Raw genomic sequence first — 562,429 nt, 5'->3', positions numbered from 1 at the left:
AATTATTTTTTTACAAATTAGCATAATTTATCTATCAGGTTTCTTACTCATCATTAATTTTATGAGATATAACTCATGTTGATTAAAATTCTCGGACAGTTTAATTGAGTTAATAAAAAATATAAAATTCTCTACAGAGTAATATGTTTAGTTGTAATTATCAATTTTATTATGCTCATGAGTTTTAAATGGTTCGGTGTTAAAAACAAAAAGTTAGGTGACCTTTAAATTAGATTAGAGATAGAATTTTTTAGCGGCATTTTTCTGAGCACGTTTCTATCTTTCATTCGTGACACGGAAAACTGTCGTTCTATGACCCTTTTCTTGTTCGTTCTGGTTGGAAATTTTATTAGTTGCTCAACTCGAATTTTCATCCTTTTTTCAAATTTAATTATATGCCGTTGTCATTTACTATTTTATATATTATCTTAAACTGTCATAGATTTATATTATTAAATTGTTTTAATTTAATATAATCACTAATATATTATTCTGAATACAATTTTGCTCCCCTTCTTAATATTAATCTCATCAAAACTCTCACTAGCAAAATTTGAACCTTAACAGAAGATTTAAATGGTTATTGGATATCAAAGAATTTCATAGAAGAAACATCAGCGAGAACTAAGACCCTGAAATTACTTATTCTAATACTTTCAAGTATTAAGAAACTTGAAAACTTTAGTAAAATTTATATTAAGCTGAATAAAATTCTCTTAACTTTATTTCAGACAATTTTTTTCTCTTTTATAACAAAAAATATATATAAACAAAGTTAATTAATTATCTTATCACAGTGTACAACATTTCATAAACAACTAGAAAATATAAATCTCATTAAAACTCTGAAAGTTGTTTTATTGCATCAATCTCTGTCCATATATTATGTGACACTATTTTTTTTTTTTTTTCATTTATTATGAACTTTTCTGTAAAACTTATAATTTTTCAACACCTTACTGAAATGAGTTGCCGTAAATAATTGTTCAACTTAATAACTAAAAAACTTGGATAAACTTTAGGTCAACGATTTATTCACTGAAGTTGAAGTTAATTTCAAAATCACCATGATACTCTGGAGATAATATTGCGTATATGAATAAATAGGTCGATACATTTATGATTTAATAAAATCTATTACATCGATATGCTGATATTCCTGAAAGGTATAATTACCGATTGTAATGGTCGATTGATTCAATGGCATGAAAGCATGAATAAGCTTTAGATTTGAATAATCGACGGTGTCAATCCAGGTGAACAAGGTTCTACAGATTGTTCAAATCATTCGATATACAGTGATTCGATGAATTAACAATGAATTTATAATAAATATTTATCAGAAGAAATTGATAAATTCTATGAATAATATTTATAATTTATCAGTTTCTAATTTCACAAGATATTCAAGGCGAAAATTTTTAATGAATCAGTAAAAATAAAAATATATTTTTAATAAATCGATTTTTATTAAATTATTTTTATTTTCTGTCGAACTTTGACGTTCGGCCTAGTTTGCTTGACGCGTCATCATATTCATTGAGTAATTATTGATAACAACCGCGAGATGTGTGATAAATATTGATGAACATGCATTAACACTGATATAACAAAATGTATAGAAGCTCTCGTGTCTGCTGAATCGACAAAGTAGAATAAATAAATAAATAAATCATGGTGTTTCCTGAAAATAAAACCGGGCTTGCAATAAAACTTGCAGCTCAAGAGCTACCTCCACGAATGCCACTCGCGTTTGCCCATAGAAATGGTAATAGTAGTTGAGAGGGTTTCATATTTACAATACGACTTGCTGAATGCATAAATATCAAATTGTTTACCAATCGGAATGGGCTTGGCGTCAAGAAGAGCATTCTGGATAAAATCAAATTTCATATCTGATGATAATAAAAAAATTCTCTTTCCATTTTGTTGGTAAAGTTTATTTTGTTCTTTCATCAACAAATATTACTTTTATTAAAATAAACATTTTTTATGTTTTACATTTGATTAAATTCCGTGCTAATAATATTGTTTTTTCAAAGAACCTTTCAAATCAACCTGGACTTTATTATCTAATTGAAGAGAATATAAAGACCTCGCTATTGATGGATATAACTTTAATGCAAAAATTGCTGAAAAATATTTCCGTCAAAAATTTGATTGTTTTAACGACGTTTTTACGATTTATAAAGATTTAAAAATAACAATAGTGAAGTAGGTTTTTTTTGCTAAAAAATAAAATTTTTGCTACCAGATGAAAATAATCTGATGGAGCAGAATTTTTGCCATATTTGGTTTTAAAGTAAAAAAAAAGATGTAATCTTTTTATACCTTTTAAAAGATTTATTCAGACAATTTAAATCGATAAAAATAGAACGAAAACAGTTGAAATCTGTGTTATACTATATTAGTGGACATTGGAGATAAAAACAGTTATTTAATAAACACGATATTTATAAATAAAAGTAATAAACTATTCGTCACACCCAGATTTTCAACTACTCTGAAAAAATATTCTGTTACTGCAATAGATTGAAAGCTTGTTATTGCAACAGTTTCAATTCTTGTTGGATCTACAGGAAAAATATGTAAATGGAGCAAGATCAATCTTCAGCAACAGAAGCAAGATGGAAATTTGTAAATAGAGACTATTATTTTCTATCTAAAATTTAAATGAAATTATAAATAGTAATTATTAAAATATAGTGTTTAAAGTATGAATTATCCTACAGCCTGCAGCCACATCCCTGTTCAGCATATTTTTATACTGCTATGTCTATACCACTCAATTCATTATGTCTATAGATTTTATAAATCTACCGGAAATTAAAATTTTTGCATAAATAGTTTTTAAATCGATTGCAGTAATTCAATATTTTAATTATCAAATAAAAACTTTTTTCGTTCATAATCATCATGTAGAATAAATAAACTTCAGTCATTAGTTGATTATGTTCTATGATGGTATGAAAAGTTGCATAATATTTCAACGTTTTATGCATTCCTATTATGCAGAATCATTTTTCTGAGTATATAAAAGTGAATGTCTGTTATATATATTAATGAGGAGCATCTTCACATCTAATAAAGATCCAGAATTGAGACACAATTGGGACAAACAAAGTGGTAATTATGCAGAATGCTGCAGGTGTTCATGACAATAATAGAAATGAAGCTCACATACTAATAAACCTTTTCCTTGAGGTCTCCAGTTCTCCACAATAAATTCAATAGCTTTTACGGCCGTTAGCCTTACGGGAAGATCGTTAAATAAAATTTTAGAAGAAAAAACTAATATTTAATGAATTAGATGATTAATTTGTTATTTTTTTTTTTTATTTCCTTTTTTGTTCCTTATTCGAATCTAACTAAATTTCTATCTGTTCCTTTTTCAATATTATTTATCATAGGAGTCATCGACTTGCTATATATTAGAGCTGAATAATATCAGCATTGTATTGCCAAATCTTGGATACTTTTTCCCTCAATAAAGTTAACTTTATGACATTTAATCCATCTAACTTCTTTTACTTTACAGTAAATAAATCAGACTGACGATAAATTAAAAATCCTCATGACAAAAATGGCTCAATTAAAAAACGTCCCTATACACTTTTAGATATAATGTAGGATTTGGTCTAAGAAGAAAGGAAAAAATAAAAAGCTTACCTTATAAGTTGAAAACTGAAGTTTGATCAGTCTGCTAATTACTGTCTTATTACGTCATCCTTTTTCAGCATGGTAAGCAGGATATCCATTTATATAATTTTTTTACACTTCATTATTTAAATCTTCATTAACACAATACGTTGCATCGCTCAAAAACTACTCATTTGTTGTAATTCTCTTGTTCATTGATTAACAATTCATTGACTATTCATTGACATAGTGGATTGTCATTAGAGACTATTTCATTTTTACTTTTATTCGATTCCATACTGTTATACAATTGAACGTTTCATCACTCTTAGGATATGTGACCATATCTACTGGTAATCATTCAACAAGTTCTGCCTCAGTAAAAATATTGTAGAAATTCCAAAGTTTGTCATAGAATGCACTATACGGAAGTTTGTTCAACCCACATAACTCTATTGTGATATCTCCAATAAAGGAAGTTCATAGGACTTCATCCATTTCAATAAAATAACATTTAGGAGTCTAGGAAGCAAAGCTTCCAGTGGTTCATCATCGACTTGGTTTCATCCGGAATAGCATCAAATATTCTTTTAAAATAAAATTATTGAATATTTTCCTGGTATTTAAATATAACAAATCATTCCAAAAGTAGAATTATCAAAATGTCATCTTGCACAAAAATATAATAATTAAAATATTCAATTTCTGTACTTTTGAAGGTTTCTCTTGATAATATAATCGTTTAAAATTCTTTTTTAATCCATTTCAAATGCCAATCGCTTTTTAATCTTGTTATCATTATAAATTAATTTAATTAATCGATCAAAGTGAATCCCAGAGTAATAAAATGTAATGAATTTTTTATCTGACCAGATTCAAAATACATCTACTTTCCATTATGGCCAGAAATAGTTAATCAATTTCATTGATGAATTAATGAACACTTCTATGGCAAGCATTGCCATCATCTGTTAATCATCAATCTTCATTAATTACTCATATAGAATACTTTTTTATTTACGCTCTTATCAATATACATCATAATTATCATTGAATAGGTTCATTATAAATACCATCAATGAGCATCTTTCTATTGATGATTAAAAAAAAACATCACAGATGAATGATTTATTTTAATTACGAAGACAAAGAAAACTCCTTTTTTTTGTATTATGTTTCAATGCTTCTTCTTCTTGACGTTACTTATTTAGTCAAAACAGATTTTTAATGCATAAACTATGTAAAATAGTGACTGGTTCTTGGATAAAGTTTAAGTCTTCTGCAGCAACACAATATTTTTAAAAATTAGCATAGACGTGAAAAAATCCAACATGACATAAAATTTATTAGAAATAATTTAAAATAAATTGTACGTTTGTCAAAATCACTTTTCAGTGATTTCAATTACTTCAGTAGAGTTTAGTAAGACAGTGTCTGCAGATTTATCTGCAGTTATATAAAGTAAACATTTGATTACTTGACAAAAGAATTGCTTGAGCGTTCTCTTCTTTATAGATTCTATATAACCTATAAGTTGAGTCGACGAATTGTATCGACGAAAACCGATAGAAACGACGTTTAAACTAAGATAAAAAGTTTTGTTGATGTAACTTTGTGTCGATAATAAAATAACTGACGTTACTTCGACACATCTAATTTGATCACAAGTACAAAATAAAATAAAACATCAAAATAACTTTGGTTTGAGTATATAACTTAATAATGGAGAAAATATTAAGTTTCGTGAAAATGGACGTAGACTCGAGTGTTATGTCACACAAGTAGTTTTATTTCTTGATGAAATCATTTCATATTTATCAAAAAATTCACTATTATTATCTGGATAAAATAAAAAACTAAAACGTTATGATAAACATATCCTTACAGTTAAATGCTATAATGTGTATTACACCACAAAGATCGGTTACTTTTATAGAAATGATGGGTAAAATATCAAGAGTATATATTTTAATTGGTGGGCGTCTGAGTAGATTCGGACTTAATAAACCACTGATTCCTTCAGTATAGTACATGCCTAAAATTCCTGGAAAAATAACAATGCATTGTGAGCTTGTAAGTTATAGTTTATACTATTACTATAGTTATACTAACATTGTGACAATTATCTAAATGGATTTAGAATACAAATTTGCATGTTTTAATTTTTTTATCAATTTTCTGTGCAGATAAACATATTGGAAAACTGTTTTCACAGTGGTTAGTTAGAAAAAAATCGTTGATGAAGCAGAAGAAAAAATTGTTGCAGTAATAAACATAATCTACGATGTCAGGTATTTCATATAAAACAATAATTTTATTCTGATTTTTAAAAAGAATGATTATTATATTCAATTTATAAAGAATCTATTGAATCGAAAAAGTAGTAGTAGTATAATAGAAATTTATTAAAATCTGGTAACAATAATTATAATTGCTTTCTTCTTTGCAATTTTTTTTGACACATTGAACTGATCTGTCACACTCAATAAAATTATCAGCAATTGAGATAATTTTGAATGACATTTATAGCTTGATTATTAAAGTGAATGATCTTAAACATGATTGATTATCAATCAAGTCTTTAAAAGCTTCAACAGAAGATTTTTTTTTTAATTTGAAAACAAATATCAGTGTTAATAAATTTGCATTCTAAGCTGATGTTGTTGTATAATTTATATTAATAAATATAATAGTTTGTAATAAGCTCTGAAATTTACCATTTGATAATCCTATTATTAAATAATTCCCATGCACAATTAGGGACGTCACATTAGCATTAAAGTACATTGGGTTATTATGGATCATCCAGAAATCTGTTTTTGGAGTATGCAAACACATATGTTGTTCTGTAATAAAATAATACATATTTATTTAATCAAATTACATGATAGTTTTAAAGATAAATGATGGATTAGCTTTATTTAAATTATCTAAAGTATGTAACTATTAATTATTGAAATTGAATTAACTCAAATAATGGCATCAAAAATCAATTTGATTTATTACTTGGAGTATTTGAAATTAACTATCAAGTTCACTTATTAATCTATGGTCAATAATACGAATATTCATTAACAATACTATTATTTGAATTATTAATAATAAAATTGCTACAAAATATTATGATCAACTGATATTCATTATTAATTATGTCATTAATACTGGAATTGAGCTACTTAATATTTTGATCACTAAAAAGAGACTTTCTCCATTGAAATGAAAACAACGAATGAGAATAAATTGAATGAATTTCTTTTTTGAAGTAAACATTAATAGAGCTCATATTTTAATTCATGAAAGTACCAATCCAACCCTGATGTGAAGTTCCAAATATGATCCATTTAACTTTTGAAACCCCTAATATAGGCTGTTAGTAGTTGGAAAAAAAAAAACAGAAGAGTAGTTAGTAACTATATACTTACTTTGTAGACATATTATAGTTCTGTTTAGTGTAACATAAATGCGGAGAGTTGAGGGAATCATAGGCAACGATGGAATTGTAAAAATAGATTGAATTTGAAACGTTGGTTGTTGCTTTGTCAATGATTCATCTTCCAATGTAAATACCCTTAATTGCCACTCAGCTTGAGTCACTAGAAAAATCTGTCATGAATACAAAAAAAATAATTTATCAGTTTTATTATAATTTGTTTGAATAATTAGAAATTTGGTAGAAATTTATCTTACTTTTGATTCTCGTGAACTCATAGCGACTACCATTTCTCCTGAGATCAAGTTCAATCTTTCCATTGACTTAATACTTACATTTTGCGGTGTTGATTGAATCCTCATAATAAAATTATTATGCATAGTGTATAAATTATTCGCCGTTCCAACACTAAGAAAAAATAATTCAAAACATTTTGGAACATTTTTATTGAACAAAAAAAATTATTACCATATTTTATATCCAACTAAAATGAAGTTGGATGCTTTTTTGTTTGCCAAGTTCCAAATTCTTATCATTTGGTCTTGTGTTAACGCCAAGAAAAATAAGATATTATTATCTAAAATCAATGTCAATAATTAGTTTTATAAATTCATACGAAAAGAAATAATTAATATATTAAACGAACCATTATACCAAAATTTAACTTCTTTAATTCGATCGGGACAGTTTAGAACATGATAAGGTCTCTGATATTCAAAGTTTTCAAAAATATGTATTTTACCATAACTGGTTCCATAACTGATCCAACCATCTGATATGATACAAAAATATTAATTAATATTAATGAAATTATAAGTAAAAATAAATATTTTTTAATATTAACACTCCCAAAAATAAATCTATTCTAAATATGTAGCTTCAATATAGACAAATATATTGCAGCAAAGAATCATAGATCTTCTAGGCATTTTTATTTTATATTTTAAAATATATTCTTATGAAAATGTTAAGAAATTTATTCTTAAAAAATCATAAAATCCAAAATATATTCGCTAAAATAGTGAAGTACTTTTTGGAATATGATCAGAAATTATACATTTTACAATGATATCACTGGAGCATGCTACTTTGAAGGAGAAAATTGTAAGAAGTCATTTTTAATTAGGAGACAAAATAAATTTGTCATGTAAACAAGCTCATTGTACACTAAAGTTGTAAACTGTAGAATGAATAGATAATGAATAGTACTATGTATCACAGTACACAATGAGCTTGTTTATTTTGTAAGACAAATTTGTAATGTCTCTGAATTAAAAATGACTTCTTACAGTATTTCAATTCAAAGCATGGTGCTATGGTAGAATCACTGCAAAATTCAAAGTTTGCATTGTATTCATATGTAAATATACTTATTTTTTTTCATACAGGAGTTCTTACCCCAGGTATCAAAACATGTAATATATTCATCAATAAATAACAATAGATCACTTTTTGGTCTAAATATCCTCATGGGTAACTCCTTAATGCTTGACCACTTTTTATAATGATAATACACATCACGCCAAAAATTCTGATCCTCAATTTCTCGATAATTAGCTTTTGGTAACGTGGGCTGTACAACAGCTATGATAGAAGATAATGAAGATGCTCTGATTTCTGTTAAACATAATTTTTTCCAATTGGCAAATGGCAACACTCTGTTTATTTCTTCATTCCATCTTTTACAAACTCTTTTAGCTCTCATAAGATCAAGTGGATTATCCATTTTCTCAAAAATCTGGCCCCACACCTCTATTGGAAGAGGAGGTGTTGGAGCTGGTGGTTTAAGCTTCATTTTATACGAAAACATGAATAAATAAACTTAAAATCACCTCTGTTTTTTACGCACTCACATAATAATACTTAAAAATAATTAATATTCAAATAACAAAATAGTAGGAAGATAATTTTAATTTTGTAATGACAAAATCATCATTATTTAAAACAGATCACGATTACTCAAGAAACTTCTGGATGTTGTTGCATAAATTATCCAAGCAGAAAAATTTCTTTTTGATTTTCAAATGCAATTTTTTGATTTTATCCTCATTAACTCTTTAACAATAATCGTTTATCACAAAAATTCTTAATTAAAAAATTAATATCACTAAAAAACCGAAAAGCACAAGTATTACGGTAATGAAGACTCAAGTTCTATGTTACATAAAGTTTTGTTTATTGATAAAATACTTTTTGTTCAATTAAATATCATTATCTAACAACACACAAATTCTGTATAAAAAATATAGCTAAAATATTAAGGTAAACATGTTCATTGGGCTGAATACTGTAATGTGTATATTTCCATGAACATCAGCTACTTTGATGGCGATGATGGGTAATGAATTAAGCTTACGCGTTATAACTGGTTGTTTTCCAAATAAATTAGGGTTGAGTAAGTTATCGGTTCCTTCAACATAGTACATGGACAAAGTTCCTGCAAAAATAATGATGATATAGTAAGCTAAATTATATTGATATGCTGACAGTTTTGTGTATCAGTTTAGAATGTTAATTCACATGTTCTTATTTTTTTTTAAATTTACTGAATCGATAATCATGTCAGAAAACTGATCTCACAGTCGTTAATCAATGGAAATTAGTTGATGCAACAAAAGACAAAGTTGTTGCAGTTTTTTTTAAAGACTGTAAGTAACATGGAAGGAGACTCTTATAGTAAGAAATTCTGCTAAACTAACGTTGGTTTTCTTCGTAAAACATCTAGTAAAGTAGTTGACGTTTGTTTTCATAGAAAAATAATACTTCGTTTTTGTCCTTTATTATGAACTAATCCGATCAATATTTTTAATGAGTTATAACAAACTTTTGATTTAATTGTTTGAAGAAATGACTAATCTATTCGCGATGAAAGAATTCAATTTAAAATTTTGTTTGTTTACCATTTGATAATCCTAATATTAAATAATTCCCATGCACAATTAGGGACGTCACCTTAGCTTCAAAATACTTTGACTGATCATGGATCACCCAGAAATCTGTTTCTGGAGTATGCAAATACATATTTTCATCTGTAACATAGTAATACATAAAAATTTAATCAAATTAAATAATAGTTATAAAAATAAATGATAGATTAGCTTCACTTAAATTAAATCAAACGAAACTAATATTTATGATGTTTAACAAATTAATAATAAAATCAACAGATTCAAAATTGTCTTTTTTTGCTCAAAAAGATCTTTTTGTTAATCACAATGAATGAAGTGTATTCTTTAATTTATTTTTTACCATATTTTTAAATAAATATGTTTATTAATCAATTTTGGAAGAAACCAATGTCCAATCTATCAGTTTCCCTTCATCTGTTGCCATCTTATTTTTCATAAACTATAAACATTCTAAAAGTTTCTATGTAAATTGCTAATTAACTTGACTAATTTGACTAAGTGATCATACGATGATTTATTAATTTCCTCGCTGACTTACAAGCTGTCACCAAAAGTACCAACATTCTAGCTGGTTTACTCTTCAGTAAATTGGAGAGAATCTTAAACCATAAACTTACTTATTAGGCATATTATGGTACTGTTCAAAGTAACATAAATACGCATATTCGGAGAAACCACAGGCAATGATGGAACCTCCACAATAGATAGAACTTGAAACATTGGTTCTTCTTTCCTAAGTGATTCATCTTCTATCGTGAATATTCTCAATTGTGCCTCAGCTTGAACCACTAAGAAAATCTGTTATAAATGTAAAACAAAATAATACAATATTGTTATTCCTATAAAAATTCAGTTAAATAATTCGATATTTGTCTTACCTTTGATTCTCGTGAACTTATAGCGACGATTTGTTCATCTAGATTAAAATTCAAAGTTATCGTCAATGTAACACCTACAGTCGGTGGCGTTGGTTTAAGCTTTATAAGAATATTATCCTGCATATAGTATAAATTATTTGCCGTTCCAGTACTAAAAATTTATTAAAGAACTTATTTAAGTAACAAACAATGGTCATTTTTGAAGCATTGTTATAGAAGAAATAAATATATATTACCATACTTTATGTCCTCTCAAAGTAATATTAATTTGTGGGTATCCAATATGAATAGTTTTGAGTTGTGTTACCGCAAAAAATAAAAATTGATCATTATCTAGAAGCAATATTAATAGTTTGTTTGATAAGTTTATGCAAGAAGTGATCGATAAAGAAATTAATTTTATACACAAACAATGAATTAAACTTACCACTATGCCAAATTTTAACTTCATCTATTGGTCCATGAAGATCTATAGCACGACGACGTTTTCTGTGTCCATCATCTTCTAGAATATATATTCTACCGATATTCGATCCATACATAGTCCAAACACCTCAGGTGACACAAACATATTTTATTATGATCAGATAATTATATGTCGGAAATAATAAGTATCGTAATATCAAAAACCCATTTGAAAAAAAGTTTATCTTAGAAGTACATTCTTGATATGAGCAAATATATTGCTCCAAAAAGTCATACACTTTTCTTATATGTTGTGAGATACATTTTTATTCCAATGGAGAATTGCAAATTCTAGAATACATTGCTGACACAGTGGAATATATTCTGTTACATGGAAAAAGAAAATTATAAAAAGTCATTTCCAACTAGAAAACATAAATTCGTTTCATCAACAAAGTCATTATGCAACAAAATTATTGAAAAAATTCTAAAAAAATAAATATTAAATATTACAATTAAAGTATATACTAAATTTTATTCCAAAATCAATTTGTATTCTCTTTTAATTAAAAGTGAATTTCTGAATACTTTTAAATGCAATATTATGATTCGAAGTGACATGTTGCAGTAATATTACTCCAAAGTTTATAATTTCTTTTTCCCATGTATAGAATTACATTACTTAAAATTTTTACATATTTTAAATGAATATGTAAAGCATATATAATAATTCTTACCCCAGGTATCAAAACATGTAATGTGTTCATGATTAGATAATAATAGCTTATTTGATGGTGAAGCTGTCTGAATAGGTAACTTCGTAATTTTTAACCACTTTTTATAATGATAATACACATCACGCCAAAAATTCTGATCCTCAATTTCTCTATAATTAGCTTTTGGTAATGTGGGTTGTACCACTGCTGCAATAGAAGACAATGAAAATACTCCGATTTCTCTGAAGCATAGTTTCTTCCAATTGGCGAATGGCAAAACTCTGTTTATTTCTTCATTCCATCTTTTACAAACTCTTCTAGCTCTCATAAGATCAAGTGGACTATCTATTTTCTCAAAAATCTGGCCCCACACCTCTATTGGGAGAGGAGGTGATGGAGCTGGTGGTTTAGGCTTCATTTTATACGAAAACGTGAATAAATAAATTTAAAATCACCTCTGTTTTTGAAAAATGATTAATAATAATTTGACCTAATTAAAATAAAATTATTAAAATAATAAAAAAATATTTTTCAAATTGTGAAAACAAAATTATAAATAGTTGTTTTGATTTAGTAGAATGTAATGAACATTAATTTATTCGTAATTTCTACAAAATAATGAGCATGTCATTCTCTAAAATGGACAAGTTGACGAAAATTCAAGAAACTTCCGTAAATTCTCGCACGAATTCTCATTTCTCACACAGTTAAATCTTTCCAAACACTTCTATAGATTTCCCTCATATTGTTCAGCATGCTAAGTTCATATTTCAGCCTTGCAGAATACCTTTAGCACAGTATTTCACAATGAAACTTACTTATTAACATCGCTGTATATACATATATGAATTAATAAATAACATATTAATGATAAAATTACAAAGAAATATTTTCGAGAAAGAGAATAAACTTTGTGATAAAGTTTCTTTTATATAAAATTTGAATTATCACAGTACAATGAATATAATTAAAACTTGGAAATTTTCACGATATACTTCTTTAGTGCTAAGATATGACATTTCTCAGAATCAAATAAGCTTTTATTGCTACTAGAGACGTATATTATATGAAATATAAAAAGGAGTTCTTTTTGAAAATTATTTTAGACTGCAATTGTAAACTTTGTATTATTCAGAAGACTATAATTAAAAGATGTGAAATGAAGGTTGTTTTATTCCATAAACATGAGCTTATTTATGTTTTTAATTAATAGCAAGTGTAATATTTATATTAGAACAGAGTAATTTTTGGAGCTTAATCCTGATGATATAATATTATCATTTGAAATTTGAAAACAAACATTTCTTTTTTTACATGCATAATGTTGATAATAATAATTTTATATTTTTTTTAATATCCAACATTTGATAAGTTCAAATTGGTATATGTATATACATATGTGAAACTGTATTGTTGTAAAAAGTCTTATAAATGATTTACAAAGCTGGCCATCAATTGAATCAGTGGTAATCTTAGCAACATTTATCAGTGAATAGTTAGTGACTTGCAATGTTTTTTGCTGATTTATTTTTAAAAAAAAACATTTGTGCCAAGTAATCAATTTGTTTCTAAGATACAGCTATTTGTTTACAAATATCATATAGGTCACTGAACTTCACACGTGTCGTTATTTTGAAAAAAAATTTATCGTGTAAATAATCAGTCGTAGAAAGTTCATCTTGAGTTTATTTTATTAATCTACTGCTTTTAATTAAATAGTATATAACTTATTTCAATCTCTAAAAAATTAAAATACATTTCTGATGATGAAATCTTTGTATTTAGAGACTTGACAGAAACCAGAACATTAATTTCCGAAAAAAGTAAGAAGAAATTCTAAACAAATGAAAGAAGCTAAATCAGTTCATTGTAGTATAAAAATTCCATGATTGATAAAAAATAATTTTGAAAATATTTGTAATAAAGTTACAGGTTACAACCTTTTTCATAGTCGATAATGTAATATAAGCTTTGTATTGGATTCAGTGTTTTCAAACTAATTTATTTACAACATTATGTAATAATAATGCGCACTGGATATTAGATAATTAGTTTAATTTTAAAAAATACAAACAGAGAAGTAATAGAGTTTAATCTAAAGCTTTAAACTCATTAACTCTAATACTATTATCAGTATTAACAAGAGAGTTATGTGATCGAATTTGAGTCATTAGCTTTTGTACCATGCATCAAAACCCATATTTTACATTCTAATGATATTACTACGCATTGTATCTTTAACTTGTGATATAATTGAATTTGCAGAATATTATCCTTAATAAAACAGATCCCTTTGATAATGTGTTTTGATTGAAACAAAAGAGTTCCATTCTCTCTATTCAGCTGCATATCTACATACTATTTATTTTAAGACTTATTCATTCATCCTTTATTATGAATGTAAATATCAACAAATTGTAAAAAGTTAGTTTTTTAAATATTTATTTTGTTGAATCAATGTGTTTCTGGTTTCATAGTAGATTCCGAATCAATAGTTTGTTATATTTTATTTTATTTGTAACACTATCAATTATCACAAATAGAACATTCAATTTTTTATCTCCACAAGTGGTGGATCTAGTAGAGCTTTCAACATGTCCTATTTGTTACGGAACGACGGCTTGTGATCACATTTTCAATGAAAATTTGATGATACATCCTTTTGATTTTCATTCTCTTTTATCACATTTATTTAACAGAAAAAATGTTTTTTATGGTACCATCAACGGAACTAGAGTAGCTATCAAAAAGTTAGCACATTCTTATGAACTTGATGCTTTTGATGATATGCTTTGTCAGAGTATTGAATTCAAAAAATTCTGTAGAAAAGATCAAAATTATAACAATGAAGTAAACTCTAATTATAATATTGATTTTCTGGGTAAAATTGAAACTGCTGTTTCTCCCAAGTTTTTTGAAGATGATGAAAGTGGATTAGTTTTATGTCCAACTACTTCACATTTAGAACAAGTTATAAGTCAATTGAAAATGAATGAAATTCATTTATGGACTTTGATTAAAATCAATCCAGAGCCACTGATTCTACAGGTATTTTGAATGCATTTTCGTAAAATTCTTCAAATATTTAAAGTAAAAATTTGAATGATTAGATTCTGCAAGCAGATGAAGGATGGCCCGTTGCCAAATACTATGGAGCTTGTGGAAGAGTAGTCATAGAAGAATATGTTGGTCCGCCTTTAACAACATATTATAATAAGCCGTGGTATCGTAGAGCCAGGATAGCAATAAATTTATTAGAAGCTGCTTACATGTTTACATTCCACAACCACGATTTTTCATTTTATTTAACAGATTTATCATCTGATAATATTGCTATTGATCAAAATGATGCTCCAAAATTTATTGACTTGGAAAATGTTATTATTTTGAATCGTAATATATCTGAAAAAGGTGCAATAATATCATAAATATTCTATTTTAAAATGGAAAAATTATAACGGTTCAAAAAATATGATTTAAAATTTTTCAGAAAAACCAACGAATTGGTATCATCTACACCGAAGTGAGAATATAATTAATTGTGACGATTGCTTTTCATTTTCACCTATTGATATATGCAGTCATTCTCTTAGTGATCATAATTACTTCGCCACATGCCAAGTTAGTTCAATTTGAATGATTAAACACTAATATTCGTTTCCTTATTTTTTTCAATTATTTTTTTTCAGAACATATTGGCATCTAAGTCTAATATAAATTCTGATTTTGATGGATTTTTGCATAGTACTCCTGAAAAGGTTCTTAATGACCATCCAAATTTCCAAAAATTACTTAATGAATGCGTTTCACCGAAAACCGAGGAGTCAAGAATAAGTGCTGGAATTAAGTTAAAAAAATTATTAGAAGAAATAATACTAAAACTTAATATTACACATATCAATGTCAATTAAAAGAACGAAATATGTTTTCATAAAATTTATTTTTTATAAAAAGTTGAATAAAAAACAAATTGCGTTAAAATAGAAATATTTCTTTGATCAATAAGTTCTGTACAAGTAATTAAGGAACTTAAATGTTTACAAAAAATTTAGTCTTTGTAATACTATGATATACTGATATATCAAATTCAAACATCAACTATTCTATAGTCATATTATGTACAATTATGAGTCATTACTGGCATCATTACTTTTATACTTAAGTAAATTGTCCGATGTAAAGAATTAAAAATTAAATATGATAAAAGATGAAATGTATAATTTTTAAAAAGATCTATTAATTTAAAATTGATTAACTTTCTAACAGAAAAGTTATTATTCTGGCTCACAGCATGATTTTGATGTTGTTTCTGCATTCACAGTGGATTCATATTTCGATATTTTATCTTGTAGTTCCTTAATTGTATGTTGTAACTTACAAATTATTTCATCTTTTTTTTTATTATCATTCTTCAATTTAGCTATGATCATGTCTTTATCTTCACTGAGATTCTGTAACAGTTCTTTTGTCGATGGTCGACGGGCAGGATCTTTATCAACGAGTGCCTTAATCATCTCGATCTATAAAATGAATGAACCCGTTAAAAAAAAGTTTTAAATAAGAATAAGAAATTTCATATTCATTTTAAAACTTAACTTACCCACTTCGGACAATGAACATAAAGCGCATCTGGAATTTTTCCAGCTTTTAATAAGAGATCAATGGTAGTAATACGTTCATGTTGTGTTCGTGTAGGTACTAGAAGTTCCAGTAAAACAATACCCATACTATATACATCACTCTGAAAATAATTATTGGAATTGATTAATATATTTTACCATACAGCAAAGAATTATTGATTACATAATTTAACAATTTATAGTCTCATTATGTTATATTATAATTTATATAATAGTTCTAATGCCGTAGCGAATTAAATTAACGTAGAATTTTTAAAAATATATTCTACATTATGACATTTAATCGACGTTAACTTTAGGTCAATTATTCTCAAATTGATCGTAACATCATCAATTTTCTATTCTTAAAATTGAATGAAAATTATATAAAATATTGTACCTTTGGATCACATAATCCTTTCAATTGTTCAGGTGCCGCATACAGGTGAGTACCTACGATTGGATGGCAGTTTTTGTGTTTAGGCAGACAAGCCAAGCCAAAATCTCCTAGTTGAACATGAAGTTGCCGAGATGGAGAAATGAATATATTACTTGGCTAAAAAATGCAGGTAATAAATTATTTATTAAATCAATATTCTTGCATTAACACTATTATCAATTTCAACCAACTATACTTACTTTAATGTCGTGATGAACGATACTATTTGAATGGATGTAATCTAATCCGTTAAGGATTTGCATTAGAATCGCAGTTATCGTTGATATTGACGTACTTTCCTGCCTCTCATCCAACCACTGACGTAATGTTTGTTCGCAAAGAGCCATTTGAATGTACAAAGTGGCCTGATTCTGGTTCAAAAAGGTAATCATTTGTACAATATATAAATAAATGTTATGATACATAATGAAATATTTATACTACACACAAATGAATTTTTACCGTTGATAAGTTATATTCACAAACTTGACGACTAGAAGATTCTTGATTCCATTCACTTTCTCCAGCCTCATCACTAGAATCCATTTCTTCAATGTCACTACTTGTAGAGGTATTATTTTGGCCTTCATTCAATCCGTTTTCTTCGTTTCTAAATGACACTATATCTGAGCTGACTTCTGCTACAACACTAGAACTTATTTGTTCCTCGATTCTTCTGCCTATAATAGTAGTGGTCGAATTGAGTTGTTGAAATCTTTCACTTACAATGTCATGACTACTTAAAATACCCGTTCCACTGTTCTGTTGGCTGTGTTTTTCTTTTTCATCCGATAAATACGTACCCATCTTATTATTTGTTTCTAAAATACTGAAAAATGATGATTTCTGTTCACATTCTTTTGAACGAGCTTGAATAGATTTTAAACTATTTCTATCTGAATTTGAAGTTTCTAATTGTTTTTTAATCGACCTTGTTTTGTTAGAGCTTCTACTGTTTGATCTACCCATTTGTAAAAGACAAGGTACCCTAGTTACCGGAGGACCTTCTTCAATCCATGCACCTTTATACGATACAATATTTGGATGATTTAGTTTGGCTAATTTTTCAACTTCTTCTAAATGTTTCAAAATTTCATCTATTTTCCCTGATGATACACAGATTTTTTTAATGGCATATTCATTTTTATCCAAACGATGTCGAGCTTTAAATACATGACCGAAACCTCCAGAAGCCAAATAATCGAGTTCCTCAAATTCATCTCTGTATCGTGACTGATTGGCTAAAGTCCTATAAAAGAGGTCATTAAAATTACATTAAAATTTTTCACCTCAGTGATCATTCATGAAAATTTTCTCTTCCGATCACGAACGTGTAATATTATGCAGACACGATTATAAGTAAATTTAACTTCAAGATCAATTTCACTGTAATTTTAGAGGATATATCAGTTACAACTTTTACATTTCTTATTCATATTTTAACTACCAGTAAAAAGATAGTTCATATGACACACTTAGAAAATAGCATTGTTTGACAGTTAAACTTTAACCTTCATTTTACACTTGGAAATTTTTCTCTTTTCCATTATTCTCTTCCTGAACAATTTAAAATGATTTCGTAAGTGAAATGTGCGCATTATAATATAATATTTAAGTAATTCAGTTTTCAAAAAAATACCCTTCAGCTACAAGCATCGAGTCAACTGAGTTAAACGAAAGTGCACCACTTAAACTTTCTATCATACATTTTGTTAATTCGTGTTCAAATATTCTATTTAGCGACTACTCTGGTTATATAAATTCTTACTTTGGATTTGACACTATTGTCCCACAACCTGTAGCTTTTCTGCTTCCTGACACAAGGTTGTAAAGTATTCTCTGGCACTGTCCTCTTAAATTTTCGAACTCATCCATATCGTACGACTTATCAATTAGTTTCATTGCATGTAGTTTATCACAGATATCTACAATTTAAATCATTATTGACAATTAAGAGTATTAAGATGAGATTATTATCAAATTAATAATATTTACTACTGTCAATCATATACCAAAATACAGTTTATTCCTTTTAACAGGATCGTCTTCGAACATTGTGCATACTTGTTGAAGAAAACCTTGCATAATTAGACTACGAGAAGAGACAGATCTTTCAATGATTTGCTGATCATCTGAAGGCATTTCTGGCTGATTATTAGTACTATTTGCCGAATCAGTATTACTTTCTGATAACAGAGAAAAGAGCTGTAAAAATTTTTCATAATTCGCGCTAAATAAGAAAGGTTAGAATACATACCATTCTCGGTAGATACAGAATTTAATAAATCTGACCACGAACTATGTTCGCCGTTTCCTTCCATTTTATTATAATAAAATTGTATGAACCACTTGACTCAAAATAAAAAAAAAAGATAAATAATATTAATTAAAAGAGTACTAAGGGCTAGTGTACTGTTGAGATCCAATGACAGCTTCGATTCGTTCACCTTTGGGTCCGTATTTGAATTCAACCTCGGTTTGGTTCTAGAATATTCTGACACCTGACTGGCATTTGAAAATTTTGAAATTCCATTTTATTTCAAATATTGATGAATTATTTGTTGACATTGTATTTAATTGATATTTGTAGAGTGGTGTAAAAAACCTTATCATCTTCAATGATGTATTTTGGCGATAATGCCCGGTATTATTGACCTTTGTAAGTGTACTAAATACCGCACAATGCCGTTCTCGTTTTGTCACGTGATATTCATGAGAATTCACCTTGACATCAGAAAGTGTCGACATCTTGTAGAAATAAATTTAATCTCCAAAATTACCCGCGAATGGTTTCAAAACGTCACACTTTTCTCACGTCCTTTTTGGTGGATATTTTTTTCTTATGAAATTACCTTCTTTTTGAAACATTGTTTCCTGTTGCGTTGAAACAATTATCTTTCCTAATAAAGTGTTGATTCATTTTTACCGAACAATAGATCTTTAAAGTTAATTAAAATTTTATAAACATAATAGATATAATATCCATTAACTTTTGCAGATAAATTAACTATAAAACTTGTCACAAAAAGCAAAAGTGAGAAAGTTAAAACAGATTCATTGGTATCAACAAGAAAAATAAATACCACAACCCGGATGTATCCTAACATCAAATTAATGTTTCAAAATTTTTTATTAACTTACAATTGTTTATTCCGCAACTCTGAGTGAATATCATTTCACTTAATCCAGCATCTTCTATTCTGTAGATGAATTACAGATTCAATTAAAATCTTTTTTATTCTCCCCAAAAGCGTGAAGTAATAATCTGAAATTAATCAATAGAAAATTTGTAATTTTAATTTATTACAATAAAATTATATATTTTACTACTTAAGTAATTGAGCAAGATAAATCAACTTTCTTTTTCTTCATTGACGATTACATTTTATTATTTGATTTAACAAACCAAGTATACTTTTCAAAACACACATCAATGGTAAAATAATCTAATTTTAACGTAACCTTAAAGCAGATGCAAGCCATTACTAAAAACAAGTTTGCGTTCACTGCAATACTTGTTGCAAAATTTCAAGTAAAAAATAAACTTAAAAAAACTAACTTGTAAGATACGTAGAAATAAAATAGTCGAAATGTGAAAATGATTGCAATAGTCTAGGTTGAATCGTGCATTCTTGATTAATTCCTGAAGATGAACATTCGTTAGAGTGGACATTAAAGACGTAATATAACGACAGCAGTAAGTCCATCAATCGTGCATCAGGTGGGGCACAAATCCTTCGTATGGGCTTCGGCCCCCTGAAGATGATGCCTGAGAAACACTGGTGGGAGCAATTTAGGTTACTTGTAGCACCCGGGAATGTGGGCCGACTATATACTGGCTCATCACGATCGCTCGACAGTTCATTCCTTCTTCGTAATCCCCAATCGTAAGGTTCTGCTCTTCAAATCAGCAATTTGTTGCCACTTCACACTTCCAAGAGATATCAACTATTCTTTTGTGTTCAATTAGTAAGTTTTTGATTTTCTCACTGTTTATTATTAATATTTTAACATGACAAACTTCTAAAGTGTTTTAACAAATTATTAACAATTTAACTAAAATTATTTATCACATTTAAATTATTATTTTTGCTACTTGTCTCAATAATGTTTTTGGTTAATTTTTGAATAAATTAGACACATTTATAGCTTTTCTTTTTATTGTTCGTATATTTGTTGAATTAATAATATCACTAAAAATTGTGAGATTAAAAATAATAATCAATGTTTATAAGAAAACTGTTTGTTGTTGAAAATGACTTTGGTAGCATTGAACTGTTCTTCTTGATGTCATTGATCGTTGCAGTTATTATTAAAAATGCTGAATGAATATTTAATTGACAGTTAAGTTTTATTGCCAAGAAGTTAGTTGACGGCATTTTATCATTCTCAATAAATTATTAATAATTGATCAAAAATGTATATAAAATGATAAACAGTATATATCACATCTATAAAATTATCATGCTCAGGGAGCATAAATTCGGGATATTGCACAAGCTCAATGTTGTCTTACGTATTCTATTACATTCGTCGACAATTAAATTTACTTAATAAAAATATTATCACGCGTATATCTGATTTAAACTTCCGTATCACATTAAGAAAAAAGAACATAAACAAAACACTTTTTTATCCATTGAAAAAGGTATATTTTTTAAAATTATCATCTCATTTTGTATCATTAAAAACACACTATACAGCAATATATAATTATCAGTGATTTGTCCTGCTTTCCTTGAGAAAGATTTTTTTTTAAGTTTTGTTACTTTCCAGGTAAAACCAGTAACCTTCTTTTTTTCACAAAATCAAATGAAACAACCAAACCATAAATAATAACCGAACAAAACGTGAAGCAAAAGTAATTAGTTAGTAGTAAATTGGTGAAAAGTTCTAGTTTCAAATACTAAGAAAGAATAATAATAAAAGAAACGAATGAAAAAAAGCTGAAGAACTGAAACGAAACCATAACGTCTGATCTCTCGTATCTCCATGAAACAGTGGCAAAGCCGGCCAGTTAACGGTTACCCATGGCACCGTGCATATACACCGGCTTCTTGTTCATTCTCAAATGGTATTGTCAATAGGGCGTACACACATATTCTCATCATTTGCACTACAAGAAGTCTGACACAATTCTTATATCTGTCTTCGATGATTCTTCGATTCTTGATTACTTGCAATATCCACAATTTTTTCTTCAATTTTCAACGGTCATTGTGCTTCCTTCGGAAGTTTACTCACCGAGAGACAACTTGAAACATTATTTGGCAGGTCGTAACGGTATAAATTGCCTCCAGCTATCGTACACACAAGCAATCAGTTTTTTCTCCAAGATCAGATTATGTATCGAAATTTATTTCTCTTCAATAAACCAATGACCCTTTTGTATTAAAAAATTATATTAATACCGAGAAGAATAGTTTTTGTTTTGTATCTAAAAAAAAAAAAAATTAGATTGGTTAGAAATTGCTTTTTCCATTGATATATTGAGGAATGTTTGACTTGGAAAAATTCCAAAGCTTCAGGCAATAACTCTTTTATCATTGATAGACTCCTAATACAAGTCTATATTGGATTATGTCGGGCATCGGAAACTTTCTAACTCGTTATTACGTAGACGTATGTCAACTTGATGAAGAGCGAACGCATTCGAGGGGTAACATCGGTAATAACTTGCAACATCATTTAAATAATGTAATTTATAACATTGTATTTCTTTTGAAAACACCTTAATGAGTTAATTGATGATTAAATAATGTAGTGCACAAAGCAACAAACAAAAAACAGAAGATGAAGCAATCATAATTGTTTATAACAAAAAAGTTAATTATTGTTATTGAAAGGAATCTTGTAATTGTCAATGATTTCACTGAATTTAATTAAATGTAGAACATAATTTCCTCAGTACAGTAAAACCTAATAATTTGTTGGTATTTTCATCGCTAATATCATAATTTAACATGATGTAACATACAACAAACGCACCGTCGCCCAAGTTCTACTTTCTCTCGTCTCCGGTGGCTGTTCAATTCACCAGGTGTAAGATGCAAGGTGCAAGCGCACCTCGTGATCATCCGATTGCATCAATCGACAAGTCTGTCCTATGTTTAGATCTTTTATACCTTGTTTATCATTAATCAAAGAATCGCAACTTACTATTCGCGGGAAGTAATTTGAAAGACGATTTAGATGATCACGAGATGGGTCTTGTGACTACTTAATATCACTTGCATTTTTGTTACTTATTGCATTGATGAAAGAGAATATAATTACCACCATTTACCGATAAGATGTAATTTCTAGTGTAATTAAGAGAAAAACTTTTTTATTTTAATTATAGGCTAGGATAAAATAAATTGATGAGTAGTTTCTATTTTTAAACGTTGAATGTGATGTTGGTTTTTCACTTTTTTTTGTTTCCTAACGAGATTCTTCGATTACAAATAAATATTAGATAACTTAAAAAACGCAATTAACATCTGTAGTTAATTTCATCAAATTTCAAAATTCAATAAACCATTTTTTCGTTTGTCAAATGTTAATATCAGTTATTAGTTTTTTTTTTTTTAGAATTTCTAATACTTTTATGATTTGATGCTTGAATTAAATACCACTTTAAATATTTGAGATAAAACTTAATCGGAGAAAATTGATCATTTAAAATAAATTACTCAGTAGTTTATCTCATCAATAAATACCATTAGATACTAAACCCTTTTTGAATGAATTTTAGTTTAAATATCTAATATATTTCATCATTAACATCATTTAAATTAATTAACAACAAGAAGTTGATAACACCCGGATTTGTTCTGTTTTATTCAAAAAGAAAACGTAGTGGAATATTGATGAATTTTCTTTTCACAGAAATAAATGAAAAAGCTTTTAATGATAAGCTAATCTAAATTTCTCTACTGTATCATTTTCATATGATGCATTTCAATGAGAACTGAAGCTTGAAAGAATAATAATAGGAAACTTCTATTCTGAAGTAATTTTTTAGAAGAAGAAATTGGAAAAAAACCTATTACCAACTACTACCTATCAAAATAATTTTCGAAGTTATCTTTACCTTATAGGGATTTCTCATATGGGTTTACGGTACATATAGCCATTCACTTGAAGATTCTGTCTTCAATTTACAGTAATTGCGCAAAAACTATTCAAAATAAGGATAAAGTTATTATTTTTTATGACTTTTTATCTATAATTTAACTTCAACTCTAATGGAGTAATTTGAAACATTGTAAGTAACTTCATCATACTTTATATTTAAGTATTAAGTAGGCTCTTCTTTTGAAGTGGTTTGAGCTAAATCAAACCTTTTACTCAACGTTTACTCTTATTGATTCTTCGTGTTTTCTATACAAGATATTGATCGTCACATGCAGCACGATCAAGTATAAAATGTGACAAAACATTACGAAATTCACTTGGGATACATCACGTGATTTAGAAGCAACTAATTTAAAAAAAAAAAAAAGGAGAAGACTGAGTTGCTTTTACCTGCTGTTTTAAATGTCATACACTTATTGAGGTTTTTAACTCTTTCGTTTTACTTGTTTTACATTTTCAGGGTGTCATTAATTATGACAATAAATTTTACCACTAATAAACTAAAAGTTATGCACATTATATATTTCATATGATTCTAAATATAAATGCCATGGGAATATCGGTGATAACGAATATTACATCTGTATCTACTTTATGAGTAGTATGAATAAATATAAAACAAAATTTATCGACAAAATCATTTACCAGTTTATGAGATTCGACATGATTTTTTTCAATCGATAAAAATTTTATCACTGATATCTTAGTTTTATTTACTCTATCTTCAGAATAAATAATATTATTTCTCTAGATGATTTATTACATTTTAAATTCAATATTCAAATATTCCTCAATATAATCAGTAATATAATTAATGAAGCTATTCTTTATATATTTTTCTACTGCTTGAGCACTTGATTTGAGAAATAATTTTGTATACAGAAAAATAAAAATCAATTCAATTTTTTAAAACGATTCACGTGTTATTAATTATTTATTTATCATCCTTATTAGTTGGAGCATAAATTAACAAATACGAAACAAACTACTTGTAGAGACACGGTGACATTTATTCAGTAAACACCAGGTGTCATTAACGAGTTTAAAAATATACAAGCTGAAGAGCCTTAATTACACCTAATTAGTAGCACTGAAATATTCATTAGAGACCAATTAGTTTATTCGAATAAACGGATAATAGACGGACCTTTTAAAGCTGGTAATTTGTTTTGCTCTAATAGTTGATTTAATTATGACATTTTTTGTTAACGGACTGATATGATTCAATTATAATAATCCTTAACTAGTTGTATGTTATAAAATAGCTAAAATGATAAAAGTATTTTCGATTTACAATGAGTGCATTTTTGCGTGATACATATTTATGATAACCGGATTACAGTGATTGTAGGACGTGAACTGGGCCATTCGCCAGGGCAAGTCGCGTATGAGGCGTTGAGTTCAGAAACGACATTGTTTCATCCTGGATAACTGAAATAGGGGGAAGAGGTGACGGTCCGTTATGCTGCGTACATCAAAGTGCACATTTACAATACCGTAATTCAATAGTATATAAACCAACTCTGTTCCAAACACTTCATTGTATAGAGGTCCTTATGTTAAAATTACTCAACTTATTTACGCATGTATCTCATCAGCATGATTTCGCAATCTACAGAAAATTTTTTCGAAAGCATCTTCATATGCTTCTATTGTAGTAGAACTAGTTGAAGGTAAAAAGACAAACGGGCGTCCTCGTATGAAATCATTAATTTCACTTTCACTTAGAGACTAAGACTAATTTGCCTCATCAATGAGCATTTGTCAGTTGCACAATATGGAATGCTTTATTTTCAGATTTCACTAATTTCTGCATTGTACATTTTTTTGCTATTTTTAAATATATATTTTTAAAGATCCTGTAACATAAATAAGAATAAAAAAGATTAAAACACTGACTTTGTAGACATTTAAAAAATAAACTAGTTAAATCTTAATTACCAGTTCAATCATATGTCCAAGGTCAATCAACTGACCGAGACTTTCGAATCCGTTTTGCGATTAGCGTTACGAAGGAATCAGTAAACTGAGGAGGTCACTGCGACCTAATAAGTAAGAGGATGGTGGATGAAATCAAGGCAATCCTGATGCATTAATGACACTTTTATAATCTATCAACTAGATCAAATTAATATTTATGAAAGCAAATTTTTTTATTCACCAATTCCATGTATTTTGCAGATTTTAGACCATGAAGTCTGCGCTGTTGCTGCTGGTGGTTGGGGTCGTGGCTGTATCAGCACAAAGAAGACTTGCATTACCAGAACCAAGAAGCTGTGCAAATCGTGAGTTATTTGATTAATAAAAATAAGACTCATCATCAATCATTGATGTAGTGCTATAATTAATTATACTATTTAAAAATTGTTTATGAGCAGTTTGTGCTCTAAGTTGAATTTCACTAACTTTCTATTATTAAATACTTATGCAGAGGTTAAACGCCAGAAAGGTCAGCTATGTTAAAGAGGAGTTGAGACTAAATTTCTTCATTTCCTCCTTTGACATTCATGACTTTCATCTATATTTTTTTTTTTTAATTTCGGATCGAATCGTTGAAAAAAAAATAGCAAGTCACGATTATCATTGATCTCTTGAACAGTTATCATGTTTGATTACTAAAGACATCTATTATTAGTCGATCCGGAAAGATCAGAAGAAAATTAATACGGATCTTACAAGAAGTGATTGGTAGTTAATTAGAAAGAAATTGTTTTTCAAGTGATCATTCATGATTCATCATAATTTTGAACTTTTATTGTTGATTGAAAGCATTCCGATAAGAATTAAAATTATAAGAAAGAAATTCTGATTTTAATTAAATCATTGGCTTCTTTACCTCAATATTTTTTTATGAAATCTTTTCTCTAGAAGGATTATAAAATTTTGAAATCAATAGTAATAATAACTACGGTCATAAAAAATTTTTAGGAATCCGTCACGCCACATACAGAGATGCAAGAGGTGTTACCCACTCTTACTTCTTCAGTTGGGAGCATCAGCCAACGAAAAATATGGAAGTAGATTGGTTGGATGCCCGAAATATTTGCCGCAGACATTGTATGGACACGGTATCTCTGGAAACACCACAAGAGAATGAATTTATCAAGCAAAGAATAGCTCGAGGTAATAAATTTTACATCGAGAAATTTCATCCAATCGACACCTTCATTATTTTCACTATTCCTTGTAATTTTAATTTTTGCACTTTCACTAAACTGTCGTTTAGAGAAAAGAGAATTTCCTATTTATACTTTATGAGTAATTTATATTATAATGTAGAAAAAAAAAATGAAAAATCTCACAGACGAGACATAAAAGAGACATGTATTATTCAAAAGTTAATTATCATTTGAAATATTAACTTACAAATTTTTTAATTGACAGAGGTGAAACGTTACTTTTCTTTAATTTTTTTTCGCCACATTATTAAGTAGATGATTTTGTAGTCCATATAAAACATAATTTCTGTAACACAAACTATGCAATTAATTACTTTTTCCTCATTATTTTTATTAATCATATTATCAAACCATTCGGATTAAAATACATGAGAGTAATTTTTCATGAAATGTATTCTTTCTCAGCAATTAAATAATGTGAGAAAGAAAAAGTTGTTTAAAAATGTAAATAAAGTTGTTTATTTGATTATTGTAAACATAAATATTAGCTTTTTCATGCAATGTCACTTTTATAAATATTTATTCAACGTTTTAAAGAGAAGTTTAATATGTAAAAATATATTTACCGATTAGGATTCGTCAAATACATCTGGACATCTGGACGTAAATGTAACTTCAATGGTTGTGACAGACCTGACCTTCAACCTCCAAACATAAATGGATGGTTCTGGTCTGGATCAGGAGCAAAAATTGGGCCAACAACTCAACGCAATACTGGAGACTGGAGTAACACTGGTGGATTTGGTCAACCCCAACCAGACAACCGTGAAGCTGCTCAGGTAAGATAATTGATATTATTATCATATTGTTATTTAACATTTAATTTTTTTTTTTGAAACAATAAAGACAATTTTCCACTTAACATTTCAACTAACCTGACTAATTAACATTATACTTTTTCAGGGCAATGATGAATCTTGTCTTTCAATCTTGAACCACTTCTACAATGACGGAATTAAATGGCATGATGTAGCCTGTCATCATTTAAAACCCTTCGTTTGTGAAGATAGTGATGAGCTGCTCAACTTTGTAGCATCTAGAAACCCAGGAATTCGTCTGTAATTATTAAATAAACTAAATGATTTAATGCATTTAATACGTAATATTTAGATAAAAAATGATGATGAAATGAAGATAATTGTGAATTTTTTTTATTTTATTTGTACTTATTAAATCTATCTATACTTAACTAACCATTTTTATGAAGAATACTAGATTCCTGATAAGATTATCGAATTGAGTTACTGAAAATGTAGTTGAATAATAATTTCTTTGTGTGAAATATGTTAACCAGCATCCAGTTCTCTTTTAAAATATTTTGCTCATGATACAGATGTATCTCACATTTTACTGGAGTTAAATTTCTCTTTACATGCCTTGTTCTGTTTCTTCTTACGATAGTATCATTAGTCATATAAATAGTGTATTGATAGAATATAAAATTTTGTATTTTTCTTACAGAAAATTTAATAAAGTTAATAAATGTGACTTTATGTGAAAAATAAGAACAAAATTTAATTTTTCTTAAACAATTTATTGTCTTCAGTAATCAAAAATACTTTAGTTTACATAGTTATAATACGTAAAATAAGATTATGTTAAATAATACAAAAAAACTTCTATAAATTGACGCAATTATTTTTTTAAAAAATATGAAAGTTCGGTGTAAGAAACGAATGTTAGTATGCAAAATATCGAATTCTCACATAACATAAAATGAAAATATAAAAAATCATTTTCATGCGATTCGTTCTTTTGGTATAAATGAAAGAAATACAATAATTGTTTTAAACAAGCAATGTCAAAAGGAACTTATTTATAATAATATTCAAAATGATAAAATAGAAAATATTTAGTTTCAGTTAATTATAAACTGAGAATGCCTTTGAGGCGATTAACATATAAAACGATAAGATTTTTCGTACCTAACTCAAACTTATCAAATTTTTTCTGTACTTCATTAATATATTGACTGGATGTAAAATAAACATGACAATAACGTAATGCATAACGTTCTGAAACTTTCACAAATGAAGCGCCGATTGGTTGATATTTTTCCAAGAGATGAAGAATATAATTAGTTCCATAATCTTCATGAATATTGGCGATGATAAGCTCTTCAGCTTCCACGTTTTCAATTAAATCAGAGTTTTCTTCCACAGAATGTGTAGATTCAGCAGTAGTATCTTTGGACATTGCTTCATTGGAAACATTATTTTTTAATACCAGTTCTGGCATTTTTGGCTCGGCTTCGACACATTTTTTATCTTGAAATTCTTGTTTCAAATAGTCGTAAGTATTGGTATCAATAACTTTTTTTGCTTTCAAATCAGTTATTAATTCGTTGCATTTTTCTGGTGTTTTTTTAATATCATCAGAATCATTAATGATAAAACTTTCTTCCTCCTTTTGTTTTATTTCATCATTTTTAAAACCATTTTTGGATATTTCATTTTTTTTAAGATCACTTTTGAACATTTCATCATGTTTGAAGTCACTTTTGTACATTTCATCATATTTGGAATCACTTTTATTCGTTTCATCATTTTTAATTCCATTCTTTTTTAATTCTCCTTGATTTTTTAATTGTTTCTTCAACTGTATCAATTCATGACCTTGCAAACCTTTAACACATTTCACTGCATCTTCAAACGAGAATAAATTTATAAAACACATTCCACTTGGGTTGCTCGTTTGGTTTATTTTTTTCTTCCCCACAAATTCTGAAACTATTTTATCTATTTTTTCCACAGATAATCCATTCTTATTCACAAAATATATTGACCATTGATCAGTATCTCTGTAACGAGCTGTTTTGATATATTGTTCTGCAGATTCCATATTTGATGATTTTTTACAAAAAGTATTGTTCATTAGTCTTAATATTCTAGCAGCTTGCCACTGATTTAACTGTGTGGTTGTTATGATATTTGAATACTGCAGTGAATAACTATTAAACACGTGTGTGGTACTAGCGATCGTGAAAGATTCGTTGGTATCGTCAGTGACCAATAAAACCCGTAGTTATTCATTTCAATATAAACTCTTTATGTGATTAGGTTTGTGTTTGAATCAAAACAATGGTTTCCAAGAAATTCAAATAAGAAATTGAACTGTTTACAATTAAGGTAAGGTTAGCAGTTCAGTAACGAGTTATATTTTATACCAAAAGAGGGACAGCACTACTTATGTCCGTAAGGGCTACCAACAACACATAGATGTCGGTGGATTACAAAGGCTCATAGCTTGAACTTTTCCTGTGTTATTTTTTTTTTTTAATAAAAAAAGGACTACTAACGAAGCAGGGAAGTAATGATAAATAGTTATCTCTCTTTTTGGCGACTAAGAAGTTTATAGCTTGGAATTATATTTGATAAGAATATATGTATTTTATCATAAGCGATAAAGGACTACGATTCACGACTAGACTTTGTTAATAATAATTTAATATGATTCAATGTTATTCATGATGATAGAATATCATTTTCAAAAAACATTAATAGTATGATTGTATAAATTATTTAATTAATAGTAATATTCTTCATCTATAAATATAAGGAAGTTAAAAGTTTTCATTGTTATTCGAAAACTTCATTAGTTCATTTTTGTTCAACATTGTCCTCTATATATTTAATTGTTACAAATATCTTGGCTTGTTTTCACCAATCATTAATTAATTTTAGTTAATTAACAATTGTATTTTTTATTCATAAATCATCTATGACTGTTTTAAAAAATTTTAATAATTTTACTAATTAACAGCCGAGCGAATTCCATCTCCGGCTTTTTAGCTATAAACGTTAGTCCAGGTCATGAACACAGTATAGGTTATTACAGAAACTTTTCGCTGTTTCTATTTTTGATAGTAATTAATGCTGTGCTCACAAAAATCATTCATATTTAGATTTTTATGAAAATAATTCTTAAATTGAGAAGTGTAACACAGTAATGAGTCATCTTCTCTCTTTTTTCTGTGTATACTGTCAAGGTAAGGTTAGCATACTTTAGTAACGAGTTGTATTTCATTTTAAAAGAGGGAAGCACTTGTCTTTTAATCAATAAATATTAAAATTATAATTTCAATCATTTTTTTTAGAATATTACACGTAAAATAAAAAGTTATGACGATACAAGCATTTTCTCTAAAATCTACAAACGGAGCATCTTTCACGAAATCGAAACAGGTAATTGAATTGTGTAGATCATCGTTTAGTAACAAGTTGTATTGAAAGAGGGAAACACTGTTGATGTTTTTCACGGAGAATTCTTCTCTCTGGTGAGAGGAAAAGAGAAAAGTATGGAATAAATAAGGAGAAGAGACAGACAACGAGAGTGGGAGTAAGGGATGACAAATGAGCGATTGTGATTGGTTAAAACAACGATGGCCGCCGAGTGGTACACGCACACATGCGTTGTCGGCAGTTCAGTGACGCACGCATACGCGTGCAGAGCAAGTTGGTGGAATTGAGAAACGCGAAGCAGCGAAGCCAGACGGAGCGCAACAGAAACGGTCGGAGCGTTGCCTTGTAAGGTGGAGAGTGCGCGGAGTGTGTTGTCCACCCAGGAAAACGAGAAAGAGTGTTTGTTGTGACGAAATAAAAGACGAGGAGAAAAAAAGGGATAAAGTGCACAACAGGAGACGAATGTAGCTGGAAGGGGAACACACGTCGCGGAGAGGCGACCTTGAAAACGCGTATACGTAAAACTCGACAATCCGTCAAAACTAGACGATACACCATTTTATGTTGCGTGTGTGTATACGAGAGAAGAGAAAGAGAGAGAATAAAACAAGTTAGAGTCAAATAGATGTGTTTGAAATAAACTTCAATAAATATTCTTTTGTGGGTGCTTAATTTATCTACGATATAATATTATATATAAAGTAGAGACTATTTTTGTTTATTTAATTAGTCATCTCCATTCACATTCATAAGAGTCTAAGATCAAGACAAAGAAAGGTGGCATAACCTCAAAAATTAGTGACTGCGCGCGAGAGTTTATGTCGTTTTTGTTGGAGTTAATAACGTGTTTGTATATATTTTTTCAAATGCAACATTAGTACGTGAAATTGGAATAAAAATTATTGGAAAGTTAAATAGTCGTAAAAGTTATTCAATTGGAGTTTGAATATCACATAAAAGTTAAAAATGCTACAACACGGAGGTTCTAGTGTTGGGTTAATGGGTGGAAGCCAGGGTCAAGGGGCCCAAAATACTGGGGGCTATGGAAATATGGGTCCTGTGGATGGGACGGCGACCCAAGGGCCTGATCAAGCTGTGGAGGCAAGAAAGCAGGATATTGGAGAAATTTTACAACAAATTATGAATATTACAGATCAGAGTCTTGATGAAGCACAAGCTAGGTAAATATGTTTTTGGAGTAAATCTAAATTCTGTTTTAATATCAAATATTTTTGAATTAGAATTACTTTTTTATTATATAATTTTGATAATAGAATACACACATTAATTTTATTAAAGTCTTTACGAGATAAATAGTAAAAAAACAGTGCATTTACTGAATGTATAATTATCTCGTTAAACGATGCTTATCGGTGATATTGGAATGCTATTAAAGATATAGAATTACTCGTGAATAATCATAATGCAATTAAGGAATCAAGCTAGTGCTTTATTTATTTTATTAAACTGATTACATATTTGTAACGTTGATCTTAAAAAGTTACTCAGGTGGTTCTTCTCAGTGTTTACTTTTTTTGTCTTTTGTTTGTTCTTAGAAAACACACTCTCAACTGCCACAGAATGAAGCCGGCATTATTTTCAGTACTATGCGAGATCAAAGAAAAAACAGGTGAGTTCTTTTCTCTGCAATCGTTTTATCCTCTTTAGTTTATTTTCTTTATGAACAAAATTCTTGGCTAAAACATATATCATATATGATGGAAGATTTGTTTGCTTTCTGTCAACAACTTTCGATGAATTTCTATGTAATTAATGATTCTTTTATATCTATAGTGTTAGGACAAGTGTTTTATTATCATGAAATTTAAAAAAATGATTTAAAAATTTATTAAACTATAAATCTATCATTTATATCAAATTTGTGACAGTTTTTTTCTGTACCATAAAGTCCGTGAATAATCGTACGTTTCTATGAGTTGGTAAATTTCATATTTCTATTCAATTTCAAAAGTTTTTAATATTGTTTATTAATATTTGTTATTTTTTTTTACAATAGCTAGTTTGGAGCATTATTTATTGGTTTGTTTCCCAAACTACTTTCGAATATTTATTGATAAAAATATTTGTCACGTTTTTATACGTTGAATAATAAGCTTGAATAACACTTGGAAATGAATGAAAAAGCATTGATATGATTATAAAAAATATTATCTATTTTCCAACAATTCTTTATGACACGTAAATTAACTAAACTTTAGATAAAAACTGTAATACATATGATCTCTTTTATCACTGCAAGCAATTGTATTATTCGGTGGTTTCGAACCATTTATATTTTATTTATTACTTGAATAACGTCTGATCATGATGGTCATTTCTACTATCGTATAACTCAAAATTATGCAGTCTTTGAAAATCATATTTTTTTTAGTAAATTTGTGATTTTTGAATAATTCCACAACAATTAGAGTAACAAAATCAAACAAGTCTATAAATATTCATGTCATTTTCTTAATCATTTGATCGTGTCTCTTAAAAAATAATCTGCTGCTGGGGGGCCGTAATTCCTTAGCCATTTGAAACTCGTAAACATAATTTTTATGCCGTGTTTGGATTACTTTACGCCGAGATCAAGAGACCACAAAACGCACAATTATTTCCCCTTGGGCCAGTCGGAAACTGTTGTCTTGAAAATTTAGGGACAAAAAAGAAAGAGAGAAAAGTGTGTAAAATAGGGAAAGAAATATATATGTATAATTCTAACCATTACTATGGTCTGGAGCTCAAGCTATCTCTTCTCGTTGCACCCTTGTGTGAAGAAAGGGAAGGCAAGAGAAAGGGGCGATGGCATCAGATTCGTGAATCGAGGTAGAAGCATTACAAAGCCCTAGCTGGAGACTTTACCTCTCGCTCTCACTTCGGTCTGCTGCTCAACATTCCTTTTCTCTTTCTTTTCTTTCTCTCTTTCTCACTCTGCACCCTCACAATCTCCATGGCGTCCTGTGCGTTCACGCATATACGAGTATGTATATTTCTTCCAACAATTCAAGGGGGAACGACCGCGGCGAGCTGCGTCGCTGCCTCTTTCGCCCCGGGAACGACTCTCGAACGGGTTTTGATTCGACTCAACTTGAGAGAGACAGATAATAGAAATGTTTTTGTATTGTATGTACTAGCTTTATATCGTACATTATCCATATGCATCGACCAAAAATTTATATTCTTTCATCTCATTTAATTCAATAATTATTGTTCAAATTCAATATTTCTCACACTATATCATTTTTTATTTCTCATTACTCTAAAATTTAATTACAAAATTATTTATTTATTTATTTTCATTGCTCAATTTATATCCTTAAATAGTTTTTTTCAGTCTTCTAAAATTATTTCCATTCATATTTATCAATTTTTTTCTTCAACATTGACAGATGAATAATTGAACTTATTAATTATTTCTTTCATCTGTCAAAAATTCCATATAAAATTCTAATTAGAATTATAAAATCAGATGTGACACATATGGCTTGTGGTGAATTTTGTGACACCCTGTATAGTTTAAGTGAGATAGAGAGAATGTTTTAGAGTGAGATGCTGAGAGGATAGGAAGTGAGAGCACTCACGTAGGGATGAAGAGAGACCGGCTTCGATAGATGAAATGAAAATGATGGGGGAGGAGAAGTGACTCCGGACGAGATGAAGTTGAAAGAAAAGGACTTGGTAGTCGACAGGAGAGAGTTTATGGGCAATGGCTGACGAGGCAGTGAGAAAGTACTAAAACCAAGAAGAGCAGATAAACGTTATGTTAAGCAGACCATTTTACCAGCCATTTAATATAATCAGCGCTTGACTCATGATTGTTGGATAATATACATCAAAACCCTTTTCGACAGATCTTTCTTCACTTTATAATGATCATTACTCGTTTTTAGTATTATCAAATATTTTATTACATCATTCAGAAATTCATTTAATTCATCTCTTCTGTGGAATTATCTAAATTAGTTAATAGGACTTGGTTATGATTTTGTTAAGCATTGAAAAATTTCAGTTAACTTGGAAAAGGCATTTTCTTTCAAATTTCCATATTACATCCAGCTGTACTTCTAGGAATCCCTTAAAATAACCTTTCAAAATTGGCAGGATTTTTAACCTCGAACCTTTCTACCTTTGCCTATCTCTTTTTGTTCATCTTTCTGGGTTCCAAAAAGTTCATAAGTTTCATTTTCTTTTTAATCTCCTCTAACGTTTCTTCTTTGGACAGCCCTTGGATGTCTATACAGACAAGACGAAAGCAGATAAATGCTTTTTTTAAATATAAAGGTTTTACTAAGTGTTTAAAAATACATTTATGTATATCCATCAGATCGATATAACTATAGAACCATAGCTGAGAGATATTTTCCATTCTTGTAGTCACTGGATTATTTCACATTGTGAAGGTATTCATTGATAATATACCATTCGTTTATTTATAGTTTAAGATAAAGTCGAACTGCTACGTAATATTAGATTGGACGTTGGTATTATGAATAATTTCAAATTATCTTGAGATGAAAATAAAAGTATTAAATATTTTTGCATAAAGCAACTTTATTATGTAAATTTGTTGACAGTGATTTTTTATATAAAATTATTTACTTAATCCATAATTATTTTTTAAAACAATAAATACAACAATGATGATATTTACTTTAATTCTTGATAATAATAATCATTATTATAATAATTTAATTTCTAGTTTGAAGCAATGTTTCATAATAACAGAGATTCCTTTTATTTATTCAGTTGCTATTATCGTAACTACGTTTCGAAATGATAATAATATTGTTTGAACCTTCATTGGGTATGTACAAGTATTATTAAAGACTTGGAAAATGTTAAGAATTACGGTGTGTAGCTTAAAGTTCAAGTGGTAACATTTTCATGTGTATGAAAAAAACACTATACTTTTAATAGAATAATATAATTATATAAAAAAAGTTTAAGGATGATTATTATAAACTGTATCATTTTCAAAAATAAGAATAGTCATAGAAATTTAAATATAATTAATAAGCATAATTTTTAATAATAATAATAGATTGAAAATGGTATTAAATCATTTTGGAGTACAAATCACAATTATTGATTTATTTTTATTATTGGAGTATTATGAAAAAATACAAAACATATTGAACTAAACAGTTGTTGTTTTAATGTAAAATCAACAAATAATTTAAATGAAGTATTGTTTGTAGATAAATATTGAATTTCTGTGATGTTGATTTAAAATATTTAGTAATTTATTTTTTAATTGGATAATGTAGACTAGGTACATAGATATTTATCATTAGATCACTTCAAGTCAGATAAATAAAATAAGATCTTAGTCAAAGATACATATATTTTATGTAAAGATACGATTGTAATGGTATGGTTACGTTTACATACTCATGAATCTTTTTTATTTGAAGACAATATTTGTATAGTGAGTAGAGTTAGAGTCCTCAAACTGGCACGTGCCCAGAAGTAACTCTATCCTATTGAATAGAGAGGTAACTAAACAAATTTATACTTTAAATCATCAGTTAAACTTTACCTATTTGTGTGATCATTTTTCATTTTTTAAATTTCATGAAAATTATTTAACCAATATCATAGATGTGTATATAGGAGTAGAACATATATACAAACTTGGTAATATTTTATTTTCTTTTCTCTTAAAAGTCGCCAAAGAAGGAAACTTATAGAAAAGTTGGTCGTGATTTCCTTTTTTACTTGTGTCTTCCTGTTTTCTTCTTTCGGTATCCATATGTTCCCCCCAAGTAGATATTTCCCTCTTACACAAAGTCAACGGAATCTCGACATTGGCGCTCTAGAATATCGTCCGTATTCGAAGGCAGCATCTCCGTTCTAGTCTTTCCATCTATTTTCATTCAAACTTCCCTCCCTGGAGTTCTCCTGGCGACTGCAAGTAAAAAATATCAGAGAAAGACTTGGAGAGTTCCAGTCTAAGAAACACAACGATGGTTCACTGAGTCTCCAAGGCGTCTATCTATCTATTTCTTTCTTTCTCATTTCACTTGACTTTTCTCATTCAAATCCAACGTCGACGTGTCGATTAGGTTTTTTCAACTTCAATCTTTTCTCTATTCTTAACTGATTTTATTCTATTGAAATTCGCTCAAAACATTTATACATTTTTTTGGTTATTCAGTTTATTGGATTTTTTCTTTTTATTTCAATAATTCTATTCAATGAATTACGGTTAAAAATTATATTGTTCTTGTTAAATTAAATATTTTGATGTGAAAAGTTACTTCAATACTCATTGCTTACATCTATCACATAGTAAAAAGTGAAGTGAAAAGAATTTTTGATGATAAAGTATTATCTCAAATTTAATTCAATCACTGTAATATTAACGTTTTTTATATTCATCACATTTTAAAAAACAGTTTGAGAAACCTTGAAGATTATAATTCAGTGGATTCTAGTATCTGCACAACAGTTTAATAGGGAAATAATTTAATTATAGCTACTACTTGAGCTAAAATCATTTCGAGAATGATGATAATTTGATACGAAAAATAATATAAATTTGAAGAAACTCAAAGGTCAATGGATGCAATGAACGTTCGAAGGTGCGAAGTCGATTGGATTTCATGATAAAGGATGACTTGTCTTTTGAACGTGAACCTGGAATGTGGTCCACAGAGTACCTTCAGCTTAGGTATACATATTCCTTTTCGTTTTCTTGTCGTTCCCATAACAGCATATTCCTTTGGTGATCGTGTTCACATGCAGAGCGAGTGCAGGAGCAAGCGGGAGCTGCCAAGCAGTCAAGGTGAACCGGCCGTCTCCGGTCCGCGTACGTTTTACCTCTGCAATCGCTTCTTTTCTTCTCTTCGCTTTTCTTTTCCCTTTTCAACGATCCCTTCAACTTTAGATCTTTACACCGCCAACTAACGAATCTTCGAGGTTAATAACAGTGACGTTGTGATCGGTAATAACTAATGAAACTTATGACCCTCGACATTATTTGTCTGACCTTTTTAAAGGCTGAAACAAATTTAGGAATCCTTTTGCTGACATATTTTTAATTAACTCGGGGAATTTTTGTTTGAAGTTGCAAATTCAAATACTCGTAATTTTTAAACTAAAGTTTTTTTTTTTTTTTAAAAAAAAGATAACAATACTGATGTACTAAATAAAATTTAATTAATATTTTTTACATTTAATAGAGCTTTTTATGAAGAAAAAAAATAATAATCAATAAAAATATCTATTACTTTAAATGTTGAACTTTGACAAAATTTTAAAATTTTATTTGGAAAAAAAATTTTTAAATATCTTTTTAAAAATGTAGAGGTTTAAAGCTGAAACTTATGTGCTTTTTTTGATTAAATTTATTTTTTTATACATGTTTACGTTCATAAGTAAAAGTTCACTTGGGCCCATAAATAATTTTATGACATATAAAAAGTAGAAACTAATTCTATCATTGGTGAAATCTAAAAAAACAATTTTAATTAATAAATAACATTCATAATTTTTTTTCATGAAACATTAATATAAATACACATATAATTTATCAGCAATGACTTATATAAAGTGATATTTACATCAGGTCATATGTAATTTAAATTTCTATTAAGAAGTAACAAATCTTATACATTCAACGTGATAAAAAATTAAAAATACTCAGTTTTAGTAATAAAATTAAATTAATACAAATGAATTATAAATTAAAAATTTTTTAATCAATTTATCGGTAACTATTTAACAAAATTAGACACTTAATTGTCCAGAAATGTTTTATAATGATATTTTATAGATAAAAAAAAAAATAACAGCTTACTCAATAATCAAGATAGAAAGTAACAGACTCTTCGACTAGACACTTTGAGATATCTTGAAGAGATACACAGAATTACATTGTGGATTCTTGGACAAGCGAAACGCTTGCTGAACGATAAAACCAGTGTGTCTAATACGAAGCGTCTTTTATCGAAAGAAGCATCGATTCTGTTCTATAGCCTTCGATCTACCGACAAAAGGAATATCGCCAATCAATAGTCAATGCTTCTCCATTCTTTGTGTGGTAGACAGCAGGAAAATAGAAAATAATTTATTTGTTGACCTTTCCAGGAATTTTGTTTTACTTGATAAGTTAATGAAAATCGTTTGCAGACGATTTTAATTGGATAAGATAAAATCAAGAATTATGTCAAGTATAAAAAAGGGTGTAGAAATAGTCTTTAGGCAACATGTTGACATACTCATGGAACCCGTTAGCAGTATCATACTCGTACGGCCCTTAATTATGGAACGTCGTCCACCGGATGTCATTGTTACGGCCATCGACTTGCTCAGGATTTCCTTTGCATATCTCTTACCACTGACTCGTATACATCTCGTTCGAATTATTTCTCCCACATGTTGTTTATGTGTATGCTCTCTATCGTGATGCTTATCAACACTCATTCTCAGTGATCAATAGTCACTTTTGATCTCAACCATGTGAAGAAAATTTTGTATTAGGAATTATCTTGACGTCTGAAGGAAATATGGAATACTCTTGAATTTTTTATGTGATAGTAAATTATTTTATATCTATCTTGAGATAATTTAACTCTAAAGAAGCACACTATTTTCAGAGTATAATGATTTTTAAAATTAATTTAATTAAAAAATGTTCATCAGAGCATTTGAAGTATGAATTTTCGTTTGTTTATTATTTTATATTTGTCAAAGATTTATTGTATATAATAATTATTTAAGCAAATATCAGTTACGTGTATGTTCCCTTAAGCCATTAAATTTCAAATTTTAATAGCAATTACAGATATCAAATATAAATGATCGTTTAAATTACTAACATAGTCAAGCGTAATGTAATAAATACAATTGTAACTAAAATTCAAATTAAACGGCCTTAGGATAATCGCAATAGCAGCTGAAATATAATAACAATGAGTTATAAATAGTTAATTATAAATTTTAAATCAAGTAATACTGCAAAAAATACCTATTTACCAATGCTAAATAGAATTAATTTATAAATCATTTACGTAACGTTTATCTTTTATAATAAAATTTTCGGTGAATCACACAACAATTGATGTCTGATTGATTATTACAAACCACAAGAATCAATGTTGACCTGGATAAATCAGGAAATAGCCAAAAACATGACAGATGTGTGTGTTTTTATAGTTTTCTGATCTGTACAAGTTCGATTCTTCTGAAAAATAAAACTACCAAATGGCTGCCAATCGTTTTGTGTATTAACAATCAAGTTAAATTCCAATAAATTATCAATAATAATTACAAAATAATTTAATTTGTCGTTATAATATTAAAATTAATTGAAACAAAATAATCCACTGTTTAGGTAGGTCGGAATTAGGCACAGTAGTGGTCGGAATTAAGACAAAGTAAATTTGGTGGTCGGAATTAGGCATAAAGCTAGTGTATAAAGCTTGGTCTTGTCGTAAATATTAATTTAAAGATATTTATTATTAAAAAATATCTAATTTAACAATGAATAGATATTCACAATGGCCCAGCTTTTTCAATAAATTTCTTTTTTAATTTTCTATTTGATGGAAATGAATATAATGTTGCTTCAGTAGTTGGCAATAGGTAAATTTACCTTAGTAATAAATTTATAACATTTGTTTTCATGTTACTATTTTTTAATTACAAACAAAATGATTAAATAGGATCAATAAATATCAATTTAAAGTGTTCAATTGCCTGTGAGTATCAAAAATTCCATAAATATCCGATTAGTTGATAATCAATATTTAAATGATGATGATTTATTGATGGCGGTTGATTATTCATTACGTAATACTCGAATGTACGGTTTATTTAAAATTAATAAGACATGACAAGTGCAACAAAGTTCTTGTTGAGTTTGTATAGGAAATCATAGAGCACATATCATAATTAACAGTCAAGTATGTTTGATTTATAAGTTAATATACATTTGAGTCTTAAAATAAAAATGATGTGCATAGACATACGTTGGATAGAAAACGATTTAACAAACCATACGTTATGTCGTGATAAAATCTCACGAGCCCGTAAACTTCGGGGAGGTGTAGGTTATGTTATATCATAAAAATCCAGTAAAATAACCTCGTAAACCCGGAGACTACTTCCATAACCGGCTGTTTAGTCGTGAATTTTCTTCTTTTTACATCATCTCGTCAAATGTTTTCCATTTAAATTTCTTTTTATTTAACTACACTCCATAAGGATACACATGTTGCACTTTGATTAACCTTTTGATCATTAAAATAACATATTTAACTGATTTTAAAAATAATTAATTTTTAAATGAATATACAAATATTCATGTTAAGTTTTGAATGATAAAGAGTAATTGAACAGTTGCCGAAATCGTTTTATCTTACATGTATGCAATGTGGTTGCTTTTTCTTAAGCGTATGATAATGATATGGAAATTGCATAGGGCGTAGAAAATCTCGTTTCGTGAATCATTAGGTTCTTCTTTAGGTAAGGTAAATTTCAGCTTCATATATTTTCAAATCTACTAGCCAAAAGGGATTCATAATTCTCACTGAAAAGAATATCGATTTATTTTTTATAATAAATTATTAAGAAAAACGGGAAAATGACCGTTTTTTTTTAAATATAAGGCACAATATTTTTTGCAATCAATTTGTTATTGCTAAACATTCTATATTTATTGATGTATTTTTTTTTAAGTATCAAACTGCCAGTAAAAGACTATAAATGTAGTTATTGAGTTGGAAATATTATTTTTGAAAAATAATAAAAATGAATAATATGATGAAATTACTTCAATTAAGGAAAAGCCTTTCAAATGAATTTTTAAATGAAAATTCATCTCATTAGACAAGAATAGAGTCGATGTATAAAGTCAGTAAATTTACGGTAATTAATTTTTCTTTATTCTTTTAAAATAACAGAAGAAAGTAGATAAGATAAGATTAATGCTTTTCCGATTTTAAATTAAGATATTCTTCTATTAACAATCACACTCTAATAAATATTGCTTTACTCCAAAACGTATCATTAACGTTCACTAGTTATAACTCTTTATTTTAATGCAGAAAAATACTACTGTTTTTCTTTCGAGTTTTTTTTAGCTTAATAAACTTTATTATAAACCATAACTCATCTGCTATCTTGCGTGATGAACTTATGAAAAAAATATTCTCAAACGTATTTTTTTTTCTTCAATATTGCCCATAATATTGTGCAATTTTTTAACGTCAAGAAAATGATATTGTTAAAAAAGAAATAACTGTAGGGAATGAGGGAAGTTATTGACCTACAGGGATCAGGAGAATTAAAATGACTTAAAATGAAAGGGCGATGGGAAATCAACGAAACTGACAGGTGAACTATGTCCATTTCTCTCGAATTACCAATACATTATAAATATTTTTCATACTATTTAAATCATCTTCTAAAGTATTCATAATAACGTCAATTGTAATGACTCATTCATTCAATTTTATTATTAGATTAAAAAGTTTGTTAACTGCTCTCTATATTACCATAAAAATGCCATAAATAAATCATTAATATTTTAATACAGTGAAAATCGATTAGCACGACATGGCGTATAATCACATTCTGAATATAATGACCTAAATTTTAAATCCTGTAATGAATTCGTGCATTTATTTAATATCTAAAAGGAAGCAGGCCCTTTATCATTATTATAAGTAAATTTTTTAATATTTATAATAAAATGTACCTTGGTATTTCATTAATTTGACTTTAAAAATAATCTTCATGATTACTGAATAGGAGGTGTATATTTATATAGAATCTTTATATTTTCCTATCGATATTATGGCTCAATAACGATTTTATAATAATTTGCATTCATAATTCTATGTAGTGAATGTAAATTTTAATAAAAATATTAACATTTTTAAGTTCAAATCAGACATTAAAATTTTTTTTAACTTCTAGGGAATTTTAATTAATTCAAATTTTAATTTCAACGTTTACTAAAATAGATTATAGAGCAAAAAAGAGTTTGTATTGTATCATTTATATCAGTCGAAACAGATTGATTTATTTCATGTTCTTTATCTGTTCTTGTATGTACCCTTTTCAAACGTAATTAGACTCATGTAATCATTACGTAATCGTCATATTATTTAATATTTCTATTTATATCCATTTTTTTTCTAGTACTTATTCTAATTAGTTATATTCATAGATATATTAAATGTGATTTGCAGATTTTATTAAAGGATTTCACTCATTTTAGTAATAAAAACTATTTTTAGTAAATTTATTTTTATTTACAAAAATATATTAAAAATGAATAATTCAATAAATATCAATCATAAAAGTAAATTTCATTCAAAAATGTATGAAAGATAAAAATAACTTATTCAGAATCCTAAAAAGTACTGCAGAAATTCCGAAAAAGTATAAAAAGTTTACAAGAAGATGAGATAACAAAAAAAAATATAATAAAGAATATAATGATAGAAAAAGTGAATAAAGTCAACCAGCAGGGAGATATGAATAATACGCGCGAGTTCTAATTGTGCGAGACAAAAGTTTGGCACAGCATAGAAGTTTTTGCATGATCATATAAATTTTCCAACTCACTACAAACTATCCTAGATTTTAAAACCATGAAAAATGTTCCGGGAATTTCGTTATATATTTTTTCTTTGAATATACAAGAAATAAAAGTGAATTTACGTAATGTTGACTTGATTAAAAATTTATTGTTTGTAATAAACTTTCACGTATTTAATTTAATATCTCATAAAGTATTCAAAAGCTTTCATAAATAAGTTAAATGATTAGAATGATTACTCAAAGAAGTGTTTGTTAGTGATGGTATGAAATTAAAGGGAGTACACAAGAGAAATAGAAGAGCCAAGGACATGATAGTCAACGAGTGGGCCGAAGATATCGCGAGAAAAGTGAGAGAGTACGAGAACGTTCAACCCCCGTACTCAGGGGTGGCTGTAACGTCGCTCGTAAAAACACCGTAAACTCGACAGCAACAGGTCCCGTGTGTGTCTGGCTCATGGACTACTGCGCACTTCGAATATTATATTCAAGTACTTCCGGCCACCAATAATCTTAAAATACCAATTGCATTTTTTAAATCAATCACCTTCGGGCTATTTTCGTTTAATGATACTTCTCGAATAATCTCAAATCGTTATTGACTTTCGAAACATAAAATGAGAAATCGAATACTACTTTACTTTTTTGTAAAAAAAATTGATTAACTATTGTAATATCGCTTCGAATAATTGTCAATTTAGGAAACATTGGAATTTTTATTTTTTTGACAGAAAATAAGACCTTTTTTTTAAATTATTATTATTAAACATCTGAACATTATTATTCATATGATGAGGGAAGACTACTGAAATTTTGAAATAGATGGTGCATTATTTTTAATACTTTAGTATTCAGTACTTTTAATCAATTTTCTGATTATTATTGTCACCTACTAGAATAAAATATTTAAATAAACGTGTTCATGATAATTATTAACAATTAATTATAATGCTACGTGTACTTGGAAACAATCTACATTAGCATCATCTTAGTAGTACTTGAATGAAAAAATTCTTTATTAAAATTGAAAAGTTTTTTTTCTTTAAATAATTGAAATAAACTATTGAAGTGAAATGAATGATGTACCATTCACTAAAGCTTGAATAGTAGTTCTATGATGAGAAATGAAAATTAAAATACAGAAGTAATATAAACATTCATATTAAATTTATGAATAGAAATGATTATGAATTTATATTAAAATACTGTAGATGGTGTGAAAGTAATGTAAAATGCAAATAAACTTCCACTGAAGTATTCATTTTATCTGAAATGAAAAAAAATATCTTTATGAACAAAAAATATCTTTGTTCCAACATCTTATTTTATCTCAATATTTCTTATGAATTCGGAAACTTAGAAATTCATTTCTACCTTCCATCATTCCATTATTAAAAAAAAAACTATTAGATCTTCACTATTTTCTTTAATTAAATTCACTAAGAGACATTTTATTTCCTCGGACTTGAATTACTTATATGTAATAAACAAAGAAGTTAATGATTTAATTTCAGTCAGTAATAAGAGCTAAATCGTTCAAGATTCTCGTGAAATATTTAACTGCCACTCAAAACAAAAGCTAAAGGGATTCTCTTCTGTTGAAGAACTTTTGGAAGCACTCCAATTACTAGAGAATCAAAGACTAGAAAAGAGATGAGTACAGACGAGGAAGGTGTTACAGAGAACAAGGGTAGGAAAGTGAAGAGTAAGACGAGAGAGAATCCTCGCTGGATGTTATAATGCTCTGTAGTTTCCTTCTTGCTTTGTAGCAAAGGTTCTCCAAGAACACGAAAGGAAACTTATATCCATGCGGTTCCTTGTGGATTTCGAATTCCTACCGCGCATTCGTGCTACTTATGTATTATGCATGTTCTCAACATTTCTCCAGCTCTATTTCTTTTTACGTTAGAGATATTTTTTTTTAACTTTTGCGCAGTGCCGAATGTATTTTATGATTAAACGTGAGCTTCAACTTTTGAATTACTATCAGGTGATGGTTAATCAAATTATTTCTTTATTATGAATGAAAAATATATTTTAATAATTAGTATCATTTATTAGTAATTATTATTACTTTATTTCATAAAAGAGAAGTGAATTTTGTTGCTGAGTTGAATCACATGATTCATTTATTTGCGAGGTTTTCTATGAATTTATTATTGCTCATGGTAATAATTATTATTACATTTTCATTCACTAGTTATCATGAAGTATTCTTTTTGATAAGATTAATTATCTTTTTTAAGAGCTTTTATATTATATTAATATATTTAATTTAAACTCATCCAATTAATTAAAGTTAAAAAATAACTTATAAATAATTTATTAACGTTTAATATCCAAAATGGAGTAACTAAAATCAACGTCAATGAACGTTTTGTTATTAAAATTTTTTTTTCAGTATAAATATGAATAGTAATTACTTTCTAGAATTATTTGACATATTGAATAATTTTGAAATAAATTCATTATTATTCAACATCATATCATCAAGTAAATTGTAAAATATTCATCGAAATTCTATTCAATTTTTTATCAATTAATATTTAATAATGAAATATAAATGAATTAACATTAATCATCATGAATAATTTTTTGTCTTCATTAATATTAAATATTGAATACTTTTTTGCTATTATTCTTTTAATTCTTTATCAAATGAATTATTTATCACATAAAATATCATAGTTTGAAAGAAAATATTGAAAAATTAAATTTAAAAAATTGATAATAATTATTTATGAGTAGTATTCAATTGATTTAATTGCGCTTTTTGATGTTTAATCGAAAAAATTTATTACCTATGTCTCAATAAAATCAGAAATTGATTGTATAGCTGAATTAGTCTAGTCTACAAAAATTATTTTATGATTTTGACACCGAAGGGATATGAGATACGTAAAGGAAAAAAAAAAGGATCTATGAAGCCATCGAAAGATGAAACTCAGCTGGCGTAGTAGACGACGCAGTAGGAGGGTTGAATTGAGCTTAGGGATGAGAGACTTGAGAGAAGTATGAAGGGAGGAGTATTCGTTAGATTCTCCTAGATATCCTCTAGCCTTACCCAACCTCCATAAAGCTTCAGAACGAGTGAGAAAATGTAGAGCTTTGACTCCTTTTGTTCGTATTCTCTATATAATATAAGCGTTGGTTTTTTATCCAATGTGGTTTTCTTTCTGGACATTCTTCTCATCTTACTTCCAAGCAAAGAGATAAAAATGACTCCCGAAGTTGAAGGAAACGAGCTAGGAAATCCTTGAAGGTTCGTCGAAGCAGTTTCAAACTTACCAACTACTTTTAAAACGATGTCGTTTGTAAACTCGCCAAGTTGAATTTTTTTCGTCACGATTTTTTTGTCCAAGTTACAGTGATTTTGAAAATTTTTTTATTTCTTCAAGAAACTTGATATATTTATATTGTATTTAACTTTTTAGTTTTCACTGTTTATTTATACTTGAAAAATAATAGCATTTTTTAGTGTACCAAGAGGCATTTCTCATTAGTAAGTGGATCAAAAAAAGAAAAAAAAAAAAGAAATTCACCTTTCATTCTCTTCAAGGGAATAGAGTAGAATGAGATCCTGCAGGACTAGGTGCATTTATGGCTCCCAAAGGTCTCACTGGACCGAAAAATGAAACGATCCATCTCTTTTATTTACTCCTTTTGTTCTCTTTTCGCTCCTTTTGTTTATTCTGCAAAGTGATACACACTGGTACCTCATTTTGTCTATGATCCTACTTGATATATTGCTTTTTTATCTTCTAGATAACGATGTCCTCATGATCTCATGACTTTGATAAAAAAAACCAACCAAAGTCAACATTTTTATGCATCGTCACATTTTCAAATAATGTATGCTCTGTTATCCTTTTTCGTTCTCCCTGAATTTCACTAAAGTCTAATGTATTAGTCTGCATTATCCATAAAAATCCTCAATGATGGTCTAGAAGTAGCTTTAGCTCAAATAAATAGTCAAGTTGAAAATTCAAATGTGTTTGTGGATGAATTTGAGTGGAACAAAATCATGTCGATAATTAATTTTTTCCACGAAGTGTTCATGAAAATCCGTGGAATGGAAACGTAAACACGACCACGTACTGAGGGGTTGGGAGAGACATACCGGGTGAGACAGAAGTGTGAGGGTATAGAGCAAGTCTCGAGCCACTCGATCAATACGCCACGTTGGCGCCCACACCCCTCACTCCAACCCCTCAGGCTGTAGCACGTTCGCGCACACTCTTGTTCCCCGTTTATTCTCGTACTCTTTCCTTCTCTCACTTCCTCCCTATACTCTCCTACCTCTCACAACCCCTCGAAAAGGGGGACGCGCGCGCGGAGAAAACGTTTTCTGCCAGACGTATCGAATCGACGCGAACGAAGGTAAAGGGCATCGCGCCGGCGATTTTCTCACGCAAAAGAATTTATATTATTATGAGTCTGATATGCTTTCTCTTCACCAATTCAAAGAATACATTCCAATGATTCTCTACAAATTAATAATCACTCATCTTGCTAGGATATCCATTTGTTTTATTAAAATTCATTTGATCCAGTAATTCAATAAGTTTGAGACGTTTATGAAAAAAATATTGCTGATATGAGAGGAAAGAAGTAAACTATATAAAAATGGATTCTTTAGTAAAAGTTTTGGAGTATAGAGTTGGTAGAAAATTTTGGATTTTATTAAAAAAATTTGTAACATAGAAAAGCTGGTCTACATGAAATTTATACGTCCCTGAAAAGCTTGGAGGGTTTGCTTTCTGTGGAGCTTCTCTTGCGCCCCTTTTGGACCGTCGTATAAGGGAGTGAATAGACAGAGGGAGAGAGGATATAACATTCGGTACACCTGCGCCGTATATTGCGGAAATACCGGACTCGCCAGGCAATAAGAATTTATTTTTCCCTCGTCCTCATGCGGAACGTTTTATTAATACCCCTCCCGTCCACCCTTGAAAGCTGCTTTAACTCCGTCATCATGTTTCCTTTTTTCTTCATTTTTTGTTCATATATTTTCTCTTCTTAACTTTCCTGATCCTTTTAAGTCTCTCTATGAATCCTTTGAATTTTTTAATTGGAAGAAATAGAGATATATAAACAGTTCTCTTGAGCAAAATAAAATAATAAAAAGAAGTCAAATGGATTTCTATTTTTAGACGGATAAAAAAAAATAACGTAAGTCTAATATTACTGAGATGGTTGGAACGAGACTTAATTTTCCAACAGACTCAACCGAGACTAGACGAGTTGTCAGTTATATATATATTTAGGTATTAGTACAGACATATATTTACTTGTATGTATAACTCAATATATGTTCAGTAACGTATACACGTATGTAATGTATGAGAAATATATATATGAACAGCATGTTATTCACTTATGTGTAAGAGTGTTTATAAGTTGCACACAACATGCTTCAACCATTCTGCAGCATTCCTATCATTCTAACATCCGCGTTTCATTAAAGGACCTCATCTCATTCCATTGCTCTTGAAATTTACTTTAGTTTCATTTTATTCATAAAACTCAAATTAAACTTTGTCAGATAAAATTTTTTTAAATAAAAGTAAAATTATTTTAAGTTGGGCTACTTTACTTGGAAACGAGTTGATAATGTAGGATTCACAAATTTTTTAGTGCTGATAACAGTGGTATTATTGAGTTAGCTGACTATTTTAGTTGTGAAACAACTTTTGCTAGTAAGATTGTGAATTTTTTATATACTTTCTAGCAGGTGTCTCAAATAATAGTCATTTCTGAATTTAATAGTGATATTTTTTTTTAATATTTTATTCAGAGTAATAATCTAACTGTCAAAAATTTTTTCACGAACAAAATTGTCTCTTGTTTCCGTGGAATCATCATTTGTAATCATAAAAAATTCGTGAATATGCCAGAAAAAAAATTTGAAGCTCGTTTTTTGAAAAAAAAACTTCATTTCTATTTATGCAATGTTTTTTTTTTCAACAATGTTCATAAAAAATTATAATTAAATATTCGAATTTCTACTTCATATCTCAATCAATGACTCAATTACATTTAAAATGGAAAAATTTTATTAATAATAAAACATTAAAAATTTTTATCAACAAAACTGCTGTTGGTAATGAAGTATATCAGTTTTAAAAATGATGTGTCCTAAAAAAAAATGAAAAAGAGTAATTGTTTTGGGTTTTAAGTAGTATAGCTAAATAACCCTAAAAACCATCCATTCAGTGAAACATTTTTTAATTCACTTTTCAGGTGCGTCTCCATTACCAACCAATTATCATTTTTGCAATAATTTCTTATTAGTCAAACCTTATTTAGACTTTTATTTTCTCAAAGTGCCATAAGCATATGGAAGATCCTTTAATGGGGTTTGAGGGTTGAATTGATCCATTGAATTCATCAAATACTGGATTAAAGACCGAAGACACTAAAGCTAAAGGCGAATGTTCTGATAATGCGACGTAATGCTATACTCTCACACCCTGATAGTCCAATGTAGGGGTGGTTTGTCGTATAACGAATAACTCCCTCTTTATGTCTTGAAGCCCTATGACATTTACGAGGTGTTTTATGCGATCAAAATGCACTGTAGCAATTATTCGCCGATTTTCTATCCATAAAATATTTCTAACTATCCTTCAGGATTTATTTTCAAGTTAAATCAAATTAAACATTAAAAAAAGATACTTAAATTATATTGACATCGATAATAATTCGTAATACTGTCATATAAATAATCTTTGTTTACGAGTTGTTTTTCATATTTCATCGGTAAACTGTCATATTCAGCTTCCGTATTTTTTCTTCGTGATATGCGTTATCTTCTTACAGGAACGTACGGAATATTTATGCATGATAGCAATTCCAATCGACGAAAGTGCTCCACAGAGACCGTTGACTCTTTGGATTAACTTTACGATTGATAGTCTAGTCATTCTTGTTATTCTGATGTCCATTTAGAAATTATTTTTAATACATGTCTTTCGTAATCTTGTTGAAAAAAAATTGCTCATCATTTTTTATTGCCTACGGTTATTTGTTCAATAAAAAATTATGTTGTTGCAAATGTACTTGGCATCGTTTTAATTATTTTTTTTTTATTACTAGAATTGCTAAATGTCGTTATAAATAAATCACTTTTTTTCGTTGAATTTTAAAAACAATTCAAACTTACAATCAGTCAACGAAAAAACTATTAAATAAATAAACAATATTCACATGTTATAAATTTTTATTAAATTTTTGATTCATTGGGAACAAGAATTGGACATAAAGTTTTGTTGAGTCGACAAAATTGATTGGTGATATTTTTTTTTATTTAAAAAATTATTTTACATTTTTTGTCTAATTATTAATTTTATCAAGATAAATATTTTTAGAGAATAAAAATGAATACTTTTAGAGTTTAAGTGGAATTCTTCTATCAGCTTGTTACAGTTAAAAAACAAAGTTAAAAGTTTTGTAGAACACTTCGTGATTTCTTGTTTTGTACTAGTTAATTTCTACTATTACTACCAGTTCTTGTTTTGAAGTAGTTAAAATTTTTAAAAAGTCTTCATGGCTTTCATATATTATAAACTCCCCTAGAAAAACTGTCGACTAATTTTTCATACGCAATTCCAGCAAGAATCCTGCAAAATTAAATATGAAAATGATATCAAATAAATAATGTTCCTATCAAAATAGATCTTTCAATTATTAACAGCAAATATCCTTGGGTTCTCAAGTAAAGTTAGACTGGAGAGTATATCCAACTTGTTTATAAGTCACTGAAAATCAGATATTATCATGACCTGATGTCGATATCTTACATCCCTTGAGGATTGATACAACCCTGGATTTCCCAAATCTCTCTGTTCATTTTTGCCTTTTTCTTCATCTCTCAAGATTCGCCCTTGAAAAAATAAGCAAACGTGGTCTTCTTCAAATAACTACTGAGAGTTTTAACATTTTCTCAGCTTTTCGCTTGATTCCTAACTCTTATTCTACCATTCAATTTTTTCCTTTATCCTCCAAATGCAATTGCATTCCTTGAAACTCGATAAGTTTGACTGTAAGAAAGTCCTTCAACAAAATTGAATTCCTTCGATGCAATTGTTCAATTTTGGGAGCAAGAGTCTGTTTACAAAGAGAAAAAAAGAAAACAATTGGAAAAAAAAATTAATTTTATTTACCTTTGACAGTTTTATCCTATCATAAAATTGAAAAACAAAAACAGTTTTTTGATTAAAAAGTTAAATTTGTTGGGTGAAATAAATGTTAAATATTTATAAACTTCATTATGGTGTGACTTTGTTGCTAGTAAATAATAGTCAATTTCTGTGTTTTCCACTCGAGCAAATCAAGTTTGTAACCCACACTCATCTCCTCCCTCATGTATTTCTGTCTATTTTATTCACCCCTTTGAAAACTCCAAGTCGACAACCCTTTGTTACCGTTTTTTTATCTTAATTGCTCTCACGGTTTCCGTTTAGATCAATACCACGCCAAAGTCATAGCATTAAATTATCAAGTGGCCAACGATCGTCTTACACTTTCCAACGAGTTAAGCATATTTTATGAATCTTTATCGAAAAGTTGAAACTTATAAAATAAATTTTTTCTCTCAAAGTTGGAGCAGAAAAAAAAACGAGAATAAACGATGAAAATTAACTCAAAAAGAAGAAAAAAAAAAGATAATCTAATGAGTGATAATAATTCACTTATTAGTGATGTGAGAATCTTGAAGGTAGTTACACATTAAAGACGTGGGACAAAGATCAACACTGTGACATGAATAAGGAGGTAAGGGAGAGAAAACGGCATTCAAGCACCCTGGCAGGCCGCTCCAGTCGTAAAATGTTAACTGCTAGTAAAACTGAGTTTACGCGCTTGTAAGGAGACCCCCTCTCAGTGAAAGCACACACGAAACACATAGAAAACGAGAGGAAGTCGTGCAACCCTGTCTCTTACCCCTAACAGCCCACCCTTACGACCTAATAGTCAGATTATTGGGCGCTAAACAAGAGCCCCAATGATATCTCAACTATTGCAATTCATTGTAGAAAATCATTTGTACTTTTTTTTTTTCTTTAGTGCTCAAATCGAGGGTAACAACTATCCTAAGCACTTTGATTATTGTTTATGACCGTGTGTATGAGAACAGATAAATTTAATATCACATGGACTGGTTTGATTATTATCATTATGTCACTTATTGCAAAGTGACTAATCAATTTTATACCTTTTAATCTATTGAATTTCTATTTAGAGTTAATTTAATTGAACTTTGAATTGTCTTATTTGTTTCTGGATTACTTTCTTTTTTTAATCAAAATAATTTTAATTTGTTTAAAATGATAAAATGAGTAATGAAATTTGAATATTTAAATTCCAAGACTGTTATATAGTGTTACAAAGTGCATTCATTTCAACATTTTTCTTTTCTTTTATTTTTGTTCCCACTTGTGGAACCCTCTTTTCTCCAGTCTCCCAAGGGTGTAGTGTCGTTTGAAACTTGAAACCCCTTTTTCTCACCTTTAATTGTTACACATCGTATAAATGCATTAGTACCACGCATTCATTTTACGCTCTTACAACTTTTCAAGAACTTTTCATTTTCTTTAGTCTTCAGCAGCACTTTATTAGCTTTTTTTTTCTTCCATGTGAATTATATTTAGCTTTCTTCTGTTTATGTAAAAGATAGCCATTTATTTTAGGAACATTTTAGATAAGGTAAGGGTACAAAATGAATAAAATGAAGCAACAAAAAACTTATTGTGTTGAGAAAGGTAATAGAACTTTTGTTAAAACCGACATTTTGACAGAATGTCGATGGAATGAAGTTTTCGCAATTTGCTTTGTTTCTTCTCTTTTAACATTGTCGGTAGTTCTATGAATGAACTCAACATTTAACTTGTTTTCAATATTTTAATAGTCTCTAAGAGGAATAAGGAGGAGAAAATTGAAATAAAATGAGAAGGAGACAAAAAATTAATTGAATCTTTCAACGATTTATGAAATTTCAATAGAGTTTGGTTTTTGTTGTTTTATTCATTTATATCAAGAGTCTGGGTTTTATTTTATTTTTAAAAAATATTTCGCTTTTAAAAAAGTAATCTGAAAATATTGTTAATGTAATAGGAAAATTTATAAAAAGGTGGTAAACCTGGTAATGTTTCTATTATTTATTGTGCAACACAAAAGTCTTTGTTATTTCATTTTTAAAATGCTAAGAAAAGTCCAGTGATGGTAAACAGATCAATGAATAGACAATTAAGATCAAAAGAGGGATGGAAACTAAAGTATTTTTACGTTGGTGTGTTGAAAAATACTTTTTCCTTCTTTTACTTACAGGGAGAATAGAAAAAAAAAAATTTTTACTTCTTTTTGAACTAAAGATTATTTTAAGGACCCTTAAAAAAATCATTAAGATTCGTCCAATTGTTTTCCCTCTAATGTTATCTGTACATTTGCATTTTTTATTTAATAGGACATAAAATTACCTAAAGATCCCAACGTCACGTTCGTTGAGTATTTGCAGACGTTTTAGCGGAAATGTAGATTCGCACTTTTATAGATCGTCCAAGTCCATCATGCACCGTAAAAAACCAATAAAAATGCTGTTACTAGGTGGAAAACTATTCTCTAAAGTCTAAACTACTGCGTGTGTCGACCCTTAATAGTAATGAAAAAAAATATATATAACAGAACAACATTTGGGAAGGTAAAGAAATAGAAGAAAAGTTAGGAAAGAATGTGAGAGAAGAAGAAGAAGAAGAAAAAAAAATCAACGGATCGGGAAAATTGATTCTTTTATGATTCGACAAACGTCTGAGTAGCATAGAAATAAAACAACTGTAAATGCTCTTCGATAGCTGTACTCTACTTCTTGAATTTTGTCATTTTATTTTTACGACAACTAGTACTCCATGATTTTTTATTTCCACTACCAGATCTATTTGAGACGATAATTGATTTATAAGGAATTTATGATTTAGGTTTTTATCTATTTTAAACTTCTGTGCTCCAATTTATTATTTTTATTTTATTAATATTATTAATTTTCGAATTAACAAAATTTTGACAAAAAGTGATTAAAAAATATGATAAAAGTAAATATTGTTATCAATTTATAATCCAGCTAATAAACTGGATTTAAAAAAGATAAAACGAAAGTTCAAAAGCCGAATGTCAATATCAATTTATAGAGGCAGTAAAAAGATTAAATGACTGAATTTAATGTTTATTTTTCAGTTCTATCGCTGCGAAACACTCAAGAGGAAGAACCGCCGGATCCTCAGTTGATGAGGTTGGACAATATGCTCATAGCTGAGGGCGTAGCAGGACCAGAAAAAGGCGGAGGTGCTGGTGCAGCAGCATCAGCATCAGCAGCGGCAGCAGCAGGACCTCCAGGACAACCCGACAATGCAATTGAGCACTCAGATTACCGTGCCAAGCTTGCCCAAATCCGACAAATATATCACCAAGAGCTTGAAAAATACGAACAGGTAAATTTAAATTGTTTTTATTTCCATTTCACAAATTCTTATTAATTGTTCTTTTTTTTTTTTTCATTTTATTCATATCATTTTTCCTGAATTATAATTATCTGAGCTCCCAGTCTTATCAAGCTAGTTGAGTATTTCAAGTGCTATAATAAATTGGTTGAGGGAGAGCTGTCTCATCATTAAATACCATCTCAAAGAAGAGAGAAAATGCTTTGCCAGAAGGGACTCTTTTGATAAGAAATGCAATTTTGGAACGAGCTTAACATTATGTTTTTCCTGGGACAAGAGAGAGAGTGGCAAAGGGACGTGGTTTGTGACGATTTGCGTGTTAATGAACCAACGTGAGCTTGCTTAAGTAAAATCTCGCGTGCAGACCATCAGTGACTTTCCAGATGTGTAGAACAAAGCTATGACTATCGCGTGCCGTCGGGCTTTCACGTTTGTTATTGAGGTTTACAATTTCTTACGTGACAAGTCCATAGCATTGGATTGCAACCAACTAATTCATTCAAATAAATTTAAATATATGGATTTTTATATTCCTTCTTTTATTGTGTGGATTATTTTTATCTTTTCTTCAGAAGTATACTTTGGAATCATCTAAGTTGTTGACGACATTGGATTTTCATCTTCTTGTCATCTACTTGTCAACAATATGACGGTCTCATAAACGATGCTTTCGTGAGTTGAGTATACATAAGCACGGTAATTTTTTGTATCCAGAAGTAGTTTGTTGGCCGACCGAGATTTTCGAACGGGGTACCTCTTTGTACCGTGCAATCGCGTGACGTCGCAACATTGGAGGAAGAAAGAGCTGCAGTGCAGATAGCAGGAGTCACGTACCGGGTGTTCGAACCAATTTCTTTTTCAAATGTCAACATGTTGGTTGAACCCATTGCTGTGTCAGATTTATCATTAACCACTTCTACTTGTCAGCATTACTTTCCAATTCTATCCAAGATCAATTTCATGAAATTGGTTTTTTACATACAGTTACTATATCCATGTTAATTTCATTCAGATTTAAAACATTCACATTATGTAAGTCTAAATTGGACAGTTGTTATTTTTACTGATCTTCATATAGAAATAATCCATTTATCTGTTGTTTCTTATCAACAGGATATTTTTGTCAGAGGATAATTTATTATTGTATTAATAAATCAATAATGTTTTTAGATTTTGATATATTTATGCACTTTTTTGTTCAACTTTATTAAATGAACTGTAGTGTATAAAAAGTTCATCAAATTTAGTTTGATATTTTCTTTCTTTTTTTCTTTGTAATTGAAAAAATAAAAAGCAGCATAGAAAGATTTGTTTGGAATTCTTGGCAGTGTATTGAGGGTAAAAAAATCATAAAATATAATAAAAACAAGGAAGTAAAAAGTTTGCGTGACTAAAGAATGACTTATCAGAGAATGCCAAAGATCTAGATGTTTTACATGTTTGTAACACACCTCTTTGAACTGAACTCATAAAATATAAGTACATTTCCTTATTCTTCATTATCAACATATCAAAAATGTGAATCAAAAAATAAATGATTCTTAATATTTGTAAAATTAGGTCGATATCCACTGCACCCTAAAGATGTATATCAGAGACAAATGTATCTTGACGTGATGAGACTTCGTAAAAATTATTGGTTGAATGCTCCCCACAAAAAGCTTAAGCCTAAATGTGAAATATCTCCTTGCTCGATAAGACCAATGGGTCCTGCTAATCTTACCTACTCACATTGTATTCTCACCCCTCAAGCAATATATCTGCACATTTTCTTACGTTTGCGTGAAATGAAAATGTCCAGAGGGTCTTGAATCAGTGATTCGATAAGACCATACTAGTTTCAACACTCTAGAGGAAAAATTAGACTCAGTGCCATTGATACGAGTGTTTTATGAGGGTCATTTAATAAATAGTAAACTACTACATGTTTCCTTAATCTTTATTAATAAAACAAATTAAATAAAATCACCCTAGAGATTTCATGTTTGTACATTTGACTGGAATTATATAAAAAAAAAAAGTTCATTAATAATTTGATGACCTTTTCGAATAATCAAGTCTGGATATTAAAATATAGTCAGTCATAAATTGGTTCATTTTATTGTAATGAAATACAGAAAAAAGTAGACACTCGTAAAGTGAAGTATAAATCAATATTTATGTTGAAAGTTTTTTAAAATTCAGTTTGCGTTTCATATTGCACTATTTTTGTGTTCAAATCTATTCTGAGATTTGCGTAATGGAAGTTTGGACGATCAGATGTTTTATAACGAATGAATTTTGTCGTTTTGGCATCCAACTGGAAGGATTCTTGCATTTATGTAGTAGAAGTCATGATATGAGGGCTGCGTGAGAGGTGAATGGCTGCGTGGCAATGTGAAATGGCGTGACAGCAGGCAAAAATAGAAACCCCTGAGGAATTTTCAGATATCGCGTGATGATCATGAACTCATAGGGATGGAGAACACAGAAATAGTGTTATGTAGTTAGTATGAATTAATCTAGAATTTCTATCAAACCTTCATCTTTCGAATATTCACACTATAAGTATCTGATTTCTTAGTGTGGAAATTAAATCCTATTCTATGGTACATAGAATAGTATACTAAACGTTTCTACATCAATTACATTGCTATAAATTTACTTAATTTATACATACACACTTCTAGCATTAAACTATCCCGATGGGAATTCTTGATATCGCTACACTTGCAGTAAAATTACACTATATTTATTTACGAGATGGCTTACGTCAGAAGATCAAGAAATTCCTTCGATGCTTTTTATATTTAGAAGTTTATATTCTTTCTAATATTAAATTTTTAGTTCCTTCAATTTTAAAGTGTAGAATCAAAATTGATTTTATTGGAAATTTTATTTTATTTATTAACACATCAAACAAATTTATTGTTTTTTTTATTTATAAAAACATATTCCAAGTTAACGGATGATAAGAGATATGGACCAAATAAATTTGTAGAAAAAAAATTGAATTGAAAAACAATTTTATAGCATCTCACGTTTCTAAAAAATATTTCTGATCTCTCCAATAAGTCTTGAAAGTCGATGATAGCAGTACGAAGATTGAGGTCTCAGTGAGGAAGAAAAAAATGAGAAAATGGGAGGAAAGACAAAACAAAAAAGCATCGAAGCTCTGGTGGGTTTCCCATCCAATCCACCCTCTTCTTTTCCTTACTCTTAGTTCTCATACCCTATGAGCATTCCCCGGGTAGCAGACAAGAACGATCCTGATCCACCCTCGTCCTGCTGACTGACTCTCATGCTGGTAGAGAGTAGTAGGGTCATCCGAATGAACGAAACGACAAGACCACTGAGGGAAAGTAGTGCCGTCAGGGTAGAATCCATTCCGAAATTGCGAACCACCCGTTTTCCCATTTCGTCTTCTAGTTGTTGCATGACTTCCCTCAGGAAAACCTACCGTCGGTTGCTTCGAATACTGATATCGAGCTTTCCATTCTGAATCGAAAGATGTTGGAAATAATAAATTATCTTCATTTTTTTTTACACTTATGAATTTTTTTTTTTTACTCAATCAAACCAAGTCAAGAATTATTATTTCATGATGTTTTTCTATTCATTTCAGGCCTGTAATGAATTCACCACACACGTAATGAATCTTCTAAGAGAACAGAGTCGTACCAGACCTATTACGCCCAAGGAAATTGAGAGGATGGTACAGATTATTCATAAAAAATTCTCCAGCATTCAAATGCAACTTAAACAGTCTACCTGCGAAGCTGTTATGATCTTAAGAAGTCGGTTTCTTGATGCTAGGTAATTTTTTTATTTACTGTTCATTAACTTAATGAGTTGAGAAATATTATTAGCTGAAATAGCTGTAATATTTTTTACATTATAAATGATAAAAGGACATTGTTTTTAATTAATTTTTTTTTTATAGACGCAAGAGACGGAACTTTAGCAAGCAGGCTTCAGAAATTCTGAACGAGTATTTCTATTCGCATTTGAGTAATCCATATCCCAGTGAAGAAGCAAAAGAAGAACTTGCGAGGAAGTGTGGGATCACAGTGAGCCAGGTAAACTTTAATTTATTAAATTTAATGGTTATTTTTTTATCCATATAAAATGAATGCGCTAATATGTATCATATTTTTAGGTTTCCAATTGGTTTGGCAACAAAAGAATACGTTATAAGAAGAATATTGGAAAAGCGCAAGAAGAAGCAAATTTGTATGCTGCTAAAAAGGCTGCAGGTAAATGAAAAAATAATTTCAAGTTTTGAGAAGAGATTGTTAACCTCGGGGGTAGAAATTTTTTTTTACTTTTTAGTTGTAGATATATATACATATAAATGTCTAGTTTTTTTTGTTTTTAAATTGCGAATCTCTCTTTTTCACGTTTTATTTTTCTCTCACAATTCGCTTTATGTGAAAGGTACTAGTCAGCCTAGCAACACTGGATAGAATCGATAGCGCTAGCAGAAATCGTGTCACAGCAGCGACTCTCATTACTGTAAATCATTTGGCAAGTGAGTTACCGCTCATTGTGCCTTCTCTCGTTGTACCGCCAGTATTATTGCGGCTGCCAATAAATTACCCTGGGCTAGAATAAAATGAGCAATCGCATTGCCGGGTATAACCAATCTATTTAACTTAATTTAAAGTCAAAAGGAAGTTGAAATTTTTTAAAAACGTGAGCAAAGAGAGAGATTGGCAAATGGGAAGGGAAATTAGTTTTTGTTTCCTTGTAGTAAAACAAAATATAGCTACCCCTCGATCTATGTAAGCACCGCGATGGTTTCTACAGCAGCTTTTGCAGGAGCGTCGCCGTACAGTATGGGCGGCGCCAGCCAGGGAACACCGACGCCGATGATGTCTCCGGCGCCACCAGGCGGACCCCAGGATATGGCGGGTTATGGAATGGGAATCAACGGAAGTGACTATGGATCACAACCTTATAACGATGGTTCAATGGGCTATGATCCTATGCATCAGGTAAAATCAAGTCCATCATTTCACTATTAATGATGTTAGCACAAGTTTGGTAGACTTCTACTGGTAGATATGCTCACTTAGCTGAACTTGGTGGCTTGGAAAACGAAAAAAAGTCTCTTGAAATAATTTGTAGGAAAATTACGTCGTAAAATACTTAACTTTCTGGCTGATGGTGAAGTTGGTACTTTTGTGTATATAAGTACCAGCGGATTATATAGGAAGAGATGGAAAAGAAGAAGAAGAAGAAAAAGTTTTATATTCTGAAATTCTGGTGTTTTCCAAGCCACGTTTTTCCACCGGACGCATGTGCATCTCTTCCCTTTCTATCCCTTCCTGCACTGTGGCAGTTCTAGTATAACTCGAGCGTCAGAACTTTGGGGATTAAATGTGTGTTGTGTTTGTCTGGTTATATTTGTGTGTGAGTATGGAGGAACAACGTGACAGAGGTGGCTCGTACGTGAGTTTCACCATCGTATGAGGAGAAATAGAGTGGCTGTGGGTGGTATGTGTTGCTGAATAATACCAGCGGGGGTGTGTTGTTGGTGGGGTCATAAAGATGGGCTTAGCAAGACTGCAAAGAGAGAGAAAGAAAGAGTGAGAGAGAGAGAGAAAGAAAAGAGATGGGTTGGGTAAAAATGGTAGAGAACTGAGCCACTAGCTACCAACGGGGTTGCTTAGTATGCATTGAAGTTGCAAAGTCACTTTTTAGCTAGGTATACTTCGAGCTTTTCTTCTCCATGATATCGATGCCCGGGCTATCTGAAGCTTTTCAAGCCGTCTTTTAACGAGTTTAAGCAGTCCTTGCAATTTTTTCACTCTAATCAACGCGGAAATATTCTCTTCATGACCGTCATTTCTGAAGAAGAAATGTCATGGGGTTTTTGGGTTGTGTATGTTTATTTACTTTGAATAGAGCTTTATGATTTCTAAGTTCTTTTTGAAAAACAATGCATGCATTTGTATTTTTCTATTTAGCTTCTTTATATCATAATTAATTGAACCCAATTAAGTTGGTTTAATTTAATTAAAAATTTTTTTAGTCCAAATTTCAATTTTTTATTCTTAAATGATGATTATTTTCTATAGAATTTCATATAATTATTGGAATAAATATAAAAGTATTTGACTCATTCTGAAATACTTAAAAGATAATACAATAAAATCAGATGAAAATTTTCCAAATTCTTATCAAAGGTTTTGAATTGTTTTTAAAATGCTTATGATAGTTTTTTTATTCACAAAAGAGAACAAAATTCAGAAAATAGTCAACACAATATGCCAAGATATTAATTAAGTAAAAACGATTATGAGTTTGTTAGAATAACTAACTGCCAATAGTAACAATTTCTTGCACTTCTATATGGCCATAATAATCTAAAAAATTGGCTGCCTCTAACATTTGATAATGAACTGTGTTTGTTGCAACGGAGCTATTATTATTACATAAACGACCATTTTTTTTTCTTTCTAATAATTTAATGATTTCATTAATAAATAATTGATAAAAACTCATTTGCTCGACCCTGACAAAATTGATCATCCAATTGACTTCCTCAAACCTTTTGGCGCAAAATCGTGATCGGATGAATTTTTTAATCACCTCAAGAAGTTCAGGAGGAGAAAAGGTGTATTGTCACAAGCACAGTTCGCATACTCAGACACCTGATTACACAGTCACTCGTCACCGTTGATACCTTTTTCACAATTCCTGCCTTTAATTAAGTAGACCCAGTAGTAATTGGAATAACAAATAAATAGATAAATAGTGTGTTGAGGAAGGGTAAGAAACATAAATTACGGTCGAGGAGAAGAGTAATAATTAAGTAAATATCGGTCTCGTGTTCTTTTACAGTGACGCATCGAGGCGTAATGTTCTAATTCATTGGACAATACAAGAGAAGACCGTGGAACGTCTTTCGGCTCTGTTGCAACAAGCACAATCCATAGAGACTTAATAAATAGAAAGAACGAGAGAGATTAAAGAAAATAATAATTAACTGTCAATTAATATTATTATTAGTCCATAATTATAATTAAAAAATCGGAAATTATTAATTGAATCTCCAAGCCCTTATGAGAACTTTCAACCGGTAAATTATTGATGGCAGTGCAATACGTGTTAAATATTACTTTTTGGGCTTTAATCCATGTAGTTTTTAACTTTTTTTTAATTTTCTTTTAATATAAAAAAAAATTTTATTTTAAGAGTGCAATAAAAGTTTTATGTAGTCATTTAGAGGAATGTAGATAAATGAATTAGGTAGATGAGTACAGAAAAAGAGAGAGAGAAGTCAAGAGTATGATAAATGATTATGAGACAAGAAACAAATTTTTATTAAATAAAAAAATTATCTTTAATATCATATGAATGTAGAGCCCTAGGCTATTTGTATTCAATTATTGATTGAATCATTTTGTAAATAAATTTATTTTGCATCGAATATGTTGATAAATGTAAGGTATTAGGAAAAAAAAAACTGATGAATTTAAATGGGAAATTAAATATGATAAGTGTATTGAAAAATATTATTTTTATAGTTTAAAAATTTTTTAGGTAATTCAAGTGAGAGATAAATATATAAGTCTGTGAGATACTGTCAGATATAGTGAATTGATTATATTAAATCGAAATTTAATGAAAATAGATTTGAGAAATAGAAAGCTTCCAACATCTGACATAGTCGATGCATAAAAATTATTCACTCTTTGCTTTCATTACTTATTGTTACTTTTTATTTCAATTATACCGATCGCTAATGAATCCTTTTATATGTAAATACAATTATTATCTAAATAATTTTAGAATTCTACAATTGAATTGAACAAAATAATTGATTAAATTTAAAAAAAATCTTTCTTGGCATGTAAGACTGCATGAAGAAGTAAAGTGAAATTTTAGAGTTGATTAAATAGACAAATTGTACGTATTTTCTTCCTACGGTTAGATAAGAGTTTGTGTCTTGTTGGGAAATTGGGAAATTTGTTTCAGAATGAGATAATCATTGATGCTATTAAAAATGATTTCCACTGATTATTTTTCTTTGTTCATTTGTTTGGTGGAAAGTTAAAAGGACATTGAATGAATATAGTTAGTAAAAATTTGGGCTAAATTATAAATGACGTAGAAAACAATATGTAATGATGACATACATACAGGGTAAAGCATTGTCGGCTGGGCCTGGATGGATGCAACAGCGTGAGGCTGTACCGGAATTTCCGCCGCTCCACGATTCAGCAGATTCAGATTCAGATCGAGAAAACGAAAAACGACCTCGGGTTTAGGTGGGAAAGGGAAGAGAATGATAATATTGAGAAACACAAGATGGAACGAGAGTGGAACAAGCGTGTGAGAGCGAAAGCACGTGTGAACGCTTGTACGAGAGCCAGAAAAAGAGGATAGATCGTCCAAAATTAAATGGTGAACGCACTTCATCGTACACATACACACTAACAAAGCAACAAAACATCAAAAACGTGCTTACACTACATCAAAAATTAAATATTAAATTGATAAACATTTAAGATGTTGTTCATAGACATTAATCATTTTTTTTTTTTTAGTTATTAAAAGTAGTTTAAATTAAGAATAAAATTATGGAAAATAATTTTCTATTGATGATGATAGTACAGATTGGCGAGGAATAACATGATGTATACGAAAAAAATATCAAAGAAAATATCACTTGCTTTTCTATCTTGATAGATCACATATAGTTTTACATATAGCCTTTATGTCTGTGTCATACATTTACTCATTTCACATCTGATCATAAAATGCGTTAAATTTATTGTTTTAATCATTGTATGTTTTAGATAGTAAATGCTTATAATTATGATGTCCTTTTAACTTTTAATTTTAAGTTAGCTTTTTTTTTTTCTATCATTATCCAATAATGTTATCTATATATATTTTATTTCGACGATAAGTTTAACTTGCACTTTCATTACGTTGGAAAATTGTATATGCATGTGTAATTGTCCTTACTTTGTAAAAAAAAATTTGCATTCGCACATGACCAACTTCACACTAGAGTTGCTTTACTCGATCAATTATTTCAATACCAATTTTTTTTCTATTTTATTTTCAATTTTTTATTCATTCATTTTTTTATTCATTCATTTTTTTTTTCATCTTATTCATTGAAAATTAAATTTATTAATTCACTTAGAAATTATAATTTAAAAAAATATTTTATAAATGAAAATGTTTATTATTGAATCTATATGTATTTTATGTCTGTAAATAAGCATTAAAATCGTTAATAGTTAGTTTGATTCTGAGAGAGCAACTGTCATGAATTGATATATAAATATGTATAAGAATTGTGAGAGATTCCATTTGATATAAATTTTCCATAAAAGTAGAAATTTTATTTATTCAATAAAAGACATAATGGGTTATTTAATAATATACTCAAACATCTTGTGTGCCTATATGGCCAATGTTGTTTGCTTTCAGGAGCTGTCACCTTGAAATCCTTAGAAGATACCAGAAACACACTTACGTTTAATAAGAGAATTAATATAAAAAAACGTAAAAATAATATTGATCACTTTAATCTCTGTGATCTTAATCTTACTTATTAAGTAGTAAGATATACGACCTAAAATGCATTGAAGAATATTTTTTTCTAAATGAAAGAAAAAAAAGATGATTTTTTAATTTGATTAATTATTATAATTAGAAGAAAAAAATGAACAAACGTAAATCAATTTTTTGTATTAAAAGTTAATGAAAAAATTTAGTAAAATTAGAAAATGTAATATTTATGTTACAAAATAATGTTAAATAATTATTAGTAATATTTTTAATTTCAAAATGCCGCCTTTCTGAAGCAGTCTCTCAGAATAAAGCGAAAATAATAAAGAAAATAGATGAAAATAAAAAGAAAATTAATAAAATAAATGAACAAAATAATGACAAAAGGAACGAAGCAATGGTCCTGCGACACAACACTGATGTATACGATTTTTCAACATGAAAATATATATTGTAGCTATATATATAAATATATATAGAAGTATATAAAGAGGATAGTCTATAGGTAAAAATTGTACCAGCTAAAGACATGATTATAACGGCGTTACTTTTATTATCACTATTATTACTATTATTAGTTCTTATTGCCATCATCATTAAACGTGATTATTACATTTTTATAAGTCTACTGTAGTATTGATATTATTGTCATTTTTATTGCTGACTCGAGTTTAGATTATTTTTTAATATTTACTATCTTATATTTTTCATTAAATTCTTCAAATGATGTCAAACGAATTCAGTGATAATAAATGTGCTATCAAATTGATGATTAATTAATACCAAGATTGCGCCGATTAAAAAAAAACGACGATATAACTAGCGTTTAGGGAAAAGGATTACTTCTTTTTATTGTATAAAATAAAATTATAAAAAAGGCGATAAATAAGCATGATAAGGCGGTTAACATTGTTGTTAACAATATGTCGCATATGAAAGAAATTGACTAAAGGTAAACATATTTATAAGCATTTTAAGAGCAAAAATATAAAAATGATAATGAGTCTATTAATGACTGGTTTTTAATGCCTATTATTATTTTTATCTACATCTACCTTTAGTCAATTTTTAAAATTGATTTTGCGATCAGTACAAGTGCATTCGGCACAGCTAGTATACGAATAAAAAAATAATAATAAAGAACGTTAAAGATGTGTTTGAAACATCAAAGCGTTTCTTAGGCACTACCTAACATTTAATAAATGATGGAATAAACAAAAAAAGATGATAAAATATTAATGTTTAACATTCATGGATTTGCTGTATAAATATACTATTTTACATCTATGTTATCTATCCCTTCCTATTCCTTCATATTACCTCTCTTTGTCGCCGTCCTCATTTTTCAATATTGTTAATACATATTTTTATTTCAATTTTTCCAATTTTTTTTTTTAAGTTATTCTTATAAAAATTTGTAAACGGAACCATGATGTCATATATATCACTAACGTTGTCTAGATATATTTAAAATAGAGGTGATACAATTTTACAAGTAGTGAATATAATTTTTTGACGTAATTTCTAAATTAAAAATACGTAGATAACGCTAGTGATAAAGACAAAGTGGGAACGATATACGACAGTATACCACAAGATATTATTGTATCGATTGAAAGCATTATGATAAACTCAATAAAAAGCTATGAAATTATTTTTTTATCTTTTACTTATCCTGAATTTGCTGAATTTCATTTCTTCTTGCTTACTGCAACATTTTGCTAGAGAAATGTTTGCTAAAAATTAGCGAACTTTATGGCTGTTGGTAAAGATGGTATTCCAATAGTGCAGTTAATGTAACTACTGCATGTTGAAAGGTAAGAAATTTGAGTAAAAACTTGGTTTTAGTATTTTATATTGTAAGGCTGGGCTCAAGTCAAAAAGTTGTCTGATTCCCCCTATTTAAATACCAAGAATAATAGTGTTCTAATTTTTCCGTCAATTCATGTTTTTACTTAACAAACTTGGGCTCGAATTGAAGCATATCTTATGAGACAATGCCGTAAATACCAATTCAGATTACGACTTATAGAAATCCAAAGCCATGAATACTGCTAGATAAATTAAAATTTTATATCCTCAAAACGTCCCTAAAAAGCAATACTGGAGCTTCCGTTCAAGAATTATGATGGTTTAAAGTCGAGGAAACAATTTTTCAACACTTGAATCTAGTTGTACTCCTTTTCAAAAGTCCAAGAATAAGTTGCTTTCAGCTCTGCCCTGATTCCGGATTTTGTTAAATTATAACGAAGAAAATGAGCTCTGGATGATCAAAATCGAAAACTTTTATTCGTTGGTGCAAAAAAGACAAGATATCATATTTATGCTTGGATCATAAAATTATCGATGTCGTTGGGAAGATCTCAATGAGACGATTTCAAAACAGTCGTTATTGACTTTGTTTGGTTGAAGAAATCCCGAGATATTCATGAAAAACTGTAATTCATAGAAATATGCATAACTCCTATGCTAATGATGCTACGAGGGTGATCGAGGGCTCATATGAAAGATCTGGACCTAAGTAATAAATTCGATCCCCCCTATAGGATATCCCCGTCAAAAATGCCGTATCTCGCTTAGTTTTCGAGTTATGAGCGTTTAAAGGTTTTTCTATGTTTCAGTGCAGCATACCTTTGTTTTTCCCTAATAACTCACGATCTACAAGGCCTACATAGACCATGGGCATATCAATGAATTCGTAAGAGCCAGAGCTTTCTGATGCAGTAATCAAAATCATAATTGGAGCATAATTTATGCAAAAATTAGAGCAAGTTCCCGTTTTACCCCATTTTAGGAGTGAAATAATGGATTTTTTATAAGTTTGACCCGATTCCGCATTTCTACGCATCAAGACGAAGAGAATGAGTGGTCGATCATTGAAATCGGACAACTTTGATTTTTCGACCCAAAAAAATGGCAAGTGGTCCCCCTTTCCATTTTTTCTGGCCAAAAAATAAAAGTACTCCGATTTTCAAGTTTGACCACTCATTCTCTTCGTCTTGAAGCGTAGAAATGCGGAATCCAGGCACCGCCCGGAAAAACTCACTTTAACACCCTCAAACAGGGGTAAAACTGGATATGAATTACTAACAATCATCCCCCTGACTTTAAACCCCTATAACTCATGAACGGACAGTCCAATGACTGTTTTCAGGGACGTTTTGGAAACCTAAAAGTCTAAGCTAAACATGCATATCCCTGAGAATTGTTTAAAAAATTTCCTTCACCCTTAAAATCGCTAAAATATAAAAAAAAATCATATTTTTTTGACACTTTGCCAATTATTTTGGCAAATTTAAGGGTGAAATAAATTTTTTAACTGCTTTTCATGGATATGTATCTTTAGCTTGGATTCTGAAGTTTCCAAATATATCTTAAAAATCATCATTTAGCAATTTTTACAGAAGTTATAGAGGTCCAAAGTGGAAAGTAGACAATTTTTTGACCCTTACTTCGACTTTGGACCTCTATAACTTCTGTAAAAATTGCTAAATGATGATTTTTAAGATATATTTGGAAACTTCAGAATCCAAGCTAAAGATACATATCCATGAAAAGCAGTTAAAAAATTTATTTCACCCTTAAATTTGCCAAAATAATTGGCAAAGTGTCAAAAAAATATGATTTTTTTTTATATTTTAGCGATTTTAAGGGTGAAGGAAATTTTTTAAACAATTCTCAGGGATATGCATGTTTAGCTTAGACTTTTAGGTTTCCAAAACGTCCCTAAAAACAGTCATTGGACTGTCCGTTCATGAGTTATAGGGGTTTAAAGTCAGGGGGATGATTGTTAGTAATTCATATCCAGTTTTACCCCTGTTTGAGGGTGTTATAGTGAGTTTTTCCGGGCGGTGCCTGGATTCCGCATTTCTACGCTTCAAGACGAAGAGAATGAGTGGTCAAACTTGAAAATCGGAGTACTTTTATTTTTTGGCCAGAAAAAATGGAAAGGGGTACCACTTGCCATTTTTTTGGGTCGAAAAATCAAAGTTGTCCGATTTCAATGATCGACCACTCATTCTCTTCGTCTTGATGCGTAGAAATGCGGAATCGGGTCAAACTTATAAAAAATCCATTATTTCACTCCTAAAATGGGGTAAAACGGGAACTTGCTCTAATTTTAGCATAAATTATGCTCCAATTATGATTTTGATTACTGCAATAAAAAGATTCAGTTTCTACAAATCTATTGATATGATAGAGAGGAAAAAAAAAATTTTGTTCCTCGAATGTTCCTCATATGGAACTTCCTTACCGGGGAACATTCGGGGAACGTTTGGAGAACGAAATTTTTTTATACGGGAACTTTTCATTGGAACATATAAAAACTGTAAAATCAAAATTAAAAATAATTATAAAAAAGGTTAAAGAAATGTTTATGACAACAGTTATTTTAATATATCATTTATTGTTTTCTTCCTTAAAAAAAGAATGAACTTGAAATTGGTTTTGTTGGGATTTTTGAATTTCTGGCGAGTAATGACTGGGCATTTTCCGAAGCGACGATACACACTAAGTTTGCAAATCGAACTAGCTATTTATGTATGCATAATATTTATATATAAGGTAGGTACTCCGATATTGCGTAAATACATAGTTTAATAATGCATGTTTGCGTCTTTCAAAATCATTTCTCTCTCGTTCGCTCACTCTTTCACTCTTTAATCATTCGTTTTATTTTTTACAATCATACTCATAGTCGCACATTTTATTATTCAATTATCCTCACCTATGTAATATAACTTCTGTTTCGTTTACATTTTCATTATAATCCAATTGTTCTTCTACACGGCAGATGCGTCGTTATTTATTAGTTTTGTTAACTCTGGCGAATTGTAAACAAAGCTCACTTGCAAGTCACGTCAAAATCAATCGTTCATTTATTTTATTACTCCAATTAATTCCAAGATTATTCTTCCTCGTATTTTCCTTCCCCTATCGTACTTATCTAGGAAGGTATAAAATAAATAAATATTTATAATAAAATGTTTCAGACTCGGAAATTCTTAGAATAATCTCTGAATTAATTTCCTGTATATTTAATGACGTGACATGCACATATTAATATATGACATACTTATTTATAAAGATACAATTTCCTCGAGAAACAAGTTTTCATGTCATTCTATTCATTTCTTCCTTCATAATTAATTCACAGTGTTTAAATAACTTTTTGAGACCGGACGGACAACTGCACCAAGAATTATTCAATACTTATAATAATTAGAAATAATTTATTAAATTAATTTTCCAAAACATTACCACATATTAATATCACTAATTTTTTTATATGCTCTTTTAACCATATTTAGCATATTTAATCTATAATAATTCCAATAGAATTTAGAAAAATTTTTTTTATCCACTTTTTGCAGAAATCCATATCGGTCTCTCATTTTTAACATTTTTGACACGCATAATTAATATTATTTGGTCTGAATATTATTTTTTTTCTTACTATATCAGTCACTGATTTTATCTATACGTTCTGTCCATAAACTACATACATTAAGGTAATTTATATTCAAAGTTAAAGCTTTCAATAATTTTTTTTTTGTCGTTTTAATTTTATAACAACTGGATAACCGCACTAATTCGAGGCTTTTGCGGTCAATACACATGAAAAATCTCACATCAAAACACACAGGCATACATCATTGTTACACTCAAAGACACAGCCTAGCCATTGACTGATACCCATATTTATTTACTGCTGATTTTTATTTTTAATAATAACGTTGCATTTGTTTGACTTGCTTGTATTTTTTTTTATTTTTTTTATTGTACTTAATAACATGAAATAGAATATTTTTATGAAAACTTGCTAATTTTATACGAGGGCATCAGTGTTGATATTACTGCAAAAAACTTATCCAATTATTGAATGTTATTTTTTTCTTTATATAACAATGAATGATTGAATTAATAGATTATTTAATTTCATTAATTGAATAAATTTACCAAACTTTCTTGACTGATATATATATTTAATGCACTGAGTCTATGTTAGCATAAATATCAAAGAGAAATCAAATGGAAATGCTCTAGATCAATCATATTAAACTGTGTCTCAATTACATGCCACAATGAATAAACAATTAAATATTTATTTAAGGCAACTATAATTTCTTATCATAATGGGACACAATTTTATTTATTTATTTTTTTTTTTATTCATACATTGTGTATATGCTTTCTCTGCATTTCCATTAAAATTGAAAGGTTTTCTTTGATTTTTATCAAGTAATAACACACCAATTTGAAAGATATGCCCAAAAAGCGAACGCGATTGTTTTTGAATAATTAATTTGGTATTTTAATTATGCGAATTTGAAAAAATTCCAAAACTCGAGCCACGAGGAAAATTGACTCTAGTTTCGTGCATTCGACGCAATCTGCCATTGGACTATCAGTGATTTTAATTTACCCAATATCAAATACTGTTATTGTTTTATAGCTCAACCAACATATCGTACGTTCAGCGACCGAGCCCTGATTGCCAGGCGCACAAACAACACCGCAAGATGCAAACTCGCTAATAGTAAATCCTCGTGAAAAAGGGAAAAATGAAAAAACATACGATTTATAAGAACGTAATACGTCTTTTTTTTCGATTATTTAAAGGTCGAAGTGTCGATTATTTGCAAAAGTATGAAATTCTATCGAGCTTCCTCGTCCAAGTCTAGTGACGCAGTGTGATTATTATCGACAGATTATTTATTTTTTCATTTATTTAAATCTTTAATAACCATTATAAGTTTACCATTCTTATATTCATTTATACCATATTTATATATTTATATCTATTAAGTGTGTATGTACGTGTTATTTATATGTGTAATGGAGTTATTTAGTAATTATTATATGTATATAGATAAGTAGAAAAACTCTTAATTTTTAAGTATTTTTACGTGTCTTTTTTTTTTATATTCAATCGTTTATTAGATGCAAGTAATGAGACGTACGTTTAAAATTAGTCGATTATTAAATGATTTAATTATTTTCTCACTAGTTTATGGGCTTTAGCGGTCTTTTTCACTCATTTTTTTTTTTACTTATTTATAATTTATTTAATTATTTCTTATTAATTTTTTTTGCATATTTTTTCTATTATTTTTTATTGAATATTTTTATGAACAAGTCGAAAAAAGTCTCTAGTTGTTTTAAATACTTGAGTTCGTCGGATTTACCTGGTTTCGATGAGTTCAGGCGCGATATTCTTTCTTTTTTTATTATTCATTTATCGCTAATATATTTTACAGCACTAAATTTTGTGTATCGCACGATTATACAATTTTTACAGTAACTTTATTTATAATTTTTCATTTTTGTATAATTCGATTCTTTATTTTTTGTTATACCTTTCGTTTTCTTGTATTATTCTGATGTTAAATTTATGAGCGGTAATTAGTTGGATAGTTTATTATTTTAATTCCCCTTAAAATATATCCATCGTCGTCGTACACATGATTGTTCAATTGTAATTTATTTATTTCATATTTGTTGAAATGCTTTAAAATATTCTTCAAGTAAACTGTTATATAATATAATTAACAATTTACAATTAAAAATGAAAATTCAAATATTACTGTGAATGTTATTTAATTTAATGGAATTTTTTTCATTTTTTAAATGTTTTTATTATATTATGTGAAGACGATAGAATATAGCAAATTATTCATGGGAAAAATTCTTTACATATATTTATATATTTGTAATGTTTAATATATAGTATATATTTTTCACTTGATTTATTCATAATTCGTTTAGGTTATTTTTATTTTATCCATAAAGCAACGGCATTATTATTTTAGCTTCAGAAAAGATGACTTTCTTCCGGAGCACGGTGTGAAAGAGTTACCGCGACGAGTGTGAATTTTTTATAATCGTAGAAGAATAAATGGCGACATGCTAATCTGAACATTGTAACGGTAATACAACAACTACGGTTGATTTCATTTTCGGTATTCAACTGATTTTATTTTTGAAATATGTACTTTTTATACGCTCATTTCTCACTCTTTCTATTCGTCTTTATGACTGTTATTTTAATTTGTTAATTTTTTTTTCAGACATACGTTTTCTATTTGTTGCAGTCATTCAACGCTCGTATAATCAATTGTTTATACGAAAGTCTTTATCATTTATTTTGTAGCTCAGACAATTCTATTTTTATATTTTATCATACTAATTTATCAATTTCCTCGTTTATTTATTGTTCAGTACCGAATTCAATTGAATTTTTCTCAGATTTTATTATTTTGTTCATATGATATTTTATAAACTTTCATGACTAAATTGTTATAATTGGTAATATTCTCGTTTTTTGTTTAATGAAAAATTATTCGAATACTTTTTACTTGTTTTACAAACGTACTGGAAGGAGATAGATTTTAAGCAGAATTATTCTTTCATAATTGTAATTTCATTTTAACTGAGTTTCACGACTAGATAATTTTCTGGTTTCTAAAATTTGGGTTTAGATTTATCACAGAAAAATACCATTAAGAATATTTTAATTCACTTTTAAACGCCCGATGTCATACACGTTATTTTGCCATATTTGCCGAAATTGTTTTTTTTTAATCCTAGTCATCCTTAATTTCATTTTCCTAACTTGTATTGTCTGATTATAATTTATTAAATTTTTTTATCAATTTAAAAAGTGTATCTTGTTTAAACTACTTGAGTTAATTTGAATTTTTAATGTCATAATCAAATTTGTAGAAGAGAAAACACGCGATTCCTGATGAATAAAGAGAAATTTTTAGTTTCATATTAAGTTATAATTGAATTAACTTGTTTTTCAGTCATAAATATAATTATGATAGTTTGGAAATTAATTTTGTTAGACCAAATTATTGGTTTCAACAAATGCATGCCTCGTTATGCCTTTGAAAACTCTACGATGTCATTGGCAGTATGCTAAATGTATAAGACGTCGATAATATTACATAAAAATTATTTGTCTTAACTAACAGTCATATTTTCTTGTTGCCATTTTTTCTACAACTCCAAATGAATATTTATACGGTTCATAATTTTTTTTCAATTATAACAGTCAGCGCAGTTTTTAATGTTTTCTAATAAATATTAAAAGTCGTCGTATTGTAAAATATTATTTTACCCCATCGAATGAATTTAAGGTTCAATTATATTTGGCACAAACAATCAGGCATGCAGTTTGGCATAAAAATTAAAAAATAAATAGACTATGATACGAATCAGTTTTATCATTTAAAAAAAAACAGATATTTATATTCTTTATTACAATAAATTTTGATAAACAAACTTACAATTCAATAAATAATTAAATATACTAAAATTTATAATGTAAAATTAATGTAATGATAGTAAGGTGTGTTGTTTTCATATTTACTGAGAGTCTGAAAACTTTATAATTATAAAAAATGGCGAATCACGTGAATCTCAACATTTACTGTAATTATTGTATCAATTTCGAAAGGATTTTGGATAATTTTAACAAATTTGGCATGAACTACACTAGAAATAGTCAAATTTGATGCGTCTGATATAATATTGAAGTGTTTAATCGCATCAGCCCCAAATTTCAGACCCTGTTAATAAAAAGAAGAACAATTTGAAAAACTCGTCAACGTTGGCTTCGGTCGCCTTTTTCTCTCAAACATAATTGCACATATTCTTTCACTCAGCCAGACGCTCATTCTCGTTTAAATAACACTAGAGAATCTATAAGGATTTAATTTAATTAATTAAAGTGTAGTGAAAACACGAGAGTGATATCTAAACGACGCAATGAATCACGCGTAAGAGCGAGGAACCAAACAGATGCTTCGCTTCTACATTGAAATCCTCGCCCGCACGACCGCACTTTGGATTTATTAAATTTATATAATTATTTTAAGATTTTGTCAATTATTTATTTAATTATACCGTTCACCAAGACTGCTTTCAGTTATCAGTCCATATATATTTCTATTTTTGATAACAGATCTCGGTGATCCGGGCAGTGTAATCTATATGAGAAATTTAATTAAAGTCTTTCATATATGTATAAGCACTTCTTCGATTTGCTTAATACTTGTTTTCTATATTTCATTATATTAATATCATTTATTTTTTTATTATGACAATCAGAGACGCGTCACTGACACGATTATCATTAAATCGTTTACCTAAAATTTTCAGTGAGAATCCGGCTCACAAAATCCATCATGAAAAATTGGTAATTCATGGCGTATCCAAGGACATGAATGAATTCAAAGATGCTTCAATTACGAATGAAGCTTCAATTCATAATAATCAACAAATCTCTCTGGTAGATCTGAGTCTCACGAGACCGATCGAGCATGAACGTATAAAAAGTGCCCCGTTTTATTGCGGTCGGGGTTTATTTGGACTCAGAAATCACCAGAAAGACTGTGGATGCGTCATGAAATTCCATTGCAAAAGACTCCTTCAATTTACAAGAGTCCCCAAATAATCTAGGAGAACTCAGGGCTTTCTCCAAAACGCACAAATACGTATACATATACGCATATATACATATGTCACGTATATACATCTACATATAATCCAAAAGGGTTAATAATCTCTTCAAAAACATGCACAAAAATAGGCTTATCTGCGAAACAGATTTTTGCCTAAATAACTGACCCCTTCCGGTCGTCGCAAACGCCAAAACAATGCACTATTTATTAGAGTCCTCTGGGTGCATCACGCACAGGCCGAGAGCCCTCTTGAAGAAGCGTCCACATCACCGGACCACCGTCCAGGGTCCCACATTGGCTAGCACCAATCATCATCATCACTATCTGAGTGCCTTGATCTTGGTGTCCTCTGTTTTGGTGGTCCACTAGGTTGAGGTTTATATCCATTAGGTACAGGACTCGGCAATAAACGACCACCACGACCCATAGCTACTGCCTGCTCGAAGCTCATCGGACAGTGGTCTCGAGACATACTCGGCATGTGAGGTATTCCAGCGCCTGATGGAGGTAAATGCATTCCAGGCTGTGGCATCGGATGGTGTGTTAAGTGTGCACCATGCGTTGGAGATGCATTTAATTTTGGAAAGTTTATATTCGCTGATTTTAACTGCAGCGTTGATGGTTTATTTGGCGTCAACGGTAACCGCCTTCCATGACCACGTCTTGTTACTAACACTGGATAACTGTGCTGATGTGGATGAAGATGATGAGGATGAGGTGGTTGACGTCTTGATGTGGGACTTGGACTTCTCGACCTCTGTTCTAGACTTGTTGTACCATAATGATGACGACCATGCTCCATCCTATGCACTGGACTTGGTGATCTGGCAGGACTTGTGGATGCACTCCATGGACCTGATTAAGAAAATAATTATGATGAATTTCTATTCTTTTTTATTTATATATACGTGCAAGAGCAAGAAATTCAGCTGTTTGTCATAAGCTCTAATTATTATTTTAAAAAATCATGCGATTTTTTTATTATTAAGCTGAATGATATCATGCAACTAAGAAATTTGCGATATGATTCTGCTAACTCTTAAAAAATAGTGTAAGTGAGATGAACATGTTCGATTGTGAGTTCATTTTGCTGTCAAGTGCATTGAGAGAAGATTTTAATTCCAGTTGAAAAATTTTATTCAATTTCAACAAGTTTTTTCTGCTCAAGTATACTGTTAACGAGTCAATTGCACTGTGAATCAAATACGTTTATTAATTCCATTTTATTAAGCATGTACTTTATTGAACATATATTCAATTTTAAATTTCAAGAAATTGTTTCAATAGTTTTTAATAAATTGTTTCATACAATTTCAAAATACTTATTATAAGAAAATTTATCTCTAAAAGAATCATATCTAGTTATTAAATTAGCCACATCAGTAATTTCAAGATATCGTATTGAATCGTTTAGGTATTTATTTTAAAATTTCTCCACGTTAAAGAACCTTAGTATTCAATCTTATCATGTGGAAAATATTATTTCTATAATTCATTTAAAAACCTTTAAAAACATCTCGAATGCTGTAAAGTTTCTAGAAATCAATAAAGATATTGATATTTTATTCATCTATAAAATATTTTCATTTTTCTTCTGGTACATCTTTGAAATTATTTATAAAAGAGCAGTTTAAGAAAAATTATATAAACAATAAGTTTTCAACTTTGATTAAAATTTTTGCTCAACGCAAAACTAAATTTACTTCTAGTATGCTTTCTAGTGTATTTTTGAACAAAACTAGATCAATAAAAAAAAAACCATTTCAAACTGAAAATAAACTGTAATGTAGTGTCCAGTACTAAACTAAGGTGTAAGTGTCGTTTCTTGTGTAATTGTTGATTAAAAAAGTTTTGTTGTGTAGCGTGCTGTTTCAGGAAATATTTTATGTAATATTGAAACTAAATAAAAGAAAAATCAAATGAATAATAGCATAGCCAATCAACCAAGAAACCAAGGGTTTAAGAGGATAGTATGAAACAGTTTTTTTTTGTGAAAAATTTACCATCGTCGTAATAGTCGTAGTGGTCGTAATAGTCTGTGTAGAGCGCATAACCCAAAAGAATGAGAAAAAATGTATTACATCAAGTCACACAGAGCTTTGCCTCTTGCGAAATAACCATTTATAGCAACATTCATTATAGATGATTTTCAATCGTCAGTTTTTAATCATAATTATATGAAATATCTCTAGTTTCATGATAGAATGGATTGAAAACTGGTCTACGATTTAATCATCTAGTACATTGAACTAGATAATCAGATGATGATCCATACCTTTCATCCTATGTCGGTGATTGTACTGTGAATGAGGGTGATGAACGTGTCTCTGGATTTCTACCACATTGCTAACTGTATCACTAAACCCAGGACCTTCGTGGTAAGGATGATGGTGATCATATCTTTGCCTTCTTGACGGTGATGGCGATCTGTGTATTGGTGAATGCCTTCTAAAAAAAAGTCCTTTATTAATATTTCATTCTAATTATAATGCAATTTTACAGTAAAGTTAAAATAAAATATCTCATAAGAGATTGAAGATATTTAATGTGATGATAACTTCAGTTATTCAGACAGAATTTAATAAATCACTGTAAATATTTGACAATTTAATGTCACTTTAAAAATAGTCTTTCAAAAATATACAATGAATTCTCTAGAGTCCAGACAATTTATGCCAGTATGCATATATGAAAGGACAGATATGGGTTACATGTGTACCTTAGACTTGGCGAACGAGAATGTCTGGATGGATGATGAGGTGGCTGCTGAGGATGAAGCCTGTCTTCAGCATGTGTCAGACTCTCTAAACTCCCCACTCGTGAATCACTAACTGCGACATCCTGCAGATCCTTCAAATGAAGAAAAAGATTAAAATAAGCATATTATTTAAATTAATGTTAATAAGGATTTTAATGGAGGTTCTATGAGGTATCGTTGGTTCCTTTGCTTAAATATATATAATTTTTTTTTTTTTTACACGGAAAAGTTTTATAAAATTATATTAAAAACGCCTTTTGCCTTCGATGATGGTCACGTCTTGTGAATAGGTAACATTTTAAATGAATTACTTGATATCAAATGTTGGAAACTTGAGGTGAAATCTATTCAATTGCAGAATTCTTGAGAGTAGAATTCAAATGATGTAAGGAATTCGCGTAGCATAGATTTATACTATAGCATCGAAGTAAAATAAAAAAAAAATTTCTATTAAAATGCGTCTTCAGAAAAAGTTTATCATGCATCAAAGATCGGTATTCATGCACATGCTTTTGTAATAGATTCATTTTTCCAGTGTGATTGATTTTTTTAAAAGACATGTATCAGTGTGTGGTTTAGAAGGATTTCTACATTGGTAATGTGTCTAGTTACCAATTATATACTTCAATTACTTACCATTACATAACTTAAATATACGAATATAAAATATTTATAATCATTATTACGTAGTTAATTAAAATCACGGGGATGAAAGCAGCTAGGGAAGGGTGGTATCAATTTTCTAATCCATAAATATATATAACAAATCTATGCCCATATCCCCGTTGTTGAAGAATAAACTAAATGTTGGTGTAGTATACTTGTAAGAGGATTAGTTAATACACCTGTTAACAATTACGTTTGTATGCGTTGTTTTTGGTAAAAGAATCTACTGTATATATAATCTATAAAGAAAACAATAACTAATTTACCCTAAAAGGATGTATTAGATTAGCTTATTTATCGATTGACTTCTTCCTATGAGGAAATTTTCTTTCTATAATAGAAAATAATCTATCTAAATGACTGAACAAAGAGAACTCTAGTTATTACGCTAATAAAGGTCTACATCTTTTAATTAATAATTTACTTTCCATCTATTTCGCTATTCCATGTATTAACAAATAAATTAATGTTATTAAATGGTAATTAAACACTTCATTCTTGCATTAGTTATAAACTTATAAGATTATTTTGTTTCATGGAGAATAAGAAATAAAATGTACATAAAATTCAATTCAGGCTTTAAACTAAACACAACGTAATCTTTCTAGAGGTACAATCTTATTATAAATTGATAGTAAAAGATAGAAATCTGCTTTTAGTATTATCTTTTTGACTTAAGTCCTACATTGACTCACGTATATCATTATTTCTAGATAAATTTAATAAAATATTTACATAATAAATGTTGAGCCCTAAAGAATAGCGAAATAATAAAATATTTTTCAAGTTTTCAATACTCTCAATAAACTGCAATGGCTAAAATAATTCTTATGTAGACCTGCCTAATAATATTTATAAACATAAATAAATGAAAAAACAATGAATAAACATTGTATAAAAGCTATTTAAATAACAACATAATAACATAGAGATTATTGGCTTTTGATGTAATAAAATTTAGAAAAAATAACAAGAGAAGTTCTGGCCATATTGGATGAAGTAACGAAAAAGATCAAATAGTGGCCGTAAAAAATGGTTTGTTGAATTTTTTTGGACCGAATCGACACCTTGAGGTAACGGATTGAGGAGCGAGGTGCGTAGGTGTTCTGGTGTTGATAGTACGAGGGTGGTCGGTGATGATGATGATGATAGTGATGGTAGTATTGATCATTGTCGGTTTCGTAGTATTGGTGATGATGGTGGTGGTGGTCCTGGGAGGACTCTGCTAGCAACGGCTCTAGCTCAGGGCCGCGTTCCTCGCCGTTAACTACGCGTACAACCCCAGACCCACCCCCTCCCTGGCTACTCTCTCCGCTGCTCCCTAGTTTATCGTACTGGTGGGACATCTTCCAGTTCACCTTTTTGTTTCTGCAACAGAATTATTAGAATAACCATTGTCAGTATAAATGAAAGTTTCCAAAGCATAGCACGATCAATAATCACAAGATGAAAAGTAGGTTCCGTTTGTTTTAATACAAACTAAACGAAACTCGACAGACCTGAAGCTACGTTGGCGTCTTTTCTGGACGGCAGCAAGAGCCTCAAAGGCTCCGTCCTCTTCATCATCTTCCAGCTTCTCATGTTGTTCCGACTTTCCATTTTGAACAGGAGGTTCAAGACTGTTCAATCTGCTCCCGTGGTGGTTAGGACCTGTGTGGTTCACCCCAGCCATGTCCATCAGGCAGTTGAAGAAGGTCGAATGCTGTTCGGATGTGTGAAACCCGTGTCAGACTCGGCACATTTCTTATTTATTTATACGTAATTTTTCTTAACGCATCACTGCGAGGTCCACGATGTATGTACATACACAAGGCACATACAGGCTTTTACCGTGTCCGACACGGACCTTCTTCCGGGTATATATCAAGTCTCTTTCTCTAATATTTCTCAGTTTCATATTGCTCCAATCATCAGGTATTTGATAAGTGAAAAAAGAAAATATCTCTTCAAATTCACGCATAAAAAAATTCCGTTAACCAAAGATTTTAGATTTTTAATTTTTTCTTTCTACTCCAAACGTACTTTATGGTATATAGGCGAAAAATCGTAAGACATAAAAACCTGCATAACTTCTATACTAATAATGGTACGGGGTTGATCGAGGACTCATTCGAAAGATCTCGACGGAAGGAAAAAGATCAATATAGTTGAAATAATAATTGTTGCAAAATTCATGCAAAAATTAGAGCAAGTTCCGGTTTTACCCCATTTTAGGAGTGAAAAAATTAATTTTTTATGTGTTTGACCCGATTCCGCATTTCTACGCATCAAGACGAAGAGAATGAGTGGTCGATCATCAAAATCGGACAACTTTGATTTTTCGACCCAAAAAAATGGCAAGTGGTACCCCTTTCCATTTTTTTTGGCCAAAAAATAAAAGTACTCCGATTTTCAAGTTTGACCACTCATTCTCTTCGTCTTGAAGCGTAGAAATGCGGAATCCGGGCACCGCCCAGAAAAACTCACTATAACACCCTCAAACAGGGGTAAAACTGGATATGAATTACTAACAATCATCCCCCTGACTTTAAACCCCTATAACTCATGAACAGACAGTCCAATGACTGTTTTCAGGGACGTTTTGGAAACCTAAGAGTCTAAGCTAAACATGCATATCCTTGAAAATTGTTTAAAAAATTTCCTTCACCCTTAAAATCGCTAAAATATAAAAAAAAATCATATTTTTTTGACACTTTGCCAATTATTTTGGCAAATTTAAGGGTGAAATAAATTTTTTAACTGCTTTTCATGGATATGTATCTTTAGCTTGGATTCTGAAGTTTCCAAATATATCTTAAAAATCATCATTTAGCAATTTTTACAGAAGTTATAGAGGTCCAAAGTCGAAGTAAGGGTCAAAAAATTGTCTACTTTCCACTTTGGACCTCTATAACTTCTGTAAAAATTGCTAAATGATGATTTTTAAGATATATTTGGAAACTTCAGAATCCAAGCTAAAGATACATATCCATGAAAAGCAGTTAAAAAATTTATTTCACCCTTAAAATTGCCAAAATACTTGGCAAACTCCCATAAAAATATGATTTTTTTTAATATTTTAGCGATTTTAAGGGTGAAGGAAATTTTTTAAACAATTTTCAAGGATATGCATGTTTAGCTTAGACTCTTAGGTTTCCAAAACGTCCCTGAAAACAGTCATTGGACTGTCTGTTCATGAGTTATAGGGGTTTAAAGTCAGGGGGATGATTGTTAGTAATTCATATCCAGTTTTACCCCTGTTTGAGGGTGTTATAGTGAGTTTTTCTGGGCGGTGCCCGGATTCCGCATTTCTACGCTTCAAGACGAAGAGAATGAGTGGTCAAACTTGAAAATCGGAGTACTTTTATTTTTTGGCCAAAAAAAATGGAAAGGGGTACCACTTGCCATTTTTTTGGGTCGAAAAATCAAAGTTGTCCGATTTTGATGATCGACCACTCATTCTCTTCGTCTTGATGCGTAAAAATACGGAATCGGGTCAAACATATAAAAAATCAATTATTTCACTCCTAAAATGGGGTAAAACCGGAACTTGCTCTAATTTTTGCATGAATTTTGCAACAATTATTATTTCAACTATATTGATCTTTTTTCTTTCGTCGAGATCTTTCAAATGAGTCCTCGATCAACCCCGTACCATTATTAGTATAGAAGTTATGCAGTTTTTTATGTCTTACGATTTTTCGCCTATATACCATGAAGTACGTTTGGAGTAGACAAAAAAAAATTAAAAAAAAATATTTTATCCAAACGTTCCTCATAGTTTCCACAAGAGGAAAATCGGGGAACTCCCCTACTGGGAAATCTTTGGGGAACGAAATTTTTCTATACAGGTTATTTACAGTTTACTCTGTACTTATCTTTCTACCATTTTAGATCCATATTTTGTAATTCGCTCAACTAGTACAGGTCACTATACCACTTGTTATAAGGACTCAGTTTATATCTATCAGCTTAGATTTTATGTACACATCACTTTAGTTTGTTATTGTTACAACTTCTTGCTCTTGTTTCAGTACCTAAAGTTTACGTACTTAAGTCAGTAAATAATGATATTGAACACTAATTTTCAAGTAAAATTACATTTGCTACAAAGCTCATTTTTCTTTGTACCATGTATTTTAATCCCTCTACATTACCATGTTAAGCTTCTTGTTTAAAGCAATTTAATCCTGAAATAAAGATTTATTGTACTATTATTTCGTTCTCATTCTGTCATAAAAAACATTTAAGAGTTGTCCTAATGAAAAATCAAGCTGAACAGTAGATTGCTTTAATTACAATTACTTGGCAGAACTACTCAAAAGTTAAGATTCTTATAACTCCAAGTAGTGCTGAAGAAAAATGAAGGCTGATAGAGAGAAACTGAATTCAAGCTTGGACTCAGCATCCAATGATCTTTCAGAGTTATCTCAATTAATTTTGATAACAATCAAAAATGAAATTCCCATCAACCAGTTCAAGAGATTAGAATGAAAAGCGTTTTATTCGATTTAATATTAAAAAATGAAGTAGTATATTATTCTTTTATCACTTAAAATTCATTTAGTATCAAATTTTTACACAATATGAATAGAGAAAGAGACATTTTTGAATAATTTGTGTAAAAAATCATGCCAAAAAGAAGTGTCGTGGTGGTAATGTGCAAAGTGTTATTTTAAGAAAATTGAATTAATATGAAATATTAAAAAATTTTTACAAATACAAATTTACGAGTTTATTCCTTCACCATTGCATTAAAAAATGATGCAAGAAAAGTAAAATAAATGAAAAAAATGTCAATTAAAATATACTCGTAAATTTAATTATAAAAAATAAAACGGCGTAAAGATATCGATATCGGTATATCGGAGTTTATCGTGCATTTAATTAGTAACTCCATTAATACCATACCATAATTAAATAAAGCCTGTATATGTTTGTTACATTGCAAGTTAGGTATTAATTGTATGTGGTATATTAATTCGTGGACATTATTGTGATACGTATATAAGAAGTGGTAATAAATATAAATATATGTATATAAGAGTAATAATACTAACAATTTTGATGCAATCATCATTAAAACATGCATTAATTAGCCGTCATCATTTAAAATTTACAATAAATACTAATACTTATAATTAACTAAATTATCATTTGTATTGTTTCAATTTTAAATAATACAAATCAGGTATTGAGTAATGATGAAAAATTTTTTTAATCAAAAGTTAAACTTTTATTAAAAAAATTTTTAACAATAAATATTTGTTTAGATTCACCAAGTTTAAAATTACTTATTCTACTAAAATAAATTCTAATAATAAATGATTTAATTCTATAATAAATGATGACAGTTATTATTATTTAAAATACGTATCTTACGTGAATATCATACGATAAAAATTTAAAATTCAGTACAGCACACACAATACATACGACTGTAATAAAAGACAAGCCGATATAAACGGTCACAAACACAGCCGGTGTCTAAAAAAACTCACCCTATCTAATATAATACGCATCCATAATTTTAAGACATATCAATTTATAAATTTTATAAAAAACATGCCTATAATTTGTTTTTAAGTGAGTCGTGATTGTAGTACTTGTAGAAAAATAGTGATTTACTTTCATAAAGTGTAATATATTGTATATTGTTCAAAATATCCTATAAGTGATTAATTAATGAAGAATAAAGTCTGTGGAATAATTGTAAAATACTTTTCCTAATTAAAAAAGTAATTCATGGTGATGTTGTCTATTATTAAAGGTTCATCTATGGAGGGTATAAAATGGTATTAAATGTCTATGATAGATATGTGTTTGTTGATACATAGAAGGATAGTTTAAAAGCAAGACAAGGTCTATTTTAAACTATTTCATGTGCACAAAACCTGAATAATATGAAAAGTAATTTGTATGTAAATTAAAAAAAAAATAACAAAAACATACAAATTCTACAACATATCTAACTCTTTGATGCACTCAGGAAAGATAGATTTTGTAATATAAAAAAAAAACCATTCTCTAACAGTAAAATAAAAATTCTAATTTTTTCTAACACCGTCTAAACGGTCAGCTATCTAGACTTATCGGAAATAGATTGATAAAGCTAATAGAAATTGAGGGGTTTGAGGCAAAAGGCAGACTAATTGAAGTAACTAAAAATCAGTATTTAAAAGAATATTCCATCTATAAAGGTTTTATTAGCTAATCGTTTGTCATTACTTGACTACTTACACCGTTATATTTATGTTGTTCGCAAAGGAAGGAAAACGAATGTACTTGATGCGAAAAGTCTTAGTACTTGACGCACTTGAGTACTCACGTTCCACCGATACCAGATGTTTATCTTTGAACTTTACAATTTTATATAAAAACTCGATACATAATATGTGTCTTTGAAGAATTAATTACTCAATTGGATGTAAAAAAACTCTTGAGAATATTTTTCTATTTCAATATTTATCATCAACTAAATTGTTTTTTATTTCATATTTAAATATAAAATTGTATTAAGTTCAACAGGACTATTTAAGGAATTACGGAAGAAACTATCGAGGAAATATCAATTAAAAAAAAAGAATACATTAAGTTCAAAGCAATCGAAGGCTAAAACTCAAGGTAATCTTTTTTTAAAGTTACTAAAATTAATTATCGATTAACTAATTGCTATATACTGTTGGTTTAACGTCTATTGTGAGTTCTAAGAGAAAATAGTGCTTCATTGTATAAGGTAAGTGTATAATATGATTTAAGATAAAAATAATATTAAAAAAAAAAAGGTTGTATTCGTTTTATTTTCTACCATGGGAATTAAAAAATAGAATGAAAAAAGTTGGTTATTATTAGAAAAAAATTGTAAAAAAAACATGTAAAAGAATTTGAAAAAAGTAAGAAAGTTACTACCGCCTGGGCTGGAGGACTTTGCCCGGCATTAGCGTTATCGTTATCAGTCTGAAAGAATAAAGAAAAAAATGTACAGAAAGATGATATAAAGATGTGTAGTGAATTTCTCTGTAGTCTTGTTTTTGAATAGATAAATACGTAAAATGATTTAAAATTATCTAAATTAAATCTATGTTCTAATATTCCTACCATATCTATTTCATTAATAATACATTGTATGTAATATATTCAATATGATAAGCAAAACCAGCTTCAGTTATACTCATATTATTTCCTAAAATAAATTGATATAAAAATTTATCAACAATACCTAACATTAATTGTTAATGATAGTCTATGTTATTCTATAATTCTATGTCTAAGATCAATTTCATTCAGAACTTTTATCAGATTCCTAAGTAAGATAAGTCATTTCTAACTCAACTTGTCCTATTCTATATGTCGAACTTTCGATACTGACCTATAATTCATTATTTCTGACACTACTTAGCACATTAATATGTTATAATCAGGGTAAGGATAAAAGAAAGAGCTTCTTAATGATGAATAATTCAATAGGAAGCTTTTAATTGAGGCTTGATAAAAATATTCAAAATCAAGTGAGCTCTTCATAGGTACTACCAACTACTGGAGTGATTCATGTTGCAAATTTTAATTATTATCTTCGTATTAGCGATCAAATCCTACTACGAAGAAGCCAACAACAATCATTCGAATTCGGCACTAAGCCGAATTTTCCACTCTGTTTCATCTTCTGGTTCTATAAATGTTTTGTATGATGTAGAACATAAGATAAATCAGAGTTGATACACGAATAAGTACATTCATTATATTTAATTTTATCACGGATATTTTACTTTTAGCACGATTATAATAAATAACGAATATGTAATTATTGTTATGATTATGTCTGATTGGTTTTTTTTTTTTTAATTACTCACCTGCCCGCCAGCTGATTGTATTTGACCAAACCTCGTTGTTTTCCAATTTTCGAGGATCAGCAGGCCAGCATATATTTTACCCACAGTAAGTTTCCCTCTGGATAGTTCTACAATTGTAATTATTGCAATAAATATTCATTCGTAATGAAAAAGGAGTTTAATTTCATTTTATTTGCAATCAGCTTAAATTATTTTTATTATAATTTTAAATATAACTTCAAGTCAAGCTTGAATTATTTTTTTTTTTACTTTCGAATAATTCTTCAAATTATTATGTTTTTAAATTAACATCAATAACTTGATTATTTTAAAGATCTCTCTAACTTTTTCAAAACTTTGTAGAGTTACTCAAATAAAATTACTTCACTTTACTTAGAATTAACTTTGAGTGATTTTTTTTTTTCAAATTTTTTTCTTTGTTATAGAAGAAGTTATATTCAATATCAATATTCATATACTCTTAGATAGTTTCAAATAAAATTAGTTAATTGATTTAATTTTTAAAAATTATTTTAACCTTCTTTCCGAGGTATCAAAAGATCCAACATCTTTTTTGCTTGTAAAGGCCAAATGGCTCTAATAGTGTCTCTTAATTCTTCATCAGCTTGGTCCATCTCGTCGGCTAAAATAATAAAAATATAATTAGATACAATTATAAATAAAATTGAAGAATAAATGTTAATATGAAGAATATTAATAATAGCTTACCGACTCTCATTTTAATACTGAGATTTTCTCTAATCAAGGCAAATAGGGTCGTTGTAAAGGCGACTTTACACTCATCATCTACAGGCATGTTCATCCTGATGAGTTTCTTATATGCAAGTCGATTGGGACATTTATTACCAAATCCAAGAGGAGGGTCCATATTTTTTAACATATCATACATTTCTGTAAAGTGAATTCTACCGGTTGCATTTGGATCATATTCTGCCCATATCCTCACAAACTCGTCGAGATGATGGGCACCAAGAATAGAAGAGTCACGAGTGAGGTAGTCAAAGTTATCCATAATGACGGCAACGAAGAGATTAAGCATAAGGAATGAGCAAAAGAAGATAAACGAAACAAAGTAAGCATAAGCAAGATTTGAACCACATCCTTCAGGCTCTTGTTTTGCTTTTGGATCACATAATCGACCTTTTATACATGATAACATTATACTTGGCCACGCTTCACCTGTAGCACACCTGAAAAATCAATGAAGTTTAATCCAAAAAACTATATTTAGTTGGTATATAGCAATACAATAATTTACAAGCAAATTTAATTAATTTATTTATAAAATATAAATAATAAAAACTTTTTAATTGGTTTTAGGTATTCAAACTTACCGAAATAGCAGCATCAGACCTTGAATGAAACTCTGAAAGTTATTGTGCTCGTAAATTGAGGTATCGGGATCCAGCGCGATGTTCCCAAAAACCTAATTAAAAGAAGCATAGCAAGGAGCACATACTAGCAAATTACTCGAGGGAAATATAATGGATTAGGTAAAAAAAATGGATGAAAAGTTTTATAATTAAATAAAAAATAATTCAAATGAATAAGTATATAAAATAATTAATATAAAAAATTTATGAATTATACTAGTGAAACTTATTGCACACTTCTTCGATATAATTGACATCCAATCATGATAATTGAAAAATTAAATTAATTTCGTTTCTTCAACAAGTTGGACACATTATTGCATTATTCAAATTAGTTGAATAATTTTCCAATCAAATATATAAATAATATTTTCAATATAAATACAACTGAATAAATACAACTATTTTCAGTGGATTATTTGATTAATTTCAATTAGTGATGATTTTAACCAGCGAAATGTGTTTTCTGTCATAATAAAATCTACTACACAAATACTACAATACAAAAAGCATTACTAAATTGAATCTCTTTAAGTATACTATTGGGAATTACATTGAATACTTCTAGCAAATTTTTATATTATCAAAATTATATATCTAATATCGAGCAGCATACGTTGGACTCCAATTAAGAGTACGATATTTTTTTAACTGCCCGACTCACCGAAAGAGTAACATCAGACTAGGAAAAAAAGATTGAAAATTGTTGTGTGACTCTATTGCTGTTTGTGGATCGTTAGCTATATTCCCGAATACCTAACAATCATTTAAATGAAATGAAAATAATATTAAATAAACAAAATGTAATATTTTTGTTAGATAAATAATAATGTTGATTATTTTCTCATGTTTGACTATTTTAATTTTCAATATTAATTGATTTTAATGTAAACAGTAGGTACCTGCATGCCGATGATTGCATAAATAAAGAATAGCATTGCTATGAGTAGACAAACGTAGGGCAACGCCTAAAACAAAAAAGATAAGATTAGTATTTATAATAATAATAATACTTGATATCTTTTAATTGATAATGAAATATTTCATACCTTAAATGATTGTACGAATGTCCAAAGTAAAATTCGTATCGTGTACCCTTGTCTGAGTAATTTAATCAGTCTAGCAGCACGAAAGAGTCTCAAACATCCAACATTGATGAAGTTTTCCTGTAGGGGACAAAGAAAATTACACTTTTAAACAAACAAAATTATAGTTTCCTTAATGACTATTGATTAAACTTCGTGCATGCATCGTATTGGACTCTTCGTTCATTAAAATCAATTAATGATAATTAATTGCTCCTCCTAAGTCAACTTGATGCAAGAACGAAGTTAGTCTGAAATGGCTTTTCTCCAGGTTTTATTTAATATTAAGATAAAAATTGTTATAATTAAATGATGATGTATTTTTATTTAAGCTCTAAATTCATAGTTAACATACCCCAAATTCCACGACAAGAGCGTCCACGATGCTTCCAATAACCGTAATAAAGTCAAATGTATTCCATGGATCTTTGAAGAAGTTCTGTCGTTCAACAAGTTAATGATTAATTTCTCATTCTTATTTTAAATATAAATGAATAGAATAATATTAAATGCAGTAAACTTAATAAAAAACATCACCAAAAACTTTCTAGATTTTGAAGTTGAAATTAACTAAGATGTTATTATTACTGCATTTAATTTTCAATTCTAAAAAGCACAAATATCAATGCATTCTATTTCTAATAAATCTGCGAAAACTAATAAATTTGAAGCAATAAAATAGAAAAAAAATTATCAGTCATCGACATGAAAAATTTTTTCAAATAATTCTGTCGATTTGTGCGTGTGCGTATTTAGTGTACATTGTGACTGTACGATGTGCTTGTATGAAACAATACTGTACGTATTTTAGGACTAAATTGTTGATGAAATATTATTTTTCAAGTGTCTTTTTTTTTTATTTTCTCGGTGTGTCAATATTGCGTTGTGTAAACCTAAACTGAATTTGTAACGTCAGTCACTGATATTTTATTTACAATTTTGATGTTTCATTTTTATGAAAAAATCTTTGTTATCTATAAAGTGATTGATGCTATTATATTGTGTGAAGTAACGGGATGTCTCTAATAATCTACAGGATCATGCCGATGATAGCAAGCAGCTAGTAGAAAGAGTTTTATCAACGGATATATTTTTCCTTTAAAATGCTATATAAATGTAGATAGGTCTAATAAATAGAATAGAACTATATATAGAAATATACAAATGATACAAGTGGATTGATATCACACCGAGTCTTTGGGTCCACGTAATGTCGGTATTTTTTCTTTAATTATTTTATTACATTCACGACACGATATAGTGTACTTCATTGAAAAGTACTGATTTCTTAATATCCCTTTTCCTTCAATATTAAACTTCCATTTATTTTTTTCGTTCACTGTTGCACTCTTAAATCATGCAACTGATTGGATCCAATGATGAGTTTTCTCACTCATCTGAATTATTTCAACGTGTAATTATGAAGTGGAGTAGTGAGTAGATTTGATTTTTTGTTGTACCTTGCATCCGAAGGCGATGATTTTAAGGATGCACTCAAAGAGGAAAAGTATTGTGACGAGCACGTTCACAATAGCCAAGCTGTCCACTAGAACCGGTGGCGCCTCGTGAAACTAGAAAATATATCCAACATAGCCGTAGCATAGCCAAATTTGCTGTAAGTCTTTTATGTTCGTTTTTTTTTTTGTTTTAATTAAAAATATTTTCAGCTTCCTCTCCGAGCCCGTACGCTTCTCCAAATGTTTTCACGAATATCCGAGTAAACTCGTATGTTTGACAATTTTTTTAAAAATTGTATTCACAAAGTTATTACAGATCTACGATTTACCAGATAATTTAGGTAGCTCTAAATTTGTTAGTTAAATGAATGAGTTAATTAAATATATACGGGATTAATGGAAAGATGCAGCGTTATTGTTAGTAATTAATTCAGGCAGCTTAGGACATTGTTAGTAAGAGGATAATCGCGTCTAATGGCTAGCAAATCTAACCAATCTTAAAGAGATTGATGGAAAAAAGGATAAAGATAAAAAACAATACACGAAAAATTACGTTAGAGAGAGAGAGAGAGAGAGAAAAAAAAATAAAGATAGTTTAGCTATCGGAAGTATCGTTAGAATAATAATGTTGAGTTTTGTTCATATGTAAATCCACATTTTTATTAACGTGAAAAATAGACATGCGAAACATAAACAAAGAGATCAGGCGACCTTTGCCTTTTTTTTATCATTGTCCATCAATAGTGGTGATTAATTATCATCCATCACTTTTTTATCAGTCCATACGCAAGTCAATCTGATAGTGTATTAAATATTTAGACTCATGGCATGCGAAGTTTCAAAAAGACGTTATCACAATCAGTGGATACGTGCAGATGCAATTCAAGGCACAACATGCAGGGGCGTGAGTTTTATTATAAGTTTCTTTTTTATTTTATGTGTATTTATTTTGTATAACCTACTTATTATTTATTTATTTAATTGGTTGAATAATGAAAGTAAGGAATAATAGATTAGGTATTGAAGATTTAAGGCAACAGAGAGAAGAGAGACATGTAGATTTAAAAAGTGAAATAGAAAATGATTAGAATAAAAGGTGAAGTTTTATGGTAAAAGTCAGTATCAATGATGTGATCATTGTTCTATGTTGGTGTCTAGTCGAGTGATGTTTATCAGTATAGTAATTTTTTACTGTTTAAATTATTAATATTATCATTGATGAGTGTTGAGTGTTGTTTCATCGTTAAAAGCAATTATGCACTCGAGTGTATTTACAAAAGTTATAATTATTATCTTAATCAACTTTATACATCTATACAATAATACACTCGATTGCAGTTGTAGCTATAAATTCATAGAAAAATTCAATTGGTAAATTTTTTTTTATTAGCTCTAGCATACTGCAATCAGACTTGAGTACAACTGACTTGAATTTTTGATTCTTCTCATCTAGCAATTTTACTAAAATTTTATTAATCACTACAACACGTGATATTTATACAATTTTGATCAATAAACTTTCTAGGATAATTTTCAAAATAATTTGTACAATTTAAAACCAATAGCATTCCATTAAAACTAGATACAAGTTTTCTAAATGATCTATTAGCAGTTGTAACTCTTGTCACAATAGAGAAATAGGATTATTCTACCAATCCATATTTCTAGTCATATCATGACATTTCAATAGCAGCGGTTCTTTCAATCAATGCTCTAGGAGTTTTCTAATAAGCAAGACTTACCAGTCTTACAGAAGAACAGTTTTTATTGCGTTGTTTATTCATATAGATCTGAGTTAAGTAGTTTAAATTATGCACTAAGTAAACAAGTACTTGGAACGTTTTCTGAATGAGAAAAAATCATTTTTCAAGTACTTTTTTTTTGTAAGAAAAATTAAAGAAAGGTTGAATAAACGCAACAAGACTGTACTTCTACTAAAGCCTGAGTATGAAAGCTCTTTGGCAAGAATTTTCCATTTTTTTTTTCATTTTTGGGGTGGGAGTGGAGCTTACCCTGACGCCAAAAGCGGCGATCTTCAAAATGCACTCGACGGTGAACATCCCCGTGAAGCAAATGTTCATGTACTTCAGTATGGCTTTGTACAGCTCGCTCTGCCGGTGGTACTGCAATGCACACACTGACAAACACACGGCCGACAGCAGACATACATACGGACATACAAGCCTACGTGTCTGACTAATTTTGTTGTTTATGATTTGATTGATTTGGTAATTAGTTTGTTTCAATGAAAGGATTATCAATTTTCCTGATAACTTCATCAAACATAAATTATTCTTCCAATAATCGTGAAACTCTCCTCAATGTTGCTTAACAAAATTTGTTCTGGTGTTTGTTTAACGTGCGGCTGTGTGTACGTATGTATAGATACTTTATCAATTAATTAATTATGTTCTTTTAGTATTAACGAATAATGTTAAATATTATATGAATGCCAGTAGATCTAGATTTTGAGATGTGTTAATGGTGTATTTTCATGTGATTTTTGCACTAATATCTTTGGATAGTGAGTGCTAACAATTTATTGATAACTAGATGTGTATTAATTATGCTAAAATAAAGACAATGTCAATTAATATTTATTAACTAATATTATTCTTGACTCCTATATCATTTTTGATGATTAATATGTACAACAATTACCAATTATCCCTCAATTGAAAATTACTCATCAATTAATGTCATAGAGGAAGACATTTTAATTAATTTTGCTTGTCTTAATTAATGTTATAGGTTTTTTTTTTTCTTGAAAGAATGATGATTAGAACAATTAGTCAAAGAATTTCTCCGGAAAATTTCGATAGAGAGTCATTTAGAAACATTAAAGGAGGATAGGAAGTAGGAGTATTTTTTTCATCTTTTCTTTTTTAGTTCATCTAGATACTTACAATAAAAAATACTTTTTCTTTTATTTTTTGTTCGGGTCCTTTTTTTTTTCTTTTTAATTATTAAATTTTATTTAAACATTTTTGTATCGTATTTCCGTGCGAACGCCCCGTGCAAAATAGGATTTGTTCATGTCAACATTCCATAGAGAATACTTTTCAGTGTCATTCGAAATTTTGTTTGTAATTTGTTATTGACAGCAGCCAGCATGCAACACGCAATTTTTGTACTTTGGAGTCTGTGGGAAATTCGTGCATGAACAAACGACAAAACCTTGTAACGTATTGTCAATTAAAAAAATATTTTTCTTTTTATTATTGTGTCATTGTTGTGATGTTATCATTCTCAAGCAAAAAAGTGCTAATTCTAATGAATATCATTAACCGGATATTGTTTGTAAGCAGGCGAGGCAAAGCTTTCATATAAATTCCTAAATAGTCATATGACAAAACGTATCAAGGTGTTGAGTAGGTTGCTGTTCTAGCACGAAATTCAATTGTGATGCAGACAATAATGACAATCATTATCATTGTATAGGATAGTGCGTGTGCATGTGAGCTTTCAGACATTTCTTAATTGGTTCTCAAGCAAATAAACCGATCAAACAACATGAACCATAATAATTAGTGAATCTTTCAAAGTAAATACTTGTGAAGAACATCACTTGGTAACATTCTCTTTTTATTTTAATCAAGTAGCTTGCCCGAAATTATATCTCAAAATTATAAATTAAATTAAATGTGATTATTTATGATGCAAAAATATTAAGCTTTTTCGGACAATTTACTTTTTAAAACGCGAACAAAAGAGAACAGTGCAATTGTTCTCAGTGAATTTAATAATTAGTGCATGGAAAACGGTGTGAAATTATCTTTTAGTTTGATCAATCAATTTATTCTGAGTGATAGTAAGGTGATGATTCTTAGAGTAGTTACAATAAAACGAGGACACAATGCTATCATGCATTTGGATAAAATAGTAAGAGAAATCTAGTGGTGATGGAGAACGCCAGAGATTCAGTTAAAAATGAAAGCTGACGAAATGAAAAAAAAAATATATATATCTACGAGATAATGAAAAAGAAAAATTCTAGATAAAAATAAATATAATAAATCAGCGAGAAGCTTTCGCATACCGTTCGCACAATTTCACGACCTGTAAGTGCTTGATGGTACTCATTTACAAAGAATGATTCTCTTAAATTAAATGAGAATTTCATTAACGAGGTTTAAAAAAGTATTCAAATGATTTATGACAAAGGGAACACACTTATTTGGATTATTTTAATTGAAAAAAGTAGAAAAAGAAAAGATGAGAGGTGGTTAATAATTGTTAGTTGTGTATCAACAGAGAGACAGATTGGGAATGACAGTTATACAGACAACAAGTGAATATATGCAGGCAAATACAATGAATCTCTGGTAAAAATACAAGTATTCTGTGTGTTAATGATAATTGACAGGTTATATGGGATTGAGTTGAGCTTCTCAAATGCGAATCCTTGTTGCAGAATTAATTGACATCATTATGGGAGCTAGAAATTGCTCATTGATTGGTTAGTATTGCCATAAATAAAGTGAATAGTGAATGAGAAAAAACGGGCCCGGATTATTTATGGTATAGAAATACTGAGATAATAATAGGAGATGGAGGTGAGAGAGAAAGAGAAAGACAGAGCTTGTTATAGAATTGTTTACAGGAGCTGATGACTCTCTGCTGCTTCAATGTTTCTCTTTCGTCGCTCGCGTATCAATTCAGGGGTAAAGAAATAAATATCTTATATTAAAAGTTCCTTCTGAATGATTTTAAGAGTAATAACATAGATTAGTATATGTCATGTGGATTTAGTAACTCAGTATTAAGTTCTTACCTTCATCATGAGAAGTAGAGTATTCAAAACGATAAGCATCATGATGAAGTACTCGAACGGTGTTGACACTACCATTTTCCATATTTTGTATTTTACACTATTTCTTTTATTCGGCATGTACCTCTCTAGAGGCCGAGCTCCTATCGTGAAATCGATACAAGATTTCTGCAAATAAATAAGATAGATTCTTTATATTATGTTGAGAAGAATAAATTATTATTAGAATCATTGGAAATATTCTTTTAAATAAAAGATAAGTTTTAAGAATCAATACAATGCAATATTTTATTCAATGAAATAGTTTTTTTTAATCTTTCCCATTAGATTATTTGTAGATTTATTTATATTAATTAATTGAATCAAACTTATTATTTACTGGTTAATTGTTTGAAAGATGTATCAGTGATCAATATACAACCTTAACAAATTTCAAAAGTTTAAAGTTTGTTTACAAAACTTTGTGACACTAATTGCCTCAAGCTTATTTCATTTGCAAAATATTTTAGCAGACTTTTCATGTAAATTTTTTTAGTTTTACCAGCATTACCGAACATTTTACAACACCAACATGTTAACATATTTTCTGCTTTTGACTCTTAAAACTCATAAGTCCACAAAGTTTCTTCTAAAATTAAAAATAATCTAGAGCACGAAGTATACTTATGTATGAGATATTCGTGATTCTAAATAAATATGCCAATAAATTACCTGATTCTTGTCTATTTCACCGTCTTGTAATTCAGCCTCACCTTGCTCTTGAAAAGTAATAATAATCAAAGCGACGAAGATATTAACAAAGAAGAATGGAAATACTATAAAGTATACGATGTAAAATATGGACATTTCGATACGAAAATTATGAATAGGACCTTCGTCCTCATGCGTAGCGGCCATTGAATGTTGTAAAATTTGAGGCCAACCCTCGCCTGTCTGCACAGCAAACAGAGTTAACATAGCAGCCATCACATTGTCGTAGTGAAAACTTTGTGGCTGCCACGTACGATTTTTTACCGACGGCAGTAGTGAATCTTCTTCAAAAACAAAATATTCACCTCTGATAACAGAAAAAAAACAATTAAATTAGCACCAAAAATAAAACAATAAAATATATGGTAATAGCATTTTACTCACTGGCATTCTTCTTTAGTTCTTTTGCTTTCGTCAGTGCAATAAAAGAACTTTCCGTTAAATAGTTGCACTGCAATGACAGCGAAGATAAATTGGAACAATATATACACGATGAGAATGTTAATGACGTTCTTTAAACTGTTAACCACGCAATCAAACACAGCTTTTAGTTTCGGCACTCTTTTAATAGTTTTCAAAGGTCTAAGCACACGTAACACACGTAATGATTTAATAGTCGAGAGATTTTGACCCGCCGAACTACCACTTATATCAAAACCTATTGATACGGCGGCACAAATTACTACCACTGCGTCCATAATGTTCCAGAACTCGCGTAAATACGAGCCGGGATGGAGTATGATTCCCAGGTCAACGACCTTGAGAAGCATCTCTATCGTAAAGACGCCGGTAAAAGCGTAATCAAAGTAGTTCAGTATTGTGTTTCTCGGCGAATTCTCGTCGACTGGATCTTCCGTGGCTAGTGCTATACTTGATAAAGATATAACGACCATTATGAAAAAGTCGAAATATCTTAAATTTACAACCCAGTGGGCGGCTCTCCTTACACTGCAAAATTATTTAATCATCAATTATAACAGTTCAACTCAGTCTGAGACTCGTCTATTTTCAATGGCTTTTTATAACCAATTTTATTATCTTTCATATTTTCTATCTCTTAGAACATATTTCCATGAGTTTATTCACTCATCTTTTCAAACTATGCACTTTGAATAATATTGATAAGTTTAGAAAATTCAGTGATTGAAGAAATCTTTTCAAAATCGTAAAAATAAGTTCCGAAAGAACATATTATTTTTAAAAATGTATAAAATAGGTAAAACATTCGTTTTATAAATTTTTTATAATATTTTAAATGTGTTTTTGAATAGTTAATGTGTGAATTTTTTTATCACTTTTACAATGTAGTTATCTATAATTAAAGAGAATTTATTATTCTCTAAGATTTAACAGTAAAAACATTCTGAAATATCGTTTAGAATTAAGTAAATTAAAAAATAAAATAGACGAGTCATAAACGTTTTAATAGTTGTAACAAGTCTTGGAGTGTTTTTCGTAATTAATTAAACTCACGGATTTGTCGGAGATAATATAAACATGGAGGAGTATGGCAGCATTGGTTTTGGTCCCGTGTCTTCGTCGTCCTCCTGTTTTTTCTCTTCGGACGCCTGTTTTTCTCCTTTACCACCTCTGCAATAATTTTATATAAATATAGTAACAATTATTTTATCTATCTATTAACCCTTTCATACTCTCATCCTCTACAAAATAAACATCATTACATAAAGCTTATTTTATTTTACTATGTTGACCATAAAATTTTTATCTTTTTTTTAATATAAACGTTACGGGTTAACTTGTAGATCATAAAATCTTTAGAAATATATATAATACTGCACTTAATAATGACTAAATGGCATAGGATAATGTACTAAGAATGACAATATTTATATATTTTTATCAGTGATTTAAAAAATAGCAATTGAAAGGGTTAATCTATAAGTATTTGAGTGAACATACAAATTTTGTGACGGACTAGGTGGTGATATTTCTACTTTTGGCCCACTACCGTCTGCAGGCATTTGTAAAGCTTCCATTTCTTTTTCAAGTTCTTGCTGTTGTTTTTCTTTATCCTCTTCCTCTTGACCTTCCTCGGCTGCTGTCAATTCTTGTGCGTTCGCCAAATTATCTACGGCGATAGCCAAGAAGACGTTAAGTAGAGTGTAGTTGCCGAAGAGCACAAGGATTATAAAGTAGAGCGAGTAAATCATTCCTCCTCCCTTGTGACCGCCTTGCGAATCGATTCCTTGATACATCACTTCGTTCCAGTCTTCGCCGGTCAGGATCTAAAAATTGAATAAGAGAATGTTGAACGTTTTTTTTTCCTTTTTGGAGACTAATAGATACATTAATTGAATTAAATTGCTGTTGTTTTACTTACTTGGAAGACAGTTAGCAATGCAATAGGAAAGGTGTTGAAATTAGTTGCTGGCGTACCAGATGGGAAATTAAATTGACCGCCAAAAAGTTGCATTCCTAGTAGAGCAAAAATGAGGATGAAGAGGAAGAGAAGAAATAGAAGAGAGATGATGCTGCGCATTGAATTGAGCAGCGAAATGACGAGATTCCTCAGACTCGACCAGTATTTGGTGACTTTGAATATCCTGAGTAGTCGCAGGGCACGCAGGACGGAGAGACCGAATGAACCGGATTTTACAGCTGACCATATCACCTCAAATATCGATCCCAATATGACGACGCAATCGAATCGATTGAAGCTTGACTCGAAGTAAATTCGTGGTCCAAGAGCGTACATTTTTATGAACATCTCGCACATGAAGAGCCCCAGAAATACAAACTCCGTAACAACTGTCAAGAAATGAATAATGAGTTTGAATAAATAACTCAAGAGTATATAAATAAGACATTTTTATGAAATGAGAGTTTATATTGTATTTATGTAAAAAATGATGATAACTTACAAAGAAATCTATCAAGCCATTCTGGTTGATCGTAGTGTTCAACTGCTACGCAAACTGTGTTGAAGAACACAAGGATGATGACAAACCAGTAGAATGACTGCGTCTTCACTGTGTGCCGGATCCAAAACCTAAATCTCTTCTCGGCACGCCAGAACTGAAGACAAACGCCCTGGTTCTTCACCCTCGACCTGAGATATGAAGCTCTCGAAAATCCTATAAAAACATATACTTGATTTTAGTCGGTCGACTTGTAAAATTGTTATATTTTTTTTGCTAGCTCGCCAATACTTTTATACCTCTAAATTGATCATTACCACTCGTTCATTTTCTTTTGATTATTTAGTTAACATTAGCATAAATGAAAATATTTATTCAGTCAAAATTTTACTGAGCTTTACTTTGGATCTTGCGTCACCTCATTGAAGTAAAATAAAGCTGGGCAAATGAAACTGTCAGACAAACTCCGTAAAGCCTCCAAGGAGCTTCGTGGGTAGACTTTATGGAATTATTTTATGAAATGTAAGATACTGACTATCAACAAGTGTTTAATTTACTTTATATCTACTTCTCGAATGATAAATATTTTTTAAAATTATTATTATTATTTTTTATTCAATATTGAAAAAGCTTATAATGAAAATTTCATTTATTTTCGTTATTTATCTTTTTTATTTTATTTTTATGAAACATTTTTATAAGTATTCAAGATACCCACAATGAAGCTAAGCTATATGTTCTATAGTTTCATCAAGTTCTACTAAGCAGATATAATAGTTCTACGTTTGCGTTCTATAAAAAATTGATTTTATAAATAATAAATTAAAAATTCTATAATTAAATGCGTCAAAGAAATCGCGTTACGCGGGATTAGCTTATTCTTCAATCGTAAAAGCTAATAATCATAAAATGAGTTAGTACATTAATTCATATATCATCAATATATTATATATGATATAAAATTGATTTTGCTTTCTACGCAGTTAATCAATCAATTGTTTGACAACGCTAATGTACTACTTTCCATATCTATTTTTGCCAGCTAAATACAGCGTAATTCCAGCTAAAACATTAATCAGCGCTGCCTGATAAATATCTGCCATAATACCGAAACGATAAAAAAATCCACGTGCTACAAATGCACGCGGCACATTCGAGAATAAAAAAAAAATATATATATGTTATTTTATTTTATTAATTAAATTTTTTTAATTAAAACCAAATTTGATGCCGCGGGCATTTTATTCACGATTGAAATAATGAGTACATATTTTTACAGGCATATAGAAGCATTTTAAAATAAAGGAAAAAAATCATTTTTTATGCGAAATCATTTGAATAATAATAATAATAATCATCATCATAGCAATAATAATAATAATAAATTTTTTAACGGAATGAGCAACAATGCCTATTTTGATTAAATTATAATTTCATCTCACGTATCTCACATCATTAAACGATTTGAAATAATTTTCTGTAATCGGCATTCATATGCTCTCCGTTTGTTAGTCAGCTGCATGATTGCAATAAATATATGTATATAGATATAATAAATATTATAAATATGATATCTAACTACTCGCCACGTTCAACTCTATTTATTCGCTTCATATTATCAATGGCAATCAAGTTATACCGCGATACAACTTTATATACGTTTGCATTTTTTGCAGCATTAATAATAATAATAATAAAAATAATAATTACGTAAATATTGATGTAAAAATTACCATATCATCGCATTATATACTCATGTTACTTTTACTGGTATACAATAATATATCTCATACGCAAAATAATATACAATCATTTTGACAAAAATGAAAAAAAAATATATATTATAGCCTTATTACTCTTTACGTAGGCATTCCTGATTGTGTAGTTACCTTTCAGTTTTTTCTTAGGCTCTGAAACAAGAGGAGCATCTGATAGCGTGTTTAGAATATTCATTCATAAAGTAAAAGGGCTTGTAATCTTTTTTTTTACCGTTTTATAGAGAACGAGTTTTCTTTGAAGGAAATAACTTTTATAAGATATAAATTAAAATTAATAGATAAACTTGTTTATGGCTATTAAATCAGTGCAACATCACTTTACCGCTTTATTTTACGCTTGCACTAAAGACATTGAAAAGTGAATTAAAAGTTTGCTTTATAACTCAATGATTCATGTTTGGTGTGTTATGTTAAATAAACATCTCTCAAGATGACAAAGAAAAATACAACTCACCATCACCTTGATCGTCATCACCATCTTCTTCTTCTGTGTCTGTACTTTTACTCTTTCCAAGATTTTTTAACTTTTTTTTCTGTTGTTTTATGGCTCTTCTTCTTGCTGCAATTAAAAGTATATGATGCAATAAGTAAGCAAATCCATCAAGTATTATTTTAATTAGTAGAACATTGAATTAATATATTTTGTCATATTATTTATGCTTTACCTTCTATTATGTGCATCTTTTCTTCCTCTGTAGTTCTTTCTTCAGCTAATATCACTTCCTCTGTAAAATAAAAATACATTTAGTAAATATTAGGTCTAAAGACCTGTGTAAATGTCATTAAACTTTCATTTGTGTTGCTAATTAGTTAGTTTATGTGTTATACAATATATACAAATATGCACAGATTTGTCCTGAAGCAATAAAAGAGAATTTTTTTGAAAATGATGAAGGAAAATATCTACTTAAGATTCATAAATAATTATAAATTAGATCATATTTAAAACTGGCTTGTCATCCTCTTGTAGGATATTTGATTTTTATTGATGTTTTGACAAAAGATTTAAGTTTGATTGCTAGAGAATTATTAATATTAAATAATATTATTCTTTATACTTTAATTCTTGTGTACTCATAACTCTGAGGAATCAATGATATTGAAATCTAATAAATTAAATCAATCATTTATTTGATATAATATTGAGAATTTATTAAAATGAATGAATGAGTTTTATTACTTATAAATATCTAATTGTACTGATAGAACATATAGCAGAAAAAAATTTAATCACTAGCTATATTAAATTTTTCACTCAATATGATAATGATAAAAGCATTACTAATCTTTATCATTTTAATTTTGCAAATTGCTTTTTATTAAATTAGTTATTTACTAATGGAAATTAAATTCTTCTTTGAGAAGTAAATAATGAAACACATCAGTGATCATTTAACATGATAAAATAACAATCAGTAAACTATCTTTCTTAGCTAAATGAGTAGTTAAATTGTATGGATAAATTTGTTGATATTCATTGAATTCTTTTATCAGAATTATAGAATATTATTTCAAATTACTCTACTGCTACTACTACAAATAATAATTTAAAAAAGTTCATATTTCATGAAGAAAAGTAATAGGGTATTACATTTATATTATATATCTTGGTACATAAATTCTAAAGACAGATAACAATATTTGATGAAAATCTATTTAATATTAATGTGTAACGAATGCTCATTTTTTGGAGTGTGTTGAAAGCCATCTAATTTATAGAGTTTATTTATGTTGACTTGTTCTCTTTTTCGCTTCAGTATAAATCATGATTGTTATCAAGCATTGGACTTATTTATGCTCATCTACCTGCTTTGCAGATCCACTCCACATAACCATTGAGCTCTCTTTCAAGCTGTTGATGTCTACGCATTTTCAAAAATGACTGCCGGTTTTCCACTTTCTCTCTTTCCTTTGCAAATTCTCTACAAGCGTTACAAAGTTACAGAGGATATTAAAGGGGTTTATCATACATTATCAATTGGGATTCTTAATGATAAGACTGTACAGAAGTTAACTACATTTTAAATGTCATTTAAATGAAACTGAATACAATTTACAAAATTAAAAGAGCCTAGAGCAGTTGTAGCTATTATGTGTTACACGAAATTATAGCTTTTTGATACAAATGGAAGCTAATAAATAAATAAAAAAAAAAGAAAATTACTAATAATTAATAAAGAAACTAAAAAAAAAAAATAATAAATCAATAAAATAATAAGTAAATTAAAAAAACCTGCTTGAGTGATCCACTTTAAGTATGAATTGAAAGCAGTAGTAAATAGTTGTTTTGTTTTTGCTTTCCGATATGCTGCTCGTCTTTCGACTCGGGTTCTTTCATTAGAAAATTCTCTGACGGCAGAAAAGATAAAATAAAAAAACGATGTGATCAAATAAAGTCGTTTACATTGCTATCAAGAATAAAAAGTTCAGCCGTCAATGGTCATTTTAGTATTTTTTTTATGAGAGTTTAGTCTGAAGGAATTATTAATAAAAAAGATAAATGCTTGATATGAATTTTATTGCCTAATTAACTGATAAAAACAGCAATACTTACCCGCTCAACACACCAAGAACTAGATTAAGCATAAAGAAAGATCCAAGGACGATCAATGGTATAAAGTATATCCAATTGAAGTAGCTACCAAGAGCATCATTCGTCTGTAAAATTTATTTTGAATATCATAAACAATATTATTGCCTTTGAAGATCACGTCAAACATCACCAGGTGAAAAGAATGAAATGGAAGAACACAGAAAACACATTAAAAACAAAACTTTTTAATTTTTGGGCGAAAAATATTATAAATTGTATCAAATAACTTTGAATAAAGTTTAGGAAATTGACAAAGTGTCCATAATAATTCCTAAAGCTTTTTCAAAGTCATCAAATAAGTTAAAGAACATGGATTGAACGAAAATACATCAAATTATTGATTATCTAAAAGTGCAATTTATTTTATAGTATATTTAATAAGTAAAATATGTATTCCATGTTCTTTAATAAAATTGACAGGTATCACAAAAAGTTCGTACACATAAAATAGATAGTAAGGGTTGAAACTGACAGTGTCATACTGAGCAAAGTCAATATATACATCAGTGTTAGTTTCTCCAAAGAAGAGAAAGAGATTTTTGAGTTATTCTTTACTTTTTGATGTCTATCCCCGTTTCATCGAGAGCCTCCGTTCAATTATTTCATATTGATATAATGCTGTTGATTTCTTTATGATGTTTAATATAGAAAATAATTTAAAAAGAGAATGAAAATCAATTTAAAAAATGTATGTTTTTGAAAAATTTCAATAAAGTTATTTCAATATTTAATTTAAACAAAGTATCTTGGATGAAAAATAATAGAATTAAGATTTAAAGTTAATTTTGAATTAAAAAAAATAAAACTTACAAATTTTTAATATAATTTACCATACCATAATTCGTTATTCTTCCAATTGATGATTTGAAATCAGTTGACGAGTGAAAATTTTTTGCAAGATTAATATAGAAATAAAAAAGAATTTTGAAGAAGAAATAGAAAAACAATCAGTACACGACAATAAATATAAACAGATTGACAAAAGCAACACACATTGAGAGCTTAAAAATTAATGAATAATTCCAATAAATTGAAAATGGTGATATTGAAGAGTTTTTGATGCAGAATGCTTGTAACATATAAAAACATTGATAAAAAGACATAAATATCAATTTAGAAAACATCAAGGACATATGAATAAAAAGCATTGTGTCGATGAAACAAAGTCACTCTTTTTAGTACGCCACTCGTCGTCACCTTGTTTAGATTGTGGCAAATATGAAGAGAAAACAACAGGAGTCGACGAGGAGCGATTAACACTGAGGAACATATCTCTTATCGTTACCCAGTACAATATGGCAGTCCAGCCCTCCATAGTAATACACTGGAAGACGGTGAGCATTGCGAATCCAATGTTGTCGAAGCTTGTGATACCACTATTTGGTCCCGCCCAATTATCTCTGCAGACTGAAATGTTGGGATTGCACACGTGAGCACCGGTCGGCGCATCAGGTTTATTATCTGTGTTACATGGACTTGGCTGATCACCCTCTTTTACTATTTTATCTAAAAAATGAAATCACAACATTGTATGAAATCCAGTGTGAATTGGGAAGTTAATGAATGTGATAAACTCTGAGTGATTCTTCGTCACTGGTGCATTAAGTCTTCAAGATATTTTTTTATGTGACGACTTGTTTCTTTTTTTATTAAAGTGAACTTTGTAAAAAATTTCTTGGTTGAATAAACTTCACAGAACATTAGTTCAATTTTATTAATAGATAAATATCTACCAGCAGAGAAGAAAACCACTCGATAATTTGGACTAGGATATTTTTTTTAAATTTACTGTATACTTTTTTATCATATAAAATACTTGAAAATATAAAGTAATTCATATTTTCTACTTAAATTATTTTTATTGAATAAAAAGTATCTATTGAACAGTACATTCTAGATAAATAAATTAACTTCTTGTTACTTTAACGACAGATCTATTAAAAATGTTCTCCAATAGTAAATCCTTTCTTTATATTTTCCAAACTCATTCAATTCTTTTATTTAAACAATAGTTTAAAATTGAGTATTGTTCTTTGAAATGATTCTAGAGCAGGTCATTTTCAATTCTATGATAATCAAACACTTTAACACTACAAGTTTTCTGTACAATTGGTTGATTTTTCAAGTGTTCACTGATTATTCATTATCCTTTTAGTCCAATTTGTTATTTCAAGTCTATTTTCTTACCAACTACAAAAATCTACTACATTTAATTACTTTTTCTATTCAAAAGTCTATTTAACTAAGAATTTTAGGTAAGTAAATATTTATTGTGCTCTCACAAAAAACAGTAAGATGAAGACTTCATGTCCAATTAGCAAAGAATCATTCTTAGACTAGTATGAAAAAAATGTAACAGTGAATATAAAACATGAGTAGTTGTATGATTAATATTCATTATTGAGGAAATTAATAACATAGAATTAGATAAACTATTCATAATCACATCACAATAACCTCTATAATTATTTTCCAAGGATTATAATGAAAGCTATTTTCACAATTAGCACTTACTCATGTTGAAACCATTATTCAAACAATTTAACCTTTTATTATCTAATGATTATTTTTTACAAATAATTATAAGGTACATAAATTAACTCTTATTACTGATAATTATGATAATTTTTAGATACTAACATTCATTAAATATCATTGATTGTATTTATGTACAATATCATTGCTAATATAAAATGTATGAGAATAGTTTGTCAACTTGAAGAATGATGTTGGTGATGGTGAAAGTGAAGTAGTGATGATAAAAAACTTACCTATATCTTCTATACTATAGCACGTTTTGTGCAAGGTTCCCGAATAAAACTCGAGACCGATGATGGCAAATATAACGATGGCAAAGAGTACCAGCAAGCCGATCTGTAGAAGTGGTGCCATTGCTTTGATGATGGATTTTAACACTACCTGGAGACCTGTATGCAAAAAAAACCGGCTACGGGTTTGCATCTTATACAAATAAATAGTATCAGTGAATCTATTCTAATAGAAGACTTTAAGCATAAACAGTAGTTTTTGAGACATAGTAAGCAATTAGATATGTATGTAGAGAAAGAAAAATACTTGAAATTCTTGGATTACACAATTGAAATCATGTGAATCTACTTTTTCTTTTGGACTCTTGGCAATAATTGACAACACTACTCACTTGGAATGCCGGAGACAAGTTTGAGCGGTCGTAACACACGTATTGCACGTAACGTACGCAGATCCATATCCATGTCTTTCACGTCTTGCCCGAAAACCGTGATGAACCTGCCCCAAACACACACACCCCACCATACTTTACTACCTACTACTCTATTACACTAATTTACTACTTAATTACTTATACTACACTATAATAACTAGCTCTTCTAGTACTAAACTAGATTAATCTAGTTGCTGGAATATTTAGGATTATGGGAAACATATAGGAGCTTGTGAATAATTATTCTGTATATATCATTGATTACTGAAAATATATTTTTAAATGTAAGAAATAATTCATAATTTCATCACTTTCAATTTAACAAAAAAAAATGAATAATTGACTAGTGGAATTGTCTATGACAGTAAATCTATTTTAAAGCTATTGTTTGATTTATAGCCTAGATGCTAAAACCCTAGAATAATGACAAATAGGCAAAAACAGACTTTTATATTTCCGTTTTATTCATCAAGGGAACCAACGAGCTCAAATGTATTATTTGATGAAATTTTCTAGATAAAACTTAATTAAAAAAAAAGTTAACTAAAAAATAAAAATATGTTGTAATGTATGTAGTGTGTATTATAAAAAATATTATATTCTATTTTCATAAGTTGACATATAAAAAGTAAACTTATGTATGTTTTATGTAATTAAATTTTCAATGTAGATAAATGGGTTTTAAGTTAAATAAACAGAGATAAAAATTAATGTTTAATAGCATAAAAATTTTCTCCACCTTTGAAACATTTATTTTTATAACAGCAGAGCTCTTCATAAAAGTAGAACGTTAATTTTTATCCACGTTGATTGGAACCCTTCATCTACATATTCTGTACCTGGATAATTTTTTCAAGTGTACTCAGGTTTTATTTAGCTGATTTTATACACCAATTCTAGGAATACGAATTTACGAAGATACGTTACAGCTCTAGAGCACGTATGCATCAATATATAGCCAGATCTATTATTCAGTGTTGTTGCTAAACATAGTCATAGCTAAATATAGTTGAGACACCTTTCAGACCAATATATGGAGCTGCGTGTTGTCTCACCGTCTTTCTTGTATGCTTATACGTCAGCGTTGGTTGGTTTCGTGTCAGGCAAATACGACTTATAAGCCGTATATAAATATATATGTAGGTATATAATTCGATAGCAATATTCAAAAAAGTATCTATTATGTATTAAAAATGAAATGAATTACAAAGATAAATAAAAATTATTTATTATTTATAAATGAATGCCGTTTTATCTGGTGTTTACCTGACTACAGTATACACTCATCCTAGGTTAAAATAAATCAATAACAATCATGATCTATCTAGCTGACTGGAATGCTAGTAAGAGAGAAGAGTATAAGGTAGATATTACGTATATTTATGTGACAACTGAATTGTCTATATGAATCCATAAAGTATGGTTATCTACATATTGATTACCAATTGAATTAACAAGACTGACATCGACTATTAGTCTTTCCTATTTCACTGAATAATGAATAAAATAATGACTAAAATGTTAATTTAAAGGTACTAAAAATGGGCACGTACGCTTGTATCTTTACTGGAATTATTTACCCTTAGTAAATGTATACTAAAGCAAACCAAACTAAAGACAAATACATAGACTTTTATGTGGTAAAACTAATTTATACAACAAAATATAGTTTTAGAAAAATTCTATCGACGATTAACTATTGAAGAACCTATTTATTTAGCTTTCAACAACTTATTCATCTCAGAAGTATTGTCGACTCACTTGGAATTTTGGATACCAGCTTTAATGGTCTGAGGACTCTGAAGGAACGGAGCATACGCAGGTCGACGTCCACATTTGTTTCAGCGAACACGGTCATCGACCTAATCCAAGGATCACTCTAAAATTCTATTTGCCCACGAAATACCATCTGCATGTTTTTTTATATCCACAAGGAGAGATGGAGAGGAGGAAAAAAAGGGAATGAACCCTAAGCCTACTTTCAGGATATGGGGTACATGTGAAATCTGACTGTTATTTCTAAATCCGAGTCTTTTATGCTCAACCGTGTCTTCATATTTCTTTCAGACATTTATGTGTGTATGACTATTTTATGGGGTACAAGAAGATGAAACTGAGCAAATGGAAGACTTAATCGTGGATAAAGGACCAAGTGCATGTTTACTAGCGCGAGGTCGTTACTATTGATCGCAAACGTTTCGTCTGGCAAATTATTTTCATCCTCTCGGCACGTCCATGACATGTACAAAAATATCAGACAATGAAATTTATTAAGCTATAGTGGGCGTTTATTTATACATCATGATGGATAGAAGCCTTATATGCAGACGAAATGTTTGTTCAACTCCATTTTACCGCTCGAAGGTGTATGGAAGCATCGACCTGTTAGACTTGTATCGATACATAACAACTTTTTTCAATGATTTCGTATTACAAATATTGTGTTAATCATGATAAATCATCTTATCATATTTCTTTTATTATTATTATTTAAAACCTAATAATAACCAGATTATTGTTCAAATATTAAGGATCAGTAAGTAAGTGAGGATTTAGTAAAGTAAGTTTGTATCTCACCCGGTCACCACGACGAAAAAATCCATGATGTTCCAGATATTGCGAAGATAAGAACCACGATGGAGGACGAAACCAAGAGCCAGGATCTTAAGACTCGCCTCGACACAAAAGATCCCAAGGAAATAAATCTCCGTTGACTCAAGCTTTTGGGCTAAGATGGTCTTGTCATGCTTGGGCAGATGCTCCTCGAGGGCGAGTACCACGCAGTTGGCGATGATGGTTAGTAGGACGGCGTACTCAAAGGGTGGCCATTCGATTATGAAGCGGGTGTACTTGCGTATACAGTTATCTTCCGACAGGATAAACAACGACGAGGGTCCTTTCGAGCCCCCGCCACCCGCCCCTCCCCCTTGATCACGGCCTGGTGCCATGACCACCAGACCAGGTACCTAAATCAAAATTCAATCTCATTATTCATTCATTCATCCAATTTCAACCTAATTACTACATACGTAATCAAACTATTATTATTAAAATTTTCTAAGCCTTTGAATTATATATTCTGCAATACATTTGCTTGGCCAACTTTAGGTACTCTCGAAACTTTCCTGAAATGACAATAGCTTTAGTGCAATAATGACCTCGTTGTTGGTGCAAGCTATTTTCCAACGAGATCACATTCAAGAAAAGTTTGTCACTGTAAACAATTCATTAGATGATCAGAGATAAAGTTACTCGAATATTATTAGAGTGATGCATAAACTCTTAGCGTTTGAAATTTGTTTAATTTGATTAATGAATAACTTTAATAACTTCAATACTTCAAGTTTCATCATTCCAAGTTAATTGATTGACATTACCATTTATTGTTATTATAAAACTTTATCATTTTTCTGTCTATTTCGTAACTTTTCAATTACTTTATTGTTACTACTTTGAAAATTATGTTTAATTCAAGTGAAAATTAATTTATTTTCATGATATTCAATTGAGAGTTTCAGTATGAAAGTTCGTTTAACATGAATAAGATGAAATTTAAAATTTTTCAAGCTGTAGAATAATGAAAACTCAATGCTTCTACTTTTACTATGGCGGATAAAGAAATCCAAACGTCAAATTTCCGCCACGGCTTTTCGGTTATCTTGTTCGACGGACTTTAACCGCTCTGTGAGACTTCGAACTTTTTATTGTTCAAAAAGACAAAGATTTTCAAGTTTATAAAACTTTGTCAACCTCTTTTTATAAGTAATCTAATAATAGTCCATTTTCATGCATTGAACAAGAAAACGGAATATTGAACAAAACAAAAGGTAAATTATTTTTATAATCGACTATAGAAATAGAATAAATCTGTTAAGAAACTGAAAATTCAAGTATTTGACTGTGAAGATTCTTTTAATATTTAAGAACAAATAAATGAGAAAATATAAATAAAATCAGATTGCATTGGAAGCCAATACGGTATGAAGAATATTGTTCAATTCCAAGTGATATACATAATTCGATTTAGATATCAAACTAATCAATTTAGAAATTTAAATCGAATTAATCAATTTATGTATTACTGACTTGTCATTACTTTGCTAGCTATCATGACTGATGGCTTTATTTTTGTGATATAAATTTATCTTTTTTTTAATCATCTTTAATTATACTTCTTCAATAAAATAAATAAAGGAATATCACTCTTAAAAATGTTGCAAAATTACAGAAACTTCAAACTGTGTCATGACATATAAGGAAATTAGTGCAAAAATATCTAGGAAAGTATTACAAGTGCTGCACTCTTTTATTAGGAAGCATAGTAATTTTTTATTATGTTCATTGCAACAAGTATTCCAATGTACATTCTGCCTGTTATTATGATAATAAAAAGTCAAATTTTTCTCTATTTATATTATCTAAACCATAGTGAAATTTATCTGGGATAGTCTGACCTCATTTTGGTATTTTAAAGTACATTGAATTTTCCAATGCTCTAGTGCAATTTCTAGTCTTTTAAAATGCAAAGGTTGATAAACATAACAATTTTTACCTTAGTTCATAGTTTTTTTGTTTTGTTTTAGAACATTTACACTTGTTTAATAGAGTTACAAACGCTAGTATTCTAAGTAATTCTAACATTATTGACCTTTATATTAATAGCACAATTTGTTTAAATAATCAATTATGAAATTTTCCAATAAATAATTATTGCCATTCTTCATGGTCCAAATAGAGACATACAATCTATAAATAAGAAAATAATCAATAAAAATGAACTTTTTGAATAGACAAAAAAGCTGAGTTCAATGTCCTAGTAGTTTTCTAATTGGTCCAATAGTTGGCCATCATAGTCTGAAATAGTTTTTTGCAATTTTTAGTGACCTGGTAGTACTTATTCAACTACCACATAAATGTTAGTGGTAATAATCAATAAAAAATATCAAGTGATGATATTATTAATAAAATACTTGATATTCAGTTGTTATATCATTCATTCTTTTTGATGTTAATAAAATGTGAATAAATAAGAGCATTTAAATGAAACACAAGTAATAATTGTAGAGTTATTTTTTATAAAGTCAGTTTACTTTTACTAAAATATCAAGTAACCTAGTTCCATTATGATAATCTAGAAGACAAAAAAACAATAAAATGTTGAATCAATATACTTCTGTATTACTTTACATGATACAATGAAGAGAACAAATTTGTCGCTCATAAAGTTACCTGTTCCATGGATATTTGACGGTATATTTTGTTACATATTGATTTAGACTGACTTCATAAAGACACTTTGATTTACTTTGAAGCTTTGAAGCTATTATGAGAACTCGATTTCGTTAAAAGTGAATTTTAATTTCATTAATATCAAACAATTTGTATTATAAATAAATCTCGTTATTACTCTACAATGTCTTCTTTGAATATTATTTGTTTTATGTATTTTTTTTATCTTCATTAAAATAATAACCACAAAAGAATAAACTAATTAAAATTAAAATATATTTACTTTTAACGTTGATTATTCGCATTATTAAAATAAATGTCCTGATTTATAAAACCATCTCTCTGAAAGCTCTTGAAATATTTGTTTCATTTCATTTGTATAATGTAAAATAATATTGTAGTTATTGGCCCTAGATACGTAGCATCTATCAAATTTCTTTATTATTCAGATTTTCTTTTATTATTTAATTGAAAATCAACAAACTTGAAAATATACATATTCAAACAAATATATCAGGGATGTTCAAAATAGGACAATAGGTATTTTAATCAGAACATCGATCATGTGCTGTGATACTTTTTTCAATGTTTTATTTGTTCATTCTTATTGTATTAAATTGCTTATTTCTTTATTTACATTCCATTATATTTTTTAACATTAATTAAATAAATCTGTACTAATTGCTGTACTTATGTTTTTGTATCTAAATTGCTCTTACATTCATTAAAATAATAAATTTTTTCATAAATGTGTCAAAAAAGGGAGAGAATAAGAATTTAAAAAGCAACAAATGGTAGAAGAGAACTAATAAAAAATAATGAAGAAAACTTGTGAGGAATTAATATGAAAATAGAATGATGCCTAAGGAATTGGAGTACAAGATTGAAATGAACTAGATATAAGAGATAAAAAATTTTTAAAAATTCAGGAAAAATATTGAAGAATGGTGCCCTTGATAAAAAAATACTCTTCAATATAATTGAAAAAATAAAGCGAAATATATAATGAGAGAGGAAAGATGGAACGAAGAGGAAAATATAATCTCTTAAGTTGAAGTTAATCTTCTCAATAAAATAAAAAAAGCCTTCATGTTTTGAAAAACTTCAATTTTTATCTACTCATCGAATTTTGAGTACATTCAATTAAATCGAATAAAGTTGGATAAGAGTTTGTAAATGATATATAAAGGATTTTCAATTTCTTTTTTTATAAAAACATATAATTTTAATAAAATTCATATTAACTTGGTTTTCATTATAAAGCAACAATTTTAAAATAAAAATTGTTCAAAAAACTCTGTGAATACTAAATAATTTTTTCTTCTTCGCGACTTGTTTAATTTAGCATTGTTTTCAATTTATTTGAGCTTAATTAAAAATGTATTGAGTTTCCAATATTTAATTTTTTTATGGAAAGACGAATGAAAGAAAAATCGTAATAAACATGAATCACCTAAATGATTGTATTTGCTCAATTTATTTCCAAAGCCATACGAGCTTTAATGAAAAGTCAACAACTCTGAATCAATAGGTGTAAGTCATTAATTAAGTCATCTACTTCCTTCATCATTTATTTATTCTCCTTTTCTATTGTGTTTATCTATTCATGTAGATGTTATCTAAAAGAGTAAGCAACAAGAATAAAGTGATGTAAATGACTTTACCTCCCCTCCAAAGCTAGCCCAGTCACCGAGACCACTCAGTCCGGCTGACTTCTGCCTTCTCCTGTACTGACTCGCGAATCCAGGGTCCCTTTGTGCCGCCTCTTGCGCTGCTGCCAACCTAAAATACAAAAAAAAAAGTGATGATAGATGCATTATCGTTGAATGTTGAGGTAAATGGGGAGAAAGTCGAGGTGGTCGAGATTCTGTTGGAGTGATAATCTAAGAGCTGAGCTGGGATAATGATTTAAAGCATCCCTGAATGTAATCATACCCTATGGCACAGCTTTTTTTCTCAAAATTCATCAAACTAATGAAGCCCAAAAAATTTTTTGTGCTCAATCTGTTCTCAGCAGTAAGAAGTTCATGAGAAGCAGCAATAAAAACAAAGAAATCTACAATAAAAGGACGATAAAAAATCTTTTGTTGGCAACCATGAGTGGTTCTATCATCATATAGTTTAACCAGACTTTGTCTGGTCGTCCATGAAATGACGAAGAATTAATTATCCGTCCATTTTTTCGCTATTTCTTTTTCGTATTCTTCATTGCGCCAAGCTCTTCCTTTCATTTTTTTTTTCATTATTCATCGTTTGTCGCGTACTCGGCAGTGGCCTCGAGTAATTCATATTCAGTAATTTGGGTTATTTTTATCCGATAGAGCACCCCTTTGTTCCACTCACACGCTGGGCTAGCGTGAGCACACAGTCTTTTGTTAAATAAATTGGTTGTGTACTAACAATTACGCGACCAAGTTAAAGTTTAATACTTTAAGTAGTTTTCGTTCTGTGTAAAATGGAATTTTGGTCAAAAGCTTGTGGTATCTTTTATGTAATCAAACTATTAAAAATGACAACAATTTTCTTTTAATTAAAAAGAAATCAATAATTTTAGTTTTATATAATAAAAAATATTAATTTTATTACTCAAATATTTAATTCTGATAAACAATAAAGGTATTATGATAATGGTTGATGTTTATTTCGACTTATCAGTGAGTATATCACGATAAAAATCGAATAAGAGGAAACATGTATGAGATTGTTGGCAAGTAATTGAACGCATGGCACAACCCATTTACATGGTATTGTAAAATTTACGTGCTTAGAATCACGCAAAAGCACTTTATGCAGAAATGAAATTTGCAACTCTCTTATAAAAGCTATTATATAGGTATGCGACGATGTTTGAGGGAAGTGAAAAAGGGAAGAAACTGGTTATTGATAGAAGAGAGATTCTCTATAATAGCTTTCAAATGAACCTTACTGTCCATTTAATTAAACTATATTAACAGTCGAGACTTTTTCGAGTACTTTAGTTCATTTATCTGCGGTTCTTTGCCCTTTCATATTATTACTCTTCCACTTGCTCCCATTTTCAGATACTGCAGAGAACTACCGTAATATAATAATTCCTACCAACCACACAAGTCAAGTTCCCAAGCCTCTTTGAGGTCTTCCTTATATGGATCAAATTGCAAATTTTATGAGCGGTTAAAGATTATTTGTGAGTATTATTAGTGCATCGTAGAAATAGTATAGTTTCAATTATTATAGATTTCTGACAACAATAGATCATAATAGTGGTGTAAGAGATAAATTATCAAGAAAATTGGCTGTTAATCGATTTTAAGTTAACTGATAAAAGCAATTAATTTTAATAGAAATATTTCTTATTGTTATTTGAATTAGTTTACTGTTGAATTGAGTATTCCAATTCTAGGGTAATTTAATTATTATCGTTGATTTAATAAATGTGAATATTGAAAGCTGGAATTTTTATTATGGACTGTTTGTATAGATTAAATACTATAGAATACTTTTAACAGAAAAAGGTATTCAAAGTCAAAACATATTGAGTGTAAACAAAATGAATGAATGATTAATCAATAGTTCGTGAAGAGCATGGATTGTTTGAAAAGAGTAGTATCGATCTTGATAATTAAACTGCTCCAAAAAAATAGTTTAATGAATAAATAAATAGTAAAAATAGTAATGAGTTCAAATGAATTGATAGATTAGTAGTATTTGAATTTTTTAAGTTTTCTCAATCTATGAACTATAAATTTAAGTGTGTAAAACACACTTTGCTGTGTGTTAAATACGAAATTTCTGTAGACAAACGAAGGGGAGAATTGAGTCAAAATTAGCCTGCAAATTGAGGAATTTTGTTTTGGTATTTTGTATTTTTTACTCTATTCTTCTCTTCGTATAACTCTAGAATATAGCACACATTACAAATTCCAATTTCATATTCTACAATTCATGTTATTGTGGACTTCACCTTTTTTTTTGATAATTAAAAAATTGTTACAATTGTAAACACAATACCAGTATTTCAGTACAAAATTTAATTAAAGGAAGATATAAACATTGTAAATAAAATTGATAATTATAATATATTTATAGTTCTCTTTCAATCTTTTTAATGAAAAAAGTCAAGGATTTTTACATTTTATCTGTTACATATCTAACTTTTTTTTACTACAATCATTATTACGTCATTGTTGAATAACAAAAAAAAGTAAAAATGTTTGATAAAATAATATTTAATAAAAACTAAGTTAATTTAATATAAAAGTTATAAAGCAAATGTTTTTTATTGTATTAATTAAATTTGTTAATATTTATAAATAAAATTAGAAAGTATATCAAATAATTTAGAAAATATTATATATTTTTGTATAAATATTTCTAAAAACATTTTCAATTATTACGTACAAAAAGGTCCATTAAATTAAATTTAAATCTGATCTCATCAACATCCACTATTTACTGAGCATTGTTTCATATGGTTATCTGATAATTAACCATGTTACTGAAAATTGCTAGAGCAAACGATAAAATAACAGATGTATGGTGCACGATACACGCATATGCCTCTAAAATGGTAAATTTATTTACAATTATCCTAAATAAACTTAACTTTGATGTAAACTGGATCATAAGCCTAGACAAAAAATTTTTAATTTGATTCAAGTTACCAAGTATATCCGGATACTTTAAACTTAAATTTTGTGGTTATTTTACCCTTATGCAATTACAACTTCACAACACTCGCTGGTGTTATATTGTTAAATTTGATACACTAGAATTCAAGAGTACTCATATAACGAATGACAAAAGAAATCTTGAATTGTACCTTATTATACGAATAGTGAGGAGAATACAAAACATCCATGTTTCCCTTGCAATTCACATGATTTTTCCATTCTCTGGTTACTTCACATATGCTTTTATTCACACTCCAATTTAAAAAAAATCCTGAATAAACACCCTTTGAAATAACACTGCTATAAACATAATGAAGTAGAGTTTTTCTGTTCTATCAAACTGAATAAAAAAAAATAATATTATGATTTCATTATGATACATATATTGTACAGTAACTAACAGCATTAAATTGAGCATGAATTTTGAGGGACGTACGAATAAATTATTTTTAATCATTAATGGTTATTATTGTTTTAAAGTTAAAATGAAATATGGATCAAACGTTGTTAGTGTAGTATCACAATTTCAAAATTTTCTTTTTTAAATATTAACAATGTTGGAACATAAAAAAGAGATGTTTATACTAGAATCATTTAAACATGGAGCTAATTGTGAAATGCATTTAATTTTCAGAGCCATAATTTTATAGAAGTTATAAAATAATTCATCATCTTATCTTTATTTGCTGATTACTTACAAAGCAAAAATAGTACTTTTCCATTTTAAATTATTCCATCAAATTCTAATTTCACGGTTTAATTTTGAGAAAAATTATTTTTGTTATTTATTTTAATTCTTTGCTTAATAAATGATAATGAAAATAATTGTTGTCTTGAGAATGTTAAAAAGAATTATTAAAGTTGACTGTTGTAATCAATATACTGATTCCATTGCTATTTCTAACTTCTAAGTAACATACTTAGAATTGATGTGATCAGTCAATAAGTGTTCGTATTCAATTAATATTTCTTGATTTGTTTAATAAGATTTGTTCTATTTTTCAAAACTCAAAAACGTATATTTTGCTAGTTTACTTCTTAACTCAAATGCTAAAACTATTTGTAAATTTTCCAAAATATTTCTAATATTAAGTTTGTTGGCTTCTCAGAAATTAGAAAGATTCTCCAGATAATTATATTAAGTTTGTGATACTAATTCATTTTAATTCTTGTTGAGTAAATGAAGGTAATTTAATAAAACTAGGAAAACTATGTCTTGTACTTGAATAACTTCTTTTTCCTTAATTGAGGTAAAAAGATTGATAAAAGAATCAGTATTTCTAATGAAAAATGAATCATTGGTATAAACAATTAATGAAGAATCTTGTCAATCAAATAAAGTACTCGTGTGAAAGGTAATAAATCTTTCAACACATATCGATGCCTCATGATGTCACTTATCTAGCTTTACACTTCCAACTGTAAGACTGTACTTCTAAAATGTACACCCTAAAGGTTTATACTACCCTAGCATACAAATAGTGCACTTTTATATTCTCTCTAGACCACTTACACTTTTTATCACTGACTATTCTTTCTACCAAGTATACTTTTGTTATTTGAACAAACGAATGAAAAAATTAAAACATTTCTAAAACTCATAAAATTTTTTGCAATCTTCAGACTTACAGAATTTATAAGACTTCTTCGTTCTTTTAATGTAACTGAATTTTTACGACTTTCATACAACTTTTCTGATATCATAAAGTTGAAGGTGAAATGCAAAATTTAGATTATCAAAATTTTGTTTTAATTGTATTAAATATTTTTCCTCTTGTAATTATAATTATAATTATGGAAGAAACTTTATTAAACTAAGTGTGAAATTTTATCATAAATTGTAACGCAATCAGATTTAATCTTGGTATGTGTGATTGGCAGGAAATTTTATTTTTTAAGAAGTTAAGTTTTCATGATTGCAATAGTAATTAAACTTGTATTTAATCAAAAAAAAATTGTAATTAAAATATTGACTCAACCATCAAATAGTTTTATTTTTATTTGAAAACATTTTAACCTCATATTTAGGTTAAGAAATTTGGAGCAGTTTTCTTATTTTAATGACAGTATTCTTCAATAATAGCTTTTAATTGAGGGATATAAAAAAAATGATTTGATTAAATAAAATTTAATTTAAAGATATAACTGTTAAACTTTATAACTACCTATAATAATAATAATAATTAGTATGAAAATTTTATTAAAAATATTTGAAGTTAATGAATAGTTTTTCCATAACCGTTAAAAGATCATTTTTTTAAGAGGCATAAACATTCAAAGTCAAAAAGAAGTTTTGTGTTTCAAGAACTAATAACCTGGTAGAAAAATGACTGCGGAAGAATTTTAAAAAAGCAGATTACAGAAAAACAAACGTGCTTTTGCAAAAGAGTATTTCAAGTTTAGAGAGATCTTAGGAATTTTTAAAAATCAAAAGATCATTCTCCTGCAGTTCTTTTTATTTATTACTGAATAATAAAGAACCAAAAAAAGTTGCAAACACTCTAAGCGAAATAATTTACTTGAAAATTTCTTTAGACTTATTTAAATATCATTCTCTTATTCAGCAAAAATGCAATTGTTTAAAAAACACTCAAATATTATGCAAATTAACTGCAAACTGTGTATCATATTTTTACTTAAAAAAAGAGCTGAAATAACATTTATTCTCATTTTGAATTCAATAAATAAAGAAACTTTGAATAAAGTAAGATAAATTTTAATTAGTAATATTCAGCTTCTTTAGGTGATTAAGATGAAGCGATAAATAGAACATAAATTCAGCGACCTGCTTCTATTAGTTACTCTTTTTGCTCGGTTAAAATTGAAAAAGATTTAAAGGGATCGCGGTAAGTCTGTCGGAAATCCGGTGGTTTTCACCACAGCATCCGCAACTGACTACTTGCATCGAATATATCCGTTGACGAGGCTTTTTTCAACTTCTTCTTGACCGCGCCTAAGTACAATCTATGTGCTTTTATTTGTCAGCATAATGATATAGCAAAACAAAACTTAACATGACAAACTTTAATAATGAGTCATATAGATTTTTGCTGATCGATATGAGCAGAAAATTATGGTAAAATAAGAAAAAAAAAAAGTTTTTTTTTACCTAATGTAAAAGACGTTCGATGACCCATGAGAAAAGGTTTCCAGGTCACAAAGTACGAATCGATCGAACTGAACTTTTTTTTCTTGTGAGATTGACGATTCGTTGATTTTTATACGTGATCGTGTTTTATTCAAATTGATTTTTAAGAAAATAATAAACGTCCTAAAAATTATTTAATAAAGTAGGGTTGAGTTTTTTTTAATGATGAAAAGGTGGTTTTTTTTTTTTTAATTGAAAAATCTATTAAAACCATTGAATAAAAATGGTTCTCGAGCTTCTAGATGAATTGGAGATGTGATACATTGAATGTTGATGAATGATAGATAATTCATGATGGAAATCATGCATAATGTAGAAAGGTGATGTTATAAAAAAATTTTTTCTTTTCATTTTTTATAAAAATGAGTTGATAAAAATAATAATTGGACGCAGAAATAACTTTTTTTTTATTTTTATTAAACCAAAAACCCACAAATTGTGATGAAAAAAATGTTTTTAGCTTGAAATGATGACTCTTCTATTTAGCAAGAACATATATATTTTATTTTAATTAATGGTTTTTGTTATGTTGCAAACTTTTTCTCAATACTTTGTCGATAAAAATAATTTTCTTTTATTGATCAACAGCCTAATAGATTTGTTCAACAACTATTTTTAGATTATTAATATGATAGAAAGAGTTTAACTCGGAATTCTGAATTTATTCCGCACTTTATTTTTTCTTTTAATCCTGCTATCATTTATTAATATAAATAATCTTATCCCGTTATGTTATTATTCAATTATCACCCTATTTTGTTAATTTCACCTTCACTTGTTCAGTAAAAATGACTAGAAAATGTTGTGCGTGTAGATATAAATAGAAAAATCCATAATTAAGTAATCACTTGTGAACAGTTGATTAGCCTGAAATCTACGAATTCCATCAATAATAAAATGATTCTCAGAATAGAAGTGATTTATACTCAGTGACAAACACAAGCGTTAAATTACGTAAACATTACGTAAAAAATCCATATTTTGTCAATAAATTAATTGAAAAACAGAGTATTTAGTTGATTACAAATTTCGTTAAGTATAAATACTTGTGACAAAATAAAAGAACGTTTCAATTTCTAAATTCACTCCAAAGGTATAGCTTTCAACATGAAGCCGTCGAGGGAGATTCAAGGTCTCACGTGACTTGATGTCGCATGATTTCAGCTAAAGTAACAGGAGAATATGATACAGGTTGGTTTAAACAACTATGTCTGAGGGGGCTACAGTGAGAAACAGATACGTCAAGAGTCAACAGTGACAGTGGTATGTGATGTAGAGAATATAGGACTGAAGAGGAAGAGAAGAGAGAATATTCGAATACGCGTTTGCGTAATTAATCGTCGAGATGTTCCGACGTAATTAATTCATGGTTGGCATCGGTCAAGGTCCACCGAACTGGAATCGAGTCATGAGTAGAAAGCTCGTAGTACAGCAACCACTCGATTTCAATGTATTCCATGAGCATGAAATTGAGAATGACTAATTGTTTCTATTCCAACATTTTAACCTATGCCATCATTTTTGTATTAACGTTTAGTTGTTACGTTTGGATTTATCTTTTAATACTTTTTGTAATACTGTGTTTAAACTTTCATTAGTTTTGAGTTCAAAGTGAGCGAGATTTATTTATTTTTATTCCCAAGTTTTATGGAATGAAAAATTAATAAAATGATCTTTTCTGAAACTTTCATCTATTTTGTAAGAGAAATAAATTTAACTTTTTTGTTATGTTTTTTTTTGTTTTATTTTAATTAGAAAAAAAAACGTATGTTTATCTGTTTCTTCAATTTCAAGTTCGGGGTAACGATGATCTTTTTTTTTTATTATACATCAACTTAATGAATTAATTTTAATAAAGGAAATATTTTTTTACGATCATATAACAAGCAATTATTTTTTTATCTGTAAGTTTTTTTAATATTAATTATTGGATAATCAAATATTATTAAAAATTTTTTGTACATTTAGAATGAATAGTGTTGTAAAAAATAATTAAATAAAAATACTTTTGTCTGTTTTATTATTAGCAAACATTTTCGATTGGCAAGTTGTAATGTTTCCAAAAGCATTATATAAGTAGAGTATATTATCTTTATTTCTGTCACTTAAACTGAGTATTCTTCTCTTGGATTCATTTATATAAATTATTTCATCTGTTTATGTATTCAATAAGCTAAATATTCAGTGGATGTTCAAAAATTCCGTCCAAGTAGAAGAGATGTCCGTTAGGTCAGACAGGATTATAATTTCCAAGTAAGGTTACATTTTGATATGAAAAAAGTTTAAAGTTTTAGTTTTTATTCATAAAATTTGATTTATAGCAATTTATGTAACATCCGAGCCAAAAATGTTTTTTGCTGCTCGAGTATGGACAAGCAAAACGAGAGCACGTGGGTTTTGCAGCTGCCAAATGTTCGTGTCACTGATGAAATTCAATTCTTCTGGGCAATATCAATGTTATAAAATTTGATCGATTTTTCAACACATTTATTCAATCATTATCACAATGTTTCTATTATAATATTATGATATATGACTCTTTAATGATTATTAGTGCTAAAAATTGAACAATTGCTTCTTCATTGAATCGACATTTTTTCAAAAGAAGTTGAGATTTAATTCAACTACGTGAAAATTCAGTGGCACACTCTCTTACCAGAGATATCCATTTGATATCATCGACTTATCTTTATCACATATTTTATGTGAACTCTCTTGGGTGAGGCTTAACAAGTCGAGTGAATGAAATGAGATGGGTCACAGCAGTAACGAAATCCTCTGAGACATAGGTATCAACTTTTCCACAGCTTTTTTAGATGCTATTTACGACAACAATCCTCTAAAAACTCTACAAGTGACACATCGTTTTAAACATTTTCAACTGGAAGCTCTAGATATTCGTATCAGAATGCTCAGAAACTTCGAAAACGATCAATCTCGTAACTCGAAGTAAGTAGAAGAGATCAATATTCAACGAGCTATCTATGAGTGAGAATATTCAGTTGAAAAAATTGTTACAAACATTTATTTAACTCTAGTTACTTTTAAAATATTTTTTCTGACAAAAGTTTAGAATAAATAATTTAAAAAAAATCTATTTTCGTGTTGCTATAAATGGATCTACTTTTATGGAATTATTTATTTACAATTCATCGTTTCATATTTTTTAAAACCACTGAAAACTCTGACGTTTAAGAATAAGTTTCCAAACTATATTAAATGTTTCATATAATACATAATGTATTAAAAAATTTTAGAAATAAAAATGACTTATTTTTAAATAAAAAAAAAAAGAAACTTTAAATTCAATTATTAGATTGGTGTTATTCATCAAATAATAGTTTGTTTTCATTATTTATCGTCTCATACATTTAACGACAACGATTCTAAACGTTTTGTCTGATGATGTAAAGTCCTTCAGATGTCGTGTCTATAAATATACGAAATAAAAAAATAAAAACTATGAAGTGTTAATTAAATCTAAAAAGGTTGATGACTGATCTAATAATTAATTGTTGAGCTACTAGAGGAGTGGATATAATTAAAGTATTTATTTTTAACTCGAGAAAATTAAAGTACTGAGTCAATATTCCTGTTTGACCCATACTACTATACGTGAATGTTCTAAAAATTTGATAATACCATTTAATTATCGTAACAATGTATCGTCATTCTTCGGCTGCCACACGCGCTTCGCCGGCAGGGTTAGCTCACCCGGCATGACGTCATGACGACACCGCAGCCATTTTGCCGGATGACGTCAGTCTCATGAAAACGACCAGGCTAGAAGAAGGAAGAATACGGCAACGGGACGGTGGCGACAACGAGTCAGGACATTATATACACATCGCGTAAAGAGAAAACCGGTCTCACCTTGCACCAAGTGCGCACGTGTGTACCGAGACTATTTTCCCGCATGTCGTCAGGGATTTAAGTTGAGTTTGCGCACGTTTGTATGTCTCTGCAATCCTTCTACTTCTTTAATCTGTACTATTTGCTCTATAATTTCCATCACTTTATTTCCAAGTATTCCAATGTAATAAATCACATGGACGTGGGCTTTAATTTTTATTGGAATATTGAAATAAAAAAAAAATGAAATGAACAAAAATGGTAATTTTAAAAGATGCTAAATTTGTTTGTTATGTATTGATATACTTTGTATGACCTTTTGTAACGCATAGTCATAAAATGTCAGGTATGCATGTATTGCTGTTTGAAATTGAGCTTACAAAGAGGCTCTATAGTGAATCGTTATAAATTTTCATGAAACTAAAATACTATTGAGTGTATATTGAGTAAGTAGAAATGAACAATGATGTAAATGAATGCCACTGGCTTTCACTGGATTTTCTATAAAACAATTTTTTTTTTTATTTATTTAAAATAGACTGGGTGTAGTGCGGACATTTGTAGTTATTTTAGGAATTTTACCGATATTGATTAGAGTAGAATTTTAATAAATTTTGAGAGATCTAAAAATAAGCATACAGTACGGAAGATAAATATTATTTCTTTTATAAATATGCTATCTCTAATTGTAAAAAAAAATTAATTATAAAATTTTCAACAGCAATACAACAACGACCGCTAGAATCTCATAAATAACTCATTCACTGATTTTAAACATGTTAAAAAAATAATTGCAATTATTCGCTCAACTTATGTTCATTTGCAATAACTTTCTGTTAGTAATATTTCAAAAAAAAAAAATTATGAACCTATTTATGTTGAGAAAATAACTAAATAAATTGGACTTAAATAATAATAGAATACTTATAAATAAAAATGCAATAGCAAAATGTAATAGCTTACAATAGAAAAAAAAGATGTAATTTCAATTGATGAGAATGATTGATCTGTCGATAATCCACAAATTGAACAGACTTAACGACAAATTTCAGTTTATTATTTAAAATGAAAATGATTCAAAACTGAACACTTAAACTACACAATTGGTTATAATTACACTTTGCTTAAAAACTTCTAATTTTCTATGGCATCGAGACTTGAAAATAATTTGAAAAAGGGCATTGACATCATTAAGAATAGAAAAAATCAAAACCAATCAGAGTTTGAATACTCATGACTCATTCGTATTTCACTTAATTGAACAATTTTTGTGGGCCTCATTATCCCTTCCAAATCAATCTGATAGCAAATTATTTTCATGTAGATATCATAGGTATTGGTTTACACGATTATTAATAGAAGTCATTGACGAGTAATTACTTTCCTAATCGCTCGTGATCACATTATTTTGATATCTACAACTTGACAGCAGTAACGTATTTTATATTGCTACGATATTTATTATAGGTCGAGAAATTACAGCAATAATGACTATAATAAAAAACTATATTCATTTGAAAGAAACTTCTTTTTAATTAGGAAATACTTATATGAATGATTTATCTGAATAATAATTTGAGATTGATGTCACGTATATATGACTTTTAATCGATAATAAAATATTTTATGGATTATTTTTAGCTGAGAATAATATGTACTTTTATTACAGAAAAGTGTAGAACTACATTTGTGGCCACTACAAAAAATAATAAAAATAGTACGGAAAATGGGGACATAACCGCATATGGAAGTATAATTGATTTTCTACCATGAAAATAGAGAGAAGTAAAAAATAGCTATAGTTTACAACAGTTAAATAAAAATAGTTCAAATTGAATACAAATATTTCGATTTTCAATTGTTTTAATTATTAATTTATTCTGTGTAGTTTAATAAACTCTTAGCAATTAATTATATGATAATTAATCAATACATAAACAACATAAATTATTTCAGAGAAATTTTTAATATATTTTTTTAATTCAATGAAATAATTAAATTCTGATATTCTGAAAATAACAATTTCATTTATTAATCATATTATAATTAGATAATTAAAGAATTTTCTGTTCTCAATAAAGCAAGAAAAAAATTTGAATAATTTACAGCTGACATTATTTGAAATTAAAAAAGTAATTCCTGTAAAATATTTTTCTTCCAGAAATTCATCAATTTGGGGTCCAGATTTACGGTATTTTATTCAAGTTAAATAGCAAGCTATAAACGGGATGCAGTGAAAGCTTAGACTTTTCATGATAGACTTTCACAAGAGTTGGCCTTAAAGCACTTATGTGTAACTAAAGAGCTAGAAACTTCAAAAGTATTCGCTAAATTTAATTCTCACCTCAATGTTTATGTGTTTACACATGATTGCAGCACCTTAGCTATAATTATCTTTTATAATCAATACCAACTAATTATATATTTTTTACAATAAATTCCTGATGATTGCACATAAATTAACAACTAAAAAAGCTAGACTCACAGCAAATTAAATAATATCAATTCATTTCACACATAAATTGTCATGTCATTTACATAATTAATAATTAGCCTTAACATAAATGTAATAATTTGTTGAGTCACATAGGCACTGTTATTCATTAGGTTATCAATAAAATTGTCAAATATAAATATAAAAACGATAACGGTTTTTGTGATTAATGATTGTCATACTTTTTGCAGGATTATGGTAAGAATTCATTGATGCATGACATCTTTATAGTTTGAAAGAAAAAACATGATATAAAAAAATTACCCAATGGTACAAAATGAAAGATATTTGATGTAAATAACATGATAAAGTTCCAACACTTTTTAAAAATAGTTTAAATATTATTTTTCATAAGAATAAATTACGTAGATGATCTGTATAAAGCAGTGTAAACATTAGTTAAATAAAGAGATAAATTTAGAAGAAATTAAAACTTTAAAAAATTTAATAGTCGTAAAGAGTTACAGCACAGTTGATTAAAAGCTGCAATTGAAAAGCATTTGAGAAATATTTAAAAATTCTCAAGGTTATTCCAATATACTATCATGAGTACAAAAGAGGTCAGGTAGGTTAGTCCTATTATAACTATCGACAATTTGTACGCTGCTGATAAGACTTGTGGCTTCCGAATAAACTAAATTAATAATTAGTTACGTTTGAAATGTCTATTTTCATAAAGCAAAAAGATACGCATTGACCTGCACTGTTAGAATTGCGTTTTAATTCGATTAATTGGTTATCATTGCCGGTTCAGTCAGCAACGTTGTACAACGCTAACCAACCCCTGACCAATCTCTACTCTAATTTAGCCTTCTACCCCAAGATCCCATTGTTCTTAGCTTCATTGTCCATCGACGTGTTCCAGTGTGTGGATTTTGCTCACTCACGATAGCGTCAGCACAAAAACTTTAAATAACTACGAAATAACTGCTGTAAGACAGTTGTAGCTTGTGAGTAAAATTGAATCATACGAAAGTTTTATAAAATTTTTTCCTCTATTATAATTAAATTCTGATTGGAATTTCAAAACTTTCTGTAGATAACACCACGTTTGACATCAACTGACATCTTTAATTTAAGCACAGAATTCGTTTTCAATATAAACTTAAAGGATGAAACTTGTCGTTTGGAGTAAAATTTCAATATTTTATGATTAAATATTTTTTGAAATTATTTTCTTATAAGAGGTAATTTCTTTTATCTAGTTACTTCCTTCAAAAAGAATTTTACAATTGATAAATAATTTAATATGATTGTGGTGGATAAATAAAAAAAGATATAAAATAAGTTCAACTACTGAACAATCAATATGTGTTAGCTTCATCTTAACTCTCTGTAGAATTTCATCAAAATTTAAACGTATAAAAAATAGATATCGAACTTGTACAAATTATTTCCAGAAAATATTTGTAAATTTTTTAAAATGTGCTAGAATGATGAAATTTGACATCAAGTCGATCTGAATAATGAAGTTAATGATTATTTTTTCACTTGCTATACAATTGTTATAAGGAAAGAAAAAATTTAGATAACTTCGTATAAGTTATTTTACAATATCTAAACTTAATAAATTCATCATTTGCATTGGTTTAAAAATGAAAAGTAGATAAAGCAAATATGAACGTCAATCAATCTAATCTCAGTCTGATGAAAATATTTGTTTTGATTAAATTATACTAATTAGTAGGATATTTATGGAAAATGGTAATCTATCATAATATTTATTTGTCGAATGAGAGTATTTTGACTAAGTTCAACAGATCAAATAAGTATAGGGTTGAGCAAACTCGAAAAATCAACAAATTGAAACTATTTATAGAACCATAGTTAAAAAGTTATTGACAATCAAAATAATTTAATTGATTACAAAGAATTATAAAATCTAATATTTTGAAATACTTCGTTAAAAATTAATATAAATAACAAAAAAGAACGAATAAAGTATTTGCTAGTGATTGAATATGTAAAAAAAAAATAAAATCTTGATAATTTTTACTGACTATAAAATAGAAAAAGAAATGACTTTATGTAGTTGAATTTACTTGAATTCTAGATTTATTTATGGCAATTTTATTGTGCTATATAAAGTTACCTTAATCATCCCATAAAAGTATCTTGAGAAATTTTTCTGAATGTAGATTTTTCAAACAACTTGAATTCAATAAAATCATCATTCATAAAAGTGATCAATATTTAGAAACTTGTTACTGATTACAAAAAGATTATTTAATTTTAAATGATAAATTTGATATTTTTCTTTCAACGAAATATAAAACTGGAGTGATAATAATAATAATAATAATAAAAATTGGTAGTCACGTTAGAAATTTTAAAACTCAAACGAAAACTACCTCATTATTTAAAATTTATTCTATAATTCATAATACATAGACAAGAGAACGTAGGTCTCTACAGATTAAAGAATTAAAAAAAAAATTTAATTAACCAATTACTATATAGAATCATAAAACTACATCTATTTTTAAATTAAAAAATTCCTACTACACCGTAACACTTATCAGTATTCAATAAATTAATCAACTAATTGATCTAAAATAAATTCTGTCAGTGTGAAGAAAATCTAAATTCAGGTCAAAGCCTTTGGTATTTTACGATTACTCGCAACGTAATGTTATCATTATGAGGATATATTATCCAATCAATTAAATTCATTCGCATTCCACCGACACAAACAACATCACTTAATTATTAAGCTAAATTATAAACCAGACATTTGTTAGTATTTTCTCTCTTAATAGTTTAAAAAGACAAGCAATTTATGGGGTGGTTTATTAGTCAAGTTAATAACAACCGCCTACATATGTCGTCTAGAACAACATTACTGAATAAAATGAAGAGCAAACGTTATGTAGGTAGGTGAATGACAGAGAAAAGTCGACTTTAGGTGTGGCAAACTCTAATAGCCTCCTACGTAACTACTTATAAAATATTATACCTAACTATTTCATATGTTTGCACTAACTAAACCTCTACTATAGGCTTTAGTATAAACTTTTCATAAAGTATAAAGTTGTAAATTTATTTCTATCTAGCACATGTGACTCATAGCAACAATATTTGCAAATTATCGTTGCAATAAACTTAATTAAATACTCTAATCTTTTAATGGTCAACTTGTCTGTTTACTTTCAATTATTTAACATGTTTTAATGCATTCATTCATTTAATTATCGACATGTTATTTACAAATAATAAATCCTCTAGAGAAATTATATGATGAAGATGAAAAAATTATTCTAAATGATATTTAATTGGTAAACAAAATTAATTTAGAGTTATTGGAAATCATATTATTAGAGATAGAGTACACCATTAATGATCAGTATTTCTGTAGACAACTTTCTTCTGGTTCTAATTATAGAGTAAAATGGATATAAAAAGTTTAATTCAATTAATAGCATAGCATTCTAGATCTAAACCTATGATATCTTTGGTAATAAAACACTATGGTATAAATTAGGAGATAAAATATATAGGGTCAGGTGTTTAAATTTTGAAATCATCACCACTGAGTCAACTCGGTAGTCAATTAGAAAAATTATCCGACACGAAATGTGACGCATGCTAGGAAATATAGTACATCCATACAAGTTAAGGGAATACACAGGACTGTCGATCACGTCTGGCTGACGTCATCCTGGCGACGCTTACTGAGCGTGAGAGTACTCGATGGTAATACTGGAATTTTGGAATCCGGATCGATGCACTGCAAAAGAGTGAGTGAGAGATACGTCGGGAGGCTAGAGGATAGGAGGAGAAGGATGAGGGGAATACAAGGAAATACCAAAACTATACACCTACGCGAAGTGATACGACTTGCGCGGTCACACCTCCCATGAAGTACACGTTACATTCATCAACCTAATTTTGGAACCCTTACGGTATTGCTGTTGGTGCACACATTATCGATGGGAGTTTATGTAGGATAATGAGAATATAAAGCTACTGAAAAGCTACTGAATCAGAAACGATGAGTCATCAACATTGCACCAATTCTAGAGTGTGTCTGACACGTTTCAGGTACATACTACTGTACCAACTACACTGGCTTACATGGAGTATTGACATTACTGTATTCTCGGTGAATGTTCTTACGATCAAGTGGAATTCATGATAATGATCATAAGGGTTATTTTTATGAATAGCAATAAGAATGATTATCAAGTTATTAATATTTATCGCAAAAAAAAAGTTTGTATTAAACTTAATAAATATGCACAATTTAGAAGTATGTATTTTATGTCATTTGAATATTTCTATTTTAAACTACAACAAGTTATTATATTTTTTATGGTCAGCAAAATGATTCTTAAAATGTTTGAATTTTTGAAAAATATTTTGTGAATATTAATATTAAAATTTTTATTTTGTTGATAAATTAATAATTCAGTGCATGATCACGAATATTAATGATTACGTGTTTTTCTATGCAAATACATTTCACTATTCAAACAATATTTTAAAAAAATAATGCTTACAAAATGGAAATTTTATTTCGATCATTGTGACTCATAATCTATTTATTTGGCTAATTTATTTTTATCTATTTTTTTCCTCAAGAAAGAATATAAAATCATTGATTGATTTAAATAAAAAAAAATTTATAAATATAAAAGTAAAATAATAAAAATTTTATAAAAACTATGTGTAACAAAAAAATAACTTTACTTATTCAAGTATGTGATGTGATTCAGTACTTTTTAAGGCATTGATTTTTTGTTAATATTATTATAGACATGAGTAGAGTAAAAAGAAGAAAATAAAATAATAAATAAATAACAAGAACTATAAACTTAAATAAAACTAGATATTTCCATCAAATCCATGATTGAGTCATTCAAGTACTCTGATTCTGAGCGATATATTAGATGGTTTCACTGAATAAGATGAGTAGGCGTGAAACGATTGTCCTTGATTTCTAGCTTGCATTGCAGTTCTGAGATTTTAACAACTATGAATCATATTATTTGCCAAGAATATTGCATGACATTGTTCAAGATCCAACTTTTTTTCAATATATAAACATGGAATGAATAGAGTTTAATTTTACTTTGAAATACAAGTGACCATTAATTTGTTTAATTTTTCTACGAAGTAGTTAATTTCAATGTAATACTGCAATACTATAATTAGGGGTCATAACATACTTTTAAATATTTAAATTACCCGAGTTGTTTAATTACACATTACTGTCGTGAGGTGATAATAAATTATATCTCAGAGTAATGGGAAATTATTATCTAAAAATTATATATAATTTTTTTTGGAGCAGATTCTAGTTTTATTTGGTATTGTTGTTTTATTTAAACAATTGACACAACTATAGTGTATGTTATATAGTTTAATAACTCGACAAACTTTCATTGTGTTATTTAGATAGACAAAAGGCTCTTTAAATATTCATTCCAATCGATTAATAGATTAGTGTACTTTGTAGTAAACTAAAAAAGTTCATATTTATAAATATATCAAAAATGAAATTGTTATAATATGAGTGTATTAATTTCGACATTACCCAGTGAATAGACAATTAAATTTATTGCTCTGGTATTCAGTAGATAACAATACACACATAATATTGACTGCGATGGTTTCGAATTTGTCCAATTATATCAGAGTAATATACAATCAATAATCATATTTTCGATAAAATAAAAATTTTATAATTGATCAATCTTTCATACTATTAAGATTCAATTAAATCTTATTGAAAAGTTTAATGAAAAAATCACTTCAAAGAATTACGCTTTAATAAAATATCTTGAAATAATCACTTGTACTTTTTATCTGACTTTTTAACATCAAATACGATAGATTGACATTTAATTTATATTTTTTTACCTTGAAAAAAAAATTATATGAAAAATTAATAATTTTTTCTCTCTAGTGCATTCAGTGTAATATCTCACTTTATTATTAGAAGATAATTTATTATAAAAGATAATTTAAAATAAATATTTAATAAATGAATTTTTTTGATTACCACAATCATCTTCGTCCACGATAAATTGATCTGTTAATCCGATAATTAAAAAAAGTTTTTATCGAATGGAAGTTTTAATGGTCTGAACATTAACCTATCGTAGTAAACAGAATGAATACGGCAGAAAAATAATAATGATAGCGGAAAGTATTATTAAATCTATATAGTTATATCGAATCGATTGACGACCGCATGTCGAGTGTACTGCCCTGGTTGCTGTAAATTAATGGCAAAATCACTCTGAAAGTTCTGCCAAGACTTCTGAGCGCATGATCGTAGGAAAGTTATCTATTAAACGAACCAAATAGACCAAGTAGAAAATATAGAAAAACTCAGACTCTCTTGCGTTTATTTTATTTTTTTAGAGACTAGCCACACTACTATATTCAAACTTGAAGGAATCCTTGAACTATAGCATTCAGCTTCAACTACAACAATTACAATACAGGTCGTCAAGTTTTCAAGTAGAATGACAAGAGAATTACTATGAACAACGGCTGACCATTATCGTCACTTGTACTTGACTGCAACATTTTGTTATAATTTACAAGGAGGAATATTATGCGTGTTCATCAGACAATAGATCGATGTCATTATCGTTGCAACATACGAGTAGTGTTGCATCAAGTCATAAATATATACGAGCTCTAGATAGTTACTGTTTAATCACATGTATTAGCATCTAAAACTCATCTGGAATTTCGATTGTAATCGAATTTATTTTATTTTTGATAATTATATCATTGAAATTATTTAATTAATATCTAAAAAATATTCTTTCGTTTTTAATATCAGTAAAAAATTAAAAAAAATTTTATTCAAATAATTATATTGAAATAATATATTTTATATATTACATAAAATAATAAATATTTTAAAATACTTATAGGAAGTGGAGTAATGTTTTTTAATTATTATGATAAAATAAATTTTAATACTGATAATATTAATGAATATTATTAGAGGGAATTATAGATATTATAATTATAATGAATTCATTGTAAATCCAATGTATATAAAAATAATATACCCTAGAGAATATGCAATATTAACTTGTTGTAAATAAACTAACATACTTTGTCATATTTATTTCTTTTCAACTATGGTAACATTTATAATTCGTTTATGTTACTTTTACGTTAAACATTCTTCAAAGTATATCTTTTTACACGTTATAATATACAGTATATTAAATTTCTAATTTGTTTCTATTGAGATGGGTAAAAATGAAAAAAACTGTTTATGATGAAAATGGCAGTTTAATTAAAAAAAGTTGATTGTTATACTTAAAAAGTAGGGAAAATGAGTATTTTTAAATGTATAGTTAATTAAATAAATAAATCACAACTAATCTGATGCTCAAACAAGTGATAACAGAATAAATTTATTTTATTGCAAATAATTATTAACTTTCAGGTCATTATTAAACAATGGTCATGATCTATACAATATTCATTCTAGTTAATGTTTATAAATTAATTAGTTCCAATTATTTTCATTCAATTTTAAATTTAAAAAAAAAATAGCTGAAGAATATGAGCTAGAAAGCAGAGGAGTTAACCTTTGCATTGATGAAATTCACCTTTTGAACGAGCAAGAGGATTAAATTTCTCAAATAACAGTAGAAATGCAAAGAAAAAAAGCAAAATATGTAATAAAAAATTTTTCTTTTCTCTCTTAAAATATTTGACACGTAAGTTTACTAATGAATATTAGGCTTAACGATCAATTTAGTTCTGCTAAAATATGTAGGTCAAGCGTTTCCTGTAGTTGATTAGTCATCAATAATTTAGATATCGATATATGTGCAAATAGACTCGTTCTTGTATTACTAATAATTAATATACTCTATAGTACATATACATAATATTAAATTACTTTACAAATTAAAAATAAATACTGCGGTAAATAGTAAAGCAAAGACTGGCAGGTTTGCTTAATACAATTAGACACGTAAGTAGTATAAGAATATTTAAGTCGGACTACTTTTATAGGTATATATAGATTGCAAAAATATGCGTGAGTCAACGAATAAAAAAATTTCAAGCCAGTAACAAAGTTCTTAAACATTCAATAGGTTGTTTTGCTTAGGAAATTAGGTTAGTCTTTACGTTGGCAAGAGTCGCACGAGTCTGAGGAAACCCTTTGGAGATACGTCGCGGCTTGGGTAAAAATACTTTGACGGTTTATCGATCTTCGGCCCTTACATTTTCTCTCTTTTTCTTCGATTTAGTCGGTCTTTATTATCTTCATCGATTGCTACAGAGATAAAAGTTTTCTTAATGAGCCAATTTAATGGTTCTATTTTATTATATCCATAGCCCTTTTGTTTTTTTACTAACTGAAAAAATAATTCAGCATTCATTTCTGCAAAAAAATCTTATGATAAAACTTATAATAAATGTGATTTCTAAGAAACTATTATGAAATACAACCCTTGGCTTTCTTTCAGTAATGGATTCCGGAAGGATCGATTCTCCGATCTTGCAGAAACTGGGAACAGTAGCCAAGGAAAACCAACGTGTTTGCCGGAGATGAATAAAGATAAAAAGCAAAGAAAACGAATAAAGAGATGGCTCAAGCCGTCTGTGGAACATGATATCTTCGCCCTCTCGCTGACGTGCTAGAGTCGTTTTACTTTTTTTTCTCAGCTTTATTTTACTCTCTTTCCAACCCCCACCATCTTCTTTTTTTTATAGTGAGGAATCATGTTTTATTACGAGCGAAGGACATGGATGAACACACGCATGCTCGTATCCCTAGAGTTTTTCTCACACGCAATGAAGCATCAAAAACATTACTGCACGTACGTACGCATTATAGTCTAGATTCTACGAAATACATGCACTCCACCCTCTTTGACCGCCTCCAATCTAATAACTTACGATCGTGAGTGGGCGTCATAACGTTTCACACACGTTACATTAGCTAGTGGCTCCTAAAATGGATGTTATGTGAGGATGAGTATGTGTCGAAAACAGGAAAACGTGCCTATTCATTAGGATAATGATTAAACAAAATTGTATTTGTAGAATCTAATTTTAAGAGAGAGGTTTATTTTGGTTGCTTTTTCGTAGGAATTCACCAGGTGTTTTATTAGATTTAATCAAGCTGGTGGATAAAAATATTAAATAATATCTCTGGTTATCTTGATTTTAGCCATGAAATGAGGAATTATTTTTAGTAATTAATTTTGAATTTGATTGATTAGAATTACAATGTTTACTAAAAATATCATTGTATTATTTCCAACCATTTTAATGGTTTATTTAATTATAAAAGATGTCTAGTTTATTGACTTGAAGGAAATAAAAGAATTACTGATAATTTTTTTAATGATAATTTAGTAACAATGGAGGCTATAAAATAAATATCAGTTAAATTTATTTATTATTATAGAGCTTAAGAAATATATTTCCCTTAAAATCATGATATCTGTATTTTATTAAATGAATTTATTCCTTCAGAAAAATTTTATCAATCGATGGTCTTTTATGTACATGAAATAAACTAGATTTCTTTATAATTTTTTATTCTGTAGATACAAGAGCTTCTGCTGATAAAAAAAAAGAATTAATAAAATAATTTCTCAATTCATAATAGTCTTTTAAACATTCTGGGATTTAATGAGATGTATAACTAAATAAAAGCATTTTTAATTCAAACGTGGAAAGACTAGAAATTTTAAATTTCCACGGTAATCAATAAGCATAAAAAGAACTTTGTGATGATTTAGATAAAAAAATTGAAGCTCTAGAAACATTTAAAATCCAATTAGGATCGGTTTTTATAAGATAGAATCTTATAAAATTGAAAAGAAAGAAAATAAGAAAAGGCATTCTAATAAAAAAAAAAAAATTATGTTGCAAAAATCTACAATGTATTTACGTCTGTATATGTATTTGTATTTAAAGATAATGAAGTTGAGTAAAATAATAATATAATACTAAAAAAGTATTGCATGCTGAGAAATCCACATATCTAAAAAGATGGTAACTATATGTCTATTGATCGTTCATTCATGCTGCCCTTTCTTTCTCTCATCACCCCTGAACGAACGCCCTTGCGTTATACTCAAACCTCTGCCCTCACTTCGGCATTCGACCCTACAACGAAGAACAGTCTTACCCACTCCATCCCATCCCCTGCAACTCGTCACACGTGGCGTTAGACTCACTCACTCACACACATTAACCCTGGAATACTTTTACAAAAAAAAATGAAAAAAGTGTTCCTATTATCTCACGTAGCTTTTGTTCACTAAATAAATATATTTTTTAATTGTTGATAATGAAAAAATTCATTAATTTCAAGTACTGAATATTATTGAAGAGAAAAATAGTTTGGCTGCACAAAAAATTGTGCTACTAGATAATTTTAAATGAAATGAAACAAGGCAAATGTTACATCACTGAAAAAGATAATACCCAGTTATTTTTTTTTTTTTGTTGAAAAATAGTGAAGATAACTTGAATTTAACTCGTTCGTGATCTAATTGACAGTTACATCAGTAACGTAGCTCTGATAAATACGTTATAACTTTTTTTTTTTATATAAAATTTTTAATTGGATTTTATTACTAACAAAAGATGAGTTTTTTTTCAGGACATTGAACTGAGGTGAGAATATAAATTAATTAGAGAGTTTAATAAGAGTTATAAATTCGTAAAAATAAATAAATTCTTGATTGCATTGACACAATTATCGGTCATAGAATGACAGGAAATAAAAAGCTGCTTAGATTTGATATTTAGGGTAATGGATGTTTCCCATCATTAAATAAAGAATTCCTCTACCCAAGTTTAGCTATTGTCATTGGTATAGTATTATTAACGATAATTAATCAACCACCAATAACTACTATTAGATTTAGAAAATCTGGCTTTGACTTGGTTTTGTTCGATAACCACATTTTTATTGATGTGAGGAAATGGGGAATGATATTTTTGTTTATTCACCACCTCACTCACTTTGTCTTATATGGATGAGGAAGAAAAATATAATATTTATTCTTCAGTCGGTATTGTCTCTTCATCAATTTTCTATTATTGTTTTTTTTTTAAACTTGAACATTTTTTCAAACTTTGAATTTTCATAAAAATATTAAGAAAAAATGGAATAAATAAAAATGATGGAAGAATAAAGATAATTTTAAAAATGTCTATTTTTCGTCTCTATGTATTGTACGTTCAAGAATTATCAGCTGTATTGTGTGTCAAAAGTATAAAATCAGTCAATACATGAGCATATTGTAAAGCCGATTAATGTTACTATTGATAATTCAGCTTTATTTTGCATAAAAACCTAAAAAAGTTATATTATATAAGTCATCTTAGGGGTTGTGGAACATAAACGTATAATTTTTATTTTTATTGCAGGCCACATCTGATGCAACGACGTCTAACGATGAATTAATGTATCAGAGGGTGTCGAAAAAATACATTTAATACAATCTCTCTAATGAATATAAAAATAATTTTTGATATTTCTAAATCACTACTATTTCATATTTTATTGTTTTTATTATTTTGAGCTTTTTTTCATGGAATTTTTACGTGAGTGTATTATGAAATCTGATGGAATTGATAACAGTTGAATATCTTCTACCCTCAAAAATATAAAATTAACTGGTTTAAATATGTGGAACAAATAAATATTTATAGGAAATAAATTCAAGAATAGTTTGAAAAATGGATATAAGTATAGACATAGTGGTCTATAGTCAATTCAAAGTTTAATAATGAGAAAAGGGAAAAAAGTTATTTTTTTATTCCAAGACCTTCTTAATGATTGTCTGGACCGGAGATGTATTTCTAGAATTTTTATCCAGTCACTGAAATCTAATTATTACGAAGGCGTTGACAAGTCAACCTCGACGACAGAAGTCATACAGACTTCATCGAGCGGTTGTGTCATGCCATAACGTTATTATCCACATCTGTTAAATCATCATTTCATTACCCAAGTGATCAATATTTGTCTTTGAATAGAATACGTCACTGGTCGATAATGACGATAAGTAGTGGCAATGAGGATAAGTGAAAAATAAAAAAAATGATTTGAATGAAAATCCAGACGGTTGCACTCAGGTGGCACTCACCTCTAGAGGGAGGCAGGGGCTAGATGCGGCCATGTTCCTACATGCGTTCGAGCCTATGCCCTGCTGGCGATCTCAGTGGTACCCACACCCCCAACAACACTTTAACACAAACACTACAATCTTGTCAACACCTCGTGCAGCAGCACCTAACAGCCACCACGAAATCGTCCTGACAGCTGTCAATGTCGTTCCAGTCGTCGTCGTCCTCGTCGTCCTCGTCCTCGTCGTCGCTATTTGCCAGCACGAGCACCACCGACACTTGGTTAACCAGCACCAGCTCTTCCTCCTCCGGCTTCTCACACGCTCCTCGCGACACTTCAACCACCACTGTACCACCGGCGCATAACATCCGATCCTTTGGAGACACAGCCGTCACCACAACCCGTCGTCTTCCCGTTTTCTTCGTTTCCACCGCCACTATTCACCTTTCCCCGTTGTATATTTTTATTATTCCGTCGACCGCCGTGTTCACCTTCTGCTACACTTTTTGTACCGCACCACCACACTATATCTGCGTATACTACGTTACTTGCTGCTTACTCTCTGCGTCACTTGTTTATTTCTTTTCGTTATTACGTTCCACGGAATCCACGTTCTCGCACTTTGCCAACCTCTCCTCTCTTTCCTTCCGTCCTGCACCACCTCCTCCCCGGGAAAAGAGCCGTTTGTCCGCTCGCAAGAAGTCACTCACTACCTACGCGAGCATCGAGCTCGTGGCCACAGCGGGACGGTCGCTCGACTACGTTCTCTCGTTCAATCCCCCACTATCATCAACCCCCGAGCTCTACTAATCTTTCTCTCTTTCTCTTTCCTGATTCAACCAGCACCCCGGGCGACCTCTCTCTCACTCTCCCTTGCTCAAACTAACGGAGCCACCAAGACCTCAGGGCCGTAAGCCGCAATTCAACTGCATATGAGCTTCAAGTTCTCTCCAGTCTCTTAATCTTCCTCTATTTACTCCAACAATTATCCCAATTATCCAAAGAATTTTTCACGTATTCACATTTTATTGCCATTTCAATAAACTGCATTTATTTTATCGACATCTCTTTGATTCCAGCTGTTTCCCTCAGAAGTGGAAAAAAGAAAATAAACCAACTTATTCATGCATTAAATTTCTATTAGAAAAATATCTTGCTGACTTATTGATGTTATTTTCATCAAAAGAAACTGGAATGATGCTTTAAATTGGAGAAAATTCTCAATAAATTGGATAAATATGAAATATTTTGATATTTCCCGCCAAATAAAAGCTCCGTCTGTTCTGCAAGCTAGCGTTGTTTCTTCAATAAAACTGTAGATGTCATTAGGAAGCATTGGAAAGAAGTGTGTTAGTAATAGAGTTTGAATATGTGAAATAGAAGAATAGATAGATGTGTATGTAGCCGATATTGCGGGGGGTAACGAAGCATGCGCTTCTCTATAAATGCGAGTCCAGCTGTGAAACATAGGGCCGTGTGCATTACATTCCGAGCCTGATGCATCTTATTTTTTCAACTTAATATTGTAAAAAGCTTTCTCTGCATTATCCCGTGTTCATCCGCCATTAAATGCCTCCACGTCACCACTTGGGAAAAAATTTCCCAAGATGTGTCTTATCTTTGAAACTGACAAAAGCTTTTGGAATAATAAATAAACTCTATATGATGATAATTGAATATTTTTCTCTGGTAAGAGAAGCACAATTGACCCATTCTCATCCCAACATCGAGCTACAAATGACTAGACTGTCTCAGTGACGGGTCAACAGTGGACCAATGGTACTTTCTACTAGGGATTTTATTCCATTCTTTTTAACGTTTTAAAAGAAAAGAAGTCAAAATAAAAGCCTGACGATTGAATGGTATAGAGAGATAGAGGAAAATATGTAAAATGCAAATGAAAAGTAAAGAACAAAAAAGCCTTTGAAGACGAGAGAAAAAGAGAGAACAGAAGAACGTAACGATAAGTGTAACCTTTAGGTTTCTGGGTTCGTTGCAAACCGAACTCCAAAAAGGCTGGAACGGGCGAATGTGGAACAGTAGGTCAGCGCACTCCGTGACCCTTGTGGCCTACCCCACCTCTTAAAGCTTTTCACCCTTCTCTATACCTTTCCCCTCTCTATATATTTCTGCCCTATCTCTTACTGTCTCTTTTTATGCCATAGCTCTCTACATATATCTCCTTTCCTACCTTTAACCAATTGCGTTACGTTACTCTACGTTATGATACGTGTTTCGATATCATCGGACGCGATTCGCTTCAAACTGATTTTCAGCTTTCAACGACACAGTGATATGCATCGAAAATAAATACTATCTGCTAAATCGACAAGAATCCGAAAATATTTTGCTGGAAAAATTGATAAAAATAATTGGATAAATTCATGCTAATTTATACCAAGTACATAATGTATTAATGAACATTTTCCCGCTGGGAAAATGTGTGAATTATCTTCATTAGATCCAAATAAAATTTTTATAAATTAATCTCACATTAATTTTAAAGCCAATGGTTCTATTACCGAATCATTACTTGTAGCGAATCGGGATGCGTTTCAATCGATTAAAATAACTAAATTAAACTGTTACCAGGGCTACTTGATCCAGTTAAAAATGCATACATTTGTGTATGGGTTTTTTTTAACGATTCATTTAAAAGTTTTACTTGGAATTTCTACACATTTACTAATTGAGCTATTTAACCTTTTTCTAATGCATTTAAAGTTGCTATTGCCGAGAAACTTTTAAATCTGATCTCTGGGAAATAATTGAATTGATTTTTTTTTTTCCCCCTACTATTGGATTTTAAAATATCAATATAAATGAGACAGTTGAGTCTATTTTTAACAATCTACCATACAAACTGTAATTTTTGGTTGAAAACAAACTTTTTAAAATAAATTTTCAACCAATCTAGTTCTGATATATTTCTTTTCTTCTTCACTTGTTTCCGTAGTGTGACTTTTTTTTTTTTTTACATTTTTTTTCAATACAATGGATAAAATAAATCGATTCTCCCTGACCATTCAGCTCGTAACAGAAGGTAACCCTTGGGCGACTTTTGAAAAGTTTGTCGCCAAGAAAATATCGACTACAAGACTTTATACCGCATGCAATCATTTTCTGTTTCCTTTATTTTTACGACTTTTTCCATCATTTCCGACTTTTTATACTTTGTCCTGCATTCGTATATTATCCAAGAAACGCACACCTTTTAGCACGCTATAATGACTGCAGCAGTGGAGCGTTATTATGTGTATTGTTGATTATTTACATTATTCTTTATCTTCTCAATGAAATGAAAAAAAAATACAAGGTCGTAATGCAGACAAGAGGCAAATAGATAAAATTGTCAGTGATTTTAAATTAGAGCTGGAGAAAATGGTATTCGTAAAGGAGATAAGACCATTAACCGGTCAGACGTGAGTGTAAAAACTCATTCGTATGTATCGTTTACTCCGCAGGTATAGAAAACTTGACCGAGTTCTGGATCCAGGCGCAGGGCGACCTAGATTTGCGTTCAACCCCTGCAGATTGTGCTTCCCCACTACTTGACTGACAATAGCAGCAGAAGCAAAAGGAAAGCGATGCCTCCCCCATAGCGCACGCGACTCCCTGACACAAGGGTATACCGAACAAACAATACAAGAATAACAGAGAAGGAATGCTGGAATCATAATGACTTTTTTTTACACACTATTTCCATCTCTTATTGTATCAACGATACTTGGATGTTAGAGTTGTATATGTATACAAATAAATCTATCAATAAATTACAGGAGGTATTAAATATCATGATACAGCAAAATACTATAATACATTTCGATGTAAATCAGTCGGAAAGATGTCCGAGCTGAATATTATTTCCGGAAAAGAAAAATTTTCGAACAATTTCGTGCTGTTCACGCTATGCTTTTTATCCATTGCGTGACTCGGGGGTGAACCATTAAAATTTATTAGAATTATAAAATTATAGGGAATAGTTGTAATGATGGTTATTTATAATTGTTATAAATATTTTAAGATTCCTACTTCGGCTGGAATTCTTTTTTAACTGTAGGTAATTCTGATTTAGGTCCTATTCAACAAGATATACTTGAATAAAATGTAAAGAAACCTATAGTGATATTGTGTACTTGAAAATATTTTAGATTTACAAACTAAATTGAAACATTTTTCGCTATGAATTTTTTTTAAAGTTTGATGAAACTGGGACAAGATCAGTCGACTGTATTTTGCGATTGGTTTTGCTTTAACAAATTGTCAGAGCCTTTAAGGCGGTCATTTTGTTCTGATTCCTTTTATTTAAACAATTTGGGTCACTGTACTGTGAATAACGTTGAATAGAAAAGACACGAGTTTGATGTTTCAGCATTTTAAAAATGAATATTTTTCCATTAGTAACATAAAAGAAATAATATAAACGCAAATGTAAAAGATCAATCTTCAATACAAGCATGATTACTTGAAAAAAAAAGAAATAATCCTCTAAATAAAATAGAACAATTTATAATCAAGAAGACATTATCATTTTCTAGAAGTTATTATCAAAATTGTTTGATATTTGTATCATTAAAGAAACTTGATCAAATCAATTCACTTAATTGTTTTGTTGTAGTTTAATTAAAATTGCTACAAACATTATTTAATTTTAATTAAAGAACATTGTTAACTCCAAAAAATAAATGAGGAAGGTTCCAAAGTACAATAATCCATTTACATAATATAAAGTTTCATTGCAATTTAAGCAGCTGCAGATAGTAATCGTCTAGATGACAGCATTTTTATGTAGGGTAAATGTCCCTACAAATGACCAGTTGATCCAGTAATAGTTCACTACAAATATCATAAAAATAGAACATTTTTTAACCCTAATTTCCTTATTTACTTAACAATTGTTATATACTTGTTAAATTATTAATACAATAATCTAAAAAGACCAAGTCATTACATATTATTTTAATTAAGAAAATTAAATGTATTACTTTCTCCTTTAAAAAAATATTGATTCTTTATTCGATGAAAATTCATTTGTTTGTTTTTATTCCATATTTATTCATTTTTTTTTTATCACTCTAAAATTATTTTTTATTTAAGAAATCTTTTTACATAACCCTAGTAGATTTATTTATTCACATAATCTCGTACAAAAATGAACAGACAAATTATTAACTAATAATAAGTCTGCTATAAGTGTTTTTAGAAATTATGATTAATCAACTATTGATTTATCAACTATTGGTTAGGGCAGTTTTTTAACTACCCCAAAACTGCCCTAGAGCTGCCAAAAATATTCTAGTAACTGTGTAAATATTGACCTTCCTGTCCATTTGAGAATGTCTATCATTATTATAAGATTGAAGAACAGTATGTATGATCAATAATCAATCAATACATGGTAAATTTGAATTATTTAATAAAAAGTGGATACTTAAAATTTGTAATGAGCCAATTATTTGTCAATGAGTAGCTCGTAGGGAGGTGAGTATAAGTGTTTCTAAAAAATTTATTACAATCCAATAAGAATTCTATCATGAGCTAATGATAGATCAATCATAGGCTTCAACAAATCTAAAATAAACTTATTATTTTTTAATAATTAGTTTCTTCATTTTTGTAAGAAATATATTAAAATGCATTATTAAAACAATTATTTTTATTTCTGCATGTTAATTTAATTTCTAATTAAGATTGTTTGTAAAGTAATTAAAGTTAATTTTAAATTGTACCATAGATTTAATTTTTTGTTATGAATTTCAGGTCTAGACTGAAAGTCAAATATCAAATAGAACCTGTCAGTATTTTGTCTGTCAAAATGTTACATTTCAAGGGGATGGTAACATTACTATCAAAACATCTAGGGAAAAATTGGGGTAAAAATGAAAATATAGAAAGAAATGAATGAGCATATCACTATAGAATGGAATATACTATTTCCGAGGGAAATTACGAAACGGAGCTGTTCCGTTTGAGTGGGGTTGTACCATCATCCGAATAATCGGATTCAAACGTCGAAATCGGAAAGAGAGTAGGTGGACCAGCGCGGATTCCTCTACAAGTGGAGTAGACAAGCGTGTTACTTGTACCGGAAATTAGATTCTGTTGCAGTTCATCTATTGATGGAGTTTTTTTATTTGTTTATGTGCATAAACTATACATTTTTATAACTGTCAATTATTAAAAAAAAAAAGAAAAAAAAGATGATGTATAAAACGTGACTTCCATTTTTTAAATTACTTTTGGTGTATTTTTTTTATTGGCCCACATGCGACGTTGTCATCAAGCGGTTGTGGTAAATCGACAAAGCAATTAGACTGGAAATTTATGAAGAAAAAATAAGTATTTTATAAACTTGAAAAAAGCCTCTTTTTTACATTTCAAATATTCAGAATAAACCTCTGTTTGGTTTAATAATTTAGGAAAGCGAAAAAAAAAATTTTTTTCTAACTCGATTAAAAAATTATGAAGCAGCACAGAATACTAGTATCTATAAAGAATAATTATCTAGACTTTTAGCTCATTGTCAAACTTTTCTTTATATCCAGCACTCATTCTTTTCCTTCACTTTTTTTCTCTGTCGATGGAATTCATGCCTAGGGATTCGCGGGAGACGAGCAAAAAGACAATAAATGCAATGAGGTGTGCCGCTTGGCAAATGGTGAGGGGAGAAAAGTGAAGAAGAAAAGCGAAAAGAGACTCATATTCCCTGATGGGATCGGGGAGACTAAAGACGGGAATAAAACAACACAGGAAGAGTATAGTGAAGAAGAGTGAGGGTTGTTCTCGTCAAGGGCTGGAGGAATGTGGGACATCGAACTGCCCCTAGGACTGTCTGTGAAACTCAACCGGATGCTTGACGCCGACTCTTTTCATCTCTTTATTTCCTTCCTTAGTCGCGCCACGTCGTTTTTTTTTCTTCTCACATCTTTTTTCTTCTCACATACACAATTTAGCCACCTGCGCCCTACTTACAGCTCTAACTGTAATGCTGAGTATAAAGTTTTTCTAAAACTGCAGCTATGCATTCGCAGCCCAAAGATACACTAATACATATTCATGTAGTTACTATTATGTATTGTTGCGCTTTCATCACATTGCCTTTGTAAATAAATAAATAATGCGAGGCAAGTAAACAGATTGTTATATTCCGACAGTGTAGGAATGCTCGTGTATGCATGGAGAAAATTTTTATGAGAAAAATTAATGCGGAATTTAAGGTTAAAATAACTCTAACATAACAGTGATCGAGAGATAAGTTAATAAAATTGAAATTTTTGACATCGAAAAGCTTGGATGCATTTCATATAAATTCTCTATTTGATAAAAAATTAAAAATTGTTTTTTTAAAAGTATTGCATCTATTTCTTCCTAATTATTTATTGATTCTTTTTATTAATATTTAGTAATTGAAATAGTTCGTAATGAAAATTAAAAAAATATTTTTGGATGAAATCATGAATTGCTTGATAAACTAAAAATAATTAATTTAGAAGTATGTTATTATTTCTTTAAGTATTTTGTGTATTACTCAATTAATTTAATCAATATTGTCAAACTAAGTACACTAAGGTTATCAATTGATAAATGTTTGAAAAAAAGAAAAAAATGACCAATTCTCAACTTTATAAAATCTTTTTCTGTTAAACGAGATATACTTTTTAAATTTTCAGCTCTTTCTAGAACTTGATGAGTTGTGTTTTTACATCAGAAGTAAACAAAGAAGTGACATACATCAGAAAAATTATTTTAAAAGGGAGAAAAACTTTACCATTTATGAGAAGCCTCTAAAAAACTATTGTTTAAGGTTAGTCTTCAGAATTCTGTTTAAATTGTTTGAAATAAAAAATTTATCGAAATAAATAAATTCAAACAATCAAACGTAGGTATACGTACAATTGATTCATTTATTTTTTAATATTAAAAAAAATTCTAATAATTGAGATATTTTAAATAAAAAATATTATACTTATTTTATAACTGATAGTAAAATGTCTTAGAGCTTTTAAAAAATAATCACATAATTATTATGATTGACTTATAGTCTTACACAATAAATTTACCTTTATTTTAAATGTTTGTATAACAGATTATTTTTAAAAAAGGCTTTTAGAGTAATTTATACCATTAAAAGTAAAAATAAAATACAAATTACTTAGAATCCTTCATAGATTTCATGCTAATTTTTTTATATAATTTTTTTCCATTTATATTCAAACATAAATTGCATGAAAATATCATATAAATTTATATCTAAACATCAGTAACTAAAAAAAACAATACAAAGATGGTGGATTATGTTTGTATATGATAGCCAAGTACTCAGGTGTTTTATCTTTTTTTTCGATAAAATAAAAAAAAAAAAAAAGAATAATTGTGTATTAAGAATAAAAAAAAATAAAAAAAATCGTGACTACCCTGCCAAACCAATATTTTTTTTATGATGTCACGATGTTCTTTGTCACGTGCTAATTTACATATTGTTCAGTATCGAAGAGAGTTCATTGACTGGAAGAGACTAAGATTTGGATTTTTTTGTAAATAAATTTTATTTATAGGCTCCTGCAGAGACTACATTAGTGAGTGTAAAAGAAAAGTGTGTAGGAGTAGTTAAGATGCCGGCTACTTTGTCTAAATTTTGATCACGTAACATAGCATGGAATACAGTTACCACCTCCTGTGTGTCCCAACGTCATGAATACGACGCTGAGACAGTCATCAGCACTAAACGATAATTCGCTCATTGAGATTTTAATCGGATCATTCAATTGATCGATCAAAGACAACTGTATGACGACAAAGAAACTGTATATCTATATGTATGAGTTTCATCAACAAACACACTCTATTGCTTTCCATCTAAGCAAAGGTATATGCTATAAATATTTTACATAATCAGTGATATAATACTGAGCTGTTAAGAAAATCTTCACAACATAATCTTGAGTACATAATGTATTTACTCTAGATAATTGAATAATTCGCAATGATTTTAATGGTTATTGCATTTATTGCACTTAAGAAACTTATTTAATAATAAAATCAAAATAAACTTGTAATGAAAAAAAAAACAAAGTAAAAGATAATTACTCCAATATTTTATTTAATTAATTACCACATTAATCATCAAAGATTTCAGCAGTAATTATAGCATAATTGATGCTTCTATAATGAAATTAGCACAAAGAAAAATTGATAAAAGTTATTGCTGCTGCAAAATGAACTTTTATCTGTAAAAAAAAATCTGAAGCTTTAATAGTGTTCTCAATTAAACTAGAGAATCTATGAGAATGCACTGGGTGAGAAGCACGGAGTAGCCTCAAACTGACGTACCTACTCGACGCAATCTAATTACGTAATGGATAGAAACGAAGATAATCGATTTATCTTCTCAATTCTAACACGCGTCAACGTGTAATCGATTCGAGCCGATCTTCAGACTATAAGCGGATGCCTCATTATTATTAGATCAGTACAAAAGAGTTATTTCGAAATTGCTTTTATAATTTTTTAGAAGAAAGGGAAAAGGTTGAGGATTAAATTATCCCTTCGAAGGGGATGTTATTTTAACTTGGTATATAAAAAAAAATTATTCAAATATAAAAATCTTAATGTTTACTTAATACACGGATTGTTATTACTGGTTAGAAAATTAGCTTTCTCTAGTGCTGTTAAATTTTTATTGACATATGTTTGACAACATATGGTATCCACATTTGTTTGAGCATTAAGAAGTTTTTTATTAAATTTTCGATATTCTCCAATTATTGGATTATTGGAAATATTGTTAAAAACTAGATGAAGAATATCTTTATTGTGCTGCTATCTTAAATATTGCGTTTTATTTAATTTAATAATTTAAAATAGATAAAAAATATATATTTTGTATTTTGCCATTTATCTAAATGAAAGGAAAATTAAATAATTGGTGCAATTGATAGATTTATTTACACAACATAATGGCTGAATTATGTATTTATTTAGCCACATTGTTAGTCTCTTTTTGATATGTCATAAAACTGTCGAAAAATTATCGCAAACTTCGAATGATGCCAGGGAATAAAATTCAATGGTACTGAATTGGCCATAAATTTAATGTCTTTCAAAGTACGATATTTATAAATCAAAATTAAAATTATTACCTGAAGTATCACAAATAGCGAACATAGTACAGCTATTCAAGTAAATATACCAATAAATCGAAACTGCAGTCTCCAAAAGATAACATCATAATTCTTTTTTATGCTATATAATTTCACAGAAATTTTTTTCGCACGTAAACTATGAAAATTGATTTTTTTACATTAAATTAATTTTAAGTTAATGAATTAATTAATAGTCATAATAATTTTTTTTGTTTCAACAAAGTTCATTAGAAAAATCATTTCAGTCATCAATCATTTTTTTTATCAATATATTTTTATTACAGATATACTGTATCGAATAATATTTAGTAGAAAAAAAAATATTTATCGTAAAATTTGGATAAAATATTTTGGATTAAGATGAATGTGATATCTCAGTGTACTAGGATATATTCTTCTAGAGAGATGAAATCGATTTTTAAAATATATTTATAAAATACAGGTGATAATAAGCTCTCAATATAATTATAATCTTGCTTACAGTGACAAAAAGTGGCAAATTTAACAAGTCAAGCATTTCCAGCTCAAAAGCTTTTATCGACAACAAATCTTTCACCTGAGAAATTTTATATTTCGATATTCTATCGTGATATAATCTAGGATTTCTTACGTTTCTATTGACGAATAATGCAATAAAGCTTTTCCTAAACCTATTTTAGTTATAGCTGGTATCAGCTTAACTTGCGCATTTCTCGTCCCCATTTCGTGCCAGCTGGTCATTCTTAACGATTCTCTATACACCGTATAGCTATAGTATACCTTACGCACGTCCCATGCTCATCACTTTCTCTCCTTGGCTGTCTCTATGACCCATGACGGAACGAGGACGACAGAGGGATGGTGAGTCAACATCGTGGCCGAGAGGTTTGGAGGGTGGTAAAGTCCATGGAGGGGAAACAAATGGGTAAAGCATGGACGAGGAAAAGAGAAGGTAAGAGTAAAAGAGAAAGAGGGGTGGCACGCGCAATGCGGGTATTGATTCACGGCGGTGGCAGAGGCAGGCAGGCGCCCCCGAGTCGACTCCAGTTGAGTCTGCCGACTTGTTTCTCCGAAATCTACAAATTATCTGCTCTCTTTTTATATCTGTCCTCTTATCTGCTTATTTTATCTCATATCCTACACTAAAATTGACTCATGAAAATAGTCTTTTAATATTACTATGAAATACTCAACGACTTTAAATTTATTTATTATCTTTATCGGCTTTTTTTTTTATTTATGCTTATCAAAAAATATTACATTATAGAAGTAATATTTATATTAAGTTTCATTTACATTTGATTTCAATCGATTTTTTATTTAATGCCGTGACACTCTTTAGCTTACGGGATTAATACTCAGTTGTGCTAACAGCACTGACAAAGTTGTGGCAGAAGCTATTTTACTAGTAGCAAGTAACGATGAATGATCAGACCTTCAAAGTTCGTGACTTTGTAAAATAACATACAATTCAATGCTTCTTGTAAATACATCATTGAAAATAAGAAAATTAAAGCTTTTCATTAAGAGAATAAAAATTTAATCAAAAATAAAGACTGTTTTAACCGACATTGTTGAACTATATTTCTCACTGTAAACGAAAAAAAGTGTATCCACGTGCAGGCTTTTGTTATAAAGCTATGGTATATATCAAAGGTCAAAGGGTTATATGGGAAACTCAAGCAACTGGCAAAGGATAAATAATTTAAAACTACTACGAATGAATATCGATGGATAAGTAGATGTACACTAGAAAACCAGAGGCTTTGTTGGTAATATTAGAAAAATCATGGAATGAATTAAGAAAAAAATCACGTTGATGGATTCATCATCATTGGCAGCTATAAATCATGAATTTAATCTTTAAAATGAAAGAAAAGCATTTATTCAAGAGGAACTGCAATGAGATTTCAAGTGTCAGTTAACAACAGACTATGTCTAAAAATAACAATTAATGACTTAGTAGATGAGTGTTAAATACGATTAATTTTTTTCTTCATTTTGTTATTTGATATTTATAAAAGCTTCTTTATCAGCTTATGAAGTTTATGGTAGATTGATACCATCTGAAGATTCATGGATAGAGAAATTTTATTTCATACGATAGAGGGAAAAATATCTACTAACGTTATGTTTACCCTCTGCTAAAGGGGTTGAAAATGGTTTTCAATAGTTGAAGTTTTAGAACACTGTATTATCGACGGTATAAAAGCTTGGAAGCTTTTTACAGAACTTCTAGTTTATCGACAAACCATAAAATCAAATATATTTTTGAAATTTTCGATTGTGGCAGAAACTTTTATCACAATTTTTATAAAATAATTGTTAACTAATATAAACATCAAAAAATAAAATTTTATCCTAGAAAATTTGCATTTTGTATTGAGTTTAAGTTCAAAACAATAAAATTGAATAAATAAAAATTTAAAAAAATTTTATTCCTAGAAATAATGTTATTGTTATTTAATTCAACATTACTAAATTTTTTATTCTGTTCAGCTTTTTTAAGAATAATTTTGTGAACAATTCATCAGTTATAATTATAGAATGTTTACTTTTGCTGAAACTACCAAATGTATACTTTTTTTTCTAATAAAATGGATAAACAAATAAGTAATAAAATTGTTATGAAAAAATCATCACATTCATCAACATTCTGTAAATATGCACCTATTTTAGGGAAAAACACCATAAACCATAACAACAAAATCAATATAATAATTTATAAATACTACCTTTCAATACAAAAAGTAAATAAAAAATAACCCTATACACCCTTTTTACCCTAAAAAAGAAAACCTAAATAAAAAGCTAATATTATTGCAGCATTTTTGTCAAAGGTGCAATCATAAAGTAATATTTGTTTTATATTCAAGAATAATTCCACCTTGAATAACACTCATGAAATGATTGTGTTAGAATAACAGTTTCTCCATTACACTGCAGTTTATCAAGCTATTATTTTAATAAGCTTAGATTTATACATTAAGATTGAAAAAAATTAATTTGACTTTAATTTTCATTTTAAATTAATCTCCTATCTACAGGGTTATGTGTTCATTTTGTTTCTCTCAATGAGTTACCGAACATACAGATGATTATCACTCGACGAGAATGAATTAATACTGATTAGTTTCGTTTAATTCATACAGATAAAAACTATTTCATTGGATTGAAATGCATATTTGGGATTAACTTATACAGATAATTATCAATTATTATTAATAAAAAAAACTCAAGTATCTGTCTGAAAAAAAATTCATTACTTTCAAATGAAAATAAATGGAGTTAAAATTTTCATTTGATTATTATAAATTGGAGACAATAATCGGATAAAAATAATCGATCAAATAAAAAGTGTCAATTAATTAAAATACAATAAAAATTTCATTTTTGAAATATCAAAAAAAAACTTTCAACTGTTTTACTGATAATTAATAAAAAGCAATTTTTATTTTTCGTTACAGTTTCCAATTCATTAGTGATAACATAAAAATCACTTAGTGAATGTATTGTTTTATTTTTGTTTTCTTTATAGTAATTTTTAGAATGAAAGTAGCTCATATAATCCTTTATTTAACTTAAGGTAACCACCTAATAAAAATCATTAAAAAAAAAAATAACTCACATAATATCTCCAAGCTTAAGTCGAGTCTGTATGAGAGCACAGCTCTTGTGGTCGCTGGTGGTGACCGCTCTTCGTCGTCGGGCAGCATACTTTGGTATTCCATCTGGGAATGATAAAACATTTTCCCCTGGTGCTCCTTGTGTATTGAGGCCTGCACGCACCAGCGGGCTACTGTTTCTTCGACGCGTAGACACGTGCCGGCCTCCAACACTTCCCAACATCCTGAAAAATTGATTAATGTGATTATTTTTATACTGTTTCTATTTAAACCATTCGAAGAAAATTCTTCCTTTAAAATTGAGCAATAAAAAATTATTTATTTAATTTTATAAAAAAATCTGATTTATTTAATAATTTTTCAATATATACAACTTAATATTTTTTTAAAATATACTTTAGTGAAAATAATTCAGTACAAATCATTGTTAATTAATTAATAGTTTATACATTACAATTATCAAGTTCACTTCTGATTGAATAAGTGATCAACCAAACACTAGAAAACAGTAAACATTTACTACAGTGTTGTGATATCTACAGATCCATTTCAAGAGCGCATACGAAAGTTGTATTTGTATTTATTTATTCAATTTTTTCCATCCATAAAATACTTATTTAATCAATTCAATTATTATTCACACACATAAAAACAATATTTTTATGTGCAATCAGAATATGATAAACAAAAAGAAACAATTATTAATAGAAACATAAAAGTAAATATTGCATAATATCTTTGAGAAAAATTGCCGAAATATCTTAGACCCAATGATCTTACCAGACAGATAAATTTGGCCGTCATATTCTGGCAATTTTAAAAGAGTGATTTATTGAATGAATGCAAAAGAATATCAACTTTTTAAGGTATTATTTATTCAATTGATAAGGAAACAAAATTCAGGAACGATTACCGAAATTTATGATGCACGATAATAATCAGTGAATACGTTTACTATCTATGGCAATAGGGAGACATTGAAAGTAAAACTTATGCGTGAGCACATTCTCATCCCCTTCTGACATTATGTGACGGTTGGTCGAGCATTTACTGCTCACACTATCGGTACGACCTATGACCCCGAGGGTAAGAAATTCAGGAAAACGGTCACCTAGTTAATTAGGTTAGGTTGACTGGCCTAATCTTGGATCATCAAGAAAGTACGAGAAGTCACGCGATCTTTTCGTGCATACTCACGTGCTACCCTTTTTACCAGTAAAACTTTATAGAATCGTTAATCATTTTGTACTGACATTTGTTACTGCAGAAAATATGAATTTTTTTTAGCACAATTTCTACTGAGCTTTTAGTTTGATAGCCAGACTTTAAAGCAGTTGAAGTATCAACTTAATGGAGACTATGTAATAGTCAATTAGAAATTCTAATTTTCAAATTAGTAGTCCATTTATTCGAAGTGTTGTTAGAATGACTTAGAGTTAGGGTAAGTAAATAAATTCAAAATTTCGAATAATTCGTTGTAAATCAAAAGGTATCGTTCGATTTAAAGCTTCAATACTGAACAAGCTTAATCCAACTTCAACAAAGAACAATACTTTGTGACAATATATTTAAATCAGCAGAAAAATTATGTTCATGCGGTGATATATTTTCCAATACATCTTTAATTTATTTAATACTCATTAATTGATTCATCTGTCACTATAAAAATATAAGGAATATATTCAAAAGTATATGATTTTTTTATCCAAGAAGTCTCCTTTATTTTTTTACATCACTAATTCTTCACAAAAATTTCATACACTTTTGTTGGATTATTTAAGCTTACGCAGAAAAGATAGGAAGATTTTTCTTTGAATTTAAACCGGAAAATTCTACTTATTCCGTACATATGAGAAAGAGTAAAGCTTCAAAGACTTAAGTTTTAATATTACAGCATTTGTTCTGTACTGAATAAAAATTTGACCGTCAATAAATTGTCATATAATGAAACCAAAGAAAAAGGAAGAATAGAGGTAGAGAATCCTTTGACTAATCTACTCAAGTAATCAATGCAATGCACTGATGAAATACAATTTCTAATCTTCCAACAAATCAAGTTGTATCAAAGTTAAGCAATCTGTTGTCATTTGACAAATCAATATTTAACGTTGGTTTACTGAATTATTGGATATCTATATCATTTATAGTTTGAATAGAATTAAATGAGCTATTCGATGAGAATGTATCACTCATTCAAGTTACAATTACTATCATTTAATTAATCTCAACAATTTTAATAAAATAATAAGCATCTAAATGGCAATACATTAAACATCATAGGTTTTGAATTTGCATTTTGTACATTCTATTACGGTAAATTGTTTCATTTTTCTATCCAACAAATAATTTTCAGCAATATTTTTATAAATAGGCTTTAAGATTGATGATAGTCATGCTATAGACGTAATATTTAAAATTACTGAGGAAATATTTGAATGAGGATCTTCAAGATATAAAGTTCATATCATGAGCAGATAATTCAAAATTAAATCTAAATCAATCATTGGTTTTCTTTGATAAATTAAAATAACATTTATTCTAGCAGCTGACCAATATATTCTTTTATAACTAAATCAGTGGTAAAAGAAAAAAAAAGAAGAAATCACTAGGTAGTAGATAAGGCATCATTAAATGCAAATGCATGAACTGGCATCATCCGGTTATCGACTTATCTATTTTAGTATTTGTTCATTTCCCAGTGACTTATGATCAACTTTGGATTCATATATTGATTTGAATCCAAAAAATTCAAGTTACAAAAATGAGATAAAAGAATAACTCTATTTTTTATTTATTCATTCCATTTGAGTTACATATTTTACTAACAAGAAAACAACAGAGTTCACCCTTATAACTCAATTTTATTTTATTCCAGCTACTGAATTGCCTCTCCTTCATTGCCTCCAATGAAAAAGTGTGTTTTATTTGGCCAATTACTAGGACATTCACCTCCATTGATCAATAACGAAAAACTGTATGAATTTTATTATAAAAAAAAATTAAATAAAAATTTTAATTAATATGGGTTCATAGTATTAGGACGCATTAACTACTTGAATGGTATGTTCGGGGCTATAATTATCGAACATACTAGTAGCTTATTTACATGAAATTTATTTACAAGCAATCCGCAACAGTATTATTATAAACTTTAGCTGATCCTATCAATCTTTTGAAAGAATGACCATCAAACATTTGTCTAGAGTATCAATGTATTTATTTAGTTCTTGGACAAATCACCTAGATATGAATGATAAAAATAATTATACAACGTCGAATAAATTTTTTATTCGCAAATTATATATCAGGTTGAGAAATACGTAGAACTAGTCTAGACCCATCTAAGTAATAATTATCACAAGAACAACCATCATGAAATAAATCAGTAATGCTTTAATTCAAAAATTATACTCGAGAACAAAGCTATTTATAAGTTATTATTATATTTATTATAATTATTATCATTAAAAATTTGATGAATGAATCAAATAAGATAGTACGAAATAACTTTCAATTAAAAGTTTGAACATGAACATGGAAACTATCATTTTTGATTCATTACAGCTGTCTCAAAGTGTAGATAAATATTAGTATAGATATATTTATCCTGTACTTATAGATATATGCTATATGAACTTTATTCTAACCATCATCACACCAGTGACCGGGTGAAGATCATAAATCTTACTCCCCCTTTGATTATTATTTATTGCAATTCGCAATGCTATTACTGCATGCTCATAGAGTTTGACTCATTTATTACTAGTAACCCTAATCTTTAATTGTATTGCCGGATACTCATCTCATTTTTCATTAGTCCATAACCCATTATTGGTTTCTATTTCTTTTAATAACTTCTTTCTTAATGATTTCCTTGCTACTATGTTATTTTTATATTTATGATCATTACAATGTATTTTATTTCCTCTGATGAAAAAATTTTCCAATTACGTTGTATCAAGCTATGAGAACTTTATAATTATTATGATTGAATCGATAAAAAAAATTGCACAAATATATTTATAATTCATCGAGGATTATCATAGAATTTATGAGATGAAATGAGAAAATAAATTAAAGGGGAAAGTGAAATAAATTTTAAACGTTGAAAGTAGCTTGAAATATGTGGTTATTTTGGGATAAAATGTGGCTTTTATTATTTATAAACAAGAAAAAGTTTTATTAAGGTCTTATTAGTGAGAAAGTGCTATTTATAAGTAACTCAGCAAAGTAATAATAACAGTTATTTTAGTATCAATTAAAGAACAAGTAAGACTTAATATTTGAAATCAATTTATAATAAATGATACTTTCGTACATTTATTTTTCGTGTAAAAAAATTTAATTGATTATTTAATATTTTAATGCTTTTAACATGATTAAAAAAGTCTTAAGTGTCAAGTTTCAAACATCGTCAAAGTTTCATTAACTTACTTTGCTCATATACTTGAATGGTATAAGGTAATTATATCTTCAGCATGTTCTAAATCAACATCTAGTATACTTACATGATAAATGAAATCATAAGAATATATTACTATGATTACTATCATGATAAAGTTTTTTTAACACGACGTTGATCAATAATGTGAAATAAGCAAGTAATTTTAATTTTTTACACAATTAAATTCAACGCAAAAAATGATTTATAAATTTTAGAATATAAATAAAAGTTTAAATACAAATATGCAACAGATTTTATATTAATGGTTTGTAGTTAAAAACCATTTTTACATGATTTGTGCAAATTATTAAATGCTTGCATGCATAAATCTGTGTATATATGTACACACAATTTATCTATTTGATTCAACAAGTAAATTACTTTGTAGAGAAATAGTTATTTTTTGTTAAGTTTCTTTCACGTTGATGTATAAGTTTTTCTTCAGAATACTCACTTGAAGAGAATTATGATATAATAAATGTGAGTTTATAAAGGTGATGGATGCGTTTACTTGATCCTTCAATTGCCCTGTTGATTTATCATAGGAAGAGGCCTTTTTGCTCTTACAATTTCTTACACTATGTCTTTTATGATAACAAATGATATCTATACAAATTGGTTTTAATATCATGAGCTTTGAAACATATATATTACTCGTACTGTATTTAATAAAATTTTAATTAATAATTCAAGAAAAGATCAACACTGGTAATATTTTTTACCCTTCATTTGTGAGAAAATTTCTATTTAGAATTTTTAATCAGTAAAAGCTTGAATATTCATCATCAATTTTCCAACATGACGCTCGTCATTTTCAAACGAATAACGTTTTATGCATGCCGCCAAATCATAATTGCATCATGCTTAACAAATTTTCATTTACGAGAATGTTGAATTGCTAACTACGTCAAACGTTAATTTTATAATTATGTTGGGTGGTAGAGATAATATGGAATATACTGAATTTCACATACTATTAAAATTAATGTGAATATTACGAAATTCCTATATACGTGGAATAAGCAACAGATGCATCTGCTCTTTCATGAAAAATCTGCTTTTGTAGCAGTCTTGACTTTAGCAATCTCTATAAGCAAGTCTACAAATGTAATAACTTCTTTTACATTGAAAAAAAACTCACTATTATTATGTCATAGTTAATATGTACCATTTTATATTTAAAAAGAACAAATGTATGTAAATATTAATTATTACAAAAACCATATAATGAAAGGAAATACTGTACATTACTGTATTAATCTGAATCTTATTTTTATGTTTATAATTAATAATATAATATATATAAATAATAATATAATATAATATAATAATAAATAGTTAGTAAAACAAACACTTATTTTATACAGACAAATTGTGCTCACTAGAAACAAAAAGAATACAATATATTGTATGTTCCTTGATAAAACAATTTGTGAGTGTAGAAATTATTCAACAATTTTAACTACTTTATTATTTGATAATAAATATTTATTTAATTTAAAGTTTCCATGTAATTGAAAAAACTTTAAACCTGTAAAAAGAAAATATCTTCAAGATAAAATGTAATGTATAAACATCGATATTTCTAGGATGTTTATAGGATTAATGCTATAAATTTTTCTTAACTATTATTAATGATATTGCGTGTGTTACTACATTAGTTCTTTTCACTGCCGGTCTACAATCTTTATTAAATAAAATAAAGCTGTTCAATGAAGCTTAAAAATAAATTGACACCAATGAAAGTAATTAACATATATTTCTTACAATTCGTTTTAGAAATATCTTTGTACACGGAGTAATTATTTTACTAAAACATCTGTTAACTATCAAGTTAACAAGAACTCAAAATTTACTACGGAATAGAAATATTTCTACATCTAAATTTTGAAACATGAACTTGTTACTTTTTGTACTTCCATTTAGTAAAAAATTTTCTCCGTGTAAATAAGATCAAATATCAAAACAACTAAAGGATGAAAATCAATCTAAACTGAATACTTTAATTAAAATAATTATTCATGTGAAATAGCGTTAAATAATTGAGATAGTTTCATTTTACACAAATTTTGATTGAAATGGAAAATTAATTGTATTTTATTGAACTCTCGCTATAGCAATTAACGACTCAAATATTGGACTTCAAAGAAACAAAATAAATACGAAAAGTTCTTGGGGAAATGGAGAAATATGTTAATCTTCTATTCGAAAGTTTATAGATAAGTGAAAGAGAAAGAGATAGAGTTTAGGTCGTTTGGCAAAGTGCATTGATGAGTGCAGGTAAATGCATGTGAAGTAAGACATGATAGTAGTGGTTGTTGAAGAAGAGATGTATGTGTAAAATTATAGCTACAAACTCGGTGAGCCTCTATGAAAGGTCAGAGTCACCACACCGACGTAGTAAACGTGTTGAAATTTTCGGATAGCAACCTGTTGCTAGGCACCCCGGGGAACTCTTATCCATCTGTCGGTCTCCCGGCAACCGTCCATTGGATTCTCATCCATTCGAGCTACCAATCTGTCTAGTGTCTGCTATTCTATACACTTCTTATCTATTTCTGCTACATTTCTTTCTTTTAAGCGCTACGAATACTTTCGTTATTAACAAATCAATACATAGTTTGCTGGAAGTAATGAGAAAATTAAGAGAACGAAGACTACAAATACTGGAAGAGGAAAAATTCATTTGTTTTATTGAAAGTTACTGTGAAAATTTACTTTAGAGAAGGTTCTTGCTTTATTATATTGTTCTATCACGTGCAAATCATTTTAAATAGAAGTGGAAAATTTCTAACGTATTTTTGTATCAATATAAAAAAAAAAATGCAAATATTTAAGGTGAGCAGTTGGAAAAATATGAAATATATAGATTTTCCCCTCTTCAATATTTCTTATTTGAAATCTTATTTTGAATACTCCATGTGAATGAATAGTAATAGTTTAATTGAAATGAGAAATTTTTCTTCATTCATAAGAATTTTTTAAAAATTTTCTACTTGGCAAAAAATTCTATTCATATATATTGGCTTTTTCTATTTATTCTAAACAGACAAACTTCATTTCAAAAAATAATTTTCATTAACGGAGCATGGTGAAAGAATTTAAAATTTTTATATAACTTCATATCAACTCTGAAAGAATTCTTTTCTATTTTTCTTATTCTTTTTTATCTTTGAAGAAAATAAAAGAGCCTCATTAAAATAAGAAAAGAAAAAAGAATTCTTTGAAACAAATGAAAGTTTTTTGTCTCGATTCATTCATGAAATCATCTTGAAGTTGTTATGACACTCATGGTGAAGTACAGAATATTTTATTGGATTCTACATCTACATTTAATATTTCTGCAAATTTTTATTTCTTTTTTTTTCTACTGTAAGAGAAATATTTTTTATGTGATAACACGCAACGCCCATTTAGCATAAAGAAAATTGTTTTCTTTGTTGAAAAATTTAGACAAAAAATGTTTTCTTCTCTGCATACAAATAGTTTATTTCCTTCTTTCAACTGAGCTTATGTCTTGGAAAAAGTATTAGACTTCTGAAGTGCTGCAAATAAATGTATAAAACTTCGACTAATTTTACCTTGATCATATTGATACTTATATTAATAAAAAATTATAAAATTAGTATTTTTAATGACACTATTGATTATCGTATTTTCATAACAACCTCTTTTATATTTACTTCATGGACAAGTTTGTTCATTTAAGTTGCTTGAAAAGTAATTATAAACAATTTGAAAGTTAACTATCGTTATTTTGTCTCTTTAGTATATTGTTAGCCTACAATGTCAATTCACAAATCTGTTCAACTTTCTCAGAGATAAAGCTTTCCTGACACGTACATTTAATAGTGCTGGAAGGTATGTACGTGCTGTAAATACTGTTGGACAAGCTGTTCTAGAGCACAAAGCGATTTGATTATAGTAGATGGGCTTAACTCAACTAAAAATATTATTTGTTAATAATTGTTAGTAATTTTATTCATTACCATAATTCATTTGTGGTAATAAATGTTGTTATAGATGATTATTATAAGTAGATAATTTATTATGTCCTAACGAATACAGTAAGCCAGCAGAAATTGCTGTTTTAACACAAAGTGATAATATGAAGTGACTTATAATTATTTTACCTTCTCCAGTTCATATTTATTAACTTTTTTTCAATCTCTAAAATATAAAGGAGTGAGTAATTATTACCAATCTTATTCAATTGACTATAATTATAAAACATTGGCAGTTTTTAAATTGAAAAAAATATTCAATTTGACTTTACAAAAATGAACTAATAAATATTGACTATCTTCAAGGAATTTCAATTATTTCATATTCAAATTGTTTACTTGCATCAATTGATGCTAGTAGAAAGCAAGGCTGGTTCATTTCTGACCCAACAATAGATCACGGTTGACTAGACTAACCCAGTGTTAAGCTAGGAATGATCCAGTCTTGCTTTCTACATGAGAAAGAGAATTAGATAAAATTTTGAATGAGTATTAATAATTTTCTGAACTCATGAGAGCTTTGTGATATAGATTGTGATAATTTTACCAATTAATAACTGAAAAAAAATAATTTCTAAAAATTAGAAAAAATTCCGTTGAAGTAAATAAGAGTTATGATCATCTGTTCAACATTTTGTTTGATTCTTCCTGAGCTGAAAGCTTAAGATATCAATCTCTTTAATGAACCTACCGTTAAGTGAGGGATAGATCAGTTTTTCCTTCTGGTAGGGTAGTAAAAATGATAGTTAAAAAAAAAGCCCTAAAAGGTTTTCTATATAAGAAGAGATTCTGAGACATGAAACAACACATAGCTGTATTAGAATTTGATAAAAGAAAATTTTTCTCTACTTGTAACATCTAGAGTTTACTTATCGTATTTTCTGAGAGATTTATTTTCTAATACGATTTCGAACATCTTTTTCCAGAATATTATTTTCGAAAATTGAATTTTCTATCAAAAAAATTTACTAAATCGTACATACATATATTCAATTTAATCTATTCATTTTAAAATATAGATTTAAAAGAAGATGATAAATATTAAAATTGTTGTACATAGATAACATTTCTCTTCACGAATTTGAAATACTTTCACTTCGTTACAAATTTCAATTCTCTCAAGCGAAAAACGATTTCGAAAATATTTAATATCCTGGCATGAGAATAATTTTATTTTAACAGAAAATTTTAAATTCAATTTTTTTGAAATTTATACCATAACTCTTTTAAAAATAAAATTCATTTAGTCATTTAACCACCTGTATTTCATTGAGTAAATTTTTATTACGTATCTCCGCATTTATTTAATTGAAATACTCTAACTACTTTATTACGTTATCTCAATGATATTGAACAATTTAACAAAAATTTAAAAACTACCTCGCAAGCTTACTTCTTATATTAAAATAAAAAATTGGATTAAATGAAAATGGTTGTTATATGAAAATTTTTCGATTGTGTAAATCAGTGAATTAACTCTCAACCATAAAAATGTCCCGGGTCATTATGATACTGTTCGTTATATTTCGAATATCACATTGACATTTTTGGAGTATAACGATTATAAAAAAGACGATGGAAAAAACCAGAAAAAGTAAAGAAAGTGATGATGAAAGAAAAAGATTCAATACTTAGCCTCAAGGCGAATTCATCGGACTTTGACTCGACAGTAAAATCCTATGGGATTAAGGAAAAAGTTTTCTGATTGGCAGTTGAGAAAAATAAGCAAAAAAGTTGAAATATCGTGTTGGAAATTTTCGTAAATTTTACTGAACAAGTAACATAACATAATCAAGTTAAAATTTTGTCAGAGTTTACGGTCGATAATGTCAGCTGGTACATCATTTTTACGATACCTCGTTAAAATTTAAATACCACCAATATCTGAAGTTTATAATGTACGTAACATTTTTACTGTCAAATTATTATTTTCTTTTTTTTTTAACTAATTAGCATGAGTATATTTCTAGTTATATTTTTCTAGGTAGAATGAAAACTAATAAAAGCCTGGAAAAATAATGATATCCTATGAAATTTTTCCATCGTTATTTTCTTGTGGGATATTTTTTATGGATGCTTATTATTAACAGAATAAATAAATTATTTCATCTAATTTTTAACAATTTTAAAATTAAATATTTGTAAAAAAATAGAATTGTAATAATTAAAAATTCTTGCATAATTTTGATTTTATTTTTTTCGGCTCAAAGTCAGGAAAAAAAATAACGAAAAAATAATTGAGCAAAGATGAGACGCGACTTTCTGTATCTTTGTTAAAATTTTCATAAGACAAACAAAAATCGATATGCCAGTATTTATGTGTTTGGGTATAAAAGCAATTTCAATTAGAATGCTAATAAAAAACATTGCTCCAAAACTTTCTCTAGGAAAATTTATAAAATGATTATGTTGTAACATTCACCTTCAATAAATGTTTATCAAATTAATTGATTTACATAATTAATATTTTATTTTACGATTCTGTGGTGACTTTATGACCCCGATCCATCATTGTTATGTTCAAACATTTCAGTATCGATAAAAACTGCACTCGTTGAAATGGTCAATTTCTATCGTAACCATTAATCGCAATTAATTAATTACCCCATAAATAGAATTAATATTTCCTGCATTAAGATTACGAATCATAATTCATCGATATCTTAAAACTTAGAATAAATAATAGAGAGAAAAAAAGGAAACAAAACTCATTACTTTCGACATTTGCTGCTTTGAAAAATCTCCAGACAATTTTTTTTTCAATATTCATGAATATTCAAATAGAATAAAAAACTATTGAGCAGGAGCTTTTTAAATTTTTCAACACTAAATCCGTAAGAAACATGAGTGAACTACAAAATCAATGAGCGAACTGCAATAGGGTATAAGGATTGGAAGATCGTCAGATGGACTGGGAAAATGGGAATGACATGGCCACTTCACCAGCCGTACTCACAAGTGAAATTAAGTGCCAGAGAGATGCGAGAGAGATATAGAGTGATAGCATGAAGGACAGGACATATGGTGGTATGAGAGAATAAACTCAACTGACATAGGGAAATCGATTTCTCTTTCCACATCTCTTGAAGCACAATCAAAAAGGGTTATGACCGGTTTTCATGGGGATATTGAAGTTTTAGTACAACATCCTACATGTGAAATGAGGTTGGTGGTGATAACGTTTGTTTCTTCACTATTTTATTTTTAATAGTTACACATAAAATATTTATTTTTAACTTAAATGACTTAATTTGAATAATCCATTCTCGTTTGAATGGTGTTTATTTGTCATTGCTCCTCTTCAATGGTATGTTGAAAATTTTAATCGCTCACAATGATATAAATTTTGACGTGGGTCAACAAAAAATAATGATTGATTATTAAAAAAAATTGAATATCTCTCTACAGATCATGATCGATGATCATTTCATCCTATAAAAGCTATGGAAATAAGCTTTTTTTGTCTGCGTGTCGATCGCTTTTGCAAACACTTCTGCTACATGCAAACCTAGATACATTTTTCTTCTAAAACATTTTCATAATGTTTCACGAGCTTGCAAGGGAGTTATGATGGTATTTTTAGAACATCAAAGTTTTGAAATATTTGTAATTACTTTTTGATTACATCCTAGGTATGAAAAAAATTTTCTTTTATTTACAATAATTTTTTTTTGAGCTTGCAAATAAAAACAATCTTTTGATAGTTTTATTATGGTTAAATAAATTTTAAATTGAGTTTTCTGTAATTAACATATTCCAAGATTATGTCCTCATTCTAATAAGTGCAGGTAAACACATGGGAATATTTGTTAAAACGAGAGAGATGAATCGTAATCGTCATTTCAGAGATTTTGGCACCAATAATTAACAGTGGTCTTGAAAAAGTCTGAGTTAGAATGATGAATATTCTAATCAAGTAGTGGCTTTAATTAATTTGAATGATTTTGTATTTTATTAAAAACCTTTCATGTGAAATTATTGACATCATCAGTTACACAAAATAGTGAATAAAAATTTTTTAAATAATATTTTTAAAAAGAGCTCTTAAAATATAATTCTTTTAATAAACAACCAATTTAAACAATTATTTTTAATATTTTTTCAACTATTAAAATCACAAAAACTTTGAAGCACACAATGCGGCGTAGTAAATAAAAATAATTTATTATAGACATAATTGTCCTAAAATATCACTTGTCATGTTTTGTCAGGAAATTAAGACTGTCAGTAACTTATTTTAAGTCGTGTCACTAAAGTTTTTTCTACTGCTTTAGAGACATGAATTTTTTTTCGTGAATACTCAATTATACTTAATTACTCACAAACAAAAAAATATGAAGATTTAATTTTAGCATAAAAGAAATAGATATAAAATGAAAGAATAAATGATGTGTCTTTGTTAATTCGTGCTCCTGTTTCATATTTCATATTTTTAGATTTTTCTACTGACTTGGTAGTGTCATTGCTGTAATGTCAAAACTGCATTTTTCAACGATTAAACCATTAAAACCAGGAATAGAATTTTGATTGAATCTACTGATTACAAAGCCCGTACCTAAGATGGTTGTAAAAAATTTATCGAATCAATTAAAAATGAATTTTTCATTTTCTACAATCAGATGGATGTACCTCGATGAAATTCAAAAATGATGAAATTTAGTAGTTTATAAATAATTCGATAAAAGAATGAAATTATTATCTTTTAAATTATGTTTTTTAAACTAAAGTTATTTTTGTGCTCCCTAAAGGTCACACAATTACAAGTTCAGTTTATTTATAAATGAATCGTTTCAAAATGTCTAGCTGAATCATTACGTTGTAAATTTTTATATTCTCGTATTTTTAGGTATCAAAATTTATTAAATTGTAGCTACACCATAAGCAGTATCTACAGTCAATATATTTGCTTGATATCCAGATGTAAATTAAGCCGAATTTTATATTAAAAAATAATTTTACTCGAATTTATTTAAAATAAAAAATTCATACTGGATTTAATGCAAAAACATTTCATATTTAAATCTCTATAAAATCTATCCGGTTACATTTTGATTTTTTTTTTGTTCATCGTGTTTATTATTGATCAGTAAATATCCATTGGATTTGATGATAGACTTTTTAAAAACTGATTCGCATCTAATATTTAATCAAGAATAAATTTTCAATTTATTTTACCAGTCTACCTGATTTATTTATTCAAAACAATTTCGTGAACATTGAGGTCATAATCAAATTTAATGTATACAAAATAAATAAATATATTCATGAAATTTTTTCATCATATCTAATGTCTATTTTTGATATTATACAATCCAATACATCTTCAATTTTTTTTTTCATTATATTTACCACAAATAACTAATGGGAATGAAATATTTTATATTTCATAATTTCATTAAATATTTATAGTATATTTCATATAAATAAAGTACAATTTTTTGTTCGAGAAATTTATACTTATTTTTATACGAGTTGATATCATTGAAAGCCACAACAACAAATTTATTCCTTTTTTATATTCATGTATGTTTTTTCCGCACGATTGCAATTCAAGTTGGAATATTTCATTATGATTTGAAATGCAATCCAACGAGAATTGAAAAGTCGTAGTCAGAAAATGTAATTACTAACTTTTCCGAGTGTCAAGTTAAGCTTTAAAATTTTGTTTGAAAAAATTAGTTAATATTTTAATATTACAAAAATGCATTTATATTATTCACTATTTTATACCTTTCTACATTAATTATTTTAATAATAATATTAATCTTTTAATAGAGAAAAAGCTTTATTGAAGTTTTTCAACATTAAATATTAAAGTTTGAAGCAGGAAAACATATTTAATCCTACATGGAGCATAATTATTTAATTCTTTGTGTATAAAATCTATTAATAAAACGAAAAAAAGCCTTTAGTTGGCGTAAAAAAAATTTATTATCTATGCAAACATTGGAACTCTAATAATACAGACTATTTTAGTTGTAGACAAAATTCAGATGGAAAAGTTTTTTAGTTTATGAATGATAAATTTAGGAAAAACAAATGTTATACTTGTGTATTGTTCTCAGGTAATGATGAAAAGAAGCTTCATAATTTTTACCGAATTTTCTTTCGTGTCAGAAGTACATAATAATGAGCAACGAGTAACATTCGGACAAAAAAAATTATAATGCATTAAATATTTTCTGTTATAATGAAATTTATGTTTAGATAGTAAATATTGCGAATGAGGAAAAGTATGCCTCTTGCACGGGATACTCGCTTAACAGGGAAATATTGTTGGAAAATAACTAACTGAATAGAAAATATTGTTCATAGAATAAATCCACTGATAGGTATTTATTTATTATAAAGAACTAAGTTTTTACAATACATAAACTTTTTTGAAACTCACTTGTACAAATAGACACACTAAAAAAATTTATAGTTGTAGAAACAATACCCCGGGGTACACTAGTATCACTGCAAATCTAAGATTTTATGAACATGTTAAAATAACACGCATAAAGTGTGTTCAATCTAAAATATACATAAACAAACTATATATGTTTTGTAGACATTTTTCACATATTTTAAGTGTGTCGAAAATCTGTAATTTCTTCACGGCATTTAACATTGAAGAGGCTTAGCATGTTAAAAGTGTCTACAAGAATAACACACTTGGATTTGCAGTGTAGTTGATAAATGATAAATCAATACCCTGGCAGTAATGAAATATAACCATATATGAGCCTAATTTTATTCTACTATAAATATTGTATTAGACTAAGCGTTTTAAAAATTAAGTGAGCCATGTTCAGGACTCAAGATTATGGTCGGATTTAAATTTCTATCCGGGTAGTTTTTAATAGAAAGTCAGTCACAGACACACTTATGAGGTTTGAAAAGCTATTATTGGTCAACTGTTGGTTTATGATATAAAATCACTATTGGTTACTCATTTGTCTGTTCATGTTGGTATGGTCTCTATTTTTTGTAGGGAGATTACTTCTTGAAGTCATTTGGTTTAACGTTGGTTTCCCTTCACAAGGTATATCTTGTATGTATTTATTCTTTTTTATATAAAATATTGTTTTTAATCATTAATACACAATGTTGGTTTTATAACCCATTCTACCATTTCCAATCACATCACTTTTTTGTGTTTATTCCAACATATTTTGTTTTGTTTAGCAATAATTATTTATAACAATGAATCACTTTACAAATAAAAAAATTATTCTTGGGTTCACGACTGATCATATTCAATTTTTTAATTATTGCATCATTTACCTTATAGCTTTTCTGTCACAACATGTGTTTACAATATTTGTTATACATCAACATAACAAAAATTATAAAACAACTAAGAAAAATGTTATTTTAGATTAACTGCATCATTTTAATAATTTTTCTCATTCAAGATATATAATATAAAAAAATATGAAGATATGAAAGTGAAAAAAAAAATCTGCCAAGTGATTCAAATCATCACAGTTTGTGGATAAAAATCTAGAAAACAAGATTTGGTATTACGAAGTAAACTCAACCATCTGTGACAGTGTCACCGGAATGAAACGAAATTACCACGACGAACTCTGAACCCAAGCTGCACGTTGATGTCCTCTGGTGGTTCGACTCTCGTTACAACAGTTAATCCGTTTATCCTAGCCGTCAGAATGCTGTCCAGATTCGAAGGGTGGAGCAATGATATCAGTACACTGAAAAATGTAATCTCCACGCTGATGAATCATAACGACTTAATTTCACTATCAAGGAAAACCCTATTAAATTAATGATTACGTTATACTGTCAGAAAACTCAACCCCAGTTTTTTTTTTACGAAAAAGAATCCCTCTTTTAATTGGACGATACCACCAAGAGGTAAAAAAAAATATTTAACAGATTTTAATTATGTATGCTGGTGAATAGGAATAAAAATAATTGTTAAAGAGTTTAATGAATAAGTGTACCTGATGACTGAATATCTAATCGAAGATATTTTTGAAAATAATAAATTATCCTTGGATTAGATGACATTAATATTTAGTAAATATTTTTTCAGCTGTTGAACAATCATCAAAAGGTCTGCTTATTAATCAAAAGCGACTCGCGATAATGCTGTGGCTCGTTATCTGCTACTTCAACTCCATCATTCAATCGCTCGTATATTACGAGGAACAATCGAGATAAGGCATTGTACAAAATATTGATTTTATAATTTTTTTCACTCTACTTTTCTTCAATATACCCAACTACGTTTACTTATTCACTTTTGTTGATGCAAATAGAAAATAGGAATAATAAATTCTATCTGTAGATAAAATGGCTCATGTAGTGCGTAAGTAGTTCAGGTCAATTATCGTCCGGCGAAAAAATAATTGCGATTAATGAAAAAAAAATATATATTTATATTTTTAATATTTTTGTGATGAATAACTAGAATTCAATTATTAAAACTTTAGAAATGAATATAAATGGAAAATTTAAAAACAATTTCGTTGAATCTTCAGAAAAATCACTATGCATGCAGTCATATTTTATTGGTTGATTTATTAGAACTCGCTTCTTTATTGAAAGGTATAGGAAGACCATTTCTTTTTACTTTCATTTACGTAAGTATTGATTCTTTTGGTGCAAGATGAAAGAAAATTTCTCGAAGTAAATATCAATGTTCACTTAAAGAATAACTTTGAAAAATATCAAAAACTAAAATATTAGGAGCTATTTCTTAGTTCTGAGTAGTCTAGAATTTATAAACTAATCCCTATATATTCTATAATTTTTATCCTCTGTAAAAAATTGTAATAGAAATCAAATAAAAAACACATTCTTCCTTTTCCCTTCAAAGTCTGCAAAAGTGAAAAGGAATATTTGATATTAAATTTCAATGACAACGATATAAAACAGATTACGAATTGATATCCAACTGATTTTTTTAAAAACATGTATTTATTGAATTAAATATTATTAAATTATTGCGCTGATGCATTGATTAAATTTCCGTAAAATTGCCGAAGGCAAAAATTTATTAAAAAATTTTAATAATACTAAAAGAGTGAAGAGAGGAAATTTTATGATATGTATCCCGAGTATAACAACCTTTATAAACTAAGACAAATTTCTTGACTGAATATATTAACAATTAAAATTGATGGGTCAGTGTTTTTCTCAAGTATATAATAACCACATAAGGTCAATAATTATAGTGTTGCCCTAGAGGTAAATGTGTGATAGCATTATAGTGTTGGAGTAGCGTCTGGAGCTCGATTATGGTTCACTTGGTTCGGTTTCCCAACGACTAGGCCATATACCTTCGTTTAATATTGTGTCACTTCCGTTAACAGAGTTCCGGTAAGGTTGCTATATATTCGTCTAGATCTATATACATGTATGCAAGCAACCATCAAATTAACCATCACCATAATATCATTCTATGATACTACCAGCTGTTTTTAAACAAACTTATTATAATTTATAAACGTGTCTCTTATCAAATCTTTCACTATTTCATTCATCAAGATTGAATGTTCATTTTATCAGGATTTATTTTTATATAAACTACCCTCAGACTTTACGTAAACACTTGTATTAATTTTTACTGCATAATTAAACTCGTGTCTAGTAAATAAAGAGTTAATGAGAAATCATAAGAAGTTGAAATTCTTGTTATTTTTTATTACAAACACGCAAGGTCATTTTTCATCATTCTTAACAAACATTACAACGTAATTAAATGACCTTCTGAACTTTATTTTAATTGAATCCTGCACGATTATTCGGTTTTAATGGTTTTATGTAAATAAGAATGACTATTGTTTTTCTAAAATTTCCCTACTTTCGATTTTAATGCCATTGAAATATGTATTTTCACGGAGATCATTGTCCTTTATTCTTTTATATATGGAAATGAGACACGACTTTATTACTGAACGAAGCTTTAATTCAGAGCGTACATTTTATAACAGGTTGTTTATTACTGAAAGCGAATGACTGGAGTGTATCCAACTCTGGGTTCTTTAGGAGACAAAGAAAATAGCACCGGAAAAAATATTATCAAGCTCTTTGGTAGAAAAGAATTGCAACAGTTTGCAGAAAATATATTGGTGGAGATCAATATATACTCGATAATGGATCAGATTTTTCGGAATAAAAGGAACAATCTTATTGAATGAATGTTTTGGAAAGATTCTAATCTAATCTACTTGAAAGAATAAATTATTCTGTTGGGAATAAAATTAATTTTTAGAACGAAAAGTTTAGTTGATGATTGGAAAAAAACAACTTATATTTTTAGAAGTGTACGATTATTGATTTCTTTTATTTGTATTTGTTCAATAGTAATTGTAACGAATTGACAGAATTTGATTGGATAATGTACAGAAAAAATATTTGGGTAAAAACTTATTCACAATTTATAGTGAATTTAAAATACCGTGAAAATGAAGAAAAGCAGTACTCTTTTTGTAAGTAATTTTCATACTTATATAATATAAGAAATACATCGTTTGTGTATATGTTTTACTCTAAATGTTAAGATGGATTTATGAGTCGAGACCTCGAGTTTCAAAATTGATCATTACATCATTGAAAAAAATGTTTAGATAAAAATAATCATCATGTTGTGAAGGAAATCAGGAAATATCAAAGGTGTGATAAACACTAACATTTTAGATGGATGATTTTTGAATAAACTTTTTGTTTATATTACGCAAAGATTGAAATAATTTTTTCCTAAAAAAATATATTTAATCCCTATCATTTTTACTCAATTTTTGAAATTTCAGATTCTGGAAAGCTGTTAAAAGCATAAACTCTAAATTTATCATTGAAAACAATGATCCTAAAAATTTTTCAAATACAATCCTGCATTTTTTTGAAGAATGAAAGGGAGAATAAACTTGAAGGAAACACGTAGATAAACAGATACCAGTGATAACAACAAAGGTAAACGTTCTTGAGAATCTTTCGCGACAAAAGGGAGATAAAGTAAAGATTAATGTTTTTTTGTGGGCTATTGATCAAAGCTTGAATGTTTTTTACAGCGAATATATGCATACACAGTTTTTAGAAAATATATGAGGGAGTATAATATAATATACTTAAGAAAGTGAAAAAAACGCTCTTTTATAACAATATTTCATTTTTATTTCTTAAAAGAATGAATAAAGATAGGATATGATTTTGGAGTAATGCGTTGCTATAAAACTGTAAAAAATGTATGCTCCTTTTAAGTGTCTGTTAAGTATTTGCATCTTTATTTTTCTCAGGTTTTATATTTCATTCTTTTCTAGTAAGTTTATTCAGAGAGTAATGCTGTAACTTCCAGACAATTGAAAAATAGAACAACAAAAAAAATACTTATTTCATGAACTAGATTTGAAGATATCTATCGATTTATAAATAAACAAGAAAATTGCTTGAAAAAATTTGTTTTTACTTGAAGAATATTATAGTATACGAGAGAAAATAAGTTGTTAAACAAAAAAAATATATCGAATTTCATATCATATAAATGTATCTTTTTTGTGAATTGTTATAAAAAAAAGAAATACGGAAAATATTAAATATTAAAGATGAATTTAAGATAACAATAGATAATAGAACGTTGGTTCAGGGTCACAACAAAAGAACTTCATTCATTCGTATCATTTATATTAACAGAATATTTCCTGAAGAATGAATTTATTCATTTAAATAATCGTAGAAATAATATATTTTTGTCTTTAAATTTATGATGTAATAATTTCTAGATTTCATGCTGACTAAAATATGTAAAAAATAATGTTAATTTAATTACAGAAGGGAAATATTCTATTGTTACTTAAATTCCTTTACACTTTCAATTAATCAAACACCCTAAATATAATCTAACTGGCTTTCCTCGTTTTCATTTCAGCAAGAAAGACGGTGAGATTTTGTCTGGCAAATGGCTCAGTGTTTTTGGTAACGATGGTAATTATCTTGTAGATTAGTTACTTGTTTCAATTTTAATAAAAAAAAAAAAGTAAATTGATGTTTTCAGTGAAGACAACAAATATGATAGAAGCATCTGCTTTATTATATTTTCCTTTATCACAGAAATTATTAATAAGAAAAAACCAGATCTTTAGAATAGAATAAAATATATCGTACTGAGTAGAAATATTATTGATTATTGTTAATCAATAAATACAAAATGAAAATTTAATTAAAAGTTATGATTTAGAATAAAACAAAAGCTTTTTGTAATAGAAATAATAACAATAATAAAAAAAAATGCAATGAAATTTTTTTTTAAATTTAGTATTCCTTTTTATTAGTTAAAAAAAAAAATGAATCCATGAATAAATGGTATGAGTAGTAAAAAATATTATAAAAGCAAAAACATATTGCATTGAAAAGGATTTTAATTTTTATTCTAAATCATAAATGATTTACTCATTCCATCATAAAAATTGCAAAAATATTATTGTAAAGAAATTTGGTATACAAAAGAATAAAAAGAATGCCATTTTTAATCACATCAGGTATATTGACTAATGGAAAATTCATACAATTACAACAAATAGAAGATACAACCGCGGAATGATAGATAGATGGATATAAAAAACAAATTAAATAACATTTTCTTGCGAATTGCCAATGAAGATTAGTTTGGCTCATGCTGAGAACCATGAAGGCCTGATCGGAAATACCTAGCCTGACATTATTACAATCGTGTCGCCTAGTCGCCTATGTGCTTTGGGAATCTATGTACTTTGATGTACATCAAGGCTTTACCTCATTCTCATTTGACTATACATACATCCTTTGAAACTCTTCCCTTTATCAAATGCTAATTTTTTTGAAATAAAAACTTTGGGTGCGTAAAACATTTATTTTCATCTATTTGAAGGACTAAATGTCGTAAAAATTTATGGTTATAAACTATTGGAACTGTGAATACTGAGAAGAATAAATAACAATTTAAAAAACACGTTTTTATTTTAGAGAAGAAAAAGGATTTAAAGGAAAAGTATGAACACCCTGTTGCATCTAAGAGAGATTTGCAGAATATTCGTGCATGATCCTCAAGAGCACTTATCTCCGGAGCTAATCTAAAATATCAAAATGTTCATAATTCTAATGAATACTAAAATAGATCTTGTTTAAAATGGAAGAAAAATTTTTCAAATGTTAAATTATTTATCTTTAGAAAAATCAGTTTTTATCCGAATTTATAGTGAAACATTTATTATGAATTGAGATATTCATTGTATCTAGTCTTGAGGAATAAATAATGCAACAAAATGAACTTAAGATAAACTCCCTGTTGTTATTTATTTACGAGATATTAATTTTTTAAATTGAATTTTAATTAACTGCTGGTTGTAATATTGTATGTTCATAAAGAAACAATTCAATTAAATCCTTATATAAATAAAATCTCATTTATTTTTTAAATTTGTAGTAAAAACGTCAATAAAAATTCAAGTGATTTATTTCAGAACAATTATTTTACTTAAAAAAGAAATTTCGAGCAGGATGATCAATTATTTATGGAAGATCACTTCCATTAGTGAATAATAACTAATAATTATATCTATCTGTATGCCAGATTAATGGCCATTAACATTAATATTAATAAAATATTGTACCGAATTAATATTAATAAAATTAATATTAATAAAATATTGTAACGAAAGCTATCAGTAGATTTCTATGAAATGATAAGCTATTATTGTTGATATTCGTAATTAATAATCCCAGTGTGATTAAAATTCCAGAAAATGTTTTAATATTTAAATACACTAAAAAAATGTAGAGAAATAATTTAATACACTGATTAAGCAATAAAAGTAAGCTATACATACAGTGAAGTATATTGAAATTATCATAAATAAAAATTGAATTGAAATAAATTTTAGTAGCTTTCATAAAAGAGTTTTTATCTTTACTTTAGCCAGTAAAAATAACCTGAATTTTTTCTCCATGCATTTATAGCATATATGCTGGAATAAAGTTCCCTTTAAATGAGTAAATAAAAAGTATCTACTTAGTGCCATTTAATAATTAGAAGAATAATCGATAAAATAATACGTTTAATAATTTCAAGTTGACTTAAGTAATTGAAAGTAGAGAGCTTTTAAGTTTGTTGTAATGAAATATTTTTTCAAAGATCAATTAAGTTATTGCTAAAGACTTTTAATAATTCAGTGTCAGTTATCTTTACTTATTCATTAAATAATATTATAATTTATTCAAAATCTATTTAATTTTAATAAAATTCACTAGAGAAACAAGAGAGGAATGAACTTTTCTCGGTAACAGGTTTTTATTACTAATCATGCCAATCGCTTTTACGTATTAAAATACGTCTGACAGACACTACAATAGAGGCTTTCTTCGGTTAATCTCTTTATCGGATATAAGCAAAAAACTTAATGCAATAATGCATTACGAACAGCATAAAAAGATCAATATGTTCGAACACTAAATATAAAATCGCTGAACTTTTTTATTTTACTTTCCAGATGATTGCTGATATAAAATTTTACATTAAAATATTCCATACATATTCATCAATCACAAACATATTTTCTTAGCAATTTGAATTAATTAATATTCAATATTGTTGGAAAAATATCTTGTTGAAATCGATTTTGTAAGCATGTAAAGTAACCGAACAAGTGATTGGTATGCCACAACATTACCGTTAAGAATTTTATCATTTTATAGAGTATTAACATTCTTCTGTAATCACATAGACTTTGTGAAAATATTATTTTTATAAAAAATTTTTTAAGAATAAACAACTTCTAGTTTCAAAGAAAATGTTTACAGTTTATTCTTTCCTTTTTTTTCACCTTAACTTTGTGAAAAAATAATTAATACAATTTACTTATCATTAAATCATAATTTAATTTTTTATTGTAGCAAAAAAAAAACATATTAAAACTTATTAAATTGCAGTTTGAACCATTTTAAGAGTTTTTCAGTCTTAATTATGAATATGAATTTCATTATTTTTATAACGGAAAGATCTCTTTCTGGAGGTGAAAATAAAAAATACAAAAAAACTTTATATTTGAAAGAAATTTTCTTCTTTGCAAGTTTTCAACTTTTTTAAATATTTATCTTCAACAAAGCTTTAAAGAAGCTTTAATTACCACGAAAAATAGTACATCTTTCTTAGTAATTTTGAAACATTTTTGATTTATTGATTAAAAGTAACTGTTGCTTACTTAATTTTCCTTTTCTCTTAATCATCGAGTAAAAGTCTTTCTAAGCTAATTAACTTAACTGAAATTGTTTAAAAAAAATTTCTAAATTAAAAACATTTTTTAATTAAAAATATATATTAGATAAAATTCATAAGAATATTTTTTCGGTACATCTGAGAAAGAACAGCTGTGTAAAGGTGAATAAGCAATTGAACCTCAATTGTACAATCACACATACGAAAGGTAGGAGGGATATGAAGCAACAAGTTTAACAACTATTGATTTTCCGAGCTGCAACGTATTTTACCATCTATATCACTATCTGAAATCTATTATTGTACCTTATAAAAAAAATTTCCACGTAATTTACTGCAGTAATTATTCTTCTATTTTTTTTTACAATTGGTACTTGGAATAAATCATATCAGAACATATCCTTACAGTTTTGATCTAAATAGATAAACCACTTGAATAGATAAATTATACTTTACTACTTTAGATAACAGATACCTTTTTTTTGCATAAATATTGTGTGATAAGCAGGAAATGTGATGAGTATTTTTTCTGATAAATAAAATTTTTTAATTTTGTTAAAACTAAAAAGAAACTGACAATATAACTAGGGTGTAGCAAAAAAAATGGCATGCTTTAGATAAGTGATATCTTCTCATATACTCGAGAAAATTAATTGTCAGTTGAATCACGCACCTATTCTCATCTCCTGTATGAAATAGTGTATCTATATCATCTTGACTTTTTAACTTGAAATTAATTCTAACTTTGTCTTAGTCTTTCACAATTATTGAGTAACTTATCAGACTTCTTTCAATGATAACTTCCGGTTTAATCAAAATTATCAACTTCTTGAACTCTACACAATCTCTTAATTAAAAAACTTTCTATAAAATACGAATAAATAAATAATTGAGAATTAATTCTTCAATAAGTCATTACTATAAATATTGTAGACATGATGATATTTAATAACGATTTTAAACGATGACGACACCATTACAATAACAGCTAAAAAAAGAATGAAATATACTTTTAATTGAATCTATAAAAAAGACTAACAGTTGGACATTGAAATTGAATGAGCTAAAAACTTTGTCATGTTTTTATATTATTCGTTCACTACCGTAAATTGAACTGAAGAAGCAATCTAATAAAATTGGCTGTTTCATTATTTTGTAAAGCAGATTGCTTAGTGGGTAGAGTCATATCAATTTATGGACTTCGACAGTGTTCAATTGCAATGAAAAAAGGCTGACTATGTCTCAATTATTGATACTTCATTTTCTTCAATTGTTGTTTTACTCGTTTTAATTCTAGGAGAGTAGACCTGTCAATAGTCAGACTCTGACTGGGATCATCCTTTCATGATAAATACCTTGTTGGAGTTTGTTTTAGAAACTATTGAAAATAATCAGAAAAAAGAACAAAATAAATAAATCAACGATCTCATTACATTTATACAATATACAAAACTTTACACTGTTTAATTTACAATAATAAAAAAATACTATTTATTAACAAAGTAGTGAATAAATTTTTGAACAATTTGAGCCTTTAAGTTACTATTTGAATGCATCTATCTCTTTAAAGACATGAATTATATTTTATCCTGAAAGCTATTAATTCATGCACCCATAAGAAATGCATAGCAAAGTTTACGATTTATAATAGTTCTGTTAAGTTGTTCAGTATTTTCTTGAAAGATGGATATTACACTTTAATCTCAAGTATTGAAACATTGTTGCAGTAGCTTTAGTTTATTCAACTTAATGGAACGATAAAAAATAATTCAAAGAAAAAGAGATGGAACTTTTAATAGTGATAATTAAAGTTTTTTTATTGCTCCAAGAAAAGAGATGACGGCAAAAAAAGAAGCTAAATGAAGTAGAATTAAAAGATTGTCAGTTTACAGAAATTATTCTGTTATTCACATTAGTATATAGTAGCATTTAAATTTACACATATTGAATTATGCATCATGAATATAATGAGCATCTATATTAAATTCAGGGAAATAAATAAACATTATTATTTACATAATTTTATATGGATTTGTTGGTTTTTAAAAATTATATAAATAATTTTAATGAAACGTCTATTTTAATGTTTCCTGTTGGTTTCATTATTTCTCTGGTAGGAATAGATATTAATAAACTCTTGGACCATTTTTAGTTCAATGTTAAACCAATGTAGTCAGCCTTGGTAAAATATTATATATAAGGAAAGAGATTTTTTTAATAAGAGATACAAATAAAATTATTCGACTTTAACTCAATGCAAAACTTATTTAGCTAAATACCTGTGAAGTATTTACGTCCATTTATTAGCAGAGATAATAAATAGAAAGAAAACACTGAATAATGTTGATATTATAATCATTTAAATTATAACTCTCTGTACAAACTATAAATTTACTTCATTTCATTGTTGCTTAAAAGTATAATAACATTATGTAAAACTCAACTTTCTTGTTAACGTTTGCTTCCTCTTGTTTCCATGCTTTCAGTCGTAACAAGGAGCAATAAAGTTACCAGGTTATGATTCAAACATAACTTCATCCGTACAAATTATCCCCGAGGATTATTTCCAAGTAAGACAAACATATCTGCTATTGACTTTATACTTGTTAACTATTGCAAATAGTATCGCAGAAATCAATGAATGGGTATAATTCAATAATGATGTTGTCTGTATATTAATGGGACTCTACTCTATCAATTCAAGTTGAATAGATAAAGACATTAATAATTACTTCCCTCAAATGAGTTACAAATATTTAAAAAAAAACAATATTTTTCCAACACTTTTAATAACTCGATTAGAAAGTTTTCCCACATTACTGTTATAATATTTTAGTAATTTAAAATAGTTTTCTTTCTGAAAAAAAAAACTTAAAAAAATTGTTTTGACATTTTTGTGATGATTTAAAGTGAGAAGAGAAAAAAGAAAAAACTATTTTGTATTCGTCTCACCAACATCTTTCAAGACACGTCGATGAAAATTGTATTCCATCAAAAATTTATAAGTTGTTTTTCTATTTCTGGTACAACCGGAAGTATGATTTGATCGCCATTTTATATTACAAGCTACTCCTCTAGCTATTGAATCGTGTTGAATTTCAGATTTCTAGTTCAACCCTTTTTTGTTGGGAGTTGGTCGACATGTTTGATAGACAGCCTGACATTTAGGTGAATGACACTACATGCTTTTTTTTTAAATTTCTAAGACCTTAAATAGTGAAAGCTAAAATTATTGAAGTTCTTGAAAATAAAAAAAATTATTTTGTCGAAAATACTGAAAATTGCCAATAAAATAAATTTTGATTTAAAAGTAAAATCCGTTGTTCTTTTTATTTAAATTCCTATTTATTTTATTTCATCGTTTAGTACAATACCAAATGAATATCTAATTTTAAAATGTAAATTTAAGAGTAAAAAATAATATCATCGTTCAACAGATGACATTTTCATAGTCTTAAAACTGAATTCTAATAAAACTACGTCAAAGTAGCCAATGCATATTAAAAGAATTGTTCACTAGGCTACAAAAATGATACCGATATGATAATCATATGCGTGTCTACTGAAGCTTGAGGGTTAGTAGATAATCTAAGCAAAGCCCGAAGGAAATGAGAGATTCACTAGTGGTGGAATATAAAAAAGTCAACTTTTATTCTTTGAGCTTGAAGGGAAAGAAAAGGGAAAGTAAAAATTTATGTCTTTAGATTACATGCTTCTGCGACCTTCTGGAGTGTGATTCATTGAACAGGAAAAAATCCAATCCATACAAAAACCGGACCTATAATCGATTTTCACAACTCCTCGTTCATTCTCTTTTCTCTCAATGTGCCAACCTTAAACTTGAAACAGTCTTTTCCATTCGATAAATATGGAAATAAGTGTAAATTCGTGTATTTTTTTTTTAAGTTTAGAATTATCAAGTTAATGTAAGAAAGAAATTTACTGTCATTTAAAGTTTTGTGATATGGGGAAAATTACAGAACAAGTTAGCAGAAGTTTGCTAAATTAACATGTAAAAATGCCCATTAGAATCGAATAGAATCAACAATGAAGATTACTATCAACTACTCACCGGTTTTTTTTAATTCATATGGAACACGAAATACTTGGATTAAGACCTAAATCGCATGTTGGAATGACCCATTACAAAAGGCGAAAAACGAATGAGGTAAGAAAAAAATATATAAAAGAACGAGGAAAATATAAATGAACTTTCTTCATCGGATTGATATCATCAAGTTTGACTTGCTGTTTTTTATATCTTGCTAATGCTTCATAACTTTATTCTTCAAAAACAAATTAATTTATGACTTATTTCTATCACAAAAGTTGAATAAAAGTTTTACCATCAATTATAACATCTAGAAATTATCATATAAATTAAAACATTTTGTACAACATTTAAATCACTTGTTAAATGATATTGAAAATCAGAAGATCAAAGAAATTCTTTTTTTTAATTAACTCATTAACATTCATTATCAAGTTTGTAATTTTCATCTTGAATAAAATATCGTAAGAAGATGAGACAAATTTATTTGAATTAAAATTTTCTCTATTTTTCCAATGATATGAAACAGTATTTTCAAAAGTTTTAAATTTTTTTCTCAATAATCTCTTATCTAATACTATTTAAAAAAATTTTCAAAGCAATTCTTCTTATATTTAAATAAATATCTATATATTGATATTTATTAATAATATTAATTTTGTATCAAACAATTTGTTTTAAGAGTTAATTTTTTAGTCATTTAGTTTGATTATTTAATTAAAGTGAAACGATAATGTGTAAAATATAAAACAATTTATAAATATAAAAAAAGTTCTAAGGAGAAAATAGATTTGGAAATAGCTATAAATAAAAAATCTACGACTAAACGGACGAAACGGAGTTACAAGTAACCCAGGAAACACGTTTCATCCTTCAGTCTTGCAACAGGTGGTAACTCGCGTTGTACTCAGCACTTGGTGAGTACTCGCATGTCTCGCGTCAACGTAGGAGAGCAAGCAAGACTATACATGTGTACATTTTCCAACGAAATCGATCGTAATTGTCTAGCTTTACAGCTTTCTATGATTGGAAAATAAATATACCAAGCGATTTACAAAAAGTGATCCTGCAAATCAACAAAATTACTATTTTTCATAGTAAAAAAAAAAACGATATTAGGATTATAACATCAAAATATGAAAAATGTTTACAAGAAAAATACAATAAATTCATATACACAAAAACTTGTAAGAAACAAAAGAGAAATAACTGGAGTAATGTTGATAAAAAAAAACGAACAAAGATTGAAACAATATATTTGATAAGAGCCTGTGCTTAGTCTTGTAGATCTTTTCATTTCTATAGAACAAAATCACCTTACAACTGTGAGTTTTCCCAAGCAAAAAGCTCGAAGCAATATCGACTATTCTTTTGCTACAATGGCTTTCAGAATCACACTCTCCTTCAAAGTGGCTCCAGGCATTCTTTTAGCTCATATTTTAAATTGAAAAATAATCATTTCACTCCACGTTTAATATTAGTTCACATATTTCATGCATTATAAACTTTTTATTAGTGGCAATAAAAAATCATTATACAGCTTTTACATCAAATTTTATATTAAAATTAAGCTTTAAAAAAACATGATCAGTTTTAGATATTTCTTTTAGCATTAAATTAAAAAAACAAGGACACACTATTGTTATTCATCTTCTTTTTGGGAGTTTCTGCTGTAAGATAGTATCGTTCTTTATTGTATAGTATGGGTCTCTCTTACACCTTTTAGGATATATGTAAAAAAAGTGACTTATAAATAAGCCTGTCAAAGTCTTTGTGAAGTTAAGGTTTGAACCGATAGTTTATAGTGTTATACCTTTCATAATAATGTTACTTACTTAGGCTTGAATAAGAAAATAAAAACCGAAAGCTTTTTCGTGTTTTATTTGTCGTTATTTTTTTCGATAAATTTTATAATGCATGAAATAAAAAGACAAAAGAGATAATATACTCAGTGAATAAAACAAAAAACCCTCGAGTTTTATTATAAAGCTAAGATTTTTTTTTTTATTTGAGATAAAAAGTTCATTTAAAAATTGTCTCAAAGTTTTTCCTACAATTTTTTTGTTATGAGTGAAAATTTTTTCGTTTTGTATTTTTATTTATTAAAGAATTCACATATGATGTATGTGACATTTTTTTTCGAGCGAAATGAAGAAATAATTAAAGGTAGACAAGTTACGTATTCATTTTGCGTGATGAAAGTTATAGAATCTATATAGTAGAGAGTACTTGAATTGTAAAGGCTGAACTTGCAAGACTCAATAGCAAAGTACTTCGTAATCCGTACAATTGATTCCCTCAGGTTAAAACTATCTTTTGCCCGTAGTTACGAAAAGTGTATAGATATATTCATGTGTTTCTAAGCCTCTGGCTTCCGGCAACTTAAAGAAAAATCAGGTTACAGAAAGAAAAGTTGTTCAAGTCTCTTCAGATATTTATAAACTGCTGAAAAATCTTTTCTACTTGCCGATGAAATATTTAATACAATTGGTTTTGCGTGTTAACTCTTCAACAAGAGGTGTCGAGTATGTAATATTTTCTCTCTTTATTCTTTTGTTTTTGCAATAAAACAATTTCAAATGTATATTAGAAACAAGAACTTCAAGTCAAATAAAAATCTTATTTTTATGAATGAAACTATAAATTTAAAAAAAAGAATTGGGGGAATGGTAGTTTTAAAAAATTGTGTATTTTTAGTGAAATCTAAAGCAGTATGTTTTTTATCAATTCTTTCCTGCTTGCTTCACATGTTTAAAGTTTATTTATAACTTTTTTTTATTGAATAAATAAGCTTTTGAGCAATTAGTAAACCAACAGGATTTTTATTTTTAATTTGAGCTTGCAAGTTGTCAAAACTTTCATATTAAGTCGTAGCTATTTGTCTGTACAAGCAGGCAACAATTTTATGTTGCAATTATCAAAATATTAATGTAGCTTTTACTCTTTATTGAAAAGTGGGGATAGATTTTTGTCCCGAAATTCATTAAGTTTACCTCCATCACTGGTGAAGTTGATGAGTGTTGCTTACACCATTCTCAAAATTGTAATATTAATTGATATCAGTAGGCGACATGAAAAATGGCTTATACATTCATCGATCTATCACACGAGCCTATTGGATTACCGAAAAAACATCAATCTGAACCATGAACTTTATTACTTTCCCACCCGGTAAAAAAAAGTAAAAAAAAAAAAACATCAATTTATAAAAATGAAACAAATAAAAGCGACTGTTTTCAACAAAAAACGTGGTTCTCTTTTTTATATTTTATTTCCAGTTATAATAATAGCACTTATTTAAACAGTGATAGTTTTATAACTACAAATCAGTGAGTAAAATAACACTTTTCGACAGTGTATTTCACAGATTCATTTTTAGAAAATAAAACAGTGAATATTATTTCATCATTTTATTATTGAATAAAGTTTTTCGTTATTTAATGAAATACAATCTTCACAAAAGCGAACAATATTCAATAATCTCATAATCGTCGATAAATAATTCATGCCTAGAAAAAACATGGGAATTATTTTGATTAGCTTCAATATTCTATTCTATTTAGGATGAAGCCGTAGACAAAATTTGAATGGGAAATCCATGCACAATAGAAGTGAGGGAGACTCACATGTAGAATGCGGAAAAGGGTAAGAGAAATGCGTGAAAGCATCGTCGTAGAAGCTTGTCGGTTTGGGTATACTGTATCAACCCCTGCGGCTGAGAAGTGAGGGTAGAAAGCGTCCGGATCTCTCTCCCAGGCACAGGGGTTCGTCGATCGATGCCCCGGGCGGTTTTCTATATATAGCAAACCCTGGACTCCTTCTCATTCTCCTGCCAAGCGATGTGGATCTCAGGGGCAACCCCTGGCATCGTTTTTCATCCCCTTACCGGCCTGCCACACACGTAAAACTTCCGTGCAATAGCCTGCCCATTTCTTTCGCATTTCCTTTTTATTCAATTTTTTTTTCATTTATGTTTGTAATGAGATGCTTAAAAAATGAATTCCTATGTATAGAAGAATAAAAAATTTATCTTATTTTTTTTTGATGAAACATGAACTCAAGATAACAATCAGCTAGAAAGTATTAAATTTGCACAAAAAATAATTAATGTATCTATTGTAGCGTAATTAAAATGAACTTTTACTAATTAAGTGTTTTATCGAAAAATCTTGTCTCTAATTTACAATGTATGTCAACGATGTCAAGGTTACTATCTTAAGTAAGTTACAAAATTAATTGCATATATAGAATAAAATATATAGGGGAAGAAAGTTGGTTAAATTAAATCACCAATGAAATTGGATCTGTGTATATGTATGTATCTGTTAACAAGTTGTATATGCGTAGTAATTTTTCGGACTCTGAACCCAAGGGGTTTCGGTTCGGAAAGTCAGTAATAAATTTAATTAACCAAGTTTTTTTTATCTTATGTGACCTTTAGAGAGGAATTGGATGGAAATTGGCTAAATATTTTGACATTCGAATGTTTTATTTAATTTTTCGGAATTTCGAACTTAGAGTATTGGATTAAGTAAAATTCTATTAACTGAACGAAAGTAAATCACGAATGGAGAGAAAAATTACTTTATTCTGAGCTATTGAATAAAGATTATTAATTGCTTTAATTAAATTCGACTCAACTTTATATTGCTGGCTCATAAAATGAGTGCAATTACGAATTTTAACTGTCTAGTAATAAAAAATTTTTACTCTAAAAAAAAGCAACAAAGCTTATGAAAATATAAATGCAAATGTTACCAAAATCTCAACATTACATAACTCAGTATAATAAAATAGAAATGCTTTGTTTCAAACTTGATTACAGCTACTTAAATCTAATAAGAAAAAGCTTAAAATTATCATTTTAATGCTTAATGAAAAAAAAATGGATGCATTTTCACTTCTAAAATATTTTATGCAGCTGATAAATATTATTGCAAAAGTTAACGTTATTTTTAAAATTACTTCAATTATTATATAACGAAAAATGTTCAATTTATTTGTATTCTCAATGATGTATTAATCAGTTTCAAATTTTATCTCGACTGTAATTAATCTAATGTAATATGAGCTCATGTAGTGCAACGGATATTTTAATGTTTATGCTGCTTTCAACGGTTTCATCTGAATTTCACTCTCTTCTTCCTCTAGTCTTTCATAATGTTTGGTTTTAGTGAAATAAATTATTGCAAAATTTCCAATTATATATAAAACCACAAAAAGTAACAAAAATTTTCCAACGGTTAACATTAATCCTTTTAAATCAAAAAGATTAGCAAAGTCATCAACGATATCATTCAATGTGTCTTCTCCGAAATTTTTAAACGCTTCATATATACTAACATGATCTATACAATGGAAAGTTTCATTAGTCGCTAACCCATCCCTAGTTGTATAATTAAGAGAATCGATAGGTGCAGAAGGATCACAAGCAACACAATTCACTTTTTCATCTTCATATAAAAGATCAAGAGGTGCTGATACTATTACAGGATAACGTTTGAAGTGATCTTGTAGATCTTTAGTTTTTTCTCTGATATATAGTTTGATTTCGTCTCTCGATGGATTTGATTTATCACCCAATATTTTAATTAATTCATTTTTAGATGGGCTATCGGTAGAACTACTTTCACTATTTTTAAAAACCTGCCGTATCTTCAGAGTTAAATTAGTACAATTGTCTAAGTAATTTGAAGGTTTTCTAAGAACTGCATAATCTTGCACAGCGTGTGATCGCATAAGATCATCTGGAATGTTTTTATTAGTTGATCGGCTTTTTATTTTATATTTTTCTAATTTACCATTGATTATTCGATATAGATAACAACCTTTCATATCGCTCATAATGCCAATAATCGTACTTATCAGTCCAACTAATGCTGCAGCTGTAATTAATGATAATGCTGTTGGTAATTTTATCCATTTTGCTTTCTCAGCTCTTTCTAAAACTTTTTTCTGTAACGATTCATTCATTTCTGTTAATTTCTCAATATTTTGATTCAATTCTTCAACATTTTTTGCTACTTTTCCGAATTTTTCATCAAGTTCCGTTAAGTGTAATTCTGGACAATTAGAAATAATCTCCCGAAGAGTTTTTTGTTTTTCAAGTAAGTTCAAGCGATCACCAACATTGACGTCCATTTTCTCAAATAATTCTATCAGATCTCCTGATCGCATTTTAGATGCAATTTCTTCTGATGAAACTCCATTTAATTTCCATCTTCCAGCTTCTTGTTGGAGTGATTTACTTTCATCAAAAATCGCCGAAAATTCTTGGGCGTTAAATTTTAAACTTTTTTGAAATATTTTTTCGGTTTCTCTTTCAATAAGAGCTTTTTCTCCGCCTTCAGCGAGAGTTTTCGCAAACTCATCTATAAATTCAGCCATGCTTATCGGGTCTAATAAATGTAAAAAAAATTTCTGAAATTATTCAGTTGATGTCACTATTGAAAGTGTCTTGAGATATTCTATAATTTTCTAAAGATAATTTTAAAAATGTCAATGGTGCAAAGTTAAAATACCGTGATCTATTTTTCAATAAAATTAATTTTGTACTACTAATAAACCAGGATAATATTCTGATAATAAATCGATTGGTATTATGAGAAACTTTAGTAACGAAACTTTCATTTCCGTTTTTGTAGTATTTATCAACATAATCGATAACACAAACCTGTTGAGTTCAGAGCTTATCTCTCACGAAAAATTATTCAATATCTTTATCGTAAACAATATCAAGTAATATGTGACACATTTCCAAAATTAAACAAATATTAGCTTTAAATAATATACACATTTTCGATGGAAAAAAATTTTTATCACCTGAGTTGAATAAATGTGTCATGTATGCACTACAAATTCAATGTTTGTAGTGTGTAAGTTATGATATAATCATACGAACAAAATCAATCGATTAAAATATTATCTATTAGTTTCAGAATAGTTTTTCAGAGTAAAGACTTGCAGATTCGAAGATTGTTGAGACTATTAAGTGATTTAGAAACATTCTTCAGAGATAAATATTTATAAAATATTGATTAATATCAGTCGGAAGTATGTAAATAACTTTTTTTGATTTCTTTTTTTGCACTACAAATCTAAGTGTTTAAAGATGTGATTATAAAATTTTTATAATATGCTCATAAAGTTTAATATTGAAAATTCTTTAAATATTTAATATTGAAACACTTCATTAAGCATTTAGATTTGTAGTAATATCTATGTAAGTGAAGATAAATCATACTGTCTTAAAAAGTCAGTATTAAAAATTTTATTTTTACCAATTCCTACATTCCTTGAAGGTGATCTATGCTTCTCGAGGGATTCTCTTACCCTAACACATGAATCAAATATGGAAAATTCTTGTTTTTCGACGATGAATTTTTCAAAAAAAAATCTTATCTGTCCAGTGTTTTACATATTTCGAATACTGAACAATATAATCTAATTTGATACTACATATAGATAAGTAAATCTAGAAAAAATTATTTTATACCCAACTGTTGAATAAATTCTGAGATCTACGAAGAGTACATTTTATTTAATTATTTGAAAAAATTTTAAATGAGGCAACTAATCCTTGATTTTACTTAAAACTTTCACAACAAATTAACGAAGCCATTATTTTCAATTCCTTAAAGTATGCTATTGAAAGAAATGAGCTATTATGAGATGAGAAAGTGTTTAAGAAACATTTTAAATAAAAGATAATGCAAAAAACTTGTCTATCATACTTTTTATGTCAACTTTACATAATCCAGAAAATCGGAAAGTAATCACGAAGTTTTTTACAGTACCGATGTTTATTTTCATAAAATCAACGTTATTAGCTCTGTGTAATGTCGACTCATCCAGCAACGCACCTGAAATATCTATTTACATAAATAAATTCAACCCGACATTCCCTCAAATCTACCAGCTTGATTTATCGTTTACTATTTGCCTTTGAAATGTGAATCAATAGTCTAAAATAATCAAAAATTCATTTATATTGTAAATCAACAGGAATATAAAATATTACAGTCAATCGTTTTAGTTATTTCGATCATTCAACTCTGTATTAAAATCCCACCCACAATGACATATCAAAAATGTTTCATTGCTATTTTAAAACAATTCTGGAATACAATAAAAGGGTTGATTGAATTGATACATCAATATAAAAGTGAAATATAAAAAAATTTTTTAAATTATTATCAACATATAGTAGTATCTCGATCTGTCTTGATAGTTTGGAACTTCCAACAGTTTGAGAATAATAAAATATTAAAGCTTTATGGGTTTAAGTCTAACACAATAAAAACAAGTATTAACGTAAGGATTTTGAGCTACGTAGAGAGTTTCTATGGGGTTAATCTCACCAACACGATTGAAAATTTCGTCACAAATCGAGGGTGAAGAAGATCGAGATTCATATTTATCATCCATAACTACAGTCTACTACATTTTAATTTAATTTTTTCTTTATAATAATTCAAATTTATTATAAATTCAAATAAATCATAGTTTATTTATGAAACGATATTTGGTTGAAAAAATTGCTTATATTAACTCAATAATTTATCTGCAATAATTCTTTCATCTGATTTAATAATGTACTAAAAGCCATTTTTTTGCTTCTCTATTCTGCTTTTTTATACACACAGTATAGAGAAGTGACCTTATATATACTGATTTGTCTGGATAAACGCTTTATATTCTCGAAAACCGTTTCACGGATTTGTCCATACTCTTTGTTCATTTTATAAATGATATTTCGGGAAAGTTCCAGACATATAAAAATTTATCCTGTGAGTGTGGAAAGTTTCAGATGACACAATGAGAAGTCAAAGTAGATTGCTAAAATACATTTAGGGGAACTGGAACTATTATTAACAGGGGCAAATATTCACCCTCAATTTATGAGAGGTTTTTTGCCTGAGACATTCAATTATTAGCTTTATTCGTTTTATTTTTTAATTACTAAAAATAAATAATCTTTCTAACGAAATATCCGAGATATAAAAATTTTTTCATAAAAGTTCACGTGAACTTTTTTATTATAAATAAAATCCTTAATGATTTGGATACCTTGATACGATAATTTATTTTTTAATTATATTATTGATTAATTCGTTTCTATTAAAAATTTCTTGATTATTTGTTTCATTATAACTTTATTTTCATGTCCTAGTTTAAAACAAATTTACGTAATAAATTGAAATCGAATGGTAATGTTTTGATGTGAAATTTTCGTAACATTTATCTGATTTTGATTTTCACGTGCCTCATGAAATTGTGTTCTCTTAGAGCCACTAATTATGCATGCAAGTAAACGTCGTCATATCAAAGACTTGATGACAATGTCGAGGTTTGTAGCACCAATGCTATTATATCATCGATCCAAACATACTGGTACTGCTCCCTCTCTATATTACGGACTTGACTTATCTATGACTTGAATAAATAATTTCTATGTATGTTCAATATAATTATATACCAATTATAATTTAAGCTATCTAAATTCTTCCTTTTAAATCAGAAGTAATTTAAAAAAGCATATTTACAAAATTCAAACAAAATTAAAAGTATTCACATGAAACTGTTAAACTTTGAGATTTTTTTTTGCTATTAAAAGTTTTTTGGTAAATAAAATGGAATGGTAAAAAATTAAAAAATGTTGTGACTGACAAGCAAAAAAATCTATAAATTGTGAAACGTATAAATGAAGGAACCATGCAAAACATATATTAAATAAGTCCATAATATGCACATATATCTGCATATTTATCTCTCAGAGGATTCAACGCTTCTTTTGAGCATTCAATCATATATTTTCACAGTACATGCTTTGTAACTGTGAAAAATTTTCTTTTATGCACATTTTCTAGCTTTCTTTCAGCATGATGTAAATCAACACCTAAGATAAAGCAAGGCAAGTAATCTCTACGCTATGCGACTCTTGAAAATTGGTTTATACAGTTTGCACTTTGTTACATAGCTCTTTTAAAGCTCATGTTCGAAGTAAAAAACTACCTGTTCTTTCCTAAAAGATAAAAGTTTTATTTTGAATTTCAAAAGTGGAATGGAAGAATTAACTTAATACTGACAATTTAAAAATTTCAATGTGTGAAAAAAATTTCGTTTGAGTCTTGTGAATATCATTTCGAACAATTATACACAGTACTATATTAATGAAAGTTTTCTTTTGGTAAAGAATAAACTCTAAATTTGTAGACGCCAAGTGGTTTCCTCATGGCATACAATGAATTCTAACTTGTAACGTAGTATGCGTTATGCCATAGTACAGAATACCCTCATAAAATTTTCACTTTTTTTTAGAACACGTTACATTGTCAGATTTTCATTACACAGAATGAAACTTCTCATGTGAAATGTTTTATGTCAATTATATAAAAACGCATTTAACTCGTATGTAATTTTGAAAACGACTGTTTTCAAATTTATTTTTCAACAAACTTTACAAGTTTTCTTTACATTTTCGCTGTATAAAAAATTTTTTCCTTCTTTACTTGATTTATATTTTTAGTGCATAGAGCTCTCATCTTGAAAATATCATTTTTTCTCATAGTTTAAAAACTATTCCAGAGAATTCTTATTGAAAACATCATTTTACATAAAAAAAAATTATTTAAAGAATAATTTTCAAATTATTCAAAAAAAAATTTTTGCGTTAAAAAATTAATTATTTAAATGACGACTTTTTTTACTGTATAATATAAATTACGCTGTCAATCAAACTAAAACGTTTTCACATGCATTTTTATCAGTACTTTACTTTCATTTTCAAGTATTATAAAAATTCCCTGTTACGATGTTTGAATCACATCTACATAATAGAATCTATCGATCGTAATAAAAAAAAATCAATATTGAGAGCCTGGCATAACTTGCGAGGTTACAAGATGTCATAAGGATATTTTATATGCATTTGCAAAGCGACAGTTTGTGCGTGAATCGTGATCTGAGCTTCGTGTGTGTATAGCTTGGGACAAGGGAAATTTCTGTGACATCCTTTACACTCCCTGTCAAGTTTGTTACAGCAGCTGTATTAACTGACGTCTGTTACGATTGCATGTCATATGGCTCAGTATATCCGGATCATTTCCAAATGATAAATTCCAGTTTTTCTATTTACTATCATATTTTATTCGAAAAATAAATTTCAAAAATAAAGTAAATATACTTTGAGATGAAAAAAAATTGCAATACATTGGAGATTGCCAACATGATTTATCCTACATTTTTCATGTTATATGAAACTGATGATGCTGAATCAACAAACGTAAACTTGCATGCCGTAATCAATAGTTAATCGTCTCTCAATAATAGAAATTTAATATGCTCCGATATCTTCTGCTGGGCATGCACCAACAACAGAAAGCTTGCAATAAGCTTCACTTTCGCGTTCAAATGTTTGTTGACTCGTAATAAAATTGTATATGATTGGAATTCAAATCAGAATTATTGTAGCTAATTATTATTATTATTTTCATCCATGGAAAATAGAAATTCCTCAACATGTGAATATTGATCATCTGCGAGCACAAAGAATCAATTGATTCCATGAAAATTTTCTGGGATATTTAATAAAAATGTAAATGCATTCATCTATATAATTTGATCATCAAAAAGGATAAGCAAAATTCTGATTATGAGATAAGACGACGTTAAAACTGTAGGATAATTTGTTAGTGATTTAATACGGAATTGTTTGCTCAGCTAAAATAATAATTGACCCAGAAAATATGAAAATATCAGCATGTAATTATAAATACTATATGTATATATTGATTGTAAGTTACATATTTTTAATTGTTAACAAACAAAAAACTTATTATTTTTAAAGATAACGACTTTGTAAGTTTTACTGAGGGAAGAAAATTATAATTAATTTTTCTTCTATTTTGTTCTTAAGTTTATATCTCTGACAGAATAATTATTGAATGGATATATTCACGCAAGTTTACTGAATAGTGTTCGCACTACGTCTGGCTACTCGGCGCCAGTCTGCACGCAAGACTTGGCAAACTTAAGAATTTGAGATCCTTTCAAGAAACATAAAGTGTTGAATAATAAAAAAAGAAAAGTAATTTAAAAGATAGCTAACTGCAAAAAGTAACATAAAAGTAATATTTTAAAAGGAAAAATAGTTTTCCTTTTACACCTGAACTTTCTGTTTCCTGTAAATGTTCTGACACTTAAAGTCTATGAAGTAAGATCGATATTTTAAGGGCTTATACAAAGGAGAAACGATCGCGTGGTTTTAATCACTCGAGTAGATAGTTATAGGAGAAAGGAAAACCTAGACCGCAATGGAGATAAATGTGCGTTTTGATACGATAACAAAAAATCAAAATAACTACCCGTAAAACATAGGGGGTTATTTTTAATTATCATTGTACGAATACAGTGAGCTTTATTTATTTGGTAGAAAGTATAGTCAAAATAAAAATATTTTCTTATTGATTCACTGGTTATTGTGATAGAAGAATTTCTATTAGTCATTGAATATTTATAATTTCTGTGGTAAATAATCAAACAATTAATTTTTCTACGCCATTTATGACTAAATTGTTTATCTACACATTTTTTTATTTTTTCAACAGAATAAAAAAAATAAGTCTCGAATAATTATGTTACCCATATAACATAAAACCTTCACTTATCACTGATGATGTATTTTGTACAGTATTTCAACCGTAGTATTATTAAAATACAGATGTAACATAATTATAAATAAAAATAAATAAATACTTATTTTAATTACATTCACAGAGTTATTTAAATAAATTTTATGAGTTAGCACAAATTATTATATGTATTAATATAAACTCCAAATTACATTTTTCTTTTTTTACTCATCCATTACCATTCATCCATTATCATTTAAATAATGTTATGTGCTACAATATGACATAATACTCCACAGAGTAATTTAAGAAATTCATAATTTTTAATTAAAAATTTTAGCTGAGATATCATTTAATAACTTTATATTTATTTTTTTAATGTAAAATAAAATAATAAATTACTCTAGAATAATTGAATAGTGTCTAGTCACTATCATGTGTTTTGCCAATGACGCTTTTACTTTAATTATACTTGTTGAGTTGTATGGATTATTTGCTTTGGTTCCAACATTGAAATTTCTGATATTTGATTTTGCAATTTATTGATTTTGTTACTTAAATAAAACATTAAATATTTGTATATCTCTAAATAATCAATTATTTTGTATTTCGTAACACTCAGTACTATAAATGTTATAAGCTTCATGAAATACAATTCCAAGTTAGATAACAATAAGTTTAGGAATAAGCTCTGCTTTGCTGCTTTGATTTCTGTGTATGCTTATTGTTAGAATCATGATTTTATAATGATAATAATCTTCAAATTTAGTGTGAGTTAATGAAGAAATAAATCATTCTGATAGAAACAACAAATAAAAGATTTAAGTGAAAAGTATAAGGCATACGAGAAATTAAAAAATATTAAATAAAAACTCAATTGCTTTTACTGAAAGAATTTCGAATAAGAGGATTCAGTATTATTTTATGATAACTGGCAGAATATTTGACGAAGAAACAGTCTTTCAAGTACTTATATGGGAAAAGGTAATATACTCAGAAATAACTATTGAAATTAAATTTTTTATTATACATTAGTTTCCGACGAAAACTTTAGGTTAAACTCATAAAAATGTGATTAAAGTAAATTATTAGATACTTGATTGTAAGATTTTTGCATAAATTATTTATGAACTTAATAATATTTGAAGAGAATATTGTTTCTTTAATTTTTATCACATATTTAATATTATTAATTTTTCTTTAATTAGTAAACTGATAACAAAATTAAAAAAATGAAGTTAAAAAATACCATAGATACTCAATATTTCTTAGTTCATCAGTTTATTTTTTGGAGTACTACGTTCAATAGCTTATTAAATGGAAGAAGAAACTCTATCATTAAAAAAAATTGGAGTCATAAAGTATCCAAGTAAAACAGTAGATTACTTTAAAACGTTTCGGAGCTTAAATAAAAATTAAATAAGAACTAAGAAATAAAGTGGTAAATAAATTTTGTAACATATAATTTAATTATTATTTAATAGATTACTAAATAAAAATAGATAGTATAAACTCATTAAATTAATTGAGATTGAAAACTTTACATTGAATGGTCGAAAAATGAAACTCTCAAGACTAAATAAGAAAAATCACGAAATTGAAAAAAAAGAAGGTAAATAAACAGCTTCTTGCTGTTTCATTTGAATCTGTTTTAGTCTGTTTCGCAAAGTTAAGACTAGAAACAAAGTGAAGAAATGTTTCTATACTCCGAAATTAGATTCTCGGAATTGTATCGAATTATAATCTTGTGACTCACCTTCCAGCGTTTCCTTCAGGCTTGACTTCGCCGTCCTGATAAACGTTCTAAATTGAACTTGATGTATCCGTCAGCTAGTCATTCTGAATGTTTTAAAAACGATATTCATCCACTTAACAACATAGTAAAAATTTTGCCACATTTACATTTGATTTTTTAGAACTCAAGTTGTGAAGCATTTTGATTACAAATGAAAGCTAAACATTGTAAACTTCAATTCACTTGTTAATAATATAGTAGACAAAATGTTTTGTTTACAAAAATTAACAAATTTATACACCATCCAACAAAAAACACTACGATCTACGCAGCTAAACGCAACACTTGTAAGCGCTTCACGGTCGCTACACTAACTGGCGGCTTTCCGTTTAATTTTGAACGAAACAAATCGGCGGCCAATCCATGACAACTCAACCACTACGCATGATTGAAATTCTACCAATCGTAATTTGATCAATTCCACGATATTTTTCATTATTTTTAATATTATTTGATTATTAATATTTATATTATTAACACAATTTAAATGGTAATGACTTTTCGCGAGGTAAAGTGCGAAAACACAACAGAGGAACGCGAGAGATCTGAATACAACAAAAGACAACGCTCATCTACCCTTTTGAATGTATCGCGCTTTGTTATTGGTCGAACGCTAACGAATAACAAACAGTAATACTTGATTAAAAAAACCAATCGCGATTCACCATTTAAAATTGAAAATAAGAGTCAGAATATTTAAATAGAAATTCTTTGAAATAATTACTAAATATTTTAACATTATAGATAGAGAAATTTGATAAAAGATGTTGGAATTAATAATAAAAAAGATTAATCGGTGTAGAATTTAATATAAAACATCTATATATTTCTAATGGAAATTCTAAATGAATAAAATAAAAAAATTACGTTTTAATAAAATTGCAATAAAATAAAAGACGATAGTCTATACAATCGAATAAAATCATTATCAATTAAACAGAAAGATATTTTATTTACTAAATTATCTAAAAAACATTCCATTTACAATTTTATCTAGTCTTTCATATAAAGTTTTATTCAGGATTGACGAAGTTATATTCCACCGTTGCAATCAACTGCTACGTTTAATTAAATTTATAGTAAATTGCAGTATGAATTGAAATGCAATTAAATAAACTCGAGTTTTTCAGTAGAAATAATGATTGATTTAATTATTCAAAACACTCAACGATAAAATATTGCGAAATATTATGTACATAAAAAACTATTTAATATTATTGACCCATAATATTTAAAATTTTGACAACCATTATGAGTATACAACAAAAATAAAAGTAAGTCTTAAGCGTAAATATTTAAAATTGAAATTTAATTTAAGTGTATTATATATTAAGAATATTTTACAATTATTTCCTTGACTATGCAACAATGTACATTGTTCATAAGTCAAATTGGCAAATTTGGGCAAGATTTTACAAAGTGTAGTCAAGTGAACAACCACAAAGCCATATGTTTACTATATTTGGCTCATTAACAAACTTTAGGCTTTGAGAGCTTGAAACTATGCCACTCCACTTTCATTAAATTGCTTTCATGTCACTAAAGTATAAAGTTCTCAATGATTCCATTCAGGAGTTGTGTCTGTCAATTAAATTAACATCAGACATTTAGATTTATAAATACCGACCATTTTATTTATTTTACAAAACTTTGATTTCATTATTCTTTGTACAAAATGTACGTATACATTTTCCTAAATTCATTGAGAAATTGATCAATCATCAACAGCCGTATAAAACAGATCAATTCATAAGAAACATTTTTTCTCATTAATTATAAAAAATATTCCATGTTAAACAAATCAATATAATTAATTTACCACTTTAGGTTTCCATCACTCCAATCAACAAATTTTTCCAATTAATATTTATATTTATATTTATTGAAAATTTATTCCATTCTATTTTCATATAAATTCTTTCGTGTATTCAATTCATTATTTATAATCGTTTCATTATAATTTTTAAAATTTCTCTTCAAAAAGGTGATCTTACATCGTGGCACACATTCTAAAAAACACAAATTATTTTTTTAAGAATGTAAGGCAGAATGGTAAATCATATTCATAAATTAATTTTTAAAAAAATCTATTATAATAATATATATAAAGAAAAAAGGTATCCTTTGAGCTGCATAATTCCGATCAAGAATGTAAATCACTAATTTGTATACATCAACACTTCATTTTTTCGATTTCAAGTCCAACAATTTCTGCTTTATAGAATTCACAGATATGCATTCATTATATGAAGTCAACACAATCACTACATCATTTTTAAAATGCAAACAATTATATTTATATTATTATGCTCAGTTCATTTGTCCAGCTAAAATTTCTTCTTGTTGTATTTTCTTACGATAATTATCCAATGTCACTTGTATTGTTTTTTCCGAATATCGGCAGTTTAATGCTCCACAAGTACACGTAAATGATTTATATTTTATTATCCAAAACTTTTCTCCATAATCAAAGCTAAAATAAAAAAAAATAAAAAAATACATTATTCATCTCCGAATGAATTTTTGTTAGAAACGACATTTAAATTAGTATTACTAATCAAAAGAAATAAATATTAAAAAACTCATTACATACCCAAGTTCTTCATCTGCTTCGATATCACGATTCGCAAAAAATGCTATTCTAGGGAAATGCAGATCTTGATGTTCAACATAAACACGAACTGGGAGTAAATTGGGAGCACATGAATGATTGATAAATCGTGCTAAATTTCCGTAACGTCTTGCATCAATGCAGTAAGTTTCTCCATCCTACAAAAAGATTAAATTGAAAAATTGATGGTTCAATCAAAGTGGAGATGCGTAAACCTCATTTTTTATAGGTCAACAGTTGATGCTTACTCTATTATCTAAATCGAAAAGATAAGAATCATCTTCACGGTGATCTGCTTCGGAGTCCGAGATTATTTCTCCAACGTATTCACAAACATAAGTTCCTTTTGGAACATGTCTCAATGTTTTTAAGCCCCAACCTTTTCCTTTTGTTCTAAACAACTGGAATCGTTGTGTTAAACCATGCTGCACTACACGATTATTACATGTAATGCGATTACAAGCACAAGCTGGGTTACATTCAAATAACATTGGTGGATCTAAAAGATTGAAAAAATTTTTTACTTAATTTATTTGCATAAAAGTTTCTTTTTAATTAATCGCTAAAAAATTTAGTAATTTAAATTTTTATTAAATAATGAATTTTACCAGAATAATTAAACTCAGGAATCAGCTTTCCTTCCTCATCATACCAACATCTTAAACTAATATTGCCACATAAACATTTCTCCGAGCTGCAGTTATCTTCACAATGACATGATTGGAGGGATGTTATAGTACGATCAATTTTAATATTACTCGTGAAACAATTTTCAATGACATATAAGAAGTCAGTAGGTTTTTCTTCTGAATCGAATCCATTAACACATTGAATAGGATTAGTTTCTTTTCCTCGAGAAATATCATTACTGAGAATCTTAGTAGTCTTTTCCCACATGCTTTCCGATAATTCAATGACTCTTGCGTTCAATCGAAGTGCTGCCATTGTGTCACCGTCAGTCGTACAACAGTTGATTGCTGTTTCTCCTGCCGCATTTGTCTCAGATACTTTAGCACCTCGTGCTAATAGCAACACACTCACTGCATACTGATCTTGTCTTGCAGCAATGTGTAACGGAGTGTCTCCATGAACATTAACAGCGTTAACATCACATCCCTCATTTAACAACATCTCCGTAATTTCCGAGCTTCCACTGTAAGCACTCCAATGTAATGCTATATTTTGTTCTGCATCTCTGATTAGAGGATCGCATTTCTTTTCTAAAAGAAATCGAGCAACTTCAGTGTGACAGAACTCGCAAGCCCAAATTAAACTAGTCCATCCACCATCATCAACAGAATCTGAAATAGAAATAGGTATTTTATTTAAGTGGTTAGCAAATGAGACATTTGTTTACATTTTCATTTTTTAAAATCTACATTAATAAATTAATTTATATCTTTTAATTAAAATATAATTTATTCAAGTAATTAGGTTTCACGTGTTGTAACTTCAATTTGAAATTCAATAATGATATGGACAATTTATTAATTGTTGTAGTAAAATCAATGATAAGATAATATAATTTATAATTCAATATCTAACAAATTATTAAATGTATTTTTCCATATTTACACTACTCATTTATAGTTATTGTTGTTAGTGTATAATCTATGTAAATGAGAAAACCTGTTTGTTTGTATGTTTGTACATAACTTTGAATATCTGAACAAAGCCACTGGCCCAGTTTTTGAAACGCTTTCGCTTATAAAAAGATTATACTTTCAAACAGAACATAGAATAAGAACATTCATTCATGAGAATTTTAAATGTAATCCTTCAAGATATCGTAGAATGGATTAATAGCAACAAATAAGAGTAAGAAAAATTGAACCGATTCATTTTCAATTGAAAATATTTCTGTAACAGATTCAAGCAGTCTTTTATTCAAATTACTCCATTCTTACCGACTAAAGTTCGAGGTACTTTGCATTCTGTTAAAATAATTTTGCAAGCATCAAGATGTCCTGACTTAGCTGCCATGTGGAGAGCGGTCATTCCATCTTCACCCTTTAAAGTCACATCTGCCCCAACTCTGACTAAATACCGAACAACATCTGTTCTTCCTTCCGTGGCTGCCAACATCAATGGTGTGAGTTGATTTTTATCCATTACATCTAACTGTGCTCCGGCTTGGATAAGAACATGAACACAGCCTAAGTGACCTTTATCAGCTGCTATGTGAAGTCCTGTTCGTTGTGAATATTCTCGGAATATATGATTTGCATTGAATCCGCAAGCTTGAAAAGATAGTTGTTCATCATAATTCAATGAATAAATGTTAACGATTAAAAGTTGTTACGAAAGAAAACTTACTTAACACATTAACTAATTTTTCTAGATCTCCATTTTTTACTGAAGTATAAAGGCTCATCATTGTATACCGTTCAGGTCTATCCGAATTTAATGTAGGCGGAGGTATTCTAATGTCTTCAGGCTTTACTAATGGACTTGGTGGACGTTCAGCCAGCTTTGTATTATCACCTTTTCCTGGTAAAGTCATCTTAGCTGATGGTAATTTTGAGAATTTTCTACGTGTAGGTATATAGACTGGTTTTCTTGATCCCGTCATTGAAATCAAGACATCATATGTAGAACTTTCATTAGCACAGTGTGGACACGCAGGTTTTTTATTAATAAACACTTCACAATCTCGATGAAATTGATGGCCGTTACTGCATTGAACAAATTTACCTTGGGTACAGAAAAGACCACACGATGGACAGCAATTGTGTCGTAAAAGACGCTCTTTATGAGTTCGACAAAGAATTATAAATGGAACTCTAGTGCTAGGACGTCTCATGGCAACGTCATTTGAATCCACTTCATTCGAACACCCGATTAACCGGTTATCAATTGAATCTATTGCTGTACAAAATAATGGAGCGCCTGAGCCAGTTATTGTCACATATAATTGAGATCTGACTTGGCAGAGACAAAGCATAGATTGTTCATAAGTCTGTAAAGAAAGCAAAATGGCAAGTGATGACAATTTTAAAAGTTTAAAAATATAAAAAAAGGTAATAGAATCAAATTTGTTCTAGAGAATAATATCGTACTTCACTAAATATTGCAGTTGATTCTGGTTTTGAAGCTTGACCTTCAGCAGGACTTGGACTAGGAACCATACTTCTTCGGGTTCTTTTTAAGGGAATATTGTACTCTGAAACATGATTTAATTTATTATTAAATAAAAGTAGTGAATAATTCAAAGACGTATATTATTTAGATGAGATAGATAAATTTAAATTTACAGAACACAGATAAATCGATGTGCTCGAAAAAGATAAAAGAATTGGATATAGTCAAAGAATTTTTTAAAAATAGAAACTCATATTTAGAAAAAAAAAGTATTTGAAATAACTGCTTACCTTCAGGATAATCGTTATTTTTACCAGCTTCAGCTGTAGATGAAGATCCATCTAAAAAATAGGTTAGGATATAAAACGTTGTTTCAAAAAAACAAAAAAGATTGTTGTCAAAACATTAAAATCCTGATTTTATCATTGACCAGTATCTAACCTTGTTTCAAAATTACTTGAACTTTTTTACTTTTCTATGAACTTGATTTTTGGAGATGACTATAAAAGAATGATTATGAATATTCATTCATTGATTCCATAATGCAATATGACTTTAAATAAAACATTTAATGACATAGTATTAAAATTACCTTCAAAAGAATCAGTCTTTATCACTTTTCTAGCTAATTGAACACTATTCCTTGGTCTTCCACGATCTTTTTTTCGACTAGTTGCTGGTTTTAGGAAAGGTTTATCACCATCAACAGGCGAGTTTTCATCTCCATCAGCTACCTTTGACTGTGTTTCCGCATTTTTTATCATTGGAGACAACTTTGGCATTCCTTCATAGTCAATTACAGACCTTTTTGAAATGTCTAGGTTATCAGTTGTAGTATTGTCTCCAGGACTGGTGTTTTTAGAGCTATCAACAAAGGAATTGCTGTCAGAATTATAGCTATTATTGTATTCAACATAAGAATTTGATGTTGTTTTAGTTTCCTTGACGAGAGTTTTTTTCGGTCTTCCAGGTTTTGTATATTTTCTTTTTTTGTTTTCCTCAGTGGAATATTTTTTTTCTTTTCTAGCTATAGCACTCTCTAATACTGTACTTTTTATAGATTCTTTACAAAGTCTTCTAGCAGAACGTTTTGGTCCTGGAGTTTCTTCATTTGAATCACTAAATGCTCGAAGTCTTGTTCTACTTCTTCGTTTCCTTGTTGCAGATTCTGTATTTTGATCAGTTACATTTTTAGTAGTATCGTTCTCTTCTTTTTTTTCATCTTCTTTTTGAGGTTCACTTTCACTTGGAGTTGTTGATTCAGGCATCTTTGTACTCTCTGGTACAACTTCTGTTTCTTGACTTTGATTATTGCTCGATTTATCTAAGTTAACCTCTTCATCATTTCTACCTTCTTCAGTATCAGATTTTTCTACCACATCCGAATGATCATCTGAATGTTCAATTTTTACAGAAACACCACCTAGATGATCACAATTCCCCAATTCATCTGGAACAAGACTCAAGTTTGATGCACAGCTTGATATTTTTGTTTTTCGCCCATCACCAGTTGTTTCATCAATTGTTCTAAAAGTTAGTACAATTCGTGGAATGTTTCCATCCTTTTTCATGGCTTCTTGCGGTTTGGTAATAGTTTCTACTTCTTTTGAAGTTTCATCTACTTCAATTGGCTTGTCATTAATTTCTTCATCGTTTTCTTTTGTTTCTTCAACAGAGTTTTCATCAACAACATTGTCTTTTTGGAGTTCTGGTTCAGATATTTTCTCTGATGTTTTTAATTCACCCTCTGGTTTAGAAACTTTTGATTCAGACTTTTCATGTTCATTAGTTTTATTGGGATTTATTAATGTCTTGTTAAACTCATTAGTCATTCCTTCAAGTATTTGTTGAATACTAACATTGTCTTCAACTGTATTGGTCGCCATATCTTCATCTTCGCCCTCTTCTTCCTGGCAACCCTCGATCACAGCACTTTCTTTACAATTTTCTTCCGACATATTGTTTGTTTACACTTATAAAAAATTATTATTATTTTGTTTTACTCCAATTTTGAACATTACCTAAATTTTTTACTTTGAACAATGGCAATTGTTGATGTAATATTTATATAAATCGGTGTTAGACAACCATGGTCTTCAGGAATAAATGCAAAATATCTCAATATTTACAATTTTTTTGCTTTTTAACTTAACCTCAACACCATCTAGTATCGTCACAATTGTGACAAATTTGTTGACAAGTAAAAAATAGTTTTAAATAATTTTATAAACAAAAATCGGGATCGTTTTCGAAGTTTTTAGGAGAAAACTTTTCCTAAACTCGCGTGCCCCGTCAACGACCGGAGGCCATATTGATTTCTCAGGGACGGGCCGATCCAAACGATGTATTTATATTTTTACATATAAATACTCAATTCCATATAATACTCCATTCTATAATTATTACAATATGTAGAATTTACTGAAAAAAATGGAAAAAAATTTAATAAATATTTTTTAGTAATTTTTTTTAACATTAGTCAATGAAATATTTAAATAATAAATTTTTTAATTTTTTATATCACTAATCATATGTAGTTTCCTTGCGCGCACCTACACGTCAAAGCAAAAAGATAATGAATTTCTTGCTGGTCAACGATACAGTATGTTCAATGTGGCATAGTTTAATAATACCAATTGATCCTGTTTTTTTTTAGACCTAGTTAAATTTATGTTCAGTAAAAATTGATCAACAATTCTATTGATTCCCAAGCACGTGTTTTTCACTTATTTAACGTTATTATTACGTAATAGCCAAAGTCATGTAGAAAAAAAGTAGGAAAATTCTTTAGAAAAAATTTATTTTTATTTATTTTAATCATTTTTTATAAATAAAGAAAAACAAGCACTAGATCCGATTCGTATAAATATAAGTTTATTTACATTGCAACAGATTTTTTCGTCACATGACAAAAGTTGTATTTAAGTTATTTTATGTTGTTTGTAAGAATATGCAATCTGACTGCAATCAATGAATCGTTAATTAAAATTAATTACAATTTTTTAGCTCTGCATCCGCAACGCTCTTTCAATTAAATAATATACAATTTATAATAATTCTTTTCATGATAATTCTTTTAATTAACTATATTTTTAATGCCCTAAGGGGCTTGTGCTTTAAAATTCTTGTTTCGCAAATTATATGCGATTATATTTTCACCCATTATAATTGTTTTTTACTTGTACAAAATTTTATATTTGAATATATTGCAATACAATCCCCCGATTATACTTTTGTTGATTTTCAATTACGCATAGAATATATAGAAAAAGATTCAGTCCAAGAAATGTAAAAATTTAACATGAATCTTACTAGTTGTGAGATAAATTCAAAATTACAGCGAAAGTCACACCAGAAACAAATAGTGCGAATATTAAAACACAATTACAATTATTTTTTAAAGCCAAGTCATTTTCTTTTTGTTTTTTTCTTTGTATTTGAATTCGTTAAAAAAGATTTCCACAAACTCTTACTTTTCACTTGATCCTTTTCCAAGTGATATAAAAAGTTGAGCGTCGTCATTGCGTAAAATATAAATATGCAACAATACAAGAGGCTTATAGATATCATTTCTTTCGCTTTTTATAAATCTAGATTGATTTTTGAGCAGCAAAGTACAATCAAATTATCTTCGATTCATTTGAATTTAGTTCACTTTCTCTTCGAGAATTTATTATGTTAATTTTGAATGTGGAAATGACTTTTAGTCTCTCGAAACACATGGAGGAGCTTTTTCAATAAGTAGCAAGGGATCATGTGCTGATTTTTCTGAATGGCATAAGAGTGCACGACAAACAGCAAATATCTCTTGCATATCATTATCTTATGGCACCAATGAGAGAATTAAGATGAGGCAACGATAACGGTGGGTTATGGAAGTGGAGGCCTTCTTTGAGGTTCAGGCGTATAATGAAGTCGTGCACGTACGTATTGAGGACTTCCAGGTACAGAATTGCTTTCAGAAAGCCTCCTTGGTGGCGGCTGAGGTGGAGAAGGTGAAATATATCTAAAATAAAATTCATTGATGAAATAAATATTGATTAAAAATGTCATATTAAAATAAATAATGACATAAAAAACTTACCTCCGAGAAAAAGATGGAGACGGCTGTTCAATTAAATTTTTCCTGAGAGCAAGAGGTGATTCTCCCCGACTATATCGAGGAGGTGGTTCTGGTGAAGAAGCACGGTCACCACCAAGTCTTAATCTAACATAAGAAGCAAAACGTTTTTTTGCTGATTCCTTTGAATTAGTTTCTACTTGGGTTGTTTTTGGTAAAGAATCCTGTTTCATTTGATGAGTAAAACGAGAAATCAATAATTGAGGACTTGAAGGACCATGAGAACCAACTGATGGTGGAGGTTCTGAAGGAAACCTTAAAAATAACAAAAAGTTTTTTAAGTCCTTTACAATCATAACAACCAGCACATGTATCTACTTTTTCTATTGATTTAACAAAATTTAGATAAATTTCATCATCAAAATTACGAATATTAATTTTATCACTTTAATTTTATTGTTAAAACATAATATAAAAGACAATATGCACTGAAAATATGCTTGAACGTTGATAAGAACTTATTATCATAATCCAAGCGAAAAATAATGTAAAGTAAATATTAATGAGATAATTAAAACCTAATTAGTAATACAATACCTTTTACGACTAATCATAGGACTTCCATAAATATCTTGTGAAGGTGAATGTGTTTGGTGCGGAGGATATTGTCCTAGTCTTTGTTGAACATAATACCTAGTGGTTTCACTAATGGGTTGAACGACACCCGGTGGATCAACATTTTCACGTCTCCATGGTGAATAGTCTCTAGAAAATGGACTCAAAGACCGAGCATTTTGTTGCCATCGATCCGTACTACCATCTCGCTCCTCTAATCGACTAGCATAAGGTTTAGACTCCGATAAATTGCCATCTGCTTTTATTATAAGAATTCTGACCATTAGAATAACGATTTTGGTCAGTATATTGTCGGTAGGGTGAATAAGATCGTACTGAATAATTCGAATCTTGATCACTTGATCTATTCGTTGGAGGTGAAAAAGGCCTCATCATATCTTTTTTTCTCCATGCATAAGGACTATAAGGAACATAAGCAGCCAATCCATTCTCTGAGCTTAATCGTTGATATATTGATGATATACTTGACTGATTCTGATGTTCTTTAGTTGCATTATTCTTTATATTTGAAGTCTCTGAATTATTTCGTAAATGAGCTGTTTGTTTAAGAGACACATGACCTGTACCTCGATGAAGTTGTGGTTCTTCTTTCAATCTGAAACTGAATTTCATGTATAAAAAATTCTATTTTTATATTCCCTTATTGTAAGACAACGTACAAAAATGCTAAAAAAGAATCCATTATAAGAATCCTAGAAAATTCCTGTATTTGACAAGAGTTAATGGAAGTTAGAACGTTAGTTATTCATGCAACAGAGGAGTAGAATAGAGATATACAGGGAAAATGGTATGAAAATCAATAGTGAAGATGATAAGAAAAAAAAAATAAGCAAAAAAATATATATATAATTTCAAAAAGAAACGATAATAACACAAAAAACGAACAATAATTTTAATAAATAAAAAAGATTGCTTACCATGAGTGGGGTTTGAAGGGTGGGGTGTGTAACAGGCACGTGCACAAACCAAACAACTCGAAATGAAAATCGGGCAGACTTTTTGGGTATTTTTCTCAGGTCTTTCATTTTTTGACTTTTTTGAGGGTTGCGGATTAGAAATTTTTTAAAATTTTTTCTTTTTTTTTTGTCTTATGGAATGTGTTGGACAGTATGTATTTATGTGATCAGAGGTGAGGAAGCGAAGATACTACGCTGCGCTGCCTCCCTCAAGCTCAACGCTGTAACACAATTTAACACGCACGCAAACGTTTAATTCGAATTGAACGAATGTTATTGTAGTACGTAAAATTGGCGTTTGATATTATCTAACTTTTTATCCGAATCATTAATGAATTATTTATAAAATCAAATTTATACTTTTTTAATTATTAAATATATAAAAATCGAGTATGTACAATTTTATTATTTTTTTTGTGTCGAGATACCCGGTTATTATAAAAAAAAATACCAAACCAAACATTATTTTATTAGTTAGGAATTTCATGCCATGTTTTTAAACTCTAACTAATCAACTTAAATTCGTTGGGTTTTCTCTAGAATATAAAAAAAAAAATTTTATCAACTAAATAATAATGTTTCAATAGATAAAAAAATACTAATATTCATTCTGCATTATTTTGAAAGAATAAGAAACGTTCTAAAAGAATTGAGATGAGCATTAAAGTCTTAAGATAACTTACTTAGGCTCCAGTTGTTGGATTACTCTACCAAGCCACTGACAGCCAGAGGTAGGCAACGATGGATTTGTATTATCTTCTGGAACGTCGTATTTCTTTATAAATGGATGTTCCATGAGTTTATGATATTTAGGCCGATGCTTATAGTTTTTTGTTAGGCAGCAAGCTACAAAAGATCTGAATTCTTTTGAAAAATGTGCGTCGGGAGGAAGAGCAGGTGGATCATCTTGAACTACCCTGCTCAAAACCTATCAGATAAAGTAAGAATAAATGAATAAATTACCAATTGAAAGCTAAACACTGAGGATAAAAAATCCGGTTTCTACCTCAAAATCAGTCTTGCAGTCTCGATAGGGAAAAACTCCAGTGGCTAATTCAACCAAAGTTATTCCCAAACTCCACACATCTGCTCTTATATCATAATCTGGTTTCGTTGGATCCGGAGGATCTATTCGCTCCGGCTATAAACAAATTAGACGTATTTTATATAGTTTATTTAAATAAATAAATGATATTAATATAACATTACGTTATTTTTAAAGGTCAAATGCCATAAATAATTACCGCCATATACGCTGCACATCCTGCACTTCTAGTCTTGGCTTTGCTATCTACTAACCGTCCAGAAATACCAAAATCACAAAGTTTTACTCCTCCCTGTTCATCGAGTAAAATATTACTAGGTTTAACATCTCTATGAATCACTCCGTGTTTCTCTTTCAGGTACGACAACGCTTTTACTGTCTGTAAGAATAAATTATATTCGTAAGTCAACATAAATTTTATTTATTTCAGTGAAATCACTATTAAATTAAGAGCATATTCAAAATGTTAACAGTCATTCACTTACAAAATCACATGTACGAAACACAACAGAATTAAGTATGATGTATCACTAAATACATTTTTCAAAAATTAACCATTGATGAATGAAATATAATTATACTCATTTAAATTTACATTCATCATTGTAGTATTGAGGTTAGAATATAAAGTTATCCATTTTTGAATACTCACTGCGACAGTAATTTTGCCTAAACAATCTTCAGGTATTGCTTGTCTACATTTTTTCAATAGTTTATCAAGACAAGTAGCCATAAGTTCCATACATATCCACACATCAGATTCAGTTATAAAACATCCTAAACACTGTACAATATAGGGACAATCGTGTGATTTGAGGACTACATCAAGATCCATAATTATCCTTTTATTTTCTTCGGCATTGCCAGAACGTCTCATTTGTTTAACTGCGATTACTACTCCACTAGGTTTATGTCTCATTTTTACGACATGGCCGCACGTACCATTACCAAGTTCACCCAAATGTTCTAAATCCTTCATTTCAGTCTGATATTTTTGACCATTTATAGTAAGAATACCATTCATCTTCATTATCTCCTGAAGTTTGGATTCAAACTCGCTGTCACACGTCTTTGGAGGCACTATCTGTATTGGCAAGTCTAATTGCCTTCTAGGTCTGGTTGGTGTTCCAACATCTCCAACTGTTTGGAAAATAATCAAGTATTATTGATTAGAATTTTCATTCTACTATTCTGATTATCACGATACATGAGTCTAATAACAAGATAAAATTTAAGATAAGACATTCCAAAAACACTTAATCACAGAAGACTATAATACTCCAAAATTTAATTGATCGTATAATTCAAGAATAAATTTATAAACAACATAAAGTATTCAAAGTTATGAAAGGATGAAAAAATATAGATAGTGGTAAATAATTGAATATAATCAACATAACCTGTTCGGAATTTAGAACAGGAAATTGATAAGGAAGGTTAAGTTATAAGGTTCAATAAAATTGGAGCTGGAAATAGAAAAAGTATTGAATACTTACGCTGCCGAGGTCTTCTAACGATCGGAGAAGACGTTGGAGCTGAGGATGACGGCTGGAAAGCCGTTCCTGGTTGAATATCATTCATCTGTCTGTCTCTATCCCTTGACTCTTTTTCAGCTTTGAGACGCTCCTGTAAATTTAATATTTTATTTTCTAACGTGCTTGACATTTTGTTGTTTCACGGTTTGTTCACACTGAGATATTTATTTGACAATTTTCACATCACTTTTCTGTGCCTGCTACCCCAATCTGCCCTTTTTGGCAGCATTGAGCACTAGCACAGTTTAGCCAGGCGAACCACTAACCAGAAATTAGTACAGAAAGGCACAGGAACAGCAGCGCCGTTGATCGTTGCGTCGTTTATTCACTTTTATTTCGCGCATGTCTTTTCAACTGTGTAATACAGCGTAATACACGATATCCTAGTGCTAGTGCATTCTCTTCAGCAACTAAGTTGACAAAATGCTTCTTGGAAAATGCGTGCTTTCGAAATCTCTGTGAGGATACGTGCAACAGAGACTAAGAAATCGTAGAGTTTCACCTGGAAACTCGCCAGAACCGAATATGGCTTTTCTTATAGACATGTTTCTGAACGCCTACTTAGCAATATCTTGCCAAATATCTTACATGACAATTCGACCTTATTAAAAAGGTTTATTAAATTCTGATTAAACTTAGATACATTATAAATTTAAATATAACAATTACATTTTTTTTCGGTTAATCATCTTTAAAATTTTATAATTTACAATCAATCAAAAATGATTTTCACTATTTTCATAGCATATTCGTTTTTTTTATCATCACCTCCAATTGAATTTTCATTCCGTGGTCAAACTGTTTTGCAAGTAAATTATTTACTATATTTAGTATAAAAAAGATTTGTTATTTCGCAATATAAACAAATTATAATATGCAAGTATAAAAAAACCACAAACAACAATTTGCAAATGTGGCATAATAATCCTTTCTTATAAATTTGAACAGGCTAATGGTATTAAGATTATAAAATTGATTCAATATAATTAATTCCTATGTTAAAATCCTGAGAAGCATTTTTCGTTTCGGAGATTTTATTTATGCATTGATTGATAAAGATGATAATTCGATAATTTATCAAAAGACTAGGAAGTATTTGAATTCGGTCATTGAAGAACAGCTGCATTAGCTGCTATACTTGGATTGTTAACCACTTCACCTAAACTCTCGAGTAACTCTTTTCTGTAATCATCAAAGTCTCCGTCGATCTCGTTGATTGTTTGATTTTCAATTACATAAAGACAACATTCAGTATCTCTGATAAGTCTTTCATCGTGAGATACTATAATAACACCACCTTTGTAATCATTTATAGCATCCGCAAGAGCATCAATTGATTCAATGTCGAGATTATTTGTCGGTTCATCAAGAATTACTACATCTGGTGCATTCAAACATAGTTCAGCAAGAGCTACTCGTGCCTTTTGTCCTCCAGACAGATCCTTCATTTTAATTGTATGAGCATGGGAGCTTAATCCAAATGTTCCTAATTGTTTTCTAGCTTTTTCATAAGGTAAATTAAAAAGACGCATTAAATATTCAGATGGAGTCTCTTCAGCAGTGAGATGTTCTCCGGAATGCTGATCGAATCTTCCTATTCGCTAAAATAAAAATATATTTTATGTAATTACATTTCTTTTTTTAGATGTAATTAAATTAATTAAACTTGATTACTTACTAGTCGATGATTGCGAATCAAGTCACCTTGTAAAGGTGTCAAATCACCTATTAAAAGTTTCAAAAAAGTAGATTTTCCAACACCATTAGGGCCAACGATTGCCACTCGAGAATTTAAATCTATACCAAAATCAACATCTATAAACAACGGTGGTTGTCCCGGATATCCAAATGTTACATCTATAACATTGAAAAATAAGGAAAATGAGAACTCATGAAGAAAAATAATAATATATTTAAATTTTTTAATTCTTACTGTGAAGTCCGAGAATAGGAGGTTGAAGGGGTGGTGGATCTGGAAAGCTAAATTTCACCACATACTCTCGAGGTTTTTGTAAAAGTTCTTGAGGGCCAGTATCATCCTCTTGCTTCTGTATTTTAGATCTATTCTTCTCTTGTTTCCTTGTCAAAGTTTCTTTTTGTTTTTTTTCTGCTTGCTTTTTACTCTGACCTGAAGCTTTCATTTCTTTCAAACGTTTCTCTTGCTTTTCATACGCTTTTATCATTTCTTTTCTTTTTTGTTCATACATCTTTTTGAACATACTGTAATTTCCACGGTAGTAGAAAAGCTTTTGTTGATCTAAATGAATGATATCTGTACAAACGTTATCCAAAAAACTTTGATCGTGAGATACAACAAGTAAGGTTTTTTTCCATCCTTGCAAATAGTTATCTAACCAAATAACAGCATTAAGATCCAAGTGGTTTGTCGGTTCATCAAGTAATAATAATGTAGGTTCTAAAAATAAAGCTCTTGCTAATGATACTCTCATTCTCCAACCTCCAGAAAAGTTTTTCGTTGCACGATCTTGCATTGCTTTACTAAATCCTAAACCAGCAAGGATTCTTCTGGCTCGAGGCTCTACTGAGTCAGCTCCGATAGCTTTTAATTCTTCATAAACCTAAAAAAATATTCGTAAAATAAATATCATAACAATTTGAGTGATATTTAAAAATGAAGAAGTTTACTTACTTCTTGTAATTTAGTTTGAATAGTTTCATCTCCATTTTCTGCTTGCTCTTCTAATTGTTTACATTCTTTCTGCAATTTTTTATACTTAACATCAGCGTTCAAAACAACTTCAACAGCTGGAGTATCGTCAGCTACAACTTCTTGCTCACAATATAATACGTCAATGTTTGGAGGAATTGCAAATGCTCGACTGGCAATATGACGCAGTAGAGTCGTTTTACCGTGTCTAAAATAGAATAAACAATAAATCACTAATTCTAAAAATTTGAATAATATTCCATTTGACCAAACGTACCCATTAGGACCTACAAGACCATATCGTCGTCCTTGCGCTATAAGTAAACTAGCGTTGGTAAATAATTCTTTACCCTTTGCTGCAATACTGAAATTTTCCACTTTAATATCAACTGCATGCTCCAACTGTTGAGCTCCACGTTGCTGAGTTTGACTTTGAGAAACTGTGAAATTTGAGTCTAATTCACTGTGACCCTGGCCCCCAGTTTTAGTCAACATTTCCATAGTTTTCTCATACTCTTGTTGTTTTTTGAGCTTTTTCTTTTCTTTATGGGTCAACTTTTTACCCGTTTCTTCGATTTCCATCTCGGGAATTTTGCTAGTGATATCTTTTAAATCTTTATCAGTTCTGGATGACATACTGGAGCACTAATTTTACACTCCTTATTACTTTCACTCATGCAATCCCGTAATACAAGATTGAGGTTCGGAACGATTCAGGCAACGTGCACGGTGGACACTGATGGAAAAAACTGTTATTGCCCTCTTGTGGTAGAATTTAGTTTTTTGTTATCGACTGTGGATTAATAGATGTCGCACTACTATAAAAATAATTTTCAATTGTTTTTCGATCACTATTGCGTGAATTTGTTTTATTACGCTATAAATTGGAGGTTGAATTAGGTTTCTATAATTGACAACTCAATTCGAGTTTAGATATAAAGAAAAATAGATCTAAAAATGGATACAGAAGAAACCATACAAAAACACGCTCGATTCGCTCAGTTTTTGTCTTATTTAGAACGGCATAAGATTTATGAACTGTTTTTTGTAAGAATAATTGATTTTTTTCATACTAATTTATTATCATGAATATTTATTTGTAAGTTTTGATCTGTAGATTGAAGAACACATAAAGGTTATTTTTCACGAGAAGCAGAATTCTTTAATGTTGCTTTTATTCAGAAAATTTATGTTAATTAGAATGCTCAACTTAATACTTTGATATTGAAATAACTCTAATAAATTCTTTTTATTGTAGGAAATCATTACATTGTTAGTCATGGAGAAGCCAATAGATCCCCTGTCTTACATTAAAAATTCATTACATCTTGCAGTAAAACGACGAGATACATTACGAATTATTTTATTGTCTCCACCTAATTTTGGTATATTATAAAAAATCTTGTTTCGAATTCAAAATGATATGAGAGTGATTACTAAAGTTAAATTTTTCAGACAAAGAATTATTAGCTGAATATTTAGAAATAAAACTTGGAATTAATCGTGTATCATTGCAAAACATACAACCACTTGTTTCGAGTCTAACAAGAAATTTTGCCAAAAATGTTGAAAGAACATTAGAAGAACAACGATTTCATGAAACAGGATGGTTATTCATAGGTACAAAGTACTTATTAATATTTATGATATTCTGAATGTATTTTAAAGAGACGTATTTCGTTAAAAGATTTTCCAAGAAGTAAATTGGAAGCCAGAGCTCTGCAGAGAATTGGAGTTTTGCCCACTCATGTTATAGAAATAGTTTGGACCAATAAATCAGGTAAGCTTAGTTCTTATAATCTAATTGAATTAATTGAACATTTCACACGTCACTAAAGTAAGTATTTCACTCAAGATAATTCATCTGATGATGATAATTCACTGAATAGCTCATCGTCAACGAGGTCCTCTCAAACGTGCGAACAAACTGAAGAAGAATGTTACAACCTGAACATTAATGGTCTTCGTGAAGCATATGCCAATAAATTAACAGTACTTCTCTCCTTCAGGCTAAAAGAATAATATGAGGAAATTAGAAATAATAATTTTTTTTCTTAATAGATACTAGAAATTGCAGGACGAACATATGAAGAGCTTGGTAATTTAATTATAAAATTAACAAAAAAGCAAAGATACTACGTTCCATGTATTTTCCGTGTTTTGCTCATCGGTTCGCGAGGATCAGGATGTCGTTCTGTGGCTCGTTATCTTTCACAAAGATATGGTCTTGTCCATATTGACTTTGACTATCTCTTGGAACAAACAAGGAAGCAAAATTTTCCATTAGGTAAAGAACTAAGACGTATAGAAGATCGGTGGGGTACATTGCCAAAGTCTGACATAAGGATTAAAGTAGTCGAGGTACAAGGATACACTAGAAAAATTTTAGTATTCTTATCTAAATTCATTTGAATAATACTTAGAATAAATTGATGAGCCATGAGTGTATCAAAAAAGGATGGGTTTTAACTGGATACCCTCTCACAGTTAAAGATTTTCAGCTGCTGAATTCGCTTACGACACCTCCAAACAGGTTTCCTAAGATTAGTCTTTTACATTAAGTGAATGTTAGATATTTCTAATGTGTTGTTTTTTGCTTAGGATTATTTTTCTTAACGTCGATCAAATGACATGCAAAGAACGATTATTATCACGTCGATTTAATTTATTAACCGGTAGTGAGCATCATCTACCATCGGATGATTTCCATTCTTATGAAGGTTTGGGTATTCGTCCTAAAGACATCAGAAGTCAGGTCGAACAGGATGTGAGCTATTATTCTTCGTCTATTAAAAATTGATCTTTCGAATACATTCGTCATATTTTAAAGCTCGAGGAATATCAGAAAAACATCGGAATGTTGTTAGAGTATGCTGGTGAATCAGTTAATGTCATCGATGGAGTTGCTGAAAAAAGAGTAGTTCAAGAAAGAGTTGAAGCTTGTTTAGCACGGCCAGTCACATGTGGACTCTTAAATCAGACAGTTAAATTATCAAAAAATATCAATTCAAAAGAAAAAATATTTCATCCAGATGAAAGTCTTAAACCCAAAATTAGTCGTCATTTTTATGAAACTGATTCAGAGTTTTCATTAATTTAGTTTCTTATTTGTAGAGTCTAAATTCTACTAAATTATTTACCTTTATAAATCAATTTTGTCATGTACAATCAAAATAACTACAAATTATATCAATTAGCTTCTTTAGTTTTTATAAATTATGGTAAATTATTCTTGCTCTTTTCTGATTTAATTTATTTAAATTTTTGTTAAATAAAATACATATTTATCATAACACATTTAAAACTAATTTTAAATTTATCGTCTAAAATTAAAACCTTTTCGACGACTTTTAGTGTCAATAAGAAGCTGAGCTTGTCTTTTAAGCACACTTCTAGTTGGAACTTCTTCTTCGTCATCAGAAGGAACAGGTGGAGCCGCAGGAGTTGGCGTACCAGGAAACCTAGGAAAAAGTGGGCGTTCATCGATATCTTGCTTCTTCTCTCCAGCATCTGAACTCACGGATAAGGTACTAAACTGTATACAAATTATAATTTTTCAATTAAAGTTATTGATAGCTTAAATTAAAATTAATTCCCAATCTTAAGTTTCAATTTATAACAAATTAAGCCAGAGAAACTTGCCTTATCGGTAGTAATTTCTTCAATCCATTTAGCATATTGGTCTGGCCCGCCTAACATGCTAATGGCTGCCTTCATTTTCTCTTCTAAAAGTTCCAAGAGTTCAAATGGATCTCCATTAGGCTCGGGTGGCACTGGAGTTTCGCTAACATCCTAAATAAAATATTTAAGACAAGTGATAAGAAGAAGACGTGAGGAATGTCAATGGTTGGTAGTAGATTCCTAATGTTTAGTAATCACTCCTACGTATTTGCTGTGGCTCGTTGATTTTTCTAGGTAAAGTGTAGCCTATAAGTGCAGATAGGTTGGACTGAAGACTAGGAAAAAGATTGGAGCGGAATGTTTATTCTTGATTGGCAACGCGAGGTGCTAATGTTCGGAAGTATACACGAGACTAGAAGGTGAGAATTACACTTAGAGACTATCTTGAAAGATCTATCGAAGACTTGGAAAGAGGCGGTCCTTCTCTTCAAGGATACATATTTATATGCCCGCCTAAATGGCCGTAGAATTCGAAATCATTTGTAGTTTTTATACCGGCATCTTTACCATCAACAAACCATTCGCACGAGCTCACGGCTTTTAGCTAACAATTAGAGGTTCTTTTATAAAAATATTAAATACACATCTTGATTCTAGAATATCTACGATTTTACTTTTTAAACTTCTTAATGGCAACCTTGAAATCAATCATAAGTTTCTTCGGAGAAGGGTAGAGTTAATTGCAGGTTGTAAAGTTCAAATTATTGGATAGAATCAGGATGCTCGGAGTTCAGTCTTTAATTTCAAAAAATATTTCTTTTGTTGTTTCAAGAAACTGAGTATTAAAACTTACCTGCAGTTTGTCGCAAAATTTCCAAAGAGTCCTAGAAACTTCATTAATCACATCTTCAATCCTTTGAATATCCACATTAGCTCTATTTTGTCGGTCTTCTTCTTCTTTTATTCGTGCATTTAATTGGGCTAATTTTTCAGCATTTCTAAAAAATAAAAATTTAGCTTCATAAAAAAAATTCGTATTTTTTTTTAAAGAATGATTTCATATTATTGTAGAAAAGAAGTTAATTAATATTTAATAGTTATCAATTTGTAACAGACATTTTTACTAATTAATATTACTTTCAATATTCGTTGAATCAATTAACTTAGAGAAACAACTTAATGTAATTTGAAACTTTCTTATCAATTCATCTAAGGAAGGTCTATCAATTAGCATTTTTATAACTTACTGATCAGCATCTTTGGTCTCAGAAAATTTCTGTAATTCAATCTCTCCGGTCAGTTGTTGTCTTCGTTTTTCCAAATTCATTTTTTCTTCTTCCATATTAGTTCGCATTTTCTGTAGTTTATCTTTTGTAGACTTTTGACTTAAAAATCGGTCTAAAACTTCCTCCGTTTTCGTAACACCTGTTGCACCCCTAAGCTTAGCAAATGACTCTTCAAGAAATGTCATTTCATCTTTAGGTGTTTCAACAGACCCATCTTCACTGAGTTCAGTAGGTTTCTCAATTACTTCAAAATCATCTCTCGGAGCTATTCTGGGTGCGGGGAAAATCATTCTTTCTATTCTCTCTAATTCCAGTTTTCGATTCTCCACTCGTTGTCTATAATCCAATATTATATTGTCACGTTCTTTGCTTTTATTCATTGCCTCAATTTGCTGATGCATCAAAGTCTCCTTTGTTATATCTCGTAATCCGACAGCTTCCTCTTTGACTTGCTATAAATGAAGTTTGAATGAAGATTGATTTATCATTTTTGTATTAAAATATCGTTATTAAATTTAAATAATTACTTGTAATTGTTTAATTTCTGCATCCTGTTCTTTTACACTTTGTTCTAACTTTTGTAATGAAGATACATAAAATGCTGCATCTGATTTTAACGTAGCTCTCACAGACCTATATTTTTTTCTAACAGTATCAGCTTCCATTTGCATTACACTCACACGATGTAATTGATTCTCTAAACTTACAATTTTCTGTAAAAATTTTATTAATTTAGATTTTTGTTCTTCCCCATTTACTCTATTTATTTCAATGAAAATGATTGTTTTTTATTTTAATAAATATTTAGCATTATTTTTTTCTTTGTAAATATGTTATAATTTAACAATTATCAATGGATCATTGAATTCTTACTATAACGTTGAACCTTTTTTAGAGGATGTTCGAGCTTCTTCTCCATCAATTTTTGTGCTCTTCCATCCATCAACTCTGTATATTCTTTAAGAAGCTGAGTAAGTATTTCTTGTTGCTATAACAATTATTTAGCATTAATTAATTTTCTAGAAATTTTTTCTAAACATGATAAAGATTAATTTATTACTTTAACGCTCTTATATTTGATAAGATCTAGCTTTTTTCGTAACCGAATATTATCTTCATCAACTCTTGATATTGCTTCTTTAATGCCACCTTTTTTGATGCAGGCTGATGATTCTCTACTTGTTGGGGCTATCTTTTCGGCAACATCTTCATTCTGATCAGATGAATGCATACTTCAGCAAATTATACGGATAAAAAAAATAACCATATCATTGTTAATTTGATGAGTACTTACGTTTTTAATTCTAGAGTACTTATGTTGCAAGCTTTTGATATCTTTCTTGAGATTTGTAATTTTATCTGTACTCTCACGTATTTTTGCATCGCACTCTTCAAAGTTAGCCTTCCTTTGTCCCTCTAGAAACAAAAACAACTTGAGTGTGCATAAAATTAAATCATTTGTCCGGTAGAGTTAAAGATGAGCCACAAGTTGGTGATGGAGAATGAGAATGCGCGTGCATGAGGCTTCGTGGAATCGTAAAACTTGACCCCAGAGCATCCAGTTAGCAGCTGAATTAGCGACGCGGTTCATTCACTGAGCACTCGTGACTATGGCGTGCAAACCAAGCAATGCAAAAGTATAACGAAGATAGAAAAGGCAGAAAAGAAGAAGATAGTAGCACATCACTTTGATGAAAGTAATTAACTCCATTACTCATTTATTTATTATTTTTATGCTACATTTCATTTTTTACACATGAAAAAGGCAGTAAATTAAAAATACTATAGCTATAAATTAATAATGAGTCATTCTATTTTTACGATTGATAATTAATATCAATGAATGGTTCATAGTAATAAGATTTATCAGTTTCATTAAGAGAAAAATTCTTATTGCTTTATTCATCAAAAAAAAATAATACTAATTATCATAAAAGTTTTTTAAGATATAAATATTTTTTTATGGGTTAAAATCATAAATAAAATTTAATTATATAGAGATTGATAGGCTCTCTCTTTTTTAATTGTAATAATGAGTTAATTCTTAGTGGATTTCATTTGAGAGAATCTTAAGAACTTTTTAATCATTTGTAAGTAAAATTTCTTTGTAATTTTCTATGTGCAAAAAATGAAGAATTTACCTGAGAGTTGTATTTTCTTTTTAATTTCAATGATTTTTCTGTTTAGGACAGAAAGATTACTTTCCTGATGAATTGACAAGAGAGGATCAGCCATGTTTTGGATTTATAGCTAGAGAATAAATATCGACACAACTTAAGTCGTCCAGACAACGGTGTTTGATCAAACCCTGACATTTCTTCACTCTACCACGCATGGAAAAAGTTAGTATTATTTCAATCGTCACAATTTATTCCTACTCAGTTGATGTAGCACGATGTGGCATTAATTAGCAAGCATTGGATGAAGCATCATGAATGTTTGTTGTGCGACGATAAACTTAACGGCTCCATTAATAAGAACTAATGACTCAAGCTCGTGCATGGGGCATCTGAAAGATCACTTGGTAGATTCCACATGGGATTCACGAGAGATATTATATGCGAGTCAGATGCTATATCCTTCAAAGCTTTTGCTGAGAGCCACCGAATTCAGCATTTATATTCGTTAGTCGACGACGCGAAAATTGCCCTCGATGAATTTTAAGTTACACGCAATCAGCTACGATGAGAAAGATTTATTAATGCGTGGGTTTTTCATTTGACTTACTATTTACAATAATCTTTCATTCTTCTAAGTATCTATAAAATTGAGAAGAAATTGAAACAAAATATTTTCTACTTGTATTTGTTAATGGAATTTAATCATATAAAATTTACAACATCTAGGAGTTGAAGATTATATACGTCAGACATAGAAAATTGAAGAACAAATTATATATTACATACTATGTAGATGAATGTTTCTAATTTGTTAGAAATTTTTAAGAATAATATTTATTTTTAATAATTTTTAATGAATTCTTCTAAATTAGTAGTACTTTTTAAAACGTATGTCAATACATGTTATGATGATTTACTAAAACATATTTCCTAAGAATATATAAATTTACAATTTCATACGATAAACAATATCTAATTAGATAAGTAATGCATCACTCATCATTTTGAATCACTAAAAACGAGTATAATTTTTTATCTTCAAATTTGAAGAGAATATCATCTACGAAAACTTAAAAACTTTATAATTCAATTACTATTATATTTTTTATTCATTTTACATTTATTTTAATATTTATTCAATGGATATATAAAGTATTAGATTAATCCAATGATTGCTAAAGAAAAGAACAATTGCTCAAAGTTAAAATTTCGAACAGTTCAATTAGATGCTATTTAGGGCATGAGATACAGTCACCTTAAGTACGAACATCTGTTGTCAGTCTCAGACCCTAAACCACCCCAAAAAATTTTTAAATTCCCCCTGGTTTCTTTTCAGAAAATTCAAGAACCGAAGAGCACCCCATTTCCGTTCATCCCTTGAAACTTTCTTGTAGACTTGTCACCCCATTGGTTAGAATGTCAGCCATTTTGATGCGCGGAGTGATATACTGAGCGATGTGCAGGTGCGCGCGCAAGAGGGAACTACTTTCAGCGCGTTCGAGGGACAAAAGATGCCCAGACGTGGTTCGTGCGCGGTCGTGCTTGTGTATCCTTGTAAATTCTTTTTTTTTTTTTCGGAGCAATCGACAATAATTGAACCTCGCGAGTGAATTGGACTATTAACCGTGTGACTCCAATTTTTGTGGATTATCAAGACAAAGTGTTGAGTGATTTTAAAGTTTTAATGAAACTATTTTATATCGTTTATAAATCAAATGCATAGATCCCGGTCAAATGACGGATAGTGAGGCTGATATGTGTGTGTGTTTCATCTTTTGTGTTGGATAAAAAATCGGCCGAGATGGAGCGACGGAATCGCTTGGATTACATACTCTCAATGAGCGTCATCCTCTGGATTCTTGTCGTGACCTTACCATCAGTGTCCGGTAAGTGTCAATTTATTTAAAATCATTTTTTGAACAGTGTAAAACAGACGCTGCTGCTAGGCAACAGGTCACGGATCAGTCATCAGCGCCGGCGCATGTACTATTATCAAACGACGCTTGCGTTAGCTTTTCATTCAAACTGCTTATCTTTCAAAAAAATGTATGCAACCGTTGATTTATCAACGAGTTGGGTGCTTTTCCAAGTGTGTTTATTCGCCGAGTGCATTAGTATTCCCCTGTTGCGTCCGACATTGCTGTTGGATCGTAGGGCCTATTCAGAAAACATTGGGCCCTAGACCGGCTGCTCCTTCCTCCTCCCCTACCACCAAACGACGGTTGTATACATTCCGTTCTAGCTTCCAGGATGTCGATCACAATATTTCTCAAATTCTTGCATATAATAGCTATTTGATAATCTTACTTGATCTACAAGTTTGAATTAAAATAAATCATCCAATAAAAATAGTGATTTTTTTTTTATTGAAACAAAATTCTACAATATGAATACCGGATTTTTATTTAATTTCTTAATTAATAAAAATTTAATTGAATTCATCTTTTTATCCTTCAATTAAATATATTATTGAGCTGTAGATTAAAATTGTTTTACTGATTCATTAGGTGATTAATTTTAAAATTCAAAGAAATACTTGATTAATTCTGTTGTTTATGGGAGGAACTTTTTATCATAGCCATACGAATTCTTTGAATGAAAAGAAATGTAGATTATAAAGTTCTTAAAATTAATTTTTTAATTAAGAAATTAAATAAAAAAACACGTGGTTGAATATTAATATATATTTTTTTGTGGTTCTCAACGTGTTATCCTTGATTTAACGGTAGATTGAGAATCACTGAGGGACAGGTGTCCAACCCCACTTTCTAGGAAGCCGGTCTTTCCCTATGGCGAGTGTAAACTCAAGCTTCGACATTTCGTGATCTGACACTTTTCGACCGGATGAAAAAAAAATGTTTTACTTTCATCCTCCTCTTTACTTCTCTTCAACAAGAGTCTAGATTTTTAACATTATGTGACTCCAGTCAATGTTCTCACATACTTTGTCACTTTATTAAAATAACAGTCTTATCTTTATTTACTTCTAATATTTATGCACATCTCTAGTTTTGAGAATCGTAAAAGTTTATTCATTCATCAATATATCCTTGTCTAGTCGTCTCTTTCTTTTGCAAGTTGCGACGATATTTACATTCACTAAAGTGAATCCTCACCGTCTTGATCTCTCTCGCAAGAAACCTATGACGTAATTCTTGCACCTGGACCAAAAGAATAGCTTAAGTAATTTGAGTGCAATGGAGAATAGACAAATGAGCTTGAATTAAAGTAAAATTTAAGAAAATTGAATTAATATGGGTGGAAAGGCAGATGGTTAAATGGTATAATTGCAATTCGTGCAGACATAAGTGCACATGTGAGATACATAAGCCGATACAGATGAGTGTGCGGTATGAAGGGAAAGAAGGAGTCATGGGTTACGTGGTGGTAGCCGCTCCCGAGAGAGGTCTGCATCTCTAGACAAGCATGCACTCTGGATACGGCGTTTGCTCTTCGTCGTCGCTCAGTTACGTTCTCAGGCTTTCTCTTCTCTCCTTAGAAACCGATCCTCGGCTGCATCATGTGCTTTCACACGAGACAGAATCCTGGACGTATCCACTGTCGCCTGAATTCAATGATAATTTTATTGATGAAACTATTTTAATTAACAAGGGAAACCTTTGTACGAATCTTTGCTTTTATCTTCAATTAAAATTTATTCGAATTTTTTATTGCTCATTCAGACGTTGAATATTTTGTTAAAATAGAGAAAAAAATTCCATACGTAATCAATTACATTATATGATAATTTCATTGATGAGACTATTTCAACCATAAAGTGAAACTTTTGTGAGACTTTTTTTATAATTTTGATTTTAATATAACATTAAATTTTTTATTGTTATGTTTAATTGAGAGAATGTGAAAAATAAAAGAAGTAATAAGATTGGTTGTAAATAACTAATTTATTAAAGTATCATTTTGTTAATGAATATTCTTTAATGATAAAAAATCTTCGATCAGCTTATCATATTATATAATTAAAATAATTACCTGAAATGAAGAATACTTTAAAGTGAAATGGATAATTAATATTATAATGTATAAGTTATTATATAGATTGTGATTAAAAGATAAAAATTTATATCAATATTCAGAGCAATAAATTATAAATTTTTATTAAATGATAGATAACATGTGTTGTCAACCTTGGTAGAAAATTAATATAATAATATTAATTATTGATAAAAATTGTCAACTTATCTCCAACACTTTTTTTCTATAATTCTTACATCCAAAGCTTAATTGGTATGCAATAAAAATTAAAATAACGATGAGATATTTTAATCAAAGCAAAAAAAGTATTCGAAAAACTTGAGCAAAAAATGAATGAAATAAAATAGATTATAAATATTACATTAAATGATAATTTCTGATGTTTGATTATTTTTCTTGATGTAATTGCAATAGTCCATTTGGATTGGAATGGAGTCGTAAAGCGATAGCTAGAATGGTTATCCATATAGGAGGACTCGAAATCAATTCGAATTTACGAGTCTTTCTTACTGGTATCAACATAGCAACCGGTTATACCTGTTGAGTTCAATTCTGCAGCTCTTCTAATAATTCTTAGGTCGAGTATAGTCACACAGTAAATCGAACAATAGTACAATACAGTAGCAATAAGCTAGATGTGTTTGTCAACAACGTTATTCACAACATGGCAGTGAATATAGAGGGTTTAGTTGCAGTTGATCGATAGTAAGAATTTTTCTAGCATGTCAAAATGATAAAGGGTTAGATCACGGTATAATAAGATAAGACACGAGTGAGGATAGAGGTAAAGCCGGTATCTCGCGGCATCTGCTAACTAAAAGGGTTAAGATCTTCAGGGCTGCCACGACCCCTTCTCTCTACTTCTCGTTTACTCTTGAGTATCCTCAATGCAGACATTTGCATTCTTCCATCTTCAAGTGAAGCAGAAACGAATAAGAAGAATGCGTATATCGTCTCTCCCTCATTTTCCCTCTTCTTTATCCAATGCATCTCGCTTTTTCATTCTGTCTGTCCGCGTCGTTCACTTGGATCTAAGGATCTCGATGGCTCTCCTATCCTTCTTAGACCGCGTAAAACCGCATAATTAAGGACCTTCACTGGCAAGCAAGTGGGCACACGTCGATCCTTGCTTGTCGTTTGGATCCATGTCTGCAACTAAACCCAGTCTTCTTTCTCTTCCTCATGGGCTTGTCCTGGCCATCCACGCCAGGACGATCGCCAGAGTATCGAGCTCAGGATCAAGGATTGTGCCGTCAGTCAGGCTCAGGACAGCTCGGCGCCCCCTTATAAAGCAAACAGAATCCATGCAGATTTCAAGACTAAGATTTTCTTCGATTCGAGATATCTCGTGAGAGACATTTCATTTTTGGTTGCCAACTTAACCAACTTTCAATCTATTGATTTATTAACAACTTTTTCTAGCTTTAATGGATTTAATTAATTTTAATTATTCGTCGAAGATCATTACAAGGCCAGGGGGATGTTTGTCTTGATGACTAAAAAATATTAAAAATGATGTTGATGAGATTGAATTTAAAATATACTTGGAATGATGGGTTTTAGAGAGAAACAAGGCTTCTCATTCCGTGGGGTCAATGATGCGATATATACTATCGATTAATCACTGGACCACGTGTTACAGAGGTTTCTTTTTTCTTTGATAAATGGCAAAAGAAGAAGCATCAGCGGATACACGAGTTGTGTAAATTAATAGACGCTTGATTAATTTCCATGAGAATCCTGTCGTATGACAACGATTCTTTATACTTGTATTACAGTCGTCAAGCAAGTCCAAATGTTTCCAATAAGAGTCATCTGTTTTCGTTTTTAAAATTTCCTGCAAACAAACATAAATAAAAAATTATCGAACACTGTTTGTAGACTTAGGTGTGGCCTTATGTAGGTGGAAAAACAAGACATTTTGCATAAAGTATGGCGAAACGAGTATAAGCGATAATTAATTTTTCACGCGTTCAGTCAACAGGGCAAAGAGTTCCGTGACTGCAACTACCGACACGGCCCGTTGGCTCGTATTACATGCTCGCACGACGGAACGTGTACACAGGCTTTTTCGTTTCTCTCTTTCTTTCTTCTTTTGCTATGTACAAACATGTGTAAAAACGACAAAACACATATTTTGACTATCATAAAAATTAACATGGAGATCTTGAAATATTTCTAATCCCTGGCGCCTCTGCGTTAGTATGCATCTTCATGCTTTCCGCCTTTCTCGACGACGTATGTAATAAAGAGAAAAAGTAACGGTTTTAACGAAATTGTGCAACGATTTCTCATGAACTTAAATAAGATGATACATTGAAGAGAAAAATTTCCGGGAGTTTAGCAATAGTCGAGTGAACTAGAAACTTTGTTAGAATTATCTTGAATAAAATAAAAGAATGAATTATCATGAATTATGAAAAATGGTAGCTGTTGAGTGTACTATAATGAGCGTTTACTATCGTAATTAAAATAGAAAAATTGTGAATGAGAATAAATTTCCATCCTCTTTCAATTGTTGTAGACTAGTGTTTAATAATTGGTGTAATAAATTAAAGAAGATAATAAAAGATAAAAAGCGTTGAAACAAGTTTAAATGTACTAGTTTATAGATTCAGAAAAAATTAACTTACATTGCATAAATTGTATTTATTTAAATTCAACAATGTTTACAAAAAATAAATAACTTAGTAGAGTGATTTATTGAATGTTACTTTCAATTTTACATGTTTCCAATAAAATAGTGGAATATATATTGTTGTTTCATCAAAAGAATTATTTTAGTAGTGGAACAAGACTATAAAGATGTTACCTTAGATACTACCGAGAAATAATAAATCAAATTTTTTTGTAATAAAGATGAATACGTGTACAGAAAAGTTACTTAAGAAATGACGTACCTGATCTATAAAATGACTCCAAAATATCATACAGTTGAAAAAAAATTCTTTTAGTTTATTTGTGAACAACTTTGGTGGAGCATAATGAGTTAATTTTATTTTCAAACATTTTACGTTCTGGAATTTTTGAAAAATACAAACATGAGTCAGAACAAATCAAAAACACGTGCTCCATTTTTCAACTGTTTATCAAAACCATTCACACTTTTAAAAATCAGAGTGTTAAAACCTTACATTCTCTATTAGCATTTAATACTCTACATCAATGACAAACAACAATTGTTTCGAACAAAAAAACAATTTAATTATTCTTAAAAAGTTCTTTGGTATTTCTGTTTATTTTTTTGTACAAAAATAATATTTTTTCGCAACATTTTAATTAAAAAATTAAACTCAACTAATTGAATACAAATTCTTCGAATTCCGGCATTTTTATACTTTACCATAAAAAAGCGAAAAAAATATAACGTGAGTAACGCGAGTCAAGCTTCCAAAAAATACGACTCTACGTGATAGAACTACCTTAAGTAAATACCTCCCGATACAAATTAATCACGTCAATGTTTCACTCAAAAAAATTTATGTGTTGATGTTTTTTGAATACGTCCGGAAGTTTCTTTATTCAAACACAAAAAATCACCATACATTATCCTTTTTTTTGACATCAAGTCATTTTTTTATCCAAAGTAAAATTTATTAATCAAATAAATAAACCAAATCCCTCGAGGTAAAATGAATTTATTTCTGTTACAAGTACTGATACATTTTAACTTTAAAATATATAAGGCTGCAAGTAATTTTCAGCCAATGGTGCATACAGAATATTTAAATGAGAGAGAAAATTGTCGGTAATAGCAGAGTAGACTAGTCTACAGGGTTAATCGACAAGTCAATCGATTCATCGTTGCTGCGGGCTCGCATTTATTGCAATGACTCATCGATTGAGAATCAAAAGTTTGTGGCGCGTGTATTGAAGGCGTATCTTTGACGCCACCACTTTGCCAACTCGCGGGTGATTTATGAATTGTATTTACTAGAGACCGCGAGATTGTTCCTTCCCTTACTTACCAGTGTCGAAGACCTTGGCCAATCGATCGGGACCATAAAATCGGCAAGCAATTTAACCTCTCCTCCATTTCTTCTACTCCTCCATAATATTTGTTTCGATTATCCCATAAATATTCAATCGTTTTCTTTAATCATTTTTTTCATTATTATTTCTTACCGCTATGGATAATTCAAACTCTACCAATAAATCATCTGTCTATTTTATGGCTTATGTATTTTAATATTGTCACGAATAGATTGTCATTCCACCCACGCGGCCATAAGAATAAGACAAACGTATCTGATATGTTATAAATATTTCTTTAATTCATGTACATCAATTTCTTGTCTATAATCTATTGTGTAATGGATATAAATTATCTCGAGCTAAATATCTATGATTTGTGTGGCATATCTTCCATAATTTGCCTCTTGAATTAGAAATTATTAGCATGTTCATGTCTAAGAAAAAATTTCTCTCCCGGATTGGTTGAAAAGATTTGAGAGATATCATTGGTTATAGTTCAGAAGGACTCAAGTTTGACCAACCACAAATCGCTCGAGTATTTGCTTGTCTTTTAAGCTAATTTTATCTAATTACCAACTCTAAATATTCGTAGAATAGAATCATATGTTATTTTCAAAGAAACAACGGGATTGGTCCACGGCATTGACCAATCCTTGGTTATTTCTTTCTCACACTTATGTCCATGAATGAAAAATTTTAGAAATGATTTTTTTCTCCTATTTTTGCTCTCTTCAACATCATAACACCGCCCAAAACATCACCCATCTGTTAAACTTTGAAGTTTATCACTTGATATCCTTCTCTCGCGAATACAAAGGATCTTTTTATTTACTGTTCCCGAGATATCGTTCGCGTGTTGTCGGTTTTGTGAAATTTTCGATACATATGGATGCGACCGAAGACATACCGCCAGAGCAACTTGATATGTCCACATCCGTTTTGTCGGCATGTACGTTTTCATTCATTTTTTTTTTGAACCAATTTTTTCGTGTTCCTTTCCCCAATGATTTTCGAAGACTTCCAGGACTAGAAAAGGTGGAGCTAACGGAATAGATGCTTAGGATGCCGGCACACTGTTATATAGGAAAAGGATAAAGGATCTTGATATTTATCAAGAGAGCCCGTAAGGTTCGTTCGTCTTCGCATATGTTGATCGCCTCGTGCGATCCGGTTTATTGGCTATTCCTTGCTAGCAGCAAGTTCCAATTAGCCACACGATATATTTAACTGCTCATTGTAAAACAATGCTAATCATTCATTATCAATATGTATCAGCTTTCTCTTTTTATTTTCTATAATAACTTCATTAAGCATAAATAAAGTCCAACGAATGTAATTGATACAGTTGGTGATACAGAGAAATATTAAATGATGCACGCGATGACTTGATGGGTAGACAAGAAGTGGGTTGTTTACTCGAGTTTCCCATTCGCGTTCATTTAAAAGACTTTTGTGCAACTATCGATTGCCAGGTGTTTCTGCGATAGGACTCTGGAGTGACGAAGCCCAGGGGATTGCAAAAGGGGTCGGGTGTTTTCAGACCGGTTAGTAAACACACACAAGACTGGTTCGCGAAAAAGGGTCTCAGACCCTTTGCCATCGACGCCTGAAGGCTCTGCACTTCCTTTCCAAGGTCGTCCATGTGGTTTGGAATTTTTACTGTATTTATATATTGTTGCAAAGGACATCTTTTTAAATATGTTATTACATTATTGCGAAATTTTGGTCTTCCGAATTTCATTATTATTTTTTAATAAAAAAGGAAACTCCTTGTTGAAGATGATAATCATCGTTATTTAAAGTTTAGTCAATTGGAAACAGTAATGTATACTTTATAAAGTCACCAAATGTCGTCGTTTCTTGTCTTCATTTCGTATTATCTAAAAAATTAATCAGCTTATGGTACTGGAATGAGATAAAGTTAATTTAGTATTACTAGATTAAGGTACTTGAAGTCAAGTAAAATGTTAGTCTTTAGTGATATAAAATTTCAAAAAATATATATAGATGAGGAAGAAAATGAGCTTCTTTTAGTTATTAATCCGGTTTTTCTAAAAATATTGTTATTAATGTTTTAATACATTAGGATAATTTTCTTACTTTATGACTCTAAAAAGATATAAGATCATTTCATTAGATTTAAGATTAAAAGTTTTTTGTCAGCTTTACTTACCGGATAAAGCTCTCCATTAAATATATATAATAGTAAATTAGAAGTTATTTTTTTACAATAAAAAACAAATTATAAATCTTATTATAAAACATTTCCTTCAACTTTACTACTATTTGAAGTCTTTATAACATAATTTATTATTCTTTCTTAAAAAACATTCCTTTTTACTACCATTTCACCAAAGTCATTTTGATCTGATCATTGTCTCTAATCGCTTAAAAATTCCATTTAAACTATATCAAACTAATAACGCAATTCACGAATGCTAATTGAAATAGAGCCACAAATGATTATGATTCTTCAATAACTAGTAGTCTCGAATTACTTGATGATGTTGGCATAATACTAGAGACCACTTTGGTCCATTAAAAAGAGAAAACTCCCTTGGCTACAAGTTTGATCGCTCGACATTATCATGTACCTAATTATTCTCCACCAAGAGAAGCACCGGCCGCTACCGTAATTACCTCACGATGAGCCTCAGGATGTAAGCTGAGTTACAGGTTAGAGATAGATGGTAAAAAAAATAAGGGCCAAAGAAGTCCATGAGACAACTTGAATTTATGACTGGTTGGCAAATCGTGACCCCAACGAAACTTTAAGTAAAAAAATCGCCAAAAAAGTAATCATTATAAATAAAAACGTAAGTTGTGTGTCACTTTTCTCACTCGGGCTTTTTTTTTTATCATTAGTTTCCAATAATTACCATCAATTATATCAAAGCAAAACAGACTCGTGTCTATGTCTAATATATTTCTTATACTTGAATAAAATAAACTAATAGATGATATTGAGAAAAGTAAAATCACCGTTACTCCAACTTGGACATTAATGACGTTTATAAAGTAATAAGTTAGAATCGCTTTTTTGTCTCTAATTTGTAATAAGCGGCTTCTATATAATATTTTCTTTTTCATTTTAGTGTATAAAACACGTTGTTAACAGGAAGTCGTGATATCTTAATAGACTTTTTATATGACCCTGATACTTTTGTAGAAATTTTAAACTTTATTACATCTTGCTTCTTTTTACGACAATGAATATCTCTTGAAAAATGGTAAATAAGACTGTATTTCATAACAGCGTGATCATTCGCATTTTTACTATTCAAAGTAGCCTATACACATATATATCTACCACTTTGGAGTTCCCAAAGCAAACGGGTATCATAACATCATAACATGAAGCGCTTATATACATATTAAAACAAATTTTTGAGAAAATAAATTGTCATTTGCATTCTAGACAGAAATCTAAGAATTTATTATTCTTCAACGCCTTTGTATGTGCCTTTTCTAAAGTATTATATCATTTAATTTTCCAAGAATAACGCTATAGAAGTTTTTAAATTTATTTCATTCGCACAAATGTCATCTAGACATTACACTTCCAACTTTTAAAACGTTTTTCCGTTGAAAATAAATTCATTTGATACTCACTGATATCATGAACTTGTTAAACAAGAATATGACAAGACCTGGATTACTTGGAAAAGGACTAAATTGATGTCGATGGAAAAAGTGGAAAGGTGGTAGAGAGATACGTCGAAAAAGAAGTTGGGCGAGAAATACTGTCGACTTCTCATCTCAGTTGATCACGGTAAACGGCAGATGCAAGATGTGTCGTTGACGTTTTCCACTTCAGGTTTAACTGTTTACTTCAAACGTGCTTTGACATATCTTAGAAAAATCTTAGAGAATAAAAAAAAAATTCTACGACCTTCAGTACAACCAGACTTAGCATTTGCACTGCATCGCACTAAAAATAATATTCACTAGTTATAGCAAATACAAAATGAATTAATAAATTGTACTATCAGACATACATATCCTTGTAGAAGTTTCTTGATCCTAGAGAAAACATTAGCTTCGCTCTGCTGTTAATTATGCAATCATTGTGGACTGACCTTTAACGGTGTAACTTCAACTCAACGACGATTCGCACGCCTAGTGTGTCGACTAAAATCCATACGTTAGAATTTAGAATTTTGTAGGGGAGGGGTAGATTATGAATGAGCAGCATTAGGATATAAGAAAACGTAAGATAAAAATTAAATATGTTTAAGGCATAGTTGCAGATATAACTGTTGATTGCAGCAAAATGCGTCGGTATTTAGGGTCAACTAGGTAATAAGAAGAGTGAGAAAGGTTGTAAGTAGGCGGTGGTAAGCTATAGAGTACAGATAATGACGTGTAATAGTGTCTCGAGTAGCTATATTTGCTAGATACATATTGCATCGTTTAATATTCTTGAGAGAAATAATTACTTACAAATGTTTTCATCATAATCATAATTATTATTATATTGTGGTTATTTTTTAAAAGTTATCCAATTATTACGTGAAGCCTGTCAACAACAATTTAACGAAAATACTATTTATATTCTTCAGAATATGATATTATTATACTGGAGATTGAATCTCAAAAACAATAATTTGAGTGTCGTTTTGAACTTTTCTCAAATCATCTTAGGTTGTGCGGTTGAGCGGACCGAACTAATTAACTTCGCGGTTAGGCGAGTGTCCCTTTGAATAATTACGCGGATCCGCAAACTTGTTCTGGACCTCGAGGTATTGTTCTTCGTGGTTGATGGTAAAATACCCAACCGAGCGCCGGTTATACTCACTTTGTATCTTTTCAGAATCTTGATATTTTTTTATCCTCCCACTTGGTTTTATTTTCCAGCATTTTTTTAATCTGTTTTACAACCAAGTCTTGCTGCAGCTGAGTCAGCTTTAAAAATATATTTTGTTCAAATTTAATCAACAATTTTATTATTAATATTTATTTAAATAATTATTTATATAAAAGTATTGTATTTAATGAAAATGAAGGTGGCAAAAACTTATTTTTTATATTAAAAAAATTAATAACTCAGTGATCATGGATTGATTTAACTTAATATTAATACCGTAAAATAAAATTATGACTTGATAATGTGCTGAGTTAAAAATTAATTAAATCTTTCACACACTGATAAGATTTATTTAATAATTTTAATTATTTTTATTACCCATAACTAAATAAAATATTCTCCTATGTTTACCAATTTTTCAAAAAATAATATCTAACCATTAATCTACTCAAAAAAAAATACTAAATGAACAAAAATTAAAATATCTTATTCAAAAAATGAATTAATCGACTCTATTATTCCACTTTCTTTGTGCCTATCCAAAAAAAATATTTTTTTATTCATGAAAATTAATTTTTCACCCGTGAATAATTTAAACCTCTTAATAAATCACGTTCTCCATCTAATCTTCTTAATTTTCCATTCAGCGTATTTTTCGTGGGAAAATTAGATTACGAGATATCATAGATCGATTTTCTAGATATGTTAAATGTCCTAGTAAAAATAATATGTAGAATTTATTAAGGTTAACTGCATATGGGGAGAGTTGAGAACTGCTGTAGTGTGTCGGCGTCCAAAGGGGACCAACATAGGGGTTACTAGAACCTTTTAGTTTCCGGTTTCACTGATGGCTCTTACATATATGCACCCTGTATAATATTTAAACACTCTAACGATTCTTCTGCATTAAAGAACACGCCCAAAGCCCTTATACACTTGAGAGAGCATACAGGAAAAACCAACTGGTATTTCGTCAAGATGTGGCGTGACTTTATTTACCTTCAATATGAGTTATTAAATAAATTTTAAGATTCTTCTAAAAATTTCCTATACCAACATTTACCTCACAATGCAAATAATCTTTAAAGACTTTATCTAATGTAATTAACACAATAACAGAAAGAGAATAAATAAGTTAAAAATATTATTTTAATAAAAATAAACATTTTCTATAACAAAGAAAATGGACACATGTTGAAAAATGTATAAGATCGTGATATAAAGTGATGAAAGAGCTTTATAGTGTGGGTGGAAGGACAAAGGCAAGTCTTATTTTACTTGGAAGGATCCGGGAATATGGAAAGAATGAGAGTAAAGGAAGAAAAGATCGACGAGCGAAAAAAAAAGTAAAAGAAAGTATCGAAGGAAAAAAAAATTTAAGGGGGGTTCGGTAGCGCGATCTTGAGCGAGATAATTCTTTGTCGAGATGTAACTGGATAGCTATTTTGCTGGATAAATTTTATTCAAGGCTGTTTTGAAGGAGGTTAAATTACAACTGTATTCAATATATTGAAATCTTTGACGAGATTATTAACAAATTATCAGTTTGGAAATCGGACCGTGTTATTTCACACATTATGTTCATGTGAATATAATTGCATTCCAAAGATATATACTCCAAAAACACGTTATAGCTACGGTGAATTAAGCTGTTATTTGAAAAAATTAAAATTAATTACAAATTACAGACTGCTTGTAATTATTATCTTGATGTCTATAGACGTGTGAAAATAATTCATTGATGAAGACTAGTTCAACAAACTCAACTTTTGTGTGAAAAAAAATATACTCTAGTTTTTTGCGCGAATTTTTTTTTATTGAAAAATAATCAATTTGTCAACGGTTTCACTTTTGACAATTGAGAGATAAATTCATCAGGTTCTGACAGGTAATATCCAATCGTAATAACACTTTATTATGATTCGCTTCGAAATGTAAAATTAATCGATCACTCGATCGACCTCGATCCAATTGATCTTCGGCAAATAAAACCGGAAACATATGAAAAAAAAACTTTTGCTTCAAAGTTGCCGCGTAATTTCTGTTGACGCATGACCCAAGTGTTTTTGACGGCTTAGAACCCAAAATGTCAACAAATTTAAAAAACAAATATTTTTTTTCATTGTATCTTTTAATCAAGTAAATAATATTTTATCCAATCATTTACTATTATCGATTATTCAATACAATTATTCAATTAAAATAATTAAACTTTTACAGTAAAATAAAAAAATGCTTTCATATTTTGTAAGATAAATCGTTAAAAAAAAAGGAATAGTTGTAAATAAAAACCAATTAAAATGTATATCAATTAATTGTTATCGTTTATTACGTGATATCCGGATATCAATAAAACATGAATTTTTTATAGAACATATCTAGACATACTTTCACGTAGATTGACATGTTCTCGACAGAATGTATCTCTTGATAATGTATGCAAAAAAAACCTATATTTATCTGAGTCAATACGATTAATTGGTATAAAATAGCATGTATTATTGCTTGATATGCATTTCTATTTAGCATAAAATACCGCTGGTATGATTGTTGCTTATTGCATCCTATTGAGAACTTAATGGTGTTTATAGCGAATGGATGAAGTCATTGAAATTATCAAGACCGTTTATTAATAAATTAAAAGTCGCTTAGAAACGTTTTATAGTTGTGTTCATTAAACTCTACTCCTTGGTGATTCGAATGCTAGCACACACGATCATTCCTTCTTTGATTCTCCTCCAATCTATTCAATCTATTATTCATCTGGTATATCAGCTAAATTCAATCTGAAGAGCGAATCCAGCAGGCGGATATTTTTAGAATGGATAGTAAAATGGTGACCAGAGAAGGTCCCAATGACGTTCCGATGTAATATGGTGCAAGGTGGTGGTGTTTAGAGTGAGATAGGGACAAGGATAGAGAAGGGGCAGCCGTCACCACTACAACCCACTGGCAGATGTTCCATTCGTTCCTGCTTGCCTCCCGCGCCCTCAGGGTTGTATAGAATCGGCCAACGGCCAAGAACCCCGGCAGGTATTACGGGCGACGTTTATCCACACTTAAGGTATTGATATTAACGCTTAGGATAAATGACAGGGAAATATCTTGCAGCTGTGGTTCTTTTCCAGTGCCCTTTTGCGATGGAAGAAATCTTTATTTATTCACCCAGTTAATTTTTTGTTCAAGCTTGTAACTTTTAACTTTTTTCTTTTTTTTTTGAGTCAACTCCGATTCATGAATTTAATGGAGTTACTTTTTTTGGAGTGAAAATAAGATTGATGGAGAAATAAAATATCAGATTAGTTTTCTGTAATTCATTGGTTGAAGAAAAAATAATTTGGAAATATTTCCATGTGATAAAGAAGGAAGTTTTTTTTTTCTTTAATTGATTTTGATTTAATATTCATAAGAAATTCAAAATAATATAAATAAAGTGTTGGAATCTCACTCATCGTTTAGTTTTGTTTGCTTTTCAATATCTTACAATTCGAAATTAATGTTGATACTCTACTGATATCCTAATCATTTGTAAAGATAATTCTGACAATTTAATCATGAATCAATTTTTATATTTCCTTATTTTCTATCAATAAGCAACTGCTTATAGACCATTAGTCGCATTTAAAATATTGCTATTTACAAAAATATATTAACAAAATCTTTTTATTGTAAAAAAGTTCATGAAAAAAGTGATCATTCCTTACTATCAAAAATAGACTTTCAATATCATATAATTCAATGACATTGTTGCATAAATACTAAATTATAAAAATAAGAATACACTTAATGAATTGATTATTAAATTGATTTACAAAGAATTCTTTTTAGATAATTTGTTTAAATTATTCGCACTAGAATTACTGTTTTTAGTGTTTAATTTAAAAATTATTATTATTTCCAAAGCAATTTGAGTGGTTAAAAATTTTTAAAACAGCAAGAAAGTAAAAGAAAGTGGGAATAAGCAAAAAAAAAGTAAAAGCACAACATAAATTCGCGGAGACTCAAACGAGTTCGGATCGAATGTTTGTAATGGCCATTATAATACAATAGGGTCTGGTCTTCTCTTCGTCTTCCTCTTATTTTCCTCCCCGAAGTTGGCTGTTAGGCCCCGAAAAACAATAAAGCGCGAGGCCCCCTTTAGGTGCAACGGTACGAGGGGCGACTGAAAGAGTAAGAAAAGAAGGAGTAAAAGATTGTATACGGGACCTGCTTCAGATCCCCCTCGTATCGCGAACAATGGCACGGCTGTGCATTCCCTGACTTTTCGCTTTTTACTCCGACCCCGTAAAATTTTGAACTCGATACTTCTTAACTTCTATTATTTCGTAAATTCTATATAAAGTCACTGAACTGTTTAATAAAATATTAAATTATCCATGTTCATGCCTCCTGCATTTATTTGATACATATAGAGTTCACTACAGTCTATTTTTATTACATCTGCAGCTTTCTGATGTTTCAATTTTTCTCGCTAATACATAAATTTGTTGGTTGCGTGCAGATTATCTAGGGGACTACCACTTCAGATGAGTTTAAATATATAAAATCTTTTATAACGAGGAGACTCTAACGAACCGATAGAAAAATAAATTGCACAGGAGTGTGGTAAAGTAAGGGAAGAACTCGTAAATTGCAATCAAGAGATTTATCCATATGTGGAATTCTCAACAAAACATATTGACTAGAAAACTATACTAACCTTGTGAACATAATTTACAAACGAGAACGAGGTCTTGTCAATATCGTTCTCGTGAAAAAGATGAATTTAATGGTATTATGTTACTCCGATCACGAGTTTGTAAATCGTAAAACGGACAATTTTAGGTCCAAACAACTTGGATATTTTTTTCTCTACTCCTATAAAACGAATGTACTAATATATAAAAAATAATGATGATTTTTATTTGAACTTTATGACTGATGTTACTGTTCAAGTAAACACACTCGAATTCTTAACAGATTGCTCTGCAGGTAGAGGAGAAAATTGCCGAGAAATTTTAGAGCTATAAATAATTTCAGTGTAGTTGACCGGTTATTCTAGTGAGTTGGATGATTAAAAAAATTTATTGAATCGTTTGAGTGATAGAAAATTAGTAGACAAGCCTGGCAGTCAGAAAAATCATCAATTCGAGTTGAGATATCTTTCTCTTGCGCAACTAGCCCTTTTTTAGCTTCAGGAGCATTTCAGAAGCCATGTGATTCTACCAAGACACATTCTTGTCGTAGTTGATGACTTCAACTGAATTTAAAAGGAGAGAAAACCGTATGAAAGTACTTAATACGTACGTCTTCCAGTTTTTATTATTTGTCTGAGTGGCATATCTCGTTCTCGAAATTTAATACTTTTTTTATCAATTTCAAAGCTCTGAAAGTCATTAGGGATCAATACCTCATGGGAAGAATTTCTGATATACCAACACTATAGATGTCATCAAATGAATGTTGAATGTTGGTACTGCAGCTGTCGCGTGAAGTACTACCGTTTCTCGTACTGATTCGCGACCGGTTTTGTTGCAAGGAGTGTAAAGATACACCTAAGGGTCAATCTAGGTACTGGGTATTATACATTCTCTAAGGTAGTGTATAATGGCATCGCGCGTGCCAACGTCCATCTCTTCTTTTAAGATTTTCTTTAGCCGTAGTCGACAGGATTAATAAAAATAAATTTACCAAGACTCTGTGGTGCGAAGCGAATCGAATGATCCAAAAGGATTATCTTTAACTCTGGCTTATCCTCGAAGTTAATAATGACCCCGTAATTTAACTCAAGGCGGTGACTAACTTCTGAGAATTATTATCAAATAGGGATAATTATTTATTATTAGGCAACCATGGGAACTAAACGAAAACCCGCTACTAGTAAATTAATGCTTGATTTAGTCTAGCTGCTTTTTCTACACCTATGCTAAAAATTTTTTTAGTAAAACTACTGTTATATTGTTGGTTAACTGAGGACAAGTCAGAGGTGTGGTAGGAATCAACCATTTTTGAGAAAAAAATTAGTTTACCAAGAACAATAAGTAATGAAAAAAGCAAAATATTTTAAAGTTTAAGTCATTTTAACATGCATTAAATAATCATGACTTAACATAAAACATCTTTTCATTGAACATAATTACTACATTTAATATTTTGAGTGCAATGTTATGAAAAATTAAAAATTTCTAAATACATTAATTAAATATCAAGACAAATTGATATTTTTCTGATGAATTTAATATTATTAGTAAAAAGTAAATAAATCATTGCGTAAAAACAATATTTTACAATTTGTCTGTATTTAATAATTTAATTTTATCTTCAACGATGTGATCATGAACCAGAAAGTTTCCATAATTAAAACCTAAGCTTCCAGAAAGATAAGAGCTGATACGGTTTTTCACAAAGGGGGTCGTCTGTCCCAGAGGATCATCTTATCCCAGCTTCCCCTATAGGCTTGAACTAGTAACAACTCCTTATTTGTATCGATTAACGCACTCATTGGGTATTAGAGATTTATCGAACCGTAAACACGAGATAATATATTTTCTCTTTATAATTTTTTTTTATCGAATTAAAAAAATTATTACTGTTATTCAATACATTCAATTCAATTACTCTGATAAATAATCTTAAAAATATAATAAATTAAACAATAAAACAAAGTTTCATTCATTATTCATAACATCTTACAATTTATACTCTCAAGTTCACACTTTTATGATACTTTAGTTTTTTTTTTTTTTTATTTCATGATAAGTATGAGCATTTTATTTTCATTAAATCATTCACTGATTTTCTTCTCCAACCGATAAATATTTATATGACTTGATTGAAGGATTTTAATTAGATAATTATTATACAACTAATACCGATAGATAATAATTAATATATTACTGATGGATTTAAATTTATGAGTGAAGTACATATTAAAGATATTAAACTCAATAATTATTTTTCATGATAAGAGAATTATGCAGTTATAATGTTAAAGTTTGATCCGCAGCGGCTTATTATACACGTCGAGATTTTTTAATGCATGTTGAGGAATATAATGTGGAAAAAAAGCATTTCAATGTGGTAAATAAGTAAAAGGGATGAAGTTGAGGAGAGGGCGTGTAATGGAGCGAACTAATGAGTGAATTGGCGGATCGAAAAGTGCTTAAGACATGTGCGTAGGCGATATCATGAGGCGCGAACTTGGTCTTCTTGCATGTCTTCTTGTTCATCCTCATCTTTTATTTCGTCTTCTTTTCAACCCACGCTGATTGCGAGTACATATATTGTATTATGCTAAGAAATTCACTCTCTACAACGAGAAGCAAATCTTTATGTAAGTGGCATTGACATTGAATACAGGTCTTTGTAATAAATTTTTTAATTAAGACACTGAAGATGCTTTTAATTTTCATAAATTTTCATTTAAAGTAGTTTACAATGTAACAGCAATTGAGAAGAAAAAAATGAAAATATCTGGGAAAATGTATGGCATAGCCAAGTATTTGTTAACAACATGAATAAATTTTCTCTGAGGCCGAGAAGCAGGAAGGAAGCTGCAATTTTAGACCGACGAGGCAAGCAATTTACTCCGGAATTAAAGCAATTAGCGCGCCCGCGGATCTTTTTATTTTTTATACGCGAGGGAATGGAAACAATGTCTTACTTTTAACTTCCGTGTAACTTCCTGCGTTAAGTGAAGTAAGAATATTTTTAAATATCCAATTAATAGCTTGAAAAAATTGCCACTGTTGAGATATTTGTGAATGCAGAACACTCAATTATACTTGAAGAGAAGCTCCTACTTTAAATTATTCTCCTACTTATTACAGACAGGAATAAATTATCGTTTTTTTTACAAAAATTAGGGTGATGAATAAAATATTAGCTATTCAGGGTTATGAATTAGAGCAAAATAATTGTTGAAAATTAGACATTATTATGTCAACTTTTTAAACTAAATTGTCCCATTTTTTACAATCTATTTAAAATTTTTTTGTCAAACCTTTAAGTATCTTTAAATTACAGCCTTTAAATATTAAAAAATAAAATAATTAAATTTTTTTTTATCCTTCTTTATTTTTTCGGGACAGTTGCATGTATTGATAATTATGTTTAACGGAAAAATTTTTTTTCACCGAACCAGGTGTCTCTCTTGACTCCAAATAATAATCAATTTTTTTTAATGTCTTACAAAACTTGAGCATCTTTAGTATTTCTTTTAAAAAAAAGTTTTAAACACATTGATTATCACTTTTATTGAAAATTCATGTCAGAAAATGGAATAATTAATGATAATGTTACCAAAATTATCAGCCATCAATATCAAATTGATCTCAATCTTAGTGAATTTCATCTTAAGTGATTCCTGTACGCACAGTGAAACGGGAAGACGAGAGTAAGTGAATAAACTGTAAGGAAAGGATTTGTCACGAAGGTAGTTTGGTTTAACTGATCTCATCCGTCTTGTTGTGGACGTTATAGTGCGATGCAGCATCGTGCACTTGTCGCTTCTGGTTCCTCCCTGTGACTTCATTTTGTCTCGTTTTCTCTTATCCTACTTCTGTAAATCCACGATAATGCACATGTATTATTCTCCTGCTTTTCAAACGATACAAGTTCATGTCTCCGAGTATGTTATTTTTTTTTTTATTATATTTTTTATATTTATTCATGAGACTGCACTCGTATACCTCGTTCCACTGTTCTTAACACGAAAGTTCACTTTGCCCGGCTTGTCAAAGGGTTCTCGAAGGGTTTCTCATTGAAAGCTACGACAACTCAAAAAAGCTAATTGCCACTTTGCGATAAGGAAAGTTCGATCTTCACGCGCTTCGAATACCGTTCTTTAGCGATTGCCAATAATGTTGAATATTTCATTATATGAATTTTGTCATTTGTGAAATAAAAAAAGAAATTTTACTTCGGAATTTTAATAAAAACTGATTCTTTTCTGGCTTTGTTTGGTAATTGGAATAAGTAATATAAATAAATTAATTAAAATAATTGATAAAAATGAACGTATTTTCAAGTTAAAAATGAAAAAAAGATTTTTATGATAATTGCAAGGAATAATTAGTATTATTTTAAATTTAACTTTCTTCTAATTTATGTGATTCATCCATCTTCCGGGTTGCATCCATCTATTGGTTTGTTTACCCTAGACATTTAATCACCACTTTTTCAGAATACATGAAGTTTATGAGCGTTTCATGTTAATTACACTTATTAGCTATTGATGAATGACAGGTTATTATGGAGATACTTTTTTTATTTAAATAATAAACAAGCAGTCAATTTTTTTGTCTCAGATGTCTTACTACGCTGATATGCAATACATTTTTATTTTCTCTTATTCAAATGAGATTTGTGATTAATATATGTTAAATGCATTCTAAATAATAAACATTTATCAACACAATCATCAATAAAACAGTTAATCCTTTTTTTTTCCCCTTCAATAACTATTAATTTAAAAGACTGCTAAACATTATGAAACTTGACGAATCATTATTGTCATGTAAGTTAATTTATTAACAAAAATATTGATTTCTCTAAAAGGTTTTTAAATGTATCCTATCAATTATTCATTTAAATATCAATATTATTTTCAATTGGCTCATAAATAGTCCATTACTATTCTATATTTTTTTTCCTATGGAAAAAAAAATAAATCCTTAAAAAAAAATAATACTTATGCAAATTTATATCAAAATATACTTTAATATGTACGCAAAGATATTTCAATACGTAACTTTCTTTCTCGTTATAGCTATGTACTTATCTTAAAAGAAATTTATGTAAGATACATTCGTATCATACATCGTTTTTTTTTTAATATTATTGCCCATTGTTTTAATAATTAATAAAAAAAATTTTAAATAAGTATTTTTTAATTAGTTCATTAGGTCAGTTAATAAATTAATTTTATTATTTTTTGTATTCCAGGTTTTATTTCCTGTTCACCGAACCCCTGTACCCACGGTGGACACTGTATTTCACCACTCCGCGGCGAATCATACTGCAAGTAAGTACCAATAAGTTGTTGCATGTTAAAAAATCCGAACATATTTAGTAAAATATACAGGGATGAAGCGATTCCCACAATGATTTTTCCCGCTTTTAACATAAAAAAATATATAGTACACAAAAAAAAACGTTAAATCATCGTGAAGTGAATCTGATTCGACGTAATGATAGTCTGGTGTAGCTACACATTTGCATTGGTAAGTCCACATTCCATGGTGTTTAAGTGAGAGAATCGCATGTGCGTGCCAATGCTCGAGGCGATCATAAATCTCTCATGGGATTCGAATGATCAAGAGCATCGTGTGTGTCATCGACCTTGTATATGGTGTGATAAACTATATCCCTGTGTAATAATATATAACTGCAATCGAATTATGTTTTCGATTATTGTGTAGTTTATAACACAATTGTCGCATTATCTAGAGATTTATTCAACTCTTACAAAATGATGCTAACAATAAGCGTAATACTAACAGCGTGGGAGGAATACGAGGTGGAAAGAGGCATAGATAGAGGGAGAGAATGGTACAGGATCCGGTAATATAGCAGTAATAGTCGGCAGTCGTGACCCGAGGACGCATCTAAATTGCTCCTATCATGGACCTCGTAGGTTTCACTTTTGCATCGTATAGCATTGATGTTTCTCTACCACTTTTGCATCGGTATACCAAAGGGATATTTGTGTATGTTCGTGTGTTATATCTACATACATAAATTCGGTCCTCTTCTGATAATGTAGGGCTGGTCTGTTGGTTAAATAGGTTCCTTTGTATTGGATCGCACTATGTTTCGAATGGAACAAATTATTTGGACAAATTTTCCTCCAGCTTCGATAAATTGTTTACTTGATAGCAGATAAGGGATTATAGGAAAACAACGGTGGACATTTCATTCGAGATATCGCATTTATTTATTATGCACTTGATTCAAAGATATTATTATTCATTTTATTTCCTACGAATACAGAAAGTTTTTTTAAAAACAATGTACATATATTTGCTTATTTTTATTTTATATTTACATCAATGTATGAATGATTTTTTATGATGTGGATATTAAAATTTTTTAATGGCATTTAAATTAATGAAAGTATTTGATGATTACTCTCTTATAAATTTAATCATCAAATATTTTAAAAATATTTTTTCATAAAAAAATCAAATGGTCTGTAAAAATTTTATTGCAATATTCAAAGCTGTATATATTCATGCAAAAGAGAATGTTCAGAGATGTGGACTAATTATTTTATTATTATCATTAAAATAGACTGTTCATGACCACATAAAAGTCTTGATCTCAACATGTGCACACGTTTCTGTCTCTTTTCGTCATATCCTTTACGATCTTGTACTATAAACTTCCTGCGGTCTTTGTACTGTCGGAGTAAAACGTCCGCTCCGCAATTGAAACAATAAATCTTTGAATTATTTTTTTTTTTCATATCATTTTATTCCCTACAATATAACTACTTCGGTCGTCTAGACATGTCTTGACTCTTGATTATTTCATCTCTCCCACACTTTAAATCGTTACACGATGATTACAGTAGCAATGATTTTCGTGATTTACATTTACTAGTCCTGGAGGCACATAATTCGAACTCTCCATGCGTGCTTGAACACCCGCATAAACACATGTTTTACATGAATATTCCTTGAGGTTTTTAAGTTAAACCAAAATTAAGAATATGTTATTTGTTGTAATTAAATGCTTTTGGGGGATTTAAAAGTCGAAATTGTAAAACAGATATTCGACTGCGTACGGATAAGAAGAAATATTCAAATGGGTAAGATTGAAAGCGAAAGTGAGTGATGTATATTCAAGATAATATTCAGTGCATTACAGCTTTAATTACCAACGAAATGAGCAGAATGAATGTATTACATGACCCCGGGCTCTTTTCTCTTCTGCTGTCTTTCTCTTACCTCTTTCTCCAATTTTCTTCGTCCCTTCCCCCATCACTCGAGTCCATTAACACCACGTAATTCCGTCGTGAAACGTGGTTCCTGAACCCGGACAAACCACCAAGGCAATTTACGAAGGACGCTAACACTTCTTTCCCTCAATTTCAATTGTAGAGCCTATTGTTTTTTATAGTGAAAAAAAAAAAATTTAAACAAGCTGATCCTCTTCGTGGGTTCTTGAATTGCCAAATTTTTAGATTTTGTAATTTAATGCACAAAAATCGGCAAGTCTTCCAAGCATACTTATTTTAATATTTTGTCTTTAAATATCTATACAGTCAATGAGTTTCAGTTATTCTTATTCTTTATAGATAATAAAATGAGATAAATTTTGCAAAACTTTAAAGCAAATTTTATTTTTTATTAGAATTACTATTAAATTAACTTTTTTGTTAATTTCAAAAAATTCTTATTGGCAGGAAAAAAATATTTTTTTAAATTATAATGGAAGATGATTATTAGTTATTATTATGGAATGATTTTTTTGCATTAAAATACGAGAGATGTTACATTAAAAGCTAATTAAAATCATCGCTATTTATAGTGTATTTGAAAATATTTACGAATCCTTGAGGATCGCATTAAATATCAAACGATTCAAAAATGCCTCGAGGATAGAAATCATTATATTTACGAATCCATTACTTCCCTCTTAATCATTATTTTAATCCATCATAATACATCCTGCTTTGTAATCGTGCTCATTATCTCGTGTTTTTTGCTCTCTATTGTCAGACAGGAACAACCAAGAGATCAGTTTGTGTATGATTCGCAACAGTCTCGGTAGTTTTAAAGATTTATTATTAAATAAAAAAGAAAAAGAGAATATATACATTTAAATAAAGGGTGTGCTTTAACGCATCCATAATCCAATAGAATAACAAATTTGGCCGATTGCCACTTGACAATATGGGCAAGTTAGAACCTCATATCAGTGGTGATGAACGAGCGATATGAATTCTCTTCTTAGTGTCGTATCTAGGGTCAAATGTACATGCCTCAGAGATGGAATACAATGAAACAGAAACTGCTCCCTCGTATGTTCGCACTCCGTTTGATACACGCGCGTGGCTGGACACGTGACCTGTGTATATGTACGCGGGTACTGAACTTCCCCAACACGTTTTTGTTCGTCAATTCGCTTCTACGACTCGTTGACGTGCCACTTTGCCGCGAAAGGATTGGAAAAACACGCGTGTCGTGTTATTATTCCATTTTGCTTTCCAGAAAGTTGCTTGAGCCCTATACATAAACCGGAAATTTAATCCTATTGTGTCGAAAAACCTTTTTAGAAGATGGATAAAAGCTTTTACATGACAACTGCACAAATCAAGTATTTTTTTCTAGGAAAATTTTGGTGGATTAAATTTTTAAAAGATTTATTATATGTAATATTCAAAGTAAAAATCAGTATGGTGCTTATAAATAATCCATTACAATCATAAAATTACTTAATAATACATTTTATTTTATTGTATCTTAAAAATGTGGTAAAAAAATTTTTTTTTCTGGAAAATTTTGAATTTTCCATATGAAATTCATTTGATAAAGAATATCTTATCAATGAAATCATAGACAATTTGATATGATTTTTGTTGTGAAATAAAAAATGTGTTGTGTAGTTATATTGTTCCAGAGTAGTATAAATTATTAAGCTGATAAATTTCAATGAAATATTATTAAAGTTTATCTAAATGATTCTTCTGGTGATCTAAAAAAATGTCTTAATAATTTTTTCTCAACAGTTTATTTCGTATGTTTACTACTTTTCCTATATGAATTTTTTTTCTATTAAATTTATTGATTGATAACGACATATGTACCCTAGAAAAAATCTAACGATGAGGAGTAACCTTTGAATAAAACACTAGAAAAAAATCGAGTATCACCCGTTGTGAAAGCATAATCTATTTTACTTGATGCGTAACAAAGAAAAAATGAACATGAGGGAAGCTGAGAGGGGAGGCTACTAAAATCTAGAATAAATTGTATCCAAAAACCACAAGCTGATGAATATTCACCCTTATTTATGACTTGCCACCAGAGGAATATTTGGAAAACACTCATGAGTTCTTTTCTCGAAGATTAACTGTAGTTATGATTCTTTCAGAACTATTTACGATATGCGGGTAATTTTTTTTATATCATTTAATCTCATTTTCTCCCCTTTACCATTTCAATATCACGACTGAATGTGTTGTTGTTTTTTTATTTAAATCCATTCTATCTATTGAGTAGTCTTTTATATTGGCTGACAAGATAAGAACCTGGGCTTTGATGATGTGATTGTTAGAACTGATGGTTGACATTGACTGTAGAAATAATCGTCATTATGTAGTTGACGTCGCCGTATTTCACGTGTTATTTACAAAATATCTAATACCTGATGATAATTTTTGCGGAGAATCTTTTTCAATGATAAATAGAAAAATTCTTCTGTGGCAATTTGGGAGGTAGTAAAAAATGAATATTTTAGAAAAAAATAATGATATTCGATCCATATGATTTTTATCCATGTATAAAAGTAAGCGGGACGTCGAAACGACGGTGACTCGAGGAGGTTGTCAACGGGGGGTCGAGGACATAACGAGGTCTTCTGGACTCATCGAAATAAACGTTTTTTAGTCATAGGGAGAGAGAAAAAGAGATAGGTGGTCCGACTGAGATTCCACCTGGGCGACACGTCGCGCGCGCTCGTGTACACGAATCGAGCAATAGAATGTTTAATGTATAGATGACTCAAGAAGAAGACGAGAGACAACTACAAGCGCGAGAATAGTATTGGTCGAGGCCGCGCCTCGACAGATATATCCCGAGAATGACGAAGGTTATGCGCAGTCGGTCTCTGTCAAAATATGCTTTTTATTCAACGGGACTTCCCGCAGAGATCTCGACGCCGTGCGTCGTCGCTTTTGCTCAGTGTTTAACTCTTCTGGGCGTTGAACGTTAATGCTTTTTTTTTCCACGGCGTCTTCTACTTCAAAGGGGTCTAATTGTCAATACAATTAGATAATACATTCCGTATTGATGTGAGCATCGTATTTCCGATTAGAGAGCTCGTTGAAAGGACAATAACATATGAAGATGAAGGAATAGAAATCCCTCAGGCACCTTAAATCCTGAATTTACTATCAGTCACGTGGCTAATCGTTTCATTTTCTGAGGGTAATCGAAAAAAGCTGATCACTTCCTTCTAATAGAATCGTGCATATAAATATCATTGTCGATTAAACAGATACTTTTGTCTGTGTGTGAAGTGTATGTACACATTGGATCAAGATACGAGGGCGCAAGTAGGCTAAATTATGCACGCAGACCACAATTGGCCCGGTACAATTCGTGTGTCAATTCTACATCCGATGAATCTTTGCACAGATGGCCGCGTTCTCTCGCACGTGCACGATTCAATTCTGTGCCGCAGGGGTTAGCACTCTGCATTTTCCCTTGTGCATCGTTTTCGCTTTGAAAAAATCTTACATTTTTCAGTCGATTAGAAAAAAAAGCTCGTAAAATACTTCGTTTATAATTTCTTTTATATTTAATTGATAAAAAAAAAAGTCTGTGAGTCATTTAAATTTTTTTCAGGGGGTTGAAAGGTCATTTAGAGAACCACTGGAGAAGACTTCTCTTCATCATAAGGGTTCACTAGTCGTAAGCACTCGGTTGTGATCGGTAATTCTCGGCCGGAGAACAGTGCATGTTCACCAGAGATTGTCCTGGGCCCGCGACGTTCCCACGCCACTCGCGCATGCGTTGTCGATCCCCACCCTCGGGGGACAGTCTCTAGTTCCCCTCGCCCTCGACGCTCCATACTCATCTCTGTCGTTTTTATCTTTTGTCTCTTTTCTTCTGAATAACAACACTAACGCCTGAATCTTTCACTCATGCACACTATGACTAGACCGATGAATTAATTTAAATTTTTTCTCTTTAAATAAATACACAGGACATATCACAATTCCGGAAGTATCGGTATCAGGCGTGGCTTTTGGTCCTAAATAAAGACGAGAAAAAGTGCCATTTAACTAGAACAATTTTCCGCTTATTGTGTGGGTGAGATACGGTCGATTGGGTCGATGATGATGCGAGCAGGAAGAAAATAATCAACAAAATGATAAATATTTTTAAGAGAGTTTTATTTTATTCAAGGAAACTCATGATTTTCTTTAAACGTTCAAACAAAATTAAATGTCATGCATTTTTAGTTAGTAATAGGTTTTAGAATTTCTTTAATGTTGTAATCATCATTGTCATCATAATATTGTTTTGAAAAACATGACTTGAATTAAATAATTATTTCAATGGGAAAATATTTTATTATAAAAATATTTAATTTAGAATGTTTTTTAATATGAAATAATAAATATCTTAAAATTTTCATCAGCAATTCAAATAAAATCATTATTATTTTTCAAACAATGAAGACAAACAATGTGAAATAAACAAACCATTTAAAACCATTTTAATCATTTAAAAAAATAAAATCTCGTTTTTCTCTAATTATTTCATTCAAATAATTATTTACAACACTATAGTTTAATATATTCCATCATTCTCGATTCTTTTCTACTCATATTCACAGCGAAAGTTAATTTTTATTACGCAGAAAATGAGTTCATTTAATTCTACGATTCGTTACAGATGTCTTTCAGTTATATACAAACGTAAATAAAACGAAAGAAAATACATCGAAACAGAGCATGCAAATTGCAAACGGTAGGAACTCGCACGAGGTCCCTACTGTTTTCTCGCCGTTATTTACTTACAGACAGCACCGGTAGGCACTTATAGGTAGTAGCATCGTGAACTTACGCATCCCCCAACCCATCTATATATATACATATATACCAACGTCTCTAAATAAAACGAAAAACGTAGACAAGAGAAAGGAGTCTCGTAAGATCCTTTCAAGAGTCTCCTCACTACTCAAGTATTTTTTTTTCCTTTTATTTTACTCAATTTTTTCATTTTTCTTCATCTTCTTCTCGTCGCTTATTTCGAAGGAACTTTGTGCAAACATCGTGGTTGTAGCTGCTGTCCTCTTCGAGTCACATAAATGTGCTTATTGCTGTGAATATCGTCACAGAAATGTTCACTGTGTTTTTCAAGAAAGTTTAAGGAAAAAAATCGTTTAGCATTCATTAATAAATTCACACATTGCATTGCATACTTTATTTCAAGAATATTTAATTTTCAAGATAATTAAAAACACTAGCGAGAAGCTAATCTGCCACTAAAAAAGAAACAAAAACAATGGATTTGATAAAAGAAATATGAAAAAAATATAAAGAGGAATGAAAAATAAAAAGTAATCATAGGTCTTTTAATTTTATTCATGATTATGGCTAATAAAATACAAATGCTCGCATTCCTATATCGATATCTAAGCATTTCTATTTTATCTTTTCTCATTTCCACTTGAGTATGTACACTGCAATGCGAAGCTGCATTAATGTGGAAGTTACAAGCAGCCATAACTTGGCGCCTTGTAGCTATATAGGTGGATAACTGAGGAAAAGGATGCTATCGAACTGCAGAAGCTCGCTGTTAAGTCGATACTTATTTCTTGAGATCGGCCCACATATGCTCATGAATGCATAAGGAAGTGGATAAAAAAATAAGCCTTCATATATAATTATTAACCAGCAGCTTCTTGGAATAAGGGTTTATAGTTGGAAGGAATACAATAGGAATTTATTTGAAATTATTTTTAACTAAATCTTATTAAAATGAATGGAAATCGAATGTAGAGCGCGTGCGGTTGATGGTTCGCATAGATTCGCATTTATGGAAAGCGTGTATCCTACGTGGTTTAAATGTGGGATTTATTGGCAAGATTTTCTTGCTAACCTAATAAATGTTTTAACTGGAAACCGTTTCGAGAAATAATGAGGAATGCTTAAGGATATTTTATTAGATTTAAAATTAAATTATTCTTAAATCAACGATTACATCTTCAAGTTAAACGGTTCTTCCATTTTTATTTTTTACATTTTATTTACTGTCTTTAAATACAACTATTTTAAATTGAACATTTTTTTTAATGATTATTTAATGAATAAATTATTCTTTGAATTTTTATCAACTTGTATAAGAAAAATTATTTATCAATTCGGGTGCTTATTATGATGAACGTTTATCCTTAAAGACATTGATGAATTTATAAATATTTTCCAGATATTTATTGTGATCTCTTAATATCAAAATTCACTGTTAAAATCTATAGATTTATTTTTTCACTAGAATTATTTAACAAACATTTCTGTTTTATTTTTTTAATTTATAATTCAGGAGTGAATATTTTATAAATGAAAAAACAATTATGAACTAAATTTTTTTAAAGATGGATTCTTAACAGATAACGTAGTGTTTATAGTATAAAATGGGAGCATTTTACTGAAATACTTAATTTTCTATTGTTCAAATAAATTGTGGTGGATTCTATAGGACATTTTGCAGTAAAATACATAAAATGGAATCACAGAGAGTACATAAAGGGTATTCAATGTAAAATACAACCAACCAACTATGGAAATTATGTACTCAATTCAGAAAATCTCTGAATCGTTTTAAAATCAAATACAAATTTTCAAAGCTTATGTATACAGGATATATTTTTTTCTTCATGATGTTTCAAACTACAATCTGTCTCTAAGGAGAATAACAAATGCCATCGCGAACATTTCACTTACAAACACTTTTAAATTTCCTAATTTGTAGTAATAATATCACATGTATCTTAAAAATAAAAATTAAGGCCTCGAAATGTGTGTTTCCAATGAACATTTCGTACCTGTTTGAAAAGATTCCTTTTCCATTTATTCCATCTTTCTGAACTTTTAGTCAACTCTTTAACTGTCAGAGTATAATAAGAGTTCGATAGTAATTGAAATAAATATAGGCTTTTGGTTGGGACGGAATTCTTTCAAATGGTAATCCAGAGTTGTGTTTGTTCCTTTGGCCTCCTCCTACATGTCCTTCCTATAAGCATTTCTATACTTCTTATCCTTTTTCCATCGCCCTCACCAGCTCGTTTGAATTGAACTGCCCGACCAAGTACGTTTAGCTCGAAAAATGCCGCTATAAATTTACTATTTTATTCGGACTACTGTGAATATCTTTTTTCTTTCGTAATACCTGAAACTTTTTTCTGAATATGAATCGATATTAATATTAATATAAATTCACCATGAGATAAGAAACTATTTTATACAAAGTAGATTTTAAATTCTAATATTTTTTTTTCATTCTCTTAATTGAATAATAAAATATTTTTTTAAATGTAGCCGTTATATATTCGTCTAATTAATTAAATCAATAGACTCAATACTAATTATTCATTAAAAATAAACATCTATCGATTATCTAATAATCTTAATTATAAATAAAAATGATTAAGTAACTAAAATTACCAGTGTGATTTATGGTAAAGAATAGAACAATTGATTTAGTTATTGGCTTACTTATATTTAATTAATGTGAGAATAAATTTTAGTTATAATTTTTTTTTCGATGATGCAAAAGTATTTTTTATGTCAATTATTTTTTTCATGTGAAAGTTAAGATGTATTGCGGAAATTTCAAATTAAGTGCAACGGCTTCAATGTAATTAAAAGTCGAAATACGAATGAAATGGAAGACAGACAAAGAAAAAATAAAAATAGAAAATAAATCGTTGAGTTTGGAAAAGACCAGGTGAGCAATTGGAGCCACTGGACAGAAGTTTTGGTCTTTTTTTCTTTCATGCTTGTCTTATATATACTTTCAAAAGGGTTCACTTGCTAATCACCAGGTTCACACAATTATTCAGTCTAGATTGTAGAAGATGCTCCAGTTTGGTAGTCTCATCTTTCCACTGGCACCAGCGGAACGAGCAGCTGTGAATTAAAGTATACCAGAAACATGTAATTGTCATGTCTTTATTCACAACATACTCACCAATTTACATTACTCCTTGATAATAAAGTAAAAATACCACCTAATAAATAACATTAGCTACATTTTGAATACACAAGGAGAGAATAAAATAAAAAATAAGCATGGAAAAGGAATTTTTTTCAGCTGTGCAATCAGTAAGAGGTATTTTTTTCTTTTTTCTTCATCAGACATATTGGAAGTATAAGTAATAGAAAGTATAATGATGGCAAAAAAATGGTTAAAAAGCGAGAGATATTTTAGAAATGAGTCATCATTTATTTTCAGCAAGAGGTACCCATCGCCCACTATTGCTCTCCAATGGATAGCATAGTATTGAAGGGCCAGAAGAACGCGTTGATTACACGTCGTTGATGTGCCTGGGGCCTTTTTCTGCATGCTAAATCGTCCCATTCACCTCATGGTGATTAGAGAGGAGACCAGTTGTGTCTGGTTCTTATTCTTTTTCTCTCTAAAGCTTCTGATGCTCCTGTTGCTTTCTCTTTCAATAAAAAAAAAAATATTTATTACAGGACCCAATGCGCTGGATAATTCCAGACTGAGTGCAATTCGAGCTTGATTTCCTAAGGAATTAAATATATGGTGTCCGAGTGTCGGAGGTGCTTCTATATAAACTGTAGCTCATCTTCAGAAGCTTTAACCCTTTTCTCGGTGGTGTCGAGGTATGAGTTTTGTCTGGGAAGCCTAACCAGTAGGATCGCGTGCCTCGATCGATATTCGAACTCTTTCTCTTACACTCTTTCGCTCGAGATAATTCTCAACTACCGGCTACCAAATAATGCCCCACAGATTGGCGAAGCCTCAAACAAAATTCCTCAAGAACTCATTCACTGTCTGACCTCGAAGCAGGATGTCTACACTGGTGCTCTGTGAGTTCCATCATTCTTCTTCTTCTTCTTCTGACCGAACTGTAATTTTATTCCACGCAATGTAGTATCGGAATCTCTACTTCACCTGTTCATCGTAGTTCTTCAGATCTCCAAGCTTCCCTTTCATACTTGCAAAAACGCCCTCGTCCTTGTCCTTCGGGGAAGTCCAAAAGAAGAGCAGGTTGAATTTCTTCTTTTGGAGAAAGAACTAGGAGAAACGAATGAGATTTACTCGAAACTGGCCCTTGAAGGTTTTAGTCTTCACCCTAAAGCATCAGAACCTGAGGCCCTCGACGTGTTATTAAAGAGCCTCAAGGGTCTGCTCAGTTTCTTGCTCTTCTTCTTGTGTCTGAAGACGGGCTCAGACTCGTTTCTATAAGTTTAAACCAATCCGTCATTCTGCTTCATGAAATATACACAGCATTTTTATCTGTCAATTTTTTACTTTTGTTTTAGTATAGGAGTTAATTGAAATTACAAGTATTTTATTGAATTTTTTTTGATTATAAATCACTGCTTTTTTTTTTATTTAAGACCACTCCATTTTTGGCATTCTTTTCATTATTATATTTCCGTCCACCTTTATTGGGTCTTTTTTTCTTATTTTCTCGGTCGATAGATGAGTCTTTCCGATTCTGCGGTCACGAGCCGATTCCTTAGCCATTATCGCGATTAGGCCTCCGAGTCCGCGCGCCATCTCCCATATGCTGTGCACCCCAACGATTATGGTAATGATACGTTTCAGAAAGAGAGATATCGAAACTTCACCGCGATGATACGGATACAACAATGTGCCACGTACAATTTACCTTATACTTTCTCACACGAATTCTCTTACACCAACTCAATTCGCAAATTCGCCTATTTTTTTTTTTCAGTGATTTATCACAGCTAAATTTGTATCAACTGACCTAAATCGTTTTTTCACGCAACTATGTGTGTGAAATAATAGAATAAACAACTGTAGGGTTCACTTGTACGACACGCGATGGTTAATTTCTAATTATTATTCATGAAAAAAGATTTTAATGTTGGAGTTTGTAATATCTTAGCTCTGGTAATTGGCCGCCCCGCTTATTCTCATCGCTATTCATAGGTATAAGCTTCAACAGTAGAGAGAAAAAATGAACAACGCGAATGAGACGTTTCGTTAAAGCCATTTCACTTCGTATAACGACGTCATTAACTAATTTTTCATGCTAAAATATGTTAGACAGAGCAATAATGAAATAGAAATTTTTTTGCTTATTTTAACTAAATATTCTCATTAAAATTTTTTTAGCACTTCTGTTTGATTTTTTAATTAACAGTAAATATTTTAAACAATACCCAGACAACATTTAAATTCTAATTATCACACGCCAGTAAGAAAATTTAAAATATTGCTAAATCTCTAATGCAATAATAACTGATTAATCAATAAATCAACATTCTTGCATAAGTAACTAAATTTCTACTATCTCAGCAATAAATAATACATCTATTTTATAAGTATTTAAAACTAATTACCTAATGGTCTTTATGATTAGTTTATTATTCATTTTATGAATTTACTTTTAATGAATCCATTAAATTTAATTCTTTATTCGCAACAAAGTCATAAAAATAAGTTCTCAATAGCAAAGGAAGAATATTATTAAACAAATTGTTTGAATATTTTAATCATAACATTATTTAATTTCTCAGATGTTGATTTAAAATGATGAAATAATCAACTTGGCTTGCGTATGAATTTTTTATCATTCATTCTATCGAGTACTCTGGACACGAATACAATGTGAGTATGGAAACCACAGCGGATATTACAAACATCTAATTAATAATAGTTGGAAAAGATTAGAAACATTTTACCTTACAAAAAAATTCATTTTCCATTTACATAAACAAACAAATGAAAGCAAAATATACAATTTGAACAATAAGGATTATAATTATCAATCAATTAAATCATCTTGCAAGGTGTAATTTAATACCATGTATCTATTCATATGTATTTATATAATATTTATTAGTTTTATCGTAATATAAGTCACGCCCAAGAAATTGGCACGGCAACTAATCGGTAGAGAAAACATTGAGCGGTACACATAGAGTCTGGCGTGTCACTTCTCGCATGGCTGCCCTGCAAAACTTCGCGTTCACTCGATAGCTTAATTTTTTTTCCTATTTCCATCTTTCTCCCTCCTGGTATCGTGTAGGACATACGTGCATACAAGGACCGTTATCACAGTAAGAGAAAATAGGCGAGAAAGAGAATATAAAAGAGACGGGAGGTCGGGGCGAGGCTTGCCTAGGTGAAAGCTTGAGAAACTCCCGTAACTTACTTGTATACGATGGATAACTAAGCGAAGGGTGGTCACTATGCGTTCGCGCATTCATCATTCAATTTTTAGGCCTTTATATTTAATGATGCAAAAATTTCTTATCAGTTGTATATGAAAGATGTTATCTACTTCATTTTATATAAACAACCATAATAAGTGTGCTGAAAAATTTAAGTGATTTTTAATCATTTACGGAATGAAAATAATGACTTGCACAGTTATATGTTGGATTAGCTGACGCGCTCTGGCTGATTATGAAGTCGTTAAGCATCATCGTGGATGGAGCTACTCTGAGTTGGCCGATGACCTCAACACCTTAATCTTGGAAACAAAGCAATAGTAGATTTTTTTTTTTTAGCTTCAAGGCTTAAGAGATTCACCCTTCTTCTTAATCAAAAAATTGCTTCCAGAAATGATAATAATTCATTTCAAGAACAAAAAATGTTTTATTCTGAAGTGTAATTATCTCTAATGAACGAAGAAGTTATTTGAAAAATTTGTAACTATATTTTTTTTATTAATATAGTTATTTAATATTTAGAAAGAATTAATGTTTTTCTTAGTTGGACAATCATTGAAACATTTACTCAGGGAAAATTAATTTTTTCAGCAAAAACAAAAAATAGCTCAAACGAAAAAGATTTGTTTTTTAATTTAATTTTCTTGGAAAGATAAATTCAGTCAACAGAAAAATATTGAGCAATTACAGAAAAATACTTTGAAAAATATCTATTTTCTGTATAATTTAATGTTAGTATGTTGATCTTCTGTTGAAACTTCATAAATAATGAATATAAAAAATAAACATATCAATGTTTATACAGAATAAGATTCCTCTTAATTATAAAAAACTAGACATTAAAAGTAAGAAGAACCAGTTCCCTTAATATTCACACACTTGGCTTTCCATAAATTTTATTTTCTTAAAGCTTAAAAAAACATTAAGAATTGAGGAAACACGTCCGAGTCATCATCTGCGGTACATTATTGAGTGCAATGTCCATATTTGTACGGTTTCGGCTACTCTAGGTTCTCGTCGATCTGTTTAAATGTCCTCCGAAAGGTAGAGATAATGAACGCGTGTGAGTAAACATTAGCAATAAGATCTCGTGTGTTAAAGAAAGTCGTTTTGTAAGTGTAGACTGTATCGTTGGATATCAGGCGATTAATTGAGGCCGAGTACATGATTGTCCAGCTAACGGGGAGCACGGATGACCGACTATTAATTGGACTTACATGCTCTGACCTCAAAGGAACCACTTGAAGAAACTACTCCGACACTTCTTCCCTTACTTGCTTTTTTCTTGATATATTTAAAAGGTCATTGATCTGATTTCCAAGTAGAATCTCTCGACTATTCATGAGCACATGAAACGGGTAGTACTGCACGTGGGGAAAAGAAAAGTGCAATAGTTATCTCCCACCACTCATTTTCCCACGCGTGTCTTGACTCCCTTAGTGATGTTTTTCCTTCACTTATAGCGTCCTGCCGTCTAGGAGAATCCAATCCGGTTTTCCAATGAGTTGCTGTAGTCTGATCGAAGACAGTTTTATTGCTACATTCATGGAAATGACTATTTTTGTTTAGAAATTTATTAGGTAGATGTTGGAAAATTTTTTTGTACACCGTTACTCATTTTTGATATAAAAATCTTCCTTTTTTCCAGTAGTATTTTATATCTTACTTTGTAACGAGGGTTGTTAACAAGGTTTATTAGCAATAAAGAGGTAATTTTTTGGTCGAACATGATAAAGAAAAAGATTCTAGTGTATTTTAAGAATTTTTTTACCATCATAAAATAGTGATTTTGGTATAGATAAATGCTTTTATCTACTTGGATGCTTTTAATAAAATCCAATTCACAATAAAGATGAACAGTTGATGAGTTTCATTTAAGAAATAATTAAAAAGTCCAAAACTGGTTTAAATTTATACATTTATTCTCATTCATTAAAATTTTTTTTAATAAAAATAATTCTTTCTTACATTTGCTTTTCATCAAAAAAGTTGGAGCTGAAATATATAATTCAAGACACTCATGTTTTAATTTACTTAAAAAATTCACAAGATCTCAACCACATGGTTAATCTTACTCTCATTGTATTGATGATCGAATACAATTAACTGGATAAAAATCATTAAAGTGAAAATAATTTAACGCTCGTCTGTTCTTTTTATAAAAATAAGTCAATTCTCTCGGGGTCGAAGCATTAATCATTGTTGGATTTAAAATAAATTCCGCTAATGATAATTACGTAGAATGTCAATTGGATGTTGCATGAATATTGTAGAGGTGGAAGGAGAGAAAAGACGAAGCCAATGATGGCGTAAAGATCGGCATGATGTCTCTCAAGGGATATCGGACAAAAAGTGGAATCCTCCAGAGAGACGGAGAGGCTTCGACTAAAGTAGCCTTATGTAGGCTGAGTTAAGAAGGTACCGGGAAAGCGCGACAAGAAGCTCTAGGTTCGTGCTGGCACTTGGTGAACGTGGCATCCAAGTGTGCTGTGACAACGAGTGGTATCAACCTATACTACTCATGCAACCTCAAGCTGAGAGGATACAACTGCGCGAGCTGTCCAAGATGAGAAGACGACACTCTTTGGAATGAAGATTAATTTGAAGAGAAAAAGGAATAACATCTGATGAAATTGGCAGCGTAATTGGGCGAGAGAGTTGGTCTTTTTTTCCATGCCGTCCAAAGGTTTGAAATGAAAAAAATTTACAACTGAAAAGTTGCTCGAGGCGATTCAAAGACGGAAGTTTAATTAGCCTCTGTCCACTGAATTCTTTTATCTTGGAGCATAGCTGATGCCGAGTCAAATGATTTTATGCCACGATCACGAAGAGTCAGAAGTCATTCCAGGTAGTGAGAGAGCGAGAGGCATATACTAATAGAAATGGAAGGGAGGGGGTGAACATCTTAGGTACACGACTGGTATCGCCCCTAGGCGTACATCGAAGGCCGGGGAGGTCCTTTGGATACGTGATTGAACGTAGCTATACGATTTACATCGCAATCGGCTCTCGTAATCATCGACTATAGAGACCCTTGTATATACTTGTACGCTGTACAACTCCTAACGTACATGTATGCAGAGTACGCGTACGAGATCGTTAGTTCTATCAGCGAAAAGTATTCCATCGTCAATTTAGCACCTTCGCTTGCCTCCTGACGCTCAACATTTATTTTATCTTATTGAAAATCCAACACTTACACTCAGTTGATGATTTATTAATCAATTTAATCATACTGACCCTAGTAGAACATCTCATATTCGCGTGATTCTATAAACTTCCTTCTTAGCCAATATCAGAAGAAAAATATTACACATTATTCATTGGTAACTACTCTTCGAATAATAAAGATGCAATAATTACAATTTTTCTCGCTACTTTTAGTCAGAATACTTTCTTAAGGTAAATTAATAAAAATGGTTGAAAATCAGTGACTATTCATTGACTATCAACGTCTAGACAAGCAATCAGTTGATTCATTCTGTGGTAGACTTGACATTGGTGATCAGTCACTCATTTATTTATAAAACGATTGTTGTCTGCTTGTTACAAATTAGAAATTAATTTTTATTAATCAACTGTCAATAATATTTGTGTAAAAATGATAAACATTTAAATAATAGAAACTTAAAAGTTGATAAAATATTTGATTCTAACTTCATCAGCACTGAGATATTAGAAATTATTTTTAACCTGAGTGTTGTGCTATGTAATGAATAAAAATTTTCAAATAATTCTTTATTTATTATCCTAAAGTGTTCATTTTCTAGTATGTTCACCCCAGGTCGTCGATAAAATTAGTCTTTGAGAATCAAAGCTGATTTATTTTTGACATTTATACTTTTATTATCCTACATTTTATATATTTCTACTACTCAGTATCTTGGTTGTCTAATTTGTATAAAAAAGAAATTGACAATGAAAAAAAAAACAGTTTCTTCTTTCTTACTGTGATGTAATGAGCCTTTTAGTCACCGAACCGAGACTCATTAATTTTCGTACGTCTTGGGAGTCGACACAAGCGTGGGACGTAAATACGCAGTGATCCTTTCTATCTTTTTCTCTTTTTGACAAATGGATACTTATCATCTTCACTCTTTCTCCATCTTTTTTGTCTCGTTTGTAACATAGAGAAGATGTGCGCAGATTCGTATTTAATGCCAACGTAATAGCACGTAATCGCCTGGTATGTATGTATATCTATGGACCACAAGAACCGTTCCCCATTAACGCACATACTCCCTGCCGCATGCCCTGGATTCCGACTCCTTGGAATTCAATGAGGCCAACACAAAACCCTCAACAACATCACCTTGGTCATTAACCCCCTACTGTAGTATTTATTGATTTTTTTTAATATTAAATGCTACACTTTACAACCGCTCGTTTTTTAAAATTAATTATCCATTGCCAATTATACTGTTAAAATGTTTCAATTTACTTTATATTAATTATACCTATTTCTAGACATACTCTTTTAAATGCCATATAGAACATTGTTTAGGTGTTAAAAATTTTTAAATGCATTGACACTTGGATAAATGACTTGAGACTCAACTCTAAAGGTATTCATATAGAGACGTGCGTATAATTGAATGTCTGCGTAGAGAAATAATGACCCTATGTTGAGGCGGAATTGCAAAGCAAGGTGATAATGAATAATGAAATCTTATGACTCGTGTTCTTGATTAATTTTTGAATTTTCATTCATCTTTTGGTAGAAAAAAAAATCCCTCTATTACTATGATAAAGAAGATTACTAGTATTTATTATTGTTATTAATAACAATATTAATGATATTGAATATTCTTTTGACTTTCTATTTTTATTGTCTCGAAAAATTGCCATCAGTTACTTCCAATAGCCAGAGTTAAGACTCGTTGACACCACACTTGTAAGGTTAACCAGACATTCGATTCCCATTGTGTTGTGGCGTCGAACTTTTACTACCTACGTGATCACATGAGTTAATTATATATCATCGAAAAAATGAAACCATCTTAAATAACAAAAAAATAAAAACATCATAATTAATGTCATAAATTTATCCAGTTTTTCTCATCTTTAAATTGACATCATAATTAGCGATAAATATGTTTAAATAGTTTAACTTGACTTAAAACTTTCTCACGCATTTTTGTTTCAATTAACCAAAACGGAGGGAGGGTGTTAAGAGTATACATCTCTAGAAGATAGATAACTGATTAGGGGAGAGTACGTACTTATGGTACAATTATTTTTAGTCGCATGAGAAAAGCAGATTTTGGAAACTAATAATAGAGGCCATTTGTTGAATTTATTTATCCCCTTGTCTATAAATCAGTAAACAGGGTGATTTAATGAAGGGGAGATTATTAGAGCATTTAAAACAGAGTAGAAAAAAATAAACTCTAGAACCTGTTGCTTTATGAGTACAAAGCAGAGAAGTGAAGTTGGTAGGTCATGCGCAGTAAATTTACAGATGGTTAGAACGACTCAAGATGAATATCCATGACCTGTTGCATATACTAACAGTACATCACCCACGATTTTTTGATGTGTCTCAACGTCGACGGAAGCGTCTGTTGGCTATATACATTTTTAGTAAAAAATAAAAAAAATGATAAAAAAGTGATTCCGGGAGTGTTCATTCGAAGAAAGAAACTAGAAAGAAAAGGGAGAGAGTAATGAAAAAAAAATTTTTTAAAGTGAGTGTGTTGAGGACACATGGCGCTTGAAGGGAATGTCTTTAACGTCGTTAACTACCAACTGTAGTCTGCAGCAAGTTTCATTCTTCTTTTTTCTCATCTTCATCTTCTTCTTCTTCTTCTTCTTCTCTTATATATTTTACTCTTCGCCAATATTTTTTTGCTCTTCATCGATGATAATAGCCAGAAGTAAAGTATGGCGGTAAAAAATGTGATGGTGGTTACGATCGAGTGTCGAAGTGTAATAAGGAAGGAAGGAGATAAAGAGAGAATGAGATGTGGCCGGCACTTCTTGTTTGAGGATGCCCACACGTGGCTGACAGACGTGCGAAGCTGCGATCTCGCTGACTCTCTCGTTGGCCTAATTGGAGCCTTGCAGCTCGCGAGCCGAATTGCCGATGATTTTTCGATAATTAACCCCACTACGTTCAATCGATTTCATCTTTTCATCTCCGGTCCAATCAAAGGCTTCTTTTCGTTCCACTTTCGTACTTTTTATACTTTCATTAAACATTCTTCCGAGACTTTGATAAATTATTTGCGATAAGAGAATGTGTTTAACATGGTAAGCATCAATTGACTGTATTCTTTTGCACTTTAGATATCTAAAGTCTAGAGTAAATAAATAAGAAGTTCCAAGGCAGCTGGCTGAGTTAGAAAATATACTAAATATGATGAAAAAAAATTTAAGACACACATCAAGTCTTATTAGCTTATCGGACTCAACCCCTTCAAGTATATGAAGCAGCGAAGAAAAATAAACCAGAGCTCGTGAGAACCCTTTCCATAATTTGGCTCTACCCCTCTCTCATATCATCATCATTTATGCCTATCTTTTCTCTCATTTGAACACCAAGATGCAAACGCAGTTGTTGAGAAGGCTTCAAGTGTTTCGAGAGCGAATGAACGATTCAAAAGCGAAGGTCTGGTTGGCAAAAAAGACCTGTCTCGTCTCTTCTGGAAATGCTTTTACAAAACCTGAGAGGTTGCATGTGGTCCAAAGGAAAAAATTGAGCAATCGTAAAAACTGAATTTTGTAGCTTAGAATTCATGTTTCAATTTGTTGCATTGTAAAATTTATCCAATTGGTGGAAGTGAATGTCATGCTACTGATCAACGTTGTCATTCAGAACCTGATGAATATTATTTACAAGTCCTTTTACATATTCAAATTGGCAATAATTTAAATTTTTTTCAAATAATCATATGTTTAAAAAATTATTATTCTTCAGCTTGAATTTTAACTCTTATAACTACATATTATTAATAATAATCATAAATAACAGGATGGATTGTTTTTTTATTTTAAAACATATTGCATAATTAAAAAATAATTTAAAACAAAAAATATTTATTTATGCCAATATTCTTGTAATGATTAACTCTTTTTAAGTTAAGGTTTTAAAACTTTAATAAATAATTTCTAAAAAGATTTGAGTTTAATTATAGCACAGGATTATTAGAGTTGAAAGAAAGGTCTTGGTCAGAAGCATCTCTGCTTTGTCAATAATTGTCCAGGTGTTGTCTAATAATAATCTAATGAAGGTTCGTCGACCGAAAGTGGTTGAGGTGTAACCGGATAGCCTGAATATAGGCATTTTCTTTCACCCCCTTCTCCTTGGTTATGTGGACCACAGTTCAGCCTCCCTCTCGTGATCCGGATCTCGAGATGTTGCGTTGAAGGCCTGGTCCAAGAGAGTAGCCCGCAGTCACACAATCCACGTGGGAAGAGCTCTGATCACTCTTCAACGTGCTGCCAGATACGGTTTCCACTTCTTACATCCTTCCATCCTCTTTGGTCTCCATTAATTTTTTTCTATCTATTTAATAATATTTTTTTGATAGATAATCTCGTGATGATTCGTAGATTTTATTCTAGTAATTTAGGGCAGATTGACTTTTAATTGATCAATTATTATTAATACTGATGTGTCGCTATTCTTTCAGTCATTTGATTCCAACTTTCACATTATCAAATGATGATGATGAGAATTAAATGAATTACATGACTTATAATTAAACGAGGTTATGTTGATGATTATCCTGACTTGGTGAGATTAATTACAATTTCAATTATTTGTCTCTACTTGATAATTACAAAATAAGAAAAAATATATACAATTTATTCTTTACGTTTTTTTTTTACTTCATCTCTTTCGAGGAAGAGCTACCGTCATTTTGGTCATTCCTGTCGCCAAGGGACGCAGCTATCCAAGTCCATTAACATTCGGCATGGCAAATTACAAGCCAACGAAAGCTAATCGAGCTATCCAACGTAAAAGAAGGAAGACAATAAAAAATGTTTTAAATAAGACAAAGATATAAACGATCATCTAGTGGGTGGTAAATCTCAAAATCACGACAACTCTTTTTGAAAATCATTAGTAAATTTGATAATAGCAATTTATCCATCTCATGTAAGTCTAATAAAAATACTTTTTCCTCGATAGCGCAATTTCTCACGTCTAATCGTCCCCCGATTGTTATTGGACAATTGGAATCCACTTTTGTCGTGAGTTCTGGCGGTAGCAACGATTTGGCACGTCACGTTTGAGCTCACGACGCTTGTATGTGCACACAGTGTAAGGCAAGAAGTGCCGCTGCGTGCGATGGACGATGCTGTGAGTTTAAAAAGTCTCGCGATCGTCTGCCGTGCCGACGAGTCGTTAATGCGCGCGGTGAAGCGTGGTACGCACCTTAGATCAACCAATAACAGCTGTCTCTTACCTCACTCTCTTTTCTTTCTCATTGCTTGCTTTTGCTTCACCTTCGTCCTCACAAGTAATTCGAGCTCGTGCCAAAAGAACCAAAGGAATTCGTTTCAGAACAAGCCGAGAAGGACGATTCTCGTTGTTTCTCTTCGGTTCCGCTCGAAATTTGATGGCTTCAAAACGACCGATGATTGTCTCGTGATCTTCTCTCGTCCTTTCGTCAATTCCTCCTCTTTACTTCCATCCTTTCGCTGTGCTAAAGAGATACATGAATCTGCAAGGAAAAAAATTTAATTCTCAGTGAAATATGAACGATAATTTTTAGATTTTTTTTTTGATATTATTTTATACTTCTTTCTTCCTTTTTATTCTCGCAAATTGTTCTGAGAGATCGATTCGATTCATCGGCCTTGAAGTTTTTTTTATTTGATGCTTTTCTTGAACAATTCCATGTATGGACCAAGAACTGTCACGTTGATCTTTAAGTATTATACCATGACATCTTGTGGTTTTTTTTGGATTTTTGTTCTTCACTTCTCTCAACCTCAATAACTGCTGGAGAAAAATATTTCCATGTACAGCTATTATTACTGATAGATATTTCTTGCTTTCCTTTGAACATTTTAGTACGTATTATCGACAAATAGTGTCTATTATTTTCCTTATTAGCTTAAAAACAATTTTCTATCTTAAACGTTTAATATAATGCTTAAAAAATAATGGATGTTTTCTCTATAAAGTTCCTCAACATCACTGAAGATTTGCGTTTAGATAACGTAGGATTTAAGCTCATTCGTCATGGAATCATCAGAGGTCATGGATCCTTAAAAATGGTTTTGAAGAGAAATCTTCATTCAGTCTTAAAAAAATTTAATATGAATTTATTAAATTATTTAAATTGTAATCGTGGTTGAATTGAGTGTACAAAAAACTTGTCCATTTGTGTGCTAAATGTACGATAATTTAAAAATTATGATGAGAGATAAAACTTAAAAAATAAAAATCATACAGGAAACAGATCATTATAATGCAGTACCATCCACATCAAAACAGCTATTTTTATCCTTAATTTTTACAGACAAAATTTCTGGATGAGGAAGAGACTTTTATTACTTTTTGGAGAAAACATGTTGTAAAAAATAATTTATTTATTACATAGTTGTATAGACAGGTTGTTAAATTCATCAAATATTAATTAGTAAGCTTGAAATTTTGACCAAGTCCCTTTGTTTGAATTTCCATCATGTGAATTATGAATCGGCAGCATGCTTACTATGTACATGTTTATTTAACTTGATGCTTCACCATGAACATTATATTCACAGTCATCAAGTTATGCTGTAGGTCCTCATACTGCATGACTATACAGACGAGAAAGTCTGTCATAAACATTTATTACGTCTTACACGCAATGAAATATTTTACAGCTGACTTCTCTTACCGCATAAATATCAGCTTCCGAACTGGCTTTTGAGTCACTTGTCTTTGTAATCCAATTGTTAAATCTGTCTTTTACTACTTACTTTTATTTCCACTTTTTATATCTCCTTTATTGACACCAACTTTTAAATATATTTTTTATTTTTTCAATTTATTTTAAGCCTTGAAATAAAACGAGTGTAAAAGAATAAATATTTCTTATGACGAGCCTTAATACTGTCAAGTAAAAATTCAAATGAAAATCTTGACATAATTCCCTCGTAAGTTGTCCATCGAGACAGTTAAAACCCCATTTGACTAAGGCGGAGGCTGTTAATTGGTCTGACTAACCGGAAAATCTCAAATTCGAATAACCAACACCAGTATGTTAGCCTTTGACAATCCTTTCCTTTCAATCATTTTTTTTAATAACCAGTAAACAAGATATTCTTACTGGACTTATTTTTTACCCGCATATTATTATCTAATTTTCTTATTAACTTTTATTTTACCGCCTCGTCATAAAAGCAGAGCAACTCCTAAACTTGTCATACATTTAATAAAACAAACCATCCACTTTAACAAGAAAAATGTTTTATACCAACTATAAATTATTCTACAACTTGAAATTAATTATAATAAAATCGCAACTAAATTAAAAATAAGTTCATATTTTAATAAAATCAAGTTGCAAGTTAAAATTAAACTTTTCTATTTATAGAATAACAAAATTGATTCCATTATTCCTTCTTCTTTTTTTTTTCTCTCTCGTCCTCCAGTTATCATTTTATCTGGCTCTTCTCCTTGTTTACTCGCCCCAGATGTTAAACCATAAGTATATAAATAATTTCAAAAATACTTACGCCAGACTTGTTTCAATCAATTGTAAACTATATGACCAAAGAGTACTTTAGACCCTTCACGCGTTATCATGCCTACATGGAACAACCTCAGACCAGCATGTACTCACGATACTTATAAAGATACAATTTTACCAAGGACTTATCAATATTCAATTTAGTGAAACAAAAAAGAAGATTCATATTATGGTCTTGTATCAGAATTTTCTTCTGCTGTTCTCATGCAATGGCATCTTCATCGACGTTCGAGATTATTGAGAGTCTTTTGAATACACTCGAATCTCGATTCAACATTAGTCGGAAGCAATTTGCATTGAAATGCGAATCGATGATTCCTGCTCATCTACATCAGCATATATTTATAAAAATATTCTGCATTAACTATAAAGATTTGGTTGGATAAAAATTTACATTAGATATCTAATATTTTCATTAAATAAACATTCAAGTAAAAATTGATAATTTTAATGACATCTCTTGACAAAAATTACAGGGGTTTATTTTTGCTGATATTAAATTATTGGGAATACTTATTTACTTATGAGGAAGGTCAGAATATTTATGCAATCCAAAAAGTGAAAGTTTTTATTATGTTTTTTTAACATACGTGTGAAGACTTTCACATAAACAAATAAAGAGTCGAACATGTAATTTGCATTGCTCCAAAAAAATTATGGATTATTACAGAATTGGAATGAAGTTGTTGATTATAGAATCAACAGGACTTCAAAGGAATGAACAAAGTTATTAATAATTAAAAATATTTATTTGGTTGCAATTCAATTAAATAAACCAGTTTCTTACCTTTCGAGTCATTAAATTATTGTGGAAAATTATAATTAATAATTCACTGAAAATTAATTATTTTCTTATCAAATTCAGTTTCTTTATTTTTTATTATAAATAAATTATTTTATTGAAATGCATTTCGATACATAAATATTTATATTTATTCAGTTTTGTAAAAAAATAAATGATAATGAGAGAAATTGCAGAAAAACATAGCAAGAATGTCAGACTTTTTATTAAAAGTTTGAATATTTATTGTATTTTTTTTTAGCTATTTATGACTTTTTTAAATAATTCACGTCTACGTGGTTAACTGTTCATTTAGAAATCATAGATGAAGTAGAAGCACTATGAAACATCATTCTTCAAAATCTATGAATGATATCATAACAGGAAAAGAAAAGGTAGTAACACTCACATGGTAGTTTACCTTTTTGATCATGAGGCCACATTGGGTCGTGAGGATAAGGTAACCCAGGATAAAAACACTTACTTGTACACGCTTTCCTCTCTCGTGTATAATGGAAGTTTCCATGTTTTTGCGTGAACACCGCAGCCGGTGGACTTAACAGAGTGGAACTTTATTGCCACTGGATCGTGATTGATACGTGGACTCCATGTACAGGCTTTAGACGCATCTCTAGCTATTCTGTCTCGTTTCCTTACTCGTAAAAATATGCTAAGGGATTTTATTCTTCCGTGTTTGGTTATTCTGCATAAATAAAATCAATTTCCTTAAAAGTTATCTCTACATTCACGGTACTTTGATCTTTATCCTTCGATAAAACTATCGAAGGTTAATAATTTCTTATATTCAGTGATCAAAAGGTTTCGTTGAATCTAAGAGAAATACTTCTCACGTAAAGAATTATTTTTATGTTAGTATTATTGTCAGGTGCTCATTAGCAAAATGGAAATAAATTTTCATGCAAAGAAATAATTTTTACTCTGAGATGAATGTAAATTTAAAATATTCATTGATTCTTTGAAGGAATTCATTCATTATTTCATATTTCATTCATTCTTGACTACTTTAAATGATGTGCAATATTTTTTATGCATAATCTATCTCTTATTTAACATTTATAAATAAAAAATATTCTATTGAATGTTTATTAATAGATTTATTTATTTTCTGTTATAGTTGTACAACAAAGTATGTTGGAGAATACTGCCAACATTTGAATCCTTGTCACAAAGGAGCACGTTGCCAAAATGGTGGGTCATGTAGAGTGAAAGAGAATCCAAATGGAACACCATCGTTTACCTGTGATTGTCCGATTGGATTTAGTGCAAGTCTATGTGAAATAGCTCTTGATAATGCCTGTGATTCTTCTCCATGTTTAAATGGAGCTTCTTGTATCCTTCAATCTCTTGAAGATTATACTTGTTCCTGTGCTCTTGGATTTACAGGTAAATATAATGAATTAAATACTAAATAATTGTTGATCAAGCATGTTTTCTAGGCAATCCAGATCTTAGATTGATGAATCATGCGAATATAACGTGTGTCTGTTGAAAGACCTTGTTCGTAATAATATATAAAAAAAAAGAAATAAAACTAGTGTGATATAAAAAAAGAAAGAAAAAAATCTTGATAAATGCTAACTTATAATAATCAACGTTCTATTCATTCTCTGGTGATTTGCGTAGGTAAATTCAAGGCAAAGTTAAAGCAGATTACGCGATCACGTAAAAGCGCCGTTATATTCGCATAATTATTTAAAGTTGTGTTAGCCAGCGAGGTGTGACTAGATCTTATAAAAAATCAATCAATATCTTAATTACTAATATTAGCCGTGAGAAAATATTTGATTTGATAATATTTTCTTAACTCTTTTTTTTCACATTAATTTTCCAGTTTAACTTTAAAATACTATTCTTATAAATAAAAATTGTCATGAAAATAACCCTACCAAGTAATTCATTATTTCTAACTCTAGATGAACAGGTTGCCATTGATAATAAGCAAAGTAATATTAAATGAAAATGGCTAATAAATTATTTCACATTTACTTTTTATTTCATCATAAAAGTAATGTTTTATTAGTGCATGACAAATCTAGATATTTGTTAGTAGCTGGATAATGACTTGCCACAACTCCAACGAGGATACTTAAAGATCCTGTTTAAAGGGAATGCCATAATAGTCTGGTAATTAGTCCTACTAATCAGTAAGTCAGGATGCTTGAATCTGGTATCTAGATCTGGATTTTAATGTGTATTTTTAAGACTTATTTTCCGTTGAGGCTTGGAAAAAAATATAATTATTATTTCTGATTTCAGGCAAGCATTGTGAAAGACAAGATTACTGTGCTTCGTCGCCATGTAAGCATGGAGCTGAATGTCGTTCTTTAGACAATGGATATAAGTGCACTTGTGCTCCAGGTTTTACTGGAACCAATTGTGCTGATGATATAGATGAGTGTGAAGAAGACCCTTGTATCTATGGATCCTGCCATAACACTCATGGATCATATACGTAAGTACATCTATACCAGTTATTATTGAGATGTTGATCGTTAAATACTTAAATAGTTTTCAAGAGCAGCATAATAAGCATATACTTCCGCATTGTTAGATGATTTAAATCGCATAGTTGAAGCTCAAATTAAAAACTTTTTATATCCGAATATGGTTTTGATTTGATACTTTTGATTTATAACCTACGATTACTTTTTCGTCCTTCCGCTCTCTTGACGTCTATTCTTCTCAGTGATTATTTAAACCGTTGCGGGGGCTTGCGCATCTTCATGACCGTTACAGATGATAGACGTAGTATAAAGTAATGGTACAATTGTAAGAAGTCATGGCAAAAGTACAGAGCAGAAGACTGGGACAACGTGGTAGAGGGCATGAAGATGGTGAGGATGATGAACGGTATGAAGAAAGAATTGAGTAGCAGAATTACTATTTCTCTTTTATTTTTCATCTCTTGGTGCAACATGAACATTGTACACAGGAGTGTCGCTCGATTTCGCCGCAATTACCGATTGATCACGGACCTGATGCACGATGACAGCGGGTGGAGTACTATCCCACGGACGATTACAGATTGAACGTAATTCGACGCTTCAGGGACAATGATAAACGTCTAGGACATTAAGAGCATTAGGCAATTGAGTCGTTGAGTTCGAATGATGAAAATCAAATGAAGAAAAAGTTCAAATAAAATACGAAAGAAAATTGTACTAATAAAATCATCAACTATGTAATGCAATAAAGGTTGGAATGTTAATAAGAATACTGGAGAATATTTTCAGCTATAAAAAGTAGCATTTTGATAGCTTTATAATTGGATAAAAAAATATTAAACAAGAATTGATTTAGTAAGGCTGAATATGATACATGGGAATTTTCTAATAAGAAGATAAAGTTTTCAATATCAAAACAGAATTTGAACAAGTAATTGAGCGGTAGCACTTTATGACAGAAAATGTGAAGACGTGGAGGAAGTCTACGAGAATATATGGGATGATAGGATAGATTAACGTGGCAATAAATATAGCCAGTTTGCTACCCAATAATTCTTGAAGGTCCTGTTAATAATGTTGGAGTCCTGATGTGTCTTCACTAGCGACTATAAGTATCGCACAAAGTATCACTCCTGCCACTTTTATATGCTTTTACATCATCAAGGAAATATTGAAGTCTCGTGAACACCCAGAAAGCTTGACTTAAGGGTTATAGCTGCTATATGGAAGCTCGTGTAGCTTACTCGAATCACCAGGTGGATCCAATATAGCTTCAACTATATTATTAAATAATTATAGCAAATCAAGGAGCGACCTTATGTCGACGATATCGCCTAGCTGAGCTGATAGGTTACACGGTGCTTGGCTATATATCCTCACCAATTGCACTCACGTGCTGCCAATGAAACACGTCGGGAAGCCACTGTGGATCTTGCTCCCACGAACTTTGTAAAATAGTCTCTAGACTTGGTGTATAAAACCTGCTTATTCAACGCCTTCTAGCCAAAGCTTGAACCACTAGCTGACCAGTTGACAAATCTAGTTTTGATATAACACGTGAGTGGCATTAATTAGACAGGAATTTCAAACAAATCATCAAATAAGGCCTTTTATATTCATATTACTACACTTACTATTTATTTGTTGGATTATCATTGTCGCCTGGTTTTCTGTATTCATAAATAATTACCACATAAATCTGTTTACTTGCTCTATAAAAAGTATCAACAGTTCAACCACCTATGTTTTTATTTTTTTTATCAAGTACAACTATAACTTTTTATTTCTTATGTAAATGAATTTATAAATTTTTTACATAAGAATTTTTGTAACTTAAATGATGTAATCATTTTTTTTTTTTGTTTTTTTAATATTTTAAAAATCGTTTATCATTCTTTCTTCAACTTTAGAGATGAATGTAGATCATGAATTTGCGATAAATTATTTCTTAATGTCTTCTCCGGTAATCCGTATTTTGATTGATTTCTCAAGTTCCATAAATTTGGAACGTAATGTTTCAAATAATAATCAGTAAATTCATTATTTAAAAATTTATATCCAAAATTCAATTAAGTCTTATGAAATCGATGAACTAATAAATATTTATTAAAACTGTAATATAAATTAATAAATTTCATAATTCTTGCAACTTTGAAGCAAAATTTTTGCATAAATATTCTATAAAACGTCATTTAATTTCATATTTCAATCATAAAAAAATCATTTACTTGTAATTAAAAAAAAAATAATATCAAGTGTTAAAATATGTTTTGGTAATAAAGAAAATTGGATAGTACTCGTTATATATTTCGTAATGAATTTTTTATATCAAGGTATACAAGGTATGCATGTGGAGACAGGATAATTATAATTGGTGGTCCAGATTCATATGAAGTATAGCTTTAGATATGTATAAAGAGTATGTAGAAGAAGACGAGAAAAAGATAATCTAACAGGCGTGGGTAATCGATGCTCGTGGTCTAATTATCTACAAGGCGTGTCGACGTACCACATCTATCAATAATCGCGTTGGCACACGCCCGCCAATAATAATCAATGCTCACCTCGTTCTCGTCCCTTCGCTGCAGTGGAGGTGATGAGAGGTGATTCACTTTTCCAACGGTATCGATGAGAATTATTAATTCGTAATTAAATCTCTTAGATAGACATTACCTAACATGTAATAGACATTAATCAATACCTAAACAATGTTTTTTACTCGTAATCTTCATTTAAAATAACTTTCTTTGTTTTTTCATTAATTAAATAGCTTGAAAAAATTTTTAATTGAATGCAAATGATGAAGAAAAATACAAGAAGGTCGTTTATTACAGGTTATAACTAGATTTTTGCAAATATGCATTTGCAAGTGCATCAGTTGTCATTTATCTTAATTTGTCTTGATGTGAGAATTGAAGAGTTAAGACAAAAATGTTATGGTGGAAAATTAAATTCTTTTGATTATGGAAATATGTTTCAGATCTTGACCTTAAAGAAATCTTTTCATGTCTGATTACGGTGCATGTGTATGAATGAATATTTATATTGACAGTCAGATTCAAGGTGCAGGTGTCTAGTGAAAGGAAAAAATCAATTGATTTTACTTTTTTAGTCCAGGGACAGTAATTTATTTATTTTTGTCAGTTTAACAATTTATAAACAAAGGCACAATTAATTTTTTAAGTCCATCTTAATGCACCTGGAGTGTAATAAATGATTACTCTTTTGGAAGTAACTTAAGAGTGAATCAACATGACAGAAAATCTTGGATTTTTTACTTGAAGTTCTTTATAAAACACCAGTAAATATTAAATGACATTAAAAATAATATCTTGCAAAAAGAATATTATAATTAAACGTTTAAAAAAGGAATTTATTATAAAAATTGAAGTAGACAAAAAATAAAAAGGTTATTTTTAAAAAAACCTTGTTTTAAATGGAATTGATTGATTCATTAAATTGTTCTAAAAATAAATAATTCATTCAGTCTACAGTACCGGAAAAATCAGCAATGTTAAATATTATATTTACTTACATCTAAAAAAAAACCACTAAGCGAATTATGCACCCGGAAAAACTGCAAATATTAAACTCGCGCATCAAGTGAGAACAATGACAACGACTGATGTAATGATTATTGGGTCGCTTCAATTCAGGCAATTACGGTGGGAAAGCGGTCGGTCCTGGGTTCTGTCAATGAGCGTGTTAATCTGACGTTTATATTTCTTACACTTGGCTTAGTGAACATTACATCACACATAATAAACATTTGTAGATGCGTAGGATTTCATCAAGTTTAGCACAAAGCACAGGTTGATGTAAAAAGTAAAAATTTCAACCTCTTGTATATCACAAAACAAGTATCTCTTATTATAAAATATTTCTCTTGATGAAAATATGATTTAAACATGCGAAGAATTTTATGTAGAACATGATTACATTCTTATAATATATATAACGAGTCCATGGAAAATGTTATTTCTCAATAGACAATTATTTATTTGTAATTTATTTTTTATCTAAGTAGTTTGTTCATACTTTTATACATGTTATGTAGGATAATTTTATAATGACTAAATTATTGCAAAAAATAATCGTTAAATGAAGTAAAAAAAAATTGATGAAGTATTTAATATATTCAAGTGTAGAATATGTGTTCCATCGAAAAATATGATGAGCTCATAAAGCCGGTCTTTTAGACAGTCTCTTTCCTCGTGCATCCAATCTTCGTAGCTTCTTTTCACGATTCAACGTCAGTTAAATGGAGGCTTGAGTCTTTAACGGGAGAGCATTAATTTTCGGTAGTACCGCTAATGACAAAACTGGATCCTCCTTCAGTTTTCCATCGAGCCTTAATTACGACCCTTGATCATGTATTTCAAATATAAAATAAAAAAATGGTTTTAAGAAAAAAAACCTAATTGCTAAAGGTACTTAAGGAAAGGAATCAAATCAATTCCTTTAAAGGGTTTGGACTTTTGTGGTGGAAGAAAAGGAGAGGAAAGATAGAGAAACTGTCGATTATTCACAGGTACTGAAAGAGTTGAAGGAATAAAGAGAGGAGGGAGGAAGAAACAGGTCTTTCGCACGTCGAGAGGCATTAAGCCTAGACACTGAAGTCTTAATTGGCATAGGAAGCTCGATCGCGTGCCTAATTAATTAGCCCTTTGGAGGGGACAATAATTAATTATGTAGAGAGCAAGAGTAAAAAATTCTAACGACTAATCCATCGGTATGCACAATCTTTCATCACTTATCAACTCTTACGACCTTTTCTGCATGAATTCGCCCATTTACATTTGGCGAATTGACATGATGGTATTTTTTGGAGTGTTGAACTGATAGAACCCACTGAAGCGCCTTTTAATGCGAATCTACATCCGTCCCTGAAAAGAACTTGTGTCTGGTTTGAAAGTAAGGGGAGAGACTGGTTCTTCGCATCGACCTGACATATTTTGTCGAGGCCAATTCGGAACCCACCGTTGCCTGTCCACTCTACATCATAATGTGAATCACTCACTTTTCAAAGATATATAAACACTACCCTTCTCATCTAACTATTGTATACGCACTCGAATACTTTATATGTTTTTATACTGCGGTAGATGATTGAATATAGGATCTCGTCAGTCGAGAAATTCGTCTGCAAATATAATACCTCCTGAAAAATGTCAGTGCAAAATTTTCAACATGTTGATTTGTTATTTTAATATTTTTGTCTGTTAATTTAATACATTCCTATGATTATGATTATGATGTCTTCCTTTAATGGATTTGAGATATTGACTAGATGAAAAAATAATATCATGTTAAATAAACACATTTTTTTTTCACTCTTAATATTATCATAAAAATTTTCACTTAAAATGATCCTTTTAAAAAGACTATTAATATATAAAATTAATAAAATTGAATTCAGTCATCTAAAAGGTCAAGATTGCTCTTACCAAATTTTTATAAATTTATTTTAAGTCGAAATAAAAACAAAAAAATCCAACTCTTTTTATTCTGTCAAAAGTCAACTGCAAAAATAATATTAAAATGTTTATTTAGATTTTGTTTTATTAATTTCTCGATTTTTGTTGTCGATAAAATAACCCTTTACAAATTATCAAGTCGTGTTCAATACCGGTTACAAATCCATGAATTAATTAGATGAGCCATTTTTATCAGGAAATACATGAGAAACATCTGAGGATGTCAAAGAAGGGGACATTGAAACACCCTTGTGTCAACTTTGGCTAAGGGTAACGTCCTCATCCGAGTGCACCCTGGCGCGAAACAAGCCAGAGGAAGGGGGAAAAATCCGGTCTATTATATCCCCTTAAAGTTGCCACCCCCCCTAGAGCGCGACCATATTGCGTGTATTTTTTAACTCTAAACTATAAACACGTGAAAATAAAACTGACTTTTGTCGCAATAAAATCCATATTATATATCTGTAATTATCCGCAAGCATAAAATGTATAAGATATGTAATGAAATAGATTTTTAGGTGTTACAAACAGTTTTGCAAATGGTTTGTGCTGAACTTATAAAAGCAAAGGAGTAGGAAAAAGAATGAGAGAAAAGAAAGAGTTGACCTGCTGGGGGTGTGAGAAAGAGAAAAGTAGAGAAGGAATTTTCATCTTTACTGATCCTGAGACTACACTTGAATAGAAGAGAGAGAGAAGAAGGGGATTGGGCCTAAGCCGAGGTTAAACGAACTTTACCGAACACTTGTGGAGCTCCCCCGGCGGAGCGCGCGGGAACTTTCTGTTAGTCTGTCTCCAGACATTGATTCGTGTGCCTCGTTGTTTCGTTGCTCCCGGTATTTTTTTAATTATTTGCATCATTTTATCGTAAATAGTAACCCCGGCAGTGTGAGTTCATTTATTACGTACAAGTGTGACACGTGTGTAAGACTTGAATGCTCCAAAGTGTTTTTATAAATAAAAAAAAAAATAGTCGAATTTTATAAACAAAACCGGATCTAGATACTTTCTACTTGACGCATTTTTTTGTACCAACAATATAATACATATTGTTAATAATAAATAAACAGTGTCACAATATTGATTGCAATGTAAATCAAGTGACTATTGAGATTTGGCAACACCTCTTTGACTTTTTTAATCCCTTGCCAGTGGACCCCGTCATGGATACCACGTTGATCCGTCGTAACACAGGATAAAGGCAATTTGAACGAGTTTAGGTGCCTCGAGAGAGTATCTCTATAGCACCTACGTCGCATGAACGCGACGGTATCACGCATAAGAGTGAATGAGGGGGCTGATTTAAGTGATTATTTGTTCGACATTACTCCAATCCTCATTTTCCGCGTTCTCTCGCGGAAATTCGAGATAAAAAGGATTATAAACAATGTGGAAATTTTTCTATCGGTTGGAAACATGATGATTCCAGGAATTATTTGAGTGACAGTTGATGATAAACTTATTTTTTATGATAACATATAGAAAAAACGATCTCTCACTGCGACGAAACTGTGATAGTTGATGATATAAATTCATCTGAATGAGTAAAATATTAAATTATTTTAGTTAATTTAGAGAACGTATATAACATAGTGCAATTTATTCAAGTTCATCCTGGATATAATAGAGTCGTGATAATTTCCTCGTGGTGACTTGGTGCAATATATGAAAGAATAAAAAAGGGAAACGTGAGAGTGTACGTGTTTAAAGTGAATATCTAAGTGCAAAGAAAATTTAGTTGATGATTATAAATAATTATAAAATAAGATTTACAGTGTAAATATATATATATATATATATATTTTGCATATTTATTGAATGGATCTTATGGAAGTGTTCGCCCATGGGAAATGGATTACACTGGTGAAATCGTCAAAATATGAGGAATACGTTCTGGGATTTATCTCATTGCTTGAATCTCAATCAAAATGAGTCTCAAGATTGTGTTTATAGTGCTCCTTCTCGTAGCGAGTTCGAGGTTCGAATTTTTATCTCTTCAATCCATTATTTCTAGATAGACATTAAAATTACCCTCATTTACATATTTACCATTATTTTTTGACTTATTCTCATTTAAACCACTAAAACCTTCTCTTTAAAAGTTTTCAAAAATATGTTGAATTATGATTTTGATTTAATTTTATTTATTTTTTATGAAAAAATATTCCAAGTCCTGTTGAACCGTCACTGTTTGTTTGTGGGATGAAAAATAAATAATAAGATTTTATTATGGGTGAGATAAGATGCAATTTGTGGTACCGGAAAAAATATTAATAAGTAAATATAATTGATGTCAATATTAGATTTCCGTTTTAATTATTATATTAATTGATAAAAAATAATATAACAGGTTGTTTATAAATAGTTATCCTCCTGAGGACCGTGAGAAACCGTCACAGATTTCAGATATCTTTGATTGATTTGACGACTTCATGTTAATAACGACGGATATTATGTGGAAAGTCGATATCCCATGTGATATTCGACATGCGATATCTATCCAAAACAATGACTGCATTGTGGAATTAAATGAATATTGTGTCCGGTGTTATTGATTATTATCAAACTTTATATAATATTACATATAATAGCATGATAATTGTTCATTAACTTTACCTACTGTGTGTACTTAATCATTTTTTTTTCTTGCTATTTTTAGATGCATCTGCAAGACTGGATACACCGGACAAAATTGCGAGAGCGAATATATACCCTGTGATCCGTCGCCTTGTCTAAATGGAGGATCATGTCGTCAATTGGGTGAACTTGAGTACGAGTGTCACTGTCCTGATGGTGAGTCATAATTATCTTTAAATTTGAGATGTTTGATCATGATGAGAGACGCTTAAATTTTCATCAATTATATGCTTGGTGATCCCACTTTGATTCGTAATTGGAGTAAATTATTTTCAAGTGATACTTGGGACAAATTACCTCAATGACAGAAAAATGTAAAGTTAAAAAATTCACTTAACGAGAAATGATTACTTAAATAACCTCAAGATGATTAAAATATTGAAATAAATTATTCTTAACAGGAAAATGTATTTTAATAATTAATGAGAAAAAAAAAATCGATTTAAAAGTCTTTAAGACTTGAAAGAAATTGTTATAGGTTGAAATTGATTAGTTCTTTAATGGATGTCATATTTTTCTTTAAAATAATTTGTTTGATATTGATGATCAATTAATCATAAGTAATGTTAGGTAATTTTTAAAACTATCTATTCTCCAATTAAATGTTATTTCAAGTTAGGTAGCCAAGTATATAATAAACAATCCATTTGGGAACCCTTTTTTTTACTGCCTTCCAAAATCATATAATTATTATAACATTTCCGGAGAAAATGAATTCCTTTTAAATTTGTTGTTTTGAATGATCAATTAAATTTTTAATTAAAAAGGTAGTAAAATGATGATTTGAAATTTCCTAAAGATTCTTACAAAGGGTTTTGAAGATGAATAGTTATCTTGTTATGGGCGTTCCAAATGATTCGGATAATTTGAACTATGACTGTGTATAGGTCTACAAAGAGCAATATGGATAAAAACATGATGAAATTTCACTCTTTAACATCATAAGTAGATTAATTAAAAAGCTACAATTCGATTTCATTTTTCCAAATATGTGTCATTTTATTCCCACGACTTTTCGCCTTGAACTCCTTTCCCCATATTTACTCTCACGCACTAACAATTAAACGGATGCGTGTGTCGTATAAAGATGATGAAAAGTATTCCACAAAGAAGATAATAAGTTTTTTTTTATTTCTCCTCGTTTGATTGAAAGTGTCGCAAACTTTTCGCTTTCTTCATGCTCCGTTTACTGCTTCTGACCAACGAGAAAAAACGGGCAAAAAGTGGTGGTCAAGAGGGTCTTAAATATAATAAAATAAAAATATAAAAGAGAATGAAGCCACTGAGTTTTGATTACAAACTTAGTTATCTGAATGTATTTTTTGTCAACGTTCTGCTCCACCTGTGCGTGTAAAAGACCAACAACGATGTTCGAAAATGAAAAAACAAAGCCACCCTGAAGTCCGGAAATCTTAGTGTTGGGTTCCCTTAAGAATATAAGAATCTTGGTAGCCCCCCAACTAACTCGTCAAAATTCAAGATAAGCACTTTGTTCCAGTCTGCTTAACGTCAGGTTTCTTTGCGTAGCCACGAACGTCTTTAGAAGCGACGCGTGTAGGGAATAAAATTCTTTGGCTTGACTTGATGTCAGTGAGTTGTGGTGGAGAGGGATATATCCACGCATGATAAACGAATGTATATGAAATGGTGGGGAAAGCGATTACCCGGAGTAACAGGTACATTCAGCAGGGTCAGTCGAGTATTTCATTACACGCGCAACGAGGTGGATGGTTAATTCGAAGCCTAGGGTCAGCCTAGCGTAGCCTTTTCTGTACACGAATCGCACAATGCGTTTCGTCCTCCAAGTCTTTTCCCAGGCGGACCACAACCGTGGCGACCCCACCTCCATTTCTTTCCCCTGCCTCTTTTTCTATATACTCCTTCAGAATCTTTATTTCTTTCTTTTCCTTCTTATTACCTTTTCGTTCTATATGCGTGCTTCTGACATTTTTCATAGCTTTCAGTATTCTTGCTTCCTCGACTTCACTTGAGATTAATTGCCATAGCGGTCATTTTTCCTTACCTTCAATCCAGTTATCGCTAACGATCTTTTTTCTACTCCCAATATTTTATTACCACCTTTATAGAGTTGCAACTTGGCACCCTCCTTCGGAAACTCGTTTCGTTTGTTTTTAATGGATCAAGCTTGGAAAACCAGTGGTCATTTTCTGCCAACTTCTCCAACTCATCTTATGGCTTTTAAACACTCCCGAGCATGTTGCTTCTTCTACTTATGACTGCACCTTTGAAAAAGAAAGACTTCATCAAGACAATTTCGTCGTGTATGCTGTTTAATGGTTCAATTTACAGAGCAGTGCAAGAAATTGTACTTCCTCCTTTTCTTTCTCTTCAAAGTCCACTCACTTTACTCTTTCTTTATGACTTGAAGTCAGTATCTGTAGTTATTCGGTGTAAAATTGACTTTTACTTATGAATATTGGGGGAAAAAATTATTTTCTTATCGAATAAATCTTGAAAAGTTTATTCATTCACCTAATTAGAAATCACTCTTAGAAGGCTTTTAAATGATTAACAACACGCCCATAGATTAAATACGACCGAGATTTGCCAAGTCGATACCTATGTAACTTTAAAACGTCAGCTACTTTTCAATCACAATTATTTTCTCTTTCTCTAGCGTGCTTTCAATATACTTTAGAAAGTTTCCGAGTAGTTTGAAAAATTATTTTACTTCAATAAATATATAAATTAACCGAAAAAATTATATTGCGGAAATGGTCTCATTTCTAATAATTTACCAGAAAAGATTGTATTTGTAAAAACACTCGTGAAGAATGGAGAAAAAGAGTGTTATGATTTATTGCTGAATTGATGGAGGAATACTTGGAGAAAAAATTAATTTGATTTTGTTTTTTAACTCAAAGAAGAATTAAAATCTCATTAAATTTTCAAAATAAAAATAATAATTAATAACTGTCAACTTTTCAAATAATTAACATTTATTTCAATTAGATGAAGTTCATCAAAGGTTCATGAAAAATAATCAACTTTTGCTTTTTATTATACTTTTATTTAATATATTATTAAATTATCTATTGATTTAAAACTGAATAAAAATTGATGTTTCATTAATTTAAATTCATCATAATTAATTTAAAAAAAATCAATCAAATATTTTTTATTGAAAATAATCAATGTAGTGGATCATTTTCTAATAGACCACATATTAGTCATCAATCGAGTAAGTCAAGTACAAAAAATAGTTTTCCTGGTATAAAATATAAGAAAAAAGTATTGAATAAGTTATTTATTGAATCATAATATAGAGAATAGATTGAAATTCCTGGACAATCGATATCCACTTGAAATGATCCAATCCCGCAACAAATTCAATATGTTTGCGATGATAGTAACAGCTCAAACTAGGGTGGTCGGTAGTCAGTGTGAGTTGTAAGAATCAAACTCCACCTCAGTCTATGGATCCTATCGCTTGTCGATGAACATTCCTTGCCTTTCCCTCAGTACCTCTCTATACAACATATACACTCAGTTGTCTTCTTGTGTTCTTCGCGAGTGTAACAGACGCGTGGACTCGCGCATATGCTTCTCCACACTCTTTCAAATCTCTACCTTTCTCTCTCCCTCTCTTGATCCAACAGCATAGCAACGTGCAGTGCAATACAACAACACAGTATACCTTTGGTAATACCTTCTCTTGAAGCCGCCAGGATGTTGCATCGAGGAAGCAAGGCGGGCGGTTATGCGCCCAAGCTGATTTATGCCGTTCTGTATGAACATAAAGTGCGTAGCACGGAGAACAGTGATCAGCATCGAGACAGACAGACTTTGAGAAGATGGAATGGCACTTGTGCGATCTCAAGCTTTTATTGTTGGTCTTTTTTTTTTGAAATAAAAAAAAATATAAATATTTCTTTACATAATAAATTTCACGCAATTTTTATGTTGGAAACGACAGACGTGAAATTTATTTCAAATTGTTTGTGCTTGTTTGGACCATCGGATCATCAATTTTGATTCAACTTTAGATTTATTAAATTACAGAGATACTTTTGAAAGGATAGATTTCCTTGTCAACTTCAAATTCGAGTTGTATTCATTGTTTAATCATTTTTTCACCATTGATAATGGTCATTCATTTAAAATTTTTGAAATTTTATTATCAATAATTGTTCATTTATCAAAAATTTGTTCATTAAAATTATTATTATAGAGCTAAAAATTAGGTCAAGACACCTCGATAACTTTTTCAATTTTAAAATTAAATGATTTATCAACTTTATCTGAAATACTTTGATAAAAATATTCTACTTCTTAGATGATTATATTTATTTTAAAAATAGACAAACTCTTTACATGATGACCAGCTATAAAAAATAATATTCTAAAGTAATCTTTCTTAGAAAGATTATGTTCAGATTTTTCTGATGGTAATATTTCCAAACCAAACAATCAACTCTTGTTGTTTAATGATCCCTAATAATTGATTACATTCAATATTGATGAATCGACGTCTAAATAAACCACTACAGGATAATATATGATTATTTCCTTGAAAGATTTAATTATTAATATGAAGCATAATTGATAAAAATTCAATCAATAACTTTCTCACGTGGTTTTCCTATGTACTCTAACGTCTCTGGGACCACCATCAGTCAGTTTCTTTGAGTACTACTGCATCACAAGTTGTGTTCCATCTTCTTAAAACACTCAAGTCTCGTCTGCTGTCCGTGATGTTGTGGACAGTGACGGATAATCGTGTTCTGTTGTCGAGAAACTTCTTGGACTCGAGGTATCGGTATCTCGTCTGGGTGGTATAGTTTACGTTCATAAAAGCTCTTGCGTGGGTTGTGGATAGAGTGGAGAACCAGATCTAGGCGAGAGTTAAACTTCATCTCCTTCCATGTGTCTTACTCTTTAGAATTCAGTAGTGAAATACGCTCCATTACATTCTATAGACTCTTCTTCTTGAGATCCAGTTACACAAATCTCTCTCTTCTCTTCTCAACACAAAGTCCGCAGAAATATTTTTTTCATGAGTTGCGAGAATAAGATGCTGTAAAGAACTCGAGTATACTTATTTCCTGCGTTGTTAAACTATTACAGCAGCTACTGAGTTCAAGCCTGGAAGCAACCATGATTTTGCATACCATGTGCACGAGAGGAGAGAGTTGACTACGCTCCCTCGCCCAGTAGTTTGCTGTGAACGTGACCTTAGCCTCGGAAGTTGCCTCCTGGGGCGAGTATACTCTTCGCGCGGCTCGTTTGTATCATCTACTTTTCACAGACGCACTCACATGAAAATCCCACGAATTTTTTTATGATTTTTTATTTTGAGAAAAGGCCTATTTAACCCTCAATTTACCAAACAATTTTTAAACCTTCATTTTTTTCCACCTTTATCATCACTTTCAAGAAATACTAAAAATGTTTATTTTCCTTCGAAAATCGTGACCCTCACGGCTTAACAATTGAAAAGAATTTCAAGTTTTTACGTAAATATTTATAAGCTGCATGTAAAGACTTGTTAAAAAAATTAAAAAATCAAGAAAATCAACTAAAATTGGTCGAAGAAAAGCCAATTGTCAATTGAGGGTAAAATAAATGAATGTTTATCATGAAAGAATAAAATAATTTTTTAACTGTAAAAAAAGATGTTTAAAATGAAGGTGAAAGAAAGACACCTGAAGGTCTCGGGCATTGCCAATATATATGCAAATAATTCCCGATCGTTATTCAGATTCGACGAGGCACTGAATTAATCCAGATTTATATCGATGTTACTAGCGGCAAGGGCGTGTAATCTTGTCTGTTATATTTGTACGTAAAATGCGCAGGCGTATCTTCGGGCTTTGCATTTGAATTATACAAAACATGATCACAAATTTATAATAAGAAGTAGTACAACCTGAGATTATAAATGCTACTTGTAGACGTATTTATTCTTTTCTATCCAAACAAAAGATATAATAATTCATGTCTTGACAGAACTTGAAATTATTTTGATAAGACCATAAAATGTACGTAGCACACAAACAAACCGTTAAATAAGCAGAGTCAAGGTTCATAATTGCCTAAAAAGAAAGTCTGCTTCATAAATTATCAAGGAAACAATTAAGAGCGTAACATAATCATTAAAGTAAGCAGTTAAACGGCTCCATAATATATTTGACGATATCTGTGAGTTCATATAAAACCGGCAGCACATTGGAGATAAAAACAATAGCCCTGCGTGGTGCCGTACGTGAAGTTGTGGGTACTGTCCAAGGATCGTTGTTTCTATACTGAGGTCATATCTCGTTGAAATCCCTTGACCTTTGACTTCGGCGCCTCCGTGTTCCCATAAACGTGGTCCGGGTATTTTACTTGACTCTGCAACTTTGTAACTGGTTTAGAAAAAGAAAAAAATTAGAATAATAATAACAGTTATAAGCAAATAATACTTTTTATATACAATTCAATTTGAACATTTTGTTTCAATAGACCAAGTTGGAATAAATCTCGTAGTAGTTGACTATCTTCCGCATCATCTTTTATAAATTTTTTTCACTGCCGAGGTCAGATGGTTGCTCTTGCTCTCCCACTCATCGTCTTCTTTCTTTCTCTTTTCTCTATAGGTACCATATACGAGGCCATTCGCTTACCGCGTAATTTCATTATTTCGCGATGCAAAAGATAGGGAGATCGTTAGGCGAATGGGGAAACCGAGTGACCCTAGACTGGGTAGTAGAGTCTCTCGACAAAAGATCCAAGATACATATACTGTTTCCTCTCATTCCGTATAACTTCCATCGAGATATATCTTCCTCGATATCTTACAACAATTGAAAATTGCTTTTTTAACGTTTATAAGCTATTTTATTACATCTCCAATCATACCTAGATGTTCTCCAATAAAGTACTAGTCTTCATTTCATTGAGGAGAAAAAAAAAATCAGCAAAAAATCTTCAATAGCATTGGTGATTGAATTGTCGGTAAAAAATACCGGAATTCAATGAATTTGAAGATTCCTCATGAATTCAAGTCTTACCATGTACTTAATTCTTGACAAATAGTTTAAGTAGCTAAATGTAATTCCAAGTCCACATTTCATGACTCATCTCCCACGCAGACTAGCTGCCATTCTAAGTTGTTTTTAATTACAACAATCTAGTCTGAGCCTCTATCATCATATGTTACTTCAACTTTCATCAGGTTTTTCACTGCTAGTTGACCTCTCGTGGAATTTTATCGGTAACTAATTAAGCGAATTAAAAGAACTTGTGGACACCGTTAATCTCGTCATCGAGGACCACGTTTTCCTTGCTCTCTATTTCTTTTCCTTGTTCATTTGCATTGCATTTATATACTCAACCCCTTTCTTTCCACTTTTTCACTACATATAAGTATTTTATCCACCATCTCAGAGAACTATCGAGCCTTATTAGAAGTAAGTAAGAACTTAGAAACGATATGGGAAAAAAATATTAAAGCTTGGACATCTAATTGGTACACGATTTTGACCCTGAATGTTGATGTTACTTATCGAATTTTTTCTTCATCTATCATCTCCTTTCACATCATGTCGTTGGATTCAGATTGAATTTTGTCAGCTGTTTGAAATAATTTATCATCAAATATCATCTTAAAATGTATATTTGCCACACTTGTCGTAACTCTATGACAGAATGAATTAATATCTCTCGTCCACTGGAGAGTACCAGGATCTCACTAATGATAATCTTAAGATCTGGATATTTGTTGAATAAAAAAAATTCATTTGATAAATCAAAGTTAGAGGGCTGTCGGAATTTCTTCCATAACGGTTTCCGTTAACCCACGCTCGCATAAGAGCAGACAAGATGCATAGGTCAAGAAAGGTAGAGAGAAGAAAAGTAAAGAAGAAGAAGAGGAGGAAGAAGAAGAAGCAAAGCAGAAACTTCTTGTGTGCGTTAAGAAACTTTTCCATCGATCTGATTTATTTGCTCGCGGCTTGCGCACGTTCTCTACAGAGTAAAAGACTTCCGAGATGCAGATATATATCCCCCTCCCTCTTTAGTATCACCAACAAGACTTTAACTTACTGCAGCAGCAGCAGCCGAGAGAGTCTTTCTTTTGCGATTTAAATGGAGATCTTTATCTACCTTAATTACCAGATATTTTTAATGAGTCACTCCACTGCTATCAACTCAATAAAGTTGTTAGACATTCAGTAAAACATCCAAAGAATTTTTTGCTCTTCCTTGTTTTGAAGTTAAAGTTAATAAAAAATATTCTTTTTTGAACTCATCATGACGGTTTATATGAGTTCTCTCATAGTCAAGAGTAGACAAGAAATATAAAGGGGAGAGGCTGAAGCTGTGCATTAATCATGCGTCGAGACAGCGAGAAACTCAGCGCATAATGCGTTACGTAGATTTATTTATCATGACGAGGACACGTAAGTCACTCGTGAACTCTTGTTGGTATATTTCCGTCTCTTTCTTCCCTCTCCAGTAATTCTCGTTCATTCCACTCGACTTTTCTTACACTCGAAAGAGCAATTGATCCTGCTATTGAACTGTAATTCATACATCCTTCCTACATGTTGATATATTTATAGGAACCAGTCCATGTAGTATCAATAACGTTTTCTAATCTTAGTATTCCCAATCGAACAAACGAAAGAGAAAGGAGGCAAAAGCCCTGCTATGTCTACAGAGCTGAGTTGTTATTTCTATGCAAATTTATTCGGGAAGACTGAGCGAGTAAAGGATATTGGGTTATCGGATACACGAACATTCATCGGATACATTTTAAACATACTTTTATTTTATATTTTATTTATCCTCTAGAAGAATAAAAGTAAAAAGAACAAAAGCAGGCCAATGATAAAGCGAAATTGCCCCCTTTCAGTTTGATATTTGTATAAATAAAACGTAGAAAGTAAAAAAGATAAAGCCGTAGACAATTTCCTGTTGATTCGTTATGCTTTTCTTCATCTTCTTCATCTGATGTTCTTCCTATCAGGGGGTTGAAGTTGGCCGTATGTGTGTCTGTCGGTTTACCTTTATGTACTTAGAACAAAGTGCTTTTTGTTCCCTCCTCATCTTCGTTCTTCTCTCACTTCTCTTCTGAACGACGTGTAGTGCAAGTCACGAGGCACTCCCCGTCCAAGAGAACTGTATGTGGCCAACGAGGACGATGCGAGGTAGGAGGAGCTCACCTTCATTTTTCACCTGAGTCCTCATAGTATTCTTCGACACTTGTTAATACCCACGCCTTTCTCCAGCCAGTTCAAGATCAGTCAAAAGATCACATCAATCCCTAATTATCATAAATATTTTTATTGAAAAAAAATCAACTGTACTTATCATCATCAACTTCCTCCTCTTACACTTTAGAGCAAAAGATAACATCTCAAATTCTCAACTGATTTCGCAAGTTCTTGCGCGCGCGCGAGCGCCATCCTCTTCACCTCTCGTTCGCCCTTTCTATGCCGACATTGCCCCACCAGCTTAGCAGATAGAGTAACTGTCACTTTCGCGAAGGTGCAAATAGCAGAGTGCAGAGGTAAAGCAACAGGCGATTCTTCAAGTCAACGTTTAGCTTGAATGAGAGGTCAAGAGGGAGTAAAGAGAAAAAGAGGTAAAGGATCACGAAGCATAGAGGTCCCACCCACTCTAGTGGTCCACCATGGGACTCGTGACCACCGCAGGCTGATATGTCGAATCGGAACCCTTCGTTTCTCCCTTTCTCTCTTCTTCATCTTATTTTTATACTTGTTCATCTTCAAGACTTCTCGAATATTCCCATGACTTGGACTTTGAACAAAAAGCAACTAACGAATTTGATTATTTAACCTGGAATAATTCTTCAACTTTTATCTTCAATTGTTTGTTTTCAATCACCAGGTTGGTGTGATAGTAATATAATAAATAAATCAGTAGATTTATGATGGCATTTTCTACATCAAGGGCTAAAAGTCTTGTTAACTGACGCATTCACACGCCCTCTCACGATCTCCTATGAAGTCCATGCGAACACACCTCGTTCTCTCTATCCAACTCTCTTTCTACCTCATTCACTTCTCTCATTTCTCCAGCTTACATCCAACAAGTCTCACGAGACTCGTGCCTAAGTGAAACCTTCCTAATCTCCGCTCCTTTCCATCCGCCGTCGATGTAAATTCCACTCCAACAGTATCTATCCCAAGAGAGGTTCTTGGTGTGTCGTTTGTCTGTTTGATCTGAGTCAACCGAGTCAATATACCTTTTGCAATATATTAACCTATTTCCTTGAATGGAAATAATATTATTTTTAAAGAGAGACAATTGCATCTCAATTAATTAGCTTTAACGTCGATTGAATAAAAGAAAATGCTCGGTAGGTCAGGGGTGAGATGTCAAGACAAGTTAAAAAAGTGACTTGAGTTGGGAGAATAAATGTGCAGGTTGATCGATGTAGTAAATAAGCTATAGAAGTACGCATATATGTAAATTACCAAGGGCACACCCACGTCCCTTCTTTCCCCTGAGAACTTGTGTGTACTCCATAGTCCATCCAGTCCAGGATAAAATAAAAGAAAAAGCAAGACGAAGAAGAGAGAATAGTATGTTTGGAGAGTTAAAGGCGACCTGGTCCCACGTGTATGTCTCGAGTCTCTTACCTTCATCTCTTTCTCTTATTCTTCAGGTCTTTAGGAGCAAGATAAAGCGGGCGTGATAGCACTCACTTCTCTCTTATGCCTCCTACGGGTTCTTGTTTTGACACCGGTGAATCCCCTCTCAATTCATTTTTTATTTTTTTTTTATTTTTTCGTCTTCTTCGAACTCACATCTCTCTGCTTGGCCGTCGTACATTTCAAGTATCGTATGATGCGGCAAGTCCAACCGCAAGGCTGCGGCATGTCTCTCGCTTTTACCATAGCAACCAAGATATGACAAGTCTTTGAGACCGTCGACCTGGAAACATCTTGTCTCACGGGATCGATGTCTTGGTGCTCCAATCGCCCGAGAAAACCCTCTCCTTATATGTCTCATTATAAATCTACCTTTATTCAAGCCACAAAAAAAGTTTAACACATCCCAATCATTAAAAACGTATACTCCAGTCAAAATGAAACCTTTAAAATTGGTTCACTACACTAATAAGACTTCCGATTGTGCAAACGATAATGACAGCCCCATTGTTCTTCAAACTAGTTATCCACACGTACATAGAAATGGATCTTTCACTTTTCAACAACTATTGTGCGCTGATTCTATTCTGTAAAATAAAGAAGAATGATCCGAGTGTTTTACTCGATATAGCTTCGTTCTATTTTTCGCTGACCAACTCGGCTGTTTCTCCCCCACGATTGGTGGCCGAGGGCAATGGAGAAGCAAAGACTAGTTGGCGTGCCTTCGAGACGGCCCGGCATGCGAAACAACCTGTTGATTGTCTTATACCTGTTGCCGCCAACTCACTAGAGTCTTCAGAATGAACTCTGAAGAGCAGCTCTTCATGGTCTTTTCGCGAATCTTCTCCCTGCTCGCAATCTCCACATACTTTTGTCGAAGCAAGAAGGGCTTTTTCGTTTCTCAGCAGCGATCAAAGGACCAGGGAACCGATAAAAGGAATAAATTCGTCGATAGTCTATTAATTAAATTCATGAAATGTCGGCGACTGAAGGCTAGACCACCTTGACCAGGATCTTGCCGATATTTTGTGGATGATTTAAATTATTTATTGAGTTTCTTAGATTCTGGTTTGTGACTCTGAAAGCCATCTCGAATTTGGTGATAAAAAATTTGAAGAATAACTACTTGATTTTGCTACACTCAGAAAAATGGAGATCATAAATATACACTTTTTATGATACAGTTTTTAATGGATTAAAAAGGATAGTTGGATAAAAATAAATTAGAAAAAATTGAAAGAAACGTTTCAAAATTTAGCTTATAAATTGAAATATTTATTCTTTTACATAAGAATATATCCATTTCAAATATTTTGTCCCTAGAGAAAAAATTATCTGAGTAAATATGGTAAAACAAATTACTAAGAAATTGTTAACTACACGGGAAAACATTTTTAATTGAAAAAAAAAAGAAGAAAAATTCCAAACTCGTCCGATCTCTAGAAATTTTTCATCGGAATAGAATTTTTTGCAAAATCCCGGAAAAAAATGATGTAAGTGGTTCCCTTAAATTCCTATAAAAGTATCGATAGAAACTTGATTAACGAGATTTTCAAACGATCGAAGGCGAGAAATTTAAACGAGATCGAGTTCTGGGTGCTCCAATCTTATATATTAGATACAGAGACCATTAGGCGTCTCTAACGAGGACTAAGTATCACGGTGAAATGATTATACCATAAAAGGATAAGGGATAGCGATCGAAAACAAGAGACCCATTCGATCGTGTCTCTTTATTTATTTATACAATCAATTTTTTATTCTCCCTCTCTAATAATGGTCACAAATATTTTTATTAGAAAGTTTCAAGTATTCTCTTGTTGACTACACTTCAGCTGTGGATTTTGCTCTTTAAAAAGAAAAAAAGAAATAAGAATATTTTTGAGTAACCTTGGACAGGTTTTGAACTGAAAAAGACACACAGGGTGGACGAAGAAATAAGACTGATTTTTCCTTTGCACCCCTGTGGCGAAGCCTCGTGGCCACCCGGTGCCACTCTCGTGGCTTTTTAGTGGGGGGAACACGGGCCGTAGTATAACCTTCTTCACTTCGCGGGCCTTCGACAGCCTTCAGAGTCTCTCATTCAGGAGTTAAATCACACTTCTCTCCACTTCTTTTGATACTTCAATGAATCTAACTCTTCTCAATGATTTTATAAAAACATCCAGTGCTCTTTTCTATCGGCAGTTAATCCATAGATCATTAAAGTCAAGATGAAAAAAAGTTCCTCGACTTTTAACAGCGATAAACTACTGAAGGAAATGAAGAAAAACACCCGAGCAAGTGAAGTAGAAAATTTTGAAGCAACATTAAAGTTTATTTTGATTAAAAGTTGGCTTTTTTATTTGATTAAGTCCCAGATTGAGAGTCACTGATCTTCGTAGTCGGCGGCATGAGAATTTTCCCACAGTCCCCACCAGGATCAGTCCGCCTCAGGACGCACACCCGCTCTCGCAACGTTGCCACACCTCATCCCGATGAAGAGTCTCTTTTTCCTCCGTGCGAGTGACAAGGATAGACACAGTGTAAGCCACACATAGAAACCACATGAACACGCACGTGTACCAACATATAGACACAGCTTTGTGGTGGGGAAACATCGAGAGAAAGGGAGAAAAAGAGAGACAGATGGAGAGAGAGAGAAAGACAGTCGAGTGGAAAGACACCCCAATGCTTCGGATATATGTGGGATGTTAGGATTACTCTCCAAAGAATTTCAGAACATCGAAAAGAATTCACGAATATACGACGATTTCCAATTATGTTTGAGGGATTACGGTTCAAAAAGAATTGTACTTTCGTTAAGTAGACCAACAGATAGGGATACATGAAATGTAACACAAAGAACATTTAATGGGACACTTGAAAAAAATTATTTCAGTTGCCAAGTTAACCGGAAGTAAATACTCTTTCAAAAAAACTGGAAAGTGGAGAATAATAATGATAATCAACAAATAGCCACTAATTTGTTTCGATTTTTCTAGAAGTCTATCTTTAGACTTATTTTAGAGTTTCTACAAAAAAAATATATTACAATTGAAAAATATTTTCAGAGGTAATTTGAAATTCTTCGAACAATTTGTTGAGATTAAAAGAAAATTAAAGGCTTTGTGTACTTTAAAGATTTTATTTAATCAAATGTAAAATGATTTCAATTTAAACATAAGAAAAAAATTAACTGTTTAATTTAAAAATACATTACAAAGTTGCATTTAACAAAAGTCAATCAGAAGTCAATTTTTATTGAAGTTATTTTTACCACAATTGTTTTAAAACTTCAACAAAAAAACTCATATAAAAATTAATTGATAAAAAAAAATGATTTGATTGAAGTCCCAAAGAGTCTCCAGAAAATAAACAAAAAGAAGCAGAGCATGGATCCGACAGCTTTGAAATATTTGTACAGGCTCGTGACTGTAACAACAAGGCCCAGAAAGTTGAGACAACGAAATGTCGAAAGCCTCTCAGAGCTTTGCGAATGTTTTCAATGTCTGTATCTGTAACGCAAAAGTAACATATGCGTATTCAGTTCCATGTAACGATCGTTGGTGGACCAACACACGAGAGAGAACTTGGCCTGGTAGTGTATAGTAGTGAAAAGAGTTAAGAAGGGTCGGAGGGGACGAAGCAGAACCACGGACAATCGCAATTATGGGGGACCGCCGTTGATTTATAAGTAGCAGGCTCGTTTCTTCCGTCCGACGCACCTACGCCTTTACGAGCACACTTCGTAGACCGTTTTTTTCTTTATTATTTTATTTTGTCTCGTTCAATTCGATTTTGTTTCGATGCTTTTATTTTTTGTCCCGTCCACCCGTTGCATGCCGACCTGATAAAGGGAGATTTTCTGAGAAGAGAAGAGAGGACAGTGGGTTATGGAAATAAGGGTGCGAGCATTATTAGTGCAGTATTCTCTTTCTTTGCTTATTCTCGAGCACTCATTTTTTATTTATTTGTTTATTCGTTAAAACGAGTTTCAGGGACTTTCTTGAGATCAAGGTACTCTTCGAGTCTTGTTTCCATACATCGTTTTTATAACAGTAGACCAACTTTCACCTCAAGGATTTTCAAAAGATTCAGTCTATCCATTCATCAGCCAGTAGATGATCCGTTTTTTTTTCTTCTCCATTCTTGAAGAGCAAGAAAAAAAATTATTACCAAAGATGGTTATTGCGTGACGAAAGATTGGAATGATTGAAAAAAAAATTGATAAAAATCTCTAGTCATCCGTGCATTTTAATTATAATGAAAAACAATTTAGTTCAGCACATATAGATTGCAAACAGTAAGAAAAAAATTGACACAGAGCAAGTAAAAACCGCGAAACGAATTGACGGGCAAATATGTACGATAGTGACTGGCAGTCGGTCAGATCATTTGTTCTTGCCGTGTGCGTATCGATATGCCGAAGAATTGATTTGCCTCGGTTGAATAAATTTAAAGATTTACTTTATTTTACAGTGAAGAAGCAAATTTACGTGGCTTCTTCTTTTTAACCTTCTCCACCCTTTGATGCTTGCACTTAATACAGCAAAGCAAGTGTAAATAAAGCAAAATAAAGATCAATTTATCCCAGCAAGACGATAGATTTCATATAAGAGATATAGTTATGAAGACTGTCGAGTAACCCGAGAAGAAACCCCGAAGAACAGAAATTCTTCTGGACTAGTAAAAAGGTAGACAATATAAGTATCGGGTTAAAGTTCTTCCGGGAAGTCTGTCAAAATAGAAAAAAATGGCTAAGCAGTGAATTTCGAGACAAAAAAAAAATCACAGCGTTAATATTAATGCTATCTTATAAGCTTGGCTGTATAATAAAGTCGTGGATCGGCAAGAGCGCGCGGAAAACGTTGTGTAGTTCTTTCCAGAGTGTCTCACACGCGTTTAATCGTGTACACAGCAACATGCAGACTACATACATATAAAAGATTGGATGGTTAACTTGCCCTATCGGGCATAAATTATGCGGGCCATTAGATGCTAACTATGGGCCACGATCACCAGGTATATATCACCCAGTGAGATATTTTACCCAGGTTGATAAGAATGCCCTCGAGATACTTTTAAATCAAAGTCCAGGGCAAAAAGAAAAGTTACGAAAAAATTTCTAATAATAAGATATAATATTTTTGAAATTTATTGACAATAACCAGTCGATTTCTCATGATTCATTTGAATAGTGTGAATCAATTAATTAGAACAGATTGATGTGTGAAGAAAAAAGGTTGAATAAATTTCGCGGGCTTTGAACACACGTGAGAAAACATTGGTGCGAATTGAGCTTGTTAATTTATTTTATGATTTCACGCGAGAAAGATATTCACTTATCTGTGGGAATGAGGATAATTATAAAAATAAAAATAAAAAACATCAGAAACACTTGAATTAAAAAATAATAACAAATATATGTAATATTTGGTTCATTCATGAATGTAAAAGTAATGCATGCACATGTTGTAGGATTGGGTAAACCGGAAGTCAGCCGGTAGGAAGGAAGGTATCGTTTCCATGTTATCTTCTCGACTTTCGCGGCTCTCTTTCCCACGTTCTGGCTATCGTAGACATGATTAGGCACCCGAATACATGAATAAAAAGAAATTAACGCGCATCCCTATCAATTCAACACCCGCGCTTCTTATCGAACTCCGTTAAGTTTTGTGGTCAGTTGATTTCCTTCCTTGTACGATAAATACTATCCAAAACGATTTGTCTTCCTTGATGTTTACTCCAATACTACTCTCTAACACAGACTCTATATCTAAAAAATATCGTCGATTATTTATATTTACTTTGTTCCATTAATTTATTATCCGATTAATCCGGATCTAAGAATCAATTTTTACGGTTTAATGGACATTACATTACGGTGGTCATGGATTTCATTTATAGTTTCAAGTTATCAAGAGCTCAATGAACCTCATGTCTTGGTTCATCGAGTATACGTTGGTATAACTGATGAAGAAGCTCCGGGAGGAGTCAGCAAGGTCAGCTGAGGCCGTCGCAAATCCATTAGCGACCATCTAAATATTTGATTTACCTTCAGTGCTAAAGAGAAGAAGCGACAATTCGCTGATGCGCTGAAGAATTAGCCATCATGATCTTCCGGTTTGCTATTTACCTTTCATCATCGCCTACTCAATCATTTTTATCCATTAATTAAACATTTTTCCAATCAATCTTTACTCCATCCACTTTTCATCAATACCATTGTATTCAGTACTCAATGTTTTAAATATTTTCTCACGAGTAATAATTATTATAATAATTTATTAATGCATCATTGCGTCAAATGATCTCATCTCAGCGTGTCAAACAGTTATGAATTCTGTTATACAATTATTATGATTAACATTTATTGATTTTTTATTCATGGTTGACTAATTTCGTTTTTTCTTCTGTTATTAAAGGTTTCCGGGGCCAACATTGTGAGGAGAACATCGATGATTGTATTGGAAATCATTGCCAGAATGGAGCAACGTGTATGGACAGAGTTAACGAGTATGCATGCCTGTGTCCTCCAGCTTTCACAGGTCCCCAGTGTGAGGTGGACGTTGATGAGTGTTTAGTACGTCCTTCGCTTTGTCACAACGGAGCTACATGCACCAACTCACACGGAAGTTACTCGTGCATATGTGTGAATGGTTGGACTGGACCTGATTGCAGCATCAACATTGATGACTGCAATACTGCTGCTTGTTTCAATGGTGCGACATGTATCGATCGTGTTGGCAGTTTCTACTGTCAATGTACCTATGGAAAGACTGGTGAGTGCATTAATTTACGATTTCTATTCTACAGAGAACCACAAAAGAATCTTGGCATCAAGTAGTAAAAGAATGTTAAAGAATTCAAGCAGGTGTATCTTGACAGTTGTTCTATCAACGAGTATCTAGAATGTAACAGAAAGTTTATCCTTATTGGAGTCAAGGTCTACAGAGAAACATAAGGACAGATGTCTCCAGAATTCTCGATTAATGACCTAAACTACCCGCAAGTTCCATATATTTCAATTGACTGATGATTAGATACATAAAAGTTGATGTAGAAATACTTAAATAAGAAACATAAAACTATGCAATTGTGGACATGAGGGTCGACTGAAGTTCAAGTAATTTATCGAGGGGAGCATTATATTTGTCGGTGAACACTTTGAACAGACGTAAAAGCAGTGGGGCCCCACATCACGATTATTCTCAACGAGTAACGAGTGTCTCAGTGATCTCCTTCTTTGGCTGCGAGCATCGAGACCATGTTTGGTTACACCGACACTTTTGTCCTAGAGAATCAACCTCCATGATCGTTGCTGGCGACAATAATATAGATAAAAAGATTCTGTGGTTCTCTTGATAAGGGAGAAAATATTTTTTATTTAATCAACTTTACAACAGTCTCCAGAGTATTAATTCTATAAAATGATGTTACGTTGATTTGTAAAAACTTCATTTCTTTGAATTATACATTTTTTGATTACTAAAAATGGCTTGGAGCATGTTGAGTTTTTTAACATAATTAAAAAAAAAGGTGCAATTATATTTATATTGCAGGAAAACCGTGAATTTTATTAATAATAAAATATCATTACAGGTTTACTTTGCCATCTGGATGACGCCTGCACATCAAATCCATGTCACGAGGGTGCAATTTGTGACACAAGTCCCATCAATGGATTTTTCACCTGCTCCTGTGCAAGCGGATATAAAGGCCTGGATTGCTCTGAGGACATTGACGAGTGTAAACAAGGTAAAAAAAATTTTTAAGTTTATGTACTTACTTTTAGGAGAAAAAAGCCAAGTGAATGTCGTCTACGAAGAAAACTAGATGATCTTATCTGTTTGTGAGAGAACTTCCTTCGTCGTTTGACTTTTCTGTAGGATCAAGATCAAGCCGCGAGGTAAACTGGACGATGAAGAAGCACATAAAAAAACTAAATATCGTGCGACTGTACTCTGGATCGTTATTATCATCGACGAGTAATCTTATGTCCCCAGGACACATCGTCAGCGATCGAAAGTACTCCCGCGGGGTACAAGATGTTCCTTAATAACTGTCTGGGTATTCCATTCCCTTGATTTTTGTTTTTCATTTTTCTCGTTCATCTTTCATCGGCATATCCGCGATATCAAAGCTCGTTGTCACTGAATACTCTGTGGACACATGTCTTGTTATAGAATCATTTTTGATATTTGCGACATATGATTAGGGGTTTGATATTCATTAACTGCTTTACGTAGCAATAATTAATAGGGTCTGAAGAATCTTTACGCACTGATTGGCTTCTTATTGATGCATCATCGACTGTAAACCTGATAAGAATAAAGATGATGATATTTGCCTAGATATCTAGTGGATAATATGTCACATAATTATCAGATGATTTATTGAGTGGTCATTCTAGCTTCTTCGAGTAAATATTAACGATCTTAAACTGTTTTAAATTCAATAAGAGATGAGAATACAAGTGAAGAGAGAAACAGAGATAGCAAGATAGCTATAGGTATATCAGTAGGAACACACTTGAAAGCAAGATTAACTAGTCAGGAATGCGAATATGTTATTAAAGGCAACAGAATATAGAAAGAAAAAGAAAGCAAAGAGAAAACGTGAAACTTGAAGAGGAATAAGAATAAGCAAAGGGAGCGGTTTTAAAATGATTCTAAGTAAATCCTTTTCATTCGTAGTGCTCAATAATAAATAAAACAAGAAAGCTGTGGGTGAAGTACTCTTCGGTTAATGTGTTTCGCTCCAGACAAAGACACTTCATTAATAATCAGAAGCACTTCTTTTGTGGCTCATCTTACCTTACTCCAGCTTCATCTTATACTTTTGCAAGTTTCTCTCTCTTAAGATATTATTTCATGTGCAACTGTACTCCCTGTTGTTGAGCAGTATCCTACTTCCTCTTTGCTTCAATGATCAGTCCAGTGTCATCAACCTTCTTCAAGTCACGTATCTTTCATTAGGAATTCAATCTATTTTTCTTGATTACTTTTTTCTCTTAATTATTTAAAAATTTTTCTCTAATACTCTTTTGCTTGTTTGACATCAATTGGATTATCAGCAGCTTTACTTAAGCACACCTCTGCTTATTTGTCATCTTAATTCGGAATTTTCTATTTTTTTTTCTCTTTAAGATTTTTACTTACTGATGTCGAAAGAAATTTCTTGTTAAACTTCGAAAGCAGATTAGGGTTTTTTTTCTGCTTCATTCACATGAAGTGAACTCTTTCTGGATCTTATCTTTCGTCCCTGTTTCTTTACCTCGCCAGTGGCCAAGAAACTCCGGATCTTGGGGATCAAGTGTCAGGTCCTGGATACGAAGAGTGTAATTATAAGCGCATTACTTGGAAAAGATTCTCTGTAGCTTCACAACATTTCCCCTTCATCATTATTTACTTGAGCAAATGGAACTGTTGCTAAAGACGAATGCCTTAAAGGCACAACAATTCATCGTATTTTCTGCTTCGATGTTCAAGTCTTTTCATTTCAACTTGATATCAACATTCCACAAATAATCTGTATAATTTTTTGCTTTTGTACCATTATTTCTTATTCAACTATTGAGCTTATTTATTTTCATATTTTCTAAATTAAATTCAAGATCTTAGCTGGGATAAGCTTTAATGATATTTGCAAAACATGGAAAGTGTAAAAACAAATGGCGAGAAACTCTAGATTACTTATTAACAGCCTAACATAATTATCGCCCATTTTTCGTGTTCTTTCTCTATCTTTCCATTCTGCTGGTGCTATTTGCTTCATAGTCACGTGTAAAATCTACGTACATGACTTAGCAGCATAAAACTACTACCATAAGACGCTCGCATTATTTCCACAACTTTATTTCCCGTCTGAACTCTCGCGTCCAGGCGATAAAGCGTGAAGAAAGCAAGTTACTTACGTCAAGATCTACGTTGTCCAGCAGTAAACTACACATCTAGCCACTTCCAAGGGACAATTTATTTGCAGTAAATTTACGCAAGTTGTATAATCAACTGACAACAATTACCACTAGACAGAATATTATTTTGTTCAAATTGTTGGATAATTTTTATTACCACCATGAAATTGTGTAGGAGATTTTGAATTTATGAATTAATACCAGAATTCCAGGAAGCCTTGCTGGAGAGAATTTTATAGCGACGTCCGGCGTCGAATTACTTGAGTACTTGTAGGCGGAAGAGTATATGTTGCCAGAAGAAACTTTATAAGACTAGGTCAGAGGCCTCTTGTTTGAAGTATTAAAAGGAGATAGAGAGTAGAACAAAATAACGAAATTCAAACTATTTGGTCCAGAAAAGTTTTGCACTAATGTTGTTGGTCGATGAATCTTCGTTCTTTTTGAAAGTGCTTTGCTACCTGTCGGAGTGAACAAAGAGTTCCATTGTGCCACGGAAATTCGGCAGCGTCGCCACTATGAACAGCCGGAGTAAGCTGATATCCCTGGGGGCCTTTTTCGGGGCTACCTGAGGGTGTAGGCTGTACTTTTGCTCATACAGTTTGCACGAAAATTTCTAAACTTACCATCCAACTTCTCCAACTAAAAAAAGTCGCATTTTAATTATCTCATATAATTGATTCTTCAAAGACTCTTCCAAACAAAAAAACATCAGCTGATGATCTATTTCCTCTATTCAAAATCTTTGAGCGGATATTACAATTTTTGTACGACTCGGAAGTATTTAATATCTACACGTGTTGTATCTCGTGCATGGTAGCATCTCAGCGTCATAAGGATAAACCTAATTAAACGTTAAAACGTTATTTTGAGTTTAATAACAACCATAATGACCTCTCGACCGCTTTTGCGACTCTGTTATTATCTAGATTGCATATTTTCTGGTGGATTAAGTTCCTCCCGAGTTTCATATGAGTTTCTCGAACAACAAGGAGTAGGGATGAGTCAAGAAAATGACGAAAAAGAAACTGGGTAATTTTGCTTAAGGATATAAGACCGGGATATTAATCGATAACTGAGACAAGCTTCTTTGGGAAATCAATCACTTTTAACAATCTTATATGTACTAGAAAAAAATCCTAGTACCTACTCATAATGTATCCAATTTTTTTCCTTATCTTCCACCTCATTATATCTTCTATACATCTCGCAAATCGCACATTGGCGATGATTGGCGACGAGCCACTGGAACTGTAAACACGTTCTGGCAATGCACTTCTTGCACGCTCGCCCTCTCGTCAGCGCATCTGGAGAGAAGACGCACGGCGGCAATTACAATGCGTGGAAAAACGGATGCGAATTACACGAGAATGGTATGCGAGAACTCGCGTTATTGCTCTTTCCTCCTCATTTATCGTTTTCTTCTTTCTCTACAGCCCCTTGACTCTCCTGCTCCCAGTTATCCCCCAGTTATATAAATTTTCTGCAATTAAATATGGCTTCATCAAACCCGAGTATTTCTCATAAATGTTAATCTTAATTAACCATCCTTTAGATGAGTAAATAAAAAACGGATTAAAATTTTTAGCAAATACCTACAGATCCAGTGGAAAAGTCCATAAATATGAGATAATTGATGGCAGGTGTACACACAACAATCTTTGTAGAGTTTCTCATTCCATCGCGTGTCCCTTGGGGGGTTTTATCGACGTTGCTCTAACATATTATACTACCATGTTGGCCATCTACGGTCAGAACATAATCGCACCCTGGATTCCGTCGATTGGAAATCCTGATCACGCGTCAATGTATACTTGGAATGACCATAGTAAACTCTCTCTGTCTTTTGTCGTTGACTTTTATGCACGTAATTCGTCAACACGCTATACATTAGCTAACTAGGCAATCATCTTGTTAGCAATTAAACTCATTTCTATTGCTATATAATCACTACTAGCTTGGAGGCTTGATTATTACGATGTCATTCATGCATTTATTATCATCAGTGTAATATTTAAAGATTGACTTTTTCGATCATATAATTATCATTAAATATAACTTTGGACCAATTTCGAAAATGGAATAGCCAATTAAGACAATTTTTGTTGGATGCATTTATTAGCAATGAAGAGTTGTAGGACTCTCGCTCTCGATTGGGTTTCTTTTTCCATCTCTTACCCAAGCTTCAATGTGGCCTACGGACGTATTAATCATGCGGCGTGCGTCCATTCGCCTTTTAATTATCACTCGACTCAAACTCCAAGCTCTCGAGTCTCTTAGCTCTTGTATATTATACATACTCCCATAACAGACTATCGAGAGAGAAGACTTTCCCATTCGATTGAATTCAATTACTCTTTCAGGTGAAAAAACATATCATTTATTAATGCCTTTGTGGGAAACTTTGCTTGCACTTTATTATTTTGCTAGTTGCTAAATCTTTTTGTTTTCATCTACACATTGGAATAGTTATTTATAGCGTGCTCTTAACTTATATACAAACATTTATTTCAGGTTCTCCTTGTGAGCATGATGGTATCTGCGTTAATACGCCTGGTTCTTTTGCCTGCAACTGTACGCAAGGATTTACTGGACCAAGATGTGAGACAAATGTCAACGAATGTGAGTCTCATCCTTGTCAGAATGATGGTTCCTGTCTTGATGATCCCGGAACATTTCGTTGTGTCTGCATGCCAGGTATGTTCATCATTTTTTATTTTTATCTGCCTTTTTTATTTTATCCTTTTTCGGACGGAAAGCATAAAAGAGAAGTATACAATAGTGAGTGTGATAAATAAAAAGCACGCCGGAAACTCGTGGCGTGAAAAGTCGCGAGAATCGCGCGAGATGTTCTGAGAATGATAACGTCTCGCACGCGCGTATTCCTCTTTGGGGTCATGTCGTCAGTAAATTCTTCCAAGATGACAACCACCAGATCTGATAATTCCAAGACAGAAAAGAATAAGGGAGAGAATGGTAAAGAACGAAAAGTAAGAGAAGAAGAAACAGCGGATGAAGGTTCATGTGGAAGAGTCAGTAACTCTCACCTCTAGTAGGAACGTAAGTTTTAGCTTAATTGTCTGACACTTCTATTATCGATCTCAGTTGGAAGAAGCCACGGAAGAAACCACAGAAAAATAAGTAACATCAAGTAGAATAAAACGAAAAGAAGAATCATTTATTTCAGGAAATGAACAAACGATTAACTATTATCAGAGATTGAATTCTTACAAGTGAAGAGGAATTTTATCGTCATATTTTATTAGCAAAGGAACAATAGATAAAGAATATTTTCTAAATCATCAATTGAATTTCTTTTGAATATAAAATTACCATTCAGTATTCAAGAATAATATCACATGATTATTTTTGTGGAGTAACGACGAGAATTTAAGCAAGCTCATGAACTCAAAAAAAAATGATTATGATAGTGGGGGGCCTGGAGCGCAACAAATGGAGCATTAAACGCGATAAACGTACACTGGCAAAATTGCTGCTATTGCTTGGCGAGGAACGATTTCACCGATTACTATTCTCTCTTCTTTCTCTGGCTGTTGCCATCTGATTTACCTCCAATCGTATTTCCTGGTGCTGGAAACAAAGAGAGAGAGAGAGAGAGAGAAAGAAAAAGTGAATTATTGATCGAGGACAGGCCAATCGATCGACGTCATCGTAAGAACATTAAATCACATCTAGTTATTCGGATAATTCAAAATGACGGAATAAATGAAATATATGAAGAAATGGAGAATTGATATACCGACATTGATGAAGTGCAGACATTGAGAATGATGCTGTAGGCGAGTTATTGTTCAATTAAGTCGAAAATATGAAATATGCAGGAGTAAAAAATAAAAGCCTGTAATAATGATAATAATAAAATCGGCGGCTTCCTCAAGACCTCAACGAGTGGAAGAAGGAAATTTTTTTTTATAAAATATGATGCTGGTCCTTGCGAAATGTGAGCCAAGCAGACGGGATCTGTTGTCCCAAGACGAGAGGTCTTTTCGTGTCCAGCACAAAGGCTTATCTTGTCCTCGAGACCCTCCCAAGCACCGCCATTTCGGTACTTCCCTCTTCTTTACCTCCATCTTCTCGTCGCCTCTCACATTTTTTTTTCTCCTCTTTTACCTCTTTCATTTCTTCTTTGTAAAAGAATCCACTGAACTGCGCTAAAAGCTTCGGAGAATGTATATGTATATATAAAAAGATTGTCCTTCATCATGTTGAAAGATATATTTTGAATTAACGTAAAAAATGAAGCTCTTAAAAAATATCTTCTCTTAACTGAAATAATACGGAATATTAAATGAGTGTACAGATAATGTATATATTATTTTAGCATTTCTCACTTGAGTTTGTCAAGTAACTTGAGAAGTTGTAGCAAGAATATCTCAATATTCAAAGTCTAGATTGCAAGGATGCATTTTATTCGTGGAAGATGAAAGAAGAATAGAAATGAGAGAGAGGCCTTGTGATATTTATTATCAAAGATGTAGATTACTCCTCGCATTACTCATTCTGACCCTTTGGCCACATATGCATTGTCCTCAGACACAATAGGTCGTTCATTTTTGTTGCATTTAATCCATTTGCTTATGTTTTTGTTCTCCATTACTTTCTTCTTCTTCATCTTCTTACCCTCCTTCTCCTTCGTCATATCAATAAACCATTTTTTCTTCGATAATCGAATTATCATAAAATAAATATTCATTTGTGCAATATGAATACTTTAGTGCAGTCTAATGTTTGTTTCTCTTAATGCTAAAGACTTTATTATATGACTTTGTCTGAGAGGCTGGAGAAATTCAAGATAGTGTCGAAAAGCAAACCAAGTGCAGAAAGGGAGAAAAAGAAACGAGAAAAGTGGTTCTGGTATCAAGAGGACGCGTTTACACGCCCTCCTCGCTAGAGCATAACCATACATCACGTCGTTTCATGGGCCAGAGGATCACGCACACGTTCTCTTTCTCGTTCTCTCTTGATTCAAGGGTGGGTCACGCTCATCCCGTGACCAAAGGAGTCGTCACGCTGGTCTCATCGTCGACGATTTCCTATGTGACAGATGAGAGCGAGAAAGAAGCAGCTCGTTAGCCGCAGGGATTCTTGCGATTAATGTCTACCTTTTGTCTCGTATGGCGATGTATACAACTGCAGAGAGACAAGAACGAAAATGAGGAGTCCTTCGGTGCACAAAAAGACATTCAAAAGACGTAGCAAAAAAAATCAAACTATCTCATGCTATTGATTGGTTATTCGTTTGATTTATCGATTTGTTCATCTTCCACTGGCAATTATTGTACTGACGAATGGTCGTGCATCACGCAGGACATTTTTATTTCAATGAATATCCGTTGGCTCTGGTGGATGACACTTGTTAAAATTTAAATATACTTAATCTTTCAAGTCACGTAGAGTGAAAAATAATATTTTTGTTGGTGACCCACTCTATGATATCATCTGCGTGAAACTAGATAGAGAATAAAAATCTTCATATAATCAGTCGTACAAGCATGCAGGAAACTTGATAGAACGTGACTTGCTGTCCCTGCAGTGTCCATACTCACTAGGTTATTTTTTTTTTTTCTTTTACGAGAAAAGCCGACGCAATCGGCGGCATCTGAACCAATTTAGCTGCTCCGACGAGAAATCTTCGTCTAGTTTTTTACTTACGATGACATCGCGCGAGAAAGAGAAGAATAAGAGGAGAGAGGGACACGCGAGAAGATGAAGGGACAAGAGAGTTGCAAGCACAGATTCGAGATAAGTTGCAGAACGAGAAGAAAGAAGTTCGAGCAGGCGTGTACCAAGTGTCGATATAATCTTTGCTCAACTCGCCGCAAAATGTAATATTTTTCCACAGCAACACAACTGCATTCTTACTTTTTTATTATTAATACCATCAGCTTCAAAACATGCGCGACACTAATTAACTCAATTACTTCATTAGAGCAATCAATTAAATACTCCTGTCCATCATAATAAATATCATCTCTATTAAATAATATATATATCTCTGATAAGAAAAAATATTCAACCAAAAAAACAACCAACTCAGAGCCACCTGACTTGAATGACCTCAACAAAAGCCAACATTCTGAGAACTTTAGATTTCTTGAGTCTCCTGCATACGCCAACGTAAATAATTATGAACGGACTGGCTGTGCAATTAGTCACGCGAGTCTTCAGGTTGGTGGTACAGAACCCGAGCAAGTTGTTTCGTTGCACCGCAAACATACAAAAGGGTGCGAAGCTTGAAAGTGAAAGAAAGAAAAAGAAAAAAAGCTATTTCTATAGTACACTATCATGTTGTTCCTGTGGCTAAAATAGCCAATTTTAACTTATAAAACCTTTACGTCAATCTTCTGGAGATTCTGCTGATTTTTAAGGACAAATTTATGGTTTTATTCATCAATGTCAACATCACAGTCAGTTATTATTGTTTTTTGTTAACTTTTTTTTTTAAACGATACACTTTGTGATACTTTGAGAAAAAGTTAATTATGCAAAATGGTTTGATATTTTTATTTTATTTTCTAAAGTTAGTTCATTGTTGGAGATGTAGTTTGCAGCGAATATAAAAAAAAAACGATATTCCACACGATAAATCATGTATTGTGAGTTTGAAAATTGATATTAAATCCAATGTCACTGTAAAAGGAGATCAATTATTGCCAGAGCACTTGAACGATCTATAAAAGCAGCTCATGATCACGAATGAAGAATTGCTTCGATTTCCGGAACGATCGGAGCTTCATTAGTATCTAGAATTAATTGCAATCTTCCGTACTCTTAAAAGCTCCGTTTATTAAATGTATTAATCTGAAAAAATTCTAAATGGGCGGTCTCTTTATCCAACATACTCGCCAATTATTCAACGTAAACATTGAGAAGAGTATTATACTGAAACCAAGCAACACAAAGTAGTTGCGAATTGAGTTCGCTGAAGCTTTTATCTCGAACACCAAGGCGCGTCTATTTTCCTTGAGACTTTCTCATGTGCCGAACGATAAACGTGCTCCTTCCTATTCCTCTTGAGGTCTCAGAGTGCTCGTTAAAGTCTACACCAAAGAACTTGGCTACCACCTTTACTTCTAGTATATTCTGTATCGATGGTACATACGTGAACATACTATTCATGAATACAACTAACACCTCTTTTCCCTTTTACTATATACGAAGTATAATCGCCACATTCGCCAATAAAGTGAAGGTATTCACTTCAACTCTCTTCTACAATCTGTCTCGATTCGACCTTCTGTCCTTATTATACTGTGTCAGAAAGGTGCCGCCTTGCTGGGTTTTACTGAATTTTATTTATATTCAATCTTTCAGTTGTCCGTTTGTATCATCCTTGTTAGATAAAATTATTATTCAGATTTTTTAAAAATGATTAAAATTTGAAGAGAAATAATTGGAAGGATGTTTATGTAGTTTTTTTTTAGAGTAAGAAGACGTGTAAAGAAAGTTGTTGTGATCATCTGATTGATCATTTTGATACACATGACATTGCTTGTTTGATAAATGATAAGTTGTAATAATATCGTCAGCTGGGGTTTCTTTGCGTTTAATTATTAACGAGACCTGTCATTGTCGACAGTGGGAGATAACCGAGTTTATTAGGGCCATTTCAAAATAATTAGAAATAAAAAAATCGCGAACATGTTTGGATTATAGCTATATAGAGACATCATTTATTTTTGTAATCAAACAATTTAATTCAAGGATCCAATTTTTTTTTAAACCTGATTTAATATAATCAATGCAAATGATTTTGGGTACAATAAATTCAATTGTGGAGATTATTTTCTTTTAATTAAAGCTTCACATTTTTATTATTAATTTCTTAAAAACCCAATGTTTATTTTAAAAACAATCATGTGTAAATTTCAATTATTATTATTTTTATCAAAGAAATTAAAATAATAATAATAAATTTTAGTATAAAGAGAAAAAGATAAAGATAAAGTTTTTACTTCAAAATGAAATGTCTGTTTCTCAATGCAACAAATCAAAAGATTCAATTATAAAAACTCAATATTTATTTCACCAATTTATATTTATTTCATATGATTATTGTTCTCATGAGTCTTGTGTCGAGCTCAGCAGTAGATCTGACGGTCCACATGGTTGCACGCGAACAAGATCGACGGGTTTTGCGAGGATAGATCGGCATGCAGTCGCATGAGATTCACCCTTGGAGATGAATGCACAGTATCGTGAAGTGAACTAATAAGTCGTTTCAAATGATCTTCATGGATATGATGATGAGTATCGCACAGAAATGTAGCTCTAATAAATTTATTTTTTTTTCTTATTTTCAACCATACCAAATGAATACGAAGAAAGAAATCTTTCAGGCACGCGAGGAAGTATCAAGAGCCTCAATAAAATTTCAAACGATTAACTCTGTCTTCACTTGAAGAAAAAAACATTTGGCTATTAAACGCAAAGGTGTATAGCTCGAAACAAAGAACATTATCGTCTCCTTTAACTTCCATTGTGTTTTTATTTAAAAGATATTACATTCTGTTAATCCCAGTGCAAGCCTCGTATACGTTACATGAAGTCAGTTAAGTCGATAGGACCTTATATAAAATACATTCTTAATGCGTAGGAGTTTGACCCTGAACTTGACGCAAGTAAATTTCCTCATTGAGACACACCTCATTGTAAGACATCATTAAAACCCTCAGCTAAAATGCCTTGAAATTTTTCCAATTATTTATATTATTATTTACGTCCTTCTATAGATTGTAACTGTATAAAAATGACCGCGTTGCATAATATAAATGCTCTGATGACATTCCGAATGCGATCATATCATGGAGAACGGGAATATATTTAGCAAGAAAATAATAATATGGAGAAAAGGAGGTACGTTTGAAATGCAAACAAGAATCCTTCGAGTATTCTGATCAATTCTTTCGTATTATCCAGACAGAAAAATGGTCTCGTCCACCAAAAAAGGATTCTTGCAAATGCACAGTGGCCTTTTCAGAAAGAAACAAATGTGCGAATTTAATAATGCATGAAGACAGACCGTGACTACATTTTAAGATCGATGAATTCTTGAATATCCTAAAAATTCACATTTTTAAAAGAGTTCAATTGCTTATTATTTTTATTAGCTTTCGTGATCACCAGAGGTGATTTCTTTTTATCTCAGGCTGAATTGTTGATGAAATTGTTGATAAAAAAATTATCATTCAGACACTTGTACTTTATTTTTTATTTTTTTTTCGCATTTTTTCTTTCATGTTTCTCTTAGTTCTCCCCGTGAAAACATAAATCACGCGAAGAAACGACGCCGGAGGATCGAACGTCCAGGGTTAGGGAAGAGGTTCTTTCTCGACTCGATTTCTTATTATGCAGATCGGTTTCTCACCTTTCCCGCCCAATGTGGTTTGCACTTTGAGTCATCTTCCTTTCTGTACATCCTTTTACGTTAAAAAAAAAATCATTTTCTCAATGCCTTGAGCTTCCGTTTTTTTATCAAAATTTTTTTCTTTCATTAAGTGTTTTAATGGAATTTTACCCCTTTGTGGTTAGGAAGTTTTTCTCCATCATTGGTTTTCACCACCAAGAATTTTCAATTTTCCCTTACAGCTTCTTTGTCTGTCTGCATTGATTCCAATAATTTTTTTTTTCTCCTTCCGTCAGTTAATTTTTTATTTTCTTCTGCAAATATCTTACCGTTTATTATCCACAATTCTTACTCAGTTTGTACGATCGAATTTACGACTTTTTCGTGGTAATAAAATGGCGACGAAGATAAGAGAAATAGCAAAGTAAAGGAAAAAGTATCAAAGCTTCAACTGCAGACGACGACACGAAAAGATTTTAGGATAAGGTTTCATGGTCTTTCTTCCGCATTTACTATTGAGTTTTGTGGGAGGATGTGTTATAAACGTCTAGGAGATTGCAGTGTATTTTTTATATGTCCACCTCTCACGATTATATTATCCTGACTGAGGTAATCCACAACTTTATAGTTTTACGAGAATCTATATCTTATTCCCCCTTTGAAAATCCTCAAGACTGAATAATTTTAATCAAATCCTCCATCCCCCATAAAACAGAAAAATTCACGTCTTTTCTTAATTTCATTTATTATACTAAATAATCTTAAGTCAACTGAACGAGGGGATTTTCTAGCACACATATATATCAGGTCTTGGCTAAAGGCAACCATATATCTATGAAATATATTTCTTACGTAACTCAATCTGAAATAACCTCAGTCAAAAAAGCCCCACGAGAAAAAGGGAAATAGTTTATGGAGGCCCATAAAATCGTTTCTACAGACACGGTTAATGGTTCACGACTCTATGCAGATTTCGACCGTCCGATAATCCCTCGCTTCTCCAATACCACCACCATCTTTTCCTATAACGTTATCGACTCACCAGACACAGAAATATTATTCTCCAGAATATAAATGGCACTTCCGGCTCACAAACTATAATCTCCGGGTGGTAATTCATGATTATTTTTATTTAGAAAAATATTTGATCAACAAATATGACTATTGATCACACAGATTTCATAATAATTTCTGCATTTAATTTATGTTACAGTTCTGAGAAATTTTTCTCATTAAAAAAGAAATCTCCTGAAAGGGATTATACACCTATTATAAATGAATAACAGAAATTTGTTAAATTTGATGTAACACTAAAAACTTCCTTGAGATCGAAAAAGGGCAAGCAGCTGGCTCATAAACGAGTTAACGAGAGAATAAAACGATCATTGGATAATTCAAGGATCTTAAAAAGACTGAAAAATAAAAAGAAGACTGGCCATACTAGGTCCATACATTCTATCTATACATTCTCCATACCAGCATCTCCATGTGCATATCTCTTCATACGGACTTGTCTTGGCCTATCCGTGCCCATTATTCCCCATAACCGTGACGTTCGATAATTATCCTTAAAGAGCGGGTGCTTTGTTCTTGATTTTTTCCAAGGATTATATGTCCTCCCGGCTACTGCTCGCCAAGAGCAACACTGCGATAGTATTCATGTTAACGGAATAAGAGATCTACGGCTTACTGGGCACACAAGTGTGTGTGTGTGTCTGTTTAGTTGTACAGAAATAAAAATTCTAAAAGTAAAGACACTATTCATCTCCATCCGGAGCTTCAACGCTCTGACACGCGGTACTAAGACACGTGAAATAGCAATTGGATGCGCGAATCGTGTTTGTCTTTTTTTTACTGCTCACAGACAAATTGTTTCATCTAGAGAGTGAAGACTCGAGCAAATAGCAGCGATAAAAAGTGATGATAGAGTTGTCGGCGAAAAGCTGTAGTGACGAAGTAAAAAGAAAATAAAGATTAAAGGAAATAGTCGTAAGATTAATGAAAAATAAGCAATGGCAAAAAATGAATGAAAACAGTTTTATTATTACATCTTGATAATAATTTATTTAACAAGCCGCAGGTGTTGTTTATGCTTTTTAATCATATTTCAAAGACATACTGAGGAAATTACCGTCAGTTTTGCGTTAACAGGAGAATGGAACTGCAAAGAGGAGGATAAAGAGTATATAGATAACGATAGAAGGGAGAGAAAAAGCGTGGATAATTCGACCTTGCTCAAGACAATTGCTGGTAACAATGCTTTTCTTGATCCTATCGAGGGGAATACCCGCCGCGATGGCTCATTAAAAGTCCTACGCTCAGCTTAGTCTGCTAGACATAAGGGGAAAAGGAAAAGATGACAACCAAGTTCGTTATCTATCATGTTAGACTGATATCAGGGTTAATCTTACCGACTTGTGAATGTAATTTTTGGCGCCAAGAAATTACTCTTCTTGGTGATTGTCAATCATGTTGGGCTTTTGTATTTTAATGATTCTTTGTTGAAATTTTCCACGCACATTAAAGTTAAAAGAATTACATACACTTCAGCGCTTTAAAAAGATTTTTTTTTAAGGATAAAAATGTTAAAGCAAAGACTCTTGAAATTTAATAGTTTATCTTAACGGAATCTTTTAGCAATTTTTTTTCACGAATTAATATACAGTTAATATTTTCTTTCAATTATTAATAAGCATTTCAAAAAGTCATACTGATTATCTACAATAAAATATTAAAAATAGCATTTTTCCATAGATTAAAATAAATAAGTACTTGAAATAATTTGAGAATAAATAATTCATCGTAAAAAATTATAAATAAATTGTTTCTGCTATTTAAAAATCAATAAACAGTATATAATGTATTATGAAATGTATTCTTTAGAAAAAAATTCATTTACCGAGGCGTTCAAACGTATGTAATTCTTTAATTAAGATACTAGACAGACCGTAAAAATGCTTTAAAATGCGTTATGTATGCATAGCAGCAAGTAGTAGCATCATAACTAGACAAGCTTTAACACCTCTATCCCATTTTACTAAGACTATTTAAAAAGTTGCTCTTGAAGTAATTTCAAACTACCGTTGAATACGAGGATTATCTGCGTAAATCTATCTGACCACGAAGACGAGGTAGGTGAGTTATAATTCCCAGTCAGGAAATGCCAGTGCGCGGGTGTGAGACCGATGCCCCCGCGGATCTCCGCAGGATCGCATTTCAACTCCGGTGGCCTTAATCGTCTCGAAGGAGTATCGTCCTTTCTCCCTTTTTTTTCCTGGCTGTCTCCTGTAAGTCATTTGGAATAAATTGTTGCGACTGTCTGATACAATTTTCATTTTTTGCACAAACGTCTATAGAAGTGTCGATAGGACATCAAAGCTAAAAGCAAGTAGGAGACATCATACATGGTGGTGGACAGGTAGGGGGCATGCAGCAAGACGAGAATGAAAAAGGATGAGGAGATACCGCTTTTGAAGTCGGCGAAGCGCGTAAAAGGCTCAAGTCGTTTTAGCTGTAACGGACGCGAATCGCGCGCGATTTGCCAGATGCTATCGTCCTCCTTAGAGCACAAGGGAATTCCAGCGAATCGCAAGAGGATAAAGTCTAGGAAGAAGGGAAAAAAAGTTTTGATGTTTTGATGGTTTCTGTTGATCCGACTGAGGAGTTTTGTAGCTCAAGTTCAAGAGTCGATAATGAGTGTTTAAGGGATAGAAAAAATAATGTCTATACCAGTGGAAAAGCAGAAAGTTCGTTAAGCTGATAGTTTGTTAGACGCAATAGGTTTTTTTGTAGTGGACGCTTGACTTCCTTTAGGATGATGATTATCGGCGGAAGAGGCTTCTTGGACGAGTAAGAGGTAAAGTGGAGACGATCGCTGAGAGAAGAGGAAGGAACGGTGGGAGAACACGAAGAGGGCTCGTGATGTCCTGAGGCTACCACTTCAACTCTCTGGATGTGCAACACGCCCATACCGGTCGGCGTAGTTTATTCGCTTCTTCGCCTCTTCGTCTCGATTCCTTTACCCTTCCCCACTTATATTTCTTCTACCTCCTGAACTCTAACTCTTAAGGATTATTCATTGAATTTATTTCCACCGATCATGGGGCCCGCGGGAGACCCACTGGTGGAAATTTATCTCGCGCCCCCGCGTCACGATTCGGGGTAATCGATATATACTGATTCTGATCGGTGAGAACGGCAAACTCAAACTGTTCATCTTATTGCCGTTTTGACGGTTGTGTATCCTACTTATTTATACACACCAAGATGTCCGCTGAATTATTGGTAGTCAAGAAAAATAGTAAGATAATAGAGAGAGGAAACGTATACGAATTGGTGTAATTCTGCTTTAGTTAGTTGCTTTAGAAAGTTACAAGACAGCTCATTTCTCTGTACTCTCTCGTATTCCACCTTGAGAAAATAATCATAAATTCCTTCGGTTACCTACACCGATCGTGAGGATATTGTTCGTGGTAAGTCGTGCGTAAAGTCGAGAGCCATGCGGTCAATGCATTCAAATTTTGTTAAGAAAATTTTACGATTAATAGTAATAAGCAAAAAGATTGATAAGAATTATCCTTTAATCACGCCGATAAACTAGAATTTTACTACAAGAAAGAAGCGAGAGTGAAAGTCATGGAGAATTTATTTATATCTATAATTTAAACTAAAATTCCTCAACTTTGAGAAAATAATTAACAGAGAAGCTCATTAAAATTATTGGAAATCTTGAACAGTATTTTTGTTTTTTATTTTCACACTTTTGGGCAATGAATTTTAAAATTGATTCTTATCTACCTGAGTAGCAGCACCAGCAACAGAAGGTATTGCTGCGAAAGATGGAAGCAAGAAGAGCGAAAATCAAGGAAAGAATTCACCCGAAAATAATCATAAAAAAACCCCTAAATGAATCGCAATTATCCGTTAGCATTTAATTATTACGAAAAAATTGAAGTAATCTTTTCAAAGTCGATGATCTCGTATATTATTACGTTTTATGATGTAAATACTCCCATGTTATTAATTCATCTGTTCGATTTAATAGCCCGAGGAAGAAACAAAGTATATGAAAGAAAGAATTGAATACCGTCTATATAACATTGCGGCAATTTAACTCACTTTGTTTCGTATTATATATTTCTCAACTTCTTCTAAAATTGCTGCTTTCCGCAACAATTTGGTAGATTAACAAACGTTATGTCCAGAAGGAACTGAACCCGTTACGTAGATTTTTCAAAAAAAAAAAAAAATTGCAGGAAATGAAAGTAATGTGTTAGAATCTCATTGACATATTTAACGTTGTGTGTAGGCATCTATTTTATTTTTCTCCAATAAATATCGCAGCTTTATATCTATGGTCTTCAGAGAACTATAAATCATTCTTCATATTCAGTCACAATTTCTAGTCATTAATCTTGATAATCGAATCAATACGTAATACTTAGTCTTTATTGCGTATATATTTGTGTAGTTTGCACGCTAATTAACTTCATCTTGCTGTCTAGTAACTTAAAAACACTTTTGAATAATTATCCGTTGAATTTTATAAATTTAGCTAATGTTTCAACATCAAATAGCCTGATAAATAATTGAAAGGATCAATTTTTTGTAGATTCTAGTAAAACAAAACAAGAGAAACTTTGAATGTCTGGTTGGTCTTAGAGGACCACACGTGTTTCATGAGAATTTTCAACAAGTTCAGCGACTTTAAGGAAGCTGAGAAGTCCCTTAGGAGATCGATTAATTAAGCATGGACTTACTTGACATTCGATCGATCTGTTGATCTTCAAAGGACACTTCTTTCTTTTTCTGTGGTTCGACAAGCGGACGATTGTCGAAAACTCGATTTGTCAAGTCTCTTTCTTTCTTCTTCATGAAACATAAAAAAAAAGAGAATCCAGCAGTGTATACAGTAAGGAAGAAACCTGGCTGTGAATTCGGCGAGAGATTTATCGCTGAAGATGTCGTCTGACTAATTGACGCCGCGAGATATGCGATTTCATGTGGTACGAAATGGTTGTTGGAGATGAGCGAGGTCTTTTCATGTTCCTCTTGGCTTTCAGTTAAGAAAAGACACTACAGCTTGCCGTTATACCATGTTATCTGGCATGATTGGTGTCCGGTGAGTTGTTGGAAGAATCGTAAAACGTACCGACGCCTTAATGAGCCAATTATTTAATTGCATCTCATGCACTTGTTTCTTCATCATAGCAAGCAGGATTCAGTGTGAGTTCAAGTTAAAACGATTGGCATATTCCACGAAAATGAGATTCTCCCTGGTGACTTGTTAATTAGAAACGGGTCAATGGACTTAAAATGTCAGGATCAAGTAGCTGGATTACTTGAAACAAGGAAGAGGAAGAGAACTTACAAGACCACACCGCATTCCGAGCTGTGCTTGATTGGTTTTGGCGAGAATACGAGACGAAAGCCGCCTTCACTATGGTCAGGTCGAGCCCCCAACACCCTACGTGACTCCTTTCAAACACTAGTACTGTTTTCATTCAGCAAATCCATCAATTTCCAGTTAGAAATTCATTGACTTCTCATCACTGCACCCTGGTCCTTGATGATAATCATTTAAGTGAAACAAGATTCTTCCATTTCTTTTTGTTATCTAATTTGTCAATTTAACGACACAAAAACAATTAGCAAATTTGACCCTCGTTTCTCTTTTAAAAGGTCTAGATAATAAATGTTGGTTTTTTGATAATATTAATGGAGTTGGAGACAACGTAAGAAACCACTTCTATGTGCTCTATCTCATCACTTCTCTCATGGGAGACCGTAAAATGATTTTAACGACCCTCAAAAAGGCATTTCTCTATGAGTAAATCTTTCAAGGGTATATATCCTTGTACACTTCTGTTATCTATCATCTAAGTGAGAAATCTTAAGCTCCAAAAGTGTCCTTTAATGGTTCCGTTGATGTTAGAAGCTACTTTCACTGGTCACTATTAAATTTGAAACTCTTCCTCGGCTTTCAATCGCTAAAATCAATGGTTTGAAAAGTTTTATGTGATTTTTTAAATCATAAATGATAATTTATGATTCATAAGTTATATGAGGATTTTTTGGGGTATTTTTTCGGTTGGTGATGTGATGATGAAGGTTCTTCCGTTGAAATTCAAGTGTTTGAAAGGTTACAATTACACCAATCGTATAATTTAGTATTAAGATTTTGTAAGAGTACGATTATACAACGGAAGAGGGAACTAAAAAACGAATAGAAGAATGAGAGATAAAGTGTGAAAAAAAGTAATAAATCCAACGGTATAATTAATGATGAGATCACTACAACTATTAAAAACAGCTTGGCAATAAATAAATCTATGTTATTTCTATAATTTTTTATTATTGTCATAGCCTGAATCATTTTGAAAGACCAATAAAGAATAACTGTAAAGAATAATTTTCACAGCAATTGAAGATACACTCAAAAGAGACACAAAGAGAATCGTGGTTACAAGTAAAAGGGGTGTGAGGCTAAAGAGATCCAAAACTTTTCACCGCTTGCGGTTATGCAGAGCGTTATTTCACAGTGAAACACCTGCATGATCACCTGCACGGTCTTCAAGTTCATTCTTGTTTGACTCTGGACCCGAAGAAAGAGCAGAAAAAAAGAGGAGATGAGAGAGACAAATAAAAAAATACCCAGCAAAGAGAGGAGGGTTCCAGCTTACCCGTTCAGGTTGTAATTTATATCTCGTAGAACGATAATTACCATTCAAAAGTCTGGTGTCTCTTCTTTTACAAAACAAAAAGAAAGAAAAAAATAATAAACTTCTAAAAAGTTTGAAATGAATTGGAAATGAGTCACAGAAGCGATTCTGTATCCATTAGTTTGTCATCTCCCCTCACTTGGTTGTTGAGAGAGTCTAAAGTTGGTCGTAGCTAAAAGCCACAATGTTATCTCTTCCTCTAGACTCCACATGAAGAATCTTCTCTACTCACTCGGACTCGTTACTTCGAGAAAGGCAGTCCAATCCTGATACCAAGTATGTAGGCTAGCAATGCCATTTGAAACTACTCTGATACTATGTCGGGATCCATAGCGGTACTCAAGCGCGGGTTCAAGTCACTTGAACACTCGCAGGAGCATTGAGAGTAGAGATGTGAAATGCGGGAGAGGCCGAAGGTCGTCATCGGACGCGAACACGCCCGAGATGACCTGCCTTACTTGCAGGGAAACAAGTCTACGGTACACTTGATTTTTATCACACTCAAATTCTCTTTTATTATCTCATTACATTAATCTAGCATTTAAATTTATTATAAAAGTCAATAAACCATGAATTTCAATCATTATTTACCATGTTTTTTTTTTCTGTTACAGGTGAGTGTCAAACTATAATGAATAAAATAGAAGAATCATCACTGAGGTCAGATCGTTTATTATTATATGCATCATACTTATAGATAGCCACACCAGGGGGTATAATTGGAATACACATAGTACAAAGTTCAATCATTTTTCCCCTAGAATGATTAGAAGAAACGAAAAAAAAAACAATCACAGATTTTCATTTGAATTGAGTAGCTTATTATGTTCTGAACGTCTCATCAGATGAAAATGAATTCATTTAATGGACTATTAGATTATGATTTCCATTATAAAAAAAAATTATTCTCAAGATTTTTCTCTCTTAATATCGTCTTGAAAAAAAAAAGGTAGAAGCATTCACGAATCGTATCGATCAAACCAGTCTGGCATTCTAATTATTATCAGAAGCGACAAAGAGTTGACAGGTTTATCGGTTTCTTTTGATAGAGTTTGAGGTTCCAATTTGATTGAGCTAATCTGTTTTTTATACTCAAATAATATCCATAATAATAATCCTAATCTGAAAGATTAAAAATGCTTTAAGAGGGGGCGTAGAAAATGAGATAAACGTTTAAAAGTGTTGTCCAAGGTTTTCCTTCGGTGCTAGGGAGATGAGATTCGATTAAGGATAAATATAGATAGGTAATTTGGAAAAATAAAAAAAAATCAACAGTCAACTAATGTAGAGAAAGGTCCACGTGTTAGTCTCGTGGGTGTGTACGGCCCAGTAGTGGAGTCTTGAAGCATCAGAGACCGTTAATCCAGGAAGGAGCAGGCAAAGTGTGGCACAGCACGCCCCGGGCTCGTATGGAGGTTAGTAAAGACGAAGAGAGAAGAGGAAATGAGAGGACAGAAGAGATTTCAACAAGAGGATTCTGATCCTGGGGAACTAAACTTGAAGAGCCAACATATCTCGATATCTTTGTGGAGCCACACCCACACTTCTTTCTCTTTCTTTCACTGTGTGCTACCACCCTATCTCTTTCATTGGCATCAAGAGAATGGTATAAGACCTGAACTCTCTTTGCCATTAGAACATTTGCATTCGTTGCTCTACTTGTGGCCACGGATGTGTCACGTAGACTCTAACCAGGACCAAAAGATCCAGGTGCGCCTTATAGACGCTTGAGAACTACCTCAGAGAAATCAGATAGCAGAGATTTAGTTCACTCAATGGTACTATAGACATTTTCTGCGCGCGACTGCTGCAATTTACCATCTCAAAGTGTTGAATGCTATTTCAATTCGCGTGGGAGTCTTCTACCACACCCAAGATCATATCAGTTCTCATGATAAACAATCTTAAAACATTATATCATACAAATAAATATTTCACAATTAAAAAGTAACAATGACAAACGACACTTTGGATGTAATTGGCTTAATTGAAAAGATGAAAAATTTTATTCACTTGATGGTTAATGATAAATTAATGGCCGATTCATTGAAATGAAAATAAACAAAAAATTATTCGAGTACCCTTTTGTGAATTGGTAACGAGGCTTTTGAGGGCTTCTCATGGAGAAATATATCACTAAAGAAATGAAGAAGAAGAGATGAAACAGCATCCTGCAGTACCCGAAGAAGGCGTGCCCTAACGATGTAACGAAGAGATATCGCGTCTTCGCGATCCTCTTGCTTATATCCCCTCACTCTCAGCCTACTTACAGCTAAGATATCTTTCGAGATCGGAAGTGATCATCGCCCTGTTGTCGTCGCGTAAGTGCGCGATCGCGTGCGTGCGTAATATTCATTAAAAGCTGACTAAACCCTCCAGGGCTCTTACTATATATGTATAGGAAGAAAGATTTTTAATGAAGGAAGAAAGAAACCCTTGGACGTTTCTCTGTGTCCTTCATCAACAGCAACCTAAGATATGCGTCTCGATCCAATCGATTAAATCCGGACTTTTGAATAATTACCGATCTCAAGACATCTACACAACTTGAATTGATAAATTGCAGAATGAAAAAATAATTCTGAAAAAGACACGAAGTAGAAATTATTATTAATTGGCTGAATTCATTCGATTTTTAATAACTGCAATTCCAATGATAATTTAAATATCAGGTTATTAGTAATTGTCATTAAAAGACTGTAATTTATCTGAAAAACTGATTTTAATTGACAGGAAAGTTAACATTAATTTGAATTGAGGAGAAAAATTTTAATAAGCCTTAATCTAATAAAGGAAGAGGATAGAGGCCATTTTATCATACTTTATTTATAAATTTAATGAGTAATTTAATCAGTTGCATATAAAATTCTGATTATGATGCTTTAATGATCGTATTTAATATATTTTTCTAAAGGCTAAATAGTTACCATAGACTCGAATGCACCTATCTGTCAAGGAATATTTCCTCTCATGTCTACTTAATAATATCATGTATATGATTTCAATGTTAGGGTGTATTTCTCTGACCTGGGTGTGGTTATAAACTTTCAGACAACAAAATAGTGCGCGTATGTCGGCCAAGAAATTGTCTAAGAGAAAGGATAACATCGATGGTGCATTCATAGATTAGACAAGAAAGAAACTTTAAAAGTCTTACGCAATAAAGTTTACTTTATGTATCCGGTAAATGTTGTCGTGAAGATAAAAATGTATATGCAAAAGAATAAAGATAGGTAAATAAGTCTAACATATTTCTATCAGTTGGGTTGAGAAATCTAGTGATTAAATTAGATGATTTATCACAATTAATACCAATAATGTTAATTCAATATCACTTTATTGGTCTTATTAGAGATTAGTTGGAGTAAAATTGTCAGAAACATGTCTGTAATTAGTCTGGGGGCGGCATAAGAGTTGGATGTATCCAACGACATTAGCATAACCGATCGAACTGGTCACTTGACGAACGACCGGGTTGTTTGTCTTCTTTTTCGTATCTTGGCTTCTTATTAGTCCCGAAGAAAAATGCAAATAAACCATTGGATTTCTTGCGTGAATACGGTCGTACATGCATTGGTTGGTGTGCAGTCAAGGCGCGAATCAATTACGTCGATTAATTGGCTACCGATGAGAATCTCATGTGGAAGTCACCAAGGAAGAACATTGAGGAATGTTGACTGAGTGATCGATCGATCGATCTAAGCTTGATCGATCACTTGCGAATGCATTTGAAAGAGTGTAGTACTTTCATGATCATTGATCAGTCATTGTAAAGAACTTAATGATCGATAGACTTGTGGTTTTATTTACTAAAGAAAATTATTTTGAATGCAACAAGAAAGTTTTATTGCTTGTAGTTCTTGATTAGAGAAACGTACATGAGAAAATAGCCCCGTTATGTGCCATTATCAAGTGTCTGTATATCTTGAACATGATAATACTGCTAGTAAATATTTTTTCTAAAGCACCTGCACATTGAGAATAGTCTGTCGCGTCATAAGCACTTTGACTTTTACGAGGACGGTGCAACGTAGTTGTTACTGTACGGAATTTCTTGAGGAATTCAGGTGTTGTAAGTCTTCGTCTAGTTTTATGATCAATTTTTCATTATTTTTTTTTCTGGTCAACTGTAAAAGTATCTTTCTTGTGAAAACAATGTTTTATCATCATCTAATAACCAGAGTTGCTAAATTTTTTTTGTGTACATTTTTTAGATCATTTTGAAGTCGTGTAATATAATGTAAAGATGATAGAAATTGAGTGAAATTCACATGATTGACTCGCATTGCCCAATTATCTTTTACCGTTTATTCTTAACAAACTAGGAGCAAGGGAGAAATTTTCTGTCGACGTGTTTCGATTCTAGCCGCGTGCGCGATCGATCCACGTTTGAGTTAATAGCCAGAGAATCCCGCTACAACATCCTAGTCATGTTCTTTCGTGGCCCTTAATCAAGACACATACCAAGCAACTTCAGAGGTTCCGCAACTATCCCTTGAAAAATTTCAAAAAAATTGATACAAATTATTTAATCGTTTAATTTACTTTAATAATAAACTAATTATGTGTTATTATTAATCAATTCACGAGCACCATAAAGCTCAAAAAGATATCTTAAAACCTCTAGAGCACTTGCTGCAAATTATTATTTAATCGTTTAGTAACGCCCCAGTAATAATATTTTATTATTATTATTATCATTGTAAGACTCATGATTATAAATGAAACTAAAAAAAGAAAGAATGGAAAGTGATAAAATTTATTGGAAGGTTCAATGTTGTTGGCAGTTCTGATTTTTAATCTCAAAACTGGCTCGGAGACAGCAGGATACAGTTGGTGTTAACGAGATACTGCTTTTCTAATTTAAGTTGAAGGTGCTGGTTCGCGGGCGTACCTTTCTTGTATTCATACCTTCTCATTCACACCAGCACCATGACTCACGTACATGTACCTTAGACACGCGACTCGCTTATATACACTTTATCAATGCGCACAAGTCGACTCTCTCGCCTTGCTTAGCTAGAAACACATGAGCAATAGATTACAATTATCCGAACATGAGGCGGACAGTCTTGGAGTTGAAGTAGAGGAAAAAGGAGAGAGAGAAATGAGAAAAAGAGAGAAATAATTCTTAGCTTAACGTGGGAGTAAAACTTGCTTGTGAAACTGCATGCTGGTATGATCTTAGAATCAATGTATTAGTCTTTAAAAGATGCACTTGTCTTACCAGGTTGACAGGCCAATGAAATTATAATATAAAACAGTTTGAGTCATTCTTTGAAAACATTCTATTGTGATGATACTGTTGAATGTTTAGGAAATATTTTCAATCCAAATTACCAATTATGTAATTGATGGAGGGAAAAAGAGTCTAGTCATTAGAGGGTATTGTGTGCTTTGTACTTTAGAAAACTATACTTCTGTGTTGAATTTCAAACAAAGTCTCAGTTATTCAACCTACTAGGATCTTTGTTTTTGATGGGAATCAACAATATTACGAGTTCATTTATGAAGATCATAATGTATAATACAAAAGTATAGGAAAAAAGAAGCAAGTGATTGCAAAATAAGGAAATGAAAATTTGTAGGAAGACACGAAAGAATCAGGAGCCGGAAGTCTCGAATCCGGCGCGGAAGAGAGACTCAATTAAGTCAATTAATTTGATACCGGATGCGGTCTTTGTCGACCTCGCGGAAATTCGCATTGGCTCGCGTATAAGCATCATATTATCATCTTCAAGTTCTCAAGCGATCATTACTTTTATTACTTACTTTGTACTCTAGAATTACTAATTAAGTATAACTGGTATTGATGATCATTGGAAAGACTGGAAAGTTGATAAGGAAGAATAACTGAACGAAGAGTGAAATAAATTGGTTCGGTGCGTGGGTATTCAACTTGTGAGTACTGATTTATCACTGGCTTGAGGTCGAATTTGTTGCAACTTGACACTTCAGCGTTGTTTCGATTTAAAACGTTGATTTGAAATTTTTTTCAAGCATAAAAGAATAAACTTATGTTGAATAATTTACACTTTATTCTGTAAGTGTTACGGTGTTATGTTCACACGAGATCAATAGCACGTTTGTCTTATGTTAAAACCCTTTTAAAAATGATTGATGAAAAAACTTTACACGAGAATAGACGAGAAGAAGCCTCAAGAGACTCCTTGACATTTATCTGTCATTTTTCTTGATGGTCATGGAGAAGCTGAATGAATGCTGACACGAAAAATTGTCGTTCAGCTTATGAATATGTTTCCAATATCAAAATTGAATAGAGAATCAACAGGAAAAAATACATATTTTTTTTCTACAACTAATGGTTCATAAAAGATATTTTCTAAAATATTCTCTCAGGTCCAGGATTGATAATTGATTCTTAGAAGTGAATTAGTTGAGAAGGAAAGATTAAAAATGTCAATAACTGAATATGGAATAATTTTATTAAAGACTGTGTGATAAAATGCAGAATATCAGATATTTTTGTTGATTTTTGTAGTCTCAATGCAAAGTCAGAACACTTGAAGATTAGAAAAGCCCACATCTTACAGAACAATGGACTATGGTACGTCTAGTCACGGCTAAAAATTCCCCGGTGGTCCCCGCCTCGGGCCCTCCCTTAGGTGTTTAATAATTCAACGACGTTCTTTGGGCCGCAACGCAAGCAAACGTATTCGTATGTTAATTTGAAGTCGGCAAGTATGTCCTCTGTGAAGACGCGGAACCGCGAGTTGAGAGAGTAAAGAGTATCTTAGAGAAGAGAATGAGGCAGTAGAAATGAAGGTTTCCGGCTGACAATTGAAACTGTCATGTTCGTATGAAGTAAATAGGTTGCGTGGGTTAGTCGTACATTCTTTGAGATACCTCTCACGCTTGGAACTAATCGAAAAATCTTATACAATAATCTTATGAAGTCAAGACACTCAGTATCTTTAAACTGTTATTTTTTCACACATATAATCAAAGAGATTACAGGGAACTCTAACAGGAGACTTTAAGACACATAATATCTTTTTTTGGATACTTACAAAGCTTTTTGTCGACTCAACTTCCTGGACTGCTTGTTCTGCAGACCATCAGCATCTTGATTCAGTACTAATTGGCCTCGATTGCCAGAACACAGGTCAGCCGTACTGATTTCACGTGTAATTAAAGCCAAACATGAAAAAAATTATAACTCTTTATTTAATTAAATTTCATTTAAACGATCTGACCTTCGTTAGCTGATGCTGCTCCCGAAAAACGCTTCCGTTATCACTTTTTATACATAAGTAGCCATCATCATTTTAAACAAGTTTATTAAACTCAATACTATATTTTATATTTCATGTAAAAAATTTTTGGTCGAATTATTACCTGTTTTTCTTCCAATTTAAAAATGACTCTTGATCATTTTTTATTCTGGTTTTTTTTTCATTTCAATAGAAATAAAAAAAAAAGCTTCTTGTATAAACATGATTATCATTCACTTTCTAAATGAAAAAAAAAATTTTTCAGGTTACACTGGAACGCAGTGTGAGATTGACATTGACGAATGTGCAACAAATCCTTGCTTGAACAACGGCATCTGCACAGACCTAGTAAACTCATTTAAATGTGACTGCGCTAAAGGATTTGCTGGATCACACTGCCAGATAAACATAGACGACTGTGCGTCAGCACCATGCAAGAATGGTGGTACTTGCCAGGACTCGATAGCTAAATATACGTGCGAGTGTCCACCAGGATTCACGGGAGCATCTTGTGAAACGAATATCAATGACTGTCAGTCAAATCCATGTCACAGTGGTACCTGTATCGATGGAGAGAACTCTTTTGTATGTAGCTGCTTCCCAGGTTTCACTGGAAAACTATGTCAAACCCAGATTGACGAGTGTGAGAGTAATCCCTGTCAGTTTGGCGGACGTTGTGAGGATAGAATCAATGGATATCAATGTATCTGCAGACCTGGAACTTCTGGTACCAATTGTGAAATCAACGTTAACGAATGCTACAGCAACCCATGCAGAAACGGTGCTCGATGTATTGATGGTATCAACAGGTTAGTATAGATTTTTATTGATTTAATTTTCTCATTTAAATTGAATCATTGTTCTCGTGATCGGAACCATTCGATGGCTTCTTGTCGCGTAGAATTCTTACCTACTTATAATTTACAAACCAAGCCTTATACTAATCTGATTTTCTATCATGCGCTTTCTTTTTCAATAACTACCGACACTCGAGCAGCAATCGGATGCCTGCAGTCGAATGGTACGTAACATTATGTGGAAAAATGTGTGCTAGCGTGTGCTTTTTGATGTTGCTTTCAAATCATTCCTGCCGTTTAACTTCACTTGCTATTTTTTGTTTCACATCCTCACTTACATTCATTATCATGTTTTTTTGTTTCATAAACTTTTGGCAATTATTTAAATAATAATAATAATAAAAATATGTGTTTTATCTCAATTTAGATCGTCAATTTAAATAATTACCAAATTTGAAGAAATTTGTTGTTTGAATTTGCTGTTTTATTTGAAAGATAGTGATAAGATTCAATACTAAATGTTGATCATTTATTTTAGGTACTCCTGTGAATGCGAGCCGGGTTTCACTGGTCAACATTGTGAGACAGACATCAACGAATGTTCCAGCAATCCATGTGCTAACGGTGGTCGATGTATTGACTTGATAAACGGCTACAGATGCGAATGTCCTCGTGGTTACTATGATGCTAGATGTCTTAGCGACGTCGACGAATGCGCAAGCAATCCTTGTATTAATGGCGGTACTTGTGAAGATGGCGTAAATCAGTTTATCTGCCACTGCTTACCTGGATACGGCGGTAAAAGATGTGAAGCTGACATCGACGAGTGTGGATCTAATCCTTGTCAGCATGGTGGAATGTGTATTGATCATCTGAATGATTATAGTTGCCAATGTTTGGCTGGATACGCTGGTACTAACTGTGAAACGAATATTGATGATTGCGCCAATAACCCATGTCAAAATGGAGGCTCATGTATTGACCTTGTCAACGATTACAAGTGTGTTTGTGAATTACCACATACTGGAAGAAACTGTGAAGGTAAATTAGATCCTTGTGCACCTAATAAATGTCTTCACGGTGCTAAATGTACTCCATCATCGAATTTCTTGGACTTTGCCTGTACCTGTACGGTTGGATACACTGGACGACTCTGTGACGAAGATGTAGATGAGTGTGTGGTAACATCACCATGCAGAAATGGAGCTACTTGTAGAAATACCAATGGATCCTATCAATGTGTATGTGCCAAAGGATATGAAGGCCGTGATTGCATCATTAACACTGACGATTGTGCATCGTTCCCTTGCCAAAATGGAGGAACTTGTTTGGATGGAATTGGAGATTATACCTGTCTTTGCGTTGACGGATTCAATGGTAAACACTGCGAGATTGATATTGATGAGTGTGAATCGTCACCATGTAAGAATGGAGCTAGCTGTAATCAATATGTCAACTCTTATACTTGTCAATGCCAACTTGGATTTTCTGGAATCAACTGTCAAACGAACGATGAAGATTGCACGGACAGTAGTTGTATGAACGGTGGCAAATGTATTGATGGTATAAACAACTATACTTGTGTTTGTCAGCCAGGATATACCGGATCCAATTGTCAGTATCGGATTAACGAGTGTGATAGTTCACCTTGCTTAAACGGAGCAACCTGCCATGATGACATCAACCATCACTACGTTTGCCACTGTCCTTATGGTTACACTGGCCAACGCTGTGACATGTACGTCGATTGGTGTGCAGATAAACCTTGCGAGAATGGCGCTACGTGCGTTCAACATAAGAATAAATATCATTGCAATTGCTCAGTTGGATGGACAGGAAAAGTTTGCGACGTGGAAATGGTATCTTGTAAAAACGCAGCCATTAAAAAGAATGTTCCAGAAGAATATCTCTGTAATAATGGAACGTGTGAAGACATTGGTAATAGTCATCGTTGTCATTGTCTGGAAGGATATACCGGTTCTTATTGCCAAGAAGAGATCAACGAGTGTGACTCAGCGCCTTGTCAAAATGGTGCTATTTGTAAAGATCTTGTTGGCTCCTATCAGTGTCAATGTACTAAAGGCTTCCAAGGACAAAATTGCGATCTTAACATTGACGATTGTAAACCTAATCCTTGTCAGAATGGTGGAACTTGTCATGATCTCATCAACAATTTCAGTTGCTCATGTCCACCAGGAACTCTCGGTATTATTTGTGAGATAAATGTTGACGATTGTGTGCCTGGAGCTTGTCATAACAATGGAACGTGTACAGATAAAGTTGGAGGATTCGAATGTAAATGCCCTCCAGGATTTGTTGGTCCCCGATGTGAAGGAGATATCAATGAATGTCTCTCTAAACCTTGTGCTTCTCCCGGTACTCAAGATTGTGTTCAACTTGTCAACAACTACCATTGCAATTGTAAACCAGGATATATGGGCCGTCATTGTGAAGCAAAAGTGAACTTCTGCGACAGTTCTCCATGCCAGAATGGAGGAGTTTGCACGGCTAAACAAACTGAACATACTTGTTTATGTCCAACGGATTATTATGGACCGAACTGCGAATTCACCGGTTCGTATTGTGATACCGAGCCATGCCTTCATGGTGGTACTTGTAGAGTTGCTGCAACGGAAATGGGATACAGATGCTATTGTCCGCCTGGAACAACTGGAACCCATTGTGAGATCGATGCTAAAGATGAATGTGACAGCAACCCATGTCAACAAGCCGATGCTGTTTGTGAAAATCTTTTTGGTGATTACGCTTGTTACTGTCCACCAAAATGGACTGGTAAAAATTGTGAAATCTACGACATGAATAGCCACGGTGGAGTATTTGGAAGACCAAATGCTGTTATTCCTAAAGTATTGAATGCCTACGAATTAGATCTCGAACGCGAAAAGAAAAAATGTATCGAGAACCGTTGTGAAGAGAAAGCAGGTAATCATCATTGTGATCAAGAATGTAACAGATACGCATGTAACTTTGACGGAAATGATTGTTCTCTGGGCATTAATCCCTGGAGAAATTGTACAGCTCCAATTAACTGCTGGGATGTTTTTATGAATGGAGTTTGTGATGAGGTTTGTAATAATGCTCAATGTTTATTTGATGGCAGAGATTGTGAGAAAAAGTTAGCACCTTGTAATCCCATTTATGATGCTTATTGTCGCAAGCATTATGCTAACGGACACTGTGACTATGGTTGTAACAATGAAGAGTGTAATTGGGACGGTTTGGATTGTGAACGTGAAACCCCACCATCACTTGCAGAAGGAGTTATCTCTATTGTCGTAAGATTGGATATGCAAACATTCCGTAAAAATTCTGTCGCTTTCCTCAGAGATATTGGTCACGAACTAAGGACGACCCTAAGAGTTAAACAAGATGAACTTGGTAATGATATGATTTATCCTTGGAAAGGCGATAGAGATCAGAATATGCAGTCGGGCATAATAGGACGACCATCAACTTATGGTGATAACCAGAAAGGTGTTGTAGCTTATCTGGAAATTGATAATAGAAAATGTACAACAACACAAGGAGCAGTTTGTTTCCCTTCTGCTAATGAAGCTGCAGAATTTCTTGCTGCAACTGCTGCTAAACATACTATCTCGAAGAATTTCCCCATTGAACAAATACGAGGTGTAGTTGGACCTCAAGGACCAGAGTATCCAGAATCTCCTACAAACTACAAATACGTATTTATTGGTGTTATCATTGTAGTTCTTGGAGGACTGTTAGTAGGAATTTTGATAACAGCTCAGAAGAAACGTGCTGTAGGTATCACCTGGTTCCCAGATGGTTTCTTGAGAACAAGTAGTGGTAGTGGACAACGAAGAAGATCTCGAAGACGTGGACCAGATGGACAAGAAATGAGAAATTTGAATAAACAACCTTCTGTAAATTGTATGGACATGGATGTTGGAAATGGAAGACCTCAACAATGGTCTGATGATGAATCAGATCTACCACCATCGAAGAGAATGCGTGCTATTGAACCAGGTTACGCAAGTGATCACACAGCAATTACAGATTATGAAGAAACTGAACCAAGAGTATGGACTCAACAACACTTAGATGCTGCACAAATTCGTAGACCTGATGCAGGTGGTGTTTTAACTCCTCCAAGTCTTGAACATGGCCAAGACATTGACCCAATAGGACCACACGGAATGACTCCATTAATGGTTGCTTCAGTTAGAGGAGGAGGATTAGATACTGGAGATGAAGAAGATGACGGTGATGGTACTGCAGCTGTTATAGCAGATCTTGTCGCACAAGGAGCAGATTTAAATGCAACAACTGAGAAGAGTGGAGAGACGTCTCTTCATTTAGCAGCGCGATTCGCACGAGCCGATGCAGCAAAGAGACTATTAGATGCTGGAGCAGACGCTAATTCTCAGGATAACACTGGAAGAACACCACTACACTCTGCCGTAGCTGCAGATGCAATGGGTGTTTTCCAAATACTTTTAAGAAATCGTGCAACTAATTTGAACGCAAGAATGCATGATGGAACTACGCCATTAATTCTCGCAGCTAGACTTGCTACTGAAGGAATGGTAGAAGATCTCATAAATGCTGATGCAGATATTAATGCTGCTGATAATAGCGGAAAGACAGCACTCCATTGGGCCGCAGCTGTTAATAATGTGGACGCTGTAAATATTCTCCTGGTTCACGGAGCGAACCGTGATGCACAGGACGACAAGGATGAAACGCCGCTGTTCCTCGCAGCACGAGAAGGAAGCTTTGAAGCCTGCAAAGCTCTTCTAGATACGTTTGCTAATCGAGAAATTACTGATCATATGGATCGGTTACCTCGAGATGTAGCAAGTGAAAGGCTACATCATGACATCGTTAGATTACTTGAGGAGCATGTGCCCAGATCTCCACAGATGGTCTCTGTGATGCCAAATGGACCTCTCATGGGTAAGTTTTTATGTTCATTTCATTATTTATTATTTACTTTTTATTTTGAATTATCATTAATTTTAACATCAATCATCTACAGGATCTCCAAACCATCCACAACTTATTACGCCACCAACAGTCATTGGATCAGCGCCGAAACAATCGAAAGCCAAGAAGCGACCGAAGGCAGGGGCTCCTGGAAATCCCAACAGCCCAGATTCAGAAGGCTCGGTAGTGGCGGTGAGACGGAAACCGTCAGTAAAGAAGCCACCAGCAAAACGTGGTGCTCAACCCCCAAACCAGGAAATCCCTCAGGGAGCGGAGGGAGCCGAAGGAAATTTGCCAAGTCCTTACGACAGCGCAAGTCTCTACAGCAACGCGCTCCCATTAGTAAACCATACAACAACAGCAAAACAACCCCCGCCTTACGAGGATTGTATAAAGGGTCAATCAATGCAAAGTCTTCAACAACTTGGGCTCGATACATTCACGACCAATTACGGTCTGCCCAATTTTCATGAGCAGTTGTTAGCTACTCATCAACGCCAGACACAGGGCATGATTAACACATTATCACCACCATATAGTAATCAATCACCGCCGCACTCTGTGCAATCAAACATGACTCTCTCGCCACAAGCAAGTTATATGGGTTCACCGTCACCTGCAAAAAGTAGGCCTTCACTTCCTACCTCACCAACACATATTGCGGCAATGCGACAAGCAACGCATCAAAAACATGGGGGAATGCCACCAGTAGGTTTTGATTTTGATAACCTACCGTACACTACTAGCCAACAAGCACAGATGCAACAACAGCAGCAACAGCAACAACAGCAACAGCAGCAACAACAAAATAGTCAACAGCAACAGCAGCAGCAGACTCAATACTACCAATATTTGACACCACCATCACATCATTCAGGACCTGATGTGACGCCTCAGCATCTGATGCAAGCTCCAGAGAGTTTTCCAACACCATCGCCTGACAGCCCTGGTCATTGGTCGTCGAGTTCGCCACATTCGAACAGCGACTGGTCCGAGTGCATGGCCTCGCCGAATGCCTATGCACCCGGTGCACCGCACCAAAGTAGCAAAGGCTCCGAGGCAATTTATATATAAGGGATTCAACTAATGTTCACTCGTGTGAACAATTATTTATGCATATAAATATTATATATAAATAGAAATAATAAGCAAAATATATATAAACGTTATATATATTTTATATATATAAATTTTTCACAAAGACTTCGTTGGAATCAGAGACACTGCTATGTATAACTCAATCAATTAATCGTGCCTCTTTAATTATGTAAATCGTGTAGTAAGAAATAAGCAAAGTAAACTATTATATTTTTATGAGAATCAATTTTTATACGTAACAGTGCAAAGTTGAGCTCAATGATAAAATGAAGGGTGCCTTCAAACTTGCCAGAGTGTGAGGACCTTCTCAAAGAATTGCAAAAATAAGATGGAACGAGAAATGAATGAGAGACATCAATGAGTTAATTACAAATTTTATTGTAAATACATTTCAGATAATGAGAAAAGACAATAAAAAAAGACAATCGTGTTAAAAATATTCAACTTAGAGTGTATGTAACTGTAATATTCTATTTAATATGTATGAATAGCACGATTATATCCAGTGAGATATGTCTCTGTAGTAAATATATATCGTTCAATATTTCAAATCGCCACTGCCAATCTTTATATTATAACAGGCGGGACGAATTGACAATAATTCTCATAATGTTAACTGAGAAAACAGGAAACACTCGATTACATAGCGAACGAGAGAAAGAAAGGGAATTGAAATTTGTGCCTTTCAATTATTCTAGCTAATATTCAATTAGTTAAATTACTGAATTATGCGTTTAATGTCACATACATTGCACAAATAAATGATAAATCGTGCTATCAGAGCAATGTAATGTAAGATACAAATGGTTGACTGAGATTTCAAGAATTTAATACCATTCCTCTCGACAAGTTGTTCCATACACAGACATTCCAATTCGTATATTACTCATTTTACTTAATTTTTTTTTCTTCATTTCAAAAATATATTATTGTAGAATTTTTTAATATGCATTTTAAACTAACACTATAGTGTAATTTTTTTGTTTATTAATCTCTCGAAATGTTGATATTTTACAAATAAGATAAGTCGTGTGTCCTAGAAATGGTAAACAAATTCTCAAATTTTAGTTGACCAAGTTTGAGTGAGTATAAATAAATGAAAAAAAAAATTGTAGCGACATAAACACCACAATCACCAATGGTGTTTACATAATTAATAAGTTCATTAGATTGTTGCGAGAGAAAAGGTTATATTGATTAATATAAATCGACTTGTGCTTGCAATATTAGTAGTGAATGATTAATAACAACAAAGGCATGACAATTTAACTTTTAATAAAATCATTGAGTGTAATTCTTTTCTTTATTTTTTAGATATTTATAAAAAGAAAAAAAAAAATTGTAAATAATCTAATTTTTTTGTCTTAATTATTACACTGTCGAGTATTTCTGTATCATCTTTTCTCTCGATTTTTGTACAAACTGTTTTTACATATTTTTATACTGAATAAGTTAGCAAATATAATTGCTATTTGATAAATTTGTTTTGTAAGATGGTCTACATATATTAATAATCATGTTTCTCTATTATACTATTAATAATGACGTTTACATTTATTGTGTGATTTTATGTTGCATTAAGGATATTATACTGATACTGTTCTTAATGCAATACTGGGTTACACACAGCGGTGCGATTGAGACACAATATCAAATTAAATAATTCAAATTATATATTTATGAAAATGGATTTTATTCTTAATATATCATGCTGTTTGATCAAAAAGTGCGATTATTCATGAAGACTGCGTACGATTTTCTGAATGTAACAATAATATTTTCATACTAGTGTGTTTTTTGTAATTAAAATGATAAATGCGGAGATAATATGACAATTTTGAATCTAAAATGTATTTGAAACAAGTAATAATGTCCTCATAAATTGATCACACTGTTTACATGAGCGAAATATGTATGCTGATTATGAGGGAAAATGAAAAATAGGAATTTCTTATCAAAAAATGTTTGCTCTCTAACGCACCTTTACTCTGTGTTAAAAATTATTTATAGTTATAAGATATAATGTAGTGTATGATTAGCGATAAATTAGAGAATTCGAATTATAATAGAATTTGTTATTCTTTGCAACTTGTAAAAAGTACTGAGTTTTATTAGTATTAACTGCTCGATAAGAAAACTAAAGATATTTTCATTCTATTTGTCCCCTCGCCTTACTTCCCATATTTTTATAAATAAGTTATGTCTTTTAAACAGATGTAATAATAAAGATAGTCTAACCATTTATCATACATGTTGTGTTTTTATTCATTCATATTTGCACGAATTTCCTGAATTGATGCTCGTTATGATTAACTATTATAATATTATATTTCAGAATAACTATAAAAGTCTTTATTATATAATAAGTATCAGTTTATTTTTAAGCTTCAGTCATTTTGAACGATGGTAGAGCTGAGGATGAATAGATGTAAAAATTCAGAAGCTATTGCTTTGTTATTATGATATTCTTCTATCGATAGGAAAGATTTCATTTTCTTACAGGATTCATAAATAATCTTCCGAGATAATCAGTTTATAATAAAATATTATTTTCACTGTGCGCATTCTCATCGATTGATTGGAATTATAATTTGATTATTTTAATGATCTTTGATTGATGAAATTTGTTTACCAATCTCCAATTATGCAGGTAAGTAAATAATAATCTCATACGCCTATACAACATATATTTATCTTTATGTTTGATGAGAAAGTCAATAAGTAAGGTAATTCGTATAGAAAAGTTTGGTTCCAGAAAGGTTCCCTGAATGTTTCCAGGTGGGGAAGTTCCCCGACGTTCTTTTCGTAGGACTATGGAGAACGTTTAGGGAGCAAATTTTTTTTTTTTTTTTTAAATTTTTTCTCTCTAGTCCAAACGTACTTCAACTGTTTTTTAATTGCAAAAAACAATATATATAATGAAATTAATGAAATAGTGATATATTTGCGGAAAACTAAGAGATATAAAAATAAGCATAACTTCTATGCTAATAATGCTACAAGGGTGATTGAGGGCTTAAATGAAAGATCTCGATGAGAGGGAAAAGATCAATATAGTTAAAATCATAATTGTCGCAAAATTCATGCAAAAATTAGAGCAAGTTCCCGTTTTACCCCACTTTAGGAAGGAAATAATGGATTTTTTATAAGTTTGACCCGATTCCGCATTTCTACGCATCAAGACGAAGAGAATGAGTGGTCGATCATCGAAATCGGATAACTTTGATTTTTCGACCCAAAAAAATGGCAAGTGGTACCCCTTTCCATTTTTTTTGGCCAAAAAATAAAAGTACTCCGATTTTCAAGTTTGACCACTCATTCTCTTCGTCTTGAAGCGTAGAAATGCGGAATCCGGGCACCGCCCGGAAAAACTCACTTTAACACCCTCAAACAGGGGTAAAACTGGATACAAATTACTAACAATCATCCCCTTCACTTTAAACCCTTATAACTCATGAACGGACGGTCCAATAACTTTTTTTAGGGACGTTTTAAGAAGATCAAAATCTAAGCTATCTAACGATATCCATATATTTATTGAAAAAAAATTCCTTCACCCTTAAAATCGCTGAAATATAAAAAAAATCACATTTTTTTGGGACTTTGCCAACTATTTTGGCAATTTTGAGGCTGAAATAAATTTTTTATACACTTTTCATGGATATGGATCTTTAGCTAAGATTCTAAAGTTTCCAAATACCCCTTAAAAATCATTGTTAGATGACTTGTATGAGAGTTATAGAGGTTCAAAGTTGAAGCAAGGGTCAAAAAATCATCTACTTTCGACTTTGGACCTTTATAACTTCTGAACAAATTGCTTAATGACGATTTTTCTGCAGTATTTGGAAACTTCAGAATCTTAGCTAAAGATCCATATCCATGAAAAGTGTATAAAAAATTTATTTCAGCCTCAAAATTGCCAAAATAGTTGGCAAAGTCCCAAAAAAATGTGATTTTTTTTTATATTTCAGCGATTTTAAGGGTGAAGGAATTTTTTTTCAATAAATATATGGATATCGTTAGATAGCTTAGATTTTGATCTTCTTAAAACGTCCCTAAAAAAAGTTATTGGACCGTCCGTTCATGAGTTATAAGGGTTTAAAGTGAAGGGGATGATTGTTAGTAATTTGTATCCAGTTTTACCCCTGTTTGAGGGTGTTAAAGTGAGTTTTTCCGGGCGGTGCCCGGATTCCGCATTTCTACGCTTCAAGACGAAGAGAATGAGTGGTCAAACTTGAAAATCGGAGTACTTTTATTTTTTGGCCAAAAAAAATGGAAAGGGGTACCACTTGCCATTTTTTTGGGTCGAAAAATCAAAGTTATCCGATTTCGATGATCGACCACTCATTCTCTTCGTCTTGATGCGTAGAAATGCGGAATCGGGTCAAACTTATAAAAAATCCATTATTTCCTTCCTAAAGTGGGGTAAAACGGGAACTTGCTCTAATTTTTGCATGAATTTTGCGACAATTATGATTTTAACTATATTGATCTTTTCCCTCTCATCGAGATCTTTCATTTAAGCCCTCAATCACCCTTGTAGCATTATTAGCATAGAAGTTATGCTTATTTTTATATCTCTTAGTTTTCCGCAAATATATCACTATTTCATTAATTTCATTATATATATTGTTTTTTGCAATTAAAAAACAGTTAAAGTACGTTTGGACTAGAGAGAAAAAATTTATTTGCTCCCTAAACGTTCTCCATAGTACTACGAAAAGAACGTCGGGGAACTTCCCCACTTGGGAACATTCAGGGAACCTTTCTGGAACCAAAATTTTCTATACTGGAAATTTAAAAGACTAGCTATTTCAGAGTCTACGTAAGAAAATTAATTTAAAAAAGATTTGCGATTTTTAATGAAAATGAATTTTGATGTTGTATTGCGGCTATCTATACTTGAAGCAGCCGCCATGTGTTATTCAGCCAGAAGATGTTCCTATGGCAGTTTGAAAAGAGCTCAAGAATTGACCACGGTTGTTTGTAAATTCAAGTCTTCAACAAATGCGAAGCTCATCAACATGCAAATCACGACATCCAGACCCTGCCAACTTTGTGCGTTGATCTCTTTGGACTCATTAATTTACCAAACAAGTATTTAACTCTGAGAATTTCTATTCTCAAGACATTTACTTTTAGTGCTGTTCATAGTAATTAATCCTATGCAAATTAGAATTTTGAACAAAGGAAAACATAGTGGTGAAGTAAATGTATAAAATAAAAAAATCATCCATTAAAATTACTTGAATATTTTATAATAATTATTTATTTATCATCATGAAAAAATAATTAAGGCAATAATAAAATGGAAAAAATTGGAATGATAGCTTTTGTATTTATTATCATCTGAAAACTGTACGTATACTTTACAATCATCACACCAATCTTCTTAATCATAAGACATTTTAATATCCCGTTAAGTGGTGTTAATTCGTATATTATAGAGCAGATTGTACCAAAGTCGAAATATTCTATAACTTAATACAGACCTTTATTGGATATAAAGGCATAGTTGAGAGTACATGAAAAAAAGATTATATAAACTATATGATTCTAAACATTTGCGCAGGATATCTTCATCCACATTTCGTCAGTATTCTAAATAAAATAAGTTGGTAGGAAAAGATTCCTACTTCTTTATACTCCACTCTGATCATCACTCATTCATTCATGCATTTTACTCAACAAATTGTTTATGTAATTGCGAATGTATTACTTTAATGTATTTATCCAACGATGATATATACATATAATGCGAGCGACAATTGAAAACATTGTTTAGATTGATTACTATTATTAATGTATAAACATGCAACGATGGAGACTTTTTTAACTCATTGGCATTTTTCAATATAAACATTTTCAAGTAATTATTTGGAAGAAAAAATTCATTAATAGTACGTTTTCTTGGACTTGACATAAAATCAAATCAAATAGTTCATTTTTGAAATAAAATAGAGTGACCTTTTCTCCAAACGAAAAATAATGAGATTGAAAAACGTCTACATATCAGTCTCTTTTAAAAACTAAATAAAACAACAATAAAAACGAAGCAACTCAATTACCTCAAGCAATTTTCTTGTGATTAAAATGCCTATTTTAAAAGTCCTACTTTTAATAATCGCTCATTGCAAATAATGTCTTGAAAATAAACTACACCAATTATGTGGCAATAATTAATTATTAAACAATAATTAAATTTATCCACTTGGATATAATAACATAATGCTTACATCATTGCGTTATAAAATTTTTTCCATAATATTGTTTTGTATAAAATAAAAATTTTGTAACCAAAAATTTTTAGATCAATTGTTGGACATTTTTATGTAACATTTATTATAAATCAATTATTCCATTCAGATCTAAAATGATTAGGAATTCGTTAATACACTTTTGGTTATCACACAAAAATTTATTTTTGAAATATTGGAATATTTTCAACATCTGATACGACTTGAGGTGAATTGCATAATCCATTTTCATTGATATTATTATTATTCTAGATCTTATGTAAAAAAATTATAATTATTAACCATTGAAATTCATTGTTTTTACTAACAATCGGTGGGTAGTTAGAGTTTTTTTTCTAATGAACAAAACACTGCTATAAGCATTTAAAACTCTCAAGATCTTTCTCACTATAATTTTACGTTTATTTATTTTTTTTAAATTTTTATTGAATCATTTTTTTTTTTCATATCTAATTCGTTACAACAATTTCATGTAATCTCACCTCAAATCTCACATGATGCCACAGACATACATTTACAATAATGTATTTCTATATTATTTATCTACAAAAATGAATATTTACATACGATACTGGCAATAATTCGTTCTTTCCTAACTTTCATGACCATTTTTGTTTCACAATTAAGACCAATTAATTATAATCAATCAGTACATCGAACATAACAATAGTAAAAAGTATTTCACTATTACATTTGTTATCATTACTTCCATTAGATGCTTTACAATAACCCCTTCCACTTGACACACATTACAATTAATACAAATAGGGAGAATGCGGAGTGATTGGTGTTCTGAAATGAAAGGCGAATAGGTTTTGATTGAATTCAACCTGTTGACCTTTCGAGAAAAAAATTTTAAAAATCAATAATATTAATAATAATAGTAACAAACTTATTGTATTGATTTGAACACAAGACTTTTCATGCTATTTAATAAAAACATTACAGCGAAGCAGTAGCTAAATATCTTTGTTCAAACATAAATTAATAATGTTTGGCAGTGTTCTTTTCTTTTCATTTGAATATTATCTAGAATTTAATATTTGTTCATTGTTATGTAATTTAAATAAAGTACTATTTTTCCAACCACCGTGTGGTTAAAAATGATTGAATTATAGATTTTCTATTAAAATGAAAATATAACTTAATAGCAAAAATCGCTTAAAAAGGCAACTAATAATATAATCATGCTCAATTGAAAATTGTTATTAACATGGCTTGGACTTAAATAATTCAACAGTTTTTCATTTAAAAATCATTCATAATTAAAAACTAGGTTGAAACAATTGTTCAACACAAAAAATTTGGTGAAATTTTCAGAAATGTCTTTGCTATTAATGTTTAATCTAGAAAAGAAATCTTTCATCGCAAATAAAATAAAAAATATTAACAAGTTTGTGAGAATAATAATAAATTTCCAGTCTTAATATGTCTGAACCACAACAAATATTTTCGGTTATAAAAATATTACAAATTAATTGAACTAACAATGTCTGTCATTACTATGGTTATCTAAAGCGGTATGTGAAATAAATATGGTATGTATGATGATTTCGGATGATTTTTAAAAAGAGATATTTTACTCAATAATTACAATGAAACTAAATCAAAAAAAGTAATAATAAACACAATTATTAAAATCTTTTACATTAAGTGAATCTCTGTATTAAAATGTACTTTATCTAAACAACTTATATGGCTTAATTACGTACTTCGGTTTACATATAATTGGAGAATTTATATAATTAAGTTTTGTAACAATTATCGAAACTTATTATCGAAGATAATTTCCATTCATGTCAGCTCACAATTTATAGTACTAACAACGTTTAAAAAAAATAAAAATATTTCTAAATTGCCTAATAAGCTCTTTTTATCAAGTAAGATTTTGCAAAAGACCTTCTACTGTCTCAATTTTCAGTTTGCTCTATTTTTTCATTTGAAACTTGAGAAAGATCAGTAACCAAATTATGAATTTATCAATGATTAATTATTACTTTACTTTTCTTCTCTTGATTCTTGCAAATTTTTTGTTGATTAATTATATCATTAAAAATATACGAATCTGTCTCTCATTTTTTTTGTTTTTGTACAACCTCCACTAATTCTCTTCAGTCAAAAATTAAATATATTTAAATGCAAATTTTTATCAGATATTTTAATGATGCTATTAATTATGATGATTGAAAATCATTGATTATTCGATTATACACAAAATTAGTTCTATATTTCCTCTTCAGTTAACATTAATGAGCAATACTATTAGTTCTTTTACTGGATTATAAGTTGTTTTTTTGATTCAAACAAAGTACATACTTTGTTGTAATTTGATGGATATCTTAAGCAAAATTGTATTCATATGAGAATAATTTGATGTTAACTGTTTAGGAGAAGACATTCTGAGAGTAAACTTAATTATTGTATTGAAAAATAATTTTTGTTGCATTTTTATTTTTTCATTTTTTCCTGTTTTTTTTTTTACAAAAAAATCTTGATAACACAATAATTTGTTGATTTTTCCTTATTGCAGTAGAAAGATCATCAATGAGATATGGATTTTTTTAATCTGAATTTCTACACGCGCGTCACACATTCACTGACGTTTTTTTGATATACTTACAGATAATTATTTACAATTTCCAATTCAACGTGAAATATTTTCGCGAAAAAAATATCTATTTTTAACATTTAAAAATTTAAGTTTCATCACTTGTATAAGTGGACGGCGCGAGTGAATTTGAGAAACTCTTGATAAAAAGAAATTTAATCTGATGATCCAATAAAAAGGAAAATTACTGACAGTAGTACAAAAATATTCTCACGTTGCAAAGTAAAATATACACTGGCATCGAGAATCGTTGATTATATGAAACGACAGTGACTATGGCGCGGGTCAAAAATTTCCTAATTCCTAATGCATAAAAGGAAAATAATAGTTGTTACCAACAATTGAAACTTAATCGTAGCACAATTAAGCCTGTAATAAGGCATGAATCGAAAAATTATGCTTTACCGTTATGTTTTCGGTCCTTCCCATTCAATAAGATACTGCAGTTGACCATTAGCTCCTATCCTCTTGGCTCTCACTACAAATTTTTCACCAGAAGCTATTCTATTTGCTGCACCAAAGTACATATTAACCGAGGACTTTAAGTCGTCCATGGATATATCTGGGGTAGTTTGTTTTACTGGAGAACACTTGGGCGATACAGGCATACTGCGATTCTTTTGCGGTTGCACGTCTGGAGTCACTGTTTTGTCATTACTTTGACGTTGTCTTAATCTTCTACCATTTAACGCGTAATCCACACAGTTACCAATTTGACTGGTAGTACTACTCGACGAACTGTTGAATGAGCTTCTTAAATTTCTTACAAAATCACTTTTAACTTCATTACTACGTGCGGGCAATATCGTAGCAGTCTTGCTTGCTGTTGGCTGAAATTGAGTCGACTGTTGCTGTTGTTGTTGTTGCTGCTGCTGCTGTTGTTGCTGTTGAGGTGGACGACCTCTTCTGTGTTGTCTTCGTCTCTTAACTTGTCCGTTCCTATCAATAATAATATCTTTTTCGGAAAGTTGACGCTTAGCAGGCCGCACAATGGGTGGCTGCGATATCACGGGAGTCAGAGGAAGAGGAAGAGTAATTGGACACTGATTATATGGAAGAGGAGTACTTGACGTCCCTGGACCTACACTGCAAGGTGTACCAAGTAACTCGCTCAAATTACGGAAAGGATTATTCTTGCCTTCAAAATCTTTTGGCGGTGGAATGAAAGAGTCTAAGGTTCCTCGAGAACTAGTTTCATCTCCGCTTGTATCAGCTGGAGTTGACGGTGGCAGTGGGTGCATTAAATCTACCGAACTTGGTACTGAAAGTTCACTAATAGCTGATGTTGTTGCAGGTGGTGTTGGCGGACCAGACACTGAAGTTGGCGGCGTTGGTGGTAAATCTGTTACTTCTGGAGTACGTGATTTACTCTAAAATAAGTTATGAATTATAAATACAATTTATAATTGAACTTGGTTGAATTTTAATGTTGAAATATATTATTTACTTTAGCAATGGCATTTTTTAGTAACTTTCTGGCTTTTCTATATCTCGCTTCACGAACTCCTTGAGTTTTTGATAACAAGTTATCTGCACAGCCTTTTTCTCTTTTTTTCTGCTTCCGCAACATACGCTCTCGTGAACTACCAAGTGCCATTAACCGCCGACGTCTTTGCAAGCTGAGTTTAGGAAACGGAAATGATTTTTTAACAAATCCACCACCACTGTACCTATAATATCAAGGAATATTATTGTGGTTATTATAATAATAATCATTGTCGTTATAGTTAAAGATAAAATTAATTTAGTTCTTTTTATATTGAAAATAAATACGGATAGAAATTACAATTTGTTTAATTATAACTTTAATAACAAAACAGAACGAACCTCTCACGAAGGGATTCTGTAGTTTGATTTTGTGGACTTGGACTTGGACACGTGCTCAAACTAGCTTCAGGTGTTGGATAAACTGTACCTCTCATAACCACATCTGAAGGATTTACAGATATTTCTACATTATCTGTTTCTGGATTCTGTTTCGATGTATTTATTGGTTTCGCATTATCGGAAAATGCGGGTCTGAAAAGAAATATAAAGAACATTAGTCTCCATTCTCTTTTGAATAATTTATATATGGTAACGATAAGATACGGGAGAATCGTGTGCATTTTTATATAAACTGACCCTGGAGTTGGTGGAAGATATAACAAAACTCTTTTATTAATGCCCCAATATCTTGGTAAAACGGAATCATCAACTACTCCAGTCGGTGGTAAATCTACAAGTGGACAAGCTGGTGGTAACCGTGTCCTTAGACCCCAAATTGTTGTACGCTTTTTGATCTCACGACCACATTTGAATCGATTCCTGTTATTGGTTAAAATTGATAAGATCGTTTCTTTGCGTTCTTGAGCACTAACATCACGAATCTATTGAAAAAATAACGGTTTTGTTATTCATCAATTGTTTTAAAATTCAATTATAGAACAAAAGAATATTTAAAATAAAGATTTTTTTATTAATGTAAATATATTTCAACAGATCACTACTTGTAAATTAAATCTTCTGACTTTCATGTAAAAGAAAAACTCAACTAGAGAAGAGATACTATGTTTGCCAGAACTATAATTACTACGAAATACTAACCCTTCGAGGTAGTTGTAACAAATGCCAATTTTCATTTGCATACGGAAGTATAACTGTATCCAAGTCGTAGTATTTCTTAGCATTATAAACGGTCAAGTTGTACAACATCAGGTGCACCAAGTCCACCCATCTCAATTCGAGCCGCCGTACAAATTCCTTGCCGTAATTGCACGTTGAACAGACAAATACATAGAATCTGAATGAAAATAATTGAACCTTTTTAAATCTCATCTAAATACATAAAAGTAGTTTTGACTACATCATGAAATGTAGTTAGTATTTTGTTATTAATTATTTATAATTAATACTAACCCGTCTCCGCTGTAAAGAGGATGTGTCAAACAGCTGACGCACTTTTCGTGAAACCATTGTTTACATCTAGCACATTGTAACATTTGTGTATACCACTCACCGTTTAACCCACAATAACAATAAATTTGTTCTGCATTGACTCGATGATAAATATCCCAATTCAACATTTCGGGCTAGAATGTAAATAACTTAATGAAACAATTTATCTAATAATATTACTATCAAATAATTTATAATCACTAATCCAATGAAAAAAGTATAAATGTTTTTGCATTCCTTTCATTAAATAAGTGATTAAATTTTCCATAATTAAATTTACATGAAATATTTAACAGCAACGAGGAGTTTAGATTTTTTTTTAAGAACATGAATAAATTGTACGATTAGTCATCTTCAATGATAAGTATTTTAATGTTGGATTTTGTTTCAATACTTACATCATACGGCAACTTTGTCATGTCTTCAGGAGGTGGTTGAGGTTGATCTCTACCACTGCAAACCCTTCTAATATTTGCTTTTATCATAGAATTCTTTGGATCTCCAGAGTCTCGTGTTCTCAACGGGGTTTCAAAACATCTTTTACACTTCCAATGTGAATCAGATGCTGCATCCTCTTTTGACACTGCAGGCTACAAATTAAAATTACACTGTATTAAGTAACTTTGATATTTATTAAAACATATTACTGTATTTTTTTGTAAATAAATAATTAGAAGTTACGATAAAGATAGAAGAATACTAACTTGGTGACAATGTTGATGGTAACCTCTACCACATTTGTCACAAACAACAACTTCATTGTCATTATTCCGATCAGACTTTTTACATAGTACACACATGACATCAGAGTCAGCCATAGCCAGCTTAGTAAGCTCCTTAACAGAAGACCATGATGATGTATCATCCAAAAACTTGACCAAACATCTCTCTCTGGCCAAGTCAACCTCGACAATGGTTCCAAGATAATATTTGCCATCTTTCCGTTGGAGAAGAACATCTTCACCATGAGAAAATCCAAGACGTTGTTCTCTAGTCGTACTGTCCGGCATTGCCAAATTCTCTTCGGGTTCCGACATTTTCTGCCCTGTAATAAACCATTTTATTATCAACAACTTGTTTTGTCTACATTTCTTTTTATTTTAAGAATTGAAATTGGAGTAGAGTTAATTTTTTCACACGACCCGAATAAAACTAAGAGAAAATAATTAAAATATCATTTGTTGTGGTAAAATATAATTAAGAAAAACACTCAGCAATTTAGGGCAAACATGAAACTTTCATTGCGATTTTTCGTACGGCACGATTCACTTCAACCGTAAAAAAAAGATGAATGCCATTACCCTTTATGCCATTTGTGTTTGTAATATATAACTGCCAAACACTATCCACTGTTTATAGATAATAAACTTGTAACCGTTATATTAAAAATACTTGATAGATAACATTATCAAATTAGTTGGAATTGATATAAATACATCGCGAAAATCTAAGGAGGCTGCGCCCATATGATCGGCATCTCATTAAAAACCAGTTCACACTTAACAAACGGGAGCAGGTAACGAAGTAACTGAACTCCATATCGGTCAGAGTGAAAATTTCCGAGTTATTTCGAGACTTTATTTATCACCAATCCATTATCGTGTTTATAGAAGATTAAAATAATAATTAATTGACAAAAATAGTTAAAATACAACCCTTGAGTCGATCAATCGCGCGGTAGAAACAACGCGAAACGTTCACAACCCTCCAAAAAATGACACCGGTTCCACTTTAATTGAGACATTGATAAGAGAAATGAAATCACCTGATAGTCAAGGTTACACCTTGATGATCTCTCGTCTACGACATACCTTGGCTTTCTCACCCGCCGAATATTAGTCTTGATTGTTATCCTTCATCCTTCCCTGACTCTCGTCGGCCATTCGCAAGACCACGCAGAGCCCCGCCACGGTTTTACAACCACACACACTCCTCACCGCGCGGCAAAAGCCTTTTTTTTGCCAGGCTTTCTCCCTTTCAATTGTCAGATCTAAGGAAGCCGATAACTACCGCGGCATTACGATCAATTGATTTATATTTTCAGCTGTACAACGTACATTTAATACCGTACATTGCTGTTTATAATTCTACTGAGTGTCATTGTGTATCACTTTAATTCGAATGACCGTAGTCTGCCATATTCTAGACACATTTATTAACATATATTTATCTGAAACTACGTAAGTCAAACCAGTATCTCATCCAGACTTATAACTGCAGTACCGTATAAATGTCTCGAAGCCCCTGATCTTTTGTTCAACAATTTATTAGGGTATGAAATAAAATCTAATACTTTACAATAAAAAATATAATTTCTTTGGGTTTATTACATTACAGATATAAATTTTGTAAAATTCTAAGAAATGACTATCTTTTCATGGAAATGTATAAAATATTGCTGACAGACTTTTTTGCAAGAAATTTAATTAATTATTAATGAAAAAAGTTGAAATGATTTTTTAATGTTTATGAAAGAAGATTTTATAGAAGTTGATAGAAATATGATAATTAAAAGTTGCATAAAAAGATAAATATGATAGTTTACAACTAGAAATCATTACATCTTATCAATTTAATGACGTATTTTTCAAACACCAGTGATTATTTTTACACTCCAAACTTGATTATACAGAAGAATACCTTCAATTAAAATTTTTAACAAATATTATTAATAACTCTTTCTGTTATTTTTAATTGCAAAACAATTACTAATAAAATAACAATAATTAAATATCAATATGCTTCAAGTACGATAGTAAATTTTTGTGCAAAACTTCTTTTATTGTTAATCATCAATAATAAATGATAGTTCAATAAAAATTGAAAAAAAATTGTTCTATTCATTGTCATTCCTTATTGTTCTAAAACATTTTCTTTTTCACTGCTGTATATCTTTCCATATATGCTTCATATCCATCAATATCAGCTATTTTTTTGTTTTCGAACAGGTTTCCTTCCAGTGAAATATTAGAAATATTTGATTCTTTAAAAATCTTCGTAGGAATTGCTGTAAACTGTAGGCAATTTTCCTCAAGTCGTAGTGTTTTTAATCTTGGACAGTCAGCCATTTTGTCGGAGAGAACAGATATCTGATTCTGGTTCAAATTAAGTTCAATTACATGAAGTCCCACTACACCATCTGGTACACACGTTAATTTGTTTTTCGAAATGTCTAGGACATCCAGGTGTTTCAACCCACAAAACATAAGTGGAAATTCTGCTATTTGATTGTCGGATAGATTAACTTGTTTAAGATGTGTTAGTTTAGATAATGAGTCTGGCAATCTGCTAATTTGATTACAGCTAGCATTAAGGATTTCGAGTTTCACCAAAGCACCCATTGCTTCAGGTAAAGCTGATAATTTATTATGACTTAAATTCAATTGTTTAAGAATAACATAAATACCAATTTCATCTGGAATTTCTTTAAATAAATTCTGCGATAAATCTAAAGTTCTTAGCATTGGAGCAAGCATTTTCATGTTCGCTGGAATTTCCATCATTTTTCTATTGGAAATATTAAGAATCCCAGTTTTCTTGGCTGTTTCATAATGCTGTTTTATCTTTGTATTTCCCATTTTATTTGCTTAATAAATTATTGTATAATAAATAACTATTATATTTTATCCAATTGATAGTCTTTTAATTCGAAATTTCCCGCTTTTCTTTTCCAGATTATATCGATTTCTCGAACGTCGTTCGACAGTCGATACTCGCTCCCGGGCGATTTAAATCCCGACGTTTGAATAATTTCCTCAATTAATTTTTTGGAGTAAATTATTGATGTGTAACAATGGTTTCGTTCAATAAACTGGATTATAATAATTTAATAACACTTAAAAATTCCTCATAATATTATCAATAACACTCCAAGCTAATGTTTTCTTCTTTACCAACACTCTCATGTCAATTTGTTATTTATAATTTTCAAGCACTGTGAAATGTATAGACAATACTCCTCTTGGTCAATATATTGAGTAAATTTTGCAAAGTCTGATGTAATATAAGCGTAAAGGTTGACAGTCTTATGACACACGATGTATTATTATAAATGTTTTTATTCCGTTCAATGACTTATGCAGTTTACTGACCACCTTTTATCCCAACTATCACCTAACTTTACCTAAAAACATAAATGCATTAATTATCTATTTCACGTGCATTTAATTTCATTTAGTATACAAATACAAAACTTACCTGAAAATGTTGTGAATCGCTGTCACATTATCGGCTAGCTGCTAAAAACCAACAGAGAAATCAACCAGGAGAGGAAACATGACCAGTTTACTGATCCCTGCTACTGAAATAAATAAAAAAAATATTCCTACGCCATTTTGAAGTTATTAACCAATTCACTCTAGTAATTGCCGCGAGATAGCGTTGTGTTCACGCGGTCAGCCCGAAGATGGTTGACAAACGAAAATGTAGCGGTGCACGTCGGTTTACATTAGATTTAAAGCGCGTCTAGTGCGTAGTTTACAGGGTGGCCGGTTGTAAAAATGGTGAAATAGTGTGTAATAAGTTGATTAGTGAGCTGTGATAATTAACAAGTGGCACGACCCAGACATGATGGCTGCCACACCAAAGTTGGAGAAGTATCAAGGTAGGTTTGGCTATGCTACAGGATTTGGAGCAACTAATTTCTCTATAATCCACTTCCCCTTGAGTCAACTTAACTCATTTCTCTGAATCACTTACCTTAATGAAATCCTTCAAAATTTTATAATTAAAAGTTTAATTAAATTACATCAAGTGTTGTCATTCATCTTAATATATTAAATATCTGTAAAAAAGAACAATCTTATCTCCAGCATCTTAGCTGTCTTATCATTCTAGTCATAATTCACGAGAAAGGTAAAAAGCAAAGAGAGATAGAATACCTTACAGGCGCGAAATGTCAAAAGCATATGAGAGTGTAGTGCGCGTGCTTAGTTCGTCAGGATATTTATTCATCATTGAAAAGTATTACCCTAGAGTATTTCATACTATTACAGACATTTTAAAAAAAAAGAGGGAGGCGATCGAAATGATGTACATGAAGGTAAGAGGGTGTGTTGAACGTCATGAACTTTGTATTCCATTACTTATCTACGATCACAATCAGTTGATATGAATGTTTCGTTGACACGAATGTAAGTCCTAAGAAAATGTAGAAAGTGATTGTCTCTCAGCTAACTAAATGATTAGGGTCCATCGAGCGAGTCTTTATTGCTTCACTGAGCGTTAAATTAATTCTACTAATTGAGACAATGTATTATTCGTTTAAGAATCACCCGCCCTTATTAAATTGCTTTGAAAATATTCGAAGAAGCTGAATAGAACCATCAAAGCCATCAACCTCCTCCACTTTCATAGGTTTATATATTACACATGTTTGGATATTTATCACTTTCCTGCGTTGTTTATTTAGTCAGCTATGCTTAGAACCTACATCAAGGCAACATAATAGCCGTAGCAATTTAATAAACATAAAGTAAGCACGCGCCACTGCTTTTTATTCGACCAGCTGGTTGTTCAGGGTTTTCCCGACACACAACAGCCGAGCTTTCGCGCGCCAATGCTCACAAAGAAACTTGGTGTCATTCGTCCATCAGTATATGCATTCATTCCTATTCTCTCCCACATCAACATCCTCAGATTCGGATGTCAATTGTTCGTAAAATGAATACAAAGGTGTATTCTCACCACCAACAGACGCTTATAAAATTTTCACCTTCACTGGATCCATTTTGCATTTATACTCTATTGTTAGATGTCAGTTGAATTTATTAATGATATTTACTGTACAAACTTTTGTGCTGAAGTTTCCATTTTTTGGAATAAAAGTTGAATAACAAAAACCAACCCTTTATTAGTCTTGGAATATGGAACCAACCCAATCTATTTTAATGATGCTCTTTTATCTTACTAAATATAAATCACTAAATAAATGAAGGAAACAGGTGTATCTTATCTAGACGTTCAATACACGTCAAATTTCACGCTTTGTGTATATTTGTATAAATAGAAATGTAAGATAAATTTATCTAGTAAGATAGAAAAGTAAAATGATCAATTCTGTGCTAGTGTTATAACTGGTACCACGACACATCATTTATTCTAGTGCGTAATTATCCTTAATTCCGGTTGATTTGTTGGCGGCTTCAATCATTGCATGAACAACTGGACAGATCATGTACCATTTAATTAGAGAGATAAAAAAATGAGGTAACTGAAACATGCCAGGAATTATTACTAAAATTAATAACATAGTTCTGGAAGAGAGAAACCTTTTTCTATATAGTGAATTACATTCGTTATGAATTTTTACATCACTAATCTCAAGATTTCTTTTGACTTTTTGGATTGGAATAAAATAAAGAATTGAAATAAAGAAGAATTGCTGTGAGAGGATGATGGAAAATCCTAAATAGAGGGATTTGTTGTAGACAAGGTCAATAATTCTGCGGTTACGGGTTGGTAAGCAAGTGAGTGAGAGAGGAACATAAAGAGCAGCTCCCCTCATTCTTCAAAAGAGAACTCATTAAAATCTCAACTATAGGCGGGTAGTGCATTGAAATAATTCTATAGAGACTGAATGTTAGCTGGTCCACAGGGGTTTTACTTGTACTCTTTGTGCGGTAGGTATATATAAAGGTCGCGCGTGTCTTATAAGAAAAAAGATGCAGAGAAAAGAGAAAAATAGGAGACAAGTACGAAAAAAGATTGAAAGTCGCAGAATCGCCAAGATCAAGATATTACTAAATCCCGTTTTATCTCGTCGTCCTTTTATCTTCCAGCCAATCTTTATTCTTGATTTTTACGTAGTCTGACTCTTATTCTTCCTTGATACATATATGTCTAGACGACAAATTTTTTTCCATTAGTAAAACAATATAAAAAATTCCTCGAAACTTTTAAAAAGTACTAGATGAAAGAAAAATACAAATAAAAATACTTGGTCAGAGTCTTAAACGTTAATTCTATTTTCTCTTGTTGGCTCAATTGTCCCTGCGTGTCTTTCAATCGTCGACAAGAGTCATCTTGCGAAATTTTTTAATTCCCTTGACCCCGTCTATCTTACATTGTTACATTAACTTTCTCATACTCCTTTGTTATCGTTTTTTATTTTCATAGAGATTCTTCTATTCCAACAAGTTTTATTTTTTACAGCTTTTTTAAAAGCAGTAAGAATCCTTTTTTTTTGCTTGAATCGATCAATACCTAAATGCTTGTTATTGAGCACGACAATTATCTTATAAAATAATTGACAATAATCTTACAAAAAGTATAGTATAAAGTTTATTGAAGAAACTTTGTAACTTGTAATCCAGGTCATTACTCACAGTAAAAAAATTTTTTTCTCTTAACATTCAAGACTAATAATATCTGTTTTTATGCTGATATATTAGAAGATAATTATCATAATTAATAATGAGCGTTTTTATTGTCATCTTCGTGACATTGTTTTTTTTATACTAATTCATTTCTTGGATGTTTACTAACTTTTTGATGGAACTATTTAACCAAACATAAAAAACCATGTCAAACATATTTGACATTTTTAGAAATGTTATTTGTCTTGGCTGAAAAAAATGATACACAATAAGAAATAGAATGAACTCATTTTTACTCATGGTGACCTTTTCCAAGATCAGCATTTGTCAGCAATAAACAAGTTTTTAGCTTTGGAAAATAAGAATGTTTAACACATTTTTGTTCCACAGTTTATTAGCAATTACTTGCAATGTTTATATAACTATTTCACAAAAAAAACATTCAATTATTTATCATTCAACTTTTTTATATTGCAAAAATAACTTTTCTGGAGATGGAAAGCTTACTTCCTGCATGACCTTTAGAACTAACTGAGTTAACCTCGAGAAACCTTAACATCAATTTTCATTTTAAACATATGAATTAAATTGTAGCTTCCACATAATCATTCATTCAATTCATACAAATTTAAATTTCAAAAACTGCTCAGAAGTTAAAATAAAAAAATTCAAGTCTTCATGGATAGTTTATAAATGATATGAGAATTTCTTCAAATACTTTTTTCTTTTTCATTGAATATTGTAAAGTAATGTAATATCATCTCCTCAATCTTTGATACTTTTATAGTAATGTATCCATAGCTAAATGGAACCTCTATATACGTCTATAAACGTCACGATCTCATCAGCAAGTATTATATATTCAATCCCTTGATTTATACGAAAGATTGAATCGTGACTAATTCGGAATGAATATTTTTTCCTATTCTCATTCAATTTGAAAACTCTTTTACTCATCTCCCACAAAACATTGGACCAACTTTTACGGATCCTGCTTTTAATATCCATGCAAATTTTCACATAGAACATCAGTATTTTCGAACACTCTATCTCATTCTTCTTCAATTCTTTTTTTTTTTTTTGAAATACTGCTTTTTCCAAAGCTACATAGCAGACATAAAAATACTTTAGTACTTTGCGATGTACAAACATCTGTGTATCTAATCGAGAAACACGAATTTCTTGCTCGGAAGCGTTGCTAGTTACGTCAACGTTGATTCATGAATATGCAGTCTCGCTTTACCACTAGAGTATCTACCTGAATCCCTTGAACACATGGAGAACTCTTGAACGTAAATCATTCATGTGAGCTGTTTGTTTTACTTCCGACAATCTTCGACATCAAGGATAGGGGTGGTTGCTTGAACCGGAAAAATTTCCAACATTCTGACAGATTTCCAGAAATGACGTCGTTCCTCCATGGACTTGGGTCGGAAAATATGTTGGAGGATTTACGATTTTAACATCATATCCTACTGTGTTTGAGCATGCACATCATATCTGTGTACATCAGATGCTCTTGGAATTCCAAGTTAAGCGGCTTATTCTGCTATTGCAAGAATCTGCATTAGTGCTATGTAGCTTGAGATGCTGCGGGTACTAATGCAAATGAAGATCTTGACCTTTACCATTAGTGTTCGATAGATGCCTCAGATGACAGAGCATTACCCTCTGTCTAATCTTGCCCTCATTACTGTCTATGTATGCTCTAGGTAAACTAGACGATAATGAACCACTAATTGTTACTTAAAAAAAAATTTGCTATTACTTTTTAGACAACTAAAAAATGAACAAGAAGTTTAGCTCTGGCTCTGTCTGGAAACCCACAGTGAAATATAAATTGAACATTTCCTTTGTGAAAAAAATTACCACTGAAGTGTATTAGGTAGAGTTACAAATATTGATTCAGGAATAATAGTTCATGTAAGTTATCGAGTTCATTTTTCTCATCAGGAACATTTTTTAATTAAAAAGCTTTTAAAGCTTTTTTATTTCGATGAGAAAAGCATTAAGATTAATCTTCTTAAGGATTTGTTTGAATTTCATAATTTTTGATTTCTTTTTTCAGCTGAAAAAAATACGTTATTTTTCATCATAAAAATTATACAGAAAATGAAAGTACTATAATCATAAAAAGAGTTTTCTCGTTTTATTAAAGTAGAACTTCCATTAGCATATATCATCTTATCCTCATAACACATTTACTATTTATTGGCTTATTGTTAGTATGAACACTAATAGAGTTATTTAATGACTTCTAAGCTTTGCACCTTACAGGTCAATAATTCACTGCCTATTCTGTGAAATTTATTTAGCATTACACTAACTATAGTTGAACTCATTCAGTCATACATTTTTCACATCAATTTAAAGTTATTTGCTACCTGGAGGCTTCTTGAATCGATTGCATTAAATCAGAAGTTTAAATTAGACTAATCAGAAAAGTTAATTCTTATTCTAATTGAAGCTATCTTGTTTTTCAATTTCAAACTAATCACAGTGGATCATCTGTTTTGAATATTAAAATTTTAATCCCAGGTTGAAGTTTATCAGTTCAAAAAGCTGGGGTAACTGGACTGGTGATTGATCAATAGGTAGGAAACCTGGGAAAAAGGTTATCCATTTTTGTCGCACTCATGATGATCAAATTACTAGGCTAATTGATCACCTATTGGGATGTTTACTCAATTGGAAACAAATCACAAACTGATTTGGTTATTTAGGTTATATTAGCTATAATAATATCTCTTTCACAAAAAAAATCTTCTTTTTTTGCATTGTTTGATCATCCCAGAGATAAACCATCAACATGAATAAAAATAACAAAGCAATTACGAAGAGTTCTATTAATTTAAAAAATTGTTCACTGGTTTGGAACGATGTTTCCAAGGATTAAAAAATCTATTCTCTAACAATTTTGTCTCATCAAATTAATGGCATAAAAATGAATAATTTGTAGAATATCTCGTTGAAATATCCTTCATCATATCTGGTTCACCAATCAGGGATAGTCTATCTGGGTTCAGTTTACCCTATTCCTCCACTCCAATAATTCAATGAAAGACGTTCCAAGTAAATGAATTGAAACAATAAAGATTTATATTCGTCCATTATTGCTGCTGCTGCAGTTGAACTGTTTTTAGCTCCATTTAACGATCAATACATTGAACAATGTTAGCTAGATGAGATGAAGACAGTGTATAGAGTAAAAAGATAATAAATATATATATATTACAAACCAATAGAGCAACATAAATAAATCTTTCGTGTCGTTGGCATTCTGTGGCGCTCCTCCTTGTCTTCACCATATTGCGTTCACGAAATAAAGAATGAGCTTCAGTCTGTGACTGACTATAAAACGTAATGCTATTCTTTGGATTAAACCAGCTGGGCAGAACCTACATCCAGACTGTCTTTGTATCTTTTACACTCACCCGCTGCCTCTTCTTATATTCCGTTAAAATAGACAAGTCTTCTTTCCCGGCTAAAGTCACAGTTATTACTGACTGATCTTTGCGGCCAGTAATACTGACAGTTCACCTCTGATTCGCGGCCAAGATGGTCGCGAACGACTCTCAAGTAACAGCGTAAGATAAAAATATTTTCATTCTATGCTGTTGAGCTCGGATGGTCCACTAGTGTTTTGATCTAATTATTTCGGTCAGCCTAAAATCAATTCATTCATTATTGTTAATTAGATATATTTATTATTAATTAATAAAAACACTTTTTTAATGCATTCATCAATTTTATACATAAAAAGTGTATTTTTTTCTTATGTAATTTATTCTTGAAAATAGAAACAAAGCTTTTATTTGATGTTTAAATGCTTACCTGGATTTTATAAGAATTAATTGTGAGTGAAAGTTTAATATTAAATGATTGATGTAAATGCATTGATTTTATATCAAAGCTTGAGTTTATATTGCAATACAAGTCGAACAAACGGAACGTTGAACAGGGGTACATATGATTGGCGATCAAGGTCTGATCGGTTAGCGGATCTTCTTTAATGGTAATAGTTGTACATGTGAGCAACGCGCAAATAATTTTGCACGTCTAGTGTACTACATGCGTTTGAACTTGTGTGTTACATATCATGAAGTGGTGACCGGAAATAATTCACAACTTGTTGGCATCAATAAATAGAAGCAAGTTATGTGGTATTTGGTATTTTTAGAAGTGCGAAAAATTTATTAGTCTACTGTGAATAGACATTCAGGAGAATTTATTAGGGTGTTGTTGTTGATGATGATGATGATAATGATGGTAATGAGGAAATCGAGTAAATAAGCATATATACCTCTTGTATAATGTATATGCCTAAAATATATCAAAAAGCAAATGAAAGAACTAATGAAAGGAGAAGCGGAGAAACATGGTGGGAATAGGAAATTTCATGATGAAAACTGGGTCGCAAGTTCGTCGTTGATGATTATTTATCTTTGAGACACACTTTAAATTTATTACTTCATCAACTTACAGGATGACTATAATTAACTCGGTGTAAAAAAAAGTGCTGATGAAAAAAATAAAAATTGCCGAGTTCATTCACTACATACAGAGAAAACAAAAACGATAAAGTGTACTCTATAAAAAATGAAAACACTACAGAATTCAAGCGTTAAATAAATTGGAGACTTGCTTGTAAGTTAGGTTGGTATATTGGAATTTTTCACGGTTGAAAAATTGCCTTGGATCATCGGTCCATCATGACGATATACTTTGTTCCCCAATGTGCTCGTTCTGGTGTGGATAAAATGCTCCGAAGAATACGTTACTCGTCGCTGATCGTCAGTACTTAGTTTTGATCACGTGTAGTACGTGTTGTAGACTAATTCGCTGGAGGTCTTGCTAAAGAAGAAATTCCATATAAGTTTATTTCTTAAATAATTTAAACTAACAAATAAGAAAAAAAAAACAACTAACATATTTTTATATTTAATTACAACCGGACGGAAACGATTAATTTTAATTAAAATGCAATTGGAAAGAAAATAAGTCGACATGGAATAAATGTGATGGTACATTAATTAAATCAAAAATAGACAAGCAGGAAGACATTTCTATTTCCTTCAAACTTCTTCCGCGTTGGTGGCAATTTAATTGCAAAAGCAGCTCCTGAGATTAGATTCACACATTAAAGATTCATACTTATTTATATTTAGCACTCCTGTCATCGAGTCTGTGAGCAATATACGTTTTAATATACGGTCTCTTGAATCCTCCAAATTCCATAATATACTGCATTTTGCTTTGACATTCGATTTGAAAATTACACAGTCACATACCAGTATTGTTCGACACTTGACAGGCCACGATTTTTAAATGAAATATGAAATATGGATTTGCAATACACCGAGCACAGTTTAATGTACAAAAAAAGGAAGAGAAATCCAGATGTTATTCAATTGGAATGCAATTTATATGCTGATATTTTTGGTTAGTCAGTGAACAGTTATGATTGTTGGTGATAACTATAATACACATATCGCTCGATAGCGAAAGATACTGTTACCAAGAGCATTGTGGTAATAGATCCAATTCTCGTGTTACACACTTCCTTGAGATCAAGAGAATCATTTTCGCGGTCTGGCGCGACTTATTATTATCTAGTAGTCACGCGATGTGATTGATTTGATTAAATAAAAGTGACATGTGATATAAAATAAATAACATTTTTATCCACACTTGATCACGAAAATGTGTCTTTCAATTTCTTAAGAGAGTCAAGCTGAAATAAAAAATAATGCCGCATTACGATGATAGTTTTCTCGACTCACCGATCTTTCGGAGACGAGCCAAAAGTTACAGTGTCCTTAAACAAGACGTGCCGAAGTCTAAAACCTTTCAAATTACGGCTATTCCACTTCTACTGGCTGTGACCAATCCGACAAGAAGTTTTGCTTTGTCTACATCTTCCTGCAATCTTCAAGGTAATTGCATTATTCAAAAATAAATTACTTTAATTCATTCAATACAAAACTACATAATTTAATTTATTGTACAACTTTTATTTCTGTATTGAGAGTCGTCTATGTTGAATTAATCAAATTTGAAGAGGAGTTTTGGAAATAATGCTTTTATGTCATTATTCATTGTTGAAAATATTCATTAAATTAAATGTAGTGGATTTTAAATTAATTAATGATAATATACGACTTTGTTTCATATTTGAGCAATTCTAAATTTTAATTGTTCATTTAGTTTTAATTATCTAGTAATTCTTCTTCTAGTAATGGTAATGATAATTGAAATTATATCATAACCAGGATTATTCGCGGTTAAATAGGACGCTTTGTTTCGAAATTTTTAGTGGTAGTCCAGTCATTTGTGGGTTTTATTGTGAAATGTTCGCTTGGGATTCAGAACCACTGAAATTTGGTGGACAAACTTGTCGGTTCTCAAAAAATCAAACCACAATAAAATAAAAGGACACAATATCTTTTTTCCAAATTTATTTTTTTCTTGAATTTAATATAGGAATTTGTGATTCATAAATATAACAAATCATTATAATATTAATTTATAAATTGATTATGACTCATTGTATTGAACGAATAATTCGTTTCTTGATTGTGGTAAAATAAGACATTTCTTGAACTTTTGTCTTTGAATAGATTACTAAATTACTGACAGGATTTTAATTAACAGATATGACACGAAAAATGTTTTATATGAAGACATTTTTTGACGATATTGTCTGAGTTGATTCATATAATCATTTTAAAAATATTATTCATGATTATTGTAATTTTCATTGTTCATCATTCCAATAAATATTTTCCATTACAATTTCACAGAGATGGAAATACAATTATTATAATTTTTAAAACAAATATTCACATTAATTATATGTCATTTCATCGATGATATCGAATTATTAATAGAGACAAAAATAATGATGTTGAAATGATATTTTATAAAGTAAAAATTGTCTAGAGCATTCTTTTATTTGATTTGCATTTAAAATCAATGTTTTTTTTTTCTATGTGAAAATTCTAACTCATTTTACTGAATTCCATTATTCTTAAAATATTTCTCTGAAAAATTTTATTCTATCCATATTTCCGTAGCTTATTGATTCATCTAAATTGTCACGAATTTTATTTAAAAATTTCAATGTTTTCTTTTCAGTTGATTAATAATATTAATAGTTATAATGTTTATTTATGTAATGATCTGATATTTAAACAACATATATTCTTGCAAACATTTAAATTTGATGTTTTAATTAACTTCAGAATAAACGAATCGATGTGTTATCATTAAATTTTATTTAATTTGTAAACACTTTTGATATTATTTTCATTTTATTAACAAATTAAACAAATAAAAATGAGTATATTTTCGATTTTCATTCCTTCAGGTATATAATGCTTAATTCAGTGCAATAAAAGCCAGAAAATTAAAATAAAAAAGCAAACACGATAGAAGTACCAAAAATACTTCCCTTTCGAAATATATGGGGTGGATTATAATGGGTATTTAATTATGTTTTTGTGGGGGCTTTTTCTGGATCTTTTTTTCCAAGCAATGTCTATTATTCGTGCTCAATAGGCGGTATGCTTTTAAAGTATAATGGAAGGTCTATATTCTGTCTAAAATTTATACTCTAATTTTAGATTCCTGTAACCTTTCCGAGTGGCACAGTTCAGTTGTAAAGTGTTTCTACTGAGTAACAAAATTGCTTCCGTTCGCGACTATTTAAAATTATAGACATCTTATCAAATTTAACGATTCTTTCTTTCTTTTCATTAAAAAACCTTTCTTATTTATATTTCTCGTTACTAGAAATGTCCATAAACATGCCAGTTTGTTTAAACTCGTGACGTTATTGCATACCTTTGTATATTTTTCTCTTTCTTTATCCTTTTTTCCGTATATTGCATATGTGTCTTTACAAAAAGAAGAGCTGGTGGGTCACGGTCTTCGCCATTCTTACTATGTATACACTATACATACTCTCTAAGGCGCAACCGTGAAAGGCACATAAAAGCCCACTTAACCTTCCTGTTTCTCAAGTTCACGTGGCCTCGTTTTTTTTTAAACGTGAGCTTTAATCAACTCTTATGACTATGATAAATTTTTTTAATATATTCTGTACGATGAGAAACGAAATATTCTTATAAAAATACATGCAGATCAGTAGAAGAGACTAATTTTTACCGTACTCAGCACAGTTATATTTATTCTTCCATTAAGCTTCATCCCAGATTTATCCCTTAATGGATCAAATATTATTATAATACTCTTAAAGAGCTGAAAAAAATCTGTAGAAATAAAAGATAAAATATAACGAAAAAGAAATAGATATTTTTAAATAAGAGAATTGAGTAAAAGTAGAATTTTTGAAAATTAATATTTGGAAAACAGGTTTTTCTATAAAATTAATAGGAAAATAAATTGCTGCTTGATTTTTTTGGTAATAAATTATATTGAACGAATTCTTTTAATTTCAGAAAACCTCGAGATAAATTATTGGTTGACTTTATAGCTATAAAATAGAGCAAAACAACTTAATAATTTTCCGCCGTCAATATCGTTAATATCGATGAACATTTTTGAAGATTAAAAATAAGCTTGCTGGTCTGAGGGAATATTTATTTCAGATATAAAATATCTTTTGCAATATAGTTGCAAAAATATTTTTTATTTTTTGTTCTTTAATTTTTTTACGAATTTTTTTTTTTATAAGAGCCGACAATTTTTTATACTCTAAAAAAACTTTATTACGATACAAAGATAAATTACCAAGTACTTGTAGTCTCCACCAGTAAAAACCAAGCTCTTAAATATCAGGTAACTAAAAAAATTATGCAAAATATAAAAAGTGCTTTAATAAATATTCCTGTTACAATTTTTAATTCCCTTTAAAGCAATTAAGTATCAAAAAAAAATGTAGTTTAAACATTGAGAAAGTATTTTATAATTTTATTATTTCTATTCAGAATATTTTATGAGTGATAATTCTACCTTTCAAAAGATCTTCTTCTCTCAGAAATGGTTCTGTGCTGACGTTATATTAGACTAGATAAAGAAAGCCCTCGAGACTCATTTAAATAACTTGTATTTGATCTTAATCGGGAAATTTAACTAGTTTAGTTACTAGTCTATAATCCTCTCGTGTATTCTGCAGTGACTTAAATATACTCAATATTCAAGCATGGCATCAATCGTATCAGACAAGACATGAAGCGAGCACACCTCCAACAATTAACACCTTCATCTCGTGATTTCCCCTCGGGTTAACATAGTCATGCAAATTGAGTCTCTCGTCTATTCGCCTCGTAGATATAATCCTTTGAGGCCTCCAGGTGCACTTGTCTCTGCTCCAAACTGTATTAACGACGTTCACAATTCCCTCATATATTTCCCTCTATCGATCCTGAAAAAAAATAAATTGAATGTCACTTGATACTTTCGTAAAAGCTTTTTCGATTTGTTTGCTATTCCTTTTACCGAACATTTTTGATATATATCCTGGAAACATATCATATTTCCTGGTTTGCAAGTAAATTCTAAACGGAAAAGGTTGAATCTAGACGTGTATCAACAGCCTGACTGAATGTGAGAGATGTTAAATTTCAGTTTAAATCGCGTGAAAGACAGAAATAGGAGAAGAGACGAGAGTCCTGTCACTGACAGACCACGGGGCAAATTCCGCTACACTCCCTCAATTGTAGGAGTAAAAACCGATCCCAGTTGGTGTTCTTCACATTTCCCTTTGCTTTTAACCCTTCGTGATATGTTCCCTTTTGTATTATCCCAACTTTCAATGTGAAATTAACCAAAATACTTTTAAGCTAAACAGCATTGGAATAGTGATGTGTAATCTTCTTTTCTAGAAGCTTAAATATTTAATCAAACGACGTGTTAATGAATTTCAATGACATTTCCCTAATTCCTAGTTCTCTTTAAAGCAAAAAATACTACTTAGGTAAATATATCAAGTTCAGAGTGTTAGAAGAGCCGAAAAGTAGAATTTAATTAAAACTTTTCAGTTAGTGGAAAAAAATCTCGTGAGAGGCTGAATAAAATTAACTTTTCTTCTTTAAATTTTGTTAGAAAGCAATTATTTCTTTTCGAGCGTGATTATTTTCTTTCGTCAATACCTGTTGTTAAGGTAACGCCATTTTTGAATATTTATTTTCCATCAACCACTCAGGATTACCAGGCAATTCTTGTTTATTCCTTCTATCCCCGTGGTAAATAAAATATAAGTTCGCCGTTGGTCAGAGATCACGTTGTGAATTTTTCCTGCAGCAGACACATAATACTAAGGGAAAAATGAAAAATAAAAAGCAAGGAGATAAACCTACCCCTTTGGATTATCGTGAATAATTTTTGGAGTGCGAAAGCGGCGACGCGAGAACCTATTAAATCCTGCTTTCTACTACGAGGGACTTGCCGCCACTTCTGTTCATGTCCGAATCGGAAAGCACAAGTAAACCTCCTGGTTTACTAGAAGGGCGTGACACTCCCTCGCCTCGAGGGGTTGTTAACCACCATTTAATCAAGATACGACGCTGCAACGGAAAGATATAGACTACAGCATCAGAATAATTTATTTATTCAAATGACCTTTAAATATAATCTTAAAGTTAATTTAACAAAAATAATTGGGTTAGATTTTTTTCTTGTTGGACATTGATGAAAGGATTTATTTAATAATGTTGAATGTCTAGAAAATTCATATTATCAAATATTTCAATTTATTTATTACTTTTTGAAGGTTATTTATTGTTTTGTAATAATATTTTAGCCAAGTATTTTAAAATTGTTAGATTGACTTAAAAATATTTTAACAAATTAAAATGTTTTTACTGTAAACTAAAGACAAATGTATTTTTAGTGTGGTTTATAATTAATTTATTCTGTTTTTTGCTTTTAAACTTAATTCACACGTATTTTAAAGTTTAGAAACAATCCTGTTGCATGCAATTGTAATTCACTTTTATTTTATACTGTTAACGAGTCTAAATGTATCGAAAAACTTTTTATATTTAACAAACTTTATTGTTGAAAAAAAAAATTAAACTGGTTAGAGATCATCAGTAACAATAACTGTTCCAAGAAAAAAAATTTTAATCTGTCACCTAGCATATTTACACTCCTATTTTCACAACGGAAAATTTTTCTACGTAAAGCAGTCTTTGAAGACGTAATTAGAAAAAGCATCGCTGCAAGCAGTACATACTTTTTACATGACTTGTTTGCATTGCAGAGTAAAGTTAGTACGCATACCTTACCTTTTTTTACATCAACCTTGAGCTTTATTAATAAAGTTATGAGCTTTCAACCAAGATTAAATTATTTTTATTCTAATTACTCACAGAAATTTATTTAATTCCATACGTAAAATCATTTTTCACTTTGTATAAATTCTTTCATCAACATATAAAATAAATTGTTCAATTGTCAACTTCTTATACAAATTGCTACAATTAATCAATTTATCATGACGATATCAAAGTACAGGGTGAAATATTAGCTTTGCTAAGGGAATAATAGTTGAGTCACTGGATAAATATTTTATTACTCGAGTGACTTCAATCTTCTAAAAATAAATACCAAGCCTAAGATTTATTTATATTTAATTTATCTCTTATTTATCATTCTTAAATACTATAAAATAGTATTTATTAAAAAACTTCTTCATCATACTCTAATACTTTGCTAAAAATGTTCTTAAATTGTGTTTAAGTATTTTTAAGAACCTTGTTTATCGTGCATCTATGTTAAGTGGAAAGTAAGTTGATGAGTTCATAAAAGATGAGTAGATAAAATTTTTTATGACATCAATAACAATTTCATACTTTATTAACAATGGCTGCTCTTTATATGGATTCGATCTAATATTCTCTACACTGAAAGAGGAAAATGCTGGTGATGAAAAAGTTAAAGGGCTTTAAAGCTGTCTTGGAATGCGAACGGAATGTTCTAGGAATTTGATCACAAGACGTATAAATTCAATATGATCAATTTATAGTATTAATCGCCACTTTTTTTAATTCCTTAGATTCATTTTATAATTATTAAGTCCCAAAAAAAAAAAACAAAACTATTTATCTCTCGCTCCAGTAAATATTTGTCTAGACTTACGAATTTTCTCAATATTTTCCACTTCCATTCAACTCTCAGTAATTCCAGTTATGCAGCCAACCCACTCGAATAAATAGGATCCCCGTAATTTTTGAGACAATTATAACTGCTCTGCTAAATAGTTAAAATGGTCACACAAATCTGGAATTAGTGAAGCTAGTTATGTAAGCAATCTCTGTAATTACGTGGCTCAATAATCAACATAAATCATCCTATGCACAGATCAAATAATAGTGAATGCTATAATTTATAATAGGATTAGACAATATCATATTGCATGGCTCAAACATATCATTATACAATGATGATATTATCCAGTTATCAATAGAACAGATTTGCAACAACAATTGAATCGTTGTAAGCTCATTCAAATGATAATAAAAAATAATATACTAATAAGATCTACAAGAGATGTAATGGTGAAATATTGTTGAAGCATCCTTTGGGTATTTGATATAAAATGATACTTTGAATGGAATTTAGTGCGTGGATTGTAAAATAATAACCATCATGTGGGAATAATAATTCATCAATCTTTTACTTCCTCTTCCATTCCTCTTTCCCTCTTGCATGCTTTCCGGGAGTTATAGTAATTAAATTCATTCTATTGGCTTCACAAATAACTCATTCATTATAATAGAGTATCCCAACGGGTTTCTCATTTACCATTCAGCTTTTTTGAACTCTGAAATTATGATGAAGTTTGGTTTTTTATGTTTTGGATTGACTCCTTCAGTCCAATTTATCATGTTCATGTAATATCAAGTTATCATATCGGATCGTATCTGAATCCGCTTTTGCTCGTGCTATGAAAGAGCTTAACATCCATACGACGATAAATTTTCTTCGAGAAAAGAGCTTTTGCCTAGATAAGTGCATTCATGTGTGTCGAGTTTGGTAGAAAGATAGTAAACGCCTTGGAAAAAGAGTAAGAGATGGTTGCGTATTCGTCTTGAGAGCCAACTCGGTGCATTCAAGAGTAAGTTGAAGAAATGCGAAATTCTACATCGAAGGGTGGAAGACAAAAATAAATGGTGAGACCCTCAGGCCTTTTCTATGCTTCTATATCCTTTCTACTGTATGCCTTTACAATCATGCCTTTACTTTTCTACTTATACTCGTCTTACTCATTCTCTACAAACACTCAGTACCACCAACTTTTATTTTTATTGTATCTTCTCGCGTTTTCTGTACCGTGCTTACTCCACTCTTCAACTATTTTCCTCGTTGGTTCTCATTCATGTGGAAGCTTTCACTGAAGTGAATTTTGAGATGATCGAAAACGTAAGACTTGCGATATGCTTTCATCTAAAATAGACGTCGTTGTCTTTTTGAAGAGCCTGTTTACGAGAATTTACGTTTTATTGAGGAATGTTTGAACTTACGTGTTAAACACATGCTCGTGGGTGAGCTTTGTGTGTGATTTTTGAACAAATATTAAAATTCTTGATCTGCTATTTTTTTAAAAAATATCAAATATTTAAATTACATTCGAAGGTATTCTGTATTTTAGGCTAGACAAGATGCTTGTTAAAAATATTTCTGGATTTTCATGAAGACAATGGTAAATTTGTGATTTTTATTTGCAAGTAGGAATTTTATAGATATTTTGAATAATTACTTGAATTTGAAGAAACAATTGTTGGATGATAACACTATTTTGTAGGGCATTAGAAGTGTTGAAGTCATTAAAAAAAAATTAAAATATTAACTAGATATTATTTCATGGTTCTTTGAACACAAAGAAAAAAGTTATTTACAATTCTTTCACAGAGAATTTTTTTATCATTGCCGAGGTTTTTAGTCCACGTAGCAGAAAAAGTCGTTTCACTGTCTGCTTCATAGCTGTTATAAAAATAAATAGAATTCATAAAATACAAAAAATTCTTGCTAAATAACGGTTTAATTGAGACCATTTTTATGCGAATAATTAAATAACAATTTTTTTACGCTATTTTTATTTATAATTATCTATTGTATTTATTTATTATTAAGAAATAAAACAAGAGTTTTATTAACAAGTAGTAATAATGAATAGCAATAATTACAGAGTGATTACTTTAAAAATTGTCATTAACTATGTTACAATAACATTGTAAATTTTATAATTTTTTTTGTAATTTAATTGTAAGGATAATTTGCAGTCATAAAATATTGATTTAGATAGATAATCCTAAATAAAAAGCAATTCCTCACCGGAAATAAAAAATTCATGAATTTAGTCGAAGTAGTTTTAAACAAAAAATTGAACTTTATTTTACTAAATTTTCCAGAGTTTGAGTTTTTATCAACTACGATGTTCACATAAATTGTCTTTTCAGCATCTTAAAAAATGATAGTATACACATTCTTCTTTGCCATGAGTTTTTTGCCACAGGTGAAGAAAAGTTCAAACATCTTACATCCATTTTACACAGGAAAGTGTACGTGAAGATTGAAGAAGTAAATTTTCAAAAGTTCAAAAAGTATTCTAATTCTTACAAATTCTTTTCACATAAAAATTTTCTATCAAACATCTCGGAAAATTGTTTTATTCCGAAAAAAAATTTACGTAAGTGGTTTTTTTAACTGTAAACAAAATTTCTTCTATATTATCGATAAGAAAAAACTTTTCTGCGATAAAAGCAAAACAAACAACATGAAATACACAAGCTTAGAGACTACTACCTAAAGAAAAAAACCTACACAAAGTAAGCAAGTGAATAAAATTAACTTTATTTTCCACTTTATCTTATTTTCACGTTGGAGATCAATAAAAAATCGTCTGAAACTTTATTTATACTTGACGTTTTCTTTTATTAGCATTGTGCTTTTACTCGTATCTACAGTTAATGAATATTCACAGATCTTCATCTCCTCTTTTACTGATGAAATTCAAACCAACAGTTAGATGAAGAATATAGTATTTGTTGCTCTATATGTTTACCTCTACTGCTACAACTACTAGTAAAGAATGCTTAAATATTATTCATGAATGGTTGTGTAAAGAAAATGGAATAGTGCAAACAAGAATAAAGATGACAACACAAGAGAAGAGTCTACATCGCTTCCATTTTCCCGCGAGAGAATAAATTGTACCTCAACATCACATTAATTCAATGTCTTATCTTTGTTCCTGAATTAATTCTTCAATTTTTCAGCCTTAGCTTTATTTTCTCGCTTTTGAAGCTACAGGCTCAATGATACTCTTTACCCTACAGATAAAAAGAAAGGATTGTATTTTATTCTTTTAATTGTTTCTTTCAATACAAGAAAAAGGAGTTAAGTTTAACATAATATTATTTCTTCTTTTGTCACATGTGTAATTGAATCCTTAGTACAAAATGACCCTTACATTTGAATGGTCCAATGTAATTTCAATGGTTATTTCTAGCTAGAGACGATATATTTTAAACACAATTCGTCTTTTCGCGATGTCTCACAATTCCCTTTCATTCTATTTCCATGATGAGAACAGAAAACAAAAAGATAACTCCTACACTATTACATGGCCCTTTTCAGACATATAAAAGCTACGACCTGGCTTTAGTTAGTTTAGTTCAACTTATACACGTTCTCTATACGTGACATGTTCGTAGCTAATTATATCAGAGAAAGATACCATATTTCTCACGGTGTTTAAATCGATTTAAAGTTCACAGGAAATTTCATGAACATAAATCTATTTTTTATTTGACAGTTTCTGTAGACTTTGGACAACTTTTTTTTTTGTTCTATTTATTTACAACACTTGAGATCGGCCAACAAAGTTTGCGAAATTTATCTACTTTATACATGTATGAGAGTATACAAGTTTCTTCACGAGAATACAGTTGTAGATTTATATTTTTCTGGTACACTGCCATAAAGATGAACTTCTGGAAGGTGTATATACTAAAGTTCCAAAATAAGGGATCACTGGCAAAAAATGAAGAATTTTCGTGATTTCACAACAGCTGTGTCGTGAAGCTAGAAATTATCGGACTTCGATAAGCCAGCATGCATTTTAGAGCTTTTGTTCGAAGTTGAGAAGCATTTAATCGAAATTTTTTATCGACTTTTATCATCCTGGTAATTGCGATAATAAATTTAAAAAAATTATTTACTTATAAATTCTACTATTACATCATTCTCTATTTATAAATCGATGAAAATCAATATATATTTATTTCTTGCATAGTTATGACCATGATTTTTACTCTTTCTTCTCTACAGAAAAAGCGTGAAGTACGTAAAAATCCCTTGATTACCCTCACATGGTAGGGATCAAGTGAAATTTCCAGCTATTAAGTTGCAAGGGCATCAAAAAAACCCCACTCGTTCATGCCAGTACCACATGACATATCTTCACTTCACCTTCTTTGAAGAGCAATAAAATTATTAATCCGATTATTCACTCGTAGATTTTATCTATGTTCTGTTTTTAAAAACAGATTTTATGTAATTTTTGAAAATTGACCAACTGGTATCCTCGTGTTCCTGCTTGCAAACAAGCCCTTCTTTAAGCTGCAACATATTTGCTAGAATGATAAATTGTTTGTTTGTAAATAAATTGTCCTTTTTTTTATGTGATAGAATGTATGTTCAAATTTCAAGCTGTCCGTCTGTTAAGACTTATATGGAAAATACGTTACACGGGGAAATTCCTTTTCTTCTAAGTCTTTTTATGATCTTGTTCGAAAAAACCCCTAGTTCAATGGTCAAAATTTTTAAGAACTCTACAAGTGTTTTGGATGTTATCTGGAACTTATATTAACTGGTCAATTTTGGGACACTCATCTCAGTCTTGTGTGACAGCTCGGTAGAGAAACATCGTGTGATATTTGAATTGTGCTGTAAACATTGACAAGTGAGTGCTTGAGAATGGTCAACAACGAAATTAGTAAGTACCTATTATTATAATTATTCTAAAAATTTTGCCTTAAATGTTAAGATGTGAAGTGTATGATTTGCGAATAAAAACTTAATGGCAAAATTTAATCTAAATACAAGTGATAATTTTCAATTATTGTTAAGTGTTTATTATTAAATGTTAAGTTAGAAAGCAGTGTTTTTAAAAGTGTTTTAGAATCACAATCATTTAGTTGATTTTATGTCCTATAAATTTTGGTTGACACTTTCTATATGGAAAAAATCATTGTTCAAAATATATTTTATTTTAAGAATATATTGAAGTATAATTATTCGGACAAATCTTGGGTCATCAAATTTATATGTGGAAATATAATTTAATGATACAAAACGCACTATTAGACACATTGCAAATTTATTGTTTGATAAATAAATTAAATATTGTTGACGATACATACTTTAAATTGGTTATGTTTCAAGTCATTGTTAAATGTCATTCACTTCATCTCTTAGATTTTAGGTAAACTATTCTATAACAATTGATATGAAACAATGATTTTTGATTTAAAGGTATGGCAGAAAGACAGCATCTACTCTCAATATCTATTGATAATATAACAAAAATGGGAGATCTGTTTAAATGTGTTGGTGAAATGCAACTATTAATGTTAAACTGGGTTGTCCAAGAAATACAGAGTATAACTGAGCAATACGATCAAGATGCAGCCACGGGAAGGCCTTCATCGTCATCACAGACTCCTGTCCTGGTGTCTCAACAGAATTCTCAAAGACTCCTACTGCAGCTTTCCGCCCTGTTATCCCAACACACTATGCGAACACCTTCAGTACCAGCTGCTAGACAAGAGGTGAGATCACCAGCACAACAATCTGCCATCCAACCACCACAAGCCAACAATCATCAGCGACGATCTAGCGGTGAGAACCACAATCTACAAAATATTAAGAAAAAAAGAATTAACTCATAAACAATCATAATAAAAGATATTCTAATTACAGGTCCAGTGTTTCGAGAAAGGACAATTAGGATACATTCAGCAGCCCCCTTTTACAGGATGCACAGAGTTCGGGTATTTCACCGTAGATGAATTACAATAATTGGAAGAAAACGTAGGAGAAGTGAGGAAAAGGATATTAAAACATCGATTACATTATTTTAGATAATTTAGTCATCAAACTTAATCACTAATCAAGAGAATTTTACGTAATTTTTATATTCAGATTGATTTATTTTTTTTCATTAATTTAATTATAAGATTATTTATGTAAATTACACTGCAAATCGTAGTGTTTTACTTCAATGCACTTGAAGTGTTTTAATATGACGTTTTCCACGCGATTAACATTGTAGTCACTTTGGATGCACTTGAAGGTCTTCAAAAAGTGACTACAATGTTAATCAAATGAATGATGCCATTTTAAAACACTTTAAATGCATGGAAATAAAACATTTGTAAATATGACATTTGCAGTGTAGAGTATGAGTTTTATAGTTTAATTAATTAATTTATTTATTTTATCAATTTTTTAAATAAATATAAATTTTTAAATACTTAGAAAACTTCATTCTAAAAGAATCTGAATGAAATATTCTCCCGCTTGTTTATAAATCCTCCTACGATCATTTTTCACAGAGTTACGAGCTTCCGAAGCAAGGCATTTACTTTTGACTTCCAGCGTTTATAACTTCCGAAAAAATGATGGTATAGAAATCGCCGCAATACTATTTGGAAGCGAAAAGTATTTTTTATCAAAAATTGATATTGAATTGAATTGAAAAATTTTTCCAAAGCTATAATACATAATTCATAATTTAAATTTTAGAATAAAATCGATTTTTCACATTGGTTTATCTAACAGTTGGTATTTCAAAAATAGTAGTGAAATTGTAAAAGTAATTTTAAACGAGCTTTTTGTTAGTGATATCTCAATTTCGAACATCAGTGAATATTTTCGTATAAACGATGAAAATATAAAATAGAGGGAAAAAAATACGTTTAAAGAAATTCATTTTACTTTTTATTGCTCTGTATATAATACCGGTTATTAGCAGGGAATTTTTCCATCCAATTAACTGCCCAGTGAACAGAAATATAATATCACAACTGTTTTTTATCTTTCAAAACTACCCTCTATCATAAATGAACAAATAAGAAGAACGAATATTTCATGTTTCGCCAGCTATAGGTCTCTATCGACGAAATATCTCGTGAAATGTGGGCATTGCTTCATAAATGGATTGGCAAACTCACATTGAGAGCCCTCTGACTCATCCTCTTGCTCCAATTCACTCATTCGTTCCGTCCTGTTTCTCTCAATGGCCCTCCTCTAGGCATCGATAATACTGAGAGCTCTCTACACGTTTGTTTTTAATTAACAATTTTAAATACAATTTATAAATATTTTTGATTATCTCACGTTGTCTAACTTCATTATAAGCTATTGTCGAGTCCTTGGTAATATCTCGTTTATCACGATCAATTTAATCATTCCATTTTGTTTAATTAACATTATTGTTCACGAGACAGTCAATAAATGAAATTGTGTTATTTTATCACACAAATTTAGCTATAATTAAACTCGATATTCAGGAGATTGGAAAGCTATCTTTTTTGTGCAAGTTTTGTTATTGGATCGGTAGATTGTGTTTAATGATTTTTGTGATAATTATTGGAGTCAATTAATTGATTTGAATAAATTTATAAATGAGATCGAATTTTGATTTGGACGAATAAATATGAAAAATATTTATTTTATGCTTATTTAAGTGACCACGTGGAATCAAAAGTTGTTTTTCCAAACGATTAAATAAAAATTAATAATTAACATCTATTTTGTTGTTTAGAATTTTATTGAAATAAATAAATATTAATTTGTAATTAATAGGAGAAGATAAATCAACGTAACATAAATATTTTCTTTATAAAATACTTTGCATTATTGTATAAAGTTAAACACTATTTTATCATTATTTAATTATATTTATGATAAATAGATTTTAGAAATTATTATTAAATATTCCTGATATTAAATAACATTTAACAAAATTGAGGTATAATAAATCTTCAGTAGAAGTTTCAATTAATAGCAATACATCATTTACTTAATCGTTGGATGAAGAGTTTATTGATAGTTTTCACTCTGAATAACATTTTTTTTTTTATTAGTGTGAAAACCATCTGTTTACTGGATCCTCTATCGCTCTTATACATAATAACAACTAATTAATCAATATGTTATGAATGTATCAAAGTATGGGGTGAAATATTAGCTTGAGTCAGGGAATAATAGTTGAGTCACTGAATAAATATTTTATAACTTGAGTGACTTAAATCTCTGAATAATAAATATTGAGAAAAAAATTTATTTATCACTGATCAAACTTAGTTTGTACTTCATAAATATCATAAAATATTTATTGTCTTACAATAAACTATAATCAGAAGATTAATTTTTTATCATAGTTAAAATTTTTCAATAAATAAAAATTAAATATTCACAATCAAATTTAATTTATTTATTGAATCAGTGTGATTGTTATTTTTACTGTTTTTGGAATAAAAAAATCTAATAAAGATTTTCATAGAAATGCATAAACTGGAACATTTAAGGTAAAGAATCTTTTTGTTGGATGTTTTAAACCAATAGCTTTCGAAATTACTCATGAAAAAAATGCTGATGTCAGCATTGTAGAATTATTTTCGCGTAAACTTTACCAGAATAGATCGGAATTACCAATTTGCCAGTACTTTTGTAACCATTTCTTCAAGAATGGTCTTTTTTAGCTGGCCGTCTGTCTTTGTCGAAAAATCGATCGTATCGTTTTACAAGATAGCTGAGAATTTCACAAAGTCAAGAAGGGTTGGAAAACTTGAAAGACGATTAATCAGAATCGTCTTTCGATTTATCCAGTCGATAAGGAAGTCCGGGGGTCAGAACATCGCCCGTAACGGAAGTCATCATTCAGACAGAATGCAACTTCGCTTGTCCCGATTGCGTCGGAAACGACAGGATCTATCGATCTTTCTCTCCTTCAAGTTTCTGTGTAGTTATGTATACATGTATATCTTATACATACAAATATACCTTCGAATAAGATTTAGCTCTGCGATGAAACTAATGCATTCTCTTTTACTCCTTAAGTTTGTTCATTAAACCTAAGCAAACGAAAATTTAATTATCGCTTTTCATTTTCTACTACTTGAAACGTTGCTATTGACGACATTTTATTATGTATGCAACATTTTTCAATTCATGTTTATTTCAAGAAAAAAAAATTAAACTAGAAGAAAAGTAAATAAAAATAGACCTGAATAAATTTTTTTACATTAGAGGATTTCAAGTAGAATCTGATATCCTTCACATAACTTCTTCAAAAGTATACGATGTTCACTGTACGAAAGTTTTCATTTATTTATTTTTATGTAAATTTACTCAAAAGAAGGGTCGATTGAATTCTTTTTTATGCATTTACTTTTTTCTCTCTATTATATACCAGAGATGCTTGAAAATGTCTGACATTCTACATAAAATTCTAAAAATATTTATTTGGAAAATATTTTGTTGCAGTTTTAGTAACAAATGATCAGTATTCTGCCTTGGTTAATAAAAATAGGTGAAAATACTTTTACCTTCATGTTTATGATGATGTGTTAAAAGCATGTTTATCTGGAAGTCATTAGAGAGGATATTTTTATGCTATTTTTTATTGATTAATTACGTTTAAAAAGTCATTTAATTCAGTAAAGAGAATAGATTGAGTGATATTGATTGATAACAAATCAATCATATTTCGGAGTAATAATAAAAGCTTTCAGTACAATGAGTTTTCAATAAAATGTGATATAAAATCAATTTCTAAATTTATTTGTTAAAAGTAAAAACTAATCCATATGATCAGTGATAAAATTCATTTTAATGGAAGAGTACTTTGAAAATCGTCACAGAAAAAATTTTTATTTATTCATTTTATTTATTAACTTTTAGTTTGATTGATTCATTTTATTCAAATGGAATATTCTCTAATAGAATGAATTTTTATATCACTCTTCCAATAATTTCAATTCGCTTCAAACGAAAGATAAAACATCATATTTTCATTAAAAAATTTATTCATATAAAAAAATATAAAATGTATTAATAGATTATATTCGTTAGAGTAATGATTTACTAACAGTCGAGAGCGTTTGAGGCAGACTATAAAAAATAAAAATATCAAAAAGTTCGAAATGGCTAATTAATTAAAGACGTCGAAAAAGTAGAAAAGTATCAGATGAAATAGCTAAAAGAAGCGGCGAAGAAAATAAGAAATTTCACCGTAAAAGTTGAAGTTTCTTTTACGTGTACTGGGAATGAATGCTCAGCTATTAAGAGGAAATAAATGAAAAGCCAGTAGAACTAACGATCGAAGAAGTGAAGTAGAAAACAAATAAAAGAGAAAACGATATTTTGAGATAAATAAGAATTATATCAAGAAAATGGTAAATCGCTTACGTCTTAACGGTCGACGACGTTAGCCTTATTGTCGAATCGGGTGTGGCCCGGCTGCTACCACATTGTTCCAACTTTTTCGATTAAAACTTTTGTTTTTTTCCTCATATCCACTTTCCTCTTCGCTAGATGCAGAATCATCTGTTATGTCCGTAAACCTTTCGACTCATTTTAGATGTAAAATGAATATAATTTGAAAAAAACTGGAGAGAAAATAATTATTATGAGATACATATGCTAGATGCACCATTTGGAGCTACTTCGAGGATTTCGCCAGTACATATTAAAGTATAATCTAAAAAAAATTCCGAGTAGAAGATGAAAATTTTTTTCATGCTGATCCTAATGTAATAATAATTAGAGTATTTTTTTTACCAATTTCTCAGACTTTATAACTTTGAACCTCAAAAGTTTCTCAGAATTTAAATAGAAATTTTTTTTTTTGTAATAGTAATATTACAATTCGCTCGAATAATAGTAATAACAGTTTCAAATAATTTGACTGCAATGAAAATAAGTTTATAAATCAGTAATAAATGAATTTAAACCAAAAAAAAAATTGCAATGAGACTTTTAACTGATTTAGACTGAATTTTATTGACAATTACTCTACCGATATTATTTGTTTATCATACATAAATTATTCCGACCTTGGAATAAAAAATATTGGTGTCATGGTGATTGTAAAAATTGAAATATCAGATAAGAAACAACGTTATATTTTTAACGTTTCAAAGTCAGTCGTTAATTTTAAATAAAAAACTATAAAAATATTTCTAACATCTTTTTTTTATATACAAAATGATTTAAAAGAAGAAAAAATTTTACATAAACAATTTAAATGAATTCGGAATAAAACAAATCGGTGAAAAGCAAAAAAAAATTATAGTTTTATTCATTTTATATTTTATTATTAATATAAAATTTTTATGTACTTTTTAAGCAAAACTATTTGCAAGTCATGAAGATGATTGGAAACAATATTCTATTATGAGATAATAACTTAAGCTTTACCTTTCTAAGACGATTAGTACAAATTGAAGTTGAAGTGTTGTATCTTGTAGTAAACAAACTTAAATTTAGTATCCAAATTGTTTATAATACTAAGGATTATTCAAATTATCTGTGTTACATGATCTTTGGGGTTTTCAGATGCCATTAAAAAAATAATTAGTACAGTCGTTGTTGAGGTAGTTAACTTGCACCGAGACTCACTGAAACAACTATAAGGCTCATTAAACGACCGAAAAACACACTGCTCTGTGTAAGAGCTCTTATACATAACATATTAATTAGGCTACATGTATTTAACTAAGATATTATTATTTGAGAGAATTACGTTCTACCCACTAGAGTATATTATTTCATTTTACTTCTAATTATAATTATTTTCAAAGAAAAGAGTTGTTTTTTATTCATATAAAAAAATATAAATATTCATAAATTACAGATTTATAAAATTTTATATACAAAAGCATGTTTTATTTCTCGACTACAAAATACCTCACAACTATATTCCAGTGGTAGTGATAGATGCAAAAAATGTTTTATTTATTTTATAAAAATAAAATAAAGTCAGAAATATGTGTAGGATAAATGATGTGCTTATGAAAAAAAATGAATGATTTTATTCTGCAAAAAAAAAAAATTTCAAAAAATATGCGATGGCCGGGAATCGAACCCGGATCAACTGCTTGGAAGGCAACTATGCTGACCATTACACCACCATCGCATTGAGAATTGCTTCGCAATAAACCGTACTTGAGTACGAATAGTGATATTGACACAGCTGATCTTAGAATCTATCACAGGTATCGTGGCACAATAACATACATGACCTTCGAAGTTTAATAAATCAAAATATTTTAATATTATCTCCAAAATATTATTTACACAATAAATTTCTCGAGTTTCGCACAGTCTATTACTTCATATAAAACCTAGTATTTCTTGATAAATCTCTCATATTTTAAAATAATCAAATTCTGCCAATAATTCAGTTTAAAATAAACTGCATTATTTGCAATATGTTAAATTAAATACTTTTATTTAAAAAAAAAATTAGTTACAATAAAAAATGTCTACGTTTTAGTTAGGATTAATTTATAAAATATAACATAATACTAAGAGATAATCATGAATAAAAAATAACTCCATTGTACTTAACATCCACAAATTTTGTCGACGACCACATTCACTATATCTCCCTTATCTTGGAATATAAAATATAACAATTTAGATATAGAATAATGCGTTAAAATTTTCAAGCCTCGGAAGATGTATGTACGTTCACAGACCCATTTTGATAATCCCTCGAGATATTATCTCGTTATCGCGGATAAATTCGTTTGCTTTAGCATGAACGCCTGCAAAACATGTTTGTTGCGTGCTGATGCATCCCTCGCTTATACATATTATACATGTATATATTTCAATGAGGGTTTACCGGAATACCGTCGTTATACACACATACATAACACATAACTATTACGATACAAAAATTTCCCGATCAAAACTTTCAACTCTGTTGTATAATTTTTATTTTTAATATTAATTAAACGCGTCTCTATCGTCTACCGCTTTAATGAGTTACCCTTGAAGACAAACTAATTTATTCCTGCGAGGAGAAAAAAATGATAAAAATGAAAAATGTTGAGGGATTCATTTTAATTCAATTATAATTTTTTTTTTTCATGGTTTTAGATAATATTTATGTTTCTTATAACCGTTAAAATACATAAAATGTATACTTTGGTGTTGTAATTATTTATATTGTTCAGAGTTATTTTCTCGAGGGTTAGAGTCATAATTATAAAGTCCCATTTCGCGGCTCGTTCGTGGGGCGTTAATTGCAACCCAGAAGAAACTACAGTGACTCCGGTTCGGATAAAATATACTTATAATCTGGAAACTTGGGGATGCAAAAGGCTACTCATATACCTTTTAGTACCTTTTTTATTATTACCCATTCTTCCATAAATTGCGAAAAAATTCTGTAACTCAACAATCTTAATTGCTGCAGAAAGTAAAGAAAAAGTATGAAGAAAAAAAATAAGAATATTATATTTCATTAAGTGACACACAAAACGTTAAGAAAAAAAAAAAAAAACTGGGTAAAAGGAAAGAAATTTTTGCTATGGGCATCAGGTATCGAAAAGGGTAAGTGGAGAAGAGTTTCTAAAGTGCTCCATAAGGGAGACTGTAAAATGGAAAATACTTCTCGACGGATTTGCAGTACTTTGTCATAGATATATTACATGAGAAACAAGAGAATGCCAGAAAATGATTTTACACAAAAGTCTACATTTCGTTAGTGAAAAAATTGCCAACTTTAAGTGTATGCTCCAAAAGCTTTTACAAAAATGTAAGAAACATTTCTAGATTTGTGAATAAAAGATCAAAGTGAGTTTGTAAAAACCACTTGCGTGAATTTGAGAAAAATTGGTTCTGGGAAATGTTGTGTGTACGAAGAGCGATGTCACTAAAGTTTCTGCGGAAAAATGTCGCAATTAGAGTTTTTCCAGATTCAGACGGAATTCACAAACAACACCAAACAGAGAAAATGTTTCTCATAAGGAAAGCTACAACATTTAGATATTTTATCAAATTAAAGGATATGTTTATTGTCAACAAATATTGGAATTGTTTTCTTTAGTACAGGAGAAATTTTATCTTTCAGGATAAATTACTCCGTGCTTTAGTAACTTTAGACAGAACAATTCTAGTGGCAATAAAATTTTTCTTATGTAATAAAAAAATTTTCGTTACCAAGCATTTTTAAATTTATAAGAAAAACGTGCTGTTTTTCTATTTTTAACTAACAAATAAATTTTCAAACAAAAATCTATGAATTTCAATTAATATTAATTTAATCTCAATCATTTATTAATATATTTCACATGTTAATTATTTGCTGTTGGTATTATTAATATAAACAATTGTGATTTGAACTAATAAAATAATTAATTAACTTTCAATTTTAATTAAAAAATCCCAGTACTTCTATCTTTATTTCAATAACAAAAAACACAAAGCAGCGAAATTGTTTATTTCTTAGGAAATCCATTTTTATCACATCATATAAAAAATATTTCAAGTACCATCGTAATTTTTTCAACAATAAATTACACTTTTCATGTTCCCTTAATAAGATTTTTATGAAAACTCCAGGTAGACTTCTTTTCTTATGATGTAATCAAAGTAACAATTTCAAAAATAGCCATAGAAAAAATTCATTCCATGTCCCATTTAATCCTCTATGAAAAGCAAAAAAAAGATCTTTGTCGAATCCTACCAGGAACACTTTAAAAAAAATACATACGTTACAATTAAGATAATCTAGCGTGCGTGTGAATGCATAATAAAACTTAAATTAAAAGCGAACTGAAGAGAATTTCTGTCAAATCTTTTTTCTCTCACTGTCTTTCTTGTAAATTGGAGTATTTTTACGTAAGTGGTTCCCTTGATACTCATGATTAATACTCTTAGCTTAGCATAATGTCAGTGGCTGCTTCTTTGGTGGTTTGATGTGGGAAAATGGATAAAACAGGTCTAAGGAGAGTGGCAATGAAAGGTGTACGTGGGGGTGGTAAAAGTGGCGCCTTAATATTACGTGGGTAAGGAAAAAAGTGGGAGTATTTGGTGAAGACCAAGTAAAAGATGAAAACGAAGACAAGGATACAGCATGACGAATCGGCGCAGCGACAAGATCGTAGTGAGAGGATTGAGAGAGATAGAAATAGAGAGGCTGTGGCTCTCAGCCATGGATGAAGCTCCGGCGTTCAAGTTAGTTAGCAGTCGATGCGCACACGCCACGCGCTCCGGACGTTCTGTCGCTTTCACTTCGATAGTCTCTAATACCATTTCCTAAAATTATTAACGGCATTTTTCTTTTACATTCCAAACGTTTATCAGTCAAAGATCAAACTCGATCTAAATTTTACTACAAAAGCATCGACATTTATTTCACGGAAGTACTATTGTTTCATCCGGAAATATTCCACGACTAAATATTTTACTTTCGCACGTCGCCGACACTTCCGGCAACTTGGAAGGAAATTCGCGGTTTTTCAACCGCGATACAAACATTCGAACGATTCAATCTTGTGGCAACGCTAGAATTGTTCAAATACGATTTGAAACCTTAAGGTTCAATCATGTGTGCAGAGGAGTGAAACTACATCAAAGTGTGACGGATTTTTTTTTTAAAGACATTTGTGACAATATTATCAACACTTGAAAAGGTAAATTTATTTCATGTTTCAGTAGTAATTGTTAATAATAATAAACATTTCGGAATAAATAACAGTCGTCAAAGTAGAGAGTTGGAGTCGAAATATATTTATTCGTGTACATCATGGTCGGAAACTCATCGGTTTGACGTGAGCTGCGAGTCAATTGTATGTTGATATGAAGCACCTTTTAATTTATTAATAATTCAAAACGTCCAACTTGAGGATTTGGGTTGTATTTTTTACTCGTTCCCAATTCTATTCTGGTTTATTCATCATTTGTACCACTATCTCTATTTGAGTTCAACTTAAATTATCAATGAGATATTAATGTCTTATGGCACTTAGTGCATTTGTGACAAATGTCTTTGCCAAAGGCGTTTTAGTATTATTGTAAGACATGTCTGACTCATTTTCCTGGGTGTGTGGTATATTTAAAATCCACATAAACGGTTTTATTATATGACTAATCAGTTGATTTAATTATTCATTCATCAATTATGAATATTAAAAGTCAATAATGTATTTTTTATTCTCAATTTAGCTTAGTGGTGATACTTGTTTTTATGGAACTTTTTTTCTAGCTTTTACCTCGATGATATTAAAGTAAAAAGAACACTAGAGTGATGGATAAAATTCATCAAAGATGACGATGAGATCATCTCGAGAGTATAATAAGTGTAGGCGGAATCTCGATTCGGTTCATTACCGAGCCGCGAAGGTCGTCTTATGTCATCCACTTTGTTGATACTCTGCACTGATGAAATTTACCGCTGGAAGCCCCCAATCAATTGATAAGTTGATGATACGTAAAAAAAATTTATTCGACCTTTTAGAAAAATTGTTTTTACAGATACAAAGACATAAATCCGGATAACCACAAAATACACATTATCTCTAGTTTTTTCGATATTTTATCTGTGTATAAATCCGGCTGTAGCTGACACAAAATCCGATTTTATAAATCTCCTTCCTGGGCACAAGTAACTTCCGCGAAAGATGTCTCTCTTTTTCCACGTCGAAGACTCTACAGACTCCTGGATGTTTTTCAATCCGGTGATTTTACGATGATATAAATGTCCTTAAAATGTTAGAAATCCTCTTTTCACATGTAGTTTTTGTCCTCTTGACAACATCAGTAATCCAACAGTGAAGATGACATATTTATAACTAGTTCCTAAATTAATGGATAATAAAATCACCGATTGATGAATAATAATTATTTTTATTCTTTTAAGTTCAGTTAAATCTTCAGAGTACAATAAAAATCCTTGAAATGTTCTATAAAATTACTTCAGAATTGAAATTGATGTCGTGGAGAATAAAAGATCCAATAAGATAGTATTTTTAGATTTATCACGAATTACTTTCCTGGCTCAGAAAATTCTTGTCCATTAAGTAATAAATTATTGCTGGAGAATATTGTGTAAAAGAACATCAATTCGAAGATATTTTTACTAAGTTATTCAATATGGAATGAAATAAATATTTTTTTTTTTTACTTGTAAGACTTAAAAGCTGTGGTATCATATGACAGGTTGTTTTGATTATTGAAAAAATTTTATAGACAAACTATTGGAAAAAACATTACCAGAAAAAATTCGATCGATGAAATTGAATCCAAACAATTAATATATCAGGTTTACGGTTGGAGAAAAAACTTTTAATAACGAAAAACATTTTATATCAGTTTGATGGTTAAATCTATAAATAGATGGGATAAATCTGTTGAAATGTTAACAGAGATTTTTTTCTGGGAAAGATGAAAGCAAATATTTGCAATGGATATTTATTTCAGCGAATAAACGTAAAAATTTTTTAATCAAATTAGTATTTATTTACCTTTATCAATTATTTTTTTTTTCAAATTTAATCGATTCAATTGTCATTTAAGGTTGGAATGAATAAAATGAGTTAATCAAAGTTTACCAAAAATATACCATTATGAATAAAAATGCCAAAATAATTGGAGAAGTTTGATTGTGATTTTTGGAGCTATGACAAAAAGATATTTTCAATGAACACAAAAGAATTGAACAATGAAAACTCCAATTGAAATAATTTTTTTTTTGTATTCACGTAACGTAAAATTGTTTTCAACTAAAAGCATATAACCATTAATTTTACATATAATATCATGAATACTCCATTTCCGTAAGTTTCTTATATTTTTAAACAATGAGTAGTAACGCGAGGAATGACGAGTACAATCACTAATTAACATGTATTATACTTTGAAATTTTTTTTCATGTTTATTTCAGCACTTTAAAATATTTTCAATTGAAAAAGTTTTTATACCGAATAAAATTCGTTACTATTTTTGGATAACTGGAATAATTTTTAATAAAATATTAAAAATATTTTCATGCAAAAATGGATATAAAAGCTTTGTTCCAGGATTTGAGTAATATTAGAAAAAAAAAATTTTGAATTATTGATTCCATGATATTAATAGTTAATCACATTAATCCTTCTACATATTTAAATAAAAACTCTTTAGTGACTTGAATTTTTAATAACAATTTTAATGAATAAATAATAATGTAGATAAAAAAGTGCATATTCATAATAAATTATTTATAACTAAAATAGGAAAAAAATATACTTCAGGTAAAGCTGATTCTTAATATTTTGCTCATATCAACATTGAGATTCGCTTTTAACTTCTGAGGGGTTGAATTATTTCAAAATCCTTCCTCATGTTAGGAGACGTCTGTCACACAAGGAATCTACCTGCTAAATGTCAAGCTTGTAGGCTTCATAGTTTCGAAGATTTTGTCATGAACGAGTAAGCTAGTCAGTCAGTCTGTCAGTGGTATTTCATTCTTATAAATAGATAGATTAATTTATAAAAAAAAAAATAAAGACATTGCTTCCTCTCATCAGCAACCAAAAACTTTAGTAGTTTTAAAAAAAGAATGAAAGAAATCTCACATGCTGACGTCGATTCATTAAATTTCCATGTAAAATGAGGAAATTTTCGCGAAATGTAAAAGTGTTGAGGATAAATCGATTGTTATGAAAGCATCTCGATATGCGTCACGTCTAGGTTGGTTCTGATGACACATGATATTGCTTACATACAGATTTTTGTACTAGTGACAATCGAATTGTATAGGCTGGTGAGATGGATGCCTGCAGGTATATTGAGAGATAGGAAAACCACGATCTCTCTTCCGGTATATATGCAAGACTCGAGGAAACGTGAAAGCATGAGAGACGTATTTCTATTTCGAGTACTCACCGCACGCGATGCTCGACCTACGATCCGCCAGCTCGTATTTCATCGAGCCACTCGTTGCCAGAGGGATGCGACATATCCGTCTCTCACTTCACGTGCGAGACTTGGTAATGTATATATCTATATACACCAAATACATATTGTTGCGGCTACAGGCTTTCGTCTGGAGTAAATAAGAGGAGCGAAAAACGCAACAACGACGTTACTTCGTTTATATGTCGTGGCGCGAGTCGCATATAAAAACAAAAAAGAGGAAGTCAACTCACGACGACAGGACATAAAAGGATAGGTTTTATTAAATTACCTCATGTATCATTGTTAGCGAAATGGCATGAAAAAATCGATCGATACTTTCTTATATTTATTTTCTTGCTTTCTGATGCTCCAATGTAACAATGGAACACTCTACCTCAATGTGATATACTTTTTATGCTAATTTATTTAAAAAAATAAAGTTTCCTCATTAATTTTTATTTTACTGCTCGCTAAAAATGTTGGAGTATTTTAAGATTTTAATAATATGTAAAGCTTTTTTTCGTGACATATGAGACGTTTCTTGTGAATTTAAATGATATATGCATTAGAATAATGAAATAAATACACATTTAGGATAATTTTATAAGATACGTTTTTGTAAAAGTAATTTTTTTCATATCTCAATAGAAATTTTTTCATTTAAATTCAATAAATTTTTCCACTTACACTCCATGGATGAATTGCAACTTTTGATTTGATGTCTAAACTGTAATATTTCACGATAAAATCCACTTTATATTCTCTATTCATGCAACGCATTTTCTATTATTGCTAATACATAAGTTCAATTTTTTTAAACTGCACGAAGCTAAATATTTATTCGCCACATAACTTGGATTAAACAACATAAAATATAACTCAATAAAATTTGATACTTTAAAAATATAAAAAAAAAACAAAATGAGAGTAAATATTCTCCATAGAGTATCAACTTTTTCCTTAGCGAATGTGTTTTTAATTTAATGAATAAAATATTTCCTGAGAGCTTTTAATAATTGGATTTTTTGTTGTAAGTCTACTCTTCGTCGAAGTACTTAATGTCGATAGTTTTTTATCAGGATTTTCTCCCGCCTCTCTCGATTTATTTCCTACGTTTTTATAAATTCCCACAGCCCTCGTGAGCCAACTCGCGAGTTCTCGTCGGCAGCGTGCTCTGTACTCCACACACGTGTTACGTCGTTACGTCAATCGTTAACACATGCCTCTCTACGAGTGCAAGAGGATGAATGGGTACTCGGTGTTTTTCCCCTCCTTCGACGTGTTCTCTAGTGCTTCACGTTCAGTTAACGGAAAGCCTGAAAATCACACAAATAGACATAATTGTGCTACACCTAAATAATCTGTACTTGACTTTTCCATTAGTTGGAATAAAATAAAACCAAACCGAAGAAAGAGAAATCAATGAAAGTAACTTTTAGTCCGAAAATACTTATTTTCTATTGGTCCATTGAAAGCAGCATTTCAACTTTGTCAATCTGTTAAAGCTTCTAAAGAGCTTAGGACTTTTAAACATCAGCAATTCGCTCGACAGCAGCAGCAGGAAATGCAGAAAGACAATTCAACTAGCGTAATTGTAACTTCCTTGATCCTCTAGTGGTTCCTTGCGATTCACGCCATTAAATCTTGTAATAAAATAAATCGTTAGGGCTTTTATTCTTCTCTTTATCTCACTGGCCCCTGTGGTCCTCTCTATGTGTCGTTATCCGTCCATTTTTTCTCTCTCTTTATTTTTACTCATTCATACTGCTCACCACGAGATAGCTGCTCGCCAGCCCTGTTCTATCATTGAACCTGCTATCGCGAATTTTTAATAGCTAGTTTCCGAGATTGCCTGAAAACCATATAATCACTGTTAATCTCGAATGTCGTTTAAAAGTCGCGGACGACATACCAGAGGATTCCCAGCCAAATCATAGAGTCAATGACATTTTTATACAACGAACAAAGTATAATGTCGTAGACGGAATCGAGAATTTTTTATCTAAAAATTTTGTTTGAAACTCACCCAAAAATAATTCTGAATGCAAATGGCACGAGAACAATATTCGGATTTTTTGTTCATTTTTACTTTCGTCAAGTGCACTCTGTCTGTATGGTTATGTATCTACATAAGTGCTACATGTTTCAATGTCCAGCTTCTAATGGCTTCTTTCCGTGTACAAAGAGGACAGCTAAAAAGGCTTGCGAGCAAGGAAAAGCATAGAATATCCGTGTCGTTATACAGCTTTGCTGCTGTCTTCTAGTCGTTTTTATTCTGCGAGTTCGCTTGCAGCCATATTGCAAATGAGCTTTTCCACCTCCAAAACTCCTCAAGGTTCTTCCAACGACACGTAAAGCTTCTAGAGTGTGCTACACTGCCAAAGTGTTCTTAAGCCGTTCTATGACTCAGCCAAGTCATCAAACTTCAGTGGTTATTGCAGTAATATCTACCAGCAATTTTGTAATAACCACCAGAACAAATTTTCATCTTATTCTTCTTCCTTAAAGTCAGACTGATGATTATTAACATTTTAACTAGACAGTGCAGAATAAAGTTTTTCAGTAAATAAAGAGAATCCCGTTAATTAGATTCTTACCAACTATCTGATAATATTTTTTTTATTTCCTAGGAGACTGTAACTTTTTTATTAAATTTATTTATGAGGATTCCTTCTTATCAACATGGCCTGATGTCAGTAGAGCTCTTCGTTAAGTTTCGAAGATACTAGAATAAATTATAAAGTTGATGGCTTAACAATTAAGGAGATTTTTTTTTAGTTCAGTTATGCTACAAAATTAATTAAAAATTTTGTTCTATCATTATTATTATATCAAATATTCATTCATTAATTGGCTTACAATAATGACAAGAAAATAAAACGATAAAAAAATAATGTAGTAATTTTTTTTTAATGTGCTTTATCAATGGTACAGGTACACAAAACTCAGCATACTAGATTTTTTTTAGTATTTAAAACGAAAGTTTTAATTAACAGATTTTTGTTTATTACTTTTATTTGTTTAAATATAATGTCTCTTCGAAAAACTTTTTCATTGATATTGTTATATTTATAATAACCTCACAAATTAATTAATACATTTACAATTTTTATTTTCTATCTTTGATTAAATTTGATCTTTCATGTTCACCATAGTCGACGAATTCCACCCTCGAGCAAATGTAATTTTAGATATTTACTTTCACAAAATTATAACATTTATTCATACCATATTTATGTATTTACCGAATGTTAATTAAACGAAATTCAACTAAAATATTTTCTTCAATTTACAAAATTCATCCAATTTTCAATTCAACATGCAAACCCGATAATTCCAACATTCATTTTATAATTTATAGAGATTATATCCTCTTTCCTATTTTAAAGAATTGTTTTTTATAAATCATCTCTCCTACTCTTCACTATTCAGGCTTTTATTTTTTAATTACTCTCATCTCCTTCTCCATTATCTTTTTCATATTTTTAAATCAAATTTTTTAATGTAATACCGACAGAAACCAATTCATTCAGGTTCTCATATTTATGAAACCGAAATTAACTCGTTTATTATTAAATTGGCAATTTTCAATGCTTACTTTTTTCTCTCGATAAATATTCATGGTATTATTTAAATATTATTAAAAATCCATTAATAACAGCTATTAAAATTTCCGGATACATGAAACTTTTGACACTCAATTATTCACCTGATCGACTAAATATTTCTCTTTCATTTCCTAATGGGATCATTCTTCTCGTCTTTTCTTCCATAATTTTACGGTATTCTTTAAAAAAAAACGTTGAATAAGAGGTCAACAGTGACGTTTCTCTCGACATTTTCTTTTTGTTTTTCTGTCGGATCGTCAAACATTGCGAGGGTCCGGGTAACTGAGTCCTTAATGGATCCACTAGCAGTGTCTAAAGAAGGGTCGTCTTCAATCTCTAATATTTCTTTGGTGCTTTTCTTTTTTATTTTATTTCTCTTTAACCCCCTTTACTCTTCTCTCTTACGATTGTGAAACCCTTGAAACGCAATTCTACTCGTCTATTGTTCTCAGTTCGTTTGCATTATTGCTCTATATATATACACCCATATATAGATTGGGTCTCGGTAGATTCAATGGAATATTTTCGTGATTCGTTTTCTGCATTTGAGTATCTCGTGTGCGCAATCGATTTCGATAGAGTTTCGTTTGCTGTAGATGAAAAGAGTGGAAAAAAAATATATAACGGCAATCTCGTTTTCTTTCATCTTTATTTTCCTCTGGAATATATCGAAGTGGCAATCGTTATAAGGGAGAAAATTCATAGGACAAGCTATCAAGATATCGGAAAATGACTTTCCTGGCGTGAAATAAATTGTAACTTTCTCGAGATGGTATAGCTGTAGTATATGAAGTAACATTATCGTTCCTTGGTAGCATCGATTTGCCCACTTAATTCACCAAAGGACATTGTAAATTCCCCTGTGAGTCTATGGGCTACAGAGAAACATTGCTAGACTTTGAATGTGAGAAAGGGGTTAGCAACCCCTTCACACTAATATCTCCAGCGGACCATGAAATTCCAACTGGAAACGGTTCGTAGCATTCTCTGGACATTGAACCACGTAATTGCATCGTTTGCTGCAAACTGCATGAATTCTATCTTGCTTTCTCAAGTTCCTATCATTACCCGAATATAACCGCCACTTGTGAGTCCTAAAGTGAACGTTAACTTTTTGCTGTAACTTTACCCAATATCATTCCTCGTGTCTTGCTAAAAAAAATTTCATTTCTTCCATGGACATATACACATTGGTTTTGGCGATGAGAAAATGTTGGATAAAAAAAAAGAACGTACAAGACTTGAGAAAGACTTGAAGGGAACGCCAATGTCTTTGGAATCTTTTTTCATAATTTTTTTTTCACGTTCATATTTGTTTTTTTTTCTTTGTGAACTAAATTTAGTAAACCACCTCCCCAGAGCCACTAGCTTGGAATAATTCAGTTTCTGGTAATACTTCTGCATCAAAACTCTTGAGAGAATTTAAATTTACAGTCAATTTTACCTGCAAAATGTACTGCGCAATATATAAACTTGAATAAATACAAGATTTTTCGTTAGATATGAATTATTTATGTTGTGTATTTATTTTTTTAAGAGACTAGAACAAACTATATATTATTTCGAAAAGTTTTAATAATAAATGAGTGTAAAAAGTTCATAAATAGGGCAAACCAGGTGTGAAATATTGTCAGTGGACAACAGTAATTACTAAAGGTAAAAAAGTTTTGCTTCTCTTTTTCGAGACTCTAGTGTTATTTATACACCATAAGTATCATGGCAGGGGAGATTTTTATATGAGTGTGATAATTAATAGCTAATTTTTCTTCATTTATATCATTTGTTTGATGCATACAATTAAGTAAATGGATTCTTGAAATTCTCATGAATAATGAATTATGTTGAAAGATTCATTCATTCAGTTGGAAAACCATTCATTCAATCACAAACGTATTTTTAATTTAATAATTATTCCCTTTATTCATGAATGAAGCTTATTCATCTCAATGATGACCACTAATATTTATTTTTCAATTAAAACATAGTGATATGAACAGGGATTTTTTTGATAACTTAATTTTAATAAATATTCATTCAGATCAACAAATATTCAAATTTCTTAGCATGATGTTTTAAAAAAAATCTTTCTTCTTGAATAATTCAATAGTTTAGAAAATCATGGACATCAAATATTAATAGCTCGATTTGTTCAGACATTTTATCGTAAAAAAATCGAGTTTGTTGATAATGAAATAAAGATTCCTTTATTTAAACAGTAAAATCCCAAGTTTTTAATCTAAATTTAATAAAATAATTTTCAGTTTCTTTTCAAATAAATTTCAATGTATGAGCAAGAACACATCTAATTCAAAATTCCTTCTCGCCTCAACTAAAACATTACCAAAAAAAAAAACTTAAAAAATATCTTCCTCATTTTCTCGTTACAGAAAGTATCTTCCTATTTCCTCTATTTATTAAAATTTCTAAAAATACGTTTTACTTCCCGAAATATATGAAAGAAAATTCAGTATATTTCTTCAGATGTTCTTCATATCTAACGATCAATTTCAGAGTAAGACTGTTGAGGACTTTTATGTGCGAAATTTTATGCACTACCAGAAATTTCCTACATTTTTTGCTCCATCTATTATACTTTTTACCACGTCAGCGATAAAGGTCGGAATATAGTATTCTCTTTCATCAAAAGTGCTACTTTGACCAGTCTATTTTGAAAAACACTGAAGTTTGTTTGTAAATAGCAAAACCATAATTTTTTCAATCACTACATTATCCAGATTGCGAGAAGTGATTATTCAGATTCAATGGCTTTTCTCTCACTTTCTTCATTAAGGTTCTTAGACTAAAAAAAAATAAATAACAACGTTATCAAGAAAGCTTTTTCTATATGCGACCAAGCGTATAACTTTATGAGCATATTTGTTGAATAAGTAGGAACGAAATAAGAGAAGAAAAGTCTTATCGTCAAGCTGAAATTAGAGATGAAATTAATGCGAATTCTTTTGCTGCACGAATCGCCTTAAACGAGACAGGAGAATTTGCCACGAAGAAGCGAAAAGCGGCTTTTCACACGTAACTGTCTACTAATATACTATAACATTGGCTAGACAGAGAAAGATGACTCCAAAGTATACAGCAGCCGGTGCAACAACCTCCGGTGGTTATTTTGGTAGATCGTGTCACGGAATGCAGCCACACTGAAAGACCATATAGCTATGATATAGAACTAGTAATTTAACACACTTCGTTTCATTTTGGATGATACATGAGACATATAGAGAGATAGTATGTGATTACCTGATGTCCGTGCACCTGGAAAATCCAAATTACGCAGCGGGCTTGTGGAGCTCATTTCATTTGCTGAATTTACTCTTGTCTGTGGCGCGAGTATTTTGTGCGGTTTTCTATCGAAACAGTGAATTTATGCGAGCGTGTTGCTCGTCTAGACATTGTTGGGATTGATTTAGTAGTGGAAACGAAATCTATTGTTCTTCCCTCACACGTCAAGTCATCATCATTGTTTAAAGTGGGATTATTTGAACATTTTTTTGGTTCATTTGTCTCTTGAATACATTTAGCCGCAATGGAGTCAAGTTGTAGTCGAGAAACTTTCTAAAAAAAGTTTTTTTCAGCGTTATTATTCACTTGGAATGCGATTGAAGGTTTAAATGATTATAAAGAGAGTTGAAATTTTATCTTAATAAATATTCATATGCATCTTACTGTGAATTGACCGCAATCTTAACTAATTACAAGAAACAAAGGAATTATTTTAATTCTATAAAAGTGATGTTCGAACTTCGTAATGAAAATTTGTTTCTCTCTACTCTAAATGTACCTAAACTGTTTTCTACTTAGAAAAAAAATTTACATAATGAAATTAATGAATTAATGATATATTGGCGAAAAATTGAGAGATATAAAAATAAGCATAACTTCTACGCTAATAATGCTACAAAGGTGATTGAGGGCTCATTTGAAAGATTGCGATGAAAGGAAAGAGATCGATATAGTTAAAATCATAATTGTTGCAAAATTCATGCAAAAATTGGAGCAAGTTCCGGTTTTACCCCATTTTAGGAGTGAAATAATTGATTTTTTATATGTTTGACCCGATTCCGCATTTCTACACATTAAGACGAAGAGAATGAGTGGTCGATCATTAAAATCGGACAACTTTGATTTTTCGACCCAAAAAAATGGCAAGTGGTACCCCTTTCCATTTTTTTTGGCCAAAAAATAAAAGTACTCCGATTTCCAAGTTCGACCACTCATTCTCTTCGTCTTGAAGCGTAGAAATGCGGAATCCAGACACCGCCCGGAAAAACTCACTTTAACACCCTCAAACAGGGGTAAAACTGGATACAAATTACTAACAATCATCCCCCTGACTTTAAACCCTTATAACTCATGGACGGTCGGTCTAATAACTGTTTTTAGGGACGTTTTAGAAAGATTAAAATCTAAGCTATCTAACAATATCCATAGATTAATTTGAAAAAAATCCCTTCACCCTTAAAATCGCTAAAATATAGAAAAAAATCACATTTTTTTGGGACTTTGCCAACTATTTTGGCAAATTTAAGGGTGAAATAAATTTTTTATACACTTTTCATGGATATGGATCTTTAGCTAAGATTCTGAAGTTTCCAAATACCCCTAAAAAATCGTCATTCAGCGATTTGTACAGAAGTTATAGAGGTCCAAAGTCGAAAGTAGATGATTTTTTGACCCTTGCTTCAACTTTGAACCTCTATAACTCTCATACAAGTCATCCAACAATAATTTTTAAGGGGTATTTGGAAACTTCAGAATCTTAGCTAAAGATCCATATCCATGAAAAGTGTATAAAAAATTTATTTTACCCTTAAATTTGCCAAAATAGTTGGCAAAGTCCCAAAAAAATGTGATTTTTTTCTATATTTTAGCGATTTTAAGGGTGAAGGGATTTTTTTCAAATTAATCTATGGATATTGTTAGATAGCTTAAACTTTAATCTTTCTAAAACGTCCCTAAAAACAGTTATTAGACCGACCGTCCATGAGTTATAAGGGTTTAAAGTCAGGGGGATGATTGTTAGTAATTTGTATCCAGTTTTACTCCTGTTTGAGGGTGTTAAAGTGAGTTTTTTCGGGCGGTGTCTGGATTCCGCATTTCTACGCTTCAAGACGAAGAGAATGAGTGGTCGAACTTGAAAATCGGAGTACTTTTATTTTTTGGCCAAAAAAAATGGAAAGGGGTACCACTTGCCATTTTTTCGGGTCAAAAAATCAAAGTTGTCCGATTTTGATGATCGACCACTCATTTTCTTCGTCTTGATGTGTAGAAATGCGGAATCGGGTCAAACATATAAAAATCAATTATTTCACTCCTAAAATGGGGTAAAACCGGAACTTGCTCCAATTTTTGCATGAATTTTGCAACAATTATGATTTTAACTATATCGATCTCTTTCCTTTCATCGCAATCTTTCAAATGAGCCCTCAATCACCTTTGTAGCATTATTAGCGTAGAAGTTATGCTCATTTTTATATCTCTCAATTTTTCGCCAATATATCATTAATTCATTAATTTCATTATGTAAATTTTTTTTTTCTAAGTAGAAAACAGTTGAGGTACATTTGGAGTAAAGAGGAACAAATTTTTTTTACGCGATCAAAAACCATTTTTTCTCCAAAGTTACCATGGAATTGATTGAATTTCTAAAGAAGATAAATTATTCAGAGATAATTGTTCGTAATTAGTTACAAAATCCTGTATTACTCTGATCAAATTTGCAATTTATTGAAGTCATTAAACATAATACGATGAAAAATAAACATTAAACTACATTATTTTATTTCAAACTTTGAGATAATTATTCCATGCAAAAAATTCGATATAATTATGATGTTGGGTTATTTTAAAATAGGTACATCAATTAGATTGTATTTCTCTATGAACCAAGCATAAAGGATTAATTAGAACCATTAAACATCCAACAGAAATTAATTACTGGAAATAATGTGACTAAACACCAGAACATTAACACTTCCCTCAAACTCCAACAATGTTTTATTAAAAAAACATTGACTTCCATTATAAACTTTTCCTCTAAAAACTCTGTATTTCTCAAAACTATGAAAACTTATCAAATCCCACAGACTCTAAGGTATTTAAAGTAATACGTGTTGTAAAGTGTTCTCAGCTGTTTAGCTACTAACTCATTGACTCTAATTAAAAAACATTTTTGTCGTATCGTACTATAATTTGCCGGATATTCAATTGTTCCGAATTTTGGTGTTAAGTGGTCCAATGATTACAACTTGAATTCGCAGTGAGAAGTGAGGTCGGTCTCTCAGATACAAGTGTTGATGAACCGAGACATGCATGAATAAAGAGAATAGGGAAAGGGATGAGTACAGGAAGAGGGTCGATAACAAGATTCCGATGGGACGATCATTCTCACCTTGGTGTAGTTGGAGACAGGGAAACTTGGAGGCGTTTTCCCCTAACCGAAATCCATTAGCTGATGGTGCTGCCACCCTTAACGAGTCAGCCGATAATCAATTTTGATGGTGGGTAATTATTAGCTTCACTATTATAAGTCCTGTAAATTACATCAAGTTTCAAAGTTACTTTGTGGTTCAGCTCTTTAATACATATTACATTTTTTTCCTATTTTTTACTTTATGATGAATCCCTAGACTATCTTCTCAACTTACTTTTCATCCTCCTCAAAGATTTCCTTGAGTCCTCTGAAAGCAATCACTCATCCTCGTAGACGCTCCAAAACTCCTCAAGAACTCGAACGAAGATTTATGTCTTACATCACTTGACATTTTTTGCCGAGAGCAATAAGAAAAATATGAAAGAACTCTTTACTAAAACATTGATTAATCTCGAAAATTCAATTTGTAATGCAGAGAAAAAAATTTGTTTTTAAATATACCATCATCAAGCAACTCAGTAAACTTTACCGTGAAATTTTTTTTTGCATTGGAAAATTCTTTTTTGTTGAAACTCAACAAGAGAAAATTTTCCAACAAAGTTTGGATCAGCAACCTCGATGAATGGTAGTCGACCGCAGGACTATTTTGAATTCTCGGTAGAGAGTCCAATAGATCCGCGCACCCTTGCAAATCAACGGTATTTCCATATTAATACAATTGTGTGAAGCCGTGAGTTCTATACATCCGTCTTTGTTAGCCCTGCAGGTGAATGCAGCAATTCCATTTCGAGTAACATTGCTAGCCTTTGACCCTCCCAAATTCAAACATCCCCTGCTCTCACAAAATACACAAACAATTATAGTGTATACGACTAAATGGAAACCATTTGGAAAGAATTGACCTCTAGCGCATTTAATTTGTGGATACATTAATTTTCCACATGGAAATTTGGGAAACTAAATCATCCGGTGATGGTGGAAGACATCTCCACTACTTCTATCTCATTTTGGTTAGAGTAAAAGCAATAGAGAAATACACACGTCTCGATTATCGATCACTATAGTATATTAGTCTCGAGGGAATATCGCTATGTGTACGTGCAACTCAAAATTAACGACATCATTATGAACAGCATGGCACTAACTAACTCTCATGCAGTTTCATCTATTTCGTACTCTGCACCTGACCATTTGCTACTGCTAGCTTTCCAGCAAGTACCATCATCGTTATCGCCACGACGCAGTGAACGTGCAATGCGATAAGTTTGCTCGTTTCCTTTCTCATTCCACAGTGAACATTAAAACACAAAACGACTTTAGTTCCACTGAAAATTTCAATAAATTTGAATACATCCACCGTACTTTGGGTTTAATAACTAAAGAACTCGATACTGTGGCTATTGGAAATAAATTAGATTCCAATTAACTCCAGGGGATTAATTAGACTTATATATAGATCTGGTGGAGGAAGAACTTGTTATAAAAAGAAATGGAATTTTTAGTGGGAAAGAGAATGATATTGGGTGGCTCTTTGTCTTCGATAATATTCTAATCAATATTACTTGAAAATCTTCGAAACTGAAACTTCCACTTTAATTTCGTTTTGTAGATCTTTGATCTACACTTTTGTCCGTCAAAGTATCAAAGCGAAAATTTTTTCCTTTGTTTAAAAGCTTTTAATATTATTAAACTTTTCGGTTAATCTGAAATAAAGATGTTTTATCTTTGCTTCGATGGAAAAGAGAATTCAATTTTTTCCATTCAAAAGATAGTTTAACTTTAATTTAATCAACCATATTAGTTTAAATTTTTATTTAAAATAATTGTGATAAAAATATCTCAATTTATCAACCAGACATATTGTCTCTTAAATAATAGTATTGTTGTTTAAAAAAAAATAGTTCCTGATTAAAAAAGTTTTTAAATTTAATAAAGTTATTAAAGTATTTTCAATCACAATAACAAAAACTGTTGCGATTGAAAATAATTTTTAAGTATTATTAAATTTAATTATCTTTATTTTATGTAATAAAACTTTGTGCATAGAAAATTCATCAAACAAAAAATTAAAACTACAACAGTACTACCATACATGTACATTAAAGTGAAAAATATAAACTTATTTAATTTATGTTAATGAGATCCTAAAATTCCAAACAGTATGAAACCACTTTAAAGTTTATATACAATATATAATAGACATAGATAGTGAAAACTATTGAAGGGTCATAAGTGAAATATATAGGAAAACTTTTGACTGAAGTTCACAGAATAAAATTAATTTTATTTTAATAATGAAAGTTGAAACAATTTCATAACTTATTGTGTCATTAACCTGTATCTTCAAGAATAATATCTCTTATATTAAAACCAATAGTTCAACTATTTCCTTTATTTATCATTTTTTTTCAAGAAGCCATTTTGAAGATTAATTTGTCATAGTGTAACTAATAGCTGTCAATACAACCTTGCCACAAAATTTTCTTGACACATATAATTTATAACAATGGAGAATTTAATTTCACATCAATTGCAATATTTAATCAAAAACTTCATAAAATGTTTGCTGTTTTTCTGCAAAAAACGAGTGGCATTTTAATAACTACGTACTAAATAATAATTAAAATATAGAAGATAATAATTTGATACCTGAGAAATTGGAATTACTATCATGATATTCATTCTTTCATGATAAATACTGCCGATAAAAAATGAATTGGAAGAAGAGATGAATTCTCTGAGAGTATAAATATTCATTAAAACTAATCAATATCCCCAAATAAAAGCTAAAAGTTAGTAGAGTATAAGTAATAGGTATTTTTATCACAGACGATAAAATGAATTTTAAAACAGGAAAAATTGAATAAAACTTGATGAATGAATTTAGTCCAACCAGGTATGTTTTAATTGCATTTATGTCACTACTGGATCTTCGTTTGTCTGATTCCTGTCCCACTGTTTTCTCTTATCACAACCACTCAGTCTCCCTATCCTACCACTACTGGCCTGCAGAACGATAAGTTTCCACATGAATCGATTCACTTCAGTTCAGTTTAAATTTCATTGAAGTCACTGTAACAAGCACATGTAACATGTCGTCCCTAGAGTGTTACCCCATTCCCTATGCATCAAACTTAGTTTCCACAGAGGCTAACTGATTGATACTGAGCCTGACAGTATTGTTTCAAACTTCCCCATGAGGTTGATTAAAATAGGGTAGCTGAGAATGAATAGCTTTCTCCACGTATGCGTATGTATCTATTAACTACAGCTTGGAAGAAAATGGAATGTTGAATATAAATTACGAATGATCAAGTGATTATATTGAGAGACGTTCGATCGACATCAAGACTATCGAATCTACTATAGTCAATCATGCCAATTTGCATATTCCTTCCCTTCTCAATCCTCTAGCCCCTCATTCTCTCTGATGTGCCCCGCATCTCTCTGTTCTCAACTATTATCCACCTCTGCTTCCTGTGCCTTTGGCTAAATCACGCCTGATTGGAGTTTCAATCCGAATTCGTGAATAGAACTTGATTTCCCTCGCAGGCTTCGTGCTTTCGTTCCCTTTCGATGCGTCCAACTCACTCTGATGGTGGTAGCAACCACTCCCGATGCATCATTCTTGGGAAAAAGAAACCAACAAATGAAAAAAACGCTTGCGGGCTATGAACTTGTCCATTCGTTCTTACTCAAGAGAGCCGACGACCCCTTGATAGAAGTTCTAAATAGGATCTGTCGAGTATCACGTCGCCGTTGGTGCAAATAAATTAATGAATTTGAATCCTTCTGGAACTACGAGATTTAATTGAATTTATTACAATTACAATCTCACTTGATTGTTTATAAATGAAAAGATTTATTGGGATTGATTAGACAACTTCTTCTAGCTATGGATTATGCATGAATGCTCGTGTTATAATTCATTCATTGATAAGTTTTGAGAGCGATCGATGCAGGGAAATAGAAAAAGAAAAAAAATCCAAGTGGAAAATAGTAGTATCTGGTGTTTTCATGAATATTTAAATGGAAGAAAATTTCTTCCAATTGCATTTGAATAAGGAAATTGAAAATGTTTTACACTCAAACACTCAAGTTTTTTTTTTTATAACAATAATCTTTATTAATAATCGAAAAATAACATGCTCTCTTTTTTTTTTTGTTTTGAAAATTAAATTTTGTGTTATAAAGAGAAAGCAATGGTATTTAGATCTCATGAGTATGAAAAAATTAAGTAGATCTTCTTGAAGCCTCATTATTTCTTTTAAAGATATTCCCTTTTTTAATTGTATAATTTTTCCACCAAGTTATTGACTGTTACAGCAAAAAGTCTCCCTCAACTTCTTACTTTTATAACTCATTAAAAGATGAGTGTAAAAAAAAAACCTGGATATCATTAAAAAGTAACTGCTATTCTTCACAAAATATAATTATTCAGTCATGAAGAAATTCTATTTTACCAAAGTAAAAAATTTTCAAGATGATTTTTTTTATTCTTTAAACCTAAATTTCATCTCCATTAAAAATTAACCCTCATACGATAGCCTCCCACAATTTTCGACTTCAAACAGCACGTAGGGTAAAATCCACCCCAAGCGTTTTCAATTTTAAATAAATTATAAACTATTGATGCTTTTAAAAATAGCTGCATGACATTTTACTCAAGTAATACATTATTTAAAACAAGATACTTTATTTAAAAAAAAAATTGAACAACCAACTTCCTTACAAATTATAAAACCATTTTATATGTTGTTCAAGAGTTAATTAATGTCTCACAGATATTTTTTAGTTAATTAAAAATTCTTAATTAAACAACTTCCGGCCATAGCAACATCCTTTTCAAGGCAAGGGGCTGATAAAACACGAAACTTCATTTCTATTCGATTTATTGTCCTGTTCAAGACCACGTCGGAGTAAATAAAGGACGATAGACGTTGATACCAAAGACTATGGAGCCAGCAATTAAAAGCGATTTTCAACAGTATTGCCTTTGTAGTCAATTTTGCTTCTTCAAGTTTTCGATCCAAGTAAATGATTTTCTTTCAAGCAATCCATTGTTAATTTCCAATGCTATTAATTGGACAATGTATTTCTTCTATCGTCCTGATGCTCATCAAAGTTTGTTAAAAATAATAAATAAAACGAAAGAAAATTTATGACGTTCATCAAGATCTTGGTATAGACTGATGCTTCTATTCTTTCTCCGCAAAAACAAATATGTATGCACGTGCTAGCACATCCCACCGGTGTTTTTTCAACGTTTGGAATGCCCGTTCCACTTTTTATGTTACTATAGAAGTGCCAGCAGGCGAATAAGAAAGCCGTGCGTGATCGGGCACTTTGCCAAGGGATGTTCTCACTCCTTCAATCCCTGGTGTCCGCAAATTGCTCCCTAATTCCCAAAACAGTCTATACAATACACTCTTTCCACTGATAATGATCCTACATTAGGTTGCAAGCGTCTACTTTATTTGATTTTCCTATTCAAACACTCTTTTATTTTTAACTATCGATTTTAGCTTATCAATAGTTATCAGAGTTTACAATGTTAAGCTTTTAATATTTGCAAATGTAACGTTATGTTGTTGAAAGCTTTTTATACTTTTTTAAGAGGAGAAAAGTTTTCCAGGAATTTGTTTGTTCAATTTGATAGAGAACGAAGGGATAACAGAAGTCAAGTGTGTGCAGGCATTTAAATTCAATTTTAAATGAAATTTTTATTTGGAAACTTTGTTAAGTTTAAATCTTTCAATAAGAAATGGAATAAAACAGATGTAGAAGAAATTATTGTGCATTCAGATGGAAAATAATAGCATTTTAATTTTTCTCGGGTGTGTTGAAAAAATTCTTTCACTCTAATTGAAATATTTTTATTTAATTACTATAAAATACATTGATGTAGAAGTATTTATAGAAATTCCATGTTGGAGTTAATTAATTTCTTCAACTAGTAATAATAGTTACTTGGATAAGTGAAACTAATATTAATTTAGGTGAAGTTATAGACTGTTGTTATTAGTTAGAACTTAGTTGAAGCAAGTAAACAATCGTTGTATTTCATCATTTATTAATTCAATGTAGAATCCATGATATGTTGGTTTGTTTGCAATGGAAAATACTCAATATTTGTTTTTCTTTGTGTACAGAGTTTAATATCTTCCTGAAAATTGGTTCTTAATGAATCTGGGATTTTTTTAAAAATAATTGATACTAAAAAAATATTGACTTACAAATGAAATTTTTTATTGACTATGTTTGTTACAAAAATATTTATTGCTGTTTATTTTATAAAATTGTTTTTAGCAATTTGATTAATGAAACTAAGCAATGGTTGAGTAACACTTACGATCGTAGAAAATAACTTTTTGATTTCCAAGTAATCGAGAGAGTAATTAAAGTATATTGCTTGAAAGATCCAATCTTCTCATGAGAAAATTAAAAAACTGTTCAAAATATCCGGTATAAAAAATTTTCGTTCCTCAAAGGTTCCTTGAATGATCCCTAGTAGAAAAGTTCTGCAGTGGGATTATGGGGAATATTTAGGAAATAAAAATTTTTTTTTTTTAATTTTTTTTCTTTATTGCAAACGTACTTAAAATATTGTCTGCACGCAAATTAATATACATAATGAAATTAATGAATTAATGACATATTGGCGAAAAACTGAAAGATATAAAAATAAGCATAACTTCTATACTAATAATGCTACAAAGGTGATTGAGGGCTCATTTGAAAGATTTCGATGAAAGGAAAGAGATCGATATAGTTAAAATCATAATTGTCGCGAAATTCATGCAAAAATTAGAGCAAGTTCCCGTTTTACCCCATTTTAGGAGTGAAATAATGGATTTTTTATAAGTTTGACCCGATTCCGCATTTCTACGCATCAAGACGAAGAAAATGAGTGGTCGATCATCAAAATCGGACAACTTTGATTTTTCGACTCAAAAAAATGGCAAGTGGTACCCCTTTCCATTTTTTTTGGCCAAAAAATAAAAGTACTCCGATTTTCAAGTTTGACCACTCATTCTCTTTGTCTTGAAGCGTAGAAATGCGGAATCCGGGCACCGCCCGGAAAAACTCACTTTAACACCCTCAAACAGGGGTAAAACTGGATACACACTAAAAATCATCATCCCCCTGACTTTAAACCCCTATAACTCATGAACGGACGATCTAATAACTGTTTTTAGGGACGTTTTATAAAGATTAAAATCTAAGCTATCTAACGATATCCATAGATTAATTTTTAAAAAATCCCTTCACCCTTAAAATCGCTAAAATATAAAAAAAATCCCATTTTTTTGGGACTTTGCCAACTATTTTGGCAAATTTAAGGGTGAAATAAATTTTTTATACACTTTTCGTGGATATGGATCTTTAGCTAAGATTCTGAAGTTTCTAAATACCCCTAAAAAATTATTGTTGGATGACTTGTATGAGAGTTATAGAGGTTCAAAGTTAAAGCAAGGGTCAAAAAATCATCTACTTTCGACTTTGGACCTCTATAACTTTTGTGCAAATTGCTGAATGACAATTTTTAAGGGGTATTTGGAAACTTCAGAATCTTAGCTAAAGATCCATATCCACGAAAAGTGTATAAAAAATTTATTTCACCCTTAAATTTGCCAAAATAGTTGGCAAAGTCCCAAAAAAATGGGATTTTTTTTATATTTTAGCGATTTTAAGGGTGAAGGGATTTTTTAAAAATTAATCTATGGATATCGTTAGATAGCTTAGATTTTAATCTTTATAAAACGTCCCTAAAAACAGTTATTAGATCGTCCGTTCATGAGTTATAGGGGTTTAAAGTCAGGGGGATGATGATTTTTAGTGTGTATCCAGTTTTACCCCTGTTTGAGGGTGTTAAAGTGAGTTTTTCCGGGCGGTGCCCGGATTCCGCATTTCTACGCTTCAAGACAAAGAGAATGAGTGGTCAAACTTGAAAATCGGAGTACTTTTATTTTTTCGCCAAAAAAAATGGAAAGGGGTACCACTTGCCATTTTTTTGAGTCGAAAAATCAAAGTTGTCCGATTTTGATGATCGACCACTCATTTTCTTCGTCTTGATGCGTAGAAATGCGGAATCGGGTCAAACTTATAAAAAATCCATTATTTCACTCCTAAAATGGGGTAAAACGGGAACTTGCTCTAATTTTTGCATGAATTTCGCGACAATTATGATTTTAACTATATCGATCTCTTTCCTTTCATCGAAATCTTTCAAATGAGCCCTCAATCACCTTTGTAGCATTATTAGTATAGAAGTTATGCTTATTTTTATATCTCTCAGTTTTTCGCCAATATATCATTAATTCATTAATTTCATTATGTAAATTTTTTTTTTTCTAAGTAGAAAACAGTTAAGGTACATTTGGAATAGAGAAGAAAAATTTTCAAAAAAAAAAAAATTTGATTCCCCAAATCTTCCCTATAGTCCCACTGGAGATTATTCATAGAACCTTGTAAAAATTTTCTTTCCGATTTCAAAGGATATCATACGTACTTACAGAGGAAAAAATTGCTACCTGCCAGTACCTTACTTGTACATTTGTTTATTCTCTTTATCCTTAATAGAGCAATAAAAGATGCAATTACAATTTTTTTCTTAAACACAGTATTTTCTCAATGATTGAAAAAAATTAACGAGAGTAGAATGTAACTTTCGATAGACTTCTTCTAAAACTTAAATTAAAAAGTAACTTTAGTCCAATCACCTACAATAAGCATAGTATTCAAGTGCTGTTAGTTAAGATTTCTATGCTAACTGTCTCACGAACTGATCACCATGAAATAACTTCAGTGACAATCATCAAGCATAACTAAGAACCATCCTAATTCAAGTAGCTTTCAAGCTGAGTAACTTACCTTATACATAATCGGCCCATCCATTCATGAACTCTGATGCTACAGCAGTCACATACATCAAGAAATAGATTTCAAACTCATGACATTTTTTCTTTTCCATCAAAGGTTTAAAAAATACAAGTGGTTGAAATTCGTAGGAAACGACGTTGGATTTTAGAGAAAGAAAGTCAACAATCTCATGATCCTAGCCAATTAATGATACTTACTTTAAAGTAAGATAAATTCTCAACATTCTGCACAGCATCTTAATATCCGATTTTTTTTTGTTACAGAGGTCGAAGAGCGATCCAGTGGAAAGGCGCGGGGTAGCAAATTAGCCCGACGCGCACGCTCCTTCAAGGAGGACTTTCTCGAGAAATTCTCGCAGATGCGTTCTCCAGGAGTCAACTCTGGAGTCAGTGGGGGTGGGAGTGGTGTAACAACCCGTGCTGCTTCGCCCTCATCACCAAGAACACCAAGGGAGAAACCACCAGTAGTTAACGATAATCTTGACAAAAATCCCCTACGTGATCTCCACATTCATGTACGACAGGTTCAACTTGCTTTACTACATTTTCGTGATGTCGTATCGAAGAAAAAACTTGAAATGCTGCCGGGCAATGGCACCATTGTACTTGATACCGTTACCACAATCCACACAGTTCTCAAATCCTACCTCTTGTATGATAATAGGTGAGATTATTTATTTATTTGTTTCAGAGTGTGCATATGAAATACGCATATCCGATGTAAAAATAACTATTTAATGCATTGAAAGTTTGGGTGAATTTATATGAATATAATGCATTTTTATCAAAGCATTTAAAGGAAGGGATATTTCTGAAAATGGAATATTTTACAAAACATTTATTTATTATTAATATATTAATGTATTGTTTTATTCAAATAAGGTAGTTTATAGAATCTATATAAAATGTGTTCTGATGAATAATTTACTCGGGGATAATCGGGTGTAAATACTCTTTATTTATACAACAAGATAGAAATACGTTGCATATTCAAATAAATTTACTTTAGAGTTTTTTTCATCAAATAAATATTACTTTAATTAAGTCTCTCAGTGCTTAACTCAACAGAATTACTTTACTTCATTTACATGTTGATGCTATCTAGAAACCTGAGAAAATTTATTCGTTTGAAAAAAACTATCATACGTGCACTTTTTCCGTACGATAAAAATCTTTCATTTGATATTAACATTTATTAACTTAAATATTTTTATTTAATTAATTTTTTTTTATCAATAAATTCGACTTGTTTTGTTGAAAAGAAAGTAATAAACAAGAGTTTAATAAGTTGTTGTAGTTTCAGTTGAAAAGCAAACTCCAATATAAATTTTCTCTTTGCAAATCCAAAAACACTCGGGTGGTTTAGAAAATTTTATTTGACAGTTTTTCATCTGTCGAAGTAAAGTCAAATTGTTTGACGCATTGTTCACTTTTTTTTTTGTTCCCTATTGAATGAAACTTTTTTTCAAAGCAGAATGAAAAAAAACAGTGGTTAAAAAACTTCTATATCGTTGGAGTCAGATGCTTTTTTATTGATATTAATGTCGATTTGACCAGTTAAAAAAAAATCTGTTTCATATAATATGATTACAACATATATTGATCTTTGCAGTTCTACTCTGGGCTCAGCAACGAATCAAGTTTACCAAGCTCTGGCACAACTTCTAAAACTTTGCGACGACGTGTTGTTGCACGGCGATCAATCTGTGCCATGCCCAGCTCTAGATACTGAGAACGTGACCCACGTGATAGGATTAGTTGAGGACGCCGTAAAAAATTTAGTTACCTTGGCTCAAGAGAAAATATCAAATCGTCAGAAACCACCACCTATCACCACGAACAACAGGTAAACTTCAGCTTTAATGATTTCTCATTGGAATTACAAAGAAGCCAATTGTTATATCTTTTGCAATTTATAGGACGTCAAGTTATGGAACAGAGTTAACTTCTCAGAGGAATTCTTTACCTGACATTCCACTAACACCACGAGAAAGACAGATTCTTGAGCAAACTGCTGCTTCTAGTACATTGGTACGCAGCTCTCATAGTTCTGAGTCAATCCTAAGGGATTCTAGTCCACCACCCAAACCACCACTTCCAGACAGGTGAATTATATGACATTTTTAATAAAGAGTTACTGTTCAAGTACTTGAGATTGTTTTTTCTTTTCTAATATAAATTTACTTTCATCCTTGCAGAACCAACTTAAGTCTCTCCGAGGAGAATAGCTCTTCGACACCACCACCTTTGCCTCCCAAAAGGCGAACCCGAGCACAACAGTTGTTAGACGAATCTGACGGCTTCCTGGCTTCAAGTTTGGACCGGTGTTCATTAAGAAGTCGATCCCCAGAGGATTCATCTTCACTCCTCAGTGCATCAGCAGGAAGTTTAGACTCTGCTTTAAACCACTCAAGGGACGAAGATGAAATCCGTGCTATTATGGGACCTAATGATGAATCTCTTAACGATAGCATGGACCTTAGTCTTATGGCTACTATTCATGGTAATTTCTCCTAACAGTTCCATTTAAGTACTTCGCAACTTAACTAAATATCTTCAATAGGGGAAATTGAGATAAACAGTCCTTTAGGGTATAATAGTTTGTAACTGAGAAACACCATAAATCATCAACACCAATATTTGTCAACTGGCTTTTAAAAGTTTGATAATAAATATGAATATTTTTGAATTCTCTTTAAACTGATGAGCATCAAATAATTTACCTATTTAAAGCTCTTTGTTCTCGCTATGATTTATTATCTTATTCATTAATCAAATTCATGTCATTTGAAGCAGAAAATGAACATTTAATTATGATTATTTATGAAAGTATTAATTAAAAGGGAATAATTGTTAAATAAAATTTTTTTTGAAGTTTTAAACATATTTAATTTTAAAAAATACATTGCAGTACTAAGATTATAAAGTTGAATGACAAGCTTAAATCGCATACGATCGAATTTAGCAACTAATTTCCCGTAAACTGATGAAAGCCTGCAGGGGGCCATCACTCTTCAATTTCCCCTAATTCTAAACGTATAAACTTTCCTTCTCAATACTTGATTACTTCTTCATCAATATTACATGTTATTTACTTTCTTTTAAATGTTAAATATCTTAATTTCTTAGAGGCCATAAAATTATTTAAAAAAGTTTTGATGAAGATTTACATTGACAGAGAGAAAAATGAAAAAATGTTTGTCACGTCGAGGGCAAGAGTTAGTTATAAATATGACAAAACGTCTATTGTAAAGGTGTTAATGAAAGAAGTGTTGACGTGTGATTGTATCTGAGAATGTCCCCTTGGTATTTGACGCGTTGGAGTCAGCGTATACGGGCTAGATGACAGTTGTGCACTGGTCAGATGCGTAGTGAACTGATTCCATACATGTATATAAGCGAAGGATGGTACATGGGAATGGTGATTAGTCAGCAGAAAGCTGGGTAACTTGTCACACACGACCAGTTGGTTATTTCCAGTCATATCAGTTGAGTTTGGATTAGTGCAGTTGAAAGTGAAACAGCGTGAGATTAACTGTGGCCTTGTCTTCATATTCAAATCATTACCTGTTCGTTGTCGACTGGTTTACAAATAAAAGTCAATGATGGAGAATAAAAGTGGTCGGGATAAAGAGAAATTCGATGCTATTTTCATGGAGTTACGGAATATTTGTTTGGGTATGCAATCACAACCTGGTCGTCATTAAATTCAGCAAATTATACCTTGAGATCTCTCTGACTACCTTCACTTGATAAATAATACCAGGAATGATACTGGAGGAATTTTTTATTCAATGCTAAATGGAATTTTTTTCCTGTTATTAGGGTTGCAATTGAATGGAACAAACAACTGCAGTGCTTGGGATGGTTCAGAAACGAGTATTCCAAGCACAATGCTGCTGGGTCAGCAAATACCACAAGAGATCCTCAGCCCATTCACTGGTGAGTTTACTTTCTTTTAAAATATTAGTCTGCATCCGCGCCTAAATCTTGATAAATTATGTCAAGCTCCGGACGTTATTTTTGCCTCGGAAATGGGAAAAAGAAAGATGAAAGCGTCCTAAATTTACGCAAGAACCTTCAAATAGCTTTTGAGGCCAATGACGTGGGTGCAGTCTTTGCCTACGCGCCTGGACAGTCTTCCATATGCTTCTAGACAGAAAGAATAATAAGACGGATTTGTATTAAAGTCTTTCAAACCTCTTTTTTTCTTTTTCTCGTATCCGAGGCTATTGGTTTTGCATTAAATTGTAATGTCAGTTTGAGTTAATAATGAAACGCCACAACGATCCTTGGTGGAATTTGAAAAAATTCTTTGTTCATTCTACACTCGATTGCACTGGTTATCTTAATTCTCGTGAGTCAGCATACCATAGAGATCGGACTTTTTTAGGTATTGATGGAAAAATGGAAAGACTGTCAACACAAACACAAGAATCGGGCTTTGTATCAATGCATTCGCAACGCAGTTCTTCACAAAGTTATACCACCACATCAAGTCTAACATCCAAGAGATCTTCACAGCAAAGTAGTGTCAGCTATAATTCGCAGACTTTTAACTCTCAACAGCAGTCATTTATGCAGCAAAAAGTCTCAACTGAGAATGAGAACTCGATTGTAACTCATAGAACGACTTCGAGTTCTAAAAACACTATTACTACCACTAACATAAGTGGTAATGGAGACTCATCACTTTTAGAAAAATTAGTCAATGTGAGTATTAACCAGAAACTTATTTTCATCTACTGTCTAGAAACTTGTGTTAATCTATTCAAGTATTAACAGTAATCCAAGTTTTTGTTCTAATTCATCTATTTATAAATATTTATGATGGCTATAAATAGATTTTTTTTCTTCAAAAATCAATGTTTTTCATCATATGTAAATACTTTTTTTTTTTAGGAAATCAGCATGAACGAAGACTCAAATGGGATTCCACCAGCTCTACCAGAAAAAAGATCAAAGCGTAAAAAAGAGCGACAGTTATCTCAATATGACAATGTACCAGAAAATGAACACTTGTCAACCTGTAGCTTACATACAAGTTCAAGCGACAGTCCAGACGCGAGTAAACCGCCACCGTTGCCGTTGAAAAAGAGGCACAGTAAGTGATGCAATAATTGATAAGAATATTGACAGTATTTGAATAAGGATATGTTGATGCTTATTAAAATATCGTTATTCAACTGCTGCCAATTATTCGCTTGATGAAAAAACTATGACCAGCTGACGGTGTAGATGATTTGAATACACAATGATTTAAAGAGTTAGTTTAGTATATAATCGAACGTCAAATTGAGTGGAATTTTACATCTGCAACGCAGCAGGTCATTATGTTGGATAAAGATTTTAGTGGAATTAGCTAAATTCAGATTGCTACATGTTATGTGCTAGGTTTAAACTGACGTATATATTTTGTATCCCTCAGTGTTCCAATCAGTGGCATATTCCGGTAAGTGGGATCACGCCCACGTTTATATCTCAACCACCCTCAGCAAAACATCCTCACGCTAAGTCAAAAATACCCTTTTGTCATTTATTCAATCGCAGTCATTCAAACGCGTTATTGACAACGGCTTTTTTATTATTATGTTCATTTTTTTGTTACGTTGAAGCATGATTTTTCCCATTTTGCAGTAGAAAAGCTTGTGTTGATGAAGATCATGTTTAGTCTTGAATTTCAGTGGTGAAAATTAATTTAAAATATTGTTAGTTAGTGATTGGTTGTAATTTTTTAATTTAATTGGAACAATTTTATTTCATGTGAAATTGAAACATTCCTTTAATCAATATTGATTTGAACCAAGGTTGAAAACAATTTTAATGGAGTTTACTTTTTTTTTCATAGACATTTTATTTATTTTTAATAAACAAAGATTCATATTTTAATTAAATACAGTTCTAACTTTAACGCAGATCCATTTTGTAATAAACTTTTGAAACTAATGAATTCAACACAATTTTTTTTACTGTGTTTTCATCATCCTACTGTTATAATATAAGCTCTGTCCGCTGTGCCATCAAATTTGATATAATATAATTATATACTAGCGTTTGGAATTGAGCTTGATCATTAATACATAATTTTTGAGCTTCCTCGCTAGTACTCACATTTAAATTTGCGACTTGGAGATTAAATACTCTAGGTGGAAGATTAATTTGCAAGTTTATTGATGTTAGGAATCGCTCGCGTCTTGTGCATGATCTTCCACCTTCACTTTATTTAATACAGTAGACTCCCTCGTATTTGACTTTATTCATTCTACTGAATATTCCTCCAGTTAATTATTCTTCTTTAATTGGCCTTAAGAAATATTTAAGTTAAAAATTTTGATACGATAAATTCTTGGCATTTATTGCAGACATTTACAAAATAATTGCTGTTTTTTTTTTTATGTTTTTAAATATTTATTTTAAAAAATGAATTAATTCGATGGTCATGTCAATAAAATAAAATAAATTTACCGAAGAATATATAAAAAGTAAATCAAGATATTTAAAACTCTGATATGTGTTTTTCAAAAAATAACTTGACTTCAATTAAAATAATTATAACTTGTTGAATTACATAATCAACCGCAGAAAAATAAATATCGCATCACTGTGCAGTATTGAGAAGATGTTTACGCACATCTTCAAATGAACATCCAAGTGATTGTAATTATAGTGTTGACTCAAGTTGTTTTTATAATATTTTTTAAAAAACGCGATTGTTAGTTGCTCATCTAATTCCCTCAACTGTGTTGTATCCCGAGTCTGCAAAGATCCTATACATCACGCGAGTCACACATGTTGCATCAAGCTACACAATACGCTTAGAGTTTAAATTGAATACAATATTTCACATACAAACTTTGACAATTGCAGTAATGGCGTACATGGAAATGTTCGGAAACTGCTCACACAGCACCAACGACTTTATATCCGGACTTGGCACGCGACACTCAGTTGCTGCATATAATTCAATGCAAGCTGAATGGCAGCAGCATGAAATGTCACTTACAACTACTCAGTCTTGCTCTTCAATGGTTCATACTTTGACCAGTTTACATGATGGAACAAGGTGAGAGAAATGTTGTGATTGTCATGGTAATAACTCTGAACGAATGCTCAATTCATAATTGAGCACAACAGTAATCCTCTACAAGAAAGTTCATGTTTGTGCTATAATTATTAATTTGCCTCGTTGAATATGATAATGAGAAATACATTTGAATAATTACCAAAGAAATTAAATGATGAACTCTCTTACGAATTTATATGAATAATTAGGTTATTAACTAAGAAATAGAGTAATTATTTATGATGTTTGTTGTTGAATTTTATGTTTCTTGTAATTGGTATTGAAAAGTAATTTATCTTTCTTTTTTTTTAAATTTCTCTATCGTCATATTAAATGTCTCGTCTATGCGTATAATCTGGTATATGAAAATTCATGCTTGTTTTTCTTCATAAATGACATCACAAATTCTATGAATATGCAATTTAATAACGTTCATTAATGAAATATATTATGAAAAAAATATGATAACATAGTTTTTTATGCACCATATAAAGGTGTTTCGTAATAAAGTAAAAACATAGTAAATAAAAGTAGCAAGACTTTTTAAAAAAATTTTTGAGATTTATTTATGAATGTTTACTTAAAACTTGATTGAAAATAATATAAATTCTGAGTTCAATTTCAATATATTTATTCAAGTAAAGAAATGCAAAATTTTTCCAAAATTATCATAAATTATTTATCTGATAAAAAAAAAACCTATTACCTGTCAATGTCAAATACTCATGACATTAAATTATTTCTTTTTCCAGCATATCGATCAGCATGAGTCCAACGACCAGGGAAGTGACAAATAATTCTAGTCTACCACCAGCCTTACCTCCAAAGAGATCACGATCCATCAGGTCCAATATCACTCCTCCACCCATTTCTCCAAAACCAGCAGTCAGTATTCCAAGCTTACACACACCCGATCCTGTTATAACGTCAACACCTGTAAAGGAAATAAAAGAAGAACCAATCATAAAAATAGAAAAGAAAGAACGTATTTCTCCTAATGTCCTTACTTTGAATAACAACAATGTCACATTGGACGTGTCCCGGTCATCATCTAGACCAGGAAGTAATGCCCTTTCATCGATTTCCGTTGATGACAATACTTTAGAGCTACGAGATATCGATCAAGATGATGGGATCCTTGAAGAATTGGATATCAGCAAATATCTAGTCTTTAAAAAACCAGAGGAAGATGGTCCGGATATTCGAGGTGGACATCCTGATGCTTTATTGATCCATGCAACAAAAGCAAATAAACATGGTAATTTCAACAGATGTTCTTTTTAGAACCAATGTAATTATATGGTCATTTTACCAGCAATAATTGAAACTTTTTACTATTGTTTTACAATTTTATACAAACCGGTAGTAAAAGTTTTATTAAACTTTTTTAGAGTAGATACAGTGTTTTTTTTGTAAGTTTAATTACTAAAACAACCTCTCTGTACCTTCGATACTATTCTTTCAACTTTACGATCAATGAAGTAGCGATGAGACCTTTTTTTCACGATTTATTTTATAGGCTTTATTGTTAATTGTTGATACAATAAAAATTGCTGGTGAAATGAATTTCTTTAAATAATGTATTATAATATTGACTTATTAACTTGATTTATCTGATTCATTTTATGCTGGATTAGACGAAAAAGAATCAGGTTCGTAATTACATTTTTTTCTTTTACGTTGAAAAAAGTAATTTAATCCTCTCTCCCTAAAAAATATTCGTTTTATTATATTATTTATGCTTTTGTTTTTAGATTTCCTTTATCAGGAAGCATTTTTAACGACGTATAGGACTTTTATGTCGCCCTTGGAACTGATACAAAAGCTACACAAACGACATCAGAGGTTTTCATGCTCTGGAGATATGATAAAGCAACGTGCAGCACGAGAAGCTTTTTCATTACTCGTTCGAGTCGTTAGTGATTTAACGTACGTATTTATTATTATTCCAATTATCAGCTTTGAATAATAAATAAAAATACTTCATAGATATTCTAAGATAATTTTTTAATCCTCAGAATGTCAGATCTTGATGACGTACTGCTTCAAACTTTAATGGAATTCGTTCAACAATTGGTATGCAGTGGAGATTTAACGATGGCTAAAGCTTTAAGAGTTAAAATATTAGAAAAACATGCCCTCAAACAATTGCAAACAGCTCAACCAATTTTATCATCACTCAGTGTGTCAACGAAACAAGCATCACTGCTTGATTTCAAGAGCGAACAGATTGCAGAGCAAATGACACTTTTGGATGCTGAACTTTTTATGAAAATCGAGATTCCAGAAGTTCTAATTTGGGCACAAGAACAGAATGAAGAGAGAAGCCCGAATTTAACGAGATTCACAGAGCATTTTAATAAAATGTCTTATTGGGCTCGTTCGAGAATTCTAGAACATCGTATGGAAAATGAAGCAAAAGACAGAGAGAAATATGTTGTGAAATTCATTAAAATAATGAAACATTTAAGAAAAATAAATAACTTTAACAGTTATTTAGCTTTATTGTCCGCATTAGATAGTGCTCCAATTAGGAGGCTCGAATGGCAGAAACATATTACTGAAGGATTGAAGGAATATTGTGCATTAATCGATAGTTCTAGCAGTTTTCGAGCATACAGACAAGCTTTAGCTGAAACACAACCGCCTTGTATTCCATACATGTATGTATCTTCATATTTAGGTACTATACAAAGGATTATTCGTGTATACTGATGATCATTTAATGTTACAGAGGATTAGTTCTTCAAGATCTGACTTTCGTGCATATCGGAAATAGCGATTTATTGCCTGATGGTACAATAAACTTCTCGAAACGTTGGCAACAATTTAATATTGTTGAAAATATGAAGAGGTTTAAAAAAGGGTAAGTATTTCTCTTTAAACTGATTTTAGTTTCAAAGTAGTTCATAAATTATTAGTCTATTTCTAATTTTCTTTCATAATATTATGATAATATTTATCTTTTTTCAATTACATATTTAATTTACGTAAATTAGGTTTTTATAATTAGAAACTAATAAATGAATAATACTTAGATTTTATCTTAACATAGATATCACCAATTTCAAAAATTTATCATTGGGATCAATTAAATGTCGATGAAAGTAATTAACTATAGATAATTATTTATTTTTAATTTCCTTAATTAAGTTCAATTATTTTAGATCATTTGACTCAATATCTTGTTTTCATTTTAACAATGTGGTATTATGAAATTATTAAACACTTATGAAATCGTCTTATAAATATTTATAGAAAAGTACTGTTAAAATTACTGGGATTAATTATTAAATTAGTATTGTTAGGTCAATTCCATATATTTATTTATGGAGTCATCCTGTGAATAATAGCTAATGTTGATAATGAGACTCTCCATCAACTCCCAAATAATTATACTAATTATTAAATCACCCAACTGATTCAATAACTCTAATTATTTCTCTCTTTCAGAACATATTCATTCAAGAAAAATGAACGTATTATTACATTCTTCAACAACTTCAGTGATTTTCTCTGTGAAGAAGCTATGTGGCAGATTTCAGAAAGCATCAAACCACGTGGTGGAAAGAAACCACAACAGAACTAAATTAGGTTGTAAGGAATTCTTTAATTGCAAACAATGTGAAAACAGACAAGATTCATAAAAGTTGAATCTTAAATACTAATATATATTCACACACACACACAGACACGACATTTTTAGCTTATTATTAAAAATAGTAAAAGAGTCAGTATCCTTGAATTACATATTAGTAATGTTATTAAGTCATTAGACGAAATTTTTCAGCCTCTGTGAGGTGAACAGTTTATATCAATAATTTTATTAACTTTAAACAAAAGTATAGAATTAATTTGTGAATTAAATGGATTGATTGACATTGTCCGTCAGCAAAGTATAATGCCAAATTGCTTAAAAGAGAAGAATAAATTTATTGTAAAAATAATATAATAATATACTTGCTTTGGACAAAGCAATTCATGAAATTAAAAAAGAAAAAAAAACACGTGTATGCTGACACGAAAAAAATCACAGCATCATTACATAATTTTAAGTATAAATTTTTATTATTTATGAGTTCATCCGGATTGTACATGTATGTAAATTAATTAGATATAATGTATTTACGTTTTTCCAACGTTTTATTTGGTTTAACGTATAGCCACGTCCATTTACATATAGTTTACGTAGTTAGAAACATTTTTATAGTCAACGGGATGCTGTTGATTACACAAGGAAGAACACCAATTACGTTGATTGATGTAAAGAGCCATCAAGTCTTAAGTCGTGTCGGTCTTCTTAGCACACAACACTAAGACAAATGGCCTGACTGAGACCAACTGTTACATATACTATTGTATATGATTATAGAAAAAATCTTTTGTTGGTGACTTGCTGCTAGTTAATCAAGCTTTTAGCTTTGAGTCAAGTCCTCTATTCTCTTTATGCTATTAGGTAACCAATTTCGAGAGTGACGTGATTTTGATTGATAAATAATGAAAATTTTTGCACTTTTCTTTTACAATACATTCCAATTACTGGAAATATTGTTACTTTTGAACATTCACTGAATAATAATAGCAATAACTCAATTATTATTTACATTTACACAGTAAAAAAGTTTTATTTGAAATTGTTTTTTACAACAGCCATAAAACTTTTTACTTCAGCATGTTCATAAATTTTATTTGAAAGCACAATTTGTTCACTTTATGTTCGAAGTCGACTTCATTAATAAAAACCAAGTAATTTTTCAAATAGAAAAGATAGAGTTATTATCAACGAAAAATTTTTTTTACTGTGTAATAAAAAAAAGCCTGACATTTTTTAGCCCATAGTATTAATAAATGACATTCAATTCTAATATAAATTGCTATTAGAGACAAAAATAAGATAAAGAGAAGGACACCTAATTTATGAGCAAAAAAAGAAATCATAAGAATAGTATCACTGTAAATCATCCAATGTAAATGTGCGTGAAATTGTAGGAATGTGAATGTGAATTTTGAATATGAGTAATAAGAATGATGCGAGGCCTAAGCGAACACGTCCATACTAAACCCCACAATAGTAAAATTATTACAAGCTCATTTTAATCCAAATATCACAAAATATTAACTGAAAAATTATTGTAAATTAAACAAAAAAATTCAAACATCGAGATAAGAGCAAGACAAAAACATCAATGCAATTAAAGAAATCTAATCGCTTTTCAAGTAACGTAGGCTTTCAATAGTGATTTGCCTTGTACAAGTAATAGAATCCGTTAAAAAAGTAATAATAAACAATTAGAACACCAACTCTGTAACGAAAAGTAGAGGCCGTCAATAGTAATACCAGTAATAATTCACTAAGACAATTTTTACAACTTCTATAAACAAAAGTAAAATAGAGTAATTAATACCAATTTGATTTAATACATTGGACACATTGCGCCATTGCATAAAATTTATAATTGACTGTTCTATGAAAATAGCAATATCTTTTCAGTTAATCTAAAAAAAGAATTTTAAAGACGTCCGAAATGGAATATGGTTCGCAATTTTGCATCTTTTTGGAGTTTTTTAAGAGAATGTTTCACTTGTGCTGATAACAGCATTGAATAATTTTTTCACATTTTTGTTAGGTTGAATGCGTATACTGAAATATCTAATATATATAAATATAAATATAATATTTAAGAAGTTTTATGAATGTTGTAAATACTTTAATTGTATCAACTGTTTCTTATTCTAAAAATCATAATGTAAATAATTGTAATCGTTGTTAAAACAATATTATTAAAATACAAGGACTTATCAACGTCTACAGCAGATAATCTAACAAAATTACAATTATTTACTTTATTAATTCTCGGTAATAATGAAAAATAAAACAAAAGAAAAAGAAGAACATTGTAAATGCGTGAGGCTTACAATGATAAATTAATTTTACACATAACATCGAGGCCATAATTTTAAGTTCAATGCAATTATTGTGATGCCATATTATATTAGTATAAACGTGTAACTAAAATCTTTATATATACATATAATATACATATTGATTTTATTTAACAGAATGTTAAAAGATAGGTAAATAATTTCATTGACTTTTATTCGTATTTTATTTTAACTTTTTATTAAAAAAATATATTAATATTATTTTTTTTTGTCAATACTTTTATTTTGTTGTAAAATTTATTGACTATAAATTATACTGATTTTTCAAACTAAAATTTTCCTTGAAAGTTTTGTTATCAAACCACACCTGTAACAATTAAAATCTATTTTAAAATATCTATAAATAGTAACTATTGGTGCTTTGTAATTATTCATGATTTATGGTTTAATTTTATCTCTAAATTGTTTCTCTAAATCCGCCCAGAGCTATCAATCGTAACACTTTAATCTATATTTATCAAAAGCTTTTTCACTTTCAAAATTACATACCTAGGTAATATGCTATCAGTGTTACACATTTTTTTCGAAATAAGGCTAAGTGATTAGTAGACAATTAATAATTAAAAGTTAGTCAAACAATTTAAATTAATAAGTGATTTAAAAAATGATCATTAAGAGTGAGATAATAAATTGATTAAATGCAACGAAACAATTAGACTCAAATTTTATTAATTAGATAGATAATACTTGAAGTCATTAAAAGTACATTATATGTGGTTTTGGTTCAATTTGTATCAAAAATAACATGTGCTGTAGAAAAAGTCATATGACATACTTTGGTGTTTTTATATCTTTTATCGCTGAATGTTGCAGCTTTAAAATATTACTGATAAATAAGAAAGTTATCAGTAATAAAACAAAAATGAAAAATCTAATCATCAGACTTAATACTGAAAATTACAAAATAGAGGTCCATAATGAATTTGAGTGAATCTTAATTCAAAGGCGAGGATTATCAATAGATAAAAAATAAAATAAATATCAAACAAAATACACTATTTGTTTACACAATACTAAAAAATTAGTACTCAATAACAATCCAAATTTAGTTATGATAGTTTTGAGTTTTTTTATGGATATTATGTAAACAAATACGATTATACAAATCAAATGAAACTCGCCGAAATCAGATTTAATAAGAAACATGCAGATATTAAACTAAAATAGATAATAAATATTCAAATAATAAAAAATAAAATACAGAACAGCTAGGTATAAATGTACTAACAAACAAGAACAAAAAAATTACTCAATGTGTTACCATACTTTTCGAAATATGTGTGTAATTAAACAATATATCTATAGATTCAGTGGTAAGTATTAAAACCCATATGTCAGTACTCTGATGAATTTCTAGTAAAATAATAAACTTGCATCAGAGTGAAGACAAAATCATAAAATTATTAAAGTCAACAAACATACATATCCATAATCTCATTGCTAGCTAAAATAAACAGGTAGAAAATTATTCAACAGTTTATAAGCCTGTTAACGAACTGTATCTGTCAGAGAAATTCGTTTAAAAATAATTTAACGATGATCGAAAATAAAATCAAAATTTATATGGCACTTTGAAATCGTTTTCACACTAAAATAAAATAACAAAAAAAAATGATTAAATGAATGAATAAAATAAATTAATAGAAATATTATATTCAAAATACCTGACCGACAGTTCATAAAAGCATATCATTGGTGACTGAGTGATATTAATGTAATACATGAGATATGCCCTATAGTAGTAAATTTGCAATGAAAAAATTGTAACAAAAAAAAAACAAATGTGTAAGGAAGTATATGTGTATTTTGTTATATTCATTTTCATATGTTATTTGCTATTGTCATGATATTTTTCTAAATGAATTTTTTCTATTTATTGTAAAACACACACACTGTTTCTATATCAGTAAAACATTTGACTAAAATATTTAAGTGGAACTTGATTAATATTCGTAATCAACTAGTAATGAATGGAAAGGATATTCAACTAATGTAACCAATGATTATCAAACTCTATGAATGTTACATGAAATCCATTTGATGCTTTAAATTTTTTATAAGCAGTCACATTCGTATTCGGATGATTTATTTATACAGACGCTACATCGTAATAAGAAACAATAAAATTTGTTTTAGCTTCATTGTAACGAATGTATATAAGTGTGAAAGTCAAATTGTGAGACATAAATACCAAAAAAAAATAATGTGAAATCATTTTGTGCGAGAGATCAAAACTACTGAAAATTCTTGCAACTTGTACTAAAATATACGAAAAGTTATTGCAGAGATTAACTATTGAATGTTTTATTATTCCTCCAATCTAGCAAATCTCATTTAATGGCTGTTCCTGAATCGTTAATTTGTCGGATGTTTTTGAAACAACGTTAAACGATAGTTTGTCCAACGAGTACTCGACGAGTGATTTCGAAGCGTTATTTTCTAGCTCAAGGACGAGCGCATAAAATTGTATCTGCAGAAGAGATAAAGCACTGTTTGCATGATGTCCATTCAGAACTTGTCTAGTTTATAAATTAACGAGTACCATTATGTTCCGGCTACTGTATTGCAGCAGATGCCTCGAAACTCAATTCTTATTATCTAGTGATTGTTAGTGATTAATCCAACCGATCACAATTATTCGAACACACCTAATGACCTCGATGCTTATCTAACTCGTTCGAACTAAAAAAAGAAAAAAAAAACACTGCCCTCATGATTACCCGTGAACTTTAGAGTCAATGAGAGGCGTCGAAACACCGCTGAATCTCAAGTAAAAATTACAGAGTGCCTTGAGGGCGTTGAAAAAGTTCTCGAGGATACCTTTTAATTTGAGGTAAACTGTCTAGTCAACTTCATTCATGATTCTACTATAGTAGACTTTGATTTATGGTCATCTTCACGGCAGAAGCTCTCTTGCTCGTTGCTTCTGTGCAAGGAAAACGCATTTTAATGACAACAGAACTGCATTCCAAAGATTTGTATCTTCCAGCAGCTTCCGAGTTACTTCAGTGAAGGTGAAAGGCAAGATGGAGAAATGGAATTATGATGTAAAATGATTGGATCGATTAAAAATTGATAAAATTAAAGCGTTTGATTATTTTATAAAAAACTCTTTTACACTATAGAGTATTGAGTGATAAACGAGTCTGTCGTTTTCATACAAAAACGACGAGGAAGCTCGACATGAGAACCTGTGGCTGAGTAAATGGTAGCCTGGAATACCAAAGGGGTCCGGGACAGGCCAAGAGACCGGAGTCAAACCAGAAAAACCGGCCCTCTTCTACTCCCCCACCTTCAAGTATAACCAAGAGTCTGCAGTCTCTCACCGTTGCTCCTGCTTGCTCTTCACGTATTTCTTTCTTTCTACCTTCTTTTCCTACTCACTTCCTCGCCCCCCTGGGACTCAGGTTTCTTACCAAGCATGGAAGAACAAGACGCCAACTTGGTGCTGTCGCGACGACTCACGATTACTCGCAGGTGACTAACATCTGGGTTGACCCTCAGAAATTCTTGAGAACCTGACAATAACTTAACAATTGTTCTCGGAATACATGATACAAGGTTGATCGATGGTATCGTCATTAACATTCAGCATAATTTATTGACTCTAGTAAATTGCGAGTTTCTGATGTGTGAATAATCCAAGAGCTGAAGATCCATTCAATGGTATATTCGTGAGAGAATTGCCTAGCTATTTCGTCCATTTCAACGTGTTCATTAATGTCAGAATATTTTTATCTTGATATTCTAAACCTTCAAGCTTTAGTTTTCAAAACTTAAAAATCTACTTGAGCTTATTTAAGTTCATTTTTATAACAATTATTATTAAATGTTGTTTTTAAATAATTTTTCTTGTAAAAAAAATTTTCAGCACAATGAAGAACAAAAATAGTTTCATTATGCCAATATGATCACCCTATTGATGATTGCGTAGGTCAAGGTCATTCATATCTGTCATAAGAATTAACCGAGAGTTATATTCTAATCGTGATAATCATCCAACACGTGTCTGAGATAAAAATAGCTTATATAGTTGGGGACATTTCGTCACTGCAACGTTTCACTTGGCTCTCATTCCGCATCCGTGTGCCTGGAGGTACTCGATCCGAACGGGTTAATTTATTTGACCCAACACCACGAGACTCTGAGTTTGTTCTCAATTAGGTCTCTTTTTTGTCGTTCTTCCCTTTATTATTACTCTTCTCTACAACTCCTTCACCTACTCCTCTATCACAGCCCACACTTATGATATACCCAGCTCATTTTACAAGCAGCTGATTTTAGTCAGCAAAAAAGTGCTAATATAATGAAAAGAAACTTAGTACACAGTAAAATAGATACACAAATAAGGCAGTCATTTTAAACTTTGTTCGTAGAATATCACTGGCGAGCTAAAATAAGGTAACATGAGTAAGCGATGACGTCTAGGCACTCCTTTGTCTGAAGAAAGATATACAAGTAAAAAAAATCTCTGTGATAAGGAGCAAAAAGAACCTTTCCATCCTGCTAGGATGCAAACTTGGAATCATCTGATCTGTAGTTGAAACGAAAGCTTTATTATTTTTTTTGCTGAACAATAAATTTATTCATCAGTGTTATCTGTTAGGTGGTTTCAGGTCCAGCTCAGTATCAAGTTCCTGAGGTTAATTCAGAACCACGTATAGATCATTGTGGTATACTAAATACTCATCTCAACCTTCTTCTTGACGCCAGCTCCAGTAACCAATTAATCAATTAAGATAATTAGCAGCTTCCTTTTAACTTCCATACTATAATCGTATCTTGGTCATGTAATCTTCGAGCTTCTTAAGAATACTTTGAATAGATTAAGCGTGAGAAGTTGGATTTTTTTTCATCACATTTTTTGAACTTGGTACTTGATGATTCGTATATTGATGACTCTAGAATTCAGATTAAGCTGGGCATTGTTATTAAAAGTGTTTACGAGAGATTCATGATTGGTGATGGATGGGCTGGGTCAATTACTGATGATTAATCAAATTGATTCCTCTATGTTGCACCTACTTTAATTGATAGCGGTTGAAACGTCATCATGATATGATGAATTAATGATGCTGATTACGTTGAAATTATTTTGAAGCAGTACTTTTCACACGCATGATTTTTTGTATTTATTTATACTCATGTGTGGATATATGTGAGGTATATAAGTTTGATAATTGCTTGTGCGACCGAATGTCGCGACGTGATGCTTGTGCTGATGGCTTCTAGACTGGAAACCCGTTACACCAGTTTCATAAAAACGGCGAATAGGTTACTTCAAGAAATAATGCTATACTGTAGAAGGATATTACAGTCGAGCTTGTTGAAGCCTTGATTAGAGGTGAAATTTATAATCAAAAAAACTCATTCTGAATTGAGTTCTGTAATATTTCTCCTGGATAAATTCATATTAGGGAAACACTGACTGAGTTTGGATAAAAACATTACTTTATATTAAATCTTGACATTTTCAAGCCTTTTTAACATTATTTATGATCAGTTTCTACAAAAAAGAATTGATTGAGGTACAACGAAGATTGAAGCTTTCATTTTAATGAAAGAATAAAATCACCTGAAATAAAATTCAACTTTTGAAAAATAAATAAATCAGTTTAAATGATAAACTCTGTTAAAAATAATTGCATAAACTATTAAAAAATAAAAATATAAATAATTAAAGATCACCATGAAAGATAGGAATATTCATATTAGAAAGGAACATACCTTGGTAAATACATGTAAATGAAATTTTTTTTTATGTCTTATAATTACACATTCTATTTTAGAAATAAATAATCAAAAAAATTAATGTGAATGAAGAATAGCAATCATAAGATAAATCTTGAAAATATTGTGAATAAATTAAAAGGATTTTCCTTCAAGTAATTGCTGATTTTATTTCTAGTAATAAGAGACTAAGTGATGAATGAAAAAAATAATACAATATAAAGAATAAATAAACAATTGTATCCAAGGAATGTGAATAGTAATCCCAGAAAAAACGATTAGTCAATATAACAATGATTTTGAAAACTTTACAATAGATCCCTGAAAGGGAAACATCCTTTTCTGTTACTAAATCTTCAAAAGATTTACAACCAACCTCCGAAAAAATTACGATGCAGCTGAGAACAGAGTTTGTTTCATCTTTTTTACATAATTCTGGTGAATTCTAGGAAAGCATAAAGAGAAAAAAATGAATTAATTAATTTAATAAAGATAGAATATATATTTATAATTTATCGTCATAATTACTTTCGAGAACTCGTAATTGATGGTGATATTTTTTATAAATATCATTAAATAGATGATTATATAGTTGTTACGTAGTGATATCACATGTTGCTCTAACCTAATTTAGGTATTGTACATATAGACAATTTTCTATAGAAATAACAAAAAAAAATGGAAAAACTCCTTGGTAGTGAAAAATTTAATTAGGAAAATAGGAATCTATTGTTATCTTGAAACAATTACTCATTTCATTATCACAGGAATAATACGTACGACACCGCAAAATACAACCTACACTCTCTATCGCGTCAATGCTCATGGGTTGTAATGATTGTAATGCACGTGTCAGCTATGACTGCGCGTGTGCGCGCTGATATGAATGAAATAAAAGAATTTAAGTAAAAAAATGTTAATACATGGAAAAAATAACGTGACTGAAGTAGGAAAAAGAATATCACTAGTTTTGGTGATATAAAAAAAACTACAACTCATAAGAAATTTATTCATCGATGAGTTGATTTAATCTAGATGATTTCCACGTGCAGTGCATATTTTTTTTTTTATAATTATTAAAACTAATCTTCTTTAATTTATCTAGAAGGCTCTCAATCGAATAATTTTTTTCAGCATTTAATTTTGCAGGATGTCTAAGTGAGACATATATTCCTTGAATATGTATTGACTAAAAGAATAGGACAATTTGTAAAAGAGAAAAGGAAAGTTCTCCAACAAATGACAAGTTGATATTAATAATACGAAATGATATCATGAATATTTTTCTAAAGATAAGAGAAAAGTTTAAAATGTTCTAGATGAGAATCAATTAGTAAATAAAATATTTAATTAAGTTCTCTATGCAAAGTATCGAATGACGAAAATAAGGTGTAAGTCTCTCATTACAAGTGATAGATTTTCTTGAGATAAACTCAAACCATTTTATTAACTCAGTAATTTATCTACCGTATGAGTAATTTTGATAGCCTGGGGAGGTGCATGATCTTTATGATAGATACAAGTTTCGCAACCACAAAAACGTACACACCTAATGGTAAGGACGCTGAAGAATTTCTTAAGCTTGCATTCACCGTTCACAATCGTTCTTCTGAGAGCAGTGCATAATTATCTTTCTTGCAATGGCCTGCATTTATGACCTATATGGACAGTATGATAATTCCTGTTGATAGGGTACGTTCATCGACGCTTAGTTCGTGTGCGGTCGGACGTGCTTTCACCCAGAGAGATGCCAAGTCCACAAGCATCTACGTAGCATGGCAGGATCTCATGAAATTTGAGTTGGAGATTTTAGCTTAGAAAGAATAAGGAAGAAAAAATACGCAAATTGTTCCAAGAAATTCTAGAGAGGAATCTTTTCACCTGGTGTCATTAAGATTTTGAATGACTTTTGGGGGTTGTTGCTGTCCTTGTCTAACATATGATTCATCTCGTAAGCAGTGAGAATTCCTTAACATTTCCTTTACGAGTAGAGGGCTTGAGTTCAACAGGGCGCCGCGTAGGACTTGAGACGTTGGGACGACCTGTGGCATCGGTTTCCATAGCAACAGGAATCTGGCATATGTGCGCATGCGCAGACATCAATCAGGTTGGGTCGAAAGTAGCCGAGTGCGGGCGATGAATGCCGAGTGTGCGATCTCCTGGTAGACGAGTGAAGATCGCAATGTGGTAAGGGGGAAGCTTAGGCGTGGAATTAAGCGGGGTTCCACGAGGGCACGAAGCGGATCGCAGTGGGGACACTGATGGGGGCAACGACGGGGGGGAAATACGACGGGGAAGGGAGAGGGTACCATCGCTCGACAGCCGTTCAGTCCCCAACGCCCGTAGACAGCGAGCGTAGGAGAAAGAGGCAAAAGAGTAGTTTTACCGAACGCCGAACTCACCGAGCGTGGATACAGGAGGCAGAGCGCGTCACTCAGCCATTGCGCGCTGCTTGTGTTTAGTACAACATCGGTGGGTGACCGCAGATCTCGAGTGTGATCGACAGAAGACAGCAAGCAGTGGGAGAGAGAGATAAAAACAAGTGTGAGGAAAAAAAGCACGTGAGTTTGGATTAGTAAATCGGATGTACAAATTAACTAACGTGGAAATAAAGTGATCAATTACAAGACATTTTGGGAACTCTCGTGATAACTGAAGCCACCAGTGACGAGCCGGAACTCGTAGTGTGTGCATCTTCGTGAGTGTACAACATTTTTTGTGGATTATACTCGAATTTTTTAAAGTCAAAACAAAAAATCGGCAGCCATGTTTGATGTTTTTGGCTCAGTTCGGGGCTTGCTCAAGCTCGATGCTGTGTGCATTGATAATAATGTATTTCGATTACATTATAAAGCTACTGTGATTATCCTGATAGCCTTCTCGCTTCTAGTTACATCTAGACAGTACATTGGAGATCCCATCGACTGTATTGTCGATGAAATACCTCTCAATGTAATGGACACTTACTGCTGGATTTACTCTACTTTTACGATTCCTGATCGTGTTGGCCGGATCGGTCAAGACGTGGTGCAACCTGGCGTCGCATCTCACGTCGAGGGGGCTGATGAGGTTAAGTACCATAAGTACTACCAGTGGGTGTGCTTTACACTATTCTTCCAAGCCATACTCTTCTACATTCCACGATATCTCTGGAAGACTTGGGAAGGTGGTAGAATCAAGATGCTTATGCTTGATCTCAATGGACCTGTTGTCACTGATCCTAACAAGGTCGAACGTAGCAAACTACTTGTTGAATATTTTCGATCAAATTTATATTCTCAAAATTTCTACGCCTATCGATTCTTCTTTTGTGAAGTGCTCAACTTTATCAACGTCGTGGGACAAATTTACTTCATGGACTTCTTCCTGGACGGCGAATTTTCAACATATGGAGCAGATGTAGTCCGATTCACTGAAATGGAACCTGAAGAAAGAAACGATCCAATGTCTAGAGTTTTTCCAAAAGTTACAAAGTGCACCTTCCACAAATATGGTGCTTCCGGTTCAGTACAAAAGTTTGATGGTCTGTGTGTACTTCCGTTGAATATTGTAAACGAAAAAATCTACGTATTCCTTTGGTTCTGGTTCATCATTCTTTCAATCCTCAGTGGATTAAGTTTGCTCTACCGCGCCGCCGTTGTTGCTGGACCGAAACTACGTCTGATCCTTCTTCGTGCACGCTCTCGTCTTTCACCACAAAGTCAAGTACAAGTTATTGCACAGAAGTTCCAAATTGGCGACTGGTTCGTCCTTTATCAACTTGGCAAAAACATCGATCCACTTGTCTACAAGCAGTTAGTCCATGATTTAGCATTGAGATTAGAGGGGAAAGAAAACGTCTAACCTAAACCTGTATCTGATGGAGAAAAAGAGAAGATACTCTCTCGTTCTCTGATGTCGCAGAAAGATAAAAAATTAACGAAGGATATTTATAAAAAGTTAGCGAACCAATCGAGATTTATTTCCACTTGGTGGCTGAGATAACCCTTGAGCTGTCGGTGTTTTTTTTTCTTTCTTGTTTGAGTCACATATCTTCTTTTACTCCGACTAGACACCATACGAATAGAAGCTCGTATTGCAATTACACTTTATCCAATGTGTGCATCAAAATTGTCGATACTCAATCCAACATCAAACACTCAAGTTACATTTTACAGCTCGATAAACGAACTAAATCCATTCTTTTCTAATTGGAGTCAGTTCTCCGTAATCTACGACCCAATTTAATTTTCTTTTTTTTTTTTTAATAATAATTATCTCTTCAGTACTTTTCATAATAGAAATCATAATTTTCCATACGTACATACTTGAAAGATTATATCAGTACAGCTTGACAATTTCTGATAAATAATTATCTGGGTCGTGGGACGACGAAAGCTTTGGTAGACTCTAATTGTGATAAACGGCGGACGGCGTCTATTTTTTTTTCTAGATTCTTTTTTTTTAATAATATTACTCCTTTCAATGTATTTCAATCAATCTCTTACACGTTGCATCATCAACCACCACCACCACTACTACTACTGCCTCTACTACTACAATTACTACTACTATCACTACGCCATTACTACAAGAAAGGAAATAACTAACCTTTGTATGAAGTACTTTAAAGACTATCAAAAATCTCATTCTCTATATTTTCTTTATCTCAACGTTGCTTCATGACAATTAAAATAAATAAAATAATCAAAATTCTGTGACAAGTTGAAATGTATTTTTGTTAATAAACTACAATTCGTTTATTGAGATTTAGTCATGTGAGACTTGTGGATAAGGAACAATAGAGAAAGTTCAAGGGTATAGACAGGAGACAATGAGAATCATTTCACAAAACATCAATGGCTTTGTTAGACAGACCTGAGGGTTTAGTCAGGCATTGGCCAAAAAATCAATGAAAAGAAAATAGAAAATGTGAAAACGCACAAAATAACTAACCGACGCCGTCCTCCCAATAGCATTACTTCCATATTCTTTACCTACTATTTCTTTGTTCGCTATCACACGTAGCTGTAGTAACTTTTTCCTAGGGTATAGAAGATAGAAAGCTATATATTATTATTAATTATTATACAAGAATTTTTGTAGATATAATACATTTTTTAAATGAAAAATTGTATCCATTCCAGGATGGATGAGGCAAATGTGCATTAGCACTAAGTATTTTTGATATTTTTTAAGGTGTTATAATGCCTATTGTATGCCTCGTATTAATATGATACTGCCGTTCACGTCCTAAACGTTGACTCAGTTGACAATTCTTCCGGGTCACTAGAAATTATTAATGTGAATTATTGAAAGAATTGCAACAGACTCTCGTTAATTATCGGTAGCCGATGCCTTTTTATTCATTAAAAAAAAAAAGTGTCATTGATAAATTTAATTGGATGAATAATTGTCGGCCGTTAATTTACTATAAATATATATATTTGTAAGCTACAATCTATGCCAGACAATTATCTGAAGATCGAAAAAACATTAAGACTTAGTAAGAAAAGACAATAATATTAGCGGCAATCAATGTCGAGATAATGTTAATCTTTTTTTTTTCTTTCTTTTTTTTCACTTTATTACATTTTATTTCTTTCATTAACTGTATCTTTACTGATCATTAGAATTGAATGAGCAAAATTTAAAATCTTCGCTCAAAATAAGACTGCCAGTAGATCATTGTTTGTATCTCAAGTATTTTCATTCCATTTTTTAATTGTTCGTTTGTCAATAAAAATAAATTAAAAAAAAATGTAAAAATGTTGGTTTTGTATTAACTAAGAGTTTCTTTTTTTTTTAAATAAAAGATTTCCTGTTAAAAGGCCACAAATGCCATGATAAAGAAAAAGAAAACAAAGAGACCTGTTCTGTGGGGATCAATAGTAAGCATATCATTCAAAGATACTAATTAAAATGTTAAACAAAAAAGAAAAAATGCCGTAACTATTTTCTGATAACTGTAGTGATAAGCCGCGATCAGATTGCGAGAATAAATCCGTTCTCGAGCAAATCTTATGTGATAGAGTCAACGACAATTGTCTTTTTGTAATCATAATCTTATAATAAGAAAGTAGAATGATATAAAAAATAAAGAAAAAAGTTTAATTAAAATAAACAAAAAAAAAGTGTTTTTTTCTAGATTATTTAGATATAAATTTTTCCGAATTATTATATTTTATGAGCCTATAAATTGTATTAGAGCTTTTACTGTATTCTTTACAAATACAATTTTATAAAGATATCTATTTGTTTTAAAATAAACAATTTGTGCATGTATTAAATTTACAAGTGCCAATAATATTAATGAAACAAAAAATTAATAACTATTTGATACCATATAATAATAATAATAATAATAATAATAATGTAACTATTACATTACAATTTTTTTAATATTTACGAATGTTAATAAAGAAATACGAATTGTACAGAAAGTGTTTAAGGAGAAAGAAAGTTGGTCAAAAAATCTAATAAGAAATCAAATAAACAAAATGCCTGTAATGAGTGATTTTTATTTATTTTTCTAGACATCCTATTCTCCAGTTGTATGTAAAGAGTATGAAGTTTTGATAATGGCTGCACGTTAAACACGTTGCAGTCGTGCAAGGGCCAATCATTAACCTTCAATCATGCCTCAATCACTAGGTCGAGGGGTCCTAAACGTGACTACCTCTATTGAACATTATTAATTTATTCCAAGATAGACACGTTATTGAGATGTTGGTATTGAAAAAACATGAAATCTTTTTATAGGAAATAGATAAAATAAGTTTAATATCATTTTTCCATTAATGTTTCATCAATTCCATGGAATAATCACAACTTTCAAATTGTCAGTGAGCGTGAGACCAGAAGTAATAATCGAGGAAAGACCTCAGCATAAAGGCAACGTCGACGTGCTTGTCCAACACGTGAGAAAGATGAGTGTACCGACCGAGTTGATTTTCAAGTCCACTGATCGCATATTCAGCTACCTGGTATTTTATTCAATTTAACTTCTACCCCAACAAGCAATTTTCCTCTCTATATTTAGTAGAATATACATCGATTAAAGAAGAACTCTTCATATAATATTGAAGTTGATGATGATGCAAATGTTGGCAAGTAGACTTTTTATATATTGGAGAGAGTGATCAAGTTTTCATTGTGCTTATGGTATAGCTTGAAGGCGACATACTTGTACATAATACAAGATCAGTCAGGTATACCAAGAAAGTGTAGGCGAAGCGGTAGATGAAGAGGAGGATGAAGAGACCCTTCGAAACAAGAATGTCCGCGTGGTTGCACGACGGTGAGGGCAATGCCCGGTCAAAGTCCTTGTTGTACGGGTTACGATGAAGTCAAGACGAGTGATCGTTTACCATCTCTTTTTCTTTCAGCTCTGGAGACTTCGATGAGGGGTTTTCTTGGTGGGAATAAAAAATTAAATTATTCAATGACTTCTATTCAGAGTTTTCGTTTTTATTCCTTTTCAAAATTCATGTAACTCTTTTACATGTTTCTAGAATTTTAATATTTATTTACTTTAATCAAATCTGTGGGAATGTGATATTAAACTAGAATCGGTTTTTCTGTGATTGATTAGCCAATCAAGCTATTTATAGAATTGGGCAGTTTATCGTGGATCATCTGGTTGTGGTCAGAGATCTTGAAGAAATTGACTTCTTACAGAAGTGCTAAAATGAAGCTTCTAATTAATTGGTCTTTAGAAGATATTCTTGAAAAAAGATTATTTCAGGTAGTTAAGGCCATGGGAAGAGTTAATATCATTTTTATCAATCATTACACTAATAAAATGCTGAAGAATTTACATCTAAAACAATGTTATTTTAAAATAGAATATGATAATAAATTCTTTAAAATCATTTTATGACTTTTAAGTTGATTTTTAATGAAGTTTTATATTAACATAGCAATTCAGAACTTACGATCTTTTAAAAAAATAATTTAACTTGGATTAGTATAGATAAAAAAAAATTATAATGTTTTACAAAAATTATAGCTTAGAATCTAACTCTCTAAAGTTCTCAAGGATATGTTGGAGTATTAAAATTTTTTCACTACGATAATTTGATGCTGAATCAGTATTATTATTTTTACTACAGTTAAAATAATTCTAAATATTAGAGAAGACTTATTTTATTCATCAAAATATTTAGAAATATTTAATTTTAGATTTAAATTCAACACTTCTAAGAATATCAATCATAAGTTTATTTTTTTGTAAAAGGTATGTATGTAAGAAATTTTTATTGACAAACTTTGTCTGTAATTATTTATTTTTCTTGTAGAAAATGTAAAATAGAATGATTAGATATCAACATTACATAATTACTATTTTGTCTCAACACCATATCGTTGTTAGATACCTAGAAAGTGAATCACTATGATTTACAGAAGAAAATCATATACCTTAATAATATTGCAACAGCCTAAAATAATACCAACACGTTTACAAAATCATCATTGAATATTCAATCTTGTGCTTGGATTCATCTTTAATGAAATTCTTCCAAAAATATAAATGTTTATTATTCAAAAATTCATAATCGACACATCAAAATTTTTATCATGTTTAAATATTAACTAACCAACTGAAGAATCATCTTAGTAAATGATATCTGTTGGTGCTGAACCTATTCAAAGTATTAGAAAGAATTTTTTTATCATGACATTCAAAGAATAAGTTTTTTCTGTCAGATGAGCTAGCAAATTTTTTAGATTTTCTTCACTGCATTGAAAATAAAGTTAAAATAAAAAAATAAATAGTTTTTCTTGATGAATTGAAGAAAAATACTGGTATTCTTGAATTACATAAAAGCTTTCTTCTGTGAAAAGAAAGTCAACTTCACAAATGACTTCCTGAAGGATTACCGACTTAGTATAATTAAATTGAAGAACTTTTTCCAACCAGGATAAAATCAATAGAATTTCCAGGTGTTTTGAGTCAACACTGATCTAGAACCAGTTGTTCAAGAACCACTATCTCCTGTCAATGATTTCTAAAGCTTGGAATATTGAGATTAAAAGATATAGCAAATCAAACATTGAGTTTCTTAGAATAACTTGATTAATTTCAAGGCGTTAAATCAATAACATTTATCATATATTGACTAAAAAATAAGTCCGAAACTGAAAAATCTATCAATTTCTTTAGAAGTCTCATATTTTTCAGACTATCTACACTGGCACGTAAGATGATAAGGAATCCTCTAATCCCAAGATGACGTTCATCAACCTGTGAAGAGGACAATACCTTGTAGATAAGAATTTAAAAATATGCATATCATTTGATATATTTTCAAGGAATAATTATTTTTGAATTCTATCAAGACATTAAAATCATATTATGATATCAACTATAATTAATATGATATTTTTTCATAACGAATCATTGATTTTGATAAATTTGTATCTATTTAGGTTTTTTTAATTATGATATTCTATTTTACTTGTTTATCGATGTTATCATCAATGCTATCTAACAAAACCTTCATAATACAATCCCTCCTCGATTTGTATCATTTCCCCTGCTTCCTCAAGATTCTCTGTGAGTAGATATAATACAGTTATACACTGCTGATAAGAGTATCACTAATTTACCAAATACTGTCGTGATACTCAGTGAAGATCTGATCGTACAGTGACAAAGAGTCAATGTTTTTTTGGTGTCTATGATTTTCCAAGTGTCGAGATTAGTTATTTTACTAAGTCTAATTTTTTTCAAGACGAAAGTTGATAATCTGAGGATACAAAAACATGTCAACTTCAACAGTTCTCGCGACATTTTCGGTGCTCAAGGACCACGTAAAATTGAAAGTAACAGAGGACCGGGCAGTCATCGATAATATTGGTGAAAATTTTATTTGCAAACAATGACCAATTGTGTCGCTTTACATATGTATTATATGTAGTTTAAAATATTCTGAGCACTACATGATCGACCGTTGAATTCCCCGCCGATAAATTTACGCAATATGATCACGTGATAGGGATTTAGCAACCTACTTTATGCAATTAATTTTTAATTAATTTTAAAAAATAAAAATTTATTCTTCCAATTGACCGGCATGATTAACATTAATTCCAATGTCGTGGGAATAATATGTAACTCAATCTCTTGTAAAATAGTTTTCAGGCTTCACTACCGTTTGACTTTTCTCGCACTTGTTGCTGGCTCTATTCTTGTTTCTGCTCGACAATTTATTGGAGATCATATTAAGTAAGTTGGTCAAAAATTACTTCAAATCAATAAGATTAAGGAAATCATTTAATTCTTATCATTTGTAAATGAAATCTGGATTGAAGTTTAAAGAAACACTGGTGGTATCATTCTTAATTCAGTTCAAAATGAAAGAGAAATTTTTTTCTGATTTTTGATGATTCAGGGCATGATAAAAAGTTAAGTCCCACGACTTATATTGTTATGTAATGTCTTTTAAAATGGCAACCAGTTTGAAAGCCCACGCAAAAAACTGTTTTTTAAGGTAACTCTAAATTGAGATCAAGAACTCTGGGAGTTTTTTTTTTTCATGAAACCTCAGTAGTAACACTTTTATAAAAATACTTGAAGTTCTTAAATTATCCCATAACGATTACTATGTTATCGTTACTTTAAAAGTTATAGTAATTTTAAGTCAGAAGTTTTTTGCTCTGAAAGTTCATAACTAAATAAAAAATGATTGTAGATAGATATCTCCAACAAATTGTAACAGTAAAAAATTGAGCTTTAGAATATGTTATTTAAATCTTTTGACAGAAAAAAATTTTTTACTCCAAAAAACTTTCCAAGTTTTCAAAAAAATCAAGAAATTTTATTTCTGTAATTTATTAATTTATTATGAAAAGATAGAAATGAGTTAAAAATATCTCAAGCTTTTTGTATAAACAAGAAAAAATTGGCTTGTAAATGAGTCCTGATTCATCAAAATACAGTAATTTCTAATGAAAATACCACAGCAATTATTGTTGATCATCAATTACATCAATTAATCATACCAAGTGTGAAATTGTAAACATTAATTAAATAAAATTAATTCAAAATATGCACAGAGTGAATCAGGACAATAAATCTCCTATTCACCTGATGAAAATAGCACAATTAGTTCAATTGAAAAAAAATTCCAATCCAATGATTTTATTATGATTATAAATGATTCATTAACAATACATGGATAGATCAATTGATTAATTGATTGGATTATTAAAGATGTATCGTAGACAGTTCACTTCCTGCACATGTGGTAGATACATTCTGTTTCTTCACATCGACATACACAGTGGTAAGTGATAACATTTCAACACTGATAAAATGAAAACCAAGTAATAAATATGAGAGATGTGAATATAAATATTTTGATTTTATCAGAAAAAGCATATGAATTCATCGATGGTTGAACTGGGACATGTACCACATCCAGGTGTTGGATGTGCAACTAAAGATGATGAAATCACCCATCATACTTATTATCAATGGGTACCTTTTGTTCTCTTTTTCCAAGCACTGCTCTTTTATATTCCTCATTACCTCTGGAGAAATGCTGAAGGTAAAACGTAGACATAGCAGCTTTTTCAAGATAAGAAATGACTCAACGTCTTTTGTCAACAGGTGGACGTCTAAAAATGTTGGTATCAGGTCTTCATTTAGCTTCATTGGCTCTACGTGATGAACAGATGCAAATTGAAGGTGGAAAAACTATTCCATCTAGGTTCGATAGAGATGAAAAAATTCGTCAGATCAGAACAGCTTTTCTCAATAGATTGCATGTCAATAGGCCTTGGGCTTATTATTTAAGTTTCTGTGAGGTTCTCAATTTCATGAACGTCATGGTGCAGATCTACCTCACAGATCTGTTCTTGGGTGGTGCATTTCTAGGCTTGGGCATCACTCTTACTGAATCTGAATACGGTCATAAGATGTCTCCTTTAGATATCATATTTCCCAAGGTTACTAAGTGCATGTTCCACAAGTATGGACCCTCGGGTACGATCCAGACTCATGATGCATTATGTATCATGGCTCTTAATATTGTCAATGAAAAGATTTATTCATTTTTATGGTTTTGGTTTATTATCCTGGCAATTATCTCTGGCCTTGGGCTTGTTTGGAGAATTCTTACCATGGTTCTACATGCAAGGTAAGTTAAAAAATTCTGAATAATTTTAAATGGAAATTTTAATTGCTCAATGACCTATTAAATATTTAGACAAGTGAATAATTAATTTTTATTCATCTTTATAAATGATATACTTGAGTTATATATTGCTAGGTTGAGATATAAATCCATTAAGTGCAGAGTGGTAGAGCAACAAGATTTCACTAAAGTTTTATTTCTTAATGGTTTTGAATAAATAAAGAAAAATCAGTGATTTTTTTATTTTTAAATATATTAAATTTTGGAATTAAATTAACCTGATGATGCCTACTATCATATTTATTGAAGAAAGAGTTTTTTAAAACTGAAATATCTTTCATTTTGAGATACAAAGGTTTTTGATTCTATCAGTATAGATTCATGAAATTAAATTGAAAAGTTCAGGTTGAAAAAAATTTTCTATTAATGTTATATCATTTTGTTGAAAAGCAATATAACATTGAAAGCATGCTTGGTATCTTGAAGAATCTATTTGTTCAGTCTGAAAACAAACACAAACAGTGACAAATAAAGTAAACTTGCTCCTGTCTATGACAATTTACTCCAACGTACTATTTCTAAAACATCTGAAAAACCAAAAAGTACATCATCATACTGAATATATATGTACAGAAATAAATTTGGTGATCGAGAACATTAACATCTAAGCTATTCTACATAATGTTCTGAGCCAAATCGATACTTGTAAGCAGCGTTAATTTATTCCAAACAGTAAAAAACTAGTTCAAAATAGTTAACAACTAACTGTTTTTTATAGACTGAACAATGAACTTTCTAGTGGATATCAAAAATTCTTTCAATACAGTTTTTAATGTCGACCTCAATAGTATCGTCAAAGAAAATTCCTATTTTCTATCCATTCGTTTAAATAATTTAAATTTCGCAACTCGTACAACTTTTTTACAAAAAATTTTTCCCATAAATGCAAAGTGAAGTAAACAAACCAATAAATGGATATTTGAGATTGAATGAACTGACAGGAACAAAAAAGTTCCCAACATCCAAATTCAATCTATATTGAAAGTATATCTCTTTCAGCAAATCTTTTTTGTCCACCAAAATGTCTTTCATTTAAAAGCTGGAAAATCGTTTATCTCATTTGAATTTTTATTTTTTCAGTTTCACTAATTTAGTTTCTATCTCCAAATTTCTACTTATTTTTCCTATTAGATTTATCAACTTTTTTCAAATCACTTCAAGTCTTGATGGGTTACTTTTCATAAAAATAATAATAAATTTTATTTATCTCATTTTTTAAAATAAAGTAGTCCGCTTGTATTATACTATGAGTGAAGAAGTTGAAGAGGAAATAAATAATCTTGTCTAGATTTAATAGGTCATGGGAAGCTACTGATATTTAAATTTTCTACAATGCTACTTTTCTTTTTCCAGGAGCAAAGCATTTAATAGATACATTTTTTCCTTGGCTTGTCCAGGAAAATACAATCCATGGAATGTTTTAAAACTCACTCATGAATATCACTTTGGAGACTGGTTGTTCCTTTACTACATTGCTAAGAATCTAGATAACTACGTGTTCAAAGAGCTACTGGAACAGTTGGCACATGACTTAGAAGACCGTAGAGCGGCTCGTTTCAAGCAATTTAACATTCCCACACTTCAAGAGCAGGAGCCCTTGAAAAAAGCTTGAAGTGATTCATTGCATCTTATTTTAAATTGTGCTCTTAAATGATATGTTTCAAGCGATAATACGTTATCATGTACATGCTGAACTTTCTAGTCTTATCAAAAGTGTACGTTAATATTGAAATTTCCATTATAATGAAATTGAACTACAATACAAGTTAAGTGTCGACTCAGCGAATTGTCACTATACGGATTACAAACTTGATAAAAGTATCCATGACTCGTATGGAATTTTCTCTCTCTCTCTCGTATGACGTGGTATACGCAACCGGAAACACTGCGTATGCTGAATAATGCGTTACATCTCGGGAAATGACTGACAAAGGAAGATAAATGCATTTTACTTGAATACTCTACGGATATTGCATTTCGTAAGATGAATTATACATTTATTTTTATCTTAAATGTAAATATTTGCACTTTTTATCATAATATTTGAAAGTGTTGTATTATGCAAGTACTGGTTATGGATTGATTTTATTGATTTTACAATGCAGTTTATCGTAAATATTGGCTTGATGAGAGAATGTTTAACAATGAGTATTTAATATTTGCATAGATTGTATTTAAATAATTTTTTGTTTTTGGATGTTTACAAATGAAACATCACGACTTTAAAAGAGATAATATTTAAAATTACCATTTCTTTACAAATTATTGAATTTACTGAGAAAAACAATGAATTTTTATAAAAAGCTTGAATACTCTAAAAGTTAAGAAGTATGTCGAAAGAAGTACATTAAATTTTGATCATTTTTATTATATTTTATTCAAAAATATAAATTTTATTTTACTTTTATTTTATTTATTCAATTTTTAAATAATAATTTCAAATACTCCGAAAAGTTTACATGCATGAAGACTTGACAAATACGTCATTCTATTCAAGGTATTTTCAATTTAAATATTCTTCACTTTAGTCAAAAAAAATATTTTCCTGATTAAAATTAATTTGTTTTTCTCAATGACAAAGACATTTACCATGAATAAAACATTCCTTTCAATTCGAAATAATACTAAAGCGTAACACTAGTGTAAAAAGCCCTGAATGGAAAATTGCAATTTATTATCTTGTCTATCATTTATCTTAAACAACTTCCTATAACAGTCTTCCAATGGTTACCATCAATCCAATATTCTACACAGAGTAAAAAGAAAATAAGAAAGAAAGAAAAATTACATAAGAGTTTTAATCAGAAAAAATGAAATGAATAAAATCATATCACAAAGTATTAAGTATCATTCGTTTTGCATGAATAAATCAGTTGATGATATGCGTGTAATCCGAGTATTGGCACGAGTCTTACGATACCAAGTAAATCTACAGTGTTACATATATGTGTGAAGTACCTCCCATGCATGTTGATTGCGTAAAGGATCCAGTTTTCTTTAGATTAAACGATGTAACCAAATGCGAGTTCTTTGTTGTAATGCATGAATGATTGTAGTGAAAGATTCAAGCCGTTAGTATGATCAAGTTGGACCCCTTACAAGACATAACAGGCAGCAGTTAAAATCATTAGTGTCTTTGTAGACCTCTAGGAAGTTTCTCATTGTGTCATTACCATGTGCGTACAGATGTGTGGTGTATGATATTATGTGATAAGAAGAACATATCTTACACGGACTGCTACACCTAACCAACAATTTACGTAGCCCTAAATTTTATAAAACACAGTTTGTTATGAAATTAGGACACATGTGGGTACCACCCTTTCAAAATGACATTAGTGATAGGAACTAAAGTCAAAGCAGATGTCGTTGTAGGAATTCAATAAATAAACAGTTTTAGTAGAACTTTACATGTGCTACTTGTACTACTTTTCTCCTATTATACATTGTTTATTATTTAATGGACGTCAATGTATGTAAGCAAGCAGTCTTGAGATCTGTACTAGGGATATGATGATGGACGGGATAAAGTGCTCTGAAGTTGTCGGTTCAAATCTATTGCATGACCACTTTATATAATTTTCCTTTCCCTCCCTCATCTTTGAGTTGACATCTTCAGTAGTCATTATTATGAACACAACGCCTCTGCTGATTACTTGCCACCCGGTTTTAATAACGACCTCGTACTGTATTCTCTAGTTTACCTAGAACTGGGCGCTGGAGCGAATCGAAATTGTCTGTTGAAACTACTATAATACAATTTTAGAGTTACGGGAAATGACGTGACTGAGGATTAAGTAAGAAATGCTAAATAATTTACTTTAGTGAATGCCACCTTTATTTTCTTGTCTTTGGATTTTTTCCCAGGTTTTTTTGTTGTGTGGTTACAAGGAAATCCTTTATCATGATTTTGTGCGGTTATGGAGTATTTTTTATCATGGAAAGTGATCATGCCTGTGAAAGAGACAGTTTCATCTTTTATGGAAATTTTGTGTTTTGATGCATTGATTAGAAATAAATATTGAGTAAGATACCTGATTGGTTTAACAGTGGTCAGGATTTTGAAATATGATGGAAATGAAGGAATTTAAGGTGAAGAAAGATTATAGAATCAACCAAGACATTTTTTTTTTGAATGATGAGCTTTCAAAAAAAATTCTTCTTTGTTAAAAAAGATTTAAATTAACATTGATTTTTGGTATTTTCTTTTTTCTTATTCAAATGATCAGAAAAATGTTGAATTATTAGTTTGAAAAATGAGTTTAAGAATTGTTAAGTTGAAGAAGCTTTGCTTTTTCTATTTCTTCTATTTAATATAAATAATAATTAATTGTTCATACTATGTGTATTTATTTATTGATTAAAAAAAGGATATAAAATCTAGCAATTATTTTTATAAACAAAAATATTTATAATATTTTTCCGGTACAACAAGGTTAACCCAACAATTATTGACGTTTATGATAAATATGATAATATGATTTCCTTCAGGAAACTTTTCTTGCATAATTTTTTATTAAAATTCAAATAAAAAATGTAAACATAATAGTAAATTAAACTAAGTGTACTATTAGCATAGTTAAAAAAATGAATAATTTAAAAATTAGCTTTGAATTAAATTTCCTTATAAATTTAAAATTTAAACTATAATTGAACGTTGATTCAGTCTTCCTATAGATATTATATTGAAATGCAGTGTTTTATCAAAAGGTGATTAACTATTTGTATCCTATTACAATTATGATCAGATCTGTGATTTTCTAATAGTTAATATATGAAACTGATAATGAATATCTTGATAAAAATATCTAAAGAAAGAATCAAAATAGAAAGTTTCTAAAAATAAATGAGTACAAATTACTAGAAATCAGTGACTATTCACTGACTATCATTGCTAATTTTATATTGAAAGAGTAATAGAGTAGATGACTTCAAGTAAAGCAGTATAAACATTTGAATTATGTAGTGTTGTAATAAATTACTTTCATGAGAATAAAAGTTATTTGGGAACAGAATAGAATAATTTCTTCAAATGAAATGATGTCAATAATTCAATTCAATTTTTTTTTAGGGCGATACAATATTGCTTAATGGCATTCAATTATACTTTGGTTTGGATTTGAGAGGGTATATGGAGGACATCTCGAGTTGTTCCCGCTCTTTTATCATTTGTGATAACTTTTTACATCATTTTAGACCTTCTGTTACAAATTTGTTCAATTATCTTATTAGATCATTCAATTTATGAGGGAATAAAAAACATGTAAGGCTGGAGATATAATATAAAAGCATATTAGAGTCTTGAAAGTGACGATAATTAATTAATTTTAAATTGTATTAATTTTTTTCTCAAATCCACATTTTCAAAGATTGATTAAGCAATTATCAATGTTTAAATTATGCAATATTTATTTATAATGAATCAATGTAAACATGATATTTTTTATCTCTGATATTGCTTAAATATATTTTTAAATAAATCAAAACAAGAAAAAAGTGAAAAAAAAATTTATGTATAAATGGTTTTGATTTAGAAGAATTTAAAGGCAACGAAAGTAAAAACATTGAAAAGAGAAGTAGAAACAAAATTCAAAAGGATTCTGAATGGAGTATTTTCCACGAATTTATCTAGGCCACGAAATAGAAAAAAAAACTTTCAAGTCGAAACAATGGTGAAGCATCAAAAATTTTGTGTTGAAAATTTTCCGCGAATTTATATAGACCACTAGACAAAAAAGCAACTTCGAAACAATAACAAAGAATTAAGGTAATAAATCTGACTTGATAGATAATATCTCTACCATACTATTTCACATGAAACATGCTTCGAATAAATTTCTAAAAATTCTCATCGATGAATGTTCTTATTTACTATTTTTTTCGCATTTAATAAGATTCATTCAAACAGACAAACGTAACATCATGAACGGAGTACTTTTAACAAAGAAAAATACTTAATAATTCATCAGACATACAAATTAGGATTTGGTAGTAACTATGTTAATATTAATAGTACATCCTGAAGTCATTGAATAAGTGGATAAGTACTTTATTACAGCATATGCTGCTGTTATTATGACAATCATTAATAATTACTAGGCTAATCTAAATGTTTTGGAGCAACTTTTTAATTTAACATTGCTCCAATTTTTTTAAACGAATAATTTGATAATAAATATTTTCAAGTTGTACATTCATTTTAAAAATAAACTACAAATGTAAGTTAAAAAAAATATATGTAAATAAATAAGCACAAGCATGTATTGGACAAAGAAAATTTTTCTTTGTGAAGAAAAGCTCATTATTTACGTATTTGTTGTTCATTTTTCAAAATTGTATATCTTATTGATAAAAAATGTATTAAAATGTGAAATCCATAGAAAAATCTATTTGACACACGTTTCGTAAACAGGGGAAAATTGTTCATAAAGCAATTCCCTTCTTTGTGACAGACTAAAATGACAATTTATGAGCTATCTCATCCTATCTCACTGACATTGTATCATCAAATTCTTTTTAGATCTTTTTCCAACACTTCCGACTGCAATTAACGTCGGAAATGAGAGAAAAGGGTGAAAGAAGATGTAAGATACCAGACGCACGACGTGACAGAAGTCACGAATAGAAGGGTCTACACCAAGAGTCAGCAGTTGGAAATCTAATTTCAGTGATGACTTTTTGTCCTAAAGAGGGAAAATCTGGGTAGCAGCTGGCTCTAAGATAGCATTCCCTTTCTTCGTAAATAAGTATAGACCAGACGTCGAGAAATGCACGGGACTATAAATGCCTGTAAGATTGTCTGAAAGATATTCATGGCCTTCAAGCAATTCCTACAATTCCCTTGAATACTTGCAAGAGATGTGGCCATTTTTAGATTATTAGCTTGAAATAATATAATATAATATCAACACCTGTTACTTCTCAAAAGGGCAGCATTGAATAAATATTATTTTTCTTATCATTTTATAAATTCAAACGATCAAGTACCAGAGTCGATATTGACATTAGTATAAAAGTTAGCGAAGTAAATATGTAGACAAAATGAATACATTCAGACATATGATGTCTTATCAGGTTTTGATAAAGTTTTTTAAACTATCAAACACACTGATCAGGTTATCGATATCTAGACATCTTAAGTAATTATTTATAATACATATAATATTCATATACGACATGGAATATACTTTGATCATTGTTGCGGACTTGAAATTTTTTGATTTATGATTTCGTATGCCATACCTCGGATTAGTTCTCCGAAATATCTTCACATTACCCTTTGTTCTCAGCCCACAAGGAGAATACACATTTGAAGAGACTGTAGATGATTTCAACATTGACTTCATGTAAATTTAATTATTCAAGAATCTGGTCATGTACTTTTTGTTTCTTTCGCACATTTATATTCCCCACATAGGACAAAGCTGGTTTATGAGAAGATAGGGAGAAAGGAAGAGAAAAGAACGACATACATTTATTATAATTGACGCGATTGACCAACAGTGCTTCTCAACCTACTTTGTTGCAAACAAAAAATAAGGTAAAGATCATAAATTATTTTATTCCATACTCGTATGGATTATATCAAGGGCATTAGATGTTTGAACACTTACTAAAAACATATGTGAATATATATGTATCGAAATGGATAAAGAAAGAAATTTGACTGTTGCATCACACCTTAAGTTTTTTTGTTCAAACTACACTTTAAACCAAAGAACCGTCTTACGTGGCAGAAGTCACGGAGGCCCTGACGTCAAGGGCCACTCCCCTTTGTTACTTCTCAAAGGAATGTGAGAGTTTTCAAAAAAAAAAACATTTTTTGTAAAGTCCTGCAATAACGTAGCCCATGAAAATTTATCTAAACCCCTCAACCATGTCTAAATTTCTTAGACACAAGATGGATTGATTTATCGTCATTTTTACCTTTATTAACCTTGAACTCTGATAGTTCAACAGCAAAAGAGAAAGGAAGCAAACTCATCGTGCAGTGGAAGGGGAAACAATTAACAGGACAAAAATAAATGACTGTTTTTTTTTCAACTTTGCTGTGATATAATAACTATTTTGCCTTTTACTGCTTTTTATATTTTACGAAATTTTATTGCTGAGTTGATAGATTTTATGACTTATCATAAAGTTTCAAATTGATAGAATCATTCAACAGTGTAATTGTGGAAATTTTTAAAAATTTGCAAATGAAAATGAAATATCAGCAAAAGAATAATGTTTTTATGGTGATTTGATTTATTCATCATTGATATTATTAATATTAATTATGAAATAATACAATTAAGTCAGCAATAAATATTAATTATCGTATTCAATCTCCCCTTTAGCTCTACTTAAGTGTGATATAATGTTTATGTTTCTTGCTTCTTATTCAATAAATTAAAATAATGTTGTTTAAAGAAGCCTTGTTGTAGACCATTTAGATATTTAAGTGTCTATTAATTGTTTAAATTTCAGAGAAACATGAGTAAATGCAAAGTGTTGAAGTTGAGTTGAAGAAAAAAATTAACTGGTTGATAAATGATGCAAAAAAGAGAGAAATTAATTAATACAAAATTGCAAAACTCTCATGATTATTTATTTTTAGTAAAACTTGTTATGATGTAAAGAAAATGAGGTAATTGTTCTATTTTCTTTTGACTTGAATTGTACAGAATAAACATTTGTTTTCCTCTCGAATTAGTTGGATAGTAAATTAATTCTACACTTCATTTAAGTATATGCATAAGTACGGCAAATGAAAAATATTGTCTTAAGTAGTTTTGAAATAATCGTTATTTTTGATTTAATTTTTTCCCTGCAAAAAAATCATACCGGATTTATTCTAGGATGCTCAATTTTTTATACTATGCGTCATTTATTGTAGTTAAATCATGATAAGTCAGGAAAATAAAATAGAAATTGTAATTATGTTAGTAAGATGACCAGGATAAAATCATCATTAGTGATTCATTAGGAATATGATGAAAAAGAGGAGGATGTTATGGTTTTTAAATGAAAAAAATTAATAGGTTTTTGAAAAACGCTATTTTTAAATTAATAACAGAGTATTAGAAAATATTACTTTATAAAAATATTAATAATAAATATTATAACACCAGATTTTTAAAGTTACTGATTAGTCAATATTAATAAAAATTTAATTCTGCCTAAATTAAAAATATTGTAAAAATTTATCAAAAAATAAATTATTCAATAGTATTAATAATTAATCACATTAATAAAAAATATTACATAATCTAGAAAGTTGTAATAATTCAAAAAAAAAGAACCAAATTTTGTTAATGGTTTTTCATTAAAAAATATGCAAATGAATGATCAATAATTCAGGCATTTTAATAGCAAAAACATCATGTTAAGTTGAATGCATTGAATGATGCGACATTTAAATAATTGCACATCACAGTGAAAGTTAAACAATTGTCATGTTAATGAATTCAATAAAATTAGATTGTTTGTAATTGCTTCTGACTTGTGTTTTTATTTTTAAGAGTTTATGATTTAAGTATAAAACAAGAATAATATTAATTATTAATATCAATTGAGATTGCAATTAGCACAAATTTTTCATTATTTCATTCCGAGATAAAATTAGAACAATTTACATCAAATTATCTGTTCATACTTGAGTGCAAATCAAATAATTTTCAACTCAATAAATAAATATTATGAATGCTTAAGCTTTCTTGATGAGTACCCTACATTCTTATATAAAGATAATTTACAACATTGTATCATTTATCTTCATTTTATTAATAACTCAAAAGATTTGCATGGAAAATATTAGCTTAGAACAATCCGGTCTTTTACTTTATACATCATAATGTTATCAATTTATGCGTGCAATTCAATGAAATAAATTAACACTAAGATTTTCTACGTTTACAATAAGCAACTACAAACGCTGTAACACGTTGTGCATCTGGACACCAAGTGTGTACATAGTATAAAAAACTGGTAATGATGAAAAAAAATTGAATGCAGAATAGAGAAGAACAATCTCTAGTGTATAAATAAACATAAATTATTAATTATTGCTTCATCATCATCTCCTCTTACATACTTGCATAAATGTATTGAGTACAATGATATCAAAATGAATAACAAAAATACATTTGGCTAAATAACGATCCGCTGATACGCCAATGGAAGTGCAACCACCGAAATTACCATGAATGGATTTCTTTCTTGTCTCACCCCTTTCCGGTCGCGTGTTCTTGCGGAACAGAATACATACGCCATTTTCGTCTATAGTATTTTTTTTTGTCTATTCCACTGGCGTCGATGTGTATTTATATAAGCCCAGTGAAAGGAAGTGCATTATTCTCATATTACAGCTTCACCTGGACCTCCCCAAAATGACGGACTCTTAAAATACTGACGCAATAATCATACGGCTGTGAACATTCTGCCAAATTAACATCCGAGTGTATATTTATTTTATCCACGTAACGGTAGAGCCTGATGCAACGTGAGTGATAAATTTTTTTTAAAATTACAATTGCAGAAAACGTTTTGACCTCAGTTTTTTAGTCTTATTTAACATCTTATCACGTGTCTGAAAGAGTTCATTTCTTTCTTTTTTTCACGGCTTTAAAAATGCCATTGGGAGTTCGATGTCGATGAAATTTATTTCACTGTCAAAATAATAAATCATCTAATATTTATCTTTATTTCGCAACAAAAAAAAATGGCCAATTTAAAAAAATTTTTTTTAGAATACTCATTTATGTATCCTAAATTGACCTCAATTTTAAAGGAATTTTTAAGCCCATTTAGGTCTAGGAACCTCGTTTCTAAACAATTTTATAAATATTTTGAATAGATAGAATTTATTTTATTCGTAGAAGATAAGCTTATCTTTAGCGTTAATATTTCTTTAAATTATATAAACATCACATTAAAAAGATTATAACATGCCGTATGGATCGTAATAAGACATGTCGTGACAAGTATAGTATGATTTTAAGAAAATTAATTAATGAACATCACACGTGAAATCAAACTACAAGGATATATGAATTTCAAGGCCGTGGCTCTTTTCAAATTCATCCGACGTACGTCGGCATAGTCTTTATAAAAGTTTGATGAACACATTCATAAATAAATTTTTGATTCTGCCGTCGAAGGATTCAAAAGAAATACTCTTCTACGGAGGCAAAGAGAAATCAAAGATAACAAGTTGGGACCCTAAACCCTGAGGTGATAAAAACTGGAGCGGTGAGTACTAAAAGATCGCGAAGTTGATTGGCTCTTCCTGCTGCTGTTGGTTGTATTTTAGCTGCTACAAAACTTCCAAGGACTATATATTTAACTGTTAGAAGTTACAAAGAAAAGCCTGGCGAATTTTTGAAGTAGTAATCATATATTTAAGGACCTTGAAAGTTTTGGAGCTTCATAATTTGTATGTATATTATTTTTTTTCCATTTTATATCTGTGTTTCTCTAGATTATGTATAATTAAATACTCGTTTAAAATGACCGCTGAGCAACATTTAATTGTTAGCTTGAATGACAGAAAGGATGATAAAAATAAGGCTATACTACAATGAATGTGTATGCAGTGATATTTTTATAAATTTTTGCTTCAATAGATAAGTAGTTATACTCAGTATGATAGTCATCAATGATTTAAATGAAGGTTGGAAAAAAACATTATTTGTATAATTATCATGTTAATAATTTTTAATTGCGATAATTTCTTCATAGTTTTTTCATTCACCTATTTATTTTTTATCTCGCATTACTATTACATAAACAAATATCTGAAATTTCTTTGGTTATTTTTATCATAATCATTGATGAATTTTTTCTCTATTTGTTAAGTCATCATCAAGCCTTTGCAATTAATCCCATGACATTTACGTTAAATAGAAAATAAATAAAATTCCATAGGCTTGCTCTTTTGATGAGCAATAAAATCTTTAATTAAGAAGTCTAATCATAGAATTGTTTAATCAATCCTATCAACTCATGGACATTTTAATTTATTAAATTAAAAAATAAGACAGGAGAATAACGATCAAGTTCTCTATTAATTACTTTCTGCAAAAACTTGATTATTATTCAATTTATTTAAAAAATACTGTCGATGTGAAAGAAAATAACTAAACATGGTGCAAGAAGATGACGCAAAACCATGACCATTTTTGCAGCAAATTGCATCGTAAAACACCTTCAGATAATTTAGAAGTATTTCCTTGACTGGAGAGACATTATCCAACGAAGATTTTCCATGTAGAGCGGCTCTGAGTGGCCCAGATGGGGCAAAAGTTAACGGTCGGCAGCTCCGGGTAGGCTAGGAAGTGAGAGAGATGCCAAGAGCGTTTACTGTACACCATTACCAAACTGTAGAGTGAACAGTAACAGAGAGAAAGATAGCAAAAGAGAGGGGACGGTCGGGTACATGCTGGTCCCCCTTTGAAGAAACAAGAGAGAAAAACAGGCCCCTCCTCTCACTCTCCTGGTCTCCTACCCCTAGAAGCATTTCCCCCCGCTACAACAAATCCACTGGCACTTCTCGTCAGTCGACGACCAAGAGACTCGTACGTATGTGCTGTTGACGTTCGACGACATTCGGTAGCGAACGCTGCTAAACAATATAATATTTGTCCTTTTTATGTGAATAACACGTGAGAAAGAGAGGGAGTAATACTACACTCCAACTGGATAAAACTACGGGTGTGTTATCACACGGGGGTTCTCAATACTATTATCATACACTCACGAGAGTGTGAGTAGTGTCTACCACCGATTTCTGGATACTCGGATCTCTCTTAGTGGCTTTTTCGTAAGAAAAAGTTACCGATATCTACAATGATTGACTTTGATATGTGATACTTGATAACATATATTATCAGCTACATTCAATACTGTTTAGATTTGAATGATTTACACGTGTATACCTTTAAATCTTTGACATTGAAGCAGAGCTAAATAATTAGCAATAACAAGTGTGATTCAAAGACATCAATAACACATTGGGCTTAATACGAGCCAAAGTTGATTACTGAGTAAATTGTCGCTGGGACTGGCACGAATGGTGTCGCATGATTGACTGGGGAGATAGCTTGAACAGAGAAGGATACCGAAATAGGGGGATAAAGTTTATTGCAGTGAAGAGATAGTAGAGGAGGGAGAAATATTGTTGCGTAGACAGCTGGTCCTGCTGAGTAGACCGTCCGGTCTGTTTCTCTGTGCCGAATGACAAAGCTAATGAATACTTGAATAATATATAGTATATTATTATTCCATGTGCTGAACATATTTTCAAGTAATTACTTTTAAGATAAAACAAGAAAAGACTTTCAATTGACAAGATGTTCAAGTTATTAAGTGGTCTCGCTGAGTATTTAAAATGGCAAGACATCAAAACAGATTCCATGGTCTTTCGAATGCACAATATCTTCACAACAGTGTTGTTACTCACGTGTTCGCTAATCATCACGGCCACCCAGTACGTCGGTAACCCAATAGAATGTATCGTCGGCAAGAGTCTACCAAAGGGCGCCGTCAACACCTACTGCTGGATCACCTCCACCTTTACCATGCCCGACGCTTTCAGCCGTCAGGTGAATAAAATTCAACAGATTTCGTCAACTCTTTATTGATCGATTTTATTCTACAGGTGTTTTAGATATTCTAACAATTCAATCCCGCATATTTGCACGCCGGCGTTTTTTTATCAGTCTTTGACAACTTTTTATTACGATTTTTTATGTGTAAAGAAATTCGTTTTATATACGTTCAACTCAAACGTCTTTGGATGTAAGGAAGCAATTTTGTTTTGAAGGATATAAAGAACAAAGGAAAAGACATTGCTATAATTCTATTTTACTTACGTGATATATAAATGTAAGAAGAAAAATAATTAAACTTCAAGGTGTGGGAATTGGCAATTAAAATATTCTTATCTAGCTAGATTATTATTATTTTATGGATCAGCTTGAAAATTGCTAGATCTTCAAATTAGAATCGACGCGTGTCTTTTCAAGCAAGCTTAACTAAATCGGTTATTGCAAATTCTGTAGCTTCGAGCCTTATCACGTTGGTGAATCTCCAACAGGTTCTATCGTAGCAATTATTCTTGGATCATAATTAAATTTGTTATCTCAAACCCACTATCCTCTAGCTGACTATTCTCTAATTTTGCCCACAGGTTGGACTGGAAGTCGCTCATCCTGGTGTATCTAATGATTTCGATGAGACTGGAGCAAGGAAATATTACACTTATTATCAATGGGTTTGCTTCGTCTTGTTCTTTCAGGTATAACAATCTTATACCTTTTCTTACATCAATAAGATTTGATTTTATACCAATTCAACATTGATTCTTTTATTTTTGATTCGAAATCAAAATTTAAAAATAAAGATTGCAATCTATATATTTATTTTATTCTATTTTTAGAAGAATTTAACCAAATAATTAAATAAAAAAACTTTAATTTAAAAAAGATTGTTTAAATATAGCTAAATAATAATAATAAACCAGAATCAATTTGTTTAGATCTATTAAATATTTTTAAAAAGAATTTATCACTATTTGCGCATTACTTAATTCACTAAAGACTCAGTAAAAATCAATACAACACGAACCTTTGTTTTGCTTTGTATTGGCAAACCTTAAAATCTTTTTTTAAGGTTTGGTGTGGTTTAACTTTCCATTATTTTTTTAAGGAAGGAAAATTTATGTAATCTTTTATTACATAATACCGAAAATTACCTAGATAAAAACAATCATTCCATACTAAAAATAATTTTAATAAAAATTTAAATGAAACTTCATGCATCGTGATTCATAAAAAATGTATGCTTCATATACTAGACTTAATTTAATAAAATGTCAAGTATTAACTTTATAATTCCAGTAAAGTAGTTATTTTAGTTTCAAATAAATGGTTCAATGATCTTAAGCTTTGACTGAATCAGTGATAAATTTTTTTTAAATATTAAGTTGAAACATGAAGCAAATTAACTCAAACTTCCTTTGTGCTAATTCTTTATCAACTGATTGATTGAAAAAAGAATAATTTACATTTATTACTGCTCAATTATTTTCTCATTTTCTAGCTTATTAAAAAAATTATAGTATTTCATATGTAAATCTATACTATATCATACCATCAATATAGAAATAATTGCTATGGAATGTTGAAGGATTCTTATTGCTAGAATGTCTATCAATTACAATCACTTGAAAATGAAACTAATAAAATTCAAGTCTAATCTTTCAATTGATTCTTTCAGGCGATGTTTTGTTATCTTCCACACTGGCTTTGGAATCTCTGGGAAGGTGGTTTAGCAAGTACACTTGTTATGGGTTTGAACCATACTTTAGAAAATGAAGAAGCCATTTGTAAGAAGAAAAATTGTCTAATGGATTATCTGGTGAATCATATACAGGTAAATAGTTATCTTCAATGAATCTTGCCATCCTTGATTAAATAAAGGAAACCAGTATCTATTATTTAAACACTCATCGTTTTGCTCATACCTAAATTGAATTTTAATCAAGCCATATTACTCTTAAAAAGAAATGATTTACATAAGAGATCATTTTTATTCACGTTTTTCCATCAAGTATTCTTCAAGATTATATTAAATCATTCTAGTATACTTTACTCTTAAAGTCATTTTTCAATGAAAAATTATCTTACAAAAAAATGACTATTCAAGATCAAAGTACATTTTAGTGTAAATAGTCAATGTTTTCTTTTGAAAATGATTAATTTGAACATGAATAAGCAGAGTCTAGTTAAGGTCTAGTTACAGACAGCTGATAAGAATATTTGGTATTAATAGAAAATTGAGAAATAAGCTTTTAAAATATATGTAAATTTCATAACTTTTTATCAAAAGCCTTTAATGAAAAGTATATTTTTAAACCATATAAAATGTTAATCTTAATAATAAAATTATCGATAATCAGCTTTTAAAAGATTTCTGTGAAGCAATACAATGTTCTTAGGATGTTATTGGTGAATAAACAAGAACAAGAAATTTTATTAAAATGTTTCAGTAAAAATCTAATTAAATTTCAAGTACTGTAGTTAATGTAACTTTACTAGTCTGTTTTTCGTTTTATAATTTTTTCAAAGAACATTCTCATCACATACTTTTGATAACAGCATTAAAATACCACATGATTTTTTATCAAAAGCATATACATGTCTCAAAGAAATGAAATAAAGTGATTAAATATTTCTATAAAACACTTGGCTTTTTAAGAGTAATTTTTTTTATTGAAAAGAATGACTGGTTTTAGTAAGATCTGGTTTGCTTAAAAATCTTCCAGATCTCAGATAAAGACCATGGTAAGATGGTGGCTGAGGTCAAAGGAAAAAAGAAAAGACAATACTAAAGAGAACACTTGAAAGTCTCACTCAATTCACTCTCATTGAATTTAATTCTGACTAATTGGTTCAATGTCTTTTATTTTCAGAGGCACAATATGTACGTCTACCGGTACTTCATATGTGAAGCATTGTGTGTTATAAACATTTTCGTCCAACTGTATCTAATGAATCGTTTCTTCGATGGAGAGTTTTTGAGTTACGGATTGCGTGTTCTTCAATTCTCAGATATTCCTCAAGAGCAACGAATTGATCCAATGGTCTACGTCTTTCCAAGAGTGACGAAGTGTATTTTCCATAAATATGGTGCATCTGGATCCATTCAAAAGCATGATTCTCTTTGTATTTTGCCACTGAATATCGTTAATGAGAAGACCTATATCTTCATCTGGTTTTGGTACATCATCCTAGCAGTTTTCTTGGTTGGTCTAGTGCTCTACAGAGCAGCAATTATTTTCACACCATCCATTAGACCCAGATTACTTCAAATGAATGGTAGATTCTTGTCTATTGAAACATGTCAGAATATCAGCAAGAAAGTGGATCTTGGAGATTGGTGGCTACTATATATATTGGCTTCAAACATGGATTCACTTGTTTATAAAGACCTCTTAGAAGAACTGACCAAAAAAGTTGGTAATTCATCGTCTGTTAATGCTTAGTGTGTCCTTTTTCAGAGTTGAGGAGTAACGAGATTAAACTGCGAGTTAGCTTGATTATTCTTTTTATCAGTTCTGTGAATATCAAGTGCTAACAATGCAGTCAATAAGCTTTAGATAATTTTTTTAAAGCTTCCATGATATTATTAGGCCAATAGGTATTTTTTATATAATATATAAATATATATTTTATATACCTTATTAAAACACTGAGCTTAATAATTACTTTCTAGGATATTGGAAATTCTTCGATGGAATAATTTAATTATTGAGAATTTTCAATAAGACATTTTTCAATATTAGTTTTTTTTATGCGAAATTATTAAGCAAAATCAATCGCATTCTCATTATTTATGTCGATGTCGATATTATTTCTAAATAATTATGAATTAGTTTTGTAATGTGATGTTAAAAGAATTAATTTAGTATAAAGAATTATCTCATGAATTATGGGAAAATTTTCAATAAGAAAATTTTTTTATTGTCGACTTTCTTATTTTTTGAAAATAAATTTAGATCTCAGTGTAAATGATAACATTTATATAAATCTTGTATACTGCACATTCGAGAGATCTGCTCAGTAGAATCAAGAAATGTCATGAGACAGATAAATATATTCAGAAGAGCATTATATTTATTTCGCTGTTTGGAGAAATTAAGATTATCTTTGTAGAGTTGCTCAACTTATTTTTTTTCTTGACACTATTAATTATTACTTTATTTCAACAGATTTGTACTGACATTTATAGCACACAAGAATATTTAAACTGCGAAATACGAATTTTTTTCGATACATTTTTGTATAACAGAGATAGGGAGACTGAGACTGAAAAGATATACCAGAGTGGCACAAAAAATTTTATATTTTGTACTAAAGACAAAAAAATAGGCCTGATAAATAAGAAATAATTAGATAATAAAAAGACCACAAAACAAAAGGCTGGTTTTCCCTAAATATATCATTCATTGTTCTGTTATTTTAACAAATATTATTGTTCTATTTAATCTCAGCAATTATCTACCTACTTGTGTTCTGAGAGTTCAAGTATTGATTAACGTTAAAGAGAGAAAGAGAGTTATAAATAGATAATTCATTCTGCAAATTGAAGCACATCATAGAGAATCTCAAATATTTTTCATAACTAATTCAAGGCAAACCATTGTGATACGATACATTTCATTGCAAAACAATTATAAAAATAATTTTGTAATCAATATTATAATAATATTAAAAATTTACAAGAGTACTGGTATTTTTTTAATAGAAAGTCGGGTCTTCATGGTCCATTAGTTAGCCACAAAAGATATATAATTATCTATATGTTAAGACAAAAAAATATTCCTAGTATTAGTACAGACATAATGTAGTTGTAAGGAAAATTAAATAGTGAAATCGTAAAGAGTAAAGTCTACTACATGAATTATATAGTATATAAATTCTTGTGTACATTTTTTCTCTAACGTAAATAGCTGAGTGATCATTTGTGCTCTGAATAAAGTCTATTGAATAGAAACGATCGACTATGCTAAGGCACTAAGGCAGCAGATGACCAATTATGGGATAACGAGCGTAAATTATCTGTCGGTTGAAAGAGAAAAATATATTTCCCAGAAAATATATTATAGAATGCTTACAATAGCTATACAAAAGCCAATAATAGTGTTTTTAATGAATCCCTGATATGGGTAAATAAAATAAAATTCAGCAAAAATTACCATTGTATTCATTATAAGATAAATAAATAGGTTGAAATGATTGCTACAATTTTTGATCTAGTTGCAAGCAATTAAGGACGTAAACGTCAAGTCAGGGGCCAATGATAAATGAATAACGAACGCATCTTCCACCTAGCACTCAAGATAAACTACTTAATGTAGAGAAGTATAAGCCAATAAAGAACATGTGCAATTTACTGCCAACGTTGACAGTACGGCTGTCAGTGACGTCTGCTCCTACACTTTCATTTTCTGCATTTTCACATCAACTAACATGATGACAATAAATTTTTGCTTTGAACATGACTGTCTAGATGCCACCAACGTATATCATTATTATTCTTAAATAAATATGCAATTCTAATCCATGTGATTTTGCTTAACCCATTTAAATGGCATTGATAAAACTTATTAAATACAGTCATGGCCAAAATTATCTTCAAATGCTATGATACGTGAACGAATCATTCATCACTGAGGTCTAGGAACGTTAAATGTATGAATTAACATACATACATAATATATGATAACGCTACCGACGTATTTTTTTTTTATTTCAGTGTTTTTGTATTGAATTTTTTTTTTAACAATTCGATGAGACTTTCTTAAGTTTATTTTATTTGATATGACAGTGTTCAGTAGATTAACAGTAATTCCTTCTGGAAAATTGTGGAGATTAGTTTTTGATATAAAATTTCTCTCTTGTTTCTATTTTATTATTTTAATGCATTATTATTTATCCTATCTTTTAAGTTAGTTTTGACGTTAACATCTACCCATACACTTTTTTTTTCTAAAGAAAGTAGTATTATAAAATGTGTATGAATATGTGATAATAAAAAATGAATATGTCACTTGGTAAAACAAAGTTTACCTTTAAATTTTTTTTCTTGAATGAAACTATATTATTATAAATATTTTATAATTTGAAAACAAAGTAAATAATAACTTTTTTTTCATTAATAATTGTTTTCATGATAAAACATAATATTTCATACACATAAAGATTATTATTAATTAATAGATTATATAAGAGATAGATAAAAGTTATTGGCAGTGAGAAAATTGTGATTAGGGATGTGGAATATTGTAAAGTAATTATAATATCATTTCAATAAAAAAATTATATAATAAAAAAAAAACTTTGGCAAAAAACAATTTTTGATGTTTTATATACAACAGTTAAAAATGATTGTATTATTAAATATTAAATCTTTAAAATTAAAATGCAAAAAATTAGTGCTATAAATAAATCAAAGATAAATTGATTTTAATAAAATTGCAATTTTTCATCCAATCACTTACCAACACTTCAAAATTTTAGCTTTAATATATGTATTTTAATTTATGTTATACGATAGATCAGTGAGTGCATGGAAAAAATTAAAAGTAATTTTAAAGGTTTAAAATAAAATATGTGTACATTGATTACAAATACATATATAAATCCATTTAATTAATATGAAATAAAATTTTGAAATGCTATAATAAATTTGTTACTGCTGAATAAATAATTCGTTTAAAAATATCTACCGAGAAGATTTTCAATCTGTTCCATCAATGAAGCATTTCCATTTTAGATCACTGCATTCACTTTGATAGATATCACCATAAAAAGGTGAATGGTGATGTCGGTTATTTCAATCACTACCTACAAAATATCCCAAGGTGATTCATTCACGAGTTCTAAACATATTCCTAGTGGGTATAAAACTTTTACTTTACCAACCCACGATTAATAACTCATCAATTTTAGAAAACACTTGTTCAAAATGAATCTTCAACCAAAATAAAATCCATTGGTTATTTCTGATCAATGTCAAACGATTGACATTATTATATTGTTTGAGTAATTTTTTTTTTCTATTTATTAAGTTTTTTAAATAATCCGAGGACTTTAGGATTGATTGATGATATTAATAAACACTTAAATAATTTTGTAAGAGCTTTTACAATAAATTATTGTCGGCGCCAAATGGTTAAAGAATAAAATGGCCAGAGTGCCAAGAGATGTTGTGGATAAAAAGTGATCTATACACCATTATAAAAGATATGTCATAGTTGTCGTCATCGTTAAGACACAACTCTGAAGTGGGTGAAATAGAAGGACAGATTGTGTCATAGGAGAAAGAGAAGAGATAGGGTTAAAAAATGTAAAAATAAAATTTGTCTCTCCCAAACGATAGAGAATCGGTCCTCATCATGGCTCTTGGCACCGAAGAGCACAGGAGCGTAGTAGGTCAGGCACTCTGTTTCAGTTTCTTGGGAGCTATCCCGCGCATCGGGACAGACGCGGACGTCACATGAACGCATTTTCGTACAAATTAAATCAAAGTTTAATACGCGCCAAAATTTATTTATCCACATAAACTGGTTTTTAAATTCAAAAGTCAAACCGATCAAATGTTGCTTGACAGCTAGAAAATGTGCTTTGTTATCAGGATAACAGGAAGGATAACGACTCATATTTATCCTTGTTTAGAAAAAGATATGATATTTGTAAATATGCAGTCGTGGCTTGATAAATCATGACTTTAAAATGAGAAAAATAACACCGATGAATTCCAAAGATGAAAAGTATACGAGAAATAAGTATTAGTAGTAGCAGCGGTACAACTTCTTCAAGCACGAGTAGTAAAAGTACGATTGTGCATATTGAAAAGAGTCGCGAGGGTGGACGAACGTCAAGAAAAACAAAGCGCTCGCGGCATCGTATTTTCTCAGAATCTAAACGTGGACGTCACGAAGAAAGAATTATGGATGCACTTGGTGCTCTGTATGTTTTATTTCATGTAAGTATTCGTGTAAGACATTGAGAATATTTAAAACTATCTCTCGTCAGGACAATTCGTATACATGTATATATATTTATATATATGATTCAGGTGAGCAGAGTTAAAAGCGAGGGAATTCTTTTACGATTGCACGTGCTCACTGCTGCACTTATGCTGACCTTCTCCATAATCGTGTCCACTAAACAAACCGTGGGAAATCCGATTGATTGTATTCATACTAGGTAACTTTTATATTAAAAAAGTTATTAGCAATTTTTTTTTAGATTGAAATAATAAAGAATAAAATGTTGGTGGTTTTTTTTTGTTCAGAGATATTCCCGTGGAAGCTTTTAATACTTATTGCTGGATCCACAGCACGTATTTTGTCACCGGAGCCATGCTTGGTGTCACGGGGGTTAATGTGGCTTTTCCAGGTGTTGCAACTTCCAATTTTCTCTCTATTAGACAGTTTCGGATTGAACATAATCAAACGAGACATCGGTATGGTGACGGACAGTCCATGATTAAGCAAGTTAAATATTATCAGTGGGTTGCTTTCATCTTAATATTCCAGGTAATTTTTTATTTTATATTTATTCATCTTCAACTATAACAGGACAATTAGTACCAATTTAAAACAAATAATTAATTAAATTGATTCAATAGAAATTTTAAATGAAGAATTAGTTTTTTTTTCTAATTCATTCGCTTTTCTTATTGTTGTAATAATTTTGAATAAAATATTCTTAAAAAGTATTCTCAGTCAGCTCTTTGTTTTGAATTATAAAAATCATTCAGAAGTTTTTTGAAAATTTTTGAATTGGGCAAACCAAAAGCGCAATCTATTGAAGGTTTGAAGAACTTTTGAGCATAGAATAGCCGGCCATACCGGCATCTGCGATCGGATGGAATAAGAATAGAGACAGTGGAAACAACAGATCAGCCTCTCAATGCCTGAAAGAGATAATATATGATAGGGAGAAGATCGCACGCGTCAGTGTTGAGCTATTTAATCGAAATTATATATATTTATCTCGAAGAAAATTTGATTTATTATCACTTGAAGGCAGTCGAAGTATATCCTACACTTGAGAGAATCTCAATGATGCCAATTAATTACCTACAAAGAGACATCGCGTGATTTGAGATTAACTTTGAATTTAAAACAGTTTTTTATTTATGTTGAAAAATTATTTTTCCACTGGTTGATTAATTAGGTTGTTTCTTCAATTGCTAATTGACTTATTAAATATTCAAGGATACTTATCATCCTCTGTTGTCTTTTTCTTTGAAAATAATTGAATCTTCACACATGATTTAGTTTTTTCTTACAATCTTTTTTTCTGATTAAATAAATGGGAAAATTATTATAATCAATTTTGATTGAATATGAAAGTGAGTTTACATGAAATTTCAGATAAATTTAAATAAAACGATTATGAAGTTTAAATTTATCTATATTATATCGTTATAAGTAGAAATCAATTTTTAAAAAGCTCGTTAATGACTTAATTATGATTTAATATATGTTATTTGATTTTCATAATTAAACTTTTAGTTAAAATTCGATCATCCTCTAGGTGCTTTATTGCTTTAAGAAATAGTTGTGAATTATTTTTATGTACATTTAAAAATATTCTAGCCATTTTGAAACACTGTATTTTCATGTGGAATCATTAAATATTAATAAATCAGGGCATGTTGTGCTTTAAAATAAATTATTGAAAATATTCTCCAACATCTCTCGTCACTCTACAACAAATTAAATAAGAAAAGAAAAAGTCTTTGAATATTTAAAACGTTTAAATATGATAATTTTCCAACACTTCTTAGAATTATAAAAAATTAAAAGAAAATAGAAACAATGGAGAATTATGAAATGTGGAAATGATTGAATACAGAAGGTGTTAAGATTTTAATATTAATAATAATCATCTGATTATGAATCAATATTTTATGAATAAAAAACGATTGAACTTTTTCTTTTTCAAAACCATGTTATTTTTTAGTTCTTGTTGTAGGGAGTTTTGTACTTGTTCAATAATAAAAATTAAACAAAAACAAAACCTCGGTTACTTACTCAATAGGTCTCGTCCAGTAACTTTTTTTTTTAATTCAAAACCACAGTTAAGTCTTTGTATCAAGTTGCTTCAAAGAAAAAAGTACCGGAAATCGCAAAATTATTTTAGAAACAGAATGGCAAGGCGATCCAACTTCAAATGACAGAAAATATAAACGAAATATTGAAGAATAATACGTTCTTTATACGAATATACCAAACACATACACTTTTACATATTCATCCAGTCTTTTGAACTACATAAAATTAACAAAAAAAAAAAGATGTAAAAATGATTCTGTACTATTTCATGAATAAATTTTAACACATTTACGTGAGTGCTTTTCTAAATGGATATATTTATTGATCAATTGGACTTAATATTTTCGCATTTCAATCTGTCATACTTGGAGAGAAATGTTCCATTCACAGAGAGTGCAATTTATCATTTGAAAATAATGTCACTATTTTCTCGAGAAAGATAACCCAATCGTTTTCATGTCTCTCGTCCATTCCGTTTTGGCTCGACCTAATCTTGTCAGTTATCAACAAGGAAGCAGCCCATTCAAAATATTTGACAGCTTGCGTTTATAAATTTAAATCGTCATACTTAAAAATATGTCTTAATTGCAGAGTTGGTAAAAGGAAAATTATCAATATTACCGATAAATCGTAACAAATGATAGTGATGTCATTTTACAATGACAAATGTATCTTTTGGCAGCTAATTTGGCGCTCTTGGTAATCTTTATTTCTTCCATTGTCTGTGACAACTCATTTCTGTCACAACAAATTCAAAATGACAAATGATGCAATCATTCTTTACTATCTTGTAGTTGTTTAGTTTAAGAATAGAGCTTACGAGGACATGAAATATCAGAAACGCACACGGATACGTCCAATTGCGGTGGTCGTATCGTTTTGTTTACGGTGAATTTATGCCACAAAATATGCAACACAAAGACGTACAGATGTAAATTCATTCCGTTGCGCATGGTTACGGCACGAATTCGTTGGCATTTACCTCAAAACCGGCCCAGTTTTGCAATAACAATTTTTGAGATAAAAAATACCTATGATATTTATCTACTTTTTCTCAGAGAATTCTATTCTTCCATTTTCTTCCGGTTTATATTTAATTTATTTTTACTATAAATTATATTTACTTGTTTTACATTGCCCGAAGTTTGCTTTTTCTCCGAGTTTATGATTTAAATCAACTTTTTTTCATGCTTTTTTATTAATATTGTTGAGAATAGAAATTTTGTTTGTTTATTGACGTTAACTACTTGAGAAGAAATTGAATAAATTTTTTTTTTATGGAAATGGTTGGATGATTGTTGTGAAAAAGTACTTGTAAATAAAAAATAACGAAGAAACTTTCTATTGATTGGAATTAATTTTTAAAATTCACCAAAAATGAAAATATTGATGTTCTTTCGAATGAATAAAAAGTATGTTAAATTCAACTTCTACATTTTTGTATTACGTATTAAATTGTACAAAAACGATTATAATATAATATCGTATATTAAGGCATTATTATTAATATTTTTACCAATGACAAAGTTATAATGAAAATAAAAATTAATATTCACAACTAAAATATAATCAATCTGATCTTTGGAATAAAGTCAATATTGAGTTTCTGGAATTTTTATTTAGAAATTGATTTTAAATTTAATTTAAACAAACAATTACATGAGAAATTTTGTTTATTGACAACAAAGTTCATTCTCTTTTCATTCACTAAATTCAATTGATTGTTTTATTGAGTTGTATAGGTTATTTCAATTAAAAAGTTCTAGCATACAACAAATATCATCACAATTTTTTATTCAATAAATCCACTATATTCTGATCCTTTATTATTGTAATTAACAAGCTACTTTTATGTATCAAAATTTAATCTCTCTTTTATGGTTGATGTTGTTCATAAATTCTCATTTTTAATAAAATCCAATTAATTTCAGAATGAAAATTCAACGATTTAAAATGAACAATTCCTGTAATTCATGTATCTCATAATTTTTTCAAATCAAGATTTAATTACAATTTAATGTTAATTTATTTTTCATATGTACGTATTACCCTCGTTAACTAATAGTGACATTCATTTCAAGTTAAATCAATGTCTTATTACAATATTGCGATACTCCAATAAAAGACGATTAATTGAAATTTAATTCAAAGCTCCAGTTAGTATATCAGAAGTTGTTATCATTATATTATGTACTTTAACATAGGGAAAACATCAGCTAATTAAAGATAGATAAAAATAATTAATTCAACTAAAAAAAGCAATTTCCTTTAAACAAGTATTTTAAAAAAATGATTATTTTAATATTAACCTAATATTTATAGTGACTTTTTTCAATATTAAGTACATAAACTTCCATGTATATTCGTAATCAAACAAAAATAGGAAGAAAGTAAGGAGATAGGAAAATATAAACTAGATATAACATCGAAGCTGGGTAAACAGCAATCATTGAGGGTCTGATAATGTTTAAAAAAGGATAGTCTAGTCGAAGAAAACGGAGATGGTATAAAAATCACAGACACAAGTGTGTAGTACAGAAGGAAAGAAAGATAAAAGAAGAAGACAGGCATTCTAATGGATAAAACCAGAAATTTATTTATTTTCTTATCTTTAATTTTAGCAAAAAACCATGTTTAATGTAATGATTCCAAAAGAAAGAAAGAGAGAGAGAGAGGAAAAAAAAGAATAAAAATTTGTCTCTTAGCTAAAATGATTTGATTATTGAAATATGATCTTGTGTGTAACTCATAGCTCAACTCTCAATCCTGCTTTACGAAGTTTTACGCGACATTTCCGGCGTTTTAACGATGCATTTACTATTCTGGTTATTTTAGAAGATTAGAGAAACTGGCTGAGTATCATGTGTTTATCTAAGGGATGAAAAAACGATTTAAGGCCGTAATTTACGTTATTTCGATAGTATTTCTGTCACTGGAATAAGTATAATGATGCTTCTAGATACTCCAGTGTTATCGCCTCTTACTATCCAAGAGGCGTCTATTTTGAAAGCTGATAAATATCTGGTTATAAATTTTGCAGAGCAACGACCAGAGACGAATCATACGCGACTTGCAGTACACATTGCAGTACGTACGTGCATCTACGAATTTAGATGCTTACATGCATAAGATTATTACATACCCCCCACGTATTTAGTTGAATACACATGGACCATATATCGATTTGCAAAGAGAAATGCTGCACTAGTGTAATGTGGGTATAACACACTAGAGAACTGCAGAGGAACACAGCTGGACGTTTATTAGATATATGTACGTACGTCGCCCGTAAGCCGGAAAGCTATCGGTTGAGTATATAAAGATATTCATGGATGAAATTCAGACATATCGACTTGACTCTTTCACTCGCGTACAAGAGCTCCACTAACTGCTGCTATTATATGCGAACCCTCTGAGACTCGCGCATATCAATCGCGTTGAAATAAACCTTTACGATGCAAATAACGTCAGATAACCAATTCAAATTTTACGATTCCTCCTTGATGCATCATATGTTTTAGTCGAGGCATAAAAATTACGTCTTGTAAAACACTCTCCAGTCCCGATAGAAATTTTCCAGGCATCTCCGGATTTATTCAAGACATTGGTCAGCTTCGAGCTAACTTTTTAAGACTTTTCATGATACTAGGATTTAGTATGATCGCTTAGTGATTAAAGTGACAGTGAAATTGCTTCAACAATAAAGTGGGTAATTTATGACGATAAAGATTATGTTGAAAGACGATCGATAAATGTTCTAATGTTGAATAATACTTTTTTTTTTGGTTTATGATTTGATGGGAAAATTTCTCGAGTTTAGAATTATTTGCGAAACGACAATTTTCTGTTGAGTTATTTTTTTCTCGATCAGTTTGTGAGAATTGAGATGAATAAGTGGTTGAGTTTTATAGAGTGGATTATTTCCAATTCCAAACTCTACAATCAAAACTAATTTATTTTTTAAAAATATTAATAATAAATATTTTTAAACATTTGATAATTTGAAAGAATAATAGATTAATTTTAATCTTATTTTCAAAATAATAGGTGATGTGTAAAAATTAATGTTTAAATTCCTTGACAATTCATATGACGAATTATAATTGAACTGAATATCAATGAGATAAATTTTTTTTTTACAAAATAATTTTAAATATCTTCATCATTCTCTATAAGAGACTGAATCTTAGAAAAAAAGTCACTCATAAATACCATTTAATCCTCTCGAATACTTAATTTTTTGTTCAGTCTTAACATTCACCTTTCAAGGTATTAAGAAGCATCTCCAAATTAGCCAAAGTCTTATCACCACCTTGATTTCATTTCTGTTACAGCTCGTCTATTCACAGACGAATTCGGGTATTTTTATTCAAATCATACCAGAGATTATCCGTCTGGATTACTTAAACACGTGATTATCCGAGGATTTATTTTTAGTTTGCCTGATGGTTTTGCAAAAATAAATGAATTAAAATAATAAATGATAAAACAAAAAGAAACGAATCCCCTAAAAAGATCCAACGAAATCTCTCTCTCTCTCTCTCTTTCTTTCTCCCATTGTCGAGTGATAAAAATGAAGTAATAGTCGTTGCAAGTCTTACTAATGAAGCTGTCATTTTTCATCTGAGCAACGCCTGTGTGTCCCAGCTGCTATACGTTTTCCGATGTTGAATATATAAAATCGTCTCGCACGAGTTGGCGATAGAGGCGCGACGTGTGTTCGGTATAGAATAGCGTGAGTGCGAGAACCGACGTCTCAACGTTGCGTTAACTCCGTCGGGTTCGGCGATTCTATTCCTGGAGCACCCTGACTCCTCCTCAGCTTCTTCGTAAAGCGTGGAGCCCGCGAGTGAGTCGAGTGTGCGGCGTGTAGCGTGAAAGGAGGGTAGTAGTGCGCGGGTGAATGAGCATGGCGATCGATCGTGCTAAGATTTTTTACCGGCTATCGAATAATAATCATTCAATCATCTAATATCTATTTATATTTACACCGAAATCTCATGTGTGTATTGGAGACATCTTAGTGGGTGCTATTCTTGTCAAATCTGTCACTCATCTGACACCAATGTGACTCCAAGTATTTTTATTGTTCAAATAATCCAGTGAACACTTGAGACATTTGATGTCTAGAGATTATTCCTCTCGATTCTTGCGGCAGAATTTTCATTCATGTCACGATGCATTTATTTGGGTTCGTAGCAAGCTTTACCAACGCGTGCTGACAAATTGATGAGAAGAAGAAAGAGAGATCGAGGGAAAGGAGAGCGGGAGAGAGATAGTGAAAGAGAACATCTGATATTATGGCATCACTTGGTATTGGTTTAATGCAACAATCGGATGAAATAATCGTCGGCTTTATTATTTCGAGCACATTTGAGTAACTAGTTGATTCACTGGTGTATTTTGTATTTGAATCCACGAATGAGTAACGGGCGCGTTCGATGATCAACACACTGGCAAGATATTCTTGATATTGCGACAGGTTGGCAGGCACGCGTCTGATCCCGAGAATCAGTGGGTGGGAAATGAGTGAATAAACTTATGTCAGTTGCATGAATCAAAATGATTGTAATAGAGAGTAATAAAGATTAAATAAGAAAACGATGAATAAGATGTGAAATATATTTAAATGATGAACGAAAAGACGCTCGTCGTTGTTCGTTCTCTAAACTATTTCTGTATTTCGTCCTCACACATTTCTCGACTTGTCGACGCGCCGTGTGAGTCCCCGGTCCTCATCATGCGAAGCTGGGCACCAAAGTGCAGCATTTGTACACGTTAACTCTAAAATAGAATGGCACGCACATCAAACAAAATTACAAAACCGCACCCGTGGGGTTTTCCAGACCCCCGTGTATGATGTGTGTGAATTCGACGCGTTTTACAAAAATGAAAGGAAACATCTTTTGCTACCGCAAATCTTTTGAAGTGTTCATTTCATTTATTCCGAACAGTTTAATCATTTGCTTTCTCTTGATCTGCACAGTGTGATTTTCACGATGAAAAATGATGTTTAAAATTTGATTTTTTTTTTTCATTCTCTTCTCCATTCTCCTCCTCCTCTTTCACTAATCTCTTTTTTCTTCTCATCTCGTTCAACGGTGCATCGTCACGTTTATTCAGATATAAATAGTGACAAGTTAATTCTTTTTATCTCCATGTTGCGTGGTTAAATAAATAATCATCCGCGTTAGATTTGAGCCGAACAAAACGGTCTGATGGTCCTTCATTTCAGATTTATATTCCAACGAAACAAGTCGAGAATAATCAGCATGTACAAACTGTAGAATTCACGCATCAACAGGTGTTTTGTGGATGAAAATTCGCGCGCTATTTTATTCAAGAAGACGAAAAAATGCTGAAGAAGAATTAAGTCTTAACGAACGATTCGTCACATGTCAGGTTTGTTAGAGGATTTAAAAACTTGTAACAGCAATAGCCACAAGTAACATCATCATCTGGACTGTCAAGATTATTAAAAATAAGTGACACGGGTATAAACAAGCGATTCAATGAAGATTGATATTGAAATATTTATTTTTTTAATAAATATCTAAGCCATTGTGTCTATAATAGTGACAAAGAGAAAAAAAATCTTACGAATTTTGTAATTCCATGGAAACATCAAAAATAATATCAGACTAGTTTTTTCTACACTTCAGGGTATGATGACTAAACTAAATACCAAAAAGTCAAGAGTTGGGAGGCTGAGGAGTCAAGATGACATCTCCTAGTAGCCTCCCATCGTTAGCAAGTGATGAGTGAGATCGATAAAGGCAGCAAGCAGAGTCCGATGACGTGGAAAAGAATAGTTTAAGAAATAATGCAACGAGTGTGGTCGACTATCGGAGACACTTTCCTTGGGCCTGGTGAGCCAGCTCGCACGTCACGAGTCACTGCGCGAAGAAAACTTTTTTTCGCCTTGACTCTGATGTTATCCTGGACCAAGTCCGTGGAGATACAGAGTCACATTCAATCTCGCATTTTTATCTAAAAGCTTTCATCCAAGCAATTTTATTTATTTCTTTGTTCTTTATAAATAAAATACATTAAAAAAATAATCATATCCAATAACAGGAGGAATAATTGAAAGATGTTGGACATATTTCGTGGCTTAAAGAGCCTGATAAAAGTATCGCATGTCCACATCGATACTCCTGTCTTTCGATTACACTACAGCCTGACCGTGATACTACTCATTGCATTTTCACTTATCGTAACAACACGACAGTATGTTGGCAATCCAATTGATTGTATACACAGTAAGGACTTACCAGAAGATGTGTTGAACACGTACTGCTGGATCCACAGCACCTACACCATCACGTCTGCGTACAAGAAGAGGGAAGGGTCCGAAGTCGCATTCCCTGGTGTCGCCAACTCTAGGCTGCATCCTGAAAGTGAACGGAAAGAGTATAGATATTATCAGTGGGTCTGCTTCATGCTATTTTTGCAGGTAACATTATTTTAAATAATTAGGAGAAAAACTTGACTAATTACACTGTTAATTATATTTATTACATGCAATAGTACAGATGATAATTAACACACATAAGAAAAGTGCTTTGAAAAATATTATGAATGTTGTAGAGAAAGAAATGGAATTTATTTTCTAGATCCTTTTGATATTATTTTTTAGAATATTATGGAAGAGTTTTAATCATCATTTTGTCAAAAGATTTGATGATAATTCAATGCTGCTTTCTTTGTAGGGTTTGAAGACAGTTTTTGTGCTATTTATGTATGATTATGGAATGAATTGAAATTTAATAAAATGAAGAAAAAGAAATTGGAAGTGAAGGAAAGCGAAAGGCTTTAGAGAATAAAGAACAAAAAGACTTTATTATGTTATCAGATTGATTGAAGACATCTACGGTATTTGTTCACTTGCTTATTGACAACTTGGTGATCTAGTTCATTGCCAAGTAAGAAACCTTAAGTATATTATCGACAGCTTTTGTAGTACGAGGGTCATTTTTCCATTATTATTTACATACTTGTAGACATTATCTGGATATATAAGTATTAAGATGTTTGAAAGTACACGTGAATTCGTGAGTATTGTGTGAAAGAAGATGACCGTGGAAAATATTTCTTAGCCTTAAACTCGGAGGTTGAGGTATTATTTTTAATATGAGGAATTATGATTTAAGTCAATTAGTTTTTTTGAAAGATTTTTTAATAATTTTCATTAAATCCACATTGTTTTTATCTAGTAATAATTAACAATAGAGTTAATTTTATTTTTCTCAAACAAATAAAAGTATGATGATTTTTATTAATTTTATTGAGGTTCTTTACTTGAAGTTGTTGATATCTAAAAAATTTCAGCTTGAGTTATTAAATTAAATAAATTTTGAAAAACATTTAAAAATAAATATAGTCTAGGCTTTGAATTTCGTTCTCTCATAAAAACTAATTTATATCTTTTGAGAATACTTTCACATGTTTTATTATTGGTTCGAAAAGTATTCAACAGTAAAGATATAAAAAAGATGCATAAAAATGACATATTGATAGTAAAATACTTCCTTGCAATTTTTTACAAAGTATATTTCAACGAAAACTAATTTTTTTTTCATACACCAAAGAATATTCCTTCAAGACAAAATAACTGAGAAATAATGGTATTTCTTTTGTTTCAAAATCAAAGAAGGAACTGGACAATTAAAAGAAACATTCTTTGACATTTTTATTCTCCACATTCCATCTCTATTGTCTTTCTTTAATTCATTTTTATTTACTTAAATTGTCCAAATGTGAATTCTCTTTTCTCGAAACTGCTCCTAAAGGAGTCTCAAACAATTCCAAAAGATTGCTGTCATCAACATAAAATGTTTTATTCTCAATAATACTGTGGAATGCAGTAATTTGTTTTTACATACCAATTAACAGTAATACCAGTCTTGCAGGTAAATACGTACTGCGACTTTATAAGGTGTCATACGAGAAAAACACCAAAGATTAATATCCACTGACACTAATTGTCTCGTTGACATTTTTTTCATCTGTCACTTTTTATCGATACGATTTACTTCCATCATTAAATCATTATTCTCATTACATCGGGTGCGGGTATTTTTATTTTACAGTAGGGCCGCGAGATTTATGAGACAAAGGGAAAAGGTGTAAGGAGGAGAAAAGTGTAAAGAAGAAGAACGTTAATCGGTCGAGGCCGTAATAAGGTCTCCCACGGAATTGCAGAGAGTCAGACTCTGGTTTTCGACTAACTATAGTTTGACAATGACCCGGATGCTACACCAGATCTGATGTCATGACGATTTACCGACTCATTTTCTCAATTTCTCTTCTGCCCCAACAATTTTCGTATCTAATCTCACTATTTATTAACCGCAAAAGTGGCCAGATTGTAAATTTGCATAACGGCAGTGATGAAATAGACATTTATAAATAAGGAATATCTCACTAAAGTATTGGTATGAATTGAGTAAAACCAGAAACTCTAGTGTTTCTTATTCTTACTCTGCAATAAAGCTTCAAATTGACACTTGATTTTAACCACGAGGGTATTCTTATGATTGCTATTTATGAAGACTTGAGTATTGGGTCGAAACTCAAGAGATAATATAAGTTATATGTTCAGCCGTTTGGTCGAGGCCAAGGGATGCCCCTCAAGTCCAGTCAGTCTTCGAACGGCTTGCTTTTGCATTCCACGTGTTTTATATCATATTGTCTTGAATCTTCACGCATTTCTCATCCAATAAATAATGTATTTTATCCGAATACTTAAAATTATTGCAGAAAATACATTTAATCATTATCATCGATCACATAAACCTTATGTGCATCCATCGAGATAGTGGACTGTATTATTGGTGCAGGTGGAATTTAGTGATGAAAAAAAATAAAGACTTGCTGATGAACTGGAGGAGATTAGAGTAAATCGAAGAACAGGTGGTGGTTGTGAGGAAACGAGAGAGAACAAATAATGCCAATAATGTTGAAGATGATTGACATTTTTGGCTCCCTCAGGTCCTTATTTAAAGTCCAAAGGGGTTCTGAGGACACTTTTATATTTCGGTTGCATTATCGTGCTACAGTGGCACTGCTTCTTGCCGGATGTTTAACTCTGGCTTGTAAAAGCATCTCAGGATCTCCAATCCACTGTGAAGGTACTGGAGCAGTGGATAATGCAGTATTGGAGACATTTTGTTGGCTCCATACAACCTACAGCATGATCAATGCATTTAACATGACGATAGGACGCGCCGTACCGTATCCTGGTGTCACGAACAGCAAAACAGATGTTCACGTGCATGATAATCATCCTCTAGTGAAGCATCACAAATATTACCAGTGGGTGATTTTTGTATTGCTGCTCCAAGTAAGAGAAATGAATAATTCGCCTTGGAAATGTGTAACTCTGACAAATTTTACGGCTAAGGTGTAATTCTAAGCGCCTCATTGCTTTAAGAAAGAGATGAGAAATTACTATGGCCATGAGAACATTTTATAAATTAATATCGCGTGTCTTCATACCTTTTTAACTACGTTACTTCCCTCCTTTCTTTATTTACACACATTTATAATGAGAATTTGCATACATTTGAACGTTGAAAAAAAATTAAGAAAATGTTTGATAAAGTTAAAAGCAAGATAATTTTTCATTTAAATGGAAATTCCATGTACGGTATACAATTTTTTTTATTTTTTAAATTATGATGCAAAAATTTTTTTTTTAAAGGATTTACGAGTTTTCATTATTTTACTTATTCAGAATTCATGGGAAAAAGGATAGATAAAATATTCACATGTTTGGAGATTGTGTGATTTTTTTTTTTTCTTTTGAGTATGATGTAAACTTGGTAATAAAATCTTTTGGATTGAGTAAAAAGCTCGTAAGCCAATTAATTAATTGACAGAAGCTTTAATAGTTGTCGACATAATAATCCATTAAATTTTGTGTTTATAATTGAACTTGATATTTATTGATAACAACTGAAGTCTTGGAATATAAAATGGTAAAGAGTATTATTTAAATAGTGCTTTTTAATTTGATAACGTTATGCTTTTAAAGAAAAATTTATGACAAAGTGTAGCATATTTTTATGACTATCGTGAACACCAGCAACTAGAATGTAAATGTATTTATCTTTATAATTAACTTTTTTATGTGATTTTATTTCTATGTATGATTTTCAACCTTCAATTTTGCATAATTTCCTTTTTATTTTAACCTTGTGTTTTTATTTGATATAAAGATATTAAGTTAACATGTTTTGTAAACAATAACCATTACAGATTGAAAACATTTTTTTTGTTCAAATTTATTTTTATAATATGTATTAAATTTCATTTTAAAAACCAAGTCTCTTATACAACATGCAATAATTCCAATTGATTGTTTAAATATTTTTCTATTAACAATAATTAATTGGAAAATAAATTTTGTTTATTCTGTTCCAATTATTTTTCTATTAATCCAATTAAATTTTCTAATTATTTGCATTTATTTTTAATAATTTTGTTTTTTCAATAATATATTTTTAGGAATTTATTATTTGTTATTAGTGTTTTACAATTATTAAGGATAAAAATGTTTCTATTTCGTTAATACTTGTAATTATTTACTAATTTTTTCATGGATGCTTAACTTTTTCTCATGGTTTATAACTCCATTGTTTTATCAAAATCATTTGAAGAATTCATTTTTGATTGCTATTAAATTCATTCTACTCGAAATACATTTTTTATCTTGTACATATCAACTGTTTTTAAAGTTTGAATTTTTTAACTTTGACATAAGAGCCGGACATTGATTCAATCGATTGTTTATGAGTGAAAGGAGTTGAGTGACAGCAGGAAAAAAAATGAAACAAAACATTTTCGATTTTTTCGACTATAAAAATATGATCTAAACTGTCGGTGCATCAGTTAAACAAAAGTTACCAAATTGTTGACATTTTCATTGTTTTCCGAGAAAAAAATTGGTCTGATAGTTTGAAACTCTTTTAACCAACAGTGAACATTTTTTATTGAAACAAAAAAATATCCACTCCAAGTTAACTTTTTTATTTTTTATCCTGCCATATATTTTTATCGAATAAATATTTGTTATATGTTTATATACATAACTCAAAAATGATTCGAATAATTAATCATTACTTGTGTGTAATAACTTTTACATAACTTAATACCTTTTTTTTCATAACACCATATTTTATTTTGAAGAAAAAAAATTTAATCCCCAGAAAAGGTAACTCAGTGAAAGTAAACTACGAAACAGCAAAGAATTATGAATATCACGTTCGAAAAAAAATGATAGACATAATAAATCACATTAAAAAATCTCTCATGATTCATACAAAATTCATAGCGAGACTATAGATAGATTACATTGAGTCTATGAAAAATATTTTTAGATAGACAATGAAAAAAAAATAGAAATGAAATCATCAGAAGAGTTGAAATTGACCAGCGCAACTTGAATAAATTCACCAATTTAGTTATCAAAAACTAAAAAAAAATGTTGTAATACTTGATATAATTTTTTATAACTTTAATTACTGATGATGAATATGTATTCATAGAGTATTTGCACTTCGAATTGCATTACAAGTACCTTACTTCAAAGACAATTTGAGAAATGTACCTATAGCAACTTCAATGTAAAATGATATGTAGAATATGTATCATAAGTGTTAGAGCTGAGCTATTAATGCAAAAACATTTTATTAAAATGGGTTGTAAATAGTGTGTGGGCTGTTGTTTTTATCTTGAAAATAGTTATAAATTAACATAAAACTCAAGACGGTATATGGGATTATAGAGAATGTTTTTATAGATAACAGTTTTACAGGATTTAGATAGTGATTTCATTTTATAGCATTTAAATTCCTCAAAATAAAATAGAAGAACTTTTAAATGAAACAGGTTTTTGTGTGTTCACATGATTTACTTAAGAATCCTCAAGTTTTATTCAAAGTTTCATATTTCTCGTCGTTTATTTCAAGATCACAAGAGCAGGAGGGCTTTAGGGTAGGATTAATGACTCAGTAGCCGGGCAATAATTCGCGAGAGCCTCTAGGCAAAAAGAAAAACATCAAGCAAATCTACTGGTAGTAGTGGTGATGGCGGTGATGGTGGTGGTAGTAGTAGTATCCTTTCCAACTTATTCGCATCCCAATGTAATTAACGAGCCAAAGTGTCCTTTTCTCTATTCCCCTTCGTGATACTGGTGTGCAAGAATCCCGCGTGCCGATGCCATTACACGCTTCTGTGCTTTTAATTCTCGGGCAAAGGTCCAGCCAATGCAGCTCTACGTTTCCCGCGATATCCGGTAATTAACGGCCCGTGGATTCCTTGCGACGATTATTTTGCAACAGAGATTTCTTCGAAGACTATAAAGGCTGCATATCTTTTTCAACTCACTAAGACAAAGAAAGAAAAAGATGTACCGAATGTACATGGCGCCAAGGGCGACAGGTGGAGCTGCTGAAAGATAATTGAAGTCGCTAAACAAAGAGCAAACATCACCTCCTAAATTTATTAGAGACTAAAATTATTTTCATATTATTGTTGTCTTGCGTAAATTTTGCGTTGGAATTATCTTCAGGGACGCGAGAAGAGAAACACAATAGAAAATTAGTGTGAGGCCTTCATCATCAACATCATCTGTTGGACTCTTTCGCAAGGATGAAAATAATAATTTAATATGAATTTCGCGGTTTGAGGATTGCGTCTGCGTGAATAACTGGGTGCTCTTCTCGTTACCCTTCTATTAAAGCAAATATATAACGTTGTAAATTTCTACTGCTTGGCGCGTTACGAGTTGACTTGGTAATTTACGATTTCCTTCAGTTACCAGCGAAGATTCTCTATCCTCATCACCCCACTGCGATTCATTGCTGGAAACACTACCTCGATTGGTCATTAAAGTTATAGAGAAGATCACCCGATTACACTTTTCTGATTGTTTTTATACTTATATGCACTTACTTATATTTATCTTTAGATCATTTCATGTTTTTATTTATTGCTTATTGACTAACACTATCTACATTTTATGAACTTGAAATACTTGGAAATACATTTCGGGAATTAAATGCTTCTTTAGAAACATTAATGAATAATTTCTTTATTCATTATTGCACAGGAAAAATAAATTCTAATTTAACTAGAAATTTAACTCATCTAATTTTTACAAAGCTGAAGTGTTATTTTTGGAGTAAATTCTCATCTTTCAAGGAGATCATTACTATTTATTTCACACAGTGAAAAGATAATTTATTTACTATTAATAAATTATATCGACTCAACAAAAACGATGTTTTTAAATAAAATATTATTTAGTGCGTTGAAAATTAAAAGTCAGAATTAATCTTTAGCTAATTAAGTTTCAATTACTTTTTATAATATAAATAATCCCATTGAAAAACCTCAGTGAACTCAATCAATTTAATTGATAATTAAAAAGAAAACTATATAAATTGTGATGACTCATCTACGAACAGAAAGCTTTCTTGAGAAAAAAAAAGATCATTAAAATGACTCGAGTAATGGCTTTTAGCCAATAAAAACGAAAAATCTATTTGTTTTTTAAATTTATTATAACAGCTTTTTTAATTGCAATTTTACTTTTTAGGCGATACTTTTTTACACACCACGATGGTTATGGAAGGGATGGGAAGGCGGGAAGATTCACGCCTTGATGATGGACCTCGACATAGGTCTCTGCTCTGAGGTCGAGAAGAAGCAAAAGAAGAAAATGCTTCTCGATTATCTGTGGGAAAATCTACGCTACCACAACTGGTGGGCTTACCGATATTATCTTTGCGAAGTGCTTGCTTTAGTGAACGTCATTGGTGAGTTAGAAAGTGGTAAAATAATAAAAGAAAACATTGCATGTCACAGCTAACACTCATCTCTCATAAATATTTCATCGAAAATTCCATTTAATTATCACCACTCTATTTTATTTCTATTCCATCACTAGTATGTTGTCATTTTTACATATTTACCAAGATTTCTCTTTGAAAAAAGAAAAAAAAAAGGCTAAAAATATTTTTAAAAGGACCTAGATTTTTTTGACACGTACACCAAATTACATTCCATAGGATTTGGTTCTGCGCTCTGTGAGAAAATGACGATTGTTCCGTTTTGTCCTGGTTTCCTAGTTTCAGAGTAAATAGTAAGGCTTTTTCTAAAGTAGTTTGAGTATTGGAAAATACGATTATAGTTATTTTAGAATGATTAGAGATGGAAGAATATATTTAATTATTGAAATATATGTAGTTATTCTGTAATTTCATACAAATGATAGGATTCATTTACTGGTATATTTATTTTTAATGTTCATACGAGCAAAAATGAACATTAAACACAGTAATTTTTACTTCATGCCAAATGAGAAACTATAGTTAAATAAAAATAAGTAATTGGCCATAAAGAAGAAAAAAATCCTTCATTTCTTCTAATTCTGAATTTAATTCCAATACTTGAATAATACTTTGTGCTACTAAAGTATAATAACCATAAAAATAATAATGATAAAAATAAAAACTTGCTACCAATAAAAATTTTTCGCTCTGATTAAGTCATCAACCAATCAACTTCCAAGTCCATGAAGTCATGTACAAGTTATAAATTTTCAAATCATTCATTTTAAACTCTTGCAATTCATTTTCTTTCAAATCACTAGAATTTTTAAAAAAGCAACGTTATTCTAGAGAGTCATCCTAATATTGTTGTAACCTCTATTAGTTTCTATGAATTATTTCTAATTTAAAAATAAATTGGAAACGTTTAAAAATAATAAGCTAGACCAGATTTATTGTTGTATAAACAATTAAAAATGTTGTGTGAACTGATTAATTACTTAATTAGCTCGGACCAAAAATAAACATTCAAGTTTCTATTAGAAAAGTCACAAATTTATTTTTCAACTATTATATCACTTCTTATTCAAATCAAGATAACAAATACTTTGTCTTACAAGATCACTTGGCATCCATACAGTTGACTAACTTCATTAAAGTTTCGCTCATTATTCAAATAACTGGCAATTTAATTAATAAGAAATGAAAGACGAAGATGACCTTGAGTATTATATTAACAACTTGAAAATCACTTATAAAACCATTTGCGCAGGCCAGATGTTCCTGATGAACCGATTTTTTGACGGTGCTTTCCTGACATTTGGCATCGACGTGTTGCGGTTTCTTGAGTCTGATCAAGAAGATCGCATTGATCCAATGATCTACGTCTTCCCTAGGATGACAAAGTGCACTTTTTACAAATACGGAGTGAGTGGTGAGGTCGAACGACATGATGCTGTGTGCATACTTCCGTTGAATGTCGTTAATGAGAAAATCTACGTCTTCCTGTGGTTCTGGTTCCTCTTTCTTGGCATTCTTAGTCTATTGACTGTTGTATACAGAGTAAGTATAATCATATATATTATCATTAGCCAATTCTAGATAACTTTACACTTAAAGATACTTTTAAACAACTCGTAATGGTCTTTGAATTGGTTTATTATGAGGTAATAAACAAATTGTTGCTGCGAGAAAGGATTGAGTACTTTTGCAATAAAAAGAAATCGAAAAAAATTTTAATAGAGCCTGTAGTTGATTATATGGAATGTAAGAGTGGTATTGTAAAATACCTTACAACAATTACGGTGTTTCATTTAAATAATATATTCAAGACGTGTTATTATTTATGTAACAGCAATATGGTATTCTTATATTTATTATCGAATTATTTATAAGTAATTTTATAATAATATCATTTTAATTTTTTTCAATACAATTAGTAGCATTCGGTTAAATTTGTGAAATTAAAGTCTGAATGATTTATATGATTTCAAAAAAATTAGGTGGTTTAATGCAGAAAAATTTAATTTTTTTTTTTATGGTACAGTTTGATAATTTATTTTTTTTCTAATTAATTTATATTAATCCATATCTTTATAATCATTGACACTCAAATTGAATTGAGAAATTTTTATGTCCTTACCAAAATTTAATTTAATACTAATTGAATTTTTTTTAAGTATGATATATTGCCGGTTGTCATTATTTTTATAGTCTATCATAAGTTTATAATTTCCATGTCAATATAAAATGTTTTTTAAGATAATTGTGTAAATTTTCTGCTTAATGAATAAGAATTTCTTATTATTATAATTGTCATCCTTGTATTCATCGTCTAGAATAGAATGTAAATGATTATCAGTGATAATTTATCAGAAATTAATGTCATACGTGAATGAAAAAAATTAACTATGATAGAGTTGAGTAAAATTAATTAAATTATCAAATTAGTACGCTAATTTAGTTAATGTAATTTCCTGAAACGAATACTTATTAATTTAATTTGTAAAGAAATTTTTAACTAATTTCATAAGTGAATTACTGATTCGAAGGTTATTGATCGGAAGAAAGTTTAATTTTTTTTCATTCCTAAAAAATGACTATTCATTAGTAGCTTCCAACCAACTGTGGAGCTGACAAAAGCCTACAGTAATCAGTCCTGTCACAATAAAATTGCCATAATTATTTTCCTCTCGACTTCTAACATACATATTATTATTATAATTAAAAAAATAAGAACAAATATTTTTCTTTTTTCTTTCTAGGTAGTCATTATTTTTTCCCCAAGAACGAGGGTCTACCTGCTGAGGCTGCGATTTCGTTTAGTAAAAAGAGATGCAATAGAAACAATAGTACGACGAAGCAAAGTCGGCGACTGGTTTCTTCTGTACATGCTGGGCGAGAATTTGGACACGGTCATTTACCGAGACGTAATGCACGAGTTGGCCAACAAACTGGCAACCAGGCATCACCATAACACTCCAGGAATCAAGGGGGAACTCCAGGAAGCCTGATGTAGGTGTAAGCATTAATTATAACTTGGTTGTATGATGAGTGAGTGCAGGAAGAAAAAGATAGGAAGTGATATAGAGATAGAGAAGGGGAAAGAATGAACGCGGAAAAATAGTCCAAGTCGGATAGTTTCACACGAAGCTGAGAGAATTCTGTCAAGAGTGATTAGACTCGGTCATTTCCTTGACTTGAATGTCGAGTCACGGTGGGTTGAAGTAAAATAGTGGGTGGAACAGAGCTTGACGTATACGTGAGGGACAGAGCATCCGAGAGAAGCCTGTTACAACATCGTTTATAGAGGGGACTATTTAGAGCACGCGGTAACATTCTGTTCAAAAATATTCCTCTATCGCCTGATAGACAAGCGATACACCTTAATAATAACTAGTTACTATCTTAAAACTGTTTGTGGGTCTTGATTAAACTCTAACGATCACGTGCGTCAACATGCGGATGGTTTTTGGAACAGTTTCAAACGAGTGATAATTATGCTTATAAAAATAACGTTTATCTATTTCAGGCACTGTTTCTTTCATCGCTGGATCCATCGACCCATCAAGGGACTTGAGTTAATGATTCTGAATCCAAGATGATACCTAGTGATTCGTAAGAAAGTGAAGCGAGTTTGGACTCTGTGTTAAAAGATTGGAAAATCAATTCAATTCAAAAGCAGAGGAACACTGCCAGAGCACTTTAGTGACGTTATTGGGTTCAAATAGCTATCCAGGATTGATTACAGTGAATGTCAAAGACAGAGACTATTCCAACAATTTATATAGATGTAACACATTCCTGTCAATCATTGTCCTGCGATAGATTCATATGCTAATTTTATTACGCAAGTGCCAAATTAAAAGACGTGCCTTCTTCCGATACGTGCAACGAATAAATGTGCTATCGACTATGTCAAGTGACATCTATTATTTGTTCAATTATTTATTTTTTCTAATTCATTTTTGATGTTTATTATCAACTCTAGTCTTTTCTAGTCGTTAAATTATTTTATTATCATTATTATAATAATTACCATTATAATTGTTATTAATTAAATACACCAAGGACTTATACATGCTGAAAGTTTCATAAATAGCTAGCAAGATAATTGAAAAAAGACAGCTTTAATGACTTGCAGGATTAGATTCAAAAGAGATTCTTGTACATCTATATGATAATTACTACTGTTGTTTCTTCTTACACTTTTTTTTTTTTAATCAACATGGTACGGAGGACCAAAGATAACTAATAATATAAATGGACTCTAAAAATAGAGTGTTAATAGTGCAAAAAAAAATCCATGACTAAGCCTTTGTAATGTGTCTTACATTCAATTGTATAATGTAATTGATAAAAAAAATGTAAAACAAAAGAGAGAAACTTGGTGAGATGAATTTTCAGAAGAATATAAAATAGAGATAAATTCAGTGGTATTGAATAAAACAAACGGAGAGTATATAAAAAAAAGATTTAAAAAAAAAAGAAATGATGTGTTGTATGGATTCTAGATATATATTTTTTTATCCCTTTATCATTCCATAAACCCATCCTCAAATTCTATTCCTGGCAGCTTTTATCAATTTATCAATCCAACAGGATGAGATATAAAACGGTCTAATAAAAAGCGTTTGGAAATGATTATTATGGCTATTATTTCAATACGGAAGGACACGGTACACAAGAGATATAGCTCAGAAATGGAATCACGGAAGTAAAAGCTATAAATGATGCGGTAGAGGAAGACGAGTCGAGATACACGGTTGTGAGAAGAGTAAATTCGATCGTATAGCTCGTGCGAACGAATGAATGGGACGTGAGAGGGATCTGTAACGAATGAGGTACAACTAAAGGGATATCGATATACCCCTCTCGCTTGACTTTGTGGATTAAAGAGGATACAGATACCCTCTGTATATACATCCAGGCCTACTACCGATAGTCAAGAAGATCGCTGCCGTATTCGGTGACCGCTTCTCTGTTTTCTCCAGGCGCATAAACGTTCCCGTGCCGACTCCACAACAACCGGTTTGCATCATCATTCTCTTTCCACCTCGCCTCATCTACCTCTGATTCTTCGTGGTCACTCTCAACGATCCTTGGGAGTCCACTAAGAAATTATCGATTTGCCACAACTGAAGATGCCGCCTCGTTTCGGCCATTTTTTATTGTTACACTCGATCTGATTGTCTCTCTTATCACGAACAAAGAAAATCATATTTAACTAATTTTTTTCACCTCGAGGATGTTTTTTATGCTTCATTGTTGGAAAAAGGAAATTTGTTTTCATTTTATCTTGGGATGAGTAGATTTTTATTCAGATTATTTCTGTGAATAATTTTTTTTCTGCCGGTTTATCTGTATTTTTTTGTTTTCAAAGAAAATTGAAGCTTTTGTTGTGCAGTTTTATGAGATGATTTCAATATGCCCTTAGAGGAATTTCAATGTTATCAATATTCTTAATAAATGTAAATGCCTAGTGAAAACTTTTCGAGATGTAATGAATAACAAATAATACATAGTAGAAATTTTTATTATTTTTCAATGTATACTTCAGACAATTTTCACAATAAAATTTTATAGACAATAAAGAATCTCAAGATACCGATATGTTTTATTTTGTTATATAGTAAAAAGTACGGTGTTTCTGGAGTAAGAGAAAACTATGAATCGAGGTTAACATTGCAAGGGTAAGCAAATTGATGAATGAATGGTTGGAATAAAAAAGGAAAAATAGAAGAGAACAAAAAAAATTATCACAGGTTTAAAAAATACTGGCGTTGAAAAAAATTATACTCTTTAAAATTAAAAGCCTGTGATTAGATAGCAGACGAATAATTTGCTCCATTAATATTTTAACTCGTCTCTAATTTAAAAACTTGTCCATCGTTTAAGTGATGCTCATCAATCAGTTTTTTCATGCCAAATTAATTTTATTGGATTAAAAAAAAAATGCAAACATATTTACAAATTAAATGGACAAGGGAAAATGAAGTTTTCATTTATTTTCAACTTAAATACAACCGACATTATTTTTTTTTTAAACAAAAAATAAAATTATGAATAAAACTTTAAAAAATTTTGAATTAGATTATTTTTAAAAACAATTAGACTTACTGGAAAGATATTATTACAAAATAACTAACATTTTTTTAAATTAATACCTAAATGTTGGTATTACTCCACAATGTTTTTATTCATACAAGATTTGTCAAGTGTTGTCTTGTAGTTTTTATTAGAATATTTAGAGGCCAAAATTACTCAGAAAAATACCGAAACTACATTTGAATAAAAAAACCATTTTTCACTCACTATTTTAAATAAATTAATTACCAGAAATTCTTTTTATTCAATGAGCAAAAAATTGAAAAAAATTAAAATGTCCATAAGAAAATATTTTCTTTCCATTTGATTGATTAAGACACTCCAATTGTTTAATCCCAAATAAAGTCTCTTTCAAGAAAGAAAAATTTATTCTAACCCACTCATCAAAACTTGATCAATATTCAAAGACTAAATTTAAGGCTTGCCACCCGAAGCTACAGAATTCACAACTTGTTAAATTTATTCCTCAAAGAACTATTCAAATGAAACTAGAAGTCTCACGTCGCTTTATTGTTTCCCTTTTTTTCTACATATTTTATAAATTCTTCAAAATCCTACTAAACTTCAGTCGTACATATTCATTACCAACTGATTTACTGTACACCAGACTAGATTTTTCTTAACTTAGAGCACGCAATTTGTCCTTCAGTAATTTTTTTATCGTCGAAACAATCTATTTCAACACATTTTATTCAATAAATCAATAAAATATCTCCCACTAATTTCAGATTAACAGACTACATGGAGGAATTTTATCGAATATCACGTTCCCATTTTTTTTGCTTATTTCAATCCTTGTTATACATTCTCGTGCTTTAAAATAGACAAAAAAGATAAATAGAAGGAAAATATTCGTCTGCTTAGAAAAAGTGTGTGGGACGAAGTTAAAAATATATGTGTTTTTTATAGGCAATAATATAAAAGGTTCTATCAGTGGATAATGACCTCAACAAAAAAAAAACATCTAAAAATAAATGCAATTATGTTAATAGTATTAAAAATTTAACATTAACAATAAAAAAAAACACTTGAAGTCGTTTTCTTTTTGCTCAATGCACCCATGTTATATTTTAAAAACATGGTTAATAAATTTTTTTGAAATATTTTTCTCACCACTCGACCAAGAGATACCTTGAAAGATTAAAAAAAAAAGACGGTAAAAATAATTTATTTACGCTAGTTAATGTTTATAAATGCTTAACAATGTTTTTGGATCTTTATAGTATAAACAGTTACCTTTGCATAAATCTTAGAGGAAGGCTAACAGTATATCGGCCCTTGAAGATCGGCAGTAAAAAGAGGAATAAGATGATGGAATAGATACACGGTTTAACGGACGAATTATTATAGCTAAATAAACTAACAGAGATTTAAGTGCAACTCGTAATATTCTAGGATAATAACTCAGCATGTATACCTATCAAGAAATGTATTTAAAGTTTGATTGGTAATATTCTTGCAAGTATTTTCTTGAAGGAAATAGGACTGTTTGGATCCAGTGAGACGAATGAATACGTAACAAATCGTTTCATGTCGACCAAGCATTTATTACAGATCGTTTGACACGCTTAACGGTTAGAAAACAGTAAGCAAAGAGTGGTAAAATAATACGTATGTAGATTACATGAGTTTTTAATGGGTGTATAAAATTTAGCACGAGAATACCAACATGACAGTTGTTCGTTTGGTCAAAGTGCGAAAATGTGTAGAGTATGACAGCACACTGTGTCTTGGGATGAATAGAAAAACGTGTGAAAAGATAGAAACATGAGTAGAAACGATTACAAAATTAGCTGTTAACTATTTCAAAGCATATACTGATGGGGCTAACTGCCAAGATATACAAAGACAGTATACAGAATTTCCGGAAGACGAGAAAGTGAACAAAAGCTCTTTCATGGATGCTTAAAGCCTCCTAGTTTACGGTTGTCTGGGTCGTGGAATAAACGAAAGTGTCTTGGATAATACTCGAAGAAAAGCCGAATGAGTATCTAAAGCCTCACTGACCTTATTTCCAGTTAAAGACAATCTTCGATCAATCATTGAGGTAAAATTGGATGCTACAAAGTAATTGGTTTTTCTCACCTTCTGCATCGATACACGGATCACCTTGAGGTTTTCAGACTCTTCTCTTTTCTTCTCATCGACTGATGCCCACGCGGTTACCATTGGCGTCGGCTTTGCAAGTATGTTTGCTTATTCTCCTCAAGGATGAGAGCTACATCCTTATATCCTTATACCAATGGGTCCAAGTGAGCGCACGTGTACGCACGTGAGAATGCGTTTCCCTCGTTCGCATTCGTCGCGCGATATACCCGAGCAATGTAAGATCTTGATGAGGATCTAACCGAGTGTCGAGGAGTGATCTCGAGCTGTGTGGAATGAAGAAGAGACCTACGGATCTTGGAGCTTCAAGTCTGTTCTTCTCCTGATGCACATCACGAGAGAGCATCTGGCGTTGGGAATGCACGCAAGTGATCTTTCGGGATGCCAAGGGGATAAATTGCATGCGATGCGTCAAGAATGCTAGTCGGCGGCGAGTCTTTAACGAGAGGAGGGATCAGAAGAGATCTGATCGCCCTACGGCGACGCATCAATGCCAATTAATCCTGAAATCAGACGACTCTTTTTGCTTGAGTTTAGTGAAGTCGTTGGTTGCGATTTATACGAAGGAAAGTTCACGTCGAGGACGGCACTTTGTCGCGCAACACGATATCATTTGGCATCGAGCGAAAAGTATATAAAGCCAATCGATGCTTCAATGAATCTTAGCTTCCTTCTTCTCCACCTCTTCCTTGTACTCTATGTTTCTGACAACAGCCAAACATATACGACGACCAAGTACACTAGAGTGCATTTCGTGTGCGTCGAGAATGCACTTGGATCCTCGGGCGAGGTTCCAGGCGCCGCCAATGAGGTTACTGGCCGCGCTCGAGTTCGAATCCCCGACGTTCTACGTACGTATGTACGTGAGAATATCGTGGAGTCTACTTCTATATAATGTATATACGCCAACTGATGTGTGTGCCCTCAAGCAACCATTCGAGAGAGATCGTGGGTGTGCGTATGGGATTGTGTTGTACGCCAAGTACATTGACGACGACTTGTCCTTACCTCCCTGCTGTATACAATCGTTCACTTTATGGGGTGTAAGGAGCCTCAACCTGTAGGCGTCAACGCAATCCTAAAAAACCTCTCGCGACTTCAAATTTACTTTGCGCCAAAAAATCATCATTATTCTTTCTATCGTGCTCATAAGATTAATGAAAAAGAAAAAAATAAGACAAGCAGAAACTCGCGAGGAGTCGCGAAAAAATTTAATTGATTCTACAAAATGATAAACACAGATGGGAGTGCATGTCTGCATTATTGAAAATCCTCACCCTTGGTTGAAAAAAATTTTGAAGCTTCGAGCAATGTTGGAGGGACGAAGGCTGATCAGAGCCAAGTCCTTACTACTTAATATGTGGCTGGCGTGTATATACATACATATATACGCGGAGGTGAAGAACGAATCTTCGATCTGCGGTGTGCGAGTAAGGGCAAACGAAAGATTCATCCGGAAGATGCCAACGGTGAGGAGAAACGAAACGAGAGATGAATACAAAGTGAGGAATGCAATGGTTTTCAAGAAAGAGCTGACATGAAATCAAAGAGAACGAAGCCAAGTTAAGCATACAACCATCGACTTCTTTATCCAAACAAGCGATTGAATTTGAATTCACCCTCGAGTTGCATCAGCAAGACATTTCGAGAGTTCTGTTATTTTTGATGACAATAAATTTGAAAAATTCTCCACTTTGCTTCTTACCCAGACACTTGGTTGTCTTGAAATGGTAAGCAACACTCTCTTTCGAGCTTTTTCATCTCTATTTATTTGTAATACCTGGCTCTCTCTTATTTCGCGGACTCTCGCCAACGTTCTCTTCGGTGTGTCCGGCTCCGCCTGACCGTAAAAGGCGAGCAGAAGGCCTTGGGCGCCCACGCCCTCTCGTCCCTTACTCTTTATCTCCTCGCCACTCACTCTCCTTCTCTTTTTACTCTCCCCCTTGACCATCGAGAATCACTTTTCCACTTGATAGAGATGAAATTATAATCGAACAAGTACTTCTTCTTCTCTTCTTCTTCTTCTTCTATATCCCATATACTATAATAGAAGAAAATTGAAGATTGACTAAATAAAAATTTAATCAATCACTTAATAGTTTCTGATCAATATTCCAACTGGCTCAGTATCATAACCAATATTGCCTCCACAGTGATACCATAGATAGATAAAGTCTCCATCACTACCTGGTTCCCTTCTCCATCTATTCTTCTTCTGCTGTTTATTCTTCTCGACAAAATGCACCGACTTGAAACCCGATTTTCGTTTATTTCTTTTTTGCCATTTCAACCCCAGACGATTTTTTGTCGTTACCTTCTAGAAGCGGAGAGCAATTCGAGTGAGTAGGAAATAAGAAGAGGCGAATTGTCGCTGGAGGTAAAAGCGACTGAGAAAAAGACAAAAGACTGACTGAGACGATTAGAGTGGAGAAGATAAAAGAGCCGAGGTATTCACGGTGAAAAGGAGAGAATTCTCGTTCGCGATGAGCCTCGTTGCCTCTGTGTGCAGCTATAAACACATAAATAAACTTGCTTGTGACACTAATACATATTTAATCACCACGGGGTCTTACGTGTGAGCAAGTACTCATGTGTATGAAGAGAATAGTCTTAGAGAACGGTGTGGTGAACGCGTCCATGATGAACTCCTGATGGCGGTGGGGGCCTGAGCGGTTCCCCAGCAGAACTGCAGGGGCCACTGTTGCGAGTAACGAGCACTCGAGCTAACGATCAACCGCCAGTCTCGATCGTTTCACTGTACCAGCGACACCTGTTTCGCGCAGCTAAAAAAAAACAAAGGTATGTTTGGTCTTGAAGTGTCGGGACCCAACTGTGACTGTTTTGTTGTCGGTTTTGGCCTGCGTCATCGTGCCCGGAAGCATTTAAAGAAAACACCTGCGGTTAAAAGGGAGAAATAAGTCAGGGAGAAATAAGTCAGGGAGAAACCTGAGAAGTTGGAGCGCGCGACCTGTAACGGAACCACGAGTCGCAGCTCGGGGGAAAAATTCGCCGGGCTCTTCCGCCTTTTCTCCATCACCTTTTCATTACGTCACGCGTGAATGCGAAGTCACGACAGGCTAATTCATAGTGATGATAATGATGATGATCGAGATCGTTTTGATCCCGTTGGTGTTCTGAGGTGGGTGCTCTAACGGAATGTCTGCTGAGAAAATTGACATTAAAAAAATAACAATTCGTGACCTGTGAAGTTTTATAGTTGTTGAAGAAAATACTGAGGGTAGTTTGTTAGAGTTTTTTACTTTGGATGACATCTTTGTCTGCTTTTTAATCAAAACTGAGGATTAACTGTAAACATTGCTCGTCTCTTAAATCGAGCCAAGGGATTTGTAAGTTTAAATTGGGTGATTTTGAGTATTTACTCAAGAACAAGGATTACAGTTGAATTTCCTAGTGACGGTAAAATGCAAGAACAAAACAACTATCTCATTTTCTCAATCTCATTCTCGTTGTATACACAAACGTACACACTTTGTCTAATTTATTCATTATTTCCTCAACATCTCTTATTTCATAATGCTAATTTTTCCATGCCCATATAAGTATCAAAGAAATCTATCAAGAAGCATAAAGTTGAACCATGCTTACTCTAGAGTACCAAAATGGAAAAAAAAGTGAGATCACACGGAAAGTCCGAGAAACTCTCTTCATGGCTCGTTGCACATACGGGTGCGCATCAAGCGGTTATCACCTCGGTTTCACTTTTTATCCCAGTGAGTCGGCTTTTCACCAAAAAAAAAATACACACTCACAAATCGATATTTGATTTCATGACAATCGAACAATAGTGGGTTTAACGTGGGACTGACCTAAAATAAATGAAAGTGTCGAGGACAATTTTATTTAGTAATAATTTGATGACACGTCAAATCACGCATTCCTTTATCTTATCATACATAATATTAACTCGCATGAAACAATAGGAATTTAATTAAACGCTTTAGCGGCAAAATTAAAACTATTATCGAATATAAATGGTCGTAATATATCTTTATGTGTCATCTTATATAAATTCGAGGACAACACTCTCAAAACAAGGACACCAAGTTGATATATATAAGATCTAAAGTGACATAATATGAATCCTGTTGATCTACCTTTAACACGCATCGAACTCTCTCTCTCAAGTGTATCATCAACCCATGTCCATAAATGATGCACGTCTGAAAACTCATTAATCATTGATGTCTCAATCGTTCCCAATAAATCTCCAAACTATTGTCTACAACTCAGCGGATTTAAATGTCAAGTTCTGAATATTTAACATGCTTTCTCCGCAAGCGATTCGATTATTAATTCTAAAGGCCGGAGGCAGAATGCACCCTGATAATTATTCCCGAGAGAATTGATCACGCGAGATCAAAGCATTTCTTAGTATCTTGCTTTCCTTGTCTTGTTCTTCATCCTGTAAAACGTCGACGCGAGCCAGATCGGAACCGGTCCTGCCGGATAGTGTCCTGTCGATTTTGCTCGCGGTGAGCAAACCGCCACCATCTTGGTACCGCCGAGTTTATCGATGACGTCAATGGAGACTTTGAATTACAGTTGGTGGAATTTTTCAAAACATTACCCATATTCTAGGAATTATCATTACTCATCATCAACAACATGCTCGTAAAAAGTCATTCAAACCGTGAAAAATATTTTTTCTCTATTTTTTATTTAACATTTTATCACACGACGAGTGAAAACAATCAAACTCAAATGTGTTTTTGAACTCGATATATACTTAAACAAGCGCACACCAAACGAGCAAACACACGCGTCCTCGACACGCTGGCTGGTAACGCACACGTGCTTGGAGATTATATGTAGTATGTGATGTGTGTACAACGATATTATTCCTTTACCCTGTAGATTGGATATACGTGTAAAGTATATACACTTACAAGCAGCTCGTTTTCCAACATCATACGCAGCGACCAGTGAAAGTCAAGCGGTTTGCGCAACCAGATCGACTGCGTTGTCTCCTGCGGCTTTTTAGGCGCCTTCAATTTTAAAAAGCCGACGCGTGGGCTTATTGGTTTATCATTCAGTGCCTCTGCAGATCGGAATAGATTGGAAATTTCCTACATTTTTAGTCATTCACAACAGTGTCTGTGTTGGTCTCATTTCAATCGTAAATGAATTTTCTCTCTTTGTCTAGCGATAAAAGTAAGGTCATCTAAATAACGGAATTACACGATACTCTTCAGATAGTAAAATGCAACTACATGCCCCAACTAATCATTTTAAATGGTTTTAAACTGACTTGTTTGATGGCAGGGAGAAAATCAGAGCAGTGATAAAATTCTCGTTATCTTTTCAAAGATGTTTTTAGATTCTAATGAGGCCATTTTTGAGAGAATAATTTTTTTTATTTTTTTTCATTCACAAGTAAAACGTTTTTGTTATGATTAGAAGGTTGTTTCTAGTTTTAAATGAGGATTTAGAGTGGAGTTTAAAAATGGCAAGAAAATTTCTCTTGGGATGTTCACAAGAGATAGTGGAATGCAAGTGCATACCCGAACTAATCATTTTAGACGGCATAAAAAGCAAGTAGTAACTCTTTAGCGCGTTTTATGACTTCCTCGAAGTTTATTAAAAAAAATTATCTTGACACATCTTTTCGTCATTTTATGGTTGTTTGGCGTATTATGACTCAAGCTCGAAGATGAGTGAAAATTGTATAGAGAAAGAATATAATATTTCCCATGACACGCGATGCTTTTAACTCTCTTGAGTCGTCGCCTCGAGGCTTTTGGAATAAATTTTTGCCAGTGCGGGAGATGAGTCCCAAGACGAAAACGATCCTGACGAAACCCCATCGGCATATTATCCATGTAGAGGAATGTAAGTACATCCCTTGGTTGGTGTATACGCACTAAGAATGAATAATGGGCAATGAAACTCGACGAGGAATTCGAGGCGGGTTGAGTCTTGGTGCTCTTACGGGTGTGCCTGTTGTATGGATATAAAAGAAACAACGTTTATATACACCTTGCTTTTCGTACATATCTTCTTTTTTAAGCATAAACAACCCATATGACGTCGTACATCTTCGTTTAAACATTTTTCCTTTTGTTTCAAGTCAAGTATTTTTTTCCAATTACTCTTCGTCGAAATACCTGATTTATTCGCATCGTTGCTCATGTTATGCTGATTGTTGGTTCAACATAATACAACTATGTCCACACCCATTAACACGTAATCCTTCGTAGAAATGAGCATGAGCTAGTTCTTGAGTATTCAACTCACTTTTCAGCTCGAGAGTGAAATATTAAATAGAGGCTGGCTTTTTTTTTTCTTCTACATCAAGTATTTATGTTTACATCAATTTGTCTGAGGAGGAATTTTTCGCAGTTATAAAACCATTGGAATAATTATTGAAAGGGAAGAGTAATAATTTTTTAATTTTATTGATGATTAAAATATATCTAGAGGTGGAGCTCAAGTCGTTTTTCGCGTTAAGGTAATTGCACTTGCATGCTAACGAAGCAATGTCTAATTACTACATGTCGGAAAGGCTATTGGTAATATTACAGAGAAGACGATACGTACAATATTACGAAAAAAAAATAAGTAAAAGATTTTATGAATGCATATGTGTAAGAGAGATATGGGAGGTAAGAGAATGGGAAATTAAAGATTCTGTAGTTATAGTAGCCATATATATATAAATACGAGACAGGAAATGACTAAGGCCGTAGATTTAAACTCATCTGCAAGATCGAGCGTCATTGATTTATTCATTTAGAAATTTAAAAATGGATTCAGGAAATTGTGATACTATAAGAATGATTGTGATCACACAATTAAATCTCGGTGACCATTACTTACGTGATCAATTAATCAAAGATGATGGCTTGTCATTATATAAGAAAGTTGTCTATTTAAAATTGCAGAGTAGAAGCCATGACGTAGCTACAACCGGTTCTATTCGGGATTGAGGAGACTTGGATGAAAAAATGAAGGTGAGTTGAAAAAAATTCGAATAGATTTAAGTATACCAATCACATTATGTTTGATATTTATGTCTCATGCTTTACTTTGAATTAAGCTTTTTATTTCGCTTTCAAGCTTAGATGAGTTGAAAAAGATCAAAGATAATCCCCATGACAATAAAGATATTTTAACTAGGGAAATTGTTGAAAAAGGTTTCACTTTAGATTCATGATAATTGATGTCTTCTCAATAGATAATTAAATTTAATTATTTAATTTGAGAAAAAGTGAATAGATATTTTATTAATTGATTTTTATGGGTGTGATTATTTATTTATTAGAAAAATTATTTATGGTTATTAGTTTGAGGCAGGTTCATGTAGCTACTTGGTTTATATATTTCTTTATTTTGAAATTTATTTATGTACTATGATCAAGATTAAGACATGAGATAATTTGTAGAGTATTCATATTTTATAAAATAGGATTAATGAATATTTCATTAGTTCAGAAGGTTTTTTTCTTTTTGATATGGATTTTAATATGACATTGGGAGGAGAAATATTCATTTTATTAAAGATGTATTTTTTTAATTAGTCATGGAGAAATATTTTCTGGTTTTGGTTAAATATTGTTTGAAGAAGAGTGTGAAATGTTTGCATAAAAAATATCTGTGGTATCATTAAATATGATTAAATTTATGATATATAGAAATTCTCTGCTGGCAATAAATTTTGAATTTAAAAATATTTTCGTCTTCATTAGTCATAAAGAAAAATATTTCTTCATTTTATTTAGAAATTTTTTTGAAGAAATATACATAAAAGTAAGTTAATTAAAAATAATTTTTTTCGATTCAATTTTAATCATTTTTTGAATAAATTAACAAACAAACAAATTAATTTTTAAAATTAAATCAACTTTTTGTATTCAAAACAATTGTTTGAAAGACAATATATAAATTGAATATATGATCTTAATTCAATGATAAGATTTTAAGTTGATAAAAACCATTGCCTTGTGTGGAAATTTTTAATTGAAATATTAAAACATAATCAAAAATATAAATATAATTAAACTGATGTAAAAACAGTGTTTTTGACTTCTTGAATAATAATTATAATTATTCAAATAAAATCATCCAAAACTTTCACACGAAAAATGTTTAGAAATGTCTTATAAATAAAACAATTCAATAAAAAAAAAATACAATTAATTCCAAGTCAAAGTTTTTCGTCACCAAATGAAAATAACAATTTTTTTTCTGCACTAAATCCTTTCTTAAAACAACAAAAAACAATTTTAAGAGAATATAATAAAATTATACTTAAATAATATAATTATTACAATTAAGAAACAAAATTTAATTTTTTTAATTTTAATTGCACATAAAAATAATCCTTACTCAGCTCTCAATGCCCAACTTAGTAATTTTTAATTAAAAAATCCTCATCAAGGAACATTCATTCCGTTATAACAAGTTTATCACTGCAGCATAAATATTTAACAACAACAATTCATACTTTTATTGTATGGATAACATGTCAATTTATCGAATAATTATAAATAATTGTCATGAGAACGTGAATTGAGAGAATGTGCCAGTTGTGACATGTAAGCAGTAATATATTAATATTATACGATACGAAAGAAATCGAGATACATATTTTCCTAGCACAAACTAGCCGGTGGTAACGGTGTCTCTGCGCAACAGAGCATGTTATACTCAACAGTAACTAAGGAAGTAATGCACTCGTGCACTAATGTATAAGGAGAAGAAGTAGAAAAATATCCTATTGCCCATTCTTGGACGAAATTCCAGTGAGCCATGATCATCGATGTGATTCACAGTCTATACTCGATGCGAGCCTGGTATTTGCATAAGTTACGTCGATCCTACGGCAAAAAAGGAAATAAATAACGTACTTTAGTCAAGTCGAAACAGTTGAGGAGTAAGAAAGAAAGAAGATGCAATGAAGCGTGTGATAAGAAGTGACTCTTGGACAAGATCATCTGATCGTTTTAGTGTGATGTTAAATCACGTCCATTTCTTTCTTATACTCTTTACATTATATTTTTTTTATTCCTTTAAAGATGTAAACACGATCGACATCACGTACAACAAGGGAATAAATTTTATTCCAGTTACAGCGGATGAGATTACTATTGATACTGATGAAGGCTTACGGAAATCTATCATTAACTCCGACCTCAATCTAATTGTAAAACCCACTGTGATTGAGATATATAACGTTTCGTGCTACAGAAATATCACTATCGACACTTACTTTTATGTAATTAAAGTATAGAAAGGTTTCTGTCACCTCTAATATCTCCAACTACATATATATCTATAGATATGTGGACTCTAAATCAAGTATTTCTATGCGTCCTTGCAGCTGCGATTTAGTTGCACACGTGCTTGAATAGTCTTTGACAAGCTGCTGAACTGCAGAGAGTGAAAGTAATGTTAAACTGGAATTCAGTCTGACGTATTTTAATCCTTCGAATTTTTTTTTTTTTTCGTTACCGTTCAATGCATTACCAGTTCTTGGTTGTTGGATGTCCATTCTCTTTAATATATAATAACTAGAATTCGAGATATATGTTGGGGTAATTATATTATGAAAATCGAAGGAAATATTCCGATGAAAGGAAAAGCTATCGGAAGAGTGAAAGAAACCTTCTAATTATCTGTAGCGAGATTATCATTTTCTAGTTTTTAATTATTTCATTATCATATAAATGTAGGTACTTTTTTTTTATTACTTTCATTTCTGAAATTAAATCATTTAGTTGATAGACATTATTTTTTTTTTTTTTTGTTAGATAATGATGATTAATTTTTAAAGATAGTAGTGGTGTTATAAAAAATGATCTTTTTATCGATGTCAAGATTAATGTGAAGGCGATAGGAATTTTGTTTGAATATATTATTAAATGTTGTGATGGATTATATGTATGTAAGGATGTTTCATAACTTTGAAATTTTTTATGGCTATCAACGGAGCTGTAAAAAATATTATTATATTCTGAATGTGGGTTGAGATGAATGCAAATAATATGTAATACTTTTCGAATGTTTTGTTCAAGTTTAATGTCCGCATAGCAAAAAAATACTGTGTTCATCATTTGAAATGTTGGAAAAAAAAAATGGACAAAGCAGAAATTGCGAGTGTCCTCAATTCAATAACGATGTTTATTACGAAATAAACGCCGCAAGCATTTCGAAAGTATTTTTAAAAATTGCATTTTTGCATCACCTGTAAAAAAAAATGATACCGAATCAAATGCTTTTAAAGTTAGTCCTGCTCTTTTGAATATCTTATCTCTCTAAGTTGTTTCACTGCCTGTTGAATTTAAACTTTGACTTGGAATTTTTAGATGATATTTTTAGAAACTTATTGATACTCAGGAGTGTTCAGAGAAAAAATATCTCCTTGTATTATCGTATTTTTTTTTTTGAATAATTTTTTCTAGTAATTTATTCATTGTTTTTTCATACTAAAGTAGCCACTTATCAACTCTCCTTCCAGATGATTGGGTTAACATACGTCCTGCTCATTATTTTGGGATTCAAAGGAGCTTGGACACAAAGTAACTATGCATCCCAAGGAAATAGCATCGAATATCAACCAGGACTGCCTCCGAGCACAGTTCTCGATGGCAAAGTTACAAAGTTGGACGAGCTGTCTCCTATAATATTTCTCAATCGTACGAAAGCCTACTTAAATTGTAGCCAAGGCAGCATGCAGGTGGAACTTAAGTTCGATGAGCCGTTCTACGGTGTTGCCTACGCAGATTTCGATCGCAACAGCGCTTGTATGGTGAGGGGACGTGGGTTGAATCACGCAGAATTGGAACTGCCTTTAAAAGGTGAGTGAAAGAAAAGTTGTCAATGATATTCCACATCTTATCTTTAATGACTCAACTGAGTATGCTCTTTAGGATGCGGTACGAAGCAAGACCCACAGCGTGTATTCACAAACAACATCGTTGTCCGCTTCCATCCTGGTCTTGAGATGGACGGGGACGAGGTCATTACGATAATCTGCCGATATCCCCCTCCTATCACTCCCAAACCATCACTCGCTGAGGGAGTGTAAGTATCGTTCATTTTCATTTAATTCAATAGCAAATCTATTCATGTGTATAAATCCAATTACTTAATGACTCAACCATTTCTACAGATTACCACCCATCCCAGTGGAAGTAGCAGAGGCCCCATTAAAAGGCTTTCAGATTTTACTAACAATCTGTGCACTTTTATTTCTCTCACTTCTGTTACTTGGACTTGGATGCTCTTATCTATGTCTAAAACGGCGCAATATTCGTGTAGTTCATCGACATCCTTTTGGAAGCGCAACAGGATCGGAAATTACAAAACTGTCAAGCTCTTCACTTGGACATATTTCAATGTTTGAAGGTCTCAAGATCCCTCGTGCACACACACTTTTACATACTGCTGCCTCATCTTCAGGTAGCGAAGCGAACCTTGTAATTGATCATTCGGATACTCTTCCAAGCGATTACCCAAGCGAGAGCCACTCAGAAGTCGGTATGGATACGACCCACGCCTACGGCTTTGATGAAATCATTCATTCGACTCGTTCAACAACATCTTTGACACCTGGACTATCTCAAATTGATGAGGTGAGGTCTCTTCCTGTTTCGTCAGTCGACTCTTATGACAACAAGGCATTTATTCACACCCAAGACATTCACACTGCCAGTTCACTGTACTCTGAAACTACCGCTGATGTAGAAACGTCAGCTATAACAAGTATGGCTGCTTCAAGAATCTCGGTGCCACGACATCCAGTAGCTGTACCTATTGAACCCAAGTTTGATGTCCAAATGAGAGTTAAAAGAGCACCACCTCCTCCAAGTCCACTTCCTTCAGAGTCTGATGCTAGCATTGCTTTGGAAAGGAATCTCACAACTATTCTTGAACGAGAAGAGACCATTAGATCTGCTGAAAGCCCCACACCACGTCTTACGACCTTCTCATATGTACCAGAGCTTCATAGTCCTCCGAGCAGTATGATTTCCCGACAACAGACACCACCAGTCTACTCGAGAATTCTTAGAAAACAAGCAGAGAGGGAGAGTCTTGAAATAACGTCAACGCCTCAAGCATCACCCGCTGCAACTCTTCATCGCCCGCGATCACTTACTACCCTTGAGGAATTTACTGAAACCAGAACAATGACCGAAGTGACTGATGCTTCACATGCCAAGTACAGAGTTGCAAGTATTTTAGCTCCAACGCCACCTCCACCACCACCTATTGTCCCAACTCATACGTCAATTCAACAACGTGAACATATTCGAGAACAAGTTGAACCTCTTGTTGAGCCGATAGTCGCTTCAAGACGACCAGAAATTACAACACATGAGGTAGATGATGTTTTCCTCAGGACTGTTACCGAGAAGAAAACGATTGAAGATGTAGAGCGTCATCAACGTGAAATAACCGAGTATTATGCAAAACCTAAACCAGATCCCAAGTGGGATGTTACCATCAGAAATTATCCAGTAGAGGAAGCACCACCTTCTCCACCACAGTGGGAAAATTTCTCAGATGTTAGTTCAGCATCAAATTTAACTCTTGTCAATGAACATTTACCCATCAGGCCTATAGATGAGGTTGATTCAACTATTGAACCAACTTACAGTCGTGCTGAAATGCCATCAAGATCTCCTCATGGTTTGGACACCGAGAGCATTGGTGACAAATGGGAGACACTCTCTCGAGTTCTTGAGCCAAGATATTCTGGAGAACTGACTGATGATGAGCGAGAAAAGTGGAGAGAAGTAATTACTACTGAGAGCACTTTGAGGACACTTTTGTCTGAAGCAGTTGTTAAAGAGGATTACGAATTGATCAGAAAAGACGCTAGATATCAAACACTCTTCCCTCCAGCCAAGTGGGATGTTATTATTCGTATTCTCAGTCCACCACCAGCATCATCAGTAGCTTCTAGTAAAAGTGGACAAAGATATAAGAGAAGTAAAGGTTCTGAATGGGATAGCAGATCAAGAAGATCATCTCTACCAACGTTGTATGAATATGACAGTGATGGAGGCACTTCTATCAGAACTCAAGATGTTCCAGGAGCTCCTTCTGAAGATAGAGGTAGACGATTAAGTACCATGACCAGAGGAGGAAGTGAAGTTGATCTCAGATCAGAGACAGAGACGATAAGAGATTTTAAAATGCAAAGAGATGATGTCAGTGTAAGCTCTTATGAAGCAGATTCCTTAGTTAGATCTCTTAGCCAACCAAGTTTAGCAAGATCAGGTTCTGAATTTACTGAACATTGGGGACTACCTGCTAGAAACCTTCGAGCGTGGGCTCCTGAACCTGAAGACATTACAAGCTCAACTGAAACAACTCCAGTCGCTGTCAGAAGAGGAGATAGAGTAGAAGTGATGGCATCATTCGATTCTGGTGGTCATCAAGGCCCCAGTGGTGTTACCAGTACCTTTACAAGGTCTACAAGATATTCCGAAAGAGAAACTGTCAGAGTCACTGAAGGAACAAGACCTTCTAGTTGGTTCCATGATGATTCAGAGCCTGAAATGCAGATATAAATGCACTTGTCAACGAACGAAACATTACGACAATTCTTGAATCTTGTCAAGAAGATTAACAGAATTGATGGAGCACCGAACTTGCCGATTAAGATAAATGTTAAATAACCGAAGCATTTACACTGCCACGTTTCGGACTGACTTTTTTTTTCGAACCAACATTTCACTGTCGGATTTAAAGACTTGATTCTTCATGAGTCAATGTAGCAGTCATTTTATAAATGTTTTCAAAGTAAAACAATAAAACTTTAGTGTACTGCCTTAATTTTTTGCTGTGTACGAATTGAAGTCGTTTACTTTGATCCATCAAAATGGACAGTTTCTATTTTTTGTATCACTGTACAATCTTTTCAGGATCATTCAAGCTGGACTTTCCACTTACCACTCGTATCCAATCTCAAGCCGTCCATTTTTTTTTAACCCATCTCAAGAGATTACTTGTAAAACGAGTGGGACTGTAGAGTTTGGCCTTGAGTTCTCGGTAATTAAAAATTAAACACCGAGAGCAATCATTTCGTCATTTAGTCAATTAACATTTGGCTTTCTAATCGTGACATAATATCATCTAACATCATCAAAAATATTATCAATTTATTATCAAATGGAACCGTTTCAAGAATGCAAACAAAAGAGAGGTAATTCGAAGTAATTTGCAAACATCCGCGTACTAGTGATAATAGATATGTAGGTCAGACAACTAAAAAGATACGGTGCTGGGTCTACGCTTCGCTCTAGAATATAAACACCTCTGATAGAGAATAAGAAATGTACTTATTTTTTATAAATATATAAATCAATTTTTGTATGAATAAAAATGAATGAAATTTATTTCCTCCAACAAGCAATGGAGAATCACGTACATTAGCGAAAGCGACGTTCTACTATCGTCTGTACAGTAAAAAGTTAAAATTGAAATAAGATTAAAAAAAATAAAACGTTGACTTAATGAAATGAAAAAATTTAATTAGCAATGTCTTTTCTTGAAAAATAAAATATTAAAAGTGAAATTAGTGAAACAATTATGATTTGGTCTTATAAAAGTCTGTCTTACTTGCCATAATTTTATTTTAAATTTTCATTTGTGATTCTCACGAGCTTCTTTCGATTAACCTTGTAAAGAAAAAAATGAGTATCTAGAATGAGGTGCTAAACTGTACATAAAATAAAAAATTAAATGAGATGACGAAGAGTGAGTGGAGAACGAGAGAGTAAAGTAACAGAAGAAAAGTCAAAAGTACTTTACTAAATAAAATACGTATATATATAAATATATATATATATATATAGTAACATGATAAGATGTATGTTATTTTTAACTCAAAGAATAAATATAAAAATAGAAAAAAAATAACATAAAGAATATTGAAAGCAACTGAACACCAGCGAAGACCTGTATATTCACTGTACTTGACTTTTTATTATGAAATAAATGTAACAATGCTTCTACTATATGCAATACTGTAACTTGATTATCCTTCTCAAGAGAATCATTTTCATGACTTCAAAGCAAAACATTTTTTCCTGGTAGAATATTTAACTAAGAATTCTTTCTGTCTGTAATCATACTAACTCTTAGCAACAGATTAACTCCAATCGATCTTCCTTCAGACTCCAATAATTAAGTTACATGAAGGAGACTGCAGATAAATGGAAAATAAATTCTCTGTCCTCACTCAATTCTCCTTGTCAACATTTTATAATTCAAATACAAGAGAAATATCCAATTTATCATGCATACGTGTCTATAAATCGTTGCATTATAGACGTGTATTGGAAAAGCAGCTGGAACTCACGTGACTTGTTTACAATAGAAGCAAGGTTTATTTTTTAGTCAGACATATATCATGCTCTTCAACTTCTTAAATATTTCCTTACCTATATTTTTGCATTACGCAAGCATTGTTTGCACGATTAGTATTGTCAAATTTATAACAGTAATTATATAAAATAATACATTCAAATAAAATTTCTTCTTTATTAGAAATAAAATTGACGTGGTTAAATAACCTTGGCCAAGTAAAATTCAAGGTAACCTTTAGTAGGTTGTATTTGAGTACATTGTTGAAAATGTTTCAAACTGTGATTTAAAGATTTAATGCTTTTATCAATAATGAGCGTTTCACAGAGATTTTTGTTAATGATGACTTAATAATTACTATAGTGATTTATTTCAATGAATTATTTTGAAAAGCATCAAACAATCCAGTCAATTGGTGAAGTATTATTTGATGAAGGTTTTCTAATTTATTTTATTTTTTTTGTATTTAAATTAATTTTTTTTTTTCGTCTACTTTATAAGAGAAATCGAGCCAAGAAAGTTTTCTGGGATAAAATGACCCATTTTGGAGCTTCAGAAATAATTTCATAACTTTCTAAAAAATAAATTGGTAATCAATCACAATCAATCTGGTAAATTATAAGACAATTTTATTTAAATTATTATACCTAATAAATCAGAGATGAATAATATGTAATAAAATCTCGTAAGAAGTTTTTGTTTTATAAATGGTTGAAATCCTTGGAGAGGTCATCTTTTCTTAATTTCTCTAATCTTTTTCGTGAAAAAGAAACGTTTAAAAATGTGCAGCAATATTTTTTTTTTTTTTGATTCCAGCCGTTCTAATTAGAAACATGGAAAAAAGCCTTTGATTTATTCCAATAAATTATAGGACTCATTCCAATGATGGCAAAGTAATTTCAAGTTCACATTGCCAATATTTAATTTATTGCTTTTTTTGTTTTAACAACCAAAGTTAATTACAAATTAACATGAGTAAAAATCCCATTCCGACACAAATTAATTTTTTAATTGAGAACATTACTTATCGAAATTATAATAAAAGAATGTCCACGTAAAAAACAATGCGTCAAACAATGGATTTTTTCAATACTTTAAAAGCCATAGAATTTATTGAGTCGATGAAGAAAAATTATTCTCTATTCGTGTCATTATATTGAATTCTTTTATTCTAAAAAACAAGAATTCCTATGAAATAGAGCAATAGCTATAGAACAAACTTGAAATGAGTATTTTACAATCTATTGTTATAAATAATCATTCCTTTTCTGATAAGAACAATCATGATAATTCTTCTAGAAATAATAAGTAGTTGTATAATTAAAAACAATTACACTAACAGAGTTGCAAAAGTGAGTGTAATCTACTAGATAACATGGTAATCATTTTTACCACCTTGTCTTCACGTGCAAATATATGCCGCTCAATTATTTATAATGATCCATAATTTATTCTTGCTTATATCATGTTGAGAAGTATTTTAAAAATATTAAATACCATCTTCAAGAATCGTGTATTGAATAAAATGTGTTGCTTGTTGTGCAGTTGATTTGATCAGTTTTGATAGTAAAAGCGATTGCGGAGTATCGGGCGTCACAACGTCTCATCTGGATTGTGGAAAACAAGCTCCCCGTTCAGTCAAAGTGTCTCAGAAACACAAGATAAGAGTAGTGGAAGATATCAAGAAGAGTGAGAGATGACGCAGGCGCGCGCACACTCATTTGAGTATCCTGTGTAGACCGTGAAAGCTACCCCGTGTCTCTGTGAAATGGAGCAGTCCCTAAGAACGTGTTTCTAGAGTGGTAGAGACATAGAAGAAGATAACTATGCTTCCGGCTGGAGCAAGAGAGACAATAAAAAGGGAGCGCAGACTTAAGGTAAACGCATGATAGCAGAGGAAGCGCTAACGGGGTGGCTAACGGCGTGGGGTTGCATTGGTGGGGTTGTCGCGTTTGTGGAAGGTGGCACGCCGATTATGCTACCCTATAGGTACACCTGCATTCAGTTCTAAAGCGGCTCTCCATCCTGGACCATCATCCGTGGCTTGACAAGCTTTCGAAACGTTCGAAACTCAAGACTGTGAGAAATTTAGTTTCTTGTTGGCTTGAGTTTTTTTCATTCAACGCAAAATGATTAATCGTGATCTTGAACTTGCCAAATACGTCAGTAAATTAAAATTGGCGGGCAACTTCTTTCTCCGAGGTCCTGACATTTGGCTGCATCGTTGAAGAGTCAACTACCTGTTACTTCAGGTATAAAACGCGCCACACGGGAAAAATGCCAAGACATATTAGCCCACCAGTGAATTTAATGTGGTTGAAGACGAATGCGTTTGTAGGTGTTGGTCGAAAAATATGTGAATTAACTGATGAACTCATTTTTATTGGTATTTTTAAGTGAAATTAGCTTGATATTAGTTTTATTAAGTCAATTCATTGGTGTTGTTGATTGTATATTCTATTAAAAAGGAATACCCACCAAGGAATATTCCGCACATGTAGCGGGATAAGAATTGTCGTCTAGACGACTGTAAATTTTTTAAGGATGAGCTCGTTGAGGAGGACGGCAAATCAATGCGCGCGCGAAAACGCACCGCCGCGCCGGTATGCTCTCGTGCCAATAAGTCCACACGCCAAAAGTGTAAAGAGCTTTCTCTACGGAAACACCGCTTTCCCAGGATCCCCATTAAGACTTCGCTCCAAGTACGAACTGAGGTCCATCAGTTTCGAGGGTAGCAAAGTGCTGCCCTGGACGATAAGGTAAGTTAAACAACCAAAAACTATCAACTTCATCACTCAACATGACCATTAAAGTTTCAAGTGAAATTACCCTTATTTTCACTTTATCACGGTTTCAAATTTTCCCCTCACAAGTTTCACCATTTCCAGTGTCTATTTTATCTCCTCAATTACTTTAGAATTATTTTGAAATTTGAGTACAATCATTTCAATGAATGTTGAAGAAAATAAGCCGATCAGATTGAATCGATATAAAAGTTAAGTATGTATATGTATTATTCACATTCTATATCAGTCAACGTGACGACGTGATAATAATATAAAATGGGCTTCTCACAAAGGCATTATAACAGCCAAGTGGTGCGTGACGACAGTAATTGATTGATGTTTTCCTCGAGTGCACGAGAATTGCTCGATTAAAATAATTTTATACACTTTTGTTTAAGCTGAAATTTAATATCTCTTACAAAAGTAATTCTAATCGAATTGGGATCCAAACTCCTTCAAACCCGATTAAAATTACCTCTATAAAGCGCTATTTATATACAGATTTTAATTGACAAAGTGATGAGCGTTTATGCTGAAAACCCGATGTTCTTATAATAAACAGTACCTGAGTGTGTTCCTGCTTAAACTTGATAAAAAAAAACAAGGTTGTTCAGATAAATGACATATTTTAATATTCTAGTTTAAATGTAATTTAAATTTTTGAAACAATACTTGATGGGTTCTTCTTGTCGAGAGGATCTTATTTATGTTTATCATAAATAAAAACTTCATCTTGCTCAACGAGCTATCAGAATTGATGCAATAATAAATAATTTTGTAGTTGAATTCTCTCGAGTCTTTCCTTGAAATGGTATTTCAAATAAACTTGTTTCCGTATGAATTCACACTAATTCTTCATTTTAACTAACCAAAACTTTCATCATTTTAATGATTACATTTGAATTTAAAGTTCAAATTTAAAGATAATTTATTTACATTTGTTGTTATTTTTTAATTTAAAAAAAAATCTGTAATAAATTTTAATCTCTATAACATAATAAATAAATCCAATTTATATGCATCAATCGTTGAAATAAATAAACCAATAACACTTTATGTAATATGATTTTAAACAACGTCATTCTTTCGGTAATATTAAAATAAAATATTTTTAATAAATCAAGAAACATTAAAGATAATTTTTTTTAATATATTAATTAGAAATAAAATTATTACTTTAAAATAAATATTGATTGAAATTGTTTTTAAACAATTTATAATAAAGTTCATTAATAATAAATAAATCGTTTTTCGAGTGTATTTGACTTTATTTTGACTCAGTATTTTTCATTAAACTTGGCTTTTGTTGAACTTCCTCTGCCCTGAGGTAATTTCGCGGAAGCACAAAAGTTGTTTTCCTTTGCATAACCGAGATTCAAAGATGTTCTTTATATTGCAGATGTACAGTAAATAAATTAAAAAATTGCATGGTCTTCTTTATTTCCACTTAACAGTAGCATATTTAATATACGTATCTACTTTCAGTTTTTACGCTCCAAAAGACTTGATTAATTATACGAAAAAAAATATTTAAACATATTGAAAAAAAGTAAAGAGTTTTTAAACAGTTTTAATAGTTTACAGTCAACATGTAGGATCAAGGTGTTCTATCGGGCGATACTTTTATAATTAACCCCCTGGTATCATACCTCGAACGGAGTAACGTTGTAAACACAGTCTTTTGTGTTGTGTAATCGATCTCGATCACGCTTGACTGAGTGGAAGTATTGATGAAAGAGTATAAGTGTCGCTTACTATCCATCTGATATTTTTTTTCGCGCTTTTCCCTCTCGACCTGCATATTTATTTTTTCATTTCGTACACATGACTTATTGAACATTTTCTTCTGTTAGTAATCGAGCAGAAGAAAATCGCAATTTTAATTTTCAATTTTAAGAAATTTCTTTTTTAGTTATTTAATATTTTCTGATAACTCGCGTGTATTGTGAATTGCGTCATCGCCATGGCCTGCATTCGAAAGTACGTATCGATTTTGCGATGTAACTGACGAGCGCCCTCGACCCCTACATTGCAATGCCTTTTTGAAACCTTCTCGTCTCATTTTTTGTTACAACTGGATTACTCTGTTATGTAGTAGTTGTGAAATCTTTAAGAAAGTTTACCAACTCTTTGTAACAGCTTTGAGCTTCGAACGAATTTTCCACTGAGAATATATTAGAACTTGGCCAACAAATAAGTACTAAATTTCCAGTGAGTCAGGTTGATCTTATTAGCTGGGATAAATTCTTGAAAAAATTTGATACTTCATTTGAATTAAATGGAAATAAAGCTGGCATAGAAACATAATATAAATTACTGGTATTCAAACTTTTTTTTCAAATTTAACTGCAATTTCTTTTTTTTCGACTTACTTTCTTAGTGAGCTTGCCAGCAAAAACGCCTGTGAATAGACTGCTTAAATAAGACACCAAGAAGATAAAAACTCCGACAAAAGGGCGAAGGAATGATGCGGAAAGCTTTTTAAACAACTTTGAAGATATGGAATGGGAGCATGATTAAAAAACGTGCTTGAGGTCATACAAAATTTGTCAGCAGGAAGAAAAATAATATAAGACGTAGTAGGTGAAGAATAGAAGAATGGGATGATGCTACCAAAAGCAAAAAGAAATCAAAGAAAACCATGATGCACAAAGATCTATAATCTAGAGGCATTCGAAAAGAGGTTTTTCTATTCAAGACTATTAAATGGATATTAGAAAAATAGATATTTGGATAATTTAGTTAAAAATAGTATTTAAAAATAACATTCAAGGGAAAATGGTTTATTGACATCAATAATCAATAGTTCAGATTGACATGTAAGAAGCAATCAAATAAATGAAAGATAATAGAGAGCACGATATCTATTCTTCTATTAGATGGGATTATTTTTAAATTTTATTGATATTTATAAGGTGAATAGATGTAGTGATCAACTAGTTTGAATATAAATTAACTCATTATTTATACGAGAAAGAATATTTGAAAGAAATTACCCTAAAAGTGTAGCTAAAAAAGAACGTAATGTTATATTTGAAGTAAAAATAGGTGAATATTGGAATTTTTGCCAGAAAATAATGTCAAATTCATGAGACTTCATAGCATTTTTGGTCATATTAGATGATAAAAAATTTGACTATTAAATAAAATGGTTTTTCATTTTTTAATAAAAATTTAAATTTTAAAATAAATTCATCAACTTACCAAAATAGATCTATTTATTTCTCAGATCAAAATAATTAATTTTTAAAAATATGTTTATGAAATTAATATTCATATTAAAATTAAAAATGTTTATATTTAATTGAGCACTTCAATGACACTGCGTGACAAGTTGGAATATTTTTCTAATATTTATTCCATTAGCAGCTGCTCTTTAATTAATTCGCGCTGCATTAATAACATAGCAATCAACAAAGCAGTCTAACAGATACTATTTCTCATGAATTAATGAAAAATTGATAGGTAATTATTAAAAAAAAATGTTTTCCCTGAAATGTTTGTCGAACAATTAATATTGAAAACAACAGAAACGAAAGGACAAATCAACTATAAAACCTATATAATCAGTAAAATATATATATTTTTTCTTTTATTAAAGAATCAATATGATGTGTTAACAAATAATAATCATTTCATAACTGTTTTAATAACCTTGTCACACCGTCCAACCAAATAAATACAAATAATTTCCTTTATTTTTAGAAATAGTCTTGAATTTCATAACAAATACCTAAACCTTCTATCATTGAATTGTCGTCATCCACTGAACTAAATTTCTTCAAACCAATTTGAAATTTTGAACAAAAACCCTAAAATTCGATTAAAGTTGCATCAAAAGTTGCTCGATTTTTCTGTAATTCTTTATTACACCAGAAATAAAATATCTTTACGGTGAATAAATCCAGCTTACACCACACAACATCCAATAGTAAACAAAACTAGTTTATTGTTTACAAGTCTTAAAAATACTTTCATTAACGAATATTATGTAATATAACGTTCTAAACATTTTCTAATAAAAATCACTGTAAATTTTTTTTCCATGTACTAAAAAAAGGAAAAAAAATAGCGTCAAAAATAAAACTTTTTATGTTTTTCTATATGCAATAGTTTATCTCGTAAAGTAAAAATCTCCTAAACGACTTTAAGTAGAACATCTACTTATGGATAAATCTCTAGAGAAAATATTATGCTCCATAACATTTGTGGTGCTGAAATAAATTGAAAAATGAGGAGGTAACTTCCGCATCTCAATGTAAACAGAATATTACGTAGGATCAAAGACTTAGGTCAAAAGTTCGTCGCTCTAGCTGTACATCCAGTAGTCAATTAGCTTTGTTTCCTCTGTAGCGTACTCTTGTCTACACTCAGCTTTTTACGCTTGGAAGATTAACCCTTGATGGGTTTGCCGCTAAGGGGATGGATAAATGACCGTATAAATGTGCAAACTACGATGCACTTGCACGTGCATTTATGAGAGTTAATAGTTGTTTAGAAGAATAAACTTTCACGGGGTTTCTTGAAACCGCTTTTATAATGTGGTAAAATATATATATATAAAATATGACACGAGCTCATTAGTTTTCAGTTAACTAACTTGAAGAACAGATTAGTACTTTTGTGGGTATGAAAGTATTTACTTGATATAATATTTATTGCTGCTCAGAAAAATTAATAGAAAATTCTGGAATCATGAAAAAAAAATTGGTCAAAAATAAGAAACAAAAACGACCGCAGATAAATGGGCTGCTGTATATGATAAGAAAAATAGAGTTTATTACATTAAAAAAGAAAAGAAAAATAAAGTTCATCCAACTACTGGCGTCGCAGTGTCCATGTCTCGGTTCTGCTTTGGCCGGAGTACGCGACTTGAATTTTTCTAGCTCTCAACCTCCACAATGAGATAAAAATTGAAATTGAAAAGCTACCTTTTCAATGGTAGTGGAGTAATCAAAAAAGGTTCTTTTTTATTCATTTGAATTTCCATAAATTAAAGAATAATTAGAGAAATCTTTGAAAAGCTTTCAGCACAGCTGGATTATTTAAACATGTAAAATGTAAATATTAATTTTTTCAAACATTTTACTTTTTCAATTATTTTATGCTTTGAATAGAAAAAACTGTGTGGAAATAATTATGTTAAATTAAATATTCAAACATAAATATTTGCTATTTAGGTTTTATTAATTTTTACTCGAATATCAAGCGCACTAAATGAGGGATCTCTTTAAAAATTATATCAAATTTTAAAATTCAAGCATGGAAATAGGCGAAGTGAAATAACTTACTTCAGACGTTATATAAATCATTGAAAATTGAAGTTTTATACAATTTACACTTTTGTATCCTTATTGATGAAATATTAGTGCTCTTTAGCAGCCTGAGTGCGACTCCGAAGGCTCACACGACTAACTTCCCAGTAGAAGGAATGAAATCAGGTTCAAGTTGTTTAATTATGCATCGAATGCAATTGATCCTGAGTCGATATCGTTTTTTGTCTTCGAAGTAATCGAGACGCAAAAAAAATTCCAAACGATCATACGCACACATAGACGTCCACTTAAAAACTGTTGTTGGGAAGCTAATAAAATTCTTAATGAAATTATCCGGCCCAGAGTTTTCCTATCATTATTAGAATTTTTAACCAATAAGAAATCACTTACTGAATTTTCGAATTAATTGTAAGTATTAATTAATTTGATACATTTATCAGAAACATTAGAAAAAAAAATTACGATTCCAAAGCAAAATCGTCCAACATGCAATATTTGTTGTTTGATAATCAAATAAAAAAAAAATCCCACAAAATTGGCAAAAGTGAGTGGAGGTTTTATCAGCTGACAGAAGCATAGCTGTGAACACATTACAAACTTTCATAATATTCCCCCCCCCCATATTGACACTTCAATAGATATCATAAACTAGGAAAGAACATAAATTTCATTATCAATTAATTATATTTTATGAATGTCATTAAATCCGAAATATTCGAACAATTAATGTGAAACATTACAACAGCAATATTTCGGTATAATCCGCAATAAGATAAAAAATGATGAACTTTGCACGTTCATTTCAATTACTAATATTGTTTAATAAACTATTGACCGTGACTCGTGCAAATAATAATTCATATAGAATTAACAATAATATATTTCATGCTTAACCCACTTGATCTATCAGTCATGAAGAATATTATCGACGAAAAGCGGAAGATAAATGTAAATAGGTTGTACACATGTAATATCAATATTATTTTTAATTAAGAGGAGTGAATTGTGAGCACGACAAATTACTGTACTATTACATACACTAATATTATCATATTTTCAATGAAAATAAAATAATAATCTAACTTTTGTTATGTTTTGCATAACAGTAAAGTCATATTTGATTGTTTCATCGATAAACCAATTTTCATACTAAGAAAAGCAATTTGTTTTATAAATATATATCTCATAGAATAAATTATTATTTAAATTTTTCATTCAACTAGTTAATATCTCATTTCAGTCAACATCATGGAATCTTTGACCAGAAAAATATCATTCTGTCTTTTAACAGCCATTTTATTAATTGTAAAGTTTTCATATTCCGAGACTTTTTAAATTAAACATATCAAAAAGTTTAAAAATGTAGCTATGAAATGTTCTAAATTAAAAATCTATTCTTTTGAAATAAATACGGAGAAAGTATTATAAATTAGCCAGCAATAACTGATTTGAAATAATTTTTACCCCTTCATTTCGAACCAGCCATAATTAACCGAGTGTTTTTGATAAAAAATACTCACCGTGGATTTCATTTACAGTGCTCTAAACAAAATATAGGAAATATGTGATTAAATTTTGAATGTTTTAAAGTGTTTAAAATATTAGTTATAAATTTTCGATAATTCACTTGTGGTGTTGTGCATTAAATACACTCATGTTTTGTATTTCACAACATTTAATGTGTTTCATAAATAAAAAACCAATGAGATATTATGATTTAGTGTGCATTCGACATATTTTCAAGCATGCCTAAAGATCACTAATCGATAAAAAAAATGGATTATATTTAATCATCAACTAATTTGATTAATGATAAAGGAACCATATCTAAGTAAAACTTGATAAAATAATAATAGTTATGTTCATCTTCATACAGTCGTAGTTTATCTACAAGTAAAAGGAAACATTCATGCATGACAAGATTGAATAATTTTGAATAATATTATCAAATTATTCGTTGCTAAATCATTCAAATTACTCGATATTCCTAATTGATACTGTTAAGCTCAACTCCATTCACAGAATTTGAACTAGTTCAAATCACATAATTGTCAATCATTCCGGCAGTTCTGACTCCGGTGAATTAGTAAAATCTATCTAATCGAATTAATTAAATCAATAAACTGCGACAATTAATTGTAAATTTATCAAATGCACATCTACAAATCTTGCTCATGAATTTTTTCCAAACATTTTCAACTCATCAAGGGTATTCATTAATTTTTTTTTCAATACTTAAAATATAGAGAATACAATGAGATTTTCGTTAATAAAAGTTTTGAAACTTTGTAAATATTCATTTTATCAGAAATCATTAAATGCTATATTAATAATGTTTTATTGAAAAATAACAAAAGAATGAAATTAGAATAATTAAAAAATAATATTAAAGTTAACTCACACTCACTGACTAAAAGTCGTTTTATTTTATCTATTTACTAATTTCAATTCTGAACATCTTGCTGGCACTTAAATAAATTAAGTAAATTGACAAATTCATTTAGTAAGTATTAAGAAACGATTATCTAATTTTTTAGTGTACTTAACAACTGAACTAAATGGTACAATGGTAACGATTAAGTTTCATAGAGTAGATAAACTAAGAAAACATTTTTTCACAGCTATCAAGCGAATTTTCCACCTTGTTAGAATAATTCTCATTCCCATTGCTTAAAATAAACATTTAATTTGTTCTTCTTTCTATTACTCTACCAAATGGTGTTTCATTGCATCCCTTGAAAAGAGGCTATTTAAATTAATTGAGAAAAAAGAACGAAAAGATAATTAGTAATAAAAATATATATTGGGATACATGGTCGACCTAAATAATAATCTGTACAGCAAATGATAAAGGGGAATTAGTCGATGCTTTCTATCATCACTTTAGTTATAATATCACTTTTAAATTAAATAACAAATATGAAATTAATCTACAATTAACCAATTTGTGTTTTAACGTTTTATGGTTTTCTCTTTAATTTATGATAACACTAGATACTGAAACCGTTGAAATATTAAAATGATGTCTGTGCAGCCGATTGTATCATTCATAAAATGAAATGTGTTTTCCGCTTATTTTCAGGGGAGAATATAAATTTAAAAAGATAGAACATTTTCGAGGGTTTTAAAGCACGTTTGAATGAAAATCTCCATAAAAGATATCACGATGTTGTACTAGGTCGAGAAGGTCCATATTATCTACAATGGTCAATGGCTCAGCAAAAAACTTAGTGATATTTTAATATCATGATTATTCAGCATAATTTATCCTCATTTATTCAATATGAATATTCCCTTTAAATTGTGTATTTTTTAGAATAAGAAAATTTTTCTTGTGCTAATTTTATCGAAAAAAATATAATTTAATAATTATTCTGCTCACGATAGTTACCTATGTATTACGTTTTTTTGCTTGATTGTTTTTTTATTCCTTCATTTTGTTTTTTTTTTTTTTTAATAATATTCTAGATTTAAACATACTTAAGTGACTTTTTATATATTTTACATAAATTTAATAAAAGCTTTTCATATTGCAGTGCACAATAAAAAGTTCTGTAGTCAATATTTAGAATATTACATTTACTTTTTTTTTTTTAATTTAACTCAAGTTCAGTGGATAAAATACCGCGATAAAATATTTGTTAATATTAGGCTGTCTTGTATAAAGAGAGCGAAGCTTTATTAGTTTGGAAGTTTATGTGAAAATTCTATATAAATTGAAGTAAAACACACCACTGAGTTTGTCGACAAAAAATAGTTGTTACGTAAATAAATTCTTTTTTCTATGTAAAAAAAAAAACAAATAAATTTAAACAAAAAATATTATCATTTAGTGCCATATACATTGAATTGGTGAAGTAGAAACAATTGATTCTAGTAATTTTTTTGCAAGTATTGGAGTTACGTGATTCGAGATTGCTATCAATCTATTGTTACCACAACTACCTCAACATTTCAGAGGATATGAAGAACTATTTTCTAGTACATTTTTTAAAGCAGCGCAATTGGAAAACTTTTAAACACTTTATTGTTTTGTCAGGAAAAACATTTAAATCGCTTTAATCATTAAACTGAAGCAGAGCTCAGATCAAAGTTAATTTTTTACCTTTAAAATCTTCTACCGGAAAATCTTTCCTCTCTTTACTGACCTTTTTTCGATATTTATCAAGCCGGAAGTATGAAAAAATAATGTAATATTTAAATTTTTGAGAATGAATTAATTCGGAATTTTTATCTAAAAATTGAAGAGGAAAAATACAGATATGATACTTGACTTAGAATAGCTTATTTGAAGAAATTTGTAAGTTAATGATTAATAATATTTAGTGATGTCAATTACATTACATACTTTGACACTTTTCAGTAGATGTAATATTACATGATAATGAAACATCGATAATTTTCTATAAATTAATATATAATGTGATGAATCTAATTATCAATATTGAATTTATGATTCCACAATATTCGGCGTAGCTTCGAAATTATCTACCTAAACTACCTTGTGATAACCCGAATAATAAATTGAATATCATTTTCTTCATACCTCGGTCAAAAGTACGTACCTTCGGCCTTGATTTTAAAGCAGAAAGAATTTCAATTTTCTGTCGTTACAGTATAATATACTATTTAATATTAATGATTAAATTATAGTATATTTTTGTTTGATCCTATCAAACTGTTACATAATAAATTATAAGTGTCTTATTTACATGAAAAATAAGACCACTTTGTAATGCCAACAACTATCCAAATAACAAATCACGTGGTTTGATGTGGCAGTTATTTTACCGAAAGTATCTAAAAATGCATAATATGTTGTTATAATAAAAATTATAGATATAGAAATTTTTTCCAATTAGGGTTAATCATTTTAATCCTTCTACCTCCTGCAGTTATAATATCCATTCTTTAACATTTAGTGTGTCAATTAATTGGGTTATGAGGTCACTCCTCAATAATTGGGCGGTTTACCCTAGTCTCGTATTTTTTGCGTCGTAAATTGTAAATCATATCGACATGTCTTTAATTCAATACGTAGTACATACATCATAATAAACTTACACGTGATAGTATAGTTGACTTAATGATAAGATGAATTTTTCTTTCTTTATCTCAAACCACGTGTCACCCTTGTCTTTGGCTGGAATTATTTAAGCCGGTCTAGTTTTCTTAAATATATTGAAAATTTTTGGGTAAGAAGTACTCCACATTGTAGGTAAATTAGGAGTGAGTTAAAACTAGAGAAAATATTACTCTTTCAATGTCAAAAAAATTAGTTGATTAAATCTATTCTTCCGAGAAATAATTTTGCCTCAATTACAGTTTGTCTTCAAACTATTTGGAGTAAAATAAATTTTTAAGTTTCTGGATTGAAATCTGTTTTAAAGTTTCTCAAGTTTAGATGTAAAATATACTATTCTTAGACTTAATTTCAAATAAATATGTAATTGTGATTGTGAAATTACAATAGGAAGCTAAAAATGCTTTTCTAATTACATTTTCATATCACTTGAGTTAAATCAATACCACAAAAAAATGTAAAGTAGACTTCAAGTAGATCCTCAAGTGGACAATACCAATTGTCATGTAATAAAATATTTTTCAATAGAATATCACTACTGACATGATTACTAATTCAATTTACATCTTTTTATTACGATTAATTGTGATTGATAGTAATCGAACAATTTTAATATTTTTATTTAAAACAATTTTAAAAAATTTAATAAAATAATTTAATAAATCAGTTAAAGATGTACTTAAATGTTTACTAAAACCAGAAGAAATTGCAACTTTGACCAAAAATGATCAGCATTATCTGATGGCTATAAATTGTACACTATTAAGTTTGTAATGCGAATCTCTCTAGGGTCACATCAACCTACACTCTACTTTTATGGAGTATCACATAAACCACGACTTGTTTATTTTTCGATTATAAAAGAAACTCAGTCCTTGATCGAAAGTAAAAGAGCGATGGCTTGAAAGTATGCCTGATTTGCCTCAACGAAGAGTATATTTTACAGCTAATTAGGTCCAATAAAGGCACGTGTTTAATTCACTTTAGTAACTTAGAAGTTTAGAGCACATAGTACGTACGTTGTCATATATAAACATATTATAATTTTACGTAACTTTTATAAGCTTTGCATGATTTATCACCGTCACATGTGGTCAAATTTAGTTCTTTTATCTTATATTTATTTAGGTTTATTTCAGTTTATATTATGACACAGGTGTTTCACTAAAGTTTGGTAACCACATGCTTCATATATAGTCTCAGTTGTTCACTGTTTTTATCTACTTATTATTTTTTATGGATAATGAGTTTGTGATTCAGTATAATTTGAGAATTATAGTTGAAATTTAAATACTTAAAAACAGATAGAAAATAATATAGTAATTCAGTACGAAATAAATAATGTGATTATAGTGAAGGTTCTGTCGAAACATAAACGGTTAACTTTATGACGAATAGTTGATGTATTATATAAAATAACTACTTATATTATTGAGAATTTAATATTAGATAATAATTTAAAACTCAATTTTACTAATTTTAGAAATTGTCACATTTATATTAAAATAGATATTTTCATTTAAACTTTACAATTATGTAGTTGTACATCGATATATCTTTAATATCATCTCGATAAATTATAACTAAAACTGTTAGCTTTTTTTTTAAATAATCGATCTTTGATAAAATAAAACTGTTTATGCATTCTTTTAACTCACGTTGCTTCTTATCGATCAAAAAAACTTAATATTTTTCATTTTACAGTAGGGAAAGGGAGAGTAAAATAAAACGTGGGGCAAAGTGAAACGCTCGAGAAAATGTGATAATTTATTAAAATATGTTTAAAAACACTTATTGCATTTTTTGTTTATCAGTTTTTCAATTTATTAATGTATTAAAAATTATCAACATTTGTTAATGTAATAGATAATTTGTTAATTTACATTTTTTCATGGTGCTCCATTTTACCCTACTTTCCCCTAAATTTGTAATAGAAAAAATTCTTCCGAGTTGTCATCCTATCATGAAATATTTCAAATTCTTTTCGTGAGTTAAAGTTTCGCAAATTTATGAAAACTGTTCTTTAAACGGAATAAATTTATCTATTTCCTATAACTTCTTGTTATTTAAGAAAAAAAAAGTTTTTATGAAGTTGTTTTATCTGCATTGATTCATGTTATAATTAATTTAAAGAAAGAACATGTGATATTAAATTTATGCGAATGAAAATATTGGCAATTTCCAGTTGTACGGTAAAGTAAATTTCCCTATCACTGCATAGCGTCTCTCTTTTATCGGTACAGTAAATTTTCCGATAGATACGTAATAAAGATTATCATTGGATACTCCCCAGGTACATTTCGTGGTCGTTAAAATCTTGTTGATAACCAATGTTACATACATCCGAATTTTAACGAAAAATAAATAGATAAAAAAAATTGAATTAAAAAAAAAAAACAAAATAAAGAGAAAAAATCTAATAACATTGTTTTTACTTAATTTTCTTGAATCCCATTCAATCTTTCCTTCTTTAAAACTGGTCAGATTTAATCCAGACAAAGACAAATCGAAAAAGAAGCTGAAAATTGTTATCTGTTCCGATGTTTCAAGATATCATTGATGAAAATTTGTTGACCCACAATGAAATCGTGTTTGTGGATCTCTTGATAACAGTTTCACTGATTTAACTTAATCGAAATTCAATCGATATATTATGAGGTCACTTAGAGTTTATAGAATTTTGAGCAACATCAATTGAATTACTCCCGAGTTATTTGGAAAATCCAGACCAATATTAAAAAACTAGACTGGTTTGTCTGGTCATCGTGGGTTAGGATTCTAACAATTTTCCCAATATGGAACAAATTTACCGGTCATTGAAGCAATGCCTGAGGTATTCTACCCTCATTTGATATGTCTACAGTATTATGTAATGACTCAATTGTAATTCATTTAATTAAATATCATTAATTGCAATACAAATAGAAGTAAGCTTAATTGGAATTAGTCTTCAAATTAACAATAAATATATGATCATTTGAACTTTAAGTAATGCAAATTGATTGTATTTAATTAACATGGATCAAAATTTTTAATGAATTAAAAAACGAAACTTGCGTAATTAATGCTCTAAGTCACATAAAAAATATATTTTATAATTTATTTTAATTAAAAACTTTATTAATATCGATTATTGTATCACATTGGCCATTTCTCGCATGTATCGTGCGCTCTCTCACTAAATTAAATTCAAAAACTTGGTTATGATCCTAAACCAATCGAATTAGTAATAAAAAATTCTATAATTTAAATCATTTATCCAAAATTCTATAATTTTCTGGCCTTAAATATTTTTAATATTGGCAACATTTATTTGTGGTAATGCTTTATTAGATTAAAGAGTTACTTCATTGTTTTTTTGAATCAAAAAATAATTAACACATTTATTTATTGGGTTTTTAATTAAAGATTTTATATACTAAACAACAATAATATTGAACACATTTTTCTATCAATTTTCTATAGCTTCGAGTATGATGTTCGAATGAATACAATTGAGATCTACAGATTCCTTACAAAGATTACATTCACATGACGTAAATTTACTTTTCATTCATCATTTTACTTTCACTATCGCTGTGTTCTAAAAGCCTTCAGTCTCAACCTCACAGAATTAAATGTTTCCTCTCATCTAACATTGATTTAAAATGTATGCTGATGAAAATGCATTATCACTATTGTTTTCCCAACGTCAAATCTAAACTGAAAGTTTATTTTTATTTCTTCCATACACTGTCCTATTTACTGTTTCTCTATAGGTCCATTTACTTTTTCCACAGTCGATACCATAAAATTTAAATATTTTCAACAAATTTTTTCTTTCCGGTAAATAAACAGTCCATTGGTATTCCCGATAGATGCGAAAAACGTTCGTCCTAGATTCTAGAATGGACTCATCATCCCAAAGGGACTGATTCCATTTCTGGAAATCGGAAATCTTTACCAGAGTATACTCAAGTCACATGTTAGAGACAAAGGAGACAGAACAAATGGTTGCGTAGTACGGATATACTTAGGAGGTTTGAAATTCGAACAAAGTGTATGTATAAAGCAAGATGTGCTACTACTAGTTCTGTACCATACAATGTGCAAAAAGAATAAAAGCAAAATCGGGGTTAAGTGGCTCAGCTGAAGCTAAAAGAAGTAAACAGTCAATATGATCAGTTTGTTTTACTGTCAATTTCATGTCAAATTTTTTAAATTCTCTGTAGAAAGTCTATTTACTTTTTCTAAGATATTTTAATACGACAGGAGTGTTTTAAGTGCCTTGACATATACAACTGTACTCCTTGCTTAATTTCCTATTCACCTTTACTTAAAATACCTCTCGAAGACGGTCAGAATGAACGGAAATGGTTTACGGAAATTCAACGTCACTGATTAAGTAGTCGAACATTATAATAACAATCTCTACGTGTCTAAAATTAGAAGTAGATGACGATAATTACATTTGTTTGGAGCTTTCAAAAGAAACTCATTAATATTTATATTTCATTTGTGGTGAAACTTTAATTTTTCTCCCTTTTATGCAGTTTATTTATATTTCCAATTTCATAATATTTAATTTATTTATTTATTTATGCATGAGTGAATGATTTTTATTTGATAACATCAGATGACGATGGTTATCGTAGGGAAGGAAGGAAAATATATAGAAAATAGTAAAATGATGAATATTATATTAATTCATTCAAGCATTATTTCGATTTAATTATCTGCACGTTCAATCATTCATTTAAAGATAATCTTAATGGAATCAAGTTACGTATACTTTTCTGATATTTTCTATTTTTATTCGTTTATTTAATTTTTCACGTATAAAGTTAATTCCTCAAACTTGGAGGAAGTACGATATTAATTTATCAGTACACAAAAAAATAATAATTAATATTCTTTTAGTTAAAAAAAAACATTTAACCGTTTTTAGCTTACATTTTCGTGTACTTTTAAATATTTCTCTTTTTTTTTTGTCCTAAAGAAATCAATAAAAATTTTGCGCAAGCTTAATGTAAATTACACATTTCGTTATTTTATTTTTTAGTTGATTATTGAAAAAAAAAAATTGTTTGTTAAAAATTTTTTAATTACATCCTATTATTTCTAATTTTTTTTAACGTGGAATACATTTTAGCAATTATTTATAATTAAAAAAATAATCTCTAAATTTAAAAAAAACTGAATTAACAAAAAGAATAATTAATATTTAAAATATAAATATAAAAAAAAATTTTAAGCGTGAATTTTCAGTGGTTTTATTTTTTCTTTTATAAAATATTCAAACTAAAATATTTCTACGATAGTGAAAAAATGATAATTTTTTATTTTAATCCAAATAATGCTGTTATAAAATAATATATTACTCAGCAGCCATTTGAAAATTAAAAAACTAATATCCTAATGCTTATCCAACTTAGAATAGTCAATTTCTTAACTTTAAGAAAAAAAAAAAAACTAAACCAGTTTTAATATTGTTGAAAATATCATTACTATAAAATTACAATTCAATCAGACTCTTTTTTACACAACTGTTCGTTTAATTAAAATCATAAAATGCAACATTTCCACAATTGCAACCTTTATAATTCCGTGCTTTTTGTATATTTGCGTGTTTATTTCATATTACATCACTTCAAAGAGTCATTACAACCACTTAATAACATGATATTAATTATTCCAAGTATTTCAAATATTTCCATAATAACTTAATTAAAATACCAAAAATACTCTTTTACCAGGAACAAAAAAATTTAAGTCAATTTCTCTCTTGAATGTATCGTAATAATATTTATCACATCAATATTCCACCTTCGTGAATGTTTTATCAACGATCCTCCTGCAATTCAGTTACGCAAAACAGTCACTCGAGTCTTACAACCCCTCATACTAATCACGGTAATAATTAAAACGTCGCGACGGTATTTATATTCAAGCTTAAAGAACTTTTCATTTTATTTCCTCTCCCTACGTGTTAGTGAAAAGTTTTTCATCTCTATTTTATTTTTTATTCCACCGTGAGTTTGCGTGGAGCCTGGCAATTAATTATCGTTGTGACAACAACAGCAATGACATAATTGTCGTGTTAGTGAACGATACTGATGCCAGTAAAAGCCTCACTCCTCTCTCTTCATGCCTCGCGTATTCAACTGCGTTGCTGATAACCGAGGAAAAAGAGGGAAATTTACCTCGAGGTATACAGAGAGAGAACTCTAACGTGCGAACGACCTTATCAGCTCTAGATATCCGCCTGCTAGCACGTCTATCGGATGAATAATGGTCCGATGATATCGACGGTGTGAACTAACAATCAGTAGAAAAGGTTGGGTTGCGTATGGAGTAAAGGTGAAAAGTTAGATTAAAGATTATAAATAAGAAGTATGGGTTCGAATAAATCATTATAACTCTCCTAGCATCAATTTCCCTTTACTTTAACTGTTAACCAACTACCTTCAATCTATATCGTCACGCCATTGTAATCCAAATTTACGCGCGTGTTTCACTGAGAGCAAGCGCTCTTACACACATTTCTTCAACGTACACAGCGCGCTGGCTATTGCTCTTTTTATTTTTCAACGCATCGTCAGTCGCGTGTCGCGCGTCTAACGACTAACGCGTTCGTGTATACAATGAGTTGATACTTTCGCTTGAGTTAACTCTCTGTCTCAAATAATCGTGAGTTTAATTGAATAATAATACAACATCCCCTTTCATCATCATCATCATCATCATCATCCTACAAGTGAAGCATTCAACTAAAAAAAAGAAATAAAAACAAGAAAAAAAAATTTTTTTTAAATCGTCTGGTTGAGAATGAAATTAAAATGAAAAATATCTTTATATTCATACTCCAATTTACATAATATTAAGCAAATGACCTAGGCATTGGGTTATTTATATCAGGATCACAAGTGAAGAATTTCAAGTCCGTAGCAAAAGTGTGTATGTGAACTAGTGTATTAATCATGAAAGTAAATGAAATCTTTATTATCTTTCAAGTCGAAAAAATATTTGCGTGTTGGTGTTTAATAATAGTCTTAAATGTCACGCAAAGGAAGGAATTAAAACCGATTTGCGGTTTGGCGATATATAGCGAAAGTTGGTGAGAAGGATGACAGAAGGGATTGCCGAATAGTAGTAGTCTAGTAGTCGTATCTATTATCTGGTGCATAACCTCAGGGTGACTGCGGCATGGGCGGGTGATCTTCATGTTGTAGATATACGTAACGATAAACGAAAAAGAGAGTCCATCGTGGCGGGAATACGGGTCGAGCGTATAGGTCGATACGGGCTCATGTATATGTGGATATAGCGCGCATCAGTTGTATGCGCCGGCTACGTTGCGAGTATCGTGTGGCGATTAGGTATGTATGTATATATACGTGGTGGTGCCGATGCACCCGGCGTCGGGACGCTGGAATAGTCGAGGGTGGGAGGGGAAAGTGCAACGCGCCATCCGGGCGTCGCAGAAAGTGGTAGTGTCTTAACTGGGTATTACTTGTCTTGTTTTACAACCAGTCCGCTTTGTGTAATATGCTCGGAGAATTTCAAATGGATCTTGGGACAAGAGTTTTTTAATATTACGAAAATCTTTTCTTTCAAGTTTCCCAGTAGCTGAAAACTATCGGAAATATTATATATTGCAAAACCCTAGGATTTCGTGGTCTAGTTTGAACCAAGAGAAAATCGCTAATGCAACTCGGAAAGTTTGATATAGATTATGTTCACTGATATAGTATTTGTGTAGGTTGTACATTGTTATTTAAAAGTTAAGAGTCTTTATCTTTTATGTATCTATGCTTTATCAATATTTGCAGTTGTATTGAGAGAAGAGGAGGCAAGAGAATGAAAATAGATTAATGTTTGCTCAATTTATTGTAGATCAAAAATAATAATCAGGTAAAAATAAAGTTTATCCAAAAATGAACAATAGATAAACAAAAAAGATTATTAAAATTATTTGTATAATTAAAGTTATTTAGTTAATTTCTTGGTTTATCAGATTATTGGTTTTAATTTGCAAAGAGTTTAAAAAATTAGCCTATGCTTGACCTACAATTAATTCTAAGTACCTGAAAGAAAAATTTTTAACGATCGTATGCAATATTTTATTCTAATATTTTTCATGATAAAAATTATAATATAAAGTCAAAAGCTCGCTATTTTTACGTTTTATTTAATTACTTTTTTCGAACAAAACAACTTTTTTACAGTCAAAAACCGGTATTTGTTTAAAAGAAACCTTGCAAAAGACATTATTTAAATAAACTCATTTTTTTTTAACTAAAAAAAAAAAAATAAACATCATGATTGAATTTTAAAACAAATGAAATCTTTTTTCTTGTGAGTAAAAAATTTTGATAAATATTTGATTAATCTGAGCTTAAGATAGCTAATTAAAATAATCAGTATTATTAATTCAGAGCTTTTAAGAGCAATTTAAAAATCATGGTCTCAGTTTTTCTAGCGAATAAACAAGGAATTTTCCCCCTCGACTATGGAAGACTATAGATAAATAATGTTACTATTATCAAATTCGTATGTTTGTTTCTCAGTGGCTATAAAACACTATCATGATTTCTACTATTCAGATGTCAATTAAATTATCGTGGTCCAGTGCATGACACAGAAAAAACGAAATTTCAAAACAAATGTAGCCAGTGGCATTTTAAAAATCTGTAAGTCAAAATGAAAAAAGCTTGTGTTTTTGTTGAAAAATAGATAAAATCAAATTAAAGGTTTCATAAAATTTGTTTAACCTTAATGTAGTTGTTAATGATTTTTAACTTTTTATAATTAATCACTTTCAAGCGTTTATAAATCATAAGGAAGGTCATATTTTTATCTAAAATCAAAAAAATAACTTTATAAAATTTATAGCCATTAAAAATATCAGTAAATTAAAGAAAAAAAATTCCAAGTACATATTTTAATCTCTAAAAAAAAAAAAAAAGGGTTAGAAAGTTACTTGTAACTTTTTAGTATCAAACTCAAGGTATTTATAAATTACGAAACTCTTATTTCGTCATTTAAAATTAATAAACTTGCATAAAAAAAGTGATTTATGTTAATAGAAAAATCGAAAATTGGTGGCATGTATTTTAGTCTGGTTGATAAAGCTAGAAATCCTGCCTTAAGACTTCTTACTACGCTATCAACGCGTTGATAAATGTTTTAAAGTTTTCGGCTCAGTATTTCGTACCGTAGAAAAGCCGAAAATGTTGCTTTAAAGCCCTTACCTCACAGATATAGGTGTGAAGAGTTGATAAATAGTATGAGGAGGAATAGAAATTTATATTCGTGTCTCCCTGAAAGCCAGAAAGAAGATTGGGTCGTCAAGTCATTGAACTTGAACAAGGTTCTACTACTCGATATAAGAACACATTATAGGATGAGTTGGGTGGCAACATCTTCTCTTCAAGATTTTAATTCTTAACTTTGTTTCAAAAATTTATTATGAATACTACGGCAACACTCTTTTGACATTTTAATAACTTTTAATTTTAATATTTAACTCTCAGAAACAAAAATTTAAAAAATTAAACTTTTACTTTTCTTTCTTTTAAATAAAATTTAATAATTTATGTAAATATTTTTTTTTAATTTATTTCAACATTGACATGAATACTTTTTCCAATACTAATTAATTATAAATTTACAAAAATTAAAAATCTTTAAAATTATTTATTTATCTTGTATTATTTACAAATAAATATTTAACTATTTCACAAAAAATAATAAATAAATATTAATAAAAAAAATTAATTTAAATTATTTTCCATAAAGTACATTTACTAGTCCAATAAAAAGAATATATATAAAGAAAAAACAAACATTGCAACCAACTGCGTACTTTATGACTTCGTTTACTGCAACCAAATCTCCAAGTTAAGAAATAAAAATTTTATAGGTGAAAATGTTGGCACCCCAAGGATAAGTAAAAAGTTTTCCTGTTATATCGCAAAAATAAGTATCTCCTACTAAAGTATACGGGGATTTAGTTAATACTATACAGCACAGAATTACAGAGTTAGACGAATGAAAGAATGGGTGGTAAAGTGCTGTCTTGAGTCGACAAGCGTGTTCCAGTGATGAACGATAGGTATAGGTGTGTGAGTGATATAGTAGTAGAAGACGAAGAAGCGCGAGGGTGGTATAGAATCGGGGTTGGCGCTCAGTAGGGGTCGGGAGCCCGAGCGACGAGGTGTCTCTTATTCGGGCCACGCTCCAGTTACTCTGTTGTCATCGAGCCTAACGAGATGGTACTTAATCAAGTATTGAGCCATCAGCAAAGAATCTAGTGACGAAATAAATTCCATCCATCAAAATAATATAAACATCCTTGTTCATTTATTAATCAAATCAAACAAATTTCTGCTGACAGATTTCCCAGTCCAACATCACAAAAACTGATGTAAAAAAAAAAACTACTTAAGACAAAAAATAAAAGACTAGAATTCTGATACATCATCAGCACAGTTTAGTTGTGAGATACTGCATAAAAGTTCACGTTCTACAACAGTTTAAATTCCCGGGTAATCCGAGAATTACAACGTCGACTTTTAGTACAAGCTTTATTCTCCACTGCTTAGATGAACCCTCTCGAAAACGATGAACATAAAAGTCGAGTGAAAATTTAAAGTGAAATGAAATAGTGAAGAAAATAAAAATCATCAGACATTTATCATAAATAACCAAACAGTTTGTGCTAAAGAGAATGATTGTAGAGTTACGAGGAATTTATCTCAAGGAAAATATTCATTGTACCAGATAGAGAAGTGTATTCGGCCTACTTGTAATAAAATTCGATTGAGCAAACGAGCGATCTTTACATTAAGCTAATTGATCTCGCAGGGTCAATAGCGCAGGGAAGATGATGAACCTATAATTCAACAACGTGTGAGGACAACGATATAAATGTTAATATGTAAATGTAGACAATGATATTCAACGAACTAGCAGAGCGAAACAGAGCGGAAGAGAAGTAAATGAGAACTAGCATGTGAAGGATAGTACGTCGATTCATATAAACTATAGAATTGTTTGAATTAAGTAAAAACAGTGCACTTCATACTGATATCAAACTCCAAGGACAACGTACGATAAGAGTATATTTATTTACTTATATTTACAAAGCTTGTATAACAAAAATCCTTAGATAAATTATTACCTGCCATATATTTAAACTTTAAATTATTAATGACACTGTCAATGTGCGACCTGAATATGTTCTATTCATTCAAACACTTGATAATTTATGTCAAAACTTTGTATTATAAAAGTGTCGATAACAATCAATTTATTAAAGGTCTTAAGTAATACACCCGCAAGTATTATTTATTACACTAAACTACAAGAGAGAAGACAAGTTGGAGAATTGAGTTAGACACAAGTTATGCTCGGTTTAGACATGAAACTAGTCACACGTCTTAGAGGTTTGTCTTTGAGTTCATCCTCAAACACACCAACGTCAGCAGGAGGTTCAAATAATTCAGCAAACATCACTTCAACCTCATCATCAGCATCAGCTGTCAACAATTCTCTACTATTGCCTAATGACAAACATCGTCGAAGATCAAGTCGAGAAAGTGGTGGTAATGTTAGTCCACCCACTAGTGATCGAGAAAGTGATGAAGAGATTTCTGCACCACCAAGAATAGTCAGGGATCGATCAAGATCAGTTTGCGTGCCTGTTCTCACATCATCACAGCTTAGACACCTTCATCGTCGTGCCAGTCATCATGTGTAGGTGTTTATTCTTAAGCAGCAAAAAAATAAAAATATTATATAGTCATGATATTAATTATAATAATTTTCGTAGAGATAATAATCCTATTTATTGAAATTCGTTATCATGACATGCAGCTTCTAATCTTTAATTAATAACATTAATTGATTTGCGTTTAATCATAAAATACAAATATATGTATATCTGAATTTTAATTCATTAATCAATTTAATTTGACCTTTGTAATTAAAAGTTAATATCATAAATAATTTTTCTCATAATTAAAAAGTTAGAAAGTGATGAGAGAATAAACTTGAGAAAAATCAATATTCTGAATCGCGTTGGTTAAAATTTGCTTTATTTGTTTTACGATGTCGTGTAACACCACGGAAGTACGACCTCAATGGCGTTCTAATTAACCTAGATAAGTTAAGGAGAAAATAAATTACACAATTGAAAACTAATACAAAAGGTATCGTAATTATTGTACTCGAATTTAGATAATTCAAGTATTTTTGTTAACTTATCATTATTATCTATACTACGAAGTATATTCATTTCCTATTAATAAGTTTGCATAACTTGACGTTATTAACACCAAGTGTTTAAACTCTATTTACTTTTATTTCTAATCATTATCACTTGTTACTGGATGTTATTACAGTAATTGATAAATGAGGTAATTCTTTATTTCTAGATCGTCCACAGATACTACATCAAGACGAGGTGTTCTGTCAAGAAGATGTTATGGAAGCGTGGAAATGGTGAATTAACATTGTAAAGTTAATAAAGAAAGTTTAATCAGATTTTAAACTTAATGTTTGATGTCGTTGTTTCCCCCAGTTGCCACAAATCGAGCAAGATGGGACAGAAAACGGTCGGAGATTTCGTGTGGAAAATGGCGATTCGCCAGGAGAAAAAGAAGAGGTAAAGTTTATCTATTATACACTCTACGTGCACGAGAAATCGGGGCAACCCAAGTTATCCGGGGGTAAAATGACTTTTCTACTAAATAATTAGAAAAAAAAGAAATCAATTTTTTATCACAAACAACGTTCAATCGTTCGTTTTATCTTAACTGTTCAGTTTAAGAATTCATCTTGAAGTGAATATCATCAAAGGTTAAATTATTTCCATCAAGCTTGATGAAAGTGCTCTGACTTGATGTTCATGAAAACTTTGAACTTTATTTTTTCATCAACTTAATGGAGATGTTTAATAAACCATTTTCATTCATTTTATATTCAAGAAATTTTCATAATTTTAATTAATAAATTTTTTCTACTTTCATATTGTATTCATTCTATTGAATCAAATTTTGTTATCAGTTTTCTGCTTACTTCCTGAACTGAATATTAAATTGAAAAGATTGAAAGTTCTGTTAAAAAATCAATGAAATCACAATAGTATCAGAGAATAGAACGTTTACGGTGAATTATAAAGCTTTATGAAATGTTCCAGATGTTCGGTTCTCCTAGCACACCTGTATTAGAAAATCCTGAATACCAGACACGTTGGTACTTTAAATATTTTCTAGGAAAGCGTAAGTAATTGAACGACAATCATTTTATTCTATTTATGAGTATTATCTTTTGATATCTTGTATGTGTTATGTATGTACAGTTCATCAAAATTATGTTGCATCGGATCACGAAAGAAATCCTCTCTTCTTGTCAGTTGTGCTTAGTGATGGAGGAGATCAGTGTGTTCCTCATTATAGGGTTATTCTTTGGAGGCGAACCGTAAGTTTTTAACAAGTAAAATTTATTCCTTCTAGATGCAAACATTCTTATAATTTTTAATTTTTTATAAAGATTTATAAAGTCAAAGATTTGTAGTGAAATATGAATTATTTTTTCATTTTTTACTTTTAATTTAAATAGAAGATTAGACATTTATTTTTATGTGCTTCAATGTTTAATTTTAAATTAATGCATGACGTTACGAGAATTAAGTTTTTTGTAAACAAGCTTTTTTGCAAGTTAATAAAAACATTTGAGAGCTTTTGTAATTTTAATTTACAACAAAATTAATTAATTATAAAATTAATAGTTAAATAAAAAAAGAGAAAAAATTAATTTTTGCAATAACATAAAGAGTATAGTTTAAAAAAAAAAAATACTCTAGAGTTTTGGTCTGATTTTAATTTTTCACTCATCATTTACTCTCTCTAAAAAATGTTTTTCCTAGTTTATGCAAGTACTAAATGTAATGTCGAGTTTCCATTAACCCAAAAAATTTGAAACATGAAATTTCAACAATATTTTTACATCAATGATATCTAATTCTACCTAGAATTGTAATTAAATTTTTTTTACCTGTCGAATGCAATTTGTGATACAAAAATTACTGGATTTCTACTCAGCTACTAAATCGAATTTGCAAACGAAGAAATACTTCACGAATTTTTGCATCAACTTGATACAGAATAATTTGCATCGAGTTACAACCACAAAAAGTTGTAAACGATGATTACATATTCATTAAATGAATATTCAAAAGGAGAAACTTGTCCTCATCGTGCTTCAACGATAATATTTCACACATTTTCTTCATATCATGTGAGGATGTCAACTGAAAGCTAGACAATCAGTTTGAATAATTTAAACGATTTGAAAAATTTCCATGTATTCCTAAATCTTCTTTCTTTTTAAACAATGATAAATAATATAACCTAAATATATTTTTATAATTATTCAGATTCTTATATTCTAAAGAAATATATATTTAACATTGATTTTTATATCTCTTATTTTTCATCTTCAGAAAAATGTTCTCAGCATAAAATCCTCTATAAGAGAAAATTTATTTCAATACGGCATTTGCTATCTTTTTTATTACATTATACGTGAAAGATGACGAAAAAGATAAAATATATCCTCTCAAAAATCTGAAACAACGTTAAAGATGTCAATTTTGTTATTTTAAAGAACAAATATCATTTTATTTATTCAATTTCTTCCATATAAAACTCAATGGAAAGTAAAAAATTGAATTAATCTTTTATTTAAAATTTTCCATTTTCCATTAGATAAATAAAAATATTTTTTAATTATTCAAGCATACAAAATTTTAATTACCTCATTCTCAAGAATTTTCATTCAGTCCAATTACTTTTTATATCATTGTAACTCGGTGCAAATAATTTATTCATCCGACGAATTTTACATTTGAATAATAAATCAAATAATTTATTTTCATGAAATATAGGGGGCACAAAAAATATCTTTACCTTACTCGTCAAATAAATCGATGACCGTGAAGCAGATTTTAAGGTAAGAAACGAAATAAAATAATGATAATAATCATAAAGAAATCTAAAATTTATGCAAAACCATTATTCACACACACAAACACATCTTTTTTTTATCAGCAATTTCTTTGGGATAGAAAAGTTTGATAAAGCTCCGCGAGAAATTTTTTCTCCCGAAATACAAAAGGTAATCTTCTAGTGCTTATTGTAGAAACTGAGGTAGAATTTCAAATGTTATCAAATAAAATTTAACGTATTCAACAGGATCTTTTGTTACTGGAGGAGCAAGAGGGTTCAGTGAATTTTAAATTCGGCGTTATATATGCCCGCGAGGGTCAGACATCTGACGACGAAATGTTGTCGAATGGTATCTATGTCTATATGTATTTAAAAGAAGAAGAATTTATTAAAAGTAAATTCACAGTTTGGAGGTGGAAAAAGGGCTGATCGATCTATTTTTGTGCTTACAGAGAAGACAAGCCCAGAGTTCGAGAGGTTCTTAGAAATTCTAGGAGAGAGGATTCGCCTCAAGGGGTGGGATAAGTACAGAGGCGGTTTGGATGTCAAAGGTGAGGGCGCCTACTTTGCTTTAGAAATATATTCAAACATTTAAAAGGCATATAAATTCGTGACTTTAAAAATTCTTTCATTTCCAGGTGACATGACTGGCAAAGAGAGTATTTATACAGTTTACGCAGGTCATGAAGTTATGTATCATGTGAGCACCTTATTACCTCATTCTAAAGACAATCCTCAGCAATTGGAACGGAAGAGACATATTGGAAACGACATTGTCAATATTATTTACACCGATGACCCTACAGTATTGGATACCTTCAATCCCAATTGCATAAAAAGCCAGTTTACTCGTGAGTTTTAATTGAAATAAAGTCATTATTTTTAGAGATAACAGTATCAATGGAAAATCATTTCCAATGTTATTTAACCTGGAAATTGAAAACAAATAATAACTGGAAGAAACCTAGATTTGAAAAAAAAAAATATATTCAGTGGATCCTAGGATAACCATAAATTCATAGAAATGCCGAAAAAACTGTTACCAAATTTTTTTTACTCGAGCTTAAAAAGCAGTTGGATACATTTTTGCGATGACTGGATTTGCTTTCAGATGTATTTGCCGTAGTGACAACCACCGAGAATGGACAGGGTTGGCGAATCGCAATTTACTGCGATGAAAACGTGCCTCTATTCGGGCCAAGTTTACCCTGCCCTCCAATATTCGAGGACCCCTATAACTTACGGGAATTCCTTCTTGTGAAACTGATCAACGGTGAGAAAGCTACTTTTGATACTCCAACCTTTTCCCGGAAACGAGAGAGAACTTTGGACACTCTACTTCGAGACATGTATCAGGAGCATACCCAAGATAGTAAAGGAAACGTAAGTTCTGTACGTATACAATACTAAAGGTGAATTAACTCGAGTAGTTGACCCTAGTAGAAGTTGTGAGGATTTAATTAAGATACTGACCACGAATAAAAACAACATTCTGGTCAAGATAAATTAAAGCATTGAGTTGGTTTGTATTGAGTAAGACTGCAAAAAAATAACTTCAATGTAAATATTAGTGCTGGTAATAAGCGTAATTTTAATTTTGTTATTAAACTTGGTTATTTAAGTTAAACTTTATTATTTGATTATAGCCTGAACTCCAGCCCTAAGTTTATTATTGAATTTTAATAAAGACCTAATTCTTTAGATAAATAAAATTATCTTTGGGAATTATTTTTGAAAAGTTTCGTATGATAATTTGAAAAGTTTTCAAGACAATGAAATATAATTTCTTTGTAGGTGTAGTTTTAGCTTAGAAGATGCTTCAAGTACTGGTGATGTGTAATTCATCATTTACGTAAATTACTCCACTGCTAGCAATGAAATTTTTCGCTGTGCTAGAAGACTAAATTGTTAAAGTTTACCAATTTATTTTTCTATGTCTCTGAAATGCTAACAAAAATTGCCGGTTAAATTTGAACTTCTTAGAAAGTATTTCAATAGGTTTTAAAAGATAAACATTTGATGAATTTTCAAATAAAATGTAACATTTACAAATAAATTTCTTATCACAGATTTTTATATGGGCCGTCAATGACCCAGATTGCCAGCGAAGGGTTCAATTTCGGAAATGTCAAATAACTGTGATTGCACAAAAAAAAAAAACTCGGATTGCAATCGACTGAAATGTTTTAGAGTATGAACTTTCAGTTTAAATATTTTTTATTTATTTTTTTAATTTTCGCTTCAATGTTCAAAATCAAAGTGAGATAAAAAAGTAATCCCTAAATCTGTGCCAACAATGTCTGTCTTCCTTGACAAGAGAACGTTTTTAAAAAAAGTTGATAAAAATTAATGAATATTGTATTTTGTATATAAAAATTGAAATAAACTAAAAATAATTCCCAAGGTTAACATTAAACATATTTTGTAAAATTCTTTTCTATTTAATACAGATAATCTTTCTCATCGTATTTCACACAAATTTATTACGATTTAAGTACTTCTTTTTATTATCCAACAACCATCGGAATTAGTGGATACGATGAAATATTTTATAAGAATAAATATATCTATAAACATTCAAAATAAAATATAAAAGTGGTTAGAATTAAAGAAATATATAAATTTAAATAAACAAATAGTTTTTCGTCAAAAAAATCTGATATAAGTTGATTCAAGTTGGGAATAATATTTCATTTTCCATCTATCTTAGTTCCAACTGTCCACCTCATCTTGGTTCATTTATCTCATCTTCTGAAAGAAAAAAAAGTACCCTATCGATCATCTCAACACCATTGAACCAAGTCGACTTAGACTGCCTTAAATTTACCTGACTAGTTTTATCACCACCTCGATTTTATTTCTACCAGGGAATGGTCCTAATAATATTAATGCAGTGCTCTACATAAAATATGTCGTAGTAAAAATATTACTGCGAAGATAGAAACTAACATGTCCAGATGTGAGATAATTCTTATCAGGATTATCAAATAGTCTGCTTATATCATATACAGTCTGTTATAAATTTCCTGCGTAGATAATAATTTATCGATTTGCACGACTATTTATATATAATTAAATGTACCGCCTACTGCTTCTAGAGTATGCTGAATCGTCGTGCACTTTCGGATGTAGTTGAGACTCCAGGACGTAGAAGAGAAGAGACAAGGGCTGTAGAAATGGTACGAGTTGGACAAGCTCTCAAACTAGAAGCAATTGTTCGAGGTCTTGCTCCAACATCTCTAGCAACCGTTGGTCCACTTAAACCAAGACCATGGGAGCCAAGATGTATATACCCTGACTTCCATCATGAGTTAGTTTGCGGAGATGTTTGGTCTGAAAATAAATTAATTCTTGCAACTGAGAATGGAACCTTTTTGGTTGAAGGTTAATAATTAATTTAATAGTACTTCATCCAACAAAACAATAATTCCTTTCAGTTGATTTAAACTTATGTGACTCTAGTACTCTTTCTCTTTTAATAGTGAAACATTATTTACAAATAATGACCATGTCAGGGACCTGTTGGAGACATATTTCATTTATTTACACAGAACTAAATTAATAAATAATTGAAATAAATTCACTGGTACCTATGAGAGTTGTTGGAATATCTGGAGCAAAGTTAGACATAGATGATGAAAAAGGTCATGTTAAATTCATGATTTATGTTAGGATTTCTGATGATTGTTCTATTTAACCAACCTGAATGACATTGAATTAAACGTCAATAATTTAAAATAATCATCAATTGATTTATTCTATTTATTAGCTGGAAATATCATTGCAAATAAATTACGTCAGTTTCATAAAATGCATTTAGATATTGAGCAGAATCATCAGAGTATCTAAATAATTGTGACTTCATCATGACAGGATGAAATCAGTTCCAGAAGCAGTGTCATGATGGTTTTTCCACTCTTCTATTACTTTTTGAGATAAAATAATGAATGTGAAAAACAGTTTGCATGAACGTATTATACTCTGGTTTTGAATTACCAGATAAATTAAGTAATATGTCATCAATTTTAATTGATACCATCATAAAAAGTTTCACAAGATCACATGTAAACAGTCTAGTATTTTTTTTAGAATCATTTGATAAAAACTAATTCTATTTTTCCACCAATAATCAATCTCCAAACATTTGATTTTACTCATCAATAAAAGTTTTCAATATTTTTTCATTTTTTTTTTTCAATATATTACCACCATATATAGCTAATCACCATAAAAAAAAAGTGGAAAAAATTTCATAAGATTACTTGTAGAATCTGAACCTCTGAACATCCTTTTTTTTTTGTAAAAAGGATTATCTAAAGTGTAAATTTACGAATCATTTTAATGCTAACCCCAAGAAAAACAGAATGATAAGAATGAAATACATGTTGAGTTGTTTTCTGGTTAACGATACATTCAATTTAGAATAAAAAATATTATCATACTGAAAGAACTTTTTTTTCTTCTAGATGGATTCTCAGATAGACTACTTTTCGATAAAACTGTTCAAATAAAGCAACTAAGTGTTGTTGAACAACATGGAATTTTACTCTTCAGGGCAGGTGATAAAGGCAAGGAGAGCAACGTTTACGTATATCGTCTATCTGAACTTGATGGTGATGGTCCCACAAGTATTGATTACAATTCCTTTGAGGAAGATGATGAAGATATTGGCAGCTTTGCTTCAACTGCTTCTAATCCGAGTACTTCTCGTCCGCATATTGTTAGGACTCGATCTCACGTGAAAGAGCGTAAATTAGACAAGACTCGAGGATCTAATTTCTACAGTATTACGAGACCTGGTGGCTCTCATTTGCGAATGGTAAGTGAGTTATTAATGTCTACAAAATATCTTGTCGCATAATGTATAATGACAATAATTTACGGTGATTATAATTGATAATTACTACGGTAATTAGTTTTATTACTGTTGGAAATAATTATTTATGAAAAACAGATTATTAGCAAGTTATAGCAAGATGAAATATACCGTTATGTAATAAGATAGTAAATAGCTAGTTTCATTGAAACTACTATACAAAAACTTTCAATAGAGTTGAACGAAATAACAGTACAAGACTACCAGTTTATTATCACAATAGTTAAAACAATATTTATAATTACGATAAGAAAAATATTATTACAACCTAATTATTCTAAATAATTATTGATTAAAATAAAATTAAAAACTTGATAGTTAATTAAACTAATTTAATAAATTGAATAATCTTTTTTTAGTACACAAAAATAATTTTCTTTTCAATAAAATTAGTTATCTGAATTAATTTTCTATATTATTATATAAGTTAATAAATAATTGAATTACTGAAACTAATTTTTTTTAATAATAAGAGGGACGTTATGAATAATAAATCGATCAATATCGGAAACAATTGACTTCAAAAACAATATTTATTTCGTGACAATACTGTAGATTCTAGATATCAAAAAAAATATTTCTTTTATTATACTTCTACCCTAAAGTATTTTTTCATTCAATATTTGTATAACACCAAAAGGAGAAACCAAAATAAACCTACTAAATACCTATTTTCGTCTGAAAAATGATTAAATGAATAATTGATATTATTTATCATGAATGTATAACACGATAGATCTGTTTATAGAGAGATTTACAAGCCTCTCGAGACAACAGTTGCTGACGTATGAAGACGGATAGGGACGATCAACCCTATTAAGCTTTATTATATTTTATTTGTTATAACATTTTTGTAAACGTCGAAGAAATAAATGTAAACGTAGAGAAAATTATTTATGTTTAAGATAAAATATACCATATGGTATATTTTATTAGATCATATGTTCTAAAAAAAATTTTTTTAATCTTCCGCAATCTTTGAAATATAAACATGAAACCACTTCACAAAAAGGAGAAATGAGATATTCATCTGTTTGTATGTCAGTTTTTTTGGAGCCATCTGCTCCATATTCATGCGAAATTTCAAATTAATAACTTTGATAGTTTCAAAATTAGAACACTGTGAGATACTGACGAATAGATATATAGGCTTTATGACAAAAACATGAAAGTTTTAACGAGTCTCGAAAAAAAGTTTTACACTGATGTTTTTTTCCTAGTTTTTATTGAAATTAAATACCCGATCATTGCGACTTTAATTGAATTATTTTCATTGTATTTAATAAAAAAGAAATTACCAATATCTTCCTCATTATTTTATTTTACATTTAATAAATTGACATCAGAGTAAGGAAAATCGTTTTTATGAATTAGAAGCAATTACTGTTGAGATTTTTTTAAATAAAAAATATGATCTTAATCCTTTCTATTGTTATCTCGATAATCTTTAATTGCTATTTAGAAAAGTATCATTTAATTTTTTCTAAATAACTAGTATTTTTAATTAAATGAAAAAAATTATTAAGTTAAATAGATATAAAATTAATGAAAATATTTTCCAGTGTGTCGTTATAGGAAAGAAATTAACACTTCTCCAATGGAAGCACAATGCTGCTTGGACTACTTGGTGTTCATCTGCTGACACGGACACCATCGATGGATTTCGGTTTATCAAAGAGTACAACGCTTCGGAGCAACCTTCTATTGTTACAATAATCGAGAGCACAGACTCAAGAAATGAGTGGATACTCTGCTGTGGATTGAAACATCATTTCGAATTAATTTCTGTTGACGGTGCAACTAAATCACTTCATATGGAAGCAACAATGAAACCTCACATTGTAGCAGCCTTAGATTTATGCGAGGATGAAGAGCCAGAACTTTTACTCTGTTATAACAATACTTGTCATTTTCAAAAACTATCAGAGAACACGGCTGCTTCTACAGAATTCGATTTTAACTGGAATTCAGTGCCAATTGCTGTCGCTTGTGCCTTTCCTTATGTTATTGCATTTACAGCTGATACGATGGAGATCCGTTTAATAATTAATGGCAATCTTGTGCATACTATTGCAATGCCAAATCTCACACTTATCTCTTCTAAACGAGATATCTATTTTGCAACAACTGCTCCAGAATTTATGGTATCCAAATGCGAGAGGATTCGGGTTGATTCTAAACCTAATGACAAAGAAGAGAGAAGCAGTAGTCCACCATCTTCTCAGTCCAGTTTAACAAGTGAGATTTTTTCGTAAATAATTGCACCTTTTAATTACACTTTTCTTTACACTAAAATTTTACCACTGAACATAACAGATTTTTTGTTATTTTTTTTTTAGCAAGAAACATTTTTGAAAATTATTTCTTAAAATTGAACGCTTGAACGACAATTGAATATGGATAATTGCGAAACGTAATTTCTAATTATTCAAATTCAACAATCAATAAATTATAGATAATTAATTTTAGAATCTAATGAATATGCATATAACATTTTGTTCACGAGAAATCTACTAAAATAATTTTCAGTTGAACATTGTGATTAATGCAAATTAATTTTTAACTAAAGTCTGACTATAATTTGATGAAAATTTCAAAAATTACGTATTGATATGAAAGCTAAAACACAATGATCAAACAAATTAATAATTAAATTACATCAAACTATATTATACGTAAATAAACTGACAAAATTTTTCAAGCTCGATAAATTTCGAGGTATAAATATATAATTCAGTTTTTATCGATCATCCTAACATATAATTAACCCTGTCACCACCACTGAAGGGTATGATGGATATGGGTAAGATTGCCTTTTTATATAATAAAGATGTATGTTCGTATCTAGAAATGATTATATCTTGTATAACATCAATATTTTTCTTCAAGTATCATTTATAATATAATATAATACCATCAAGGTAAAATTAAATAAGCTCGAGCTTTTGGTATAAATAAACTGGGTCAATGACACCGATGGTAAATAATAAAATAGAATTCAAGTTCAATAGCTGTCTAATTAAAAAATTTGTAACTACTTTAATTATCAATAACTTCAATTTAAAAAAATAGAAAAAGGCAATTTAATCCAATTTTATATTTTACTATTATACTTGAGATATTTTCCTGCACTCAAATTTAATTCGTATCACTTCTATGTTCAATTCAACATTGGTTAGTAAATAATAAACAGTATTTGTTTTGCTCCCTAGACTCGCAGAGTGATTCTAAACCTCTAAGGATCTACCGAATTCCACTGCACACTTTATCAAGGTCAGCACCTTCAAATTGTACTCAAAGACGTTGTCCAAGTCCTGTCGAGCCAGAAATAGTAAACGCACAACCTCCGAGTGATCCTAATTTTTTAAGTGTTGAGCCACATCGATTATTAAGTCGATCTTGCAGTAGCAGTCCAACACCTAACATGGCTGCTTCATCAGCTAGCACACCAAGTAAATAATCAAAAATATAAAGCAAAAGTATTTGAAACCTTTTCTCTACTACCCAAGTGGTGGAATCGATTACCATGTAAATATGGTAAGATTTTGCTGTCAGAATTTTTGATTGTCTGTATGGGATAGTAGTAAAGTACAAGTGATTGATATGAGAGACATTGAGGAGGAAAAATATAAAATGTTATAAGAAGCGGTGCAGTGCGCTGTTTTCTCTCTGATTTGCAGTCACAACAAAAAAAAAATACTTTTTAAAAAAAATCTCTAGATCCTTCGATTACGGTTTATCGGGTATGATTAAAATGAAATATTGTTAAACACGACCTTTCGTGTTCATTGTAAAAATGTTGGTGACAAATTATTGAATAAATCCTAATTTATGTTCTAAAACTGTCTCATATATATTCCTCCTTCAAATAGTCACTAGATTTAGCTATAATAAAACTCCAAACAAATTTATAATCATAATTAAGTTATGAAAAATAGTAAACAAATCATCAATATTCATGACAACTCCCTAAATCTCATTTTTTTAACCAAATAAATATTTTAGATTAATATAAGATCTAATTTGCATTAAACAGTCATCAACATAATAAATTATTTCTTTTAGCCATTAGAAAAATTAAAAAAAAAAATAAAAATACCCTTTTACTTAATCAAATATGGTGTATCTATTCTCAGGACTTTGTTTTAATAAAAAAAAAAACTAATTTCAGTAGAGTGTTTTATGAATGTTTATATAAATAAACATCATAAAAATGGGGGATCTATTGCAATAATTTTAAGCCGAAAATATTGAATGGCTTTGAATGTGCGGCTTTAATATTTTAATTGAAATACTTTTTTATTTCGATTGAAAAAAAATTTATTATCAAATGGCTCGATCTGATTAGTGAGAATTTATGGATAAACCGAATTTGTAAAATGAAAATTTATTTGGTTACATATTATTGTTTATTCCTACATTTCCAGCACAAGCTGAAGTTTAGCTAAAAACTCGATATCTATTTGTGCAACGAAACTTTGTATGTTTTGTCTGTTTGTAAATATTCCAATATCAACCGGAAGCAATATATGTATACCTATGTGGAGGAAATGTTTCTTTTAATGTCAACATGGAATTAATTATGGTATCGTAACTAATTATCATTCAGTAGCTTACAGATTCAACATGTCTAAACTAATAACAATATGTTTAAAGGACACTATTTATTTAGAGTGTAACATTGATAATATTAAATTGAGATAAATCGTATAAGGATAGATCTCGCAAATAAAAAATATTTGTTGTTTACTTACGTTGAAACTCCGATTTTCCTGAAATTTTTGGAGTAAAGCCTTGAGTGATCCCATATATTACAAAACACAATTACTTATACACACTTAATTACACACGTTTATAGACTAACACGCTAAATCACAAGTATAAACTAAGGTCAAAAAAATTAGACACATAAAAAATATAAACACACAAATTTTCACGCTATGAACACTTTGTTGATTATAATGCATTATTTATTCTTGTTGAATGACTTTGACTTATTGAATTATTGAATTTCAAAACATATTTTAGTAGATTGATAAATATAAAAATAATCACTCACTCACATTGATGATGAACACGAACCACTTACGACAGCCATTTTTTTGGCGGGAATAATGACGCCGCGAGCATTGACATATATTCGGAGTTGATTTTAAACTAATTATTGCATAATTTTATTTATGATAGGGCTTATTTCACTTCACTATTTATATTTTTAATATAAATCAACTTATTGACTTTTATTTTTTCATTGTTACTCCATAAACAAACTCCAAAAAAAATGCCGGTTGCATAGCGTCATTGAAAAATCTAGACTCCGTTACAGTTTTTTATACATTTCTTGTTTTGTAGATTAAGTTATTATTATTATTCTTCATCAAACTATTTTAAAATGTTTATTTCAATACTTAAATAGCAAAAACAACATAAATTCTGTTTTTTTATGCAAAAAAATGGGCTTAAATTAGAGAGCGTTGAAGGAACGTCTTTTCGGAAGCTGTGCCGAAAAAAAAATGCGCGCAAAGGGTTGCTATTTGTACTGCCCTCTATTTTTTCAATGCGTAAAAAAGGTAACTCATCAAATTTTCCCACCATTTTTTAAAAATGATAAAAAAATTAATAAAATTCAATGTTATATCTAAGAAGTATTCGTTTTCTTTTCAAAAATACTTTAATTAATGTATAATAAATTATAAACAATTTTTTTTATAGTCCAAATAATTAGAACTCTATAAATATTTCGAATGATATTATTTATTTATATCTTCTATGATGGTAACTATATTATTCTATTCAATATTAAATTAAAAACGTAAATAATCTAGTAATTTATATACTTGAAATAGTTGATGATTTTTCAAATTTATATTTTCCAAAACACGAATTTGATCCATCATTTTTATTATTCAAAAAATGACAATACATAAAATACTAATAAAGCTCTTATAAATGAGTATATATTTATATACCAAAGTATAATATATTTAATTATAAAACCAGTAATTCATAATTATTTGATAATACTATTATAACAGGTTTCATATCAATAAAAAAAATAAAAATCAACATGGTGATGTATAATGTATAATTGTGATAGTATAAATCATTCTGCCACATCCTTTTTTCAAGGCTTAAGGAGTGTTCTTGCAGAATTTAAAATATTAAAATCATTTTGTGACTCTTACTCCTTTTTTTCATTTCTACAAATGGCTGTTAAATCATCTAATGAAGCCGAATGAATGTAGAAATTAGTACTCTCAATATTATATTTACTATACATAAATATTGGAAGCTTATCAGCAAGACAATAGAATTTCCTGGTTTTTGGTTCGATGATGATATCATTGGGGAAGACCAATGTTTCTTCATTCTTAGCAACAATTCCTATCAAAAATAAAAACATTTGTTAATCAATTATCTCATTATTTTAATAATTATATAAAATGACTTTTAATTTTGAAATGCTATTATAGATTAAATAATTCAATGAATTACATAAAATACAGATTTTACTGCTAAATACTTACGGAAGTTGTCAGGATTAAGTTCTTTTTTTGTATCCCAACAAGCCACTGCATTTTTATTGACTAGTGCAAAGTAAATAATTCCAGTTTCAGGATCATACATAGAAGACGTTCCTTGGGTCATTGGTCCTTTATTGCCAGCGATATGGAATTCAGTCCAAACGCGAGGATCAGCGAGTGCAGTTTGATTTTTTAGAATACTTGTAGATACATAAAACTCATGAATGCCAGCCATGGAATGGAAGTAAAGAGTCTTACTGCCGTCTTCTTTAGGTGGACTCAGAGCTAATCCAAAAACTCCATCAGTCCATTGGAAGGTCAAGCCGCTTACATTGAAATCACCTGAAATATCTTGCATTTAAATGTGATCGGATTAGATTTAATATTATGCAACTGATATTACTATTCAGAGGATCTATATGGAAGTAGTTGTGCGAAATTCTCCAAGAATCATTTTTTGCCAAGCTATAGACGACAAGTCCATAAGCTCCTAAATCTGAATTGTAAACGTAAGCATCAGAACAGTTTTTAGGATCAACATCAATCACGGTGTCAGCAAAGAAAGTGTCTGATTTAATGTCAGAATCTTTAAACGTGTATTTCAAAATAATCTGAAAAAAAATAAAATGGCAATGTTATTTTATTCAAGATAAATCTAAATGATTATTTTATCTGATTCAATAAAACGACTTTTTTATTCACAATACCAAATAAATTTATTTGTTTTTACCTTATTAGTTTTCAAATCGATTGCAATAAGTTTTTTAGGTTGTACTTGCTTAAACTCTCCAAGAATATCATCGACCCCACTATCAACTCCCCATAATCGATCACACGCATCAACTCTGACCCTGAGGATGTTGACGAGGGCATCAGGTGAATGGATATCATTGGATTCCCAGTCGGGATAAGGATTGAGTAATGGCGATGTATCTTCTATAATAGTAGAAAAAATTGTTAATAGATAGTTGGAAATTCTAGAAGGTACAAGATTAATGAAAATGACACTGACTAGCTGAAGCAGCATCGCTAAGGCTGATGTAATTCAAATTAGACGCAACTCCTTTCTTCCAACGTGGTACGGTGATGAAGAGTTTATCGCCCCAAACATTCATGCCAAGTGGCACGTTGTTACCCTCAATGTAATCGTCAGAAGCTTTGTAAGCATTGAGCACTGAATCATTTGGGAAGTTATAGGCCACTTGTTTCCATGAAAAAACTGTTTCAAAAGGATCGCAGCTCACTACTGAGAGAGTTAATAGCAATGACAAATACCACATGATGAATCTGGAATAATAAATAATTGTTAATGGCACGCCTCAATAATAAACTTTTTATCTTATTTTATTCGATTTTTCATTGATTACAGGTAACCAAGTCCTGCATACATTCATTGACTATTCAATAGAACATTGTTATTGTCTGCTTATCGACCAGCCACACCTTTATTCCTGCGAAATATATTTATACGATAGTCTTCGCTAGTTATTTTTCTGAATGTCGAATTGTTCTTGAATGTGTTAACATCCGCACTCGAGTTCATTTAAAACGAGGATGCGAATCGCATGTATTTTTTCTGGTTATGAAACTGGTAATTAGAAGGTTTAATTCACGAGCCATTTTTTATCAGACATGTGGGTGAATAGTAAAGAGAGAAATAAAATGTTTGGTAACTAGCTCTTTACTGATGACACTCTCGATTCTCGAGGACACTTTCTCTGTTTGAATTTGCATGGCAAGTACGGAAATGTAAAACTAATAAGAAGAATGTTTTTCTTGATAATATTCGTTTACGTAAAAAGCAATAATTATTTCACAAATAAAACTTTACCTATAATCAATGAATTTATTTCAATTGTTTTAAAAAAAATTGCACAAGTATTTTCAGTCACAATTAAATCTAAATATAACTACTTCAATTACTTTAACAAATCAAATTCTTAGTAGAGTAACACATTAAAGTTTTTTCAAATTCATTTAAATAAAAATATTATTTTCCATAAAAATGTGTGATGTTTTTTTATTTTAATGTTGAATTGATTACATAAACATGCAGAATGATATTTAAAAAGTTCAAAGAAAAAAATCTTAAAGAAAAGAATTGCACACGAATTGCAAATCACAATAATCATAAAAATAATAATATATCTAATAAATATTGAATAATAATTGGTAGAATGTGAATAACTGAAGGTGAATTGTAATAGAGATTGGTTTGAAATTAATCAAACAGTACTCACGTATGGATTAAATTGGAGAACCAGACAGCCTGGAGAACGGCACGACCGTGAATGCCACCAAGCTGCAATCAGATCTCTTATATACTCGGTCATCATGGATGTCAGCCACACACTGGGGATCAAAGTATGCTTGGATTTGGATGTGTCCATTGATATTTACCAACAAAGACTGGTAGCACCTGTCAACTATCAATCTTGTTAATGACATAATTAAAAAACAAACAATTGATATTTTTTATTATTAAAAAAAATTAAATATTATCAAATAAAAATATTTAAAAACTTACCAAAACAAGTGAGGTGTTTTTAGCTTATTCGTTCGATATATTCATCGAGGCACTAAAATTAGCGGAAATTGTTTAATAGCATTGGATTTATTACTATGACTTGACTAGAAGGATTTTTTTTTATGTTTAATGAAGGTCTTCTATTGTAACTATGTAGAACTTCTCACATATTTCTTAAGTTTAAACTTTAATCAGTCACAATTATAATTATGAATGAATCAATCCTTTAAATCCTTATCAAATAAATACAATCACTTTACTTTTATCACGTTCATTAAGAAATCTTAACGGTAATTAAATATTTTATCGAGTTTAATAATGTAATTTCCGTTTATGATAATCTTATTATTTACTTGCATAGTTGAAACTCAAACTTCATGTCTATTTTTGGCTTTCATTATGTACTAATAAACATTATTTAACAAAATGAAATACAATAAAATCGATTCTATTCAAATAAACTTTCCCACAAAAAATGTATTCATTCAAACAGGATATGAACTGATTCATAAAGATGATCGAAAAAAGTAACAAGTATTATGTATGCAAATGAAATGAGATTTTAAAATATAAAAAGTGAGTTATAAATAAAAAAAATTGATTAATACAAAATAATTCATCTATTTACAAAACGTTAAATGTGAATTATAATATACAAAAATATACACGTTCGTAATTTGATTTCATATAAAAAATACAATTAACATTACTTTTATTTTATAATCTTATTTTGAACTTTCGATTGTTTTAAAATTTTCACGTATTTGAGTGAATTCAGTATAAAATGCTCACGAATTTTTACCTATGAATGTCCATCGTATTTGATGTAATAAATAAATATATGGAATAATTAAAATATCACTAACTACAGCATCTTGCAGCTTCTTATATAAAATCCGAAATGGAACATCTGAATTAAAGTACGTCTTCTGCTTCAACATCTTTTGTCTGTTGATTCTTTTTAATTTTTCTACAGAAATAATTTATAAACTTATAATCTCAAATATGTATAGTTAAGTTAGAATAAAATTAAATTTAAAGTAGAAACAAGTAGTTACTTTTTCAAAGTTATACTTACTTTCCAAAGTCTTCACCATCCTGAAGTGTTTCTGGTAGTTTACAGTCGTTAGTTTCTGGTAACAAGACAACTAAACTTGCACCAATAAGTGGTAATATACCAAATAGTAAAGGTGGAAGCCAATCTCTTATTAAACTCTGAAAAAAGCGAAAAGTTTAATGTTAGGATGGTATTATTAAATCTTTATTCAAATTATATCGCTTTTGTTTAAGAAATTTATTCTGTAATTTACCAAAGAGACAACAAACGGTGCCACCATTGAACCTATTCTTGCGCACATGCTACTGGTGCCAACACCAATATTCCTGACTACAGTGGGAAAAAGCTCGCCAGAAAAAAGGTAGACAGTGGTAAATGATACAGACATTCCCACAATTCCAAAGCAGGCGAAAATAAGTCTGAGCCATGCTATGTCTGTAAATGAAACAAAATTACTGAATAAATATCAAGCTCAGGAAGAACAATCATCGAATATACCTATATTTTATCTTTTTCATTTTTGAACTTCTTTTAATCTTATGAAAAAATGAATGTATTCTTTTTTTAATATTTTGTTTTAAAATTTAAAAAAAAGACATTCAGGTTTAATGATGATTCCCTGAGTACTTTTTTTTATCTGAACTTTATTTCAAAGAAAAGAGTGTGAACGCAGAAGTATTTGTAAAAATCTCTTGAAATAAAAATTTCATGTTTCTCCCTATGTGTCAATTTACATGAATACTCAATAAAATAGCTCACAAAATCTTTTGAATAAAATGCAGCGGCAGAGAGATATTTACAAAAAATCTGTTGAAATAAAAATTTCATAAGTTTCCAAGCATGCGTCAGCTTACGAGAATTTTTCATACAACAGATGAACTTGTTATTTGAATAGAATAGCTCGAAAAAAAAAATGAAAACGAAATTATCAACTAGTAAGCTGCGTTATTTAACTTTTCTCTATTTTGGCTCTAGTTGAAAATTATAGCTGTAGCTTTCAACTCACTCAGTGGAGTAACAATCAATAGTAGTGCAGCAAGTCCGGCAGTGATATGACTAACAATAAGAGTAATTTTTCGGCCCAGTCTATTCATTGCCCACCAGGCAACAAAATTTCCAGGGATTTGAGTGACTCCAGAGACTGCAAAATTAAGGAAAATATCTCCTCCAACTTGCCCTATATATTGGGTCATGCCAAATAAGCCCATTCCGCAAACTATCCAGTTAAAAAAAATCGATAGTGACTTTATCCTCATGTTTGGAGTTCGTAAAAGGTCTAAAATCGATGCTGAGTGATCAGAGGCTGATTTTCTTGAATGCTGAAATCAAATAAAAAATGATAAAATCTACTTACAAAAGTTTGAAATAGTTCATTGATCTGACATTGATGAAAATTTACCTGATGCAAATAATGCTTCCTAACTAGTTCAGGAATATCTTTTTCTTCTACTTTGTTCATTTTCGCTGCTTTCTTGAGTATTTTACAAGCAGCCTGTTGTTTGTCAACAGCTAAAAGCCATCGTGGAGATTCTGGTACAATCCACCAATAACTAAGAAGAATAATCGATGGTAAGCTAATAGCTAATTGAAGATGCTGCCAGTGACGGAATAAGTATGCTATTCCTGCTAGAGACATGTGCCCTAGACTAAAAGGAATTTGATAAAGAACTGTGATTGCTGCTCTCCATTTAATTCCAACGATTTCCATACAAATTACGTAACTAGTCACCATTGTACCACCTGTGGCCATAGCACTCAATAACTTAAGAAGCAATAATGCTGGAAACCAAGGAACAATTGCACATCCTATTCCTGATGCTAATTGCAAAATTACAGAGATCATCAGTGGAATCTTCCTTCCATACCTAAAATATGAAATGATTACTCAATCTTTACTTCAATTTGTACTATTGGAATTATAATACGTATCGAATATCATTGTTTGCTTACCTATCGGCTAAACTTCCGAATGTGATATTACCAAGTAAAATACCGAACATCAGAATTGACTGTAGAACATTGGCGTAATGAGATCGATTGCAAACCAAACCCCACTGGAAAACAAATGAAAATAAGTTTAAGAAGATATAAATTAGAATTAATTTAATGAAAACGATAAATTCTATTTATTCCACTTCAACTTTCATTCGTTATTAACTTTTTGGACATTATTATGTATTAATCCATCCAATAAAATTCTATGCCAACTTTTTATTAAGCTTGTATTAACTTCTCTTTTAAGTTACTGATAACTAAGAATTGAAAAATGCTTTTTATGTTAAATTAATTAATATTCTGTTCCAAAGTTATAATTATTTTACCTGTGAGATTATAGTTTCGGGAAAAATACTTTTGTCAAAATCCCAATCTTCACACTCCAGTTGAGTCCCATTAATACTGACAAGACATTGATCTTTATTATCAGATCTTGCAGGACTGGTACAATTAAATTCTTGCTTCTGGGGTGCCATAAAGACAATAGCAAGCTGGTGCCAGGCTACAGGAAATTTTACTAGAGAGATAGCGATGCATACTAAAACTTGCCATCTTCCCATAGCTCCCATTGCTTCCGATATCGCATCCACCTCTTCATATTCGACCTTCTCTTCTTTTTCTTTAACAACATTGTTTCCATTCACTTCAGCTAAAAATATAGATAAAAGGAATTTAATTCAATTATAGAATTTTTTTACTTGTGTCGGAATTGGAATTTTTGATAAATTAATATGATATTGGGGAAAAAGTATTCGAGTTCAATTAATAAATTCAAATATTTGATTGAAAGTAATAATAAACAAAAATCTGTTATGAATAACTAGTCAAGAAACTCATCATTTATTAATTGAAAAAGTATTTTATTACAGAATTTCATGAACTAATTATTTTAATTAAACTTTTACATACATTAATTGAGAAGTATTAATTACGGGATGATTAAAATGACATTTGCAATAAATAATAATACTGCTTGAACGAATTATATGTATGCACAAACTTAATTTACATACCATGAAAATTATTATTAGTTATCATTGATAGTTATAAAATTGATCAATATTTTTCAACATCAAGAATAATTTATAAAATAATTTATTCACATAGTAAATAAATTTTCATTGACTTACATTGATGTTGACTCTACAATGCTCGAAAGAGAACAACACAAGCTATACTACTCTAAGACATAAAGTATTTATTTGGATATAACATGATTGGTAGAATAATTGAGCTTTGGTGTTTTGTTTACATTTGAACTCGACTCAAGACACTGCTCGGTAAGGTTCAAAACATCCACCACCATTCGTTATCAAGCAGACATTTTTGAATGTGTAATGTATGCATATATTTTATACTTCACACTTTCTCAAAGAAATAATTATTTCAGTTGCCTTTTGAAATCATAGGTTGCGCAAGAATCGTAAGAGATTATTAGTTAGCTTGTATCAATCTGCAAGAAGTTTATGAATGACGTCAAAAAAAGTAGCTTCAAAAGTGATTACAAAAGTGGGTGTGCAAAAGACGTAACTTATCGGATTGGCTTGTGACTTCAATCGTCATTGCGTGTTGATTAAAGAAAGAGAATAAAGATGATAATATTACGTTGGCGCCAATGACACACTGGTATGCACATTTTAATGACCGTTAGCAGGTTGTTAGCACTCTTATTTTTCAATCACGCAACTGGAGGTAAATAGTTTAGAGTGTTGATAAGAATAGAACGAGAAAAACGAACTTTGCCCGCATGTATTTTCATGTAATTGAGAAACACAAAACATTTTATGAGAGCATCAGTTAAAGAATGATTGGTAAAGAACTAATTGCGAAATGGTGATAAAGATTCAAATCGTTTTCTGAATAAATCTCACTAGACAAAACTCGGTGATAAGTTGTTCTCGGCTAAGTCTAGAAGAATCAAGGACTTATTATAATTAATTAGAAATGAAACTTGGAGATTAAAATTAAGAGCAAATGAATGCAAGTTTTGATAAATCAAAAAATTTAGGTTAAATATTTAATCTTTTATCATAAAAAAAAAGCTAATTTCTCTTTAAGTCCTTCAAACTTGGCATTAAAATTTTCATTATGAAAATTTTTTGCTTCAATAGAAGTAATTAATAGTAATATTTGCACATTGTCAAGTAAAATTGATATATCATATTGATCTTAATTCAAGTGTTCAATTAAGATATAAAAGACAACATGAATACTTCAATATTATATGTTCATATTGTTATCAGTTGAAGTATTAGAAATATCACATACAATAAATTATGAAGTCTTCTTGACATAATAATTGAAAAACAGATAAAATTAATTATGTATATTAATCAACTGCATTCATTTTATTATTTAATTATTTAAAATACAATTAATGATCTAACGACAAAGTAGACTTAATTGCTTTTTTTTTAATATTATGAGATTTTTCATTATTCACATGTTTATTACATTCTGCATGTGAATATGACATGTGAAAATAAAATTTTTTTCTATTGTTTGTATCTTCATGAAAGATACTGTCAACGATTTTCTTCAACAATTTTTCAATTACTTTTGTGAGTAAATGAATTTCAATGCACAGGTAAATAAATCAATTATCATTCAAATTAAAAATAGAAGCGTAGTGCACTCATTAATCATTTTTTCTCATCTTTCATATTTAGGAGGAAATTCAGTTTCAGTAATTGCAGTGAGTACTTGGAAACTTATGAATAATGGATTGATTGATGTTGCAAATTTCATCAAGTCCTTGACTCCCAAATTTTTTGATCATTGGAATCGATGAGAATATGACATGTGTAGAGGGCATATGGAGCAAGAGTAAACCTTCATGTTCAAGAATACAACCTTGATGAATGTTAATATTTTCCTTTTTAAGGTAAAGGTTAAAAACAATAATTAAGTCAATATCAATGATGAGTGAATGAGATAAAATCAAAATATCAAATAATATTCTAATGAAATACTAGAACTTACCATATCCATTAGTCGAAATATTCTTCATAGCACCGGTCGATGCTATACTCTGAATATTCTTCTATCTTCTGACTTGTTTATCTGAAATATTTGAAACTAATCGTTAATTTAAATGCGTAAAATATTATTTTTATTTAAATTATAACACTTTAAATGACTACAAAACAGTCTCAATGACAAACAAATTTCTCATATGCTGATGAAAGTATTTTATAGATGACGTATCTGACAGACTTTTGATCTTTCAAGGCGACAAATACATATACGCATTGATGAATTACTCAATATTACCATATACATCATTTTTATGTTAACTGACACATAGATGAAGCAGATGTGTTTGATAAAAAAATTGTCATAATTGAGATTGAATCAATTTTATACCAAATCGACTGCAGGAAAATCAATATTGATGCACCAACAGAGAAAATTTTCATATAGTTATCTACAATCTATTTAAAAAGAACTGCATACTTTCAAGAATCTATTGTTTATATCAAGAATAATTGAAAATGAATTGTAAAAAGATGATATTCAGAAAGCAATTGATCAAAATATTTTTATTATAATGGTATGTTTTTTCTGTAAAAACAGAACTAATGATTAACAGTTTTTATGACACGATTTCATAAGAGATATATTTGATTAATTGCAATTTTTTTTTAAAAATAAATCTAACTCAATCATGCATACGTATTTAAATAATCAAAAGAAAATAATTAACAAGTCAATTAAAAATTATATTTTTTACTTTTTGGGATTACGAAGAATTTTAAATCGTTGTCAATTATCATTGCTAGTCAGATGACATTCTCATGAGATAATAAAATATTACAAAATTACTTTAATTGATATTTAAAGTTGAGGAAAATGTTGTGAAGCCTATTATAAACTTACTCATGGTAATCATAAGTACAATATAATAAGCTCGGTATTAAAAAAGTAAACTTGAATTATTATATCCGAAGATTAACAAGTTGTAAACTATCTGTGATTGTAGGTCATTGTATACACATTCTGTAATATTATCGTTTAAATTACTGTTATCATCGCTGTCAACTAATTACGTACAAATGTATATCCAATAATCTGTATAGCGTCTCTATAGTGTTATTGACATTTTTGTAGACAAGGATTATTGGTTAGCAATCTAGTTTTTAAAGTTATTTCTCCAACTAATTATAGATTCTAGTGTATTTAATTCTCCTTTTGAATTAGATTAAACTTTTCAATAGTCTTCGATTTTTCTAGATAAAAAATTGCAATTAAATCGTTTGGTTTTTTTTTTTTAATTAATCAAGTTTATCGGAAAATCCAGAGTGAATTGAAGTTCAATAAAATAATGCGTTGTTGGATAAAATTTCTTTAACTATTTTTGGGACTACTGAACAATTTTATATCATAGAAAGATATTGCAAGGATAAGTTATGATGATCGTAAATTGAGTTAGCGATTCTATAGCATTTTCTCGAAAATCCTACCGAGTTTATCTTCGGATCTATTTGACACAGATGTTTATGAGCTTTCAGAATTTCTCTTTTCAATCTAGTAAGTTGAATCATAATCCAAGTACAATTTAATTAGATAATAATACAATTTATTTTATTTAAATAATTTTTTTTAAAAGAAAAATTCATCCACTAAGATTGATATAATTTATCAGACAATTTCTTATTAAGTGCGGAAAAAAATTGTGCAGACAGATAAAATGATGATAAAAGAAAGTCATACTGTCAATGTTGAATGATTAAATGAAAATACGTTTGTATTATTATCTCGTTAGTCAAGTCGCAAATAAGATATACATCCAATCTAATCCAGGTTGATCTTGTAAGATTACTTGATGCACTAATGATCATAAGTATGAATTAATAATTCATCAAGTTACATGTGTATGAACATCAAAAGAATTTAGATGATATCTTTATATCAGTGATTATGATTGTTGGTAAGATAAAGCATTTTATTAATTGATTTTCTGTAAGTGTAAACGGACATGCGATCAAATTTTACAATGTGATGACCGAGTGCCAGTTGTGTTCTGAATATCAAGGCTTCGTCCGTGACACAGAGATAATGTTTATGAATGCGTAGGCGAAGACATAACGTGCGGAATACAAGTGTTTTCAGCGCGTGACAATGAAATAGTAAAATTATCGAAATAATAGAATATAAACACGACAAATTTACTAAAAAACTTCTGCAAAATATTACAATTTCCTGCTTATTAAAACATAGAAAAATTTATGATTTCATTCTTTAGTGTTTATTCTAATAAACTGTGATGAATAGTATTTTCATAATTATTTATATGAGCTTACAAAGCGTAGACAAGAAGATGAGTAATGTCACAATCTAATAGATTTTGCATAAAAGAATCGTAAATAGCAAATGTTAATAACAATATTTTACATTCTAAATTAATTATTTAAATAGCTTGCCTGCAATATTTAACAAAGTTATGATATTGAATTGAATAATTGTTGCATTGTTAATTAATGAGTCAAGTTCAATATTCAATTTAGTGACGCAGACATTATTGCCAATAAATAATTAAATGATCCATGAATTAAAGTACCTGATGTATGCTACTCGAACTCTTTAAATTATTTATCAATGTATTTATGCTTCAGTTACATCGAATTCTAAGCAAAGTGTAAATGGTTGCCAATTTTTTAATTCAACATTGTAAACAGTTTGGTTAAATTTAAAACTATGCGGTATTCATTCAAGTTTGAATCTGTTAGAAGTTTACTCGAGAGCAATCGTTAGAATGATTTATCAAGTATGATAGTAATTAAAACATTAAATAAATTAAATTACCTGATCAGTGAATCAGTTGATTTGTGTAGAAGAATAGTTAATTCGAACAACTGGAATTGTTCGGTCCCACGGACCGAATCTCTGCATCAGCACTTGTTCTATTCTAGGTCTTGGCGTTGCGCTTACTTGCAGCACACGTGTTCCTTGATTGCTGTTCTTTTAACTGTCTCTCTGAGTGAAACTTAATCCTTCTTTAAGACGTAAAACAATAATTTCACGCTTTATGCAAACAAAGTCTAATTAAGAGATCAAGTAAACTTAATATGCCAATTAGAAGATAAAATCATACGTTGTAGCAACTCCGTTATTTTTTGAATAATAAACAATACAATAGTTGAACTTAGAATTGGAGGCAACAAAAAAGTTATAAATGAAAGAATAATTCCAGTTCTTTTTTACTACTCTGATGATTCTAATGCGAAAATTATTTCAGGTTTACAATAACTAATTGAGCTAGTTAGTTGCTGCAGCAAGCATCGCACATAAGCAACTGAAGTGGTCGGCAAGTTTGTCAGTCATAAAGTTGGTCTTGTAATATGTTCCCCAAGCGGGTAGTGAGTGTTAACAAGGAGAAGGAGCTCCTGATAGTGGTGGAAGTATCAGAAGTGAAGAGAGGAGGACCTTACGCAATGGTGGTTGAGTGAGTGAGACACTATCAATTTGTATAAAATCTCAATAACTATAATATATCAATTAAAAACCAATTCCCACTGAAACAAATGCTTTTATAAGTGGTAGAACAAAGCTACGATTGGAAAATTATTAATGTTGTTACTCAACTAGAATCTAAAGGAAATAGAATCATTCCATTAAATAAGCAACGACAAAATTTCCATGACATATATCAAGTCAATGACCGGAGTGAAAGATCTGTTAATCTTTAGGTCATAGGTCACACGTGTTACAAGATTAATACGCAATTTTTAATAATACACATTTGTGTAAACAAAATGATACGTTCGAATCAAGGTCGTGGAAGCACCTTGTAAATTGATATACAATCAGTATTGTTTACAAATCCAAATCTCATTTTTATTATGTCTGCATCATTTTCTTCATTTTAATAATGTACATTATAGTGTGAGCTTATACGAAACAGTGTTACAAGTTAGACTACATCAGATGACCATTTTGCTCAAGTGTCATTATTATGCTAAAATGATTCGTTCGTATCAATCAACTGCAAGGAAATTGAATACTTTAATGTCTTCTATCGTTTAAAAGATTCTATGAGATGCAAAAATAAAGCTTTAATAGCGAAGGTTGTCACTATTTGAGTTGTTCATTATTTACACAAAGATACACGTTGTATGAATAAACAAAATTATATTGAGCATGTATGAGCATTAATTTATTAATTTATATTTCTTATTAGAATAAATGATATTATTGATGTTATAATTTATTGAATAATCGATTATTTTTTATTAACATTTAATTCATTTTTTTGTTTAATAATTCAATTGACTTTTCAAACTAAATTTAAAATCTGTATGTATGAATAAGCATTTAATAGTCATAAGATAAAATATTGATTCATTAAAAAATTTTTTTGGTATTGATCATTGCTATAATTATTTCATTGATGTTTTGTTTTAGGAGTATTGACAAGAAATCCAGAAACTTCCATTGATTTACAATCAAGAGAAGAAATAATTATTCAAACTGACACTCTGCTGTAACAGTTATTGCCTTCTTATCTGCTCTCAATTGACAATTAATTTTTTATGTTAATGAAAATGATTAAATATGGTTAAAGAAAAACCATAAAACAATTATAATAATTGATGTAGCAATGAAGGAAAAGAATTTGGAAATATGCTCAATGATATATTGCCACCAAAGACCATTAATTACCAAAATTAGAAAGAAAGCACAATTTGATGTACTTGATACCAATAAATTTTCTCCAACATGACATCGATCGAAGTTACTTTGCAAGGAATGTGGAAAGGCTTTGAAGGACTTTCGGTTTACTACATGACCATTGCTATAACCCACCGGGAGTGGTGCTATACTTCAAGGTAGACACGTAGAAATCTCGTAAAAACTATACTGATATTTTTCAAGTTTTAAATCATAATTGCATTCCAGGAAAAATAATTACAGAGACGTTAAATACCACGAAAATAGTTTAGAAAATAAATTAATTCACAATACAAGTGACTTTCAATTAAGTAAAGTAAAACTAATTTAATCTGACGATCGTTCACTCGCGGGACAATTTAATTGATCTGCATATGTCGCGTTAAATGGCTTGATTGATATAAATTTGTTTACTGTGATGATGCACTCAGTAATAGTTAATTAATATATGAGAGATGAGACAAATGTCGCGAATTCTCATGCTGATTTATAATTGACTTGAATTTATTTTCGTTAGTTTTGCATTATGAGATTTAAAGGAAACTTTTTAATAAGATAGTAATAACTATCAAAACCGGAACAAAAGAGGAAAAACGTCTACTTTCTACATTAATAATAACTTTGGTTATCAAGTTGCTGTTAAATGTTTTAGAAACAGCTTAGACAATAAAACTGGAAAGGGTAAAAGGGGAATTCTTATTATATCACTATTCTAAGAAAATTTTTTTTAATACTGATAACATAATTTTATTAAACTCGGTCATCATTTATTGCAATAAAGACTTAATAAGCCAAAAGTTTTATACAGAGTGTTAAAAAGGATATATGCGTGAGTCAAGTAATTATTAGATTGAGGTCTTAGAGCATTTATTAAAATATATTGTGTCTCATCTGTTATAGAGATTTTCATAAATTATATGACATACATTTTAAATTATCTTAAATCCAGCCCTTTTTCAAGCTCACGAAAAAAGTGAGGATATTTTAACTAATTAGAGTCTACTTTTTTCATGTTCTCTAAATTTTCAGAAGCAGCAGACGCAAAAACATTCACGCAAGGAAAAAGAATTGAGGTAGAAGGAAAATAATGCACTAAGTAAAACAGTGGTTAAAAGAGATGATAAAATTTATGAAAAATACTTATCATTATTAGTGGAATATTTCGACGATGATACAATAAAGAAGTCAATACATATATATTTTCTTCTCGATTGTTCAATTTATAATGGAAATATTGCATCTTTATCAGAATACTTTTATTCATCATTAATACGATACTTATAATCAAATAACCATGGAAGAGAAGTCAAGATAAAAGTAAGAATTGTTAGAAAGGCAAAATAGAATCAAAGAACATCAATGCCTTTATAGAAAAGTTAAATAATAAATAGATGGAATGAAATGACCTTTTGAAACATTTAATAACTAGGAATCTTCAAATGCTCAATATTTGTATTTGTGCATAAATATTGAATTTTATAAATAAAATTTTTTACATTGCCATTATCGACGTCACTGACTCTTCAGAAAAGATAGAAGGTTCAAGGTATTCATTCTCTGTTATCAATAATTATTCCGTTAATTAGTCTGTCGTTTGTCTTCATGAAGATACTTGTGTAAACAAAATTATTCAATTAATGAATATTTCTTTTTGACTTTTAATCTCAATACCAATTATCTTGATAATAACTCCAATTTAATCTCACGTTTAAATTCGCAAATCGTTAACTCTTGGCTTTTTCATATTTTTTAATTTTATTTTTGGTTTATCGAAATGAAGTGATAATTGGTATGACAAATTTATCACTTTTTGGAGATAAATCGAATTTTATTAAACTTTTATTTATAAATAGCTATAAGAATTTTATTACTTCAAGTCTGATAGGCTGTACTAATAATCTTGAACTAAATTCTTTTTATCCAAAAGTATTAAAAATTCTAGATTACAATATTTATTCGGTCCGATTTAATTTGAAAAACAGTTTCCATATTCTTATATGAAATTCTTAAAATTATTTTATAAAAATCAATAAATTCGTTCTATAAAAATAATAATAAAATTTTTATTTTTCAGAATATCTGGAAGTAAATGGAAACTAACCATTAGAAAACAAGGAATCATAACAGCCAAACCTTATGATGTGCGTAATGTTGATGGATGTTTTTTTTTTTAAAAAAAACCACTAACACTTGCTCATGTCCGGCAGAAATTTTTATTTAACAAGTGGTTCCATAAAAATTTATCCACAGGGAAATACTTGTAGATAGTGAATTATTTATTTGTTAAAATTTACGTCAATCATTTTATTGATACATATTTTATCTAATTGTGAGGAAATTTTTTACATTTACGTCAAATGCATAGTACAATTGATAACTTTTATTTTATGCTTCACCACAGAACCACGAATGACGTTTTGTTGATGATATTTGACTTTTTTTAGTGAGTAATTTTTTTGTTAAGTTAAATTTCCTCATAAATATTTAATTAATCACTCACTCATTCAAATAGATAATGAATTCAACTTTTTTTAAAAACTACAATCAGCGGCTGATAACGATGATACTTCTTTAAGTCTTGACACAATTGTGTTTTGTAGTGATTCTGTTGTGTGCTATCTACAATACCTACGCCTGCAAATTGTAACAGACTTTTCTTGATTACATACTGCCGCTAAACGTTTAGAAGATTTAAATTTAGATTTTTTCTCAACTTTTCATGTTCATCAATGAAGTTTATTTAAAGCTTCTTCTTTATAGACCCTAGTATTTTTTTGTAGTATTCCCTTTCCAATTTCCTGATATAAAAAAGCAATCATTCTAAACGAAAATAATATTTAAGTCATTTTTTTCTCAGATTTGTTTAAAGCGTTCTTGTTATCTAGTTTGCAAATTTTTAAAAACATTTTATTGACAGTAAACAGTGTTAACTTCATTTCAAAAACCTTATAGCTTTATCAATTGTTATTCAGGAAAAATGATTTTACTACATACAATCATATTATGAATGATAACTATAACAATGACAATCATTCATGCCGTCTAAATGAATTCAATGGTTTTTCTTCATTCATACTCAATGAAAAAAAAATTTATTCCAAAATGACAAAAATTTTAAAAGTTTTAGGTCAAAAAATAGATCGATAATTTTTTAAATCTCTTTTCAAATACATCATCATCATCATCACATTAAGAGGTACAAATTGATTCTTTAAAAGTTAAATTATAATTTAATTTATGGATTATATACTAACTCGTAGCAAGCTTGCAGACAGTTATGTAAAACTGACTTCAGTGTAAAATAACTTAATCTCAAAAACACGCTTCTTTTTCAGTGTGCGTCTCATATTTGAGTCAACTATTGCTGTAAAAAAGGCAAACTTCATCTAAAAATTGTGAAAAAATATCCACCACAGAAGTGAGAAGTTTTATCTATCTGAAACCGCAATAAGCTGGTTGCCGATGCAGTTTACTAGTCTTCTATTATCATCTGAAGCTTCTGAGTCAGCTAAACTCGCAGTGCTGATGTTTTACTCTGCGTACATTATCTATCAAGTGTTAATATAACCACGAGAGAGATAACATTCCAAAGAGAAAGAGATAAACGAACCTACATCGTTCACGTGAACCAGAGGAGACTAAAATCTACCACGCATTCAGTACAAGTTTCGTGCGACCACGAAATTGATTTACTAAATAAATTCTTGATCATTGATAACGAAGAGATTGTAATCTTCATTAAGTTTATACCTATAGTAATGAAATTCTGTGAAAGGTTGAAGACTTATGAGTGAGCATTAAGTGCACGTGCACTACAAATCGATATGAATATAAGAAAGAATAATATCTTGATGATAAATTTTAAGTTTAAGTGTACCGGAAAAGTCTTAAATCATTACTAATACATAAATAGAGATATAATTTTATAATTTCTTCGATGCAATCTTATCACTATTACAAAACTATTTCTCTCCAGAAAACATTCAGACCGTTCATAGCTGATAGTTGGTGAATAAAACAAAAAGAAGTGGTGAATATAATAAGCACCAGTGAATAGATGAGTGAATAGGTTCTCGAGGGCAAGGTGCAGGGTGAGGTCAGTGGAAATTGTGCCCTCGTTTGAGATAATAACTGATTGATGCTGCCTTTTAAGCATCTCAGCAACAATCTCGTCAGAGACTGGGTGACGAAGCTTTTATATACTTCTTCCGATAAGGAACTTTGAAACATGAAAATGAACAGTGAAAAGTTGGAAAGTATTCGTCGTAGAACTCAAGAAAAATCATTAGAAATTAATGAAGGTAAGAACGTCAAGAAAAAAGTACAAAAAGATGAAAAATTTTGAAAGTAGTTTCATGATTTTCATCTTTTTTAAAAATAAATTCAATCTGATAAATTCAAAATTAATCTTATCTGAAATACCAATGATACAAAAAGTTATGTTTTATTTTTAAAATTTTTTGTAAACGAAAACAATACTTCTGACTTTACGTTGCTTTACGTTAAAAAATGAATTTTAATTAAATATCAATTTTGTATGAAAGTAAATTGTTCATAAAAATTCGTGATTTTTTGTTATCATTTTATATATTTTCATAATATTTGTGCATAGAAATTTCAATTTGAAATGCAAGATTAAACTGATAACGATATTATTGATATATCTTATAAATATAAGAGTGAACAGGAATTAATAATGCAATTATTGATAGCTAAGCTCATCATTATTCAAACGGCAATCATTTGATTGTTCCACGTGAAATTTGATCGTAAATATACCTATCTATTTGTGCATTGATTTGTTATTAATACACTATATAGATTTTCACTTCAAACTCATTCAGTCAGTCAGTGTTTTCATAGTTATCATAAATACTCGGTGTCGTTTTATGTCAATATGGGTATGGTGTAAATTTACATTGAAAACATTCTTATTTGTATATTTGCATAGGGTAATTAGTAATTTATTTTATAATAAATATCTGTTTCAGTGAAAGAAGACATTAAAAATTCTAGTAATAACAGCTCTCTCATGTCTACCAAAAATTTACATTCCGATCAGGTAAGATCATTGTATTAATTAAAAATCATTCTATAATTATTCATATATGTGTTTTGAAAGTAAAACATAACCAACATGAGAGTTTTCCAGAAAGTACTTATTTGTTTGACAAACATTTTTTATTAATATATGTAGAAAACATTATTCGTGCTATAACATTAATAAATTGAGGGTTTAAAGTGGAAAATGTATATTAGAAATCTTCTAGAAAAGAATTAGTTTAAAAAGGTTTATTAAATTTATTGTGAAACGTTTATATAAAGTATCTACATGGATACGTGGATAATGAATTAAGTGAATAACATGAGTAATTAAATTACATACTTTCTACGTTGATTTAAATACTAAAAACAAAGTAGCTAAATGACAACAAATTGAATATTCTTAGTCAACAAATATAATAAACATAAAAAAATTCAATTTAATAATAAAATGGTAGTTTAATCATTGATTATGTTATCTTTATCAAATTCTTCGTTCGAGGACATTGGGGAAAATATCTGTTACTCTCGATTTATATCAACTGTTAACTTTATTATATCTTTTTTTCAGAGACTACATGAAGAAAATAAAAATTTTCTTGATTATAAAAAGAATTCTAGCAATGAAGAAAAGGTGGAAAAAATAGATAAATACGATATTGGAGATTCAAAATATATTATTACAAAAGATTTTGTTAATGACAAAAAGTAAATGTCATAATATTTTGGTGTTATAAATATTCTATAATGATGCAATTAATGAATACATTTAACAAATATTTATGTTTGATTCAGGAAATCATCAAAAAGTGGCTGTTTGCCAGAAAAAATGTTTCAAGTTAGAAATTCATTGTTGACTGATTTATTCAATGATATAAAACATGTAAAAACCATTTATAATGTTTTCATAGCCATTCTCATAATACTGCTAGTTAACACAGCTGCTCATGACCTTCTTGATACCGGATCGTAAGTGCCAATAAATTATTCATACTTTAGATATGCAATTTTCGACTAAAGTTTATCAATCAATATATTTTCTTTAATTAAATTAATTTGTTTTTAGTTTGAGTCTTGGTTTAACAACAATACTCAAGGGTTTTGGAAAATTCTCTCATGTCATTTTTATTTGGCTATCAATGGTAGCCTCATCATTTTCAGTATATTATGTTCATAGATTTTGGGCTTATCGAAGAAAACAATTATCTCTAAAATGTATTATTTTTTTTTTTATTTCAAACAAACAGCGTAGTTATAAAACAATAATTAACAAAATATGACTAAATTTAAATATATAATTGCAGCTAATTATGTTAAAGTGTGGGATTACACATGGCTTATTATTTTTATCATTTATCAAATCACTTTCATTGTTGTGCCAGCACAAGTTGTTATATATTTCCAACTTCCACCTCCTTCTTCATTTATTATCTTAATGGAACAGGTATTTATTTATTTTTATTGCTAAAATAGTGTTAATAGTCATGCCATTATCGTAATATAAAATTAATAACTTTTCTTTTTAGGTGCGATTAGTTATGAAAATCCATGCATTTGTTAGGAGTACTGTTCCAGTAATTCTTTCAAATAAACCTCAGAAAGAAAACAAGAAATTTCAATTTCCTAAATTTTCAATGTTTTCATACTTTCTGTTTGCTCCAACGTTAATTTATCGTGATAATTATCCTAGGTTCGTATAAAAATTATTACTCGGAAAAGCCCAGGATTCATGAGACATTTAATTTTATTTCAAACATTGACCTTAAAAAAATATAAAACCTTCTTCTATATTTTTTCCAGAACGAAGGAAATCCGGTGGCGTTATGTGGCATCACATTTTTTCGAAGTAATTCTCGTAGTTTTTTACGTTGCCTTCATGTTCGAACGTTTTGTACTTCCAGTTTATAAAGAGTTTGGCCAAGAGCCATTCAATTTACGAGGATTTATATTAAATACTTTCTTCAACACTGCACTACCAGGAATTATCATATTCTTATGTGGATTTTACTGTCTACTGCATGCATGGATGAATGCATTTGCTGAATTGATGCGCTTTGGTGATAGAATTTTCTATAAGGTACAATATAATATACTTATTCAGAATAGTCTCTTTAATATATTATTTAAATAAACACCAACTTTGCAAAAGGATTCTTATTAAATTATCGCAAGAAATTTATACTAAAGTACTTAAGAAAGAAAAATCAATTACTGAATTTAAGCTCACGAAAGAGTCCAAACAATTACATTTGAAATTTCATGAATTATTACATGTTATAATAGTTGATATAATTCAATCAAATCATCATTTTATCCTTGAAAATTCTCGACTAATCTGTTTATTTCTAGGACTGGTGGAATTCTGGATCTTATGATACATTCTATCGTACGTGGAATGTAGTAGTTTACGATTGGCTTTATGCCTATATTTACAAAGACATCTATGAAATCGTCGTCCCTGGGAATAAATTCTTCGCATCGATATGTGTATTTTTCATCTCCGCTCTCTTTCATGAATATATTTTATCGTATGCTTTTGGATTCTTTTATCCAGTCATGTTTACAATGTTTGCTATCTTCGGTTATATTTTGATATATTTAAATCGAAATAATGCTAGTAGAATTGGTAATATTTTTATGTGGTATTCTTTATGTACTGGTTCAGGAATAATGATAAGCTTCTATGCCATGGAATATTTCGCACGAATTAATTGTCCGGGTCATGAGAATGAATTGATAGATATATTTGTGCCAAGAAGTTGGTTTTGTTATAAAGGATTCGATAATCGAACTTTAGTAAATAGTTTATAATTAAATTAAATTAAAAAATTCCGAAATTATATAATATTTTGTTAAAACAAAACATCAAGAAATAAGTTTAAATACAAAAGTTTATTTTTAAAACAAGTAAATATATTTATTAGCGAGCCTTTGATAAATATAATAGGTTGTATCCATTAACATAATACAACAGGATTATGCATATGTACATGCATACTCAAAGTGTATGCATACATATATACACATATTGTATACATACGCGTAAATCATTCAATCATTCCTCAATTTTCTATACAAATTGTTTTACTATTACATATAACTTTACATATTATATTATAGTATCAATAATTCACACGTGTATGATACTATTTTTACCTTTTTACAGCTATTGACACATAGCAGTTCAATTTGTCTTTTTTATTGGTGCCAATCTATTAGCTGCTAGTTAACTAGGCAATACTCAATATTTTTTATTCAATTATCAATGCTTCATTTTTTTTTGTACATACTCTAGCATTGGCAAGAATCCACGAGTCTTTTTTAATCAAATAAAATTATTCTTTCCTCTCTAGTTTTCTTCTAAATTGAGTTCATTAAAAATTACAACTTTGCCCACGTTATATATTGATGATTGTAAATCAAATTGGTCAGTAAAAATACTAAAGTAATAGGCAGTAAATTAATATAAATAAATAATTATATATATGTGTATACGTATGAAGAATCAATTATTGTCCGATTTAAATAGGAAGTACACTTTGTCCTAATTATGTAAACTTAATCCAAAAAATTTGTTCTTATAATGAACAACATGAGCAAATTAATAATTTTTTTGAGGGCAGAATTTCAAATGTTTTTTAATACACACACTCTAACAATTTTTATAACACTTTGATTGTGTGATAAATTTCTCTCAAGATAAAAACATAATTGTAAACGTAAATGATGAGTCATGGATTAGCCTTTTTCAAATTAGTCAATCATCATTTCAATCACTTACATTGTGAGAAATAATCATTTAAAAAAAAAAGAACAAATTCATTCTATAAAACATTATTAGTTTTTAAAATTTTGATTATTTCAGCAATAAATTATTGATAATTCAAAATATTTATTGCAAGTTTTTTTCATATTTCTTTACAATAATTCACTAATAAAAAAAAAAATTGTCAAATATTTGTGTTTTACAACAGTATATTCAAAACTTAATTTTTTTTCTCACTTCATTGAATAACCATTTTAATTATTAAATTGATTTAAAAATATCTGGCTATTGCCTGCGTCCTTGGTACTTGATTAAATAACCAGTAACGCAGTGCAAGTAGTCTTCATTTTCCTAAACCAACGAGAGCTTCATCCATAAGTTCATCATCAGTTATACAAGGTGAAGTTGTAGAGTGTGGAGATGGTGGAATAACTCTCGGAGAAGGTGCTGGACTTTTAACAATATGAAGACTCAAAGATGGACTCGGTGGAAACGCAGGTGGTGGCGGTGGTGGTGGAGGAGTATTTCTTCTAACTGGAACAGACTGTAAATTCATAGTCCTTTCTGGAACCGTTGAAAGAGACATTTTGCCAATATCTTTTGGTGTGGAAAAATCTAACAACATTTCATTGACTTCGAGTGACTCCCCTGGAATTGGTGTAGTTGATTTATTCACAGATGACACATCAATTGATGAAGAGCTCGACGATGCTGTCATAGGTGGTGTTGAAGATTGAATTGATGATCTATCTAGAGATTTTCGTTCCTCCAGAGATTTATTATACTTATTCAAAGCTGCATCTGCTGGCTTAGTACTCAAATTTAAGCTTTCGGAACTCACATTATCTCCTAAAGTACTTCCAGTAGTATTCGATGAAGTTGAAGAGGAATAAGTTGAAGCCGTTTTAGAAGATCCTAAAGTATCAGTAGATGATGTAGTATCAACGTTAATATGACTCAATATGTTAGCATTGTCTTCATTACTCCCTGAAGAACTTGATGAGCTCATTGAAGACATATTTTTGAGGTACTGTGAAGCCGATGACCTCGGAGTTATTGACAAATCTTTACATACGTCTCTTATTTCAGCATCTGGTTGCATTGATAAATTTGTCGGCACATCAGAATCATGAGAAGCGGCAGGTACAATTGATGATGAAGAAGATGGTGGTTGTAAGATCATAGATGGGTCGAGAGTGCTACTGAGATTCAACATTGGCATAGGATTTGTAGACAAATTATCTGACTTGGTTTGATTGATGTCTCTTCGATTTGACATTGAACTTTGATCCATGATGTCAGTGGATTTAACATTACTCGAAAGCGATGTGTTAGGTAATGATTGTATCTTCGCTTGATCAATTTTATTCGATGATAAAGTGTCTAATAATTTACTACTACTATGATCTATTGATGTACTCGATGAAAGCTTTTCACCAAACTTTTTCTCGGCAGCTTCAGCATTTACTCTAGCGGATAATTTTGGTATTTGAAATTTTGAATCAAATATTGACATAGATGTATGTGCAGCAAGAATTTTGAAAGCTCTTTCACTCTCACTTTCTTCACGTAGTGGTGAAGGACTAGCTTTTCGTGAATCTGTTGATTTAGAACTGAAGAGATTCCCACTTTTATCAACTGATTTTTGCAATCTTGGTTTGTCTCGATTTCTACTTAAATCTGTCGCACCAGAACTTGACATCTTTGGCGATCCACTTGATGCTTTAGTTGTACTTTTCGCTAGTAATCCACCACTAGAAGAACTTGAAGTTGACTTGAGATTTGAAACTTTTTGCCCTGCCATACTCAATTTATTCCCAACAGCAGACGTTAATCCGCCTTGTTGACTGGAAGTTTTAACAGATTGAGATTGCGGTTTCTTGGAAGCTGGACCCGAATTGACTCCCGGTTTTAATCCAGTGTGAGTTTTTGGTGAACCGTTTCCCGAATTTGATACTGACGAGCTCATTGATCCACTTACATTTCCAGTACTTGAAGAAAGTTTAACATTACTTCCAGCTTTTGAATCTTTAGCTCTAGTCTTATTGATGGTAATTTTCATTCCATCTAAACTATGTTTTACCATATACTCTGCTGGATTTTTAGTATCAAGAGCGGGGCTATTTTTTCCCATACTTTTTCCTTCACTTGTTTTATTTGAAGATGTTGTAGGTCTTTCTTTTTGGCCAGATTCACCACTGGAAGAATTTCCGCCAGACTTTGAAGAACTTCCACCATTCCCTGGATCATCCGAGACATGTTGAGCATTTTTTAACTTGTCTATTACAGCACTTAGAGAACCTTTACGATTCCTCGCTTGCTGCTGTTGAGCTGTGGATGATTTACTGAGATCTGAACTTCCAGAGGGTGGTGTGTTGCCACCACTGCCAGACATAGAAGTTGGCGGTGGTTCTCCTGCATTTGGCAAGAGTTCAATAGATTTTAATTTACTGCTTGATGATTTTGTTTTAGGACTTTGATGTCCAGAACTACCACTATTAAAAGATAACCCTGATGTTGATGAAGACGAAGTTGAAGATGATGGAATCTTTCTTTCTTTATCTCTACTTGTTTCTTTACTAGACGAAGACTTGGGTTTGGAAGACGAACTAGAAGATTCACTACTACTTTTTCCACAAGCTGACGGTGAATTATTAGCAGCTGATTTTAACGCAGACATACTGGGCTTGCCAGTACTAGTTGTACTTCCATGCTTCGGTGAGCAGGTCCCATGTTTTGGGCTAACGCTAGCGGGAATTCCTGACGATGAATGCTTAGGGCTGTTATAAACTGGCGAGTGTTTAGGACTTGGCATGGATTTACTCGATGTTGAAGAAGTTGAAGCCGATGTACCAGTATTAGAAGCGGATGCAGGTTGTCTCAGTGTCGGAGAAGACTTACCAAGTAGAGCTAAAGGGCTTGTATGAGTCGGAGATGGATTTAATTTTCTAAGTGTTGTCGCAGGGGACGATGGACGTGATCCAATATTTGGTTGAGGTTCAGTAGGTTTAATACTAACGGAAACCGGCTTAGACAGTGGATCTTGTGGTTGTTTTGGAGGAAGTTTTTCTGGTGGTCCCATTGGACTGTCTTCCCGTTTACGTTTCCTTTTTTTCTCCAGTCTTGATTTATCATCACTCGTTTTATTCTTTCTATCTCTTCTTTCGTCTGACGTAACAGGTTTAATTGTAGCTCCAGTGATAGGTGTTATTGTAATAGAACTCGGCAGATTTGTTTGTGGTGATGAAGAAATTGGAATTATTTCAATCCCCGGTCTTCGATCTAATCCCATTCCTGTCAGCACAGAATTATAATTGGTCGTTTGCCCTATTCCACCACTAGAAATTGGAGTGATACTAACGGAAGGTGGTACTAAATTACTTTTATTATCTTCAAAAACACTTGGACTTTTCTTTTCTTCACGACTCTTTCTTGATTTTCGATCTCTTTTCATTATTTCTCCATAGTCGTCAGGCAAATCATGAACTTCCATCACTTCTGATTCATTTTCTACATCATAATCAGTTGAACTCCGAGTATCACCTCCGACAATGTCACTAGCATCAAGATTAGACAAATCTAGACCACTAACTAAACTAACTGCAGCTGAAGTTGGTGTCGGTGTTCGAGTTCCATTGGCATTATCTCTCGATGTTGGTGTACCAAGCGGAGTAGAATCAGAACTGGAACTTTCTAATAAAATTTCACCAGAATCATCACTTTTATTTTTAGGACTTCTCCAAAGACCATCTGCAGTTTTTCTTTTACGTGTCTTTTTTGAACGATCACTTGTAGGTGTCGTAGAACCTAAGCCTCCTACTGGAGAGCTTTTACCTTGACTAAGTAGTGCACCAAGTTGCAAGGGATTTAACATAGCAGCAGATGTATCGGATTGGCCGGAAAAGGACGGGAACCCGATACTATTCTCCGTTCCGGCATCTAAAAAAGACTGCTGCTGATGTGAGGGTGTTGATTGTCTGCTTATACTATTATTGTTGTTACCATTTAGTCCTGGCTCATGTTTAATCTTCGGTTCACCATTAGTAAAGTCTGGTATGCAAGTAGGTCCATCATGACCATTTTGCTCGCGTCCAGAACCAAGATTTACCCCATAATTGCCACCATTAGTAGCTCCACTACCAGTTCCTCCACTAGATATTCCATTAATTTGTATTGAATTTCGACCTTCCCAAATTTTAATTAACGCTCTCATCGTTACTGGTATGCTAAGGCACCTTTGAAGAACTTTACTAACAATTTCCGACGTTTGCTCGGTATTTGTCATGCTAACGCCGTAAAGTTTACACTTGAGCGCGGAAATGTCTGTCAAATCCAATTCAGCAGTTGCTAATGTTTCTTCAAAAGGATGTTCAAGACTCACGGACACATGTTGCCACGATAATGCACTCACTTCGAATATTGTTGTCTGCTCAACTTCTTGACGAGCCATTGACCGCACGCAGCTCATCACCAGAGTATTAAACAGAGCTTGTTGACGTAGACATCCAAGAATTTGTGGTACGTGAGCTGGATGCGTGAAAGGAATACTTCCAACAAGTACACCTTCCATACTTTTATTCTCCGTCATAAAGTAGCAATGCTGTTGATCAGGTAAAGTTACATATAATCCTCTATTGTTCCGGCAATCTAATTGTCCTCCACTTGCATGTTGAACAATCAAACTTAAAATAGGCTGAGGTGCAGACACATCGACACACTCCATTTCTGTTACTTTTTGTATTCTGTGAACTAATTCGAGACACATGGGCATCTTCTTAGCAAGCTTTAGAACAAAACAAGCTGGCAACATTGAAGAATTAGCACCGGTGAGAGGTGCATATGATGGTGTATTTTTTCCAGTAGGACTTCGATTCACTGTGATAATACTTGAAGTTGGAAGTTTGTGAGCGGTAGATCCTTCCAAACAAACTGTTACAGAATGACCAATTTTACGAGTAATGATAGTTTCTGGACTTAACTGTTCTATTATTCGATTATCTTGATCAATCAGGTCATACGGAGATACAAAGTAAGTTAATTTCATAGGGTGACCGCCTTTCCGTCTTTCTAATATTCCTACAGGACTTTTGTGAACAAGATTAAATGACTCTTTCATAAATGTTTGTAACTGAGCCAAAACACCTAAATCAGCTTCTAGCGATTGTAGAGCACAGAATGCTTTACACTTCACTTTTTTGTCTGCATTTAACTGATATATTGATGCTAAGCCTTCGAGTTGTGCTGTAAAGTCTACAAAGTCCCCTCTTGAAAGACAAGCAACTAATTCTTCACAGCTCTGCAAAAATATTAATGATAAAGGCATAAGCATAGAATAAAACTAGGGTCCAAGTAACTATTTATAACTAATACATTCAAATAATCTACCTGTTGTTCATTTTTTCCTTCGTGATGAATTTTCACATCTTTAACTACACCAGTTGGTTCAAGAAGAACTTCTAAGAAAAACATATCAGATGATATAAAAAGTTCTGTTCCGGATGGTGCAGACATAAATTTCAAGCTACAATTAGATGAAGAGTATTAATATTGTATCATTCTATTTCCTCACTAATGAAGAAAGGTATTTGTTAAATTGAAGAAACTTACCCTAGTTGTCTTGAAAGACTTTCTAACCTTTCAACCATAGATTGCAAAGAAGTAACTTTAATAGAATGTTGTAAGGTATCTAAACATTTTTGAAGTTGACTTTTTTCAACACTGTCTATAGCAAATCTTTTATCCTAAAAACGATAGATAATCAATAATACTGTTTAAATAATAAAAAAAAATATATTTTACAATTAAATTACCAGCATTGCCATTCTGAGATTCTTGGCAGTTTCCATTAAACTCTTAAATGCTGATGCTTTAGATCTTAATTTTTCCATGAGCAGCTCCATTTGCCACTCTTTATTTTTATCATTGCCAGTGCCACCTCCAGTGGATTGCCCACCTATGTGATAGTTATAGAAAATGAGATAATGAAAATTTTACAGTAATTAGTGACCATTAACCAAGTTAGCTTGCAAAAAAATGAACTTATTAAAAATGAACTTACCGAGGGGCTTCTGGCTGTTGTTTGTATCCATGTATTGGAAATTAAGTTATACGGATATTTAAATCCTAAACCAATGAATCTTTATTAACTAATAACATTAAAATTTCCTACATCGTGACATCTGCTACGATTGCTTGTCTTCGTGCTACTCGCACTGACTCTCTAACCTTTGCCCATAACGAATGAGTAGTCGATGCGTTTGTACACTCAACAAACCAACAAACCTTTGTAAATTTACACATATATAACTTGAACGGTACATATATGAATAAATTTATTATTTCACATTAAAAATATATATTACTTGTTATAATAAATATGTAGATAATTGTACTATAAAAGAATGCATATTTTGCATCAAATAACTTTCACGAAATAATGCGTCGCGCGAATGACGTTCACTCAGGTAGAAGAATTTTTCGCTACTGCCATCTATGATGATTCAGAGAGAATACTAGGACAGAAAGATGTTTTCTCTCTGCCAATTCGCAGATGGCGCTTCTAGATCATTTCGGCCGAATTCGTCAACCAACAGTTGGTAATCAATATGTCGAGTAAAATTGTCAGTAAAAAGTAAGTGTGGCTAACAAGCCGAATAAAAGCTGTATGAATACAATAAAATATAAATTAATTAATGAATAATGAATTCACCACCTGAGCTTACCACAGTTTATCAAGCTGTTTATTCATTATATCGCAATTCGGATCCAACGGAAAATAAAAAAGCTGCATCATGGCTCGACGAACTTCAAAAATCTGTAAGCATCAACAGCTTTTATATTTTATAACTTCTTTAGAATATTATTCAAAAATCTTTTGTATTTTATTAATTTTCGACAGTCATAATATTACCTTAACTTAACATCGTATTGTAATTTTTATAAAAAAATTTTTTTATTATTCTAAGTATAAACAAAATATCAATTTTGGAAGTTAACCTCTTTATAATGTGTAAGCAGTTATTGTTTTGTCTCTCATTTATTTGAGACGTTTTGATGAAAATTTTTAATTTTTCTAGATTTACGCTTGGAAGATATCAGACGAAATGTTACAAGAAAAAAGAGACCCAGAATCTTGTTATTTTGCAGCACAAACAATGCGAACGAAAATTCAATATTATTTTCATGAACTACCGGCTGAATCCCACATCTCATTACGGGATTCGTTATTAAACCACATATCCCAAATAAATGAGCATACAAATAGTGTAATCGTTACTCAGGTAAAGCTCACAATAATTAAAAAAAATAATTAAAGTTGTGTAAACATTGAATAAGGAATTATTTGTTTTTCAGTTATGTTTAGCATTAGCAGATTTAGCTCTTCAAATGTCTTCTTGGGAAAAGCCAGTAACGGATTTGTTGAACAGATTCGGTCGAAATGCTAATAGTTTGTGGCCACTACTTGAGATTATGAAGGTTCTTCCAGAGGAAACGAATTCTTTAAGATTAGGAGCAAATAGAAGAGAAAGTATTCTTGCAAGTTTAAGTTCATGTGCTGATAAAATAGGAGATTTTTTAGAAGTTTGTTTGAAGACTAATGAAGAGAACATACAAATTCATACCCGAGTTATTAGTTGTTTAACTAGCTGGATTACAATACGTGCAACTCCATTGACAACAATTATTTATAGTAATGTTGTATCATATACTTTTCGAGTGTTGGGAAATCATATGAGTAACTCACAATTACATGAAGCTGCTACGGATTGTGTATGTGCGATACTACAAACATTAGAACTTGCAAGTAATGTCGATGCCTGTGATTCTGTGCTTGTGCCACACTTTGAACCACGTCTTATCACTAGTATTATGATGCTAGAACAACCTTACCATCTTTCTGTAGCACATGAACAAACTGATCAGTCGACGAATTACTGCCGAATTTTTACTGAAGCAGCAGAGACATTTTTACTGACAATAGTTTCAGGCAGCATGGGAAATAAACGGCATTATGCAATAAAAATTTTAGATCTAGTGCTTATGTGTGTTGGACATCATGATTATGAAGTAGCTCAAATAACTTTTAATTTCTGGTATCAATTATCTGAAGAATTGTATCAAAAGAATAATGAAGAACTGAATAATACTTTTAAACCATATATTGAACGATTGATTGGAGCTTTGTGCAAACATTGTCAAATAGAACCAGATCACCTTGGACTTTTAGAAGATGATAGTGTAGCTGAAGATTTTGTGCTTTTCCGCAACCGAGTGTCTGAATTGATAAAAGACGTAGTTTTCATAGTTGGTAGTAGTCATTGTTTTCGACAAATGTTTACGAGATTAAATGGAGATCCTGGACCAGATGGTCAACCAATCAGACCAGCGACGTGGGATTCTGTAGAAGCATCACTTTATATAATGCAAGCAGTAGCTAAAAATATTTTGCCTAAGGAAGATAAAGTTGTACCTGAAGTCGTGGAAGCTATTTTGAATCAATCAGAAAATACTCATATAGCAGTTAAACACACAAGTATTATATTACTTGGAGAATTGTGTGAATGGATTAATAATCATCCACAATCATTGGAGCCAGTGTTAAACTTTTTATTAACTTGCCTTAATCAAAAAGGTCTAGCAAGTGCTGCTTCTGGAGCTTTACATAGTATCTGTACTGCTTGTCCAGAACAAATGGCCTTTCATTTTCCAGGGTTGTTACAAATTGCACGATGTCTTGATAACTTTCCAATTACTAATGAAGCCGCTATTGGTTTGCTGAAAGGTATATCTATAATTATGGTAAGATTACCATTTGCTGAGATCACGAATGCGATGAAAGAACTCTGTTGGTTCCAAGCAAAGCCTCTTTGCGACCTAATAGAAGCTACCGTAGCTCCAATAAATAGGGGAACAAAAAATGATCCTATTGTTTGGCTTGATAGATTAGCTGCTATTTTTAGATATACAAATCCTCGAATAGAAGATACAAATTTGCCGCATCCCTGCCAAGCTGTTGTTACAGAAATGTGGCCGATATTATCGAATACTTGTACAAGATATCAAGCAGATGCCAAAATCATGGAACGTTGTTGTCGATGTATACGACATGCTGTTCGTTGTATTGGTCAACATGCGGTACATCTATTAGAGCCGATGGTCAAACAAATCGTCCAGCTTTATGCAGCTCATCAACATAGTTGCTTTCTATATCTTGGTTCCGTTATGGTTGATGAATATGCTGCTGACCATGACTGTGCGGCTGGTTTAGTTCAAATGCTAGAAGCTTTTATTGGACCCACATTTACACTACTCCAGCAGCCAGATGGATTAAAAAACCATCCAGATACAGTTGATGATCTCTTTAGGCTATGCTCAAGGTATTTACATGATACATTATCATCAATTAAATTATTTCAAATCTTTATCTAGGTAACTAATTAATTATTATTTTTGTTATTTTAGATTTCTTCAAAGAGCACCAATTGCATTTTTACACTCACCAGCACGAATCAGTATCATTGATTGTGCTTTGAGTGCTTGTAGCTTAAATCATAAAGATGCCAATGCTTCAGTCATGAAATTCTTCTTCGAAATGCTTCGCTGTGGAAGAAATTACGATGTAATTTATGTGCTTAATACTCTTTAATATTTTTTTCAACATGACTGTGAAACCTCTCTAAATAGCTGAATTCATTACAGGAACGGTCAGATTTTACGATTCGGCGACAGTTGGTTCAAAGTGTGCTGAGAGAAAAAGGTCAAACATTAGTTACAAATCTTCTTCATGCTGCTGTATTTTCTTTGTCAATTTATATGCTACAAGATGTTGCAGATGTTTTTATTGAATTAACGTTAACAGATAGCACGGTAAGATATTTAAAGTCACTCCATAAAAAATAGATTTTTTGAACAAATTTATAACTTATAAACTTTTTCTTCCAGTTAACGGCAAAGTGGTTGGAAGAAGCTATTAGATCCATGCCAACTCAAAATGCAGGCGGATCTCCAACAGCAACTCCAGAGCAACTTTTGGAATTCCATAGTACAATTTTACGGTATTTATTTATGCTTTTTTTTAGAACGTTAAACACGTGATTTATGTATCTTGAAAGGAATGTAATGCTTGGAATTTTTTTATTACTTACAGAATGACAGACTCGCCGAAAACTGTGATGCATGCCGTGCGAACATTTGCAAGGCTATTTCGTTAATGCTGTCTCCATTAAGAATTGAAAGGACAATGAATGACAAATCAGGAATTTAAGATCTTCATTTATTCGCCATAATAATTGACCAATTAATTGGGTAATCAATACCTTTTTTACTTTATACCAGTTTTTTACGCTTAGAAATCGTTCTAACGACATTTCTCATATTTTTAAAGTTGAAACAATCAAAATCCATGGCTTTTTTTGCTGTAATTTTTTTTTAAGTGCAATTCCGAGTCCACGATTTTTGGAAGAACTTTCCAAAATTTTTTAGTAAGTCGTTAAAACGATTGACGTATTGAAAAAATTAATAAGTCCTTCATTACGATTCATTTTGAATTTTAATAATCATTGAACGGTTGTATAATTTTAATAAATTTTTTAAATTATGCATATTTATTTACTTCTCGTATCTAGTAATTGTTAGATACGTTCATAAAAATTAAAAATTATGTAGGCATTTTTCTTTTTAACTTTGATTATTTGAAGTGATTAAACAGAGAACATAACATGTATTATATAAATAAACAATGATTACGATTGAATGTCTATGTATATTATTAAAGTAAGTGTGCAAAGAAATGTTCATAAGAAATTGTATCAATAAGGTGGTGATTGGCATGTGCCTATTTACAAAGTATTGTAGGTAATCGGACAATGCATTTGATTATAAAACCATTTCATAATTAATCATTTTGTAATTAATAACATTCAACATTCGTACATTGAATTATAGGAAATAAATGGATATATGATTTTTTCACTAAAAATAGTTTTTTCACGCACTACAAATTATTATTATTATTATCCTCCATTCATATTCATTATTTTCATTTGTAACTACTCTTTATTGAAATAATAAATCTTGTTTTAATTTCGCTAATAAGTAATGTTATTAAAGAAACTACTAGAAATCATGCAAAAGAAACTTTCCAACTATTCCAAGTCGTAGAATATATGACTGCAGTATATCATTTTCCAATAAAGTGGAAGTATCTATTGTTTGTAAAGACAATATAAAATTCTATTAGACCGGATCTGGATTAATATAATCAAATAACTCTAAGCCAAAATACAAAAATGAGATCTTCCTGTTGTTTAGTATTATTAAATAGAATCCTCTATGATAACACGGCTTGCCAAAACCATGACCTATAAAATAAACTTATTATTTTTTACCATTAGTTTTCAAATGTAATAGTTGTAAATTTAATTAAATTTTATGTTTTTTTTTTCAAAAAACTGAAAAATGTTTTAGCAAGATATATATTGAGTACGTCTTGCAGATTATAGTACAAGTAATTTATCAATTCGTCTATAGAAAATTTCTGATATATTTGTTGACTGTGGTTATGAACAGTTAAAGTGGATATAAGTACTTTACTTTCACAGTATATTGCTCAGTAAATAATATATAATATTTCAATGATAAAAAAGTACAAATGGTAGCAAAAAATTTGCACTTATAGATATTTATCAGCATTTATAAAAAGTT

General features: G+C 30.5%; 30 protein-coding genes, 1 long non-coding RNA gene and 1 other non-coding gene across 78 annotated transcripts; 16 read left to right on the top strand and 16 right to left on the bottom strand.

Moving 5' to 3' along the window:
- Window positions 1-5,346: 5,346 nt before the first annotated feature.
- On the bottom strand, window positions 5,347-8,916 carry LOC118072389 (uncharacterized). Its single transcript, XM_035092222.1, has 7 exons — window positions 8,468-8,916; window positions 7,716-7,841; window positions 7,538-7,646; window positions 7,327-7,477; window positions 7,062-7,242; window positions 6,357-6,485; window positions 5,347-5,683 (listed from the first exon to the last, which is right to left on the bottom strand). Exons 1-7 carry the CDS (start codon window positions 8,877-8,879, stop codon window positions 5,496-5,498), a joined length of 1,296 nt encoding a protein of 431 aa, XP_034948113.1. The 5' UTR covers window positions 8,880-8,916; the 3' UTR covers window positions 5,347-5,495.
- Window positions 8,917-9,271: 355 nt separating this feature from the next.
- On the bottom strand, window positions 9,272-12,527 carry LOC118072390 (uncharacterized). The gene is made up of 7 exons (XM_035092223.1): window positions 11,999-12,527; window positions 11,284-11,409; window positions 11,093-11,189; window positions 10,857-11,007; window positions 10,596-10,776; window positions 9,970-10,098; window positions 9,272-9,506 (listed from the first exon to the last, which is right to left on the bottom strand). Exons 1-7 carry the CDS (start codon window positions 12,393-12,395, stop codon window positions 9,319-9,321), a joined length of 1,269 nt encoding a protein of 422 aa, XP_034948114.1. The 5' UTR covers window positions 12,396-12,527; the 3' UTR covers window positions 9,272-9,318.
- A 1,829-nt stretch (window positions 12,528-14,356) lies between these two features.
- On the top strand, window positions 14,357-15,798 carry LOC118072394 (divergent protein kinase domain 2A). The gene is made up of 3 exons (XM_035092231.1): window positions 14,357-15,025; window positions 15,088-15,388; window positions 15,468-15,798. Exons 1-3 carry the CDS (start codon window positions 14,435-14,437, stop codon window positions 15,611-15,613), a joined length of 1,038 nt encoding a protein of 345 aa, XP_034948122.1. The 5' UTR covers window positions 14,357-14,434; the 3' UTR covers window positions 15,614-15,798.
- LOC118072392 (interferon-induced, double-stranded RNA-activated protein kinase-like) lies at window positions 14,473-20,045 on the bottom strand. Of its 6 annotated transcripts, none has more exons than XM_035092228.1 (11): window positions 19,293-20,045; window positions 19,048-19,221; window positions 18,804-18,960; window positions 17,839-18,284; window positions 17,498-17,715; window positions 17,236-17,406; window positions 16,997-17,152; window positions 16,578-16,718; window positions 16,356-16,497; window positions 15,543-15,814; window positions 14,473-15,379 (listed from the first exon to the last, which is right to left on the bottom strand). In XM_035092228.1, exons 1-10 carry the CDS (start codon window positions 19,354-19,356, stop codon window positions 15,663-15,665), a joined length of 1,821 nt encoding a protein of 606 aa, XP_034948119.1. In that variant the 5' UTR covers window positions 19,357-20,045; the 3' UTR covers window positions 14,473-15,379; window positions 15,543-15,662. The 6 variants fall into 6 exon arrangements, with proteins under 6 accessions (XP_034948119.1, XP_034948117.1, XP_034948116.1 ...); XM_035092226.1 differs by having other exon boundaries at window positions 14,473-15,172; window positions 15,247-15,379; window positions 17,498-18,284; window positions 19,293-20,042; XM_035092225.1 differs by having other exon boundaries at window positions 17,498-18,284; window positions 19,293-20,042.
- Window positions 20,046-20,842: 797 nt separating this feature from the next.
- LOC118072396 (uncharacterized) lies at window positions 20,843-29,037 on the top strand. The gene is made up of 5 exons (XM_035092234.1): window positions 20,843-21,004; window positions 26,336-26,439; window positions 27,083-27,277; window positions 27,907-28,112; window positions 28,237-29,037. The coding sequence occupies exons 2-5, from the start codon at window positions 26,346-26,348 to the stop codon at window positions 28,393-28,395; spliced, it is 654 nt and encodes a 217-aa protein (XP_034948125.1). The 5' UTR covers window positions 20,843-21,004; window positions 26,336-26,345; the 3' UTR covers window positions 28,396-29,037.
- LOC118072395 (uncharacterized) lies at window positions 28,976-30,359 on the bottom strand. Its single transcript, XM_035092233.1, has one exon. The coding sequence runs from the start codon at window positions 30,205-30,207 to the stop codon at window positions 29,200-29,202; it is 1,008 nt and encodes a 335-aa protein (XP_034948124.1). The 5' UTR covers window positions 30,208-30,359; the 3' UTR covers window positions 28,976-29,199.
- A 1,392-nt stretch (window positions 30,360-31,751) lies between these two features.
- On the top strand, window positions 31,752-65,856 carry exd (extradenticle). 4 transcript variants are annotated; one of them, XM_035092091.1, is made up of 8 exons: window positions 31,752-32,695; window positions 33,071-33,144; window positions 55,296-55,549; window positions 59,163-59,353; window positions 59,481-59,616; window positions 59,697-59,793; window positions 60,347-60,534; window positions 63,691-65,856. In XM_035092091.1, the coding sequence occupies exons 1-8, from the start codon at window positions 32,481-32,483 to the stop codon at window positions 63,814-63,816; spliced, it is 1,281 nt and encodes a 426-aa protein (XP_034947982.1). In that variant the 5' UTR covers window positions 31,752-32,480; the 3' UTR covers window positions 63,817-65,856. The 4 variants fall into 4 exon arrangements, with proteins under 4 accessions (XP_034947982.1, XP_034947985.1, XP_034947984.1 ...); XM_035092094.1 differs by lacking the exon at window positions 63,691-65,856 and adding an exon at window positions 62,387-63,565; XM_035092093.1 differs by having other exon boundaries at window positions 31,753-32,695; window positions 64,994-65,856.
- Window positions 65,857-73,039: 7,183 nt separating this feature from the next.
- cac (cacophony) lies at window positions 73,040-109,581 on the bottom strand. Of its 12 annotated transcripts, none has more exons than XM_035092452.1 (30): window positions 109,265-109,579; window positions 106,646-106,752; window positions 106,257-106,412; window positions 104,771-104,991; window positions 103,447-103,550; window positions 102,699-102,814; window positions 101,558-101,617; window positions 101,347-101,451; window positions 101,004-101,024; window positions 99,118-99,330; window positions 98,577-99,004; window positions 98,156-98,481; window positions 97,709-97,825; window positions 96,620-97,183; window positions 96,197-96,542; window positions 95,489-95,653; window positions 92,727-92,837; window positions 89,613-89,696; window positions 89,222-89,338; window positions 89,075-89,140; window positions 88,134-88,225; window positions 87,508-87,989; window positions 87,317-87,421; window positions 86,800-86,906; window positions 80,470-80,672; window positions 80,038-80,338; window positions 78,266-78,396; window positions 77,822-77,994; window positions 77,550-77,582; window positions 73,040-76,401 (listed from the first exon to the last, which is right to left on the bottom strand). In XM_035092452.1, the coding sequence occupies exons 1-30, from the start codon at window positions 109,288-109,290 to the stop codon at window positions 75,845-75,847; spliced, it is 5,637 nt and encodes a 1,878-aa protein (XP_034948343.1). In that variant the 5' UTR covers window positions 109,291-109,579; the 3' UTR covers window positions 73,040-75,844. The 12 variants fall into 12 exon arrangements, with proteins under 12 accessions (XP_034948343.1, XP_034948338.1, XP_034948337.1 ...); XM_035092447.1 differs by lacking the exon at window positions 106,646-106,752 and adding an exon at window positions 108,449-108,549 and having other exon boundaries at window positions 109,265-109,414; XM_035092446.1 differs by lacking the exon at window positions 102,699-102,814 and adding an exon at window positions 103,126-103,241 and having other exon boundaries at window positions 109,265-109,414.
- Window positions 109,582-184,572: 74,991 nt separating this feature from the next.
- LOC118072523 (uncharacterized) lies at window positions 184,573-186,001 on the bottom strand. The gene has a single exon (NM_001414616.1). It carries the CDS (start codon window positions 185,974-185,976, stop codon window positions 184,690-184,692), a length of 1,287 nt encoding a protein of 428 aa, NP_001401545.1. The 5' UTR covers window positions 185,977-186,001; the 3' UTR covers window positions 184,573-184,689.
- A 9,301-nt stretch (window positions 186,002-195,302) lies between these two features.
- On the bottom strand, window positions 195,303-202,220 carry G9a (histone-lysine N-methyltransferase G9a). The gene is made up of 9 exons (XM_035092407.1): window positions 200,301-202,220; window positions 199,999-200,049; window positions 199,687-199,790; window positions 198,944-199,586; window positions 198,535-198,867; window positions 197,236-197,928; window positions 196,876-197,126; window positions 196,610-196,785; window positions 195,303-196,489 (listed from the first exon to the last, which is right to left on the bottom strand). The coding sequence occupies exons 1-9, from the start codon at window positions 201,664-201,666 to the stop codon at window positions 196,327-196,329; spliced, it is 3,780 nt and encodes a 1,259-aa protein (XP_034948298.1). The 5' UTR covers window positions 201,667-202,220; the 3' UTR covers window positions 195,303-196,326.
- A 313-nt stretch (window positions 202,221-202,533) lies between these two features.
- LOC118072496 (dual specificity mitogen-activated protein kinase kinase hemipterous-like) lies at window positions 202,534-208,070 on the bottom strand. The gene is given in 9 exon segments (XM_035092408.1): window positions 202,534-203,714; window positions 203,793-204,083; window positions 204,366-204,647; window positions 204,649-205,005; window positions 206,044-206,288; window positions 206,367-206,501; window positions 206,605-206,784; window positions 207,058-207,545; window positions 207,902-208,070. Coding segments are annotated over 9 exon segments (2,283 nt in total). The 3' UTR covers window positions 202,534-203,578.
- A 465-nt stretch (window positions 208,071-208,535) lies between these two features.
- Window positions 208,536-211,331, bottom strand: LOC118072497 (ATP-binding cassette sub-family F member 1). The gene is made up of 5 exons (XM_035092409.1): window positions 210,886-211,331; window positions 210,591-210,816; window positions 209,874-210,519; window positions 209,619-209,797; window positions 208,536-209,541 (listed from the first exon to the last, which is right to left on the bottom strand). The coding sequence occupies exons 1-5, from the start codon at window positions 211,242-211,244 to the stop codon at window positions 209,047-209,049; spliced, it is 1,905 nt and encodes a 634-aa protein (XP_034948300.1). The 5' UTR covers window positions 211,245-211,331; the 3' UTR covers window positions 208,536-209,046.
- Window positions 211,332-211,553: 222 nt separating this feature from the next.
- LOC118072487 (adenylate kinase 8) lies at window positions 211,554-213,708 on the top strand. The gene is made up of 9 exons (XM_035092395.1): window positions 211,554-211,655; window positions 211,867-211,993; window positions 212,064-212,228; window positions 212,296-212,388; window positions 212,464-212,600; window positions 212,670-212,969; window positions 213,032-213,141; window positions 213,210-213,375; window positions 213,439-213,708. Exons 1-9 carry the CDS (start codon window positions 211,566-211,568, stop codon window positions 213,706-213,708), a joined length of 1,458 nt encoding a protein of 485 aa, XP_034948286.1. The 5' UTR covers window positions 211,554-211,565.
- A 216-nt stretch (window positions 213,709-213,924) lies between these two features.
- CCDC151 (Coiled-coil domain containing protein 151) lies at window positions 213,925-217,822 on the bottom strand. The gene is made up of 9 exons (XM_035092287.1): window positions 217,657-217,822; window positions 216,810-216,931; window positions 216,576-216,728; window positions 216,402-216,503; window positions 216,043-216,228; window positions 215,477-215,967; window positions 215,083-215,227; window positions 214,251-214,400; window positions 213,925-214,143 (listed from the first exon to the last, which is right to left on the bottom strand). Exons 1-9 carry the CDS (start codon window positions 217,748-217,750, stop codon window positions 213,925-213,927), a joined length of 1,662 nt encoding a protein of 553 aa, XP_034948178.1. The 5' UTR covers window positions 217,751-217,822.
- LOC118072419 (uncharacterized) lies at window positions 216,433-217,837 on the top strand. The gene is made up of 3 exons (XR_004691009.1): window positions 216,433-216,486; window positions 216,679-217,212; window positions 217,703-217,837. It is a non-coding gene; the product is annotated as an uncharacterized lncRNA (long non-coding RNA).
- A 1,311-nt stretch (window positions 217,838-219,148) lies between these two features.
- On the top strand, window positions 219,149-329,525 carry N (neurogenic locus Notch protein). 3 transcript variants are annotated; one of them, XM_035092410.1, is made up of 12 exons: window positions 219,149-219,521; window positions 240,338-240,416; window positions 266,140-266,408; window positions 267,282-267,477; window positions 275,603-275,736; window positions 292,610-292,966; window positions 293,787-293,942; window positions 298,612-298,794; window positions 320,686-321,229; window positions 321,418-321,441; window positions 321,756-326,155; window positions 326,238-329,525. In XM_035092410.1, the coding sequence occupies exons 1-12, from the start codon at window positions 219,437-219,439 to the stop codon at window positions 327,257-327,259; spliced, it is 7,449 nt and encodes a 2,482-aa protein (XP_034948301.1). In that variant the 5' UTR covers window positions 219,149-219,436; the 3' UTR covers window positions 327,260-329,525. The 3 variants fall into 3 exon arrangements, with proteins under 3 accessions (XP_034948301.1, XP_034948303.1, XP_034948304.1); XM_035092412.1 differs by lacking the exon at window positions 321,418-321,441; XM_035092413.1 differs by lacking the exons at window positions 219,149-219,521; window positions 240,338-240,416; window positions 266,140-266,408; window positions 267,282-267,477 and adding an exon at window positions 273,746-274,921.
- Window positions 329,526-332,601: 3,076 nt separating this feature from the next.
- Window positions 332,602-341,230, bottom strand: LOC118072384 (polycomb protein Pcl). Of its 4 annotated transcripts, XM_035092209.1 has the most exons (10): window positions 340,851-341,230; window positions 339,790-340,130; window positions 339,484-339,675; window positions 339,047-339,219; window positions 338,735-338,930; window positions 338,273-338,517; window positions 337,976-338,167; window positions 337,596-337,818; window positions 336,554-337,518; window positions 332,602-336,451 (listed from the first exon to the last, which is right to left on the bottom strand). In XM_035092209.1, exons 2-9 carry the CDS (start codon window positions 340,120-340,122, stop codon window positions 336,556-336,558), a joined length of 2,517 nt encoding a protein of 838 aa, XP_034948100.1. In that variant the 5' UTR covers window positions 340,123-340,130; window positions 340,851-341,230; the 3' UTR covers window positions 332,602-336,451; window positions 336,554-336,555. The 4 variants fall into 4 exon arrangements, with proteins under 4 accessions (XP_034948100.1, XP_034948099.1, XP_034948102.1 ...); XM_035092208.1 differs by having other exon boundaries at window positions 332,602-337,518; XM_035092211.1 differs by having other exon boundaries at window positions 332,602-337,518; window positions 340,897-341,230.
- A 443-nt stretch (window positions 341,231-341,673) lies between these two features.
- LOC118072314 (leucine-rich repeat-containing protein 57) lies at window positions 341,674-343,418 on the bottom strand. Its single transcript, XM_035092058.1, has 2 exons — window positions 343,283-343,418; window positions 341,674-343,208 (listed from the first exon to the last, which is right to left on the bottom strand). The coding sequence occupies exon 2, from the start codon at window positions 342,661-342,663 to the stop codon at window positions 341,947-341,949; it is 717 nt and encodes a 238-aa protein (XP_034947949.1). The 5' UTR covers window positions 342,664-343,208; window positions 343,283-343,418; the 3' UTR covers window positions 341,674-341,946.
- Window positions 343,419-343,451: 33 nt separating this feature from the next.
- On the top strand, window positions 343,452-409,363 carry C3G (C3G guanyl-nucleotide exchange factor). Of its 6 annotated transcripts, none has more exons than XM_035092045.1 (16): window positions 343,452-343,688; window positions 396,475-396,874; window positions 397,823-398,056; window positions 398,130-398,315; window positions 398,409-398,713; window positions 400,036-400,152; window positions 400,604-400,923; window positions 401,113-401,314; window positions 401,639-401,662; window positions 403,078-403,273; window positions 404,026-404,531; window positions 404,911-404,925; window positions 405,028-405,202; window positions 405,292-405,936; window positions 406,008-406,139; window positions 406,727-409,363. In XM_035092045.1, the coding sequence occupies exons 1-16, from the start codon at window positions 343,652-343,654 to the stop codon at window positions 406,860-406,862; spliced, it is 3,630 nt and encodes a 1,209-aa protein (XP_034947936.1). In that variant the 5' UTR covers window positions 343,452-343,651; the 3' UTR covers window positions 406,863-409,363. The 6 variants fall into 6 exon arrangements, with proteins under 6 accessions (XP_034947936.1, XP_034947931.1, XP_034947934.1 ...); XM_035092040.1 differs by lacking the exon at window positions 343,452-343,688 and adding an exon at window positions 349,927-352,337; XM_035092046.1 differs by lacking the exon at window positions 343,452-343,688 and adding an exon at window positions 373,433-374,087.
- On the top strand, window positions 363,264-364,787 carry LOC118072315 (uncharacterized). The gene is made up of 3 exons (XM_035092059.1): window positions 363,264-363,367; window positions 363,907-364,272; window positions 364,354-364,787. Exons 1-3 carry the CDS (start codon window positions 363,349-363,351, stop codon window positions 364,440-364,442), a joined length of 474 nt encoding a protein of 157 aa, XP_034947950.1. The 5' UTR covers window positions 363,264-363,348; the 3' UTR covers window positions 364,443-364,787.
- TRNAG-UCC (transfer RNA glycine (anticodon UCC)) lies at window positions 370,505-370,576 on the bottom strand. Its single transcript has one exon. It is a non-coding gene; the product is annotated as a tRNA-Gly (tRNA).
- A 7,896-nt stretch (window positions 409,364-417,259) lies between the features above and the next one.
- Inx2 (innexin 2) lies at window positions 417,260-421,435 on the top strand. Its single transcript, XM_035092057.1, has one exon. The coding sequence runs from the start codon at window positions 417,713-417,715 to the stop codon at window positions 418,787-418,789; it is 1,077 nt and encodes a 358-aa protein (XP_034947948.1). The 5' UTR covers window positions 417,260-417,712; the 3' UTR covers window positions 418,790-421,435.
- Window positions 421,436-424,532: 3,097 nt separating this feature from the next.
- On the top strand, window positions 424,533-430,536 carry Inx7 (innexin 7). Its single transcript, XM_035092055.1, has 6 exons — window positions 424,533-424,787; window positions 425,066-425,156; window positions 426,144-426,216; window positions 426,303-426,480; window positions 426,543-427,071; window positions 428,482-430,536. The coding sequence occupies exons 1-6, from the start codon at window positions 424,694-424,696 to the stop codon at window positions 428,738-428,740; spliced, it is 1,224 nt and encodes a 407-aa protein (XP_034947946.1). The 5' UTR covers window positions 424,533-424,693; the 3' UTR covers window positions 428,741-430,536.
- Window positions 430,537-439,667: 9,131 nt separating this feature from the next.
- ogre (optic ganglion reduced) lies at window positions 439,668-445,863 on the top strand. The gene is made up of 4 exons (XM_035092056.1): window positions 439,668-440,711; window positions 441,299-441,406; window positions 442,387-442,542; window positions 443,582-445,863. Exons 1-4 carry the CDS (start codon window positions 440,460-440,462, stop codon window positions 444,152-444,154), a joined length of 1,089 nt encoding a protein of 362 aa, XP_034947947.1. The 5' UTR covers window positions 439,668-440,459; the 3' UTR covers window positions 444,155-445,863.
- Window positions 445,864-448,414: 2,551 nt separating this feature from the next.
- Window positions 448,415-470,156, top strand: shakB (shaking B). Of its 7 annotated transcripts, none has more exons than XM_035092047.1 (7): window positions 448,415-448,659; window positions 448,753-448,883; window positions 448,972-449,215; window positions 465,348-465,567; window positions 466,853-467,142; window positions 468,345-468,594; window positions 469,112-470,156. In XM_035092047.1, the coding sequence occupies exons 1-6, from the start codon at window positions 448,438-448,440 to the stop codon at window positions 468,591-468,593; spliced, it is 1,356 nt and encodes a 451-aa protein (XP_034947938.1). In that variant the 5' UTR covers window positions 448,415-448,437; the 3' UTR covers window position 468,594; window positions 469,112-470,156. The 7 variants fall into 7 exon arrangements, with proteins under 7 accessions (XP_034947938.1, XP_034947939.1, XP_034947945.1 ...); XM_035092048.1 differs by having other exon boundaries at window positions 468,345-468,600; XM_035092053.1 differs by lacking the exons at window positions 448,415-448,659; window positions 448,753-448,883; window positions 448,972-449,215 and adding exons at window positions 454,426-454,447; window positions 456,978-458,198.
- A 6,331-nt stretch (window positions 470,157-476,487) lies between these two features.
- pot (papillote) lies at window positions 476,488-488,782 on the top strand. Of its 2 annotated transcripts, none has more exons than XM_035092063.1 (5): window positions 476,488-476,592; window positions 480,696-480,764; window positions 484,271-484,610; window positions 484,683-484,836; window positions 484,925-488,782. In XM_035092063.1, exons 2-5 carry the CDS (start codon window positions 480,759-480,761, stop codon window positions 487,329-487,331), a joined length of 2,907 nt encoding a protein of 968 aa, XP_034947954.1. In that variant the 5' UTR covers window positions 476,488-476,592; window positions 480,696-480,758; the 3' UTR covers window positions 487,332-488,782. The 2 variants fall into 2 exon arrangements, with proteins under 2 accessions (XP_034947954.1, XP_034947955.1); XM_035092064.1 differs by lacking the exon at window positions 476,488-476,592 and adding an exon at window positions 478,733-480,615.
- Window positions 488,783-490,715: 1,933 nt separating this feature from the next.
- LOC118072403 (GTPase-activating Rap/Ran-GAP domain-like protein 3) lies at window positions 490,716-525,856 on the top strand. 8 transcript variants are annotated; one of them, XM_035092258.1, is made up of 16 exons: window positions 508,812-508,943; window positions 512,653-514,013; window positions 514,694-514,760; window positions 514,840-514,923; window positions 515,458-515,539; window positions 515,620-515,738; window positions 517,207-517,271; window positions 517,370-517,436; window positions 517,514-517,616; window positions 517,720-517,818; window positions 517,906-518,118; window positions 518,379-518,650; window positions 520,366-520,651; window positions 521,734-522,086; window positions 523,706-524,381; window positions 525,356-525,856. In XM_035092258.1, exons 2-16 carry the CDS (start codon window positions 513,664-513,666, stop codon window positions 525,601-525,603), a joined length of 3,084 nt encoding a protein of 1,027 aa, XP_034948149.1. In that variant the 5' UTR covers window positions 508,812-508,943; window positions 512,653-513,663; the 3' UTR covers window positions 525,604-525,856. The 8 variants fall into 8 exon arrangements, with proteins under 8 accessions (XP_034948150.1, XP_034948149.1, XP_034948144.1 ...); XM_035092253.1 differs by having other exon boundaries at window positions 518,379-518,659; XM_035092260.1 differs by having other exon boundaries at window positions 518,379-518,659; window positions 525,337-525,512.
- A 2,228-nt stretch (window positions 525,857-528,084) lies between these two features.
- On the bottom strand, window positions 528,085-531,098 carry yellow-c (L-dopachrome tautomerase yellow-c). The gene is made up of 6 exons (XM_035092381.1): window positions 530,908-531,098; window positions 529,680-529,954; window positions 529,398-529,603; window positions 529,071-529,278; window positions 528,671-529,009; window positions 528,085-528,527 (listed from the first exon to the last, which is right to left on the bottom strand). Exons 2-6 carry the CDS (start codon window positions 529,945-529,947, stop codon window positions 528,325-528,327), a joined length of 1,224 nt encoding a protein of 407 aa, XP_034948272.1. The 5' UTR covers window positions 529,948-529,954; window positions 530,908-531,098; the 3' UTR covers window positions 528,085-528,324.
- A 742-nt stretch (window positions 531,099-531,840) lies between these two features.
- Window positions 531,841-540,564, bottom strand: LOC118072475 (organic cation transporter protein-like). 3 transcript variants are annotated; one of them, XM_035092378.1, is made up of 9 exons: window positions 540,052-540,564; window positions 537,229-537,309; window positions 534,573-534,895; window positions 534,202-534,305; window positions 533,651-534,116; window positions 533,258-533,570; window positions 532,505-532,686; window positions 532,273-532,409; window positions 531,841-532,164 (listed from the first exon to the last, which is right to left on the bottom strand). In XM_035092378.1, the coding sequence occupies exons 2-9, from the start codon at window positions 537,254-537,256 to the stop codon at window positions 532,110-532,112; spliced, it is 1,608 nt and encodes a 535-aa protein (XP_034948269.1). In that variant the 5' UTR covers window positions 537,257-537,309; window positions 540,052-540,564; the 3' UTR covers window positions 531,841-532,109. The 3 variants fall into 3 exon arrangements, with proteins under 3 accessions (XP_034948269.1, XP_034948271.1, XP_034948270.1); XM_035092380.1 differs by lacking the exons at window positions 537,229-537,309; window positions 540,052-540,564 and adding an exon at window positions 535,377-535,673; XM_035092379.1 differs by lacking the exons at window positions 537,229-537,309; window positions 540,052-540,564 and adding an exon at window positions 535,260-535,401.
- LOC118072474 (sterol O-acyltransferase 1) lies at window positions 536,696-550,312 on the top strand. 2 transcript variants are annotated; one of them, XM_035092376.1, is made up of 15 exons: window positions 536,696-536,833; window positions 536,916-537,130; window positions 540,485-540,691; window positions 541,651-542,075; window positions 542,947-543,463; window positions 543,992-544,058; window positions 545,253-546,218; window positions 546,909-546,979; window positions 547,532-547,668; window positions 547,756-547,929; window positions 548,027-548,175; window positions 548,265-548,404; window positions 548,487-548,650; window positions 548,761-549,037; window positions 549,310-550,312. In XM_035092376.1, the coding sequence occupies exons 7-15, from the start codon at window positions 546,146-546,148 to the stop codon at window positions 549,769-549,771; spliced, it is 1,647 nt and encodes a 548-aa protein (XP_034948267.1). In that variant the 5' UTR covers window positions 536,696-536,833; window positions 536,916-537,130; window positions 540,485-540,691; window positions 541,651-542,075; window positions 542,947-543,463; window positions 543,992-544,058; window positions 545,253-546,145; the 3' UTR covers window positions 549,772-550,312. The 2 variants fall into 2 exon arrangements, with proteins under 2 accessions (XP_034948267.1, XP_034948268.1); XM_035092377.1 differs by lacking the exons at window positions 536,696-536,833; window positions 536,916-537,130; window positions 540,485-540,691; ... (2 more) ...; window positions 543,992-544,058; window positions 545,253-546,218 and adding an exon at window positions 546,619-546,818.
- MED1 (Mediator complex subunit 1) lies at window positions 549,856-557,177 on the bottom strand. Its single transcript, XM_035092375.1, has 5 exons — window positions 556,785-557,177; window positions 556,537-556,679; window positions 556,334-556,467; window positions 556,112-556,247; window positions 549,856-556,022 (listed from the first exon to the last, which is right to left on the bottom strand). Exons 1-5 carry the CDS (start codon window positions 556,813-556,815, stop codon window positions 551,070-551,072), a joined length of 5,397 nt encoding a protein of 1,798 aa, XP_034948266.1. The 5' UTR covers window positions 556,816-557,177; the 3' UTR covers window positions 549,856-551,069.
- Window positions 557,178-557,338: 161 nt separating this feature from the next.
- Window positions 557,339-561,722, top strand: Tnpo-SR (transportin 3). Its single transcript, XM_035092338.1, has 7 exons — window positions 557,339-557,542; window positions 557,803-558,006; window positions 558,080-560,103; window positions 560,189-560,345; window positions 560,426-560,593; window positions 560,669-560,781; window positions 560,874-561,722. Exons 1-7 carry the CDS (start codon window positions 557,426-557,428, stop codon window positions 560,935-560,937), a joined length of 2,847 nt encoding a protein of 948 aa, XP_034948229.1. The 5' UTR covers window positions 557,339-557,425; the 3' UTR covers window positions 560,938-561,722.
- Window positions 561,723-562,429: the final 707 nt, after the last annotated feature.

Source organism: Chelonus insularis, unplaced genomic scaffold (genome assembly GCF_013357705.1).
Source record: "Chelonus insularis isolate UGA/USDA-ARS -01 unplaced genomic scaffold, ASM1335770v1 contig_93_pilon, whole genome shotgun sequence".
Lineage (NCBI taxonomy): Eukaryota > Metazoa > Arthropoda > Insecta > Hymenoptera > Braconidae > Chelonus > Chelonus insularis.
This window is presented reverse-complemented; position numbering and strand designations above follow the sequence as displayed.

Bases quoted from the DNA above. Each gene is read 5' to 3' on its own strand.
- LOC118072389 (XM_035092222.1), bottom strand. From the start codon at position 8,879: ATGTTTTCGTATAAAATGAAGCTTAAACCACCAGCTCCAACACCTCCT. The intron at 7,243-7,326 runs GTAAGATAAATT...TATTCATGACAG, and splicing joins TGAGTTCACGAGAATCAAAA to ATTTTTCTAGTGACTCAAGC. The intron at 6,486-7,061 runs GTAAGTATATAG...ATTTTATTACAG, and splicing joins AACTATAATATGTCTACAAA to AACAACATATGTGTTTGCAT.
- LOC118072390 (XM_035092223.1), bottom strand. From the start codon at position 12,395: ATGAAGCCTAAACCACCAGCTCCATCACCTCCTCTCCCAATAGAGGTG. The intron at 11,410-11,998 runs GTAAGAATTATT...GTGTCACCTGAG, and splicing joins TACATGTTTTGATACCTGGG to GTGTTTGGACTATGTATGGA. The intron at 11,008-11,092 runs GTAATATATATT...ATAAATTTTTAG, and splicing joins TTGAGAGGACATAAAGTATG to TACTGGAACGGCAAATAATT.
- LOC118072394 (XM_035092231.1), top strand. From the start codon at position 14,435: ATGTGTTTCTGGTTTCATAGTAGATTCCGAATCAATAGTTTGTTATAT. The intron at 15,026-15,087 runs GTATTTTGAATG...TTGAATGATTAG, and splicing joins CAGAGCCACTGATTCTACAG to ATTCTGCAAGCAGATGAAGG. The intron at 15,389-15,467 runs GTGCAATAATAT...AAAATTTTTCAG, and splicing joins TCGTAATATATCTGAAAAAG to AAAAACCAACGAATTGGTAT.
- LOC118072392 (XM_035092225.1), bottom strand. From the start codon at position 19,356: ATGGAAGGAAACGGCGAACATAGTTCGTGGTCAGATTTATTAAATTCT. The intron at 18,285-18,803 runs GTAAGAATTTAT...CCTCTTTTATAG, and splicing joins ACAATAGTGTCAAATCCAAA to GACTTTAGCCAATCAGTCAC. The intron at 17,153-17,235 runs GTAAGTATAGTT...TGCATTTTTTAG, and splicing joins TCGTTCATCACGACATTAAA to CCAAGTAATATATTCATTTC.
- LOC118072396 (XM_035092234.1), top strand. From the start codon at position 26,346: ATGAAGTCTGCGCTGTTGCTGCTGGTGGTTGGGGTCGTGGCTGTATCA. The intron at 26,440-27,082 runs GTGAGTTATTTG...AAAAATTTTTAG, and splicing joins ACCAAGAAGCTGTGCAAATC to GAATCCGTCACGCCACATAC. The intron at 28,113-28,236 runs GTAAGATAATTG...ATACTTTTTCAG, and splicing joins ACAACCGTGAAGCTGCTCAG to GGCAATGATGAATCTTGTCT.
- LOC118072395 (XM_035092233.1), bottom strand. From the start codon at position 30,207: ATGAACAATACTTTTTGTAAAAAATCATCAAATATGGAATCTGCAGAA.
- exd (XM_035092091.1), top strand. From the start codon at position 32,481: ATGCTACAACACGGAGGTTCTAGTGTTGGGTTAATGGGTGGAAGCCAG. The intron at 32,696-33,070 runs GTAAATATGTTT...GTTTGTTCTTAG, and splicing joins CTTGATGAAGCACAAGCTAG to AAAACACACTCTCAACTGCC. The intron at 59,794-60,346 runs GTAAATGAAAAA...TGGTTTCTACAG, and splicing joins TGCTGCTAAAAAGGCTGCAG to CAGCTTTTGCAGGAGCGTCG.
- cac (XM_035092452.1), bottom strand. From the start codon at position 109,290: ATGGATTTTTTCGTCGTGGTGACCGG. The intron at 106,413-106,645 runs GTGAGTAGTGTT...TTTTGCATACAG, and splicing joins ACTTGTCTCCGGCATTCCAA to GTCTCCAGGTAGTGTTAAAA. The intron at 89,697-92,726 runs GTAAGCTCCACT...GTTGAACGACAG, and splicing joins TCGCCGCTTTTGGCGTCAGG to AACTTCTTCAAAGATCCATG.
- LOC118072523 (NM_001414616.1), bottom strand. From the start codon at position 185,976: ATGGCTGAATTTATAGATGAGTTTGCGAAAACTCTCGCTGAAGGCGGA.
- G9a (XM_035092407.1), bottom strand. From the start codon at position 201,666: ATGTCGGAAGAAAATTGTAAAGAAAGTGCTGTGATCGAGGGTTGCCAG. The intron at 199,587-199,686 runs GTACGATATTAT...CTTTCTTTACAG, and splicing joins CAACTGCAATATTTAGTGAA to ACTTATGAACAATCTATGCT. The intron at 198,868-198,943 runs GTAAGTTTTCTT...TATCTTTTCAAG, and splicing joins AAAATTAGTTAATGTGTTAA to CTTGCGGATTCAATGCAAAT.
- LOC118072497 (XM_035092409.1), bottom strand. From the start codon at position 211,244: ATGTCATCCAGAACTGATAAAGATTTAAAAGATATCACTAGCAAAATT. The intron at 210,520-210,590 runs GTAAGTAAACTT...ATATTTTTTTAG, and splicing joins TTCAAACTAAATTACAAGAA to GTTTATGAAGAATTAAAAGC. The intron at 209,798-209,873 runs GTAAGAATTAAA...TCAATGTTATAG, and splicing joins TCCTATTCTCGGACTTCACA to ATGTAACATTTGGATATCCG.
- LOC118072487 (XM_035092395.1), top strand. From the start codon at position 211,566: ATGGATACAGAAGAAACCATACAAAAACACGCTCGATTCGCTCAGTTT. The intron at 212,601-212,669 runs GTACTTCTCTCC...TTTTCTTAATAG, and splicing joins CATATGCCAATAAATTAACA to ATACTAGAAATTGCAGGACG. The intron at 213,142-213,209 runs GTTTCCTAAGAT...TTTTTTGCTTAG, and splicing joins CTTACGACACCTCCAAACAG to GATTATTTTTCTTAACGTCG.
- CCDC151 (XM_035092287.1), bottom strand. From the start codon at position 217,750: ATGGCTGATCCTCTCTTGTCAATTCATCAGGAAAGTAATCTTTCTGTC. The intron at 216,504-216,575 runs GTAATAAATTAA...TAATTGTTATAG, and splicing joins TCAAATATAAGAGCGTTAAA to CAACAAGAAATACTTACTCA. The intron at 214,401-215,082 runs GTAAGTTTTAAT...TATTTTATTTAG, and splicing joins AATTTTGCGACAAACTGCAG to GATGTTAGCGAAACTCCAGT.
- N (XM_035092410.1), top strand. From the start codon at position 219,437: ATGGAGCGACGGAATCGCTTGGATTACATACTCTCAATGAGCGTCATC. The intron at 240,417-266,139 runs GTAAGTACCAAT...TTTCTGTTATAG, and splicing joins CGCGGCGAATCATACTGCAA to TTGTACAACAAAGTATGTTG. The intron at 267,478-275,602 runs GTAAGTACATCT...TGCTATTTTTAG, and splicing joins AACACTCATGGATCATATAC to ATGCATCTGCAAGACTGGAT.
- LOC118072384 (XM_035092208.1), bottom strand. From the start codon at position 340,122: ATGTCGGAACCCGAAGAGAATTTGGCAATGCCGGACAGTACGACTAGA. The intron at 339,676-339,789 runs GTTAGTATTCTT...TTTAATTTGTAG, and splicing joins ACCATCAACATTGTCACCAA to CCTGCAGTGTCAAAAGAGGA. The intron at 338,931-339,046 runs GTTAGTATTAAT...ATTTTCATTCAG, and splicing joins CCTCTTTACAGCGGAGACGG to ATTCTATGTATTTGTCTGTT.
- LOC118072314 (XM_035092058.1), bottom strand. From the start codon at position 342,663: ATGGGAAATACAAAGATAAAACAGCATTATGAAACAGCCAAGAAAACT.
- C3G (XM_035092040.1), top strand. From the start codon at position 352,151: ATGCCGCATTACGATGATAGTTTTCTCGACTCACCGATCTTTCGGAGA. The intron at 398,057-398,129 runs GTAAACTTCAGC...TGCAATTTATAG, and splicing joins CCTATCACCACGAACAACAG to GACGTCAAGTTATGGAACAG. The intron at 400,153-400,603 runs GTGAGTTTACTT...GGACTTTTTTAG, and splicing joins GATCCTCAGCCCATTCACTG to GTATTGATGGAAAAATGGAA.
- LOC118072315 (XM_035092059.1), top strand. The intron at 364,273-364,353 runs GTGAGAACCACA...TTCTAATTACAG, and splicing joins TCATCAGCGACGATCTAGCG to GTCCAGTGTTTCGAGAAAGG.
- Inx2 (XM_035092057.1), top strand. From the start codon at position 417,713: ATGTTTGATGTTTTTGGCTCAGTTCGGGGCTTGCTCAAGCTCGATGCT.
- Inx7 (XM_035092055.1), top strand. From the start codon at position 424,694: ATGTCAACTTCAACAGTTCTCGCGACATTTTCGGTGCTCAAGGACCAC. The intron at 426,481-426,542 runs GTAAAACGTAGA...TTTTGTCAACAG, and splicing joins CCTCTGGAGAAATGCTGAAG to GTGGACGTCTAAAAATGTTG. The intron at 427,072-428,481 runs GTAAGTTAAAAA...TTCTTTTTCCAG, and splicing joins ACCATGGTTCTACATGCAAG to GAGCAAAGCATTTAATAGAT.
- ogre (XM_035092056.1), top strand. From the start codon at position 440,460: ATGTTCAAGTTATTAAGTGGTCTCGCTGAGTATTTAAAATGGCAAGAC. The intron at 440,712-441,298 runs GTGAATAAAATT...TTTTGCCCACAG, and splicing joins CCGACGCTTTCAGCCGTCAG to GTTGGACTGGAAGTCGCTCA. The intron at 442,543-443,581 runs GTAAATAGTTAT...TTTTATTTTCAG, and splicing joins ATCTGGTGAATCATATACAG to AGGCACAATATGTACGTCTA.
- shakB (XM_035092047.1), top strand. From the start codon at position 448,438: ATGAAAAGTATACGAGAAATAAGTATTAGTAGTAGCAGCGGTACAACT. The intron at 448,660-448,752 runs GTAAGTATTCGT...TATATGATTCAG, and splicing joins CTCTGTATGTTTTATTTCAT to GTGAGCAGAGTTAAAAGCGA. The intron at 448,884-448,971 runs GTAACTTTTATA...TTTTTTGTTCAG, and splicing joins ATTGATTGTATTCATACTAG to AGATATTCCCGTGGAAGCTT.
- pot (XM_035092063.1), top strand. The intron at 484,611-484,682 runs GTGAGTGAAAGA...TATGCTCTTTAG, and splicing joins ATTGGAACTGCCTTTAAAAG to GATGCGGTACGAAGCAAGAC. The intron at 484,837-484,924 runs GTAAGTATCGTT...CCATTTCTACAG, and splicing joins CCATCACTCGCTGAGGGAGT to ATTACCACCCATCCCAGTGG.
- LOC118072403 (XM_035092253.1), top strand. From the start codon at position 513,664: ATGCTCGGTTTAGACATGAAACTAGTCACACGTCTTAGAGGTTTGTCT. The intron at 515,540-515,619 runs GTAAGTAATTGA...ATGTATGTACAG, and splicing joins TAAATATTTTCTAGGAAAGC to TTCATCAAAATTATGTTGCA. The intron at 522,087-523,705 runs GTAAGTGAGTTA...AATATTTTCCAG, and splicing joins GTGGCTCTCATTTGCGAATG to TGTGTCGTTATAGGAAAGAA.
- yellow-c (XM_035092381.1), bottom strand. From the start codon at position 529,947: ATGTGGTATTTGTCATTGCTATTAACTCTCTCAGTAGTGAGCTGCGAT. The intron at 529,010-529,070 runs GTAATATCAGTT...AAGATATTTCAG, and splicing joins CCATATAGATCCTCTGAATA to GTGATTTCAATGTAAGCGGC. The intron at 528,528-528,670 runs GTAAGTATTTAG...TATTTTTGATAG, and splicing joins ACTTAATCCTGACAACTTCC to GAATTGTTGCTAAGAATGAA.
- LOC118072475 (XM_035092378.1), bottom strand. From the start codon at position 537,256: ATGAAGAATATTTCGACTAATGGATATG. The intron at 534,896-537,228 runs GTAAGTTCTAGT...CTATATTTTTAG, and splicing joins TATTTCGACTAATGGATATG to CTGAAGTGAATGGAAACAAT. The intron at 534,306-534,572 runs GTAAAATAATTA...TTTGTTTTCCAG, and splicing joins CCGAAACTATAATCTCACAG to TGGGGTTTGGTTTGCAATCG.
- LOC118072474 (XM_035092376.1), top strand. From the start codon at position 546,146: ATGAAAATGAACAGTGAAAAGTTGGAAAGTATTCGTCGTAGAACTCAA. The intron at 547,930-548,026 runs GTAAGTGCCAAT...ATTTGTTTTTAG, and splicing joins GACCTTCTTGATACCGGATC to TTTGAGTCTTGGTTTAACAA. The intron at 548,651-548,760 runs GTTCGTATAAAA...TATTTTTTCCAG, and splicing joins TATCGTGATAATTATCCTAG to AACGAAGGAAATCCGGTGGC.
- MED1 (XM_035092375.1), bottom strand. From the start codon at position 556,815: ATGGATACAAACAACAGCCAGAAGCCCCTCG. The intron at 556,248-556,333 runs GTAAGTTTCTTC...ATCTAATTGTAG, and splicing joins AGTCTTTCAAGACAACTAGG to CTTGAAATTTATGTCTGCAC. The intron at 556,023-556,111 runs GTAGATTATTTG...ATATTTTTGCAG, and splicing joins AAGGAAAAAATGAACAACAG to AGCTGTGAAGAATTAGTTGC.
- Tnpo-SR (XM_035092338.1), top strand. From the start codon at position 557,426: ATGAATTCACCACCTGAGCTTACCACAGTTTATCAAGCTGTTTATTCA. The intron at 558,007-558,079 runs GTAAAGCTCACA...TTTGTTTTTCAG, and splicing joins ATAGTGTAATCGTTACTCAG to TTATGTTTAGCATTAGCAGA. The intron at 560,346-560,425 runs GTAATTTATGTG...AATTCATTACAG, and splicing joins GCTGTGGAAGAAATTACGAT to GAACGGTCAGATTTTACGAT.